The sequence below is a fragment of the Mastigoproctus giganteus genome, chromosome 1 (genome assembly GCF_048544385.1).
Source record: "Mastigoproctus giganteus isolate SK-2022 chromosome 1, ASM4854438v1, whole genome shotgun sequence".
NCBI classification, from domain to species: Eukaryota; Metazoa; Arthropoda; class Arachnida; order Uropygi; family Thelyphonidae; genus Mastigoproctus; species Mastigoproctus giganteus.
Window position 1 is genome coordinate 49247599 of NC_143575.1, and position 576716 is coordinate 49824314.

At 37.7% G+C, this 576716-nt stretch overlaps 2 protein-coding genes and 1 pseudogene across 3 annotated transcripts; all 3 read left to right on the forward strand.

Annotated features, from left to right (window-relative positions):
- The first annotated feature begins 23608 nt into the window (after positions 1-23608).
- Positions 23609-23696, forward strand: LOC150090779 (U6 spliceosomal RNA; annotated as a pseudogene).
- Positions 23697-83426: 59730 nt separating this feature from the next.
- Positions 83427-322168, forward strand: LOC150090780 (putative polypeptide N-acetylgalactosaminyltransferase 10). Of its 2 annotated transcripts, XM_090372664.1 has the most exons (12): positions 83427-83699; positions 151496-151779; positions 225917-225928; positions 266967-267175; positions 272536-272702; positions 282891-283079; positions 296085-296262; positions 299662-299890; positions 302960-303181; positions 314358-314468; positions 317130-317273; positions 320964-322168. In XM_090372664.1, the coding sequence occupies exons 2-12, from the start codon at positions 151597-151599 to the stop codon at positions 321114-321116; spliced, it is 1797 nt and encodes a 598-aa protein (XP_090228790.1). In that variant the 5' UTR covers positions 83427-83699; positions 151496-151596; the 3' UTR covers positions 321117-322168. The 2 variants fall into 2 exon arrangements, with proteins under 2 accessions (XP_090228790.1, XP_090228779.1); XM_090372653.1 differs by lacking the exon at positions 225917-225928 and having other exon boundaries at positions 83428-83699; positions 266958-267175; positions 320964-322167.
- A 137549-nt stretch (positions 322169-459717) lies between these two features.
- On the forward strand, positions 459718-460392 carry LOC150090781 (uncharacterized). The gene has a single exon (XM_090372040.1). It carries the CDS (start codon positions 459718-459720, stop codon positions 460390-460392), a length of 675 nt encoding a protein of 224 aa, XP_090228166.1.
- The last annotated feature ends 116324 nt before the right edge of the window (positions 460393-576716 follow it).

Below are 576716 nucleotides of genomic sequence, written 5' to 3' on the forward strand. Positions count from 1 at the left end.
TCATTTTAGCAATGATATAGAGCTGCTGGAGCAAGTACAGAGTAGGGTACTGAGATTGGTGAGGAGAACAAAGGGGTATTCTTACCAAGAAGGATTCCGGTCTACAAATTGCAGCATGTAGAGACTAGGCACCTGTGAGGTGTCTGATTGGGGTGTTTAAGGCTTTGAATGGATTGAGCGAGCTCAATGCTGATGGAATTCTTTCGCTTGCTTAGACTAGACACATAACGTGGCAAAAATTGAAAAGGACGGTTGCAGAATATATGTGCAGAAATTTGCCTTTAGCCAGCGGGTGGTTGATTGCTGGATGGAACAAACTTCCATCTGTCGTTGTGGAAGTTGATAGCTTAAATAAACTCAAAAGAAGAACTGGAAAAACTTTTAGAGCGAATGGATGGGTGAAATGGGAAGATTTTTTGAAGTGAAGCTTCTTTAGGCGCGCTCCAAGCAGTTTTCAGATGGGAGTAACTTGCGTTCGTGGATTGACAAAAAAAACGCAACGAAAATGCGCCCGTTGCCATAAGTAAACGCATTACAGGCACTCACAACAGTCAATTTTCGTATTAGGATAAATGCCCCAGTTCTCGCGCGATCACCGAAATTAAGCGGTCGTTGGGCCCGATTAGTAATTGGGAGGGTGACCACCTGGGAATGTCCGGTGCTATTCACTTGTTGCCTTCTTTTCTTTTCTTTACCTGTGGAAAATATTCTTCCGATTATCACGTATCGTTTAATTTTGTTAATTAGTAAAGTGTAAATCTGTGCTTTATATATCTTTTTACTTTTATAGCCTGTGGATAATATTCCTCCTATTTTCGCTTATTAGAATTGCCGTTAATAAAATTAAAATTCAATTCGTAAACGTGATCACAATGACCGGCCCCAACTACTACATATCGTACAATGAACGGTATTTTTTTTGTTATGGAGTGATTTTCGTAAAGCGATTTTTTTGTACAGTGAACCAATCGTAAAGCAGGGATCCACTATAGTGAGCGTTTTAAGTGTAAAGTGCACGTACGCGTGCAATTCGTCCGTGGATTGACAAAAATCGCCAAGAAAATGCGACACGAAATGTTCATCTTCCCCCCCCCCCACCATTTCACCACTCCGTACCGGGCTCAAGCGAGACCGAGCATGACCCAATCAGTACCCCCTACCGATTGCGTCATGCTATTTCTTTCGTCATTCTCCACCGTACTTAATAAAAAAATTCGAAGGAAAAGAACTTATCATTCAACATGCCGAAAACTGAGAGTGAGCGTTGTAAGGCGTATAGCACGTATATGTGCAATGCGACCACCGAAACCAGCTACATTCAGTACAAAGGGGGATTTAAGCTATTTCAACAGCGGAAGAAATTACGGTGTGCGATGGAGTTGAACAAAGAAGCCAGAGAAGGGTCCATCCACATCTTCAGAGCCTTACATCTCTCCAGAAATGTTTGAAGTGAATTTAGAAGGAGTCATGGAAGTCGATACTGCAAATGAAAACTATCAAGAGTCTTCGAAGCCCAGTCGTAAACGAAAAGCGAAGAAGCCAAAACCGACTACCAAAACATTCAACACGTAGCGGGTGTAATATACAGCCGGAGCAGCAACAGGGTTTTAAGAAACACAGTTGCATCTCCACGCACAGTTTAAGCGTACATTCCTGGATAGTGATTTCAATTCAACCTGTTCCATGTGTGATCTGCTTTGGTTCAAGAACGATGTGAAGAATGTAGTAGTTCAAGATCACACTCTTCTTCAAACAGCATTTCCAAATGAGAATGCAAGTCAAATGTCGGCCTGTAACAGCTGTCGTAGCTCTGTCAAGAACAAGAACAAAGTGATTCCGGCTCTATCCAAGTCAAATGGTTTTAAATATCATCCGATGCCACAGCACTTGCCGAAACTAGATTTGGAAACGGAACGTCTTATATCTCCTAGGCTCCCATTCATGCAGATTCCTCGTCGTCGGCATTCATACTGTCAGTACGGGATCTTCGGTCAAGTGACAAATGTTCGCCTAAAGAAGTTTCACTTAACTGCCGCTATGAGTGCTCGGCGCAATTTTTTTTTTTTTTTTTTTTTTGTTTTGATGGGCGGATGCTATATAAGCTTTCTTTCTTGCATCATATGCCTCTACTAATGCTAAATGTTCTGAAAAACTCGGAATACCCTGGAAAAAACTTAAATCCCTTCGCTTCATATCGGCTACGGCCTCCCATCATTGAGTGTATCAAATACACTGAAATGGATTTTAATTTAAAAATTCCTCACAGGAAATTTCAATAAAAGAATAAAGAGGAGAGTTATCTTCAAAGAAGTTCCTAAATAATTATTTTTGTAAACTTAATAATTAGAACATCTTGAGCTAAAGTTCTTCACACTATACACCAGCGTGTCACAAACTTTTTTTAGTCACGCAACACTTTTCATCTCACAACGTGCGATTCACGGAACACTTACGAAACAAGTTTAGAGAGAGTCAAAGAACTGTTTGTGATATTTTATTACACACGACGCACTACGCACCAGGAGCATCTTTATTTCCAACGCATGTAAAGCGCCGACCGGGCTAGCCGGGTGGGTAAAGCGCCTGCCTAGCAACCCAAAGGTCGCGGGTTCGAATCCCGCCTCGGGCTTGGATCAAAGTACTGCAAAAAACCTTGGGAGGTGCACTATGGCCACAGAAGCCGATGCGCCAATAACTACCAAACAAAAAAAAAAAAAAAAAAAAAACATGTAAAGCCGAAATTCAAATAACTGTCGTCGTACTTTCGTTTTGGTCTCTTATTATTTGGTTCCTGTTTTTTTTCACTTCGGATTGTCGGGGAACAAAAGGCTGCGATTGTTCATCCTCACTTTGAAGTGTGACAATATTGTGTTCGTTGTCATCGACCACAGTTTCAATACTAGAAGTACTTGCTTTTCGTTTTAAAAATCCTTTTTTCAACCACAAATCCACGGTCACATATTTTAATAATAATATTTCGAAATATTATTATTAAAGTTATGATATCGGTTAACTTCCCCACTTATCTTTCAACCTGTGTACTAAAGGCTAAATTGCAGACGAATGGCATATTAGACCACTACACTGCTACTTTTTCGTAGATGTCATTACGTCAAAAATCTTAATAACCTCCCAAAAAAAGTAATGTTAAAAATTATAATGATACAAAAGTGGTGTAGGCTACAAATATGCAAAGTTTACTTATTTTATTATTTTTTATTACGATTTTTCACGGAACACTTGTTCACATCTCACGGAACAGTTTGAGAAAAGCTGCAATATGCTTGTATTGTACTCGTAAAGTCTTGTTCAACTGAATGTCTTGCAGCATTTAACAGAAGACTTATTTAAGAGAAAAAAAAAAAAAAAAAAAAACTAATCGTAATTTGTTATGCATAAGCTGTTCAGAAAATTTTAAATATTGTTTTGTTGTAACAATAATAATTATAAAAAGATGCTTTCGTAAATGACTTACACTAACTTCCCTGGGGTGAGAAAGAAATAGTATTTGGTCTTTGGGAGTTGTTTTGTTTGTCAGTTTTTAGCGTTGCCACTATACAAATGTGTATACACCAGCCAGCCAACCCCAGCGACATGCGTCTTCATAGAAAAAGAAGAACGAGAAAAAGAAGATTAGACTTTTTCCTATGCTAAAGTCAAAATAATTTTAATGTACTATATTTGCAAGTTTATTAGATTTTGCTGGCGCCGGCATCTTTTTTTTTTTTTTTTTCTTTTTTCCCCTCTCATCTTCTCTTTCTGCATTTAAGTGTGATTAGGCCTGTTTTACTGACGTCAAAGTCACATCAAGAAAACCCGAAAATCCCATTAAACAGCCTTTTTTATTGTTAATATAGTTTCTATTTTTAATTGTATATATTATCTTCACTTCTATTCTTAATTAGATATAAAACAGCTTGCATATAAGAAACAAATTTAAACAATTTAAAATCAATTTTCAATGTTAAAAAAAAAAAAAAAAAAAACGCGTTCTTACATTTGTTTTAAGTGTTTCATATCATTGGTTAATGTGTTTCCATTCATATACGTTGATGGCTACTGAAGAATTGAGTTCTGAGATACTTTTTTTGTAGTTTCGAGGAGCAGATAAGGAAAAAAAAAAAAAAAAATGTTTGGAGGAGTGGAGTATCTGATATTTTCCATTCCTACAAATGAAAATGTTTAGAAGTTGTCTGTAGCGCGATCTGATGATGAAAATGCAGCCAACCTTGACACTACGTTCTTCGGAGGATGCGAAAGAAAATTACGTGAAAAGAAAATTAGTGACAAAAGTCAACAGCAGGAGAAATGTTTTGCTGCGAACGACTTATACCCTGAGGGCACCATAGTATTAGGAACACAATGTCTCTCACTTTATGAAGATGTGCTTTGATTGCGAAACTCTCCAACCAGAATGGAATAAATGCAGCAGCAATTCGGGATTACAGGCACTGCAAGCACGGGCAAAAAGGTCCAGTGACACTAAGCGGTATCAGAAAAATGACTACACGATTTCTGAGGAAAGAGGAAGTCAGGAGTGAAGCCAGGAAGAGATTACAAACGCCTCAAACCAGGGGTGGCTTGAGGATAATTTTACTGCAATAATCCGTGGACAGTGGTGGACCAGTATCGGCACTAGAAGTCAGAACCAGTGCATGTGGGATAGTAACACGTCTGGATATCCCGAATATGAAATTTTGGAGAAGGGGTTGATATTATAGAAGGTATCGCGTAAAGTTTTACAATTCTACCCAAACAAACTCCACCGCAAGCAATAATTACAAGCGGGTGATGCTTAAACTCGATTGACATTTGCTCGCGATATCTTTACACGAATGGAGGGAGACGCCCGGTGGCCATGGAACACCCTTTGGAAAGACGAAGTCCATTTCCACTTGAATAGGACAGCGAATATCCCAAACTGCAGGACTGAGGTTACGGAGCCATCCCGTGCAATACAGAAAATCCCCTTACATGCATCTAAGGTCACTGTAAAGTGTAGTTTCACGGCTACACTTTACTAGACCTATAACGTCTTAAGTTACCGCCCAACGGTAATGAGACGTGTTAGCGACGGTTGTCATTCCACAACTGCAACAGCACGGATGCCGAAAAATAAGATTTTATGCAAGACGGAGCACCTCCACATATCATAAATCTCTACAAGAACTGATGCGGCAGCATTTTACCCCTGAAAGAAATCAGCTGATCACTTCCCACAGTGGCCGCTTCGATCTCCTTGAGACTTTTGGCTCTGTGGCTACCTGAAAGTCAATATAAATAAAATAAATAAATTTTCTGTTTTACTCCGGCACGACAACCAAGTCAGTAGAGTTTACAATAAATCGTTAATACAAATATTTATAGTATTTAGTAGTCACGGGCTTGAACCCCGGTCCACTCAAGGAACACGTGCTATGCACTCTCGATCCTGATCACTGGGCTAGGTCATCGTAGCAACGTTCCTGATCTAACACCCCTAAAGGATAGCATCATACAGCATGTGAGAAACATTACCCTCAATACGAGTGTTACATTCTGCAGTTGACCATACCCTTACTCAGTTTGAGATTATGGTAGACCACAACGGTGACCATATCGAGTTGGTTGTTAGTTTTTAGGAGCATCTCAGACCATACTGCTTCATTGTGTGCTATGTCTGTAGAAGTGTCCACGGGCCGAAAAGCCTTGAATAACTCACAGGGGAAACTAATTCCCCTGCCTGATATCAGCTAACTACAACCCATCTGAAGGAATTTATGAAGATTGAAGAGATCGTCAGAAACTCTTCCAGTCATCGACGGGAGGAATTGGTTGTTGGTTTTCAGGAGCATTTCGGACCATACTGCTCCATTGCGTGTTACGTCTGTAGAAGTGTGTTCATTAGCAGAAAAAAAACCTCGAATAACTCACAAGGAAACCTAATTCCCTCGGCTAATTACGCCCAGATTGAAGAGACCTTTAGAAATTCCTCCAGTCATAAAAGAGAGTCAGAATTCTCCAAACGAGTAATAAGTGGCGAAACAATTGTTCTATCACGGGGGACTAAATATCGAGTTATGACTGATGAACACTATTTCTACTCAGAACAGGAAATACCCTTTCATTCAGAGCTGGATTTGAGGATAACGAAGCCAAATTAGCCAAATTAGACATCTGTCTGTGACCCACAATGACTTTCAAGAAACTATTGACGTCTCAAGAGGCATCCCACAAGGAAGTGTACTGTCAGCTATACTGTTTGCAGCAGTTTTGGAGCCTTTCCTTGCTCAGAATCCGAACTTTGTTTCCTATGCCGACGATCTGAAGGTTCTACGTGAGCTCAGATCATAATCATCAGATTCATGATATCAACCAGCAAGCTTCTAGGCAGATATTGAGCTTGGAAAGTTATCTTGCCACAATAGGGCTGCATCTGAGCCCTTCCAAATCAGCACAACTGACAATAACCAAGAAGAGAGCCAAAAATGATATCCAAATCTTTGTGAGTGGGGAACCGGTGCAAAAGGTGACCTCTCATACTGATCTTGGCCTCACCTGGGACGTTGGGCTCACATTTCAGCCTCACTTTGCCAGGATGAGGCAGAAGACGTACGCTGCTCTTTGGGCAGTGCGTCAAGAGCTCGTTGGTGTGCATCAGCCAGCGCTGCTTGTTCGGCACATCCTGAGGTGTATTATGCCGATTCCTCTCTATGCTTCAGAAATTTTCTCATCTGCCCCTGCCTCATACCTTCAGAAGTATCTCAGTTTAGAGTACTGGTTGCTTAGATGGATGAACAGGGTGGTAGGCCATCCCCTAACTATCTCCAGATCTATCCTACAAGCAAATCTGGGCACCACTCCCTGGAGACATATCATCATGACAAAAAATGTTCTCACGCTTGCACGGCTTATAACGATGCGAATTGATGCTCCATCAGTATCCGCATTAATCTCTGGCCCGAGGAGGGCAAGAGGGAAGCACCCCGACTCCTGTCTCCCTCTACGTCTTACTCTGTCAAACATTGATTCCCTGAGGAACATGTTTCCAGCCAATTGTCTTCGGATCTTCAATAAATTTAGGATCCACCCTGATAGGTTCTGTGAAGACAAGCCCTACAGGAAGGAAATCCTCAAGAACTGTTACCAGATTATGAACTTATAATACTCCCCTTCTCCTGGACAGACTTTTTTTTAATTTTTTTTTTATTTTTTTTTAACTTGCCTATTTGTATATGGCAAAGACTTTCTGTTTTCATGTAATCATGTATATTACTGTATATTTTGTACATTATTGTTTATTTAACCCTGTAAAAGTCTCGGGTCGAGCACGAATGTACCCTTGTTTATTGTACATTGTGTTCCTCGCACCTTAGTCTGTATTCACACCCTTCTGGCACAGAGCCGTCCCGGGGTGACCCAAGGTTTCTTGGGAAATAAACTGATTTTAATAATTAATAATAATAATAATAATAATATGGGCTTAGGGCCTTCGCTATCCGAATATGTGCTATTATGTAATTTATGAGGGTAGGGTAATCTCCGTTTCCTTTTGTGATAAGGATGTATAATTACATTTTTTCGAGCCAGCACACATGCTTTGGCTTAAGGAATCATGTCTAAATCCGGCTCCGCTAAGGTCGTGCTAATGCGCTTGTCAAGAGTCATACAGTGGTGTGCAAAACTTAAGAAACAACACTATTTCTAAAGGTTACTACCACAAAATCTTTACTTAAGGATGAGAGTAGATTCAGTCACAGCAGCGATTCTGGACGTCAGGTAATCTGGCGAGAGGTTGGCACACGGTATCACCCAGAAAACATCACTGCAAAGGATCGATATGCCAATCGAGGTGTTCTCTCTGGGGAGGCGTTATCTTGGATGGACGTACACAACTCCAGGTAATGGAAGGCGGTACTGTAACCGGTGCACGCTACTGTACTGACGTAATCCTTCCCCATGTGCGTCTGTTCTGAGGTGCATTGGCCCCGAATTCGTGTTTATGGATGATAACGCCACACCCCATCGCACTGCAGCTGTTGATATGCTTTTTGAAAGTGAGGACATTGTTTGTATGGATTGGCCTGCCCATTATACCGATCTAAATCCCATCGAACACATCTGGGTCGCTCTGGGGAGACGACTAGCGGCACGTCCACACCTACCAGAAAATGTTCACCAGCTGAAGATGGTGCTGACAGAGGAATGGACGATGTTAGCGGCAACATTTATAAGAACTTATTAACAACATTGTTCTAAGTATGGACATTTTTTAATCAAGCTAAACCAAATGGCCACCTGAGCCGTAGCTCATCTGCCACTTACAATCATAACTGTTTTATTTGTTAATAACCTTGGTCAATCAATCTTTAACAAAACAACAAACAATTACAAAAGTCTAACTTGACTAATGACATAACAAAAGACAGCACAACCTTTAGCCTCGCGGTGGAGTCGGCATCTCCGCCCCCACCACGAGGAGGTAGGTTGCCCTATCTAGTGAAACATAGTCTGATACCTGTCAGACTAAATAATAATAAAAATTGATCTTTCAAAAATTCATAATAACAAAATTGATCATACAATACTCACACCGGTCCAGTCCCTGCGAACCCCAACACTGACGTTACTGTGACCGACGGCCCCCAGTCACCACCGGGAGAAGTCTTCCTACAATTACTAAAAAAGGGGGTACCTCCACATGATACCAACTAATCTTGTTCAGTTCTTCTCTTTAAAGTATCAACCGCCTTTAAATATTCTGGACAAGTTCGATCATTAGCACCATGTGCAGAAGGCACCTTCCTCCTCCAGCAATTTACACATGTTGGAGCATCCGCTCTTTGTGTACATGACTTAAAAGTATGACCACTCGCGGCACAGTGACTGCAGAACTCGCCCGATCACAGTACCGGGCCACATGGCCATACGCCATACATTTATAACATTGCGTCGGTGTCCACAACTCCCGAACACGGTGTGAGTTCCAATTCAAAAACACTCTTGAATATTTTAAAAGGTATCTCCTTACACGTGGGGAAACCTCCACCACTACATTGGACCCTGAAGAGTTCCTTGCCTTATTCTTTGCGAGTATTTTTATCTCGGAAAGAATTTGGTCTTTATTGACGAATCCGTCAACCAAATTCCTTTCCCACAATTCATTTTTTTGGGACTCTCGATCTACATCAACATCAAAAATTACTAATCTTGGCAACCGACGAAGGTGCCTTTCAACCTCCATCCCAAGCTTTTGTACCATACACTCTTCAATTTTCTTAACATCGACTTCAGAAGCAGTTTCGATCATTACCCTTTTATTTCTTATAGGTCGAACCGATACTATCTTGACGTCAATTAAGACAGGAGGAACTCGTCCCATCAACTCACTCTTAACTTGGTCACTAGTACTATATTTGTCCGCCTTTGCCTTCACTATAATAATTTTATTCTTGGACTTTACCTCACTGGAACTGACAGCCTCTGCATATGATCTTTAAACAGCCACTTCTTTTTCTTTCTGTTCCATCAAAGTGCTCAACTTAGTCTCAAGGAGCACATTTCGAACAGCCAAAGACTGCACCAACTCAGCCATCTTGTCCCAGTATCCCATTACGATATCCAGATCGTGTACACTTGGCTTTTTTAAAGCCGATACAAAAAACCTTAATTTACTTCTATAAAAATCCAAATTCTCCAAGGTGGTAGGTTCTAACATACACCGTGCATATTCCGAGGACTTCTCCTGAGAATCTAAAAGGTGTCTTCTCTCTTGAACTCTTCCCATCTGGAATTCTTTTCTTTACAGGTGGTCTACTCGAGACCTTTCCTGTGACTTCTTCAACTGAAGACTCCGAGTTCTACTCCGAAGATTCTTCTGATTCTTCCACTGGAGGGACCGGAATCTTTTTCCTAGTTCTTGGCATTATGCTCTACAACTTTCTTGACCACTCACAAAATTTTGATTACACGAAATTACAAAAAGAACCAGTCCTAAACAAGCTCTATCTGCCAGCTGAGGGAACAATCACCTCAGCTGCCCAGCCCAGACCACTAAGAGGAAGAGCCTCTTCAAACAATTTGTTGTTCAGGGATCCAAACAAACAGCCGCACTATCACAAGACCAAACAAGTCGCAATGATAAAGTTTTGACCAACTAATCAACAAATCATTTGGCACCTGGGCCTCTAAGTATGGACAGGCGATGCAAAGCCTGCATCGACAAAAAAAAAAAAGAAAACCGGTTCGGGGTTTTTTTTTTTTTTTTTTTTTTTTTTTTTTTAGGAGCATTAGCAACTAAGGCCATATTGCTCCGGGGATATGCGGTGGTCGTTCCCTGACCTTTCCGCATCCTCCGTATTTGGTGGTCACGGGCTCGAACCCCGGTGTAATCAAGAAGCGTGTGCTACGCACTGTTGCTCCTGCCCACCGGGCTACGGTGGCGCCCGACATTACGGGTGGCCATATCTCCTACTGAGGACCACCTCTTCCCTTTGTTCCATCTTTGGCAGTGAATGATCTGTATCATGTTAGCCAGTGCTATGTTGCCATTTTTGAATAAAGTCCGTCCGTACCGTTTTGTTTCCTTCATTTCTGTACCTTTGATATGTTTTTCCCATATCCAGGCCAGTCATATGAGAAGCTACAGGTGAAAACCTGACTGGTCCTTAAATTTTGCACACCAGTGTATTATCACATCGGTGCTAACAGCATGTTCTTCATTTTCAGTACGCACAGCCACACACATTTATGGAACAGCATATCGTTTGCTGAAAAACCTTTTCCCTTGACAATGATTTCTGCGACTAATTTTGTTTATGTAATTCTCTCCAGCATCCACAGAAGAAAATACCTTCCTGATTTGGTTGTACATCCTCTATTAGATCTGGCAAGAAATATCTCTAAATAGGGATTAGTACATTGGTTATGATGCTGAATTTTTATGAGGTTACTCGAATTTTATATATTTATTAAACACCAAACAAAATATGACTTGCAGAAATTTGTAATATGTTAAAAAATAAATAAAATAAAAAACCGTTAAAAATATTTAAAATGAAAACTATAAAAATCCATTTTGAATAATTAATACCATATTAATAATGTCTGATTTGAATATTAAACATTTATATAAAACGGCTAATAAATGACATGAAACTTTCTATGCAGCATTGTGGAAAGTTCAGTGTTCATGGCAGTACAGTGCTGCCATCTGTCGTACACTATATAACTTTCGTTACTAATCATAATCACTGCGTTGATAATTTAATGGCAAAATTCCGGTGGTAGCACCGCTATATAATAGCGGTGCTACCACCGGAATTTTTAGTTATGGGGAATTAAATTCCTGTGAAATAGAAGAAGAAACAGCTTATAGAAATTATAACACAGTTAACGGTTTTCAAGATACAGGACGAGTCATTACTTTTCTTTACTTATATAAACTCTAAAAGGAAGGGGATGAATCTGTTTGGTGCACTTGATATCGGTGGTTCGACTGTTGATGATCCTGCTCAGATAGCAAACAAACTGAATGAGTATTTTGCATCTACATTCACACGTGAGGAATTATTACAATTTGAAAATGGAAGAAGGTTATCAAATTGTAGCAGTGTGCTTAATGATTTTGTAATAACTGAGAGCAAAGTGGAGGAGAAATTGTTGAAGTTAAACACAAGAAAGGCACCTGGGGTGGATGGGATCTATCCAGTTATTTTAAAGGAGGCGGCAATGCAACTAAGCAAACCCTTAGCCATAATTATGAGAGCATCCTTGGACTCAGGGGAGGTTCCCACGGACTGGAGATGTGCAAATGTGTCCCCAATTCACAAAGGTGGATTGAAGGGTGACACGAGTAATTACAGACCAGTTAGTTTACTTCTGTTCCGGGTAAAATAATGGAGTCGCTGGTTAAAGATGCATTGCAGGATCATCTAGACAAGACTGCAGCAATAATTCAAACACAGCATGGGTTTGTTAAGGAAAAGTCTTGTCTGACAAATTTGATTGGTTATTATGATGTGGTCACAAAGGAACTAGATGCAAAAAATAATTTTGATATCATATACTTGGATTTCAGGAAAGCTTTTGACACTGTTGCGCATGGAAGACTACTGTACAAATTGGAGCAGAATGGTATTAAGGGTAAGTTGCTACAATGGATAAAAGGATGGTTAAGCGGGAGAAGACAGAGGGTGGTAATCAATGGGTGCTGCTCTTCGTGGACTAATGTTATTAGTGGAGTCCCACAGGGTTCGGTGTTAGGTCCACTGTTGTTTTGTGTATTTATCAATGATATTGATGAAGGTATATCAGGCTTAATGTCGAAGTTTGCAGATGACACAAAGGTTGGCAGGGTTGTTAATGACAGTAATGGCAGTGTGCTACTGCAACAGGATCTAGATAATTTGGGCAGATGGGCTAAGAAGTGGCAACTGAAGTTTAACCTTGACAAATGCAAAGTACTGCATATGGGTAGAAGTAACCCCAGAGAAACGTACCAACTGTGTGGTACTACACTTAAGGTGGTAGAAAATGAAAAAGACCTGGGAGTAATTGTGCAGTCAGATATGAAGTTTTCTGAGCAGTGCAGACAGGCTGCTAGGGCGGGTCATGGGGTTTTGTCAATGATATATAGGAATTTTGCTAGCAGGGAAAAGGAGGTGATTGTCCCTCTGTATAAGGCAATGGTCAGGCCACGCCTTGAGTACTGCGTATAGGTCTGGAGGCCTCATTTTAGGAAGGATGTAGATTTGCTTGAGCGTGTACAGAGAAGAGCAACACGATTGGTGAGTTGAATGAAGGGATTCTCTTACCAAGAGAGGCTTAAGTTCTGCAAATTGCAGTGGCTGGAGACTAGGCACCTGCGCGGTGATCTGATTGAGGTATATAAGGCCTTGAATGGGTTGAGCACGCTGAATTCTGATGGGATCCTTCCACTTGTTCAGATTACCAACCTACAGGGACATAAGTTCAAATTAAGAAAGGACAGATGTAGAATAGATGTGCGGAAATTTGCCTTTAGCCAGCGGGTAGTTAATTGCTGGAACAAACTTCCATCTGTCGTTGTGGAAGTTGATAGGTTAAATAAATTTAAGGAGGAACTGGACAGGCATTTGGAGGGAATGGTGTGATTTTTTTTTTTTTTTTTTTTTTGGCTGATGCTGCATAAGCTCCTACACTTGCTTTCTTGCATCATGTGCCACTACTACTACAACACTTATTTTAATATTTTAACAGAAAAAAAAAAAAGCTGGTTTACAAACAATATAAGATCATAATTGTAATTGAAGAAATATTTTTCAAATTGGTATCCTTCTGTCCGCATCCATTACAAAAGCATTCTTTTATTTACATGCACTTAAAAATTTGAGTCAAAGTCTAAGTCGGGCTTGACGTTACGAATTTTTTTCCTCAATTTCACAACCTGCACAGTATGTTACCTTTTGAAAGTAAAGCGGATGGGAGCGAAATACATTAACATTTATGAATTTAGTTTACGTCCTATGGATATACAATAAAATATATCTTTGTTAAAAAAAAAAAAAAAATTATACTACAATATTTTCTTTATTTTCTTGTGAATCGAGCATCTGGGAAGACACGAACTTTGGGAGACCATTAGAATAAATTCTAGAGACGAAAAATAAATGATAAATTTCAGTCCTTTTTTACGCTAAAAAAAAAAAAAAAAAAAAAAATCGTATTTTTTAATTTAGGTAGAAAATTCAAATGACATTCTCCAAAGATTATTTTAAGGAATTATCCATCGTTATTCTGAAAGGTTACGAAAGAAACGTAGGAAATCAAAATCTAATACGAAAATTATTAATCTTACAGATAAAAAGTAATTGTGAATATTTTTCTACAAGTCGTAAATTTTTGATTACGTTCGCACCTAACCACATACAATTGATGCAAAAGAAATATTCATGTTTATTAAAAATGCTAGGAGACTTTTAAATTCTGATTAAGTACAACAGTACTTGTATACTCAATAATTTCTAATTTAGTTGCACAATAGTACCTAAACGACAAATTTCCTTTAATTAACAATAGACACAAGGACAGAGGAAGAAAAGAAATTCTTGTATAGTGGCGACATCTCCCGGTCTGAATCAGAGCTAAGAGGTCATTAGACTACATATTGCTGGGTTTCAGAACTAAATCTCTCTGTACTATACACGAAGAATGCATAAAACAATTTTTTATTTTTCAATTATAAATTTATGTATGTACGTATGTTAATGGCCCTACAGATCAAGTCTGCGCAAAACAAATCTCTAAATGGGTCACTTCTGAAAATTGGTCCTCTTCCCAAGGAGGACCGTATGAGGAACATAAAAATCGTTATATTTGTATCTATAATAACAGAAAAGTTTACTTAAGACAAAGCTTTTTTTGTGTGTGTGAGAGTGTCTACTTCATAAATAACCAAATTTTACAGTTTTCGTCCTAGTCAGTGTCGTAACTAGAAAAAGTGGGCAAACAAAGTTTAGTGCGGGCCTCCTGAAAATATGTTTTGGCAAAAATAAAAAAAATTCTTAAAAATTGCCCTGGAAGTAGCAGCTATGCTAATACCATTTCAGCTCTAGTCACTACACTTTCGCTTGTGCTGTGCAGCTAGCTAACAATAACATGCTTCGCGGGGAAAAAGTGATTGTTCGTAGACATAGTAAATTTTATCATAAAAACTAATATTTTTACTCAAATTTTTTTTTTTTTTTTTTTTTTTCTGTTTCGGGCATTTCCCTTTCGGTCGTGGGCTCAATGCCCAAATTGGCTGCATTGGCATAGTTACGCCATGGTACTAGTGGCTGTCTGAACCTCTGTCAATGCACTTCGATACGGATCTTTGGTTAATTTCATTTTGGTAAAAATAAATAAATAAATAAATAAATAAATAAATAAATAATAAAAGTTATCGAAAAGAACTGGCTATTTCTGCATCAAAATTTAGCAACTTTGAATAGTTTGATATTTCAAGGTATTCAATGTAACCACTATACTTTTTGGTGCCAGAGTTGCAAATACTTTTGCATATACACTATACTTTTTGGTGCCAGAGTCTGATGTTGCATAAGAATTTTTATTCCTTAAAAAAATAAAAAAAAAAAAAAAAAAAAAAACTGTATGAACATGATATTTTGCACAACTTCCATCACTAAAACACGAAATAGACCTCTTCTTTAAAAAAAGATTTAAGTTTTTATTAGTAACAGTGAATTATATCGTGATGTAATTCACTGTTATAGATAAAATGAATATTAATCTATCAACTTAGGATGAATTACTAAGGTTGTTTAATTAAAACACTTTCAAAACCAAACAAGGCAATTGCCTAGGTTCCGTAAAATCATGGGATCCCCAGTCCCCTCGAATCATAAAATAAAATTTATTTACAATTCAAAAAACAAAAATTCTACCATAGTACCCTCTGCCACTACGAGAACCTTAAAATTATGGATAAGGACACGCCAACTACAGCCGAACAAAAGGCCTTCCGGAAACTTTCAGAGTTACCTTCGTGTTCATTTCGCACAATTTTGCTTTAGCCATCAGTGAGTCCACTGGAGTGTAGATAAGTGCACGAATCGAGTTTTTGCTACCAGCGGCGTTATCGGACTTTAGCCCAGGGGTCCCAACTTTTCCTACCAGCGCCGCCAAACGTATACATGACAATCGCACGCGACCCCATATATTTGCCTTTGAATGCGCCATTGGCGCCATGACTTCACAAAAAGGCACCAAAACTAATCCATTTATCATTATTATTCCAAAAACATGCTTGCATGTATACCAATGCTAGAAGTATAGTAAATAAATTTGATGAATTTTAAGTTTGGGTCAAGATATCAAAGGCGGATATTGTTGGGATAGCAGAGACGTGGTGTCACACAGATATAAGGAATTCTGAACTGGAATTTGGGGAGTACAATGTGTACAGAAAGGATAGAAAGGGAGGTGTCATGCTGTTAATTAAGAAAAACATAAAATCAAAAGAAGTGCATCCAGCTGATACAGATGAACAGTGCACTATTGAGTCAGTTTGGTGTGACATAAGCATTGAGAGATCAAAATTGAGAATAGGAGTGTGCTATAGGCCTAATGACTCGAATGAGTACAATGAACAATTGTACAGAGAAATAAAGTGGGCTAGTAAATCGGAATGTCTTATAATGGGGGATTTTAACTTCCCAGATATTGACTGGAACTTGTGGGTTGGTCATTCACACACTAGTAAGACTTTTGTGGATTTATTGGATGATTGTTTTCTACATCAGCATGCTCGGGAGGCAAATAGAGGGAGTAATACCCTTGATCTGGTTATCAGCAGTGATCATTCGTGTATTAAGAATTTGCAGATAAAGGAACCACTAGGTGGCAGTGATCACATTGTACTGATGTGGGATTTACTTAAAGATTTAATTACCATCAGGGGTAAAGGAAAGGGTTTTTGCTTCCGTAAATGTGAGTACAGTGGTCTCCGACAGTTTTTAAATTCTGTACAGTGGGATCAACTGACGATGTTACCAACAGTAAATTCTAAGTGGGAAGCATTCAAGGAATTAATCGTGGAAGCTACTAAAAGTTTCATACCTATTAAGAAATATTGTTCAAGGTTTAGGCCTAAATGGTTGTCAAATGAAGTAATGAGACTCGTAACAGAGAAGAAAAATGCATGGGATGCATATAAATTATCAAGCGACTCAGAAGCCTATGGCAGATATAGGCTAGTCTGTAATCAGGTCACAAAGGAGGTTAGGCAGGCGAAGGCAGGTTACGAGAAATCCTTGGCAAAAGATGTAAAGAAAAACAGCAAGGATTTCTTTACTTATATAAACTCTAAAAGGAAGGGGATGAATCTGTTTGGTCCACTTGATATCGATGGTTCCACTGTTGATGATCCTGCTCAGATAGCAAACAAACTGAATGAATATTTTGCATCTACATTCACACATGAGCAATTATTAAGGTTTGAAAATGGCAGAAGGTTATCAAATTGTAGCAAGATACTTAATGATTTTGTAATAACTGAGAGCAAAGTGGAGGAGAAATTGTTGAAGTTAAACATAAGAAAAGCACCTGGGGTGGATGGAATCTATCCAGTTATATTAAAGGAGGCGGCAAAGCAACTAAGCAAACCCTTAGCCATAATTATGAGAGCATCCTTGGACTCAGGGGAGGTTCCCACGGACTGGAGATGTGCAAATGTATCCCCAATTCACAAAGGAGAATCGAAGGGTCACACGAGTAATTGCAGACCAGTTAGTTTAACTTCTGTTCCGGGTAAAATAATGGAGTCACTGATGAAAGATGCATTGCAGGATCATCTAGACAAGACTGCAGCAATAATTCAGACACAGCATGGGTTTGTTAAGGGAAAGTCTTGTCTTACAAATTTGATAGGATATTATGATGTGGTTACAAAGGAACTGGATGCAAAAAATAATTTTGATGTCATATATTTGGATTCCAGGAAAGCTTTTGACACTGTTGCGCATGGAAGACTATTGTACAAATTGGAGCAGAATGGTATTAAGGGTAAGTTGCTACAATGGATAAAAGGATGGTTAAGTGGGAGAAGAGAGGGTGGTAATCAATGGGTGCTGCTCTTCGTGGACTAATATTATTAGTGGAGTCCCACAGGGTTCGGTGTTAGGTCCACTGTTGTTTTGTATATTTATCAATGATATTGATGAAGGTATATCAGGCTTAATGTCGAAGTTTGCAGATGATACAAAGGTTGGCAGGGTTGTTAATGACAGTAATGGCAGCGTGCTACTGCAACAGGATCTAGATAATTTGAGCAGATGGGTTAAGAAGTGGCAACTGAAGTTTAACCTTGACAAATTCAAAGTACTGCATATGGGTAGAAGTAACCCCAGAGAAACGTACCAACTGTGTGGTACTACACTTAAGGTGGTAGAAAATGAAAAAGACCTGGGAGTAATTGTGCAGTCAGATATGAAGTTTGCTAGTGTAAATTTTATGCGTTTTTTTAAAATTAATTTATATATTTTTGCAAGTTGTATTTATTTATTTTATGAAAGATGTAAGATACTCAGGTGAGAGTTGTTAGGCGGATTTGAACTTATGTTCTGAGTGCCGCCTTTATTTTTAATAATAAAAAAAAATAATAATAGATGTTTCCATGACTTCGTCTCGCCATAATGGCAACCGGTTATGTCAGCGATTCCTAAGTCATGCAAATTTAAGTTAATCGAGCTATGATAAGTTCGGTGCAAACCACTTATTTAGATTGTATCAATACTGCATGTTTTATAATTGTTGGTTTAGGGATTTATTAGGCGCATCGGCAACTATGGCCATAGCGCGCCACATGTTTTATAATCCAGCAAAATGTTTTTGAGTAATCCGTCCTTTTATCATACCCAGCGCTCTTTGTCCATATCTGTCCTTTATCCAGCGCTCTTGCCAATCATTTATCAGAGCGTCCTAGATTATTTCCTTTTCTCTCCAAGTATCCCAAGATGTCTAATGGCAATCAAAATCATTTCGATTTTTTTTTTTTTCCCGGATAACAAAACTGTATATAACAGGCCTTAATAGCTGATTGTATGTTCTCATCTTTTACAAATTAGAAATTTAAGTGATGACGACAATTAATACCATTACATGTGCATATAACTACACTAAAATCTCGCCCTGATGAATCTCGTTTTATCGTGAATGTCAATATGTTCCACAAATAGTTTGGTGGTCCGGACAAATTAAAAAGGAGCTTCATGTGGAATTTCGTTAGTTCGTAATCTTTGATCTACCAAATGATAATAATAAGTATATAAAATCATTTCTTTTTTTATGAAAACCCCCAAACACGAGAGGTATTAGAACCTATGGTACTTAATACCGTGCATGGATTGGAGGTTGAGAAGACAAAAGATGTTTGTTGACATTGGACTTGAACTTCTGTAGACTGCAATTTTCAGGCAATACGTATGAAGGAAAGTTGTTCCAGAAAACGTCAGTTGAATGAATAAATGGATGTTGGCTGGTGGCTGCACGTGTTCGGACTGTTTTGAAAAAGAGCGCGGGAATTACAGAAGAACAGTGCCCGTCGAAGTAACATAACCTCTATGAGATTGTCTATTTCAATAGCTCGTGAATAGAATTTAATATTCGGCATTTACTTCATACTTTTTTTTTTTTTTTTTGAGGCTGATGCAGAAAATCTGCTTCCATGCATCATTTGGACCAAGTAATACCAAGATTTTTGGAGTAATGTGGTACTACATGACTGGGTGGTTAAAAAGTGGCCTGCCACATGCTTGTGTTACTTAGGGTCATCGCGTACACAAAGTAGATCCTTTTATCCGTGCTGAACTACCAAATCCAAAAATTCTGTTCAAAAGAGTCAAAATGCAGATGGTATTTGCGACCTGTGGAAGTACATCCAAACAACCAAAGCATAAAAAACGTTCCTGCTAACTGGTCTGAAAGAGACAGAGTTAAAAACGGATACCCACTGTCACTTGGAAAAACTAGAAGATGGAACTGCCACGGCGAGGGTCAGAATGCTTGGAAGTTCTAAAGATTATGTTTATACTCCGTCGTACAGTACAAAGAGAATTTAAAATTCGACGTAAATTTTCGGAAGGATAAGCTATGTCAATGATCATCGACATAGCTTATTGTCCCATATACACTGCTCTTCACTAAAACGAATTACCTATATTAGCGGGACGGACATGGCCGCTTTAAAATGCCATATGTTATTTAAATAAAATACCGCACTTAAATGATCAGCTTTCTAAAACAGTCGGCGCAATAATATTGGAATCCAGTTAGGTTGATTTAATGGTAGATTTATGCATGATATACACATTTTAGCAAGAAAAAGTACTGTGTTTTGCTGAAAGACAGAGAGAAGTGCCTTTGGCACGATCAGAGAGGTCACCTAAACCTATCTGAATATAAGCAGGGACGAATTATGGGAAGCCAGGTGGCCAATATGACAAAATTTCTACTCATGTGAAAAATATGCTGTAATAGGGAGGTGATGGCAAAAGTGGTTACAGGAAAGTATCGAGGCATGCTTATTTTTTTTTTTATTTTTTTTAGGAGCATTAGCAACTAAGGCCATATTGCTCCGGGATATGCGGTGGTCATTTCCTGACCTTTCCGCATCTTCCGTATTTGGTGGTGACGGGCTCGAACCCCGGTCTAATCAAGAAGCGTGTGGTATGCACTGCTGCTCCTTCCCACCTGGCTACGGAGGCGCCCATCGAGGCATGCAGTAACCTACCTGCAGAGCTACGAAGTAAAATGCAGCTTTCTTGACTAAAGTCTTAGGGGCAACCCTTACAGCCTAAAGCCAACAAGAAACAATGTGACCGCCAAAGCCGAGAAGTTTGGGGACATCACCACAAAAAAAAAAAAAAGTTTAATTTTTGTAAATTTAAGTAAAGCTTTGCTTACGATTTACATGGTTCGTAACGAAGCCTATTGCAGGATTGATACATGTCAATCTGGCCAGATGAACATACTGTAATGATATGATTTTGGCAAAGTGGGCCGCATATCTAATTTAGATCCTTTGATACCTGTTGGTGCTTTGTACATGTCCTAGAGATTAGGAAAGTTGAAGTTATGTACAGATTTTTACCACTAGTTTTTTCCCCCTCAGGTTGGGCTGCCTGGGGAAACTTTTTTTTGTCCATCGGTATACTGCACTCTCTCCGATGGACGGGTCACCCAGTGTGTGAATGCACTAGATCAGGAGTGGCCAACTTAATTTGTGATGCGATCTACTTTTTTCCTTCAAAATGTGCCGTGATCTACCATCTCAAAAATTTAATTGCACAAATCGAGGGATGATTGTATATTTAAAATTCGTCGTGATCGACCGAAATTAAATCCGCGATCGACTCGTTGGCCAACCCTGCACTAGATAGTAGAACCAGGCCCAGCTCCAGGAATCGACTGACCAGGTAGCTCTTCATCCCTTGCGGCGGATTGGCCTGAAACATCACAACACTTACACTGAACATACACAAAAATTAACACATTCAGGTCTGTAGACGGTTGTACTGTTTCTCATCGCAGAATACCTTAAGGTGGTGAGGGGCTTATGTCTAGGGGCCACCCAAAATAACATATTTATTATTTTATACATAGCACCATCGTTTGGAAGCTCGTGTTACTAGTCGTTTCGTGGGACACGAGCAGATTTACACTGACAAATTTTAGGTGGAATTTCACAGTGAAAAACGGGTATTGTAAGTCTTTGAAGAACGGTCCGAAGCCAGCCATTATAAGTAAACGGCACAAATTACCATCCACAGCATTTGCTTGAAACACAATAATGGGCAACTTTAAAGATCCAAGTATCTAGAAGCCCTCTTTCCCCAAACATACTTATCAAACCTCGTACCAAGCAGTGAAAATCTTTAGAAGAAAGAATGACTGGGGAAGAGGTTATGTTGAGAAACAGTATCATAATCACTTGAAAAGCAATAGCAAAATAAGTTATTTTTATTATTAATTCACACATACAGGATGATGTATGTGTGAATTCATTTTATGTTTTCATTTTAAATTTTTGTTTTATTCTCGTGTAGGTCTATAAGTTAAATCAAATTAAAAGCTCTGAACCCAATGTTTTTGATTTTTATATTGCAGTATCGTTAGCTAATAACTATAAAGAAATAAGAAGCAATTTGCTGATAGGCGGTGTCGAACCAGAATATTCTAAGAAACTAAAATCAATTGAAAAGACAACGCAAACTGATATGATAGATAAACCATCCCCGCAATCATCCACTTCGTCCTCTCAGTACTAATTTACACGAGAGTGAGAGAAACGGTAAAAAAAAAAAAAAAAAAAAAAAAAAAACTTGGAGTAGACGAACTCCAAATTTCAGATTTTTAGCCTGAAATAATTTTAAAGCAATAAGACTGCATGATGCGTGGCTTTAGCATCATATATTTAGAGGAAAAAGTATCGAGCTATGACAGCTACATAACATTATAGTATAGGTCAAGGCAGAAGCTAAGGTTTAAAAAGTAACAGTCAACAAAATAGGTTTGCTACGAACGCAATCTCATGATATAGAGGCCCCTTCACTATGAATTGCACTGAACTGAAGATTTTGCCTTAAATAGATATTTGATTTTGAAATGTATATAACACCAGCAACTCACACGTATGCGAGTGTATGTTTATATTAATAAAATTACTGCTGAAACATACGTCATCTCCTTGATGACACGATCAGACTTTCTGTACATCCGAGGCGATAACAAATTACTGAATTAATAAAAAAAAAAAAAAAAAAAACATAAATACATATATATATATTCTGAGCAAATTAGATATACTCGATTGAAACCTTAGAAGCGACAGAAACACTCAATCTCCCAAAATTACTAGAAAGGAAAAGTATCTTACCGTGTTTAGCCTAATAATGAAGAAATTTCTGGACGACTAATTCCCTGCCCTCAACAAATGTAGAACACACTTGAAAATTTTCTGAATCTTGTAAGAAGGAAGCTTTTTAAATAATCCAAACAGCTTCTGTTTGACCCTGAACAATATAGACAACTCAGGAGACCACCAAGGTTTCGAGAACGAAGTTAATATGCATACTTAACATATTCTACTACCTGCAATAATCTAACCATGGGGATAGCCAATCAGCTGCTTTAGAAATCGGAAGGTTATCGAGATAATTCCAAAGATATGTATCAAGAAAAGGAACAGCTTAATTCCGATTACAATATTTAGAAAAAAAAATTCTATTGATAAGAACACGTTCTTTTTTCTATAAAACTCGGAACAATTAGAATACTTTCACGGGCAATATAAGATAAAAGGCAAATGATCAGAATGAAAACTAAATTCCGTAATATGCAGATTCGAAATGCAGCAGTTGGAGAATATTTGGTAGATGGGGAGGGTAAGTCAACCAGACTAAGGTAAATAATTCTTTTTTTCTCACGCTCAAACAACAAGATGCTGTTCAAATTAAAATCCCAACAATAATAATTTCATGAGATTTATTACTAATATACACAAGCGAGTCTCAGAAAACTCTTAATTCTAAATATTGTGGATATTTCTCATCGCTGGTTCGTCGTGTTTTCACCACACACTGCCTACTTATCTAACGGCGGTAGCTGCAGACCTGTCCCTTTATACACAAGCTGAGATTAATAGAGTTTTTTCTCATTTGATGTCTATCAGAGATTGCTTTTGTATAATATCTATTCTTTTAATCCAAAATTAAAACCATGGTCAGGGCAATGGCATGCACTTCTCCATTGGAGCAGAGCTTTTATTCAAAAATTGGAGCAGAGCTTTATTCAAAGTGAGTAGTGCAATACCAGGGGAACTCGTGGTGAAGGGGGGGGTTCCGCAATATGAGAATGAGTTTTTGTAGCTAAACTAATTTGCACGTTACAAACCCGAGGCTTTTGCCCTAAATATTTATTTTGAAACTATGCCATCCAGCAACTTACATATTGTGGACATTTCTTGTCACTGCGTCGACACACTTTCACTACTGGGTGCTACTTACCTACCCCGTGGTGGAACTAGGGTTGTACTTGAGAGAAGCCGCGAGGCGGATCAAAAGTATGGGAGTAAGGAACAAAAAGAAGTGCACTTGCTTCGGCAATACATACTAAAACGATAAAACAGAGAAGATTAGTGCAAGGATAACACGCACAATCGTGAAGAATTCCACATTTTAAATAACCTGAACGTAACTTCTGCTCGCCCTAATTTCCTCTTTATTTTATTTATTATTTATAGCAAGTCATTTAAAAGCTGTGAAAATTTCGTAAATAATTTTAAGAAATCTGTAATTTTCCTCTTTAATACCCTCTAATCGTGGAATATTTAAGAAGGTAACCAATAGTGGTTAAACTAATCTAAATAAAATGAGGAGGCGGTGTGCACAATTATTATTTTGTCAAGATGAGATTAAGTCTCAATCATTATTAGGAGTCGCACATCACCAAGTCAATTTGTTACTCACTCTTGTTCCTGTGCTCACCTCTGTTTCTTTCTCTCTTCAAAGAAATTTACACAAACTTCATACAAAATTTCTTGAATTTCAAAAATTCAAGAAATTTTATTTTCGTTTGCGAATGGGTTCTATCCAGTGCGAAACTATCACTCTGACAGGTCCACCACCGCCAGGTTACCCGAGGAATCGAGGGGTAGGGGAAGGTGCTACCAGTTTGGTGGTTGTTAATAGTATTAGTATTAGTAACGGCCGTATGGTGCAAGAAAGCCTATGGCTTATGCTGCACCAGCCAAAAAAAAAAAAAAAAAATCCGAACAAAACAATGATAAAAACAAAAATTAAATAAATAAATAAAAATAATAAAATGAAATTAAAAATTAAATAAAAAGGAAATTAATCCTATCATCCTATGCGCTTCCCTTACCCGAAAGTACTATCCAGATGACCTTTGAATTTCCCCAAACTGTCGGCCTCTACCACCCATGAAGGCAACTTATTCCAGTAATTTATAACTCGCTGGCTAAAATAAAACTTCCTGCAGTCCAATCTAAACATTTCCCCGCGTAACTTGAATTTATGTCCCCTAGTTCTAGCATCATTTATAATCTTGAAAATTTCGTCCTCATTCATTTTACTGATGCCTCTCAGAGCCTTAAACACCTCAATCAAATCTCCTCTAAGGTGTCTAGTTTCCAAACTCTGCAACCCACATATTCGAAGTCTTTCTTCATAAGGACGCCCTTTTGCCGATCTCACCAGGCGAGTTACCCTTCTTTGCACCCTTTCAAGAAGCTCGATATCTTTCTTTAGGTGCGGTCTCCATACTTGAACACAGTATTCCAAGTGTGGTCTAACATAGGCCTTATATAATGGGATTATCACGTCCCTATCTCTACTTGCAAAAGTTCGATAGATCATCGATAGGACACCATGGGCCTTCCTTGCAACCTGTTTACAATGCTCAGAGAATTTCATGTCTGACCGTATCGTAACATCCAAGTCCCTTTCCTCCAGTACTGGGTTTAGTTGAACTCCACCAAGTGAATAAGTTATTTTGGGATTACTGTTTCCCAGGTGTAATACCTTACACTTTGTTGGATTAAAGCACAGCTGCCATTTTTCTGACCATTCTTGAAGTCTATCTAGGTCTCTCTGAAGAAGCTCAGCTTGACAGTGATCATTAACTACTCTACCAATTTTAACATCATCTGCAAATTTAGACATCACGCCCTCTATCCCTTCATCAATGTCGTTTATGAAAATTAAAAACAACAGTGGTCCTAATACTGATCCTTGGGGAACCCCACTTCTTACATCAACCCAATCTGAGGAATAGCCATTTATTACAACCCTCTGCCTCCTGCCCTGAAGCCATCCTTCTATCCATCTAAGGATTTTCCCAGTGATTCCAACCTGTTCCAGCTTATAAAGCAACCGCTCATGTGGGACTGAGTCAAAAGCTTTGCTGAAATCTAAATAAACAATGTCGAAATTATTCCCTAAATCCAGCTCGTGAGTGACCCTTTCGAAATAGCGAACCAGATTTGTTAAACATGATTTTCCCTTTACAAAACCATGCTGAGTATCCTTGAGAATTTCAATTCGATCCAAATGATCCTGAATTCCACCCTTGATTAATGCCTCCATGATTTTCCCTACTACTGAAGTCAGACTGACAGGTCGATAATTTCCCACTTCACTTTTAGAGCCACCCTTATGTATGGGAGATACATTTGCACTTTTCCAATCCAAGGGAATCTCCCCAGAGTCTAGTGATGCTCGCATAACCAGCCTCAGTGGTTCCATGCACTCGCTTGCCGCCTCTCTCAAGATTATAGGGTATATTCCATCAACTCCAGGAGCCTTACTAGTCTGTAGGCTTGAAAGTTTTTTCATTAAATAATCTTGCGAAATTTCAATATCATTAATTACATATTTTTTAACTTCGCTCCCACAATTTCCCATTGCCACAAAAGGCTTTTCATTTGTAAATATCGATGCAAAATAACTGTTGAGTTCATCTGCAACGGCAGCTGGTGTATTTATTACTATCCCCTTTCCCTTACGTAAAGGTCCGATCTGGTTTGTCCTGCTCTTCTTGGTATTTATATATGTGAAGAATTCTTTATCCCCCCTCTTTGCTCTGTTTGCTAGTGATTTCTCATAAACTGCCTTTGCCTGTCGAACCTTTTCTGTGGCTCTATTACACATCACCTTGTAGTTGTTATAGGCTTCAGTACTTTTTATTGCTCTGTAACGTTTCCATGCCACCTTTTTCTGCTCAAGTAATGTGGCAACTTCACTATTCATCCAACTTGGAACCCTTCTCGTGGAGTATTTTTTTAATGGTATATACGCATTCAAGGCATCTGTGATTAATGTTTTAAAAGCGTACCACAGTTCAATTGTATTCATTCTCTGCGCGATATCTACCCAGTTAATAGAGGCCATGTAGTACCTTAAGGCATCGTAATTTCCTTTTCTGAAATTAAAACCCATTCCTTTGCCTTTTACTTCTGCTACCTCTCTCGTCATCATCCACCGTAGAACTCCGTGATCACTTCCTGCTACTGGTTCCTCTACTGTCAGCCCTGTTATGTCATCTGATTCATGTGTGATGATGAGGTCTAGGATATTCTTTTCTCTAGTACTTTCCCTGACATGTTGATACAAATAACAGTCATCTAGTTGATTTAAAAATTTTGTTCCCCATGTCGAGTTTCCTTCCCATTTACTCCAAACAATTAGAGGCAAATTGAAATCACCCATAATAAGGCATTGACGCTTACTTGCCCATTCCATTTGCATGTAGAGGCTTTTGTCATAGTCTTCACAATCACCTGGTCTGTAGATTACGCCTACTCGCATTGTACCTTTGTTTCCAACTATCTCACACCATACAGACTCTATACTAGCATGTGAAATGTCTGAATCTGGGAAAGCTATCGTCGCACTCAGGCTGCTTCTGATAAGAAGCATTACCCCACCACCCCTTCTATCTACTCTATCCTTCCTAAATACATTAAAGATCGCATGAGGGATGTGCCGTAATCTGGCGCGGTGGGGAGTGGGAGAATTTGTAGTAATACCTCTGAAACTTGTTTCAAAACCTGTTCGTTAAGTCGATTGCTCTGAATGCATTTTTCCATTAAAAAAATGTTATAAATAATGAATAGTTCTACAGAGTAGCGCGCAAAAACCTATTTGATCAATAATGTATCTAAAATCAGGGCCGATTTGAGGGGTGTCGAGACCTGGGCTGAACACAATTTTGGCGTCGATGCTCGAATATATGTAAATTGTTATGTTTTGCTCCCCCAACCTCTACTCAGATGGGATCGGTATATGTCCTAAACTTACTAATGAACTGCCGCACAGTACAGTGGTGCCTCGATTTACGAGGTTTCACACTAAGGAGATCCTCTACATGAGACTTAAAGAGATTTTTTAACAAGGCTGCCAAATGACAAAACGGTTAAACGAGGATTATTGCGCAAGTGCCAAGTCTTCAGTTCAATTTGTCTACAACGCGGCATATTTTTCAGATATGATTTGCGGATTCTCTTAAACTTTTTTAATATTTTCAATATACTTATAGTATTTTTGTAAATATGCAACCTGTAAAGAAAAGTTACCAGTACAGTGATAAAAGAAAGTTAAAGACGTCCAGAAAAGCGTTAAATTTAAAAAGTAAATTAAAAGTTATTCAAGTGAAAACAGCTGATATCGCTAAACATTTAGGTTTTTGCGTGGACCACAGTTCATACTGTTATTAAACAGAGAAAAAAAATAAAAGAGTTGGCCAAAGTTAGTTCTGGAGAAACCAAAATTATTCATAAACATGTTGATATTGTAAATAAAATGGAGTCAGAATTATCTTCGCCTATTCGAAGAAAGCAACACGAAGAAGGCTATTTAAGTCGAGAGTTAATCAGTGAGAAAGCCAGAGCCATTTTCTAGACTTAAAGAGCAGAACCAAAGATTAATGTGGAGTTTAATGTTAGCAGAGGTAGGTTTCACAGATATAAAAGTATGACAGGTGTTAAACTACAGATAAATCACTGTGAAGCTTTTTCGGCTGATAAACAGAAAGTGATGAGTTTGTGGCAGGTTTTGGTGATTTGATGGAGGAAAACATGTCTCATCTCACCAGGTATTTAACTTTGATGAAACTGGATTGTTTTCCAAAAAAAAAAAAAAAATGCCTAAAAGAAATGCCTTTCATACATGGAAGATGAGAAAAAATTACCACGCTATAAAGTCTTAAAAGATACAGATTTACTTTGATGCTTTGGTTCAAATGCTTCTGGAGATTTTAAAATGAAATCGCTTTTAGTTTATCATTCGGAAAACCTAAGGGCATTAAACAACTTCAATAAGGCACATCGCCCTGTAACTTATTAAGAGCAGTCGAAATGCATGGGTCGCCAGTTATATTTTTGATGACTGGTTTAAAAATTATTTTACACCAGCTGGGGAAAGATATCTTAGGAGCAAAAACTTCGCACAAAAAGCCATCTTAGTTCTGGACAATTCTCCTGCTCATGGAGAACATCTTCTCACTCTGCCTGGTTTGACCTAAGCAACGAAACAGGCCCCTTGGGTAGTGCAGTAGTTGCGATCTCTGTTCATCCATGCCGTGTGGAAAATCCTTGGCCCTAATCCCGATCCAAGGATTTTTAAAACGAAAATATTTTTCTGGGCTTTAATCACACTGTCGTCGAGTTGGTCAGTCTCTGGCGAGCGAATAACTGTCTGTTATCCAGTAAACTTCGGTTTTTCATACAAAGGGATTAAGTCATAGAAATACATGCAATTTACGCAAACAATACACTGACGCTTCTTAGTCTTGGCAGGCTAGAAGCAAAAAAAAAAAAAAAAAAAAAAAGAAAAGAAAACCTAACTAAACAAAAGCAGTGAAACAGTCACATTTTACGAGCTGTTTAATTCAATAAAATTTAAATCTATGGCTGATGTCAAAAAATAGAAACCTAACTGTGCATTTCCTTTATATGAACTGAAGTACGCCTCTTAGCTGAGAAAGTGGGATTTTCCAGTGAAAACATCCCCAAACAAAATTTGATTAGTCTGCCCAATATACACTCTGTGACACTGAAATTGTAGCACTCTGAAGAACAGGAATACAGAGAGGATACTTAGAGTAATGATAGCCAAGGAGTAAGGAATACATGATAAAAGTTACAGACGCTAATGTGCAAACACATTTATTGACACAAAATTATTCTTACAATAGACAGATCAATATGATGTAAATCCACCACAGTTGCGGATACGTTGAGCTATGCGTCTCGGCATTGAGTCGTACAGGTGTGGAATATCCTCCAATAGTATTTCCCAGCAAGCCTCTTGAACCTGGTCCTGCAAAACATCCATGGTCTGTGTTGACTGCGGTAGCTTGGTAGATGGTGTCTCATCCCATTTTCATACATCAAAGGGGATTAAGATCATAGAAATACATGCAATTTACGTGCAATACACGAGCTTAATGGGGGGGGGGAACCCAGAGACTAAGCTGACCAAGACAGTACGCCCGCACCACAAAGACACCCAGAGGAAACTCCTGCGGTATGCGATTTGGAATGACTGAGGTGTAAAATGATAGTAATAAATTCATCAAAAAAAATCTGTGAGAGGCGTTGCTTCTCGTGTCAAACTGACAGCAAACTGACGGAAGAATTATTTCATTCTTGAAACGTGCAATTCAAGGATGGAATTGTGATGAATGGGACAGAAAGTACAGGTGTAGATTAGTGGATGATTGTGTTAATAGTGACAAATGATGCAAAAGAAAACAAACTTATATAGTAATAATAATAGACTACTATACTGGTGTGCAAAATTTAAGGACCAGTCAGGTTTTTCACCTGTAGCTTCTCATAGGAGTGGCCTGGATATGGAAAAAGCATACCAAAGGAACTCGTGAGGTACAGAAAAGATGAAAAACAACACCGACACAACAACGGAAACAAAACGGTACAGAGGGAATTTATTCAGAAATGGCAACATAGCAATGGCTGCCATGATACAGATGCATCACTGCCAAAGATGGAACAAAGTGAAGAGGTGGCCCTCAGTAGGAGATATGGCCACTCCTAATATCGATGCCAGGCTTTGCATCGCCTGTCCATACTTAGAACAATGTTGTTGATAGGTTCTTGCGGTAACATAGTCCATTCCTTTGTCAGCGCCATCTTCAACTGTTAAACATTTTCTGGTAGGTGTGGGCGTGCCGCTAGGCGTCTCCCCAGAGCGTACCATATGTGTTCGATAGGATTTAGATCGAGAGAACGGGCAGGCCAATCCATACGAACAATGTCCTCACTTTCCCAAAGCATATCAACAGCTGCAGTGCTATGGGGTGTGGCGTTATCATCTATAAACACGAACTCGGGGCCAATGGCACCTCGGAACAGACGCACACTGGGAAGGATTACCTCAGTACAGTAGCATGCACCGGTTACAGTACCGCCTTCCATTATCTGGAGTTGTGTACGTCCATCCAATTGATCCCTTTCAGTGAATCGATATGATCGATTCACTGAAAGAACATATTGATCCCTTTCAATGATGTTTGCGGGGTGATACCGTGTGCCAACCTCTCGCCAGATTAGCTGACGTCTAGAATCGCTGCTGAGACTGAATCTACTCTCATCAGTAAAGAGTACCTTAAGTAAAGATTTTGTAGTTGTAACCTTTAGAAATAGTGTTGGTCCTTAAGTTTTGCACACCAGTGTATTACTATCACTATCAGCCTACTAAAAAAAAAAAAAAATCACTTCCCACATCATCTGTCGTTCCCTTCCAATAATTTGTCTAGCTCTTTTTTGAACTTATTCAAAGTATTCATTTCCACAAAACAGATGGAAGGCTGTTCCAACAATCAACCACCCGCTAGCTAAAAGCAAACTTCTGCACATTTATCCTGCAAACATCCAAAATTTAAGTCTATGCTCCTCATGTGAGTTGTCTAAGTAAAAGAAAGGATGCCATCGGCACTGAGCTTACTCAATCCACTCAAAGCTTTAACACCTTAATCAGATCTCCTCGCAGATGCCTAGTCCCCATACGCTTCAATTAGCATAACTGAAGCCTTTCCTGGTAAGAGCAACTCTTTTGTTCCACTCACTAATCTCGTTGCTCTTCTCTGCACCAAGAAATCCACATCTTTCCTAAAATAAGGCCTCCAGACCTGTATACGGTATTCAATATGCGGCCTGACCATTGTTTTGTACAACCGGATAATTACCTCCTTATCTCTGCTAACAAAGTTATTGTACATCATTTGACAAAACCACATGAGCTGTCCTGCCTGGCAGCCTGTCTGCACTGCACAGTTACCACAAAGTATTTTCCATTTTCCACTACCCTGGGTGCTGTACCACACATCTGGTGCATTAATCTGGAATTACTGCTATATGCAGTACCTTACATTTGTCAATGTTAAACTTCAAGTGCCATTTCTCGCCCATGTGCCTAATTTTCTAGATCTTGTATCATCTGCAAACTTAGATATTAAGCCTGATATGCTTTCATCAAAAGCGTTAATAAATATTGTAAATATTGAGGGAGCACAGCACTGAATAGTGGAGGACTACACTAATAACATTTAGTTTAAGAAGAGCAGTGTCCAGTGACCCGAGGTTATCACTGGACACTGCTCTTCTTAAACTAAATGTTATTAGTGTAGTCCTCCACTATTCAGTGCTGTGCTCCCTCAATATTTACAATATTTATTAACGCTTTTAATAAATTATTTTATGTGGTACAGTATCAAAAGCTTTTCTGAAATCCAAATATATGATGTCAAAATTATTTCTTGCAGCCAGTTACTTTTTTACTGCATCATAATATCCATATAGATTGGTCAGACAAGATCGCCCCTTAACAAATCCATGCTTTGGTAAGGGTTAAGTGCAGCCATTATCAATCCACTGCAGGATGGAAGCCTCTTCAACAATTCATGCTGAGGGAAATGGACCATAATCTGCCAGGCTCGTCCAGTGCGGGTTGGCAGATCGACCGTATTCAGCAGTCAGGGGCTTGAACCCCGGTCTATTCAAAGAGCGTGTGCTACGCACTCGCGCTCTGACCACTCGGCTACGGATGCTATGACTACATTATAACTGGATTCCTCTCCAGATGGTCTTAGCACTGCTTCTTTAACCAGTAACTCCATTATTTTTCTTGGAACAGGAACAGAAATGAAGCTAACAGGTCTGTTGTTGTTGCAGGAGCATCGGCGACTAAGGCCACCATATTACTCCGTCTGTAAATTGCGTGTGTTCTGAGGTCGATATTCTGTTTGCTGAAAAATCCGAGTTTCCAAGAGAAAAAAAAAAAAAAAAAAACATTCTACCCTCCGCCTAAGACCGATAACTCAGCCACGTTGTGAAAAATCCATAAAAACTCCTCGCATTATCAACGGGATTCGAACTGCTGGTCTCTTCCACCGGTATGGGGAAGACTGGGATTCTACCAACTGTGCTACCCACGAGAGCCTAGCAGGTCTGCAATTACTCACTTGACCCTTCGATCCCTCCCCCAGGGAGATAGCCCTGGATCCAAGAATGCTCTCATAATTATGGCCAAAGGCCTGCTTACCTCTTTTGTTGCTTTTTTAAAATATTTTTTAATATATATTTTTTTGTATGGATCTCGTCCGCTCTAGGTACACTGTTGGGCGTGTTAGCATATACGCGAAAAACGATAATAAACGATTAGCATATATGCAAGGACAGATAATATTATCTGTCCGTCCGTCGTTCAGTCTGAATCTATCTGTACGTCCGTATGTAATAACTCGATTCCTAAAGGATGGATTTTTATAGATTTTTTTTTTTTTTTCTGTTTAGCTCTTTTAGAGAGACTTGTTGAGCCATGCCAAATTTCATTGAAATCGGACCAATAGAAATGTGGCAATTAGCTTTTTTTTTTATTTTTTTGTCCGTCCATCCGCATATAATTACTCAACTCTCAGTGGATTCATTTTCATGAAATTTATATTTGGTTCTTTTAGAAGAATTTGCCGAGCTTTCTCCAATTTCATTTAAATCGGACCAATAAAAATCTGGCAGTTATTATTTTATTTTTTCATTGGATATTATATTCGGTGCTGTGCGCTGATTGAAGGAATAGAATGGCCAATATGGCGGATGAACATAAATGAAATATTCTGGAGTTCATACATACAAGAGATCATCAGATCTCATTCCAATTGAGAACTGAGAAATGAGTAGAACGAGCTCTTCGAAGTCGAAATTCGCAACCATCCATTCCTAACAACTGTGGGATACAATTGAGTCAACAAAGACCAGAGTCCTGTGTGACTAGATCCAACATCGGATCTATCCATTGGATTTATCCAACATCATAGATCCAGCATTGGATCTCTGATGAATCCAAGCCGTTTTGAGAGACCTACTTTGTTGTAGGTCTCATGGAACTGCGGCAACTTTATTAGATACACCCAATAAAGTTGCCATACAATGTACAGGTTTCTAGATTGCGTTCTCCTTGTAACATTAATAACACATTTAAAACAAACGTAAAGATATGGAACTGCGATAATGGCGACAATGGGGGGCAGGGGACATTAAGCAATTTGAAACATTTCTCCTGTGCTCAGGATCTTTGCCATTGATAAATAATATGTGATATCTCATTCCATTAAATAATATGTGAAATCTCATTCCATTAAATTATATTTTACATCCCAATAAATTTCATTTCTGTCATCAAGATTTCATCTATTAATTATCTATTACTATTATTGTTTATTTTTAATTTATTATTATTATTGTTTATTTTTCATTTATTATTATTTATTAATATTATTCATTATTATTTATGCTAATAATTTCATCTATTAAACATTTTAACTTATTCAAAGAAATATAATTTTATTAGTAGTACTTATTTAAATTTCTCTTGCAGCTGAAATTTTTCTGGAGTTAATATTACCGATAATCACTGAAATTTTTATATCATTTATACAGACATTTCTCCTTAATGGTGACATTGATTTTATTTAACAATAGATGGCACCACTTGCATCCTGTTTATTTTAAAACACAGCGTGGCATTTTCAATGACGTTTAAATAATGATCAGAAAGCTTTAGACTCTCGACCCATAATAATTTTTAACTACTTATATCCCCTAACCCTGAGCTTCTTAATACTGAGAGGTGCGAAGCATCTTTGCTATCATTTCACTAGTGGGAAACCAGACACTTCCCTCTAGGCACAGCAGATCTTAAGTGCCTGTTGGAGATGCACGCCACTTTATATATTATGGAGTTCGGCTTCGCGAAATTTGACTCGCAAATTGATGCTGACTACAACATCACCATAAATTTTATGGCTACTTCACGCATTTAGATATCTTTCTTCAGACACGTATTTTCTTCCAAAACTCCAACAGATTAAGCATTCCTTTATGTATTTTCTCAAGTTCAGTTATCTCTTCTTGGAGGTCAATTATCTTTATTCTCCTTCTCGTGGGTAAATAAACAATGCCAGTGACTTATTAAGCTCGAAATCATTGTAGAATCTCTCTCTCTCTCTCTCTCTCTCTCTCTCTCTCTCTCTCTCTCTCTCTCTCTCTCTCTCTCTCTCTATTAGTACAAAGCACAAACCTCCCACTCTTCGAAAATTAAAATAAAAATTTCTAATAATGTAAATTGAACGTGGCTGGCGCAACCAACTAATGATGTAACAAAATTAAACAGTATTATACTATGTATATCAGCTGCTGCAAATTGAAAACAAATAATGCCAAAGAGGTGCTAAGTATAACCAGTATACAAATAAATAAATAAATAAATAAAATTAACTAATCAAAAATAAAATAAAAATATTAAAGTTGAGAGCAGGAGCCTGCACTTATTCAAAGAAACATAGCGGCACTGAATCCTGCAATGTTATGGCACAACTGCCGCCTGAAGTGATGCAAGAAATTCTCCAGCACGACTCTACTGAGAGAATACAGACAGCTACTAAGAAAGAAATATAACACGGAAGAAAGTTTAGGGGGAACCACAATGATCACTTCATCAAGGAGCCACCAACCACTGTGAAAATTCCAAGACACTTGCAACTGTTATTTTCAGTTAAATCTGCAAAACGGTTATGGACATCACGATGAAGACAGGTTCAACGGAAAACGCATCTTAAATATGGTTAATTCGATAACCAGAAAACAACACAAACTGAAAAAAAAAAAAAAAAAAAAAATCTACTAAAAAGATTAAAAAGCAAGATGAAATTAAAATAGCAAATTAGTTATTGTTGGACCTCCACGGCTTAGAGGGGAACAGGTATTCTGTGTGTTATCAGACACTCAGTCTAAAACACTGATGGATCCAATATCTTTCTATTACAGAAGATTTAGAAGAAGTCCGGTTGGCCTGCCTCCCTAAAATCCACTCATGCACACCTTCTCGATGGTAAGCCCTGTTACATCACTTAGGTGGCAACGAATGTGTAAAGTGGTTCTCTTCAAGACGCCTAGTCAGTGTCGTGCTGTCATATGCTGGAGGGTTTCGTCTTAAACACCAAACCCTCCAGCATATGACAGCACGACGAAACAAATGGCCTTCAGTCCCCAGCGGCTTTCACTCCCCCCTCTTACGGCAGCGAGAGGATCAGAGTGGAAGCAGAGGGTGCTAAGAATCTCTGGATACGACCAGGCTGCCATACATGGAAACTGAACTTGGCCTGTTACAACGTAAGATCGCTCATCGGTGAAGACAGGATATTAGAGTTGGAAAAGGAATTAGAAAATGTGAATTGGGATATCATCGGTTTGGCTGAAACAAGAAGAAGAAATTAATCACTTATAACTTTATCAAGTGGAAATCTGCTGTACACCAATGGAAACAGTAAAAGGAGCGAAGGTGGAGTTGGCCTTCTGATCCATAAAGATATAAAAAACAACATTTTGGAATTCAAAAGTATATCACCAAGGGTGTCAAGACTAATAATCAAGATTTCTAAGAGGTACAAGCTAAAGGTTATAATGATTTATGCACCAACATCGAGCCGTGATGATGAAGAGGTTAAAGAAATGTACACCGAAATTGAGAGTCTTCTAGATGAGCAGAAAACCCACTACACTATTATTATGGGGGACTTCAATGCTAAGGTTGGAAAGAGACAAAACAGCGCAGAAAGGGGAACTATAGGAAATTTTGGAATTGGTGAAAGAAATGAAAGAGGTGAAAGTCTTGTGGAATTTGCAGAATCTCAAGGATTGTCAGTAATGAACACTTTTTTCAAGAAAGAATGAACAGAAAGTAGACATGGAAGAGACCAAATGGATTAACAACTAATCAAATCAACTTCATCCTCACTAACAGAAGATATATCGTGAATGATGTTACCGTCCTGCATAAGGTAAATTTTGGAAGTGATCACAGAATGGTAAGATGCACACTTGATATAGATGTAGGAAAGGAAAGGAAAAACTGACTCGAGTAAATAATACGGTCTTTGAGATAACAGAAGAGGAGAAAGATCAGTATGTACTGGAACTTAAAAACAAGTTTGAGCTTCTGCAGACTGCTGAGGACCAAGATATCGACGAGGAATATTACAACTTTTTGAAAGTGATAAAGCCCAAGAAACCTATAGGGAAAAAAGATATCCAAAGAAGAAAAAATTAGTCAAGAAACACTTGTAATGATAAACTGAATGCGACAAATGAAGAGCAAGATAAACACTGACAAGGAGAAAATCGAGTATACTGAGTTATGCAAAGCCATTAAAAAAGAGGCTCAGAAAGGACATAAGAAGATTTAACACAAGAAAAGTAGAACAAGCATTAAGGGAAAACAAAGGACTTAAATCAGCAGCCATGAGCAGTAATACAGAAAGACAAATGATACTGAAACTGAAGACTAGCGATGGTGTACTTATAAATAGCAGAGAAGGCATAATTCAAATAGCAAAAGACCATTATAGAGAATTATACAAGAAGCGAGGGAATAATGCCAGCAGTAGGGAAGATGGATCGCAAATTAGCAACACATACGACATACCCGATATTCTTCCCGATGAGGTAGACCAGGCGTTGAAGAAAATGAAGGATCATCAACCGGAGGAAGATGAAGTTACTGTAGAGTTGTTAAAATTGGGAGGAAGAGACATAACACAAAGCATTAACATAAAGCATTAGAAAAGGTGTGACACCTAAGCAGTGGAATAATGCAATCATAGTTTTGCTGCATAAGAAAGGAGATAAATCAGAATTTGGAAATTATAGACCAATTAGCTTGTTATCCCACATTTACAAGTTGTCCACAAGGGTCATTACTAACAGATTAGAAAGAATACTTGATGAGAATCAACCGAAAGAGCAAGCTGGCTTTAGGACAGGATTCTCAACTATGGATCACCTTCAGGTAATATCACAGCTAATGGAGAAAGCAAATGAATATAAAACACCATTATGCCTGGCATTTGTGGGTTATGAAAAGGCATTTGACTCCATACAGCATAAGGCAATGTTTCGGGCACTGCAAAGACAAGGCATAGATACCCCATATATTATGATTTTGAAGAAAATATATGAGAACGCTACCTCCTTTATTAGACTAGACAAAGACAGTAGTAAATTTAAAATCGAGAAAGGAGTTCAACAAGGAGACACAATATCTCCGAAGCTGTTTACTGCTGCCCTTGAGGAAGCTCTCGGAAGATTAGACTGGTTGCAGAAAGGAGTCAATGTGAATGGAGAGTACCTAAACCATTTACGATTTACAGATGACATTGTGGTCATAAGCCACGATCCCAAAGAATTACAGGAAAATCTTAATCAGTTATGCACAGTTAATAAGGATTTTGGACTAACGATGAATATGGCTAAAACAAAAGTAATGATGAACAAGTATGCCACAGAAAGGGACATAATGATTGAATGAGCAGTAATTGAAAAGGTGGAATCATATACTTATCTCGGACAAGTCATTGGCTGTGATAATGATAAATGGCTGGAAATCAAGAGAAGAATAAATTTTGGATGGATAGCAATCAAGAAATATAGTCACATACTGAGGAGCAATATCCCAATTTGTCTGAAACGTAAAATAATGAATCAATGTGTACTCTCCACCATGACTTATGGAAGTGAAACTTGGGCACTCACCAAAAGAATGGAAGAGAAGCTGAGAACTACACAGCGAAGAATGGAACGAATTATATTGGAAATCAGACTGTTAGATAAGAAGAGAAACACAATGATTAGGCAGCAAACTGAAATAAAGGACATTCTTATCAAAACTAAAGAACTAAAAATATCTTGGGCAGGACACATAGCTCGAAGACATGATGACAGATGGACAAATAACAGAATGGTACCCAAGAGGAACTAGAAGAAAACCTGGAAGAGAACGGCGGAGATGAATAGAAGAAATTCATGAGATTGTGGGTAGTAAATGGATGGCCATTGAACAAAACAGAAGGAGCTGGAAAGTTGCTAGAGAGGCCTTCATCCTGCAGTGGATTGAAAATGGCTGATGATGATGATGATGATGGTCCTCCACGTGCAGCCAAAACAGCTCGTACCCGGCAAGGCATGGACGCTACAAAATTTCTAAATGTGACTTGTGGTATCTGATACCAACACGTAACCAGCAGATCGTTTAACTCCTACTTCTACTTTTTCTAAAGTAATGGAGAAATCAACTAACCGCTAACTCTTAAACTACCTAGAAACCTTCCGTCTGATCAACGATCGCCAGTATGGATTCCGTCAGTGTCGATCCATTGGTGATATTTTGGCTTATGTTACCATTTATGGACAAATTCAATTGAAAAGTTCGGTGAAACACAAGCTGTTGCTGTTCACATCTCAACGGCCTTCGATCGTGTTTGACATAAAGATCTTCTAAACAAGCTTCCATGTTATGGTTTGCCAACTGTTTTTTTGTAATTGGTTATCCAGTTTTCTAATGGCTGTCTGTCCTCTAACTTTTCCACTATGCTGGTGTTCCCCAAGATTCAGTTCTTTCTCCCACTCTTTTCCTCTTCTATATTAATGACCTTCTTCCATTGAACGGAAATCCTATCCATAGTTTTGTTGACGATAGCACATTGAATTTCACCTTCCAGTTTGAGAAACCTTGCTCTGCTGAAACAGCCCCAACTTCTCGAATATCCTACCATTTCCTTAAATGCTGATCTCCAGGAAATTTTCTCCAAAGGGGCAAAGATAACCTAATTTCAATCCTTCTAAAACTCCTGTCTTATATCTCGCAAAAAAGGATTCTTCTGCTCCTATGTTTATCTTCGATGACGCTCCAATTTGAAGGCAAGATCTTGGGGATTACCCTGACTTCTAATCCCTCCACATAAAGCACTTTACAAATATTGCTTCCTCTGCATCTAAACAACTTGTTTTTCTCTTTTTCTATTGGCGTTACTTTTCTTCCAAACTGTTGGTGACGCTGTAGAAATCGCAAATCCGGCCTACCACGGAATATTGTACCTACATCTGAGGCGGTGCCCCCAAAACCTTTCTCAGTCTTCTAGATTCCATTCAAAAGAAGACAGTTAAGTTAATTAATGTCTCATCTCTAACAAAAAAAAAAAAAAACCAACCAAATTATAATATTAGGGTTACCCGTAAATGATTACATTTACCCACATACTTATTGTGTCTAAAACCGGTAAACTTAGCCACGGAGTGAAAAAATTCCATTAAAATTCCTGGCCTCATCTACAGGATTCGAACGCGGGACTTTTTCACCTGGTGTGGGGAGGATGGTGACGATACCACTGTGCTACCGCGCAACAGTCTCATCTCTAACAGAGTCTCTCCACTCTCTATCTCATAGATCTTTCTATAGATACTTCCAAGGGCACTGTTCTTATGAATTGGCTTCTATAATTTCCGCTCTCTCTCTCTCTCTCTCTCTCTCTCTCTCTTTCAAAGCAATCCGAACACGTCCCGGAACCAGACAACATCCTTTTACTGTCCAAGTTCAAACTCACAAAATCAACTTTTCTTCTTTCTCATTTATTCATTCAATTTCCGTTTTCTGGAACAACCTTCCTTCTTATGTATTTCCTGAAAATTACAATCAACAAAAGTTCAAGTCTAATGTCAACAAGTATCTTCTTTCAACTTTTCAACCTTCAACCCATGCACAGTACTAATACTATAGGTTCTAAAAAAAAGTACCTGTACATAACAATGGTCCTTGAGAATCAAAAAAAATTTAGTATGGAAAACATATTTATTTAACATGATATACTATAAGATAGCAAACTAATTATAAGGAATTGTGGCAGATGTGGTTTCTTCGCGAACCACCGGTTGGGAACCGCTGATCTAATAGAAGCAAAATATTGAAAGGAACGTCGTTGTCTTTACAATATTTTTCCACCTCGGGAATGAAGCAGCACTTAAACCAATCCTCAAAGAGAGCTATTGTTATCCATGCTCTCTGGTTTGATCGGAAATGCACCGGTAGGGTGGCTTTATTGATGGCCTTAAATGCACGAGGATTTCCAGAATGGTACACAAGCAATGGTATTAATCTGTAATCTCCCGCTGCACTAGCCCCTAGCAAGAGCGTGGCCCTGTCTTTTGACACCTTGAAACCTGGCATTGTATTTTCTTCTTTGGCAATATATGTTCGATACAGCATTTTTTTCCAATACAGAGCAGTCTCGTCAACGTTAAAAATTTGCTGCGTTGAATAGCCGCCTTCATCAATAATTTTTTCCGACACATCACAAAATTTCTCTGCTGCTGCAGAATCGGCACTGGCAACTTCACCGCATACTTTAATGTTGTGGAAACCAGCGCGATGCTTGAACCTATTAAACCACCCGTTGCTTTCCACGAACTTGGTATGGGGTTCGCCGTACTTACCCTTAATATCTTTATAAATACTTGTTACTTTTGCTTAGGGGCACTCATTAGACCAGTGGTGTCCAACCTACGGCCTGCGGGCCGGATCAGGCCCACGAATAATTTTTATAAGACCCGCGCGAAAAGTGAACTAAAACAGCATCGATCGCCACTGCGTGTACAGGCATGCAAGCGTCCTGCTCGACTGTATCGAACATGTACATGTGATTCAGTGCAATCATACGTACGCTAAATACAGTTATGTATTTTGATATAGCTTGTTCATTGCACTGAATTAGTTATTAATTTGTATTGAATTTAAAATCATTTTTAAAATGTTCCAAAAGGGGGAAATCGATTTGGAGTGTAGTGTTTTTGATCCAAGGTAGACTGAAAACTATTTCTTCATTGATTACCACGAAAAAGCAGTGTGTTTGGTGTGTCAGGAGACTGGGTGAGTTTTTAAAGAATATAATTTAAAATGACACTGATTCCAATCATAAATCTTATGATCAACATAAAGGAGTGCTGCGAAAAGAAAAGTGTTTAAAGTTACAAAACGAATTAAGAAAACAACAAAACATACTGAAAACGTATCAGTCAAGAAATTTATCTGCTATTTACCAGTTATCAAGTTGCACATTTGATCGCTTTTGAAAGTAAACCATTCAGTGATGGTGAATTTGTTAAGCGTTATTTGTTAAAAGTTGTGGAAAAATTCGTCCGGAGAAACGAACAATGATACAAGACATTAGTTTGTCTCGACAAACAATTATGCGAAGAGTAGAAGATATTGGAAAGAATTTGTTCGAACAACTTTTGGAAAACATAAAAAACAAATGAAATATTTTAGTGTGGCACTGGATGACAATACTAATGTAAATGACACAGCCCAGCTCCTCATCTTCATACGTGGAATTTATGATAATTTTGTACCAGTTGAAGATTTAGCTGATCTACAGAGTATGCGCGGAACAACTACAGGTGAAAATCTTTTTTGAAAATTTTTGCCAATCTATCGAAAAGTTAGGATTAAATATTAAAAACCTGGTAGGAGTCACAACTGGCGGTGCAAAAAATATGATTGGTAAAAACGTTGGGCTTATGGGTAGAATAACCAAGAAAATGATAGATATCGGAGCTGAAACTCTGATTGGAATTCACTGCATTGTGCATCAAGAAGCTCTTTATTGGAAAGTATTGGATCTCCAACACGTTACGAAAGTGGTTATATCAACTGTAAATTGAAACAATATCACGTGGCCTTAATGTGGCTGTTGAAACATCAACGAATGTTTCAACACAGAAAAAGGGAAAGCAATAAAACAACTATCAAATATGGAGTGGCTATTTGATCTTGCAATTCATACATACACATCTAGTTATTTAAATGTTGTTAATTTAAAACTACAAGGCAAAGGAAAATTGGTGATTTGTTTGGTGACATCAAATCATTTCAGAATAAGTTGTTATTATTTAAATCCCAGTTGAGCAAGACAATTTATTTCATATTGAATGCTGTACTGAGCTAAAGGAGAAACACATTTCCAAAGAATCGTTGCCTTTCGTTATTACAATTACTTTTTGACAAGTTTGAAAGTCGATTTTCTGATATAAAATCCCATGAAAAAAACATAAAGCTTTTGTTTGAGAACCCATTTACTTATATGGCTGAAAACTACAATCACAGATTGCAACTTGAAATTATTGATCTTTAAGTCAAAATATGATTCAAAAATAAACTGCAAAAATAAACTGCAAAAATAAACTATTTGAATTCTACAAGGGTTTCCCATCTGAATATTTTCTGCTAATAAAAGAAAATGCTACGAAAATGGCTACTTTGTTCAGATCAACGTATATTTGCAAGCAGATTTTTTTTTCACTCGTAAAATCAAATAAATATTTAAAAAGAAACAGAGTAACAGATGTGCATTTTTTTTAATGAAAACCCCAAACACGAGAGGTATTAGAACCTGTAGCACCGTGCTTGGGTTGGAGGTTGAGAAGACGAAAGAAGACATTTGTTGACATCAGACTTGAACTTCTGTAGACTGTAATTTTCAGGAAATACGTATGAAGGAAGGTTGTTCCAGAAAACGGCAGTTGAATGAATAAACGAGGAAGATGAAAAGTTGGTTCTGAGAGTTTGAAGTTGGACAGTAAATGGATATTGGCTGGTGGTGGCACGTGTTCAGACTGTTTTGAAAAAGAGAGCGGGAATTATAAAAGCCAATTCAGAAGAACAGTGCCCATGGAAGTACCTGTAGAAGAGGCATGCAGCAGAAACAGTAGGTCTATGAGACAGCGAGTGGAGAGACTCTGTTAAAGATGAGTCATTAATTAACCTAACTGCCCTCTTCTAAACGGAAGCTAGAAGCCTGACAGGTTTTGGGGGGGCACCGTCCCAGATGTGGGAACAATATTCCATGGTAGGGCGGATTTGCGATTTGTACAGAGTGAACAGCTGTTTGGAAGAAAGGTAACGCCGGAAGAGAAAGAAAGAGAAAACCAAGTTGTTTAGATTCAGAGGAAGCAATATTTGTAATGTGCTTGTGCCAAGAGGGATTAGAAGTCAAGGTAATCCCCAAAAGAAATATATCATCTTGCCTAGAAATCGGAGTGTCACCAAAGATAAGCATAGGAGCAGAAGAATCCTTTTTTTGTGAGATATAAGACAGGACTGAGTTTTAGAAGGATTGAAATCAACTAAGTTGTCTTTGCCCCACTGGAGAATTACCTGGAGATCGACATTTAAGGAATTGATTTGCGGATATTCGAGAAGTTGAAGCTGATTGAGCAGGGCAAGGTTTCTCAAACTGGAAAGTGGAATGCAATGTGCTATCATCAGCAAAATTATGCATAGGATATCCGATCAATGAAAGAAGGTCATTAATATACAAGAGGGGAAGACTGAACCTTGGGGGACACCAGCATTAATAGCGAAGTTAGAAGACAGAGAACCATCTACCATCAACCTCCGTGAGCAGTCAGAGAGAAAACTGGATAACCAATTACAAAGAACAGTTGGCAAACCATAAGATGGAAGCTTGTTTAGAAGGTCTTTATGCCAAACACGATCGTAAACCTTCGAGATTTTAAGAGAAACTGCTTGGGTTTCACCGAACTTTTCAACTGAATATGTCCACAAATTGGTAACATAGGCCAGAATATCGCCTATGGATCGACACTGACGGAATCCATACTGGCGATCGTTGATCAGACGGAAGGTTTCTAGATAGTTTAAGAATTACCGGTTAAGTGATTTTTCCATTACTTTAGAAATAGCAGAAGTAATTGGATGGGTTGTTGTTGTTATTTGGTTTTAGGAGCATTAGCAACTAAGGCCATATTGCTCCGGGGATATGCGGTGGTCATTCCCTGACCTTTCCGCATCCTCTGTATTTGGTGGTCACAGAATTGGATGGGAGGGATTTGTCACCCTTTTTTTATGAACTGGCTGGATATGAGCAAATTTCCAAGCAGAAGGAAAACACCTTTGGAATAAGAAAGTGAATAAGGTGGCATAGCACAGGAATAAGTTCAGGAGCACAGGTTTTGAGAACAAGTGGAGAAATACCATCAGGATCTGGGGCTCCATCGAGAAATACCATCAGACATAATCTTCATTATGTATTGAGATTGGCGTCACAAATTTGCAACCAAATTTTGAACAATTATTTAAAAATATCCAGCCTCAATCATCTCATGAAATGTTACGTTTTATCCAGTAAATGTTATTGTGTATTGTACTTAATAAAATTTTCGAATATTTCAATTTTAGGTTTATAATTATATTTATTTATTCGCCTTAATATTGAAAAGCAGTGATCCTTTTCAGGTTGTAAATTTTCTAAAATGAGAATTTAAATGAGCAAAAGTAAAGTATTTTTTTTAAAAATAAAAGTGAAGTATTTCAAACAGAAACAAAAGTAAAGTATTTAAAAAAAAAAAAAGTAAGAAAATCATATTTTCATAATTTTAATAAAATCTAAAAAATAAATCACTGACATAGAATTGTTGCACATAAAAGTGCTGGGAATTTGCATTTTTTTATATATAGCTTGAAAAGTAAAAACGGTAATATGAAAATAGAAACTTCCATTTACGAGTAACAAGAAATAGAAAATATGACACAATTTTTTTCTTGAATCACTCTGTGCGGCCCGCGAAACAAATCTAACTTTGAATACGGCACCCGTACGGAAAAAGGTTGGACACCACTGCATTGGACTCAGGAGCACTCGCTTCTGAATCTGATTTTCCATCCATATTATTAACAGCTGTTCCATCTTCGCTATAGCACTTGAACGCTGTTTTGTGATCACTGTTGATCTTAAGTGCGTTGATCCTTTGACATGTTCTTTTATACGCGCACTGTCGTTTAAAATAGTATTCACTGTTGAAGCAGCGAGACCTAATTCCCTTGCAATAGATGACAAACTTTGTCCTGTTTCGTACTTCTTTATCATTTTCATCTTCATTTCTAAATCAATTTTGTTTCGTTTCGTGGCACTACCACCACTTGCACTTTTCGTTGGTCGCTTTCCCTTCGTCATTGTAGTAAATTGGAATGAAGAGAAGTTTCTGAAAATTTGTTTTTTATATGATTGAAGATTTCAGTGAAGGGGAACACATTTCACCATAATACCGTAACGTAAAAACCCACAGAATTCCAGTTATCGGTATTATCGCAAATGCAATGAGATCGAGTTTACTACCCGTTTATAATTAGATGTACTAACAGAAAAGCCCAATAAAAGGGAAAGTGCATATTGTTTTTTGGTCATGACATCCAAAAACGTCCTTTAGAAAAATATCACAAAGGCGTTCAAAACTGATTCTTATAACGGGAACATATGATAACGATGAAAGTGTAGTGCGATTTACATTATAAATACGACTTTTTAGAAAGACAAATAGCTTAGCAATACAGCGAAATTTTAAATTTCCAAGACTTGGAACAAATTAAAAAAAAATGTGTTACTGGGTTCAGATTACGATATTTCCACGCTTTTTTAAGTTTGCACAGGCCGGCAAAAACTTACGTCACATCGAATTTCCGTAAGTCGACTAATACGTAAGTCGGGGAGTTCCTGTATATGATAGCATCTCTTCCCTGAATTTGGTTAAAATCGGTGAGTGATTCATTGACCTCCACTGCCATGGATTTGAAACATATGTCATAAAAACAGATAATCGCAGACCACTGCTCAACGTCGAACAGTTGTTTCCAACCAGGAAGGGAAGTCGCTAATGCAGTTTCTTCAGTAAACCATTGTTCATTTAGTTTATATAACGCTAGTTAGGTTCGGTCCCAGAATTCGGTGCGAGAATTAATGTTTGGGAAAAAAGACAGCAAGGAAGTGTTCTCCTTGCCTGTACTTGGAACGCCCCGCCTTTGTTGGGATATGGACCCTTTTTAGTTTGGGACCCGTGTGCATTGCTCCTGCTGCATTCTCCTTCTCTCAAGGACCAACAATCACACTGGCTATAAAAATATAATAAATTTCCATAGTCTAAGAATTTACGTAATGTCCTTCTAAATATTTAACCTGTTGATATATTATTTGAATTCTGTTTGTTGTCTCTTGTAAATAAATATTACGGTAATTTCTTTTAGCTATATAAACCAATAAATAGACTATGCGGTTCAGACCACGGTACATATCAAAAGGTTGTTAACAGTGGATCGGATTTCTAAGATTATAATTCGGCATAAATTGCGTAACATTTAAATTGCGACATCACCGTTGTACAAGAGCTACCACTTCTATACAGCTGCGTAAGGCTTGGCAGATCGGCAGCTTAAATCCTTAGCCCGGTGAGGGTTGATGTCAGGAAGGGCATCCGGTCGTAAAAACTATGCCAAAACAAAAGGTGATTGATGGAAAGTAGATGTGTCAGGGCTACCGAACAAAGGACGGGTCCGGTTAAAGAAGTTAGTTCAGCTAGAGATGGAGTTGAAAAGTGCCGACCCCATATGAACGTGGGAAGAAGGCGAGGATAAAGAAGAAGAAGAAGTGTGTGACTCTTTTGTTAATTTTTTTTGGCAGGTGTGTAATTCAATTAATTTTGTGTAGCCTGTGAAATTAACACAGATTTACAGGAAAAAGAAAAAAAGAAGAGCGTTTTCTCTATTCTTAGACTCTTTCCTACCAAAGTGTTATACAGGAAAGAAACGTGTTTTTAATCTCGGTAAGGCAGCGATAATGCTGAGTGGACTATAATACCATCAGTATTTTAATAACCAACTAACAAACACCATCTCATATAGCGCTGCATATAATAATTGAGACGGGGCACTGCATATAGCCAAAAATGCAATTAAGTGGCGTTGTCTTTAAACCTTCTTGGAGTAAGAGAACCTCAAACTTCTGGAATCGTTAATCGCTTTTTAATGATTCTCCTTCTAGAAGGTTTCTCTTAACGACGTAGTCACGAAAGTTTTTATTGTGATAATTCCTATTCACAGCATCTTTCGCCTGTCGTGTTGCTAAACTGTTATAGATATTTTTCTGCACAGAATCATCAAGGAAGAGTTTATAGTTTACTAGCGTTGTCCTCCAGAAACTTAAAAAAATTTTGTATTCGCCTTTCCTTGGCGTTGATGTGATGGCGGAGCTATCATCAGAAAATAATTACCGTAATGTCCCAACATTCATAAATAATAACTTGAAAGAACTTTTAAAATGGTTAATGACCGCTGATAAGGGTCTGGTACGATGTACTTTATTAAATGCGACGCATCAGTCACTTTTAAATTTCATTTTTTTCCCACTTTCTCATCTGACTCGCTTCTATTTAAAGATAAATGCAAAGATAAATGTATTTTATAACTTTCTCCAGGGTGTTTGTAAAATCGGGGGTAAAGACCAAGAAATTAATTCTTTTAGAAAGGGTTATTTCAATGGGGGCTTGGGGTTAATGTGGCCGTTACCGTTAGCAGAGGTGAGAGAAAAACAAATTTTGTGGTATGAGCTAAAAAAAAATAGCGTCGTGGAAGTAAACTTTAATCACAGATTGGAATGTCTTTAAAAATATTGATGAAATGATCTGGTAGCCAAGCGTGTATACCACAGCTTTGATTTGGCCTGCATCCACTGCGTTCTTTGCTTTTGACTTCAGAGACTCGTCTAAACCAGTGTTTTTAAAGCTTTCTTATCCTCACGGGGCTTGATGATCTGCGCCCTTATGCTCCCCTTTCTCCCAACACCAGCATCATAATTTGATTTTGGACAATCATCGCAACCCACAGTTTGAGAACACTTATTAAAACAGTAATTTTAACAATGCTGCTTTGGCAGTTTTTTTTTTTTTTTTTTGTTTAATGTGACAGAGTTTATTTGCACTCCAAAGGTGAACTAAAAAGAATCGATTTCAAAGTATTTTTCATGATCTCCCGGATTACATTCACTATGTTTTTTTTTTTTTTTTTTCAATCTAAAAGTTTGACCATTGAGTATATCGACATTAAGATTTTTACAGCATAGATTGGTCGATCTTTGCGCATCATCACACTGGATCGTATGTACACTGAAAGGACAGAATTAATGGGATGCCTGGTTCCTCGGAAACGCGACGCTGTCACCCCTCTCGCTAGTAGACGAACCCACCGCTTTGCAGGTATATAGGTACACTGCATCACTGCACTCACGTAGACGGTAATTTCATGTCAGTATGGATAAGCGTCGTGAGTTAACCGACTTTGAAATAGGGATAACGATGGGAGCCCGACGCATGGGTCGCTCTATCGCGGAGGTGGCACAGAAATTGCATTGTCCCCGTGCGACAGTATCAAGAGTGTATCGAGAAACGCCATTTCCGGAATAACATCCCATCGTGGACAGTGCTGTGGGCGGAGAAAGGTGGTGGATAAACGTGGCCGTCGACGTCTGTCTCACATTGTTTCAACCAACCGAAGAGCGATAGTGGCACAAATCACCGCCGATTTCAACAAGGGAGGTGCCAAAAACGTCTCCACCAAGATCATCAGGCGATCATTAGCCGCAATTGATTATGGGAGCTGCCAACCTACTAGAGTCAGAAGGAACTGTTCAGGCAGATGGACGGTCGGTAATGGTCTGGGGCGTGTTCAACTGGCACACGTTGGGACCCCTCTCGTACGTCTAGACGCATCTCTGAGCACCCACAGCACAATGGACTCTTCCAGCAAGACAATGCGTCTCCCCACAGAGCCGTGGTAACTAGAATGTGGTTGGAATCGCATTCTTCGGATTTGACCACCATGGAATGGTCTTTCCGTTCGCCGGATATGAACCCTGTGGAGGATCTTTGGGATGTTGTGGAAAGGTCCGTTCGAGCTTGGGATTCTTCACCCAGGAATGCGGCGGAATTATGGAAAGCGGTGCAGCAAGCATGGATGGAAATACCCGTGGAACGCTTTCGTGAACTAATGGACTCAGTGCCTCGCCGTGTGACTGCCCTTATCCGGGCGAAATGTGGGTCTACCCGTTACTAGGTAGGTATCCCAGATTTCTGTCCACTTAGTGCATATAGCGTACTCGTGAATATAAAACTGCAGATCCATTTCAGTCACCGTATGGGATAGTCTACGAAACCAACGGGTATTAATAAGGTTATAATACCAAGGATTAAAACCAAGTAAGCATTTTGTAATTACGAAATCTGTTATAAAATAATCTGGCAGATCGCAGTAAATACTTTTTCAGAGCACTAGTGACGGGCACAATCGAAATAAGCAGTTATGGGCAATCAAGATAATCGACTATAACATTTTCATAATCGATTATGTGCAAATTAGATAGCGATAAATATTATAACGTAATTTGCATATAATCGATTATATCAATAATCGGGATATTTAGTTTTCAGTCATGTCGATTTCGTAATCAACTAATTTTCATATACTGTAATCGATTATGACAATACCATAATCGATTATTTTGTGAATCGCATATTTCATAATCGATTACATTTCGATTATTGAAACAGTCGATTATTGACCATTCGATTATGAAAATCATTCCATTATGCACATCGCTACTTAGCAGTTGATTAAACCAATGTGAGCCTACACATAATGAAAATTTTCAGCACCTTTGTGAAAGCAGATTGGGACAATATCTGTCCTAATTATGGCGCAATATGGCCTAAGTTGCGCCTAAAACTCTGCAACAACAAAAACAAAGGTTCTGATTAGTACCAGTTTTCGCATCAGACTTAAGTCAACTGTAACAGAGAATACAAGCGTTCAAATCGGAACAACGTGGCATGTTCAGATTTTTTTGGTGGTCGAAGGAGACTAACTCACTGATATCTACCTTTGTACAAAGCATATTAATGGAGCCACTGCCTCGGGAAAACAGCTGCATACAGCCTGCACGTTTTCGCAGACCAAGTAACATCTCAATCGATATTAGCAGAATGACAATCGATATTAGAAGAATGACGAATATTTTCTGAACCGTATTGCTGAGGATTAGACACCATCCTATGAAGCATGAGCATGTGATAGAGCGTCCCCATCTTAACCTCCGTGACAACTTAGTGGTTCGTCATTTGTTACTCGTTTGGAGAGGTCTGGATTCGAATTCCTTCCGAGCCTAGTGTAATTTTTAAAGGGTTGGTCGATTATTAATAGCAGTAGTGGTATTAGCAGAGGCATGTGATGCAAGAAAGAAAGCGTATGAGGTTATGTAGCATCAGTCCAAAAAAAAAAAAAAAAAAAAACAATTTCACGCATCCATTCCCTCTAAAAGTTTGTCCAGTTCCTCCTTGAATTAATTTAAGCTATCAACTTCCACAACAGCAGATGGAAGTTTGTTCCAGCAATCAATTGCCTACTGTTTAAAGGCGAATTTCCGCACATCTATACAACTGTCTTTCGCCAATTTGAATTTATGCCCCCTCAGGTTCGTAATCTGAGCAATCGGAAGAATCCCATCAGAATTGAGCCCCCTCAACCTGTTCAATGCCTTATACACCTCAGTCAGATCACCTCGCAGGTGCCCAGTCTCCAGATGCTGCAATTTGCAGAACTTAAGGGCGCCTCCGTAGCCAGGTGGGCAGGAGCAGCAGTGCATAGCACACGCTTCTTGTTCGAGTCCGTGACCACCAAATACGGAGGATGCGGAAAGGTCAGTGAATGACCATCGCATAAACCCGGAGCAATATGGCCTTAGTTGCTAATGCTCCTAAAAACCAAAAAACAAACAAACAAACAACAAGCAGAACTTAAGCCTTTCCTGGTGAGAGAACTCCTTCGTTCGCATCACCAATCTTGTTGCACTGCATATAGTACTCGCTCAAGCAACTCTAATCCTTCCTAAAATGAGACTTCCAGACCTGTACGCAGTACTCAAGGCTTGGCCTGACCTCCTTATCCCTGCTCGCAAAATTATTGACAAGACCACATGACCTACTCTGGCAGCCTGTCTGCAATGTTCAGAAAACTTCATATCTGACTGCACAATTACTCCCAGGTCTTTTTAATTTTCTACCACCCTAAGTGTAGTACCACACAACTTATTATTATTGCTCTTATATTATTTCTCCCTGATTGGGGGTTCCAACTCGTGACGGGTATTGCTACCAGGTACACAGGGTTGTTGTTGTTATGTCTAGTGCTACTGTTGTCGAGGAACTCTGACTATCCTACAGGTGTTCAGGATTGCGACTTTCTGGAGATCCTTGTAGGTGTACGCTGTGAGACCTACTAGACTTGCTGCTAGGCTGTTATGTAAGGTCTTTGGCACCATACCTGTGGTTGACACGATGATCGGGATCGTCGTTATTTATGGCATATGCCACATCTCTTTGATCTCCTGTATTAGGTTCGTTAGGTTCGTGTACTTCCTGATTTTTTCCCCATGGGTTTTCTACAGGTTACCAGTGTTGGGTACCGCTATGTCAATCAGATAGGTAGCCTTTTCCTTCTTTTCCACAAGAGTTATGTCCGGTCTGTTGTGCGGGATTGTCCTATCCATTATTATGACGCGGTTCCAGTATAGATTGTGGGTTGGGGTCTCTATAACTGCTTGGGGTTCGTAGTTGTAGTACGGTACACTTTCTTCGACCAACTGGTATTTGCTTGCTAGCTTCTGATGTATTATCTTGGCTACCTGGTCGTGTCTATGACTGTAATCAGTCTGGGTGATCACCGTGCATCCCGCAGTGATGTGTTGGATCGTTTCTGAGGCCAGGAGGCATCGTCGACATGTGTCATCGAACACTCCGGGCTCCTTGGCAATGTATTTTATGTAGTTCCTGGTGTTGATTACCTGGTCTTGGATGGCGAGCATGCATCCTTCAGTCTCGGGGAAGAGTGTCCCGCTCGTGAGCCATGCATTGGAAGCAATTTTATCTATGTAATCTTGATGGATGGAGATCATTGTAGTGTCTGCCCATCTTTCTAGCTTCGTTTGTACCTCCTGGTTGGGGGGACTCCTCGCTTAGGTTCAGTGAGGTATACCGTTGTCTATCTTCCTTATGGCCTGTTGGAGTGCTGCTGTATGTTTCTGGAAGTAATCCTTCAGGTTAACTATCGCTGTCTTCTGTTGCTCAATGAGGTCTATCAGGCCCCTTCTTCCTTCTTCCTGGGAAGTTGTCAGTCTCTCCACGGCAGATTTCGGATGGTGTTAGCGGCTCTTGGTCATCATTGTCCTTGTCTTTCTCATGATATCCTCCAGCTCGGTGTTAGTCCAATCTATGACCCCGAAGGAGTATGTTAGTTCCCTCCGTTCAGCTTTGCTTTCAACAGACTTCTGAGTCTCTGATGGTATTTTTCGGTCAGGCAGGCCTTAATTTCATTGTGCTGTAACTGCTGAGCCTGTATCATCCCCAAGTATTTGTAGGCCTCTCCCTCTGCCATGGCTTCGATCTCTTTACCAGTCTGCAGCTGGTAGTTTCGGTTGACTAATTTTCCCTGACGTAATCCGTGGGTCTTGCATTTGTCTAGACCAAATTCCATCCTAATATCATTGCTGAATTCTTCGGTAATCTGGAGTAGTTGCTGAAGGTGCTTCTCGGTTCCCGCGTAGAGCTTGATGTCATCCATGTACATCAGGTGGGTGAGGGTGTACAGGTTCTTCCTTCCTTCTTTGAGGTTATATCCGTACTTGATACTGTTGAGCATGATAGACAGTGGGTTATGTGCTAGACAGAACCACAATAGGCTCAGGTTATCTCCCTGAAAGATTACTCTCCTGATGGGGACTAGACTGGTTGTGATGTTTTCGACCTTAATGGTGGTACTCCATTTCGCCATCGTTTCTCCTAGGAAGTTTGTCACTATCGGATTCACTTTATAGATGTTCAGCGCCTCTATTAGCCAGCTATGAGGCAGGGAGTCGAAGGCCTTGCGGTAATCGATATAGGCTGTGTACATGTTGCGGCGCTTCTTGTAGGCTTGCTCCATAACCGCGGCATCTATGGTTAATTGCTCCTTGCATCCTTTGCTCAGCCGCTTGCATACTTACTGCTGTGCGGCCATTATGTTCTGGCTCTCCAAGTGGTCTGATATCTTCCTGGTTATACAGCTGGTTAGGATCTTGTACATTGTTGGGAGGCAAGTGATTTGCCTAAATTTCGGTGGGTTTCTTGTATCTTCGTCTTTAGGCTTCAGATATGTGATTCCTTGAGTGAGAAACTTCGGGATTGTCTCTGGGTGCCTTATCATTCGGGTGAACTGCCCTCCAAGGTGCTTGTGTGTGCAAGTGAGCTTCTTGTACCAGTAGTTGTGGAGGTTATCTATTCCTTATTATTATTATTATTATTATTATTATTATTATTATTATTATTAGCCATATGGTGCAAGGAAGCCTGAGGCTTATGCTGCACCAGCCAAAAAAAAAAATTTCGAGTTACCCTGAGAGAGAGAGAGAGAGAGAGAGAGAGAGAGAGAGAGAGAGAGAGAGAGAGAGAGAGAGAGATAATCAGAAGTAGAAAGGAATCACCAAGAAAGAGAAGAATGATGATATCCAGCTCAGTACCTAGCGCCTCCGTAGCCAGGTGGGAAGGAGCAGCAGTGCGTAGCACACGCTTCTTGATTAGACTGGGGTTCGAGCTCGTCACCACTAAATACGGATGATACGGAAAGGTCAGGGAATGACCACCGCATATTCTCGGCGCAATATGGCCTTAGTTGTTAATGCTCCTAAAAACTAAATAACAAACAACAACAAGCTCAGTACCCTAGGTTTGCCATGCACATACTCACCAGATGTGAGCCCCTGGGGTACGTTTCTCTGGGGTTACTTCTACCCATATGCAATACTTTGTATTTGTCAATGTTAAACTTCAATTGCCACTTCTCAGCCCACATGCCAAACTTTTCTAGATCCTGTTGCAGTAGCACACTGCCAACCTTTTTTATCATCTGAAAACTTCGACATTAAGCCTGATATACCTTTATAAATATCATTGTAAATATACAAAATAACAGTGGGCCCAACAGCGAACCCTGGGGGACTCCACTAATAACATTAGTACACGAAGAGCAGCGTCCATTGATTACCACTCTCTGTCTTCTCCCACTCAACCACCCTTTTATCCATTGTAGCAACTTGCCCTTAATACCATACTGCTCAAATTTTTACAGTATATGATACCAAAATTATTTTTTGCCTCCAGTTCCTTTGTAACCACATCATAGCGTCCAATCAAATTTATCAGCCAAGACTTTCCCTTAACAAGCCAATGCTGTGTCTCAATTATTACTGCAGTCTTGTCTAGATGATCCTACAATTCTTCTTTAACCAGTGACTCCATTATTTTACCAGAAATAGAAGTTAAAAAACTAACAAATCTGTAATTACTCGTGTAATTAGGCTGTAATCAGCCGATCTCAGGCAGAAGAAGTAGGGGATTCCCGTGAGTTTTTCAGGTTTTGGAACCCACATTACAGGCAAATCGACCCGTGAACACATACATAATACCTACAGACATACGAAAAAAAAAAAAAAAAATACAGAGAATAGTATATTACCCAGTCTAATATAATAAAAGTAGTCATCATGCCAACACCCCCACCCCTCCTTTCACCACCACGTAAATCCTGGGTCAGTGCCAACTGCAAGCAAAACGATGCTGACGCTTTCTTTGCCCGTAACGGACCGTCTATTGATCGAGTTTCTTTAATGCAATGCAACAACCAATGCTCAACGATATTGCAACATAATGGTATGTTGATAATGGCATATATTCTGTTTATACTCCGGCACAACAACCAAGTCAGTGGAGTTTACAATAAATCGTCAATACAAATATTTATCGTATTTAGTAGTCACGGGCTTGAACGCGTTCAAGCCCGTGACTACTAAATAAAACCGGGGTTCTCCGGTCCACTCAAGGAACGCGTGCTATGCACTCTCGCTCCTGACCACTGGGCTACGTCAGGCCTAATTCAAGTCATTCTGGAGTTTTAAGCAAGGTTTCGTGTCCGTGTCAGTATCACCTTCACGCAATAATATCTCTGCACTGGGAGGGAGATATAGTGGTCAGGCGCGCGGGTGGATAAGTACACGTGCCTTGGGTGACCGGGGTTCAAACCCGTGACTGCTGAATACGGTGCTGTTTCTTGTATTCTGTGTATCTTGTAAACTCCTCTGACCGTTTGGTCGTCCCGGAGTATAAACAGAAAATTTATTTTTATTATTATGTATTCACTATGTAGGCGATTCCCGGTAGCTCCCCACAAGCAGCCGATGTCATATATGTTGTAGCATCTCTGCATGACCAAATTCTTCTTGGAAATTCGCTTACTAGCTCCCATCCCATGCCACATGGAGGCGGGCCGCGCTCTATTCGCTGAAGTTCTGTATTGGGCTGTCGTCCGAGACCTTAGTGTTCCACAAGCTAGTACTTTAAAAAAAAAAATCTCCGCTCAGGAAACTTTAAATCAGCATCGAATGAGCGACACTGGAACAACCTCCTTGTAGAAAACTACAAGGAGGAAGTTTAATCCATTGGCGAAACATTACGCTGCTAAGTCCGCCACCGGAACGAAGAGTCAAGGGAAGGAAGGTGACGTCATGATTTAGTATTGTTGTTAAACAACATAATTTGTAGTTACCTCTTAAAGAGGCAGAGAAAGGAGAACGGTTCCACTTCGATGACAATAAGCAAGTAGTTTATTTTTCAGAATAAGCTATCACCGTTATTGTGTGTGACTCCATTGAAACATGTCTTGATGGATATGGAGAATTCATTTCGGCCAATACGCATCCCGTGTACATTTTTGGCTTTATCCACTTTTCATTTGAACAAACTTTGGCATCTTCTTTGTCTGCCACGCGTAATCTTATCATCAGGTATTCTTTAAATGTACCAGTTCACTGGGAAGGCACACGAATACCCATCATTAATAATTATAAATGGAGAGTTTCATATTATTGAGATATCAAGGAAAAATTCCTACTTCCATTTTGTCTCTAATGTAATAATAATGTCAGCAATAATGTTCACCAATGGGGAACAATTAAAAACTATATGCAACATTATATTGTTAGTATGCCAATAATAACGTAATAAATATTCTTATTTATGCTGTTGTAGTGGTCTAGGAATTAAACCGAAGGATGGAAAAATAACTTGCAAAAAGCTGAACTAAATTTCCCAGAATGCGCATTTTAGACTGCTTTCAATGCGTCTGTCTATGTACTAAGTAAGAAAGAAAGTGCTATTTCAGTTCATTAAAAACAGATTTGAATTTAGAATTGAGTTTTGGGATTTCATCTGATGGATAGGTCATTTTTCAATATTAGCAAGAAATTAAGCATATGCGTGTATTATTCGATACGGCCCCAATCGAGTATAACGAAATATATATTTTTAAAAGGAAATATCTCCCATAAGTCGAAGGATTCAGTCCATGTTTTAAGCGATTCAGTTTTAGGGTAATAGATTTCCTTATTCTCGATTAGGACTGTATCAGATAATATGCTACCACCAAAATTTATTTTGAACGGCATTTCGCTTGTAAATCAGCATTTCAAATCAGAATTTCGCTTGTAAATGCCCCCTACCCTAAATGAAAACATATTTTGGTAACCTGATCTTGGAATCTGAATTGAAAACATTAATTTCGCTGCACGCTTACGCCATATCAAAGAAAAATATAAATTTCCTTTTCAAATAATTTATAAATTTAAAAAATTTTAAAAATATTTATTTTATTTTAAATAGAAAATAATAATAAGAAAACAGTAATTATCATTAGTAGTAGTATTTTTAAATCTAAATTATAAATAATAACGAGTAAATTATAAATATGTATAACTCATAATTTTCATATAAATAATTTTTGAATATATTTACTGCATGATATAAATTAAAGTGCTCAATCTCATAACTGTAGGGGGAATATATTCCCCAAAAGCCGATTTTAACGTGTGAAAAACGCTTCGACGAAATTTCACAATTATACATATTGCTAATGTTCATAGTTTTACACCACTTTTAGAAAATCCAAATCTGAGGTACAAACTGTCAAGAAAAAAGAAAAGGAAACGATTGATGAAGGTACAAGTACCATCACTCCTATTACTATCCATGCTGCCACCTCTGTGTCTTCTACTCATATTACTGGACGTCCTTCGGTGGACGAAACAGCGCAAGATGTTGTGGAAGAGCTTAAAAGGGAACCAGTCAAAGGGAATCTTGAATGTATGGTGAGCTAACATTTGTAATAATGAGCATAATCCAGCCCTTGAATCCATGAAACTTTTCTTTATTTCGAAATGAGGTGTTTTTTTTGTTTTTTTTTAATGCGAAAACATCTTTGGAGGCATCTACAAATTTTTTTCGGACTGAAGTAAAACCGATTGGTAACGAAAATGCGAGACGAAAAGACGCAAATGACGTCACTTCCTAGATGACGCTAACTCAGTTACAAACGTTGATTCAATAGAGTAAGTAGCGGGAGGGAGCATAAAACGTTACACCGTTCATAATTTCAGTTCTAGCTGTTCGATTTTAAAAATTTCAATGGTTTTGATTTTCATCAAAGATGTTTTCACATAAAAAAAAAAAAAGTCTTTTGTGTGTACAGGGTACACACGAAGTTTTTTTTTTTCTTCTTCTTTTTATCTTCCTTCCAGGAGGCAGAAGAAATTATAGGCAATAGAACATACCCAGAAATCTTGTCTGGACTGGATGCTTTTACCTGGAATGTCTCCAATATTAAGATCTCGGAAGTATTAGGAAGGGGAGGTCATGGATTGGTGTACCGCATTATCCACAAACAGAATAGAACAGAAGCTGCTTTGAAAGCACTAGACAAAAGTCAATTACGCACCTTTGACGTAAGTAATCGGTTTAAGCTTTTGTTCTCTATAAAAATTAGCGAAGATCTACAGTAATTAAATATACCTAAATAATTTTATGCAAACAACTGACCTTTACCGTAATGCTTCAAAAAGTGATTACTCCTGTTACAAAAGAATATAATGCACAATTGTATAGGCGCTGTACAAATTAAATTCCCCTTTTTTACCTTTCATTTTCCCATTTATGTGCAAAAATTTAAAGAAAGGCAACTTTAGTATTTGACAAAATGTTATGTCATACCGAATGTCTTATTTGCAGATACAGCAGTAAATATTTAAATTATTTTACATTGTTTATCAAATTAACAAAATTTCCTTACAACTGTTATCTTATTTTACGTTTACAACCAGTTATGAATATCCTACACTTGATAAAGTCATATACTTTTCCTCTCTAAAGAGTGCTGTTGGAGTTTATTTATTTATTTACTAATATGGAAATTCATTAATAATAGAAAATAAAACACAGTCCAAATCATTTACAGTGGCTACTCATATTTTTTATAGAAAATTGCAGATATTCAAAATGAAGAGATCATTTGGAGGCTCGTTGGCTGCCATTTTTACATCGTTAACCTGCTTGCCACCTTTGAAACAACTCACTAGTAAGTTTAGGAATCATTACTCTACGTAAACACTCAATAAAAGAATCTGTATTATAAAAGATGGGTAAATATATATATAATATATATATGCAGACAAAATGTTGTCGAAACAGTTAAGAAAAGAACTCACCTTATAAAATTATGAATTTTATATCTCAGAATTATCAAAACTTAAACCCAGATTATTATTTATTACAAATAAAAATGTTTTCTGTTTAACTAATACGTTGGTTTAAAAGAATTTGACTTAGGTACTTACATCTGCTTAAAACTGTTACGATAACTAAGTTACATTCCACAAATAGTTCATATTCACCATAACTTTACAAGACACTTCGTCTGCTACTGTTTATGAAGAGAAATTTCTGCGCTTTCGGACACCAACTGTAGAGGCGCTGACTAATAGAACGAAATCAATTAGAAAATACATTTTAATAAATTAAAATTTCTGTGGCGTTTTCTGCAATAATCCTTTATGGATTATTAACGAACTTTTTTGTTATTAGTAAAGCTTCAAATAATTATTAAGCGTTAGAATATTAATAACCCTTATAAAGTTATTTTTCCATTTTATAAAGTTTTTCTTTTATATATAATTTAGGTATTTCATCCCACAAAGGCTGTTAATGTTCGTGTGACAGATTTAACACTACTGTACCAGTTGGTGGGATTAGTGATGTTTCGTTTTATTTTTTAGCTTCTGTTTTGTTGCTCGGCTCGCTACTCATGGCACATTGCACGATTTCATAATAGACAAAGGTGGTAGCCTTCACGAAAATATTGCTCAGGGATTTGCTGCCCAGATAGCTTCGAGTATCCATTATCTGCACACTAAAGGTAAATAACGTAATATTTATTATCTGAGTAATATTTTTAGTTTCATAAGCATATTGAGTTGGGCATTTGATTTTAGGTATGACAAAATTAAGATTACTTCTAGAATATGTTGATACATTAGGTACATTGCATAAAGGCTAACAATCAAGGCGCGCCAAGGGATGTCCAAACCACTACTTTGAAGTCATGTATTTAAAAAAAAAGGTGAACAGTATACACATTACACACCTGGAAATTTGGGATACTTCTTTTGTACCATATTTAGTCTAACAATACTGCGTTACTGCTTTAAAATCGCGAAATCTATGAAAAAGTAAATAGAAAACTGCTTTATTTAGCGCTAGAGATAATCTTCAGTTCACTGTCCTTATCTCTGACTTCAAAAATGAGTCATAAAATAACTCTTAAATCAGTGGTGTAGCGAGAAGCGCATGGGTTAATTTTAGCTCCCCTTTCCTTATTTCCCAGTAGAAAATTCATACTAAAAACTGTCCTCGTGGGTAACTCAGTTGGTAGGATCGCCATCCTCCCCACACCGGTGGAAAAGATTTGTGTTTGAGTACCGTCAACGGCGGGAGGGATTTTTATGGGCCTTTTTCACAATGTAACTGAATTAGTCGGTCTCAGGCGAGGGGAGCATGGTTTTTTCCTCCCGGAAACTCGGGTTTTTCATCCAGCAAACAGAAAACCGGGCGCAGGGCACACGCAATTTACAGATAGTATATACGAGCAATATGGCCAGATTTAACATAGCATCTACAAACGACTGACAAGTGACGGACCCACTATAGTGCTAAGGAAGACTTTAATTTTCGTATAAAGTTGAGCATTTTTAAGACGGCCAAACTCACTGAAGATTAGCTATAAAATTAGAATTAATATGGCTACTTCCATGACAGAATAGTAGTTTTGTCATTGGTTCACTAGTGTGAACAGAAGTCCTTTTCCGTTGGAGATCCAGTTAGCCAATCTCAGAAGGAGGGAGTACAGTTTTCCCCAGTGTTATCCCAGTGTTTTCGTCCTGCGCAGCATGTAAATCAAAACGTGAACACATTTGTACAGACATAATGCAAAAACAGTGAAATGTGGTTTAAGTCTCTATGCACCTAAAACTCATGAACAACAACAGCTTTATTATCAGATTCCGTATTATATTCAAAAATATCTATATGTAACCAAATAATTCATTTGTTCATCCATGGAAATCTGAAGTCATGACATTTGCAATTATTGTTTTCTTTGCGACACCTGCAACTCGTCAGTCTCTTTATGTTTAGGGGAAACTTTATACGAACCACAAAATATTGACATTTCTACTTCCCTGCATTACATTAGAACAGTATTCCAGAAAATAAATATTTAATAGATGAAAAAATAATGCATATTCTTTTTAGTAATTTAGATGTTGTTAGAATTCGTATGTTATAAAGACTTTATAACTTTGTTTTGCAGTAGGGATTGTCCATCGAGACATCAGCACTCTGAACATTCTCCTTGATGGATTGGGAGGCCGAGCGTTATTGTCGGACTTTGGGAGCGCCAGGGTATGTGACTCAGTAAATTTATCATATTTTAACGTAGGAATTTACACAGGCATAAATGTTCTGGTATGATTAATTGTACACTGTCCAGACAAAATGTTATGACCACCTACCGAATATTGGGTATGTTCTCATCTTTCTTGAAGTACTACCACCACACGGCGAGTCATGGATTCTATAAGGCCTGTGAAAGTTGTAGAAGGTGTGATGTAACATGTTTAACATGTTTCCAGGATTGCGTTCCGTAGTTCTGGACAGTTCATGGTAGATTGCGCTGGTAGGCCAGTGGTATCGTCACCATCCTCACCACACCGGGTATAAAAGGCCCGGGTTCGAATCCCGTCAATGACACTAGGAACTTTAATGCACTTTTTTCACTCCGTGGCTGAGTAAGTCGGTCTCACGCGTAGATAGAAAGGTTATTCGCCCAGAAACTGGGGTTTCTTGGGGGAAAACTCCATCCACCCTTGGGACTTGGAGTACCTTAACTACAGCACTAAAAAAACTATTATATTAGGGTCACCTGGAAAATTAATTACTTTCAGTTACCCATGTGTATTGTGTCTGTAAATTGCGTGTTTTCTCTGGCCGATTTGCCTGTTTTGCTGGACGGAAAACCTTGCTATCTAGGCCTGAGACCAATTCAGCCACGGATTAAAAAGTCCATAAAAGTTCCTCGCGTCATCAACGGGATTCGAACTGTGGCCTTTTCAACCGACGTGGAAAGGACGGTGGCCATACCACTGTGTTACACGTACAGACTCAACTACAGCACTCCACGAACAGACCATAGGATTCGCAGTTTCCGTAATATTTCAACAGGTAACCAACAATCACCTGTTTTCGGAATTCCTTGCCCATGTCTATCTAGTACTTCGTATGCACCACATGACATGAACCTACAATATCACATTTACCCTTTCTCACTGGGGCATGTATGCTACCAGGCGGAGAGGAGTTACGGCCGTTTGCTAAATTGTGGGGTGGTTATAATGTTTTGATTGGGCAGTATACATCTCCTGTGTAATTTACGTACACTGAATTAGAAATAAAATGCATTTTTATCCATCACATATAGTTTTTTTTAGTTTTTTTTAAGTTCTTCAATAAAATACTCAAACTACTCTAGATATGTTAGAATGCACAGTGCAGGGTCGGTTAGTTTTTAAGTCGGCAGCTGACCTATAAGAAACGCTTTCTCTGTGTCGTTTCAGTTGTACAGAACAATTCAAGTAAAACTGCCCTCGTGGGTAGCACAGTTGTTAGGATCGCCGTCCTTCCCACACCGGGTGGAAAAGGCATGAGTTCGAGTTCCGTCGGTGACAGGAGGAATTTTTACGGGCTTTTTCACAACGTGGCTGAGTTAGCGGTCTCAGGCAAGGATAGCATGGTTTTTTCTCCCGGAAATTCCGAAAACAGAAAACCGACCATAGAACACACGCATCTTACAGACAATGTACACAGAGTAATACCCTACTACAACAATAACCAAGTAAAATTTGGTTGTTGTTGTAGCAGGTTGCTCTATATACTTTTACGTTTGTAAGTTTATTAGTGCAATTTGATAATGTACGAAATAAGAGGTTGCGAAAATAAAGCTGACAAGATATTGCTACACAACGTTATCGTGTGAGCACAGTTTTAAATGGTTCAATGACACGAAAAAAAAAAAAAAAAACAATTCAGTTGCTTCTCATTCTGGAGGAGCCCACAAGCTGATAAATTCAGTAGTTGTGTTTTCAGACACCATGCACTTCCGAATAAGGAAACGAAACGAAATTTCCTGTAGACGGATATTCAAATAATATCCTCGTTTACCTATTGTTATTTTAACTGGCTAAGTTCCTTCTTGGGTTTCCTTATCTTCTTGTTTTGTTCTGGCTGTTCTTGATAACAATGCTTTCCGTCGGTTTGTCTGAAAGTATGCCAATGAAGATTTTTCTTATTTTATGGATTCGGTTGTTATAGCCGTAGACGCTAAAAACATAAAGACAATTTTATTACTTGTCTTATTACTCATACAAAGATTTGATTCTGTGTAAGTCCTAAAAAGGTTTTAAAAAATCATATGCAATTTAATTAACATCACATTTGATAGAGACAACGCGTAAACGTGTCATTTGGAAAGCGAATACGAGAACAGTCTAGTCCAAAAAAAAATTAGATGTTTGATAAATATGAACCACAGCAAAGGAGGACCAAAATGCATAAAGAGGGAAAAAAATTCGGAAGTTTAAACTCGGAAGGAAGCAAGTTCATTTAAATATGAGTAGAAGACGTTTGGTCCCCGTTTCCACACTTCGAAGCTGTTGTGAGCATTGCATGGAATTCAGAGAAGGGTATAAGTGACCATTTATAGCTCCAGAATTTAGGGGCCCAGAAATAATAGATTTAACATAGAAACCAGAAATATCGCCAGTTGTTAAGTAATTTGATAAGAAGGTTTTAGTTTGCTTATTACAAACTATGGCTTGTTCACACAATATAATTCGTTTGATAACATTTCACGTGGTTCAATTGCATGGAATTTTAAAAATCTACAAACATGGCAGTTTTAATGCAAATTTATAAAGTTTAGTTGAAATCTAAAAGATATCAGTTTAAAGTATATATGACGTATATTGTGGTGAGGGTAAGAACCCTAAAGTTCTCCAGTAAGTTTAAATTGAATTCTGGTTTCAATGTCCATTATAAATTTTAGAGAACCCAACTTTTTAATAGCCTGGATGTGAAAAATGGTGTACTGTGAAATAAAATTAACTGCAGTTACTGAAAAAGTAGCCTAATATGTGCATATATTAATTGCCAATTTTTAAAAAGAAATTGGAAAATAAAATAATGGAATGAAAAACTTCGGTAATTTGGACTAAAATTTTTCGCGCATTCATTATCAACTAAAGAGAAAGCGAAGATCGAATGTGTTTAAAAAAATACACTAAACGCTGCAAACTCCATCACTGTACAATCGGGAATTCTTTAAAATCCAGCTCATTTTACAATCCGGAAATATTAAGAAAGCAATCTGGCACAAGTTTCAAAGATTACATTTGTCTTCAAGAATCCATGCAAAAAAAAATTGCGATTTTTTTTCTTCATAAGATGCTTGAAGGACTATCTCGTCCTTTAATCTATTTCTGCAGAGGTAATGCAGTAATCTTAATTCTCACAGCAGAACAAACTTGTCTTTGCAATGAATTTCCCTGCATTTCCATTGCACTACCTTCAAACACATAGCCGCTGTATAAGGTTAACTGGCCCCCGTGGGTAGCACAGTTGGTAGAATTGGCGTCATCCCCTTCACAGGGTGCAAACAACCTGAGTTCTAGTCTCAGAAATTTTTATGGGCCTTGTTAACAACGTAGCTGAGTTAGTCGGTCTCAGGCGAGGGTAGCATGGCTTTTTCTCCCGGAAATTTGGGTTTTTCGTCCAGCAAACAGTAAGAGTAAGTAGACCTCAGAACACACGCAACTTACAGAGCAATATGACCTTAGCCACTGATGCTCCTAAAACCTTACCACACCAACATAAGGTTAATTGACCATTTGTTTTAAAAAATGAGACTGCTATGGCAGCCTGTTACAGGACTAACCTTATCAGATAGCAGGCGGTATCTGGTTGCAACAAGCAGACAAACAATTGTAAAGGAGTTATTCGATATGTGTTGCCATACGGTAACTCACTTCGAATAACTGCACGTGTTTCTGCATGGTGTTGAATAAAGTTTATATTCATGTATCATCATAATATTTTCTGATAAGCAAGGATCCTACTTCCGGATACGTAATGGGTCCTACTACTTCCGGATAATTAAGGAAATATTTAACTATTTTTAAAAACAGTAAGTTTATTATAAAAAAGTAACTGCATGTAATCTATTTATAGCAATTAGACTACTGCAGAGGACCTGTTGGAGCTCTTCATTTCATGGCGCCGGAGGTGCTGAATGGTAATCCTTATGGTAAGTATTTCATAGTACAGATTTTTTAACATATATCTATTCCTGATATGGATTATTGAATTAAAAATATAATAAAAAAAGTAATGGTTGATTATTCCTATATAGATTGTGTTGCAAAGTACATTTAAAAATTCCAGAAATTATATCGTAATAAATTTCCTGAAGATGGAAGAGTGCAAAGTGTCACGCTATGTTCGATATTCTTATCCGGAAGTAGTATGCAAGTTCTAATATGTTTAAAGTTAACGATTGTTTGGCTGCTAGTACAAGTGTCCAAGGTGACGCGACATATTGGTGAAATATGGGTGACTGAGCAGCGTACCAAGTTAAATTTTGTATGTTATCTAAAAACGTCTCCACCTGAAACGTTTGCATCATTACAGCAAGTGTATTGTGAGAATTCTGTGTACAGCAAAGTATGTATACAGAAATGTACAAAGTAGTCTCCCTTCTACTTGTTGAAGTCGAAGGGAGACTACTTTGATGCAAACTTTGAGAAATGATAGACGTCAGAGTATGGAGAAAATAGCTAATTAGAATTTCAGTGGAAATTTCTATACTATCTTGAATAATACCATCTTGCTCATCAGTTCTCTTGTTCAGTGAGACTTTTTCTGAATATAAAATAATTATGGAATTATCGTTTCAAAGATGGTGACGAAGTGCAAGCTACTGCGGCGAAAGAGCTCAAAATGGAGATCCAACATGGCTGCCTATATTATTTACAACAAACGGCAATACATTTTTGTTGGAAATAGCTAATAAAAATGTATTGCTGTTTAAAGAAACACATATTCCCTCATTTTCTTTAAAAAAAATTTTTTTCCGGAAATTTTTTGAATTAACAAAATATGCTCCATAATTCTCTATCCAGATTTTGAACGAATCGTTTTCTTTGTGAGAGTAAAGATTGATACAAATTACCTACACAGTTATGTAGGTCATTTTTTTTCAGTGATGAGCTGCTAAAATCTTAATAATCGGTTCCCTATAAAAAGTTCTGGTTTAAGGGATAAAATTGTATCCCTTAAACCAGAAGAAAAAGTTTTGAAAGTAAAAATTTAGGTTTTTAATTTCAAATTAATTTTTAAAAATTAATTTATAATTAAGACGCATCAAGCAGGGTTGGCAAGCTTAGTTGATTTTCATTTCTTCTAGAAGAGAATAAATGGAATAAAGGCCTTCCGTCTTTTGTCCATGCCTTGGCACAGCTCTGGTACCAGGTTCAAAAGAATAAATCTTATCTATCGTTAATTGGCCGGGTTTTTAATCTGAGCTGAGATAGAAAAAAAAAAAAAAAAAAAAGGTTGAAAAGCTGGCGATGTTACGTATAACCCTATTTTGCACAATCATAAAGGAATTGTTTGATTGTTTTAGCGATTTATTTTGCATTTTTTAAAAAGTTTAAAAGTTTTAATTTTGGTTCCTATTGTATTCTTCTCTGGTCCTGTGAAAGTTGTGTTGGAGATCACATTTTTGGCAATAAATGAAACTGGACGCTTTGAAGTAGAATATTTTATAGAGTACTGTACTGTAATGCCTTCATACTTATTGTGTGGATAACAATTATTGTGTGTAACCTGTGAATGACAATCATTTGGATGTTTTCTTTATTGAAATTCGTAAACTATTATAGTTAAGAAGTCAGACTGGTGGTCATTTGGCATGGTGGTTTATGAAATGCTAGTGGGGGAAACTCCTTTGGAGAGACATCAGAAAATAAGTGGAAATTCCATAGAATCACTGAAGAAAATGGAACTGGCTAAAGGTAAGTTATATTGCATTGTTTTTAAAAAGTATAGCAAGAGAAAACACTTTTGTCTGTCACAGAGGACTATTTTAGGTCAGTTGTAGAGCGAAATTCGTATATATTTTGGGTGAATCTAAAACAGAAAACCAATGGCGCTGGAGGGCATTTTTCACTCCTCATATGCACTTCGCTAGAGGGAGTCAAACAGGCCAGTTCCATTTCCCCCAAGGAAAATAAGCGAAGCCATGCTCTGTTTTGTTGGCGAAGATTTTTTTTTTCTTTCTGGTTTTGATTGTTTTTTGGGTGTGTGCTTGACTACATGCGTTTGTTTTGTTGTGTGTGTGTATGTGCGTGCGTGCTTGTGTGTGTGTGTGTGTGTGTGAAACCATAATCCGTACAATGAGGGACATTTCATTATTTCTGGTATAGTGGTATATTCAGAATGGCATCAATACCCTCACAGTTCATGTTGAAGAGTTTTATTAACCTAGGAGCTCTTACTTTATTATTAGTCTATTTTCTTCTTAAATATTATTATAGCTTTTAAAAATTGAAACTCAAGCTCTATTTAAAATTTTAAATTATCGCATTATATTCACGGTTTAACCGTTCCCCATAGCATTAAAAATTTCTGGTAATGCCTATGCTAAAGACAGAGGCGTTATTTTCTTGTGCATCTAGAAAATAAGAGCTCATGCAGATTTAAGAATTGTGATGAAGTATAGATATAATTCCTCCGTTGAATGAACTCTAAAGGTGTAAATTATGAAAAAAAAGTTTTTAAGAATATAAAAATACTTTATAGAAGACAGTTTGGGGCCTTGGAAGAGGAACTTAAATTTTTGAGTTGAACTTGTGTTTCTGATAGTTATTTTGAACAACCTATATGAAAATTCAACTGAACAGGAGTTTTTTTTAATTTCATATTTTGTGATTTAATTGGGTGTGGTAATGATCAAATTCTTCATGGTCGTTTAGCCAGAATCATAGTCTGACAGCGCTTTCAGTTCCTGTTGAAGTTTGTTGATTATATCTGTGTAACGCATGCAGTCGAAAACAAACTTTTTCTTATCGAAAATGTAATTCATTGTGACGAATGATACTAATAAAAGTATTTACTACTTATATGTGTGAAAGGCTAGATAAATCCGTACGTAAAACTAATCGCGATAGATGAAAGTCTAGCTAATAAAATTATATGAAAACTATCTAAAATTACTACAGCTCCTCTAACCACAATTCCATATATCTCTTCCATTTTTTCCCCCTTTTCTGGGTATGAAGCTGACCAATAGTAGACCCTTAACTTAGAATAGTTTACAGATGTGTATATGTAGTTTGCCACGTATATGATTTATATGGGTTTTTATTTCATACGGTAATCCGAGACTCATCTACGTATTGCATTTTATTATATTTACCTTTGAAACTTGTGATCAATCGCACCTGGCGTACTTACACATCAGATGCGATTGCCTGCTAAAACAGCATAGCTTATGGACATTAATGTTTGTAGTACGAGAGCTGATAAGGGGGTTTTGGGAACTTTGAAATGTGATCTAGTTCCTTCTGTCGTTGTTTACAAGTACTGTACTGAATGTGCATGGAAATATTTGATTATTTTATTACAGTCACTTTGTATTTTTCGGACTGTTGACAAATACCACATAAAATGGGCAATATTCCAAGGTAAGTTGTTGTTGCAAATCTTGAGACTCGTGATGGAACTGCACGAACAAAAAGTTTAGTGCAATCTTACATAAGTGGAATTAAACGTTTCGGAAGGCGTTGTGCTCTTCTTCATCAATTGGACCTGTTACGTTATTTACAGAAAGTAAAAATAAATATCCACTAGTAAGAGATAAAACATAAACTGCTTACATTTATGGCTGTACCAAGAGCGAAGGCCAACTCTTCCTTTAATCCCAAGCAGAGCCAGTCATTCTAACCTGAAATCGCATGGGTGTCTCCGATTTCAAAGGAGCTCTTGAACAGTCTCAATGCTGCTGCTTGCTAAAGCTCGGAAAGCTATAGCATTTTGTGCAGTAAGACGGAACGCTAAATATTTATCACCTGAAAGGAACTGTCTCGCCAGAGTGGGTATTTTAATTGCAAGGGTTGCAAAACTATTTTTGAAAAAAGGAAGTAAATAACTGTTTCTAAAATATACAAAGTGCCTTATAAGTTTAATATAAAAATATATCAAAGAATAAATTACATGCGTAGTAATTCTTTATTAGGGCCATTTAAATTATAAAGCGTTAATTAATTTTAAAAGTTTATATTTGGTGAGACAGAGTGTAGAGTGTGTTTAGCGTCAAACGATACCAGGAATTCCGAACACTGTCAATGCCAGAGGTTTAAAGGTATGTAATCTTCAGTTCCATTGTTCCTCTGGTCATTTAGTCGCTGGGGACCCTAATGGAACCCAACGTAGACAATGGAACTGATGATTTTCCAAGTGCTTCTTCTAGTTTCGAATATACAGAATTCAGAAAGAAACGGAAACTGTGATGCAAATTAACCCCAGGGGGGTTCACATCTGGTGAGTATGGACTTGGTATCCCTTCTACTTCTGACTCTCTCTCTCTCAGGGTAATTCAATTTTTTTTTTTTTTTTCTGGCTGGTGCAGCATAAGCCTCAGGCTTCCTTGCACCATATGGATAATAATAATAATAATAATAATCATTTTAATACTTGTCAGAGATGTGCAGAATTTATTTCTGAATATCTCAAGACGAGAGAGAAAGACCAGTTTTTTTTTTTTTTTTCTGAATATGCTAGCATTTGTCTACAACAGCGTCATTAAGTACATGTTATTATTATTTTTATTATATTTATTTATTATTATATTTGTTATTATTAATAATAATATCATTATATTTATTATTGTTTAATTATTATTATATAGTATATTTATTATTTATATTTTTATTTAGAATGAGTTTATTTTGTAATTTCTTCTACGAAAAATTATTTATTACGAAAATATAAATATCAAATATATTGTTAAAATTATTCATTCTATAGTGATTACAAACTGTTTTATTTTTATTTATTTATTTTTCAATGCTGTCATGATATTTCAAACAGCAGTAAAGTTGAGAATAATTATAGATATTGGCAGTGCATCTGTTTTCCTTTTGTTGCATGCAATATTATTATTATTATTATTATTATTATTATTATTATTATTATTATTATTATTATTAATTTATTATTATTATTATTATTCAAAGAATGCCTTTTATCAATTTCATCATTCAGTTAAATTATTTTATAAATTTTGAAAATTTATAATTTATAATTAAAAATTTGCAGGATCCATTGATTATTTTTTTTTTTAACAAATTCGCAATTTTATCTTTTTCAGTGGCACGAAAAATACATATTGCATACCCTACATCGCTCTCCTTGGCAGCCAACAATTTTATTCACAGCTTGCTGAAAAAGGTAAATTTATCAATCGCCCTTATTTAGAATGGTGTTGTTCTCCTAGAATGGTGTTGTTTTTCCAACTTCTACATTAAAAAAAATATAATAATAATAAAATAAATAAATGAATTTTCTGCTTATACTCCGGTCGGTCACAATTTATTTTATTTGTGTGGTTAGAGGGGTTTACACAAGAACATTATATTTAGTTATCACGCGGGCTTGGACCATACAACTTTAACTCTACAACTCAAGCGCGTATACTGCTGTACTGCCACCCTGACCACTCGACTACATTAAATACAAGAAGGTACGCTTTTGAGACTCTGGGCAGGCCAATGAAGTTATTACATGCCCATATCTTTTCGACCAGGTGTGGGGAGGACAGTGCTAACACCAATTGTGCTACCCAGGATAACTAGACTAATTACAATGGGCTGTGCACCAACAAGTAGACATTTTGTATTGCTTGCTGTGATGTTTTTGTGCGTTTCAGCCCTTCTTTAAAATTCGATGCTATGCAGCTCCATACCTATCGTCGCTGTACTATATCAGTTCATGTGGGTTCTTTGAACTCTTGGTTGACGGTATTCCACTAGGACTGGCTGGATCTACATTTCACTCTTCTGAGCTTCCTCCGATCTATTTCCGTCAATTTTTCCCGTCTACTGGACTGTACTAGCACCACAACGCTTCATTTTGGTGATTACATCAATCATGGTTGATACAGGATTTTCAATTTCGCCGTAATGGCACGAAAAGATTGATTGTTAATATGGCATCCTATGATGAGTTCATGTTGAAAGTTGTTAATCTTAAAACTTCGATCTATCTAATGTATTTCTTTGATTTAGTTCTTCTAGCGTGAGAACAAATGCCTTTGACTCATGAACGGCGGTTAAGGTTAATTTTTCCAGAATCTCAGGGGTATCCGGATATTTAGGCAATATAGTATATATATGTGTATCTCTAGCTACAAAACGTGGGAGACTTTAAACTGCTAAAACATTCAAATGAAATTTATTATTATATTTCATTTAAGTAGCTACATTAGCGCATTATAATTATGCCTCTTTAAAATACATATGGCTGTTTTCTTTGTTTCTAGGATATTGGACTGAGAGCCAACTATGATATGATAATGACCCATCCATTTTTTGATGGCATACTCTGGGACGATGTGGTAAGCAATTATAAGGGATTTATTTCCATGAATCACTTTTCCTTGAATGTAATTGATTGATATACTACGGTATTTCACTTTAGATATTGTGATTTATTTCAAGGACTTTGTGTGTTGTTGTTGCAGGGTTTTAGGAGCATCAGCGATTAAGGCCATATTGCTCCGTGTATACCGTTTGTAAATTTCTTGAGTTCTATGGTCGATTTTCTGTTTGTTGGACGAAAAACCCAAATTTCTGGGAGAAAAAAACCATGCTACAACACGCCTGAGACCAACTAACTCGGCCATGTTGTGCGGCTGAGTTAGTCGGAAAAAGGCCCATAAAAATTCCTCCCACCATCGACTGGACTCGAACTAAGGTCTTTTCCCCCTGGTATGGGGAGGACGGCGTTCTACCAACTGTGCTACCCACGAGGGCATTTCAAGGACTTCCTCATATTTGTTCATATCCTAGCCGTTCCATTAGCACTTATTTTTCGTAAGATCAAGATAGTGCCCATCTACATTAGAGGTGACTTCAAAAGCAAGGTTCATGGGAAAACGTTGTTATAAAATTCAAACAAAAATAGAAAATTATTCGATAAATGACGTACGTGAAGATGGCTGGGCAATTTTTGACGACTTAGAAAGCAATTAAAAAAGTTGGTCACTGAGCTCGAGTCTGTTTGCTGAAACTAGTGCTTGTTTTAAGTATCGCTAATGTGGTGCTACCTGTTGAATGGAAATTGAACAAATAGAATGGGTATAGGATATAGGATAATTTTTAGGGGATATGCTTTCATCTCAAAAAAAAATCCACAGTTGTGGTTATAGTTATTATTTATATAACTTGGGCTTATTCACGATCTTTCTATATCCAACTATGAGTTGTATGTTTATTGAATGACAGTTTTTTTTTTTTTTTGACTCTCTATTTAATATTTATAAATTGTTTTTGCGTTTCTTAAAATAAAATAGTGGTTTTTATGCTTAGCACGATCAGTTAAAAATATCAAAGAGAGCAATTCTTTTAAAGATTCATTCTTTAATTTTTAATGAAGGGTAAAAAAAGGGAAATGTTTGGATATGCAAATTAAGGTATGTGAGGCATCAAAAAAATTAGAAGCATGTTTACGAAACACCATCATACAGCTATGATAACAAACAGACATATTCGGAACGTTTTAGATGAGAACTGTTTACTTCCCTTACATTTTTCCTCACAGTGATAATTACTTCTGTCCTAAATAAAGAAAGCAAAGGCTCTGTTTTAAATTCCAAATTGTCTTACGTTGCACTGTATTTGGAAGGCAGGAAAGGTGGAAGGATTCTTTTTCACACCACTGCCAAGCTAGTTGGTCTCGAGCGAGATTGCCGGTTTTTCTTTTTTCTCTCAGACCTTGTGGTTTTTCCTCAAGCATAACAGGCAATGCAAAGTGATAAAATAATAGTGTTTTATAAACACATATTCTCTATGATTTTTAACTGTCTTTGCGTAAATTCAAAATAACTGAACCTAATCTAATATTGCAGTTGAACACCAAACTCGAACATTTTACAGAACACTCATTGGAAGTGGAAAACGTTGACACTAAAGATATTAAGAGTAGGAGATCTGAGGACTTAATAAGTGCAGGGCAATGTTGGCAAAAAGTAGCGAGTTAGTATTGAATTTGAAAGTGCCTGCAATTTTTTTGACATCATATACTTCATACGATAGGAGGGAACTATATGTTGAGAGCTTTGTCAATCAATTCGCCATTGGAAAGAACGTGCAAGGCTCATGAGGTAGAATTTTTCTCAGCGTGGTCTGTGCTTGTTAACAGGAGACACTGTTTTTATATGGATAGGATACAGTTGAATAGAAGCGGTTCAAGAATATTTACTGATGCTATCGAGGCAGTTGATAGGTGGGTCGAGAAATTGCTAGTTTGGGGGAATACAAAGACTAATAGTTTAACTAGAACCGTAGGCAGAGGTGAAAGTGGTTCTTGCAGCAGCCAGGAAAGCAAGGTGTTGGGGTTATTAGGCCCTGCTGTGGATCACCATGAAACAAATGAATACATAAGGGTGACTACAGAGATCTCAGACAGTTTCTAAATTGTGTGCATCGGGATCAACTGATGATGTTACCAACAACAAATTCTAAATGGGAAGTATTTAGGGAAGTAATCAGAGAAGCTACTAGGCTTTTCATATCAACAAAGAAATACTGTTCAAGGCTTAAAATGGATATCAGATGAACTCTTGAGGCACGTGGCAGAGAAGAAAAGTGCGTGGAGGCATATAAATTATCAGGTGATACAAAAGCCTATGGTAAATATAAAGGTCTGCAATCAAGTCAAGAAGGAGTTTAGACGAGCTAAGGCAGATTATGAGAAGCCTCTGGCAAAAAATGCAAAGAAAAACAGCAACGACTGCTATGTTTCTAGTCGATGTCTATGACTTAACTGTTGATGATCTTGCTCATGTTGCGGAAAAATCGAATAGGTCTTTTGCATCTACATTGAGACATGAGTAATTCTTCAGGAAAGGGATGCCAGAAGTTCATCAAGCTCTAACGAGGAGCTAAATGACTTTGTGATAACTGAAAGGAAAATGGAGGAGAAATTGTTGAGGATGGACATAAACATGGCACCTGGGGCAGATGGAACCTACCAACGATATTAAGGGAGGCAGCAAATGAGCTAAGCCATAATTTTGAGAGCATCCTTGGATTCATAGAAGGTCCCTATTGACTTGAGATGTGGGAATATATCCCCAGTGCATAATGAGGGATCAAAAGGCAAAATGAATAATTATAGATCTGTTAGCTTAACGTCCGTTCCAGTGAAAATAATAAATCACTGGTTAAAGAAGTAATGCAGGATCATTTGGACAGGCATGCAATTATACTCAATTACAGCACAGATTTGTCAATGGGCGGTCTTATCTAACTAATTTGATAGATTACTGTGATGCAGTGACCAAGGAACTGGAGACAAAAAAAATTTTTACATCATATATTTAGATTTCAGAAACGCTTTTGATACTGTTGCACATAAAAGACTGCTGCGCAAACTGGAGCAATGTGGCATTAAGGTAAAGTTACTACTATGAATAAAGGGATGGTTAAGTGGAAGAAGAGAGAGAGTGGTTATCAATTGGCACTGCTCTTCGTAGACTAATGTTATTAGTGGTGTTCCCCAGGGTTCAGTGCTAGGTCCATTGTTGTTTTCAATATTTATCAATAATGATGAAGGAATATCTGGCTTAAAGTCTAAGTTTGCAGATGATATGGAGGTTGGCACGATCGTTAACGACAGTCTTCAGGGTGAGCTACTGCAACAAGATCTAGGAAAATTGGGTTGATGAGCTGAGAAATGGCAGTTGCAGTTTAACAACGACAAAAATTCAAATTATTATATTAGGGCCACCTGTAATCGCTTACATATACCCTTATATATGTATTATGACTGCAAATTGCGTGTGTTCACTGGTCGATTTGCCTGTTTGCTGGACGAAAAAAACCCCAGTTTTTGGGGGGAAACTTGCTATCTACGCCTAAGACCGACTAACTCAACCACGGAGTGAAAAAAGCCCACTAAAATTCCTCTCGTCATCGACGGGATTCGAACTCGGGCCCTTGCCACCCGGTATGGGGAAGACGGTGACGATAGCACTGTGCTACCGCGCAGGTTTAACAATGACAACTGCAAAATACTGCATATAAGAAGCAGTAACTCTAGAGTAACTTAGCAACTGTGTAGTCCCCCATGGGTAGGATCGCCGTCCTACCCACACCGGGTAAAAAAGACCTGAGTTCGAATCCCTTAGAATTTTTCCCAGCGTGGTAGAGTTAATCGGGCTCAGGCGAGGGTAACATGGTTTTACCTCTCGGAAACTCGAATCTTTCGTCCAGCAAACAGAAAATCGACCTCAGAGCACACGAAATTTATATACAATATACACGGAGCAATATGGCCTTAGCCTCTGATGCTCCTAAAACCCTACTACATTAACAATAACAATGATCAACTGTGTGGTGCTACACTAGTGGAGGATGAAAAAGACTTGGAGGTAATTGTGTAGTTAGACATGAAATTCTCTGAGCAGTGCAGGCAGGCAGGCTGCCAGGAGAGCTCATGGGGTTTTGTCAATGAAATACAGGAATTTTTTTGACAGATCCCTTTGTATAAGGCAATGGACAGACCACACCTTGAGTACTATATACAGGTCTGGAGGCCTCACTTTAAGAAGGATGTAGATTGCTGGAACGGGTGCAGAGAAAGGTAACCAGATTGGTGAAGGGAACAAAATGGTCCTCTTACATAGAAAGGCTTCAGGTTCTGCAAATTGCAGCATCTCGAGATGAGGCACCTGCAGGGAGATCTGATTGTGGTGTTTAAAGCCTTGAATGGATTGAGTAAGCTGAATGTTTCTGGCACTACACACATGAGTGAGGCATAAATTCAAGTCGAGGAAGGATAGTTGCCGGATAGATGTTTGCCTTCAGCCAACGAGTGGTTGATTGCGGAAACAGGCTTCTTTCTGTTGTTGTGGTAGTGGGTAGTTTGTATAAATTTAAGGGAGAACTAGACAAATTATTGGAGGGTAATTGGCAAATGTCAAATCTCTATTTCATGATCAGACCATAGTCATGAATTGATTCGGTCCCATTTATTGTTTGATTTTGTTTCTACATCGACACATTCTTCTGCGAGTCTCCAGAGTCTCCTACAAACTGATTTCCATGAAGCTTTTCGCTTTGGGCCTTAATTTTATTATTATTAGTCAAGTCTTTCTGGTAATCAATTCCAAATTTTGCTGCTCTCTGCCAATGAATTATGAACTGAGTTTCCCTGCTGCCTGATATCCTTTCTGGTGTTACCCACTGGTAACTGGCACTGAATTTAAAACGAAAACTTAAAATTTCAGATAATTTAAAGTTTCATGGATTTCATGGAGAGTCCTTGCCTTAACTAAAGGTCAAGACACGGACAAAAATGCCACTGTTACGTTGAATGCAAAGGAGAAGAATTTTTCCAGTGTAAGTATCAGTAATGGAAAATGAGTAATGTTTTTACATACTTTTAATAATTTATTTCAAATTTATCAATATATAGGTTTTTACGGTCGTTATATACAGGTTAAAATGACATAATACGAAAAAGTCTTCGCATAACATTAAACGTTTGTTTAGTGTGCTAATTTAGAGAACTTGTTAACTTTACAGTATTTAATTTCTCGAAAATTAGCAAATTTCGAGATTTTCTTGTATAGATTTTCTTGTAACACTTTCCATCTGTCGGGTACCATGGGAGGTATTTACTGCTATCTACTAGGAGTACTAGTTAAACGTAAGTCGTAAGATATAAAATGCTTGCACACTCATTGACTGATAAATGGAACAGAAAGCAAAAAGAGTGGGACACCCAAAATGAATTGTTGGAAACTTCGTGGGCCAATGGAAAACAAAAGTAATGCGACTCTTCAGTGCATATCGATAGTTGAAATGGATGCAGAAGGAAATTGCAAAGGCGTTCTCAGTGAGCTGATTTGAGAAACATTTGACAGAACTGGGATGGGTCGAATGAGTTACGATGGCGCAAATCTGCTCATAAGCCGAAGCTGTCAGCAGTGTACGTCGCTGCATATCCAGATGCAGGGAATGGAAGCATTGGACAATACAGCAGTGGCAGAACGTGATGTAGAGTGATGATCATGCTCTACACTCCAGTCATCGGATGGAGGTACCTGGGTACAGCATGTCCAAAGAACAGTTTCGTGCAGATTGTATTGCACTAACCATGAAATTCGGTGGTGTGATTGTATGAAACTGTTTTACGTGATTCAGTCTTTTGCCGCTGGTTGTCGTAGATGAAATCATGAATGTAGCTATTTAATGTTTCTGTTTTCGTAGAAATTCTTTGGAGAAGATAGCCATAATATGGCTTTTCTCCAACAGTCCGTGTTACAAAGCACAGTCGCTACAGAGTGGTGCGAAGAGCATAATGTGGTGAACCTGCTATTTCTATCCTAACAGCCCAGATCCAAAAGAAAACATCTTTGGAACGTTCCAGGACAACAATTTAGAGCCAGAACAAGAAGTCCTATTTCGGTCAGGGCAAGTATTTGAGCCTTCAAAAAGGAGTGGATTAAAGATTCCATTCCCTACACCACTAATAATTTGTAGAAAATGTACCCTACAGAGTGTAACTGATACCATTAAGGTTCAAGAAGTTCAGGTCGATATTAACTGTTTTTTACAGAGAGATTTTTTCGTTTTTTTTATTTAGCATGCCAAGACATGATGAAGGATAATGCAATTCATCTGCTTTCTCATTTTTTTTTGATAAATTTATAAAAAAAATTGATAATGCACTACAATGTACTTGAGAAATGCGAGTAGTTGGATTAAATTTATTTAATTTTTCATAGGAGAAAGGAAAAACAAGAGTTGAATTTCTTTGAAGTGATCTATTAAGAAAATCATGCCTGGGATCATGTACAGCATTCACAGTGTACTCTATTGTCTCTTAACATGTTCACAATGCTACATGGTGTTTTTAGTTCCGGTTGAATCTTCAATGGAAAACATCACACCATTCCAGCTTTATTAATGTTAAAAAAGAATAAAAACGTAATCTTATGGTTATCTTCTCATTTTCGTAATGTGTATGTTTTTTATTAATAAAAATTTCTGTTACTGCACCAGATAGAAAAGGTTCAAATCCCTCAATGATAAAAGGAAGTTTAATGGGCTTTTATCCAACGTGGCTGAGTTAGTATCAGGTGAGGATCACATGATGTTTTGTTTTCAGGAAACTCAGGTTATTCGTCAAAACACAACAAACCGATTGAAGGATACACACAGTTTACAGAAACTACACACTGATGCCTCATGGCTTTAGTTGCTCCCACATCGAGTAGAAAAGGTTCAAAATCCCCAATGATACAAGGAAGTTTTATGGGTTGCTTTTTGCAATGTGGCTCAATTGGTCTCAGGTGAGGATCGCATGATGTTTTTTTTTTTTTTTTTTCAGGAAACTGAGGTTGTTCTTCCAGAAAACAGCAAACCGAATGAAGAATACACACAATTTACAGAAACTATGCACTGACGTCCCATGGCTTTAATTGCTCTGGCACTTAAGGGATTTCTTGTCGGGTACTCATAGAACTAATCCAACGCTGCAGGGCTACAGCCCTGCAACAGAGAGCACTGTTTTATTGAAAGAAGATACAATGTTCCATGTAACAATCTTCATTCAGAGGGCTCATGTCGTTGAACCTATTTCCCCATCCAAATATAATCTTTTAAGCATTCTTCCACTGGCATGCAAGCCTCCTTCATACAGTGGGGTTTGAAAGCCACATATTGATTACGTTATACAGACGCACCTCTCCGTGTGCATCGTGCAGTTGGAAACGTGATTTATTGGTATAAACGTTTCCAGTCTTGCTCTATTCAATGGTTCTGCTTCTGTGCCCAGTGTAAGCACTATTTCTGTGATGGGATATCAGCAAGAGTAGTCGACTAGGTCTTCGGGTGCAACAACTGAACTGTCCTAGTGTCTCATGCATGGTCCACAACGCGCTTGTGTTGTATTGTATTGTGATGGGTTGATCTTGTGCGGTACGTCTATTCCACCTGAACAGCACGTTGGACGCTCCTTTAATCTCTTTGATCAACAACACATGGCTAACCTCTATGGGACCTCCAGCTGGTAGTTGTTCAGGTTTGCTCTACTTAGTGGTGTCCCAAGAAATTTTGTTAGGGGGTATTCGTATCTTCCCAAAATAAACATACCACACACATATACACTGTGCTGCCACTTTATTAGGTACACCTATCTAGTAGTTTGTTGAGCCTCCTTTAGCCTTCAAAACAGCCTGAATTCGTCTAAGCATAGATTGAACAAGATGCTGAAACGTTGTGCAGGAATGGAGTACCATGCAGACATGAGTGTGTCACGCAGTTCTTTGAGATTCGACGGTGTAGGCCTGCAATGAAGAGCCCTTTCCAGCTCATCCCAAAGATGTTCATTAATATCCGTGGACTGAGCGGGCCACTGCAGCAAAGAAAAGTCATTGTCATGTTCCTGGAACCATTCCATAGTGATTCGGGCTTTGTGCACCAGCGCATTATCCTGCTGGAAGTAACCATCTGACTGAGGATAAACTGTCAACATGAACGGATGCACTTGGTCAGCAACGATGTTTAGGTACGACGTGGCATTCAGACATGAATCTATGGGTATCAATGGACCCAAAGTGTGCCAAGAAAACATTTCCCACACCATAACACTGCCCACAACACCTTGCACAGTAGCCGTCAGACATGACGGGTCAATGGATTCATGTTGTTTTCGCCAAATTCTGAGCCTTCCATCAAAATGATGCACCAGGAACTTCGACTCGTCAGACCAAGCAACTGTTTTCCAATCCTCGATAGTCTATTGCTGGTGTTGCTGTGCCCACAGGAGGCGTGCTCTCTTGTTCTTCATTGATAACAAAGGTATGCGATATGGCCGTTGTCTGTTGTTGCCCATTCGCGACAAAGTGCGACTAGTGGTCCGTTGCGATATTTTGTTCTGCGCACCCAGGTTGTATTCTGACGTGATGTCCGACATTGTAGCCCGTCTGTTTGCTTGAACAATTCTAGCCATCCTCCTCTGACCTCTCTCATCAACAAGTGATTTTCTTCCACAGGTGTGCCGTTGAGAGGATGTTTTCTGTTCGTTGCATCATTCTCGATACACTCTTGAAACTGTGGTGCGTGAAAAGTTCAGGAGAACTGCCGTTTCAGAGATGCTTTGTCCAGCACGTCTTGCGCCTGCTACCATGCCACGTTCGAAGTCCGTTAGATTACTCCTTTTCCCCATTCTTGCTACGATTTTTACGCTTAACTGATACTATAAAGGTTGTTCTGCTGCATTTATATCCACAACTGTTGTCATGTGGCTTGCAATGTTGTGGGACATACTGTTTGTGTGCACAGCAGGGGTGTACCTAATAAAGTGGCAGCACAGTGTGTATATATATATATGTGCTCATTGGTCACTGAATTATGACCACTCCAGGCATAATGGACTATACTGCATATCTCGTAGAATAAAAAGCCAAAAAGCTTCGCACGCTAGAGAAATCGTAATTTTCATCTGATCATGCATGTCAAAGTGATTAAGTAACAGTTATGGGACGTTAGTAAAGATATCAAGGAGTGTCAAAAGGGCACTGCAAGAGCTCGTGCATCAGGTGCTTCCATAGCGAACACGGCACTTCATGTCGGTTGCTTACGGACATTGCGGTTAAGTGTACAAAGAATGGTGTCGAACAGGTCAAACCACCTCCCGCCGACAGAACTGGAAAGGATTACACACGGTGGATATTCTTGGTGAATGAAGGGTGCAGTATCTTGTGTGGACTTAACTACAGGCCACTATGCGACAGTTGACACCGCAATACAATATGAGGTTGCAAGAATAGTGTCCTAAATGAAGATGTACCTCACACTCATACGTATAGGGTTCTAAGTTAGACGACCTAAGAGACACCCTGTCCTCTGAGCTTATCATTGTCGACAGCGAATGCTGTGGTGTCAACAACACGCTGGTTGTTGACACCAGCGTTCTGGAGACCGGAAACGAGTGTGCTGGTCAGATGAGTCCAAATACGTGGTGTAATACGCCAAAGGGCGCCTTCATGTGTGTGGCGCAAGCGACACGAGTCCATGTTGCCCACTGTCAAGGCTGTCGTTGCTTAAGGCACATTATAGCCTTAGTTGCTAATGCGCCAATAAAACCCAAGAACCAACCATCGTTGATTAATATGGGACATGTTTTGCTGGCAAGAACTTTGACTCCTGGTGCGTATGGACCAACGTTTCACAGGTGAGGTCCTCGAGCAGCTCTTAGGACACCATGTGCACCCTGCCCGCACTGTGCACGAGTATTTCGAGTAACACATTGAAGATATCACCATCTTGATTGGCCTCCAAATTCGCCTTAGCTCAGTCCAGTTGAACACCTGTGCGATGTTTTGGAAAGGGAAGTGAGGCGTAAGGACACGCAACCGTCACCTATTCCGACACTCTGGAATAGGATCTGCAGGCATGGCTGCAGATCCATACGGGTGTCTTCAGGCATGTAGTGGAGTCTAGCGGCTGTTATCCGTGCGAATGGTGGCCCAACACGGTATTAGGTAAAACCATTTAAAAACTATTTATTAGAGTCACCCATAATGCTAATTCAACTACCCGTGTGTATTAGGTCTGTAAATTGCGTGTATTCTCTGGTCGATTTGCCTGTTTTGCTGGATGAAAAACTCCGGGTTCTGGGGGAAAAACCTTATTAACTACTCCTGAGACCGACTAACTCAGCCACGGAGTGAAAAAAGCCCATAAAAGTTTCTCGCGTCATCGACGGGATTCGAACCCGGGCCTTTTCCACCCGCTAATGGTATTAAGTAAGTGGTAATTATTCAGTCATCAGTGAGTGTATGTACATGTTGAAGGTCTGTTTAAAATTTCATGTTCTCAATTTTTATTTAGTTCCGCACTATACCACTAAAAGAACAACTTAGATCGAATGTATATGATAAAAAAAAAACATCAGTCCCATCAATAAGCAGCAATAATGAAACCTCGTGCGATAAAGCAATCAATGCTTGAATAATTTTCACTTTATCAGTTTTCTTGGAAAAGTTTTCGCGCATAGAACGGTGGTTAAAATCGCTGTTTATCTATACCTTCTGTCTCTTTCTGTATGGGCAAGAGGGAGTTCCATCAGGGGCCCCACGACCAAGTAGTACTGATGGCGCAGTTGTGGTGGCGCTTTATCCCGAACATTATGTATGTATACAAATCCTCTACCATATGGAAAATTCTGGGTTTGAATCTTGTTAAGCCGGAAAGAATTTTTATCGGCTCTTTTCTCACCGTGGCACAGTTATCCGATCTGTTACCACGGTTGTAGCTAAATACAAATTTCAGTGGAGGCTTGCCGGACTTTGATGGAGACTTTTAATTAGAACAAAGTTTAACTCTAGCCATTCCGGTTAACCGAAATGGCTAGAGTTAGAAGAATAACGATTAAGAAGAAATATGAACAGTCCATTATAAACTAAATAATAAGCGACGACGTTTATGGTGCAAAGGCAAATGATGCGTGCCTTGTTCACAAGTGTACGTCTCTGCAGTCCAGGCGATAACGGGGCCATTTTCCCCTTCAACGTATTTTGACTATGGACTTAGGGACAGCACAAAGTTTTCTCGGGAAGGATACGCCTACCCGGACTACGGCCCTGCTTCTAGTGTGGTTTGCCTTTCATCACCTCTGGCGATATGATGAATGAGAATATAAGGTTTTTCATCCGGCTAAAATAGGTAAACCATCATGTAATAGACGTAAAGTGACACCTCAATCTTTATTTAGCATTAGCAAAAAAAAAAGTAACAACATAATTAAATATTAATTTTAAATGGTGGTAACATCACATTAATAGTAATAATTATTTATTCTTAGTTATACTGTGTTAACTATAATAATAAGCATAATAAACTAGGCTAGTTATTTCTTGTTAAGAAGCGTAATAATAAATCAGTTGATTAATTATTTATGGAAATGTTATTATCCCCCTCCCCAAGGGTAAATCCCAAATTATGGAATGCAATTTTATTACTTTTTAATCCCCTTCCCCCTTTCCCAACACTTCATAACAATAACCTTTATGCTCTCCCTATTATTAGGTAAAGAAATACTACAATTCAACTATCAATTTATTTATTTATTTTTAATGAAAAACCTGCGAAATATTCGTGGGGGTACTCCGTTTTCCCTAATACATCATATTATTTTTACCTGACCACGACCCTCGTGACGTAATTCGATAGCCTTTTCTGTTTTTCCAAAATTTTAGCAAAATATCTTAGTTGCACATTTGTTCAATAGATGGCAGAGTACTCAACGTAGCCGAAATAACAATAAGTAAACGTCAACTGTGTGGTATTTTGATGTGGTGGCACTAAAGCACCCGGCAGATGTGAACTCATTCACACTACAAGCAGGCAGGTAACGGTGGGTGGTATCGCGGTGATGGTTGTTGCGTGGTCTTTGGTGTCTTTGGATGATCCGTGTCGTGCTTATTAAAGTTTGAAGGAGTCAAGGGATGCGAACTAGTTGCTAGTAAAGTTAAAGTACCACGTGGTTACTAAGCTTATGTCGTGTATATATATCTATGTATATGGAACTGATATTCTTGTTCCTCTAGGTAAGTGGTGTACATTCAGAATTAAGTTTTTGCTTTTTTCCCCTTCTAATCGCTTTGGTTAAAAGAAGCTTTACGTTAAATCTTCACAAAGTGAATATATGTCTAATTGTTCGCATAAATATGTTACAGAAATCAATGAATTGCGAATGTAGCTAAAATATGTGATGATGGTAATGAAAACTTGAAGTTAAAATGTTTTAAAGTAACTTAGAAATGAAGTAATTAATCTCTCAGAATTTTACTGTTTCCTCGTTTACGAAATTTTTATCTCTGTAGTTAGCCTCAGGCGCTTACCAGTAAATACACTGCAAATTGTGATAACCTTGACATATCCCCACATATACTTCCCGGTGGAGAAATCAGACAAGTACATAACGATTTCTCTTTCTTTTGTCGTAATTCTGGTCTTCGAATAGAATAAATAATATCTTTTGAATTAACTTGTTGGGTTTGTTTATCTGGCAAAGGTTTAAATAAACTTAATTTTGCTGAATTTTATTAATTGCCGCTTCGTGTAACACTGATAAAATTAGTATTTTTTGAAGTAGTACAATTTGCAGCACAATGCTTTTATGATGATGACGACTTCCATTTAGAAAACGAAGTAAAATTCCGTTTCTTTATCCTATAATGCTGTTGGGCTTGTAATAGTCATTGTGACTACTACAAGTGTGGAAACTGGAAAGGGACATAACCTGTTGTAGAACACACTTCATAAGATGTAACATCGATCAGCCCTTTAGTGAATGTAGAATATCCGAATATCACATGGCAATTTAAATCAGATAATTCACAACGCAGATAAATTATTGCATCTGCCATTTGTGCATCAGGTAAATGGGCAAGAGAAAGAATATACCGTAAGCAACGAAAGGGCTATAAATACTAAAGACAACCCCTGTTGGTTTCACTCCGTTTTATTTATTTGTTTTTTGTTAGTTTGTTTGTATTAAATGCACGTCCAAGAGTGAAGGGAGATGACAGAACAAATTTTATTGATTTTTCTCAAGTGCAAAGTTTGAATATTGTAATAGAATATAACACCTCACCAGTATGAACAAAGTTTATTTTTATTCAACAATAAAGTAGAGATAATTCAGCTGTTACTTAAAATTACCCGCTAAACAAATGAAATATGGATAACAGTGGCAATAGATTACACCATATATATAAAATTTGTTTGTAATTAGATAGACGGCTGGTCAGATTTTGTTGATCCTTTTGAAAATGAACTGAGAATCACATGTAATTTTTAACGTCTGCATTGAAATATAACCCCACACCATTTATTATTCAACAACAAGGATATTTTTCCCTCATCTGAATACTTTGTTTTTTGTTGGAGCTTGAAATTTGTGAATGGGTTAAAAATATTGAAACAAAATTAAAAATATAAAACACTGTATTAAACCTCTGATGGTTATTCCATTTCGAAATAACTCCCATCTAATTCAGTATACTTGTTCCATTCCTCCACATATTTTATAAATACTTCAGAGAAGCCATTCTTTGAGAGAGAATGTAAGGTACCCCAAGTGATGTGTTTTAGCTCAGTGTGTGATGGAAAGTGGTGACCTTTTAAGTTCACTCTTGAGCTTAGGAAATAGGAAAAAAGTCACAAGGGAAAAGATCTGACATGTTTAGGGAGTGGAGAACTATTTTGATGTCATAACTCATGCAGAATTTCCTCAACAAGTAAAGTTGTGTTGCGCACTCTTGTGATGCAATAGCCACTTACTATCCAGTTACTTTAAAATCAAGTTTTTTTTTTTTTTTTCTGGTCCACTTTCTAATTCAGTTTCATTAGGAGATCACCATAATATTTTTCAGACACAGTATAGTACTTTTTTTACAGTATGAGTAAATAATGTCTTTCATATTGAACAAGGTGAAGATCATATTCTTGCTAATAGATTTAATGGATGTTCCTTTTTTGGAGGTGGAGATATGCGATTCTGCCACTGCAAACTGTTGTTGTTTTGATTCAGCTAGGAGCAGTGGAACCAGGCACCTCACCAGTGATTATTCTTCTTAAAAATTCATTTTTCTGGTGTAAGTTTTTTGGAGGTGAACATAGATATCAACTGTAACCTGCCCTTTGTTCAGACATTAAGGGGTTGAGGGACCCAATGTGAACAAACATGTATCATTACTAAATGTTCTTACAAAATTCATTTTGTGCACCCATCATTAATACTCAAGGCCTCTGCAAGTTTTCTGACTGTAATTTATCTGTCTTCAAGGATGACAGCAGATGCTGTATCAATAATCCCATTGGTTATTGGATGCTTATGAGATAGTGTCCTTAGACAGTGTTTTGTTCTGTGCTGGATCTTCTATTTTGAACCATTTATGCCATCTAAATACAGTGGATCTGGATGCAGCAGTCTCCCCATAGGTTTTTAGCTAAAATTTTTAATGTTTCAGTTGGCATTGTTGTTTTGTTCAACAGGCCACAGAATTGCACTGTTATTTTCCTTCTGGATATGTTATCCTCGTTCGAGTTTGAGGTTGATTTTTAAAAATGATTGCATTCTTGAAGAGATGCAAGTCTGCATCTCTAAATAGTTTGAGATGAATATCTGATAAGTTTAAATGTATAGTTTTCATTAATAATCATTCTACATTTTGTGTAATGAAATTAGTGTCAACTTTTTTTTATTTAAATAGTATATACTACCAATAAAGACCAGTGATCTGAGGTTCAGATGTAATTTGAAATTTTGGGTGTGTTGTGAGACAAAATGTAAGGCATAAAAGCAGTCTTCCTTTTTTCATAGAAGATTCAGCAGCAGAAAATGGATGAATAGCTAACCTGATGCTGTGTGTGCCCATCCTACTTCTAAAAAAAATAAGAAGGTATTAATCATGCTGGGCAGTTTTCTGATAAATGATTGACATCACTTGCAAGCGCATTCCTCTCCACTCAAATTTTATTTTCATCACTGGGGAAAAGTTTTTTTTTTCTTTTGTGCTTATCTGGAATCTAGATTATAAGGTATAAGGTATGTTAGTGTCTAACGGCTCCTGGGATTTCTCCCATCTCCGCAGGTGTACATTGTATCGGGGCCAGAGATTTGAAGTGTGTGGGGGTCATGTGCTGTGTATTGTGTTGTGCCCTTTGTTCCTCCGGTCTATTAGCCGCCGAGCCCCTAGTGGGACCCGACGTTACCACACCATGCCACGGGGAGGCTGACCGGGTGTACCACTGTAGCTAGAGTACTCTGGCGGGTCCTGCCACCTACTTTCCTGGGATTTCAGTGGCTAGGACCAGATTTAAGAATGAGATGATCGCTGATAACTTGTTCTAGGGCCAAATAGGTCGGGCAGTAATTTTGATGTTTTTAGATTTAGACCTGTGGGGGCATGAGTGTGTGTGTATATAAAAATATATATACACACACACCCACACACAAATATATATATAAACTAAAAAAAAAAAAAAAAAACGTTGTGCAAGAGAAAAGTAAGGGAGGAAGGCAAAAAGACTGGAGGGTAGGAAACAGAAGAAAGGGGCCAATAGAGAAGATGGCCCCTGATGACAGTGTGGCATGCCCAACGCCTCACCAGAGAGAAGAGTGGGGTGGCGGGTGGACGAAAACCACCTCCCCACAAAAAAAAAATAAATAAAAATAAAAAATAATAATAATAAATAAAAAAAAAAAAAAAAATCATTCTGTAAGAGAAAAATAGGGGGGGGGGGAAGTAAAGAACGGATGGCAGGAAACAGAAGAAAGCCGGAAAAAAAAAAAAAAAAAAAAAATGAGAGTGAGATATACCCCGCAAGTTCAGGGTAGGTACAGCTAGCACGGCCAGTCAGTTGCAGCCGACAACTTGCTGGAAATCCAGCAGTGTGAGTGCTGCTATGGTGGATGGGTCATGTTCAGTAAGGTCTAGTTCAGGTGCCGTCATTGGGACTCCATTTGGTGAGTCTTTGTCGCATCCAGACTGAAGGCTGGTCCAGTAGTCCATCAGAACGAACAGTGGGGGAATCTAGATTAGTAGAAAGAAACTGATAATCATTATTTCTAATGTAGATATATATTTTCAAATATATCTAATTTTAGAATCAGTATATCATTTGCTGCTGTAATAATTATGGTAATTAATTGCTTAAAGTTTGGCTACTGGGATAATTGCTATTTATTAGCTTAATAGAAGTTGAAATGTTCTTTCAATATTGTTGTATTCTTGCACTGCATTAATAATTGCCTGCCACAATGGTTAAAGCAGAGAGTTAGGTATAGGTAAGTTCAAAGCAGAATTGGATAGTCACTTGGGTAGACTGTAAATTTTTTTTTTTTTTTTTTTCATTTATTCAGTAAAGCAGGGGGAATGATGAATAATCACCCCCCCCCTTTTTTTTTTGGAATATGCAGAAAAAGTGTTCCTTGCATCATTTAGCCTTATAATACCAATACTACTAATAATAATCCAGTGTGTGTGTGTTTTTACATTTGCAGTAAAAATGCATTCTTTGTACATAGTATAAGATATGGCATACATTTTAGACTTCAAGTTTTCTTTTTACAAGGCATGTTATCTGGGCCACATCAAAACTTTTAAGTGCTTGGGTGAAAACCAGAAAATTTTGCCTTTTTTAACTGCATAAAAAGGTCCCACTCATTTTGTAGCCTCTGGATGCAATTACTTTCCAGATTCCATCATAACATGGCCACAGGTGTCATTGTATCATTCACTTTCCAAGATTAAGGCATATATTATACAATATGCACTCCAATAGTGAAATTAGTATGCTGATAGTTAATGTAATATGCAGAATCATAAATGGTACTGAATAGAGATACAATTTTTATACCATGAAAACACTGTCATATAGGAAAAATATTGCAATTTTTTCCATTCAAATTAATAAAAAATTGTAATGTGCCACCTTTTTACAATTTTTTTTCTTAACTTCATAAAGTTACTTAATGACAAATTAAACAAATTGAAAATTTACATTTTGCTAGTAAAACGTTAAGTTGTAATCAGAAATTGTTATTAGTAATGGTAAATGAAGCATGAAAGCATGTTATACAGCATCATCAGAAAAAAAATCTTCCCATTTCACCTATCCATCCTCCAATAGTTTTAGTTCTTCCTTGAATTTATTCAAGCTGTCCACTTCCACAACAACAGATGGGAGAAGACTTTAGTCAGCCACCCACTGACTAAAGGCAAACTTCTGCATATTCACGTTCTTCTGTGACCATCATTCCTCAGTTTGAGCAAGAGGAAGAATCCCATCAGCATTGAACTTTCTCAATCCATTCAAAGCTTTTAAGTTAGATCACCTTGCAAGTGCCTTGACTCCAGGTGCTGCAATTTACAGAACTGAAGACTTTCTTGGTAAAAATATCCCTTTGTTCTCCTCATCAATCTTGTTGCCTTTCTCTATACCTGTTCAGGCAGCTCTACGTTCTTCCTAAAATGAGGCCTCCAGACCTACCTGTATACAGTACTCAAGATGTGGCATGACCATTGCCCTATACAATGAGATAATCACCTCCATCTTCCTGCTACCAAAATTCCTGTATATCATTGACAAAACCCCATGAGCTGTTCCTGACAGCCTGTCAGATATGTTCATATCTGAATGCATAATTACCTGCAGGTTTTTCATTTTCCACTACCTTGTGTTCTAGTACCACACAGTTGGTAATTACTCTTGGGTTACCTATATGCAGTGCTTTAGCATTGGGTTACCTATATGCAGTGCTTTAGCATTGGGTTACCCATATGCAGTGCTTTAGCATTTTTCAATGTTAAACTTTAATTGCCATTCTTCAGCCCATCTGCCTAGTTTCTGTTGCAGAAGCATACTTCAACAATATCATTAATAAATACAAAAAAAAAAAAAAATGGTCCCAGCATCTCACACACACACACACACACACACACACACACACACACACACACACACACACACACACACACACACACACACACAAGGAGCAGATTTGCCGCAGAGAACAGGTTCATGAAATGAATGAAGCAAAAAAAATTGTTCAGTCAGTATTAATTTTTATTACAGTAGACTGTCGAAATAACAGCACCACAAATAATGGAACATTCGAGCTAACGGCACATTGAGATTGGATGTTACATACGATGCAGATGTCTTGCAGTGCCAAAAAAAGAAAATGGCAAGTCATGCGATTACTGTATCTGTTCACGTTCACCATTTTGAAAGTGAATTCTGCACTGATATCATGGATTATACTGCTGTTTTACATTTATTTTAAATTAAAAACCTTCACTATAGCTCCTAAAGTTAATAAACCTTATACAGAGAAGAAAAGAACAACAACATTAAAGCTTAGTGACAAGCTTGATATAATCCAAACTATTACATTAGGGTCACTTGGAAAGTTAATTCATATACCTTTTGTGTATTGTGTCTGTAAATTTCGTGTGTTCTCTGGTCAATTTGCCTGTTTTTCTGGATGAAAAACCCCAGTTTCTTGGGGGGATGGAAACCTTGCTATCTACGCCTGAGACTGACTAACTCAGCCACAGTGAAAAAAAGCCCATAAAAGTTCCCTGCATCATCGATGGGATTTGAACCCATGCCCTTTCCACCTGGTATGGGGAGGATGGTGACAATACCCACTGTGTGCTACCACACAGATTAAACTTGATATAACAGAGCGTAAACAGGAGTATATTAATGGCAAAATATAACATTGGATTGTCAAAATTTTTATGCTTTCATGTGCAGTTAATAAAATTGCATTCTTAATCTATTTCTTATTTATCCTCATTATTTCTACATTAAATATATTAAAAATAAAAAACCTAGATAATGGAACAATTGAAGTAATGGCACCTTGAATTCCTGAAGGTGCCATTATTCTGAAAGTCTTCTGTATTTATTTTTATCATATATATTTTAAAAATATTATTTATTCTGAAAATTGTAGCATCTAGAGACTAGACACCTGTGGTGTGATCTGATTGAGGTGTTTAAGGTTTGATTGGATTAAGTAAAGCTGAATGTGAATGTCATTATTCTGCTTGCTGAGACTGCACACCATTAGGGGACATAAACTTAAGTTGAAGGATAGATGTGAGGAAGTTTGCCTTCAATCAACACGTATTTGATTGTTGGAATAGACTCCATCTGTTGTTGTGGAAATTTTGAATAAGTTCAAGGAAGAACTAGGCAAATTCTTGGTGGGTATGGATGGATGAAGTGTGTATTTTTTTTTTTTTTTTTTTTTTTTGCTGATGCTATAAAAGCTTGCTTTCTTGCATCATTTGCCATTTACTACTGCTATTACTATTTCAACAGTGAAAGGTTTCTGGCTGGTTAATTGACTGAGTGACTGCTGTAACCATTTTGATTTGAATTAGAGGAATTATTGTATATTCCAGTGCATAAAAGTCAACTTCTAATTTTTTTTTGTCTTAAATTCTTTCTTGATCATATAATTTGATCCCTTTCTTATCTTTTAAGCTAACCTCTCTTTTGCATCTCATATAGTGGTGTATTTGAGTAAAATCTGCATTAAGTACTACTGTCTAGTAAACTTTCAAGATTGCTTTTTTTTTTTTCTTCAAGAACTCAAATTAAAACCAAAAACATATCCCCTGATGAAATTCTATTAACTGTTTTCATCTGATAAAGAAGATAAACAAATATTTGGGTTTTGAAAGGTGAGCAACAATGTAACCTTTGGTGAAGGTCACACACACTGAGTATAAAATCCTAAACTTGAATTAAAAGGCTTTTGCACCATATTAGAAAGACATGAATTAATACCAATAGATTTACAATATAAGTTGACCTTAAAAATTTTAGTGCTTCAAAGGTTGACTTGGTTTTTGTTTTTTTTTGGTTTTTAGGAGCATTAGCAACTAAGGCCATATTGCTCCAGGATATGCGGTGGTCATTCCCTGACCTTTCCGTATTTGATGGTGATGGGCTCGAACCTCGGTCTAATCAAGGAGCATGTGATACGCACTACTGCTCCTTCCCACCTGGCTACGGAGGCGCCCAAGGTTGACTTATACAAAAAAATGTACATCAGAAACTGAATGTCTATATGATTGCGAATGGAAATAATTGGGATGATTGGTGTTAATTGTTTAATATAGACAATTTATTGTCTATATTCATCCCAGATGTAGGAACAGTATTCGGTGATAAGACATATTTGAACAAAATTTAGAATTTATTTTGAAGAAAAAATTCTAAAGAGTGAAATAAAAAAAAAACTGAGTTTTCAGTTATTTAGGGAAGTATATATTGGTTTTGTGCCCAGAAAGGGATCTTTAGTATTAGTAATGGCCACATGGTGCAAGGAAGCCTATAGCTTAATGCTGCACCAGCCAAAAAAATAATAATAAATAAATGATCAAATAAATAAATCTAGAGATCATGTTATTTTTACTTGAGCATTTAAATGGTTATTAGACCCAGTTAATGCTTTCTGCTAAATTCTTAAAAAAACATTTTAATAAACTAGTGAAGGGTGTATTTTTCTGGCTTCGGTATAGAGTTATCTTCACTATATTGAGAATCCACAAATTTATTTATTATTTGTGTTCTAGGAGAGCTATTTGTGCTGCAAAGTACTATCATCTAAATCAGATGTACAAGGTATGGCATGGATGCTGGCCATAGGCCCTGTCAAGGTTTTACTTGACCTGCAAAATAATTTTGAAAAATCATTGCTCCTGAAATTAGACATCCTAGAGGCAAAATATGGAACTAAAGCTTCAAGGCTGTTTGAATAAGCATGCGCCCAATGTTTTGATATACAAGAGACAGCTGCAAGCTGTCTCTTATATATCAAAGATTAGAGATTTACTTCTAGAAGTTTAGATGGTGGTAGTTTATTTTTTTTTATTGATCTTTTTAATTAAATTTAAAAATATACATTTCTTATTAATGTTAAATGCTTCAGTTTAGTTAGTTTTTTTTTTTTTTTTTTTAAGGAAAACATTATGGGTTTTCATTATCTCTTACTGAGCAAAAGAAACATTTAAACCAACCATCCCTTACTTGGCCTGCAGAATCTCAGTAAATTTCCAATGCAGCCCATCATCATAAAAAAAAAAAAAGGAAAACAAAAGGAAAGGGTTATTCGAAAGAACAAACCATCATGCTACTCCAGCAATAAAAAATAAAAAGCAATTGCACATAAAAAATTTGTAAATATTCTGTTTACACTCGGGGACAACCACATGGTCAAAGGAGTTCACAAGATAGAGAGAGAGAATACAAAAAACAGCACCATATTTAGTAGTCATGGGCTTAAACTGCGGTCACTCAAGGTGCACATATTTATGTTCCCTCGCACATGACACTCTGCTACGGTGGCCTATAGTAGTTAGCTCTATAGCTCTCCTAGTAAACTTCCATGAGATGAAGTTTACTAGGAGGGCCTTTGTGCGTACTTGATCAAACCCTTTCAAATATTAAGAACTGTTAATTTCTCCGAATTTTTTTCATGGTAAATGCATTTGTTCCAGTATGAGCAACATAAACAAGAAGATTCCTTATGAATTTAGGGAAACAATTCTTATAGTAATCTTATTAATCTCTATCCCTCGTTGCTTCCCTAAATGTAACACAACTACTATTCATCTTTTGTTGATGAATTGGCAACTGGTCCTTTATTTGTTATCATTTACATAATTTATCTCTCTTCCTTCCCTGAAATTGCTTACACTGTATCTGTTAGTCCCCTCCACTTGTTTCTCTTTATGCTTTGCTCCTATCAGTTATGCACCTTTCATCTAGAAATGGCACATTCTGAAACACATTTTTCAGAAAATACACTACTAGTGTAATTGACCGAATTATTTACAGTATTGTAGATGTAAAGGTGAAGCTGGGCCGGTGGGATGGGTAGAGGGATGCCAGTTGATGGATAGGAATGTCTGTAAATGTCAAGCAATTATAGAAAATACAGATGCCATTGCTCCTGTGATATTTTTTAAAAGGAAAAAAAAATTACTGCATAGTCACTTAGAGAAAGTTGCTGGGGAAAGGGTACATGGGAGATATGATCCCAATTCAAAACACAGTAAAAATAACACAAAAAAAAGTAAAAAAAGTAGACTCTATCAGATGTATGGTTACGTGCAAAGTTTTAAGGTAGTTTAGGGGCTGGTTATTAATGATTTTCTTTATTTTATAAAGGGTTATAGAAACAAATAATTACAATACAATGACTGATTTGTAAAGAAAATACAGTAAATGAATCTGGTAGAAGGAGATAAAGAGATTTTGAGTCAAAAGAGATCAAAAATAGTTAGCATCCCATGTCAGTAGACATTCTTTTCAGTCACACTCCTTTTAGCTACTTTTTTTTTTTTTTTTTTTACTTTAGTGACTTTGTTGTTGAAGTAAAAAACTTCATCCAGTGCATCATCCAATGGAAACAAAAGCTGCAAGTCCAAAGAAACAGGACCGGGCTGTATAGTGAATGGGGCAAAACTTAGTCCAACACAGTTTTGCAGTTACTTCTTTGTTTGCAAATTGGCATGCAGGCTTGCTTTGTCATGTAGGAGGATTTGTTCCTTGTCTTTTCTGGTGGGACTTGCTGTAAATAGCTCATGGGTTTATTCAATGTAATGTGTGCTTCACAGTATGTGGTTTGTCCATATTGCCCATCGGAATTATATTTTTCATGTCAAAAGACAGTATCATCATTTGGTTTCTAGCTAAAATTGGTATTTCCATGTTTTCATTGTCTAAGGCTTTTCCCATGTGACTCATGTCATGCCAGAAGTTTGGAAGTAATTTTTTCTATCTGTGAGGTTTGTGGTGTAGCAATAGTTATCGTGAAATACCTGTTGCTAAAGCAGTAAATACACCTATGAATAATTGAGATGGTTAATTATTGGATTCATATCTCTTTCACTAATCCCAAGCTATAGTTAAAAACCCCTGAATGTTAGTATTAATATTAATGGTGGAAAATGATGCACGAAAGCAAGTTTATACAGCATCAGCAGCAAAAAAAAAAAAAAAAAAAAAAAAAAGCCACCACTTCCCATATAACCTGTCTATCCCTTCAAAAAGTGTCTAGCTCTTCCTTGAATTTATTCAAACTACCCACCTATACAACACTAGATGGCAGTTTGTTGCAACTATCAACAACCTCCTGGCTGAAGGCAAATTTCCACATATCTACCCTGCAACCATCCTTTGAGCAAGAGGAATTCTTCCTCTTGCTCAGACTACACATATGACAGGGCATAAATTCAAACTGAGAAAATTTGAATTTATGCCCTGTCATATGTGTAGTCTGAGCAAGAGGAAGAATTCCATCAGCATTGAACTTACTCAATTCATTCACATCCTTAAACACCTCAATTAGATCTCCTGGAAGGTGCCTAGTCTCCAGGTACTGCAGTTTTCAGGAACTAAAGCCTCTCCTGGTAAAACTACCTTTTGTTTCCCTCACTACTTTCGTTGCTCTTCTCTGCACCCATTCCAACGTATGTGTCTTTCCTAAAACGAGGTCTCCAGACCTGTATGCAAGTACTCAAGATGTGGCCAGACCATTGCCTTATGCAGTGTAATAATTACCTCCTTATACCAGTTGGCACACTATGATCTCCGTTGTCAATGTGCCAGTAAACAACAAAACAACCAACCAACCATCCTTATACCAGCTGGCAAAATTCCTGTATATCATTAACAAAACCCATGAGCTGTCTTGGTGGCCTGCCTGCACTGCTCAGCACTTCATATATAACTGCACAATTACTCACCCCCCCCCCAGATCTTTTTCATTCTCACTTTCTCGAGTGTGTTACCACACAGTATGTTAATCTGGGATTACTGCTACCCATATGAAGTACCTTGCATTTTTCGATATTAAACTTCAATTGCCACTTCTCAGTCCATCTACATAATTTGTCTAGATCTGGTTTCAGTAGTGTACAGATGTTAAGTGTGATATGCCCTTATCAATATCATTAATAAATGTAGAAAACAACAATGGGCCTAGCACTGAACCCTGGGGGTCTCCACTAATAATTTTAGTCCAAGAAGAGTAGTGCCCATTGATAATCTCTCACTCAATAGAATTCAGTGGAAAATTTTGAAACTCAAGCAGTTGCTCTTGACATTCCAAAAGCTTTTGATCATGTTTGGCATAAAGGTATTTTAAATAAGCTTCCATCTTTTGGTTTGCCAACTGTTTTTTGTATTTGGGTATCCAGTTTTATTTCTGACTGCTCAGTGTGGGTGATGGTAGATGGCTCTCTGTCTTCTAACTTCTCCACTAATGCAGGAGTTCCTCAAGGTTCAAGTTCTTTCTCCCACTCTTTTCATCTTACATATTAATGACCTTCTACTGACAGGAACTCCTATCCATAGTTTTGCTGATGACAGTATGTTGCATTCCACCAGGTGCAGATGACAATCACGGCAAAAGATAAACCAATATGCTATTAGGTAAGTGGTCATAATGTTTTGGCTCATGAGTGTGTGCATCCCATGCATTTTTCTTCTCTGCCACAAGTCTTATCAGTTTATTTCACATTTGTTTAGGTCTAAGCCTTGAACAATATCTTTTAGTTGGTATAAAAAGCCTTGTAGCATTCTCCAATTGCATCCTTGAATGCTTCCTATTTAGTAGCCATTGGTTGGCCCCTTGCATAGAATTTAAAAACTGACTGCTTGTAGTTACCTTTATGAAAGCAGCCACTCCTTTTGCTCTTGATACTAGTTACATCTTTAAGTAACTCCCACATCAATACACTGATCACTGTCACCTAGTGTGGATCTTCATATTTTTAATCCATGAAGAGTCACTTCTGATAATCAGATCAAGAGTACTGTATTGCTTTCTTTTGTTGACTTTCTAACATGCTAGTGTAGAAAACAGTCATCCAATAAATCTACAAAATCTTGCTGTGTGAGTGACTAACCCAAAAGGTTCAGTCATATTTGAAAGTTGAATTCTCCTATTATAAAAAAAAATCTGATTTACTGGCCCACCTCTGTATGTCTGCATAGTTGCTCATTACGAATCATTAGGCCTATAACACGCATTTTTGTTTTTGCAGTGTTTGTCACACCAAACTGATTTAACATTACACTGGTCAGCCATGTCCAGTGGATGCACTGCCTTTTGATTTTGTGCTTCTTAACTAAGCATAACCCCCTCCTCCTCATGTCTGTCCCTTTTTACACATTGTACTCCCCATATTCAAATTCTGAATTCACTTATAACCGAGTGACATCACGTCTCTGATAACTCTACAATGTCTGCATTTGATGACTTAATCAGTACTCATATTAAGCAAATTTATTTACTGCATTCCAAACATTAATGTACATGCAAGTATACATGCAGCTGCTTTTTACTCTTAGTAAACATAACACAGCTTGTATGTATGCTTATTCCATGAGGGGGGCCCCCCATCAGGTCTTGAAATCCTCAACACCTTGCTTCCAGGCTGCCGCATGTTCCGATAGAAGCAATGCAAGAATTGCCCTCACCTCTGCCCGTGGTTACCACTAATCTGTTAGTCTGTATCCTCCCAGTTAGCAATTTTTCCACCCCACTGAACACTGCTTCAATAGCACAGCAAATATTTTTGCACCCCTCCGATCCATCCATGTAGAAATAGTGTCTCCTATTAATGAGCACAGACCATGCTGGGAAAAATTGTACCCCATGAGCCTTGCACACTCTCTCTAGGGCCAAATTGATTGACAAAGCTCTCATCTTGTATTCCCTCCTGTTGTTTCTAGGTAGAATTGTGGACACTCAATTTCAGTCCTAAATTGCAACTTTTTCTTAACATTGCTGTGTACTTGTTAATTAAGTCCTCAGATCTCCTACTCTTAATATCATTAGTATCAGTGGGTACAGTAATATCACCTTTTGTGCCATTTAAAGAGATGGTCTGCTCTACATCAACTTTAGCCCCTTGCAGACATACCCTGGTCCTTTTTACACAATGGTTCCCATATCCCTGACAATCGATTTGCCAAATATACAGTAGAACTTTGATTGTCCATCACCCTATTTATCACCAGTCTGTTAACTGTCACTTAACCCTACTATGCTGTAATGCATTGTGATATTGGTGCCATGTGTCACAGTCTTTGTTTATAACTCACTGTATATGGTTGTACTTTAACCTCTTGTTTCATATTTTAATAATTTTTATTCAGTAAACCCATTGAAATGACAGAGAAATGTAAGCGAGTAGTGTTAAGATTATCACAAAAATTGAAATAATCAATTGTCTGAGGAAAGGTGAAAGTGCTACAAGTATAGCATCGGTTTATGGAGTAGGAAGAACAGTAAATGATATAAAGCGTGATGCAGACAAAATTGAAAACCAGATGTTGAAAATGGAAACCACTGATGGCAAGTGTAAAGTGTGTTTAGGGTCTAATGGCGCCAGAGGTTCCCCCCATCTCTGCATGGTATACATTGTCATGTGTTACAGTACGCTGTAAAGGCCAGAGATTTAAAAGTGTATGGATATTGTTGGGTGTAGTGTCGTGTCATGTACCGTTGTTCATCTGCCCATTTAGCTGCTGGATCTCTGCTGAGGTCCAACGTTGCCCACACTAAGCAACGTGGTGGCAGACCATGTAAACTCATATTTTTAAAGAAGGTTGTAAGTCCTGCCATCTAATTTCCTGAAATTTCAGTGGCTATGACCTAAAAAAAAAGAGGGGGGAGTTCTAAGGCTAAGATAATTTTGTAGAATTAAGAATTTTGGGTGTAGGGCTAAGATAATTTTGACATGGGTTGAATGCTAGTTGGGAAGCTAGAGAGGGAAGGAAGACTGAAGGCTGGGGGGGGAGTAAGAGACAGAAGTATAGGGTCGATAGAGTAGATGACCCCAAAATCAGTGAGGCAGACCCATGCCCCACCAGAAGGAAAGAGGGGGTGGCAAGGGGGTGTGGATAAGGGAATCATCACCTCCCCCTGCCAGGGGAGAAACAGGGCTGAGCATGGGTTCAGGATCGCCACATGGCACTGGCAGCAATGCTGTGTGAAGGCATAGTTGGTAGAGTTCAGTCCGAGAAGGTCAAATCCAAGTAGTGTCAATCCTGGGACAGACAGGTCCCGTCCAGGTAGTGGAGTCATTTCAATGGTGAGTAAACTTGGTGGGAGGCGAAGCCAGAGTGGCAGTTGTGGTAGATGGAGGTGATGTTGAGGCTGCATTATAAAAGCATGATTATTGTGCAGATTGGAAGTCTTCACAGGGATTTCAGTACGCTGAAGCGAGTAGTGGTCCTTACACATGGCTAGTTACGCTGTATCATTATCTGGTTGAGTCTGATTCTGAGGTTGTGGCAGGGTTTTCTGCCTTGTGAAGATTCCCTGGGCAAAGTTAGAGAAGGCTGTATAGGTGTGGTGGTCTTCCAGGAGATGTTGCTCCTGGTCTTCTGGGATGAAATGGATTTGTGTGATGAGAGATCTAAGGCCATCATATAGTAGGCAGTCATGCATCAAGTGGTCCCAGGTCTTCTTGGGCACCACAGGTGCAAAGGGAGCTGTTGGAGAGTCCAAGAAGGTTCAGTTTGCTGCGAAAGGGACCATGCGCTGTTAGGAGGTACGTGGTTAGAAGGCCTGGGGAGAACCAGGATGGTGATTTAGGATATACTTTGCATATGTCTGGTACAAATTTGCAGGTGATGGCTCCTTTGGTGGATTCAGACCACCTAGCTTGCCAGGTCTGTTGTAAGTAGGTTAGCAGTGGGGTTTTTTTTTTCCAGAATAGGTGTTAGCAGGGTCTGTGGTAAAATCAATGAAGGTGGTAGGCTTTTCTCTGCTGAGCTGATACAGCATCCCCACAAGGTCCAGGGGCAGTACACTGGCGAGGACCTGTAGAGCATGCATGCTGGAGGTGCAGCATGCTCTTGTTATTGTAAGGAGAATTGGCTGCTGAATGATGTTCAGTTTTTTTTTTTTTTTTTTTTGTCCTACCACGGTGGCAGCTTTGGTGAACCATATGCCAGAAGTGTAGGTGATGGCCAGTATCATTAGGGCTTTATAGAACTATGCTAGCCTGCACTTTTTGAGCCCCCAATCTCGGCAGATCACCTTGGCAACCAGTGGAATGTAGTTTCTTATTTTCTTCTGTAGGTAGTTAAGGTGTGGGAGAAATGTTAGTTAGCTGTCGATGATAATGCCAAGGAGTTCAGCTGGGTAACAAGCTTGATGGTTGTGCCATGTATCTTGATCTGAGGCGGCCTCAGCGGATCTAGACAGCCCTTCAGGAGAATAGATGTAATAACTGAGAGCAAAGTGGAAGAGAAACTGTTGAAGTTAAACGTAAGAAAAGCACCTGGGGTGGATGGGATCTATCCAGTTATGTTAAAGGAGGCGGCAAAGCAACTAAGCAAACCCTTAGCCATAATTATGAGAGCATCCTTGGACTCAGGGGAGGTTCCCACAGACTGGAGATGTGCAAATGTATCCCCAATTCACAAAGGGGGATCGAAGGGTGACACGAGTAATTACAGACCAGTTAGTTTAACTTCTGTTCCGGGTAAAATAATGGAGTCGCTGGTTAAAGATGCATTGCAGGATCATCTAGACAAGACTGCAGCAATTTTGTTAAGGGAAAGTCTTGTCTGACAAATTTGATAGGATATTATGATGTGGTTACAAAGGAACTGGATGCAAAAAATAATTTTGATATCATATATTTGGATTTCAGGAAAGCTTTTGATACTGTTGCGCATGGAAGACTATTGTACAAATTGGAGCAGAATGGTATTAAGGGTAAGTTGCTACAATGGATAAAAGGATGGTTAAGTGCGAGAAGACAGAGGGTGGTAATCAATGGGTGCTGCTCTTCTTGGACTAATGTTATTAGTGGAGTCCCACAGGGTTTGGTGTTGGGTCCACTGTTGTTTTGTATATTTATCAATGATATTGATGAAGGTATATCAGGCTTAGTGTCGAAGTTTGCAGATGATACAAAGGTTGGCAGGGTTGTTAATGACAGTAATGGCAGTGTGCTACTGCAACAGGATTTAGATAATTTGGGCAGATGGGCTAAGAAGTGGCAACTGAAGTTTAACCTCGACAAATGCAAAGTACTGCATATGGGTAGAAGTAACCCTAGAGAAACATACCAACTGTGTGGTACTACACTTAAGGTGGTAGAAAATGAAAAAGACCTGGGAGTAATTGTGCAGGCAGATATGAAGTTTTCTGAGCAATGCAGACATGCTGCCAGGGCAGATCATGGGGTTTTGTCAATGATATATAGGAATTTTGCTAGCAGGGAAAAGGAGGTGATTATTCCTCTGTATAAGGCAATGGTCAGGCCACGCCTTGAGTACTGCGTACAGGTCTGGAGGCCTCATTTTAGGAAGGATGTAGATTTACTTGAGCATGTACAGAGAAGAGCAACATGATTGGTGAGGGGAATGAAGGGATCCTCTTACCAAGAGAGGCTTAAGTTCTGCAAATTGCAGTGGCTGGAGACTAGGCACCTGTGCGGTGATCTGGTTGAGGTGTATAAGTCCTTGAATGGGTTGAATATGCTGAATTCTGATGGGATCTTTCCACTTGTTCAACTTACGAACCTAAGGGGGCATAAATTCAAATTAAGAAAAGACATGTAGAATAGATGTGCGGAAAGTTGCCTTTAGCCAGCTGGTGGTTAATTGCTGGAACAAACTTCCATCTGTCGTTGTGGAAGTTGATAGGTTGAATAAATTTAAGGAGGAACTGGACAGGCATTTGGAGGGAATGGTGTAATTTTTTTTTTTTTGGCTGATGCTGCATAAGCTCATACATTTGCTTTCTTGCATCACATGCCACTACTACTACTAGATTTGGTTTTTGTAGATGAGATGCTCAGTTGTTTGGGTTTTTCCAGACCCAGTCTTGCAGAGTAGTAAGAGCTCTGTTGGCAAATACTTCAAGTTGAGCCCTGGAGTCCCCTGCCAGGATCAGGGAGAGATCATCAGCGTATGCAAAGGTCTGGACATTGCCTAAGTCAGTATTAAGAAGCTCGTCAAGTACAGGGTTTCAGAAAAAGGGGGCTCAGGACAGAGCCCTGAGGGCAACCTCTGTGGACACGACATTCCACACTGGAGAAGCGTGCTTGAACCACAATGCTCCTGTCACTGAGATAGCTGGCAATGCAGTTGTAGAGGTTTCCTGGGAGTTCAGTGTGTCTCAGCCATCTGAGACACACTGAACTCCCAGTGTGTCAGTGTGTCTCAGCCGTCTGAGAACGCTTGGCCATCATAAATGTGTCGAATGCCCCCTGGCAGAGTTGATCGAGATGAGATGACTAGGAGGTACTTCAGGGTGTAGTTGTCGGCAGCATTGGTAATGGTCTCAGCACGTTGACCGTAGACTTGCCTGGCCTGACTGACGGTAATGTTAAAAGTCGTAAAACAATGAAGCTTGCTAAAAATGAACAATTGAATACTGCAATGTTTCGAAGGTTTGTTCAAAAACATGGCCAAGGAATTCCATTGTCGGGACCTATAATAATCAAAAAAGCCACTGAAATCAATAAAAAAAAAAAATAAAAAAAACTAGGCAGAGATCCTTCATTCAAGGCAAGCATCGGATTGTTGGATAAATTTAAGTTCCGCCATAGTATTCTACAGTTGTTGATCCAGGGTAAGAAGCTAAGTGCAGATAGCACAGTAGTTCCTGTTAATCATGAAAAACTGCAGAAGGAAATAGATGATCGAAGTTTGGTTAAAGACCAAATGTACAACTGCAATTGAGACTGGCCTTAATTGGAAGGCACTACCTCACAAGACATTGGCCTCAATGACTGAACATATGGCACTGGGATATAAGATGCAAAAAGATCACATCATTATAATGGTATGTGCTGATGCCAGCAGTAGTCATAAATTGCCTTTGGTTGTTATAGGAAAACCAAAAAAGCCTAGATCATTTAAACATATTAATTTAAATGCTTTGCCAGTTAAATATTTCTCACAAAACAATGTGTGGATGAGCCAAGATATATTTCATGATTGGTTTCATAAAATATTTGTACCATGTGTAAGATCACATTTGACATCAAAAGGTTTACCACAATATGCAATGCTACTGATGGACAGTGTGCCTACTCATCCCATACATGTATGTGATTTTAAAAAGCAGTGATGGCAAGATACTTGCCACTTTCTGCCAGCAAACATGACATCTCTCATTCAACCGATGGATCAAGGCGTGATTGAGAGTATGAAACGTTGTTATCATAAAATGTTCATTCAAAATCTTCTTTTGGCAGAAAATAAATTAGATGTGATAGTTCTGGAAAAGCTACACTATAAAAGATGCAATTTTCAATGTTGCTGATGCCTGGAATGATGTTCCAGTTCAAACAATACAAAGAAGCTGGTGTAAGTTGTGGCCAGAAATATATTCAAGCGATACAGAAACCGCTCCAAAAGAAACTGAAATTTTGCAGTTATGTTCAAGTGTTCCTGGTTTTAAAAATATTTTGATGGAGGAAGTAAATGATTGGCTGGATATGGACAAAATGGATATCGGATGCAAAATTTTAGACGACAATGAAATTGTGCAGAGTGATGACAATTTCAGATGATTCTGAAACTGAAGAAGAAAAGGCTGATGCTGGTGGAGCAACAAACATAATTATCCACTGTGAAGTTGAAACTATGTTGTCAAAGTGCATTAAGTGGTTCACGGTATAACAAGAAGTAGATGCTACGTAAGTGTTACTTTTATTATTATTATTAGCCATATGGTGTAAGGAAGCCTTTAGCTTTTGCTGCACCAGCCAAAAAAAAAAAAAAAAAAAAAAATTCTGAGAGAGAGAGAGAGAGAGAGAGAGAGAGAGAGAGAGAGAGAGAGAGAGAGAACAAACAAGAGTAAGAAGTAGAAGGGAATCACCAAGGAAAGAGAAGAATGATGATATCCAGTTCAGGACCCTAGGTGTGCCAAGCCCATACTCATCAGACGTTGAGCCCCTGGGGTTTTGCGTAAAATTCATAACACTGCCTCCCAAAAGGCTCGAGGGGGTAATGAAACAAAAGAAATTGACTGATTTTTTTTAGAAAAGAAATTTAATTATGTAATATTATTTTCTTTTAAATTTCTTTAATGACACTAGAACAATGTTGTATGTAGGTAATATTGTTTTCTTCTAAATTTTTTTATGCCATTACTAGACCAATGTAAGTTAAAAAATAACTATGTGTGTAGATATCTGCACTATGATTTTTTGATGACCCAGTAAAAAAAAAATGATTAAATTTCATTAGGTTATGTATTGTGTAATAAAATAAACAAGTTAGATGATACAGCCTATTGTATGTGTAATGTTTTAAATGTACACATTTTATTATCAGTCTATTCTATTATCCATCATGGGTCCTGTACCCTGACACACAATCGGCATTCTACTGTAGCTATTTTCTGTGGGATGATGAACTCTGCTGGAAATGTTGTGTTGTCTGAGGCGGGAAGGCGCCTCCGTAGCCAGGTGGGAAGGAGCAGCAGTGCGTAGCACACGCTTCTTGATTAGACCGGGGTTGGAGCCCGTCACCACCAAATATGGAGGATGCGGAAAGGTCAGGGAATGACCACTGCATATCCCGGAGCAATATGGCCTTAGTTGCTAATGCTCCTAAATAACAAACAACAACAACATCTGATGCTGGGAGATGGACTCAAGCATTGGGGTGGATGGCTTGGTGGCACTTTACTGTAGGTTCTAATATCTGTCATGTTTAAGGTCACCATCATATAATGAGATTATTCCTTAATTAATGAGACCATGGTTGAGAGTTTGAGCTGATATGATTGCTCCTTATCTCATATGGTGTATCAACATAATTGAAATTAGTTATTTTTCATACAGATGGATAACTGTCATGGATTTTGCACACAAAAACAAAGAGAATGAGAATTAATGTAAGGAATTGTCAGCTCGTGTCACAGATGATTCCTGTGTGGTTACTTGTATTATGGTTGCATTGTGTCCCACGAAAATCTAGATATGTGCACTGTTTTTATATAACTAATTTCAACAGTTTCATTGAAATAGCCACTCACATTTGTAACATTAATCACTTTGAGTAATTCAGAGGATTATAGAAGAGAAACAATGAAGAGGACATGGCACTGTAATCTTGAGATGGCAGGAGACTAAGCAAGAGATTATAGATGAGGAACCATGGGTTATAGGTTAGCAACCATAGATATAATAATGATTGTACAATATTATGAAAATATGTATACAGATAGTATACAAATTACATTAGCATATTACACAAAATGTATGAGTAGCTGAATAAAGTAACAAATTACCAGTTTGATTTATTGTTATTCTTTATTGAATGAATTTACCTGAAAGTGGAAATGTATCGTAGTGGTGTAGATAAGTGATTATAACTCTGGCTTCCTTTTCACTGAAGTTTTGAAACTTGAGAAAAGTCAAAAGAAGATTCTCTAGTATTGATGGCATTAAAGAGAAAACAATGGTTGTTCTGAAGAGTGTTTCAACAGTTTCACAATGAGACTGTTTTGAAGGAGATAAAATTCATTGACATATATCAATAAAGGTCTGTTTATTTTACAGTGTAGTCATTACTTTATGGTCACATCTTATAGCACATTTGCGTAACTAGTGAGTAACTATTTCTGCCGTCTCACTACGTGGAAAATATCTAGGTTAAATTACTTTCACCATCTGACAGTTTCAGTATTCTGAATGAAACCTTGGATATTATAAAAGACTGAGAGACAAATTGTCCATATAGGTAACGCTATTCCTCTCTCTTCATTCAGGATTTCCTTTCTGGATTTAATAAAGTTAGAAGCTAGTTTCCTATAATTTACCTTTTGAAGATAAATTATCAGCAGTTACAGTGCCTCATTACAAACAGTTACTATCAGCACTTTCAGCAGATTTTTATGGTAGAATTTTTGAAGAAAACATCCTCCAAAGGATTAGATGAAACAGAAATTCTGTTAGGAATTTGTTAGCATGCAGGATCCTTAATATTGCAATTCTTTAGCACCACATCCAGCATTCTTTATCTCTTAAACTAATTCCACTTGGCCATTAAGTTCGAAATGGAAAGAGAAATTTATTAACCCCCCACCCCATCCACTCTGTCAATTGCAAGCAAACCTCAATTCAAAGTTTTCTTGTTGTCACAGGGCCACATCATCTACGGCCTGGTCCAATGATAATAGAAAGAACTTTAATTTATAGATGTAGTCTTCCATTGATAAAGTAATCATCAGTCCACATATTTAGGATTTTTTTAAATTTGTGATGAGTGTAAGAACTCTGAGATCAATAGATGAATCTCTCATTTACCATCAGTTTGCCATACTGCCTGGTTAGAAAAGTAATAGACAAAAGCCATAAACTGGTACAATCTTGATCATCAAAAGCAGGAAGAAATTACTTCATTCACAATACTCTTATAGGCTTGTTTCTTGAGAAGCTGACTTGCATCGACAGAAAAACATCTGAACAGAGGCTGATTGGGTACCAGAAAATTTTTTGCTGCCCAAGTAGTAAGACCTATTAAATATATAATTGCACAAATTTTAAACTTTGTATCATACATTATTCTTAAATTTATAAAAAAATTACCCAAAAAGATAAATTTATCTTTGCTCTTTTTGGTGATTTTTGCCACACTGACTGTTTTGATCATAATGCACTGTTTTGCAGGCTGATTTGAATTTTGTGTGTTGGGGGGGGGACCAAAAGCTGTGTTGCTATCTTTTAAAAAGAATCACAATTGCTCTTTTGAATTACTGCTAAGTTAAATTGCATATGTTATACATATAATATACAGGGTGGTCCATAAGTATGGAAACATACATTGACTGCAAATAATAATACTGTTTTAAATATATTTGCAATATAAAAAAAGTTTTCAACATTGGTCTTCACAAAATTGTCTTTTGGGCACAGAGCAACACAGCAAAGTGTGATTCCTTAGAAATGTTCTCAAATTCTCTAGCTTTTGACTTCTGAAGCTCCAGCAGAGATCTGTGCTTAATACTTTATTCTTTAAGAAGTCCACAAAAAAAGTAATCGGATAGTGTTAAATCCACAGGACAGAATGTGGCCATTCACTGGAACTTTCCATCGATCTAGCAACCTGAGAACTTTGTCTTAAACATAAGAATTTGCAGACAATTTCTCTTTTGTCTTGTGAACTGGTGCTCCATCCTGCATAAAAATGATTTTGGCTGCATTAAAGGAATGATTTTTGTCTTTTAACAGTTTCTGGAATGGTTTTATCCTGTCATGGTTTCCTCAGAGAAAAGAAGTCCGAGAACACCCCCTGGCTAAATTCTGGCTCAGACTATAAAGCCATAAGCATTTAAATCCTTGTTAAAGAATAAGTGTGGGTTGTTAAGAGAATAATAAGCAGTTATGGCAGTTAACAGTTCCATTTAGTTTGAATGTAGCTTCATTGGTTACAAAACATTGTCAATGATATCTGGGTTAGTAACACTCATGGTCAAAACTGTTTGGCAAATTCCAATCTGCTGTCTGGGTCATCCTTATTCAAATTTTGTAGCAATGTGGGATGATAAACCTTGTATTTAAGTTCCTTTTTGATTCTGTTTAAGCTTGTTTTAATTCAAACTTTGTTTTCTTTGTAATTTTTATCATACTTCTTTTGATACCCAGTCTTCCTAGTTCCAGCTTAGCAGATGTCTTTGAGACATAAGGTCTACCACATTTTGGTAGATTGTGCACTGTTCCCACTTCATAAAACTTCTTCCCAAGTTGCTTTATGGTATTTATTAGCATTGTTAATGCCCACATGGTGCAAGGAAGCCTATTGCTTATGCTGCACCAGCCAAAAAAATAATAAAATAAAATAATAAGAATAAAAACAAAATAATAAGAAGAAAATTTTAAAAATAATAATAAAAATTAATAAGAGAAAAGGAAATGGAAAACCAATGCATTTCCTTTTTCCCTTAGATATCCAGCTGACCTTTGAATTTCCCCAGACTGTCAGCCTCTACCACCCATCCTAAGTTACTTATTCCAGTAATTTATAACTTGCTGGCTAAAATAAAACTTCCTGCAATCCAGTCTAAACAACTCCCCCTGTAACTTGAAATTATGGCCCCTAGTTCTAGAATCATTAATAACCGTGAAAATTTTGTCCTTATTCATTTTGCTTATGCCTCTCATAGCCGTCTCAAGTCTCCTCTAAGGTACCTAGTTTCCAAGCTCTGCAACCCACATATTCGAAGTCTTTCCTCATATGGACACTCTTTTGCCGAACTCACCAGACGAGTTACCCGTCTTTGGACCCTTTCAAGAAGAACAATGTCTTTCTTCAGGTGTGATCTCCATACTTGAACACAGTATTCCAAGTGTGGTCTAACAATAGCCTTATATAATGGGATTATGATGTCCTCTACTAGCGATTATTCGATAAATCATCGATAGGACACCATGGGCCCTCCTTGCAACCAGTCTACAATGCTCGGAGAACTTCACATCTGACCGTATCGTAATACCCAAGTCCCTTTCCTCCACTACTGGCTTTAGTTCAACTCTACCAAGTGTATAAGTTATTTTGGGGTTACTGTTCCCCAGGTGCAATACCTTACACTTTGCTGGATTAAAGCATAGCTGCCATTTTTTCTGACCATCTCTGAAGTCTATCTAGGTCATTCTGAATAAAAGCTCTGCTTGGCGGCAATCATTAACTATTCTACCAATCTTTTCATCATCTGCAAATTTAGACATCACGCCTTCATAGATGTCATTTATGAAAATCAAAAACAACAATGGTCCTAATACTGATGGTGCCTTCATAGCCAGGCGGGCAGGAGCAGCAGTGCATAAACATGCTTCTTGATTAGACCGGGGTTCGAGCCCATGACCACCAAATACGGAGGATGCGGAAAGGTCAGGGTATGCCCACCGCATATCCCCGGAGAATTATGGCCTTAGTTGCTAATGCTCCTAATAACAAACAATAACAAAAAATCCTAATACTGATCCTTGGGAACCCCACTTCTTACATCAATCCAATCTGAGGAATAACCATTTATCACAACCCTCTGCCTCTTGCCCTGAAGCCACCCTGCTTTCCATCAAAGGAATCTAATTTGTGGTTATGTCCAAAAAAAACTTCTTGACCTGGCTGAAACTTCTTCAGCATTTTCATAATTTACATGTCACTTTACACTTTCAGTTCTTTCCTTCATGTAAGGCTCATAAGTACATTTACTGTGCCATTGTTCAAATTATTATGAAACTATAAAAAAAGACATTATAAACTATTTTTCAAATAGCTTATACATATTTACATCAGTAGTTATTCAAAATAGTTGCCTTACTTATGATCCATTCTGTACCTTATTTCAATTTATTTCAACCTATTTTCTATTTATTTCAATTCCTACTATTAGTTCACACTCTCCCTATATATATTTATATATCTTGTTCAAAATTTCAATCGTTAATAAAATACTTTTTATTCATCCACTCAAGTTCAAATAAATTTTTTTAAACTTGTAGTGGATGACACTTGATGTTAATACAATTTTTTCAAATATTAATTCATTAATTAAATTTAATTAATTAATTTTAGTTTTATATGGGAGGAAAAAAATTTCTCTTATATAAGATATTTAGCAGGATATAAATTTAGGAATAAAATTGAAATCAACAGGCAGTAGCTCAATCGGTAAAATGCAAGGATTTCAGTATTTTTCACGTGAAGGTGAAGAATGCAAGTTCAATTCTTGAGAAAATCAATAATTTTTTGATAAATTTTTGTTATTCATCCACTCAAGTTCAAATACATTTTTTTTAAACTTGTAGTGGGACACTTGATGTTAATACAGTTTTTTTTTTCAAATATTAATTCATTAATTAAATTTAATTAATTAATTTTAGTTTTATATGGGAGAAAAAAATTTCTCTTATATAAGATATTTAGCAGGATATAAATTTAGGAATAAATACCGTCAGTGGCGAAGCATGTAGATCGCTGGAAAAAAATTTCTTTTTTTTCATTCTGGGTTGTAGTCTGAGTCAAGGAGGGAACAAAATGGAAAATGAAACATGTGAATAAAAATAATAGTCCAACACCATATATAGAAAGGAAAATGGAAAATTGCAAGGAAATTCGCTTTCTATTTTGCTACTTAATATTGTGATTCTGTCATATGTATATACATATTTATATTAATTGTAATTATTTAATAAAAAGTAACTAAAATAAAATTTTTGTTGACCTAAGTAGGAATTGACTTAATTTTTTTTTTTTTTTTTATATTACTTGTTTTTGTTTAAAAATTGCATTTTTGTATTTTCCAACTATTATAGAATGCAATCCTTTCCCCCTCCTTTAATTAATTCAATACTTAAAAGTAATTTAAGTATTACCTTTCATGAGGGTTTACTGATTTCTTTAAGAAAAGTTGAGGACTCATTAAAATCTTTCCCAGTTAACCTTGTAACTATCACTCGCTCACTGAATTTGGATACATAGACAACTCATGAAGACCATTCTGTACCACTGAACATCAGCAATGTTAGTAGTCTCATCCATAGCATTTCCTTTGTATGGAACATGATGATATTGGAGATTCATATTGTCTGTTCCCGGTCAGAATCGGAGACCATGAGAAAGACATCAACCTTGGAAAAGTGAAAAGAACTTAGCTGGAATTGCATTTTTTGGAAAGCAATCATCCTGATTCAGGATAGTATCTCAGTCCTTGCCAAGGGACACACACATAGCCATACCTGCCAGCTCTTCAGATTGAATTGGATGTTTTCTGATATTCACATGTTTTACTATTTTCCAATAAGTTAGTTTTTTTTTTTTTGGATTTTATTCAAGTTTGTGTTGTTTTTCATGAGGCGGTGGTGGTGGGGAGCCTGCATAGAATCTTGCACGGCACTCACCTGCCAGTCACTTCTCCCACCCTTGTCATTCACAACAACTGGAAAGACTCAAATAGACAAAGTTTTTGTTAGTTCTGCAGTTTTAAGCCAACCCAGGGCACTAGGAAATTTTTTTTTTTTTTTTTTCAGTTACCATAAAGCTCTCTATTTGAGATACTACACTAATGACCATTCGTGACTACAGACCCTTCAACCTGAGTGCCCGGCAATCAGTAGTTGACCGATTTATTTTATCTTATTCTTCTTTCTCTTCACATCTCTCTCTTTTACCTATAGGCATTTCCCCCCTGAAATGCTGTTGCCATTTCACCTTATAGCCATGTTCTTATATTACCCAAATTAATGTTTGCCACTGTTGTGGAAGAAGCCATCAGCAGCACAATGGTCATAATCACCAATCTTTCATGCCAACTGGTAAAGGACTGGGTTTAAATCCTGTAAAAGAAGTGAAGAATTTTAATGGGTGTTTTGTTTTTTTCTCACAGTGTGGCTACATTAGTTGATCTTGAGTTGAGGGTTTTATTTCATGGAAACTGATTTTTCAGCCAGCAGGGAAATTAACCAAAGGATGCATGCAATTACAGATAGTATACTGATGCTTTATAATCTTAGGTGCTTTGGTGCTTAATATCCATCACACCACTGTTATGCAACACATTTTGACATTCTTTGACCCCCATCTAAATAATAAAAACATCATCCTTTAATAGCAGCACAACTTTAAATAGCACTTCTTATGTCTGAATTTTTAAGCCGGAATCATCAAAAAATAAAAAAATAGCATTGAATAGGACTTGCTGCTTTGTGGGCTGTAGAACTGGGGGATAGGAAACAACATTAATATTTACCATAGTCTAATTTTTCATTAGAAGGATGGGCAGTGGCATTGACTAACAATAAAAATGCATATTTAATTTTTCCATTTGAATAATTTTACTTCATTTAAAAATTATTGTAAAAGCATTTTAAAGAAGCCCAGAATTGTATCCTTAAACTCTTGTTTAGGAAAAGTCTCTATTTCAGAAATAAATAAAAAGATAAATACAGGGTTTCTCAAAAATATTGGTACAAACGTTTAGGGGAGGTAGGTAACATCTAAGGGAATGTGAATCGCATAGGAACCCATAACTGGAAACGTCACCGTAAGTCGGTAGACAGCGCGGTGGTCGCTGCATGAAAAGCATGCATTGATATACGAACTGTGAGCTGGCAGACATGCACCTAGTGTATGGATTATCAGAGGGCAATGGACGAGCCGCTCAACGAATTTATGGAGAACGCTTCCCATACAAACATGTACCGGACCACCATTTGTTTGCGTGTGTGCATCAAAATTTGTGCGATTATGGGTCGTTTAGCGGTAACAGGAGTAGTGCGGGCAGATGCCCATGTTCAATGCAAACTCCCGCCATGGAAGAAAGTGTGTTGAATGCCGTCCAGAATAATCCTACTACCAGCACACATGCCGTTGCCTCTGCCTTAGGAGTGTCTCGTTGCAGTGTACAGCATGTCTGCACTACAATTTCTTACACCCCTTTCATCTCCAAAGAGTTCAGTTACTGCTCCCCCAAGATCATCCTGCACGTGTGGCTTTTGCACAGTGGTTTCTCCAAGAAAGTGTTCAAGACTTGAATTTTCCAGCCTATGTTTTGTTCACGGATGAGGCTTATTTCACTCGAATAAATTATTCGAATTTTATTGTTATTCGAATAAAATCAGCACAATGCTCATGTGTGGGCTCACGACAACCCACACAGTGTGTGCCCCCATGCGGCACAACATCGCTTCACAATAAATATGTGGGCAGGTGTGGTCAGTGACTGCTTAGTCGACCCATACCTGTTACCATCCTGCATGAACTCCGCTAAACATCGGATCTTTCTTGAACAAGTTCTACCAGGGTTACTTGACAATGTTCCAGCAAATGTGAGACGCAACATGACTGGGTACCTGCCCATTATGGAAGGTGTGTTCGTGACCATTTTTTTTTTTTATGAAACCCCCAAGCACGAAAGGCATCAAAACCTATAGTACTTAGTACTGTGCATGGGTTGAAGGAGAAGTATGGGGGGAGGGGGATGCTGGAAACTTTGCTCTAAAGACTAAACATGGGTTTCACCACTTCAAGCCTCCAATAAGCAAAGTGGTGGTATTTCACCAGTTGATGAAAGTCATCTACCACCTTATAAGTTGAACAGGCGTTTTGGGTATTGTGGATTGGCCACGTGCCTGGCCCCCATGCTCACCTGATTTATCGAGCCTTGATTTCTTTCTGTGGGGGGGGGGGGGGGCCTCATCTATCGTGTATGAATCGCCTGTGGAGATGGAAATGGATTTTGTGGTGAGACTCGTCTGTGCTGCTGCTACTGTCAAAGAAACTCCAGGTGTGTTCGACCGTGTCTGCCAATCCATGCTGCGTCGGTATTTCACGCATGCATCGCGTCTCATGGTGGAACCTTCGAGCATCTGTTGCAACATCATGAAATGCATCCATCTTGTACTCCATTGTTAATATTATGTCAAATAAATGTTTGCCACTAATTACTGTCTTGTGTCATTTCTGCTTCTTGTGCCTCTGCTACTACTTTCCCGTGACGTTTCCGGTTATGCGATTCACATTCCTTTAGTTGTTACCTACCTCCCCTAAACGTTTGTATCAATATTTTTGAGACGCCCTGTATATATAAATAGTTAGTTAATATATATAAATATAATATTGGTGTAAACACACCACAGACAACTCTTAAACAAGAAACTACATTAGTAGTGTGAAGGGCATTCATTATCTGTATTTGATATTGTGCTCTTCCTTCACAACAACAAGTTGCCATGTACTGCACTACCTTGAATAAGTAACTCTTCACTAAAAGAGAAAACTATTGTTAATTCTCAGTGGGCACCACCGATTTAAGGCTTGTTGGCCTTTCATCGTTGGATGAGCAGGTACCCTGGTATTGGAGACATGACAATCCAGTTGTGAAGATAATCCCACAATAGAGACAACTGGATTGTCATGTCTGCAATACCAGGGTACCTGCCCACCCACCGATGAAAGGCCAACAAGCCTTGAAACTGTCACCAGGGGAGCCTGATATTCACGGACTTTCCGAGAATTGGTAACAACAGTCTTCTCTACTGGGGAAGCGTTGTCTATTTGAGTTTTTGAGTGGTGTGAGTTGGAGTTACTGTCCCTTTCATTCTTCTACACAGTTTCTTTTCTTCCACTCCTGCTATAACTTTCCCTCTACTTTTTGCTTTTCTAAGTCTAATAAGGACAAGTGGATAGTAGAGTTATTATCCCACACATATACAAACAAGCCTTGAAATGGTGCAGTCTGGGTGGTGATGCCTACTGAGAATAAGTAACAATAGTCTTCTCTTTTAGTGAAGTGTTACTTATTCGAGGTAGTGCAATACATGGCAACTCATTGTGAAGGAAGAGCACAATATGAGATAATGATAAAATGATGCACTTCACACTACTAGCGTAATTTTTTGTTTAAGAGTTGTCTATGGTGTATTTACACCAATATTATATAGATTATTATGCTCTTAAAGATATGATGCCTTGTTGCATTTAATTTTTACTTATATATATAGGACAGCCCAATGAAGTTTTACTCTTATGTAATTGAACAAAGAATAGGAAAAAATGATGAATAAAGCAAAGAACTTCAAAATAATTTATTGCAGGTGTTTTTTGAACTTTAGTGACACTCTCCAGCTTAATTTTCTTCAAATCTACAACAATAACATTTTATACTATAAATTCTTTCAATTTTTAATTGTTTATAGGAAATTTCAAAAATTAATTGCAGGCCCCTTGGATTATCTTTACATATCCCAGGGGATCTGTGAACTGCAGTTTGAGAAATTCTAGTTTATTGAATTTCATGATAACATTCGTTAATTTGGAAGAAAGGTTTGGGAATTCCATATAGACAGCTCTGATACACAGTAATATAGCCTTCTGATCAAATGCCAAATCTCTATTAAAATCCAGTTTCTAAAAGTTGGAAGGTATGCATGGCTATATTTAAAAAAAAAAAAAAAAACCTCCACCTCCTTTCACCCATGCCCGATCCCTTTCTGATTCATTCACTTCCCTAGTTCTGTCTTCCTTGGTCATTTTACATTCCTGGTGCTTTCTTATTTATTTTTTCTGCTGATTTACTTACAGAAAAATCAGCAACAATACTGATATTATTATTATTACTGTCCTCTGTAAAACACTATTTTTAAAAAAAGAGCACAGAGTTTCCCTAGATTAATGTAGACAGTTCTAAAAAATAGTAGAAATGTGGTTTAATGTTAACCTTTAATTGTGCTGGTGGGGATCTATCAGACTTTTTGATTTTTTGCTTGTAGGTATATCTTCCTTAGTACTGAAGCTTGGGCTGTCAGTGTGCTTTGCTGTTTCTAAGTAAAGGGTCTATTACATCCCATCAACATTTACATATTTAGTTTTTTTTTTTTTTTTTTTTTAAGCAAAAGTACTTTTGTATTTTTCAATAAATATTATTTGAAAAATAAAATAAGTTTTTTATCATATGGAAGTGGGCAGAGAAAGATGCTAACAGTGCAGCAGATGATTCTTCCCAGTCCAACTATGAAGACAGCCTTGAAAGTGATTTGCAAGATACATGGAAACTGTATTTCACTCAAGATAACTTGCACAATTTTTTGTGGGCATTGCAAGTAAAACTGAATGCAGTTTTAGTTTACTGTACTTCTCAGGAGTCATGGAACCAAGTAAGGAAGATATAACTGATCTGTTTGCATTGGATGGCACAGGAACAGATTTTTTTTCATGCTACTAAGTGTGTTATGAGATTTTTGGTCATTCTTTTGAGTCTCAGGGCTGATGATTGCGCTTCTACTAGAATTTTGTACTTTGGGATTTTTTCCAAATCATGCAGCAAGTCAAGCACTCATTGCAGTGGGTAGTTGGTTCAATTGTATTGTTCATGGTGTTTCCTTTTTAATTTTTTGAAAGATTATTTACATCATTCCAAACTTTGCAAATGGTCATACCTTTGTTGTGATCACCAAATAAAATTCATGAAGTTTTCAAACATTTTTCTGATGTTAACTTTGCACTTCTGTAGTTTTATTAGAATATCATAAAATATGTTCCTAGTAAATGAAACTTAGCATAATATATGTATATTACAGTATTCCTATCTCATTCCTTGTAAATGTTTACGAAATAAAATTGTGTGCTTTTTAGATAGTTTACTACCTGGGGTCTGATATAACCAAACAGCATGAGAGTACTTTTTTTTAAATACCAGCACAAATAATGGATAAATAATAGAATTACTTTTGGGGTAAGTGGTGGCTGCCAGAATTATTGTATTCCTTATTTACCAGCTGATATTGAGGTTTTACAGGCTCTCTTTGCCTAGAAATATAGTTTACTTCCAGTTAATATTTTATTTTTGCACTGTCTTAATGTTATCTTTCTGCTTTGCTATTCCAATAGGTCACTTCTTGAGTAAGTTCATTTTGAATAGGCTTCTCAGGGTTGGTTGGGTTATCTGTTCCGTTCCATAATAACACTTAAATCATATTATTGTGATTTAAGTATCCAAACAATGAGGGTGGAGCTTTTTTGCTAATGCCTGTTAGAGATTTAATGTCATGAGTCATCCTGATAGACCGGTTTTCTGCATTGTGTCAGTTTTGTGGATGAATAAATTAGTGCTGTAACTATTGGGGTTAAATCTCTGTGATTGTTGTTAAAGCCTTGTTTCTTACACAGTCTCTTATTATTGTTTTGGCTTTACAGAGAATATATTTTCATTGTTTGAATTGGTGAACTAATGAGCACTTCAACCTGCATGGGGTGTATTCTACCTTTTAATTTCTTAAAGAATTACAGATTATTTTCATAGTTGAAAAAAAGAAACCCTAAAGAAAACCTTGAAAAAAGTAACCCTATTCTCCCCCTTTCTGACATAATCTTGAACCCACCCACACAATTAAAAGATGCTTACAAAGATTAGTCGCCAAACAGATGTCTAATCCTACAACATAGTAAAAAAGGCCTACGTGCTCTGGATTCATTACGAAAAATTTTATTTTGTTTCTCAGAGCAAAACTGGAGTTACAATTAATAAGCTTATTAATTGTATCTCCAGTTTTGCTCTGAGAAACAAAATAAAATTTTTCGTAATCCTACAACATTAAATCCCTATTCTCTATCTCTGAATATCCTCACCCTCAAGTACAAACTATAATTGGCCCAAGGGAAACCTTAACTTGAGTTTTGATTCAAAAATTCTCAGTCTGAGAGTAAGTAGAACATATAATTTTAAACCACTGTCTTGGTATATGAGGCTGATGGTGTATTATAAGGACAGTATTACAGGAATTTAAATATCCATGGCTATCTATTTACTTAAGTTTAATTTTATTTAATTTCATTAAATTAATCTTAACTGATTTAAAAAATTATTAAAACTACCAAAATTAATCTTCACCAGATGTACTAATAGCTACTGAGAATAATCTGTAACTCTTTAATAAATTAAGGGCAGATTACACTCCATGCAAATTTAAGTGCTCGTTATTTCACCAATTTCCATTTCTTGATATATCTATGCACCATGCTGCTAAAAGAATATTTATGATTGTTTGAATTGATGTTTTGATGTTAATTCCTAGAGTTGCTGCTGCTTGGTTAGTATCAGAATATATTTAGATTAATGAATTGCTAGCATTGTCTTTTGATAATTTCCTTTTTAGAACGTAATAAAGTCCTCATTTATAACAAAAAGCAATTAACTGGTTGCTGCTATGTTATTTATTAAGTTTTTCTACTCGGATAAATTATTACTATTTAATCTGAGGTTCACTTCCTGTTCTTGCAGTTTTTATCATTTTTGTTTTGTTTATGTGGGACAGTGGGTTCAAAATGTGACCTAGTCTTTAACAACAATAGTTGATTGGTTAACAAAACTGCATATGTTTTATCACAATTATAATTGGATGCCATAGCAACCCATGGTAGTCAAAATAAGATAATGTGCATGTTTTTGGTAAGGTGGAACAACACGATATTATTAAGTTTCTCTCAAAAGAAAGTATGAAAGGACCTGAAGTTTTAGAAGCTTCAAGCACAGTATGAGGAATGTTGCCTGTCATAGTCTGAACAATGCATTAATTATATTGATGTTATCCAATAACATGCAATATAATTAATGAATAAGGTTGGATTAATCTTGGAAGCTACCAGACTTTACATACCAACTAAGAAATATTGTTCAAAGTTCAGACCTAAATGGATGTCAGATGAACTAATGAGACATCTGGCAGAGAAGAAAAATGCATGGTATACATACAAATTAATGGGTGACATGTCTATGATAGATATAAGTTGGTCTGTAACCAAGTCACAAAAGAGATTAGGCAGATTATGAGAAATCCTTGGCAAAAGATGCAAAGAAAAACAGAAAAGAATTCTTTATCTATTTAAACTCAAGAAGGAAAGGGATGAATCAGATTGGTCCACTGGATATTGATGGTTCAACAGTTGAGGATCCTGCTCAGGTGGCTAACAAACTAAACGAGTATTTTGCACTACATTCACATGTGAGGAGTTATTCAGGAAGGGGAATGTCGTAGATGAAGTAAACACTGGCAGTGAGCTAGATGATTTTGTAATAACTGAGAGGAAAGTGGAGGAGAAATTGTTGAGGATAAACATAAAAAAGGCACCCGGGGTGGATGGGATCTATCCAGTTATATTAAAGGAGGCAGCAGAGCAAGTAAGCAAACCCCCAGCCATAATTATGAGAGCTTCTTTGGACTCGGGGGAGGTACCCATAGACTGGAAATGTGCAAATGTAACCCCAATTCACAAAGGAGGATCAAAGGCTGACACAAGTAATTATAGACCTGTTAGTTTAACTTCTGTTCCAGGAAAATTAATGGAGGCACTAGTTAAAGAAGCACTGCAGGATCATCTCGACAAGAATTCAGTTATAGCTCAGATACAGCATGGTTTTGTTAAGGGAAGATCTTGCCTGACCAATTTGATTGGATACTATGATGTTGTCACAAAAGAATTGGATGCAGGGAATAACTTTGATATTATATATTTGGATCTTAGAAAGGCTTTTGATACTGTTGCACATGGAAGACTGCTGCACAAATTGGAGCAGTGTGGCATTGGAGGCAAATTGCTGCTATGGGTAAAGGGATGGTTGAGTGCAGAAGACAGTGTGGTAATCAGTGGACACTGCTCAATGTGGACTAATGTTATTAGTGGAGTTCCTCAGGGTTCAGTGTTGGATCCATTGTTTTCTGTATTTATAAATGATATTGATGATGGTATATCAAGCTTAATGTCCAAGTTTTCAGACAATACAAAGGTTGGCAGGGTCGTTAAGGACACTACTGAATGCAACAGGATCTGGAAAGTTTGAGAGGTGGCAAATGAAGTTTAACATTGACAAATGTAAAGTACTACATATGGGAAATAGTAACCCCAGAGCAACGTATCAACTCTGCGGTACTACCAGGTAGTACCGCAGAGTTGATACGTTGATACGACAGTGGTAGAGAATGAAAAGGACCTGGGAGTAACTGTGCAGGCAGATATGAAGTTCTCTGAGCAATGCAGATGAGCTGCAAGAGTAGCTCGTGGTGTCTTATCAATGATATACAGGAATTTTTCTAGCAGGGATAGGGAGGTGATTATTCCCTTGTATAAGGCAATGGTCAGGCCACACCTTGAGTACTGTATACAGGTCTGGAGGCCTCATTTCAAGAAGGATGTACAGCTGCTGGAAAGAGTACAGAAAGGGGCAACAAGATTAGTGAATGGAACAAAGGGTTCCTCTTACGAAGAAAGGCTTAAATTTTGCAAATTACAGTCTGGAGACTAGGCACCGGCGGGGTGATCTGATAGAGGTGTATAAGGCTTTGAATGGTTTGAGCATGCTCAATGCCGATGGGATTCTTCCTCTTGCTCAGAATAATCACCTGAGGGGGCATAAATTCAAATTGAGGAAAGATAGATGTGCGGAAATTTGCCTTTAGCCAGCGGGTAGTTGGTTGGTGGAACAGACTTCCATCACTTGTTGTTGAAGTTGATAGCCTAAACAAATTTAAGGCTCAGGCTCAGCTGGACAGGTATTTGAATAAACGGAGGGGTGAAATGGGAGTGGTGGTTTTTTTTTTTTTTTTTTTTTTGGCTGATGCTGCATAAGCTTGCTTTCTTGCATCGTATGCTAAAGGTAAGAGAGTATCTCTCTTCTGCACTCCTGATTTTGAAGTGAGATTTTTCTTTTGCTGTTCTGTGTAGAAAATTTTGTGTAGAAACTTTGTATTTTCATGATGAGCTTGTTTTCTGTATTTCTTGTTTCTGTGATTTGAAAAGTGATATGAAATGTTCCTACAAGTGAGTCATGCTATGTGTTATTGAGGCACAATGTAGAGTGTAAATTTGGAAGACTGCTACTTTCTGGAATTCATCATCCCATCAGTGAAGTTTTGAGAGGAGGAAGCATCATGGTTTTGGAATGCTTTTCATGGTGATAACTATCAGCTATAAAGTATGAGTCATTGTATTGATGTGAACCTTCACTGCCACCTTGCACTGACATGTTGGATGAATCTGTTATTCTGTAGAAGTGGATCACATGCATATATAAAATTTGCATGATAATTCTCTAAACCTCACCACCCTGCCTTTTTTTTTTTATGTTGACATACATGTTACAATTTGGACTTTTATTTGTTGACATACCCTTCTCAAAGGATATTGCATTCCCCCCCCAGCAAACATTTTGTCCTCTAAATACATTTTTTGGATCATACCTGTTTATAATCTGGACAATGGCTGATGAATTAATCCACTACACTTGATGCAAATAAATTTACCATATTAAAATTTAGATTAACTTTTTAACAAAGCTGATTTTGTATGCTGCATACCTCCTAAAGGACCTCTCATATCCCCAGGGATATGCAAACTACCATTCAAATACCACTGCTCTAAGTCACAATTGCAAGGCTTGTAAGCAGTTCTTTTTAAGGAGGTCAACATTGCAAAATTGGCCCAGCAGCAAACAGCTTTTGTGTGAATCCTGTGAAACCATCTATAGGATGGCTGTATTTTAAACTTTGGGTACAGCATCAGCTAACGCAGAAAAACTAATTTGAATTTTCAAAGAAATCGAAAAATATCAGTGGTGTTCCTTAAGTATGATAAAAGTCCCCAGTTTGCATCATTAATTAATTTATTTATTTATTTATTTTTATTGGAGAACTGTAAAAAAAAATTCTTTAAAACTGTTTTGGAATGAAATTTTAGGCGTAGTGAATAGAGTTAATTTTCTATGGAGTTGTCACTTGATAAGTGAGGACTTAAAAAAAGTTTTTTGTTTTTTTTATATTATTTTTTTTTATAACAAATTATTACTGAAGATAATTTTTGATATTATTATCCAGTAATAAAGTTTCTTGTTTTCAATTATTTTTTGTTGTTTATTCCCAAAATCTTAGTAGTGAATTCTGTATATCAGTGTGACTGCTGCAACTTTCAAAACACACCTGGTCAGGGGTTAAGAGCATAGTGTGTGGAAATAATTCTGATAAATGACTTATCATTACTGTATTCTGTTCATCCATTGTCTGGGTAGTGTATTTTTGTTTTTAAGATGAGTACTAAGGAACCTATAGGGACAGTCATGTTTAATTAGTACATCCTTCTTTTGTTAGAAATATGTCTAGCTGATAGCCTTGGTGTATTGATTAACTTCTTTCCAGCAGATAATCCTTGAAACTAATCAATAATGATTGTAACTGACTTATGTAGCCAGGTGGACCCTTCCTGAGGATATAAAACTCATATGTACATTGTGTCACTTTCATGAAATACTTTTTTCTTTTTTTTTTTTTTTTATGAAAACTCCAAACACAAAAGATATTAGAACCTATAGTATTTAGCACCATGCATGGGTTAAAGGAGGCAAAGACAGAAGATACTTGTTGACATTAGACATGAATTTCGGCAATTTTCAGGAAAAGCATGTGAAGGAGGGTTTTTCGAGAAAATGGAAGTCAAAGAGATAAATGAGGAAGAAGAAAAGTTGGTTCTGCGAGTTTGAAGTTGGAAGTAAATGGATCTGCTGACTGCAACACATGTTTAGACTTCTTTGAAAGGGACATGGGGAATTATAGATGCCAATTCAGAAGAACAGTGCCCACAGAAGTATCTATAGAAAAGACATGCAGCAAAAACAGAACATCTATGAGACAAGAGGTAGAGAGACTTTGTAAGAGATGGGTCATTAATTAACTTGACTGTCCTCCTTTGAATGGAGTCGAGAAGCCTGAAAGAAGTTTTGGGACACCACCTCATATATGGGAACAATATTCCTTGATAGGGTGTATTTTAGATTTGTACAAAGTGAGCAGCTGCTTTAAAGAAGAGTAATGGTGAGAGAAAAAGAACTCCATATTTTAGATGGAGAGGAAGTAATATTTGTAATGTGGTTATGCCAAAAGAGATTAGAAGTCAGATAACCCCTAATAGAGATATGTGATCTTATCTAGAAATCTGAGTGCCCTCAAAGATAAGTATAGGAGCAGTAGACTTCTTTTGTGAGATGTAAAACAGGACTGAGTGAAATTAACTAAGTTATCTTTTCCCCATTAGAGAATGACCTTGAAATCAGCATTTAAGGATATATCTCTGCTGTCTTGATATAATGCTTGTGCAATGAGTGTTTTTATTCCAGAGTTGCCTCTTTTGTAAGAGAATACTCTGGAATAGTCTTAAGATGGAAATCTCACAAGCATGGCAGAGACTTAACTTCTAATTGACTAGAAAAATTATAATTAAAATTTTGTATGCAAAATTTACTAGGTAAGCATCTCATGAGATAGACTGTTCATTTTTATGAACATTAGTATTTCCAGTAGTGCTAGGGCGAAAGTGCACTGACAAAGGTGAGAAACAATTTGTCCCAATTGTGACTTCCATTACCACATATACAAGTGTTTCTAAAGGACATCAACAAAATTATAGTGAAAAAAAAATTTGTACAAACATGTGTCCAATTCTGAACAATTGTAAATTATAAAAATGGCTAAGATGTTTCGAATGGTAAAAAATATGTACATTGCTTTACATTTCAAGTGTTTTATATTTTTTTTCTTAATTTCTTGTAGTCACTTTTATTTAATTTATTTTATGTAGTCTAAATTGATGTGTTTTGGAATTTTTTGCTGAAAATCATTTGGTTATAACCAGAGAGAATGTCATTATTAACTGACAATAAATAAATAATCTTCAGATAGATATAAAATTTTGTAAGATTTCTGTTTGTCTGATTTTAATGAAATTTGATTGTTGCCAAATCTCTCTGAACGAGGCAAATATAAAATTTTGTAAAAATCTATTCATTGGGAGCAGTGTTATGTGGACAGACATGTAGAAGCTAGTAGGCAAGCCCTTATTAGTTTTGGCAGGTGAAGCCTAAAATAGTTGCACATAGAACAAGCAAAGATTTTTGAAATGCATTAGAGTATTTCATTGTGAATTCAGTTGGAACATAGACACACTTACCTTTCTTTGTGGTGACTTATGGCTGCAATCTGTTGGGATGATTAAGTGTAGTTATCTCTTGGTGCCATTCTGACACTAACAGATAATTGAAGTACTGGTGCTGAAAACAGCATTGCTTTTGGCACCAGTACTACCAGAAGTCTCTGGCCACTTTCTCAGGAGCAAGTGGTTATATTGGGAAGTGTTACCAAAAATTTGTCATTTGTTTGGAGAGGTCTGAGTTCAAATTATGATGGACTGGAGGACTTCAAAGGCTTTGTCATCTCTGGCATTGACAGTGAGGCTGTAGTCAGCCTATCTCAGATTAAAGGAGTAGGGGTTTCTCTACAAGTTATTCCACGTTTTTTAGTGTGCTTGTCGTGTAGATTGACCCTAGAGCGCTTACATTTGTAAGCATAATACACAAGACTACAAGAACTGGTGCACTATGACAAACGTAGAATTGCTAAAAAATCCCCAAAGACCAATAGCCTGCTAATATTTAAAAATCTTTGTTTTAGGATGTATGTTTCAGAATTTTTAGTACATTGTGAAAATTTTACTCTTTATATCTTAAAAGACAATGGCCAAAGCCAAATTTACCAAGGTTCAGTTCCTCCTGGGCTCCAAGATTAGAGGGAATCCTGGACCATTGCAATTACAACTGTTCCAAATCTCTCCAGCCTTGTTTTTTAGGGCCTCTAAGCATATGTGTGCTAGCGCCCCAGCTACCTAAATCCAGCATTTACAGTGGCCATTACTTTTCCTGCCAAAGAAGTTGCATGGGAAGTTTGGGTGAAGCCACTTAAAGAATTGTCATTTGGTTTTTGGCTCAATGTGGTGTATCCATGTTTCATTGCCTGATGATAGTCTGCAAATGGAAGGCTTTCCCCATTGGCAGCTCTGAAACAATTTCCTTTCTCTGAAGTCTGTGTGCTAGTATCAGTTGTCATGGGACAAATCACGAACACACCTTTCAATAATCTGGGACTCTAGGTGGTCAGTTATTGTATTCACACTTCCATCACAAATTCTGAGCTGTCATCCACAAATTGCATGATACTGCCAAGATAGGATGACCATAGTTTAGTTGATTATGGAATTTGGGTTTTTCCCTTGTACTGATTCACTCACATGCTTGAACAATCATCTAACTGCAATTCTGTTAACAGTATCATTGATATAGACTTTTTTTTTTTTTTTTTTTTGGACTTTTGTGAATATTCCCCATCGTTTCCTTCTATGCTTTTAAAACCTACCAGTTTTATTCGCAAGCCCTTGTGGATAACACATTGCCCTTCTACACCATGTGGAAAATATTCCTAGAAGGGAGGGAAGGATTGCTTTTACAGGCTTATTTTAGTAGCCAGTTTAGATAATCTTAAGTGAGGGGAATTTTTTTTTCTCCCCCTTCTCACCCAGAAAGTCTTGCCTTCTCTTCCCAGATATCTGAAAGTAGTCGGCAGTTCCTGGATTTTTTTATTTTTCTCTTAAGGGAGGGTTAAAATAGTGTTCTGAGAATCATTTAAGCTTTAGTCATTTAGTAATAAAAAAAAATGCACATTTTGTTCAGATAGGGGTGCTAGCCCCCCTACTTGGGACCACTCCTGCCTATAAGCATGTGCATGGTACAATAATGAGATGATTTGAGTGGTACACATCATGAGTTTGGGCCATGGTGTAGTTGCATTAAGTACACCATAGGATGATATTTCTATGCTCCACAAAATAGCAAAACTGACCAGTTTAGACTCAATACACAAATGCCTTGGTGGTTGTCTTGGCAGAAAACCAATTTTTTTTTTTTTTTTTTTTTACTATGGACATCTCTATTGATACCATTTTTCAAAACGGACAACTCTAGTGCCAAACAATCTGAATTTTCAGCAATTCTATAAGGTGAGCATTAAACAAGTTTTTTTATCTTTTTAAAAAATTATAGAGTGAAACTTTTTCATCCAAACTCACCAAAGGGGTAACTGTAAAACATCGAACATGGGTAGAGAGGATGGATTTTTTTCTTAACATTACCCTTTCCCGCCGAATTAATTCATCGAATTCAGCAAGGACAGAAAAATGTCCTTTCTATGTAATGATCTCTTATGATACTTCAGTCGTGAAGTCATTTTTCATCACTAAACATTGCCTGTGTGTGTATGTCAGATTCCTCTTTTCATTATATGCGAAAGCATAATGGTATATTAAACCATTAATCAGACGTTATTTCAGGAAATTCACAGGCTACTAAGTTAAATAATTACGATTTCCCCGTAGAGCTGATTGCCAGTCATACCGAAGGTCACATTACTTTTTAATACGAAATTTCGACGAGTTCAATTTGACACGGACTAAGCTGTGATTGCCGCTGTATTCGAATTGTCAAATTGTAACACGCTCTATTTTTTTACAACTAAGTTTATCGATCTAATAAATAATTTACGCGTACTTTTGTTTTTATTGGAAGGGGGGATATGCATTCTTCTGCCTTCCCGATAGAATTCAGGTCTCGGGGTTGCTGATTTCGGAAATGGGACTGTACAAATTACAATGGACAAATAAATGTGCAGCTGTGTCGTGGGTGGTGACAGATAATATGATATACAGTAAAACTTCTGTATTTAGGAGTGCTAGGGGAAGTAGAAGTTCGATTTAGTGAAAAGTCAGTTATAGAATATAATTTCCTAAGTATTTTGAAGTCGTAGTTGATAAAAATCAAGAGCAAAGTTATTTACAATCCAGCAAATATTAATTGAGATAGTATTAGGACGAAAATATAAATAAAACCTTATGCGAAAATGCTTATATTAAAAACAAATTTGAATGCAAAAACTTTTTTCAAATACAGTAGAGCACAAATAATAAGATTTTTAAACAGCCAAACTTTAATGTGTTAAGCGTTAATAACTATAAGCTTAATCAGATGTAGATGGTCCTGGAAATCGGTTTTTTTTTTTTTTTAAGAAATCAGAAATTCTCCCTGGTGAATGCCCTATTCTCTTTCGATTTTCGTTCATTTTTCTTAGTGCGTAAAAAATGTTTCTGATTCATCGTCACAATTAGCAAATTCAAGAGTATCGTGGTTGCTTCTACCTTCGTATAATCTTTTTTTATTCCTTACTTCACTTTCTCCTTTATTTGGATCCCCTCTTACCTCTTTTAGTACTCTGGCTATTTCATCTTCCATCACCACACAATATCTGGCCCCATCTTCATTTTTAGTCGGATTCTTACCTCCCCTAAGTTAATATCCTATTAGCTACCGCTCTGCAACACATTTTGAGACTTCATCTTTGATTCCAACTTAATAAGAACGTAATATAGTCGTTATTTGATAGCCTTTTCCGTGCACTTGGTATTGTACTCTACTATACTTAATTCCAGCGCAAATCTTTAGGTTTAATTATGAGGTAGTGCCGTTAGATACAGGGGTAATCCCCTTGAATTGGAAAAGTGCCAGTGTATCGTCAATACACAAGATGGGGTTAGGGGGAAATAAGGATCAGACAAGTAATTATATACTGATTATTTTAACTCCAATGGCACGAAAGGTCACAGAGTCTGTGATGCATTTGCAAGATCATCCCGAGAAGCATAATTTTCTAATTAGATCACAATACGGATTTTCAAAGGGAAAATCTTGTTTGACCAGACTGAAAATGTAAGAAACGTTGATATTATGTACTGTACTTCGATTTTAGCAAAGCATTTTATAGTGCTCGCTTTAAATGGGAGCTTGCAATACAAGATGGGGTCGCGGAGAAGATTCAGAGGTGGATTGAGGGATGGCTGAAGTATACGAGGCAGAGGGTTGTTACAACCAGGTTATCTCAATGTTCGGTGCTAGGGCTACTCTTGTGTCTGATGTTGAATGATATAGACGAGAGTAAAAGGTAGATTTACTCTACCTTTTACTCTCGTTTTAGGCGCATCAACAACGTAGGTCATATGCGTCGTATATAATATGTATGTAAATTGCATGTTTTCTGTGGTCGGTTTACTGTATGAAAATCACTGGTTTCTTAGTTGCTGATGCGCATTTAAAACCCAATAACATCTGTGGGAAGGATGATCAACCATAAGCTTCGAAAATAGAGATATTTGAAATTTATTACGAATTGTCTCAAGCGGTTGGTGAAAATTGAAATTGGGAACTAGTTTGTTTGAGGATGAAGTATTACGAAAGCCTTTAGGCAAAGAAAAGGAATAAACTTGTGATTTCTTGAGGTTTGAATGGGGGTAGAAGGAAACGAGATGGGCTTCTGACGTGGGTTCCTGGAGAGCTTTTGTTTCAGGGAAAAGGTGTAAAGTAATGTACTTGCGTACGTTGCCTAATATATTTTATTGTTCCAGTTATCCTAGTCTGTTTTTCTAATATTGTGCGTGTGTGTGCGTAGGCCTGACGTAGCCCAGTGGTCAGGAGCGAGAGTGCATAGCACGCGTTCCTTGAGTGGACCGGGGTTCAAGCCCGTGACTACTAAATACGATAAATATTTGTATTGACGATTTATTGTAAACTCTACTGACTTGGTTGTCGTGCCGGAGTATAAACAGGATTTATTTTTATTGTGTGTGTGTGTGTTCGTGATATTGTGAAATCTGTACGATGCAAACGCTGCTGGTAGAAAGAAATATATTTCACGAGCTCATAAATTTCTTTTTGAAATTGTCTGTGTAATGCAAAGGCATGACCAGTGGGTGGAGGAAATCAATTCCTCCATGTAGTTTCCTGACTTGTTTGGAAAATTCATGACTCCGAACCTTGTCAGGTTTAGATTCCTTAAAGGCCTGTGTAGTTGAGTTAAGTAGTCTCTGGTGGAGGGAGTAGAGTATTTTGGCCTGCGCAGTTAAAACCGTGAACGACTTGTAAAATCATAATGCACTTCAACCCGTGTGAATTGGAATGACATATGAATTGGTGTACTTTGGCTTTGGTAGTCGATAATCAAATATTCTCCAAAAAATAGGGATTGGAATCAGCTAGAAAATTCGATCTTCATTGAAAGCTTACCCCAAAGTGGATTTGAAACGTACTAGATAATTAAATTATTATAGGATACGTTTGTAAATAATTTGTACCATTTAATGTATATTTGCAACCACTAAATTGGCAATTTTGTTTAGACTATAAAATATTTAAGGCCAAAGGCCTCATGCTTCGAGGTAGAATGACTAACATTTAAATAAGTTAGTACAAAAGCATCATTTTAACATGCACACCATCAGGCATCTCTCATATTGTGAAGTTATACTTCATAACTGGGTTGTCACTATTGCAACACCAGGGCACCTGCCCACCCACCGAGGAGAAGCCAACAAGCTTTGAAACGGCGCCGTCTGGGTGGTGGTATCCGCTGAGAAAAAGTAACAGTAGTCTTCTCCACTGGTGAACTGTTACTTATTCGAGGTAGTACAATACCATGGCAACTCGTTGTGAAGGTATTCACAATATGAGATATAATAACAACGATGCCAATTTAACTAATTAATTTAACTACTTTGGTAGATGGCTATGATAAAATGATGCTTTTGCACTAACCTATATGTTAGTCAATTTTGTTTGGTTATTAGTTTTAGCTACGAGACGGCAAAAATAAAGATTATATTGAGATAATAATAATAGTAAATTCTAGAGTACATGTTGAAAACTGCTGAAGGTATCACCTTAATTCCGCCCATTGTTATTCTAGAGTACATGTTGAAAACTGCTGAAGGTATCACCTTAATTCCGCCCATTGTTTCTCAATACTGTACCCTTAAATTTCGATTACCTTTTAATAAAATGAGTTTGGCAAGTTTTCAAGTCATTTCCATCCAAGGGCAACACCTTTGTTCTTGTCAAGGATAGCAGGTAGCGGTTATCAAATCATTCAGGTGCATGTGAGTACATAAAGTTGTCCGTCTGTATGCTCTTTAAATCCTGAAAGCTGTATGTTGGGGATAAGATATCATTGCTAATATGGGGGTACCTTGCTATATGGCGAAACTTGTTTTATGAAGGATAATGTACTGCATCGAATGACAGATTGCCATTTAAGAAAATGAGATACACGAGCTTTGCAAAAGAACAGAAAAATAAGTGAAAATACGAATTATTTTGCATTTCCAAAAATTTTGGAAATTCAAAATTTTCCAAAATTGCAGCTAGATTGACTGTGGTCGAGGGGTGATGTACGCGGGGCTGGCACGTTGCGATATCAATTTTGTATGCTGTCACAAAAAAATGCACGGCTCATCATTAATTGCTGCGCTGGTATATTATTGGCTACAGCAAAGGAGTTACAGTGAAGCTTTCGTGATTGAGTTAGTCGTTCTCAGAAGATGGTTGCATAATTTTTTTTTTTTTTTTTTTTTTTTTTTTTTGGTTCTCTTCCGGAAACTTATTTTTTATCCAGCAAACCAAGTAGCTGACTAGCTTAATTCTGAGCTATAGTAAGTCGGTCTTTGGCAGAAGTTTAGGTGATCTACGGGATTTATTTCAGTTTTTTCATTCTTAAAACTTATAAACCTGCGGTGAACATATTATTTTCAAATATTATTATTATTAGCTATATTGTTCAAGGAAGCCTGAGGCTTATGCTGCAGCAGCCAAAAAAAAAAAAAAAAAAAAAATTCCATGTTACCTTGAGAGAGAGAGAGAGAGAGAGAGAGAGAGAGAGAGAGAAGCTGCAAACAGAAAGGGACGCTATTTTCCGTTTAAATGTTTAGATAATTATTCCTAGAAAAATGAAAAAGAAATATTTATAAAAGAAAAAGTATGGTTTATTATATCATAAAATTAATAACATTAAGATGTTTAAAGAATAATCGAATTGCAATGAAATACTAAAGGTTTTACTCAAATTATATTAGCATTAGTAGAGGCGCATGTTGCAAGAGAGCAAGCTTATAAGCATCAGTCAAAAAAAAAAAAAAGAAGAAAAAACCTTCCCATTTCACTAATCCATTCATTCCGAATGTTTGTCTAGTTCTGCCTTGAATTTATTTAAGCTATCAACTTCAACAACAAAAGATGGAAGTTTGTTCCAGCAATCAACTACCCGCTGGCTAAAGGCAAACTTCCGCACATCTATTCTACAACTGTCTTTCCTCAGTTTGAATCTATGCCCCCTCAGGTTTGTAATCTGAACAAAAGGAAGAATCCCATCAGCATTGAGCCTGCTCAGTCCATTCAAGGCCTTATATACCTCGGTCAGCTCGCCTCGCAGATGCTTAATCTCCAGAAGCTGCAATTTGCAGAGCCTTTCTTCATAAGAGCACCCCTTTATTCATCAGTAATGAGTACAGAGAAGGACAAGACTTCACCAGTCTTGTTGCCCTTCTCTGTACTCATTCTAGCAATTCCTCATCCTAAAATGAGGCTTCCAGACCTGGATGCAGTACTCAAGGTGTGGCCTGACCATTGCCTTATACAAGGGGATAATCATCTCCTTATCCCTGCTCGCAAAATTATTGACAAGACCCCCATGACTCTGGCAGCCTGTCTACACTGATCAGAAAACTTCATATCTGACTGCACAATTACCGCAGGTCTCTTTCATTCTCCACTACCCTGAGTGTAACACCACATAGTTGATACATTTCTCTACGGTTACTGCTACTAATATGCAGTACTTTGCATTTGTCAATGTTAAACTTCAGTTGCCACCTCTCAGCTCATCGACCCAACTTTTCTAGATCCTGTTGCAACAGCATACTGTCATTACTGTTATTAACAACCCTGCCAGTGTTTGTTTCATTTGCAAATTTTGACATTAAGCTTGATATACCTTCATCAATATCATTGATAAAGCTACAAAACAACAATGGGCACAACACCGAACCCCGAGGGACACCACTAATAACATTAGTCCACGTAGAGCAGTACCAGTTGATTACTACTCTGTCTTCTCCCACTCAACCATCCTTTTATCCATTGTAGCAACTTCCCTTAATGCCATACTGCTCCAGTTTGTACAGTAGTCTTCCAAGTGCAACAGTATCAAAAGCTTTCCTGAAATCCAAGTATATGATATCAAAATTATTTTTTGCCCCCTGTTCCTTTGTGACCACATCATAGTATCCAATCAAATTGGTCAGACAAGACTTCCCCTTGAGAAACCCATGCTGTGTCTAAATTATTACTGCTGTTTTGTCTAGATGATCCTACAATGCTTCTTTAACCAGTGACTCTATTGTTTTCCCTGAAACAGAAGTCAAACTGACAGGTCTGTAATTACTCGTGTCACCCTTTGATCCCCCTTTGTCAATTGGAGATACATTTGCATATCTAGTCCGTGGGGATTTCCCCTGAGTCCAAGGATGCCCTCATAGTTATGGCTAAGTGTTTGCTTACTTCCTTTGCCACCTCCTTTAATATAACTGGATAGATCCCAGGTGCCTTTCTTATGTTTAACTTCAACAATTTCTCCTCCACTTTGCTCTCGGTTATTACAAAATCATTTAACTCCCTGTTAGAGTTTGATAAACATCTGGCCCTCTCCTCTTTGAATATTGTATTGAATAAGTTTTTTGTTTTGTAAATTTGCATTTAAATTTTTTTTCTTTCTGCTGTAATCAATCAAATTATCTTCAAAAAATATTTTCACGTTAAATTTATGCTAAATATATATGATATAATGAAATTGATGGTGTTTACGTACAGTTTCGTTCTTTTGGTCACTGAACATTTATTTCTGAAAAAATATTTTTTTCAACATTTCCGTTTTGTGCTAGGATAGCAAACAAAAAGCCAGATAATTTTTCAGTTTCCGAGGTCTGCTCTTCAAGTATAGATTTCGATGAAAACATTGACCGTAATAAGATCTCATAAGCTAGTCATTAGTTCTTTCTTTCAAATCTTAATCAATTTGAAACTCTATATCAATATTTTTACACGTTTGGTACTTCCTCCCAAACTGGTGTATTTTTTAGAAGCATCCATTCCAATAAATTTGAATTTATTGAGAAGGCTGAGCTCATTTTTCTAAACATCCACACATCGTTTTATACATATGAAATATATCCTATTTAAATCATATCAGTTTCTTAGTCCTGATTCAGTTAAAAAGTTGCAATCGTTTTAGATAAATTTTTCTTCATTGCAGTAATTTCAGCATTTCGATCGTCTGAAGGTAGCTCATGACGTATGATTAAATTTTCAAAACATTCAATTTTTAGTAATTCCATTTAGAATATGCCAGGCACGCTGTGTTTGGAAGCACGCGAATGCCTTTCATTAAATCGTATTTGGTAAGATATAATATCGGTGTAGATACACCATAGTTAAATCATAAAATGAAACTACGTATGTAGTGTAAACGCATCGTTTTAATTATATCTCATATTGTGGCTACCTTCACAACGAGATACCAGGCATTGCATTACTTCGAATAAGTAACGCTTCTCTAGTAGAGAAGACTACTGTTTCTTATTCTTAGTGGGCAACACCCGGACGGCACCGATTCAAAGCTTGGTCTTTCATCGTTGGGTGGGCAGGTACCCCAGGTAATGCAAACATGCCATCACAGTTGCAAAGTTAATTCCACAATATGAGAGATGCTAAATGGTGAACAGAATGATACTGTGTGGATGGTGGTGCCCACTGAGAATAAGTAACAGTAGTCTTTTGTACTAGAGAAGCGTTATTTATTGGAATTAGTGCAATGCCTGGTATCTCGTTGTGAGGGTAGTCACAATATGAGATATAATTAAAACTATGCCTTTATACTTAATACGTAATGTAATTGTATGGGTGTATTTACACCGATATTATGTAGTTAATTTAAAACCATATGGAATTATGCCTTGTGCATTTCGTCTTTAAATACAGTATTTGGTAGGATCAGTTTGAAAATTTTGGAAAACCGGTAAATTTATGCATCTTCCCTTGGACCTCGTGGGTAGTACATTTGGTAGAATCGCCGTCCTCCCGCACACCGGGTGGAAAAGCCCGAGTCCTGTCGATGACGTGAGGAATTTTTATGGGCCTTTTTCGCAATGTGGCTGAGTTAGTCGGTTTCGGGCGAGGTAGCGTGGCTTTTCCTCCAGCAAACAGAAAATCGACCACAGAATACAGACAATATATAGGGAGCAACGTGGCTTTTGGTCAGCCTGGTGTAATCTAATTTTTCTTCACTTCTTCTAGTAGTGAATTGCAGTCATTTAACTGTTTTATATCCATCGTTTAACATAAGGGCCTGCCATGCATAATGGCATTCTTATGGAAAGGACAGTTTTTATAATTTTGTGGTAGAGAAGTAGTGCTTAAAATTCGGAAGCCACAGATAAAATTAAATTCTGTTTAAGAATCTTCAAAGTTCATACGAGTTTTAATTGCTTATCGTTTTTGTAGCGTCATTATTCGTCAGCTACGGCAGAGTCGATGAAACATTTTGAGGATGTTGAGCGGATCTGTGAGGCTGATTTGGAATTAAGATCCCACTTTGATAACATCGATTCTGTTTTTCCAAATGTTTCGTTTCTCATCAGTTGTAGACGCAATGGAAATGAAGAGTTTTATTTATGTTATTTTACAGGGTAAATCGTAATTATCGGTGATGTTTCGAACCTGGCACAAGAAGAACATGCTCCAACTTTTCCTCCGACACAGAAAAAATTCGTTTTTTAATCGCTTTCTTCAGCACAAGAATGGTTAATAGATTGGTCTTTGAGAACTCCAGAGATAAAAAAAAAAAAAATCACATGGGTTTAAATCAGGTGATATTGATTTAAACTTTGCCCTTTGCCATACACCTCAGGTTAGCGGTTAGAAACCACTGTGTTGTCAGGAATTTCATTTACAAACTCTTCACGTCGGCTGGAGAGTATTCAGTGTTACCAACCAAATTCTAAACCTTTCTCTACAGAGTAATGATAGTACAAAAATTTTGAAGCTTGCGATACTGCAGCAGAAAAGAAATAGTATGAATTCAAATTCACCCTGTATATTAATAAAGCAAATGGGTTGGTAGTAACTTCTGAAAGTTTGGAAGATCAGGTGAATGTGAGATGCCCGGGAAGTATTATGGGTTTTCAAGAAATACTTGTTACAAGATTTAGTCTGGTAGGCAGCTTTTTTGGACTTCACTAATTTTGCACTTATTGCGTTTTCCACAAAATATTGAAGTATATACAGGATGGTTTAAAACAAAAAAAAAAAAAAAAAAAAAAAACGCTCATAATAAATGTACTTAATATACTTTCAATTAACTCTTAATTTTTTTGACGACCTTGTAGTTTAACACTAATTAACAATTTCTGACATGTGCTGCAGTGTGTAAAAAAGGCTCATACCTGTTGCAAACCGAGCAACACCCTTTTAGAAATACAGTACAGCAATGCTTTTGTTATTATGAGTGAAAGGGTGCGACTCTTTAATTTTCGACATAGTTTAATGGGGAGCAGAAATTGTGTGATGGGGTGAGGTGATGTTACTTAAATGCATTGATAGTTCCTCAGTGACGATTCGTTTGCCATGGCATTTAAAATATCCCGTGAAATGGTAAACAGTTTTCAACATTTTTAGTTTTGGAAGATCGATACAGAAGCTATAATGCCGATGTTATGAATACAAAAATTTAAGACAATTCTTAAGTGTTTTTTGCGAAAATCGATCATCATGTCACAGACAATAGATACTCTTAGTGGTCAGCTTGCAACTCGATGATCGAGCAGAAAATTTCATGTGTTAATGGATGGCAGGCATCGCTGCAAAAACTCGCTATACATTTGCACGAGTCTTACGAAGGAACCTAGCACAACCTCGAATCGGAAATGTGTATCGGTTTTACGTGATCTGAATGATGAACGCGAGTTGGGTATTTTGATCCTCAGGAGTATCAAACAGCTTGGTAATTCCCAACCACCATAATTACTAAAGTTGAAACATCATAACCTCTATAGCCGATTTTGATGCTGTAAACCAGCGGTTCTCAAACTTTCATCTGTGGGCCAATATCGATGAAAAAAAACAAAAAAAAAAAAAACAATGATAGATATTGTAATTAGGCCGTATATCGAGTTAATGCTGTGATATCACTACCATCCTCGCGTGAAAGAATAGTTGGAAAGAGTAGGGCTTGCAGGTACATCTTAAATTTAAATAAATAAAATTTCTGTTTATACTCCGCGACGACTGCACGGTCAGAGGAGTTTACAAGATATAGAGAATACAATAAACGGTACCGTATTTAGCAATCACGGGCTTGAACCCTAGTCACTTGTTTTGGCGACTCTGATACTGCGAAAATCCCAACTATCAAGTTGGGATTTTCGCAGTATCTACAGGTCAACTAATTACTTTCTGCGAACCAATCCCCACCTATATGCCCAGTTTCCTCCGTTTTTCTCCATATTTGGAATCGGTAAGCAAAAATTTTACCACCAAATTCGGTTAACAGGAAGTATTTGTGGAAGTCCTGCGCATTTGTATTAAACGGTTTCCACTGAAGTACACAAGTCTTATGACTATAAAATTTGAACAAAGATTTCCTTCACATTTCTACATATCATAAAAATGGCCGCGGGCCGCACTTTGTAAATCCCTGCTGTAAACTGACTACAAAATAATTTAAAATTCTGACCTCTAAGTACTAGAGGTCATAACTGTATGCTAAAGGTGTTTAGCATTGTTAGAATAACGTATTAGTTTCATCCTCAAGTATAACTCGAGCTAATGCAACTGTATGGTTCGCACAACTTTAAAAACAGTTTGTATAATTTTCAAGCAGCAGGATCTAGAAAATGCTATCATTCTCTTGGGGGGAACACACAACGGGGGGACTAATTTTTCGGTATAATAATTACCCAGATACTTACCTTACTCCGAAACACATGCTTTCCATGTGGAATAGCTAAAGATGATCATAGGACTGCCGGAAATTGTATTGATTGCATGAAAACAAGGGCTTAGAAATCGCAAAAAAAAAAAAAAAAAACAGAAGAACAAACAAACCTTTTCAGTATAGTTCTTTGTATTACTATTATTTTGAAGAGGTCAGTGAACTGTATATCTTCCCATCCAAGTAGTAGGAAATGGTGCTGACCATTAATACTATTAAACAGAAGCTTGCTTTATTGCTGCTGGTTTGTAGTCCTCTTGCAGATGGAGAACTGGCACTTTCATTCTTCCTAAATTGTTTGTAGGTCTGGATAACCGTTTGTCACTTTTCCAAATAAAAGCACTGATAAAAGCGATGTCTAATTTTACAGCCATGTTACTTCCATTCAGCAATAGTAACACAGAATTAATGGCTTCTATCCCACAAGTGTGGCTGTCTTCTCAGAGATCACGTTTCTACTTTATAGATCAGGCTATCTGCCTTTTGGTAATGGACAAATACCTGACTTGTAAATAATTGAGTGAGTTTCTTTTAAACCATTATCTGTATGGCGTCTAGACGTATCCGTGGGCAAACTTAAGTAGTGACATGAAAAGTTGAAATACTCCTCGATCTTGGTAAAATGCACTTTCTGCTGCTGCTTCTGCTTTTATTAAACATTTACTACTAGAATATCTTGTTGTCACGTGAATGCAGTGGCTGTTCGTCTGCACTCTTCAAGCAGCAGACTTGTTTTTAATATATATTCAAGTATTCCACGTGCACATCTTCGGTTGGTGTGAGTGAAACTGACAGTTATCACTGCTGCGTTTTGAAATATGCATCTGAAAATATGTTTAAGCTATTTGCAGACGATAAAAATATAAAATCAAAATGGAAGTTTATTATCACTTTGTTTTTGGTTTTGTAGCACTGGATAAATTGTTTGCTTTAAACATGGAGTACATTAGTAGTAACTCCATCACATTTACGTGGTGTGGCAGTCTGGTTATTAAAGTTTAACCCTTTCTGATGACGTGGAAAATATCTTATTTTCAATGCTAGCAAATACCGGTTATGTTCTAGTATTAACCCTTTACAGAATATTTTCGAACTTTACTTGGAATAGTATAGGCAGACTCCAGCCACTTAAAATATTCCATCATCTTTCATTACTGTAATAGAAGCACAAACAAAAGTTGAATTATCAGTTTGGCCGATTACGTTAGTGAATAACAGAGGGCACATCGCGTTCATTCTGAACTCCGCAAGGCATTATCACATCCAAGAAATATTAAGCAATATATCTTCACAGTAGTTGGGAAGATGTTCTCCTCGGGTTCCATAATTGATGCTAGCTGTATAATAAACTGCTTGCTATTATCAGTAATGGAACTACACCCTTGTTGGAGTTTTCTTTTTCTGTGGATTCCCGAAACTACCATCCAGTACCTGTCACGAAGGATGAATGTTGGGCTACCTATTAATATATCAAGTGTGGTAAAGTTGCACTTATCATTAAGTACTGTTTCTGAACCTCTGGTTGCTGCGCTTTTGGAACCATTAATATTCCCCCCCCCCAACACCAACACCTTAAATTATATATATTTAAGAAGTTCAAATTCTTGATCTAATTTTTGCAAGTGACCATTATGACAGTATTAGTTTCACATACGTAGATGACGAGCACAGTTATAAGTTACATTGATTTAATACTGATTATATTATCGATTACTCCACGGTTGGATTTACATGAAAACGATTAATAAAGCTAACATTTTATGACTAACTGTAGGTTTTCAAGTTGACAGGTAAAGTGTGCTGTGTCTTTGTATTCTTTATAAGGAAATTTTGATAATTTTCCAATCTATAAAAGGATATTATTTATTATTATATAATTGGGAAAGGACGTCACTTGGTTTCTATCCATAAGGTAAAATTTCTATTATATTTACTAATAGAAATATAAAAAATTATACCACGTTAAAATTCTTAAATAGATTATATGAAACTCATATAATACAAGCTCAATACTACGCCAATTTGTTAGTAGGTGTTGTTTCAGAGCATTTATGGTCTGAAGATGGGGTTCGGCAAGAATCCTGAAACGTTATCTAGTATGTTGATAATCGTTAATATACGGAATTTATGGGCTAGTGCCATTGCGGTGGCACTAGATATATTACATTGCGGATGTAGTGTGTGTGTGTATATATATATATATATATATATATATATATATATTAGTTAATGGGGAAGATTATCGTAAAAGACATACCTAGATAAATCTATGGAGAACGCATAGATGAAGTATGTTACATATACACAAAGGATAATATACAAAATCTTATCGCTGTATACCCACAATTTGGGTGATTTCCTCCGGGGTCAACTACCCAAATTGAAAGAAAAAACAACGGAAAGGAAGGGGTCTGTTTCTGTAATGATCAATATGCACTATAGCAAAATCAATTTTGAGGTTATATAACAAATAATAATATTTGGGATTATATAAAATATTATAGAAATTTCAGATTTATGTAATGCATAGTACACATTGATCATCGTTGATCCGACAGAGAACGAAGGATATAAAGTTAAAAACTAAAGCACGAATAAAGTATATGGTAAAAGCAGACTTACCATGTCCAAGCAAAAGAACCACGTGTGGACCTTACTGTAGCCATAAAAGTAATTGTTTATTGTTGTTTGGTTTTTAGGAGCATTAGCAACTAAGGCCATATTACTCCGGGGATATTCGGTGGTCAGTCCCTGACCTTTCTGCATCCTCCGTATTTTGTGGTCACGGGCTCGAACCCCGGTCTAATCAAGAAGCGTGTGTTACGCACTGCTGCTCCTGGCTACGGAGGCTCCCAAAAAAGTAATGGAATTATGTATAATGTGTGGCCCATAGTATAAATGGCTAATGAAGTAGGAATGACAGTACTTGAACTCCACTAAGGCGAAGATATAGTGGTATGTTTAGAATTTTTTTTTTTTTTTTTTTCCTCCCTACATTATGGGCTAGTTATTTCTCCGAAATTGCCCTAACAATTTCGGAGAAATAAGAGTGAAGAGTATAGGATAACTGAAAGTCTGATGCAAGATATAATAAGTTAATGCTCGGATAAGGATCGGAAGCCCGTTCCTATAGTAGAACCCTGAGCTGAATTTGCAAGTAATTATGCGTGAAGTGGGGTGATATACCGGTATATGTACACTGATGTTCAAAGAAAGTGCATCACCGCTTAAAATTGTAATTGTCGTCCGAATAACGTAAGTATCTGGCAATATATCTTACAGGTTGCATCAGATAAGATTGACACGCGTAGGTGATGACGTAATATTGCATCAGCTGTTACTTTCTGCTTTATAACCACGCTCTGCAAGAGTTGCGGTCATTCCTTGCTTGTGTCAGGATGGCGAGTTACGTGCAGTTGACGCCACAAAGAAAGAGTGCTATTGTTGCTTTACGTGAGAAAGGATGTTCTTTCCATCATATTGCTTATAGAGTGTCTTGTAATCAGTCGACAGTGAGTAGATTTCTTTCCAAACTCAAGAATACTGGTTCTGCTGATAGGAAAAAAAAGGAACCGGACGCAAACGAGTCTCTACTCCAAAACAGAACCGCATTTTGAAGCGCTTATGCCTTAAAAACCGTATAGCTTCTTCGTCTGAGCTGAAAAGAGAATGAGAAGAATATCCAGGAGTGGTAAAATGGCCTTGTAGCCCGTCTTCCTAAGAAGAAGCCTCTCCTCACACAAAAAATGAAAAACGCCCGATTAATTTGGTGTAAGGAGCATGTCAAATGGACCCCCGAGCAGTGGAAGTAATTTTCTCTGATTAGAAGAAATTTAACCTGCATGGCTCTGATGGGAGACAAACGATTCGCCGTAGACGTGGTGAAGAATACCATCCGGACTGTATGCTGTCTACAGTGAAATTCCCTACCAGCCAAATGATATGGGGGTGCATTTCGTATCGCCGAGTAGGTCACCTGCAGCTTATAAAAGGTTCCGTAAATGTCAGTGGATACCTAGCTATGTTGGAAGGCAAATTGCTGCCAACCATTAGAGACCATTTCAACCTGCCAAGTAACTGCGTCTTTCAGGACGACTCTGCTCCTTGTCATCGGGTGAAAAAGTGTAAGTAGGCACTTCTGTAGTTACTTTAGCTTCATTTCTGCATTAGAGGTTCGACATTAATGTGTTTACATTTGTTACAGCTGAAAAAATGGATGTTTGGAAGAACGCTCCTAGCTGGCCAGAAAACGGCCCGGACCTGAATCTTATAGAAAACTGTTGGCATCGTGTTGAATCTGCAGCTGCCAGAAAGAAACCAAAGACCCTTCGTGAACTTCAGGAAGCCATAATTCGTGTTTGGAAGCACGAACTATCAGTTGATTATCTTCAGAAATTGACCATGTCAGTGCCTCGATGGTGTGCCTCTGTCATCAGGGCCAGAGGCGGTTCAACTAAATATTAGTTTGCAACTGGTGAACTTTTCATTTTGTTTTCCATTAATAATAAACTGAAGCAAATTGAGGGCTTCTGATAACATATCAGCCATAATTGTCGTGTTTACCAAAACTGTTGTATAAAGGTTGCAAATGCTCATTTTGGAATATTTTGAGAGCACCTGCCAAATATTACTTAACTTTGCCTTAACTATTGATAAATATATTTTGTTTATATTTCTGTTTTGTGATGTTAGTCATTAATGTAACATATCTTCACGAAAAAGCGTTAAAAATGTGAAATTTCTAGGTGATGCAGCAATAATAATAATAAATTGAACATATAATAATAAAAAAAAATATATATATATCTCAAGGTGGGATAGAATGCAGAGCAATGTGGAATACTAAAGAATAAATAAAAATAAAAAAAAGGTTGAGAAATACACTAAGTTGCTAGCCGGTGGGTACAAGTTTTTCCAAAGAGATGCATTTAATTTCATTGTAGTCAGCCTTTACACACTGGGAATTCAGAAAATATCTCTAAATCTGTACATGCCAATATCATTCTATCCCAATGCCTCGGGATTGCTTCCACATTGAACATTAAAAGTTCAATCTGTATAACTAACATCACAAGCTTTGTATAATAATTTCCCCATCCCATATCTAAAATATTACTTCAGAAGATCCATAAATATTTTAAATTTCAAAAAACTTCTACCAGAACCTATTTCTCTGATTTAGTAATTGTAAACTAAAATAACTGGTTTTAGATTCAGAACCGGACTTAGAGCTATGCGTATAGTATACACTATGCTTTCTTGGTGCATTACGGTCTGAAAAACTTGTAGCTACGGGCTAGCAACCTATAGTGTATTACTTAGGGAATAAACACATATATGTTGTCCTTAACTTTCGTTGGGAGGGCATAGTAAATAGTGTTAAAAGATCGGTGTTTTCCCCCAATTCCGCTTCGTCACTTTTTGAAGTTGTACAAACACTGTAAAGTCTAGGTGGTTTATGTGGTGTAGTGTCGGATTTTGTCGTTCATCTGGCCATTTAGCTGAGGATACCAGTGGAAAACCATCGACCCGTAGTTTCCTTCCTGGGCGCGGGGAGCCCGGCCAGGAAGAAGGAACTCAAGCTCTGGCGAGCCGAACCCTGGCGTCGCCTGAGCTAACCAGGGATGGGGAAAAATTGATGAGAAAAGGAGCGTTGGGGGTGGTAGTTCACGTTTGGAGGATTGGCAAAGAGTAAGAAGGTGAAAAACATTTTCACCGGAAACTTGAAGGTCGGGGACAGAGGGATACCCCTGCAGAGGCAATCCACACTTCACATGGGAAAGTGTTAAGAGCAGCGAAAAGTATTTAGGGTGGTAGCACCCACCATGCGAAGGATAAGGTAAGGAGGTGGATAATACGGGTCGGGCTCCAGACCACGCTCAAATAACTTATCACGGAGGGGGACCCATGCCCTGTTAGCAGATAAGAAGTTGTCATAGAAGACCTAACCATGAAATAACTCCAGGGGTTGTTGAATTCCACTTGCGTGATATTTTCTTGTTACTTGCCTAAAGTCACTCTCGTCTCATCTGTTTTTTGCCAGACACCAGTAAGTTCCTTCCAAATCCTTTTCTTCTCACGTTTAAAGTCATTGGCTGGGTCAGTTGTAATTCCAAGCAATATCTTAGACTGCCTTTTTTTCAGTTAATATGTCAAACCCTGGAAAGCAATGTATAAATCTACAGGCCAAATATTTGGAGTGCGTTGTTTGAAACTGTCCTGGGAACATTACTGATTGTCAGAACGGGTCTTTTTTGTGGAGATAATTTTCTGTTTCACTTTTACTTTGATAGTTTTTGGTACCAAACGCTTGCTGCATATGATATAATAGGTAAGAATATGTTTTTGTAGTAAAGGGACAATGTTTTCTTTGATAATCCTCGGTCTTTTTTTTGGAGATACTAATGACAGAAGCTGTGAAATTAGGGATTTTGTCCCTCAGTTTTATCACACGAGGCAAAAAACTGAGTTTATCATCTAAGGTGATACCTAAGTCTTCAATTTGGGATACATAGGGGATTTGAGCATTATTTAGTCGGATTTTGGAAGGTCTGTTATAGTTCAAGTGGTTCTTGAAAGTCATGAAAGTGGTTTTACTGGGGGATATTCTCAATTTGTTAACTGTAGCCCATGCCATCGAATCATCCAAGACAGGCTGTGTTTTTTTCTTCAGTTATTCTCCTTGAGCATCCATCCATCAAGAACGATCACCAAGTCGTCGACATAAGCTATCTTGTTGATACCATCGTGTACAATTGTTAACCCTTGATCTAGTATAGCGTTCCAGAAGAGGGGCCCCAACACAGACTCTTGGGGAAATCCTCTGGAAACCCGAGTCTGCTACGTAAATGTTTAGCCATAACCTTGATATATCTGTCACTAAAGTACGATCGCAAGACATTATAGATGTATGTATCGCAGTGTGCGGATCTCAAGGACCTGAGGGCGTTTTCCCACCATATAAAGTGTCAAAGGCGTCCACAAACACAAGTAGTACGTATTTAGCAACTGAGTTGGAGACATGGTTGTTCAGAAGATTTATAGCGTCTTCAGTCGACCGCCTTTTCTTTAAGCCATATTGTGCATAATTGATTTTCTTCTAACATATTCCGGAGGCTAACATTCGCTCAAACAACTTCCCAAATTGCGATTTTTACGTCATTGTTAAATTATATCGGTTTATAATTGAAAAAAAAAAAAAAAAAAACTTTAAACGAATAGAAAAGCGTTGTTCATCTCTCTCTCTCTCTCTCTCTCTCTCTCTCTCTCTCAGGTTGTGGTAACTAAAAACAGCAAGTTCATTTGCTTTTAGTCAGAGTATGAATATAAACAAAAAGTACCTGTATATATTAAGTAATCTTATATTCATTCAAAATGCATCAGCCATAAGAATCTCATGCAAAATTAAACACGCACAAGTCTGTGCTTACAACGTGTTTCATTTTACGCTTATATGGAATTTCAAGTACTATGTGTAACGTTACCTTAAATAACAAGTGCCTTATCAGTCTATCTTTTCTTCTTTGGTTTTTAGAAGTAAAACTTAAAGTTCCATTTGACCATCGAAGCGTAAAATTACCGTAAGATGGAAATAAACTTGATATTCATGAGTTGGAGTCTTCTGCATATTTAATTTCAACATTTCAGTGACAACGAAAGCAAAATTTTTCTAGAATAAATTATTATTCTTGTTTAGTACGTATATTACGATGGACTGACCTCATGGAAGCTGTTCCTTCAACTTCCTGCCTGCCCTGAACTTTTTTTACAGTGCTACACGTATCTAAATAGGCGACTGGTATATCTAGGTTACACGAGCTGGTTTAAAAGTATGGTACATTGTTTCGTAAGAAGATGGTTATTTAGTAGAACTCCTCCGAAACTGCATAAAACGATTTGACACACTATAGAAGAGCTACGTGTGACATTTAGATATTATGCGGAAGCAATGTCGACTTCTCTTACTCGCAGTGCACTGATCTTTATAATCTAATTTAATGTATAAAAGCTCTAATGGAACCCCTTCAAGTTTCCATTAGCTAAATTGATGCAAAAATTCGAATAAATTTTTCAGAAGCCCCTTCTTACCAGTATTGAGAAGTTATCACTGCATTAGGATGAGATGCTTATACATGTTATGAGAAAATAGAACACAATTACCGAACTTTTATTTCAGATTATTTTGTGAAAGGAAAAACACATGAAAGAGTGAATTCTAAATAAAGATAAGTAATTTGTATTTTTAAGTGCTCGCGTATGTGTTTATCCTTTGGCCCTCAAATGAGGTAAAAAAAAAAAAAAAAAGTAAGTAAAACAAACAAAAGGCATAAATATTCTGACATCATTAAAATATCATCATCAAAGGTAATTTAATTTTGGCACATCTGTGAAGGCAGAGTTAGTAGGCAAAACTTAGTAATCCCTGAAATACTGAGATAAATTCTCAGGATGCCACGTCATTTCCACGTTTTTCAGGCAATAGAGTTTCATTTTTCTGTATGTGCAAAATACAGAATTATAGCTAACAGCTATAATTTTGTATAGCTGTTATGTTATAGCCAAAATGCTGACGCATTTTGTCTATGGCGTAAGAATAGCATAAGCGTAAATATTTATATATGAATTCATTATAAAGGCTCAGAGCATCAGGTTAGTTGCAACTATTCCACTTTACCATTACAATAAATATTAAGTTGTCAATGTTATGTAATCGGGGTCTTCACTGTTGGATGGCCAATCACGTTTTCAAAAACAAGGAAGGCCCTGTTGTTGAGATTTTGTTCCTTACAAGACATCTTCACGAAGAAGGGAAGTGAAAGTTTTTTTTTTTTTTTTTCCCCCCAGATTTTAAATTAAAAATAAACGACGTAAATCGGAGACTATATATAATACTTTAGCGACCTGAATTACCGTGCTATATGTACTTTTATCTACGTTCCAACTTACGGTTTTAAAGTAAAGTTAAAATTTCACATCTTAAAATTGTTTGTAAGTTGATGATAGCATAATTAAATATAGGGTTTACAAAAAGGAGAGAAAACTGAATCCTTTTGACGTTGGTGGTAAAAAAGTTGGTAAAACTGAGTTCTGTAAAACAGATCAAGCCGACTCTTAGAACCCAGTTTACAAATCCTGTATAAAATTTAAAAGAAAATTGCGTATTCTAGCTGAAGCATGAAATAGTGTTTCTGCATTGATGCTAAACAAAATTACTTATATCTGTTTAATTTTCGAAATGAAAATAATTTTTAGTAACAATTTGTTACTACATTTCGCATTCTGTTACTGCGAATCTATTTCGCAGTAACAGAATTCGCAATAACAGAATACATTTCGAAGTAACAGAATTATTTAATAATTCTGTTACTGCGAAATGTAGTACAGGATGTTGCTGTTCTTATATTTGAGAAAATTAAATTTGAGTATTCTATATCTTCTGATCTGTTTTATTGTGCAGAAAAACCCCGTAATGCGTCTGCCCCTGCTCTTTACAAAAATTACAGTTTTTTTAAAATTATTGCCTTTCCGAAAAAATCGTATTCACACATATATAACTCTGCGTTTAAGGAAATGTTTTAAGATTTCTTCAAAGTAGAAGGCGAAAAAAACAGTAAACTGACCTTTAAGTGATGATCATTCTGTACCTTCGCGTTTGACCACAAATCATATTTTTGAACCTCCTCGTAGCTTAATGATACTTAAGACAAATGCTCTGTTGAATTGAGATCCATAACTATCCAAGCCTGGGAAATAGGGAAAGGATGCAGTTTTATTCATCAAATCACTCGTGTGTATGAGCTCGATATTCACTCCCGAATATCATCGAATCCTGGTGTCCTCTCCATCTCAACAAAACGTGACATTCCATAATTTCTCGCTGATCATGGGTCAATGGCTTCATTTTGTTTTCTTTGTATGTTTTACCTACCATCTACAGGAAGAAGTGGAAGTCATCAAATAAGAATTTTCTTTTCTAGTATCCAGTTCTGGTTGTCTTTGTTTCACTGTATCCATTTCTTTCTATTGGGTAGTGGACGATGGAGTATTCTTGCTACTATAGCCTACTCTGTACAGACTATCTCAGTAAAACCACAGTTGTACGATATAATGCAATCCCATTTGTTGTTAATTCACGCTGACTGCTCGCTAGTGGCAGGCTCAGTTTCTTTGCTGGATGTTCCTAATAAATTGTCCACGGAGTGTATGCTTTTTAGAGAGCATGTCTAGCACATTTAGTTTGCTCCCAATATGTAGCCATGCGTACTGTATAGAGTTATTATTCATGTCACATTGCAAATTTGCTTCACAAAAGCAGATATTTTGAAATAATACAGACATTTGGAATATCCTGTTTCGAAAGAATACCTGCACTTCATTTGCACTGAATTAAAGGTACATCTCATTTTGAAACAAGTTCAGTTTCGCATTTTCCAAAGCAAAAATCAAAGTAATTTAAGATGTCATTTACATTATTCGGTCACAAAATACGTCACTTCTATCCATTTCCAACAGGCTCTTGAAAAGAGTACTTTCTGTGCATGTAACGTCAGTAGGTTGAGATGGTGCATATATCTGCGTTTAACACTGAATCCTTTGTTGTTTTTTTTAGTGGTCCCTGCTCGCTCCCTCACAAATTGCATTTGCCCTCTATGAAACGTCTGTGCATAGTGGATATCAATTCTGATTGCCATTTGACTTCCAGGGAAGTTTACAATTCCCCCCCCTCTCTCTCTCTCTCTCTCTCTCTCTCTCTCTCTCAACTGTTAAACAGGACCCTTGCAACCGAGTAAGTTATCCTCCTCTCTAAATTGGACAGTACAACTACGAAAAGTTTGACGTCTTCATCCAACAAGAAGGAATTCTATTCGTCAGTAGATTTGTGTTCGTCTGACGGCTGTCAATTGCCAGCTCTCAGGGAAGTTCTGAGGATCAGCCATTGCTGCCTTCTAGAAATAATTGGTTTGTGCATCCATCCAAAAAAGTACCACTATTTCAGGCTAAGACCAACAAGTTAAAAAAAAAAAAATATAGTAAACAAACAAATAAATAAAACAGGAAAATACCGTTGAAAGATAATTCTTCCTCTAACAACATTTACAATTTCGCAGTCTTCGGAACTTTAATAAGACCTAGAATATTTTTGAAAACATTCTGCTGCAACAATCAACACTTGCTATGGACCACTATAGGTGATGCCAGTATGAATAAAAGAAAAGGAGGCTGACAAGTTAGGTCGTATGTAATTTTTGAAGTAAATTTAAATTGTACATTATTAATATCGATGCTAGAGTACTTTAAAATAAAAGTACTGTATGTAGAAAATGTACAATCTCAGATTATATTACCTGTTTTCTATACATTATCAAAACATATGTTGCTATTCGAATTGATGTGACACAGCCAGGACCAGGTTGTTATGACTAAAAGCACCTGTCTCGGGTGCAAGGCATGAATGGGCACAAGAGTTGAGGAATTTAATGATATACTTAGCTTTAATGATAGATACAAAATACCTTACCATGGCTCTGTGACATGATATCACAAAACAATACAAAATGTCTGTAAATAATAAGTTGAACTCCTCTGACTGTTACACCCAGGCTATCCCAGAGCATAGACAGAATTTTTATTTTATTTAAAAGCTTGATTAAAAATTTAAAGCGTTTTAAATTCATTTAAACCTGATTTTGATTTAATCAATTCATTTAAAATTAATGAAATAAAGCAATGTTACACAATGTGCACACAAGCTAATTATCTTTCATTACTTAATGTGGTGTGAATGTCCGCGAGGCGTATCATTTCCATAGTTTTTTTAGATTTACATAAAATAAAAAGTAAATGCATTTTAGGACCGGTATGCGACTTCCCCTAGTTATTTGTAGCTTTCTTTTCAAAGAGAAAAAGTATTTCTTGTGTCGACAACTATATACAAGACATTGCAAGCAATATCTTGTAATCTCCTTTCTGCGAAGTGTTTAATAATATTAGAGGTGTTTAATATTTTTCGTTATTAGAAGAGATGGACATTTAATAAATACAATTAAAAGCCTATGCTTTTAATTGTATTTATTATTATTATTTCTTTACGAGAGACGTTTTGAAAATTTCATAGCTTGAGTACGAAGAGTTTATTTGAGGAGTCTGGTAACTGTCTTACTTTTCACGTTTCAATATTAGTTCCCTTTGGAGTAAATACACTTTCGCCGCCCATGCTGCAATTCGTTGATTCCGGCCGCGAAGAAATTTTTTCTCTCGGGCCTCTAGGAATGCATTAACGCCACTGTCGGTGAGAAAATGGATGCCAGCCAGGTTTTATTTTTTTTTTGCTTTCAAATTAGCATTGCAGCCATAGTAATGACAGACTTGTTAGCAGGCGCGTTGTCTTGGTGGAGCAAGACTTTTGTTTTCTTAGGAGTTTGTTTTCGTTTTCACGTAACTGCCTCGCAAAGTATGCGTAATATGCCCCTGTGACTGCATGACCTTTCTGAAAGTAATCCACTAGCAACACTCCATCAGCATCCCAAAAAACCGATGCCATCACCTTGGCAGCAAAAGAAATCTACTTGGCTTTCTTTACAGGGAAAAAGAGTTGTTTGAACTGCCACCTTGTCTTTGGCTGAAAGTGATGGACCCACGTCTCATCCATGGTCACACACCTTGCAAGGAAATTTGCTGGATCTGTTTGAAAACGATGCACATGTTCACTTGACAGGGCTAGCCAGGTGGGTAAAGTGCCTGTCTGGCAACCCAAAGGTCGCGGGTTCGAATCTCGCCTCGGGCTTGGATCAGAATAAAAAATGCAAAAACTTTGGGAGGTGCATTATGGCCAGAGAAGTCGATGCGACAACAACAACAAAAAAAAAAAAAAACAACATTGTTCACTTGACAACTCTTGTGGGTTATTGTTCTGCCGTCAACAACTTTAGGATCCATCGTGCTGACACCTTTTTCATAGCGAGAATCGCTGTTGTTATGCGGCACACACGTTGAAACGAGATGCCCAACACGCTGGCAATGTACCGAACTGTCACTTGCCAATCACTCATCACCAGATCATGCACACTGTCTGCAACTTCTAGAGTGGTGGACGTTGCAGGTCTTCCACAGAATGGATCACTTTCCAGGGTCTCCCTTATTTAAATTCTGCTGCCCACTTCTTAACCGTGGGAAGGGGTGTCCTTCCCCAGTGTTGTAACCATATCCTCATGAATTGCCTATGTTTTAGTCCCTTTTTTCCCCAAATATTGGATGACTGCACGGTGACTGGTTTTTAATTGCCATCACCTGTAATTAAAAAAGAAGACTTTGTTAAAACTGCATGAAACTTGGTGGGTTACCGTTTGAAGTGTTATTTCATTAAGTACAGACTTTTTTAACACTGTACCACTATCCTTGCATTCTTAGGCCACGAACTTTTGAAACCCCCTTTTTATTTGTTAATTAAACAAAAAATAATCCAACATGGAGCTTGTGTTTTATTGGTTTATTTTGTAAATTATTTTATTTAGCTAAATATAAATAACAAGTACCTTGTGTTCTTTTTGTGTCTACGTTTCCATACGTTTATGGTCAGTTCAATGCTAACAGCCCGTATCCATTCAGTAGGTCTGAAAACGGGTTTCAGCAAAACCTCGAAAAGTAGGAAACCTGTATTAATGTAGTAACACTTCAATAGATATCTTAAAACAAATACTCACTTGGTGTAAGTCTCATTTTCTTTTAACTTTAATAGTTTTTATTATGCTGTCAGAATTATTTCCAAGGGCAAATGAATCAATAAGAAACTCTCTTTAGTGTTGCATCCTCTCCTCCAGCTTACCCCATAGAAAATTATATCATAGGCCAAAGGACAATTTTTAGATAATCTAGTCGATCGTTCAATCAAACAAGTGTGATTCTATATAAGATTAAGATTCTATTTGTTAGAGATAACAATCCTTTTAAAAATACAACTGCTAAAGTTAATGATGTTTGCGAGTTCATCTGCCATCACATTATTTTGGAAATTTTCTAATTGTTTTGGGATAATACACATTTTTAACTTTTCATTCTTTCTGTTATAACTGAATGTCCTTGTTCTGCTGTTATGGTCACAGAAGAAGATACCATTTTTAAAAATAATGAAATTATCTTTAAAATATCGAAGTTCATACGAAAGTTATTAGTATTTCCAAATAGACTGATTATTCATACGTATCTATAATGGGTGATTAATATGAGATTGTGATGCAAGTCAGAACTGTACGCCGACCGGGCTAGACGGGTGGGTAAGGTGCCTGCCTGGCAACCCAAAAGGTCGCGGGTTCGAATCCCGCCTTGGGCTTGGATCAAAGTACTACAAAAAACCTTGTGAGGTGCATTATGGCCACAGAAGCCGATGCGCCAACAACTACCAAAAAAAAAACAGGACTGTACAGTATGGATATAGATGGAAACTTGAACAGAATTCTATTTTCAGTACTACATTTAAAAAGCTCGTAAATCATTGGTTCCATAACTTGCATTTCACACAGTGCCAAAAATACAAATGGAAAACCAAACTTTCCTTGCAGTTGCGCCAAAAGTATCATTTAAGTTCAGCTGATGGTATTCGTAGTTGAAGCATCACTTGAAACCCGGCCCGTGTTCGTTGTTTGCTGACTGCGTTCCTTTTAGTATTGACCAGTACTTTGCGATAAAGTCAATCGTAAGTTTCTTCTTAGACCTGTTAAGAACAGTAAATCGTCGATTATCCGAAGAGGATTACTTAGTTTGCCTTGTTAGCACGCTTAGTAATTATCTTTTAGCTTTCACATCTTACTTGTATCCCTCTTTTCCAGTTCATTTCCCAGCATGACCTTTTTTTATCTGTTAAAGACCTTAAGAATCTTATCAGATCCAGCCAGAAGTTTGGAAATGTATATTTGTGATAGTATTTTTTCACTGACTTGTAACATGCACATGTTTTTGTTGAGTATATACTCGTAGTATAATTCAAAGACTTGACTTCTTTTTTTTTTTTTTTTTTTTCCTTTCGTTATTTGTTAATTTTGGATTTTTGATGAGCAAAGGTAATCCTTTCATTTCCGAAATCGATATCATCGGTTCGAGAATATGAGAACTATCGTAGTAATGGAAAAGTAATGAATTTTAGTATCTCGCTATACATTTAGGCAACAGGATATAATTAGAGGCCCCACTTTTTTTTTATGGTCACTTTTGGCATAAAGTTTATCTGTCGTTTATTGACTGGGTGTGTTTTCAATAAAACAGCCTCCATATGCATTCATTTACTCTTATCTGTCAAGGTACCGAACTTTCTTAACTTTCAGTATCCCGAGCAGTAAGTGGCATGTTGCTAGGTTAACAGCACACCAAGCCAGTGAACGAACGATGTCTTTTATATTTAGACTGGATTACTGTGGCCGCTAACTTCATTAAGATATCTGTTTTAGCCATAAAATATCTTACAAAAATATTTTATATAGAGATATATATTAATATGTAATTAACCTGTTAATATTATTTAATGGTTTCTGAATTTTATTTTTCAGGGAGGAACTTTTCCCAGTAAGGACTGGAAATCGTATCCACAACCCTTATGCTTCCTTCTCCTTAACTTGTCTTCGTCGCACCATCCTGTCGAACATCTAAAATGATTCGTCGGAACAGTAGACGGATGTTGAAGTTCATTCTGACGGTCGGAATCGTGATGGTGTGTGGTACGGTGGTTGTAAAGATCGTCTTTACACCGCATATTCTGCAGGACCCGGATGTTGAACTGCCAGACAGTGCTGGAATGATGCCACAAGCGCCTGAAGCCTTACGAAAGGCAAAAGTAAGTTAATCTGTGATTTAGTTAAATCATTCCATAAACGGGTGCTTTAAATTTTATTAATTTGAATAATTTTATTGCGTCAAACAGCAAAGTTAGTTGGCTGGGGTTCAAAAAGATGTTTTTGTTTAGCCAAGTAGGGTGAAATATTTTTAATACTTATCGAAAAAGAATGTATTATTTTGAGCATATTACTTCTACTGCAGACAGAAAATCCAGCATAATGTTGGTTCTACTGAGAGTAGAAGTTTGTTCTATTTCCGTAATATACACGGGTGTTCAAAGAAAGTGCATCACCTAGGAATTTCACATTTCCAACCCTTTTCCGCGATGGTATGTTACATTAATGACTAGCAACACAAATAGAAATATAAACAAAATATATTTATTAATACATGTAGTTAAGGCAAAGTTAAGTAATATTTGACAGGTGCTCTCAAAATATTCCAAAATGAGCATTTGCAACCTTTATACAACAGTTTTGGTAAACACGACAGTTATGGCTGAAATGTTATCAGAAGCCCTCAGTTTCCTTCAGTTTATCATTTTAAATGGAAAACAAAATGAAAAGTTCACTAGGTGCAAACTAATATTTAGTTGAACCGCCTCTGGCCCTGATGACAGCAGCACACCGTCGAGGCATTGACAAGATCAATTTCTGAAGATAATCAACTGATAGTTCGTGATTCCAAACACGAATTATGGCTTCCTGAAGTTCACGAAGGGTCTTTGGTTTCTTTCCGGCAACTGCAGATTCCACACGATCCCAACAGTTTGCTATAAGATTCAGGTCCGGGCTGTTTCCTGGCCAGTTAAGAGTTGTAATCGACCGTTCTTCCAACCATCCATTTTTTTCAGCTGTAACAAATGTAAACACATTACTGTCGAACCTCTAATGCAGAAATGAATCTAAAGTAACTACAGAAGTGCCTACTTACACTTTTCGCTCGATGACAAGGAGCAGAGTCGTCCAGAAAGATGCAGTTACTTGGCAGGTTGAAATGGTCTCTAATGGTTGGCAGCAATTTGCCTTCCAATATAGCCAGGTATCCATTGGCATTTACAGATCCTTTTATAAACTGCAGGTGACCTATTCTGCGATACGAAATGCACTCCCCATATCATTTGGCTGATAGGGAATTTCACTGTAGACACCATACAGTCTGGATGGTATTCTTCTCCACTGAAAAAATAACTGACTTCCACTGCTCGGGGGTCCATTTCACGTGCTGCGGGTGTGAAAAAAAAAAAAAGCACATGTAGATGATAACAACAGAACTCACTACTCCTAGCACCAAATACTAACACTTTTTCAGGGTCTCGATACAGAGTTTCTGTACGATCACAGAGGACAAGGTGGAGATGGGCGTCTGCCTGGGAGGCACTCCGATACCGGAACACACACACGCGCGCGCATATACACCCTTAGGATGGATATATCGTGAATGTATATAAATTAATTGTATAAATTAATTGTAAATTAATTTATCTTGGAATTGTACATAAACTTTGTGTGTAAATAAATAAATAAATGAATGAATGATTGAAAATTTGACATGCTCCTTAGACCAAATTAATCCGGCCTTTTTCTTATTTTGTGTGAGGAGGGGCTTCTTCTTAAGACCACGGGCTACAAGTCCATTTTTGAAGAGGCGTCTTCTGACTGTTGCTGCACCTGCTACCACTCCTGTATGTTCTTCCCATTCTCTTTTCAGCTCCGACGAAGAAGCTTTACGTTTTTTTAAGGCATAAGCGCGTCAAAACGCGATTCTGTTTTGGTGTAGAGACTCGTTTGCATCTAGTTCCTTTTTTCCTACCAGCAGAATCAGTATTCTTGGGTTTGGAAAGAAATTTACTCACTTTCGACTGATTACAAGACACACTATAAGCAATATGACGGGAAGAATATCCTTCCTCACGTAAAGCAAAATAGCACCCTTTCTTCGTGGCGTCAACTGCACGTAACTCGCCATCCTGACAGTCAAGGAATGACTATAACTGTTGCAGAGCGTGCTTATATAGCTGAAAGTAACAGCTGATGCAATATTACGTTACCACCTATGCATGTCAATCTTATTTGATGCAATCTGTAAGAAATATTGCCATATACTTACATGATGCCGTGAAGGGTACTGTAGAGTCGTGGCACCTGCGTGTACCGGTGAACCTTACAGTAAAGATCTTGTTTATTTATTCGGACGACAATTACTTTCTTTGAACACCAGTGTATGAAATGTTTCCAGTGGAATGCAATGGATGCAGAGTATCCCAGCCCACTAAATTATAGCATAGTTATAAAAAAAAAAAAAAAAAAAATGGTGGGAAGAAGCGAAAACTGTCCATGCACTCTATCTCCAAGATAACGCATCCTGTACGTTAGTCGATGGAACATAAAGTTTTTTTTTTTTTTCTCGCGAATAAATTCAAGACTGATCTGTTTCGGCACACAACCTTAAAGCCACTGAAAAGATCAGACCAAAACTGAAACAATCGATACTCTACTTTCGACTAGCTAATGATTCTATAAAAGTTTGGGGTGGATGGTACTTTCTCCTGTAGAATCTTGCCACTAGCACGAGTTCTTTTGTCGATTTTGAGGTTTTAGAGAAATTCGTAACGTAAAGGGCTGCGTGTAAAGTGAAGGCAACTGAGGCAATCGTCTGGAACTTCTAATTTGCTTATATTCGACTGGTCGTTATAATAAATCGCACCTTACGCTTGGGTACCGTAATCACAGATCAACTAAGTTTTGCTAATAATTGATAACGACGGATATGAGTAGAAGTAAACGTACCAACTGTGTTGTGCTGCACTTAGGGTGGTAGAAAATAAAAAATACCTGGCAGTAATTGTGGAGTCACATATGTAGTTTTCTGTCAATGACATACGGGTATTTATTGTCGATGATATACGGGAATTTTGCTAGTAGGTTAAAGGAGGTGATTATCCCTTTGTATAAGGTGATTATCCCTTTGTCTGGCCACGCCTTGAGTACTGCGTACAGGTCTGGAGGCCTCATTTTAGGAAGGATGTAAAGTTGCTTGAGCGAGTACAGAGAAGGGCAGCAAGATTGGTGAGGGTAACGAAGGTTGTGCTCCCCGCTTGTTGCCCTTATCTGTGAGGTAACCTGATTGAGGTGTTCAAGGCCTTGAATGGGTTGTCAGGCTTAATTCTGATGGGACTCTTCCTCTTGCTCAGATTACAAACCTGCTGGAGCGAAAAAATCAAATTGAGGAAAGACAGTTGTAGAATAGATGTGCGGAAATTTGCCTTTAGCCAGCTGGTAGTTTATTACTGGAACAAACTTCTATCTGTTTGTTATTATTTGTTATTTGGTTTTTTTTAGGAGCATTAGCAGCTAAGGCCATATTGCTCCGGGAAATGCGGTGGTCATTCCTTGACCTTTCCGCATCCTCCGTATTTGGTGGTGACGGGCTCGAACCCCGGTCTAATCAAGAAGCGTGTGCTACGCACTGCTGCTCCTTCCCACCTGGCTACGGAGGCGCAAACTTCTATCTGTCGTGAAAGTTGATAGCTTAAATGAATTCAAGGAGGAACTGAACCAACTTTTAGAAGGAATGGATGTGCGAAATGGCTTTTTTGTTTTTGGCCGATGCTTCATCAGCGTGCTTTCTTGCATCACATGCCTCTACTACTACTCTGCACGGTGCTTTACATATAATTGTTTTCACATTTAGATTAATATTCAGTTTTATTTTATACTTAACAAATAAAGCTGTAGGTTATCGGGCCTTTAAATATTAATAAATTTATTGTCAGTACTGCAATCAAAGTTAAATTTACGTTACACCTATATTTAACAAATTAATTATACACCTATTTCTATAGTACCTTACCTTGATCATAGAGATCGTTTAAGCACTGACGTCATACTGCGTCCCTGTTTCGGTTGGTAGCTGTATGATGATGGTATGAAGCTAAATTGCAGCGTCTGCTGTTACAACCACTCCTGAGAAAAATTTTCCAGAACTGTGCTATTTTTTCAGATAGGTATCGTTAGTGAAATTATATATAATTTAATACTTTAACTTAATCTCTTTGATTAGATAAGCATCGTTTACTTATTGATTAATAAAAATTGTGCAGTGAGCTAATAAAAATGCTACATTTACGCTGTTCAGATCATCACGTGATTAAGTGTTGACATGTCACACGAAGATTTACTTAATCTGCCGATTAAGTGAAATCTTAATCGCTTTAAAGGAACTTTAGCGACTGTAAAACAAACTGGGCTCATCGGCCTATACAGGCCGATGAGCCCAGTTTGTTTTACAGTCGCTGTCGTCTTGCAAGGATTGGCGTGATTTTTGGCAAAGGTATGGTAAGATGGACTCTTACGAACTCTCAACTATTGTCAGCATTGTTTCATAGAAAGAATCTTACCGTCTGAAGAAACGTGATGAAAATATAATAGTCCAATCGAACACATCCGGATTTCTTGAGGATAGCTCAAAGGTTAAAGTTGACCCGTAGAGCATTTCGTAATTAGTTTTCTTTTTATTCAACATCGACACAGCATACTTTATCCTTTTTTGATTGATCAGGATAAAAATAAATATATAAAAATCGGACGCCTGTTAGTTCGTGAATACTGTTTATCGTATGGAGCTTTGTTCGCATGCAAGATTGGGTGTAAGTTGGCGATTGGCTCGGCAATTTAACCTTACTTTTCCATTTATGTTGCTTCAGTATTCTGATAATACTCAATATATGATTTATAATTAATTTAACACATAGATAAATGTTAATCACAAATTAATTAGCGGATCGGCAGCTTTGGGAAATTGGAATTATGAATTTAATACTGATGTGCAAAGTAATTTGCAGTGCAGTTCCTCATCACAAATTATATAGTATTTTCGCATCCTGCTTCTTGAATTTTGTTATCAGTTGACCTTATCAGCATTACTTTTATCTCACCTTTTAGAATTAGTGAGATATTTCTTTTTCCCCCCAACTACAGTTAACATTTTTGCTCTGGGTTAAATTTATTGTCATCTAGTGACAAAAGATCATACTTTGTTTCTTGGATGGTTGATATATTCGTACTGTCTTCTAATTCCTTTATTTGTCTAACTTAGCTTGAACGCGAACATCCTTCTGTAGATTTTTACCGAGATAGCTAATGCTTTGAATGTTTTCGTCCAACCTATGGAAGAATGCTAGCTACTGTGCTGACTGACACATTGACAAGCATTATCAGTACAGACGTATTAGCTTTTCTTTTTAGATTTACTCTTGCCGTCTTATCAGTAGAAGCATAAGGTTTTTTCCTTTTGGTGATTTGACTATTTCACTGTCAGTATCCCAGATCTTTTTCGATTATCTTAATGTTGTACTTACGAGGGCTGTTTAAGAAAGACTTTTTTTTTTTTTTTTTCCCTCTTGGTATTTTCTGATAATGCTTTTAGTCAGAGTCGGGATGAGCTATTTCGGCGCCCGAGGCAGTTACTTGAAAGTGCACTCCTTTCCTTCCCAACTATTTCGTCTATAACAGGTCTGAAGTTCTTAAAAAGTTCATGAACGGGACATTGAGTTTAGAGGAAAGTACTTAATTTTTTTTTTTTTATTATTAAAAGGATTCTCCTTTTCGAACAGCTCATACTTTTATTCTGCTTTCCCCGGTGTGGGAGTCTTAAAAATTTGTTAATGAATGATTTTGCCCTGTCTCTTCTTTAGGTGTATACCAAGGGTGAGCTCCAAAAAATTAATGTTCTGATGAATCCTTGTTGGAAACTTATTACTCATTCTTTAATATAATGATTTTTTACCATTCATGATCTGTAGTTCTTTCTGCTATTTAGTATTATTAGTAGTATTATAATGCTAAATGATCCTAGGAAGCGAAGTTTCTACGTCTTCCAAAAAAAAAAAAAAAAAATCACTCATGCTTTTTCCCCATTGTCAAAAAGTGATTATGCAATTCCGCTTTGAACTTTACCAAACACTCCTTGTCTACCTTGAAAGATAATTTATTCCAGTGATTTACAACACCCTTCTTGAAGGTAAACTTCGTGAGATCCAACTCTTTCTTATTCCCTAAGATTTTATATTTGTGACCCCTCGTTTTTCCGGCTAGTGAGAATATACTTCTCTCTCATTTTACTGATCTTTCAGAGCCTTATACATATCAGTTAGGCTTCCCCTTTCCCTCAGGATATCTGGTATCTAAGTTTTGCAGTCCCTGCCTTCTAAATCATTCTTCATATGGACATCGAACTTTCACGTAAATCCTCTCTGGAAGCTCTATCTTTTTTGCAGGTGTGGCCACCAGGATTAAATACAGTATTTCAAATGCGGTCTCACTTCAAGGTCCCGTTTATCATAGACACTGTACCATGCGCCTTCCCAGTCGCCTGTTTACACTGCATGATAAATTTTATATCTGTTTATATCATAATCTCTAAGTCGTTTTCTTCCTGAATTATCTTTTAACTCCCCCCACTAGTTTCTGTTTATGCTCCAGGATTGCTATACAGGGTTTGAGAAAATACAAGAACATTGCCGTATTTTGCAGTTGACAATTCTGTCTATCATCATAAGAAGAACGGTCAAGGCTCGATAAATCGTTCTAAGGCGACAAATATGAAATTTCATTAAAAACATTAAAGTCCGCACTTAATAACTGGACTGAGAGTCCAGTTATTATGTGCGGACGGACAAAGAAATAATTGCCAGATTTCTGTTCGTCTGATTTAATGAAATTTGGGATTACTTGACATGTTTTTTTAAAAGAACGAAATATAAAATTTCATGAAAATCCAACCATTAGAAGTCGAGTTATTACACGTGGACGGACAGGATGAAGACAAGACAATAGGCGCATTACGTATGTATGCTAACGCGCTAAAAGGAAAAGATATACTAATTACTGGATTTTAATTGGTAGGAGTTTTGATGAAATTTGAGTTGGATTGACAAATTTTTAGAAGAAGAGCCAAACGTAAAATTTCATGAAAATCTATCCACTATAAATCATGTTATTACATGCGGATCGACAGACATGAAGACAATTTGCTCCTTATTCATATACGCTGACGTGCCTGAGAAGGCATTTTGGTAATGCCTTATATTGATCCGGGTTCGAATCCCACCTCGGGCTTGGATCACAGTAAAATACAAAAACTTTGGGAGGTGCATTATCCCCATAGAAGCCGATGCGCCAACAACTAACAAAAAAAATATATATTGATCCGAATATTTAAGTTTCGAGAACATCCAGTGAAAAGTGGTATGAGGTAAGATCAGGGGATCACAGCTGATATTTTTCCCCATCCTCTTGAATTACTTCAAAAAGTTTGTGGGAAGCTTATTTCATGATAATAAAGCAACTTGTCCGGCTGAAGACTGAATATTTAGTTGTGTTCTTTTGTATATGGGGCGCATTATAGCCTTAGTTGCTAATGCGCCGTTAAAACCCAACCAACCATCTTGTATATGCGTTAAGTCAATGGAACTGTAATAGTAGTGGCATGTGATGCAAGAAAGCAAGTGTATGAGCTTATGCAGCATCAGCCAAAAAAAATCACACCATTCCTCCAAATGCCTGTCCAGTTCCTCCTTAAATTTATTCAACCTATCAACTTCCACAACGACAGATGGAAGTTTGTTCCAGCAAGAGTGCATAGCACGCGTTCCTTGAGTGGACCGGGGTTCAAGCCCGTGACTACTAAATACGATAAATATTTGTATTGGCGATTTATTGTAAACTCTACTGACTTGGTTGTCGTGCCGGAGTATAAACAGAAAAACAAACCACCCGCTGGCTAAAGGCAAATTTCCGCACATCTATTCTACATCTGTCTTTTCTTAATTTGAATTTATGCCCCCTTAGGTTTGTAATCTGAACAAGTGAAAGGATCCCATCAGAATTCAGCGTGTTCAACCCATTCAAGGCCTTATTGATCTCAATCAGATCACCGTGCAGGTGCCTAGTCTCCAGCCACTGCAATTTGCAGAACTTAAGCCTCTCTTGGTAAGAGGATCCCTTCATTACCTTCACCAATCTTGTTGCCCTTCTCTGTACACGCTCAAGCAAATCTACATCCTTCCTAAAATGAGGCCTCCAGACCTGTATGCAGTATTCAAGGCGTGGCCTGACCATTGCCTTATACAGAGGGATAATCACCTCCTTTTCCCTGCTAGCAAAATTCCTATATATCATTGACAAAACCCCATGACCTGCCCTGGCAGCCTGTCTGCATTGCTCCGAAAACTTCATATCTGACTGCACGATTACTCCCAGGTCGTTTTCATTTTCTACCACCTTAAGTGTAGTACCACACAGTTGGTACGTTTCTCTGGGGTTATTTCTACCCATATGCAGTACTTTGCATTTGTCGAGGTTAAACTTCAGTTGCCACTTCTTAGCCCATCTGCCCAAATTATCTAGATCCTATTGCAGTAGCACACTGCCATTACTGTCATTAACAACCCTGCCAACCTTTGTATCATATGCAAACTTCGACATTAAGCCTGATATACCTTCATCAATATCATTGATAAATATACAAAACAACAGTGAACCCAACACCGAACCCTGTGGGACTCCACTAATAACATTAGTCCACGAAGAGCAGCACCCATTGATTACCACCCTCTGTCTTCTCCCACTTAACCATCCTTTTATCCATTGTAGCAACTTACCCTTAATACCATTCTGCTCCAATTTGTACAATAGTCTTCCATGCGCAACAGTATCAAAAGCTTTCCTGAAATCCAAATATATGATATCAAAATTATTTTTTGCATCCAGTTCCTTTGTAACCACATCATAATATCCTATCAAATTTGTCAGACAAGACTTTCCCTTAACAAACCCATGCTGTATCAAACCTAAGTGTGTACTAGCCACGCTTCAGATTAAAACGCCATTTTGAAAACAAAAAAAAAAAAAAAAAAAATATTGAAATAGAATTTTACATTAAGAGAAGAAACCAGGGATGAGTCTTTCGAAATTCAGGAAGAGGTTTCGTGTTGTCTGCATGGAACATCGTATACTTAATTTATGAGAAAGGATCCGTTTAAAGTATTTTGATTAGTTTGTTTGCTTACATTCCATAAAAATGCTCAAACGTGTAGTGTAATTGAAATCCGGCAGCAGGGATTGTGATATATAGGTATGCTAGAGTTTCACGTAGGTGAAGGATACATTCACATGACAAACGTGCTACTTCCGTCAAGTGCAGAGTGTTGTTACTTACCGTATACGCACCAGTCTGATCAAAGTTGCAAGTTCATGTTGGTCCGAATTCTAAATCAGTCCGAACTGAACGAAAGATAAGCTTTTGAATTACGAATAATAATGGTCATACATAACAATAATAGATAATGAAATAATAAATAAATTAAAAAAATGATAATATAGTAAAGCTCGCTATCAGACTAAGGGGTGTAGTTCGAATTACAGAATATCATAGATATGTTTAAATATTTTCAAGTTCAGTAGAAACAAGCAGATTTATTCACAATCCATCAACTGACTGGGACGCAAACACGACGGAAAGAAAAAAAAATATGAATATATTTCTATTTAAAGCGAAAAGCGTTCGAATCAAATAAAGCAGAAACAGTGTGATTTTTAAACGGTAAAGATTGTGTTAAACGTTAATAACTATAAATTTAATCAGACGTAGACTGTCTTTCTTCAATCGTGTTGTCTCTGAAGAAATCGGAATTATTCTGACTAAAGGTTCCGTTGCACTGCTGCTTCTTGATGTCATTTTTCCTATCGTGTAAAAACATTTTTCTAATTATTCATCAGAATTAGTAAATTTACTAAGGTTATCAAGGCAGTTTCTGCGTTAGTATAATTTAAAATTTTCTTACCTTATTTTTATTCGCTTACTACTTCACCCATGCGTCCCCCCCCCTGAAATACTGTAATTTTATCATACGCTTCTAGACACGTTCTTTCATCAACCAAATCAATATCCTTTTTGTCCGTTGTGCCACACTTTTTGACACTCAAATTAGACACTCAAGAAGTGGCCACTCTTTATTAGGTACACCTGTCCTTTTTGTGAACTGGGGTGCTCCATACGAAGGAATGTTGCGTGCGTGCAATTTAGTGTGAGAATGAGGAAGGCTGAAGACTTAAGTGGCTTTGAACGAAGCATGATAGTCGGACCAAACACGTTGTCTCGGGCACTGGAACTTGCTGCGGTTTTCAGGTACGACTTGACTTGTGTCTCGGGTGTGTCGAGATTGGTACAATAACGGATTAACATCACAGCTTGTCGATGCGAGGCCAACGGAGGCTGACAAAACTTGTGCAGGGTAACATAAAGGCTACAGTTAGTCAAATAACAGCCGAGTATAACAGTATTAACAAAAGATGCATTTCTTTTAAAAGCGCACAGCTCGTCGTACCTTGGATGGCAGCCGACAGAACGAGATGGGTTTTCCTCCTGTCAGTAAAAAGCAAGAAGGTACATAAGCAGTGGATTCTTGGGTCCACTAATTACAGTGGGCTTAGGAACATCAACACTAGTGTTGGGGAAAACGTTGTCCGGTGGGCGATGAATCCCGGTTCTTGCTGCATTACACTTGGAATAGGAGGACCTAGAATATAGCGAAAACACCAAGAGTCCATGGACTCATCCTGCCAGGTGTCAGTAATGCAAGCTGGAGTTAGCGGTGTAATGGTGTGGGAAGTGTTTTCGCGGTACACATGGCGCCACTTGTTACTAGTGGGGCAACCTTGGATATCACAAGTTATCTGGAAATTGATTCCATTAGGCGCATCCCATTATGGCTGCAGTGTATCCATTGTGAATGAATTCTTCCAATAGGTTAATGCCCTGCGTCATAAGGCCAGAATAATACAGAACTTGTTCCGAAACATGAGAGTGAATTCAGCCTACTGTCTTGGCTTTCCCAGTAACCAAATCTCAATCCAATTAAGCATCTGTAGGACGAGACGGTACGAGTCCCGTAGAGAAAATAACCTCAACCATCTAGTTTGAAACGACTGTGAGAGGCAGATGATCAACGGGGACCCAGTATCGGCACAGTTTTGACATCTCATTGAGTCCATGCCACGACGAATCCAGGCTGTTCTGGAGACTAAAGAGAAATCTACTCGCTTATTAGGTAGGTGTGACTGCTCTTTGTATATACTGAGTCCATAAATAAAGTGCTTTGAATTTACTCAGCATTATAGGCCGCCGTAGCCGAGTGGTCAAACGCGCGGGTGCATAAGTACACTTGCCTTGAGTGACCGGGGTTCAAGCCCGTGACTGCTGAATACCTGAATACAGTGCTGTTTCTTGTATTCTGTCTATCTTGTGAACTCCTGACCGTTTGGTCGTCCCGGAGTATAAACAGAAAATTTATTTATTTTATTACAGACCGCAATTTAGGAAACTAGACAAGTCTGTATGTGTGGATTTACAAGTTTTTTGTCAATAAAATTATCGAGGAAGCTCAACGAAAATTCTTCCGGATGGAGGAATAAAATTTCGCTTGAAATTCTTAGCGATTTGTCTCAACAAGCTCGTGCCATTGATTTCAGCACTTTAGTAAAACGAAACTTCAGAGGGTATTATTTTTGAGCCGTCGTCCATTCTTCAGGTAATGGTATAAAGTGTTCAGTAACGTACTTTCGTCAGCTGTGTGGGTATTAATAATTATTTGAGACACCACCTGAAGCAGAAATAATTTATCTAACATGATAAAGGTATGTATAATAAATAAAAAAAGATGAATCCATGTCGTTTCAATTTTCAGTGTCTGAGGTACCAGACATAGGTACCTCCATGATTTGTTTGGATTGCTTTGCTATGCAGCATTACATTCTGATAATTCTATCTTTTGAAATTGGTATTTAAACTGTTTATCCTAAATTGATTGGCTGGCAGACATGCCTTTTGAGAGAGAGAGAATTACAGCAACAGTGGAGAAATGTTGGAATGAGAGGAAAAGACTAATGGATTCAATTTTAAGATAAATTGTCTCTTCCTCCAGAATAGTACTCACTTTATCAAGCAAAAGTATTTTCTGACTAGCAGTTTATCGTACCAATAAGTGGATACGCAAACCAATGGTAATGGTGAATTATTTCATTATACAGAAACACGCAATAAAAGCATTCCAAAGGCGTATTTAATATAAAATGCCAATTGAAAATATAAACGGTCCACATAGAGAATGGGTAATACTAATAATAAAAAAAAAGTAATTTTTAGTGTGTTGTTACTATAGAAATTGGTTACTTCTGGAAGCAAGATTTTCATCTGAAACTTGTTAAACGTGACATCCCGACATGCGCAGTAGATTCTTTATGACAATTGCAATCAAATATATGCATTGCATAACTTGGAATTTTTATTTTAAACGTTACGCTGATTTGAATTTTCCCCGCATCTTAACGCGGAAGGTTGGTTTTTGTAGTAGTAGTAGTGGCATGTGATGCAAGAAAGCAAGTGTATAAGCTTATGCAGCATCAGCCAAAAAAAAAAAAAAAAAAAATCACACCATTCCCTCCAAATGCCTGTCCAGTTCCTCCTTAAATTTATTTAACCTGTCAACTTCCACAACGATAGATGGAAGTTTGTTCCAGCAATTAACCACCCGCTGGCTAAAGGCAAATTTCCGCACATCTATTCTACATCTGTCTTTTCTTAATTTGAATTTATGCCCCCTTAGGTTCGTAATCTGAACAAGTGGAAGGATCCCATCAGAATTCAGCGTGCTCAACCCATTCAAGGCCTTATACACCTCAATCAGATCAACGCGCAGGTGCTTAGTCTCCAGCCACTGCAATTTGCAGAACTTAAGCCTCTCTTGGTAAGAGGATCCCGTCATCCCCCTCACCAATCTTGTTGCCCTTCTCTGTATACGCTCAAGTAAATCTACATCCTTCCTAAAATGGGGCCTCCAGACCTGTACGCATTACTCAAGGCGTGGCCTGACCATTGCCTTATACAGAGGGACAATCATCTCCTTCTCCCTGCTAGCAAAATTCCTATATATCATTGACAAAACCCCATGACTGGCCCTGGCAGCCTGTCTACATTGCTCAGAAAACTTTATATCTGACTGCACAATTACTCCCAGGTCGTTTTCATTTTCTACCACCTTAAGTGTAGTACCACACAGTTGGTACGTTCCTTCGGGTTACTTCTACCCATATGCAGTACTTTGCATTTGTCAAGGTTAAACTTCAGTTGCCACTTCTTAGCCCATCTGCCCAAATTATCTAGATCCTGTTGCAGTAGCACACTGTCATTAACAACCCTGCCAACCCTTGTATCATCTGCGAACTTCGACATTAAGCCTGATATACCTTCATCAATATCATTGATAAATATACAAAACAACAGTGGACCCAACACCGAACCCTGTGGGACTCCACTAATAACATTAGTCCACGAAGAGCAGCACCCATTAATTACCACCCTCTGTCTTCTCCCACTTAATCATCGTTTTATCCATTGTAGAAACTTGCCCTTAATACCATCCTGCTCCAATTTGTACAATAGTCTTCCATGCGCAACAGTGTCAAAAGCTTTCCTGAAATCCAAATATATGATATCAAAATTGTTTTTTGCATCCAGTTCCTTTGTAACCACATCATAATATCCTATCAAATTTGTCAGAGAAGACTTTCCCTTAACAAACCCATGCTGTGTCTGAATTATTGCTGCAGGTTGTGTACAAGTTACACCGTATTAAACGAATATTTGTTAATCCACCGATATCTGAACGTTGATAATAAATCGAAAATCTCAATTAAAGATCGTATAAAAATTTTTCCTCTGAAGAGGGCTTCTGTAGGCCGAACTAATAACTTTGTATGCAAATTGCACTGAAATATAGCAGTGGCATGTTTCCAAGAGTTTTAAAAGAGAATAAAGTTGCCACCGAGTTCATGAAAGCAATTCTGGGAAACAAAATGTAAAACTTGTTCAAAGCCATCCTAGGTTCATGTCATGGCTCTGTGACCGATATATTGCTGTCATAGAGTGCTGTATTGCAGATCAGCTTGGACTGTAACTGCCCTTAGTCTATAAATGGGTTCAAGAAACCGGTCTTTATTCAAGGCAACTTTCGGTTTGCAACTTTAACTCCAGATCTGACGAAGATAGATCCTTTCCTCTACCTTTAGAATTAGCTGATATCAGAACGCCCCCTCACTTAAGATTCAGTCCTCAAACAGTTCCTTGACAGACTTTTCATCCGAACAAAAGAAGTTACTTAGAAGCCAAGCATTAAGGAAGAGGAGAAATATAATGAACACCTTCGTGTCACAGTCATCTGGGTAAGAACCTGGAACTTGTTTTTTGCCCTAATTTGGATTTAATTTCTGTGTATTTGAACGAATCGATCATCAAATCGATCCTATTTTGTCAAAATTAGCTTTAGCCTAAACATGATAAAAGAAAATAATAATACAGTATACATCTAGTGACAAATTGTAATGACTATAAATGGAGCTTTCAGGTAAACGGACCCTTTCTTCAGCATTATAACGTATACAGATTCTAACAGAATATGAACGTTAGAGATAAATTTAACAGATAAAAGAGTTGTGCGTGCTCTGGTGCGTACATGGCCGCGGATTGAGCATTTATATACTAGATTGTCGTTCATTGTTGGTGCACGGACGTGTGTGGGTTTGCTGCCAGCGTTTGTCGAGCTTCAAGACAGTTGATTCCAAGATAGTGTAGTCTCGTGCCCTTGCAGCGATTCAAGATTCTTGAATTGCATGATATGTTTGACGATTCTAGCCAAAGGCGGGATTGGTCGATCACTTCGTAATCACGTTTAGGGTTAAGGTCATGGTGGATCGTGACACCTGTATATCATGACAAGACACCATGCTCTTGCAGACCGTCGTCACGGCTCAGAAAACTTCATTTTTTTTTTTTTTTTTTTTTGTCTTGGCATGAAATTTTTGCAGCCGGATGCTCTTCCTGACCCCAACCCTCACCCTTTATCCGGGCTGGGGATATGCACTGGTCATTCCCTGACCTTTCGCATCCTCCGTATTTGGTGGTCACGGGCTCGAACCCCGGTCTAATCAAGAAGCCGTGTGCTACGCACTACTGCTCCTGCCCACCTGGCTACGGAGGCGCCCTCAGAAAACTTCATATCTGACTACACAATTACCCCCAGGTCCTTCTCATTCTCTACTACCCTGAGTGTAGTACCACACAGTTGATACTTACTCTGGAGTTACTGCTACCCATATGCAGTACTTTACATTTGTCAATGTTAAACTTCAGTTGCCACCTCTCAGCCCATTTGCTCAACTTTTCTAGATCCTGTTGCAGTAGCGTACTGTCATTAGTGTCAGTACGCTGCTGCAACAGGATATAATGTCTCAGGCGTAGATAGCAAGGTTTTTACCCCCAGAAACTGGGGTTTTTTTCGTCCAGCAAATTGACCAGTGAACACACGCAGTTTGACACAAATACTCACCACCAAATACGGAGGATGCGGAAAGGTCAGGGAATGACCACCGCATATCTCGGAGCAATATGGCCTTAGTTGCTAATGCTTCTAAAAACAATTAACAAATTAATTAACAGACAAATACGGGTAGATGTATTAAATTATTGGTGACCCTAATATAATAATAATAATACCCCCATGGAACCACTAAACCTATATTCTCTGAAATCCTATAATAGTTGTGAATTTTTATTATAATATTTCCAGTACTACTTTTTTATAAGCCATATTGCGTAATAATAAAAATTATTATTAAATACCTATACATAACAATTCTCTTTGAGAATTAAAAAAAACTTTTTTTTTTCTTTTCTTTTTTTTTGGTAGTTGTTGGCGCATCGGCTTCTGTGGCCATAATGCACCTCCCAAGGTTTTTGCAGTACTTTGATCCAAGCCCGAGGCGGGATTCGAACCCGCGACCTTTGGGTTGCTAGGCAGGTACTTTACCCACCCGGCTAGCCCGGTCGGCTAAAAAAAAAAAAAAAAAAACTAGTATGGAAATCATTTATTTAACATGACATACTGTAAGATAGTAAACTAATTATAAAGAATTGTGGGAGATGTCGTTTCTTTGAAATCTAAGCAAACGCCATTACAGAATTTTTAGTGCGAACCACCGGTTGGGAACCGCTGATCTAAGAGATAGCTGCAGTGATACGTTCTCGCAACTCATGCAAAGTAACAGGGGGGGGGGGGCACAAACCCACTTAGATAAAAATCTGAAGGAGTGAGGTCCGGTGATATCGGTGGCCGATGAAGTAAAGGTTTGTCATCATTGAAAGCACGGCGAATCCAGGGACGGGGATAATTGTCATTCAGAAACTTTTGCATGTCCCTATGGAATTGTGGCGGAGCTCCATCCAGCTGAAAAATGTAGTTGTTTCCGTCTTGTGTCAGTTGTGGCCGCAACCACTCGATCATCATGTAAAGGTAGGAAATACCATTCACAGTGTCTTCGGCGAAAAAAAGAAAGACCCATAAATCTTTTTCATGGAAACGTTTTCTGCGAAAACGTTTACTTTTGGACTTGTCCGTTCATGTTCCATAGTTTCATGTGATAAGGTATTAGAGGACAAAATTCAACCTATCTTAGATGATTTGGTGGTATGGGCTGAAATCAACAAGCTCAAGATATCTCAGAGTAAAACAAATTTCATGACATTTAGAAACCACTTTAATTATGTAAGACCACCAAGAATTCAACTGAATGGTTCACAGATACCTTATGTTCCTCAAAACAAATACGTATCTCGGCATAATCCTCGATGATAAATTAACCTTTCTCCCTCATGTCACCAAACTGAAGGAAAAAATTAGAAAATTTACTGTTTCGGTCATAAGAATCTCCAAAAGAGACTGGGTCTTGAATAAAAAGACCATGAAACTATATTATAAAGCAATATTTCTGCCTATAGTTTCGTACGCAGCAGGTATTTGGTACCAGAACATTGTTAAGGTGAAAATCAAAAATAAGCTACTATCAATTCAAAAAACAGTTCTTCTGGCACTAAATAATGTCCCTCGTACAGTATCAAACAATGCCCTCCAAATCCTTGGAGGAGAACTGTCTTTAGATTTATTTATCTTATACCGTGGCATGATTTATAAACATAAGAAAGGACTGCAGGTATCTATTATGGGAATTACAACAGACCCAGTTAGTAACTTGAAGACAGAACGGAAAAGATTATGGAGTGAAGTGGTTAGTATTTGGCAAAGTAGATGGAATGAGTCTGTGCATGGTGAAGTCACAAAGAAGTATATTGAAAATGTTGTTTGCTTCTACTCAACCTGCTGTTTCATGGTTTGCACCAAGCATGTTTACGACCTATTTATTAACAGGCCATGGATCTTTGAGGGCCAAACTTTTCGACAGAGGTTTGGAGCCGGATCCTTTTTGCACCTGTGGTCAAATGGAGGACTGGATCCATGTTTTACTATTTTGTCCGCAATATACAGACCATCGAGTATTACTACTTAATCAGGTTCCAGGTCTAGCTGAGGACAATGTAAAAATACTAGTTAAGAACAAAACAAACTTTGAGACTTTCCAGACCTTTGCAGTATCGGTCTTTAAGAAACGACTTGAACTAAGAACTAAAATCGAATAGAAATCTGACAGCTGAGAAGTTAATATACTGTATATGTTTGTATCCCATTAAATATAAATAGAATGACATGTAAGATATGTAAATTTAATTGTATTGCTAGGATTTGGAGTTAAAATTCTAGTATCTTGTACAAATGTAAATATTTACTTCGCTAAGTTTATTGGAGTTTTTCAAATTGGATTATTGTATCTGCTGAGACTTGGATATTTTTCCACTTTTTTTTTTTTTTTTTTTTTTTGCTGGTTTCTAGGTTTGGGCAACCTGCGGACGGGATTGCTGGCACCCACCGGTATTGCACCATCTCCGGTGGGTGCGGGATTTGTGCACAAGGCACTAAAGGTGATAGTAGACCCAGATTCGGCTGCTTGTGCCTGGGGGCGGGCAGCGGCTGCCTAGGTGTTGGCTGCTCCCTGGTGGCGAGGTGGACTGACACAAGCGACATGCCATACACCAATACATAAAGCTTTGCAGAGTTTCTGCACCAACACAGACGTGCAAGGTGGAGATGGGCTTAGGCCTAACAGTTTCGTGTGGACGTTGGGCCCAACGGCTAAAAGGTCAGATGAACAACAGTACACAACACTACATATATATATTACCCACACACTTTTAAATCTCTGGCCTCAACAGTGTTCTGTTTCACACGACAATGAAAGCAATGCGGAGATGGGGGAAATCCCTGCTGCCGTCTGACAACTAACATACTTTACACTTTCATGTGGATTCTCACTCCCCCAGATACGAACGTTGTGTCGATTCACTTTACGACTGAGATGGAACGTGGCTTCATCGGTAAATACTAACCTGTCCGTGAAATTTTCAACAGTATCACACAGTTCTTGGATGTTAAAACAAAATTCATGCCTAGAAACTTTGTCATGTGGTTTTAGGGCTTGTAACAAATTAATTTTGTGAGGACGCCTTCTGAGATTACGCCAAACACTTTTCCGTGGAATACCAAGCTTTCTACCGGCCTTGTTAGTCGATTTGCGAGGACCCCTGAGATACCCCTGCCGCACATGTTCTATAGTCGCGTCATCTGTGCTGGGACGATCTGAGCTTTGCAAATTTATCCTTTGTCTTTGCAGATTTATCCACGCTCTACGAACTGCCTGTACCACTTAATGATGAAGACTCGAGTTGGTAGATTTCTGTGAAATTTAGCTCGGAATGAAGGCAGAGGGTTGTGATTAATGGATATTTTTCAGATTGGTGTAATGTTAGAAGTCAGGTCACACAAGGCTTGGTGCTTGGACCACTGTAGTTTCATTATTTTCATAAATGATATTGACGGAGGGATAGAAGGCATGATGTAAAAATTTGCAGACGTCCTAAAGATTGGTAGAGTCGTTAATGATAAGTCCCATGCAGCGCTTCTTTAGGATGACTTGAATAGACTTCAGAGATGGTCAGAGAAGTAGAAGCTATGTTTTAATGCAGCTAAATGCAAGGGAAAATAGCAACCACAAAATAAATTATACACTTCGTCAGGTTGAATTAAAAACAGTGGAGGAAGAAAGGCATTTGGGAGTTACGATACGGGCAGATATGAAGTTTTCTGAAGAGTGTAAACAGGCGACCACTACAGCCCATGGTGTGCTATCAATGATTTGGCGAACATTATCTTGTAGAGATTTGGAGGTCATAATCCCCCTGCATAAGGCAGTTGTAAGACCACATTTGGAATACTGTGTTCAGGTATGGAGACTTCATCTGCAAAAAGACATTGAGCTTATTGAAAGGGTCCAAAGAGGAGCAACTGGAACGGTGAGATCGGCAGAAGGACGACCGTATGAGAAAAGACTCCGATTATGTAGGCTACAGAGCTTGGAAGCCAGGCACCTCAGAGGTGGTCTGTTTGAGGTTTATTACTGAACAGTTACCTATATGACAAGCGAGGCAAAAGTCTGTGGCTTCCTTGCAACAATATGGCAAATACTATTACTACTATTACTGGGGCGCTCCATACGAAGGGATGCCGTGCGTGCAATTTAGTGTGAGAATGGGCAAGGTCGAAGATTTAAGCGGCTTTTGAACGTAGCATGGTAGTCGGGCCGGACACGCTGATATAATTGTCTCGGGCACTGCAACTCTGCTGCGGTTTTCAGGTACGACTGTGTCTCGGGTGTATCGAGATTGGTACAATAACGAATTAACATCACAGCTTGTTGATGCGAGAGGCCAACGGAGGCTGACGAAACTTGCGCAGGGTAACAAAAAGGCTACAGTTAGTCAAATAACAGTCCAGTATAACAATGTTAACGAAAGATGCATTTCTTTTCTTTTAAAAGTGCACAGCTCGTCGTACCTATATGACAAGTGGAGCAAAAAGGCGTGCGGGTGTATAAGTATACGTGCCTTGAGTGACCGGGGTTCAAGCCCGTGATTACTGAATACGGTGCTGTTTCTTATAATCTGTCTATCTTGTGAACTCCTCTGACCGTTTGGTCGTCCCGGAGTATAAACAGAAAATTTATTTAAAAGTCTGTAGCTTCCTTGCAACGATATGGCGAATACTATTACTATCCGCAAGAGCATCCATTTGGTGGTGTGCTCGTAAACGTTTCTCTGTGCGACCTGGTTATAGCCTGCCGTTAAATGTGGGACAGTGAGCCGTCCCTTTTCTGGACAGCACATCCAAACGCCGTTCACTTCGATTGTCAACCTGTGGTGATCTCGCCGTCAGATGGTTATCCATCACCCTTCGAAAAAATTCCCGCCACAGGTTCACTACAACAGCTCACGAGCTTTTGACAATACCAGCGGTTGCTGAGATGCTGTGCCCGCCTTCCTATCGCTGAAAGCCATTCTTCGTTTAACTCCACTAGATCCTTCTCTTTCTCCATTGCATGGGCTTTGTAATTTGTAAATTTAGAAGCAGTGGCGTCACTCCTAGGTCCTGTGCAATGCGCCTACTCGTCGAGATAGGGGTTGTCAATGTTTTGTTTTGTCTAATGAGTGTATTATGTCTTTGTAGTTGTTAAGTTAGAGCGGGGATAAACATATATACAAGAACAATTTTAAATAGACTGTATTAAAACGGAAAAAAGAAAAAGCACAACTCCATGCTAGTGCGATTTTCAAAGTAAATAAGTCGTATTTTGCTATTTCATTTTAAAATAAAATGTTAAAATATTTAAAGATTGATTCGTGATACCAGTCATGAATTATGTGCGTCCTCTTTTCTAATAGTCGATATTCATCTGTAACGTTGCTTCTCTCATGGTATTTTTATGAAGCCAGGGAAACACCGCAATCCGTATTTCAGTGCTTGTGTTCGATAGCATATTTGAAAGAAAAAGAGAATAAACGTAAATCTTTATCACATTTCTTTCCGCTGCTGTGGCAGTTTTTCAAACCGAAGAAGCTACTTAATATGCCTTCCTTTTTTTTTTTTTTTTTTTATCGTCTCTGGCGATCGTCGTTAGCTTCCTCGCATTCCTTTGAAAGATGGGTTTGAGAAAGATGTCTTGCACACTGAGTTAACAGTGCGGCTTAAAACTTACATTTGGGGATAGTCGGAGAAATATCCGCCTATTGATGTTATTGCCTCAAACCGGAATATTTATGCGAGTTGAAAAATGAGAAGCCGATAGATGGGGTTGCTGTTTGCACAAGGGATTATCTTAAGAGCTTTTCTTTTATTTATATGTTTTGCGCTTGGGAAGGGTAGGAGATAGGAATTAGTAACAGACGAAACAAGTGGAATAATTAAAACTCTTCCTCGTACATTTCACAAATATACGAGTATGTGATCTCAGTTCTCATCTCAGTGGTGTCCATTTCCGCTTACAGTCTGCCAAACACCATGTACTTTTTCTGGCAGAATCCAAGTTATCGATTGATTCAACCACTGCTCATCTTAGTTGTCTGAATTATTCGCTGTATGATTCCTTTCGTTTCAAGAGTGGTACTTGTGAATATGATATTCCTTGTCAGAGACTTAGTAATTTGCAATCCCTCTTTTCGATCTTCTCTAGCTTGAAATCTCTACCACATTCTGACAAATTCATCTGCTGCCTCTGTTGTTCTCCCAACTTCACTAATCACTTGGAACACTTTCACTTCCTCCGGTCCAACTTTCCTATCAGTGAGGTAATTTTCCTTGGTGACTTTAATGTTCAGAACTCCAGCCGGCTTCCGTTTTGTAGTCCACGGACCTACCTGGTCGAGATGCTGAGGTCTTTGCAATTACTAATGACCTCGCACAGATTGTTCATTTACCTACCAGAAAACCAGACAATCCTAACCCCACAGCCAACGCTCTTGATATTTTTCTCACAAACAACCCTCCCTTCTAACTATACGGTCGAGGTAAGTGGTCCTCTAGATACCCCAGATCACAACATGGTGATGGTTTCTTCTCCAGTGGAGTCTCTTTCTCGACCTCTTGTTATTTGGCATTACAAGAATGCAAAATGAAATGATCTGCGAGACTTCTTTTCTTTGGTCACGTTACTGTTTCAACTCTTCTGATGTCAACGTTTGCTCAGATCGTGTCAGTGAAACTATTCTTGTAGGGATGAAATCCTTTATTTCGCACGCCGCCTTAAAATCTCGTCGTTTATCTAAACCAGGTCTGGCCAACCCGCGGGCTGCATGCGGCCCGCCAGATTTTTATACTAATGACTACATCAGTGGGAAATCATTCACTAGCTGCACTAGCACGATAAATAATGAACTATAACACTAGAATAGCTGTACTTCCCAGAATCCCCACCATTCCTTTCCTTCTTCGAAACGGAAATTCTGCAGATGGAAGTAATTGATTTACAATACAACAATGAATTAAAATACATTTACGCCACGACATCAAAATCAACTTTTACAACACGTATGTGACAGCGGAATAGTATTCCAAATTAAGATTTTTTGCACAAAAAATTGTGAGAATCTTCGGATCCACATACGTTTTATGTAACTTTCTTTTCGAAAATGAAATTTATTAAAAATAAATCTAACTTCAATAACAATTGAAAATCTGCAAAATCAATTAGGATGTGCAACTACCAATATTGAAGTAGATTTAAAAACATGATTGATCGAAAAGAAAAGCAAATATCTCATTGATGTTTCTCAACCTTTTTTTAATTATCGCCCCCTAAAGGGAGTTTTTAGACTTTTTTTCTCCTAATAGCCCCCATGAAATTTTAAACAAGAAAATACTTTATACTTACTTTTTTTATTCAATGGGATTCCCGAGCCTGATGCTTCTTAGCTAGAAGTTCAATGTTCGGTATGATGTTAGTAAGTTTAATTCTAATGTCTCCTCTTGAACACATATCAGTTCTGTTTCTTTCCTTTGTTAATATTTTTTTTACTGAACTAAAACCACTTTCAACCATATAAGACACTGGAAAAAAAAGTAGTTTGGCCATTTCAGACCACATTGTTGGATAAAGAAGTTTAGTTGTTTTTGATCCATACAACTCAGCCATTCCACCGTTTCGAATTTATACTTATATTCTTCGTTACATTTTAATTCAATGAGTTCTTGAATTCCTTTACTAGCAGACCCAGCATCGCATCTAATTGGATCTAACATCCATGGCTTCACTTCAAAAGAAAATAAATCTGAAAATCTATTTTTCATTTCACCTTTAAAAGAACGCAAATAATCTGAATAATTCTTAAGATCATTCATTGATTTTAGCTAACTCTTGCATATCGTGAAATTGTTTGCTCATTAAATTGCTTTAAAATTTTCCAGTTTTTCAGTGAAGGCTTTTAATTAGCATTTGCAGTCTGTCACCGTAATTATTTTCCCTTGAAGTTGAAGTAATACATCATTTAGTTTTTAAAAAATCCAAGCCATATAGTATATGTTGTTTTTGTGTTTGCTGATCTCCTTTGCTAAATCTGTGTCTCGTTCGCTTTCTGAAAAGCTAATTATCGTATCAAAAAGGTTTAAAAATCTTGTTAGACAGTTTCCTTTAGAAAGCCATCTGACTTCTGTATGTAAAAGAATCCTCACATACTGTTCTTCATTATCAACACAAAATTTTCTGAAAAGGCGATCATATTTGCTGTGACTTTATTTTATTGGTTGTTTTATTAACTGTACTGAGTGATTGATAAAGAACTGGACTAATATTTTTTGCAATCAGATGATGTCTGTGCACAGTGCAGTGTATTGCGAGAACTTCGGGACATACTTCCTTTAGGTGGGCTATAAAACCTTTGGCTTCCAACCATGGAGGTAGCACCATCAGTGGCACAGGATACCAAAGTTTCCAATGGTACTTGTTTTTCATTAAACCATGTTTTTATAGTAGCAAAAATGGATGTTCCGGTACAGTCAGTTTCTATAGATTTTACAAACGTCTCTTCTTGCAATTTGCAATCATCCTCGAAATAACGAACGTATTCCATTAGAAGGGCCCTGTTGTCAGTAACTGTGTATTCATCAATCTGAATAGAAAGGGCCGTTTTTATTTGGCCAATTAGCTGCTCTTCAATGTTAACTGACATCTTATCGATTTGTCTTCGAATTGAATCGTTGCTCAATGACAATGCTTTTAAAATACTGGAAGAGATTTTGATGCATCACTGTTGAAATTACACTCTCTAATGCTCCTCGTATAACATTCTCAACAACTGTATGAGCACTACTAGGTTTTTGCAATGATTTCTGCAATTTTATAAGACGCAATCATTCTACCATATGTTTCTGTGTTCTTCTTAAATAAGGAAGTAACAGTTGCTCAAAATTCTGTTTTAAATTTTTAAAATATTCGATGTTTACCAACTTTATCATGATGTTTCCTTTTTAAATGATCTAAAAGTCTTGATGGTTTCATAGCCTCATTTGAAAAAAAAAAAAAAAAAAAAAAACCTATTACACATAAGACACATGGGCTGCCTTGAGTCGAAAGGGCTTTCAATAAAACCATAAGCTAGAGATTCATTCAGATACTGTCGACACTTTTTCTTTTCACCTATTAATCATCAAATCATTAATGATTGATGGGTTAAATAACTACAAAGAATTAAATAATAAAATATAAACTATTTTTATTTAACTCTCACAGGTTATACGATTTAATAGAAGCGTGATTAAGGTGAGGCAGGTTGGGAACATGCCCTGGGCGCCAAATTGGGGGGGATGCCTTTTTTATGGTTAAAAAATGCAAAAATTCCAAAAGAACAGCTTACAAGGAGCCCCAATTTTTTATTTGCCCTGGGCTCCATCAACCCTAGTTACGCCGCTATGAGTCATAGCTCATGCATGTCACTCACAACAGCACTGTGGATCAAAAATAAACAACTTCCACAAGGAAATCAATAATTATCTATTAGAAAGTGCAAAATGTGTTAAGTGTCTAACGGCACCAGGGGTTTCCCCCATCTCCGCGTTGCTTTCATTGTGAGTGTACCAGTTCACTGGGAAGGCCAGAGATTTAAAAGTGTGTGGATCATGTGAGTGCGTTATGTTATGTACCGTTGTTCTTCTGGCCATTTAGCCGCTGGAACCCAGCTGAGGCCCACCGTTGCCCGCACTTCGCCCCGTGGAGGCAGACCAGGTAACCACTAGTTTAAATTTGCACTCTGGCAGGTCCTGCCACCTAGTTTCCTGAGATTTCAGTGACTAGGACCTTAAAAAAAAAAATTGTATGGAGATATTGCGCTAGAATTGGAAGGGCCAAAATAGTGGGCGAACAGCGTAATTTAAATACGATTATTTTTGTCGTGTGGGGCATTCGCTTGCATACAGATAGAGTTGGGTAGGGAGAATGAAGATTGGGGGGATAAAGACAGAATGGGGTCAATAGGGAAGACGACCCCAGGTAGAATCAGTGGAGCATCCCATGCCCCACCAGAGGGAAGAGTGGGGTCGGCGAGGAGGGGAGGAGACACAAAAGCCGTCACCTTCCCCTCGCCGGGGTGAGGGAGAAGAAAGGGCCGAACAAGGGAGCCGGCTCAGATCGCCAACATGGCGTGTATGCAGCAAAGCTGTGGCTTCGTCAGGTCCGCGACAGTGTCCCGTCCAATAGTTGGTCAGTGTTAGGATAGGATCCCGTCCACTGCTGGTCCAATAATCAGGATTTCAGTGTGGGATGGTGTCACTAATGGGACCTAGATCTCATCCAGTAAAGTCCTAGTCACTGTTGTCCGTTTCGGTTGTCAGAGTTCCAGTGTCGAGTCTAGGGAAGTTGTGGTAGTGCTCGTAGTCTGCTGAACAGTTCGTGCGCAAATTGCGAGAGTGCTCTGTAGTACTCCTCCCCCCACAGTAAAAGGTGTTCCCGATCCTTCGGGTTGAAACATATTTTTGTTATAAAATGACATCTTATATCCTCAAAGAGGGCACATTCATGCATCAGATGTGTCCATGTCTGATTTTCACCGCAGTGGCATAGTGGTGATTCTTTTATTCCGAAGGTCGAAAGTTTGACATTAAAGGAACCGTGCCCCGTTAGAAGGAAGGTGGTGTAGAGCCCCGGTGAGAACCAGGCCGGCTGGTGGGGGTAGACTTGGGTAACGTCTGGGATAAATTTCCGGGTTATGGCGCTTTTAGTTGATTCTGCCCATCGGGACTGCCAGGTTTTCCGGAGATAGTTGATAAGACGTTTTTTCTCTGTGTTGCTGTTGTTGGCTGGATCGGTAGTGAAGCCTATGCGGGATACACTTTTACCTCTGGACAGTTGAAAGAGCATGCCGCAGCGGACAATTTCCAGGTCCAGGGGGAGTGATCCTGCCAGGGCCTGCAGCGCATGAGAGCTGACAGTGCAGCACGCTCTTGTGATGGTGAGCAAGATGCTATGCTGTATTGATTCTAATTTCCTTTTGTTGACAGCCGTGGTTGCTTTGTTGTACCAAATCCCTGCAGCGTGTGAAACGGCAGGGATGAAAAAAAGCCTTGTAAAAGAGACACAGGGTCCTTTTCCTTAGTCCCCAATCTTTTCGTGTGACTCTTGCTATGAGGGCTGAGTAGTTCCTGATCTTTCTCTGGAGATAGACGAGGTGTGGGGTAAAGGATAAGTTTTTATCCAATACGATTCCGAGGTACAGTATTTTAGTTATGTAGTTAGTTTAATCGTGGTTCCTTCTATTTTGATTTGTGGGGTGGCCTTCTTGTGTCGAGAGAACCCTTGAGGAGTATTGAGGATGTCTTGGTTGGTGATATCGTTAGGTGGTTCTGTTTCGTCCACGTTTGCAGGGAGTCAATTGCCCGGTTTGCAGTGGCTTCCAGTTGTGCCCGGCTGTCCGCCTCCAGCATCAGGACGAGGTCATCTGCAAAAGCTTGTGCATCTGCCTCATTGAGATTCTGATTGAGGAAGCCATCCATCACCAGATTCCAAAGGAGTGGCCCCAGGATTGAACCTTGTGGGCACCCCCGGAAGATAGGCCGAGTAAGTTGACAGTAGGGAGCAAATACTGAGATCCTTCTATCAGATATGTAGGTTTGATACAGTGGTACGGGTATTTGGGGTTATTTGCCTCCCGGAGTCTGCCTCGGCCACCAGAGTGAGTCAAATGTCCCTGCAAAATCGACAGAGATCATCAGGAAGTATTTGCGGTTACAGTTGGTAGCTGCGGTTATTATACGTATAAACAATAGACTGAAACATTTCCTCATCCCATCCACGCCTCATATATTGACTAATGAAACAAAAGAATAAATAAATAAACCACTCCGTCGCCAAAGTCGCAAATGCCAAGGATTGCGGAGACAAATCCTCTGAAAACACTTAGCACTAAGGTCTTTAATGCCTGGGAAAAGCAAAGGTGGTTGAATTAAATCACGCTCACTATCTTCCTTTTATCAAAATTTCTCACTCGCTCCTAATGTAATATACTGTACCTATATGTTAAAAATCAGTTGTCTCGGGGGAAAAGAAAATCTAATGAGATATATTAAGGAATAAGATGTCAATAACATTAAATATTAATAAAATTAAATAAGATTAAATATTAACGAATGAGATGTCGGGTAGGGTTGAACTTTGGAGGGCCACAAACCATTGTAGTACTCATGATTTTTTCGCCGCAGTTGAGAACCCCTGATGTAGATATACAATAAAAATGAATGAACGAATTAAATAAATTTTTATGGCATTTGATTTTTTATTTTATGTGTGGCCCGCAGAACGATTTGCGTAGGCCAGGCCTGATCTAAACCTTGGTTTTCAAATAAATGTGCTAAGGCTATTCAAGATAAGAATTCTGTATATCTATATCGCAATTGACTTGATCCAAATCTCCAGCTTTATTTTCTGCCTACACCAAAGCTTGCAACAATTGTAAAGCAGTTATTAATCTGTCCAAACTAGATTTCGAACAGGCTAAGAGTAGAAACTTGCTTCCTGTCCAAATGGTAATCGAGCATTCTGGTCTCTTGCCAAAGGTATTGGCCGCAACTTTTGCCCATCTCTTTTCCCACCTCTGTCAAAACCAGATGGTTCTATTGCCACCTCATCTGTAGATAAAATTGACCTGCTAGCATCCTATTTTTCTTCCGACTCGTGTTTTGATGATCTTAGTAAATCACCTCCCACCATTCCCAGTACACTCCATTCAGTGCCTCCTGTGAGCTTCCATCAAAAGAATGTCAAAAGGATTTTGAACAACCATGATGCTAAGAAAGCTCCAGTTCCTTGTGGCATTTCTCCAGTTCTTAAAATCTGTGGGTCTGTTTTCACTTTCTTATTCCAAAGGTGTTGTCCAAGCCCTTCTGCTTGGAAAATTTCTCATATCCAACCAGTTCCTCAAAAGGATGACAAATCCCTCCCGTCCAATTTTCGTCCCATTGTGCTTACTTCTACTCTTTCTAAATTAATGAAGAAATAAATTAACCAAGTCTTAAACTATCTACAAACCTGCCAGCTGATCAATGATCGCCAATATGGATCCCGTTAGTGTCGATCCACTGGTGATATTCTGGCTTATGTTACCCATCTATTGACAAATTCAATGGAAAAGTTTGGCGATACCCAAGCAGTTGGCTCTTGACCCTTCAAGGGCTTTTGATCATGGTTGGCATAACGGTTTTCTAAATAAGCTTCCATCTTATGGTTTGCCAACAGTTGGCAAGTATCCAGTTTTTTCTCTGACTGCTCACGATGGGTAATGGTAGATAGTTCTGTTTTCTACCTTCACAAATGCTGGTGTTCCACAAGGTTCAGTTCTTTCTCCCACTCTTTTCCTCTTATATATTAATGACCTTCTTCGATTGACCGGAAATCCTATCCATAGTTTTGCTATTGACAGCACATTGCATTCCACTTTCCAGTATGAGAAACCCTGCCCCGCACAAACAGCTTCAACTTCTCGAATATCCATTACTAATTCCTTAAATGCTGATCTCCAGGTAATTCTCCAGTGGGACAAAGACAACTTAGTTGATTTCAATCCTGCTAAAACTCGGTCCTGTCTTGTCCTGTCGGTTATGTCTTGCAAAAAAATTCTTCTGCCCCTATGCTTATCTTCGATGACACTGTGATTTCTAAGCGAGATCATATATTTCTATTGGGGATTACCCTGACTTCTAATCTTTCTTGGCATAAGCACGTTACAATACAAATATTGCTTCCATTGCATCTAAAAAACTAGGTTTTCTCTTTCGCTCTCGGCGTTACTTTTCTTCCAAACAGCTGTTCACTCTGTACAAATCGCAAATCCGCCCTGCCATGGAATATTGATCCCACAACTGGGGCTGTGCCCCCAAAGCCTCTCTGACTTCTAGATTCCATTTAAAAAGAGAACAGTTAAGTTTATTAATGACTCATCTGTAACAGAGTCTCTCCACTCTCTCTCAGTTGTTCTTCTGAATTGGCTTCTATAATTCCCGCTGTCTGTTTCAAAGAAGTCTGAACACGTACCGCAACCGGTCAACATCCTTTTACTGTCCAACTTCAAACTCACAGAACCAACTTTTCTTCTTCTGCATTTATTCATTCAACTTCCGTTTTGTGGACCAACCTTCCTTCATATGTATTTCCTGAAAATTACAATCCGCAAAAGTTCGAGTCTAATGTCAACAAGTATCTTCTTTCATCTTCTTAACCCTCAACCCATGCACGGTACTAAGTACTACAGGTCCTAATACCTGGCTTGTTTGGGGTTTTCATATATATAAAAAAAAAATAAATAAATAAACACAGAAAAATTACAGCCGTTTCGTATTTATACGAGGTTTTTTAGATGTTCTTATTAATTCTAACAGAACACCTGTTGTGTGTTGACCGTAAAAGTACAAGGTTTGATCAAAAAGTTGGAACTTTTAGCGGTAGCCAGTCTACTGGAAAGCTACTTTGAACAAATTGCAGACAAAATTTTGTGGTCAACTTGAAAAGTAGTTACGGTAACGAATGAGATGCTCGTTATAGTTCAGATGATGTCGTGACGGAAAAAAACAGTTCAAGAAAAATTCGGTTGCCGTCGACATCTGGAAATCATCAAAATGTTAGTGAAATCTGCACCATCATTTTATTGACATTTTGATTGACTGCCCATTCGAGAAATTGCTAAGATGTCTCTCTCATCTGGTTTAGTGCAGGCCATCATTTTCTGAGGATTTGGATGAATGCCAAGTTTGTGGCACGCATTTTCGTTTCATCTGAGCTTTTGATGCAAGCTGGATCGGATCCTCCTGGATTTTTAACAAAAAATTATAACAAAGACCAAAGCGGCTTTCCATTAGACTAGTGCGTAGGCGCCTCCGTAGCCAGGTGGGAAGGAGCAGCAGTGCGTAGCACACGCTTCTTGATTAGACCGAGGTTCGAGCCCGTCACCACCAAATACGGAGGATGCGGAAAGGTCAAGGAATGACCACCGCATATCATGGAGCAATATGGCCTTAGTTGCTAATGCTCCTAAAAACCAAATAACAACAATAACAACTAGTGCGTAATAAGTCGAAACTTGATATGCGCGCACTCAGAGGGGATGTAGTTGTAAACCTGCTCACATCTTTTAGGATTATTTTCTGAACTATTTGATCAAACCTACATCAGCACTACGTAATCCTGGTTTTTAGTATTAAGAGGCAAATCCATATTTGAGACTAGTTACCACAAAAGACGCCTCTCTACTGATCAGGATTATATCAAAATTAATGATGGCTTCATATTACTGGGATTATTTCTCCATCACTTCTGTGAGGCTGCTTAGATGTGTACATTTCCCATTGTTGTTATTTCTTAAAATCCTCTTATATGCCCTCGTGAGATTTTTCAAACAAATCACTGCTTACTACCAATTTTCTGGAGTTGTTAGTTTGTGTCTTTTTGCTGATTAGGCATTTCTTATTCCTTTATTCTTTCCAAATTGTCAGCCTTGTTCCGAAGCTCCGCTTACTGAGGCTTTATGCTTGTTTTTTGTTTATATCTCTATGGTATTACGTAGGAACTGTTACTTAAATTTAACTTTAAAGGCTAAAGTTCGATATTGTAGCGTTGACCTAACGTGTGTGTGTCGTATTAAATTAGTTTTAATACTTTCTCATTATTCCAGGTCACTTACTCTACGTTCTGTAAAGATTATTAAGTGATATCAGCAAATAAGCTTCTCTTCTCTGTGAAGTTTTTATTTAATTTAATTTAATTTTTTTTGATTAATCATCCTTTTTCCTTGTGTTGTTAATTAAGTAAGCACAATATCAACGTTTATTTTATGGTTGTTGCCAGTCTATCGAACAGCACTTTAATTCGTTCTTTCCTCGTTTGTAATCCTATTCCAATTTTATTACATTCTTACTTCATTGTAAGCTTTATCAGTAGTGTAATATTGCAAGAGGAACACGTGAATCGACTTGTACGTGATATGAAAAATAACGATGTTGCTATTAAGAGAACATATAGCAGACCTGTATTTCTCTACTTTTTTTTTTTTTTACAAAATACTTTTTCTTGTAAAAAAAAAAATAATAAAATAACTTGATCGAAACTGATTGGTTGGAAAAAAATTGCCTGGTGCAGAACTTATGTTTGTGCAATTAGGATGAATGAAAAAAAAAAAAAAAAAGTGAAAATAAAATAAGTCCATTTTTAGACGCGTAAGCATACTGTATATGCATAAAGGGCACATTGTCTTAACCATGCCCGTCTGTCTGTCCGCATGTAACAACTCGATCAATAGAAATCCGGCAATTATTATTTTTGTCCGTCAATCAGCTTGCAATAACTCGACTCCCAGTGATTGTATTTTCATAAAATATTCTATTTTGCTCTTTCAGAAGGATTTGTAATCTTCCCAAATTTCATTAAAATGGAAGGAACAGAAATTCGGCATTTATTATTTATTTTTTCATACGTATCACATAGGCTATCCATATCGATGTAATAGTTTGACCTGACGTAGCCGAGTGGTTAGGAGCGAGAGTGCTTAGCACGCGTTCCTTCAGTGGACCGCGGGGTTCAAACCCGTGACTACTAAATACTATAAATATTTGTATTGACGGTTTATTGTAAACTCTACTGACTTGGTTGTCGTGCCGGAGTATAAACAGAAAATTTAATTTTTAGTTTGCTTATGTCCCTCTGTCCGGAATGCTCTTTGAATTTGAATAACTCAAATACTAAAACTTTTGACCTGATGCCTGTTGCAATAGGTTTTATTTAGCAGTAAAATTGAGCGAGAAAAAAAAAATAAATCAGTAAAATTTTCCCACTGATTTTCAAAATTTCTGTTATTTTTGTTAACAGTTCCGTAACGGAACTGTTGAGCAAATATTTTTGCTCAACAGTTTGGCGAAATATTCACCATAGGTATTCTAGTACTGTATTGTAGCTACAATAGTAAAGCAATGGATATTATGTTTGCTGCCATGCGCTGGTTGAAGGAATGAAGGAGCAATGTGGCTGATGATTAGAAACGTGATTTTCTCGGTTCACGTATAAAAGGCTTTGCTTTTCGCACCTATTTTGTTATAAATCATGCATTATTACTATTTGCTAAGGAAAACTGCAATTTTAGGTAGTAGCACATTAACTAGCTTGTTTATTCGTACACAGGTAGACCTATCGAAAAGTAGAGATACCTTCGCCGAGGTCTCTCTCTCCTTTTAAGTGATGAAATTTTCATAACCCACTCGTAGAAGCTCTCCCGGAAGCTACTTCTTGATAATTCCTTAAGAATGGTCGCCGTAGCCAAAGATTCCCTACCTTCTTTAATGTACCTACGTCACTTGAAAATTAGTCTTCTTCAAGCATCTTTGCAGGAAGATTGGCTCAATCTTCCTGCAAAGATGCAGGAAGATTGAATTTTCAGCACTCGTGACTTGTTTTTATTTAAACGCTTCGCATAAAGTCTAACAGGTTATCCAGGAGAATTCTTGGCCCCATTGTTCAGAACACCCAGCTGCTGTAGTGTTACAGGTTCGGGTCTTTTAATTCCATGAAAATTAATCTTTCTCCGGTTACTGTGGTACATGCTAAGACTGCCGGTGTCGGGATCTCGCCCTAACGTTTCTGATCTCGCAGTGATCCATTTCTGGCGAAATATTACCTAAGATACTGACGCATCGTAAAATTAACAACAACAGATCTATTCCTGAATGCACCCCAGACCGTCAACCTAACGTCCACCAAATTGACGCAGTTTTTTGTACAAGGGAAGGATTGTTGCGGTTTCGTGTTTGCGCCAGGAAAAACTCCCCAAGATTCAGGTTGCACGTTTACCTAAACTTGTCCATGAAGAGAGTTTAGTCCTGCAGGTATTACGATGAAGCGCTTTTAATGGAACACTGACCATTGGTTCACAGGCATTAAAACCTTCCCTATCATAGACAATTTCGTATAGCCTCAGTTGAAACCCAATGTTGGGTTTCAATGAGTTTCATGGGTTTCATAAACTATTACCAGTGGTCTTTCTATGTTTAACTGGCCTCGACTCTGTTAAATAGCATTACATCTTCCTCCAAGTTATAGATTTGGTTAAATCTAGTTGAAGGACACATTCAGCAATAAACTTTATGGCTTGACCATTTCCTGGCTTTTATTATAGTATGTAATGTTTTTAGAGACTTTATAATTGTATATTTTGTAGCTAGCTTAGTTTAATATTTCTTAACCGTTGAGAGTTATATAACGAAACGACAGTCTAAATGTCTTTTCATTGTATAACTCTTAATGGTGAAGAAATGACTGCGAATTATTGTGTATGATTGATATTGAGTTATCCTGGCACCTGCCGTGTCACGATTTGCCATGTTAATTTTAAGCTATGGCCACATTCCTTGTGTTGAGATTATATTTGGTTGTCTTCTCGGTTGTCCTATGACTCTAGAAAATATTCCTCTAGTCAAAAGTGGGGAATAAAGTCTAAAAATACAGTAAGCATCCTTCTCCACTTTTTTCAACTGTGACGTTTGTTAGATTATTCCATTGAACTAATACGAATTTGCATTTTCAAACAGAGTACAGTTGATCTGACATTAGCTGTACAATTCCTACGGTGTTTGGTATTTTTATTTTTGCTGATTTATTCCCAGAATTTTTTACCCCTCAGCAGTTCATAGAACTTGATGCTTTTCTCCTCTGCATGGCAACAGAGGGTACCATGATAATATTAACGCAATTGAAAAAATGAATATGCTACAAATTAATGTAAAAAAGCAAGCATTGATTTTTCCTTTGTATTTTGCATATTATAAATAAAACAAAAGAAATGGCATGAACGAGATTTATTTTTCAACGGACTTACTGGTTACAACAAAGCGAGACCCAAAAGTTTGATGCCTTTTACCAGCAAGAGATTCTAATAGACAGACATGTAGAACAGTGACTTGTAGTACAATTGTATTCAAAGAATAACGGAAAGTTTATAAATGTATAAACTGTTGCGTCAGTGTGCATCTGTGCATGCAGACACGTTGTACTTTGATATGTCACTGGAGAACTCGCACTGTGGGTATATGTGTGCTCGAGTTCTCCTGTGTCTTCTGCACTTCGGAAGCACGCCTACAGAGTTGAATTTCTTGGAAAAGTCCAACTTGTATAAATGCCTTGTCTCTCGATCTTTATTACTGCTTTCGCAGAGAGTGTGAAGCTCCAAAACAGCAGTTTTCACAAAATGTTAACTTGTATGTTCTCTATATTTTGAACTTATCTTACCTTATGCGCTGACGTCCTGGAGTAAAAAGAAAATAATAGTAAAAAAAAAAGAACACTCATTTATCGTAGGCACTCAGCTGATGCAACTACAAGAAAAATTGTCACGTAACATTGTTGATATAGATTGTTGCCAGAAGATAGCATTAACCCGAGGACGGATACAATAGACCCGAAATGTAGCCTCAAACTTCCTGTAAATAAATAGATTTGCGTTTATACTGTATGCGACCGAGAGTAGAAGAGTTTGTGAACATACCAAATTAATTATTAAGAGCATCCAAGTTTTCGTTGTCACAATTCATACTGGTCCCGTACATTTTTCGTGGCAGCATACGAGTTCGAACCCACAAGTCCTCACTTGTTTGCGCACGCCAACGACAGTCGGCCCTTTATTAAACTATATTGTGAAAACTTATTTTTCAATGTTCCTTGAGAACAGCTAACAAAATTTCAAGGACTATGTCTCAGGAGTAAATGGGAACAGCTAACAAAATTTCAAAGACTATCTCAGGAGTAAAGGTTTTTGGACCCGTGTTTTATGAAAACTTTTGTTTATTTTGTGCCATAGAATACCGCGCTCTCCAAGTTTGTCGGCAGGATTACGAAACACCGGTGTGTACATACGTGATCTCCTATATTTCACTGTCAAATATCCGGTTTTATGTAATATCCGATTCGGACTTCCGTAATATCTGTAAATATTTAAATACTGTATTATTATTTTATGCAATGAGTATCACATTAATTTTGCTGTTGTTGTTGTTGTAAGAGTGGCCCCAGCCTCTATGCTGTTTCACTTGTCGTTCCGATCGGTAATCCCTATTATTTTTTTTACGGGTCAGTTATTTGTTTATTCGTTATAATGTCTATCACGTACAATCTTCCTTTTCACATGAAGCTGTGCAGTATAATATATTGGCAAATAATTTCAGCGAGAAAAAAAAAAAAAGAAATACGCACACAATCTGATATATACAGGATTGTTAAAATTAAAGTATCCTTATGTAGAGGGCTCTGGAGAAATTTGGACAACAGATACAATAAAGAATGTGCTCGCCATTTTTGGGGGAAAAAAATTGTTACAAAGTTTGTCACTATATGGCGCCTTGGCAATACAAATCACTTGATCAGCGCTACAATCGTTCAATGTATCCTCCATTTTGGTCAACAACAGTTTCCATTCGAAGAACAGCATTTTCTAGAGCAGAACGTAATATATCAACTAGAATAGCCAGCACGTGACGTCTAATGCTGTCCTTCAGATCTAGCAGAGTTTGATATCCTTCCCGATACACCTGGTTCTTCAAAAAACCCCACAACTAGAAGTCGCGTGGGGTCCGGTGATCGGGGTTGCCAAGATGTCTGGAAACAACGGCTGATGACCCATTCGTCTGTAAAGTGCTGCCTTAGCAATCTTTGGACACAACGGTGGATGTGGGGTGGCGCACCATCTTGCATGAATATGGTATCCTGAAGTCGCCCACGTTGTTGCAGCTCTGGTATTGCGAAATTTGCCAACATTTCATAATATCGCTGTCCAGAGACAGAACAGGTGCGGGGTCCAATCGGTGTTACCTCTTCAAAAAAAAATATGGCCCATTCGTGAATGTGGCCGTAAATCCACACCACACTGTCACTTTTGGAGAATGCAACGGGACCTCTTGGATAACTCGAGGGTTTTCTGTTGCCCAATGCGACAGTTGTGTGTATTCGCTTGTCCATTTAAGCAGAAGTGGACTTCATCACTCCAAAGGATGTTCCATGGCCAAGTGATATCCACATTCATTCGCCGCCAGAAACTGAAGTGCGGATGTGAAACGGATATCTGCATCACCATGCTTTAGCTGCTGTAGCATGCGCATCTTGTAAAGATAGTACCGCGACACCTGACGCATTGCTAGCCTTACAGTGGAATACGGCATGTCCACTTCACGAGAAACAGCTGGCACACTTGCGCTACCACATGGAGATTGACTTTATAAATCCACGACAGCCATAGCCACATCTTCAACACGAGAGGAGTCCACTCGTTTTCGACCTCTACCTGGTTGAACACCAAGATGTCCTGTCGCTTCAAATTTTGCAATCATTTTGCGGACAGTACAAACAGTCATAGGTCCACCTGTGCCTTATGCGCTTCTGACGCCGGAATTCTCTGATAGCCGCATGTTGCTGTTCTGATATAAAATATTTTGGGACGAGACTACGTGTACAGTATATGTAACCAATTGCACGTAGTATCTCGTACTCTGATATGTACTTAGCACCCTCCTGGCACTTTGCCGTCCCGGGGTGGTTCCTTATGGAAATAAACAGATGATAATAATAATAATAATATACAGCTTCACTAATAGCGCCTTTTCTTGCAACGTTGTTGGCATTGCTGCTGTAGTGTATGGACATATCTACTGTATGATTTTGAAGAGACTGCTCTGCTTTTATACAGTACAGTAGAGCTGAGTAGTGGCGCTGTGGCAATAACTTACGATTATGCAAATAACGTAAGTTATTTACATAATCGTAACTAAGATAGTTACGCGCCATACAGTGACAAATTTTGTAACTTTTTTTTTTTTTTTTTTTTTTTTCGCCAATAAATGGCGAGTGCATTCTTTATTGTACCTGTTATCCAAATTTCTCTTCAGTACGAGCCTTAGAACTCGCTTCAGAGCCCTCTACATAGGATACTTTAGTTTTAACATGTGTGTGTGTGTAATTCTTATAATGTAAGTTATTCGTTTAATGTTCAGTTTAAACTTTAAATTTAAGCTCTTTAACTTTCAGTCACTGAAGAAGTGGTACAAGAAGTACCACACCACGGAACGTTTGAGAATTATCTTTAATTCCTTTAGAAATTGAAGACGGATTTTGCAGATTGAAGTGTTTGAGTACTGTAATTACCTGAAATATTGTATTATACAGTACTTCAGCAAAACTGGATGTAATAATTTAAAGTACATATACAATAGTCATTATTAGGTGAGATGGAATATATGCATAACGAGCCTTTTGTCTTTGCCATGTCCGCATGTAACAATCCGACTCCCAGTGCACGGATTGTCATGAAATTTTATATTTTGTCATTTCAAAAAGATTTGTGGAAGCTTCCGAAAGTTCATTAAAATCTAACTAATAGAAATCCGGCTATTATTATTTATTATATGACATAGGTTATCCATATATCGTAGCTGAAGCACTGGTTATTATCTTTATTGCCATGCGCTGGTTGGAGGAATGAATGGACAATGCGAGGGGTGTGTAGAAACGAAAATTTCTCTTTTCGTGTGTAAAATTCGTTGCATTTGTTCGTCTTACGTGCGTTAGCATATATGTATAAGCGCCTATTGTCTTCACCATGTCCGTCCGCATGTAACAGCTCGACTCCTAGTGTACGGATTTTTGTGAAAATTTATATTCGGTTCATATAGAAAGGTTTGTCGAGCCATGAAATTTCATTAAAATCCGTCTATTAATATTTCTTTTTTCCATACAAATTATATGGAAAAAATAAAATTCACAGATTAAATGTAATTTTAATGTATTGTTAGGTTTATACAGCCCGTGCATGCTTCGCGTCTATTATTATTATGGAAGACTCGTGAACGTGAAGAGTTACTTAAAAAGAAAAAAAAAAAAAAAAAAAAAGGCGTATAATGGGATAAGAAAAAAAATATTATACACTTGTAATTAAACTGAACGAACGGCCTAGAGAACTTAAAACTATAGAGTTTATTAAGTGTTTCTGTAAAGAAGATAACTATATTTACTCTTCACTTCAGTTCATCACGAAGGGAAAAAAATTCAATTAATATTTAAGGAAAAAAATTAGAATGCGCTTGAAATGTAATGCGCTGCTTACTTTACCCAATTTGTAATCGAAATATGTTATCGGATGTTAAGATATTGCTTAATAACAAAAAAGCTCAATCGATACCACAATTTCAGCGTTCTTCGTAGATCCCTAGAAAGCTTTTAAGATCAGCCATAACCCCCTCCCTCTCTTCAACGACGAAATCTATCCAGGTAAATGAAAGTCAAGCGGTAAAATTCATATACGGTGGTGAAGACCACAAAGAATCCCGCATCGACTATCTCCAGTGTTCTTCACCACCGTACGTGAATATAGGAGACTGCTGCACCCATATAAATGGCTCTTGTTTATGGGTGCTGGTAATATACATTTAGTATAGTACATGTATAGTTGTGGCCCTCGTAGCGTGGTCGTGTACTGGGAAGCAGGTTGCCCGAAACAACAAAACACACTACACAGACATAGCACTGCCCTCATTTCTGGCTATTGTGCGGAGTTTTGTGTATTGTTGCACGGAGCTATGACGGAGGTCGCCTTGCGTAAGCCACATATAAATGAAAGTATATTTTGAGTATGACTCTAAAATGAAAAATCGAATCGAGGCCAGGTATTCAACCTATGTTCCGTTGCTCCTGAGGAAAATTTCGGGTTCACTTAAGATCTGACTGCCCCCCCCCCCCCTACGATAATCGGCATAAATGAAGGTATGTTTTCGTATTAATCGACAAGAAAAATGTGGATTGCTACCAAATTTTCAACATATATTCTGTTGGCCCTTGGATGGTTCCAAGTTGAATTTCGATTTCATAGCATTCTCCTCCTAGTTTCCTCTACAGAAATATTATAAATTTGGAGCAGAGGCTCTAATCCAGTTCACTGGTTACTTTAAATATTTTGGGAATCTTTGTAGCAAATTTTCATTTCTGTGGGTTTATTTATTATATTTTTATAAATCACGAATTGTTACTATTTGCTAATTCTTACTCCGTACCAGAGTGGTCAGGAGTGGGAGTGCAGTAGCTCACACTCTTTGAGTAGACCAGGGTTCAAGCCCCTGACCTCTAAATACGGTTGATCTGCCAGCCCGCACTGGACCAATGTGGCAGATTAAGGTCCATTTTCCTCAACATGAATTGTTGAGAAGGCTTCTATTCTGCAGTGGATTGATAATTGCTGCTGCTTACTCTTTTTTACTCAAGGTAACGCGCTGCGAGCGTTAACTAACTTGTGTTATAATAATGCACTGTTTATACGATTTTTTTTATTGTTTAACGACTCCATAATTAATTTTGGTTGATTGTGACCTCGGTAAATTCTTAAGTACAGTATCAAAGAAAGAATTATAGGCACACCCAGGGGCCCCTTATGATTTCTTTCTTTGATTCTTTCCTTCTTTCCAAAACAGTGTTCAGACTGTTTTGTTTGTTCTATATTATATAATTGCATTGTCACGTGCTGACGCTTGTAAAAGCTACCGATGTGGAACGTGCGAACCCCCTCCCCCATGGCAATGAGAACACGAATGAAAATCTTACTACGTGGAATTTTAGACCGCATAAAACCACTTTTTTCAAAATTTTCATTATTCAACTTCCATTATATTTAACCCACTGTGAAAATTAGCAACTTTTCTAATGGGGCTGTGGTTTAACGCATGCATTTTGACATCTATTGAAGCCACATTTGTTTTAAATAAACTAAGATACAATTGAAAAAATATGAACAGAACCCTGACCTAATTAATTGAAGGCTTTTATATAGTCTAATATTTGTGGAAAAGACTGAAGGAAACAGCTGTTTCTCATCAAATTACTGTTTCTCTCAAAGAAAAAAAAATCCTAATGTCAGTGTTACCCGCTGCAGATAGATAGGAGAAGCTCCTAGCTGCAGATATGTCTTTAAAATGTTTTCGATGTGAATTGATTTGATAAGCGATTCAACTTCGTTGTCGACATTTCCAATAATTTTAACGTAATTCATGACTTTTGTAGCACAGTGTATATTAAAAGTACTAAAAAAAAACCAAACAAACCAGTACTCAAATCAGATTTCGTTCCCATAGAAGCAGACATTTATATTACAGAGTTCATCTTGTTTTATTCCATATTGACTTTGATTTAACGATCGATTCAACATCCATTATGCAGTGACTTTTTTATATTTTGGATGAACTGTACAACGGTAAATATTGCTCACGTGATGAGAGGAAAACAAACAAAAAATAGTTTCGAAGCGTAACCAACAAAGATACCATAACTGAAGCACCTAGTTGAACTCCAGGACATAAATTATAATCAACGAATATTCAACGTGCTGGAGGTAAGTGCATGGTCTGAATAAAGCTAATGGTGATGTAGCATTTGGTTAGGACATATTTCCAGGATCATGTATTATCGATTTTCAATGAATTCTCATTTCTTTTAAAACTTTTGACGTACTTATAAAGTGGGCTGAATTATTGCCCATAATAATGGGCAATAATTGAAGTGCAGTTCTGAAGTAAATAATGACTATGAACAGCACCCCTTCGTCATCAGCCTTTCTCTGTCCGATGTAGGACCATCAGCATCCTGTATAGGAAATATTGATCATTAAGTTCCCGTGCTGAACATACTGGTTAAAAACTGCACGAGTTCTGTTCGAGATGGGTGGCTTAATCCCCTTCGAAATAGTGTCCCTCTGAGGCGACGCTGAACGATTTTCCCATTCTTGGAAGCAATTCTGGAAAGCTGATTTTGAAATTACCGTAAACTGAGGCGGTGTATCATCCTTTTATTGTTTGTGTTTAAATCCAGAAACAACAAAACACACTACACAGACATAGCACTGCCCTCATTTCTGGCTATTGTGCAGAGTTTTGTGTATTGTCGCACGGAGCTATGACGGAGGCCGCCTTGCGTAAGCCACAACACATGTCTACATATAAATGAAAGTATATTTTGAGTATAACTCTAAAATGAAAAATCGAATCGAGGCCAGATATTCAACCTATGTTCCGTTGCTCCTGAGGAAAATTTCGGGTTCACTTAAGTATGACTCCATGTCTTTTCACCGTTTTTTTTTTTTTTTTTTGTTTCTGGTCTAGGAAACAAGAAGTCACACAGAATCATATCTAGCAAATACGACAGTTTCTGGCAAGAGCGGATTAAGGTCGGTTGAGGCCCCGGGCGCAGAAAAAAATATTGGGTCCCTTAAAAAAAAAAAAAAAAGAGAGAGAGAGAGAAAATAAAAATACATGTTAACCATTTTTTTAAATAAATAAAAAAATATGTACTATTAATGTTTTATTTCCAATAAAATTTGAATATGATATATGTATAATATAATTAATAATAGCATAATAATAATCACAAAGTTTTGAACTAATATGTTCAACTAACAACAGGGCTGACAGTAGAGGAACCAGTAGCAGGAAGTGATCACGGAGTTCTACGGTGGATGATGACGAGAGAGGTAGCAGAAGTAAAAGGCAAAGGAATGGGTTTTAATTTCAGAAAAGAAAATTACGATGCCTTAAGGTACTACATGGCCTCTATTAAATGGGTAGATATCGCGCAGAGAATGAATACAATTGAACTGTGGTACGCTTTTAAAACATTAATCACAGATGCCTTGAATGCGTATATACCATTAAAAAAAATACTCCACGAGAAGGGTTCCAAGTTGGATGAATAGTTAAGTTGCCGCATTACTTGAGCAGAAAAAGGTGGCATGGAAAGGTTACAGAGCAATAAAAAGTACTGAAGCTTATAACAGCTACAAGGTAATGTGTAATAGAGCCACAGAAAGGTTCGACAGGCAAAGGCAGTTTATGAGAAATCACTAGCAAACAGAGCAAAGAGGGGGGGATAAAGAATTCTTCACATATATAAATGCCAAGAAGAGCAGGACAAACCAGATCGGACCTTTACGTAAGGGAAAGGGGATAGTAATAAATACACCAGCTGCCGTTGCAGATGAACTCAACAGTTATTTTGCATCGATATTTACAAATGAAAAACGTTTTGTGGCAATGGGAAATTGTGGGAGCGAAGTTAAAAAATATGTAATTAATGATATTGAAATTTCGCAAGATTATTTAATGAAAAAACTTTCGAGCCTACAGACCAGTAAGGCTTCTGGAGTTGATGGAATATACCCTATAATCTTAAGAGAGGCGGCAAGCGAGTGCATTGAACCATTGAGGCTAATTATGCGAGCAACACTAGACTCTGGGGAGATTCCCTTGGATTGGAAAAGTGCAAATGTATCTCCCATACACAAGGGTGGCTCTAAAAGTGAAGTTGGAAATTATCGACCTGTCAGTCTGACTTCAGGAGTAGGGAAAATCATGGAGGCAATGATCAAAGGTGGAATTCAGGATCATTTGGATCGAATTGAAATTCTCAAGGATACTCAGCATGGTTTTGTAAAGGGAAAATCATGTTTAACAAATCTGGTTCGCTATTTCGAAAGGGTCACTCACGAGCTGGATTTAGGGAATAATTTCGACATTGTTTATTTAGATTTCAGCAAAGCTTTTGACTCAGTCCCACATGAGCGGTTGCTTTATAAGCTGGAACAGGTTGGAATCACTGAGAAAATCCTTAGATGGATAGAAGGATGGCTTCAGGGCTGGTAAGTGACCACTCATTTATGAGTGGTCACTTACCAGCCTCGTAAGTGACCTTTCGTGGCTTTGATATTGCAAAGAACAGTTGTTATTGAAGAAGTGGTAAGAAAATACCACGAAACGTTTCACTCCATTATGTACATACTGTATTTCCACATCGGAAATAAACCAACGTAGGTTTGAGTGCTTATCTTCAAATAACTTCGTGAGGTCCTTCTAATATAGGGGGATTAAACGAAGAAGAATCGATTGTTGGTTATTAAAATTTAAATCTGCTGTCCATTTTTCTTTCTTTAGTCCGGTTTTTTATGAATTTTTATTTATTTTTTATAAGAAAAGATTGCGAAGAAAATTGTTCTAGCAAAACTTCTAGCTAGACAAATAATAACCTATTACAACATTTATGTTATTTATTTATTTTTATTTTTTATTTTTTTTTTCCTGTTCGTTTTCGCTCGTTTTAACTTTTCACAAGTTCCCAGATGAGCGGGGTTCTGGTTATTTTATATTCTTCAAACGTCACGGTACTTGCGCCAAGCAAAGCAAGCGTAACAGCCTTAACAGTGTAAGGGCGAACGCTGATTATTTTGTACTACAAGACAAATGGGTAACATTATAATCCGAAGTTTTATGAAGCGAGTTAAGGTCTTTTTCAAAGGTCAGGCGTAGTCAGCGGAACAGTCCGAAAATCGTGACAAAAGATAATTTGGCGTAGGCGACGTGTCGAATTTCGCCTCTTTCTTTTTCTTTCCCTCCCAAGAATTTCATTTAACAACGAAATGCTTTTCAACTTTTTATTCCGCAAAATAAATGGATTGTTAAGAAAAAAGACAAATTTTAAAACTGGCACGTTACAAGTTAGAATAACCTATTGCAGATAAAATGACTACAAATAACATAACGGTTTCCGTTTTAAATGTAATTTGTGAAAATCCATATAACACAATTTACACAACTTTGTGTTTTTATAAATTAGTGTTAATTTTAGTATTGCATCATTGCCATACTAAACTGAATACTAAATTCTAATCTAAAAGGTAAAATCTTAATCTAATTACTACACCTTAACAACAGTTGTTGTTAATAGTAGTAGTATGTATTACTAGAACCGAATTATGGGGCGACGTTTCGCATTTCACGTAGAATCCCATCATCAGTCTTGAAAATGTATGAAATGCAGCCTAAAAAACAATTAAATATGTAAATTTGTCTCACTGGATGACTTCCGTAATTCGAAACTGAAACTATACTGCTTATTAATAATTTTCTATTCTTCCATTTAGTGAGATGTACAGGGGGTGGACAAATTAATGCAAACACTTAATATAAAAGTAGTAGTTTTTGTAATGGCTATATGACGTCGAATCATAATTCTCACTTTTTCCAATATGAGGGTAAGTTTGCGTTCGGCGAATGCCGAAAGGAAGCGCATTATCCTGACTGTCTTGTGCCAACATATGGAGCAGAATAAACTGTTAGGCAGCAATATCTTGTTATTCTTCGGGTCCTATCATCACCCTGAACGGGCCAATTACTGCCAATGATTACCTTGATACTCTGAGTGACCAGATCATTCCATGGTGTAAAAACATTGTTTCACACAAACGATGCCATGTTTCAAGGTAATAATGCTCCGATACGCACAGCCAGGTGTGGCTAGTCTTGGTTTGAGGAGCACAAAACTGAGGCTAAGCATTTCCTATGGCCTGCATGAATTATGGATCCACTGTGTTCAAATTTGGAGAGGAGAGTGTGAAGCGCATTTTCTTCACCTTCATCACTCAAGAAGCTTGAACTGTTTCTCCATGAAGAATGCTCCAGTATTCCTCTTAAGGCAGTTCAGCATTTATTTGAAGATAAATCTTGACATCCTTTGCGACGTCATCAATGTTGCGCATCACGTCTGATTTAAAATAAACTCTAGTTGATCTCACACGAAAGAAACCTTCTTGATTTGTCCTTTTTTTTTCCCTACTCAACCGCTCTTTCGTTTTTTTTTTTTTTTTTTTTTTCCCTTTACAGTTAAACTCTGAGGCTGGAAAAGAGTTCTGCACATTTATGAAAACATTCTTTATCTTGGACATCAGATCTTTCGATAAATACTACACGTAATGGAACAACTATAGATGGTGTATTTATTTGTGAACTCTCTAATATAAAAATTATATATCCTACTTTAGTCATCACAGACCAGTACTTTCAGTAACCGATGCGTAATTATTATTGATAAAATAAAAACATCGTTATATTATTATCCATGAATTTTATTAATATCTGAAAATTAAAACGTTTTTAACGCCTGCCGATGGCTCAAATGTAAAACACGTTAAATATGCTAGCGGCAGGACACATTGTGTACCTGTTACAGATTTTTTTTTTTTTTTTTTTTAGTAGTTCAAAGGCTAACATATGATTTTTCTCGGTTTTTTCAAAGAAGTAACCAGGAACCAAGCAGACAATAGGAAGATTAAAAAGAAAGAAAAGAGAACGCAGTGACTTTGTCAATGGAAGAAAGAAAGGCAAGGCAGGAATTGTGGTAGACTTAGTGATAATATGGCTTCAGTTGTGTGCTTTCAGTGGTGTAGCAGTGCGAAGAATTTATGCGGCGGTGCACGTAATTGAAGATAACTCTTGCGGAATTGATCCTTGGAAGATCGGATCTATCGTCAGTGCTGAAACGTATCCTGCAATCGCTAGAAGATCCACAATAAGTACAAAATAAAAGTTCGCATGCCAATGTAAACGTCAGTTTTGTGCAATTGAAGCAAAGGTAGGCTGAGAAAGTTCATAACGTTATTCGCAAATGGAATTCAGACATGTGAAAAGGAATTATTCAGTCTAGAAATTTTTGAAGACTCGTTCAAGTTGGGAAACTTTAGCTCTGCCAGCTCTTACAGCTTATATCTAGAATATGAAAATTAATGTAACTGGAATAATCGGTTATGCCGTGCTTTAAATTTGGAACTTTTAACTATTGATGCGTTTAGCCAATTGTTTATATCTGACTTTAAAGAGCCATAGTTATTATGCTTTGCTTGTGTCCTAAACTGGAACCTTGTGACTTTTAGATGATTCATTACGGTTTAATTAGCTTGAAATGTTTATATAAATTATGTATATTTATTTATCTTTGCAATTTCAAGTGCTTCAATATATTTTAAAGTGAGAACAATCAATATATTAATCGTTATTTGCATATATGAGTGTTACAACACTCATATATGCGTAGGATTTTAGGAGCGTCAGCGACTAAGGTCATATTGCTCCGTGTATATTGTCTATAAATTGCGTGTATTCTGAGGTTGATTTTCTGATTTGCTGGACAAAATCCCCGAGTTTCCGGGAGAAAAACCTTGCTATTTCGCGTCTGGCTGACTAACTCAGCCACGTTGTGAAAAAGGCCCATAAGTTCCTTCCATCATCGGCGGGATTCGAACTTAAGCCTCTTCCACCCGGTGTGGGAAGGACGGCGATTCCATCAACTGTGTTACCCACGAGGACTATATGCGATGGTAGTAAGGTTGCGCAAGCACGGGTAGAGTATAGTGTTCTTGATTTGTGCTCCTCTAAGAAAGTTCTCTAAAGTATGGATTACTAAAAGTTTCCCCATAGTGTCATATACTGATAGATAGCTAAGAGGATGCCTGAATATATGAGCGACTTTAAACAAGCAAGCAGTGAACAGGTAATTTTTATTTGTATGTTTTAGGTTTACTACCACATGCAGTAGTTATCCAGTTACTTGTAAGACTAAAAATCATAAGAATGGTCTGATGTATACTGGCCAATAGCAAACACTAAACTAGTAAGTACTCATGGCACTGAGTAGGGTTAATACCCGAGGGAGATAACCCTCCTGAAGCAAGTATCTAAGAACAAAGACAAGAGGATTAAGAGCAGACCCCGAGTAGTATCTGTGTAAATTTCAGAAACAGCGAAATTCTACTTTAAGTGAAATTTAACCGTAACATAGAGGCAGGTGCAGAAGCGAGTTAAAATTAAAGTATGCAATCTGAAAGGGATATCAGCTCTAAAATGACACAGGAATGCGTTATCTGTCACCAGAACCCTGAGGCCATCTTTAAATGCTGTACATGTAGCCGTAATTTTTGCACAGCCTGCCTAGGTCCATCATTTAAAAAGTTAAAGAAAGAAAGGCGACTAAAATGGTCTTGTGATTTTTGTCGTGGCAGCGCGAGAACTAACACAAAACCAGATCTGACAACTAAAGAATTGACATCTGGAGATGTCAATTCTTTAGTTGTCAGCTGGCCTCGGGGTCGGAAGTTAAAGAAGTAATAGCCAAATCTCTGCGTTCTGAACATAAAAATTTAAAACGTCAGAATTGTAAGAAATAATGGAGTGTTAGTTGAAACATCTAACAAGGAGGATTTAGAGCTGCTTAGACAATCATCCACATTTAAAGATGTTGGACTACAGTCGGACAAACCAAAAATGACATTTCCTACACTATTAGTTTATGACGTTTCAAGAGATTTGACCAAGGAAGAAATAGTAGAGGACATCTTTATGAAAAATCTTAAAGATTATGGCTTTACATTCGAAGAGATTCAGGAAGAGGTGATGTTACGTTTTAGCTCCGGCACAAAGACAAAAGTGATAAATTGGGTGATAGGTTTCTCACCGAGAGTATTTAGACATATTTCCGAAAACAATAGAATTTTCTTGGGATTCTCAGCCCATAAATACAGGAAATTTACAATAGTGACAAAATGCTTCCGTTGCTTGGGATTTGGCCACCTCACGCAGTTTTGCACCCACAAGACTGTATCCTGCGGTCATTGTGCGGCTGGGGGACATATATATACACAGATTGCCCCAATAAAGAACAACCCCCGAGATGTATAAACTGTAAGAGGAGGAACAGGGACAATGCACCTTCTGTAAGGGATCCACTCTGTCCAGAATATCAGAAGGCAGCTGAACTTGCAAGACTGAAAATTGCTAATGAATAATACACAAATAAACCATCTAAATTACAATAGATCTACCAATAAATACTTCCTAAAAATAATGCAATTGAACGCGCAACGTTCGCGTTGCGTTGCAGATGAACTAAGAGCTTCATGTTTGCAGGATAAAGTAGACATTTTGGCTATTTAGGAGCCCTACTCGATGTATAGACAAACGGATAAGTTATATCACGTTGTTGGATATCCGGTATTAGCTAGAGTCGTCGCATGTGAATCCAAGCAGCCAAAAACTGCCATTGTTGTATTTAATGGAGCTCCAACTGTAACAGTCATATCTCGTTTTTGTACATTCTTTTCTACCTGCATCCATATTTCTACCCAATTCTTAGACTTCTACATGGTTTCTTTATATTGCGCTCCAAATGATAATATTGAGGTAACAATGCATCTTTTGGAAGAAATTATAAGCACTTTTCCTAGGGCAAATATATTGGTTTCAACTGACTCCAGTGCAAAATCTCAACTTTGGTTTAGCGAACGCAACGACGCTAGTGGTTCTGTGTTTGAAGAATTTATATTGACTAACCATTGGAATGTGCATAATCTTCCCAACATGCCAACAACCTTTTGGAACGTTCACGGACGGTCTAACATAGACCTTACCCTTTCCTCTCCATGCTTGTCGGAGCATGTAAAAAAATGGATGGTCTGCCCGGATGTATGCAATAGCGATCACCGTGCTATCACTTTTGATTTAGTATTAAATGTTAGGGATGGAGGTTCTTCAGGTCACCTTCAAGATTTAAACCGCTTCTCTATGAGAACCATGAACTGGACCAAATTTAAGCAAGTCTTGCAACAAGAATTTTCAGATGATAAAATTGCACAATTGAACAGTTTTTAACTGCAGTAGAATATGCTTACTTTGTGCAAAACACTCTTTACAGAGCATTGACTGAATCCACTAAAAGGAAAGTTAGGAGACCTGGCTCCACCCCATGGTGGAATCCCCAGTTATCTGTTTTGAGAAGACGGGTTATAGATGCAAGGAAGAATTTCCAGAGGCACAGATACTTAACAGAAACAGACGTTAGGCGACTAAAAGAAGTCTATTGTCAATTACGTAAGGAATATTCCGAAGCTATTGCGGAAGCCAAAAGATCCTCATGGCAGAAACTAGTGTCCCATACAGGTAATTCTGATCCATGGGGATTAATATACAAAATTTGCCGTGACAAACTTGTAACTCCTGAGATATATAGTTCTGTTAACTGTAACGGAAGTCTGACTACTGGTTGGCTGTCCACCGTTGAAGCTATTATAGAGAGACTTTTCCCTGATGATCACCCAGCGCAAGACACAGCCGAACAAACTCAGATAAGGTTCGTTTCGTTAACGGATCTTACAAGGGATCAAATGACACGGAACTATTTAGTCTAGATGAACTTACACTTGCAATTTCTAAAATCAATCTGTCAAAATATCCTGGAATGGACTTAGTTGAAAATGTAGCAATCAAAAGATTTCACAACATATTCCACATATATTGTTGAATGTATTCAACAAATGTCTATTAGAGGGGACTTTTCCAAATTTTTGAAAGATTGCGTTAGTAAAGATGCTCAGAAAGCCTGGAAAATTGGCAACGGATCCCAAGGCATATCGCCCAATATCCCTTGTAGGAAATCTTGGAAAGCTTTATGAGAGATTATTAGCGCCTAGGATGCAGAAGGTTTTGGCTAAAAGTAATATGATTTCTAATTCACAATTCGGCTTTAAGAAAGGCATCCTCCACTGAAGATACCATCAGAAAATTGGTGAATCTATGTAAAACTACAGACAAAAAATACATGATGGTTGTTTTTATCGACTTTGAGGGCGCTTTCGATACACTCTGGTGGGAGAGCGCCCTCAGGTCACTTCGAGAGGCAGAATGTGATGATTTACTTTATCAGGTTATTAGATCTTATTTTTCAAATAGGCAGATAAAAGTCATCTCGCAACACTTGGTATTTTCAAAATTCATTTCCAGAGGATGCCCACAAGGCTCGGTCCTTGGGCCTCTCCTCTGGAATTCTGTTTTAGGCCAATGGTTACTAAAAGAAAGTCAAATTTGTAATAAAATAGCATATGCCGACGATTTAGCGCTGTGCATACCACGCAGGTCAAGACTTTTGCTAGAAACACACGGGAAAGAAATCCTGGATGATTTGCTGGAATGGTCTAGAATAAACAAATTAAAAATTTCTGAGACGAAAACAAAAATGATGATCTTCAACAACAAACTGGATTATAACAGACCTCCTAAACTCCATATCAACAATGTCCAAATTCCTTATGTTTCTCAAAACAAATATCTTGGTCTCTTAATTGATGATAAATTTTCTTTTATCCCCCACGTAAAGAATTTAGCTGAAAAGATTAACAAGTTTACTGCCAATGTGATTAGGCTCTCAAGAGCTGAATGGGGTATAAAGCACAAAACTTTGGCATTATATTATAAGGCTATATTTTTGCCAATTGTAGTATATGCGGCAGCCATATGGTTTCCTAGGGTTACTCACGTCACAATGAAGGCCAAACTCTTGTCATTGCAGAGAAAGATGATATTGGCAACACACAGATGCTGCAGAACAACATCAACCAATGCTTTACAAGTGATCTCAGGTTGTATCCCGATTGACCTTTATGTGGCATACCGAGGTATGATTTCTAACTTAAAGAAAGGTTTGGCAACTCAAATCCTCGACATTGCAAGTAATCCGGCCACGGATATTCGGAAGGAAAAAATTAATCTTTGGACAAAATTCACTGAGAAGTGGAAATACAGATGGCAATCCAGTGAAACAGGACTCACTACCAGGGAGTTCATTGAAGACGCAACGTTTGCTGTAAATAAGAAAGTTATGGGATGGTTTTATCCTTCAATGACAACGTCATATTTAATAACTGGACATGGTTCACTGCGGGATAAATTGTGTAAATTTGGACTTGAACCTGACCCGTTGTGTTTTTGTGGGGCAGTAGAAGACTGGAGGCATGTTCTGCTTCATTGCCCGGCTTATGACGACTTCAGACAATTTTTTTTTTTTTTTTTTTTTTTTTGGTAGTTGTTGGCGCATCAGCTTCCGTGGCCATAGTGCACCTCCCAAGGTTTTTGCAGTACTTTGATCCAAGCCCGAGGCGGGATTCGAACCCGCGACCTTTGGGTTGCCAGGCAGGCACCTTACCCACCTGGCTAGCCCGGTCGGCCTTCAGACAAGAATTATTCAACAGCACTCAACCTATTAGGACTGATAACCTCGATATTTTGATTCAAAATGCCAAGAACTTTGCAGCATTCCAATCCTTTTCTGACAAGGTGTTTAAAAGAAGACGCATCTTGCTTACTTATTCTAGAAGTGGACAGTAGACTGATGTATTCACGAAATTATATTTATACCTTACAACTGTTAACTTAGAAACTAAATGTTGTGTTCTTAAATTAGTAATAATATAGTATGTATGAAATGGTATTAACTGTACATTTTTTTTTTTTTTTTAAATATATATTTTTTTTCATTTATTTTTCCCCCCCTCGGGTTGGGCAGCCTGAGGGCTCCTGTTCTTTGGTATTGCACTCCTTCCACTGGACGACAAATTGGTGCAGCAGCACTAGATAATAGAACCAGGCACAACTACTCGTGCTTAGAAATGGGCAGTGATTGATAGGGTGTTGATCGCTGTAGAATGTAGATATCAGAGTTTCTCTCTCTCTCAACACAGATTTTCCAAGGTGGAGTTCGACTAAACGTCTAGGTGCCACCCAAAACAAGTACATCCGCATACATACATACATACATAGTATATCTTTTATTGTGATTTATTGCTTGCCAGTGAAGCTGTATAATTAAAATTTTCTTACGCAGAATGCGATGATTGTAAATGGAAAGTGTTTGTATCTATGTATATATGTAATAAAAATGAAAAATGGTAGTAAGGTTCTAATTTTAATTATATCAAGTTAGTTTAATTTCAGTATGGATTACACAATAATCGCGAGTATAACGTGTAAAATGTTAAAAATAAACAGTCAGATAAGAAATGGGTATTGGCAAGATGCCTGAAACGTCATCTTACTGTATAGTGGTTTAGGTGATTGCTAAATAAACTATATTTTAATTTCACGGGGTATATTGAGTGGTATTAAATATAGTAATAATCTTAAGTGATAGTCAAGATTTTTTATATCTTGATTTTAAGCATAATTTGTTTGAAAAAAGAAAAAAAACTTTAGGAAGGAAAAAATTAATCTTTGGACAAAATTCACTGAGAAGTGGAAATACAGATGGCAATCCAGTGAAACAGGACTCACTACTTTGGGGGGGGGGGGTCTTTCACTTGCTAGAAATTTGTAAATTCTTGATATATCAAACCCCTAAACACCAAATGTATTAGAACCTATAGTACTAATTACCATACATGGATTGAAGGGGAGACAAGAGAAGATACGTGTCGACATTAGACTACAGCCGACCGGGCTAGCCGGGTGGGTAAGGTGCGACCCTTGGGTTGCCTGCCTGGCAACCCAAAAGTCGCGGGTTCGAATCCCGCCCCGGGCTTGGATCAGAGTAGTGCAAAAACCTTGGGAGGTGCATTATGTCCACAGAAGCCGATGCGCCAACAACTAACAAAGAAAAAAAAGAAAGAAATGGGCTACAATTTCTGTATTGTAATTTTCTGAAAATACGTGTAATGGAAGGGTATTGCAGTGAACAGAAGTAGAAGGGATAGATGAAGAAGAGGAAAGTTTTCTGTGAGTTTGGAGTTGAACAGTAAATGGACGCTGACTGGTTGCGGCACGTTTTGAAGAGAGTGGGTGAATTGCAGATGCTACTTCAGAAGAATACTGTCCATGAAAGTATTTATAGAAAAGACAAGAAGCTGAACGTCTATGAGACTGTAACAAATTGTAAAAGGTCTGTATGTGTGTGTTAAGCGACAAAGCTATAAGGTGTCAGTATATTATGTCTGTAAATTGCGTATATTCTGTGGTCGATTTGCCTATTCACTGGACGAAAAAGCCGAGCTCTCGAGATATAAAGCCATGCAACCTTCGCCTAAGACCGACTAACTCAACTATGTTTTGAAAAAAAAAAAAAAAAAAAAAAAGCCGATAAAAATTTATGGGATTCTAACCTAGGTTTTCTCACCTGATGTGAGCAGGACTATGATTATATCCACTGTGCTAACTGCGAGGGCTTCGTAAGAGATGAGTCAATAATTAATTTGACTACCCTATTTTGAATGGAATCAAGAAGCTTAAGAGGTTTTTAGGCATCACCCCAGATTTGGATAAAGTAATCTGGGATAGGGCGGATTTGTACAGAGTTAATAGCTTTTTTTTTTTTTTTTTTGATGCAGAGGAAACAGTATTTGTGATGTGCTTATGCCAAGAGAAGTTAGAATTTAGGGTAATCCCTAATAGAGATATTGTCTGGAAATCTCAGTGCCATCAGATGAGCACAGGAGCAGTAGACTCTTTGTTGTGAGATAAGACAGAACTGAGTTTTAGAAGGATTGAAGTTTAACGAAGTTTTCTTCACCTCATTGGAGAAATACCAGAAGATCGAATTTAAGGAATCAGTAGTAGATCTTTAAGAAATTGAAACTTTCAGTGCATGGCATGGTTTCTCAACACGAAAGAAGGAATGTAGTGTTCTACCATCAGCAGAACTATGGTTAGAATTTCCAGTCATTGGAGCGGGTACTGGTACCACGTGCATGGGGTAGTCATTAATATACAAGCGGAGAGGATTGGGGGAGAAAAAAAAAAAAACTGAACGTTGGGGAACACCAGCATTAGTGGAGAAGTCAGAAGACCGCTTCTACTACACCCTAAGTGAGCAGTCAGAGAGAAAACTGGATATCCAATTACAGAAACTATCGGCAGTCTGTAAGATGGGCGGGTGTTTATTACTCATCTTTTCCATCGAATTTCTCCAAAGACGAGTAACATAATCAAAATGTCACCGGTGGATAGACACTGAAGAAACCCATATTGGACCCATATTGGCGATCATTAATCAGATGGAAGGTTTCGAGATAGGTTCAAGAGTTAGCAGTTGATGAGTTTCTGCATTACTGGGCGAAGTTTAGAGGGGATGCAATGGGATGATAATTGGAGGGGTGGGATTTGTCATCCATTTTTTGAACTGGCTGGATATGAGCAAATTTCGAAGATGGAGGACTTCCAGAAGGAAACACACCAAGTGCAATAAGAACGTATACGAGGGCGACATATAAAAGGAGTAAGCCGAGGAGCATAGATTTTGATAACAAAGGGGGAAATGCTTCAAGTTCTATTGGCATGAAAATTGTTTAATTCTTCTAAACTTGCTTCTATCGGAGTGGGGGGGGGGGAAGTACAAATTCTTATATCTCGCAAAAAGAATTCCGCTGTTATACTTATCTTTGGTGACACTCCGATTTCTAGGCAAGATGATATCTCTTTTGGGAATTAACCTATCTTCTAATCTCTATTGGCACAAGCACATTACAAATATTGCTTGCTCTGAATCTAAAAAAACTTGGTTTTTCTCTTTCGCTCTTGGCGTTACTTTTCTTCCATACAGCTGTTCGCCCTAGCATGGAATATTGTTCCCACATTTGGGGCGATGCCCCTTAAACTTCTCTCAGGCTTCTAAATTCCATGCAGAAGAGGGCAGTTAGGTTAATTAAGGACTCATCTCTAACAGAATCTCTATGAGATAGATGTACTGTTTCTGCTGCATGCCTCTTCTATACATACTTCCATGGGCACTGTTCTTCTGAATTGGCTTTTATAATTCCCGCTCTCTTTCAAAACAGTCTGAACACGTGCCGCCACCAGCCAATATCCATTTACTGTCCAACTTCAAACTCACAGAACCAACTTTTCATCTTCCTCGTGTATTCATTCAACTGCCGTTTTCTGGAACAATCTTCCTTCGTACATATTTCCTGAAAATTGCAGTCTACAGAAGTTCAAGTCCAATGTCAACAAATATCATCTTTCGTCTTCTCAACCTCCAACCCATACACGGTACTCAGTACTATAGGTTCTAATACCTCTCGTGTTTAGGGGTTTTCATTAAAAAAAAAAAAAAAAAAACCCTACAGCGTGTTTCATTATTGTTTTTATAACTTTTGTGGGATTTTTTTCCACTCCGTGACGGGTACTAGTACCAAGTGCATGAGTACTTGGTTGTGTCTGGTTACTATTATTATTATTACTGTGGTCGAGGAACTCTCTGACAAGTGTTCAGGATCGTGTCTTCCTGGAGTTCTATGCAAGTATTCTTCTGGGAGGCCAATTGCTGCTAAGTTCTTATGGAGGCTCTTTAGTACCATACCAGAAGTTGACACTGATTGAGAGGGACATTGCTTGTTCCATATGCTACATTTCTTTGAGTTGCTGTCTTAGGTCTGTATACTTCCTGATCTTTTGTTCATAGGTTTTCTGGAGGTTGCTGGTGGTGAATACCGCTATGTGGATCATGTAGGTAGCCATTTTCTTGTTGTCCGTGAGATTGTCTGGTCTGTTGTGCGGATCGCCTTCTTCCCCCTTATTATCTCGCGGTCCCAGTGTAGATTGTGAACAAGGGTTTCTGGTAAGGCCTAGGATTCGTACTTGTAATACGGAACACTTTCTTTGATTAACTGGTATTTTTGCGCTAGCTTCTGATGTATTATCCTGGCGACCTGGTCGCGTCTATGAATGTACTCCGTCTGGGTGATCGCCCTGAATCCGCGGTGATGTGCTGGATTGTTTCTAGGGCCAGGTGACATCGTCGATATGTGTCATCTGCCACTTCTGGGTCATTGGCGATGTGTTTCCTGTAGTTCCCGGTGTTGATTACCTGGTCATTGGATGGCGAGAATGAATCTTTCGGTGTTGGGGAAGAGCTTCCGCTCTTGAGCCATGAGCTAGAAACCATCTTATCTGTGTAGTCTTGATGAATAGGGTCTTGATCAACATAGCGGTACCCAACATTAGCAATTCATTGTACTGCTTACCATGAAGTGCCTTCTTCGCCCATCTTTTTGTCTTTATTTCTTCTTTCTGTGTGAGTGTGGTCTCCTAGTCGAAGTTGAGTGGTGTGTGCCATTTGTCTATCTTGCTTATGGCTTGGTAGAGTAGCTGTGTTTTTTCCTGGAAATACTGGGACTACGTAGGTGTTTATGGCTCTGACAATGTCTCATTCAGCCATCTCGCCATTCAGCTTTGTTTTAGCAAGCTCCTACAGCGTGTTTCTTTATCGTTTTTTTTTTTTTTTTTTTGCCGCCGCCTCATGGGATTTTTTCCGCTCTGTTGCGGATACTGGTATCAAGTGTGTGGAGGCGGGTTGATTGTGACCTGTTACTATTATTATTATTATTATTATTATTATAGTAGGGAGAGAAATGCTATTAGTATTAGAACTATTATTGTTATGCAATAATAGTTTTAATACTTTGATGCTTTCTTGGCATCAAAATTGTTCAGTTTCTTCTAAAGATGCTAATGCTTCTATCGGAGGGGGGGGGGGAAAGCCCAGTTAAAAAAGAAATTACTTCTGGAGATACCTCCGGCGTGTTTATTATTATTATTCTATTGATCTACATGCATCCAACAATATTTGATAAAAATAATAGTTATATACACAAGAAATTAAATTATCTTTCGTGCTATCTTTTCTAACATTTTCTAAGTGCGTTAAAAAGATTTATATAATCTACATTGTTTATAGGAACGTAGATTCTTTTATTATTCTTTTTTTTTCTTTCTGTATCTTTAATATATTCGAAGTTTTTTTTTTTTTTTTTTATGTGAACCCCAAACACGAGAGGTATTAGAACCTATAGTACTTAGTACCGTGCTTGGGTTGGAGGTTGAGAAGACGAAAAGAGATATTTGTTGACATTGGACTTGAACTTCTGTAGATTGTAATTTTCAGGAATTACGTATGAAGGAAGGTTGTTCCAGAAAACAGCAGTTGAATGAATAAATGAGGAAGATGAAAACTTGGTTCTGTGGGTTTGAAGTTGGACAGTAAATGGATGTTGGCTGGTGGCGGCACGTGTTCGGACTGTGTTGAAAGAGAAAGCAGGAATTATAGAAGCCAATTGAGAAGAACAGTGGCCATGGAAGTATCTGTAGAAGAGGCATGCAGCAGAAAAGTACCTCTATGAGACAGCGAGTGGAGAGACTCAGAGCTGAATCATTAATTAACCCAACTGTCCTCGTCTGAATGGAATCAAGAAGCCTGAGAGAAGTTTTGGAGGCACCGCTCCAGATGTGGGAACAATATTCAATGGCAGGGCGGATTTGCGATTTATACAGAGTGAGCAGCTGTTTGGAATAAAAATAACGCCGAGAGTAAAAGAGAAAAACCATGTTTATCAGATGCAGAGGAAGCAATATTTGTAATGTGTTTGTGTCAAGAGAGATTAGAAGTCAGGATAATCCCCAAAAGAGATATATCAACTTGCCTAGAAATCGGAGTGTCACTAAAGATAATCATAGGAGCAGAAGAATCCTTTTTGCGAGATATAAGACAGGACTGAGTTTTAGAAGGATTGAAATCAACTAAGTTTTCTTTGCCCCACTGGAGAATTACTTGGAGATCGGCATTTAAGGAATCGGTAGCGGATATTCAAGAAGTTGAAGCTGATTGAGAAGGGCAAGGTTTCTCAAAATGGAAAGTGCAGTGCAATGTTCTATCATGGGCAAAAACTTTGGATAGGATTTCCAGTCAATGGAAGAAAGTCATTAATATACAAGAGGAAAAGAGTGGGGGAAAGAAATGAACCTTCGAGACACCAGCATTAGTGGAGAAGACAGAAGACAGAGAACCATCTACCATCACCCTCAGTGAGCGATCAGAGAGAAAACTGGATAACCAATTACTAAAAACAGTTGGCAAACCATAAGACGAAAGCTTGTTTAGAAGACCTTTATGCCAAACACGATCAAAAGCCTTTGAGATGTCAAGAGCAAATACTTATGTTTCACCGAACCTTTCCATTGAATTAGTCCATAAATGGGTGACATAAGCCAGAATATCACCAGTGGATCGACACTGACGGAATCCATACTGGCGATCGTTGATCAGACGGAAGGTTTCTAGGTAGTTTAAGAGTTGGCGGTTAATTGATTTCTCCCTTACTTTAGAAAGAGTAGAAGTAATTGCAATGGGACGATAATTGGATGGGAGGGATTTGTCACTCTTTTTAGGAACTGGCTGGATATGAGCAAATTTCCAAGCAGAAGGAAAAACACCTTTGGAATAAGAAAGTGAAAAAAGGCGGCAAAGAATAGGAGTAAGTTCAGGAGCACAGGTTTTGAGAACAAGTGGAGAAATACCATCAGGACCTGGAGCTTTCTTACATCAAGATTGATCAAAATCCTTCTGACATCCTTTTGACGGAAGACCACACGAGGCATTGAATGGAGTGTGTTGGGAATGGTGGGAGGTGTTTTACCAAGATCATTAATACATGAGCTGGAAGAAAAATGGGATGCTAGCAGGTCAGCTTTATCCTTGGCTGAAGTGACAACAGAACCATCTGGTGTGGACAAAGGTGGGAGCAGAGATGGGCAGAAGTTGCGGCCAATAGCTTTGGCAAGAGACCAGAATGCTCGGCTACCATTAGGGAAAGAAGCAAGTTTTCTACTCTTAGCCTGCTCAAACTCTAGTTTGGACTGATTAATAGCTGCTTTACAATTGTTGCGAGCTTTGGTGTAGGCAGAAAATGAAACTGAAGAATTAGAAACAAGCCAATTATGATATGCAATATTCTTCTCTTGAACAGCCTTAGCACATTTATTGAAAAACCAAGGTTTAGTAGAAAAAGGACGAGATTTTAAAGTGGAGTGTGGGATAAAGGATTCCATTCCTGCAAGAATAATTTCACTGACACGATCTGAGCAAACGTTGACATCAGAAGTTTTGAAACAGTAATCCGACCAAGGAAAAGAAGAAAAGAAGTCTCGCAGGTCATCCCATTTTGCATTCTTGTAATGCCAAACAACACAAGGTTGGGAATAGCCATGAGATAAAGGTTCCATTGGAGAAGAGACAATCACCAAATTGTGATCTGAAGTGCCTGAAGGAGCTCTCACTTCGACCATGTACTTAGAAGGGTTGTTTGTGAGAAAAAGATCAAGCGTATTGGCTGTATGATTAGGATTGTCCGGTATTCTTGTAAGTAAATGAACAATCTGTGCTAGGTCGTTAGTAATTGCAAAAGCCTCAGCATCTCGACCTGCTGGGTCGGTGTGACTAGAAAAACGGAAGCCAGCTGGAGTTGTGAACATTAAAATCACCAAGGAAAATTACCTCACTGTTGGGAAAGTTGGACTGGAGAAAGTCAAGTTGCAAAGAGAGGAAATCAAAGAGCTCCAAGTGATTAGTGGAGTTGGGAGAACGGTAGAGACAACAGATGAATTTGACACAATGAGGTAGAGATTTTAAGCCGGAGAAGATTAAAGAGAGGAGATTCCAAATTGCCAAGTCTCGGACAGGGAATATCAGAACGGATATGCACAAGTATCACCTTTGAGGCGAAAGGAATCATACAGCGAATAATTTGGGCATCTGAGATGAACAGTAGTTGAATCAACCGATAACTGAGATTCTGTCAGAAAAAGTACATGGGGTTTGGCAGACTGCAAGTGGAAATGGACATCGTTGAGATTAGAACTGAGACCACGTATATTTGTGAAATGAACTAGGAAGTGCTTGGGAGGTTTAGATCTTTTCGCAGATAAGCTTGCTCTATTAGTTTGACAATTCATGGTGTATTCAATAGTAAGAAAAAGTGGGTGGGACATGCTGTATGAAGTAATGAAATTTTTGGATATGGCGTACACGTGGTAAGAATATACCCAGATCCTTGACATAACGTGGCCTCGACAATGCTCCCTGCATACACACTACTCGGACTCCCTCCAGTCACTATCTGGCAGAGTAGAGGTAACAAGATTATACACTAGCTGTTCCTAAAACCTCCTAGAGAGTTACCAATTGGTTCGGTCCGGTGTACTAACTAGCGGCCGGCCTGTGAACACCGTTTTAGAGCTGTACCCTCGAAATGTAAGGAATATTGGATCTCGCCACGACGTTCATCATAACCTCAAAAGTCATCAATCATACTGCATGATGGAAGGGTTGACCGGAACTTAGCTCTAGAGACTAAACATGGGTTCCACCACTTCAAGCCTCCAGTAAGCAAAGTGGTGGTATTTTACCGGTTGATGAGAGTCATCTACCACCTAGTACTGCCTGGTAACAGAGGGGCGGCGTTCCTCCATCTGGTGTGGGCGCCACACCTCGACCCCTGCTTACGTTGGTTCACACCTGGGTGGTCACCCACCATGTACTTGTGCATGGAGGTTATATCCAGGATTACTAACAGTCCCACCATCGTGCGTGAAGGTGCAAGCAGAGGATTTGGCTGTCACAGACCGTCCGGACTTCGCCGAAATTGGGTCCACTTGACTTGTGTGTCACCCGAATATCAGTTCCATCCGCGTTTTAACTCCCAGGTAGCAAGTACAGCTTGTCTGGCATATCTGAGAGAATGTCTATGACAACCTCAAGGACCGACCTCGGTGTCTTTAATGGTCCTCTACAACGGACACAAGAGGCAAATTGATTGAAGAATTTCTGAATAATAGTGATCATAAAAGAGTTAGCAAAAGTTTTCCTCTAGTGTGTAAAGCTTTCCCCTAGTTAGCAAAAGTTTTCCTCTAGTGTGTAAAGCTTTACCCTAGTTAGCAAAAGTTTTCCCCTAGTGTGTAAAGCTTTCCCCTAGTTAGCAAAAGTTTTCCCCTAGTGTGTAAAGCTTTCCCCTAGTTAGCAAAAGCAACTCATAGTGTGTATGGACCAGTGTTTTACTGGCAAGGTCTACCGGTAGCTCTTATGAAACCATGTCATCTGGACAGCGCTCTGCACAAGTGGTTCGAGGAACACAGTGAAGACATCACCCATCTGGATTGGCCTGCAAATTCGCCCGACTTCAGTGTAATTGAACATATGAGGGATGTTTTGTAACGGGAAATGAAGCATATGGACTCTCCTCACTTTCCGTTCCAAAGTGACGTTTCTGACACTTTCCACAGTGTTAAACCGTCATCTGTTCCGACAGTGTGGAAAGCCTTGCAGGCAGCATGGCTGCAGATCCCTACGAATGTCTTCAGACATTCGTAGTAATGTCTGAAGACGTGTCTCAGTGTAATCATGTAATCAGTGTCTAAAGCGAATATCAACTGTTATCCGCATGAACGGTGGCCCAGCACGATATTAGTTGTGGTCAGGCTAATGTCTGCGCTGGTTGAAGAATGGGATTTGCTACCACGGAATCTTATAGACACCCTTATATCGAGATTGATTTACCCTGTGAGACCTGTTTAGTTGTTGAAGGGGAACATACGCCGTACTGATGTCATGTGACCATATTTTCGAGCGTCTTGTATCGAATTCTTATACAACCCCTATAAATGTTCTTTATACCTATCCGAAGTTTCCCACTGTCTCCTCATTTCATCGTTATTCTGTGGTACACAACCATACCAAAGTTTTTCCGTTTATTAAGCTGCACGAGTTACACCACGTTTTATACGTGTTCTGTTAATTTTTTCGAGCTGTGTATGTAATGAAAAAAAAGAATAATAATTGCTAGATTTTAATTTGTCCGATTTTAATAAGATTTGGGATGGCTGACAAATCTTTCTAAAAGATATAAATATAAAAATTCATGGAAGTCGGGTTTTTACATGTAGACGGACGAAGGACATGGTAGGAACGATAGGAGCTTAGCATATAATATATATTCGAATTCGCCTAAACGGAGTAATTATAAAATTTAGAAATGCCATTGTTATATTGTGCGTACATAATAGAATTTATGCATCGATTTTTTTTAAAGGAAAATTCTCAATGATTTTATCCAGTAGCGTATTTTGGTGCTTTTTCCCCCCTTCTTTTGTTTCTAATTGTACTATTCTTTCATCCTCTTATCTCAAAATCTGTGGAGTTTCATTTAATATCTTTCCGCTCCTACTTGCAGACTACCTCTTTTTTTTTTTTTTTTTTTAAAGCTCTTCTCCTGTGCCACTCTAAGTAAAATTAATAACGTTAATTTCTTTTGTGTCAGTTTCATTTGTAAACCTTTTTTCCCCTCTAACACGAATATTGACTGTTTGGCAGTTGCTATCTTCCAGATTAGCTAGGTTACCTGGGAGCTCTTGGGAATACAGCACTCATAAATCATTGCAGTGCCATATCAGCCTGCTGATCGCAGATCAGATGGTAGTTAGAGACCATTTAGTGGATTTCATTATTTCAAAATCCTTTATTGATTATCTGTGCCTTACCCTGCGCCTTACGGCCTTGTAATGAGCTTTTGTCGTTCCTGCCCTTCTGATATGAATTAGTTTCTTACCGTGTAATATCTGTCATTTAGTAGCTGGGGAAGAATAATTTATGTCAAAATGTGCTGTAATTTTGCTGTTCTGAACTAGGAAGGGATTAACTGAGATTTTAGTTTACGTCGTTCCATTGGCAATTACTTTTTTTCTTAGTGTTGGAGCGAGTCGAGATTAATATATTTGTGAGCGGTGAATAGTAGTGACAGACAGATTGTTGTGGATGTAGAGGGAGCTTAACGATGGTTTTTAAAACTCTGAGGGAATCAGTTGCAGTGTAGCTGTTCTAGAAGTGATTACAAGAAATAAAATTTATGTGCTAGAGAAACGTTGAGGTGATGCGAATAGGAAATTTTCTTATTTTTCGGTTTGCACCAACACAACGATCAACTCAGTTGTTAATAATTTTTATTAGTTTTTAAAATCATATTTGACTATCAAAATTCAAGGTTAGACAATTTATTCCTCTGTCAATATTTTGGAAGAGTGCCTAGAAACCGTATTTTCACGTAAGGGATAATGTTCCCGTAACCTAACGTGATTGGTCGATAGCTTATCAGTCTCACTGTATGATTTTCTTCTCTCATTGGTTTCTGCTCATCTTGACTGGCACTGTTGTCAGTACTGACAGTTAGTCAGACTTTACCTGACAAACTTTAAAGTTTTTTTCTTTAATACACTTTAGGTAACCTAACCTTAATAACATCAGATTTCTTAAATACTTAGGTCACAACTAACCACTAATTATTATAGTAACATAACCATATATTTTTTAATAAGGTTAGGTATTTTGTTATTATTATTATTATTCAGTTGATTAAGTTTGATTTCACCCCCTGTTTTCTTTTTTAGCTGGCGCAGCATAAGCCTCAGGCTTCCTTGCACCATATGGCTAATAATAATACGTGTAATAAAAACATACAATACACAGGATGATTGACAGTGTTTGACAATGAACTTGACTGTAGTTGGTGCAGTTTAAGTGTGTATATATATATATATATATATATATTAACATGAGGGAGATGACTTAGGTTTTAACGTCTACACACAGGAAAATTAAGTTTGCAATATGAATTCAGTTACACTCTATTAAAAAGACAGCCAAAGTCTTCAAGTACAGGAACCACTCAAATGTATGCGTCCATAGATGGCATGAGATGGAGTGACATGATCATGTCATTATACCGCCGTAGCCTAGTGGTCAGTCGCGCGGGTGCCTAAGTACACGTGCCTTGAGTAACCGGGGTTCAAACCCGTGACTGCTGAATACGGTGCTGTTCCTTGTATTCTGTCTATCTTGTGAACTCCTCTGACCGGTTGGTCGTCCCGGAGTATAAACAAAATTTATTTATTTATTCACTGTAGGCAATGGCTTCGATGCAAGTCTTCCACGATATTCTTCCTGTATTTATTGTCGTCCAATAGTTTGTTGGGGTCAATTTGCAGCTGGTTGAAATGTTCAATATTTGCTGTGAACATGTCTGTAAGGCAGACGAGGTCGATTAGAGTCTATCTGTAACGTCGATTATGTCGCTCTCTAGGATAGATACTTGATGCTGAGATAATTTCTTGCACGTTGGGGGAATCTATCCTATTAGTCAGTAGTTTGGCAAGAGTGATGAAGTTCTTTTCCAGAATTTTGATTTTCCATGGTGTCATTTTCATGTTTGCATGTAGTAGAGATGGTGAATGTGTTACCACGGATCCTGTTCAACCACTTCAGAACCCAGTATACAATTGCCAGGAATTTCTCTGCAATACTTGATGGGACTGAGGACAGTAGCTCAGATGCGTGTAAAGCGATGGGCGTGAGGCACCTTTCAATGTATTTTCAAATGAGGGATATATTCTGACAACCAACAAGCTCCTGGAAGATCGCCCAGAAGGCGGCATATGTTTTTTTTTTTTTTTTCTTTGTATATATGAAATGGTCCTGGAAAGTAAAGTTTTCGTCCCAGGTGAGACCAAGATCCGTGTGCTTCTTCATGACATGCATTCTAACGTTCTTGCAGCTATTTTATGTGTTACAGTTAGTTGATCGTAGCAGACCATAGCAACCTATTTAATAGGTTATAACTTCCATATGATATTCAGTTTATATCTAGCGTTGTGCACGTGACGTTAATATCATTGACAGTGAGCTGTTAGTCATTTATTGTCGTTGTAGTAAGGTTTTAGGAGCATCTGCGACTGAGGCCATATTGCTCCGTGTATGCTGTCTGTAAATTTGCGTGCGTTCTGTGGTCGATTTTCTGTTTGCTGGACGAAAAACCCGAGTTTCCGAGAGGAAAAAAAACCATGCTACCCTCTCGTGAGACCAACTAACTCAGCCACGTTGTGAAAAAGGCCCATAAAAATTCTTCCCGTCATTGACGGGACTCGAACTCAGGTCTTTAGCATCAGTTGTGAAGAGGACGGCGATCCTACCAACTGTGTACTCACGAGGGCAAGTCATTAGTAAGAACCAGTGACAGTAGAATCAGTCCATGAACTCATCCTGCCAATTGTCAACAGTACAGGCTGCCGGCGGTGGTATAATGGTGTAGGGAGTGTTTTTTGGTGCATGTTGTGGACCCTTCATCAGTAGAGCAACATTTGGATGGCATAGGTTATCTGGAAATTGTTTCTGAGAAAGCGTATCCCTTAATGGCTGCAGTGTGCCCATCTGTAAATGGATTCTTCAAACAGTATAATGTGCCGTGCCACAAGTCTAGAATTATACAGAACTGCGTACGTTAAACTTGCTTGTATTTTTCGTTGGACTGCCATGAGCTGTACTTTTTTTTTATCTTCTCCAGATTTCTGTTCTCCATGTCGATTTCCTTCATCAAATAGGCACACAAAATCTCTATCCACCAAACGTAGTTATTTGATTATCATCATGCTTTTTTCACTCTATTCTTATAAAGAATCGGGGAACAATGACTGCGCCATTGAAGCTATATAGGAAATACTGTAGTCAATTAATAAATCGTGGACGTAACTGTTTATGAATCCAGAGATATCCGGGAATTACATCGGCTCCTCCTCCGAGTTCCGCGTATAACCATGTCAGTGTTGCCCTTTTATAAAAAGGTTCTTTAAGCATAGACATTGAGGTTGTCGTTAATCGCTTGTTCTCACGCACTGCGAACTCGTGTCAGCCTGCACCACTCCTAGTTGTGTTATTATCGCACGTGTGCGCTAATCGGGGGAGAGGTACTTCCAGTTACTTGGTTGATGTATTGAACTGTCTGTCCTGGTAATCACATGCTCCGTGCATCAAGATGGCTACTACAGCTGCATTTCGAAGGACTTGGTATTGCGAATATTGATGGCATCATTTGTTATACACTAAAAGCTGTATTATCCGGCATCCATCCACGTGGAATAAGTGATGCTGGTTATTTGAGAACTATTGTTCGCCAAGCACACCAGTGGTAAAACTACTATAATTAGTAGCTCTCGTGGGTATCACAGTTGATGTAATCACCGTCCTCCCCACACCGGGTGGAAAAGACACGAGTTTGATTTTCCATCAGAGATTCGAAGAATTTTTATGGGCCTTTTTCACAACCTGGCTGACTTAGTCGATCTCGGGTGATAGTAGCGTGGTTTTTCCTCCCGGAAACTCGGGTTTTAAATGCAGCAAACAACAAATCGATCACAAAACACACTACATATTACATACTGTTTTAAATCAAGAATGACTTTATTTCGAATTCCGTTAGTGTCGTTTGCTACTGTTCATGAACCTTACTCGAACTGAGAAAAAAGTGGACATGAAAGATGCATATTAAGTACAGGGTTGTTAAAATTAAAGTATCCGTATATAGAGGGCTCTGGAGCGAGTTCTAAGGCTCGTACTGAAGAGAAATTTGGACAAGTGCAATAAAGAATTCGCTCACCATTTATTGGGAAAAAAAAATTAGTTACAAAATTTGTCATTATATGGCGCTGTGGCAATACAAATCACTTGAACAGCGTTACAATTGTTTAATGTGTAATCCATTTTGGTCAACAACAGTTTCCATTCGAAGAACAGCATTTTCAACAGCAGAACGTAACGTGTTAACTGAAATAGCCAGCACATGACGTCTAGTGCTGTCCTTCAGATCTGTCTGAGTTTGACATCCTTCCCGACACACCTGGTTCTCAAAAAACCCCACAACCAGAAGTCGCATGGTGTGAGGTTCGGTAATCGGGGTGCCAGGTGCATGGAAACAACGACTGATGACCCGTTCATCTGTAAAGTGTTGCCTTAGCAATCTTTGGACACAATGGTGGATGTGGGGTGGCACACCATCTTGCATGAATATGGTATCCTGAAGGCACCCACATTGTTGTAACTCTGGCATTGTGAAATTTGCCAACATTTCATAATATCGCTGTCCAGTAACGGAACAGGTGCGGGGTCCAGTCGGTGTTACCTCTTCAAAAAAAATATCGCCCAATCATGAACGTGGCCGTAAATCCACACCACACTGTCACTTTTGGAGAATGCAACGGGACCTCCTGGATAACTCGAGGGTTTTCTGTTGCCCAATGTGACAGTTGTGCGTTCAAGGTGTCGACAGAACATCTTGAACACCAAGATGTCCTGTCGCTTCAAATTTCGCAATAATTTTGCGGACATTACAAACAGTCATTGTTCCACGCCTTATGCGCTTCTGATGCCGGAATTCTCTGATTACCGCAGCTGGACTGTTGCTGTTCTGATAGTACAGCTTCACTAATAGCGCCTTTTCCTGCAACATCATTGGCATTGCTGCTGTAATGCAGGCAAACATCTACTGTATGATTTTGAAGAGGCTGCTTTGCTTTTATACAGTACAGTAGAGCTGAGTAGTGGCGTTGTGGCAATAACTTACGATTATGCAAATAACTTATGTTATTTGCATAATCATAATTAAGATAGTTACGCGCCATACAGTGACATATTTTGTAACTAATTTTTTTTTACAATAAATGGTGAGCGCATTCTTTATTGTACCTGTTTTCCAAATTTCTCTTTAGTACGAGCCTTAGAATTCGCTCCAGAGCCCCCTACATTGGGATACTTTAATTTTAACAACCTTGTACATTAAATATGTACAAGGATAGACTAAAAAGTAATGAATTTTTTAGTTCATACCGTCATCGGTAGGTGGCGCAGTAAGTCCAAACTAGGTTTTCCATGTATCTATTTGTTTCTAGTTGGTAAGTATGCGGAATCGTTTCTGTGCGAGCTTTCGTTTACAAGTTAAGGCTGTTTTAAATGAAAGCATTTTTGAACACGTGAAACAAACAGCATGCCTTTATTGAGTCGACTATTTTTGGGACTTTGTGCTATCATCACGGGACCACAGTCAATTCATTTCAGTGCTTTAAGAAATTGGACATGCTCAGAAAAAGATTCAACGAGTAAGGCACGAAAATAATGCAATGTTGCTTCAACACGACAGCGCGTAATCTCACTGCAGCCGTTCATCATTTACAAGAATTTTATTGCTGGGATTTGAAGTTGTTCTGCGTCCTCTCTACAGCTAGGATTTTTCCATAAGCCACTTTTTTTTCCCTTTTTCTGTTTTTTATTCCCAAAGCTTAAGGAACATCTCCGAGCCAACAGATATCACTCTGAAGAAGTTTAAGCAGCCGTGTAGAGATGGTTGGTTTCTCAGCTGAAAGGATTTTACTTGAATGGCATACAAAAACGTGTTAAGCGCTGGACGAAATGCATTGAGTTAGGTATCGTACGTAAAAAAATAATACATCAAATTAAAGAAAACTTTTTTTTCTATGTTAAAAGCATGTTTTTTGATTTGTTTTTGATTTCTGTTTCTTCGAAAGTTGTGCAGTAAAAGGCGTTACTTCTCAGTCCATCCTCGTGTTTGATGTTTACGCGGCAAGAATAATACGGATGAGATGGTTTACATTGGACGTATTTTTCAAAACCTGATTGATTTTGCTGTAATGCCTCATTTATTTATGTAATGAGATGCTGAGCTGCATCCCAGTATTGATTGTCTGTAGCAAATTAAGTAGGAGAATGGCTTGACGTAGATGAGATTTAGAAGATGGAAGGTTAGTTTGTGGAAAATCGACCGACATATACAAATGATTATCGTCAAATATATTGCATACAAAGCAGTGTTATCGATTTAAGTCGCATTCATATGAATGAACAGAAATTTGTGATCATCGCCGGACCTCATTTTGGTAGCATGGAATATTTTTAGATCGATAGTCGCGTGAACTTTGCATCTGTGGTCATATGTCATGAAGAAACATGCGTTTCTTCATGAAATGTATTCTAACGTTCTTGCAGTTATTTTATCTGTTACTGTTAGTTGATCATAGCAAATAATCCCCCAATCTCTCCCGTAAAACCCATATGATTAGAGAAGCAAGTATGGGGAGGCTTTAGTCTATAATTCTCATAGGGATCAGCGCTGTGGGCTTCTCCTTTTTCTAATATTCGTTAATGACATCAGTAAAGGGAGTACAGGTGGACTGCCAGAGAGTTTGCTTATTATTTTGAAAAGGTGGTTAACGACCAAAAGTAAGCTGCGTTGCTTCAAAATGACTTGGCTCAGTTGCAGATATGGTGTGGTAAATAGTAACTAAAGCTTTTAATGCTTCTAAAGTTTTTCGCTAGGGAATGAGGAGTTCTGCCTCCTACTCCATTTAACTCCTCATCCTCTAGTGTGTTGGTTCTCAAACTGGATGGCAATTTTTTTCCCCCCCACAGGCATGAATTTTTTATTTATTTATTTTTGTTCCATTATTGTTTCATTCGATATATAGACTGCAATTTAATTAACATTGAGTGGTATATTTTCAAATACTGCGACCCACTAAAATGATCACACAAATCATTTTAGAGAGTCGCATTTGATAATCCCCTGCCCTTAATTCCTCATCACCTACTGCAAAATTGTTTGCTTAAGAGACGCGGAGAAATTTAGGGTGAAAAAAGATTTTGGACTTAAGCAATCAGGTATGAAATTTACCATACAGTGTAAATACGCGGCTGGGTATATTGACGAGATTGCATTTGGAATATTGTATTCAATTTTGGAGGTCGTATCTACAGAAAGACTTCTGGGGGGGGGGGTTCAAAGAATGGTGATCAAATTGGTAAGGGGCTCTACTTTTTTGTCCATGTGAAGAGCGGCTTAGAGTGTGAAAACTGAAAAAGTATGGTTAGTAGACATCGTAGGTTGGGGGGAGCCCAAGTGAGTTTTACCTGATCCTGAAGGGAATCAGTAAAGTGTACGTAGGAATTATATTCTGACTTCGAGAGACGTGAACCAGAAAAGGGATACAAAATATTGGTTAGGACTTAACAAAAGGCTGAATCTCGTGAAGGTTACTTTCGAACAGTGAAGGTAACCTTTAAATGATTAACTTTTAAATGATTAAGGTGGCCCAAACTGAAAGTTTGGCCAAGTTCAAAGCAGAATTGGATGGTCACCATTTTGGAAATGGAAACGTATGAGTGATTTTTTTTTTGGCATATGCAGAAAAAGTCCGTTTCCTTGCATTAACCATTGCAATACTAAATAGCTGAAGACCGCAATACATGTTCGTTTTGCTTTCTGATGAGATAATGAAGGCACGTATGGGTGGCTAATGACCAGAAGGAGGCCATGTTGCTTCAGAATGACTGGGAACTGTTGCAGATATGCTCTAAAAATGGAAAATGAAGCTTGTAGATATGGGTTGCAGACAGTGGGAGGAAGGTTGTTATTCTGTTTATTCTGTAGTAGAAACCTCAGTTTTCTGTTCTAAGGGATGAAAATTCTCCACGGGTTAATTACCCCAGCCGTTATGTTTTCTGTATACTATAGGCGTTCAGCTTTGTGCATGACTTTGTAAACAAGCGCAATGAAGTTTACATAAGATTGACGTTAACTCAAAACGTAATATTTGAAAGTTAATGCACTAGAATGTCTGTTCGATGCTCGTATGAAAGCAGAATATCCTGCTGTTTCGTCGGCACTAACGCATTTATCAAGTGCGTTTAGTTCTCACAGCTGTCAAATGCAAAGTACGTCTGGCCTCGGTTGTAATTTATTAGAATTTTAAAATTATATTGGTAGTCCGAACAGCATTCAAACATTCACAGATGTTACACCATTGGATTCTCAATGCATAACAAATTTTGAAACGCATTCACCCACTCTTTGCACATTCAGATATTCACCATGGTGGCGAATCATAAGTTATTAGACGATGGTAAGAATTCAAAAGTTACATACAAAGAAGAATCGATTATGTACATCACATTGTGAACGTTCTGTAATGAATAAACAATAACCGTATTGTTTCCCTTAATATATAAGGACGTCAACATTCTGCTCTTAATGCGTGCCACTTTCCATCCCAAAATCGATGCTGATGTTTACTGGGAAATGCTTTTCTAATTTTGTGTTTAGGGAATCTAGGTTGGGAAAGATATGTACATTAACCGGCTTGCCACACTTGGGCATAACAGTCATTTGTTTATGTTTAGTGAACAGTCGGAGTAGATGCCATGATTGCCATCGATACACCTCGCATTTCAAAGATAAAAATTTAGGCTCCATATATCTGGACTTTGGAAATGGTTAAAGATAGTTCTGCCGTTGGGGTAGAAGAGAGATGTATTCTTCTTCGAATACTTTCACTTAAAAGTATACAGTAAGAGGACAGAAATATAGAACAATTTTACACTGAATCAAAAATTTCGTTGAATTATAGTTTCTTTTGCTGATAAATGTGATTTAGACACCCAGTTATGCACATAAGAAAGATATTGTGCAGTACGGAATGCTTTTTTGTCGTCTAATTAACATTATGTTAGTAAAGCTATACAATACGGATGTTGGCTAAATGTGAGGCTCTCAAACTTTGTGATACCATGACCCCCCCCCTCCCCAAAGTGAAACACTGAATCAGTGTGACCCCATGAATAAAACTAATGATTTAATTTGGGCAGGAAATAAATATTTCCTTTTATTAAGTTTTAATCTCTGTGTCAAATAAAACTGATAGAATATTACAGTTTCATTGAAAATAAACAAAACTAATTTAAAATCTGACGCAAAATTTAAAAAAAAAAAAAAGAAGCAAATAAATAAAAATGCGACCTCTCCTCGCAAGTTGCTCGCGTTCGCCAATAGGTCGCGACTTACAGTTTGAGAATTCTGCTCTAAGTGAATCATCAGCTATAATAATTATGGAACAAATACTTCGAATGAAGAAAACTCTGTAGTTGCTTCTTAAATTAGGAAGTTTTTTTTTTTTTTTAGTTAAATCGTAAACGATTTCCTTAATTCGATATCTGAATATATATATAATTGCTCATTTTCTTCCATTGATATGTCTAGTTGGTCAGTAAGGGCATTTAGTTGGACAACTAGAAGAACATCTTAGTACCATTCTTGAAGCTGAATTTATAATATCATCTTAACGTGAATTTTTCTAGAAGAGCAATTTTGCAATTGGACCTCAATTGCTTCTTGCGACAATAGATGGTGGTGATCTGTCTTCCAGTTTCTTAATCTTGATGCGTTACAACCATTGCTATGAAATTAGCGATTGTCGGTGCTTTAGGGATATCTTATCTGAGATTTTAAGTGCAAAGACAATAAAACTGCCTACAAGGAAGGACCACTTCACTCTGATGCTTGATATTAACTTTTCAAAGAGGCAGGTAGTTAGGGTTATCAGATTATTTGAAAGACAGTTAGCTGATACAACCAAAAGTTTTATTTCAATATCAATATATTAGTTTTATTTTATTTCAGTATCATGCATAGTGTACATGTATGCATATACACTATTTCTGCTTAATCATTTTTTTTTTTTTTTTTTTTTATTAATCAACTGCTCTGACAAGTGATAACTAACCCTTTCCCCAAGTTCAGGAACGAAAAAATTATCAAAAAGAAAGAAACAAACTTCCATCCCTTAAAGAAATTACTTCAATAGTTCATAGCACAGCATTTATAAAAAAAAAAAAACGCTGTTTGTAATTGAAAAATGAGGAAATTATGTGACTTTGCTTCGCCTGTCTTATTTTTACGTGTTTGTGTGTGACACTGGGACAGTGGTCTCTAGGCTTTCTTCTATGCCGAAAGCCGGGACATCTAGCAGGTAGTGTCCTTGAAAAAAAGTTAAGGGCCCGCATACGTCTTCAAACTTTAGTGTGATGCTCCTAATTGCGGGAAATAGACATTGAGTTCTTAGGCTTCAAGTTTTGGATATACGAACGCTCTGGCATTGCCATGTAATTGTTGGGATTTATAGCTCGCTCATCAAAGATATGCGGGCCAATAACGAGGTCATGTGTTCCCTTAGAGTGCGGAGATTCCTAATTTCCAAATCTTCGCTTTCTTGTTCGCTTTTCCGAGACAAATAAAAGGTATTTTAGAGTGAGTAAATCTTTATCATTTTTGATCAACCATACTTGGGGCAAAACTTGTCTGCTTGTCTCCCGTCTTGACAGCATGCATTTTAACTTTAGAATTTGGATACCTTTCACTGTGCTGTTTGAATGCCTGTATTCCTATGGCATCGGCATCTATGTCCCATCCAGAAACTCTGCGCATTAAAATCTGAACGCTACCACAGAAAAATGCGCAGTTCATCGTAACTGAGTGGATTTCATTGCATCAAAACGGCTGATAGCGCCCTTGTTGTACGACTCGCTCGGACTGTAAAGAAATCCTAACTGATGGATATTTTCCGTACATACTCGACGTTTTTCTGAAACGCATGTCCAACCGTATCCTTTGTTATGAAGAATACTGTCTCTCAAAACACCTTATACCAAGCCTGGATTGATGTAGATTCTTTTTACTAGTTTATTTGAATAAACTATCCGGGCGCCTCCGTAACCAGGTGGGCAGGTGCAGCAGTGCGTAGCACACGCTTCCTGATTAGACCGGAGTTCGAGCCCGTGACCACCAAATACGGAGGATGCGGAAGGTCAGGGAATGACTACCGCATGTCCCCAGCCCGGATAAAGGGTGAGGGTTGGCGTCAGGAAGGCCATCCGGCCGTAAAAATTTCATGCCAAAACAGTAAAAACGCTGACCTCATATATATAAGGTATGTTCGTGTCAGGCGGCACCTGGGATTTCTCCCATCTCCGCCTCATATATGTAATGGGAAAAGGGCGAGGACAAAAAAAAAAAGAAAAATTTGAATAAACTATCCAAGTGATCTGAATAAACCGCTGCACTGTGCCATCTCTTACGGCGAAACCATTTTCGTTTTTAATTATGTCATTCTCAAGTGTATTCTGTTGACTTAGTTTGGAATGTCAATAAAGCTTTTTGAGTTCCTCAAAGATCGGGACCCACTGTTTTCTTTTTCCTCTTATTTCTTTTTTTTTTTTTTTTTTTTTCAAGTTTAGTAATGAAGTTCACTTTCCTGTTCGACAAACATTGCACTGCCCCAAATAATCATCGCCACGTCAGCTACTTGAATATTACTACCAATTCCTTGATCTCCAAGTATGTCTGTAATTGATAGAAATTAAGAAAATTTGGTTAATTTTTTAAGGGTTAAAAATAACCAAATTCCCTAATTTCCGTCAAACTTTTCCTTCAAAAGTAATCTGGAATTCTTCATATAAGAATCTTTCTCGATTTTATTTTTGCACAAGTTCGATGGAGCACTTTCAACATTTTGAATAATTGAACCTATTTAAATCTTTATTTCTAGGTAGAAGTTCGAAACAAAAACATCCCATCAGGATATCCAAGGAGTACTTCCGAGTACTGAGTAAACCTAGATACAGTGTATTGTATATTGAAATCAGTCGAATACCAGCAGAAAGATTACTTATGCTAGGAGCTTTATAATACTTATTTATATCTCATACTTATTTATATTTATCTCAGAGTTGATAAAAGAATCACTTTTTGAAAGTATGGCACATCAATAAATGGAGATGGCACAGTATTAATATACTTATCATCACATTGAAGAAAGAGTTCCAAATCCCAACAAAGGACGCTCTTAAAATTGAGCAAGGAAAACTTCGTTTTTCTTTTCTCCAACGTTGATTCTCGCACCCGGGCCTTTGAACTCTTAACTGGCTCTTTCATCAAGTGAAAAATTGCATCTCAATTTACTTTTGGCGAGTTAATGTAAGTCCCCACTAATGTTGTCTGTAAAATTGCCGTATATTCTTATCCTAGACGCCAGTCAAAAGGCAACTGCTTGGTACTTTTAGCGAACTGCCGTTATTTTTCAATTGAATGTGGTTAGCAGTTTATGCAAATAAGCATAAACTGCTAAGGTGGAAGTGCTCGTCGTCGGCGAATCATATGTGGTGAATAACTTGCATTGTTTTCCAAATATTGACGGAAGTGAATTGCAAAAGGCATATCGTCTTTATTTGTGAACGTCGATCGGGGGTTTTTGCATCTGTATTTTGTAAGAGAATCGTTTTGTCTTGTTGAACAATGTTTAAAGTGGACGTTTGTTGTTTTAAACCTAGCTGTTGGAACAGTCATTTCACAGATTTCTTGGACTTCGAATAATGGCTTCTTGAACACGTTAATTTTTTTTTTTTTTTTTATATTTCCGCACTTTGTATTGTCTAACATAGAGCCGCACTTTGTATTGTCTAACATAGAGCAAGACTTCAAATTTCCTTACTAACCTCGAATTTGTCTGTTTCTGTACTTTTCCTTCGTACAAATATAACTTTAAACTCCAGCCCTAACAAAACTACCAGTTCGATAAAAACCTTTTCAAAAAACACGCTACTCAGTAACTAACCAGTAAAAAAAAAAAAAAAAACACCTAAAATGTCTCTACGTGCTTAATGACAAACACACAAAGGCCAATGCCAGTCCAGTACATCGAAACATCTTTCTTGATTAGAATGATTATTATTACAGTAGTACACAATACATTATACATTTCAAAGGAAACGACGGAATAGAAAATTACAAAACGGGGGCTGCGTTACCCGAATTTCTTCTACCTTATTTTTCATCATATCTCCTTCGAAGTATTTTCTCCTCCCGTCGAATATAATATACTCATTCCCCTTCTCCATCCTAGAAATTCTGCCACTGTTGGAAGCATGTATTATGTTTTTTTTTTTTTTTTTTACTTTACTTTTCTTTTTTTGCCTTTTTTTCTTAATTACTTGCGAAGCAGTGTTGTAGTGGTAAAATTAGCAGAAGCTATACTCTGTGAATGTTACTTATGCAGAGAGTATACTGTGCTTATTAATAGAATTCCAGAGGCTATATGGCATATACCTGTGGGTGTGTGTGTGTACACACACGGCATATTTACTTACAGTATATAAACGCCACACTCTTATATATTATAAAACTATAAGTATCGCCTAAGAATCAAATTCTAATAAACTTTTTAATTTTCTTGCTTAATATTATTAAATATTTTTAATGATATTTGTTTTTTCAAGTCTTCCAAAAACTAGAAGGTATACGCTGTTCACCTAAAAAAAAAAAAAAAAAAATCCAGACTATACCCGCGTGTACCCTCACTACAGCCCTGGGTATATCAGGCTTAATGTCCAAGTTTGCAGACGATAAGAAGGTTGGTAGGGTTGTTAATGAGAGTATGCTACACTATGCAAACCCGAGTTCCCAGAAGAAAAAACCACGCTACCTCGCCTGAGACCAACTACTCAGCCACGTTGTGAAAAAGGCCCATAAAAATTCCTGACTTCATCAATGGGGCTCGAACTGAAATCTTTTCCACCCGGTGTGGGGAGGACGGCGATCCTACCAGCTGTGCGCTCCACGAGGGCAATCAATCACCTGTGTGATTCTTCTATTAATAATAACCTTTCCTTTAGCAGGAATCACTTCCGGAATTCTGGTTGTTAGGGATTCAGCTAACTCCCTTAAATAATTTATATCAGTTTTAGGTCATTTTGAAAATAGAGCCCATGATCCATTCAGGTTTCTTGGATGCTGTTGTTGCGTTTTCACTTTCCGTTCAAGACTGTCTCATTCGTTTACTACAGGATTTAAACCAATTGACTTGGCTGGCTAATCTAAATGAACTCGCGTTCCTCTTGCCAGTTTAAAACAGCAGAGGCCTTATGAGAACCGGTCAGTTGTCGTTCTAGAATACAGGAGTATCGAAATCATGAGGGTCCCTCAAATGTTCAGCAAAAAGCACAATCTAATCATTCAGAATATTTGTGTAACCAGCTTGATTCATCTTAGTTGGTATTTCAACTAGGAGATCCACTTCATAATAATTAAAACATCACTGGCCCACCACCATCTTGTATGACACCTTGCACACAGTTTGGATGAAATGCCTCATTGCTTCTCCTGTGAACTCCTTGCCTGACAAACTTTCGCTGGGGTTTTTTATGCGTAGTTGTTAACATCAGTCTTTTTCAAGGCACCTTACCCCAGATATCCATGTTATACTATTCCCTCGCAATGTTTTCTCAGAAATTAAATGACTTTGTCCTTAGTTAACTCTTTACAGCAGTTCTTGTCTTATTTGAAATCATTTTCATTTACTAGACTCTATATTCGTCACCGATTGCAAACATTTAGAACAGACCTTGAACCTCAGTTATGCTGCTGATTTCTGTACGATTTTGACTCGCACCATTCCTTAAAAACTTATTACTGTTCTTTCTGAAACTCCTCCAAACTCATCTACTTCTTTAGCAGCAAGTCCTTTTGACCTGCCAAATGTTATCACTCCTTTTGGTGACACTCATTAACATCTTGTATGATGGAAACCCTTGGTTCTTCGGTCAGCCGGTATACCTGTAAATAGAGAAAAGCGGGTTTACCATTATATTCCAATTTCATTGCTACACAAACACGCGTAGAAGATACACATGTTCAATCTAATAACGGTCTTTAAAGTAGTTTTTCAGATTCGTCATATGCATACAGTTGGATGATACGTAGGTTTAAATAAAAATTCTGATATTAAAATGGTACCAAATACGAGAAATTCTTTTATATAAAATTCTGAAGAGGATGTGAGGTACACGAAGAGGGCGCGTTTAGCAAAACATTATGGTATGTACGGTTAAAAGAAAAATTATCATTTGAAGAAATTTTATATGCGTTTATTTAAAAGTAAAGAACATTTTTCTAGTTTGTCTGAAAATAGATTCTTAATCTTCTTCTCCGGCCCCATTATTCTGTTCAAAGCGAGTTTGTAACTGAAGCGGATTTGGAGATAACTGAATCCCAATTATTGTAAATTTTCAGATAGAGCAGTCTGAACGCTGCTTCTTTTTTTTTTTTTTTTTTTGCAGATATATTGTATACAGAATCTATCATTTTCGAATCAAAGTTTTTTGATTGATGCACTTAGCCATTCTCCATCTCCTAAATGGATGGCGGAAGGTAAATTGCAATTTCTTGCAGAACTGGATGTATGCGAGCTCAAAAAAACTTTAGAAATAAGTTTATCAGGAGGACTCTGGTCTCGTAAGCCCACTGCATAAATTAAAGAGATAGCGAATTGAGTTAGATTGATTTAGTTTGCAATTTGGATAGGTACCAGAGTATTTGTAATTAAATAGGAAAGTTGTAATTAAATAGGAGCTGCTTCGTTTCGAATAAGTGTATTAAATATTTAATGAACAATGCTTATTTATGATATGGAAAAGTTTCATCAAACTTTTAATTATTTAAGTTCTAAGTTATATAAATGATAACAAAGGTTTAGAATATTGGAATGAAGAGACAGATGGTTTGGAGTTGTGTTAAATATTTTAAATCGCTTGTCAATTTAATGAGAATCAAACTTCACTCTTTGTACTTTTAAGTAATTTTAAGAAGTTAGCGTACCTTCGAATTTCATGTGATGATGCTGTTACAAGTGAATACAGATGTGACTACAATGTTTACAGATGTTATTTTAAAACGGTATTAGAGAATTGTTAGTAAACATCACTGGCCCGTCGTTTTGCTATGACTTTGGCAGTAAAATTATTTTTATGATACAGGGTGAGCCGAAATTTAGGGTACACATTTAAAAAAAAAAAAAAAAAGTCTTGAAAAATATACAGTATTTAGAAAATATGTTCCTGAAAAAAAGACCACGGTTGGCAAGAGTAAGGTCCCATTCAAAATAGAGAGTTAGGGGGAAAACAATAAATATTTCGATAAAATCTATGAGAAAAAAAATAAATACACTTGATTTTCCATTTGTACAGCATAAAAATGATTAGGCTGAAAATACAATAAAAACAACTTAACAAATGTTCGCAGTGCGTTACATTTCAGGTTCGCTAGCAAAAAGTAATAATTCATGATTTATAACAAAAAGTAAAAAGCAACCGTTTTTATGCTCGAACCGAGAAGAGTTCTTTTCTATGCATCCACAAATTGCTTCTTCATTCCTCTAAACCAGCGTATTGCAGCAAACGTGATACATACGGAGGATGTGGAAAGGTCAGGGCAATGACCACCGCATATCCCTGAGCAATATGGCCTTAGTTGCTAATGCTCCTAAAAAAAAACCAAAACCAAACCAAACGTGATACAGTATCCAGTGCTTCAGCTGCCATATAGGGTATGTGGAACAGCTTAGGTGATATGTATGTAAAAAAATAAAAAAATAAAAAAAAATAATAATAATAATAATTGCCAAATTTCTATTGATTTGATTTAAGAAAGCCGACAAAATTTTCTAAAAGAGCCAAATATAAAATTTTAGGAAAATCCATCAATTAAGAGTTGTTATTACATGTGGACGGACGAACGGGCATATGTGCTAATGCGCCTAAAATGATGATAAGGTTGCCAATATAATAATACTTTAAAAAAAAAAAAAAAATATATATATATATATAAGATGTAAACAAGCTGATGGACCTTGATATACACGCACACAGTCTACTATCCTTTTGGGTAGTCGACATCTTGTTCCATCAACTCTATTTGATATGGCGAAACAAGGTAATCTACAAAGTGTCGGGAAAATAAGCCCAAAGTACATCGGGGATTAAAACTGCAATGTGTTAGGGAACACCTAGACGGAGCACTGTATGCGAATATGGTATTGATTAGTGGGTCATTGAGAGCGTAGGCAGTACTGGTTCCCAGTTTGTGTGTGGGTGTCTTGGTGTGACGCAAGATTAGGAAAACTTCGACTTTCTTCCACGTATTCACTTTTTAGGCGCCCCGCGAATATAGCATCTTTCACTCTAAATATGACTCGAGTGACAAAAGTTTAAGGACAAATTAGAAAACGTTAAAATCTCCTCCCTCTGTATTACCCATTAGACCCGTTTCTAAGATCATACAGGAGGTAGAAGAATAATTTGTGTGTTCTTTTGTTTAAGAAGACTGGATTTAGCTGCGTATACATTAACAACAAACAAACACGCGGTATGTAAAATTTTGGTATACAAATATAAAACGATGTTACAGTAGAACCCGGATAAGAAATTCCCGCATAAGAAGTTTTCCCCTGTACTAGGTTTTGTTTCTTAAGTCCCAATTTCATCTCTACAGTATATGTTGTAATGTATTATTTTCCCTGGTAAAATGTTTTCCCGCATAAAAAGTTCTTGATTTATAACAAAAAGTAAAAAGCAACCGCTTTTATGCTCGAATCGAGAAGATTTCATTATAATAATATGCTGTGTATATTATTATAATGTTATTATAATGTTTTCCTACTTAATACGTTTTTTTTTTTAAATAGAAATTATTTATTTTTAAAATTAAAAACTATTAAACGATATAAACATTTGGTAATCGAACAAGTTGCCAAGTGCCAAGCATCATTTTAGTTCATAGTAAACCACCGAAGTAGGTGAAATGGCATCGTTTCTGTTACATCTCATATTGTGAATGACTTCACAACGAGCTGCCCTGATGCTCCGAGCTGCGCTACCTCCAGTAAGCAACGCTTCGCCAATAGAGAAGGCTAACGTTACTTATTCTCGGCGGATACCACCATCCAGGGGTGGTAGTATCTGTCGAGAATCCATTGTCGAAGCGTTGCTTATTCGAGGTAGTTCAATATCAGGGCAACTCGTTGCGAAGGCATTCACAATATGAGATATAACAGAAAAGATGCCATTTCATCTACTTCGATGGTTTACTACAAACTAAAATGATGCTAAGCACTGACTTGTTCGTTTAGTGAATTTTCCGTAGTCTGAGGCTTTCAGCGCTAAAACCTGTTAGTATAAACATTTTGATATAATGGAAGTGAAATATTGCAATTGTTTTCATCGATATCCATAACGTAAAGCTTAACGTAGACCGCGTTAAGTTCTGATGGTTGTGAAGAGTTCTGAATTACTTAGTGGATTGTTGCTCTGTCTTACTGTAATTATGACCTTTTAAGGCATGCTGCAACTCGAAAGGAGCTCATTCTTCCAACTTGGTAATGAGTTTACCAATAGCAGAATGTTAAGCAATTATAAATCTTCAGTTTAAAAATGTTTCCCATAGGCAGAGTAAAATATTTATAAATTTTAAAATAGTACTTAAAAATTATCTTTAACTTATGTATGTGTATCTTTTCGTTTTTATTTGGTAAGTGAATACCAAATAATAGAAGTGCAAGTGATACCCTTAGATCACTTGCCCTTCTAAGAAGTTTTCCCGCGTAAGAAGTTCTAAACCTCCAGTCCCTTGAAAAACTTCTTATCCGGATTTCAAATTCACCATTGGCAGACTTCCGATAAGAAAAGGATTACTGTAATGTTTTATGCGCTGAAATAACAACCCAAAATAGAATTCTTGTAGTAAAATTTTATCATCACAAGTAATGTGACAGTCATCCTAAGCATATTGGCTCTCCATCACTCTTAAAGCATATTATAAATCAAATAATTAAGAGCTTTCAGGAGACAAGAACTGTCGAGAATCTCTCTAGAAGCGAAAGCCGCCTTCAGCTTGATGTTTGATTTAAGATGACATTGATGGAAAATCTCATAGAACCATTTGCTCATGTCATTTGATGTTGCTGGACGCGGACGTTGTTTTCTGTGAACTGAAAGAGTTTGGTAGGGCTATAGCCTCAACCTACTTAAAGATTTCACTTAACGAAAAGGTTAGTGCAATTGCATCATGTTTTTTCGTAAGTGAGCTACCAAATTGATAAAATGGCATCGTTTTTATCATATCTCATATTGTGGAGTTATACTTCATATCTAGGTTGTCACTATTGCAACATCAGGATACATACCACCCTCCGATGATAGGCCAAATAGTCTTGAAACGGCCGTCTGGATGGTGGTATCCACCGAAAATAAGTAACAATTGTCTTCTCTATTGGTGAAGCATTACTTATTCGAGGTAGTGCAATATCAGCTAACTCGTTGTGAAGGTATTCACAATATGAGATATGATAAAAACGATGCCATTTTACCAATTTGGTAATTCACTTATCAAAAAAAAAAAAAAATTATATAATTGCACTAACCTCTGCGTTAAGTTTTCTGTGAATTAGTTTATCCCGTACTTCAATTGAGTCCAAATGAGTTCAACTTCGGCCGAAATATATTAAAGTTGGAGAAAATTTGTGCGTTTGAAATCACTGTTTTCTTGTATGCAATCCTTCCACTTAACCGAACTGTTTATAGGTAGTGGCAGTAGTGGCATGTGATGCAAGAAGGCATGTGTATGAGCTTATGCAGCATCGGCCAAAAAAAAAAAAAAAAAATCACACCATTCCCTCCAAATGCTTGTCCATTTCCTCCTTAAGTTTATTCAACCTATCAACTTCCACAACGACAGATGGAAGTTTGTTCCAGCAATTAACCACCCGCTGGCTAAAGTCAAATTTCCGCACATCTATTCTACATCTGTCTTTTCTTAATTTGAATTTATGCCCCCTTAGGTTCGTAATCTGAACAAGTGGAAGGATCCCATCAGAATTCAGCGTGCTCAACCCATTCAAGGCCTTATACACCTCAATCAGATCACCGCGCAGGTGCCTAGTCTCCAGCCACTGCAATTTGCAGACCTTAAGCCTCTCTTGGTAAGAGGATCCCTTCATTTCCCTCACCAATCTTGTTGCCCTTCTCTGTACACGCTCAAGTAAATCTACATCCTTCCTAAAATGAGGCCTCCAGACCTGTACGCAGTACTCAAGGCGTGGCTGACCATTGCCTTGTACCGAGGGATAATCACCTCCTTTTCCCTGCTAGCAAAATTCCTATATATCATTGACAAAACCCCATGACCTGCCCTGGCAGCCTGTCTGCATTGCTCAGAAAACTTCATATCTGCCTGCACAATTACTCCCAGGTCTTTTTCATTTTTTACCACCTTAAGTGTAGTACCACACAATTTATACGGTTCTCTGGGGTTACTTCTACCCATATGCAATACTTTGCATTTGTCAAGGTTAAACTTCAGTTGCCACTTCTTAGCCCATCTGCTCAAATTATCTAGATCCTATTGCAGTAGCACACTGCCATTACTGTCATTAACAACCCTGCCAACCTTTGTATCATCTACAAACTTCGACATTAAGCCTGATATACCTTCATCAATATCATTGATAAATATACAAAATAACACCGAACCCTATGGGACTCCACTAATAACATTAGTCCACGAAGAGCAGCACCCATTGATTACCACCCTCTGTCTTCTCCCACTTAACCATCCTTGTATCCATTGTAGCAACTTACCCTTAATACCATTCTGCTCCAATTTGTACAATAGTCTTTCATGCGCAACAGTGTCAAAAGCTTTCCTGAAATCCAAATAGCATTAGCATTAGAAGAGGCATATGATGCAAGAAAGCAAGCTTATGCAGCATCAGCCAAAAAAAAAAAAAAAAAATCCCTTCCACTTCAACCCTCCGTTCGTTCGAAATACCTGTCCAGCTGAGCCTTATATGATAATATAAGGAAATATATGATATCAAAATTATTTTTTGCATCCAGTTCCTTTGTAACCACATTATAATATCCTATTAAATTTGTCAGACAAGACTTTCCCTTAACAAACCCATGCTGTGTCTGAATTATTGCTGCAGTCTTGTCTAGATGATCCTGCAATGCATCTTTAACCAGTCACTCCATTATTTTACCCGGAATAGAAGTTAAACTGACTGGTCTGTAATTACTCGTGTTACCCTTCGATCCCCCTTTGTGAATTGGGGATACATTTGCACATCTCCAGTCCGTGGGAACCTCCCCTGAGTCCATGGATGCTCTCATAATTATGGCTAAGGGTTTGCTTAGTTGCTTTGCCGCCTCCTTTAATATAACTGGATAGATCCCATCCACCCCAGCTGCTTTTCTTATGTTTAACTTCAACAATTCCTCCTCCACTCTGCTCTCAGTTATTACAAAATCATTAAGTATCCTGCTACAATTTGATAACCTTCTGCCATTTTCAAACCTTCCTTAATAATTCCTCATGTGTGAATGCAGATGCAAAATACTCATTCAGTTTGTTTGCTATCTGAGCAGGATCATCAACAGTCGAACCATCGATGTGAAGTGGACCAATCAGATTCGTCCCCTTCCTTTTAGAGTTTATATAAGTAAAGAAATCCTTGCTGTTTTTCTTAGCATCCTTTGCCAAGGATTTCTCGTAATCTGCCTTCGCCTGCCCAACCTCCTTTGTGACCTGATTACAGACTAGCTTATATCTGCCATAGGCTTCTGAGTCGCTTGATAATTTATATGCATCCCATGCATTTTTCTTCCCTGTTACGAGTCTCATTAGTTCATTAGATAACCATTTAGGCCTAAACCTTGAACAATATTTCTTAATAGGTATGAAACTTTTAGTAGCATCCACGATTAATTCCTTGAATGCTTCCCACTTAGAATTTACTGTTAGTAACATCGTCAGTTTATCCCACTGTACATAATTTAAAAACTTTCTAAGACCACTCAGAAAGTTTTTGCATATACTGTACAAAAAAGTAAAGTAGACTTAATATAGATTGCCAAGAAAATCACAGTGGTTTTCGACATCTATTTGAAGAGTATTGAACAGTGAATTATGCCATTCAGTCCACACATTTTTACAGGCGATTACGAATGTTCTCCACAGTATTAAAACCTTATCTCAAATACACCACACACTGGGCGAACAATAGCAGTTCAAAGAGCAATTCTCAAAGTTTTTGTTACAATTGACAGATGCTTAATATGAAACTCCACGGGTGACCTTATCAACGTTCCCTATATGCTCTCCCTTCTGCCACACTTCGTCCAATGTCTGCATCGGTGAATGCGATTGTTAGTCATCAGTATTTGCTAGCAAAGGTGGGACGTAAACTCGATCTTTGCCGCAGCCCCAACAAGCAAGTATCCTTAAAAGTAAAGTGAGAAGAGTACTTATTCAGTTTATTCCGCCGTGCTCTGAACTGCAGAGTACAGACATTGTACAACGGTATCAGACTCGGATAACTCGCGTAATGTGACACGCGTGGCGCCTTATTAAACATCGATGTGTGGAAGGTATGATGCTCCCTTTTATAACCTTAAACAAAGATTACTTACGCTAGGTTCCTAAACTACCAGACCTCCTTCAGCACGAGACAGATTCGCTAGCTCCCACCTCGGCAGCAAATTAAGGTCACCATTAGCTCCGAACCACTGCTTCTTCACTGTAACATATCCAGTACTTGAATTTCCTGTAAACATAATGATTCGCAAACAAAGTGTAGAGTTACTAATAATCACTATAGCAACGTATGGAGTACAAGGACAATAATGTGGTGTTTTCCTATTTTTATTGACACAAGCTGTAGAATTGTTAGTGACTCTTTGTTGTTTATAATGTGGTGGGGTAACCTGCATAAGTGGCGCCAGATCTTCGAAAGATCCAATATATATTTCGGTTTGTATTTCATTCAAGGACCTCGTTATGGCATTGTAATAGTGCAGTAAGCTCTGCCGTTTTAAGAAATGTTGGAAGTCTTCTGGCTGGCTCATCAACCAGTTTTCCAATATGTCATTATTTCTGCGTAAAAACGGAGTATAATCTGAGAAGTACAAACTCTAGCGTCTCCGAGCCATAGTACCATTGACCTTACATTATTGACTCCTGCAATATCAAGTATTACCTGTTCCCTAAACACGTAATCTATTTGGATTTGCTTTCTTCTAATAACGTGATTGCCGTTGCACAATGAGCTGGAAAAATCCGGTGGTATCATGTTTTCCCAGATTATCATTCAGAATTTCTCAAAATACGAGTATCATTCATACTTCATCTAGTATATTAAGAAAGCTATTACTATTTCCGAACCTGCGCAAAAGACATCAGCTTTTGTCCTGTAATACAGGAGAACTGACTGACGGACCAGTCGTGTGAAAAGTTGAATTTAATATTTCATGTGGAAAGCTAAGGCACAGTTGTTAAAGTGACGTGTCTTTACTTTTACTCTCAGAGATATTTGGACATAAATAATGACAGTAAGTTTTAAGAACAAAACACATATTTTGGCTTTGAAATAAACAGCTTATTCAGATTGGTCATTCCGAGAACAAAATATGGCTGCCTAAAGTGCTTTTATGCATAACCAGGACTCGCTGAGAATGCAAAAAAAAGTGAGAAGAAAATCACGCGTGCGTGCGCGCACGCACACACACAACAGATTCATAACAGAAACATTTAATTGCCTCAAATAAGAATACATGGGGTCTCAATTAATCTAAAGCGTTATCAACAGTATGAACGATATATAGCTGGGTGAAAAATCAATTCTACATAGATTACTGTCGCTGTTTAACTTAGTGGAGGCTAAGAACCCAATGGTGCGTACTCTCTCTTTGTATGGATGGAGGGGGGGGGATTTGAAGGATTTGGATAATTATAAATTTTAAAATTCTTGTTAATGAACTTCGAAATTTATTAGATAAGAGGGCTGTTAGAGTTCGAAAATTATTAAAGATGGTCTCTGTTCTCTTCATGATATTTCCCCTTGCTCAGTATTGGCCATATCAGATAATAGTCGGTTCTAATTAATTAATAATTCATGATATCATCAACACCCTCAGAAATGGTGTTGACAACATCATGTACCTCCGTCCAGAATATGCTGATGGCTCTGCTATATTAAGAATAGTATAGCCATAGATATGTCGCCCACATTCCCATATTAAACGTTTGGATCTTATGAGTGGTTTGAGAATGTGGTGAATAGACAACGCTAATGCAATTTTTTATGAAGGATTTTTATGACGACTGAAAAAATCCAATTAATATATTTAATGACACCACTGGTAGCAGCTAGATGGTTTGCAGACTGTTTATTGATATTTATGACCACTACCGTCTATTATACAAAATGGTTTGTCAGATGCCATATTAGGCATCTGTTGTATACAACTGCAACTTGTTTGAATTTTCCAGTCATCTGCATTCAACATTATTGAAGAGCGAAGAAGCGACTTGATGGAAGAAGGAAGGCGACATAACTATCAAGATGTGTTGTGGAGGGCGAGTAGCAGGAATTTTGTCGCCTAAACTGGACTGCAAATTGGTGTGGAGGGTAAAAAAAAAAAAAAAAAAATCCTTTTATTCTGCGCAGAAGTATGTCAAAGAATTGTTATTGTAGAGGGCTTTATATGTATCAGTGACTTTGACTAGATTGCGTTACGTTTGTAAAGTTTGCGTGTTTTGTGGTCTGTTTGCTTGATTTCCGGATGAATAACCAGAGTTTCCTGGAGAAAAAGTGTGCTGCCCGTGTAGGATTTTAGGACAATCAGCGACTAAAGCCACATTGCTCCGTGTAAATTGTGTGTTCTGAGGTCGAGTTTCCGGGAGAAAAAACCGTCTAACTCAGCCACGTTGTGAAAATGGCCCATGAAATTTTTCACGTCATCGACGGGACTCGAACTCAGCTCTTTTCCACTCGGTGTTGGGACGACGGCGATTCTAAAAACTGTGCTACCCACGAAGGCTCCTGTGGTTTGGACTAAAGCCGTTGATTAGAACTTTCATAACCATGTCGAAGTTAGCATTTTGGATACTTGGCAAAGACACATTATTGCTATGGAAATGGATATTCATGCACTAGCCTGATAACACTGCAACACAATAACTTGGCGCCTGGTTTAAAGAGAATGACATTGCAAAATTGGCCTATCCTGTACAGATCCTCCCCTTTGGCTGATTATTTAGAAAGTAGAAATAACTTGCTGCTTCCAATCGAAGAGTAACGGGAATTGAAGCATGTTTCAGAATATTTATTGCTGTTGTGTATGCTGAGTGAAACAAGGACTCGCGTGGAGTAGGAATCTTAAAAATTACAGCTTCTAGTCCGGTTAAAATTAATGCCAAAATTCTATCCTGTCATAGCAGACAGGTGTGTCCACCTAAAGATAAAAACCAAGTGATTAATCTATCAGAGCACATCCATTCAAAACGAAGTCGTTTCATGTTTAGTGAACATTATCTTCATATTAATACTAAACTAAAGCCAACTGTGCAAACAATTTTCGTGTTTGCATAATGTTTATTTTCGTTTCTTTTCTCTTTCTCTGCGCAGACATAAAAAATGGACACAGTATTACAAACTGATGCCTGCGTCAAGTCAAACAGCTTGTGTTGCCATTTTGTGCACCCAGTCTCATCTGTATTCTAAGTATTGTGTGATTATTTATGTGGATACCTGCAGCGATTATGTAATACATTCATGCCAGGTGCTGTTGACATCTATTCGAACTTGCTAGCACAGTGCATTAGAGGTATTGCACATACGTTATATGGAACGAGATAAACTGAGGTAATAAGCTGTTTCAGTCAGAAAACAAATTGAAGTAGCTGTTCTGAATAGCTTTTCATCATTTTTAATAGGTAACGGAACATGCAAAAACAAAACAAAAGAAATTGGTCATTGAGTAATGGGAAGAATAAGGCAAAAGACTGTTTGATTCTGAATCTTCTGATAGTAAAAGCCGAATCGAAAGATCGATTTAGGATCCATTTTTTAATTGATTGTTGGATCTGACATAGACTGCTCCAACGTTATGGAGATGTATTTAGCATTTTTAATTAATTTATTTATTTTAAAAATGTTATGGGTTAGTCTGCATTTAACGTGTCTTTCAGTGAGACCTTAAAAAAGTCCGATCATTGAAAACATTTTCTAGCATTCCGCGCTTTAATATTTACAATAAAAAGCACATAAATTGCATAGTTATTATTATTTTTTTTTTTTTTTAAGAAGCATTCGATTCGACCTGGAAAAGTTAGGAATCACTACAATCACACGAACATCTTTTTTATCGTGACCAATGTTCCAAGTTAACATTAAATTTAAAAACAAAAAAATATATCAATAAACGTAAGATTGTAACATGATCTTGTGCCCTCTCTGGTCGCACATGGTTATAATAATCGTCTTCCCACACTGGTTGGGTCTGAGTTCGAATCCCGTCAGTGATGCCAGGCACTTTTAAAGGCTTTTGTTTACAACTGGCTGAGCTGGTCAGTTTCAGGCGAGAGTTGCATGATTCCACCCTCCCAGAAACTCGAATTTTTCGTCCAACAAAACAGCATACCGACCGAATAATATTGACAGTTGCAGACACAATATACTGACACGGTTGTTGTTGGGTATTAAGCACATCAGCGCCTTACACCATATTGCATCATTGCGTATTATGTCTGTAGAAGTATGTGTTCACAGGCCTATTTGCATGTTGTGCGGATGGGAAAATCAGAATAACTCACAGGGATAAACCCCTGCTCCTTTTACCTGAGATTGGCTAACTACAGCCTCGATTGAAGAGGACTTTAGGAATTATCCTAGTCGTTTACGGAAATCGAACCGAGACCGCTCCAAATGAATGGCCTTCGTGGGTAGCACGGTTGGTGTAATCACCATCCTTCCCACACCGGGTGGAAAAGATCAAAGATCGAATCCCGTCAATGACGCAAGGAATTTTTATAGGTCTTTTTTACAGCGTGGCTACGTTAGTCGGTTTCAGAAAAATTTGGGAGAATTTGTTTAAGAATGTAATATTAGAAGATAATGCAAGCAAATTTATATACGAATTACATTCTTATAAAATTTCTCCCAAATTTTTCTAAATCGCGCTATATACTAATTCTCACTTATAGCCACCTATTGTTGCATCTAAGTTACACTGTAAGTACTTATTTTAATTTTATTACTATTTTACAACTAACACTGCATTGGAACTACCTTGTCCATATTTTTGTGAAAGTTTTGCTGCTTTACCCTCCTGTTTACTCTCACTTATTTTTAAATTTCCTTTTCTTCCACAAATGTGGATAAGTATAGAAACATGTGTTTGATACATGATCAGGTGTAGTCTCCTGATGAAATACCCGATTATGTATCAATATTTATTTTTAGATTGCATCAGATTTTAAATTTTGTAATTTCTCCCCTCTCCCCTTTTTTTAAGGACTTTAACCAAATTATCCCACCCTTATCTGATGCTTGCTATTACTTCATATATTAAACTACTCATTTTTGCTTCACAGTTCCTTTCTCTCTAATTGGCTATCCGATTCAGCCTATAATTTTATTTAATTTATTATACCATATAGGATATTCATATTCTTTCTCTCACCTTCAATATTTCAATTTCTGCTACCCTTCTCCTATTAGTTTTGGCATTTTGTGTAATTTTATGCCTCCATCTTTTCGCTTTTCAATAGATTTATTACTTCTACCTCATATATATATATATATATATATATATATATATATATATATATATATACTGACGTTCAAAGAAAGTGCATCACCCCGTAAAATTGTAATTGTCGTCCGAATAACGTAAGTATATGCAATATTTCTTACAGATTGCATCAGATGAGATTGACACGCACAGGTGATGACGTAATATTGCATCAGCTGTTTCAACTATATAAGCACGCTCTGCGTGAGTTGCAGTCATTCCTTGCTTGTGTCAGGATGGCAAGTTACGTACAGTTGACGCCACGAAGAAAGAGTGCTATGGTTGCTTTACGTGAGGAAGGGTGTTCTTCCTGTCATATTGCTTATAGAGTGTCCTGTAATCAGTCGACAGCGAGTAATTTCTTTCCAAACCCAAGAATACTGGTTCTGATGATATGAAAAAAGGGATCGGACGCAAACGAGTCTCTACGCCAAAACAGGACCGCGTTTTGAAGCGCTTATGCCTTTAAAACCATAAAGCTTCTTCGTCTGAGCTGAAAAGAGAATGGGAAGAACATACAGGAGTGGTAGCAAGTATAGTAACAGTCAGAAGGGGCCTCTTCAAAAATGGATTTGTAGCCCGTCGTCCTAAGAAGAAGCCCCTCCTCACACAAAAAATGAAAAGGGTCCGATTCATTTGGGGTAAAGAGCATGTAAAATGAACCCCCGAGCAGTGGAAGTCAGTTATTTTCTCGGATGAGAAGAAATTCAACCTGCTTGGCTCTGATGAGAGACAAACGATTTGCCGAGCTATCAACTAATAGTTCGTAACCACGAACTATTAGTTTATTATCTTCAGAAATTGATCTTGTCAATGCCTCTACGGTGTGCTGCTGTCAGCACAGCCAGAGGCAGTTCAACTAAACATTACTGTAAATAGCTTTGTTTCTACTTGAAAAGTAAAAACAAACAAAAAGACTGTACTGTAGCATTATAAGCAAAATGAATGTTATTGCACATAAAAATTTATTCAGCCTTGCCTTAAAATTCTTGTAGAATTTTTCTCTTACAATTCTTCAAGAATTGCACGATAAAAATTTTCACATTCAAATGACGATGTTTAAAAATGTATAGAATTCTGATGTGATAATTATTCTTCGTAGAAGTGGGATTTGAATAATCTTTCATCCACAATTTTCTCAGTTAATAGTGAAAATTACCTGTAGTAAACGATTTTTCTGTATTGTTAAGGAAGGCAGTTGAAGAATGGACTCTCTCAAAAAAATTAATATGGCATGCATTCTATGTGAAAGCATAATTCTTTATTTAATAAAACGGGACTTTTGGAAAACAAAATCTTCCATTCCAAACGAAAGCGATATTCTCTCTTGATTCGTATCGTGTTCGAAAAAAATATATATTTTTTTTGATCTAGTGGGGAAGTCCTTTCCAGCGATGCAGTTTTGTTGCACGATTCCCATTACCGGTGTAATAAGTTTGGTTTCAATAGGAAATTGGAAAAGAACTAAGCTTTCGTCGAGCACGATGGTCCATTGACTGTTTTGAATCGTTTATCTGGAAGCTACTTTCATTTTCGAACAATATTTTGCTTTGTTTATGGACTGCACAGCCCGATCACCGCTATTATTCCTGACTGCGTTTTCGGTTGCATGTCAGTAATTTCTGATTTATTTACAATACAAAGCATCCATGAAATGACACCACTCTGTTACAAGATGCTAGATATCCCTCAAGTTATCAAAATAAACTCTTATTAGCTCTTTGAACTCGGCTTTGAGGATAAAAATATGAATACCGCGAAAGCTAATTAGCTGCATAAAAGGAAATGAAGGACTAGAAATCTCTAGTATTTGCCGCAAAAATGGAATTGAGAGTTTGCTCGTTGTCTGAATTCAAGCATGGAACGTTCGATGGCATCAGCGACAAAACTAAAATGAATCGATATAGTGATTGCGTAGTCAGTCTTGGAACTGCGGAAATAATCTAAACAGAAAGTGACGTGTCATAATCGCATCTGTGACACTCGTTAAGCTTTTTAAAACAAAGGTAATGAATTAGTCCGATCAGAATAAGTTAATTAGGCTAAAATGCAAGGAAGTTTTTTTTTTTTTTTTTCCTGCCTCAGTCAAAAATAAATAATAATCCCATTCCCACAAGATAATCATCTAATTCTGCTTTAATATTAGTTATATTCATTGTCCCCCCACCTTTTTAGGAGGCAGTTTATACCAACGTTCGATAACCTGCCTGTAAGTGAACTTCATGAGACCCGGTCTTTTGCCATTCTCTAGGATTTTATACTTGTTCCCTGATTCGTGCTTCACCTACCAGGGAGAATAGACCTTCCTCATTCTTATAAGAACACCTGTATTGCCTTTATAGATGTTCTTGTTGACTGGAGAACCATATTATTCGAGTGGTTAGGATTAAAGTACATAGTTTTCCACGCCGCCTGTTCGAATACCCGAGATACTAGAAAATACGATAAATATTCTTGTAGTATTTACATGGCCGTTCCTTAGTATAGTAGACTTTTAGAATAACTGCACCTTCGGGGATTAAAGGTGCTGTTATTTGGATTTTTCCGTTATGTAGAAAGTTTTATTTTTAATATATTTAATACAGATATAATGAGGCTAAATGAGAAATAGAGATTAAGAATGCAATTTTATTAACTGCACATAAAAAAATAAACGTTTGACGATCTAATGTTATATTCTCCCATTAATACAATCCTGCTTACGCCCCGTTCTATTTTCTTTGTTATATCAAGTTTACACTGTGCGGGTAACACAGTGGTATCATCACCGTCCCCCACACCGGGTAGAAAAGGCCCGGGTTCGAATCCCATAGATGACGCGAGGAACTTTTATGGGCTTTTTTTTTTTCTCACTCCTTGGCTGAGTTAGTCGATCTCAGGCGTAGACAGCAAGGTTCCACCCCCCCCCCCCCCAGAAACTGGGGGTTTTCTGTGGTCGATTTGCCGAAAACAGGCAAATCGACCAGAGAACACTCGCAATTTAGAAACAATACACATGGGTATATGAATTAACTTTTCCAGGTGTAATAGTTTTGATTATATCAAGCTTGTCACTAAGGTTTAATGTTCTAGTTTTCTCTGTATGAGATTTATTAACCTTAGGAGCCATAGTGAGGGATTTTTAATTTAAAATAATTATAAAACTGCGATATAATCCGTGATATCAGCACAGAATTCACTTTCAAAATGGCGCACATACACAAACACAGTAATCACGTGACTTTTTTTTTTTTTTTCGGCCGAAATACATCTGCGCTGTATGTAAACATCCGATCTCAATGTTCCGTTATTTGGGGTGCCGTTGTTTCGACAGCCTACTGTATAAACAAAAAATTTATTTTTATTTATAGTGTGTGGCAATACAAACCAAACTATTTGTACAGGGTAATCACTCCGACACCTTTCTCGACTGCCGAAGTGGCTACGACTGCTATTTTACAACATTATGTGGAAAAGGTCTAGTTTTACACTGGTCTGGACTTCTTTGGGAGGAATATTTGCTGCTTTTTTTTATTATTATTTATTATTTATTTTTTTCTTCCTCACTTTGGCTGGTTTCTATGCGCGTATTGCAAGATTTTTCCTTAACCTGAAACATTTCCGTTTCAGGGTTAAGGTGAAGACGTTTCCATCCCTGGAACATGGAACCAGGCTACGGATCTACCATGTAGCGCGAGTATTTTCGTATAGGAGTTTATAGAAGTATGAAAGCATAAGAACGACAAAGAAATACTGGAAAAGCAAGGACAAGAAAGAAAATATTGGGAAGAAGTGAAAGACCGAAATTGAATAAACTACAGTATATCCTAGATCGACTAGTCATTCATCTGGTCTGCAGCCTTAAAACACTCAACTATACAATTAACACTACGCTTCCAAGAGTAAATATTAAAGTCAAGTAGTCATTAGGATGGTCATTATTTCCGCTAGAAGAACTGGCATCAAAGTTACAGTCCTACATTTCACAGGCGCTTGTTAAAATAATTAGTATCTAACTAAGTAGTTGAAGCAAGCACAAACATGTCAATCCTCAGACAACCACGAACTATCGCAGATCTAGGACGCAATCATAGCGATATCACACAACACATATCATGCATTTTTCAGAGGCAGTATAGAGTCCATGCCTCGCCATGTGGCCGGCGGAAGTGGCGGAAAGAGAGAGGATTGTTTAATAGGCGGTCATGATGTTGTTTGGCAGACAGTATATTAATTAACTAGTAAAAATTAAATTATTTTATTTTATTTATTTATTAAATTTCTAGATTATATCTAAGTAAACAATCTTTTCAATCTATCATTTGAACTTCTGGTCTTTTGGACTTTCAATTATGGCCTTATTGAAATCATAGGATACCTACCTAGTAACGAGTAAGCCCACCTTTCGCGCGGATAAGGTCAGTCACACGGCGAGGCATTGAGTCCAATAGTTCACATTCCACAGGTATTTCCATCCATGCTTGCTGCATTGCTGTCCATAATTCCGTCGCATTCCTGGCTGGAGAATCCAAAGCTCGAACGAACTTCTCCACATGGTCCAGTGAACGGGGAAGCCATTCCGTGGTGGTAAAATCTGCGGAATGCTCTTCGAAACATGTTCTCGTCACCATGGCTCTGTGGGGAGGCGCATTGTCTTGCTGGAAGAGTCCATTGCCCTGTGGGTTAACGATGACATGACCATGAAGGAATGCAGATGGTCTACAAGGATAGACACGTAACCTGAACCGTTCAGAGATGCGTCTAGACGTACTAGAGGTCCCAACGTGTGCCAGTTGAACATGCCCCAGACCATTACCGACCGTCCACCTGCCTGAACAGTTCCTTGTAGACATGACGGGTGCATAGCTTCGTGCTGTTTCCGCCAGAAACGCACCCTCCCGTCCGCTCAAAATAACTGGAAACGGGACTCATCGGCCCAGGAGACCCGTCTCCATTCATCCAAGGTCCAGTGCTGATGTCTTTCGCCCATTTGAGATGTAGAGTCGTGGTGTTAGCAATGGGACTCAGGTGGATTGGTGGCTCCCATAACCTATGGCAGCTAATGATTCCTGATGGTCTTGGTGGAGACGTTTCTGGCACCTTCCCCTCGTTGAAGTCGACAGTGATTTGTGCCACTGTCTATCTCCGGTTGGCTGAAACAATGCGAGACAGACGTCGAAGGCCACGTTCATCCACCATCTTTCTCCGCCCACAGCGTTGTCCACGATGAGATGTTATTCCGGAAATGGCGTATTCCCGATATACACTTGATACTGTCGAACGGGGATAGTTCAATTTCTGTACCACCTAATATGACCCATGCGTTGGGCATCCACTATCATCCCTCTTTAAAAGTCAGTTAACTCACAACGTTTTTCCATACTAACATCGAATTACTGTCTACGTGAATGCAGTGTACCTATATACCAGCCAAGCGGCGAGTTTGTCCACTAGCGAGAAGGATGACAGCGTCGCGTTGTCCAGGAACCAGGTATCCCATGAATTCTGTCCTCTCAGTGTATGGTCGAAATAATGATTCTCTCTCCCTTCCCTTTAGTTATAACTGGTATCATTTATCTGCAGTTTGGTGTGAACGAAACTTATCAGTCACATAACTTTCTTTACGTACTCGTCCTAACAGAATCACATGATTAACAAAAGTTTTATGCCCACTAATGGCCAGTAAATGATATCCGTTATCTTACCTGTAACCTTAACGGTCGGTAAAAGTTTTATGTATGCGGCGCTTAATATTTTGACACTGCATTGTGTAAGTTGTCTAGGCACCTAATCTAAAACAGCAAGTACCGATTTTAATGAAATTTGGAATGGTTCTATAAATATTTCTAAAAGAGTTAAATTTAAATACCTGCCGTACGAAGCGTGGCAGTAAAGTTCTTGGACTAGTGCAATAAAAAGAACACAGAGAAGGAGCTCAAAAATGGTTTTATTTTTATTCAAAGTGTTTACCAACTGATTGAATGCACTTATTACACCGTTCTAAGGGTTTCTGAAAAGAGTCGGCGAAAGCGTCTAAAGAGGTGATGTTCTGTTTAGCGGTTATGCTTTTCTTTTCCCTCAACATCCTGAAATCTCTTTCCTTTGAGGGCAGTTTTCACCTTGACAAAGAAAGTCCGCTTGTGCTACATCGGAAGAGTAGGGCGGATGGTTGATGTGTGTGCAGCGTCATGTTTCGTTAGAAATGTCTTCACAAATACGGAATGGACTAGAGCATTATAGTGCAACAAGAAGCTGCCTTTCTCTCGAAATTGATGCCTCACCCGGGAAATACGCTTCAGTAGTCTTTGATGAACCTGCACGCCGAACACAGCATTAATTTTTTCCCCTTCACGTAAAAATTCCTTGCGAATCGCATGCTGTTTGTTCAAAAACATGATCAGCTTGGAATTCTGTAAACGAAACGTTTTGGGCCTTGTTGATTATTTTGAAGTCCACTGCATGCTCTGATGTTTCGTCTCTGCGCTGTACTGAAATACACGACACTCATCTCCAGTGACAATACCGTTTGAGGAAATTAGGGGATTGCCTTGACAAGTCTGGATGAAGTCTTCGTATGGTGGCACTCTTCGTTGCTTCTGCTCATTCGTACGGTTGTGCGGCACAAATTTTGCGTAGACCTTCCTTTTCCATAAATCTTCACGCAGGATTTGGCTAATCTTCTCCTTATTCATATCAAACTCATCAGCCATCATTCTGAGGGGCAAACGACAATCTCTTGCCACAATATACGAACTTTTGCAACTCTGTACTCATTTCAAGAAGTTTACGGATGCCACTGCTTAGTTCATCGCGTCCGTCTTTGAAATTCGTATATCATTCAAACACACTAGTAACATGTAGTAGTAATGGCAAATGATACAAGAAACAAGCTTATATAGCATTAGCCAAAAAATTAAAAAAAAAAAAAAAAAAAACTACATACGTCACCCAAACCCTCCAAGAATTTATCTAGTTCTTATTCAAACCATCCACTTACTGAACAACAGACGGAAGCCTGTTGTTATGGAAGTGGATGGTTTGAATAATCAACTATCCGCTGGCTGAAGACAAACTTCCGTACATCTGTCTTGCAACCGTCCTTCCTGAATTTGAATTTATGTCCCCCTCATATGTGTGTAGCCTCAGAAAGAGGAAAAATGCCAACATTCAGCTTATTTAATACATTCAAGGCTTCAAACACCTCAATCAGATCTCCCCGCTTTCCTGAAATCCAAGTATATGATATCAAAACTATTTTTTTGCAACCAGTTCCTTTGGGACCACATTGTAACATCCAATAAAATTAGTCAAACAAGATTTCCCCTTAACAAATCCATGCTGTCTGAAGTAATTGCGGCCTTGTCTAGATGACCCTGCATTACTTCTTTTACTAGGGACTCCATTATTTTCCCTGGAACAGAAGTTAAACTAACAGGTCTGTAATTACTCGTGTCACCCTTTGATTCCCTTTGTGAATCGGGGATACATTCGCAGTCTCCAGTCCGCGGGCGGGGACTTCCCGTGAATCCAAGGATGCTCTCATAATTATGGCTAAGAGTTTGCTTATTTCCTTCGCTGCCTCCCTTAATATAATTGGATAGATCCCATCCACCCCAGTTGCCTTTCTTATGTTTAACTTCAGCAATTTCTCTTCCACTTTCCTCTCAGTTAGTACAAAGTCATTTAGCTCCCTGTTAGTTTGATAAACTTCCAGCATCCCCTTCCCTAAAGAATTCCTCATGTGTGAATGTGGATGCAAAATAACCATTCAATTTGTCAGTAACCTGAGCAGGATCATCAACAGTCAAACCATCGATATTCAGTGTACCAATTTGATTCCTCCCGTTCCTTCTAGTGTTTACCTAAATAAAGAAGTCTTTGCTATTTTTCTTTGTATCCTTCGCCACGAATTTCTCGTAATCTGCCTTTGCTTGACTGACCTCCTTTGTGACTTGATCAGGGCCGTTCAAAGGTATTTTGGAGACTCGGATGCAAAGGGGGTTAAGGGACCTCGTTTGTTTATGTTGAGACTTTGATGGCTCCGTTTATTGGGATCCCCCTAGATCCTGGGCCCTGGTGCGGCGCATCCAATGAACCACCCCCTCCTCCATTTGCACGGCCATGGACTTGATTACAGAATAGTTTGTATCTCCCATAGGCTTCTGTGTCGTTCGATAATCTATATGCATCCCATTCATTTTTCTTCTCTGCCGCGAGTTTCATCAGTTCATCTGACATTCATTTAGGCCTATACCTTAGAGTATTTCTTAGTTGGTAAAAAAAAGTCTAGTAGCTTCTATGATTAATTCCTAGAATACATCTCATTTAGAATTTGCTGATGGTAACATCATCAGTTGTTGCCGCCATATATAATTTAAAAACTGTTTGAGATCACTGTAGTCACCTTTACGAAAACAAGTACTCCTCCCTTTACCCTTGAGGGTTGTTACATCTTTAAATAAATTCTAAATCAACACACTGTGATCACTGCCACTGTGGTTCTTTTATCTGCAGATTTTTAATGCATGGATAATCATTGCTGATAATCGGATCGAGAGTATTACTCCCTCTTGTTGCCTCTCTAACATGCTGCTGTAGAAATTTTTTTATTGTAAAAAATAAATTTGCTAGGACATAAATTTATATTGACTTAACTAAATCAGGCAAGTAATTAATGAGATTTCCGGCATCGGTGTTCTCCACAAACTTTTATGTTCCTATTTTTATGTACTACAAGCGACTAAAATGTGCTTTGTGATCGGTAAGTCAATCGCGATGGACCATTTCAGTCAAATGCTTTTAATATCCGTGTCTCAACCTGTGGGTAGCGAAATTTTTGTAGAAGTTAAAAGAGTAACTTTAATAATATAATTTCGTAGCATCCACTAGTCTTAACCAGTGGACTTTGGATTTTTTTTCTTCTTTTTTTAAATCTTAATTATTCATTTATTGTTATTTTTTATTTATTTATTTATTATTATTTTATTTTATTTTATTTTATTTTTTTGCTGCACCCATTGCCTATGGGTGCGGGATTTCTTTTTTCCTGACATCTTGCCCTTCTTTCGAGGCGGGATTTTGCTGGTGCCTGGGTTCGGGCTCCCTAGGTACGGAATCGTAGCATCCACTATCGAGTGTATTACTCCCTCTTTGATTACAGCATTATTCCCTTGTACTTGTGTGGCGAAACGCATATATTCTTATCAAGGGATTCGCATAAATTCCGTAATTCTTGTTCTAGTTTTTGAAAATTCTACTGCAAAAAATAAATATTAGTTATTAATATCGTATTGTATCGGGTGATTTTAACCTGCTGTACTAGTCTTGCACTTAACCAGTGGACTTTGGATGGTTTTTTTTTTTTTTTTTGTAATCTTAATTATTTATTTATTTTTTGTTATTTTTATTTATTTATTTTTATTTTTTGCTGGCACCCAAGGACTTTCATTACTGCCTGTGGGTGCGGGACTTCTTTTTCCTGACCTCTTGCCCTTCTCTCGAGGTGAGAATTTGCTGGTGCCTGGGTTTTGGCTCCCTAGGTACGTGATCGTAGCATCTAGTCTTGCACTTAACCAGTGGACTTTGGATGTCTTTTTTTTATTATTATTTATTTTATTACATTTCTTTTTTCTCTTGATCCCAAACTCGTTTTGGGCATTCAGTACGAGCTACTCGAGGTCCGCCACATTACATGCGTAGTTGTGACCCACCTCCCCGTGGTGTAAACGGACATTGGGCAGGCTTTCCAGGTGATCGCCTGCCGAAACAACTAAACAACACACACACACTGCACAAACATAACATTACACACATTTCTGGCCTGTTACAGTGATCTGTAACCATCACAGTGTACAAAGGCGGAGTTGAACTCACGTTCAGGTGCCGTCCCACATAAGATACTATACATGTCTACATTAATAATATAACGACTTCTTTAACGAGTGACTCCGTTATTTTCCCCGGAACAGACGTTAAGTTAACAGGTGTCTGTAATTACTCATGTCATCTTTTGATCCCCATTTATGAATTGGGGACACATTCATACATCTGCAGTCCATAGGGACCTCCCCTGAATCCACGGATGCTCTCATAATTATGGCTAAGGGTTTGCTTATCTCCTTTGCTGTTCCCCTTAATGTAATTGAATAGATTCCATCTACCCCAGGTGCTTTTATGTTCAGCTTCAACGATTTTTCTTCCATTTTTCATCATGAACAGCTTTTATTATTTTATTTGCGAAAAACTGAAACACATGAAATGTGTTTCAGTTTTTCACAGTTTAAAGAAAATTTGATGTTCGTTCTATTGCAAAATTGTGACACGGAGCGTTAACGCTACTAATGAAACTGGTTATTTGCAACGTCAGTTTACTGGACAAATGTTGAAAGAAATTTGAACTACAACATACCACCTCAGTCTGTTTTCAAGCTCATCGAATATGACTGCAATAGCGTCTGGGAACTTTATTGCTCCCCCTCACATTAACTTAGCATGGACAACATTCTAAGCTAATAGTCGCTTATGCGTTTGCAAACTGCTTAAAAATATCAGATAATTAATAGGAACAAGGGAACATTGGATTACATTTTGTGTAAATACATGTAATTTAAAAAAAAAAAAAATTATATTGTGTTAGCAGTGGACGTAACCCAAAAACGGGAATATAGCTGATCTTGGATCAATATTTGCTTATTTAACTCTGGGAAATAAGCAAATATTGACCGAGTAAGACGTCACCTAATCTTATTAAACAAATATCTAAATGCATTATTCCCTGTACTTGTGTGGCGAAGCGCATATATTCTTATCAAGGGATTCGCATAAATTCCGCAATTCTTGTTATAGTTTTTGAAAATTCTACTGCATAAAATAAATATTAGTTGTTAATATCGGGTGATTTTAACCTGCTGTACCTAACAAGGTAGTTTCTGCTTCCATGAATTTCGGACCAGGAACAAATACAACGAAGAAAAGTTTGTTCTAAAACAGTTAAGAAGTTCTCTTCGAAGCAGAAGCAAAGACCTTTGACAAACAGTGAATTTGCAGTGTACCAGTTCACAACTCGCTTTTCGATAAGACCACTGTGGGCAAACAAAAGCGGATCGTGCAATATAATCATCTGTCGTATTCACTAGATTTGTTTCTCCAAGGGACATTTTCTTTTCCAAACTACTCAGTAGAAGTAGAGATTTTCAACATTGATGAATTAAAGAGAATGTGATGGGTGTTTTGAAAGCTGTTTCCGGAATGATTTTAACAGTGGTAAGTGGAGCTTGATTTCTTTTAAAGTAGTCCCTTATGAAGGGAATACTAAATCTTACATGCTCTGTGTTGTATAAGAAATAAATGCGAAACATTACGAAAATGATTTCGGTCTATGTGCAAACCTTTGATTGCAAATCAAAGGTTTGCGCATAGACCGAAACACATTTTTTCAATCTACTTTTCGAGAATCATCTCTGTAATTTCCCAAGTGAAATGCATAACCCTTTCAGTAAAATTTTTGATTAACTGATGGGATTTTGTTCAAAAATGATAGCACTCTAAGGACAAAGTATTCAACTAATTCTGCCGTTACTTCACACTTGAAAGCATCAAACATCGGTTATGTTTAGGATTTGCTGCACCTCAGTTCTTTTTGTAAGATTCTTTATCACTTCGATGAATAACAAACATTTTCTCTTCACGATTGAAATTTGAAGTTGCTGTTATCTCTTTTCGCATGAATGCAGTTAAAATTGGCGGCGCGAATCTCTGAGTATCTTCCGTTTTCATGATGATCTCAACAAACAGTGAGACTGTCGAAAACGTTAATTTTTTCATAAAAATATTGAAGAAAAGCGTGTAGACTAATGGTAGCTTTTTGTTTGGACGAAATTCGAAAATAATTGCTATTTGCTGAACAACATCGTACATGGGATTCTCTATAAATACAGTGTTACTATTATGCATTACTTAAGTTGAACAGTAAGAGAAGTAATGTTGAACAGTAATGTTGTTTACAGATCTAGCTTGCTTTATTATTTAAAAATGTGACATATGCAAATAACAATTGCTCTGGGGATAGTAGAAGTGATCTTTTTTCGACATCGGAGGTTCATCAAATCCGATGTCTTGTGTTATTAACTCGTACAGCTTGACATTTTCGAAATCCTACCTTTCTACAGAAAGCTATCGATTGATTTCACGAGCAGCACAGAACAAGTCTTTTGAAGATGCTGTATAGCCTCACACATTAAAGATATGAAGAGGAAGGGAACCGTCTTCCTGCCAGTAATGTTTGTTATCCGTGTTGTTTTTCATATCACAGTTTCTCTCTAAAATCAGGGAGTTGTGGACGTTATCGATCAGAGAGAGTAAAAAATTGGTTTATTGTTTAATCAGCTACGATAGTCGGTTCCTGCTGTTTCTCGTAAATAAAATGTAGTCTGTCAAGTAATTTGAAAGGTGATGGCATAATTTCAGAAACATTTGTAGAAAATACTGTATTAACAAAACTGATTTCATTTATCAGTAAAAATATTATTTGAATTCTCTAGAATTCAATGTTGGATATTTACAGCATGTTCCAAAACCATTACAACATTAATGTATTAGGTTATGGAGGCAAAGAAAAAAAGTCTTCAGATCCCTCGGTTTTATACGTACTCAGCGAACTATTCTGTATGGTAGATGCCGGTGAACAGCTTGGAAGCGATTATGATTATGTGACTCAATGCTTATCAGATATTCGTATTTATACGGTGGTTGTTAATTAAGTTCATCCCTTTGGAAGATGACTTAGAGGACACGCACCAGGGTTGAAATTGTTTATCAACCTGAGTGCTCAGTTGTAATACCAAGCTTGGGCTCATGAATTTCGAATAGAATGCGACTGCAGTTCATTATTCTCCACGCCCCTTTATAATGAATAGTTTCCCCTTCTGCTACTCACAGATGTTAAATATATGATGATTTGTTCCTCGGAGTATTACGGCTGTATGATTATATGCACAGTGAATCATTCATTGTGTAAAAGAAAGTCATTCTGGGTACATGTGCGACAGTCATTCTGTCGCACATGCCTTCGCATACACCGGAACTTTTTCCCACCCTCTATTTTAGTTGTAAAATCACGGGGAAGAAAATTTAATTTTTAAACTGTAAACATCTTAAAATTTATTTGGTATTGTAGGCAAATCTGGAGCTTATCCGTTCCTGGATTTGCTCCATTAGCAAAGATCCAGATTTGTTTAGAGTTATTAACACTGGTGAAAGGTACAATAAATTGATATAAAATTATTAAAAATTTATTATCAGAACAATCATAGGGGAAGCCGGGGGCCATTCCCCCTGAAATCTTGAAGGGGGCCCTCGTAGCCTCACGTGTCAAACATTTTTGTCAAATCATTAAAAAAAAAAAACATTGAATTTAAAACTAACGAATTAAAATAAATAAATATTTAAATAATAAAATATTTTTTATTTTATTCATGTTTTTTGCGTAAAACATATTCGGATATTTGAATTTCCGCGCTCATTTCATTTGAGACAGCCGTCCGCTATGCTGCGCGACGGTAGCCTCCAGAACCTATTTATTTTTTAAATAAATAAATGTTTTATTTTTATGGGGGCCCAAAATGTGGTTGCCCCTTCTTGTTTTAGACTGCGCATACCTATGAGAACCATCCTTGAATATTTGTTTCGAGTATTGTCTCTAGAAGACATACATAACATTCGAAAGGTCTTGACGAGGAATGAGGTTTTGAATTGATTTTTAATTACATAATTCAGTAATAATTTGTTCCCAGATTGCTCAGTTTTGCGGCTTTGCTAGAGCTTTTGATTGCATAAACCACTATAAACCATAAAGATTCCTGAAAGAATCATTACTAGGACTGATACTATGTAAAGGAATGCGGCTATTGTTAGGAAGTTCATATTCATACACTTATATTCGATCCATTCTGTTCGAAATAGGCTACAGGAATTATGCGCCCAAGGGCCCAGCTGCTGAAGAAATGCGAAGATGAGTGGAATTCAGTCGCCGGAACTTTTGTCCGTTTTCGAACTCGAAAAGGATGTATTCTTAAACGTTATTGTGACTGGAAAATAAATTATGGATTCACAGCTATGATTCAAAAATAAGAGACAAGCCAAGCAATTTCATTTCCATTATATATATATATATATCAAAGCCGAAGCATCTACTGGAAAAGTGAAATTGGTTGTCGGTGTTATCCACGCTGAATTTTTGGAAAAGGGACCACAGTCAATTCATTCCGGTACATTTAAGACAGTGAAAAAGCTATTAAAAAAAAAAAAAAAAAAAGAGGAAAACCTGGTAGTAACAGGTAACTTGATTGCAGCCTTTCACTGGAATTTGAAGTTATTCCAGATTTTCCTTATAGTTCAGATTTGGCCCTAGGCGACTTTTCTTTTCTTTTCTTTTTTTCTTTCTTTTTTCTCTCTCTCTCTCTCAAAGCTTAAAAAATATCTCCGAGGCAGTAGATTACTCTGGAGTTAAAAGCAGCTGTGAAGAGATTAGTGGCCCTCAATCAAAAGAATTTTACTTGAACGTCTTTACAAACACTTTTTAAGCGCTGGGAAAAGTATTAAGTTAGGTAGGGCATGCGTAGAAAAATATTACATCAAAGGAATTTCTATCTACAAGTAAGTTTATTCCTTTTTGATTTATCTCTATTCTTTCAAACGTTATGCAATAAAAAACATTACTTTTTAGCGACCTTCGTTTTAAGATCTCATGTGGAAGTCTGGCTCTTTCCGTAAATCTCCACTTCCATTACTGTTTAAAGAACGAAACGGATGATGTTTTAATTTATTGACAAGTAAAAAAAAATTTATCCATTGAAAATATGCCCTCTAATATAAAATGAATACGTACTTTTGTATAAAAGTATGATTATAGTTGTTCGTGTGTTTGTATGCATATTTATTTTAGGAAGTGGCAGTCAGCAAAGTACTTTAAAAAGTACGTAATAGATGGTGACGAATATGATCGCGTTTTTTTTTTTTTTTTGGGTTAAGTCATAAAACGGTAAAAATGCATTGCAGGTTTTTCAGATAGCAAAAGTTCTGTCGATAACACGCGCTGTAGGCTATCCACCCTTCAGGAGAAACCTGGTACGTAGAGCACATTCAAGGACTTCAAGAGCGAATTTCACACGTCCACTGTGCAAGATACGTGTCAGGTTTGTGATGCTGTGTGTGCCAGAGAGAGCGAGCGCGTAAGTCTGTTCTGCTAGTGTATACTTTGGGAATAGTTAAACTCGAGCCATTCGGTCAAGTTGGAATACGAAACAGCAAACCGAAGCATTCTTTGCGTTCACTCGGAGAACTTTTCCAGTTTATGAGACCAGTGTCTGCGGATTGTTGTCATCTTAAAAGTTTGTTTTCGTATATAAAACCACTGCGAAAAAAATGATACTATTGACGGCGGACCCGGATATATATATATTAGAATGAGGATTGAAAAAATAATAATAAATAATGGCGGCAAGACAGAAGAGCGAAAATAGTCCAAATTAAATATAACCAACAGGGAGGGAAGAGAAGGGTAACAAGAGTAAAAATATTGCAGCAGAAACTCCAAGATAATTTAGAAAATCTAAATGCAAAGATTATAAAATAATAATCAATTAAATAGAAATTTAACGGCGCCCCCTCTGACGGGAACCAAGTCCAAATTTATGTGAAATATCACCAACAGAGATGTAAACCAACTACAATAAAATAAATGAAAAATAGACTGACCATTACACCCCATCTCAACAGAGGACCACAAGACCAAGTCTATTTTTCGTTTATTTTTGTTTTATTTTATTTTAGTTGGTTTACATCTCTGTTGGTGATATTTCACATAAATTTGGACTTGGTGCCCGGCAGAGCGCCGTTAAATTTCTATTTAATTGGCATTCAAAATTTAATTGGTTATTATTTTATTATCTTTGCATTTAGATTTTCCAAATTATCTTGGAGAGTTTCTGTTGCAATATTTTTACTCTTGTTACCCTTTTCTTCCTTTAAAATTTAAACAATTTTGACTATTTTTGCTGTTCTGTCTTGCCATGCTGCTGGAATTATTTTTATTATTTTTTTAATCCTCATTCTAATTTATTTTTATATTTCAAGCCTCATGTAGAGGAATATGCTTTTTGCTGCCTCTGACGTTTGCTTTACCGTTTTTATTATGAAAGATTCAGTTTTGAATTTCAAACATTTGAACTATTTCAAATATATATATATATATATATCCATTATTTTAAATTAAATAAAACATAAGCCAGCAGTATGGCAAAAACTGTAGAGCGAAAATTAACATAAAAATAACCCAAATAAACAATCGAACGAAAAGAAAGAATAGATATAAATAGTAGCCCAGAAACCCTAATATAATTTCGATCTTTAAATCCAATTAACAAAAACTATACAAATTTTAGGATAATGCCAATTAGTTATTAATTTAGCGGTACCCCCCCCCCCCCCCCCCCCCCGAGAGGTACCAGTTCCGAAAGACGTGAAATATCGCCCAAAGAGGGTTAAAGGAACTACCAAACGATAACAAAATCAAAATAAACTAAAATAAAATAGAATAGACTGACCATCATGCCCCATATCGACAGAGGACCACGAGGCCAATAATGGTCATGGAATCGCTGCATTTCAATCGTCATACAAAACATCGCAAAGGCGGAAATATCGAAGAACCAAACCACCCTTCCATTCTCCGATAGATCAACCAATGCAGAGGATTTGCATGGCGGTGGTCCTTATGCAGCGAAAATAAACTATAGAACAGACAGCACTCTAAAGCAGAGCCACACTACTGACATACTGTAAGCTGAATCAGCTTATATTGAAGAAAAAAAGAAAATAGATGGCGGCACAGGCGTTGCTAAATTAGCATATCGACCCATTACTATTGAATTATATTAAATGTTGACGAAAATTAAATTATAATAAAAAATTAAAATAATTAAGATAATTAAGCATAATTTATTTTCGCATAAGCAAAATTAAAATAATTAAGATAATTTATTTTCGCTGCATAAGGACCACCGCCATGCAAATCCTCTGCATTGGTTGATCTATCGGAGAATGGAAGGGTGGTTTGGTTCTTCGATATTTCCGCCTTTGCGATGTTTTGTATGACGATTGAAATGCAGCGATTCCATGACCATTATTGGCCTCGTGGTCCTCTGTCGATATGGGGCATGATGGTCAGTCTATTCTATTTTATTTTATTTTATTTTGATTTTGTTATCGTTTGGTAGTTCCTTTAACCCTCTTTGGGTGATATTTCACGTCTTTCGGAACTGGTACCTCTGGGGGGGGGGGTACCGCTAAATTAATAACTAATTGGCATTATCCTAAAATTTGTATAGTTTTTGTTAATTGGATTTAAAGATCGAAATTATATTAGGGTTTCTGGGCTACTATTTATATCTATTCTTTCTTTTCGTTCGATTGTTTATTTGGGTTATTTCTATGTTAATTTTCGCTCTACAGTTTTTGCCATACTGCTGGCTTATGTTTTATTTAATTTAAAATAATGGATGTATTTCAGCTTCATATGGAGGAATTGCATGTCGCTGCCTCTAATGAATGCTTAATTATTTATTCATTTTATTATAATTTAACTTTATTTAATATAATTCAATGATAATATATATATATATATTGTTGACTATTAATAAATAGTAATATAAATTATGGGGACATTATTTTGATTCAGCTCTCATGAATTTTAAACAAGGGAATATGTGGGATATTATGCATTCCCCTAACTCCATGACTTCAACCCATTAACATTATATTGATAGAAAAATTTATAGATAGAAAAAAACATAAATAGAAAATTTAATGATATAAGTAGTGCTGATGAAAATAAATTAAAAAATTCACTGCAGAGCCTTTATTTAAAAACTTTAAAAAGACAGTACATTTATCCATTGATATGAGACTCAGAAGTTGTACTTGTTTTTTGAATGTAATAATGCAGGTTTGAAGATACTGCAAAGTTTTGTCTTGATTGTATTATTATTTCATTTAATTTTTTTCTAAATGGCTCAACACCTTCAACATCACCACTTAGGGCTTCACCACAAATTTTTCTATTAGTGATATTGTGCCTTTGTCTAAATCACCATAGCCATCCTGAACTGCAAGTAAAATTGTGTAACTTAAAATGCTTTGCAAACTTTTCTGCTACTGCCTTTAGCTCAACACTACACATGCCAATGCCACTTGATCGTTGCTGTGAATACCACTAAAAAGGTTTTAGTGCTAAAAGCCTCAGACTTAGGAAAACTCACAAATCGAACAAGTTAGTGCTTAGCATCACATTAGTTCATAGTAAATCACTGAAGTGAGTGAAATGGCATCATTTTTGTTATATCTCATATTGCAAATGCCTTCACAACAAGTTGCCCTGATATTGCACTACCATGGTGGATACCACCAATATCTCATATTGTGAATGCCTTCACAACGAGTTGCCCTGATATTGTAATCGGCGGATACCACCCTCGGGTGGTTGGTATCTGCTGAGAATAAGTAACATTAGTCTTCTCCAATGGGGAAGTGTTGCTTAATCGAGGTAGTGCAATATCAGGGCAACTCATTGTGAAGGCATTCACAATATGAGATATAACAAAAACAATGCAATTTTTCTCACCCACTTAAGTGATTTACTGCGAACTAATATGATGCTATGCACTAACTTGTTTGATTTGTGAATACTACTTAAATACAGCTTCTTCCAGCAACAGTTCTTGGCTTTTTTAATGTCTATCTATTTGATACACTGCTTTTATCACTCCCCAGCCTCGCACATTGTCTTTATAGATCCTTTTTATTTTATAACACGTTGACTGCCAAGGCTTATTTAGGTAAACGGATCGCCATCACCAATTTGAGTTAGGCATGTTAAATTATTCAAAACCCAAATTATAATATATATTCATCACCAGAACTCGTAAAGAAAGCTTATTATTGTAAAAAAAATCTTTGAATTATCTCACAGTTTGCATATGTAATAGAAAATTCTTCGCAGCAGCCAAGAATCAATTAACTCTTAGTTAACTAAGAGTAACTCGATTAACTCAGATGTGTTGTAACTTGTAAAATTCGTTGTATATTAGTCAGCGCTGTGCGTAAATCCACAGCAGTGACACAGACTTTGTCATGTACATTATATTTAGTACTTTGTGTTGTTACTTTTTTTTTTTTTGTAAAAAAAAAAAAAAAAAAAATAAAATAAATAAATAAGAACATAAAACATGGATAAGAAGAGACCACTGACCGAAGAAGAGCTAGAGCTCTATGCTAATATGAGTAACTTGGAATTTGAAGAACTTTTCACGAGTCGTATGGTTCTGGTTCATAGATCAATTGAATCAAATGCTCTCGTATTATTCAGCACTAAGAAAAACCATCAGATGGCCGAAAAAAATTGCATTGCATATTATAGAAATAAAAAAAAAAACTGCAGCCCTTATCAACCCACTGCAGGATGGAAGCCTCCTCAACAATTCATGCTGAGAGAAATGGACCATAATCTGCCACGCTGATCCAGTGCGGGTTGGCAGATTGACGGTATTTAGCAGTCAGGGGCTTGAACCCCGGTCTACTCAAAGAGCGTGTGCTACTGCACTCCCGCTCATGACCACTCTGCTATGGAGGCCGATTATTAATATATATTCATAATGCATACAACCTTTTCTATCAAGTTACTGGTTCCATCATAAAATGTCTAAAATTCAGAGAAACATTCATTGAATCTTTGATTGGAGAAAAAATTCTAAACATTCCAAAGGTGATTAGGTTTGAACGTGAAATTCATTATTTAGAGGCTGTACCACCAACTGAAAAAAAACCACACCTGACTAAACTGTGTCGAGTACGTACAAGAAATAAAAAAAATGCTATGAAACACACTATTATTGTCCAGTGTGCCAAGAGAAGCCAGCTCTTTGTGTACAAGAATGTTTCAAGAAATATCACAAATAAACTATTATATTCGTGAGTTTTAGTAATACACTATTCTTTATGTAATTTTGAATAAAATACATACAAGTGTGTGTGTGTGTGTGTGTGTGTGTTTTTGTGAATAAATTATCTGTTTTTTGATGCCGTGGTTGATTTTTCATTCTTATCCCAGAAGCCCACTATCCATCAGTTGCACGTATTTCCTACCAATATACTCGTAGCTTCACCTGAAAGGCAAGTTAACTTGTATTTGGCAGTCAACGTGTTAATATCTGACACAGTCTGTTGACTAATGCCAAATTCTTCAGCAATTTTTTTTCCAGGAACACCATTTTCAAGTTGTTATACCGCTTTGAGCTTGTTAATGATAGTTAAAGTAATGTGCTTTCTTTTTATTCCACTTTTCAATTCTTTAGAACCCATAATATATAAAATATGTGAACTTATGTACATTTATACACATAAAGAAGTACACACATGAAGCGATATATGCAATAGCATCCATCCGACTCAGTCAACAATGATACTGAACAACACACAAGGACAATGTAATGTACGTTCCGGCTCTCTCTCTCTCTCTCTCTCTCTCTCTCTCTGTGCAGTCAGAGTGACTCATCTGCCTTCCTAAATCCCATGTGTCTTTCTAAGTACTCAACTGTGAACAGAATTTTTCCTATTTCAATCTGAATTATCTGACATACGGATTAAATGTAACTGGATTAGCGAGGGTTTACTGTAACTAGAAATATTCTTATTTTTAAAATATGTACGAGAGATATTGCCAGTTTTCCCTCAGAAACTTGTGATCTTTGATCTAGTAGAATAAATTAAGTCAGTGGATTGTTAACATCAGTGACAAACTCCTCTGCTCATAATTTCTAAAATCAACAAGAAAAACTCCCCTTGGGTGCATAATTAATATTTATTGCTAGTTGGTAACTTTTTTTTTTTTTTTTTTTTTTTTTAATCCTCAATTGGAGTCACTACTAGTGTTGTCATCATACTACCATTGCTAGCCCTATGTTATCTAAGTAAACTACAAATGACATTTGCATTTTTGACTTGCAAATTGCCTACAGGGTGTCATTAATTTTATAGGATATTTATTCCCTGTGCAAAATACGTACTGTTTGCTCTTCAATTTTCTTCTTTATATCATATTGCTGTGCCAAAAACATGGCATTATTTTTAATTTCAGATTATATATATGTATTAAAAACTCAGCTAATTGTTTATAACTGTTTGCTTAAGTGTAACTAAAGTAAACAGTTATAATAAAGTTCTAGAAAGACCATACGTTACAAGAACTAAAGCATTCTTACCAACATTGAGAAACCTATTTAGCTGGGGGACTCCAATTATGTCCTTCAGGGAGACTCTTGGACTGCGTGTGTGTGTACACACACACACACACACACACACACACACACACACACACACACACACACACACTGTTACCTCTATGTGTAGGCTTCATGCCAACTTCATCCTTTTAAGAATGAAGTGGTATACTGTGATTAAATTTAATATGGTAGAAATACAGACTGTTGCTAAATTATTCGATACTGTAGACCTTTTTATGTTTAACTTTTAATGATGCTTTAAAGGACGCCTAGTAAGAAAATTAAATAAAAAGAAGCAAAACAAAACAGTTGAATGGTTACTCATCACCATCTGTGTGCCTGTGTTGTTTATTGCTGATCTCTGACAGGATTTGAATCCAAACTAGTGACAAGTGATGAATCCACTATAAATAGTGTCATGGTATATGTTGTGTGTATTTGCTCGGGTGTTCCACAGGGTGGGCCACGAATCTGATACATGTCCTGTCAATGTTGCAGTACTCCAATCCAATCCCTGATGTATAGAGTTCTTTGGGAGGAGGCAGCCACTAAAAGAAGTCAATTTCCTTAAGTGGCTGTCTGCTCTCAAACCTTATGACCTGTTTGGATCACTCTGGTTTCGTGGTGAACTTGTGTAGTCAAAATAGATTGCTACCACGATTAGATAAATCTGATGAGTAGGTAGAGGGATGGTTCAAGACCATCTTGCAAATATAAATTCAAATATTATATTTGCATTATATATTTCCTCATTAACCTATGAAGAAAAGATCAGGAAGTATACAGACCTAAGACAGCAACTCAAAGAAATGTGGCATATGGAACAAGCAGTGTCCCTCTCAATCAGTGTCAACTTCCGGGATGGTACCAAAGAGCCTCCATAAGAACTTAGCAGCAATTGGCCTCCCAGAAGAATACTTGCATAGAACTCCAGGAAGACATGATCCTGAACACTTGTCAGAGAGTTCCTCGACCACAGTAATAATAATAGTAACCAGACACAACCAACTACCCATGCACTTGGTACCAGTACCTGTCATGGAGTGGGAAAAAAATCCCACAAAAGTCGTAAAAACAATAATGAAACACGCTGTGGGTTTTTTTTTTTTTTTTTAAATGAAAACCCCAAACACAAGAGGTATTAGAACCTATAGTACTGAGTACCGTGCATGGGTTGGAGGTTGAGAAGATGAAAGAAGATATTTGGTGATGTTAGACTTGAACTTCTGTAGGCTGCAATTTTCAGGAAATGCGTACGAAAGAAGGTTGTTTCAGAAAACTGCAGTTGAATGAATAAACGAGGAAGATAAAAAGTTGGTTCTGTGAGTTTGAAGTTGGACAGTAAATGGATGTTGGCTGGTGGCGGCACGTGTTCAGACCATTTTGAAAGAGAGAGTGGGAATTATAAAAGCCAATTCAGAAGAACAGTGCCCATGGAAGTATGTAAAGAAGAGGTATGCAGCAGAAACAGTACATCTATGAGATAGAGAGTTGAGAGATTCTGTTAGAGAGGAGTCATTAATTAACCTAATGCCCTCTTCTGAATGGAATCTAGAAGCCTGAGAGAAGTTTAAGGGGCATCACCCCAGATGTGGAAACAATATTCCATGCTAGGGTGGATTTTTGCAATTTCTACAGAGTGAACAGCTGTTTGGAAGAAAAGTAACACCAAGAGCGAAAGAGAAAACCAAGTTTTTTTAGATGCAGAGGAAGCAATATTTGTAATGTCTTTGTGCCAAGAGAGATTAGAAGTCAGAGTAATCTCCAAAAGAGATATATCAGAAAACAGGCTTTGTGCGTCGGGTTGCATTATATCATCAAAGTTTCTTGTGACGACAGACTTCGAAGTCGGTCATCACAAGAGATATATCATTTTACCTAGAAATTGGAGTGTCACCAAAGATAAGCATAGGAGCAGAAGAATCCTTTTTGTGAGATGTAAGACAAAACTGAGTTTTAGAAGGATTGAAATCAACTAAGTTGTATTTGCCCACTGGAGAATTACCTGGAGAACGGCATTTAAGGAATTGGTAGCTGATATTCAAGAAGTTGAAGCTGATTGAGCAGGGCAAGGTTTTTCAAAATTGAAAGTGGAATGCAATGTTCTATCATCGGCAAAACTATGGATAGGATTTCCAATCAATGGAAGAAGGTCATTAATAGACAAGAGGAAAAGATTGGGGGGAAAGAACTGAACCTTTGGGGACACTAGCATTTGGGGAGAAGTTAGAAGAAAGAGAGCCATCTACCATAACCCTAGGTGAGTGATCAGAGAGAAAACTGGATAACCAATTACAAAAAACAGTTGGCAAACCATAAGATGGAAGCTTGTTCAGACGGAAAGCGTTTGAGATGTCAAGAGCAACTGCTTGTGGTTCACCAAACTTTTCCATTGTATTTGTCCATAAATGGGTAACATAGCCAGAATATCACCAGTGGATCGACACTGACGGAATCCATTCTGGCGATCATTGATGAGACGGAAGGTTTCTAGGTAGTTTAAGAGTTGGCGGTTAATTGATTTCTCCATTACTTTAGAAAGAGCAGAAGTAATTGCAATGGTACAATAATTGAATGGGGAGGGACTTATCAACCTTTTTAGAAACTGGCTGGATATGAGCAAATTTCCAAGCAGAAGGAAAAACACCTTTGGAATAAGAAAGTGAAAAAAAGGCGGCAAGGAACAGGAGTAAGTTCAGGAGCACAGATTTTGAGAACAAATGGAGAAATACCATCAGGACCTGGAGCTTTCTTAGCATCAAGATTCGTCAAAATCCTTTTGACAGAAGACCACAGGAAGCATTGAATGGAGCGGGTTGGGAATGGTGGGAGGTGTTTTACCAAGATCATTAATACATGAGTTGGAAGAAAAATGGGATGCTAGCAGGCCAGCTTTATCCTTGGCTGAAGTGACAACAGAACCATCTGGTTTTGACAGAGGTGGGAGCAGAGATGGGCAAAAGTTGCGGCCAATAGCTTTGGCAAGACACCAGAATGCTCAGCTACCATTAGGGCAAGAAGCAAGTTTTCTACTCTTAGCCTGTTCAAAATCTAGTTTGGACTGATTAATGACTGCTTTACAATTGTTGCAAGTTTTGGTGTAGGCAGAAAATGAAACTGGAAATTGGAAACAAGCCAATTACGATATGCAGCATTCTTCTCTTGAACAGCCTTAGCATATATATTGGAAAACCAAGGTTTAGATAAAGAACGAGATTTTAATGTGGAATGTGGAATAAAGGATTCCATTCCTACAAAAATAATTTCACTGACACGATCAGAGCAAATGTTGACATCAGAAGTTTTGAAACAGTAGTCCGACCAAGGAAAAGAAGAAAAGAAATCTCGCAGGTCATCCCATTTTTTCATTCTTGTAATGCCAAACAATAAGAGGTTGAGAATAGCCATGAGATAAAGGCTCCATTGTAGACTCACTGTGCAGTACTACCCTAAGTGTAGTACTGCACAGTTGGTACGAGACTAGGTATCTGTGAGTGATCTGATTGAGGTGTATAAAGCCTTGAATGTTTTTAACAAAGTAGAGAATGAAATAGACCTGGGTGTAATTGTGCAGTCAGATATGAAGTTTTTCTGATAAGTGCTGCCAGAGCATGGAGCCTTGTCAATGTTATACAGGAAAACTTTTTTTTTTCTCTTCTTTTCCTTTTATCCTTGCTGTATTAACTCTGATTTTATTTATATTTTTCAGAACTATTTTTAATTAATAAATCGGTGATTTAACCAGTAGTTATAATTCAAAAGCATTAATTTACAAAATAACAAACATATGTATGTATAAAGTTTGAACATCCTATATTTTATGGTATAGTCAGCATCTTTGATTGTAGATACACGAGGATTACCTAACAAAGAAGGATTGGCATAATTATAGTGAAATTTCTGAAGATGGCAAAAGACAGGGACCTGGAGAAAGAGGCATTGCATTTTACCTGCCTGCTGGAACAGAAAAGAAAAAAGATGAACTCTATAAAGTAAATGGTTTTAATGCACTAGTTAGTGACTACATATCACTAAACCGTTCCTTGCCTGATATCCGGCATCCTGGGTTAGTATATATATCTTATTGTATTTAATCTTGCATTTTGTAATGTGCTTGTAAGCCATAATATGTAATTCCCCAAAAGTCATGAACTATAGGTGAAATGTGATAACTTGATAAATAATTTTTGTTTTGGTTCAGTTTATGTTCATATGCTAAAGTACAACCAGTTTTCAAATATTCCATCATTTACTTTTAAACACTTCCTGATTCTAAGAATACATGGTGCTTGAGCTCTCAATAACATGTCTTCACTGATTTTTTTTTTGCACATTCATATTTTCTGCTATAGTTCTCCAATAGTTTAGACAAACTTGATACACAAATTTAAAATTCCTCCTGATTCCTCTGATGCTACTCAATTTCTGTCTTAAAGACAGAAATTGAGTAGCATCAGATCTGGCAATTGAAGCAGTCACTTAATTGCTCCTCCACTTCCAATCCATTTATTAGATAACTATCACGGGGCTATCTGAAGGCAAGTGCAAAGTTTTGCAACTCAGTCTTATTAGAAGAATGTAGCATGTGTTTTGATAAATGGTAACACAAAGAAAAAGCGTGCAGCGTTTTACTTTAAGTTTTACTTTTTATGGCAGTGTCAAAAGTAGGCTTTCACTTATAGCCTGTCATATATTCGTATCCATATAGTTACTTCTGGATCATGTTGAATATGCATTGCTTCAGTCCACATTGCTTGTTAACTGGCCCAGTATCTCAGGTTGCCCATTGACATTATTATTAGCCATATGGTGCAAGGAAGCATGGGGCTTATGCTGCACCAGCCAAAAAAAAAAAATTCTGAGAAAGAGAGAGAAAAAGAATCAAAAGTAGAAGGAAATCACCAAGAAAGAGAAGAATGGAATGATGATATCCAGCTCAGGACCCTGGGTGGGTGTGCCAAGCCCATACGCACCAGATGTGAGCACCTGACATGGCAATTAAGTTAAAACAAGGCCTCATAGCTTTACAAGATGTACTTTGCTCAATATTGTAGAAACCACTCACAGACTTGTGTGATATGGCCCATTGTGTCATATAATGAGGTTCTTGTACAATGTGAATCTTATATAGATGGAATTTGTTATTTGCTAGAATGGGATGAATGCTTGTTGTCCCATTCATGTTGTGACAGCTTCTTTAAGATTTTCTTTCAACTCCTTGCAATTTGGCGCCTCTGTAGCCAGGTGGGAAGGAGCAGCAGTGCATAGCATACGCTTCTTGATTAGACCGGGGTTCGAGCCCTTCACCACCAAATACGGAGGACGCGGAAAGGTCAGGAAATGACCACCGCATATTCCCCAAGCAATATGGCCTTAGTTGCTAATGCTCCTAAAAACCAAATAACAACAACAACCTTGCAATTTGTACAAGCGCACCACTGCATTTTCTTCATCAGCAGCACTTTTTGGTCCCCCCCCACTGTGGTGGCAGTCAAATGCTTTCAGTTCTTTTGAAACTATGCCTTTATTTTATGTTATTTTACTTTAAATTATGGCAACTCTTTCCTCCACTTACGTTCTTTCTCTCCTGCTGAAATTAAATCCAAAATAAGAAAACATTAGTTTGAAACACTTTATTTTACACTTTGGTGTCAGACTTTTGGGGCACTCTGTAGAGTGTCTTGTAACATGTGGGCTGTAACTTTCAGGATTGATTCAGGACTTAATGAAAAAACTTCTTATAAGCAAGTGTCCAATTTTGAACAGTGATAGAGTTTTGGCAGTTTGAATTTTAAAATGTGGGCAAAGTTTAATGGTAAAAAAATAATATAAATAATAAAAAAAAAATTGAATAAGAATAAACAAACATTTATAGAAATAAACATATTACAAGGTGTGTGTGTGTGTGTGTGTGTCTGTCTGCTTATTCTTATTCATTATTTTTTAAAAACTCCATAGCCATTCTTTAAAATTCCAACGACCATAGCTCTGTAACCATTCAGAATTGGAAATGTTTATATAAACTCTTTTTTGTTGTCTTCAGGTCCTGAATAAATCCTGATAGTACTGCTCACATGTTGTGAAATACCCTATATAATGTTAAAAATCATCCTATATGTATACATGGTGTTTTATAACAATTTAATGAGAAGTAAATTACCAGAAAGAGTTTGAACAATTCATTTAATGTCATAAATAGCATTGTATAGATATAATATTAATAAAATAATATTGACATGGAATTTATGTTGTACAAGTTATTTCTCAGTAAATTGGCATATTAGTATTGGATATTAATATACTGACATATGGCCCATCCAAATATAAATATAAGAATGAATAATAATAAATCTTCTGCAGTCCAAAGTGAAGGACATCCACTTTGGACTCCAGAAGATCTGTTCAGTCAGGGACTTCAGGATGCAGCATGGCTCAGAGGCAAACAACCTCCATGGGCCAACCTGTGGGAAGCCTGGAATTGGAATCTGAGCCATTTTAAAAATCTATGGGTCCAGAGCAGCAGATCTGCTCTCATCTCGATGCTCCTGTGTTCATTTTGCTTATTGGTATAACATTAATTGCTCTTGCTCTTTAATGTCCTGTTTAATATATTTAATTTTGCGACTTTGAGAGTTGTTGCTCTATTAAATCTTATCCTAAATTAGTTATTAAAGTTTTTTTTATTATTATTATTACTTAAAATAATTTTGCTACTTTACTTTGCTATATTGTTTGTTTGTGGTAATCTTCTTGCTTCTTTCTTATTATATGCAATTTTGTTTATTTTATTATTTTGCATTCTAAGATCACTTTTCTTTCTTTAAATTTTTCTTTGGCTGTCTATTATATGTGAACATTTTTCACCCCATTCTATTGCTAACATTTTGTAGACTTTGGTGTAACTTCTGATCACAAACGAAAACCAATTTCATTTCGAAAATCATGCTCATGAAATATTTTCTGTGAGATTAACTCTTAACCCCCCTGTGTATAGTTTAATTGGGTTAAGGGTTCATCTTACATGCAGTATTTTATGAGCATAACTGTTGAAATGAAACTAGCATCAGTTTGATACAAAATCTTATAAGATCATTTAAGAAATCTTTATACATGTTAGTTAGCATTCTATTGGCTTTTATATAATAACCTAACCTGATGCATCTGATATAAATATTTGTATCCAGGATAAATAAAACTACTTCAGCCAAGTTTAAAAGTCAATCACAGGATCAAAATATTTTTACATCTGTTTAAATTATATTGGGAAACAATTAAAAAATGAAATTTCTGTATTAAAATTGAAAATAATAACTATACTGATTAAATGGAAAGAAAGAGAACCTGGCTTTGGTAGCCTCATTGTTGTAAAATCCAAGCACACAGTTAACTCTAAAGATCAACCAAAATATAAAAATGAACAATAGTCGTTGCATTATTTTAATCTGCCCCTTTGCCATGTTAATTGAATGTGGAGATTAACTTTATGTTGCTACTGCAAATTTCCTACATGTAGTCATTTTAAATGAGAAAGTTCATTCTGTGTTTCTCATTATTCATAATCCAATTAAATGGCGATAGTAATTTCTGTAAAAGGTAGTGTTCCTTCTTACCTATAAAAAAAGCTTCTCTAAATTATTAGAGACAATACATTTCTTAAAAATAATAGTTCAATTTCTAGACTTTTAAATGAATAACATAATGTCATTTGATTTATAACCCTATGATTCCTTTATATAGTTAGCATATTCTCCTTATTACTTTTACTATTGTGTCTTTTATATAATTTTTTTCTATAAAGGAATATTTTTGCTAATTATAAACAGCTCGAATAATGAATATTGTAAATATTTATAATATAGTACAATCCATAAGGGATTAAAAGTTCTTGCTTTATCTTTTACCACAAATAAATCCCTTTTCTGTGTGCTGTCTGTAACTTGACATTTTATTTGTTATTTTGAAAATTTGGTTATATTTTCAAAAATTTCTATAAGAAGTTTGCATCATTTGCATTTTTACTCTACTGCGTTCACAGTTAATAATTCCATGAATTAATAGCTTAAATTTATCCTGTTAATGCATATATTGTTATATAGTTTTAAAAATAATTTAACATGGTACTCACGCGTGCACGTTATCAAATGTACTGAAACACCAGAGAATAATCGTTTGACATGAAAAATATTGACAACGTATAAAGCATTATGGTAGTGCAGTGATATAAATTTAACTGAGAATTGTAGAATAACGCTTGTTCACTTTCAAGAAAAGTATCATATGGAGTGAAGTTCATAGTTTAAATGTGGACAAGTAGTTGGGCACCACATTGTAGAACCTAGATTTTGGAGGCTCTTAAATTCCCATGAATTACTGTATGGAAATGAAAGATGAATGGAGATATGAAAGTTGACTTTGCAGTGTTCAGATGCATACTTTGACAGAAATAGATCTCAAAATGGTCAACCATTGTCCACCAAAATTGCCACTACAGCAGAATCACTCAGAAGATTGATCAACATGTTTACCACATTCATGTCATTTCGGCAGAATAGTTTTGGATGACTGCATCAAACAAACCCATGACCAGAAAAGTCAGTATTCAACAATAGCTCAGTGGTGCTTTGTTTGCAGAAAATGAACAGGAAGAGCTAAAATGTGTTCTCTGTAATTTTGAATCACCATATGTACAATTTCAGTCTGAATGAAGAATCTGAGTCTGGCAGCAGACTGAAGAGCAAGTGCTCTCCTGGCAATTTGTTGCCAAATAATGCAGTTTGTACAGAAGTCAAAATGCACTGCATCAATTAAATGTGTGAAAGACAGTGGTGGAAGTGTAATATTATAGCAAAATTTTTTTATAGTATGGCATTTGATCACTGATTTTTTATAGAGATACAATGAATGGATTGCCTTGCTGTGGTATTCTAAACAATCTGCATACTTCCTGTGATTATGGAATTTTACAGATAAGGTCCATATGTATTTCAGCAGGACAATGCTCCCTGCCATCACAATGTGTGATGTCTTGTTTGAAGAGAGTAATGGCTACCACTGAATGTCTGTGGAATGAGTTTATGAGGTATGGTCAAAATAGACCATAGAGGCCAACTTTACAGGCTATATTAAATATTTCCTGCATGTGGAATGGTGAAATTTTCCATTAAAACTTGTCAAAATTTGGTGAAATGTTTGCAATATTAGCAGTCTGTGTTGTGAAAGCCAGAAGTGAACCTACACCGTATTAAATTATTTTTAGTCACTTATATAAATCTCTCTCTCTCTCTCTCTCTCTCTCTCTCTCTCTCTCTCTCTCTCTCTCTCTCTCTCGATGTCCCCAGTACTTTTGATAACATAATACACAGACACATTATGATTTCATTGCACAGATCTTTGAAATTAGCTGTAAAATTCTTTATATTTCATTAGTTGCAAAGGGAAAAAACACCTGTCAAAATTGCCTGTTGCTAGTGTAGTTGTACCATTTCATAATGAACACTGGACAACTTTGCTCAGGACAGCAACAAGTGTGTTGAAGAGGGCACCGCCTGAATTGATTAAGGAAGTAATTCTTGTGGATGATTTCAGCACTAAAGGTATCACTCTTGTAATTTTTAGTACTCTTTTCTTTATTATTAGTCTGTATTTAATAAAATAAAAAACTATTACTCTTTTTTTTTTTTTTTATTTACCTTCATAATTTTTAAGTGATTTGATCTGCTAAAAATCTAGAAACTTCCCCAACAGTGTAATTTAAAAAAATCATCAATGCACTCTGACAGAAATGCTCAAATCATAAATGTTAATAACGTATGTGCCAATTTCATCAGTAATAAAATTCATGCATTAAGAATCTGCAGATAAAAAAAAAAAAAAAAACACCGCTAGGTGGCATGATCACAGTATATTGATGTGGGATTTACTTAAAGATGTAACTACCATCAAGGGTAAAGGAAAGGGCTTTTGGTTTCATAAAGATGACTACAGTGGTCTCAGACAGCTTAAATTCTATACAGTGGAACCAACTGATAATGTTAGCAACAGAAAATTCTAAATGGGAAGCATTCAGGGAAATAATCGTAGAAGCTACTAGGCTTTTCATGCTAACTAAGAAATACAGTTCAACACTTAGACCTAAATGGATGCCAGATGAACACTTGAGGTCCGTTGTAGAGAAGAAAGATTGCATATAAATTATCAGGTCATACAGAAGCCTATTGTAGATGTAATCCAGTGTACAATTAAGTCACAAAGGAGGTTAGGCAAGCTAAGGCAGATTATGAAAAGTCTTTGGCAAAGGATGCAAAGGAAAAAAAAAACAGCAAAGACTTCCTTACTTATGTAAACAGTAGAAGGAAGGGGATGAATCACATTTGGTCCTCTTGATACCAATTGTTTTAACTGTCAATGATCCTGCTCAGGTTCATCGACAGTTAAAAGGCTGAAAAACTAAATGGGCGGCCCCGAGTGCCAAGCGATATTAGTGACCACAGCACCTTTCCAGAGTGATTATCTAGTACGATTAACTGTAAATACGTTTCTCCTGAGTTTCGAAAGTCCGATAACTCCTGAATATTATAATTAAATAGATATATTCAAATACTATAACCTAGAAAGGAAAGCCACCTTTCTTTAATCCCTCTTTTAGTTTTAGTTAATACTAACCCTTTTCTTCGCTTGGGTCACTAGGTGGCACCGCTCTTGCCTCCACGTGGCGGGGGCTGGTAACCTGGGAGAAAAAGACAATCTCCCGGGGCCAAAAAGAGCATATCATGAGTAAATCAAACTCAGACTTATCTGGGCTGCCAGACGCAACTCAGATATCAAAAAACAAAGACAGTTCCACAGCAGGAACTGCAAAGCGCCAAAAAACTGAGCCAGAGAGCTATCCAATTCCAACCTATCTGATCATCCATTCAACTGGTGAGAATGCAGTTGGCAAACTTTCTCCATTTAGAGTCCAAAAGGAATTGGAAAGTAGAGCAGGATCTCCGAAATCCGTAAAAAGACTCAGATCAGGAGATATTCTCATTGAGACATCTAATGCCAAACATTCTGAATGACTTTTGAAAACTAATTTCTTTGCAGGCCTCCCAGTAACTGTAATGCCTCATAGATCACTAAACACCTCTAAAGGAGTGATCTCAGACTGGGACCTACTAGATGTATCCGAAGAAGAAATGCTAGAAGAACTGAAAGAACAAGGAGTTATTCATGTCAAGAGAATCTCCACCAGAAAAGATGGCAATCTGATCCCTACCCGCAACCTGATCTTGACCTTTAATACACCGAATCATCCATCATCTATTAAGGCCGGATATCTGGTATGTAAGGTCAGACCATATGTCCCAAACCCACTATGGTGTTTCCGATGCCAGAAGTATGGACATTCCCAAACAGCTTGCCGGGGAACCCCTACTTGCGCAAAGTGTGGTTCAATCGAACATGATTGCGAAAACTGTAATGCTCCTCAATCAGTATGTCCAAAATGCAAAAAAAGACCATCCCCCCCCTATGCTAGAATATGTGAGCACTGGAGAAGTGAGAAGCTTATCCAGAAATATAAAACTGAGCATAATGTTTCTTACCAAGAAGCAAAAAGAATCATCTCACCACCAACTCATGCAAACAGACCTACGTATGCCCAAGCCACCAAAAAATTCCAATCAACCGGATCGCAAACTGAATTAACAGTACCCCCAAAAGAGTCCTTCTCGAATTACGTAAAATCTTTGTACAGTGCAACTCAAACCCAAGCAGTCAATACACCAATTACCATACCACAAGAAAATGTCCAGACTCCGGATCAAGGACTCAAAGAAAAACATATCCTAACTTCTAGTCATCAACAACAAATGGACACTAAAGAAAAATCAGCAGATGACCCTGTTCTTCAAATTTTTGTTGAAGAAGACATGCACACCGAAAGGCCTTCCTTCCCAAAAAAAGATAAAAACAAAAGTGAAAAACAGAAAACCTCAGCAACCTGAAAACGCTCAGAAAGTCTAAAAAGAGATAAATAATGAACAAAATAATACAGTGGAATTGTCGTGGATTCCGTGCCAATATCGATGACCTATATGATCTTTCCTGTAAATACTCACCAATATGTCTCTGTCTTCAAGAAACTTATTTAAAACCCCAAAATACACCAAAACTGTCTCGTTATAACATTATTAGAAAAGACAGAACCAATCAGAATATTGTACATGGTGGTGTAGCTATTTTAACAAACCCACATATTCCTACCAAACAGGTCTCACTGAACTCTCCCCTCGAGGCAATAGCAGTCCGTGTAGCTGCTGACATCCGTATGACAATCTGCTCCTTATACATCCCACCAAGCTATACCTTCCAACAAAATGATCTCAACAATCTTATAGCTCAACTCCCAACACCTTTCCTCATTCTGGGAGACTTAAATGGTCATCACACTCTTTTTGTTTTTTCGATGTTTTTGTTACCCTCGACCAAAGAGGAAAACTAATTGAACAGTGTCTAGACAATAATAACCTCCTTCTAAATGATGGTTCACCTTCATATGTTCACCTTCCTTCAGGAACAAGCACTGCAATAGATTTGTCTATCTGTTCAGCAACCTTATATCCTATTCTAAAGTGGACGATAAACAACGATCCGCTACATAGCGATCATTTCCCCATAATAATTGAATTACTTAATAAGCCCTCTCATCATCCTACCAAAATTCCACATTGGCTCACTGATAAAGCAGATTGACAGTCCTATAAAAAATTAACTAAGCTTGATCCTGAAATAATCCAAAATTCCACAACTGATGAAGCAGTTGACTGTCACCAAAACGATATTACATGCAGCAGAACAAACCGTACCGAAATCCTCATCAAAATTACCAATTCATCCAAAAACCTGGTGGAGTGATGAATGCCTTGTGGCTAAAAAAGAGCAAAGCAAAGCTTGGAATTCTTTTCGCCGGAGTCCAACTACAACCAATCTCATTCAATATAAGCTCGCTAGAGCAAGAGCGAGATATGTTAGACGCTGCAATAAAAAGGCTGCTTGGATCCGGTTTACTTCGACTATTAATCAAGCAACGCCTACGCATAAAATTTGGAAAGCAATCAGAAAAATTAGTGGCAGATATAAAACGATACCTCTACCCATCATGGAATGGAGAGGGCAGAATGTAAATGATCCTGCTGGAATTGCCAATATACTAGGTGAAACCTTTGCAAAAACATCAGCAATAGAAAGTTATACACAGACTTTCAGAAGATTAAAAACAAGTTTAGAGAAACAAAAGTTAAACTTCTCTTCAAAAGGAGATGAACAATACAACTTACCTTTTACCATTCACGAATTACATAGAGCTTTGTCAACATCTAGACGCAGTGCTGTAGGACCAGATAATATTCACTATTCCATGATTCAGAAACTAAGTACTGAATCATTACAGTTACTTCTTCATCTATTGAATAGACTCTTCCTGGAAGATAAATTCCCTAATCAATGGCATCATGCTACGGTCCTTGCCTTCCCTAAACCAGGTAAAGACTCTACAAATCCCACTCATTATAGACCAATCGCCTTGACTAGTTGCATTTGCAAAATTCTTGAAAAGATGGTGAACTGCTGACTGATCTGGTACCTTAAATCTCAACCTGCTACATTCTGCACAATACAGTGTCCGACAGAACAGATCTACACTAGATATACTAGTCAGACTAGAGAATTCCATTCAGAATGCATTCCTCAGATCGGAACACCATGTGTTAGTCTGCTTTGATATCAGTAAGGCCTATGATTCCACGTGGAAGTATGGAATACTCCGTGAATTACATCGCCATGGACTTCGGGGTCACCTCCCGATTTTCATACAGAATTACCTATGCAAGCGTACATTCCAGGTTCGATTCAAAACCTCACTGTCCCAAGTATTTTCCCAAGAAGAAGGAGTTCCTCAAGGCTCTGTACTCAGTGCTTCACTTTTTATAATTGCAATAAACACCATTGCTGGACAAATTCCTAACACTATTGATAAAGCACTGTTTGTAGACGACCTGAGTATTTGGTGTCATGCAAAAAATATGAATACTATTGAGAGACAGTTACAAGGGGCAATAAATAAGATCTGTTCATGGGCTCAGACTAATGGATTTCAACTTTGTCCAGAAAAAACATTCTGCATCCATTTTTGCCGCCAACGGAAACTCCATCCCAGTCCGGAGCTACAACTGAATCGCCAGCCAATAGCAGTTCATCCCAGCATACGGTTCTTAGGAATCACTTTAGACCATAAACTCACTTTCGTTGAGCATATCAAAAGACTAAGAACATCATGTCAACAAAAACTAAATATCATCCGGGTTCTCTCCGCAACTAATTGGGGAGCTGATCGCCTTACTTTATTACGGTTATATAGAGCATTAATAAGATCGAAACTTGACTACGGAGCACCAGTCTATAGTTCAGCAAGACCTAGTGCCCTTCGCTGGCTTGACCCTATCCATCATAGTGGAATACGTGTTGCTTTAGGGGCATATCGCACGTCTCCAACACATAGCTTATATGCTGAAGCACACGAACCTCCTCTCTCGATCAGGCGACAACAACTGATACTACGTTATGCCTGTAAAATTAGATCTATGCCAGAACACCCAAACTGGCCCATACTTTTCACATCGCAGCACACAGGTTATACCAAAACCGTCCTAATTCTAACCGTCCTTTGGGTATGAGAATAAAACACCTCTTAGAAGAACTAAATTTAACCTTAGACAATGTGGAACATAGCTTCCCATCCTCTATTGCTCCTTGAAATATCATTCCACCGTCATGTGACTTACATCTGCATGAATGGAATAAATCTACATTGCATAGAGAAAATTTCTTGCAACTATACCATGCAGTAGTGGACCAGTTTCCCAGCTTTTCCATAGTACATACTGATGGATCAAAGAATGATGTGCACGTTGGAATCGCTGCAGTTTTTCCAAACATCACATTAGCCTATCAGTTATCACGTGAGTTCAGTATATTTTCTGCCGAACTAATAGCAATTCAGGTTGCACTGAATCATATTGAGTATTCTGATATTAACAACTGCATAATTTTCACTCACTCTTTAAGTGCCCTTCAAGCACTAAAGAACATAATGAACATCACCCACCCAGTCTTGAAAAGAATAGTCAACTCTCTACATACCTTATCAGAACTTGGGAAAAACATACACTTCTGCTGGGTCCCAGGACATATGGCAATTCCTGGAAATGAACCAGTGGACAATGCTGCGAAATTAGCCCACCTACCACCGGAGAACAAGTGGAAAGTGCCTCATCAGGACTATCGATCAATAATCCAGAAAAAATGCATGTGCCAATAACAGTTATCATGGGAAAATCAACCAAATAATAAACTTCGAAGTATCAAGCCAAACATTGAGCAATGGCCTTCCAGCTTGAATTCAGTCCGACATCAGGAGGTAATATTGGCTCGTCTGCGAATAGGACACACAAATATTACTCATAGTTATCTTTTAAGAGGAGAGACTCCCCCTCAATGTCATCACTGTAATACAATGCCCTCAGTGAAACACATTCTGGTTGAATGCACAAAATATACAAGAGAACGCCAGAATCTTTGCAATTCAACCACAACAAAAGATCCTACACTTGCCTCACTTTTAAACAATGAAACAAATGTCTCAAACATTTATAACTTTCTCAAGATGATTAAAGTATATCACCTCCTTTAGTTAGAAAAAAAAAAAAAAATTTACTTTCGGTTCCTTTTTTCCATCTCTATTTTGAGAAGAAATGGCATGCATAGTTACCATACGTATGGCGCACTATGGTCTCAGTAGCCGATGCGCCCAATAAATCCCGAAACAAACAAACAAACAAACTAAATGGGCATTTTGCATTCAGGCTGAACAACTGAATGGGTATTTTTCATCTACATCCACACATGTAGAATTCATTTGGGAAGAGGTGGATGGGATCTATCCAGTTATATTAAGGGAGGCAGCAAATGAGGTGAGCAAACCCTTAGCCATAATTATGAGAGCATCTCTGGATTTAGGAGAGGTCCGGGTGGGCTGGACATCAACTTAAGTGTTTACAGTCTTGTTAGCCTAACTTCTGTACCAGCAAAAATAATGGAATCGCTGGTTAAAGAAGTATTGTAGGACATTTCTAGACAGGAGTGCAATTATACTGAAGACACAGCATGGATTTCTTAAGGGGCGATCTTGTCTGACCAATTTGATTGGATACTGTGATGCATTAACAAAGTAACTGGATGCAAAAAATAATTTTTACATCATATACTTGGATTTCAGGAAAGCTTTTGATACTGTTGCACATAAGACTGCTGTACAAATGGGAGCAGTGTGGCATTAAGAGAAAGTTACTGTTATGAAAAATGGAATGGGTGAGTACAAGGAGACAGAATGGTTATCAGTGGACACCGCTCTTCATGGACGTTATTAGTGTAGTCCCCCCCCCAGAGTTCAATGCTAGGCCCATTGTTTTTCTATATTTCTTAATGACATTGAAGGTATATCAAGCTTAATGTCTAAGTTTGCAGGATGCTGTAATAACATACCCTGATTGCTGTAATCAGGGTATGTTACTGCAACATATCTAAAAAATTAGGTAGGTGGCCTAAGAAATGGCAATTGAAGTTTAGCATTGAGAAATGCATGGTATTTCATATGGGTAGTAGTAATCTCATATGGACATGCCAATAGTGTGGTACTACACCGAGTTTAGTGAAAATAAAAAAGACCTAGGGATATTTGTAGATCATTACCCCATCATATAAGGCATATTAGGCTGCATCTTGAGTACTCCATACAGGTCTGGAGGCCTTGTTTTAAGAAGTATGTAATTTTGCTGGATGGTATGCAGAGAGTGGCAACCAGCTTGATGAGGGGAACAAAAGGTTGCTCTTACCAAGAAAGGCTTCAGTTCTTAAAATTGCTGTGTCTGGAGACTAGGCACTTGCAAGTTGATCTGATTGAGTTGTTTAAGAATTTGAATGGATTGAGCGAGCTCAATCCTGATAGCATTCTTTCTCTTGCTCAGACTACATATGAGGGGCACATAAATTCAAATTGAGGAAGGATGGTTTCAGGATAGAGCAGAAGTTTGCCTTCAGCTATTGTGTAGTTAATTGTTGGAACAAACTTCCATCTGTTGTTGTGGAAGTGGTAGTTTGAATAAATTCAAGGAAGAACTGGACAAACTACTGATTGGGATGGACAGGTGATGTGGGGATTTTTTTTTTTTTTTGGCTGATGCTGTTTAAGCTTGCTTTCTTGCATCATTTGCCATTATTAATACTAATACTAATTTGAAGCACATGTTAAAAGAACTTATCTCATTGAGATCATCTAATCCTATATGCAGTTGGTACTTTTGAAGTTTTTGAAAATATAATAAGATGCGATAAAGAGATTGCAAAAATTTCTTATTCTACTTTATTATTGTATTTTACTTTACAAAGTTGAAAATGCATGCAACTGCACAGGAAATATCTTTGATGAAAAAACTATATATATATATATATATATATATATATATATATATATTAAATGTTAAAGTGGTTGAAAAAAGGTTTTCACTTGATGAGAGTTCAGTTAATGAAAGGTTTGCACCTAAAAGTGCAAAGCAGCATTAAAAGATGTAAGAATATATATGTTTGTATTAATATATTGAATAAAGTATGCATAAATGGATGTGAAAATTACAGAGTGCCAGAAACTAGATGGGTAAGGATAGTAGAAAAGGAAGTGTATTAGATAGGTAAAAGAATGTTAATATCCTAAAAGTTGATGAATTAAGAAAATTATGGGCTGAATTACATAGCCAATAGAGGGTAGGTGAACTGTAAAGTAAAATTAGTATAGTAAAATACAAATAAAATAAAAATAAAAAGCGGTTCAGATGGGGGGGGGGAATATTTGGGTAATGGTTGAATATAGGTAAGGCAATTGTGCAGAATCCGATGTCAGGTTATCTGATCATGTATCAGTATTTGCTTCAGCTGACATCAGATTCTGCCTTACTTATCACAATTGCCTTACCTATATTCAACCATTATCCAAATATTCCCCATCTGATGACAGCTGAACTGCTTTTTATTATTTTATTTGTATTTTACTTTACAGTTCACCCGCCCTCTGTTGGCTATGTAATTCAGTCAATAATTTTCTTAATTCATCATAACTTATTTCATCATTAGCATTCTTTCACATATCTACTACACTTCCTTTTCTACTATCCTCACCCTTCTAGTTTCCGGCACTCTGTGTAATTTTCACATCCATTTATGCATTACTTTATCAATATATTAATACAAACTTATAATATACAGTATATATATATATATATATATATATACACAAAGGGTACTAGGAAAGTTTTGCAATACAGCTTTGTTTATTTAATTTTTTCAAAGTAATTTCCTCTACATTCAATACACCTCTCCATCCTCCGAAACCAATCTTTAAACCAGTTCTGCCAAGTTTCACTAGGGAGTAAAGCACACTCGTTGTCCCAAGCCCGTAGAAGGTCCTCATCACTGGAAAACCGCCTCCCTTTTAGCTTCATTTTCATATGCGGGAACAGTGCAAAGTCGCAGGGAGCAAGGTCTGGACTGTAGGGAGGGTGCTCGAGAAGTTTCAGTCCTGTCGTGGTCAAATATTCGGTGCAGGCTTTGGCGCGGTGAGCTGGAGCATTTTCGTGATGGAGGTACCAGGTGTCCATTCTTGACTTTGGCCGCAGGTTCTTCATAGATCCAATGACTTTAGGCAGGCATTGTTCAGTATACCACTTAGCTGTGACTGTCTTCTGCGTGTCCAAAACGACACGTTCCACAATTCCACTCGATTTGAAAAATACAGCTATCATTTTCTTCTTTACAGATCGGGATTTTCTGACAATTACGGGTGTGTCGTCATCATCAAAGACCCAAACTTTGTTTTGAGCCTTGGTCGGCAGATCGTAATAGTACAGCCAAGTCTCGTCACCTGGCACGATGTTGTTCACATACCGAGATTGTCCCTTATCAAACTTTTTTAACATCTCCCGGCACCAAGTCACACGTCGTGTCATCTGCTCTTCAGTCAGTTGATGCGGCACCCAGAGAGAACAAAGTTTTTTCACGTGCAAATGATCTTGCAGAATCGAACGATTTGCTGGTGCATTTAGGCCCAAAGTATCCTCTATCTGTTGGTAGGTCACTCGCCTGTTTTCGTCAAGCATTTTCCTCACAGCAGTAATGTTTTCCTCCGTAACTGACGTTCGTGGCCTTCCCGGCCTCTCAGAATCCTCCAGAGTGAAATTTCCCCTTTGGAATTCTCTATACCACCTGAATATCGTTGTACGATGTGGACAATCATCATCTAGTGCAAAAGTCATTTCTTCTAAGCACTGGTCTATGGTTAAACCACGCACGAAATTATACCGCAAAACTGTCCTTATCTCATTTCGTGACCACGATGCCATCGCAAGCACTTTACACTCTCACTACTAATGAATAACTGAGCCCATCGACTTGGCGCAGCGGCTACTATGCACGTATGAACATGTCTCAACATGCAGCAACAAGCAGCTTCCTGTGATTCATTGTTGCGTCATATTGCAAAACTTTCCTAGTACCCTTTGTATATATATGTATGTATATGTATATATATATATATATATATATATATATATATATATATATATAACAATTTTGAATATACTCATACATACTTTGTATAATTTATGAATATATTTTTATTTATTATTTTTTTTAAGAACAATTAAAGAAACCCTTGGAGGAATACGTGAAACTGCATTTAAAAAAGGTCCATATATTAAGAGCTACCAAAAGGGAAGGCTTGATCCGTGCTCGTTTATTGGGTGCTAAAGCAGCCACTGGTGATGTACTGATTTTCTTGGATTCCCACACTGAAGCCAGTGTAAACTGGTTACCCCCACTTTTAGGTAAAAGAATATTGTAACATGACATTTATGTAGTTCAAATCCAGAAAATAATTTTATAAGAAAAAACATTTTTCTTATGAAATTATCATGGTTGGTTGGTATTTACTGTCAATTGTAGTTTTTGCACATTATATAGTGAAATCCCATTACAGTTATAGTGAAATGTTAATGAAAATTTCATTGTAACAAAATATTTCTAGGTCTTGGATGGCTTTCCTTTATTATTAGTGCTTTTGGTAGAAAAATTCAGTACAATGAATTATTTTCAAAGTTGACCTGTGCCTATTTATACTGGTTTTACAATGAAAGAAAATTTGTGAATATTATGAATATATAGTAAAATGGCTATAATTTGCCTGGGGGGGGGGAAAAGCTTGAAAAGTACAGCAAAGGAATTCATTGTCACGTCCTCTCTATATTTTACACTATTTTGAATGATTATTCAGTAAGTGTTACAATTCATTGGCCATTACAGTGGTAGGTGTAATGCAGTTTCTGTCAGAAAACAAATTTGTGTATCAGACAAAAAAATAAAAATAAAAAAAAATGCTTACAATGCAGAACACATATGAAAAGCATATATTGGACCACATAGTGAAAGAGGCCTTGTATTTTCATGACTTCATAAAAAATGTTTTCATAAGCAGTTAACTCATTCAGCAAAAAAAACAACAATCTAATTTATAGGTGGTAGACGATTTTCATCAACCGGTGAAATACCACCACTTTGCTTATTGGAGGCTTGAAGTGGTGAAACCCATGTTTAGTCTCTAGAGCAAAGTTTCCAGCATCCCCCTCCCCCCATACTTCTCCTTCAACCCATGCATGATACTAGGTACTATAAGTTTTGATATCTTTCATGTTTGGGGTTTTCATTAAAAAAAAAAAAAAACTTATTGCATTCTAAACCCATGCATTTTTAATTACAGTAAAGCTTAATTTTTGTATTGATATGTAATAAAAAGTATTTGGAAAATTAAATGCACTAGGCATAATCCTTATGGGTTTTGATAATTAACTATATAATATCGGTGTAAATACACCATAGTTAACCCATAGATTAATTATCAATGTTACCCATAGTTAATTATCAAAACCCATAAGGATTATGCCTAGTGCATTTAATTTTCCAAATACATTACCACCACACCCTTCTGGCATCTCTCATAATGTGGATATAACTTCGCAACTGAGATGGCTTATTGTATATTACCTACCCGCCCACTGATGACAAAGCCAAAAAGCTTCGAAACGATCGTCTGGGTGGTGGTACGCTGAAAATAAATAACAGTAGTCTTCTCTACTAGAGAAGCGTTATTTATTTGAACTAATTCAATAGTAGCTATCTTGTGAAGGCAACCACATTATGAGATACAATTAAAACGATGCCTTCTATGCTACAATCGTAGCTCAAATCTATGGGTTAACTATGGTGTATTTACACCGATATTATATAGTAATAAAAAGTAAAACATTAAAATTTTATATATTAATATGTGAAAAGTAACAATAAGTTATATGTATATACTGTACTATATTTCTGAATGTGTGAAGTCAGTACTTAAAAATATAGCAGAAATTGCTAATTCTGCATATTAGAAATAATTATCAGTGATATCCCTTAGAACAAAATTTTGATATAGCAAAATGATTTATGCACCCGTGAAAATTTAATTGTAATGGGATTTTACTGTACCATGTTTTGATACTAATTTGTTTATGACATGCATTTAAAGTTAGCATCTGTGGAGGAAATTTAATTGTGAAAGAACAACTAGTGGTTTTGAACTCGCTTGTTATAAAAAAATTATCCAAAAATTCGATAAATGTGAAATTAGGTTTCCAATGTATATATCAGCCAGAAGTTCCCAAAAATGTGTAGTTTTTAAAAGTATTTATTTTATTTAAATTAGCTGGTTATGCACCGTTACAAGTATCGGTACACTAGCAAATAAGCACATTTTATTCAATTTTGGTTAAGCAATTATTATACAGGGCATTGTAGTAGCAGAGTGGTTGTAAATGATTCTGTTGCAGAAGATAGAAGTGCAGTTGTTGTCTTATAGAAATATGTGAATTTGAAGGTGGACAAGTAGTGGCTGTAGGACTCCATAATCTTTACATAAAAAATTTAATGTATTTAAAAATTTAATTTAATTTTAAAAAAATAATCTTTACGTAAAAAAGTTTTTGGAGTTTCTTGCTAAAAGCCTTTGTCTGGAACATTGTGCTAGTGAAAGGTGCATCCCTTCCACCTGACCAGGGAGACTATGTATTTTGACAGTAAGAGGTCTCTGAACATTTTTTAGTTGAATTGTTTGGAAAAATTGTTCCCAAAGTTGCCAGTGAATGATGATGTGGAAACGTACAAAAACATTTGTTGATGCCCGCTCACAATCATGAGCTCTCAAGGTAGCTTGAAATAAATCTTTGCACAATGTAGAACATATAGGTCTTGTAATATAATCATAGGTCTAACATATTTTTAGATGCATTATTATTGTAATAAAAAGGTTTTGTAAAGTAATTTAATTCAAAAATTTATTTTTTTAAAGCCTAAAACTTTTTTTGTGGCCCTGGTTGCTATGTCCATTGTACCCAATGGATAATGCAATCCCTGAGTTGTGTGGTGTATTTTGGAAGGGTAGATCATTATATTTTTATTGTACTATATTTTACTGTATTGTATCATTAATTCTATGATACAATCACCCAAAATCCAGAAAATTCCAACATTCCACAACGGTCGTATTCCAAGGCTGCCAGATTTGGGAGGTTCAGCTTTATCTGAAAAAGAATTCCAGAAAATTAGAAATTGCAATTTTGTGGGTAATGGTTGCATACCAAGTCAGGGAGAAAATTGCCAACTGGATCTAAAGCTGCCCTTACATGCAAACCTAAATTAATCTAAATAGATCTGCAAATTAGCTAATGAACACATACTTGTATAGATATAACCTACAATGGTGCAATGTAGCCCGAGTTTCTGATGTGCTTGCTTAGAAACCAACAGCCTAACATAAACTGCTTGAAAAACATGTTTCCAAGAAACACATTGGATTTGTACATGGGATAGACCCATGTAATGTTGGGAAACTAAATGTGATAATGAAACATTGGAAAGCACATACAATATTATTTACTTTTAGCTCAAAAGATATAGCTGTTTTAAACTTGCTTGGAAACCTACCACAAACCAATCCCAATGGGTAGAAACCCAGGTGAGGAATAACAAGCCTGCACCAGTGTGAGCTAGTTATTCCAAAAAAGATGTGATAGCCATCTTTTGCTATTAGTAGAATAGTCTCATCTGACCATGCAAAATGGCTGAACATATGACTGAGAACAGTGATTGAGTAGCTACTGTTAGTTATCTATGCAGACACAAGTTAATCATGTTCCATGACTGTAAAGCAACCTCCTAATTGGGCAAAGACAGTGTCATGGCATCAATTCAAACTCTACCTTAAACAAACTTCTTTTATTCTGTGATGAACTTTACTTTTTTGGATAAAAATTTTGCATAAACTCTACTTTAATTATTGAAACAATTTATGAAAGCGACCCTTTGATTTTTAATGAATGATCTGTTTCATTAGACTTATATAATTAACCATATTTAATTATATAAACCAAGTTATTTTCAGGTATCTTTGTAAGCCTTCCTCATCAGATGGCAGTTTCAGGGGCTAAACCTGAGGGTTGATAAATGGATTTAATAATTATTTACATCAATAGTTGTTGCAGATAGTTGATTGGTTGGTTGTGGGATTTTTAGGTGCATTAGTGACTTAAACCGTATTGCACTGTGTATGTTTTCTGTAAATTGCAGGTGTTCTGTGGTCAATTTTCCATTTTCTGAACAAAAAATCTGAGTTTCTGGGAGGAAAATATCATGCTACCCTCACCTGAGACCGACTGATTCAGTCACATTGTGCAAAAGGCTCACAGAAATTCCTTGTATCATTGACAGGATTCACTCTCTGTCTTTTCCACCCAGAGTGGAGTGGATGGTGGTCATATCAACTGTGCTACCTATGAAGAAGATGGGAACTTATGTATATTACGCTTTAATTAAATGCCTAAATAGTTAGTTAAAATATTGACTGTCATATCAGTCTTGTAAGCAAAAAGACTCCATACTTCAGATGGAAAATGTAACTAATTGAATGCAGCAAAAAAACAACGTTAAAACAAGTTTTGTTAACTTGTTTTCAATATCAAAAGGTCTCTGCCAGGTTCATTTTAGTATAAAAATGTGTGTAGTTCTCCTTAAATTAGGTCGAGGATTATTTCTTGTTTGGGGGTGAACAGGTATTTAACTTATCTGTTTAGTGTATAAAACATTGCAGAAACAATCAGTTTGTATGTGTGTGTGTGTATATATATATATATATAACAAGCAGTTTTATATGTATATAAACAACTTGTCTTATTAGAACTGTTAAAGTTTTCCTGTAAGTTACCTTGCATTTCTCATTTTAATGTATTAGGAACAGTTTTTCTTAATAAATGAAATTATCCTTCTGATGTTGTTTTATGTGATGGAAGTTGACCCAAAACTATTTAGATGGATAATTTGTTGTTACTGTGTAGAAATATATATTTTTTGCTATATTAAAAAAAAAAAAAAAAAAAATCAGATGCAGAGCCTGGTGAGGTATTTTTGCACCTGATACATCTATTCAGAAGTGCACCCCTCTTTCCCAACTGTCATTTGAATTTAGACCATTAAATTCCATAATGCATTCACTCCATTCCAGCCTTGCACCCAAGTCATTTGGTTGTAATGACACTGGTAAGATTAGATGTAACTAATGTTAGAACTTCGGAATCTGCAAGAGGAATAAGAATTGGCTGAGATTCGTAGTGACCAGTTGCTGGAAATTCACTTTAATAATACTAATATTAGCAAATTTTGAATCAAAATTCAAAATAAATATCCACAAATTTCCAAAAAAGGCAATTAGAATTTTATTGCTATTTTCCACTTCCTGCTTGTGCAAAACAGGGTTTTCTGCTTTAAACAAGATTAAACAGAAAGGAAAAAAAAAAAAAAAAGAGAGAGAGACTAAAAGTTGGTAGAAGATGAGCTGAGAGTAAGCCCATTCAAAATAAGTCCTCGTATTAAAAAACTATGCTTCCCATCAAACCCAACCATTTCACTGATTAAAATGTTATAATTGTATATTTGTTTGTTTTTATATAATTATGTTAATTTTTTACATATTTTCTTTTAAATTTCATGCAATTCATGTATATTCAAAAAAGAACATTTAAAGCATTTAAAACAAATAATAAATGTATTATTAAATATACCCAGCAGAAATAACTTCCAGTTTGTGAATACATACATATATATATATTAGAATTATAAGTTTTTTGTTTCTTTTTATTTATAAATTTTATTATACTGCACCAGTCAAAAAAATAATAATAATAATAAGAAGAAAATTTTAACAAAATAAATAATTAATAAGAGAAAAGGAAATAGACAACCTATGTATTTCCCACCTCCCATAGGTAATTATCCAGCTGACCTTTGAATTTCCCCAAACTGTCAGCCTCTACCACCCATGTAGGTAACTTATTCCAGTAATTTATAACTCGCTTGTTAAAATAAAACTTTCTGCAAGCCAATTCCTCGTAATTTGAAATTATGGCCCCTAGTTCTAGAGTCATTTATAACTGTGAAAATTGTCCTCATTCATTTTACTTATGTCTCTCAGAGCCTTAAGCACACCAATGAAGTCTCCTCTAAGGTGCCTGGTTTCCATGCTCTGCAACCCACATATTTGAAGTCTTTCCTTATATGGACACCCTTTTGCCAATCTCACCAGGCAATTTACCTGTCTTTGGACCCTTTCAAGACGCACAATGTCTTTCTTTAAGTGTGGTCTGATAATAGTCTTATATAATGAAATTATGACATCCTTATCTCTACTAGCAATTGTTCGATAAATCATCAATAGGACACCATGGTCCTTCCTTGCAACCTACCTACAGTGCTTGGGGAACTTCATGTCTGACTGTATCGTAACACCCAAGTCCCTTTCCTCCACTACTGGCTTTAGTTCAACTCCAAGTGTATAAGTTATTTTGGGGTTACTGTTCTCCAGGTGTAATACCTTATACTTTGCTGGATTAAAGCATGGCTGCCATTTTTCTGACCATCCCTGAAGTCTATTTAGGTCACTCTGAAGAAGTTCTGTTTGGCGTTGATCATTAACTACTCCACCAATCTTTACATCACCTGCAAATTTAGACATCACGCCCTCTATCGATGTCATTTATGAAAATCAAAAACAGCGGTGGTCCTAATAGTGATCCTTGAGAAACTCCACTTCTTACATCAACCCAATCTGAAGAATAACCATTTATCGCAACCCACTGCATCCTGCTCTGAAGCCATCAAACTATCCATCTAAGGATTTTCCTTGTGATTCTAACCTGTTCCAGCTTATAAAGTAACCACTCATTGACCGAGTCAAATGCTTTGCTGAAATCCAAATAAACAATGTTGAAATTATTCCCTAAATCCAGCTCTTGAGTGACCCTGTCAAAATAATAACCAGATTAGTTAAACATGATTTTTCAAAGCAAAAATCATGTTTAATATCCTTCAGATTTCTATCTAAATGATCCTGAATTCCACCCTTGATCATTGTATACATGATTTTCCCTACTACTGAAGTTAGACTGACTGGCCAGTAATTTCCCACTTCACTCTTAGACCCGCTCTTATGTATTTGAGATACATTGGCACTTTTTCAATTCAACAGAATCACTCCTGAGTCCAATGTTGCTCTCATAATTGGCCTCAATGGTTCAATGCACCCACTTGCCGCCTCCCTTAAGATTATAGGGTATATGCCATCAACCTCAGGAGTCTTACTGGCCTGTAGGCTGAAAAGTTTTTTTTTTTCAGTAAATAAACATGCAAAATTTCAGCATCATTAATTACATTTTTTTTAAACTTCACTCCCATAATTTCTCATTGATACGAAGGGTTTTTCTTCTGTAAATATCAATGCAAAATAACTGTTGTTCATCTGCAGCTTCAGCTGGGGTATCTAATACTATCCCACAATCCCATTAAATAAGGGTCCAATCTAGTTTGTCCTTCTCTTCTTGCATTTATATATGTGAAGAATTCCTTATCCCTTTGCTCTCTATGCTAGTGATTTCTCATAATCTGCCTTTCCCAGCTTAACCTTTTCTCTGGCACTGTTACAGATCAGTTTGTAGCTGTTATAGACTTCAGTACTTTTTATTGCTCTGTAACTTTTCCATGCTGTCTTTTTCTGCTCAAGTAACCTGGCAACTTCCTTATTCATCCAACTTGGAATCTTCCTTGTGGAGTATTTTTTTAATGGTATATAAGCATTCAAGGCTTCTGTGATTAATGTTTTAAGGTATACCATAATTCAATTGTATTTGCTGTCTGTGAGATTTTTCCTTTCCTGAAATTATAACCCATTTCTTTGCCTTTAACTACTGCTACCTATCTTCATCGTCCACCATAGAACTCCGTGATCACTTCCTGCTACTGGTTCCTGTACTGTCAGACCTATTATGTCATCTGGTTCATGGGTAATGATGAGGTCTAGAATATTTTTTTTCCCTACTACTTTCCCTGACATGTTGATACAAATAACAATCATTTAGTTGATTTAAAAATTTTGTACCCCATGTAGAGTTTCCTTCCCATTTGCTCCAATAAATTATAGGCAAATTAAAATCACCCATAATAAGACTTACTTGCCCATTCCATTTGCATGTAGAGGGTGTCTTCATAATCACCTGGCTTGTAGATTACTCCCACTCTCATTGTACCTTTTCTTCCAACTATCTCACACCATACAGATTCTCTACTATACTAGCATGCGAAATGTCTGAATCCGGGGAAGCTTTCATTGTGCTCAGGCTGCTTTTGATAAGAAGCATGGCCCACCATCCCTTCTATCTGCCTTATCCTTCCTAAATACATTATACACACCATACTGAAACTCATCATCCCCTATCTCCGAGTGGCACCACATTTCTGTAAGCCCAATTATGTTAGCATTACTTGTCCTAACCAGTAGATGGAATGCACTCATTTTACTGATGACACTTCTGACATTACTGTATAAACAATTAAGACTTAGTGTTCTTGTATACTTAACTACCCTGACACACCCCTTAAAGTTATTTAAGCTCACTTCCCTGGCATTAGCTACCTGCTCATTTGAAATGTTTCTGTCCTCAAAACATCTTGCTAATATGTTCTGTTGCAATAACAAACAAGAACCCTTGAGATATGTGCAACCGTTACTTTGAACAGTATTATCAGATAAACGCATATCTATATTACCCTTGTCCCCCTAAACTAGCAGTTTCCCTGAACCTCAATAATACTGGCAAAAACTCTTGCACCACCTTTGTTTAAATGTATCCAGTCTCTACAAAACAGATTCCTTCTACCTACAAGTGTGGGCCAAGCTGATAGAAATCCCCTCCCCCCCCCCCGGAAAATATTGCAGAGTCCTTCAAGTCTTGAGTTAATCCACATGGCTTTCAGCATATAATCCCTCCTATCATGCCTCGGCGGAATTGCAGACACATAGACATTGTGACTCGCGACATTTCTTCAGCATGGTCCTATATTTGTCTAACAAATTGTCAGATTGTGTATGCTTAATATCATTAGTCCCCACATGAATAATAATATTCTCTTTACCCCTCTTAAAATCTGACAGTCTGTTGGTGACATCATTAATAGTTACTCCCAGTAGACAGACCCTGGTTCTAGTCCACCTATCTTTATTACAAAAAATATTTCATGTTTCCCTGACAATGGAGTCTCCTAATAGAAACTAAGTCCCTTTGAACCAGAGTAGTTTGCACTTGGTTATTCTGTTCTGTGGCCCGAATCGGGAGTGCAACACTTGGTAGGCTACTAGTCTTGAGTCTCTGACGAGCTCTCAGTTACATTATTCTTGAGGGCAAGCACCCATTTTTTTCTTGAACCCAAATTGTTCTGGCAGTACACCAAATTTTAACTTAAGATCAGTACACTTCTTACAATGGTGACAAAGAAAAGAATCACCAGGTGAGCTATGATTATCCACTAGGTCAACCTTGGAATACCTGCCACAAGTTCTTCAAAGGATAAAATCATGACTCATTAACCGTAAATTGCCATCAGCTATTTCTCGATGAGTCGTGGTGCCCTCTGATGAAGTGTTCAAGGCGGATCTTGTAACAACCATTGTAAAATTTACTAATAGAAGACTAAAAACGTAATTGACTGTACTTCTCCAAGTACAGTCAATTCTCCATTCAGCCAGATGACTTTTGCATCAGCAACAATCAAAATCAACCCCCCTCCAACAACTCCATTTTTGTGTGGGTGAGAGATACGCCCAATCAGGAAAAGTTGCCTGGCATATATATATATATATATATATATATATATATATTTTTTTTTTTTTTTTTTTTACTACAGTTCAGTTTCAGTCCCACTGAGAAAATACTAGAAGAAAGAATAGTCTGGAGCAGTTTAATGTAAATTTAATGCATAAGTATATAAATATTGCTCATCTTGAATTTCTTCCTACAAATTGGAGCTAGTTCCAAAATGCAATGAAGTGTTTTTTGTTGATATAACTTTGTCCTGTTATTAAATCAGTGAAATTGTATGATCCAGGTTTCCCACTAGAGGAGAGTCACGGTAATCCCTGTCAGGTTTAACATCTTCTGAAGAGAAATATGTGGGGATCTTTATTATTCCAGTGTACACAATTATGACAATTTTCAGACCATATTTTGTTTAACACATTCCCACTGGGGCATTCATTTAACATTAAGCATAAGAGACAGATAGACTCAAAACTTTATTTCCCAAATGATGACTGTTTTTTTCATAATTCGGTTCATTTAAGTGACAAATAACACAGTATGTGCAAGAAAAATGGGTTGTCATTTGTTTTTCATGAAAATTTGGTAGCGATCCACCGGTGGTTTGCCACACCCTGTGGCGCTAAGTATTGTCAATGAACGGGGATAAGCGCCAGTGAGTCTCCAATGTGCATGCTCAAATTACTTCCTGGTACCACCTGGTCACTCTGTGAGATTGGCAATAGTTATTGCTTCCATATTGACTTCATTTCAGATATGTGCATGTATGGAGAACATTTCGTTTATCATATTTATAGATACCTAATTCTAAAAAACGAGAGGTGCCTCCGTAGCCAGGTGGGAAGGAGCAGCAGTGCTTAGCACACGCTTCTTGATTAGACCGGGGTTCAAGCCCGTCACCACCAAATACGGAGGATGCGGAAAGGTCAGGAATGACCACCGCATATTCACGGAGCAATATCGCCTTAGTTGCTAATGCTCCTAAAAACCAAATAACAACAACATGGAAAACGAGCTAAAGACAAATGTTTGATGAATAGAAGTGATAGTGATGATTTAATCGCTCTTGAGAATAACAAAGGAGTGAAAATCATGAAATGGATTGATAAAAGACCATAATGATGCTAACAACGTGCAAAACTCATCAGTGTAAAATTATTGAGACAGGAAAGAACAGTAGAAAGGGAGAGACAAAAATCAAGAAACCCGATGTTATTATGAGCTACAATCAAGTAAAGAAGGGAGTGGATATATCTGACCAAATGGTGTCATATTATAGTAGCCTGTGTAAAACTGTAAAATGGTATAAAAAAGCTGCAGTGGAGATCACCTCCATTGCAGCTTTGGTACCATGCTAGTCAATGCATGGGTGGTACAGAGTAAATTTGGGACTAATAATTGTGTATCCATCTTTCAATTCCAAGAAAGTATAATATACAGTTTATTGAATAGTGAGACTATTACAAAAGTAACAAAGGCACTTGGCAGAATTCATCCTTTTTGTAAAATGTAAGGTCAAGCAAGGAAACTTAGGAAATGTTGCAGGGAGTGTTACAAGAAAATTTCTGAAAAAGAAGGAAAGAAAGAAGCAGACCGGAAGGCAAAAAAAGTTAAAACATTTTGTGAAGATTGTGAATCGACCCACTTTGTGTCTAGCATGCTTCAACATAATTCACTGTAAACAAAAATAATTATATTTTAAATAAAAACTGTCAACTGTTGGTTCCTTTTTCTAATTCAACTATTATGATTTTATATACCCCACAAAAACCTCAATAAATAAAAAAAATATTGATCCTAGACTGACACTTAGTAGATAAATATATATGAAGGACTGGTGAATGCGATAAAATGCTTAAACACTGGGCCCTTAATGCCAGAACTGAATACAAGAATCGCAGCACAACAAGACAGCCGTGAGTTGCAATATCTAATGATAATTAGCTGCAGCGATCCACCGGTGGGTCGCCCCAGCATTAAATATGGCTTTGCTTTTTTTTTTTTTCAGTCTGTACAGTCACATTCTTAGAACCCCTGCCTCTGCCTTTATAAGACTTCTTAATTCTTTGTCATTTGATTACCGGTGTACTTTAAATGCATAAGAATATTAAGTACATGACTTAGCTATAAAATGAAAACCTTTTAATGCAAATTAATTTATTTGCTTTGATTATTTATTAAAATAATTTAATTAAATTAATTCGAAGCAAATAAATAAACATTTATATAGCAAATACAATATCTAAAGCCCTCTTATTCTGAGTGTTATATCAGTATAAGTGTATGTTGACATTAGTGATGGGCATGATAAAATGATTAGTAATTGAGAGATTTCAATAATCAAAATAATGAAATGAAATATTGAGTGACATAATTCAAACGATATAATTTGATTACATCATTTGATTGGCAAAATTAAACCATTTGGCATAATCAATTATGAACTCTCTCCATTATGCCTATCACTAGTTCACATGTTGATTTGTGTGTTGTGTGGGCTGAAATATCTGGAATATCTCACAGGGAAAAACTTACTCCATCTGTCCCAGATCAGCTAACTCAGTCCTGATTTGAAGAACTTTGGAGAATTTCTCCAGTTTCCAACTGGGTTCAAACTGAGACCTCTCCAAATGAGTGACGTGGCAAAATCACTATAATATCATGGAGACCAGAAAGGAGGACCATATTTTACTGAAAATTGAATAGCAAAGCATTAGACTAAGATAAACCATTTAAAGAGGATGAAATTGAACAAGTGTAGTGTAGTGTAGTGTAGTGTTTGCACATTACAAAATGTTTATAGTGTACATTTTTTGATCTAAAAATATTCATTCTATAGTAATGTCACTGCTTATGTATGAACTTTGTTTATAAACATTATGTGCGTATGGACATTTGGTTAACATTCTTTCCAAAATGTGAATTTTGGATAGGAGAGGATTTTGGACCATTCTGCTGTTGTGAAATTTCTCTTATAATATATGTACACTCCTCTGATTTTGTTAAGAGTATTGAGGTGAATGTTATACATTTATTTGAGGATTAAATTTCTTACTCATTCCTTTGTGAAAAATCAAAGTTGAGTACTAAGTATGAGTTATTTGTCAGTGAATTGGCTAGTAATGAAAACATACAAATGGACTATACTATTTGTGAATTCTACACTTTCTATATTTGCCACACTTTACAGCTTTAGTCTATGGAATTACCAGAATATATACAAAAAACTAAGTTTTTTTTTTTTTTTTTTTTTTAATTATCTCATTGAATTGTATTTAATTTTGAGTCTGTAAAATGTGAAAAAAAAATAATAATAAACCATTAAGATTACTAAATAATTAGGAAATCTGTAAAGAGAGGTGTCCTCCCTTCAATTTTCAAGCTGATGATTTTTTATTGTAATTTATATACTTTAGCCAAACCAGTGCTTCATTACAATGTAATGGATTTATTTTACATATTCTTAGGGATGTTTATTTGGGATGCTGATGAGTCACATATAGTTTCTTTGAGGAATATAATTACCAGTAAAGTTTAACTAATTATAGTAAAAATATATAACTTGGAGTATGTTGGCTTAATTTTGGGTTTCTTTTCTTGCAGAACCAATTGCACAAGATTATCGCACAGTGGTATGCCCATTTATTGATGTGATTGATTTTGAAACATTTGCTTATAGAGCCCAAGATGAAGGTGCAAGAGGATCTTTTGATTGGGAGCTATATTATAAGAGACTGCCTCTTTTGCCAGAAGATTTGCAACATCCAACTGAGCCATTCCAGTAAGTTGTCTTTCTCATATTATATTCATCAGATGTTATTAAGAAAGCTGGAATTATAAAAGTAAATTAACTTGGCTAATTATTATTCAAAAATAATTTTAACTGTAGTTCGCAAAGTTTTTCATATCTATATTTTATGTTGATACAGGTAGTTCCCGGGTTTTTTTTTTTTTTTGAGTTTTTTTTTTTTCCAAGTATCAACAAAATTGAAAATATGAACATTAATTGCAAAAAAAAAAAAAAAAAAGAAATGAATGTTAAATATTCATAAATATTTAACCACGCATTTCAAACACGCTCGTAGCTGTACAATACAGTGTACCCCACTTTATGATATTAATCCATTCCAGAGACACCATCATATCGTGAAAATATTGCAATGTGAACTCAATTAACACATTGTTTTTTTGGTAATTCGTTCCACAACCTTGGAAGTTGAAATTTTCGCTATATGATTCTCTAAAAGGTCGTTTTTATAGTATAGAATTGTATTAGTTACCAATTCAAATCATTAAACTTGCTACACTTTCATCGTTATCGTATGTTCTGTTATAAGAACCAATTTTGAACAGCTTTGTGATATTTTTCTAAAGCACATTTCTGGAGATCACGACAGAAAACAATTTGCACTTTCTGGTTTATTGGGCTTTTCTGTTAGTGCAGCTAATTATAAATGAGTAGTAAGCTCGATGTTATTGCATTTGCAAAAATACCGATAGCTGGAGTTGTGTGGTTTTTTTCATTTCACCACATCATTGTGGTGAAATGTGTTTCCCCTTTACTGAAATCATCAATCATATAAAAAACAAAATTTCAGACTCTACTCTTCTTTCCTTTTTTTTTTTAAAGCTTCGTAAACTTGTTACTCCGTGCAAATCGTGTTAGTCGCAATTTGTGCGTTCCATTAAACAATGCTTATGCATGCTATTGAAATTTATAAAGAAAAGAGAAGATTATCTTGGAAATAAACGCTCTTGATGCATTTCTGAAGACAACGACTCCTTGTGGAACAAACCAACAAGTGCCGAGCCAATAATGAGTGATCGAGTGTGCATTTAGTCGATGATGATGATATGACTTACATGATATGATATGATGATGATGATAAGAATTCAAACATTCTTTAACGTTTGTAAGTCATAAATAATTTCTTTTTTATTATTATTTACTTGATTTTACAGGCTACATTTTCATTTCTTTGCATAAATCAATCATTGTTTAAACATAAACTAATTAGCTAACTAATTTCATTGTTGAGAACGTAACCCCTGTTTTTAACATTGTCTATGGTAAATAAATTCCCGCTTTACAAGTTTTCGCTTTATGAGTGCATGCTAGGAACGAATTTACTCAAAGTCAAGAAGTACCTGTATTTAATATAATCAGTGAAAGATTATTATGCATTATAAATCAAATATTTTATGTACAGTAAACCCCCGCTATTCGCAGTATCTGTATTCGTGGTCGCTGATTTAATATAAAATGAAACCTAAAAAAATGTGAATTTTAAAACGCCGTGAACATTTTCTGCCATAAAAAAACATGGCGTGGCTAAAATTATCTTTCCCGGTCAAAACAGCACTCAGTGGGTGGGGGGAGAGGGGTGACAAAATCGCGAGCGTGGATGTTTCTTGCTAATCCTTGTTCAGTATGTGTTATGCGCTTGTCATGGAAGGTTTCGTCGTTTGCTTTTAATTTATATGCTTATAAATTGATATGCTTACAAAAGTGATAAATCTACTGTTTTGCAGTGTAAAACAGACATTTTTTTCGAGTGTGTTAATGGAAGAAAGTGACTTTATTGTGGACAAGTTATTTCTAACCCGTACAAAAATATGGCTACGAATAACAAGGGAAATGTGAAAAGATCAAAGAAGGTGATGACATTAGCGAATAAAATTGAGTTATTTGATAAAATTTCTAATGGTGAAAGTGTCTCCTCAGTGGCAAAACATAAAATCAATGAGTCAACGGTACGATCAAACAAGAAATAGGAAGAAAAAATCCGTTGTAGTGTCCGTGAAAATGCGCTAATTGCTTCAAAAATTTGCTCTGTAACTCGTGATGTTAAATTAGAAAAAATGGAAAAGGCTTTAAATCTGTGGATAGAAGACCGAACTCAAAATAAAATTCCATAAAGTTCACTCATAATTCATGAAAAGGCAAAATTCCTTTATCAACACTTTAGCGAAACTGGTGATAGCACTGGCAGGATAAGTTTTTTAGCTAGCAAAGGCTCTGGTTTGAAAGATTTGTTTGAAATTTCTAATAAATATTACATTTAATATTGTTTGTTGTTTGTTATTTGGTTTTTAGGAGCATTAGCAACTATGGCCATATTGCTCCAGGATATGCGGTGGTCATTCCCTGACCTTTCCGCATCCTCCGTATTTGATGGTGACAGGACATTTAATATTAAATTGTTTCTTATTTTCATTTCGATCATATGCTTGCATTTCACTATGTACTGTCTATGTACATAGTCATATTATGAAGGTACATATAATACATACATAGATAAAATTTTAGACTAGTTTTTCTTATATATTTCCTACTTTGGAACGGAACCCCTTTATTACTATGGGAGCCATAACTCAGTATTTGCGTTTTCGGTATTCATGGCATTTCTCAGGAACGTAACCCCCGCGAATAGTGGGGGTTTACTGTATTTCAGTTAAAAAATTTATTTTTTTTATAAAGGAGTGAGAGTTTAATTTTTAATAAATTTACTTATTTTAAATGAAACTATAAATAACTTACTTAAACATAAGTAAGCTGGAAACTATTTTCATTAGAAAAAAGTTAAAACTTTTGATTTTAATTCCACAAGTAGAGTGAGAGAAAAAAAAAAGGCAATGATTTTTCAAGTTACAATAATTGGTGGGTGCTAGTTACATATTTAAGTTATTAATTACTAACATGAATAAGTTATTAACATGCATTGTCAGGATTTGCCACCCATGGGCAAATTTCAAAACTACTTCTCTTAAAAATAAAAAGGGGAAAAATATCATACAGAAATAGTTTTTATTTGTTATAAACAACAGATAATATCTGTGTTATAATAAACAGATCACTGCACCCATTTCTAGAACGACTCCAGTGTTAGCCATGTGTCTTCTCTGATAATATTCTTATTTATTGCCATCTGACTTAATTCAAGTTTTTATAAAACTGGTGAAATTTAATTTTTGTTTCTTTACTGTACACTTTATGCTGCAACATTTATTGTATACTTTACTGCAATGATTTTTGTAAGTTGTACATCATATTTAAACCAAAAATTAACTAAGTTGCTCTTTGACAAATCTTAACATTTCAGCACTTAGAAAATGGAAATATTACTACTAATACACATGCAATTTTTTTAATCTTAATTTTTTTTTTTGATAATTTCAGGAGTCCTGTTATGGCTGGAGGACTTTTTGCAATTAATCGCAAGTTCTTTTGGGAGTTAGGAGGCTATGATGAAGGTTTAGATGTATGGGGAGGAGAACAATATGAACTGTCATTTAAAATTTGGCAATGTGGTGGTCAGATGGTAGATGCTCCTTGCTCCAGAATAGGGCATATATATCGCAAATTTGCACCTTTCCCAAATCCTGGAATTGGAGACTTTGTTGGCAGAGTAATGATCCTATTTTTATTTTCCATACCAGCATAATACATACATTTTGTTATTAATATAATATAAAGGAACAATTTAATGAATATATTTCAGAAATTAAGACATAGTTAGAGTGAAGGTTTATTTCAAAAAATTTGGCAGTTTTATATAAAAAATTTCAAATAAGCTTATTTGCACTGTATTTGAGTGGAAGGAATAATTCAATGATGTATTTTTTGAGTTATTTCTTTCATGCGCAATCTAGTCATTATGGCTGAAAAATGATGAAAAATATTTCCAGCTTTATTTCTCCAATTTTGGCATCACAGTATATAACTTTCCCCTGGGCTCACAAAGTTTGCAACTCTTCTGCTCTTTCATGTAGGAAAACTAGTGCCACATGCTGAGATCTATTGCATTTTAAAATTCAATGAGGCTACTTTCATGAGTAACAACTGGCTCATGTACGCATGTTGGCACAGAAAATCTGGCTTTTAAGTAGCACAGACAATTACTAATGTAATTTGGAAATTCAATAATACAATTGAAATGCAATGTACTTTAAAGTATGAGATTGGACTGTATCCATCCTCTCTCCTTACAATGAGACAAAAGCCAAATTTCTCTTTATCTGGTATGACCACATAGGTGAGAGATGTTTTACTAGTTATTTGGCAAGAATATTACCGTTAACCATATTTAGCAGTAATATGGGCTCAAACCATGACCAACAGAAATGTGTTTATTACTGCACTCCCATGTTGACCACCCTGATATTATTTTTGCTTCAAAAAGTGTGGTACAAAAGGTACACAAAAGTAATGATGGAAAATAATGTATATACTGAGTGAACAGTTATAGTCATTTTGGCATGGTTTGAACAGTACCAAAGAAGTCTATACAACAGTATTCTACAAGTAGATCAGTAAATTGAGTATTAAAATAAAGCTGACTTAAGGCCAAATGATTGCAAATAGACAGTGAATATAGCTGTATTACATAAGAAGCATGTGAATCTGCTTAATGTCATAGCATGTGCTGACATCAATTCCTGTCATCTTCTCAGGCCTTTGTTCTTTGATTGTGTAGTAGCAGGTGACAGTTATCTAAACCTCTTAAATATCCTTTCGGTACTTGCTCTTAAAGAAAATGTGCAACAGTGTAGACACTTCTTTTTTTTTTTTCAATTATGCTGTAACAATAAGTCCTTTTCAAGAACTTGTCGAAGTGTGTTATACATTTTTCTTGGACACCCAAATCTCAGATGATAGCATCAGTACTGATGATGTTATATCAAGTTGTCCTTTTCTCAGTGCACATGATAATGTTAATAACCAGTATATATACTAGAAAAATATTAAATTTCATTTTTAAAAATTTTTATTTTTTAATTAAAAAGTGTACTTGCAAGTGACTAATGACTGCAAGTTTTACTGAAAGTATCAAGTACCACCACCAGCATCTTAATATTTAAAGACATTTATTCACATGTTTCTACAAGACTCTCATTAAATTCTTATGTTGAAGTTTTTTTAATATTTTTATACATAATGCTGTATATCAACATTGAAATACATTTTTTCATATATTAAAGTACTACTTGTATGGTTTTTGTATTTTTCTCCCAAATTTATAATGATAATATAGGTTATTTGTTTTGTAATGAATTACATATGTATCAGAAAAAATAGGAGATTAATCAGCAGGCTGCAACCGTGAATTTTCAAAAGCTAATCTTTGGGCCCTTAAGTACATAGAAGTTGGTTAATCCTGGTCTAAAATGCCCAGGTTGAGCCAGTGACAAATTACAGTAAAGCATTGCTTAACCTGTCATAACATTTAGTTACTAACTATTCAACAGACTAGATATTAGCACTTGTCCAAATTAACACTTAGGAGGAATCAAACATCGCATCAGTGATGTTTGTTTGTTTTGTATACACCGAATCTTTGTCAGTTAACTCTTATTATCTAAAGAATGAATCATAGTAACATAGTTGGTCTGTAAACCGATTGATGGATCAGTACTTGCTAACTTGTGTCAACCAAATTGAACATTTAAGGTTACTATCACCCTGCAGTTTTCTAACATGTCCTTACTGCCTTCTTATAATTATACACATCTTGGTTTCCTTCAGTCAGATTACTTAACTAAGAGGATTGGAAAGATTGTAAGTAGCAGATGGAGAGAAAAGAGAAATGTAAAATGGTAGTGAGATCTTGAAGTGGGCCCAGTGTTGACTGTCACCTTTTGTAACAGCCAACTATTTTTCACATTTTTCTGCTGCCTTGCAATGTCTCTTTCCTAATAGTGCTGCTAATCTTCACTGTATCAATACCTTGAAGACCAAATAAAATTTTCTGCAGTTTCTTCTCATTAGCTTTGTTCTTCAATGTTTATTGTTGGATGTTACTTGGTACTATCTGACAGTACCATTTGATGTTTACCTATTGATATTTACATATTAATGGTGAATTTCAATAAAATTTTAAACTCTCAACCAAAGGCACCACTTCGATATTTGGATCTCTTTTTCCCTGTTCATTTTGAGCAATAGCGTCTTCACTTTTTACAGCAAGATTGCAGGACAGTAAAATTTTTGGGGAGGATAGTTACACCACTGCTGTCAACTATGTACACTCATCTAATTTTTGTTTAGGTTACTGCATTTTTGCCACTTCAGTAACTAAATATCTGGGCCATTTCATTCCTTTTATGTGCTTACCTTGTATATGCTGCATGTTCTCATTGCTTATTGTAATGTTATCTATACTGTGAGGGCTGCTATTTATCCTATTGATATGCTATTCTAAATAGTAATCCAACATATTAGAGTTGATTTGTTAAGTTAGTAAAAGTGCCTAAACCAATTTAAGCAGGCTTAAATTAGCTGGTTACATTGGTTTGAGTACTTTCATTAACTATATTGCCAGATGGTTGGTTTACTGATACACTTCTACCAGTGAACAAATCTTGACTTCTGTACATACCAGATGTCTTCTTAGATGACAGAATATTCATTTAGAAATTGCTAATTAAATTTTCCAAAGAAATTTTTGAAAAAATTTACATTTTTGTTTCTATTTCAGAATTATAAAAGAGTAGCCGAGGTGTGGATGGATGAATATAAAGAATACTTATATATGAGAAGGCCTCATTATCGTAATTTAGATCCAGGTGATATAACTCAACAAAAGGCCTTGAGACAAAAATTAAAATGCAAACCATTTAAGTGGTTTATGGAGGCTGTGGCTTTTGATCAGCCCAAAAAATATCCACCCATTGAACCACCTGACTATGCCAAAGGAGAGGTAATTTGAACCTTTCTTCTACAGTATTTGTATTTTGATGAAATTTTAATGATTCTATTGGTCTTTATAGCATTATAATTAAATGAATATTTTAAATGTAAGTATTGGTGAAGAGTGCCTCCATAGCCGAGTGATGAGGAGCGGGAGTGCAGTAGCACACGCTCTTTGAGTAGACTGGGGTTCAAGCCCCTGACTGCTGAATACGGTCGATCTGCCAACCCGCACTGGACCAGCATTATGGTCCAGGCAGATTATGGTCCATTTCCCTCAGCATGAATTGTTGAGGAGGCTTCCCTCCTGCAGTGGGTTGATAACGGCTGCACTTTACCCTTTTTTTTTTATTGGTGAAGAAGGATATAAAGGCATACCTTATTATAGTGTCTTAAACAAATATGTGTGCTCTGCTTTTAATCAATATGTACAAACCAATCCTTGGGTGAACAGATTTATTTATTATTTTTTTTATCTGATTTCTGAAATCATCAGAACATCATCTTCCAGGGTCATAACTATATCTGAATATTTTTTTTTCTGATTTTTATCTTCTCTGAACACTATATCACTGTGTTATACTGTGTGAATTTAGTTCACTATTAAGTAAATAATTTTGTTTAGAAATAATTCAGAACCAAAAAAGTCTTAAGTTTTATCAAAGATTACTGTATGGATAATACTGAATATAAACTTAAAAAAGATTTGTTCATAATTCAATTTACAAAATGGATAATAATTTGCTTTTCAGTTGGTAACTTGAAATTGCTTACAAGAAAAGTTTCTTTATAAACATGTTGTATTCAATAGCTTTCTTCCTTTTTTAATTAAACATTCCTCTTACATCATCATCACAGCATAATAATGACTTCACAGAATATTCACCTCTTCCAAGAACAAGCCCGATTTCATTTCATTTTCCAGTGAGGTGATATTGCAGAATTTGCATGGGAATCAAGCAACTTGTTTTCCCATTCCATCTATGTATTCTCCTGATATAAGAGATAAGAATTATGATCTGCTATTCTTATCTCATTTCTATTATCATAATTTTGAATCTTGTTCAGTTTTGCCTGTTACACCTGTTTTGTTCAGTTCTGTATATTTAGTCAGTCAAGAATATTCCATGTGCATTTTGAATGATAATACTTCCTATTCCTAGAATTGAGAATTACATTATCAAAAAGCTAAATTTATAGGTATTTATATTTATTTATAGCAAATACATAACAGATAAATTCATCTGTAATGCTAGTTGAGAACATCTGAAAAAATGCTAATTATGGCAGATTACAGTTACAGCCAAATTATTGGTTTAAAAAAAATTACGTAAATGTTAAAACACAGGTAATTAAGAAAACCTTTTGTATATTCACTGTATTACTGTTTGCCATTGTACTTGCAATTCCTTGATGCATTAGCTATATGGGGAATGGCATGCTAGTTTGTATGGTCTTTTATATTTACTTCTTTTCTACATCCATCATATTACTCTTCCATACACATTAATTGTAATGTTCAATTTTGAATCTTGAATATGAATGTTGTACAACTAATAGTTGCACCATCTAATCATTAACACAATTTGAACTTTTATCACTGTTGAATTAAAGTGGAAAAGGTTGGACTAAAAATAATAAACAGCAATGGAGAGGCTTGTTCTACTGGCAAAGAAATGGAAAAAGTAGTAGTTAGCATTTCACCCTGTGCAGAATTAAAGCAAGCTCGATAAAATTAAATAGTGCTGCAAGTGCATCAATTTAGGATAGGGCAATACATTTGTATTGCCCTATCCTAAATTGATGCACTTGCAGCACTATTCAGATATGCCCAAAATGTATTGCTCAGCAGTGTGTGCTGAGCAATACATTTTGGATTGTTGGATTTGTTTAGCAATACTTTTTAAGAGGAAACAGATGCATGAGGAAAATGGGTTCAACCTATCAACATGAACCCTAAAACAAAGGACCAGGGGCTGAATGAACATATATTGAATATTTTGTGTCAAATAGTTTCCTTCTTAAATAATGAGAGAGAGAGAGAGAGAGAGAGAGAGAGAGAGAGAGAGAGACAGACTCAAAACATATACAGGCATACCTCGAATAACGAATAGGATGCGTTCCACGAAATTACTTCGTTAAGCGAAACTTCGTTTTCAGAGGTAAAAATACTATGGCCAGAATAGGGATACGTTCCTACGTAAAGAAAATGAAAAGCTTTTTTTTCGAACAAAGAAAAGTTTTATTAAATAAACAGTCAACTTACATACAAAGTGAAATCACATTTTAAAATTGATTGCTTATGCTTTTTTTCTCTTTCATTTAACAATTGCCTATACGGAGTTATTGCATTTAACACTGATCGTAACAATAACACTTCTTCCTAAATCAGGATCATTTTCACTAAAAAAATTTAAAACGTTTTCAAGATCATTTAAGCACCTTTTTAAATCTTTGGTTGTTAACACTTTTTCGGCAGGAACTTTAACTTCGTCTTCATTATCTTTGTCTTCGTTGCTAACAAGGTTTTCTAAATCTTCCACTGAAAAACCATCATCTTCTGCATTCAATAAATTTCTAACATCCTCTTCATCGACATTTTCGAAACCTATTGATTGAGCCATCTGGATAACTTCATTTCTAATTTCTTGGATGTTATTTTCTTCTTCTAGTACAACTTCTGGCCATATTTTGCGCCAAACTCCATTTAAGCATTTCTTAGTGACTTCTTTCCAAGAACTATCAATGCTTTCAATTGCGTTTTTAATGGTTTAGTTTTTCCAAAAGGTTTTAACTGTCATTTCCTCTTTATCGTCTAGTTCAGTTAAACTGCTTAATGTTCGACGCAGATTATAAGCTTTAAATGATGCTATTACTCCCTGATCCAATGGTTGAATCAGGGAAGTTGTGTTTGCTGGAAGAAACACAACTTTGACAGGAATGCATGTGTCCAACGTGTTATGATCAGTAGGATGTCCCGGAGCATTGTCTAACAACAAAAGAGCTTTTTCTTCAAAGTTGTTTTTTTTTTGACAATACCGTTTTACTTCAGGACAAAAGTGGTTAACAAACCAATCAGTAAATAACTCCTTGGTAACCCACGCTTTTCTGTTTGCTTTCCATATTACAGGTAAATTCATTTTTATGTTACCTTTTAACGCCCTCGGATTTTCTGAATGGTAAACTAATAACAATTTTAATTTATAATCGCCAGAGGCATTTGATCCAAAGAGTAACGTTAAACGGTCTTTGGCTGCTTTGAACCCGGCAGCTGATTTTTCTTCAATAGAAATGAAGCTTTTTGTTGGTAGCCGTTTCCAGAACAAACCGCTTTCGTCAACATTGAACACCAAATTTGGAAAATTTTCACGTTCAATTATTTCCTTTAGTTTTTCTGGAAACTTATTTGCAGCTTCTCCTGTTAATTTTACACTATGAATCCTGGCCCGTTTTTTTAAATTTCTCGAACCAACCACGAGAAGCCCCAAAGGTTTCTGTAATTTCTTCAGTTTGTTTAGATTTCAGGTGATTACACTGGAATATTTTTTTTTATGTTAAATGGGGCTTGAAATTGCAGACTTCGTTATATCGAAGCTTCGTTATCAGAGGTAACGTTAACCGAGGTATGCCTGTATATATATATATTAAAAAAAGTTGGATTTCTCTTTGGCTGATTTTAATTAAATTTTACTAACTAAATTAATTAAATTCTACTAACAGATTAGAAAGAACAAGCAGCTTTAGGACAGGATTCTCAACTATGGATCACCTTCAAGTAATATCACATGAGAAAGCAAATGAATATAAAACACCATTATGTCTGTGCATTTATGGATTATGAAAAGCCATTTGACTCCATACAGCATAAGGCAATGTTTCAGACACTGGAAAGACAAGGCATAAATACCCCATATATTATGATTTTGAAGAAAATATATGAGAACGCTACATCCTTAATTAGACTAGACAAAGACAGTAGCAAATTTAAAATTGAGAAAGGAGTTCGACAAGGAGACACTATCTCTAAAGTTGTTTACTGCTGCCCTTGAAGAAGCTTTCAGAAGATTGGACTGGTCGCAGAAAGGAGTCAATGTGAATGGAGAGTACCTAAACCATTTACGATTTGCAGATGACATTGTGATCATAAGCCATGGGCCCAAAGAATAAGAGGAAAATCTTAATCAGTTATGCACAGTTAGTAAGGATTTCAGACTAAAGATGAATATTGCTAAAACAAAAGTAATGATGAACAAGTATGCCACAGAAAGGGATATAATCATTGAAGGAGCAGTAATTGAAAAGGTGGATTCGTGTACTTAGCTGGGACAAGTCATTAGCTGTAATAATGATAAATGGCTGGAAGTCAAGAGAAGAATAAATTTTGGATGAATAGCATTCAGGAAATAATGTCACATACTAAGGAGCAATATCCCAATTTGTCTGAAAATAATGAACCTAAAATAATGAACCAATGTATACTCCCCACCATGATTTAGAGAAGTGAAACTTGGGTACTCACCAAAAGAATGAAAGAGAAGTTGAAACTACACAGTGAAAAATGGAATGAATTATATTGGGAATCAGACTGTTAGATAAGAAGAGAAACACATGGATTAGGCAGCAAACTCAAGTAAAGGACATTCTTATCAAAACTAAAGAACTAAAATGGTCTTGGGCAGGACACATAGCTTGAAGACATGATGACAGATGGACTAAGAAAATAACAGAAAGGTACCCAAGAAGAGCTAGAAGAAAACCTGGAAGACAACAACGGAGATAGATAGACGAAATTAATGAGTTTATTGTGTTTTTTATTATTGTCTTTATTATTATCATTATTATTGGGTCTTTTTCATCATTTTGTATATATGTTTTATGTTAATGTGCATGCTGATGACTGAGAATACAGAGCATAAAATGTTAACATTGTTGTTATTTTCTGGAATTACATATATGTGTAAAGTACAGTTATAGTTGAGACACCCTGAGTCCTTTTTTTTTTTTTAACGGAAACCTCAAACATTGAAAGGTATCAGAACCTATAGTACTTAGTACCATACATGGGTTGAATGCTGAGAAGACAGAAGATACTTGTTGACATTAGTCTTGAATTTCTGTAGATAGTAATTTTCAGAAAAACTATGTGAAGGAAGGTTGTTACAGAGAACAGAAGGAGAAGGGATAAATGAGAAAATTTGATTCTGAAAGTTTAGAGTTGGAGAGGGAATAAGGAGAGTGGCTGTAACACGTGTTCAGACAGGTTTGAAACAGCTGGAGAATTACAGATGTCAGTTTCTGTTGCAGAAACTGAAGGTCTATGAAACAGAATGGAGAAACTTTGTAAAAAAAACTGGTAATTAATTTACTTGACTGCCCTCTTTTGAATGGAGTCTAGAAGTTTGAGCAAGGTTTTGGAGTCCTATCCCAGAAGTGTAAACAATATCTCATGATTGGCCACGTTGCATAGCTGATGATAGCTCTTGTTGGCATTCACTAATCACAATTGACAGCTGGGTGCATGTTCAAAGAGAACAGAAAATCAGTGCTCTTGCCCGTGAATTTGGTTGCCTGAATTTGGGCGTCACCAAATGGCATTTTAGAACATTTAAAAATACTTACTAAAATAACTATAATTTTAATATATTAGTTAAAAGAATTATGAAATAAGTCCAACTCATATGAAAATGAAGGTCTGAAATTCCACATTTACTGCTAGCAATAAAATTAGTGATCTGACTATTGCTCCTGTTCAAGGATTGGGTTAGAAAGAGTAATAGCAATATGGCACATTTTTCCAAGAATTGTTAGTTTTGCTGATACACTTTAAATATCAAACAAAAATAACAAAAGCCAAACCCTATATCAAAGAAGAATGGGGTCTAAAGTTTACCAAATGAGCATGCTACTGGTGGTGTACTGCCACCACCATTGTTGTCAGTGAGCTGCCTATTTTCCTTTGTTTCTTACTTTCCCTTATATAGCTTATCTTAAAGAAACCGTCGGTTAAGTTAGGAAAATGGATATCAGTTAATAAAATTTTTAATTATAATTTTCAGTTAAAAGAAGACTTTGTGATTGCTTACAATATTTCACAAAATGAATAAATGCTGTTGATCACAGTTTGCTGTGTCTGTGTCATGTTATTGGTGGAACTGACTAGGTGAAAATGCTGGTTAGCAATGTACTACTGTTAAGAGTACAGTCCATAAAACACTTCTCTATGGTATAAAAATTCAATGTAAAATCATGTCATTCAAATTTGAGAATTTCTACATTTGCTTTTGCAAATGTGTGATTCTGACATAGTTTGTCTTCAAAATCATCAGGCAGTCATGCAATTGAAGTGCATCATATGAATAAGTTATGCCCCTTTTTCACATGAGCAACTTTCAAACAGATTTTTGCAGTCTGATTGCACAACTGCTCTTTCAGTTTGCAAGTATTGTGGCGTTCTTCTACTCATGCAACCAAAATCTTAAATTGTCTTTCATTATTAACTTCATTTTTCTAGTTAACTTCAAATTTCAGTGTGCTTGTTCTTTTATTGTAGTTTTCTGAAACTCTGGTATCCTAAGTTTTAACAGTGCTTTGCATCATTCTTGTTTTGATCCATTATAGTGACTATAAAATTTTTCACTTAAAACACTTATCTTACAACTGTGTGAAGAAGCCTAAGCTGCAAACTAAATATTGCAACACAGTTTGTGCTATCATATTTGGTTATGAATAGAAAATAGTCATGTGTTGAAAATGGTGGATCAGTTCTAGAGGATCAACAAAAATGGCTATTAGTCTTGAGACTGGCCACTGCTATGAGTGTATGCAGTAGCGCTGCAACCCTATGCACTGCCAGTAGACAAAATAAAATTTGTCGCCCTAAATGTTGAATACTAATAAACAATAACCAATCAGAAATAATGTCAAAAATATTTTTGGCACCCTCCTGAACTGCTGCCCGTAAGCAATGCCTACCTTGCCTACCCACTTGTGGCAGCCCTGAGTGTATGTGGGATTCTACTACATGTCTTGAGTATTTTATAATATATACTAGAACCTTATAAATTTGGTGACTTAGTCTTAGCCCTTGGTGGATTTTTGAAACCTACTGCTGTGTGGAACTGCTTGTAATAAAGTGCATAGATAGTCAGCAGCTGTAAAAAGATTATAGACAGCATACTAATGGTGCAGTAAAGCAAGGTTGCCACTTTGGCAGCTGTAGCATATCTCTCACTTTGGGAGAGGTTTTTTAGCCTAAAAAAAAAAAAGAAAAACAAATTTTTTTCATGGCCATAAATAATATTACAATATGCTAATATAGTAGTACTTGAACTTGTGGAGGGAGTTCATTTGTAGATTATTAGGTAATTTTTAGAAAGTGTCAAATTTTTGATTGCACAATTTGAGGTTTTGCTGTACTTCACTAAAATCCGGGCAAGTAAAATGATGAGACTATAGGACTTCGTATCCTGTCCTCAGAAATTATGAATATAACCTAAGATGTATTTATGATCTTGTTTTATTTCTCTGATTATATCCTTGCAAAAGTTTTACGCCTCTACTAAATTTAATTATAGATAGGAAAAAAAATAATAAATTAGACACACCTGATTTTATCAAGACTGTTGTATGTTTTTTGAGAAAGGTTAAAAGTATTTATAGCCATCATTGCAAATATAGGAAGTGTTTAAACAGACTACATATTAGGGATTTTATAGACACTAACATGTTATTATCAGCATTTCTTTAGCCATTACTTTTTACTGCAAAAGTCTATATTCATATTGCACATTGTGCTAATGCATTTTGAATCTTGTTAAGAATGGGTGCTCGTTTTAATCAGAAGCTTACAGGAATTGTTTGCATATAGAATACTTGCACACATTTAATTATTATTTTTTTATTATTAAGAAAGCTATCAAGGATAGCTACTTGCACTTAAGTATTTTGAATAATGTGGCAGTTACTACTGATCTTATCAGTATAAGGATCTTATCTATAAAGTTCAACCCTTCAACAGATCTTTATCATATATTGAATGTTGATAACTATATTGAATCAGTATAGTATGACATAAGCAGTGGGAAAAACAAAGATAGAGTAGAAGTTTGTTGTCGACCAGAAGATTTTGATGAGCATATTGAACATGTTCGTATTCAAATATAATGAACAAGCAAATCAGAATGTCTTGATTTGGAAGACTTTAATTATCCAGAAATTGACTGGAACCTGTAGATTGGTCACTCACCCTAGTAGTCAGGCATTTCTGGAATTGCTGGATGACTGCTTCTTACATCAGCATGTTAGAGATGCCACAAGGGAACGAAATATTCTTGACCTGGTTATCATTAAGGCTAAATCAGATGTTAAGAATTTTTAAATAAAGGAACTGCTGGTAAGTAATGATCACAGTGTATTGAAGTGGGATCTATTGGAAGAAATAACTGCTGTCAAGGGGAAGGATTTTTGTTTTCACAAGGGGATTACGATGGGCTTATACATCATATCAGTTCTTTTTAGCAGGACCAATTGGTAACTTTAACAAATACAAATGCTAAATGGAAAATCTTTAAGGAATTATTCTGGAAGCTACTAAGCTTTTTATACCAATAAAAAGGTATTGTTCAAAGTATTGACCAAAGTGGATCGCAAAACAAACTATGACCTTAATGTTTGAGAAGAAAGATGCATGGGACAATTGCAAATTATCAGCAGACTCAGAAACCTATAGTCAAAACCGTACAGTCCTCAGCTAAGAGTTCAAAGATTTCTTTACTTATGTTAGTAGTAAAAGGAAAGAAATGAACCATATTGGTCCACTTCATATCTGTGGTAACTGTGTTAATGATCCTGAACTGGTTGCTGACAAGCTGAAGAAGTATTTCACATTCACATGTCAGTAAGTTTTTGAAGTAGTTAGGATACCAGTTGTTCAGCTAATACTAATTGGAAATTGAATGATTTTATGATAACTGAGAAGGGACTAAAAGTGAAGGTATTAAAATTAAAAGTGAACAAAGCACCAGAAACTGATGGAATCTATTCAGTTTTAATGAAAGAAACAGCAAAAGATGCAAGCAGACCTTTAACATTTATAACAGCTGCCATAACAAAACTGTTGTAATGAGAGCATTGGATTCGGACAGTTTTCCTATAGTTTGATGATGGGCAAACATCTCTCCTATTCAAAGGGTGAAATGAGCAATACAGCCTTCTCAGTTTAACTTCTGTGCTAGGGAAATTTGTGGCATCCTTAGTTCAGGATGCAGTTTATGATCATCTGGATAGGTGTGGAGTTAAGGGAATCACAGTATGGCTTTGTTAAGTGTAGATCATGTTGTCAGTAAATAATTGATTAGTAGTAGTAGTAGTGGCATGTGATGCAAGAAAGCAAATGTATGAGCTTATGCAGCATCAGCCAAAAAAAAAAAAAAAAAAATCACACCATTCCCTCCAAATACCTGTCCAGTTCCTCCGTTCCTCCTTAAATTTATTCAACCTATCAACTTCCACAACGACAGATGGAAGTTTGTTCCAGCAATTAACCACCCGCTGGCTAAAGGCAAATTTCCGCACATCTAATCTACATCTGTCTTTTCTTAATTTGAATTTATGCCCCCTTAGGTTCGTAATCTGAACAAGTGGAAGGATCCCATCATTTTTGCTACAGTCCCACATAAATTTCATAAATTGGAATAATATAGCATTAAGAGCAAGTTTCTACTATGAATAAAGGGATATTTAAGTGATACGAAACAGTGAATAATTATAAATGGCCACTTCTCTTTGTGGACTAATGGTATGGATGAGATACAGCAGGATTTGGTTCTTGGCCCCTTACTGTTTCTAATATTCATTAATGATATTGATGTAGGTATTTCAAGTCAAATATCTAAGTTTGCCAGCAATACAAAGGTAAGCAGGGTAGTTAATGACAGTAATCAGGATGTGTTACTTCATCAAGACAGATTATTTGGATGGGCTGAGAAATGGCAGCTTAGGTTTAATAGTGAAAATGAGGCCTTGCATCTGGGTAGCATTAATCCTAGAGTAATATACCACTTGGGTACCACTAAACGCAAGATTGTAGGTAATGAAAAGGACTTTGGAGTAATACAATCTGATATGAAGTTTTTGTTGTAGACTGGTTGCTAGAATAGCTCATGAGGGTTTTTTCAGTAATATATATATATATATATATATATATATATATATCTAAATGTACATTTAGTTATATATAAATAAATAAAAATTATATATTTATGTAAATACAACTGATATATAAAGAAGCATCTCTTTATCTCTACTTTGCCAGTAGTGATAAAGAGGTGATTATTCCATTCTATAAAGCAGCAGGCAGGCCACATCTTGGATATTGCATATAGGTTTGGTGATCCAATTTTAGGAAAGATGTGGACCTGTTTTAAAGGATGTAAAAGAAGAGTGATGAGATTGTTAAGGATTGAAAGGGATATTCTTAGAGAGAGAGAAAGAGACTTTGATTTTGTAAGCTACAGTGTTTGGAAACTTAGTATCTGCAGGATGACCTGATTGAGTTGTTGTCCTTAAAAGGTTTAAATAAACTAAATACCAAGAGAATTTTTACACTTACTTAGTCATGTGATGCATATAAATTTAAATTGAGAGGGAATTGTAGACTACACTACTACTTAGTCAACAACAGCCAGTCACTCTTTAGTCAGAGTGATTGACTGTTGGAATGAACTCCCATGTACATTTGTAGAGGTTGGAAGCTTAACTAAATTTATGGAGGGATGGATAACTACTTGAAAGAAAATAGGTGAAGGAAGGAAGACAATATTGGTTATTTTATTTTATTTTTGGCTGGCATTACATAAGCTTGCTTCCTTGCATCATTTTGCTGATATATATAATAATAAATTATGTTTTGGTAATTCAATGTTTTTAACCTGAATATAAGCATTTCTAAGATGTTCCATAGATTCTTGTGAGACTAACTAAAGACCCTGTTGACATTTATAAGTATTCCAAAGGATGGGTCATCCTATAATGAACAATATGATATATATAATTCTCTTGCTCTATTTCTCTCTAACCTCCTCCCCCAAATATTTTCAGTGCATGTTTATGGTGTTTGTACACATAATTGACAAAATATAATTTAAATTGAACAGTTGAAAAATTGTTTCACAAATTTGATTATTTAGGTTCGCAATGTAGGTAGCAATCTGTGTATTGATACCAGATTCCGTGGGCAGAATGAAAGATTTGGATTAGAAAAATGCATAAAGGATTCTCCAACTCAAGGAGGAGAGCAGGTAATTATGCAAATTATTTCTCTCTCTCTCTCTCTCTCTCTCTCTCTCTCTCTCTCTCTCTCTCTCTCTCTCTCTTTCTCTCTCTCTCTCTCTCTCTGTGGAAATAGAATCTTGAAGACATTTCCATTCTCATATTACATTTATAGGGTATTATTTATATTTGAATGAATTACTCAAGCTGTTTTCAGTAATTTTCTTTTTTGGCAAATTACATTGCTTCTTTATAAACTGACATTTTACCCACCCTGTCAGTATATCACTATTTGGTGTGTTACTTTGGCAATATGTTAATAAAGCTATCATACCCAGACAAACCAATTCAGTTCAGGACATGGAGCATAAGGAGCTTTATCTTTGTTAATCTCTCTCTCTCTCTCTGTATACAACTTCGAACATACAAAAATGGAATGACTTGATAACAGAGGAGGATCATTGATTAAATTAATTACTCTTTAGGACTGATTAGATTCGGGGGGGGGGGGGGGGGGGGGGGGGCAGTTATTCAGAAGATGAAAGAAAGTTGAGTTTTGTGAATCCTGAGCTATTCACAGTGTGTTAAAGGGCATCTCACTTTATGGTAATGTCACCATGGATGGCTACATGATTGAAGTAAATACATGGTTGAAGGGAATCTCTTTCTAATAAGAAATCAGTGGAAGGCAGTTACTAAGATTTTTTTAGTATGGTAGGCGAACATCTGGTCATTGCAGGTAGGAGTTCATAAAATTACTTATTTTCTGATCTTGTTTGGATAGCATTATAAGGACATGAGATAGAAGCAAGCATAAAAAGAAACTTTCAGCAGTGGACCAGGAAGTGTCAGGTTTTCTTTTACTTTTTTTGTAACTGTTACAAACTTCAGTGTGGATTTTGACATAGTAACCTAGAGATTACCAAATATAAATATACGGAATTTATATTTATATTAGCCAGGTAATATATTTGTATATTTAATATATTTGTTCATATATTTGTTGTTAAGGCGCCTCCGTAGCCAGGTGGGAAGGAGCAGCAGTGCGTAGCACACGCTTCTTGATTAGACCGGGGTTCGAGCCCGTCACCACCAAATACGGAACATGCGGAAAGGTCAGGGAATGACCACCGCACCGGAGCAATATGGCCTTAGTTGCTAATGCTCCTAAAAACCAAATAACAACATTTGTTGTTAAAACACAGATTTATATAGAGAACAAGAGTTTAAATTGGAATGAAAAATAAAGGATTTGAGGAAGGTAAAAAAAAAGAGTGCATTAAACTATTAAGGTTAATTATGAAGGCACTGTTGGACTTGGGAGCGATTTCTGTAGATTGAGGAAGTGCCAGTGTATTACCAATACATAAAAGCAGTTCTAAGAGAAAAGTAGTTAACTATTGACCAGATAGACTGATTGCAGTGGTAGTGAAAATCATGGATAAAGAGTGCAATATAGGAACGTGTAGATAGAAATAGAGATATGAAGGATACTTGACACTTTTGCTAAGGGAAAATCATGTTTGGCTAACCTGATTGGCTATTTTGGCATAATTACTTATGAGCTTGGATGTAGGAAATAATTTTCAACATTATTTTTTTTGGATTTTAAAGCTAAAATGAGAGATTACTTTATAAGCTGGAATGTGTTGGGATATCATGGGAAAGATTCTAAGATGAAATGAAGGATGGCTGCAGGGCAGGAAGCAGAGGGTTGTGATTGATGGTTACTCTTTTAGAATGGTCTAATGTTGAAGTGGGACTCTCCCAAGGATCAGTTTTGGGGCTGTTATTGTTTCTGATTTTCATAAATGACATTGATAGGGTGTAATGTAAAAATTTGAAGATTGGGGGAGTGGTTAATAATCAACACCCAGCATTGCTTTTCAGGGCAACTTGGTTAGACTTAAGGATGTTTTGAAACGTGGCATCTGTTTTAATGAAGCAAAACTCAAGTCCTTACATGGGAACAGTAATCCCAAAATAACTTTTACACTTGGTAATGATGGATTAAAAACAGTAGAGAAAGAAAGATGGGAGCTACAATACAGGTGGACATGAAGTTCTCAGAGTAGTGTAGATGGTGACAAGGAAGGTCTGTGGTGTCCTATTGATGATTTATCACAATTTGCTTGTAGACATAAGAGGTCATAATCCCACTGTATAATGCAGTTGTCATGCTTGATCATGCCTTGGAATACTGTGTCCAAGTATAGAGACCACCCTTAGTCCTTGAAATGAAAGAAATTTTGTATTTCACAGTGGTACCTATCTTATGCTCAAAATACGTTGTTCATAGTAAAGGGATAAGGAAAAAAAAAAAAAAAAAAAAAATTATATATATATATATATATATATATATATATATATATATATATATATATATATATATATATACACGAAATACATTGTTCATGCTAAAGAGATAAGGAAAACAAGTTCTGGAGGCTAAATATGGTTTTGTCATTTTCAATGCTCAGTAAGAAAGGTAATGGACAATGAAAATCATATATCACCTCTGTTTCACCCTAAGTTGGCACCCAAAGAAAAGCCCAACTCTAACCAGTTTACAGCTGTTTTATGTAATGCTCTGACCTACAAAAAATTTTAATGTATTTTTAAGATGACTTTATAAAGTCTTTTCAAATTATGTTACTTGCTGATCGCATACTTTTTATTTCTGCATCTAGCAATTTGTGTTAACTTGGCACAAGGACGTCCGTCCAATGAAGCGTAATGTTTGCTTTGATGTATCTAGTTCTGAAAATCATGCTCCCGTTGTCTTGTGGAATTGTCATGGCATGCAAGGAAACCAGTTATGGAAATATGAAATAGTAAGAGCTATTGTTCATATTTAGTATTGTATTAGGATAATTTTATATATTTAGACGTTTGAAACATTATATTGAAAAGATGTCACAAAGAGTTTTCACTTTATGAATTTTGAACTGCCACTTGAGTATCTGTTTATGGTTATTGATTAATATAAGTAGCAAATATTTATTTCCTATTTGCTGTTTACATAAAAACAAAAAAAAAAAAAAAAAAAAAATTACTGTTAGTATCCTTCTTTGATTAGCAAGGTTAGTATCCTAATCATTCTTTGAACTATACATTTTCTTTACTGAATCAGACATTCAATAAAGAAAACATATTGCAACTGCTTTGTTATTTTAATTTTAAAAGTATGGCTTTTGAGTCTTAGTTAGCATTACAGCTAATTCCATACACAAATTCTAGTTAATGTTTGCAATGATCAAAAAAGGCTACTGTGTGACTTGACTGACAATTGGGAACTTATCCTTTTAAGTTGCTTATACTTTTGCTTCTTAACCTTTTTTTTTTTTTTTTTTTTTTTTGTATAATAGCATACAGCCAATATCTTAGTCTCATGTAACATTCCATTCCCAATGCTGATATAAAGGCTTTTTGATTTTTTTAAAGCATCACTCATGGCTTGCAGTTAGTTCTCAATGAGAGGTTATATATATATATATTTTTTTTTTTTTTTTTTTGTTTGTTTGTTTGTTTGTTTGTTATGAAATTCTGGTTTTTCATGGCTTGCTGATGCCCTGCGGTCTTAAACTCAGTATCAGAGTCCACCCATGTATTCATGCAAACAGTGTTTTGGCTAGGGTCTTTAATTAGTAGGAACTGTGGAAATCAGCAAGAAAAAGGGCCATTAAAAAGATGCTTGTCAATCTGACAAACATGTAACTATCTCTTTATCTTCTTGGGTCCAACAGGACCCAAGAAGATAAAGAGATAGAGAAAATAAAAAAGATATGAAATTTTTGGCAAATAAAACTAATAAATCATTATTCAAATATAAAAAGTAAGAAGTGCAAGGTGGCTAAAATATAAGTGGAAGAGGCTAAACAAAAATCATGGGTACATTTTGGAAAAGGTATAGAAAATAAATATTCAAAAGTGACAAGATGCTTAGGCATTTTGTCAAAAAATACCCAAATAAGGAGAAAACCGCAAGAAAGGGTAATCAAAAACAATATGGGAAAAGTTAAAACAGTAGAGAAGTATATTTTAGAAGTATGGGAAGTTTTAGCAGATTTCTTCTGAAATCTGCTAAACAAAGAAGCTGAAGAAGTCTTTAAAAAAGAGGAAAAGATTGAAATGGAGAACTGTCTCTATTATTAAGGTAGAAAAAGTAATGGAAAATATCATGTATGAAGAGGCAGGAGGTATAAATAAAATTAGACCTGAAATGCTGAAAACTAGAGTAGGAACCTAGGGAACAGTGGTTGCTTTACATTATCTAGAGGATTTTTTTTGAAGGACTAGTTCCAAAAGATTGGAACACAACATTAGTTTCACAAATGTATTAAAGGAGATATTAAAGCTGAATGTGGAAATTGAAGAGGAATTTTACTCCTTAGTGGGCCAGGTAAAATCCATACCAAGTACCTTAAAGAAGAGAGTTAGTGGTATTGTTGAATGTAATCTTGTGGAAGAATAGTCAAAGGATGCCAGGATTAAACAATCTTTCTATGACAAAAATTTCAGAAATTATAGAAAAATTATAATTTAAGTGTAAAAATTTAATATTTTTCTTGTAATTTAATAAAAGAATGTTACCGACAAAGTTTAGTGTGGAATAAAAATTTGGATCATTGAAATATGTGGATGATAATATGCTGTTAAACAGTAGCTTGAAAGACCTTTGAAAATCTCTGATATAAATTAGATGATGGTTATAGAGAATTTGACATGAAAATGAGTTACACTTTTTTGTAGCTATAACTTTATAACAAAAGTTATAAAGCTACAAATGTAGACTGAATAACTAAAAATTGGAATTAGTAATTTAGTCTATCTGAGAACAGTCTTTAATGAACATGGAAGATTAGACATGAAAATAAACAGCAGAATAATTAAAACAGGAAGCTAGTTAAAGAAATTAATCTGTAGGCATGTGATAATAACAAATATACAGTCAAAAGGTAAAAAGAAACTTAAGATATTTGAAGCAAAAATGGATGTTAATAGCATTTTAAAAAAAAAAAAAGAGGACTTATTCTGGCTAGGGCTGAAGATCCAACAGGAAATGGAATAGCATGGAGGAAATAACGAATGAAAGTTTTATAATCCAAGCACTTATTGTGTTATTATAGCAGCCTGAACTCATTTATAACAGGTTTGGTTGTTTGTAATGAGCTTGTAGAAAAAAAGAGCAATCAAGCCAACCCATCCTTCTTATTAACAGAATGACAGGTACCAGTATCCATGTGTATACATGTTACTTATGTATTTATTTTTATTAATTAGCACCTCCGTAGCCAGATGGGAAGGAGCAGCAGTGCGTAGCACACGCTTCTTGATTAGACCAGGGTTCGAGCCCGTCACCACCAAATATGGAGGATGCGGAAAGGTCAGGGAATGACCACCGCATATTCCCTGAGCAATATGGCCTTAGCTGCTAATGCTCCTATAAACCAAATAACAAACAAACATATATTAATAAAGTAATGAGAAAATATCCTTGTTTTAATCACATAGTGAACCACTTCTCACTCCTTGCATTTTTGCAATTAAGGTATTTCCATTCACATCACTCCAGTTACACTTGCTAACAAGATAAGTTACACTTGCCACTTCCTGTAGCAACAGGGTCTGTTTATTTAGGGGGAGAAAAATTATCCTTTTGATTTTGTTAGAAAAGATTGTATTTGATTCTCATTTATGTTTTAAAAAATGATTAAAAGAAAGGGAAAAAATTATTTGAGATTTTTTCCAAAATCTTAACTGCTATGATTGTGAACATAATTTATTTTTAAAGTAGTCATAATAGTAATGACCAGAAAAAAAAATTTCACTGAAAATATTCAAATACGGCAATGTTATGAACTTCTGTTGATTGGTGATATATGAAAATCAGCACTTAAGTAACATAAGAAAAAGAATGGGAATTGAATAAGGTTTTCTGTTGAGGCAAAAATTTTTCTTAAAATCTAAATAAATGCATCTAAGTCAGTCACTGGTTGGCTAAATGTAATTATACACATATTAATTATCATTGCATTTGCATAAATCACTTTTGTTTTCTTTAAAAATATCATTTGCCTTCATATTGACAACTGAAACAAACAATAGTTCCCTACTTTCAGGTAGCATTTCATTTTCCTACTTTGTAAGATGAGTTGCATTAATTTGCAATAACAGGTCTGTGATGCACTTGAAGTTCTTCAACTGACTTTGGGAAACCAAAGTGTTTGGATCCTGGAGAAATTATGGTTGCAAAGATGAAACTTAATTTACTTTAATGTAATCTGTTATGCACTTGACTGTTGTTTGAGTTAAAAATATGCTGTTATTATTATTATTCATAGTGAATGCAGTATTAAATATGATCAAAAGCTTGCTTTTAGGCTCTATTAAACTACTCTATAGAGAAACTGATAATATAATACTTTATTATTATTCATTTATAGGTAAATATTTTTTGTTTTGTTTGTTTTATTATAGGACTTTTTTTATTCTTGGCTCTTAATAGTATTTTTTAATTTTAGGCAAAACAACAGCTTCTTCATCCTATTACTGGAAACTGTCTTGATTGTGACGAGGAAAGGAGAGAACTATTTATGAGTCCCTGTGATCCTAAAAGACTAAGTCAAAGATGGAAATTTGAACATATTAATTCTAGTGCCATTGCAAACTGGTGAAACTAAATGTGAATGATAAGCAGACAATTTGATGTACTTTCTGTACTCAAGGCAGTTCCTAAGTTGAGAGTGACTATGCAGTTGCAGTTTGTCCTCAGCTGTGAAAGAGCTTTCCTTGTTCTTTGAGAATAAAAGTTACTATCAGAATAAGGATGTGCATGGAGATACAAAATGTGTTTGGCAGTGTTACGGCCAAACATCAGCATGTGAACTTGAAATAATGAGTGTAGCAGTACAGCACTTTACTTGCAAGAAAGGGGAAAAAGCATTGTAAAAAATCATTGATAAATACAGTACATACAGAGTGCCTGAATACTAATGTAAAGCTGAAGATTGATGTGTTTTATCTTTGTTTATTATTTATTCAGTTTATAAAACTTATCACTGTGCCATGAAATGCATTTCTCCCTTATAAGTTTGAACTTTTATCAATAATGAAATGCCTTTATGGTAAATGACTGTACAAAAAAAACTGAACTGTGTGTTGTGTGTATATATGTACATGTGTATGCGTATATCAGTACATATATTATATATATACATGCATCTATTTGCACTTGGCACAGCAATCAGATTATTCCATATTAAGATTTTTGATACAGCTCTTTCAAGCATTTTGTATTTTATTATGCAGATTGTGAATTGAAAGTAGGAAATGCTAGCTATTTGAAATGATGAAATAGATTGTAAATGATTAAATGTTGTACATTAATGATGGCTGGTAATTCTGGCATTTCTGAAACTGTGATTAATTTGCTTAAAATATCTCTAGATTCAAGTCAGAATGACATATTTTGCTGTAAATTTATTATATTTTTATTTTGTAGTCCACATGATGATTCCTGTATAATTTTAATAATGTGAGGGAGCTTTAGGAGTGCACTAATGAGGTTTAAGACTAGTTATATTTTTCTTCAAGAGGTGAAAAACAAAACATTGGCATGAACTATGATGCTTCAAGGTACTTTGGTCAATAACTTGTTCAGGGTTTGTGATAAATATATAACTAATTTTCTCACAATGACATAATTTTTAATGGTGCTTTGGTGTCCGAGATATTTACTAGATTATTTTCTGTGTGAATCATGTGGCAACTCAGGAAATCTGCTCTGTAAAATATTGATTTATGGGGATGTTTTACAAAATAAAGCAGAGGTTTGGTTAATTTTGTATTGATTAATTTTTTGTTTGATTTCATACAAATGAAATTTGCAATATCTCTAATTTGTTGGAATTTCATCAGAGACCAGTGATGCACTCACTTAATTTCTCTTTAAACATGAAGGAGAAAAAATTTGTGATCAGGTCTTTGATGATATTAAAGTTAGGGGGTCTTTTTTTGGCACAAAAAACATTTCAATATATACAGTAAAGATTGTGCTGCTTAAATTTCTTTAAAAAAATACTGCTTATGATGATGGCACTTTACTTTTAAAAAAAAGTAAAGGATTTTTTTTCTTCATATCCGGTATAATTTTGAATGGAAAGCATATGGCTTCCATCCTATTCCTTAGTCCTGTATTTCTCTACCTATGGTTTGGAAACCGAACTTTAGTCATCAACTTGTAATGGGTCATGTGAAATTCTATACGAAGCTCAACGAATAAAAATAACAACGGCAAACTAAATTGAAACATTATATGAAAAATTAAATCATGATGTGAGTTGCAAAAGTCATAAACAGTATTTTTTGGTAAATATTTTAGGATGTCGTTATTTCTGGAATGTTACAGGATATACTTGTATTAAGTCACGAATATAAATAAGTTATGTCCTAAAAAGATTGAGAATTGCTGCCTTAGTAACTAATGGTAAATTAAATTTTTAGCACATAATTATGGCCATTTGAAATACAAATAATAATTACTGTGTAGGTGGGTGCTGAATGAATATAATCATTGCTAAATACCCCTTTATTGGCTAGTGTTAAGTAAAAGTTTCAAGGAGAAAGTTTATCAAAATCTAATTCATGGCAGGTTTGGCTACAAAACAACTCAAGCACAGTATGTAGCAAAGAAGTCCAAATGTAGTTAGTGTAAAAAGGAGGCTTGCCCCGATACAGTATCTAATATATTTAGTATAGATAATAAAGTTCCTTATTTTCCAGGAGATATGATGCATCAGACCATAACACACCCATGTTTTAGAAGGAAAATTTTGGGAAAAAATGTTCTTTTGCATATATTTTAAGCACAAATTCTTATGTATGTACAAGTTAGTGCAATAGCATCATTTCTGTACGTGACCAACTACTTAAGTAGTTATGAGTTGGCCTCATTTAAGTATATCTCATATTGTGAATACCTTCAAAATGAGTTATTATGATATTGCACTACCTCAAATAAGTAACTACCTCAAATGGTGAACATAGGAGAAGACTATTGTTACTTATTCTCGGCAGATACCACCACCCATACGGCACCATTGGTGGGTGGGCAGGTACCCTGGTGTTGCAATGATAACCCAGTTGCAAAGTATAACTGGCGCCTCCGTAGCCAGGTGGGAAGGAGCAGCAGTGCGCTGCACATGCTTCTTGATTAGACTGGGGTTCGAGCCCGTCACCACCAAATACGGAGGATGCGGAAAGGTCAGGGAATGACCATCACATATCCCCGGAGCAATATGGCCTTAGTTGCTAATGCTCCTAAAAACCAAATAACAAACAACAAATTAGTAACAAAGTATAACTCCACAATATGAGAGATGCTTGATGGTGTAAGGTAATTTAGATTACAATGTAATTTAGGGCTAGAGCCTCGCATTACAGTAGAACTTAACTTATGTACAAGTTAGTGCAATAGCATCATTCTGTACATAGCCGACTACTTAAGTAGTTATGTTGTAACACAAATTCTTACTAAACAAAATATCAGCATAAAACAAAACTTTTACTTTTCATATAATGTCAATAATGCATTGTTGGCATTGTCACACTTGTCAGGACATTAAGGATATTTGATTGATGCTTCCATATATTTGGTCCACATCATGTGCATGAATACTTTAAAGGGCTTGTTAATTCAGATGTTATTAGATGGCTACAGTTGGCTAAGGCATCCTGGAATTACAGCTACATAATTTCAGGAGGCAATGGTCTCTTTTTTTTTTTTGCTGCTTTTGTTATGTGTAATTTGAAATGGTCACACAATAAAAGAGCTAGTTTTTTAAGAAGGCTACCTAGGCATTTTAACCACATGACAACATTTCTAAATGACTAAAGATATTGCTGCATACACCTAGTATACCTTCAGATCATAAGGTCCAGGTGAATTTTTGGTGGCATTTTTCATAAAATTTCCAAAGAGTTCATTTTATAGTCATCCAGCAAATTTAGTACATAATATACATGAACAGGAGCAGCAACAAAATGCTCGTGTACTGCCATATTATTTTAAAAATGTAATATATAGTGTATAAAATCAGCAGACTTTCTCAACGTAATTAGTATAAACTGTGAAATGTTTAAAAGACTTGGCAGTGGAAAGAAGGAATATAATTAGGTTCTAGGTCTGAAAGCACAAAACTAAAGAGGTGTTTACTGGTTTATATAACTGTCTAGTTAGTGTGCAACAACAACAGTATGAACAGGGAATGGTTGAAAATATAAAACTTAAATTTTATTCTTAATTCCAACTTTGATATTATTATGCAGTACAATGTAAAGTTTTTATTTTATTAATATTTTTGCTAACAGTAAATGATTCTCTCTCTCAAAACATCATATGAAGTAACAGTTTTGGTCCTTGAGGTTGTCACAGACATTCTCTCAGATATGCCAGACAAGCTTGCTACCTGGTAGTCTAAAACGCTGATAGAACTGATATTTGGGTGACACTCAAGTCAAGTGGACCCAATTTCGGCGAAGTCCGGACGGTCTGTGACAGCCAAATCCTCTGCTTCCACCTTCACGATAGTGGGACTGTTAGTAATCCTGGGAATAACCTCCATGCACAAGTACATGGTGGGTGACCACCCAGGTGTGAACCAACGTGAGCAGGGGTCGAGGTGTGGCGCCCACACCACATGGAGGAACGCCGACCCTCTGTTACCAGGAAGTACTAGGTGGTAGATGACTCTCATCAACCAGTGAAATACCACCACTCTGCTTATTGGAAGTTTGAAGTGGTGGAACCCATGTTTAGTCTCTAGAGCTAAGTTCCAGTCAACCCTTCCCTATCTCTTCCATCCTGCAGTATGATTGATGACTTTTGAGGTTATGATGAACGTCGTGGCGAGATCCAATATTCCTTACATGTCGAGGGTACAGCTCGAAAACGGTGTTCGCAGGCTGGCTGCTAGTTAGTACACCGGACCGAACCTATTGGTAACTCTCTAGGAGGCTTCTGGATCAGCTAGTGTATAATCTTGCTACCTCTACTCTGCCAGATAGTGACTGGAGGGAGTCCGAATAGTGTGTATGCGGGGAGCATTGTCGAGGCCACGTTATGTCAAGGATCTGGGTATATTCTTACCACGTGTACGCCATATCCAAAAATTTCATTACTTCATACAGCATGTCCCACTCACTTTTTCTTACCATTGAATACACCATGAATTGTCAAACTAATAGAGCAAGCTTATCTGCAAAAAGATCTAAACCTCCCAAGCACTTCCTAATTCATTTCACAAATATACATGGTCTCAGTTCTAATCTCAACGATGTCCATTTCCACTTGCAGTCTGCCAAACCCCATGTACTTTTTCTGACAGAATCTCAGTTATCGGTTGATTCAACTACTGCTCATCTCAGATGCCCAAATTATTTGCTGTATGATTCCTTTCGCCTCAAAGGTGGTACTTGTGCATATGTCCGTTCTAATATTCTCTGTCAGAGACTTGGCAATTTGGAATCTCCTCTCTTTGATCTTCTCTGGCTTAAAATCTCTCTACATCATTGTGTCAAATTCATCTGTTGTCTCTACTGTTCTCCCAACTCCACTAATCACTTGGAGCTCTTTGACTTCCTCTCTTTGCAACTTGACTTTCTCCAGGTCAACTTTCCTAACAGTGAGGTAATTTTCCTTGGTGATTTTAATGTTCACAACTCCAGCTGGCTTCCATTTTCTAGTCACACAGAGCCAGCAGGTCGAGATGCTGAGGCTTTTGCAATTATTAATGACCTAGCACAGATTTTTCATTTACCTACAAGAATACTGGACAATCCTAATCATACAGCCAATACGCTTGATCTTTTTCTCACAAACAAACCTAAGTACAAGGTCGAAGGGAGAGCTCCTTTAGGCACTTCAGATCACAACTTGGTGATTGTCTCTTCTCCAATGGAACCTTTATCTCATGGCTATTCCCAACCTCGTGTTGTTTGGCATTACAAGAATGTAAAATGGGATAACCTGCAAGACTTCTTTTCCTTGGTCGGATTACTATTTCAAAACGTCTGATGTCAATGTTTGCTCAGATCGTGTCAGTGAAATTATTCTTGCAGGAATGGAATCCTTTATCCCACACTCCACTTTAAAATCTCGTCCTTTATCTAAACCTTGGTTTTCCAATAAATATGCTAAGGTTGTTCAACAGAAGAATGTTGCATATCGTAATTGGCTTGTTTCTAATTCTTCAGTGTTATTTTCTGCCTACACCAAAGCTCGCAACAATTGTAAAGCAGTTATTAATCAGTCCAAACTAGAGTTTGAACAGACTAAGAGTAGAAAACTTGCTTCTTTCCCTAATGGTAGCCGAGCATTCTGGTCTCTTGCCAAAGCTATTGGCCGCAACTTTTGCCCATCTCTGCTCCCACCTCTATCAAAACCAGATGGTTCTGTTGTGACTTCAGCCAAGGATAAAGCTGACCTGCTAGCATCCCATTTTTCTTCCAGCTCATGTATTAATGATCTTGATAAAACACCTCCCACCATTCCCAACACACTCCATTCAATTCGCCGACCGGGCTAGCCGAGTGGGTAAAGTACCTGCCCGGCAACCCAAAGGTCGCGGGTTCGATTCCCGCCTCGGGCTTGGATCAAAGTACTGCAAAAACCTTGGGAGGTGCAATATGGCCACAGAAGCCGATGCGCCAACAACTACCAAATCAAAAAAAAAAAAAAAAAAAAAAATCCTGATGGTATTTCTCCACTTGTTCTCAAAACCTGTGCTCCTGAACTTACTCCTATTCTTTGCCGCCTTTTTTCACTTTCTTATTCCAGAGGTGTTTTTCCTTCTGCTTGGAAATTTTCTCATATCCAGCCAGTTCCTGAAAAGGGTGACAAATCCCTCCCATCCAATTATCATCCCATTGCAATTACTTCTACTCTTTCTAAAGTAATGGAGAAATCAATTAACCGCCAACTCTTAAACTACCTAGAAACCTTCCGTCTGATCAACGATCGCCAGTATGGATTCCGTCAGTGTCGATCCACTGGTGATATTCTGGCTTACGTTACCCATCTATGGACTAATTCAATGGAATGGTTCGGTGAAACACAAGTAGTTGCTCTTGATATCTCAAAGGCTTTTGATCGTGTTTGGCATAAAGGTCTTCTAAACAAGCTTCCATCTTATGGTTTGCCAACTGTTTTTAGTAATTGGTTATCCAGTTTTCTCTCTGATCGTTCACTGAGGGTGATGGTTTTTCTGTTTATACTCCGGGACGACCAAACGGTCAGAGGAGTTTACAAGATACACAGAATACAAGAAACAGCACTGTATTCAGCAGTCACGGGCTTGAACCCCGGTCACTCAAGGCACGTGTACTTATGCACCCGCACGCCTGACCACTAGGCTACGGCGGCCTCCAGGGTGATGGTAGATGGCTCTCAGTTCTAACTTCTCCACTAATGCCAGTGTCCCCCAAGGTTCTTTCCCCCACTCTTTTCCTCTTGTATATTAATGACCTTCCATTGACTGGAAATCCTATCCATAGTTTTGCCGATGATAGCACATTGCATTCCACTTTCCAATTTGAGAAACCTTGCCCTGCTCAATCAGCTTCAACTTCTCGAAAATCTGCTACCAGTTCCTTAAATGCCGAGCTTCAGGTAATTCTCCAGTGGGGCAAAGACAACTTAGTTGATTTCAACCCTTCTAAAACTCAGTCTTGTCTTATATCTCGCAAAAAGGATTCTTCTGCTCCTATGCTTCTCTTTAATGACACTCCGATTTCCAGGCAAAATGATATATATCTTTTGGGGATTACCCTGACTTCTAATCTCTCTTGGCACAAGCACATTACAAATATTGCTTCCTCTGCATCTAAAAAAGTTGGTTTTCTCTTTTGCTCTCGGCATTAGTTTTCTTCCAAACAGCTGCTCACGCTGTATAAATCGCAAATCCACCCTGCCATGGAATATTGTTCCCACATCTGAGGTGGTGCCCCCAAAACCTCTCTCAGGCTTCTTGATTCCATTCAGAAGAGAGAGGGCAGTTAGGTTAATTAATGACTCATCTCTAACAGAGTCTCTCCACTCTGTGTCTCATCGATGCACTGTTTCTGCTGCAAGCCTTTTCTATACATACTTCCATGGGCACTATTCTTCTGAATTGGCTTCTATAATTCCCTCTCTCTCTTTCAAAACAGTCTGAACACGTGCCGCCAACATCCATTTACTGTCCAACTTCATATCCACAGAACCAACTTTTCATCTTCCTTATTTATTCATTCAACTGCCATTTTCTGGAACAACCTTCCTTCATATGTATTTCCTGAAAATTACAATCTACAGAAGTTCAAGTCCAATGTCAACAAATATCTTCTTTCATCTTCTCAACCTCCAACCCAAGCATGGTACTAAGTACTATAGGTTCTAATACCTCGTGTTTGGTGTTCACATAAAAAAAAAAAAAAAAAAAAAAACTCCATCTACTATACAACTAGATCTTGGGGTAGTAAGGTATATGCAAAAAAAAAGAAACCCAAATCATGTGGAAATTTACCATAGTAGTGGGTATTTTTTGACTAGCATGGTCCCACAAAAATATTTTTATGCCTAAACTTTTCCAATTAAAATGAATTAATGATGAAGATCAAAAGGGAATACAACACCTCCTGGAGGAATACTGAAATTCACACTGATGTAATTCTAATAGATATTTATGTTTTAAGTGTATAAAATACACCAAGCAGCTAATCACAGATTCTGTTGCTTGATCAAGTCCTGCCAACATTTTCTGCCTTTAAGAGACTGACTTTAAGAGAGAACAACAGTTATTTTTGTCTGTTTTATTCAGTTACTGCTGGCAGCAATAGGTTCTAGGTAGTTTCCTCTACAGCAGTAAAGGCAGTTTCTGTAAACTTTAGATCAGGAAATTGACAGTCTACAATCAAGTTGTTTTATTTTCAAAAGGAGCTGCTTCACCATTTTGAAGTAATGCTGATTAAGGATTTAATTATAGCAATATTGCCTATTTCCATTCTCTTCTCTTTTTTTTTTTTTTTTGTTATTTTTCTTTAAATTATACCAAAATAATTTTGGGGACCCCTTCCGTAACACCACTTATATTCCTTAGCTATGACCTCTTTAAAAACAAGGTAACATTGAAAATATATATCTGAAATGTCTGTCAGCCCTTAAATGATGGGCTCTTCCATGTCAGCACCCAATACATAGATATTCCATCCTGCCACCTGCTTGTTAAAGATCTGCAGTTTTCTTCCTATAGAAGCTGGAGGAATTCTCTACAAACAAGTTTCCTGCTGTAGCTCTAGTTAGCCCAAACTAAAAAAAAAAAAAAAAAAAGTAATAAACCTTGTCTCCCAGTGGAGATTTTGGTGACGATTACACTTGATAATTGTGCTGTAGACCAGGGGTCGGCAACCTTTTTTGAGTGAAGAATCATTTTTTATCTAATTAAAAAAAAAAAAAAAAAAAGATATTCCAAAGAACCTCAGCTCGAGCTGGGAGGGGTGGGGGAGTTTTTTAAGAAATGGAATAGTGGGAAGGTGTTTTATTAAAAAAATATATTTTTTGAAATATTATTTATTAATACTGAAAAACTGTAACAAACATCCAGTTAGGTACAAATTAATGTGACTTTTGCTACTAACTTCTTGAGCGAATCTCTCAACATCAGGCGAGTATTTATGCCGTAATTTTCATCTGTAAACTTGCTGAGAGACTCTCATTGTCCAGACAGTTTCTTGATTTATTTTTAATATAATTCATGTTCAAAAATATTTGCCCACAGAAGTTCATCAAACCAAAAACTGAGATAAGTCCAAACACAAATACTGTCAAATTTATATACATGTCCAGTAAGCTACTCCACGCATTGTACATAATTTGGTCTTGCTTTTTCAACCCATCTGTTGCCGTCCATTTTGTTGCTTCTCTTCTTTCCTTTCTGCTGCAGTAGGTACTACAGCAGAAAGGAGAAAAGCTTTTGTAGCACCTTTCAAATGTGCACTGATAATCAGCTCTGGAAGTCTGTGGGATCCTGTCAATTTTCTAAAGCAGGTGAACTCATTTGGTCACTAGTTGGGTCACATAGCTTACTTTGACCAACTTGAACAGCTTGTCTAATTTGAATATCTTACTGGCATGTACAAAAGTTGTTTTTAAATAAATTTACCACTGAGTGAATTGTATAAATGTAATTTTTTAACCTCCCATTATTATTTGAGAAGTACTTTGTCACATTTTTTTGTGAAGGGTTCAGAGATTTTGCCAGTGCAACTCAGACCTTGAGGTATCAGTGTAAAATTGTGTATCCTGTGGAATGGTGATTTCTACCTGGTGGAATGATTCTTCAGCACAGTGCACAAGGCACCTCCGTAGCCAGGTGGAAAGGAGCAGCAGTGCATAGCACACGCTTTTTGATTAGACCGGGATTCAAACCCGTCACCACCAAATATGGAGGATGCAGAAAGGTCAAGGAATGACCACAGCATATTCCCAGAGCAATATGGCCTTAGTTGCTAATGCTCCTAAAAACCAAATAAAAACATAACAGTGCACATCAAAATTGTAACTTGTAGTTGTTTCAGGAAGTGTTCTTATCCATTTCCATAAAATTCAGATCTGTTTCCTCTAACTATTACGTCAAACCACTGAAGAAACATACAGGAGATGAAAGATTTTGATCAAATGCTGAGGTGAAAAATGCGATTTGTTTATGGATTGATTAACCAAAATCCGATTTTCACAGAAACAATATAAAATTGTTTCTGTGGGATAAGTTGTTTAATATAAAATTGTTTCTGTTGGGATAAGTGCTTCAACATGTATAGTTATATAGAAAAATGGTACCAATAGAAAAAATAGTCAAAATGAACAAACCATATACACTATATGATCAAAAGTATTCTGATATACAGATTGCAAAAAGGAAATTTAATTGGTAAACCTAATATGTAGCAGGGCAATCTTTGGCTTGTAGATGTTTGGCCAGAATTTTCTTTTATTATTCCTGAAAAGTGACTTCCAAATTTTGTTTGGAAGAAATCAGCTATGGTCCTGTATAATCTGGCTGAACAATTTGTTAAATATTAAGCGAGTTGAATTCCAGACTTTGAACCAGCCGGCCAAATTTTTGGTGTCATCCACAAACCAGTCCTGTATATGACCTTTGCTGTATATGTTGTTATATGAATACTAACATAACAGTATCAGTGCATACACAGGACCCATCTTTATAGTAGTAGCATGTAACTGTTCAAAATGTCCCACTAGGTCATTGATATCATAGTTACATGCACAACTGCCAATGGACCAAGCCTGAACAACCTGACAGTCTTGTGCATTCAGATCATTGCCACTAAATTTCATGGTTGAGAGAAAGTGCTCTCTGGGAAATCTCCACACTCAAACATTTCCATCAGAATGAAACACTATGTAGGGAGATTTGTCACTCCATAGCATCTACCACTATTCTAGAGTTGTACATTAGTTGCATTGCCACTGAACCAAAGATTATGCCCCTTGCTACAGATGGCTGATGTACTGACGAATATTGCTGTGGCCTCTTGGACCTGCTCCATGATGTTTTCCCAAGACATGCATTTTGTGTGACTTGATTTGTCCCATGCCTTTTTATTTTTCACTGAGATATCGCAGAGTCTCATCTTTGAAGAAGAACATCTACCAAGGTGGGTTTTGGAAAGTTCAGACAAGTCGCAGTTGCACACACAGAAAGCTTGCTGATGTAGCATCCAGCCACAGTTGAAAGTCTAAGTTCTGATCCACAACCTACACTGGCTTCTAAAATAATACTGCTCACAGGTAGACAGACCCATGGGGTTTATATTGGTATGTCTCCACCAAAGGACAAGTATTAATACTTGTAGTCCTTTGGTTATTACAGTTTCAAAATGCAACTGTGCTTGTGGAGCCCTCATGGGTAGTTCAGTATAATCACTGGCCGCTCCATGAGGGGTACAAAAGACCCGAGTTCGAATGTCATTAATGATTCAAAGATTTTTAGGGGTCTTTTTCACAACATAGCTGAGTTAGTCGGTCTCAAGTGAGGTAGCATTGTTTTTTCTCCTGAAAACTTGAGTTTTTCGTCCAGCAAATCGACTACAGAACACATGCAATTTACAGACATATATAGTGCAATATAGCCTAAGTTGCACATATGCCTAAAATCCTACATCATCATGTTTATGGAAAATTGTATGATTTAAGGAAACTTACTCTGATCATCCCTCATTTAATAAAGTCACAGAATACTGTGCTCATTTGCTGAATTTATATTTAAAGACTAAATGCACAAGGCATAATTCCATATAGATTTAAATTAACTGTATAATATTGGTGTATATGCACCATATACACCAATCCATAAAATTAAACTATGTACGTAGTGTAAAGGCATTGTTTTAATTATATCTTTTATTGCAGCTACCTTCACAACACGATACCAGATATTGCACTACTTTGAATAAGTAACACTTCTCTAGTAGAGAAGTCTACTGAGAGAAGATAATGTGAGATATAATTAAAACGATGCTTTTACACGATGAACAATTGTACAGAGAAATAGTGGGCTAGTAAATCAGAATGTCTTATAATGGGGGATTTTAACTTCCCAGATACTGACTGGAACTTGTGGGTTGGTCACTCACATGCTAGTAAGACTTTTGTGGATTTATTGAATGATTCTTTTCTGCAGCAACATGTTCGAGAGGCAACCAGAGAGGGTAATACTCTTGATCTCGTTATCAGCAGTGATCATTCGTGTATTAAGAATTTGCAGATAAAGGAACCACTAGGTGGCAGTGATCAGTGTACTGATGTGGCATTTACTTAAAGATATAATTACCATCAGGGGTAAAGGAAAGGGTTTTTGCTTCTGTAAAGGTGAGTACAGTGGTCTCACAGTTTTTAAATTCTGTACAGTGGGATCAACTGACAATGTTACCAATAGTAAATTCTATTGGTAACATTGGAGGCATTCAAGGAATTAATCGTGAAAGCTACTAAAAGTTTCATACCTATTAAGAAATATTGTTCAAGGTTTAGGCCTATATGGTTATCAGACGAACTAATGAGACTCGTGAGAGAGAGAAGAAAAATGCATGGGATGCATATAAATTATCAAGCGACTCAGAAGCCTATGGCAGATATAAGCTGGTCTGTAATCAGGTCACAAAGGAGGTTAGGCAAGTGAAGGCAGATTACGAGAAATCTTTGGCAAAGGATGCTAAGAAAAACAGCAAGGATTTCTTTACTTATATAAACTCTAAAAGGAAGGGGATGAATCTGATTGGTCCACTTGATATTGATGGTTCGACTGTTGATGATCCTGCTCAGATAGCAAACAAACTGAATGAGTATTTTGCATCGACATTCACACGTGAAGAGTTATTAAGGTTTGAAAATGGCAGAAGGTTATCAAATTGTAGCAGGGTACTTAATGATTTTGTAATAACTGAGAGAAAAGTGGAGGAGAAATTGTTGAAGTTAAACATAAGAAAGGCACCTGGGGTGGATGGGATCTATCCAGTTATATTAAAGGAGGTGGCAAAGCAACTAAGCAAACCCTTAGCCATAATTATGAGAGCATCCTTGGACTCGGGGGAGGTCCCCACGGACTGGAGATGTGCAAATGTATCCCCAATTCACAAAGGGGGATCGAAGGGTGACACGAGTAATTACAGACCAGTTTAACTTCTGTTCCGGGTAAAATAATGGAGTCACTGGTTAAAGAGGCATTGCAGAATCATCTAGACAAGACTGCAGCAATAATTCAGACACAGCATGGGTTTGTTAAGGGAAAGTCTTGTTTGACAAATTTGAGAAGACATTATGATGTGGTTACAAAGGAACTGGATGCAAAAAATAATTTTGATATCATATATTTGGATTTCAAGAAAGGTTTTGACACTGTTGTGTATGGAAGACTATTGTACAAATTGGAGCAGAATGGTATTAAGGGTAAGTTGCTACAATGTATAAAAAGATGGTTGAGTGGGAGAAGACAGGGTGGTAATCAATGGGTGCTGCTTTTCGTGGACTAATGTTATCAGTGGAGTCCCACAGGGTTCGGTGTTGGGTCCACTGTTGTTTTGTATATTTATCAATGATATTGATGAAGGTATATCAGGCTTAGTGTCGAAGTTTGCAGATGATACAAAGGTTGGCAGGATTGTTAATGGCAGTGTGCTACTGCAACAGGATCTAGAAAATTTAGGCGATGGGCTAACTGAAGTTTAACCTTGACAAATGCAAAGTACTGCATATAAGTAGAAGTAACCCCAGAGAAACGTACAAACTGTGTGGTACTACACTAAAGGTGGTAGAAAATGAAAAAGACCTGGGAGTAATTGTGCAGTCAGATATAAAGTTTTCTGAGCAATGCAGACAGGCTGTCAGGACAGGTCATGGGGTTTTGTCAAATGATATATAGGAATTTTGCTAGCAGGGAAAAGGAGGTGATTGTCCCTCTGTATAAGGCAATGGTCGGGCCACACCTTGAGTACTGCGTACAGGTCTGGAGGCCTCATTTTAGGAAGGATGTAGATTTGCTTGAGCATGTACAGAGAAGAGCAACATGATTGGTGAGGGGAATGAAGGGATCCTCTTACCAAGAGAGGCTTAAGTTCTGCAAATTGCAGTGGCTGGAGACTAGGCACCTGTGCGGTGATCTGGTTGAGGTGTATAAGTCCTTGAATGGGTTGAACATGCTGAATTCTGATGGGATCTTTCCACTTGTTCAACTTACGAACCTAAGGGAGCATAAATTCAAATTAAGAAAAGACATGTAGAATAGGTGTGCTGAAATTTGCCTTTAACCAGTGAGTGGTTAATTGCTGGAACAAACTTCCAGCTGTCGTTGTGGAAGTTGATAGGTTAAATAAATTTAAGGAGGAACTGGATAGGCATTTGGAGGGAATATTGTGGGTTTTTTTTTTTTTTTTTTTTGCTTTCTTGCATCACGTGCCACTACTACAACAACACTATATACATAACAAATAGATATTTATTTAAAGTATACCCAGTATAAAATAAAATAAAATAAAATATATACTATATTATATAGTTAATTTAAACCCATATGGAATTATGCCCTGTGTATTTAGTCTTTAAATACAGTATCATTCTGCTCACCATTTGGCATCTCTCCTATTGTGGAATTAACTTCACAACTGTGATAACATGTTTGCATTACCAGGGTACCAGTTCACCTCACCGATGATAGGCCAGCAAGCCTTGAAACGGTGCCGTCTGTGGGGAATATTGACGGGGATCTTACGCGTTGCCTATTCGGGGGATTCGTGAGTGTTTAGGTCAGTGAGTGAGTGAAAGGAGTAACTGCCCTTTCCTCTTTTGATGGCATTTCTTCCTCTCCTACTATCACTTTCCTACACCTGTTTGCTTTCCTAACTCTAATAGAGACAGTATAAATTACATTACTCAAAAATTGCATATTGCAATTTTTGAGTAATGTAATTTAGAATTCTAATGTAGGGGAATATTGACGGGGATCTTACGCGTTGCCTATTCGGGGGATTCGTGAGTGTTTAGGTCAGTGAGTGAGTGAAAGGAGTAACTGCCCTTTCCTCTTTTGATGGCATTTCTTCCTCTCCTACTATCACTTTCCTACACCTGTTTGCTTTCCTAACTCTAATAGAGACAGTATAAATTACATTACTCAAAAATTGCATATTGCAATTTTTGAGTAATGTAATTTAGAATTCTAATGTACAATGTGCCGCTGGTTATGCACACCTCAAAGGACGACAATATTGCTTGTATTAAAGAAAAAAAAAGCGCCAAGTTTACTGTTGTCTATCTATTTTGTTATAGCCATCATGTTGTTGTTTTTCTCTGTTATCTCGATTTCATCCTGATTACTACCATCTTTCCTTTTGGGGATTTGCAGGTTGAACGATAAAAGTAAATGCGTCACAAGTCCAACTCGAAAGGAAGTACTGATGTCCAGATATGAGAATGGCTGCTATTAATCCCGTCTAACCACGTAGATAACGCTAAAGAGCAATTGCACTGAAAGTGCACAAAACATTTTCGGCCGTTCGCTCAATACATCAGTGTTAGCAACAACGGAAACATTAATGGTTTTATCTTGAAGGATAAGAGCTAAATAACCTGTTTTACTGAAGATTTTTGATAATAACAAGGAAACTTTCGTGATAACGTATCCAAAACAATGGATTGAAAAATACATTTTTCTTTTTTAGTAAATTTAGTCATGCAGCTTACTAAACTGTTATTTAGAGGATAATGTCATCAGATAAGATTTTGAATTGCTTCACTTTCGGAAATAATTTCATCAGAAACTTGAGTCTGTGGGAAAATAAAAACTAAGCTTCTAAAAAAATTATATTAAGGGTTCACGTTTCATTTATGCTTAACCACAGCTAAGGGATTTATGACAGTTCATCACTACCACAGCCAGTGTCAGAGGCTCTGGGCCTGGCTGTGGCGGTGATAAGCCATTTCATGGCCTCCCGCTTAAGTTATGCTTTAAATTTTAGTTTATTTCTCTGATTTGGCCTTAGAGAATGTATTTTATCCCTGGCATCGGAAAAGTTCATGCAAACTTGACCATAGCACTAATGAGACAAAAAAAGGGATGCGCTGTATACATGTTTCTTATAATGATTGTGTAGCTGTGATCATTTAAATATGTTTAAATGATCGCCTTTTCATATTTAAATAATTAAAAGAGCCTTCTAAATATATAAAATTTCTCTATTTAAAATACATAGAAATAGAACTCAGGGATGCTTCCAGACGTTGCACATAGAAGCAGCTTCTCGATAGAATTTTAGGCAGATAAAATTATAGGCTTGGGTTATTTAGAGTTATCACAGAGGTAACCAATATCACGAGGTGTCTGTATATCATGTATATGGCCCTCGCGGTAGAACAGTTGGTAGATCGCCATCCTCGCCACACCCGGGTGGGAAAAGACCTGCGTTCCCGTCGATGACGTGAGGAATTTTTTATTATTATTATTATTAGCCATATGGTTCAAGGAAGCCTGAAGCTTATGCTGAACCAGCAAAAAAAAAAAAAATTCCCCGAGTTACCCTGAGAGAGAGAGAGAGAGAGAGAGAGAGAGAGAGAGTAAAAAGGAATCATCAAGAAAAAGAAGAATGATGATATCCAGCTCAGGACCCTGGGTGCGCCAAGCCCATACTCACCAGACGTGAGCCCCCGGTTTTATAGGCCTTTTTCACAAAATGGCTGAGTTAATCAGTCTCAGGCGAAGGCAGTATGGTTTTTTTTCTCCTAGAAACTCGGGTTTTTCGTCCAGTAAACAGAAAATCGACCACAGAACACTGACACACTATACAAGGAGAAATGTGGCCTTAATCGCTAATGCTCCTGAAACCCTCTAATAAAAGAAAGAAATAATATCATGTATATGCAGAACCAAATTTAAACTTGTTGTAGCCCTAAGCTATAACATGTAGTAAGCCCTGCCCCCTCCACCAAATAAATTTGAATTGAAAATAAATTAAATGGGCTGTACAATTAAATAGCCTTCGATAGGCATACAATGTGTATTATGAAAAAGTAAGTTACATTTGTGCATATTCTTTATTAACTAATGTTAAATAAATAATATAATTTAAAATTATAATATATAAATTATATGTATGTATATCAAAAATATTGTTCCTTGCACATTTTCTTTGGTTTTTGTGGAAAGAAAAATAGATAACGGATAAAAATCAGTAAATGGTAGGACGTTCTCGTTCTACCATTTACTGTTGTTGGTGTCGGCAAGCGAGCCACTTGAAGTAATACTTGATTAGCGATTAAGGGAGAGAGGCCCTTTGTAATTTGAGGCCATAAGCTGCAACTTGTTTAGCTTATGTGTGAATCCGATCCTATACAATATATCGGTATAAATCGTATGTTTTCAATGGTTGGTTTAACTTATTTCGTGGGGAAAAGCCCGGGTTGCTGGGACAAATTGAAAGCAGTCTTCTCTACCGACGAAATTGTCCAAGGTGTGAATAAACCTTAGCCGGCGATGGGAATCGAATCTGGGTTTCACCACATAGTGTGAGAACACAACAACGCCACTTACTGCTCTATCCCAGAGGATATCATAACACTATTTTATTAAAAATATTTTGACATCATCATCATGTTTTGAAAATCGCAATTTTTAATGAACAAATTAATAAGTTGAAAATCCACCCTTGGCTCTAATGACGGCATCGATTCATTGTGGACTTTCAACCAGTTTCTTGTAGCAGGCAGCAAGAATTTGTATTCATCCCTATAGTACAGCTATAGAAGAGTGGGTGTGTTGGCTGCACTCTAATCTGGTTTTCCAGTTCATTTTAAAAGTACTGTATTTGATTGGATTTAGCTCTGATCTCTTCCGGAATATTTCAATTCAGAAACAAGAACGGCATCTTTCTGGTGATTTCGATTATTAAGCGTTGTTAATTTTAGTACTTTTGTAAAAGACAATTAGTGTAATGTGATGTATGAAAGCCACCGGTACTCGCTTCAAAACTGAGAAGTTTTATTATCTATAAATCTTGCCAGGTACATGTAGCACTACACCAGTATTTTTTTTTTTTTCCCAGCATGGATTTAATGCGTATTAGTAAACAGATAATTTTACTGAGATATGGTAATTATTATGCATATTTTAAATTTGTACTTTATTTTTATGGTAACTATTATTCATTAATTTTGTCCTATTTTAATTTTTTTCCCCTTAGTTTTGGATAGTAATATGCTTACTACCCATAATGCTTATCTTATGGTAAAATAAGTGATTTGTAGCAGGTGCCCCCACGCGAATGTTATTGTATTCAGATGTGGAATTTAGAAGAAAATTTAAGTATTAATGTGTTTTTTTGAACCAGTTACGAAGACTTTCCACTGAAATATGTAGAGGTAGGTAGCCTGACAGTGCTAGCAAAGTATAATTTACATCTTATTGTCTGTACTAAAGGAAAAAGTTTATTTTTACAGTGCATTTCTTATATTTACCTAAATTGTCTGTAAGCCTAATGACTTCTGGTGTATAACAACCAGTCCGACCAATTACGAAGTGCCTGTAATGGGAACACAAAAATTATTAATTAATTTATTATTATTATTTATCCATTTGCTGTAGACTAAATTTTAACTTTGATTTCTTTTTAGATTATAACTCTTTTCGTCATTCTTTTCTGTATTAAAAATATAAATTCCTTACGATTAATTAACAAATGATATTTTTTTTTTTTTTTTTTTTGAAGATAGCTTGCTAATGATTGTTCTGAATGCGTGAAGAATTTTATGGTTAGTTTTGGATTTTGATTCCTTCTTCTCTGTATGTTTTTTTTCACTCACGCTAATGGGTGAGCATATCGAGTCCTCTTCTTTTCAGTAGAGAGATAGTACTGTATTACCAGCCAGCAGGTGCATTACTGATCGATATAGAAGTACACTCTTGAGCCTGCCGACTTGCTCAGTAATGAAGAGAATGATTGTGTTCACTGTCAACAGGGAGAAAATGAAGCTTTAAGTGAGCAAATGCTATTATTTTAGGTATGCAGTTTACGAGAGAAGTAAATCTTGTTATATATTAGTCTGAATCTACAGTTGTTACCGAAAAGAGATATGTAGCAATTTTGCATTACAAGCAAACAATTTTCACGTTATTTTCTGTACTAAAATTTTTGTTTTGCTTCGCAGCTTTTATGTTTTGCGCAATGCTTCTGACTGCTAATGCGTTTTGTAGGACAGCTAAAATAAAATAGAAAAAAAAAAAAAAAAAAGAAAAAAAAAACGCAATAAATAATTATATTTTCAAACAGTATCAAAATGAGCTTGTAGTTTTTCGTTACAGTTAAAAAATATTCCCCAAGATTCTTTTTCTCCCCCTTGCAAATTAATAATGAACCGCAAAATAATTTGTGTGAACGATTTTCAGAACACTTTTTTTCTTTCTGTCTGGTTTACTAGGAACTATGGCTGAATTCGGACCTGGCTCACAAGGTTTCTTGTTGGTGGGGGGGGGGGATTTGTAAGTTCCACTTACATTTTTAGCTTAGTTCATTTATTTAGGAAATGGGGAGGGAGAAATAAATGTTGATTTAGTAGGATGCGGTTTTAGTTATTAATTGGTTTTTGACTGCAGTTTCTCCTATAATCTAAAATTATTAGTCTGCTAAATTTAGTAATCTGTTTGTGCAATTCATAATAAGCCTTTTATTTTGCTTTCTCTGGCACATAAATATCAATTAGTGAGATGTCGTCGAATTTTGAATATTGGTACAAGTCTTCACTTCGTACAATTTTGTATTACAAGTCATTTCTCGCACATTACAGAAATCCCTTTAGAGGTTCTCTGCTCTTTTTAATACGACTTAATTCCATATCGTTTATATATTTTTATTTATTTTTTTTTTTGTCTGAACGATTTCCATTATTTACGTCATCTTGTTTTCTTTGACACATTTCAATAACTGAATTTTTTATATTAAGGGATCTCCTCTCTCTGCCTTGGGAGATCTGCCAGTAGTTATAAACTACTACGGACAAAGTCGTGGCAACCGCAACCTTCCTCATCACGCTAAAGTAGAGATCCACGAGGAAGTTATCTGTCTATATATTTGGATATATATATATATATATATATATATATAATACACACACACACAGGGCGACTCAAAAATGTTGGTTGGTTGTTGGGTTTTATTGGCGCATTAGCAACTAAGGCTATAATGCGCCAAAACCAGGTGATATATAAAAATTTTAATTTCACTGACCTAATTACTTAGATCACCATGTCAAGATATAAAATAACAACGGTATAAAATGTAAAAAAAAATAAATAAATAAAGAAATAACAATAACATGTAAATTTTAAATACAAGTAAAACCCTTTATTGATTTAAAATAGCTAAAAACAGCAACAAAAATGTTGGTACAAACGTTTAGGGGAGGTAGATAACATCTAAAGGAATGTGAATTGAATAGAAACCCATAACCGGAAACTTCACCGTAAGTCGGTACCCGGCGCTGTTCATCAGTTCGCGAGAGGGAAATTTTCTGGTTTACTTATTCAAGCAGTCGTCGCCGCACGAAAAGCATGCATCGATATATGAACTGTGAGCTGGAAGACATGCACCTAGTGTATGGATTAGCAGAGGGCCCACACGGTGTGCGCCCCCATGAGGCACAACATCGCTTCGCAATAAATGTGGGGGGCAGGTATGGTCGGTGACTGCGTAGTCGGCCCATACCATCCCGCATTCACAGACAAATGTGAATTCCAAGTAGACATTTTTTTCGAGAGCTATGCGTTGTTATCAACAGTTTATAACTTACATTGAGTCCTTAGTACTTTGGCTCCCACCAGCCAGCCCCGTACTCGACCAAATGCAGCTAGAGTTTCAACATAAGAAAACATATTCTTTGTATGAACTTGTATGAATTCAGAGTTTATTAAAGAAATTTTACATCAGCAGTATGTAATCAAAATATTTCAGAACTACATGTTTTATGTAGAATTGCGCGCTTAAACTATATTCATTCCACCCCTCACCAACTTCATGATAGGATGCTACCAAAAAGGTAATTAGAAACAATTATCCACTGATAAAGCTTAGAGCCTCTATCCAGTTCCATAATTAACCGGCCGCCGCTAAGCCTTCGATTGGAACTATCCAGAGGTCTGCTTGTCGTGAAGGCCCAAGGATAGAATCGCAATGATGGTAAAGTCATGCCCAGAAATTTAGGCAACGTTTATTATGTTAGAATGGAAAAGTTTAAAACTGCTTACGTGCAATGAATGATGACAAAAATACGGAGTATTAAATTAAAAACATGGAATATTTGATGACTGTTAAGTAAATAAGTAGTTTGATTTATAATTCTTCCTCTCCTTAATCCATTTATCCATCTTTTTATCGGTCTTCGTGTGGTATTAAGTAGGAATGGCAGTTCTTGAGATCTCAATAGTACCACAGACACACGAAAATAATGCAACTTTAACAAATAAATCAAAGCCCTTTCCACGTGAACTGCTAAAAACCAATCTTGTTGGTAAACTGTCTCCTTAAGGAAACCTGAATGCTAGAAAATAACTCACACTGGGCATGCTTTTATTTACCCTTGGATAGTTCATAGTAATCTACACAGTAAGTGGCTAACCTTGCAGTAGAGCTCGTGCAGATGAGAAATTTTTACCCGGTCCGTACAATGAATAATTATAGCTTCCTGCAAATGGACAATGAAATGCATCTTCTATGATGCAGCATACATCAAACCGAACTTTCAGATCTCATACTGCTTACAGGTATCTAAATCGATAGAGTCCAATATAACTCCAAAGGCAATATAAATATTTCCATCCACAAATGTGTTGCATTTTTAAGGAACTGAGCATTATTTAAGAATCAAACTTTTTGATGTTCCATGATTGATTTGTTCTACAAGCAAAGCAATTGGAATTTGATATGTTTAGCTACTGCGTATAAAACATTTCATTCCTAGACCATCCTGTAGTCTTTCGGTGGTAATTGGAAACCCGTTTTAACAAAAGGACACACCTCTACTCCACACCTTGGGAATAGGATCAAGTGACCCTATTCCCAAGTTTTGGCTCTGGTGAGCCACCACAGCGTTGCACATCATGATAAAGTTGGAACTAGAAGTAGAAAGATAAGCTGGGTTTCGTGGCAGATGGAGAGGTGATCGCTCTTGCCCCCTCAGACCTTGTAATACTGCGTATTTTTTTGTTGTTTTATGATTAAGTTCTGTGGTAATTATTTGTTGTGTATATGCAGTATTATATAAAAGCTGGGTTATTCAATAGAAGTTTAGAACACTGGCCGCAATTCCATGCATCTGTGACTAGAAGTGTGCGTGCGTGTGTTATGGGGTTTTAACGGCGCATAAGCTGCTCTGGCTATAATGTGCCTATTCACAGGAAAATGCTAAAAACAAAATTTAGGCTTAACCACTTGATTTTGTTTACAGAGTTATTTCGAAACTAGAAGTGATTAGTACTGCCAATGATTGCTGTCATAGACTGCTAATCACTGCGGTTTGATTTTTTGTTTTAGAGTAAATGCCATCTTTCTAACAACTACAGCCAGCAGAAATACGATGTACATGCCAGTGAAGCGTTGTTTTTTTTAGACTAATACTCGGCTAGTGAAAAAAAAAAAAAAAAAAAGGTTATGTTAGTTACGCCACTAATTCGGGACAGATTCAGGCGAAAAACTGTGGCTCTATACGATACTGTGAACACTTGTTTTTCGCTTGAATCCGTCCCGAATTAGTTAACTTAACCTAGTTATCCTTTTTTTCGCTCACCCGATATATATTGGTCTATTAAAAACCACACTTCACCATCTTGTACATTGTATTTCTGCATGCTGCAGTCGTTAGAAAAACGGTGCTGTTTAAAAATTCAAGATAAATTATAGCATATTGTTATATCGCCCACTCATAGAAATACAGTGTGGATCTGTCTTGTCCTCAGGTAGGAGATCACAGGCCCGAGGCAATTGGAATCATCAACCCTCTGTTTTTTTAGCAATATAATTTACTAATTTTTTTTTCAGTACAATATAATTTTAAAATATTTAGTTAAAAGTATCGGTATAAATTGTAGTAATATTAATAACAGATGAAATATCGTTACTGTAATCGCACAAAGAAGAAAACGTTTGTTTTTTATGTTTACATGAACTTAACTAAGAATGCCAAACTTTTTCAGTAATAATCAGTCTTAGTTAAATATAATGAAACAATGATAACGTATGCACTGAGTTTTATTATTTTTATTATCAGTTTATTATTCTATTTATGAGTTAATTAATTGTTCTATTGATAACTCATGAATAGAACGATTAACAACTCACTGGCAAAAAATAAAATAAAAAAATAAATAACTTTCTGAAATTCAGTTTAAACCCCTTCTCTCTTAATTTCAATTTATGGTCCCAAGTTCTGGGATCATTTATAACGGTAGAAATTCCACCCTCATTTATTTTACTTTCACCTCTGGAAGACTTAGCACCTCAAACAAGTCCCCTCTAAGGTGTCTAGTTTCCAAGTTCTGAAGCCCACATTTCCTCACGTAGAATCCTTTTGCCGATCTTTCTTACCTTGCCCACCTTAGGACTCTTAAACAACTCGATTTTTTTTAAGATACGCCCATACTTGAACACAGTATCCCAACTGTGGTCTTACAATTGCCTTATACAATTTTTGAAGACCATTTTTGTCTATCATAAGCCTTAATTGTCTCTTTTAAATACTGACTTAATTCCATATAGTTAATCTTTCTCTCTCTCTCTCTTCCTACCCAATTTTTATTTTCATCCTGCTGGTTTCCGTTCACGCGTCGTGACTGTATATTGTTTTTTTTTTTTTTTTTTTTTTTTACACGAGGGAAGTTTGTCTTCCCGAACAACTCCCCAAACTGGAAGATCAAGGATCTTCCTTAGTCTAGTTCCTACCCGATCGCCTCTGTTCGATGTGGGAGATCGGCCCATAGCTGAGCTACCACTGCAAAGACCTCTGGATCATGGGAACTAGCAGGCTACCTCAACAAGACAAGATGTGGATTCATGAGGTATCTATTCCCTGGCTAGATATTCCAAGTGTCAGTTAAACGATAGGTGCAGAGTTTCCCGCGAAAATGTATACATATCACAACTTTAAGAAAATGAAGTTGCAATAGAAGATATTTATTGGGCCTTTACCTCCATAAATAATAAATTATTTATATTCTTAAATAAAAATAATAATAAAATAATTTTATTTTATTTTGTGGCCAGTGCAGCCAGTATTAGCCATATGGGCTTCCGTGCCCATATGGCTAATACTGACTTTATCGAAGCCTTTGATCCCTGATCTACTAAAAGTGGATCACGATGCTCCCGTTTCGCATCCCCAGTTTCAAATCTGTCATCACTGGAGCCCTGTTGAATTATTGCTAAGCTGTATTTTTTTATCCTTTTTTTTTAATCTCTACGCTGTGTTTGTGTCCTGGTTTTGTATTTAAGATGCTGTATTTTGTATCATGTCGACTGGGCTAGCCGGGTGGGTAAAGTGCCTGCCTGGTAACCCAAAGTACGCGGGTTCGAATCCTGCCTCGGGCTTGGATCAGAGTAAAATGCAAAAACTTTGGGAGGTACATTATGGCCACAGAAGCCAATGCGCCAACAGGGGATATTCATGTGGTGTTGTGGCGGACCCCAGGACTTCCCCCCCATTAGCCGCTATTGTACTCCTTGTGTTGACGCTCATGCCAGAACCGGCCATTTGTATGTAGTGTGTTGGGTGTGTAAATGTTATGATGTGTTCTGTTGTTATGTAGTCGGCTGGTACCTGGCTCTTAGCAGGTGGGAAGCAGCAACACTTGGTCACAGCGTCCCCCCCCCCCATTCCCGCCACTTGGAGGCGGCCAGGATCTACTACCTTCATGCTAGTCTATACCGGAACAAAGTTCCAGGATAGACAAAGTTATGAGAAAAGTAAAATGGGAATAGCTGGAAAAGTTAAGGGTGGTGGGGAAGGAAAGAAGTGCAGCGGGGGGGTCAGAGAAGGGACCCGCCATAATAAAAGGAAGTTAAAAGAAATTGATAAAAGAGAATAGAAAAAAGAAGAAGAGGTGGAGGCAATTTTCAGCCTTTGTAGAAGCCACATGTCGTGGTGCAATCCTATCCTAATTTAGGATTAGCAATTCCTATCCTGTGAGCAGGATTAGGAGATGTCGAGGCGCATCCTCAATAGATCCTTCAGCTTGAAGAGTAGCTCTTCCGACGTTGAAGATTTCTTTGGCACTCCCATCGTTTGATAGGTGATCTTCTTGGAGCAAAGGTATATCAGAACTCTACAACGGACCAGGAGAAGGTTCGGTAGTTGCAGCAATCCTTAATTTCATTGTTAGATAGGTATCCAATGGCATGGCACAGCTGAAGCACTAGAGTAAAATTACGTACTATATACACTATTTATGATTTCTAACACATTAGGTTCGTCACTCCAATCATTAAGGATTTAATTTCCATAACGGCCTCCGTAGCCGAGTGGGCAGGAGCGGGAGTGCAGTAGCACACGCTCTTTGAGTAGACCGGGGTTCAAGCCCCTGACTGCTGAATACGGTCGATCTGCCAACCCGCACTGGACCAGCGTGGCAGATTATGGTCCCTTTCCCTCAGCATGAATTGTTGAGGAGGCTTCCATCCTGCAGTGGGTTGATAATGGCTGCACTTTACTTTATTTTACTTCCATCATGAAGTATCACCTCAAGTTCGTGAGACAAAATGCAGGAAGTAGCAGTTGAAGCTTTTATGAAATATTCAAATACAATATATTAATCAATTATTTCTAGATAGCAGTTCCTGTGAAAGTCTGCAAAGAGAATGTCAGCCAACAACTAACAAAAAAAAAAAAAAAAAAAAAAAAATTTGTATCACTTTTATATATTTGTGCTGTATTTTATTGATTTTCTCAAGCTTGTGAACCCCCTGGCGCTCGCCGTCGTGATTGGATATTGTGTTGTAATTCTGTACTTCGCAATAAAGATTTATTTATTTACTAATACTAAAAATTTATACAAAAATTGATAAAAGCTTATTACGCAGGAAAAGATTATTAAATTTAACAAATTGATATTTTTCGATTATGACAGGTCAGAATGCAACAGTATTGCAATGAGCAAAAGCTTAGAACCTGAAAAGCGCGACATTTTTGTGTTTGCGATTATGCTTATTTTAATCACCGAAATAGTTCAGTGTGTTTCCACTTAATAAATGAATACACTACCTTGTATTAATAAATATTAGTACAAATTTGTGAAATATTATTATTACTAAAACTGTATTAAATAATCATGCCAATGTTTACATGATTATTAAATGTACTGTACTTAATATTTTATTACACATTCGAATAGTTCAACAATTTCTCTAGCTCAGATCAGTTATTTAAAAAGTAGCTCTCCAGTTGAATGCAAATCATTTGCGATTATTCTGTGCTTTTGTGGACATTTAACGCGATATAAAAGGAACGTTAAATAGATATTTTAGTAAAAGTTCCAATTTAGTTACTCTTACGTGTTCTCTTAAAAACAAAAAAAAAAAAAAACAGTACCCTATATCATTTGTCTTTTACTTTAATTATACGAAGTTGGGATATTCGTGAAAACGAAAATTATCAATGAAAGATTAATAGCTTTTTTTTAGCTACGATAATCTCCCAGAAATGTTTTTTTCTTATTTAATCTTCTATCCCCAACGTGATAAAGGAAACTGTTTGTAATTTTTTTTTTTTTTCACTTTTTACCTTTCTAGCAAAGTTCATTAATTTTTTTAAGCTGAAAATTAACTTTATAAATATTCGTACAAATCAAGTATCGAATTTTTAATTATGCAGTCCGTTATTTTCTCATTAATCCATTTTCGTTTGTACTTACCCCACCCACCAAAGAATTGTTTTAAAAAACACACACGCATATGAAACCAAATCTCCAAAACAGTAAGAGCTCTTATCAAGGTAGTTTGGTTTTTTGAGATTAAAATGGTATGAGCAAGGGAAGAGCAAGTTATTTAATATTGACGTAGCCTCTGCAAACGACTCAACTGTATGTGGTTTATTAGTAAATAGTTAATTGGTATTCTAGGGGAAGTTTAAATTGTTTCCTGCAGGTTGTATAAATCCCTCAAATGGTAGAATTTTGGGCATACCCAACTTATCAACCCCAAGTTTTCGCTTCGCGATGCTGCGATTATGTCAATCGAAATTATACTGTGATGTTATTTGGGTGATAATCAAACTCATGATACATGGTTCTCATTGGTTGCCCATAATCAAAACCGTCAGTCAGACTGCACCTTATATGACATTAAAACCAACACATCACATGATTCTATTTTTTAAAAACCAGCGCTCTTTCAAATTTTAGGTAACCTAACCTTTTACAAACAAGTACAGTACTATTAAATACTTATAAATAGCTATTTGTTTGTGAAAGGTTAGGTTACCTGAAATTTGAAAGGCTATTGATACTGAAGTTATACGCTGATTTTTAAGTATAATAAAGTTTTGTATATTTCTTTAATACTGCCTTTTTTATTGATTATAAATAAAAGAAGCTAATTTCATAGTGTTTGGTTTCTTTGTAGTTGACATTACATAACTGATTTCTATTCAGTCATGTGGAACAGTTTCATTACATTACGCTAGGTCAGAGAAATTTTGCTGAGTGTCTGATATGGCGTGCGGTTGTCAGAAGCTGCCAGTCATGGTTAGTGGCAGTGTATCTGAAACATGTCTCTCGATTAGTTATCAACGAAACGTCCAATAATGCATAGCGTGATCCTGATTGATTAATTTCGAAGATGTGCTGCTTTAGGGAACGAAAAGGGTCGATAACTTGCATTCGCTGAGGTTTTTTTTTTTTTTTTTTTCCCTTTATTGTGCTATGCCTGGAAAAAGACTTATTTTTAGGTTTGAGGTCTTTCTTAAGTAGCCAGCTTTCAATTATCGAGTTAGCATTTATTGATATACACTGGTGTGCCTTACCAGATGTATTCGGACACCGGTCCCAGCGTAGCGAATGGTAGAGTCGAGATGCATGCAAAGCACGAAGTTTTAAGGCAGCTACATACTTCTACCTCGCAGTCAACTGTAGCCGAAGATATGGAAGGGCGTTGTACGTGTGTGTGGACGATCAGGTAGGCCCAAAAGAGTGACGGACAGCAATCAACGCTCTCTGAATAAAGTAGTGAAACTGAGCAGTCCGTTGATACCTGCACGGCATGTATTTTCATGGCAAACTGCTGCTCACAAGTCTCACACAACTACCGAATACAGTTACTCCTTTGACGTGAAGTATTTCTAGCTCATCATTCTTTGACACAGAAGAGTAAAAGCAAGTTCTGTGAAGTTATGCGTCGCTCTGTAGGAGCTGTCTTTCACTGTTCCATGGTCGCGAAGGATGGTTTAGGCAACACACACACACACACACACACACTTCATAACATGACGATGAAGTTTGATTGTAGAGAATGTTTCAGGAATGCGCCTGCCGCAATGATTGTGTCGGCAATGAAGGAGGCGGAGTTAGAATGTGGCTGTTAATCGTGATTGGTCTGGGGCCATTGATTGTACTACGAAAAACCATAAATGCTGAAAGTCGTACACTAATACCGTGCACAATTCCTTAGTACATGGTATGGTGTGAAAATGGGCATGTTCCAGAACGGTAATGCTTTATCCATACAACGAGCAAAGTGAAATCTGATCGGAAGTAAACGAAGTCGGGCAGCGAAACGGAAACCAGACTGAATCCATCTGATCCAACACTTTGGGATGACCTGCAACACCATGCACAGAGACAACGTCCACATCGTATCGTATGTGAACTTGTCTTCAGTGGCACCCAAGTTAATGCCCATCTCCACCTTGTACCCTGTGTAAGAAGGGACAACGATGTATCGAGCCAAATAAGTTTCCACGCAGTACCCCCACACACACATGAGCGTGTGAGTTTTTGAGATAAAACAGTGTTTCATTTGATTGAATGTGCTTATTGGTATCAATAAGGCCTGTGTTGTGACCAGATTGGGAATAAACTTCATTGAGTGAATTATAATTAGTTTTTAGGTGCGTTCGTCTCATATATGCGCCTATTGTCGTCACCATGTCCTTCCGTCTGTCTGTCCGCCCGCATGTTAACAGAGGGACTTCTAGTGGACGGACTGTCATGAAATTTTATATTTAAAAATTATTATTTTTAAATTGCTTTTAAAAAATATATTTCGAGCGATTTTAAATTTCATTAAAATTGGTCAAATAAAAATTCGGCAATTATTTCTTTTTTTCATACAAGTTACTGTATGGAAAAGGAAATTTAAAGATTAAATGTGGTTTTAGTGTGGTATTTTGGCTTTAGCCAATCTTGCACGCTTTACATTTATGGTTAAGACTCGTGAACGTGGTATCGCATGTGAAGATATATATATTGAGATTTTCTTAATCTATTTGTTAAAATGAATCTTTATTGTATGGAAGGATAAATGAACAACTCTTTATTTTTATTTATTTTCTTGCATTCGTGTGTGTGTGTGTGAGTGAGGTATTTTTGAAGGATTATAGACCTCCCCCTACTACTATGTATAGTAGAAAGAACCCAACGATCATAAATAAATGTAGATGTGTAGGTAATGAATGTGGCTAGTGGAGATTAGGTGGTCTAATAAAACCAGAAGTCGAAATCAAGTAATAAAACAATTGTTTTATTACTTGATTTTATTATTGTTTTATTACTGGCTTTCATACACGCTCATATTATGACTTGGTTTCTTTATACCTACCACGTGCTACGTATATTTCATGTTAAACAGAGGCCTTACTTATTGCTGAATTTCCCTTGGTTTTGACGGCTGACCCTTGAAAAAGACGTCGAAATCATCGAATTTGCCGCATGAAGTATTTTTAATAATATATTTCTTTTACTTTCATTTTACAGGTACAATTGTTTTCTTACTTGATTTCGACTTCCATTTTATTCCATGATTTCAACTTTCGGTTTTATTATACCATCTAACTTCCACGAGAGAGAGAGTATGAAAACTAACTAAAAAGGGAAAGAAAATTGTTATAAAAGAAATTTAAAAAGAACGGAAAAAAGGAAAATTTAGTATATACTAATTTTTTTTCCTTTTTTCTGCTCTTTTTAATTTCTTTTTATGACATTTTTCTTTCCCCTTTTAATTAGTTTTCATACTATTATTCAACCGGCCTCCGTAGCCGAGTGGGCGGGAGTGCAGTAGCACACGCTCTTTGAGTAGACCGGGGTTCAAGCCCCTGACTGCCGAATACGGTCGATCTGCCAACCCGCACTGGACCAGCGTGGCAGATTATGGTCCATTTCCCTCAGCATGAATTGTTGAGGAGGCTTCCATCCTGCAGTGGGTTGATAATGGCTGCACTTGACTTTTTACTATTATTCATGGCAGTAGTGAGTGATATTCTAACGCAGCGCTCGTGCCGCCCTCTATAATTTAATTTTACTTATACTGTACTGTATTCTGGTATCACAGTGACTCCGTCAGTTGTATGGTGTTGCTGATTGAGTGCTAGTTTCTGTTCTATTATTTCTCACTGCATAAGGGCCACCATTATTCAAATCTACTGCATACGCGGATCAATCAGAGTATTGGTTCGTGTATGCGTTGATTTATCTAATGTTCGAAATGCAGTGATTCTGAGACCATTATTGGCCTTTTGGTCCTCTGTCGAGATGGGGTGTAATGGTCAGTCTATTTCTTTATTTTTAATTATAATTTTGTTGGTCATGTATTGTAGTTAGTTTACGCTTTCCGATCTTAGTGATATTTCACGTAATTCGGACCAGGTGCTACTCAGAGGCGCCGCTAAATTTCATTTAATTGGCTTTTCATAAATTACTTTAGGAAATTTTTTTTTTTGTTTTGTTTTGTTTTTTTTTTTCTTTGCAATACCCACATCTTAATCTTTCTCCCCCTTGATTTGTTTTATAATGTTTGATTTATTTTTGCATTATTGGTTTGTGTTCCGAAGTCTTTTCTGTAATAATGTAGGGCGCCTGCTGGGCAGCGTTTAATACGGATATCAAGACTCCCAGGCAGGTTTCCAGCACTAAAATGAGAAACCAGAAAGACTAGGATTTTATATGAGCGTCTAGCGTTAAATTAGGACAAGATTCTGTGCTCTAAAACTCACCCAGATGGACGTTGGGCAAGAATGCAGCAACGAGAATTGCGTTGTGATGATTAACTCTAAGGCCCTTTGTGTATTGGCCTTTGAGCCCGCTTTTAATGATAGTCTATTTAAATATATATATATGCTATCAAAAGTGTGTATTTCGGAATAGTCCTGAAGAAAGATAGATCAACAAACAAGGTATAGTTTATTATACATACATGGACTTGTGTATTTATTTACAGTAAAAGAATTAATGAGTAAGATAGGAAATTAAGATTATGTTATGTTGTAAGTGTTAGCTTTACTCAGGATAGTTTTACTTTTACTAGTTAATGGATAGTAGTAACATGGCACCTTTCTGCCATTCTGTCTACATTCTTCATGTAGTTTCGGTAAACAATCGTTGTTAATATACAATAAGTAGAAGAGCACCCAGCTATTCGAATTTATAGGCGAATGTGTAAGATTGACATATAGTTATGTTTACCGTTACTGGAAACGCAGTATCCAGTAGTTGGTACAATAGATGACACATTCTGGCCTTAATATAGAAAATACATCTGTGAATTTAGCTGGGAGGAGAGAGGCTAGTATGTGATATTAGGCGGAGAATAGAATAGTAGCGGTGGTCGTTCAGTAATTCCAGATACCCGGTCGCTAAACTAAAAGACGAACTTACCCAAAAACTTTCCTCGCGACTTGCCAGGTACGACTTCTTCTTCGCTATATCTCATCATGGACGTTTTTAACTCTGTTTCCATCTTCATCCCACCAAAAGACCCTCGGTTTTCCCATAGTCCCAATATATACATCCCTTTCCCCTTTGGATGGCCCCTTTCTTGATTGGTTAGGAGCTTATTCCTGTGGGGAAAAGCAAATCTAGGATCACCTGTCCTAGTAATTAGACACGTTTAATTTGAGAAATCTACCGTGAGAAAGGAGTAAATTATTAATTGATATACTATGATACTTCCGGGTTATACCAAGGTATTCTCTTCATACAAAGTCTATTTACCTCTGTCCATTTTCCGACAAGAGTCAATTCGCAGTAATCAGTTCGAATTTCTTTCAGGAATACCTTCCTGACTCCGATTTACTCACTAGCCCCCACAGATTTTGCCACTGTATACCTGAGTTATACTAACGTGGCACTACTTAGCTGATCCTATCGAATGTCGGCTTCACGCAGTGGATCGACTGAAACTATGTGAATGAGATGGAAATTCGATTACTGCTTACTAAGAATAGAATCGTACAAAACAACTTTTAACACGGCCTTATTACTCCACACATATAGTGACTGGCAAAAGTAATGTATGGCTATTTATGAGAATATGATGTAAAAATGTTCACATTATTACATTTGCCATGCATTTCTATATATATATATATATATATAGAAATGGAGAGAGAGAGAGAGAGAGAGAGAGAGAGAGAGAGAGATAAATAAATAAAAGTATACGTGAGGAGAGTAATAAATGTTATGCAGTTGCAATTAAACTGAACGGTTAAGTGCAGCATAGAATGTAAAAGTGTAGTTTTATTAAGCCTTCTCTAAATGCATACCAGTTAGTGCAAATGCATCAGATCTGCTCGCAGCTAACTACTAAATATCTAGTTATAAGATTGGCATCATTATGTATATCTCATATCGTGAATACCTTCACAACTAGTTGCCATGATATTGCACTACCTCGAATAACTAACTCCGTAATATTTTCCTATTATATTTCCTAATGATATTGCACTACCTCGAATAAGTATACTTCGCAACTGCCTTGCCATCATTGCAACACCAGGGTGCCTGCCCACCCACCGAAGAGGAGCCAATCAACTCCAAAACGGTGCCGTTTGGGTGGTGGCATCCGCTGAGAATAAGTAACAAGTCTTCTCCCGTGGTGAAGAGTTCTTATTTGAGGTAGTGCAATATCATGGCAACTCGTTGTGAAGGTATTCACAATATGAGATATACATAAGATGCCAATCTTATAATTATCTAGTGATTATTTTAGTGATCTGCGAGCAGATCTGATGCATTTGCACTAACTTGTAAGCATGTTAACTCACTACGCAACTTGAGGTTTTTGCCCTGAAATGCGACGCCTTCTCTAAAGTTATAATCTTAGTAGTTAACTAATAAGGAGATAACTATATTTATTTTTTACTTCAATTAACCGCAAAAGTAATTTAGTTAAGAAACAAAAAACCAACGCGCTTGAAATGTAACGCATTGCGTACATTAACTAATTTAGGATTATTTTTATTTTTTGGCTTTTCTGTGCTTTAAAATATGACATTAAGATGTTCTTAATCTATTTGTTAAAATGAATCTTTATTGTACAGAAGGATAAATACAACGACCCTTCACAACGAGACGCTGTTTTATATATATATATATATCTGTATTGCACAAAACATTTCTTAGTCTCAAGTGTAGGGCGGGATTTTTGGGATTCATGTAATGGTTACTAGAGTATCATAGAGGTACGACAGATGTAACCGATATACTGTAGGTTGTAACAATTTAAAAGTGATTGTACGATCCCCTAAACAGCTGTCTTGTAGAAGATGTATTATTTTCCGGGAGTCCGATGATGGTGACTATATATCTCGGCGCCGTCTATATGACATCTCATTAAAGCAGTGACTTCGTTTCCGTGGCAACCAGGGACAATCTGCAAGCTTCATATTTGAAGGCATATAACGTGCTTTGTTGGCTGGTGCAAAGGATTGCTGTTTAAAGAAGCAGGGATGATGGGATGTTAGAAGACGCGGAGCTTATATCCAGAAAACTCAGATCGCAAAGCCCCCGTAAAATCCATCTTTTCACCACGGAAGAAGATTAAAACTAGAAATTACTTTTCCGCAGCGAGATGGATACGCATAGGCCTTAAATGAAAATCGTACTGTGGAGAAAATTCTCTTTTTGGGAGGAGAGGAAAAATGATTTGATCCTCTATTTAGTCCCTCCTCCCTTCACTACTGGCTGACGATTGGGATTGTTACTGTGAGCTGTGTCCATGATTATGGAAGCAAATGTAAATATTTTGATGATAAACACTTATATAAATCTGCAAATCCAAAGACGTCTTGATCACACGATTCTTAAAGAAATTTGATGATGTATATTTTAAATTCTGCACTGGCAGAGTGCTTGCTTGTGGTGTTGACATTATCACCCAATAACAAAACTCTATACATGTACTGCGTTTCCATTGGTCATTTTTATCAGAATCATTTTGTTCACAAACGTTACTTGAAATAAGACCGTCCATCCTTCGGATCTTTCTCCTCCCCTTTTCCGAACCCTGAATAAATTTGCGTTATGCAAATTTAAATTACAAATTTTAATTTAATTTGTAATTATATTTACATAGTGCAATTGCGCTGTTTTTTATTGTTACATTTGAAAATAGTCGTTTGCCATTCATAAACTGCTGTACCAAAATTCAGACGCTCATAAAAAACACCCAGTGATCCGAGAGACGCTACATATTTCATTCTGTTGACGTCAATTAAACAGTATTAAAGAACGGCTCTAATTGAAAATTGTGGGAACAAGTCTGACTTTTTCTCCTCCTTTTCTTATAACCCTTCTGACCTCTACGAACAACCTTTGCTAGAAGTTGTTATTGGTACGTCAAAAGCTGGCACAGCGTTGCCGCTATTCGATCGTTTGTCAAAAATTCTCGATGTTCGCTATATTTCAGTGCACCGTGCATATGACATCTCATTAAAACAACACCCTGCTGCCATAGCAACAAGTGGAAAGCGCAAGACGGGTTAAGCGGAAATGAAATCGTGTGACAGCTTCTTGTAACTCGTACATATAGTTAAAGATGCTCTTCCTTCTCCATCCTCTGTTCTTGATGCCTAAGACTACGTGGAAAAGTTGCAGATGTTCGTATATTTCCACTGTCTACGATGTTTCCTTCTTGATGCTATTCTTGAGGATGATGACCTCTATTTGAGAATTCTGGTCAAGAAATAAATAGGAATAATCATGAACGTTGTTTCCTAAAAGTAGGCATATTTTTTTATCCTGGACCTTGATCTTTCCAGTAGTTAAGATGTGGGGGTTATTTTCAACAGTGGGAGAGGGTCCATCGTCCACGCTTAGAAATGAACAGTGGATCTTAAATCAGTAAATACAGCGAGAACCTGATGGTTTGTGCTGTTTTTATTTTAGTATCTAAGTTGTACGGTCGGACATGCTTTCAGCATATCCTGCAGTCCATTTTATGAACTCTACTCCTAATGAATGGATTTTCATGAAATTTGAGATTTGACTCTTTACAGATTTGTAGAGCCGCTGTAAATTTTATTAAACTTGGACAGATGGACCCCGGATTTTTTATACATATATATTTCGAGTTATCTATGAGGGTGAGTGAGATTAAAAACGATTGACGATTGTCCAAATTTAAATTATTCGCCGCCATGTGTGTAAATGCTTCTACTAAATAATAATTGTATCTGTGCACGCAATCTTCTCAGAAAACTTCAGATTATGAAGTTGGCTACGCTTAAAAAAAACCAGTAAAATTCATCCTTTACTAAGATATTCTTATTTGTCTTGAAATTTGGTCTCATCCATTATTATATGCATGCCGTAAAGAAACATTTCTGAGTTTTGTCATCATTCAAGGCGTTAAGCAGCTTTCTCAACTTAGCACAAACATCTATTTATCCTTTTTCTGAAACGTCGTGTGCATTGGAAGAATTTACAGTACAGCAACGATTTCTTATACGTGATTTAACAGTCTTACCACGTTGGATTTTGTTTCCAATGTAATGGCACTTTGCAGTGAGCACGCCGCACCCGGTCTCTCGTTCTGATTTAACATAATGTGTTGTTTAATCTTATACTTCTAATTATTCATGTTAATAAATAAATAGCCAAGCTGCTGGCTTCATTCACACATGCTGACATGTTTAGCATTTGTGGACAATAATTGTTATCAGCCACTTCAAGTTGCATGTTTGAAAAGGTATATGTCTTTAAATAATTCATGTATACTGAGTTCAAGGATGACATTCGTTTTTCTTCCATCACGTACAAATTTATCTCCAAAAGGTCATGTCTTTTCTGCGGTCAAGCTCTTTTCTGTGTTTTGAAATAAGTAAAAATATTACGTTTTTAATGCATGGTTGGGGACCACCGATTGTTCGGTAATCGCGAACACAGAACTTAGTACGGTGATGATCTTGTATTCTCTCTAGCTTGTGAAATCCTGACTTTATGTGGTTGGAGTATAAACAGAAAATTTGCTTTACTTTTACCAGGAGGTATATGTTGGCGTTAGTATATACCAGTATAGGTTTTTTTTTTCTGAATTTGTTACTCGGCTAGAGAATTTTGAGTTCGAGTTCAGTCATAGTCTGGAAACACTTCTAAAGAATTCTTCAATCATGGGTTGTAATTAGCCGATCTCAGGCAGAGGATGTAAGGTTTTCCAGCCTACACAACGTACAGATCGGCCAAAAAGCACACACACAATTTTACAGATATAATATACAATGACGAAATATGGCTCGAGCCTATGCTGCGCTGAAAATCAACAGCCAGTGGCATATTGGAAAAAATAAAAATATATACAGGAGGTGGACAAAATAATGGAAACATCTGTGATAGTTACAGCTATGTACTAATAGGGTGTTGGGCCACCCTTTGCTTTTAAAACAGCTTGTATTCTACGTGGAATACATTGGAATAAATCTTGAACTGTCTCAAGAGGAATACTGGACCAGTCTTCATGGAGGAACGTTTCAAGCTCCTTAAATGATGAAAGTGGAGGAAATCTGATTCTCACTCTCATGTAAAAATATTCGCATAGCGGCTCAATAAAGTTTAAGTCTGATGATTGTGCAGGCCATGGGAGATGCTTTGCCTCAGTTTCATGCTTCTCAAACCAAGATTGGACACATTTGGTTATGTATATATATTGAAGCATTATCATCTTGAAACATGGCATCGTTTGTGAGAAACTGCACCATGAGATGAACCTGATCGTTCAGAGTATCAAGGTAAACAGTGGCAGCAATTCGCTCGTTCAGAATGATGATAGGACCCGAATAGTACTAAGGTATTGTGCCCAAACCATTGTTGAATCCTTCTCCAATAAATTTGACTGTTGGCACAAGACAGTCAGGATGATGCGCTTTCTTGATGTTGAAAAAAGTCTGAATCATAATTCGTCTGTCCTGGTTCGATTAGTCCCGTTTCCTGTTATTTCGAGCGGTCGGGAGGGTGTATTTATCTTGCGAAACCGCTCGAAGCTATGTACCCGTCATGTCAACAAGGAACTGTTTAGGCAGTTGGACGGTTGGTAATGGTCTAGGGCGTGTTCAACTGGCATAATGTTGGGATCCCTGAACGGTCCAGGTTATGTGTCCATCCGAGCAGACCACTGCATCCCTTCATGGTCATCATCACCCACAGGGAAATTGACTCTTTTAGCAGGAAAATTCGCCTCCCCACAGAGCTGTGGTGACTAGAACATAGTTCGAAGAGCATTCCTCAAATTTTACCACCATGGAATGGCCTCCCTGTTCACCCGACATGAACCCTGTGGAACACCTTTGGGATGCTGTGTAAAGGTCCGTTCGAGCTTTGGATCCTCCACCCAGGAATGCCACGGAATTATGGACAGCGGTGCAGCAAAGCATGGATGGAAATATCTGTGGAGCGCTTTCATGAATAGTGGACTCGATTCTTCGCCGTTTGACTGCCCTTATCCGGGTGAAAGGTGAGCCTACCCATTACTAGGTAGGTATCCCATGATTTCTGTCCACTTAGTGTACTACTTTCATATAAGCTCTTTCCATTTTGTCCACCCCTAAGTCGACCGGCAGATCGCTAAAAATCGTCAATCTTTGTTTACAGTATATTTCTCGTTTGTAAGTTTTGCTGTGCACTATGGCAACAAGAGACTGTGAATAAACCCAACAGATTTTTCAACATTTCTGGTAGCTTGTAAAAAAAAAAACAAAAAACAAAAAAAAAAAAAAAAAAACACGAATGAAAACATTACAGAATTTCTTAAAAAGGCACGTTATGCATATTTCATGATGAAACATGCCTACCAAAATAAACCACGGACTTCTTACACTTGTATCGAATGGTTGAGGAAACTGAGTCAAAGAAAGTCTGCCGTTGATATTACCATGATTTTTCGTGAACTGAGAAGCCAAAAAAATGTTGCTATGTTTGCTATCTATTTTATCCAATATTCTTCACTAAGAAACTGAATACAATTCAATTAAAAAAACTTCTTATTTCGATTTTACTGCTATCTCTCCTGCCACATCGAATTATCTCACACCACCAAACTTCTAGGTTTAGGCTTTTCTTTCTCTGCTTTCAAGAGTGACGAAGTTAAAATCCTGTTATAATATCTGGGCCTAGAACTATAATGGCAGTACCGTGAGTCTCAAACAAGGGTTGCATTTTTTTTTATTTTTAGCACGCCTCATTTTTATTGGCTTTGGCACCTCACACCCATACACATTTACAATTTGTACAATTCTGTCCTTGTGACATTTCGCATTATCGTTTTGGAAGAACCTATTCGTAGATGGATACACTGCAACTAACTGTTGCAATGTATCCATCAAACTACCTCAGATTTCTTAACGAAATTAGATATGCAGAACTTAATTAACTACTTTGAAGGTACTTAATTTATTATGTCTACAATCGTGTTACATTAAAATTCCGTTTTTATATTCCGTTTTTCATAGCACAAAGTTAACATCAAGCAAAGAAGCTTTTGCTTTGCAATCAATTTCTGAATGGTTAGAATTAACTCATAAGTTTGTATAATTCAAAGACTTTTTCGTTGGGTTACAGATAAGAAAGTTAACTTCAGACGAGTAATTTGAAGGGACAGTGGAAGCAGCAAAATTTGACTTCAAAATATATTCACACCTTATGGAATAATAAAGATGATTTCATCGACTGTTTTATCAGATTATGAACGTATGGTTGAAAAATATGCTCGGTAAATTACAAAATTAGGATGTAAAGACGAGATTACGAATCTTGATTTCGCCAGCGGGGAACAGATTGAACGATTCCACCAAGCTATAAAGAAGATGGAAGAAAGATAGGGAAGGTGGTAACGTAAACATGATGGCATATTACTTTTGGCCATAGAAAAGAGATGTCTGGAATAATCACAAAAGAAAAGTGCAAAACATGATTTGAGACCGAAAGATCCAGAATTTTTAATATAGACAAAACATTACAACTACGTGTATATCTGTAAATGGCTCCTAGAATGGCAGTTTAACTCCGCAACGTATTTCAAAACAGAACCACTACAAAAGGGCGAGATATGTGATTAGTGTAGGTTTGTGTGTATTACGTTCTGTGTACTAGTCCACACCACGGGAAAGTGGGCCAGGTCCAGTAGCTCTGTTTCATATCAGACTCTTCAGTTACAAGGAAGCGAACTTATTCTACATCAGCCAAAAAAAAAAAAAAAAAATTCAATCGATCCTAATTTGTCCATCGCTAAAGAGTAACTATCCAATCCTGCCTTGAACCCTGCCAGACTCTATCTACCTTAATCCAAATACTTGCACCTTCACGATGGTGGGACTGTTAGTAATCCTGGGTATAACCCCTATGCGCAAGCACACTTTGGGTGACCACCCAGGTGTAAACCAACGTAGGCAGCCGTCGACGTGTGGCGTCCACACCACATGGAGGAATGCCGCCCCTCTGCGTTATCAGGCAATACTAGGTGGTAGAACACTATCAACTTGTGCAATACCACCACTCTGCTTATTGGAAGCTTGAAGTGGTAGAACCCATGTTTAGTCTCCAGAGCTAAGTTCCGGTCAACCCTTCCCCATCTCTTCCATCATGCACTATGACTGATGGCTTTTGAGGTTATGATGAACATTATGGCAAGATCCAAACTTCCTTACATTTCGAGCATACACCTCTAAAACTGTGTTCGCAGGCCGACCGCTAATTAGTATAATCTTGCTACCTCTACCCTGCCAGACAGTGACCGCAGAGAGTCCGAGTAGTGTGTATGCGGGTGGCATTGTCGAGGCCACGTTATATCAAGGATCTGGGTATATTCTTTCCATCTGTACGCCATATCCAAAAATTTCATTACTTCATACAGCATGTTTCCCCCCGATCACACTTTTTCTTACTATCGAATACACCATGAATTGTCAAACAAATAGAGCAAGCTTATCTGCTAAAAGATCTAAACCTCACAAACACTTCCTTGTTCATTTAACAAATATACGTGGTCTCAGTTCTAATCTCAACGATGTCCATTTCCACTTGCAGTCTGCCAAACTGCATGTACTTTTTCTGACAGAATCTAAGTTATCAGTTGATTCAACCACTGCTCATCTCAGTTACCCAAATTATTCGCTGTGGGATTCCTTTCGCCTCAAAGGTGGTACTTGTGCATATGTCCGATATTCCCTGTCAGAGACTTGGTAATTTGGAATCTCCACTTTTCAGTCTTCTCTGGCTTAAAATCTCCCTATCTCATTCTATCACATTCATCTGTTGCCTCTATCGTTCTCCCAATTTCACTAATCACTTGGAACTCTTTCATTTCCTGGCTTTAAAATTTGACTTCCTCCGGTCCAACTTTCTTATCAGTGAGCTAATTTTTCTTGGTGATTTTAATGCTCAGATCCAGCCATCTTCTGTTTTCTAGTTCACGGATCCAGCTGGTCGAGATGCTGAGGCTTTTACAATTACTAATAACCTCGCGCAGATTGTTCATTTACCTACCAGAATACCGAACAATCCTAACAATACAGCCAACACTCTGGATCTTTTTCTCAAAAACAACCCTTCTAAGTACACTGTCGAAGTGGGTGGTCCTTTAGGCACCTCAGATCACAACTTGGTGATTGTCTCTTCTCCAGTAGAGCCTTTATCTCATGGCTATTCCCAACCTCTGTTGTTTGGCATTACAAGATTGCAAAATGGGATGATCTGCGAGATTTCCTTTCTTTTCCTTGGTCGGATTACTGTTTCAAAACTTCTGATGTAAGCGTTTGCTCAGACCACGTCAGTGAAATTATTCTTGTAGGAATGGAATCCTTTATTCCACACTCCACTTTAAAATCTCGTCCTTTATCTCAACCTTGGTTTTCCAATAAATGTGCTAAGGCTGTTCAAGAGAAGAATGTTGCATATCGTAATTGGCTGGTTTCCAATTATTCAATTTCATTTTCTGCCTACACCAAAGCTCGCAACAATTGTAAAGCAGTTATTAATCAGTCCAAACTATATTTTGAACAGGCTAAGAGTACAAAACTTGCTTCTTGCCCTAATGGTAGCAGAGCATTCTGGTCTCTTACCAAAGCTATTGGCCGCAACTTTTGCCCATCTCTGTTCCTACCTCTCTCAAAACCAGATGGTTCTATTGTCATTTCAGCCAAGGATAAAGCTGACCTGCTAGCATCCCATTTTTATTTCAACTCCTATATTAATGATCTTTGTAAAACACTCCCACCATTCCCAACACGCTCCATTCAATGCCTCCTAGGGTCTTCCGTCAAAAGGATGTCAGAAGGATTTTGACGAATCTTGTTGCTAAGAAAGCTCTAGATCCGGATGGTATTTCTCCACTTGTTCTCAAAACCTGTGCTCCTGAACTTACTCCAGTTCTTTGCCGCCTTTTTTTACTTTCTTATTCCAATGCTGTGTTTCCTTCTGCTTGAAAATTTTCTCATATCCAGCCAGTTCCTAAAAAAGGGTGACAAATCCCTCCCATCCGATTATCATCTCATTGCAATTACTTCTACTCTTTCTAAAGTAATGGACAAATCAATTAACCGCCAACTCTTAAACTACCTATAAACCTTCCGTCTGATCAACGATCCCCAGTATGGATTCCGTTAGTGCAGATCCACTGGTGATATTCTGCCTTATGTTACCCATTTATGGACTAATTCATTGGAAAAGTTGGTTAAACACAAGCAGTTGCTTTAGACGTCTCAAAGGCTTTCGATCGTGTTTAGCATAAAGGTCTTCTAAACAAGCTTCCATCTTATGGTTTGCCAACTGTTTTTAGTAATTGGTTATCCAGTTTTCTCTCTGATCGCTCACTGAGGGTGATGGTAGATGGTTCTCTGTCTTCTACCTTCTCCACTAATGCTGGTGTCCCCCAAGGTTCAGTTCTTTCCCCCACTATTTTCCTCTTGTATATTAATGACTTTCTTCCATTGACTGGAAATCCTATCCAAAGTTTTTGCCGATGATAGAACATTGCATTGCACTTTCCATTTTGAAAAACCTTGCCCTTCTCAATCAGCTTCAACTTCTTGAATGTCCGCTACCGATTTCTTAAATGCCGATCTCCAAATAATTCTCCAGTTGGGCAAAGAAAACTTAGTTGATTTCAATCCTTCTAAAACTCAGTCCTGTCTTATATCTCGCAAAAAGGATTCTTCTGCTCCTATGATTATCTTTAGTGACACTCCGATTTCTAGGCAAGATGATATCTCTTTTGGGGATTACCCTGACTTCTAATCTCTCTTGACACCAACACATTACAAATATTGCTTCCTCTGCATCTGATAAACATGGTTTTTCTCTTTTGCTCTCGGCGTTACTTTTCTTCCAAACAGCTTTTCGCTCTGTAGAAATCACAAATCCGCCCTACCATGGAATATTGTTCCCACATGTGGGACGGTACAACCAAAACCTCTCTCAGGCATCTAGATTCCATTCAGAAGAGGGCAGTTAGGTTAATTAATGACTCATCTCTAACAGTCTCTCCACTCTGTGTCTCGTAGACGTACTGTTTCTGCTGCAAGCCTTTTCTATACATACTTCTATGAGCACTGTTCTTCTGAATTGGCTTCTATAATTCCCGCCCTCTCTTTCAAAACAGTCCGAACACGTGCCGCCACCCGCCAACATCCATTTACTGTCCAACTTCAAACTCACAGAACCAACTTTTCATCTTCCTCGTGTATTCATTTATCTGCCGTTTTCTGGAACAACCTTCATACGATTTCCTGAAAATTACAGTCTACAGAATTTCAAGTCTAATGTTAACAAATATCTTCTTTCGTCTTCTCAACCTCTGTCCCAAGCAAGGTACTAAGTACTATAGGTTCCAGTACTTCTCATGTTTGGGGTTTTCATTGGAAAAAAAAACCTTATTCCAATGAACAGCAACAATTCTTATTGGAATAAGAATTGTTGCTGTTTCCAAGAAGTAAACTTATTAGGAACTTATTTACTTATTAGGATAAATTTATTACTTTAGATATTGATAGGCTTGAGAATTTTGGTGTATTTTGTAGCACATTAAAAAAGTATATTATAAAATCAATGGTTTAAATACTGTATTGGGTAATGCGGTTATTTATTTATTTGTTGTGTTATGGGATGAAAATCAAAATATCAGCGATCTGTACGAAAAGTCCTAAGCATTATTGCGGTCTGAAATGAGTATTTGGAAATCTTACGAGCTGTGAATTATGTTAAAATTCATTGTTTGGTGGAACTTAGTTTAGAGTATAGAAATTAAGAGTTTCTTAAAAATTTTGTGATTTGATTTATAGTGACTGTAATACTTGATAAATTAATCTGATTTACTGATTATTTTCTGCTTAGTGTCTTGGTGAAACAATGTTAATATGAAGGGCTAGCATTCTATCTCTGGGAGAAAAAGCTGACTTGAAATAACTCATTCATCAATAGTACAAAGTTTGGAAAAGCAGGAGTTCGAATATTTTCCTGCCTTCAGGAATGATCCGTGTAGTTGACTTCGGTCATCTGAAAACAGCAAAATAAATATCGAGAATTTTTCTTTTCGCTGTTTGTTTTTCTGTCCTGTATAACTTCGTTGCAAAAATCTTTTTCCCAGCAGACAGAATTTCACACACGTCTGGCTACGTGTGAGAGAGATTCGGTGAAAATAATGCAGGTGCACCTAAGGACTAGTTGCATTTTGAGAGGAATAAATATGAAACAAAAAACTATAATTTTCTCGCTTTAGCTCACCAAAATGGCTTTCTCTCATCTTTCTAAGACTCGGGCCAACTCTTCGAGTATGTGCTCATTACAAAGGCGAGATCCTTTAGACAGCTATCGCAAATGCTAATTTCCGTTCTTACAGCCATCTAGAGACTTCATTTCATATCCGAAGCTGCCAGACCGTACGATAGAGCTACCCTTGTCGTTGATTAAGCTATTTAGAGCTCGTGTGATGATGACGCCTGTTCTCATAACGCCTGGACGTTCGCAAAAATATGATTTGAGTGTAAATAATTAAACTGTGCCGTAGTTCACTTTAACGACTTCTACGTTGAGGAGAAACAATCGCTAATGTCATTTTGTTCCTTCCCTCTGGGACTATTAAAGAAAGAATTGCTCCTTGGAGAACGTCTGGAAGAAGTTATAAAAGGTGGACGACTAAAAATTCATAAGGTGCTGTGGGCGGTACTCGACCATCTGTAGCATAATTTCTGCTATGAGTAGAGAGCATGTTTTTATGTTGTTAACGTTGATATTTCTTATTTTTTGTTGCCAAAAATCAGGAACGAGGTCTTGAGTATGTTTTCTAAATTTTTTTGTGATGTTCGAACAGTTCTTGATAGAATTTATTCTGAAATTATTTAATAAACGACGTGCATAACAGGCCCAGAGCTCGTGATAAACATACTACAATGATTACAGAAAGCTGGCATAATTATTTGTCGCCCTCCTATTTTTAAATGAATTGTAGTCACCGACTTCTATAACGAAGATTAGTTTGTTTGTAGGGTCTTAGGCGCATCGGCGACTTGGACTATATGTATATTTTTTTGGACTATATGCTATATATATAGCGATAAGCCAAAACATTATGACTAGCGAGTCGTTATGCAAATCGAAGCAACTGCAGGTGAACTACGGCGCGTGCGCGGGTCGGGACACTATGATTAACACCTGATACTGAGCTCCGTTAATCAGTATTACTCTTGTTCTTCAGATGGGAAAGGCAGCGGACTTAAACGAGTTTGACAAAGGCCAAATTGTAATGGCCAGACGACTGGGTCAGAACATATCCGAAACGGCACGGCTGGTGGGGTGCTCGCGGTCAGCCGTCGTTAGTACCTACCAAAAGTTGTCCCGAGGAGGGGGAAAGCCCACAAACCGCCGCGAGGTGTTGGACGACCACGGCTCATCGATGCTCGAGGTGCGTGAAGGCTCTCCCGGATGGTACGTGGCAACAGAAGGGCGACTGTGGCCCAACTCGCCGGTATGTGTCACAACACACAGTACATCGAACCCTGCTGAAAATGGGGCTGCATAGCCGCAGGTCGCTCCGAGTGCCCATGCTAACCACGGTTCACCGTCGACAGTGCCTACAATGGGCACGCGAGCATTGAAACTGGACCTTGAGTGATTGGAAGTAGGTCGTACGGTCCGATGAATCACGTTTCCTGTTGCACCATGTGGACGGCCGGGTACGTGTGCGTCGTTTACCTGGGGAAATGATGGCACCTGGATGCATCGTGAGACGAAAACAAGCCGGTGGTAGCGGTGTCATGCTTTGGGCGATGTTCTGTGGGATACCCTGGGTCCAGTCATCCATGTTCCGGGCACTCTGAAGTGTACCACCTACCTAAACATCGTTGCTGACCAGGTACACCCTTTCATGGCAACCGTCTTCCCCTCTGGCGGTGCCGTCTTTCAGCAGGATAAAGCGCCATGCCGGATTGTTCGCGACTGGTTCGCAGAACATGATGAAGACTTCCAGGTATTGCCCTGGCCTCCAAATTCCTAATACGTCAATCCCATAGAGCATCTGTGGTTTGTGTTGGAACAGCAACTCCGATCTGCGGCGTTTCAACCACGGACTTTACAGGAGTTAAAGGATCTGCTGGTTACGTGTTGGTACCAGATACCACAAGACACATTTAGAAATCTTGTAGCGTCCATGGCTCGCCAGGTACGAGCTGTTGTGGCTGCACATGGAGGACCAACATCATATTAGTAGGTGGTCATAATGTTTTGGCTCATCGTTGTATATACAATTGCTTGTGTTTTGTGTTCGATTTATCTCTTTGCGGGACGAAAAACTGAGTTCCCGATAGAAAAAGCAACGTACCCTCGCCTGAAACCGACTGACTCATCCACGTTGTGGAAAAGGCCCATAAAAATTCATCGCGTCTTTTCCACTCCGTGGGGTCAGGAAGATGGTGGTTATACCAACTGTGCTGCCCGTGACGACCCTAAGGGAAGAGTAACCGCCTTTCCTTGAATGCGAAGGTACGGTAAATCAATTATACTGCTTGGTAACTTACAAAGTACCCAAGTCTCTTGCCTCATTTACACCGTTCAGTTCTTTCTTTAGTTGTTTAAGTTATTCTAGGGATGTTGTTTCCGAAATGAGGAACGTAACATTTGACAGTATTAAAATGTTTCTTTTATAGGAAGTAGTTTAAATCACTGTTCATCAAATAGTAATTCTTTGGCGATGTGTATATCTCTTCTTTTAATTACTCATTAATAGATACGATGAGGAATGCAACGATTTCTGTAGATTCCCCCTCCCCCCAGCTGCGGCACTCACTAAACGTACCTTACACCAAAGTTTCTCGCGATTAGCACAAATACAATTTGTTTTTGCACACATTGTAGAAAACCCGTGATAATTCTCCTTTCGGATGGAAGAAAATGTTTTGGCCATTTTCGTAACTTGACGAAGGGTCGAGTGTTTATTTATTTGATTTCCCAAAACTCGTGTTTTTCATCCAACAAAACAGAGAAACCGACCACAGAATAGGTGTTGAATCCAAGAAATGCAGCAGTGTCATAGAAAAATACTAGCAATGTAATAAACCAGCAAAAATATTTTGATTAAGATTTCTTATTCCTTGATAGTTCTTCAGCTGTTATACAGGACTTTATATTGTTTTCCTTCTACGGGTGATTATTATTCTATAAACACATTGCATTACTTCACGTGTTTTACACATCTGTCTGCTTTTCAGCATGTGCGAGACGAAAGTTTAGGAAGCATAACAACAACAAAAAAAAAAAAAAAGCAAGCTGCGCGAAGGCAAACTCTTATACTTCACGCATGAGAAGATTTCATTGACTAGTATAGACTTGGTTAGTCATCTCTCCGCTTGATTGAACACCAAGCCAGAAATTCCATTTCGCATCGTGATGAAAGCTACTTCTCTCTCTTTGGCTTTCGATTATAGAACTGTCACGTGAAAGGTTTGGATGGCTCACAAGGAAAGAAAACTCGGAAAAGTTTTCTGGAACGAGAGGGGAGAGAAAAAGTTGATCTTAATCATCAATCATAGAAAAGGAGAAACAGATTAAACGCAATTTAGATCAGGAGAAAAATTAGTTTTACAAAGATGGTCACAAACTTTATCGCATATCAGGTGCAAATTCTGCTTTTAGAAAATGATTTATAAATTCCGTTCATTTTCTTAAAGGTAGTATAATATTGTAGATGGTGAGATGATTGTGTCCTCTGTAGATACTTTAATTGCTCACTTTATTTGTATACAGAAGGGCTTGATGCTTCATGGCAAACATTGTCGATGAAGCTAGCTGTCTGTTATGATTCCTTTGTACGTTGTACTGGAAACATTTTGCTAAACTACAGTTTCCAAAGTAAACAGATTTTGGAATTATCTTTCACAGAATTTAAGTTTGTATATGTTTCAAACTTCGAATTGACTTAAGCACTCTTGTGTTCGCTTTGAACGACATATTGGAACAGAATAAACAACGGGTCACTGCTGTGTAAATAGCCCGTATATTCTATCAGCATCTGGGATACAAAGACACTGTGAATGGACTAATCCTCTTACTGCTAGTGAACTATATTTGTGTACCATAAACTCGACGAATTTCTAGAATTTCACTTTAATCCTGTCTGCATCGTTAGATCAATTAGTTTCTGTAATGGGGAACGTCCGTGGTCTTTGTGATTAAATCCTGAGTGACAACTTAGAATTCGTTTATCTAACTGAAAGTGGTAAATGCATAAAACTACACTGCCATTTTTGTTCAAATCGTCAGGTTGTGATATTTGTCCTGTTGAATCGTACTTAGCATTGAGTTTCATGCCTGACTCAGGAAAAAGTTGGTGAAAAAAAAATCTTTTTCTAGATTCTCTCCCACTGTATGCTGTATTGTATTCTGTGCAGTAACTGGAGCTGGCTGATGCTATACAAGCTTGCTTCCTTGTATCAATTTGCCAATAAAAGGTTTTTAGACGCGTGCGCGTATGTGTAAAACGCCTGTGTTCGTCCACATGTAACAACTGACTTTTACAGACAGATTTGGATGAAATTTTATATATGATTTGAGTCCTTTAGAAATATTTGTTGATCCATCCCAAATTCCATTAAAGTTGGACTAATAGAAATTTGACGATATTGTTTTTTAATAAAATTTTTAGCTATCTTTTACATATACACTAAATCTAAATATTTCTGATGTTTCGACACTGCTCTGTAAGGAAAAGTCAGATTGACACCAAATTTTCATCATTATAATCTGCTAGTCTCTGGGAATATTTTAGGAACAATTCCAATTCAAAAGGCGCTCCCCTCCAAAGAAACATTACCGATAGTGTCAGATGTTTGGCATCACGCGATAATGAAAAGTCAGATCCACACCAGATTTTCAGCATATGTTTTTGTGATACCTGGAGAGGGTATTGGTCCAATTCCAGTTTTACAGTCCCAAAGTTTCCTTTCCCCCGCGAAAACACTGTGATAAATTTGGAACAGTATTTCCTATTCTTTCAAAATTTCAGGATGTTTTAGTATATTCTTTAGGGACCTTTCTAATTTTATTTTCACAGGTTAAGCCGTATCCTTTGTGTGGCCGTTATCCGTTTTCTCCCTAAAAGAACTGCTGTACATGTCTCTGCTGTTATGTTTTGGTAAACCCTTCTGCAGTGCAGTGCAGTTTATCATAAGGGGCCAGAGTAGTACTTGACAAACGACTGCATATTTTTTTATTGATATTATTTAATATACCAATTATAGATATTCAGTATTTTATATATAAAATTTCTCATTTTTTTTAAATCACAGCTTACTGGTAAATTATAACTAAATAATCTTTATTGTATAGGTAGCGTGTGTGCAATAGTGCCCATCATATCACGGCAAGGGGTTGAAGGTCCTTAGATAAGAAAGTATTAAGAATACAAGTAATTAGACGAATGTTGTCAACTACGGCCATTAAACAGAAAACTATGAATGTTTTGATACAGAACTTGTCGATGTCCTTAAGCTTCATACTTTAAGGTTGCATCAGTGTAGTACTGCGCCTAATCGATCCACTTTCAGATGGCATCCAGTATTCTTTAGGTATTCTCGCAGGGGAAGGGTTGAGCAGTTTACTTCTGTACCTCTTGGGGGTGGAAAATTTCTGGAGGTACCATCAGTGTCCTGTAGTCTGGTTAGCATTTGGTTAGACAGGAATCGGTTCAATAACACAAGCCTACTGCATTTAGCGATCAGCGCATTCGTGGCTCGTAGCTAGGTTTGGGCTGCACTAAAAATAAGACCACTGCCATCGCTGGTCGAAGAAAAAGATATGTTTACTGCAAAAATCATGACCGAATTTTCTAGCCTAACCGCTGGAAAAGTTGCGATTGGCGGATTCATATCTTTTTCTTCGACCAGCGATGGCAGTGGTCTTATTTTTAGTGCATTTTCCATCTCGGTAACCAATATTCCGCTGTATAGATTCGTTTTGCTTTGGTTTGGGCAGCAGATACTCAGATTTCAACACCATAAAAGATTATTGAATATATACAAGACGACATACGATGTGACCAGCTCAGGATGATGTATTGTACATAACAGTACATTGTATTGTTTTAATGAACTTTTGCTTCTGAATTGCTCTTCCAGCATTTAAAAAAAAACAGTAAAATAAAATATTTTAATAGTGCGTAAATTTTTATATGCTATATTATCTGTGGAACTAATCTGTAATGTGGAGTTTGAAAATTTCTGTAAATGTTGAGGGAACCAGAAAAGGTTGAGCAGCGCCACTGTTCTATATGCTGCGATTTATTTCTAAATCAGTTTCTCAGTAATATTCATAGCATACTTTATTTCTGTTCATTCTCGTGAGGCATAATTAATTCTCGAAACGATCAACACTTAATATGGAATTGATTGCGAGAGGACAGTTCACAGGTTTCCTGTTAATTTCCATACGATGTCGTGTTGACATCGACCAGGTCCTTGACTTCATCAATCACCGCTACACGTTATTGAAAGTTTAGCGTTCCTGGAAAGAGCTATTCTGTTCGTGCTAGCTGTTCTCAGCTTTTCTCTGTAGTTGGGAATTCCGTGTGGCCATTGCCAAGTTGAGAACGTTCCATAGCAGCATAATAGAACATAATACAGGTGGGAATGAATCCATTATGTTCCTTTTTCGACAGAGTATGTAGTATTTACGTGTTCACTATGTATATAAAGTGCTTAGCATCATAATACACAGCCATTTCTGAATAAACAGAAAATTTTTAAGGTGGCATCGTTTTAGGTTATATCTCATATTGTGAATACCTTCACAACGAGTTGCCATGATATTGCACTACTTCGAATAAGTAACGCTTCACCTAAGGAGAAGACTAATGTTACTTATTCTCAGATAGGTACCACCACCGAGACAGCACTGTTTCAGGACTATTTGGTCCTTCTTCAGTGAGTGGGTAGGTACCCAAGTGATGCAATGATGATGCTAAGCACTTTATATACATAGTCTAAATTTGTTCGCAGCTTGAGGCTCTAGCCCTAAATGCGCCTTAGTCTAAATACATCATACACCATCAGGCATCTCTCATATTGTGGAGTTATACTTCATAACTGTTTTTGCCATCATTGCATCACTTGGGTACCTACCCACTCACTGAAGAAGGACCAAATAGTCCTGAAACAGTGCTGTCTGGGTGGTGGTACCTATCTGAGAATAAGTAACATTAGTCTTCTCCTTAGGTGAAGCGTTACTTATTCGAAGTAGTGCAGTATCATGGCAACTCGTTGTGAAGGTATTCACAATATGAGATATAACCTAAAACGATGCCACCTTAAAAATTTTCTGTTTATTCAGAAATGGCTGTGTATTATGATGCTAAGCACTTTATATACATAGTCTAAATTTGTTCGCAGCTTGAGGCTCTAGCCCTAAATGCGCCTTAGTCTTACGTGTTCACCTAACTAAAAGTTATGGATTATATCACCTATTAATGGTTACTGAAAGAGGATTATTAAGGACATCGAGGAGCCTTTCTGACTCCTCCATGTTTTTAATGAACTTCGCGGGGAACTGTTACAGTTATAAGAAAACTTTGTACATCATTTCTTTAACTTTTGTTAAGGTAGTATACATTTAATTTTTCTTTGCCGCTGTGTTAAGCTGCTGCCTCTTCTGAAATGTCCATGAAGAAAGGCTCCGTTCTGTGTAAATAAGTAGGAGGTCAGTTGTTTGCGCGATGGTGCCAGCAGCAGTGACGAATTCCACTCTTGTATTGGCCACAGCAAGCGACACATGAAGATAATCTTTCAGTTCGTTTCATCCCTTCTTTGTTCTTGTTTACTTTCCTCTTTTGTAACTTCATATCGGTGTAAACAAGAATTAAAAAAAAAAAAAAAAGTTTCGTGGGCTTCACCGGAGCATGATGTATTTTTGCTATTTCATCTTGTTACCTCTGCAGTTTTTTTTTTTTTTTTTTTCATTCTTCAGGTACAAACAGAAACTTGAACAAAGTTTCTCTGTTTGGAATGGCTGCTGGGTTTATAAACTTGTCTTAAAAATAAATTCTCTATTTCTCTTTCGTACTGTTTTAAGTTGCTACTCCAAAAAAGTAAAAGTAGATAGGAGAGCTTGAAATGTTTTTCACTGTTGCTATAGCAATAGTTAATTGTATTTGCATGTATGAGTAGGTTAGTGATGTGACTGTTGGATAGGCGGAGGTTAGAACATTGGGGAAACTTCACGAATTGTTCTTTTAGCTCCGAGTTTCCCAAGGTATCTGAGGTTCAAAAGAAATTTTTAGAAGTGTTCTAAGGATGCATTGTCCCTGGTCGTTAATTATATGTAATTCATGATAATTGCATGCTATGGGGTCATTATAAAAGTTACATTTTTTTAATATAATATATTTTCAATATCTAGTTTAAAAATTATTGAAACCATAATTAAGAAAATATTAGTTACATAGTATAATTTTCATTCCAGAAAATAAATTAATTTGAAAATTAATTTTCACAGACTTAAATGGCCAATCAGAGGTTTGCTTATTATACAGTAATAAAGCTGAAAATTTTCACTGTGCAGAAATAATAAAAATGAACAGCCAATTTAATGCACTCTGGATTGACAGTTCAAATTAGGCATTTCTGAAATCAGAAACAGAATGGTTTTGTTTTGTTTATGAGTGCTGTACATTTTTTCACCTCTTGAATGCAATGAAACTTTTAAGAGGCGATAAAACAGCATTTCTTTAAGTCACGCAACTTTTAAAATATCCATCTTGTAAGCTTTCACCTAAAACGTTTTTTTTTTTCCTCAAAGGGCAAAAGAGCTTAAAAAAACTTTATTCCGCTCATAATTCCATGTTCGTAGCATTTTTCAAACGTGGGATTATTGTTTTTGTCAACCTTTCTCTTGTCTCTTCTTGAATGACTTTCAAGTCTTCTGTTTTTTCTTTTTTTTTTTTTTTTTTTTGTTCGCGACAACTTCCTTATCTCTTTTAAGTATAAAAAAAACTTTTAAAAGAATTTCTCAAACTTCACAAGATTTTTTTTTTTTGACTGGCTGCCGTGGGAAAAGAAGAATCAGGATTCAGCAGAGAGCGAGAGAGCGCTCATGAATTCTTAAACAGTGGCACTTTGATGTCCCAGGACCATAAAAACAAAAAAAAAATTTTCGTAACTTTTATGCATTACTGGGTTGCTATATTGTTAAAATAATTCGGAGTTCATTTATATATATATATATATATATATATATAAAGCCAAAAATCTAGTAAATCCTGGGATTTACGAATATTCGCTTTGGTAAAAGTTCGAAACTTTTCCATTGTTTGACTAAGTACTGTACTAGGGACGTTTGAAATGTTCGTGACCTGAGTATGAAAGGATAGTGGTACAGTGTTAATTTTCTGTACTGTACTTAATGTAACACTTCAAATAGTAACCCCCAAGTTTCAATAATGTCTTTTTTAATTACAAGTCCTGAAGTAAACAGTTGTGTGATTGAGTAAAGAGGGACAAATCAGTCACTGTGCAGTCATCCAGTATTTGGGAAAAAAGGACTAACGTTAAAGGCAATTCATGAGGATATGGTTACGACGGTGGGGGAGGATGCCCCTTCCTATTCTGTAGTTAACTAGTGGGCACCATAATTTAAACGAGGGAGGAAAGAGCCTGGAAGATGATTCACGCTGTGTTAGACCTGCAACTCCCATCAGTCCAGAAAGTTGTACACAGTATGCGTGATCTGGTGATGATTGATCTGTGAGTGCTCTTACAAATATATGAAAATATTTATTTTATCTGAAATAAATTCATGAAGCACTCTTACAAATAAAATAAAAATAAAATTATTTGAAATAAATTAGCGAAAGGCAGAGAAATTTTTGCGAATTATTATTAAGGTTTGAAAATACTAGATTAGAAATAGGGAGGTTATAAATGTGGTGAAATAAATAACAGTTAAATTTGGAAGAGAAATAACAAGTAGTACAAAGAAGATGTACTAAGAGAAAACAAAACTGTGGCCTACACTAGGGAAGGAGTGGTAATTTGCTAACGAGCGGGAAACAATAGGACCATGAAATAGAGCTACGCAGAACGTTTTGAAGTAAGATGCGCAGCTGGACGAAAAAACAGGAGGGTGGACAGTCTGACGTTCGTGTCGGAAAACCACGCCAGAGGTGTTGAGATTTGTAAGGGGCGACATTGTAGCAATAGAGTGAAAACACGAAAGTAGCTACTTTTGGAGGCACTTTGCATACATGAAAGGGTTGTATTGCTGGAGTGCGAAGTAAACAAGAAAATTACAAGAGAAGGAGACGGTTGTACTTAATTTTTAGCAAATAGGAAGGAGTGGGGATTAAGTGTAGTAGTCGGATTGATTGCGAGTCCTGTGGGAGGAATTCCAAACTTCTGAGAAAAAAGAGGGTTCTGATGAGAGTTCCAGTGAGAGAGTTGGAGTTCGGAGATAGAAGTGTGTGAGAGAAAGAAAGAGGACTGGCGGACTGAAGTTTTTTTTTTTTTTTTTTTTTTGTTGTTGTTGGGAAGTGGGGAAACAGGTGTTCTAAAGTAAAAGTGGAGTTGGCCATCAGTTGGTTGATCCTCATGTCTAGTAATATAATCGCATGCTATATTTCTGAAGATTAATTCGTGTAGGAGGCTGCACATGTGTCTAGATCCGGTCCCACCTAGAATGAGTCAGATACGCAGGTGTATGAATCAAGAAATCTACGTGGAAAGAGCGCCAGAAGAAGAGGTAGTCCGTCAGGGGAAAGAAATGGATATGGGAAGCATTGTTCGCACGGAGTAAGAGCCAGAGCTGATATACAAGCCCAACAGAAAGAGTGAAAAGGATTTGGAAGTAGCTGTCCGGTTCGGAACGAAAGTGGGTCCAATTTATTGAACCCCGAACTTACAGACGTATAAGCTGAATTCTGTGAGATATTGGTTGATAGTTTCTTTCAAAGTAAATTTTGTAGTAATGTATCGTTAAAAGTTAAGTTGAGCGTATAGATTAAGTTAAGGACCATGAAATGATTTAGAGGTACTTAAAGGGGTAGAGGAGAAGAAAAAAAGTAAGGGAATTAATAATAACATTAATCATAGGCGTAGTAGAAACTACGCCTATGATTATCTGTTAATACATTATCTAGAAATAATATTTCTAGATAATGTATTAACAGATAATATTATAATAGATAAAATTCTAGGTGATGTGTTAAGGTATGAAAAAAAAATATTTTATTGAGAAACCTTGAGAGAAAAGGGGAACCGTGCCCTGTATTATAAAAGGAAAGTAACAAATATGCTTGAGTAAGTTTATAGTAAGATCTTACTGACGTAAGGTGATATGTGTGAAAAATGTAAGGGAGGAGAAGAACCACTACTTAAGTAATAGTTGGAAATTGTTGATTAGTGTGAGAGATTGCCAATGCAAAAAAGGGATGTTAACCACTTTAAATTATATACGTATATATACTAGGTGGTTATAAAATAAGTTTCCCTATTCAGGAGACACTAGTGTCAAAACGGTTAGAGTTTGCTCTGTGAAAATCGGTGGGTATGTTATTTAGGGTATGGGGAAGCAATTTGTAGAAGAAAAAAAAAAAAAAAAAGTTCAAATTTCCGCCACCAGGGGATATACAGCGCTGCACATATGTAAAAGTTGTCATTTACTTCAAGACACGCTGCTTACGCAAGCGACATCCTGTTAGATAAAAGCAGAAAGGCCAACGCCACCGTCAATAACTATTATGGCTCTTACAAAAAAGGAACATGCTCTTTTAGTAAAACTGTTCTACCAGAATAATAGTAACGCTAATGCAGCACTACATGAATATTGGAAACTTAAAAGGTTTGCGTAAAGGACCTTTTGACGTCAGTGGGGCTTCGAAAACTAATAAAGAAATTTGAAGCGATCGATCGAGGAGTTGGTGTAATTCCAGACAGGTGACCCACGACCATGAATCGGAACAGAGGTAGTAGATGAAGTGGCGGTTGCAATGATAAAATGCGAAACACTACCAGTCAGTAGTGCCAGAGGTGTGTCAAGATACTTGAACCTTCCTTGGTCTACTGTACCTAAAGTGCTTCGAATAATTTTACGCCGGTTCCTGTACAAGAACTAAAGTTTTGCGATCAGCAACAACGAATAGACTTTGCTGTATGATTTCTGTTTCGTATGGAACTCGACGATACATGGGCTCGAATGATCTTGTGGTCTTATGAGGCACATTTAGAATAGAATAGAATCTTACTTTTCATGGGGCTCTAAATGCACAAAACTGCCGAATATGGGGAACTTCTTGTCCATCTGCCGTGCATGAAAGGCCACTACAATGTCCATACGGTGTGAATTCACAGCAGAGTTTATAATCGGACCATTTTTCTTTTAAGAATCTACACCTCATTGCCTCATAAGGTGCACGGTACTGCGCTCTTCTAAGAGATCACATTATTCCCGCTCTGAAAAAAAGGCAATGCTTGGAAACCGTAGTGTTCATGCAAGATGGTTCCTCTCCCCACGTCCGTCGAAAAGTGAAGGAACTACTCCGTTCAACATTCGGAAATGATTACATCATTTCTAGAGGACTTTCTGCAGTTCTGGCCAGCCCGATCAGGAGATCTCAATCCCTCTGATTTCTGGCTATGGGGATATCTGAAAGACAGAGTTTACTGTGGCAGCATACAGACGCTTGTCGATTTGAAAGCAAACATTAAACAGCTGTTTGTTATTTGGTTTTTAGGAGCATTAGCAACTAAGGCCATATTGCTCCGGGGATATGCGGTGATCATTCTCTGACCTTTCCGCATCCTCCGTATGTGGCGGGCACGGGCTCGAACCCCGGTCTAATCAAGAAGCGTGTGCTACGCACTGCTGCTCCTGCCTACCTGGCTACGGAGGCGCCCACATTAAACATCATGTAGCCAACATTCTCAACGAGATACTACGCGAAACTGTGTCGCACGCAGTCCTCCGATTTCAGAATGTCATCTCAAGTGAAGGAAGGCACATAGAACAATATCTATAGATTTCTAAGTTCTGATATTAAAATAGTTAAGTATTCCATCTCATGCTGACAGTGCCAATTTCTCCCCTGGTGGCGGAAATGTGAACTTTTTTTTTTTTTTTTTTTTTTTCTTCTACAAATTGCTTTCCCATACCCTAAATGACATACCGATTTTTACAGAGCTATCTTTAACCGTTTTGACACTAGGGTGTTCTGAATAGGGAAACTTATTTTATAACCACTCGGCCCGGTGGTTATAAAATAATCAAGTGCAAATACAAAAATCATAGCTTTTCAAGGAAGGGAACCCGTCGAAAGCAAACGTGGTATTGGTTATACACATTTTGAACAAATAAATTGCTCTAAATATCTTGGTTACAGCGTGACTTACGAAAAAGAAAACGATATTAGTAACAAATATCAACACTGTAACAAAAGCACTTAGAATAATCAATCAAATTTTTAATCCATCTAAAGTGCCAGAGACGTACCAGAATAAAAGTATACATTAAAACAACAAGATGAATGCCGAATCATTTCAGATGAAATGAAATTTATGAGGAAAAACTGCAGGATTTACGCTGTTAGACCACATTAAAAACAAGGACATACTAGACAGACCAGAATTACACCTATATCATGTGAAAAGAAGGATAAAACCAGAATACTCGACAGACTCTCCGATACATCCCTAGAGGAAGAAGAATAATGCTAAGAAGGCTAACCAAGAGATTGCTGGAAACCGTAACAAGCCACTAGGTATACTACTTGATAGGATAATGATCATATTGAAGAGTTAAATTTCAAGGAACACTTCCTAAAGGCAAAGAAGACATATGCTGCTTTCTAGTTATCCGCCAGGAGCTCGCAGGCTGTCACAACACCAAACTGATCGGACAATACATTAATAGATGTCCCACACCTATACCACTATATGCCTCAGAAATCTGGTCCTCTGCATCTACCTCTCGATGTAACAAATTTCTCTCAATGGAATATTGGATTCTGCTGTGGCTGAACCGTCTGGGAGGGAACCCGTTCACCATCTGGAAATCCATTCTCCTAGTCAACTTAGGCATGACCTCCTGGAAGCTCATTGTCCTCAGAAAAAATCTGTCAACACTCACCAAGCTGCTGACTCGCCAGATTGATGTCCCATCAATGTAGAGAATGAAAGGGACCTGGGGGTGGTTGTGCAGGCAGATATGAAGTTCTCTGAGCAGTGCAGACGGGCTGCAAGAGTAGCTCATGGTGTATTGTCAATGATATATAGGAATTTTTCTAGCAGGGATAAGGAGGTGATTATTCCCTTGTATAAGGCAATGGTCAGGCCACACCTAGAGTACTGTATACAGGTCTGGAGGCCTCATTTCAAGAAGGATGTAGAGCTGCTGGAACGAGTACAGAGAAGGGCAACAAGATTAGTGAATGGAACAAAGGGGTGCTCTTACGAAGAAAGGCTTAAGTTTTGCAAATTACAGTGTCTGGAGACTAGGCACCAGCGAGGTGTTCTGATAGAGGTGTATAAAGCATTGAATGGTTTGAGCATGCTCAGTGCTGATGGGATTCTTCCTCTCGCTCAGAATAATCACCTGAGAGGGCATAAATTCAAATTGAGGAAAGACAGATGTAGGATAGACGTGCGGAAATTTGCCTTTAGCCAGCGAGTGGTTGGTTGGTGGAACAGACTTCCATCCCTTGTCGTGGAAGTTGATAGCCTAAATACGTTTAAGGCTCAGCTGGACAGGTATTTTGAACGAACAGAGGGGGGGGGGGGGGGGGTGAAGTGGAAGTGGTTTTTTTTTTTTTTGGCTGATGCTGCATAAGCTTGCTTTCTTGCATCAAATGCCTCTGCTAATGCTAAAACCTACAGAAGCCAAATTATAGACCAAATCTGGACTAAATTACCAGGATTGCTGTGAAAATTGAGCAGTTTTTATCAGAAATTTATAAGATATGAACAATTAAATTCAAAAATAATATGAAAATAAATAAATCTGTTATGTTGGTTGCTGATAAAGAAGTCAACCTGTGTATTTAACTCTTCAATTATTAAGATCTATGTTATTTCAAAGTGAATACAATTAAGTAAATGTATATATCTATTTTATAATCATTACTATACAATAATTATATTGTAAAAATCTGAAAATTTGTATAAAAGTATAATGTATATTTCAAAATTTCTGTACAGCCTTCTAGCCCACTAGCTTGTACAGGGGGTGAACCTTGTGTTAATAAACTGATAATAATAATAATAAGTAATAGAAGTAAAACAATATATAGTATTTGCCTAATATTCCAGCTACAGCCTTGGAAGTAAATAGTTCGATACCGTATTAATATTTAAATTGAAACTAAGCATTAATTAACAGCATGAAATTCTTCAAAATTAAAGATTTAAGTTGATTACTAATTTCGTTACCCGAGAGCGAAAAAAGAAGTCCTCACAAGTTGTTTTCCGTTGTATGTTACTTTAGTGCCAAAAATAAATATAAAAGGATGTAAATAATAAAACCAAAATTATTAATCTTTGAGAAAATTGGCTTGCTGCGTTTAATTTGGGTTAACTCAACATTTTTTTTGAAGAAAAGTTACCTTCTTTTAATAACATAGGTGGTGATCATTCACCCCTCCCCGTAGTCTCTGTTGGCCTATACTTCATCAATCTAAAGCATATGAAATAAATTTGGACAGATTATTTATTTTTCTTTTTGTTACCGAATCAAATTTATTTAAAAAATCTCAGGTTTGTAATAATCGTGAAACTTATCTTGTTTTTTTTTTTTTTTTTTTTTTTGAGATTTCCAATCTTTCTGTTTGATCAAGTAAACATGCACGTGCGACTTATACCACTTATTTTACAGAAGTTAGTTGGAATCTTTTTTTGTGCAAGAAAAATTAGTTTCCCTAAAGAACATTCTACTGTTTTTTCCTCCACTCTAGCCTAAGGCAACAGATGGCGTGCTAATGCTAACAGCAGACTGCTTTGTGTTTTGTTTTTTTTTATCAGTATTTCGAAAGACTTAAAACATTGATTTTTAATCTTTTCCTAAACGTTTAAGAAAATGAGACTGCCTCCTATGAACGTGTGGCTTCATTATACTATGCCGCACTCCATTAGCCAGTTCAAAATGACTGTGTGCGCCGAACACAGAGTTGAGGTAGGTAATTAACTGTTTTTCCACATGTCCTAGGAGATGTTGCGAAGAATTGGCCAGGGAAAAAATAAAGTACTGAAGATTAAATCCGTTTCGAGTTGCAGATATGAAGTGATATGTCGATACCGATTGCTTCCTAGAGTTTAGCTGTTATGTCTAATCCTACCCACCTTTCGAAGACGATAGTCGAGTGGTAAGTTACACGTGGATTAAGTAGGGGGTTCAATCCCGCTACTGATAAATGCGGTTCTGTTTCTCGTATTCTCTGTATCTTTTGAACTCCTCTGACTGCGTGGTCGTCCCGGAGTACAAACAGAATATTTCTTTATTTAGTTAATGTATACAGTGCTTTACATTTCAGGCGCTTTAGGAAATAAGTGCAAAGTGTATTGATGTCTGGCGGCACCAGGGGTTTCCCCCCATCTCCGCGTTACTTACATTCTGGGTGTGCCAGTTCACTGGGAATGCCAGAGATTTAGAAGTGTGTAGATATTATATAAGTGTTGTGTCGTGTACCGTTGTTCATCTGGTCATTTAGCTACTGAAGCCCAACGTTGCCCCACTTTCGCCCCGTGAAGTGTAAGTGCCTACTTACACTTTTCGCCCGATGACAAGGAGCAGAGTCGTCCTGAAAGATGCAGTTACTTGGCAGTTTGAAATTGTCTCTAATGGTTGGCAGCAGTTTGCCTTCCAATATAGCCATGTATCCATTGGCATTTACGGAAACTTTTATGAACTGCAGGTGACCTACTCCGCGATACGAAATGCACCCCCGTATCATTTGGCTGTTAGGGAATTTCACTGTAGACACCATACAGTCTGGATGGTATTCTTCACCACTTCTACGGCGAATCGTTTGTCTCCCATCAGAGCCATGCAGGTTGAATTTATTCTCATCCAAGAAAATAACTGACTTCCACTGCCCGAGGGTCCATTTGACATGTTCCTTACACCAAATGAATTGGGCCTTTTTCATTTTTTGTTTGAGGAGGGGCTTCTTCTTAGGACGACGGGCTACAAGTCCATTTTTGAAGAGACTTCTGATTGTTACTCCACTTGCTACCACTCCTGTATGTTCTTCCCGTTCTCTTTTCATCTCAGACGAAGAAGCTTTACGGTTTTTAAGGCATAAGCGCTTCAAAACGCGGTCCTGTTTTGGCGTAGTAACTCGTTTGCGTCCGGTTCCTTTTTTCCTATCAGCAGAACCAGTATTCTTGAGTTTGGAAAGAAATCTACTCATTGTCTACTGATTACAAGACACACTATAAGCAATATGACTGGAAAAATATGCTTCCTCACGCTAAGCAACAATAGCACTCTTTCTTCGTGGCGTCAACTGCACGTAACTGCCATCCTGACACAAGCAATAAATGACTGCAACTCTTGCAGAGCGTGCTTATATAGCTGAAAGTAACAGCTGATGCAATATTACGTCACCTACGCGTGTCAATATAATCTGATGCAATCTGTGAGATATATTGCCTTATACTTACGTTAATCGGACGACGATTACAATTTTAAGGGGCGACACTTTCTTTGAACACTAGTGTGTGTGTGTGTGTGTGTGTGTGTTGGGGCCGGAAGGCGGATCTATCATCCTTTGGTACACAGCGAGTGAACACATCAGGAGGGAGGTATAGCCTATTTGCCCAATTTTAAGCCGTTTAACCCAAGCTGAGATATTATGTTCTTCAATAAACATTCTCCTAATAGATTCAGGAAGTGTTCAGGGTCCAAAACTGGAAGCGAAAATCTTTGCTCTGATGGAAACTACAGAGATGTTATATTTCTCGGCCAGTGTCAGACGAGGTTTGAAGGCAGTTGCTTGCCAAGGTTTGGAGGTCTGGTTAGTAATAAGAGTGATGGGGAAGAAAATCAATGTTGGTAGCTCGATGGCATCCTGAGGTATTGCAGGCGGTGCTGGCCAGTGCCTTTTGGGTAGCACAGTTGGTAGAAACGCCATCGTCCCCATACCGGGTAGAAAAGACCTGAGTTGGAGTCCCGTCGATGACGCAAGGAATTTTTATGGGACTTTTTCACAAAGATAGTCGGTCTCAGGCGAGAGTAGCATGGTTGTTTCTCCCGGAAAATTGGGGTTTTTTGTAAACAGAAAATAGACCTCAGAACACGAAATTTACAGACCGTATACACTGAGCAATATGTCCTTAGTCGCCGATGCTCCTAAAATCCTACTACAATAACAACAGCAGTGCTGGCCGTGGTAATGAGGGTATTTTGTATATCTTTAGAAGGGACGTCAATATCACTAGAAGAGCTGTTGGTAAGCATAAATAAAATATGAGGTGGGCGGAGCATGATGGGCATTAATTGAATTACTTGTGGGGAGCCTTTGTTATTTCCCGGCGAGTTCTCTTGTTGGAACATTCAGGAGAGTATATCCGTGGTTGGTAACCAGCTTCTGAAGGCCTGAGGATGTCTTTCTACTGAGTACATGACTGGGCCCTGCTAAAGTGATCAATCAGAGTGTAGGTGGACCTCTCTACTAGTTGATTTTAAGTGTGGGAACCAGGCTTTATAAGGTTAAGAGGTTTGACAGGATAAGTATACTGGGTATAACCTCCATGCACAAGTACATGGTGGGTGACCACCCAGGTGTGAACTAACGTAAGCAGGGGTCGAGGTGTGGCGCCCACACCACATGGAGGAATGCCGCCCTTCTATGTTACCAGGCAGTACTAGGTGGTAGATGACTCTCATCAACCGGCGCAATACCACCAATTTGCTTATTTTAGAGTTGAAGTGGTGGAACCCATGTTTAGTCTCTAGAGTTAAGTTCCGGTCAACCCTTCCCTATCTCTTCCATCATGCAGTATAATTGATGACTTTTGAGGTTATGATGAACATCGTGGCGAGATCCAGTATTCCTTACATTTCGAGGGTACAGCTCTAAAACGGTGTTCGCAGGCCGGCCGCTAGTTAGTACACCGAACCGAACATATTGTTAACTCTCTAGGAGGCTTCCGGATCAGCTAGTGTATAATCTTGCTACCTCTACTCTGCCAGATAGTGACTGGAGGGAGTTCGAGTAGTGTGTATGCGGGGAGCATTGTCGAGGCCACGTTATGTCAAGGATCTGGGCATATTCTTACCATGCGTACGCCATATCGAAAAATTTCATTACTTCATAAAGCATGTCCCATCCACTTTTTCTTACTATTGAATACACCATGAATTGTCAAACTAATAGAGCAAGCTTATCTGCGAAAAGATCTAAACCTTCCAAACACTTCCTAATTCATTTCACAAATATACTTGGTCTCAATTCTAATCTCAACGATGTCCATTTCCACTTGCATTCTGCCAAACCCCATGTACTTTTTCTGACAGAATCTCAGTTATCGGTTGATTCAACTACTGCTCATCTCAGATGCCCAAATTATTCGCTCTATGATTCCTTTCGCCTCAAAGGTGGTACTTGTTCATATGTCTGTTCTGATATTCCCTGTCAGAGACTTGGCAATTTGGAATCTCCTCTCTTTGATCTTCTCTTGCTTAAAATCTCTCTACCTCATTGTGTCAAATTCATCTGTTGTCTCTACCGTTCTCCCAGCTCCACTAATCACTTGGAGCTCTTTGACTTCCTCTCTTTGCAACTTGACTTTCTCCAGTTCAACTTTCCTAACAGTGAGGTAATTTTCCTTGGTGATTTTAACGTTCACAGCTCCAGCTGGCTTCTGTTTTCTAGTCACACCGACCCAGCTGGCCGAGATGCTGAGCTTTTGCAATTACTAATGACCTTGCACAGATTGTTCATTTACCTACAAAAATACCGGACAATCCTGATCATACAGCCAACACGCTTGATCTTTTTCTCACAAACAACCCTTCTAAGTACACGGTCGAAGTGAGAAGTCCTTTAGGCACTTCAGATCACAACTTGGTGATTGTCTCTTCTCTAATGGAGCCTTTATCTCATGGCTATTCCCAACCTCGTGTTGTTTGTCATTACAGGAATGAAAGATGGGATGACCTGCGTGATTTCTTTTCCTTGGTCGGATTACTGTTTCAAAACTTCTGATGTCAACGTTTGCTCAGATCGTGTCAGTGAAATTATTCTTGCAGGAATGTAATCCTTTATCCCACACTTCAATTTAAAATCTCGTCCTTTATCTAAACCTTGGTTTTCCAATAAATGTGCTAAGGCTGTTCAAGAGAAGAACATTGCATATCGTAATTGGCTTGTTTCCAATTCTTCAGTTTCATTTTCTGCCTACACCAAAGCTCGCAACAATTGTAAAGCAGTTATTAATCAGTCCAAACTATATTTTGAACAGGCTAAGAGTAGAAAACTTGCTTCTTGCCCTAATAGTAGCTGAGCATTCTGGTCTCTTGTCAAAGCTATTGGCCGCAACTTTTGCCCATCTCTGCTCCCACCTCTATCAAAACCAGATGGTTCTGTTGTCACTTCAGCCAAGGATAAATCTGGCCTGCTAGCATTCCATTTTACTTCCAACTCATGTATTAATGATCTTAGTAAAACACCTCCCACCATTCCCAAAACGCTCCATTCAGTGCCTCCTGGAGTCTTCTGTCAAAAGTATGTCGGAAGGATTTTCACGAATCTTGATGCTAAGAAAGCTGCAGGTCCTGACGGTATTTCTCCATTTGTTCTCAAAATCTGTGCTTCTGAACTTACTCCTGTTCTTTGCCGCCTTTTTTTTTCACTTTCTTATTCCAAAGGTATTTTTCCTTCTGCTTGGAAATTTGCTCATATCCAGCCAGTTCCTAAAAAGGGTGACAAATCCCTTCCATCCAATTATCGTCCCATTGCAATTACTTCAACTCTTTCTAAAGTAATGGACAAATCAATTAACCGCCAACTCTTAAGCTACCTAGAAACCTTCTGTCTGATCAACGATCGCCAGTATGGATTCCGTCAGTGTCGATCCACTGATGATATTCTTGTTTATGTTACCCATTTATGGACTAATTCAATGGAAAGGTTCGGTGAAACACAAGTAGTTGCTCTTGACATCTGAAAAGCTTTCGATCGTGTTTGGCATAAAGGTCTTCTAAACAAGCTTCCATCTTATGGTTTGCCAACTGTGTTTTGTAATTGGTTATCCAGTTTTCTCTCTGATCGCTCATAGAGAGTGATGGTAGATGGCTCTCTTTCTTCTAACTTCTCCACAAATGCTAGTGTCCCCCAAGGTTCAGTTCTTTTCCTCTTGTATATTAATGACCTTCTTCCATTGACTGGAAATCCTATCCATAGTTTTGCCGATGATAGCACATTGCATTCCACTTTCCATTTTGAGAAACCTTGCTCTGCTCAATCAGCTTGAACTTTTCGAAAATCTGCCACCATTTCCTTAAATGCCGATCTTCAGGTAATTCTCCAGTGGGGCAAAGACAACCTTGATTTCAAACCTTCTAAAACTCAGTCTTGTCTTATATCTCTCAAAAAGGATTCTTCTGCTCCTATGATTATCTTTAGGACATTCCGATTTCTAGGCAAAATGATATATCTCTTTTGGGATTACCCTGACTTCTAATCTCTCTTGGCACAAGCACATTAGAAATAATGCTTCCTCTGCATCTAAAAAACTTGGTTTTCTCTTTCGCTCTCGGCGTTATTTTTATTCCAAACAGCTGCTCACTCTGTATAAATCGCAAATCCGCCCTGCCATTGAATATTGTTCCTACATCTGGAGCGGTGCCTCCAAAACTTCTCTCAGGCTTCTTGATTCCATTCAGACGAGGGCAGTTGGGTTAATTAATGATTCAGCTCTAACAGAGTCTCTCCACTCGCTGTCTCATAGAGGTACTTTTTCTGCTGCATGCCTCTTCTACAGATACTTTCATGGGCACTGTTCTTCTGAATTGGCTTCTATAATTGGCACTCTCTCTTTCAAAACAGTCCGAACATGTGCCGCCACCAGCCAACATCCATTTGCTGTCCAACTTCAAACTCAACTTTTCATCTTCTTCGTTTATTCATTCAACTGCCGTTTTCTGGAACAACCTTCTTTCATACGTATTTCCTGAAAATTACAGTCTGCAGAAGTTCACGTCCAATGTCAACAAATATCTTCTTTCGTCTTCTCAACCTCCAACCCAAGCACGGTACTAAGTACTATAGGGCCTAATACCTCTCGTGTTTGGGGTTTACATTAAAAAAAAAGTGGTTTTTGTCCGTTTAGGTATTATTGATTGCTGAGTTGTCTGTGCTTGTGATTTTAGCTGACCGAAGAACAGGGGTCGGAGAGCATATGGGTAATATGCTTATTTTGGTTCCTCAGTGAGTAGCCAACCTGATCCTTGATTCTCAGTTTACGGCCCCAACTAGTAAATTAGGAGGGCAAGAAGTCTACACCTTTTGGCTGTGGAGAAAAAGGGTCAACACTAGCTTCAACATTAATTCTTGGAGAATTACCCTCCTCTTGCAAAGTACCTGTTGTGACCAGTGATAGATTTGGGAGGTTGGAGAATACATTAATATTAATGTTCGAGGCACAAATTTTAATATTAATTTCCGATGGAAAATTTGTTTGATTATTCTGGGAATTCGAGTTATTACATGCAGACGGACAGACCAACATGAAAACAATAGGCTTATTATGCATATATGCTAACGGGCCCAAAAATGTACATTTCGCTCTTTCACCTTGTTTATTAAGTAGGAGGACGTTACTTCATAATCTTGCTTGTTTTACTCCAATAAGAGGCCAAATACGAATTGGCCTCTAATTATATTTTAAATACCTTTTTTTTTTTTTTTTTTTTTTTTTTGTGATCTCTCTGTGAAACGCAGCGGCATTGACTTTGTGGGATTATGTGCATGTCTCCACAGACTCGGTCACCGTGGCGACTAAGAAATCCAATCTGGCGACTAGTATTTTACAGATCAGTGTAGCAGCTTTGTTCTTTGTTTTATGATCTTGCCATGACTTTAACAATAGTCTGTCATAGTGAGTATGACAGAGTCATAGTGAGTATGACAGACTCACTACGTGCAGCAAACTATCAACAACATTCCATTACGGAACTAATTTTATTGGTTGAAGAATAATTGCCCAGATAATATCTGGCTTTAGTTAGGATGACACGAAAACTAATATTGACCCCGAGACCATTTCGTAATTAGTTTTGTTATTTAACATTAATACGGCAAACGTTATAATTCTTTAATTGATCAGAAAAACTGTTCATTCGTAGAAACATTATGCTGTTTATCTTATGAACGCTGTTCGCGTGTGCGATGGTCATAAGTTGAGTGTTTGTAACTTAGGGAGTGGCTTGATAACTTGCATCTCCTGTGTTTTTCCGCTTTGAGTTGTTTCTGTATAATAATTATTTATTTATCATTTATAATTCATTCAACATATATAAAATTTAACCAAGTAAAGAAATTTAAAAGCTTTTTAGGGTTTAATTATCAGCGATCCATTCAATATCATAGTGTGAATTTAACTGATATTGGCTGCTTTGGGAAGCCGGCATAATATTAATTTCACATCTAACAACAAGGCAAGCATAGTTTCGTGTCATCACTTTTTTTTTTTTTTTTTTTGATTTGGTAGTTGTTGGCGCATCGGCTTCTGTGGCCATATTGCACCTCCCAAGGTTTTTTTTTTTTTTTTTTTTGCAGTACTTTGATCCAAGCCCGAGGCGGGAATCGAACCCGCGACCTTTGGGTTGCCGGGCAGGTACTTTACCCACTCGGCTAGCCCGGTCGGCGTGTCATCACTTGACTGAGTTTATTGCGTACTGGATATCATAGGGTTTTTTTTTTTTTTTTTTAAGTACTCCGTTTCCTCCTCATCTGGCTACTAACTTCCACAGGTGTGCCTGGATGCTGAACAAGTTTTTCGAGGCCTGGTTTTGTGTATGCGTGTAACTATTATTCGATACTATTTTGCCATTTCTGTAACAGAGTGTATCTTTGGAATCCGTCACAGAACTAATGAGAATTATATAAATTAATTCAGTTTTCTCCATTTTAAATGAACATTTGCTGATGAAATTAATTGCCGACAGATGTTAATAAATAAATGTCTAATGTCTGGGTTATTTTTTTAAGTACTTTAAGGCAACAATTGTGCTAGGTGTGGGAATGACAGAATTCAATAAGGAATTCAAAATTCATAATAGTTCTGTAACTCTTCCATCCACATACATAATTAGCAATTAGTGACACACTCCTCAGTATACTGCAGATGGTAAGGCAAGTATTGATTTGGTGGTGAAATGACAAAAAGTTAGTTTAAGCTGAATTGCTATGATTGCCAGAATTATCAGTACCGAATGAAAACTGAGATGAATATATGGCAAATAATATTTTTTCCTTCACTTTCCTCATAAGAATATTTACGAAAAAAAAAAAATATCAATTTTTGTGGTCTCCGCTTTTGAAACCGGGAAAAAAAAAAAAAAAAATACAGTATATATATATATATATCCGCTTCCGGAACACTCCACTGGCGGTAGCAACTGGAATTTAGGTTATCAATCGTAAGAAAAAAAAATTCCTTTGTAGAGTTTATGATAAATTTCGAATGAGAGAATACAAATGCTTTTGAATAAAATTGTTGGAAGATACTAACCATCATTCATCACCCCAGCTCTGCGTTGTTTGTATTCATATTTTCGCCGAAGGAATTTTTTTTCCCTTAGTTGTCTATTAAATTATCGGAAGAAAAAGTTGGGATGAACATAGCACGGTTATGTTTTTATTTGATCAAGAAATCCGGTTTACTCTTATTACACGTTGTGGAAATTAAAAGCATTTCTACCAAGTAGATACCTACAGACAGTATCGGTCGCTATGGATACCACTGTTGCCCATTCACTTAAATGATTTGTATTTCTATAAGTTTTTTTTATCTGCATGTTGGCCCAATACACAGACATTCGTTGGTGGATAATGAAGCGATGCTTCTAAAGATTTTTATATAATTATATCCGAACTTCGTTCGATATTTTTTTTCGCAAAAAAAGAGATAACGCTTAACTTTGAAAAGAATAATTCAGCACAAAGAGAGCGAACGGTACACAAATGAGACGGTTCTTGTTAGTGTTAATTTTCTCGAACTATTTTTTCTAAAGGCCAATGAACAAAGAAGAAAGAAGATTAATCTGCTGTATTGCTATTCATGTATATAATGTGTACACTGCTCAGATCAGTTGTAGCATCTGCTTTTCTACAATGGTTCTCAAATTGTGAAGCACGCCTCCCGTGGGAGGCACAGAAAAGTTAATTTCATACAAAAATTAATAAATTATTTTTTTTTAAATTACTCAGTGAAAAAGAAAAAAATTAAAATTGTAAAATACTTAAATCTTAATCTACACATTAGATAGCAAAATGTGAAATATCTCAAATATTTATTTCTTCCAGTAGCATTGATCTGATTTCAGCTCATTGGTCAATCTAGTTCGAAACACCTTTTGAATGGTCCTCTGTAAAATGATACATGTTATGGCAATTATTTATGAGTATTTCAATCTAAAGTTGACTAAAAACTTGAAATAAGTCTGTGCTCAGATGATAAAATCGCAAATAATTCTAAAGGACGGACATTTAATAAGTGATATATGGTTCGTGGATGGGAATGAAACACCTCTACCTCTTTTGCAACAAAATTTTAGCGAAGTAAAGAGATAACTGAGAAGTAAAGATCGTTTCATGTTTATTATTATGGTATTTAATATAATCTCAAATGGCCAAAATATACGGATGGTCATATGCACTTAAGCAGCAAAGACCTGTATGCTTATATAAACCACAGAAGGAAAGGATTGAATCCCATTAGTCCACTTGCTGTTAAAGGATTCACTGTTGATGATCCAGCTCAGGTTGCTGAAAAATTGAATTTTGCATCTACATTCACATATGAAGAAATCTTGAGGGTAGGGGATGGATGATAGAAGTTTACCAAACTCCAATGGGAAGTTAAATGAATTTGTGAAAACTGAAAGCAAAGTGGAACAAAAACTGTTGAAGCTAAACACAAAAAAGAAACTTGAAGTGGAAGAAATCTATCCAGTTATATTATGGCAGGCAGCAAAGGAAGTAAGGAAGGAAGGAAACCCTTAGCCATCATTATGGGAGCATCTTTGGATTCGTGGGAGTTCCCTATGGACTGGAGATTTGCAAACGTATCTGCATTCACAAAGGGTGACTCATGTCACCTTTTGTGAATTGTAGATCATCCTTTGTGACATGAGACAGAAACGTCTGATGTTAAAAAAAAGTCTGTTTCCTGGGAAAATAATGGAGTTACTGGTTAAAGTAGGAATGTAGGACCATCTAGATAGGAATGCAATTATACTGCAGTCACACATGCATTTGTTAAGGGGAGACTTGAGAGTGCGTTCAAGTCCTTCCAGCTTTGATTCGAAGTAAATTTCTCGAAGCGAATGTTTTAATTACCTAAAAGTTAAATGAAATCTCTGAAACGAAGGTTCTTGCAAGAATAAAAAAATAAATACAGATCCCTTCGTTCGGATTTTTTTTTTTTGTAAATTAGAAATGTTTCGTCACTTATTTAAAATGATGTTTGAAATTAATCAGTAAATTCTGATAATTCGTAAAATTTAAACATTTGCACGTAAATGCTTTTATTTTCAGTTGTTCTTTGACTTGGTTTCCAATATTATTTTTATTATTATTCATTATGTATGTACTTGTCTAAGGTGGCACCCAGACTAACGTCCATCTCCACCGGTATATTCAAGTAGAACCTCTACAAATGGGCCTGCAGTGTAAAGAGTGTGTGTGTGTGTGTGTGTGTGTGTGTGTGTGTGTGTGTGTGTGTGTGTGTGTAATACACACACACACACACAGGGTGATTCACTACCAGTGCGACAACGCTTCTTGATTAGACCGGGGTTCGAGCCCGTCACCACCAAATATGGAGGATGCGGAAAGGTCAGGGAATGACCACCGCATATTCCGGAGCAATATGGCCTTAGTTGCTAATGCTCCTAAAAACCAAACAACAAACAACCAGTGCGACAAACTTGCAGGAGGTATAGGGGGCACAAAGACGAATCGGAATCACATAGCATTGCAGGGTCCGAAATGCCTTTATCATGCGGTAGAGGACGTTGAACGGGAGGTCGCGTGAACAGCGATCCCGCTGGAAGTCAGCATTTGCGAACCGGTTCCCGAGGCAGTAGGATGGACGAGTATTCAAACGTTGAACTGGCCGACATGCACCTCCCGTATGGAGCTGCGGACTGTAACGGGCGCGCCGCTCTGCGCTTGTACCAGGAACGTTCCCGCACAGGCGTGCTTCTCATCATACGATTTTCGCACGTGTGCACAGAAGGTTACGTGAGACTGCTTGTTTCACGAGAGGTACCATGAATCGAGAGCGAACGATGAGGATGCCAGACAATGAAGAGAATGTCCTACGTCTTGCAGAAGGCAGTACGAGTACTCGAACGATAGGCCAACGATTGGGTATTTCCCAATCCACTCTATGGAGGATACTGTCAACAAACCAAATGAGTTCATACCATCTGCAACGCGTCCAATCATTGGAGCCTGCGGATTATCCACTCCAGAGGACTTTTGCTACTTGGTTTCTTCAACAGAAACAGTTCGCAAATGCTGAATTCAGCGGGATCGCTGTTCACGTGACCTCCCGTTCAACGTCCACTACCGCATGACGAAGGCATTTCGGACCCTGCAATGCTATGTGATTCCGGTTCGTCTTTGTGCCCCCTACACCTCCTGCAAGTTTGTCGCACTGGTAGTGAATCACCCTGTACATAAAAGCCTCTCTGCCTCCAGGGAGTAGGCACCACCTGAGTATCTGCTACCTGGTGCCTATCAGGGTCTACTTCGCTGTCTGTGCTGTTTGCACTAACACCCCGTACCCACCGGAGGTAGTGCAATACCGGTGGGTGCCAACAACCCCGCTCCCAGGCTGCCCATACTTACTTGGAAGCCTACAAAATAAAAAATAAAACACCCCACCCCACCCCACCCCAAACCCGTAAGGTAAATCCTGCATCAGTTTTCTTTCTGATGCGTGCAAACTAGAAAAAAAACAAAAAAAAAAAAACAATTTGAAGGAGTTTGGATGGACAAAATAATAATAAAATAAGTAAATTAATTAATTAAAAAATAAAAAAACCGAGAAAAAGAAAATAAAAATAACTAAAATAAAAAAAAAAAACACATCCTGCAAGATTTTAATCTCGTATCAGTTTTCTTTCTGATGCCTGCAAAAGCAATTGAAAAAAAAAAAATCCTCAAGCAAAGTTCGGTTTTCCAATATTAGAAAAAAATTATTAAAAAGATCAAATCATAATTTTTTAAAAATGGGAAAAAAATCGAAAAATTATTGTAAATATTCGAAAACACTCGCCATTACTTAATTTTATTATTATTTTTTTTATTATTGCGTAACCTTTTACTTATTTATGCTAATATTTTATATGGGTCTGGCTGAAAACCCCGACAGCATCTACTATATTGTAAAAATGTGAATATAATTCCGATGTACTTAGTTTTGTAGTAAGTAAAAATTTATCTTATTAGTTAATTTTGTATAGAAAGAATATAAAAAAATAACAAATTTTAACGACAAAAACCTCTTTCAATTTGAAGATCATATTTTCTGTTACAAAAACAGTTTTAAAATACGATCAGCAAATAAAAACTATATAATTTTACTTTATTATATTGCATTTAATTGGTAATTTTTCGAATCGAATTTTGGTATTTGTATAAGGCGTTCGAGCAATAATTATTGGTATAGCATTGAAATGCTAAAGATAAAAAAAACTTGAAATAAGAATATCCTTATTTCAAGTATTCAGAATATGAAAATTTAGAGAATATGAACATTTGTCATAAATATCATTAACAAAACTGTAATTATACAGGTATGTTTATTTATTTGTTATTAGCTGTGCTTTCACGAATTTCTTTGACAAGTACATTAGGCGTGATCATGGGCGCTAGCAGGATATTTTGAAAGGGGAAAAACAGGAAAAAAATCCCATTTTCTTCTTATTATTATAATACTTAAGATTATTTAAGTATTATTATTAAGATTATTGAAATATACATGTTAAGATTATTATAATACTTAAACGTTTTATTATAAATGTATGAATTTTTGCAAATTTTAATCTGTGATTTTGATATCATTAAACTCTGATTATTGTCAGTAATGTGGTTGATTTTTGTGAACTGGTTGTACAATATATTGTTAGTATATATACAGGGTGTCCCAAAAAATGTATACACACTTTGGTTGTTTATAACTGCAATGTTTATTTTCTTAAATTTAATTTTATAATTAAGAGTACATGTTACAATAAAGATTAGATATAAAAGCCATACATGTTTTCTATTTAAATGATGCATTATCTGAAGTGTTCAAAATGTCTTTCATTCATTCAATTCTTTTCTCTTTGAAGTGAAAATTGGCCTTAGACGTAACACAATTTGATTATTACTTATGGGGATACCTCAAAGACAAAGTTTATACCACGAAACTCACAACACGTATACAGTTACTGAAAAAAATCAAAGAATTACAAGAGATACATTAATTAATGTTTGGAGATCAGTTCCTCACCGATGTCAACAATACCTTGATGAGAGCGAAGAACATTTTGATTACTTGAGATAATGCATCATTTAAACATAAAACATGTATGATTTTTATATGTAATCTTTATTATAACATTTACTCTTAATTGCAAATTATTAAATTAAATTTAAGAAAATAAGCAAAGCAGTTTTTAACAACCAAAGTGTGTATACATTTCATTTAATAACATTGGTGTGTGTGTGTGTGTGTATATATATATATCTATATATACACACACACACACACACACATATACCGATGAGCCAAAACATTATGACCACCTCCCTAATATGATGTTCCTTCACGTGCAGCCAAAACAGCTCGTATCCGGCTTTGCCGGATACGAGCTGTTTTGGCTGCATGTATGCCATGTCCCGACCCTCGCATTCCTATTAACTGTGTGCTCTATTTATTTGCCACCTGGGACTCACATCTCCCAGGAAGACCTTGATGAGCTTGTAACGCAGATGCCTCCCCCTTTCTTACTTCTCGGGGATTTCAATGGACATAATACTCTGTGGGGTAGTGCCAGCATTAACGGAAGGGGACGAGTCATAGAGCGTATGCTAAATGACAATGACCTCTCCCTTCTAAATATTGGAACAAACACATTCTTCCACATGCCTACCCGTTTTCTGCCATTGATCTCTATGTGCTCCCCTTCTCTACTCCCTTCGCTCACTTGGGAAGTGGAAGAGAACCCATATGGAAGTGATCACTTCCCTGTGATAACCTCGTTACACAGGGAGACCGTGTCTTCCTTTTAGGTTACCACGGTGGAAGTTTGATCAGGCTGACTGGAGTGCCTTTCAACGCCTGGCAAATTTTGACATCTCTGTAGTCAGTCAGGAGCCTATCAATGATGCAGTCACGTACATAACAGAACATATTGTCCATGCAGCTGCAACTACAATTCCAAAAACGTCCACCCGGTTTCCTTCGTTTCCAAAACCATGGTGGAATTCACAATGCACAGCAGCAAAAAAGGCTCAAAATAAAACGTGGGGGATATTTCGCCGATATCCTACCACGACCCACCTTATAGCCTTTAAACGAGCGCGAGCCAAAGCACGCTACATCCGCCGTCAGAGTCAAAAGGAATCGTGGATCCGCTTTACTTCATCAATTACTCAGTCTACTAGTACAAAGTTGGTCTGGGATAAAATTCGGAAAATGAAGGGGAAATATACAGCACACCCCACACCCCCTCATCGGTCCTGGAATATAATGGATGTACTATTGCAGAATCTACTGCAATAGCCAATGCTCTTGGGGAAACTTTTTCTAACATCTCTGCAACATCATCTTACTCCCCAGATTTTCTGTTCTTAAAGCATAACAGTGAAAAACAGACCCTTAAGTTCACATCAAAGGGTTCCCACGCGTATAATGGGCCATTTACTAACCACGAGCTGAAAGCAGCACTTACCTGTACAAAGGCTACCGCTGTTGGACCAGACAACATCCATTATGAAATGATAAAACATCTTTCACCAAATTCATGGACCGTCTGCTCTTCCTGTACAACAGAATCTTTCTTGAAGAGCATTTTCCGGATACCTGGCGCAAATCAACTATACTTGCTTTTCCTAAGCCAGGAAAGGATCCTAAATGTCCAAAAAACTATCGTCCTATTGCTCTGACCAGCTGTCTGTGCAAAATATTGAAGAGAATGGTCAATGCTAGTCTCTTATGGTATTTAGGATCGAATAACCTTCTCTACCGCTTTCAGTGCTGCTTCCGAAGAAACAGGTCCACATTGGACCACTTAATTAGACTGGAAACATCTATCCGAGATGCTTTCCTATAAAGAGAACATTTGGTGTCCATCTTCTTTGACATGGAAAAAGCGTACGACACAACTTGGAGATTTGGTATTTTAAAAGCCTTTACAATCTCGGTCGCAGAGGTTACCTTCCCATTTTTATTAAAAAATTTTTATCCTGCCGTTGTTTCCAAGTTCGTGTAGGATCCTCCCTTTCGCGGCCCTTTTGCCAAGAGGAGGGAGTACCACAAGGATCTGTCTTAAGTGTCACGCTTTTTGCCATTAAAATAAATTCTATTTCTGAACAACTTCCTCCAACTATAAACAGTGCACTCTACGTCGATGACTTCAGCATATTCTCTCAATCATGCAATATGAGGGTTATTGAGAGACAACTGCAACAAGCTATTGACCGTCTTAACTCCTGGGCCACGGCCAATGGTTTTAGGTTCTCACCGGAGAAGACCGTTTGCGTACATTTTTGTCGCAAACGTAACCTCCACCCTGAGCCTGAATTACGACTTGGACAAAGCACCATTCCAGTTGTATCAGAGGCGAAATTCCTGGGACTCATTTTTGACAAAAAGCTGACATTTGTCCAACACATTCGTCAGCTACGCACAAAGTGCACGAGAGGGCTTAATATTCTCCGCTCCCTCTCTTCTACCTCTTGGGGTGCAGACCGATGCACTCCACTACGTCTATACCGTTCACCACTTGTACGCTCAAAATTAGATTATGGGTCTCAGGTATATGCATCTGCCAGAAAAAAACGCTGTTCGTTGGCTTGACCCCATCCATCATCAAGCCATTCGTATGGCTACTGGTGCATTCAGAACATCACCTGTCCAAAGTCTGTATGTCGAAGCAAATGAACCATCCTTGTCGCTTCGACGAATGCAGTTGTCTCTACAATATGCTTCCAAGCTGAAGTCCCTGCCAGACCATCCCACGTGGACATCTGTTTTCGAGCCACGATGGGAAAATCTTTAACACACGACGGACCGCCAATCGCCCATTCGGCATTCTTGTTCAAGAGCTACTCAATGAACATCTCGGTAGATAAGGTTGCTCGATTACCAAAGGAGCCCCTTCCACCCTGGCATGCACAAACACCAGCATGTGACTTCTTGCTCAAGATTGCGATGAAGTCTAATACTCCGTCTTCCGTCATCTCTACTCACAACACCGTACAGAACATTTTGACTTCTTGCCAGTTTACACAGACGGCTCGAAGTCAGAACCGCATGTGGGATCTGCTGCTGTTTTTCCAGGTAATACCATTATCAGAGCAGATATCCCTTGACTGCAGCATTTACACTGCAGAGCTGCATGCTATAGAGTTAGCTCTAGATCACATAAGAAAACACCGCTACCAACGGTGTATTATATATGCCGATTCAGTGAGTGCACTACAGGCTTTATCAGCGGTGTCACGCACTAATCATCCGACCTTGTCCCGAATTCAGCAGATAATATACATCCTCTATGTAAGTGGATTCGATATCCGCTTTTGCTGGATCCCCAGTCACATCGGGATTAGAGGAAATGATTTGGCTGACATTGTAGCCAAATCGGCACCCCTGACGGATAATCTTGACCTGTTAGTCCCCTATACAGACTACAGGCAAGTGATTCGTAGTAACCTACAATCTCATTGGCAAGATTCGTGACATCGCCTGATTATTACAAACAAACTATGTCGGATTAAGCCTGTGATCCATCCTTGGCGGTCCAGCTTATGCAGGGATCGCAAAGAGGAAGTTGTTCTTGCTCGGCTCCGCATAGGACACTCATGTGACACACTCCTTTTTGCTGAGGGCTGACGGACCCTCCTATGTGCGAGCAATGCGACACCATTTTATCTGTTCAACATTTTTATGTGACTGTACCAGTTTTAGAAATGCTCGTTTTACCGCTTTTAACTATCTGACTGAGCCGTATACTGACTGAGTCAGATTTTATCCGACAATGACCATGTGTCTGCTATTTTTAGCTTTATAAAATCAGTAAACCTTTTTACTCACATTTAAAAAATCTACCTTATTATTGTTACTTGTTTACTGATATTTGTCTTTTACAGTTTATACTTGTTTTTATACCCTGACTTAGTGACCTAATTCATTAGGTCACTGAAAGTTTTACTTTTTTTATGACAAGGTTTTGGCGTATTATAGCCTCAGTTGCTAATGCGCCAATAAAACACAACCAACCATCCGGCCTATATTGATATTCCTTATTATAGTTTATCCGGTTTTTCAATTCTTTTCACTTGCTTCTGTAAGGTCGTCTATGATCTGTATGCACTACGTATTATAACCTCTTTTATTGGCACATCCTTTATAAACTTATTAATGCAAAATTCATATCTAAATTTACCTTCGCAGCACGTGGCAACTACACGTGCACAATAGCATACAGATCATGTCGGAAACAGAAGCAAGAACATTGCCGTCTTTTTCATAATTTCAGTAGATGACCTCTGATGATGATGACACTGAAATTGTGAGAGACACCGCAATGTTATTCCATTTTAGTCGCTTTTTCACTTATTTTAATCTCCAGTGCATTTCTTCCTTTTTTTCATTCCATATATCGCTCCCAGTGTATACTGTGTTTTCATTAGACTTAAACCAATTAAATCTAATCTACGCGTTCTACTTACAATATTATATATATATATATATATATATATATATATATATAAAGTTCCACAACCTGGTTGAATTTGACTATAGTCCTCTATGCCAGTTACGCTAATCACAGCGTAACTTGGCACTCAACAAATTCAAAATAACTTAAAGCTTCATTCATAAAACGAAATATACCGACATATTTAAAGTTATTGTAGTAGGGTTTAGGAGCATCAGCAAATAAGACCATATTGCTCCGTGTATATTGTATGTAAATTGCCTGTGTTATGAGGTTCATTTTCTGGTTGCTGAACGAAAAGCCCGAGTTTCCGGGAAAAAAACCATGCTATCCTCGCTTGAGAGTGACTAACTCAGCCACATAGAAATTATGTGGCTGAGTTAATATAAAAATTCCTCACGTCGCTGACGAGACTCAAATTTGGTCTTTTTCACCTGGTGTGGAGAGGACGGCAGTTCTACCAACTGCGCTACCCACGAGGGCCATATTTAAAGTACCTTAATTTTAAATACAACAAAAATGAACACTGCTGAAGAAACTCCTCGTTAGCTAGGCTAGTGACGACGATGGTGCGCCAAACTCCACCTGGATTGTTAATGGTATTTACAACAAAAAAAAAAGCACTGGAATTAAGATGTTAAAAGTCAAATATAAAAATATGTGAACGTGCCTGTCATAATTGTAATGTAAAATGTCCAGAAAACAAAATAATACAATTTGTTTTTGTTTTCTTCTTGACATCACGAGTGTTGTGTTTTACGCATTTAACATCGTGAATATATGTATTTAAATTCTTGAAAATGACTTGTTTTTCTACCTGACTTTGTTGGAGTAGTTGTAACCATTTTTTCACATTAAATCTTGATGGTTATAAACTAGACCTATAATTCATTCTTATACCACCACGCAGAGTACCGATAATGAGCACTAAAGACAATGAACGAATAGTATGGCATTACTTAACGAAAAATGACTTAAAAAAAAAAAAAAAAGACAAATAGCACTTTCTCCACATATTAATATAAAGAATTTTTAATTTCCGCGTCAGATATTGTTTAATTTCCGTTTCGTCAGTCACGAAACGAAAGTAAACACGTACTGCACGGAATCCTTACGTTTAGACTAAACACCAGCGAATCAAAACCTGTTAATTTTCCCCTAATAGTTTGCTAGCTTGCATTTATTTCCCTCGGGGTTTGCGTTCCACTGAAATGTGATAATTCCACTTCCGTTCATCTCCACCACAGTATTTTATATATCTCAATCAGATATTCCTATTCCTCTGAGATGCCTAGTTTCGAACTTCGTAGTTACTCCTAATATCGATGCTCCTTTGCTATTCTCATCAAACAAGTCTCCCATCTTTGGATCTTTTCAAGAATCTAACTGCCTCTCTTTAATGCGAGCCTTCAGACACTGCGGTCACATCATTAACTGGAATAAGCGAATTAAAATCCCCTATTTCCCAGATACAAAGGTACGATAACTCTTGATAAAACGCTCTATGCCTTCCTGACCACTTTCTTACTACACACAATCGGATGTCTGATTTTACCATAACACCTAAGTCTCACTCATATACACATCTTCAGCAGCCCCATCCCCTATCCTAGTGTATAAGCTATTCTCGAATGGCTGTATTTAGCAGCATTAAAATGTAATTAGCAGTAGTGCGGTGGTAATGATCGCTGCCTTCCCTCATGGAATGGGCCTGGATTGGAATGACAGGACAGTGGCTCTTGGAATGAAGAATTTCTATGGACTTTTTTTTTAATACCACAGCGGAGTTAGTCGGTCTCAACCAAGAAAAAAATTAAATAAAATGTATTTGTGTCTAGTGGCAACAGAGGTTCCCACCATCTCCGCGTTGCTTTCATTGTGGGTGTAACAGTTCACTGCAAAAGCCAAAGAATTAAAAGTGTATGGATTTTGTAAGTGTAGTGTTGTGTATCGTTGTTCTGGCCATTTAGCCACTAGATCCCTGCTGGCGCCTAACCTTGCCTCGTGGAGGCAGACCAAGGTACCCAGTAGTTTGAATTTTTACTCTGACAGGCCTTGCCACCTAGTTTCCTGAGATTTCAGTGGCTGGGGCAGTGGTTTTCCATCGAGGTTCCGCAACAACATTCCAGGGGTGCCACGTAATTTGGGTTTAAGTTACTTAAACTTATTTATTTTTATATTTATTTCATTATAAAAAGGTGTACGGTATTTATTTAATTTTGTGGTGATTTATAATTGTTTATTTAGTACCTCTATATATATAGACTATGATTATTATATAAGTATATATAATTTGCATTATGAATTGTAATTTTGTTTATACGTAGTTATATTATTGTAATAACTATCACATAACATATTATTAGATTGAGTAGGCGTGCCACAATATAAAATAAATTACTTGGGGGGGTGCCGTTATTAAAAAAAGGTCGAAAACCACTGGGCTAGGACCTATAAAAAATATATTGTTGGGGAGTAATCGCTGAAAGGGTTTTGCGTGCGCGGTTTCATTTTGGACATGTTTTAATTTTTGATATTGTGTGGGACGTGCGCTGGTGTATAGACAGAGTGGGGAGGGAGACTGAAGAGTAGGGAAAAGTCAGAAGTATGGGAACAATAGAGTAGGTGTCCCCAAAGGCAGTGGGGAAGGCCCATGCCTCACCAGGAGTAGAGAAGCGGGGAGCGGCAGGGGATGGAGGAAACAGGAACACTATCTCCTTGCTCATTTTGATTTCTTCCTGCTCTTTTCAGTCTTGTGGGGTGGTCGATTTTCCTCGAGTTTGTAATTTCTTGTTATTCATTGTGAATTGAAATTTGTGTTCTTCGTGTGATGAAAACTTCTCGTGCAAACCGGCTGAAAGCTGCGTAGTAGTCTTCTGTGTCCAGGAGATAGTATTCTTGGTTTTTTGGTGTGTACTGTATTTTAGTTATTAGCACGCATCTGTGTTCCTCATAGCACTCACAGGCGTGCATAATATTTCAGGCTCGCCACAGGTGCAAGTAAGCTCCTCCGTTATACCCTGGCGCACTATGGCCATAGTTGCCGATGCGCCTAAGAAATCTCTAAATCAACCGACCACCCAACTGTTATACCCAGCGTGTTCAATTTTGCCTTGAATGGGCCATGGCCCATTAGTAAGTAGGTTGCGTTTAGCCCCGGAGTAAACACGGGGAGGGGAGGCTTTTGGATAAGTTTTGGCAATCAGTGGTGTGAATGTCTTCGTCACTTTGCCTTTGTTAGACGCTGTCCATCTGTCCTGCTATAGCTGTAGCAGGTGAGCCACGATTCTATCCTTTCAAAACGGTTTGAGTTAGCGCTGTGAAAATCGGTGAGTATGTCATTTAGGGTATGGGGAAGCGATTTGTAGAAAAAAATATTCCACCACCAGGGGAAAAACGGCGCTGCACATATGTAAAATATGTAATTTATTTCAACGCATGCTGCTTACGCAAATGACATCCTGTTAGATAAAAGCAGTAAAGCCAACGCCACTGTCAATAACCATTATGGCTCTTACAAAAAAGGAACGTAAAACTGTTCTACCAGAATAATAGTAACGCTAATGCAGCACTACGTGAATATCAGAAACTTAAAGGTTTGCGTAAAGGACCTTTGACGTCAATGGGGCTTCGAAAACTAATAAAGAAATTTGAAGCGGCCGATCGGGGAGTTAGGTGACCCACGACCACGAATCGGAACGGAGGTAGTAGATGAAGTAGCGGTACAATGGTCAGAATGCAAAACTTACCAGTCAGTAGTGCCAGAGGTGCCAAGAGTTCCCGTACAAGATTCACGTAGTGCAAGTCTTGTGATGAGCAACAAAGAATTTTTGGGGAACTTTTCATCCATCTGCTGTGCATGAGAGATCACCACAAAGTCCATACGTTACAGCAGTGGTTTTCAACCGGGGTTCCGCGGCACACTAGGTTGCCGCAACAACATTCTTTGGGGTGCCGTGTAATTCGGGTTTAAGTTACTTAAAGTTATTATTGTTACTTAAAGTTACTTAAAGTTGTTACTTAAAGTTACTTAAAGTTATTATTACGTTTGTTAACCCCTGGCATGGTGCCGTGAAGGGTATTGTATAGTCGTGGTACCTGCGTGTACCGGTGAACTGTACAATAAAGATCTTATTTATTATTATTTTTTTTATTTGTATATTTATTTCATTATAAAAAGGTGTACGGTATCCATTGTACTGTATCTTTTTAATTTTGTGGTGATCTATAATTGATCTTTATTTAGTACCTCTATATAAAGAATAAAATTATTATATAGGTATATATTAAAAGGTCGCAAACCACTGTGTTAGGTATTTCTTTTGGCCTAGGGGTGTCGTGAAAAAATTACTGGGACACTAAGGGCGCCGTGAACCGAGAAAGTTTGGGAACCTCTGCGTTACAGTATGGTGTGGATTCACAGCAGAGTTTATAATCGGACCATTTTTCTTTGAAGAATCTACACCTCATGGCACCGTAAAAGGCACAGTAACGAGTGCACGGTACTGCGCTCTTTTAAGAGATCACATTATTCCCACTCTGCAAGAAAGGCAGTGCTTGGAGACCGTAGTGTTCATGCAAGATGGTGCCCCTCCCCACGTTGGTCTACAAGTGAAGGAACTTCGCCGTTCAACATTCGGAAATGATCGCATCAAATCTAGAGACTTTTCGCAGTTCTGGCCAGCCCGATCAGCAGATCTCAATCCCTTGATTTCTGGCTATGGGGATACCTGAAAAACAGTTTACCGTGGCGGCATACAGGCGCTTGTCGATTTGAAAGCAAGCATTAAATAGCATGTAGCCAACATCCACACTGAGATGCTATGCGAAATGTGTCGCACACAGTCCTCCGTTTTCAGAATGTCATCTCAAGTGAAAGAAAGCACATATAACAATATCTGTAGATTTCTAAATTCTGATATTAAAATCTAATCCTAAGTTAAGTATTCCATCTCATGTTTACAGTGCCAATTTCTCCCCTGGTGACGGAAATTTGAACAAATTTTTTTCTTCTTCAAATCGTTTTCCCATATTCACCGATTTTCACAGCGCTATCTCTGACCGTTTTGATACTAGGATCTCCTGAATAGGGAAACTTACTTTATAACCTTCCGGAATATACGTCCACTTATAAATGGATGTATGTGTATCCAGTTATCTACGTTTATACATCTTACAGTGACTGTAAAATGTATAACTGGGACCTCGTATTTGGGATAAATGTAGCATAATTATTAATATATTCGTTCGGAGAATGAAGTTCAGTGTAACCCTAACTTATAAATTTGATGTTTTTGGTGTCTCATTTTTTTTTAATATTACACGTTTTACTAAACTAATAAATTTAATTTTATGATATTGTCATATGTAAGAAAATTTAAGTGCAAAAGTTTTCCTCTATGCGTGTTTAGCAGTGTGCAACCTCAAAGCTAAGCGAATGTTACTAAATTCCCTTTCTGCACATGCGCAGTGATGCAGCCACGCCTAATGCTTGTGGCTGCATTGTATCGATAAAAGACTGAAACTGAAGCAATGCGTAGTCTGCCCCAGAGGCGACATTAATCTGACGATTTGAAATGGGAGCAGTAAACAATGGGAGAAGATGGCGTGCGATAGGCTTTTCCGCATGACAGCCCACGGTTTATATTCTCCCTCCCTTCCTTGCACAAAAGAGTGTTTACTTTTGGAGGATAGTGTTTCCTGGACTCGCCATGACTAATCCATTTTTTGTCTTCACTAAGAACTTAAGCATGTTCTTATCTGAAGAGAACGAGCAACGCAGAACCGTCTCTAAAACAATGTTTACGAGAACGTTTTCGGAACCAAATCTGATGGAAAGTAAGAATGCCACTGTTTGCATTGATCTCTACTTGTTCGAATGACAAACTATTTAATGCTGTGGTTGGAAGTACAAGGACGAGATCCTTTTACCTTTATTGACTCTAAATTCAGCATGCAACGCATTGTAGACATTTAAGTATTACTCTTTAGAGATATACCTTGAACACCATGCTATGCTTTAATTAAATTTGTGGTATGTTTTGTGATAGGCATGTTTCGGTAAGAAAGGAAAATTTTCAATCTGGCTGATATTCGGGCTTTTTCTGTTAAATTTCTTGACCAGGAATTCCATATATATCTATAAAAGTAGGATACAAGTTATATAGGGTATTATGTATGTTTTGGCGTGCGCTGAGCAGCAGGCCCAAATCCAATGAGTGTTCCATTCCGAAAGACTGAAAAGGAACTACTTATAACCAATTTCAGTTATCACTATTCGTGTTAATGTGAAAAATTCCCAAAAGATGCTAAGTTTCCAGATATGGAGAATTTACAAAGCACTCTTAACACAACTGTGAGCTTAGTCTTTGTTTCCATGGCAACCAGAAGATGCTGGTAGTAGTGGGGTAAGTGCCTTTAATACGGTGGGCCTGCGATCGACCGATACACATAGAAACGTGTCGACATGAGTAGAAACAGACGCAAGTGTCTTTCACTTCAATATAAGGGTCTTCATCGTGAATATATATTTAAAGAATCTGGCAATAATTAATCTCTAATACTTGTGTAAATTGTGGTTAACTTCAAACCTTAATATTCTTATTTCAATAATATTATAAACTGATCCAGTTACTATTGACTAAGTACTTCACGATCTTCATAGTGTTTGCTGATTCTCAATTCAACATGTAACGCAATTGGTTGACATCTTACGTATTAAACTTTAGAGGTATACAGTATCTTGAGCACCATACTGTACTTTACTTTTCCTTGCCTCATTAAATATCACTTCTCTCAGCGCTGAGGTAAGGCTTGTTAAAAGGAAGGCAGATTCATAAATTCACATTGTAGAAAACAATGAAAATATACTTAAAAATAAAGTGGACTACCACCAGCATTTCAACAAGGTTTTTTACTTTGAAGTTTTCAGAAAAGTTGGGAGAAAGATAAATGTTGGGTGACGCATCAGTAGAAGGCAAACAGTGACACCTAGTGCCTCCTACTATTCAGCAGCTACAGCTTTCCAAAGAAATTCCAAAAGATTATTCACTGGGTATCTTCTGAACCATTCAGTTTAATGTGAGGAGATACAAAATGGTGTCATATGCCCGCTTTCTGTTACAAATACTTTAAAGAAGAAACTAACGTGCAATGTCTGCCAACCGTCAACTTGACCTGTTAGGTCACAAGCATTTTATCATTACGGCCAACATGTAACTGTCTTGAGGCTGGCGTTAGCGTGGTTGCCATGGGAACTGATAGATAGAGAGTGGATTACGGTGTAAGAAGAAGGCGTTTGCCTGTAGAAATGTTGCTTTGCTTGGGCATAGTGACGCACATTACTTTGACTTCGCAGAGAATCTCCGCCCTAGAAAGTTTAGCCTGAGGAAAACTGTTACTTAAGTTTTTGTTCGTTTTATCTCTCTCTCTCTCTCTCTCTCTCTCTCTCTCTCTCTCTCTCTCTCTCATATCTACTTTATTCGCATTTTGTTTACGTGTCTGATTTGGGCAATGATAATAACATGATATGTTACACGCAAACTTATTTTGAACGGGAACATTAATAATTTGTAATTCAAAGACTTCATAATGAAGTATTCTGTTAACGGCTTAAATGAATTGATTCGTGAGAATTGTGCAGTTCTTTTTCGAAAGATGACCACATATGTTCTTAATATTCATTACCTTTAGTCGTGGCTAATAAGAAAACCGCTTCATTTCTTTTTAATAGACTATTCCCCTCCCCCGCGACATTCAGCTGCTTGTTCCGGATTGTCATTAATAACATGGAATCTTTTGTTTTCCTGACTTTAACGATCCCAGTAGTAGAAAAAGAAATTTTTCCTATATTTGAAGAAAATAATGATTCTGTAGGATTGCAGGGGTATTTCAGTACAGTAGTTCAATCAAACCGCCCTCGTGGGTAGCACAGTTGGTAGAATCGCGGTCCTCCTACACACGGGCTGGAAAAGACCCGAGTTTGAGTCCCGTCGATGACATGAGAAATTTTTATGGGCCTTTTCACAACGTGGCTGAGTTAGTCAGTCTCAAGCGAGGGTAGCATTGTTTGTTTTTTCTCCTGGAAACTGGGGTTTTTCGTCCAGCAAACAGAAGGTCGACTACAGAATATACGCAATTTACAATCTACAGAACATACGCAATGTACAACTATTACAACTCAGTCAAATCAAAATTCTTATGCTTTACCTGCTTTTGATTTCGATCATGGAGAGACTTTCTGCTCTCACTAAAGACCACGATCGAGTATTCGATTTATAGTTTTGCTTGTGTTCAACTTTGAGGCAAATACCGTTGTTCACAGTTCTGCCTAAGTTGCTAATATTAAAATCTTTATCTAATAAAAAGCCAATATTTCTTAAAATCTTTTTTAAAAGATATTAGAAAACTGAGAATTGTTTTTATTTCTCAGTATTATGTGACATCAAAATAAGTCTATCCACTTTTCTCATCCAAATAATTTTTAATTAAACGTTTCTTCGATAAAACCCGAGTCCCGCATTGATATGTCAACTATTAACCCAAGTAGAACACCTCAAATAAAAATCTCAAAACACAGTGGATTCCATGTTTTATGTAGCGCGGCACCCTATCCAAGCATATTTTATGTAGGTGGCCACCTGCTATCCAAGCATATGTGCCAGATTCAACAATAAATATGGTCGTAGGCTTCGAGGAGATAAAAGTATGATTGTTCAGTGCAGGATGCCGCAATAGACGGAGTTAACAGACAACCAGCGCTGAACGATAATAGGGTGCCACATAAGCAGTCGGTCTATACGTGACATTTCAGCGGCACCGAAGATCCCTAGGTCGACGATTGTTGATGTGATCTGCAAACGGCAGCTGACTGATGCTGAAACCGTCTCGAAACGATCCGGAAAAGGTCCAAAGCTGACGGACTGTGACCGAAGAGCCCTCTAAAGAATCTTCTGCTCGGAACGCAGTCCGACATTGTCGCAGTACACACAGACCTCCCTCAATGAGACGATATGGACATACATCAGCACCAGTACAGTGCTCAGGACACTGCATTATATGAATTACCAGTCATGCATCCGTCCCCAAGCCATTAATCACCTCGACTAAGGTCAGACATCACCTGACTTGCTGTAAGGCCCGGCTTTCTTGGGCTGTAAACCAATGGAAAGCTGTGCTTTGGGAGTGACGAATCTATGGTACATGGTCTACCAGTCTGATGGTAGTGCCTTGGTGTGGCAGATATCCGGAGAAAGCTACCTGCCGGACTGTGTCATCCCAAAAATTAAGTTTAGCGGAGGCATCCGGATGGTCTGGGCTGTTTTTCCGTGGTCTGTTGGTTGTTTTGGGCAGGCAAAACAATGAATGCTGAGGCCTACTAGATGTCCTGGACGAAAATGCTATATCTGTATTGTGACAGCACGTTGGATATGGCGCATACTGTATCAGCAGCTATGGCCTTCGCTCCATGTCATACTGTTCACTTTGTGATTGATTGGTGTGCGACATGAGCGTCGAAAAGTTGAAATCGCCAGCCCAAAGCTATTATCTCAATCCTATAGAGAATCTTTGGGAAGAATTGGATCGTTGAGTGTGTGGGAGACTGCCAAAAAAAAAAAGAGTCGAACTGGTCGCCGATTTCAAGGCCAAATGGCGGAAAATATCGGAGGACATTTTAACAAACTGGTGGAGGGTGTTCCACAAAGACTAAACACTGTCACATAGACTAAAGATTTCAGCACATGTTATATTAGCTTTCCTTTAAATAAAGCTTATTTGTACATATGCCACTGTCCGGATATTAATGGTAAGGGAGTGTATTCCCCCCCCCCCTGCACATCGCCAAAGTTCAAATATTCGTCCTCACCACCATTTTCATAAACCCACATTTGGTAGTTTTACTGAGGTTGTATTTGATATGTAATGAAAATTTATATTAATTCAGAATGCAAGTCTTCATATCCGTAATGTGGTCGGTTCGTTCTGTTAGTAGTCCGTGGAATAATAAAAACATGTATTTAAAATTATTGAAATAAAGGAAACAGAATTAGAACTTTGTATTTATGCGAAACTTGTTTTGAAGTCAATGGAAAAACATACTGATTTGAATTCATTTGTAGAAGAGTATGAGCAACTGTGAAAATCTTTATCTGCTGCATATATTCAAGCATTTAATCTTGTAAGATTCCAAATGAAATCTAAATGAGTTTTTCAAAATTTTTAAAGTTTGTTTATCTTTTACACTTGATTTAACTGCAAATTTCCTTAATTTCCAAAGAAAATCCAAGCATTTTAATTCTAAACAAAGTTCAGACACGAACTAGTAATTTTTTCCTTGTCCTTTGAAGCTTTGATCCTTGACAAAGACTAATCTACACCTCAAAAGATCAAGATAAAAATCACTATGTAGTTTAAATAACTTCTGAAATTCTTGTTTCTCTGGTGTGATTCATAGATGTACAGAGAAGCAACATTTCAAGGGGTGGTGGTATATTTAACCTCGTTTTAGGATAGATTTTGAAAATTAATTTAATTGATAGCAGGTTTACATTCACCTAATTCATAGAAGAGTCTTTGAGTGGTGAGGGTCTAGGGAAAGCGATCACGTACGCTACGTTATGAAGAACAGATGGCACGTTTGAAGAAAATAGTGCGGAACAGCACACATGAAAACTGCTCGGAGGACTGGGATACTCTACCGTTGAAATAGAACTGCATCAGAGGTTAAGGGAAAAACGAGTGGCGTTTTCACAGCTGAATGGAGAGAAACGGGTGAACCGTAACGATCCCCTTTGGCATTGTTTTCTTCTGCCGTCTTTCGGGTTCACTTGTTTAATGGTCCGCTTTCAGAAAACGTCCGCTTGCGACTTCCTTTGTGTGCTGTCTGAAATGATTTCTTTCCGAATGAAAGTTTCGGGCAACAATAACTGGGATTCTGTCTGCAAAATCTCTAGGATATTGTGGAGATTAACTTAGAATCTTCCGTGAGGAACATTTAACCGACTTCATATTTTCTTTGTTTCCATTTTGGTCCCAATCGGTGATTTTCCACCTGGTCACGCGCATCTTAGGAACTTTTTACTCAGCATCTGTGGAGACTAGTAGATATCTCTATGGGGAAGATCTAAAATTAACTATCGGACTGGAAAGATGAATCAAGATAAAAATGAAATGTAAAATGATTGGTTAGAATATTTCTTAGATCAGGTTTTTTTTTTTTTTTTTTTTTTGCTTCATTGGTAGAAGGCACGTAATTCGCCTTTTCAGTGAAATTTCTCTGCCAGACAATAGACAATGCTGCATTTTCATTTCTATACCAATAGAATTAGTGATTAGAATCTGTCTTTGGATTCATTACATGATGTAAATGAGCGTTAAAAAACAAACAATAAGCCTGACCTAGGACACGCCTGTCATTCACACAATATTGTTACATCATCATTATCACCGATAGCATTAATCAAGGTGTCATCATACTCTTGATTTATTATGTACACCCCTCCCGGACGTTATTCTAATATAAAAATGGTGTGTACTTCAGTGATTAGTTTACACGCTGATTAGAAGACGTGCAGTACCGTTTCAGATATAAATATTCATAATAAAACTGTTAAGCCCTCGTCATTCTGAATATATGCTCTTCTACGTGAGCAGCCGTACACGGCGAGGGGAGGATCTTCTGGTGATGCTGCTTTGCTTCCAGATTAGTTTTACTGGAGCTCATCGCCCCAAGCTTAGATTCCAAGCTGCCAGTACAGGAATACAGCGTGTGTGCCTTGCGTTGTGACCTGTAGAAATTCGAAAAATGGATCTTAATGCTTGAAGGATCCCAGCTTCAACACACCAATTTGGCCCTTTGCTTCGACAAGGCGGGAGGTTTTGGATTGCTCGCCCAGAATCAGTCGGCCAGTGGGTTCGCCTGCAAGGGTCAGCCATGCCGATACCATGCCTCATCCTCATGGTCCGCGAGACAGGATTCACGCTAATAGAGATGCGGGTATGGTACTTGGATAGCCCTGGCGTAACATCCCTAAGTGAATTTATTGGTTGCTGGGTAATGGGCTTCCGTTTGGGCTCCTTGATGGAGAGCCCGGAAACTGAATCAGTATCGAGCTTGATATACGTAGACCGCCACAAATAAAGGTGGTACCTACCACAATAAAACTAGTGACCCAGTTAAAATATTTAGGGGTTATACTGGATGGTAATCTTTCCTTTAAACACCATCTAACTTATATCAGAGCCAAAATTAAAAGATACTCTGGATCGCTAGAGTATCTTTTAGGCTAGGATCGCCAGGCGGGACTGGGGGTTAAACCAACGCACCCTGTCATTGTTTTATAAAACAAACTTTCTACCGATCATCACATACGCCTCAACAATATGGTTTCCCAAAACAGCAAGTGTAACAAACCGACGCATCCTTGAACGCAAAGAACCATCCTACTGACAGTTACACGTGCTTGTAGAACAACCAGTGCCCAGCACTGCAGGTCTTGGCCGGGGCTCTCCCCCTTGACTTAGAGATCACGCCCAGGGGAATGAACTACCACATAGAGAAAGGAATACCTTGTACATACCATGGCTATACTGTGGACGTTAATGCACCACGAAAAAATGAAAAGACAAGACTGCAAAAACATCTGATGCAAGTTTGGAGGAGCGCTGGACCAACTCAAATAAGGGAAATATCACCAGGAAATTCATTCCGAATATCGACAGGATGTACCCTAGTCCCCCAACTTGGTTTCAACCTGGCTTATACACCACCTATTTACTGACTGGTCACGGGGCCTTTAAAGCCAAACTGACAGCGTTGGGAATTGAGGAGGATCCGAGCTACGCCTGTGGGGAGCTTGAGTGCTGGGAGCACATTATGTACGATTGCACCCATTATGAGGACCTGAGGTGCAGACTGATCACCGCAATACACTACCTCCCCAAGAATCTGGAATCACATCTATTGGACTCACTAGAGGAATATAAGGAGCTAAAGGAATATGCCCAAAAACTATTTGCTAGGCATAAAACACTGATAGCCATCTACAGAAGAAACAGATAAAAAAAAATAATAATAAGACACAGAACACGCGTGGAGAGGACTCAAGGAGAACCTCCCTCAGGAATCTGCTCACTACTAATCATCTAAAACCAGTGAACGCAAGAATAACCCCATGGAGATGCGGATCTTCCCATGATGAAGAGAACCACAGCCATTGATAACAGACTAACAACGGACCTGACCAGTGTTCATAGCTGAGGAGGACAAATGTGGATACTAAAGGCTACCGTTGACAGAAGACCGACGAAGATATAGAAACTCCAAGTTGCTGCTTTGACGGAGCCATATTGGCTCAAGGCTCTGCACTCTCTTGTGCAGTGCAATTCTTTTACTCCCACACCCGGCAGGGGGGGGGTGACGGCTTGCTGTGTTTGTTGTTGTTTGTTATTTGGTTTTTAGGAGCATTAGCAACTAAGGCCATATTGCTCCGGGATATGCGGTGGTCATTCCCTGACCTTTCCGCATCCTCCGTATTTGGTGGTGACGGGCTCGAACCCCGGTCTAATCAAGAAGCGTGTGCTACGCACTGCTGCTCCTTCCCACCTGGCTACGGAGGCGCCTGACGGCTTGCTGTCTCCTCTCTTCCCTGCCACGCCATTCCTTCCCTCTGGTGGGGCATGGGCATGCCTCACTGAATAATTGGGGGTCACCTACCCTATCGACCCTCTTCTTCCTATTTCGCCCCCCCAGCCTTCACTCTCCCCTCCCATCACTTTCTCTTGCACAGTGTATAGCCCTACACGTCCAAATTTAAAATACACCAAAAAAAAAAAAATTCGCCCAACCTTTTAGGCACTTCAGAAACAGGCCTTCAGCGTCGAACCCCATATTAGCGCTTTAATGTAAGTGAACTAAAATGAACCGCGGTCGTTCTAATCTTATTTTAGGTCCTAGCCACTAAAATCCCAGGAAAGTAAGTGGCAGGACTTGCCAGAGTACAATTGACTCACTGGTAACACCCGGCTAGCCTCCACGTGGCGAGGTATGGGCAACGTCGGGTCCCATTAGGGGCCTGGCGGCCAATAAGCCGGATAAACAATGGGCACAACATATAACACTACTCATAACCCACACACTTCTAAATCTCTTGCTTTAACAGGGAACTGTCACCGATACATAGAACATTCGCGGAGATGGGAGAAATCCCAGGAGCCGCTAGACCCTCAATATACCTCATATCGATAAAAACATTTTTATTAATTTTGATTATCTAATTCTTTCTTCTGGATACCCCAACACCGTTGGTCCTTTCAAAAATGACTATCACCGTAGGAAAGGCTTAGAACTAAAGATATATCAGGTCTATCACCTCGATTAGAAATGATACATACTTCGTTCAGAACTAGTCAGACACATGATCTGTTATGTATTCTTTTATTGCTTGCACACTTACTGCTATACGTGCCGCCACTAAACCATATATTACATTTGGATTGCATGCTTGAACTATTTCGAACGAATGAATGTAACAGCATAAAATAAGTCACCTATGCTACACTTCCTGCTCAGTTTTTAGATATCAAAATTGAGGAAGGGAGAAGTATGCTTTTTGAGACACCAACAATTTGTGCTTTTTTAGCTAATCGGGAATAAACATACGGAACTCCAAGTACGAGTATTTGCAACTATAGTTTTCCAGAACGAGGCGGCCTCTTTGACATTACCAAGACCTAATTGTTATGTACAACAAATGAATATATTAATTTAACTGTTTAATTTATGTCAAAAATATAGTATTTAATCTAAAATCTCTTCACTGAATTGTAATATTTTGAATTTATGCAAAAGAAATTCAAGTCATAATTCGTTTTGTGTTTGTAAATTTGGCATGAACAAACGGCCTGTGCGGTTTATACCTCTCAGGCCGAGATCATCAACCTTCTCATATGCCCCTACAAATACTCTAACTTTTCGTTGTCGTCCACAGAAAACAGGCAAAGACGGAATAATATCGATGTCCATCAGCGATCCTTAATTTTTTTTTTTTTCGATTGAATGCGCTTACCAATGCCTTATTACTAAATACAAAATAGCGGAGAAGTAACTAGTGGAAACCTTCCATGTTGTCATCTAACAAGAAACCTCGATTTGAGAGGCACTGTCGAACAGACCGTCGAGCTTTCAAATGAAACATCAGAAAGTGCCTCTTCTCTATATCTGAATTTATATTAGGCATAGACGGAACTTGACATTCCTGTGTCTGCCTACTCCGACGAATTTTCTATCTACTGCCTGTCGACACAAATTGAATTCGCCCCTTCACTGTCAGCAATTGCGACAAATGCATGTAATGGCGGTGACGTGAGAGGTAATAAAGGGAAGTAAAACTTCATCATGACTTCCGTTTCGCCTTCCTTGTCGCTCATAAAGACTGAAAGAGTTTTGTTCTGCGAGGTAAAGCCTCGGTAAACTGAAATAGTAGTCGTTTCTTGAAGGCAAAAGCATCGAGGTTCAAACGAGTAGATGAAAAATAAGTAACAATAAATAGAGCATAAACTCTTAAAAGGACAACATCTCCCTCCATTCACCCACTTTCGGGAATTGAACAAAGAACATGTGGATGAAACATTCAGTTTTATGTACAGAAAGCATCGGAGTATTCTCAAATGTCCACTTTCGCAATATGTACAGCTTGAAACTAGACGCTGATTTCTGCACGGTTTACCCAAATATTAGAACGTGCGTTTAATTGCGAGTTCTCCCTCCTTTAGCAAAGATGACAGTAACAGTCCCCCTCTGGCTGTTTTAAAATTTGTGCACTAGTGATGTTATTCCATTCCTGTAAGAGTATGCACTTCAGGTTTCCCATATTCGTTAGCAGTCATTGTTCCTCCCTGATGCATTTTCCAAGTGATCTGTGTTTTCTCTAGTACTCAAATCCAACACGCGGAAGAAGCATCATACGAGTACTCATACATGTCGACTGTTACCTTGTGCACAATGGCATTGTATTCTTGTTCTGTTTCCGTCTTAGTACAATGCCAACCGTCCAACAAGAACCGAGTCATCAGCAATACATAGGTATTGTAAGAAGTTTGCAGAACTACCTTTACCTTTCATGTATTTTTGCGGCCACCAGGATTTAAACTTCTTAGACAATGTAATGGTCTCAATGCTCAAAGCAAAACACTGTCTTTGCAACGAGTTTCTCTAAAAAAGTAGTACATGTAATTGTACTACTTTTTAAAGGCACAGTATGGCCTTAGCAGCACTTGCGCCATTAAACAACATACCAACAACTACTTTTAAACAGATGGTCTCCTCAAAAGGTTAATTGTAACCTTTATAACTATGTTATAGCTCTAAATTAATATACTGTACTACATGGCAGCTTACATAGGTCAACTTCTCTACAACTGTTTTGTCTGAGTATTTTCACTAGAGACCCACCGGCTGTCTGAATGGGGGAAACATTTAGTCCTGAAACAGTATGTCATAGCAGTCTAATCTTTCAAAGAAATTACCAATTAATTTATACGACGCGACCATCTATTTGAAAGTAGCGCAATATCAGGGCAGCTTGTGCAAAGTCAAAGTTTGTTCTGCTGTGAACATTAAGATAAACTTATTTTCTAAGCAGTTTAAATCCTGCTGGCCACAGAAACATGAAAGGACAGTAGTCCTGCAAACTTCTTATAATTTCTTTGAGGCCATACAGCATTAGCGGGTATCATGGTTAGTATAATCACCAACCTCACCACACTGAGTGAAAAAGACCTGAGTTCGAATTCCGTCAATGACGGGAGGAATTTTTATGGACTTTTTTATGGAATTTATGCTACCCTCTGTTGAGACTGACTAACTCAGCCACGGTTAGTCGTGGCTGAGTTAGTTGGTCTCAAGGGAGGGTAGCATGGTTTGTTCTCCCAGCAAACTGAAAATCGACCACAGAACACACTAAATTTATAGACAATATATACGGAGCAATATGACCTTAGTTGCTGATGCTCTTAAAACCCTATTACAGCCAACCAACCATCCTACTTTTGAGACATCCGAGAACCGACAGAGTTCTCGGGTGTACTTAAGAATTTTAGCTAATGCCTTTGTTGCTATATAGGACTTTTTAGGTGCATCAGTGACTTTGACCATATTGCCCCGTATACATCGTGTCTGTAAAATGTGTGTTTTTTGGGCAATTTGCCTGTTTGCTGGTCGAAAAACCCAAGTTTCCGGGAAAAAAACCATTCTGCCCTCACCTGAGATTGACTAAAAAACACATTTTATAGACATGATGTATACGGCGCAGTATGGTCAAAGTTACTGATGCACCTAAAAAGTCCTATATAGCAACAACGGCATTAGCTAAAATTCTTAAGTACACCCGAGAACTCTGTCGGTTCTAGGGTGTCTCAAAAGTAGGATGGTTGGTTGGCTGTAATAGGGTTTTAAGAGCATCAGCAAATAAGGTCATATCGCTCCGTATATATTGTCTATATATTTCGTGTTCTGTGGTCGATTTTCTGTTTGCTGGGAGAAAAAAACCGGAGTTTCCGGGAGAACAAACCATTCTACCCTCCCTTGAGACCGACTAACTCAGCCACATAAAAATTCCTCACGTCATCGATGTGACTTGAACTTAGATCTTTTCCACCCGGTGTGTGGAGGACGGCGATTCTACCAACTGTGCTACCCGAGGGCTGTCTCAATAATAGTGAAATAACCAGCCAAGCAGTATCTGGCCACTCTCCATTGGGAGTGGTGTCCAGATACTACATGGTGAAAATGATAGGTCCAGGTAGGAAGCCAAATGATTAATGCTACTTATAAAAAAATAAGCCTTAAAATTGTAAAAGATATTAAATAAATCCAAGAACATTTTTGACAGGTACGTTATATGTAAAATATCTGTCAAAACATGTACAAAATACGAGATGTGTTTCTTCACCTACTTGTCCTCTGTAGTAGCACTAGGCATCTTTCCTCTTGGTATTTGCACTTTTCCGTATTTCCAAGACAAGTAGGTTCCTAATCTAGATTTCTATAATGACCACTCTGAGGATGGTTTCCTGCAAGGTTCCAAAATGTTAACTATGTATACATTAAACGAAATGTATAATGATTTAGTTTAAATGAACTATTTTAATATTCACATGGTATACGAGTGGTCATTATAGAAATATAGATTGCATGGAAAAACACCACGTAACATCCTTCTCCAAATATATTAAATAGGATCCCAATGTTTTTATATGACGTGATTGCTCTAATTTCATTTAAGTTTCACTCTAGTTAAAAGATACTTCTTATTTTGTTACCTAACATTATTGTTTGCATTTGAAGTAATGCACCGATAACCACAAAAACAAAACTGTTTGCCGACCGGGCTAGCCGAGTGGGTAAAGTACCTGCCCGGCAACCCAAAGGTCGCGGGTTCGATTCCCGCCTCGGGCTTGGATCAAAGTACTGCAAAAACCTTGGGAGGTGCAATATGGCCACAGAAGCCGATGCGCCAACAACTACCAAAAAAAAAAAAAAAAAAAAAAAACAAAACTGTTAATGAACAATTTATTGGTCATTACTTGCCGAAGAATACTCTGAATAAAAGAATTTTTTTTTCTCGTGATGTGGATGGATTTTTTATTCCGTCGTAAGTAACTGATAAGTGATATGATACATTTTGGAGAAGGCATTACTTCCCGAAAATAACTCAGCCCCTCAGGTTCTTATTAAAGAGCAAATAATCATAAAAATTAACTTAAGCCATTTTAGAAAAACTAGTTCTCTAGTGTTTCTAAAACTCTTTGTAGGACAAAAATAGGAAAAAAGGGAAACTAAAACCAATAGTATCAGTCGCTTTTCATATTTAGATGAAAACAGCGTATATTGAGCACTGGATGTACTAAGATCGCATGCTCAGTTTATGTTTCTGAAATACATGCAGAGCTACAGTAACTGGAAGGTGGCTTTTAGCCTCTGAATTATGTCGATGAATTCGACAGGCCTGTATTTGACAACCACAACGAACTTGGATTTAAGTAAATCCAGAAATAACGGTCCTTGGTGACAATAGAGCTTTTGCCGCTTGTCGATTTGGAGAGCATGGGTTCGAATCTGCGACTGAAGGAAATCTTAAAGGCCTCGGGGCTGTAGTTAGCCGATATTAGGCAGAGGAAGGGTTTTCTCTAGGGTTTTCCTTCCCTGGGTTATTTCCCATTTTTCAGAGCTCAGAACACATGGGCTACTCTGTACATACACTATATAAAATACGGAAGCGTTTTCTAATATAGTATTGAGTGCGACGTCAATGCTGTTCAGCCCTATTTATTGGCGAGCTCATTGTGAACCTTATTTAACGATAGATATTTCGTTTAGAATCGTCAGGGCACCCTTGCATATTGAGATATCTAACTCTCCGATATTTTTAGGACAGTGTATTTAAAGAGGTATGGTCAGGCTAAATCTAGTTGAACTGTGGAAAGAAGCCTTAAGTTCATGTGTTCTCCTTCTTTGTCAAAAGTTGACTCATCACAAGCTTTTTTTGAAAGAATTGTTTTTTCATTCTCTGCCATTTTCTCTGTTCACCCCCCCCCCTTTTTTTAATTTCTTGAGCGAACGTGCTGCAGTGGCTTCTTTTTAAGTAAAGAAAATAATCAATAAAGAAGTCATAAAACTTCCACCCAGGCATTGAAATGTCTCTAGATTAAAAATCATTTTATTCTATAAAGATAAAATGCGCTCGCATTTTCCTAATATCCTGTCTGTTGTTTATCTTGATAACTAAATTTTTTTTATCAATTGAAGCCCGTCCGTTGGGTTAAACTGCTACATTTTTCTTGTCCGGCGTCATCTCTAGACATCATGGTGATTCAGACAGTTTATTCCTTTCTCTGGTGCTCACAGACCAACCTAGTAGATTGTTACATATTTCCTTGGTAAAGAAATAAAGAATTTATTGCTAGTGGAGTTGCCATCAATCTTGCACCAAATACAAGGGTGAAACGGGCCACAGACAGGTGATGACTACCAGCCAAGGCGGTTATTCGTCCTACTGTAGAGACAGCTGTGGTTTTTGAACATACCAACAACCTGTCTGTTCTTATTTGTTTTCTTGCGGTCGCAGTACTCCAACGTTAGCATCATAAATACTGTAAGAGGATGTGAGACAGAAATAGCGGTCTAAATGCACCTCAGAGACTGCAGACATTCGCCCCACTTAAGCTTGGATATTGTAATCCGCAGTTGCATCAATCATCCTGACAGAAAGATTTTCGATGCGAGGTTATTCTCAAAGTCAAAAGGCGAGACAGATACACGAATAAAACTATACAACAAAAATATCGAAGGTGATAGAAAAAAAATGCACCGGAAACAGGAATGACGTTTTTCGTGGAACGAACTGAAGGACGTCTTCTTGCCATTCTTTTTTGATGTAACTTCCTTAGTTTTCCGAACACCAATAAACCAGCAGAAAAAGTTGCTGTATAAGCTGGAACACGTTGAAATAGCAGGGAAAATCCTTAGAGGAACTGCAGGATGGCTGCAATGAAGAGGCAGAGAATTGTGATTAATGGTTACCCTTCAGGTTGGGATGACGCAATATATGGCGCCCCCAAAGGATCGGTACTTGGACCACTGTTGTTTTTGATTTTTAAGAAAATCAGAAACAACAGCAAAAGCCTAGGGCAAGGAAGCCCCAGGCTTTTGCTGCACTAGCAAAAAAAAAAAAAAAAAAATTAATTAATAAAAAATAAAATAAAACTACCTATTTAACTCTCTCACTTAGTGTCTATTCGGCTGACCTTTGAATCTACTGAAGCTGTCATCTTCGTCCACACATGGAGGTAACTTATTCCAGTGATTAATAACTTGCTGGCTAAAAGAAAACTTCCTGCAATTCAGTCTGAACCTTTTCTCCATAATTTTAATTTATGACCCCTATGCTGGAATCACTTATAACAGTAAAATTTTCCATTCCATACACCACTCAAGGTTTTAATAAGGGGCCTACTTTTCAAGTTCTGTAACCCATATATTTGAAGTTTTCCATGGATGCCCTTTTGCTGATCTCGCCAATTATGTTGCCCATCTTTGGACCCTTTGAAGAAGCTTTTTTTTTTTTTTTAAGATGCAGTCTCCATACTTGAACATGGTATTCCAAATGTAGTCTTATTCCCTTATCTTTACAAGCAAACGTTTGAAAAATCATTGATAGGACTCCATGGGGTTTCCCTGCTGCCTATCTACATTGCTTCCAGAACTCCTTATCAGACCCTATTGTAACTCTCAAATCCCTTTCTTTGTTTTTAATTAAAATTTGCCAAGTGTGTAAGTTATTTTGGGGTTGCTGTTCCCCAAGTGTAACAATCTGCATTTTTGCTGCATTAAAATATAGCTTCCACTTTCCTGACCATCCCTAAAATCTAAGTCATTCTGAAGAAGCTGCGTTTGGCACTGATCATAACTGATCCAAACTAACAGTTTCATAATAAATAGCTTTGGATTGACTGTCCCATTCACACTAAAAGTAACAATACTTTGTATACTGTTAGTTAATGATCGGCGCTAAACAGCGCTTCAGGATGACTTCGGCGCCTCCGTAGCCAGGTGGGTAGGAGCAGCAGTGCGTAGCACATGCTTCTTGATTAGACCGGGGTTCGAGCCCGTCACCACCAAATACAGAGGATGCGGAAAGGTTACGGAATGACCACCGCATATCTCCGGAGCAATATGGCCTTAGTTGCTAATGCTCCTAAAAACCAAAAAACAACAACAGGATGACTTCGGGGATAGTCAAGGAAGTGGCATTTGTTTAATACAGCAGAATTTAAGGTCTTGCACATGGGGAACAGCAACCTCAAAAAAACTGATACACTTGGTGGCAATTGTAAGACCGCACCTAAGAAATAATCGACCTTGGAAGAGTCTGCAGGCCAACCTACCTAGTGAGGTCAAAAAAAAGAGCGCTCGTATGAGGAAAAACTTCGAATATGTGAAACTCTAGAGCGTGGTAAGTAGGCACTTTAGTGGGTACCTTAGTCTTGTTAAGTAGGCACCTTAGTGGGTGCCTACTTAACAAGACTAATTGAGTTCTGCAAGGCCTTGAGAGGAGAAAGTAAAATGGATGAGGGCGAAATTTTCACTGTTATAGTGATTCCAGAACTAGAGGCCATAAATTCAAATTTGGGGGGGAAAAAGTTTAGACTGGATTGGGATCACAGAAAGTTTTCTCCACAGGTGGTTGAGGCCGACAGCTTGGGAAATTCAAAGGTCCGCTGGATAGATAGGTACCTGAATGAAGAGAGAATCACATAGGTATTTTATTTATTTTTTAATTTTTTGGCTGGTGCAACAAAAGCCCGAGTATTCCTTGCACCATGGGGTTAATACTATTAGATTACTGGTTGTTTAATCTAAACGAACCGCTTGCGTTGGTTCGTTTGGATTTACGCGAACGCAGCTTAGGTATCTGGGTAATGATGCTGTAAATTTCACTTGCTCCAAAGATCAATTTGTCTGTGTTTTGCTATACAAAAATCTTAATTTTCCTGTGAGGAATACCGCAACTTCTGCCTTGAACCAGCTGACTCTTGATTTAGATGTTTCTCCAATCATCAGAATCCATCATTTTGAAACCGCCCTGTGCATAATACAAATCCCCACCTTATTTTTAAACATTGATATCAGTATTAGAAATTGATGATATTTCCACCCAGTGCTGCTGTGGAAGACTTTGCAATCCATACTCTCTTCGTTTGTCTAACAATTGTTTTCCCCACTAGTTTTATATTCCAGCGATATACAAGCTTTGTGAATCTGTCGACTGAAAAATAGTTGTTAAAAAGTGTAACGAGTTATCCATCGCATGCATCTCTAAAGGGTCAAAAAAATGTGAAAATAAAATCAGAAGGAGCAAGGTTAGGACTGTATTGGTGGGGGCTTGAAAGTTCATCTTCTGGATGCATTCTACTATTAGTTTGGGAACGCATGGAAGGGGGAAGCAGCACCCACCTATGGAATGAGTACTATTATAGAACCATGTCTTTTCGACCCCATTGCTAGTTGACTATCCAATTTATCGCTGATCAACTCCAAATCAGTGCATCAAGGTTTCAATAAATTCATCAACACATTGAACTGCATCGTTGCTCCAACCGGCCTACCAGTTTGATGATGATCCGCTAAACAACTAAAACTTGTTATCGCAGAAACCTCATATAGATGCTAATTTGGTATGTGGTAAATTTTCACTTTGACTTTATCTATAGGATTATTTCTTTCATTGTGTTTGCTTGATTGTACTAATTCAACAATAATTCTTGACTCCTCCTTCCTTAACTCACTTTGTTGCTGGTGTTCGGTATTCATGTTGGCTGTAATGGCAAGGGCTCGACAAACACTCTCTTTGGCGGCTAAGAAATCCACTGCGGTGACTAATATTTTACAGATCAGTTTAGCGGCTCAGGTTTAATTTTCAGTTCATTATTTCATGATCGATGTGGTCTGCACCTTGCAAGGATTGGCCCGACTCTAGACATAAGTCGGTATGATTGACTCAGTATGGACACCAAACTATCCACAACATTATTTTACGGAACCAACCTTATTGGTTAAAGGAATAGCAAGCCACATCAGTCATGTCAGACTTTCGTTAAGATAGTGCGAAAATTAGTTACTTGGAGAGTATTTCGTAGTTATTTTCTTATTCAGCAACAGTATACAACAAACTTGATCATTTTGACGTTAAAAACGTTTTTACTGGTGTTATTCCAAAAATTTTGTAACGAAAAACCGTTATGCGAAAAGCGTTACGAAAATTTATTCCAGTTTAATTTATCTTCTACTGTAACAAATTTAATGAAATTTTTGCACGGAGTTTCAACTTAGCTCTATACTAGAGGAAAAACTTTCAAACCTCTGAAAATTGCAGTAGTTTTTCCAGGATAGCGGAAAATATGAACATGTGATCAAGGAAATTTTCTCACAAATAAACGGGATAATGTGGACGTATAGCATATCGTTGGAAAGCTAAGGAATTTAGAAACAGAAATATTAAAGTTTTAAGATACAAAAACTTTTGGAAACGGGGAAATGTGTTAATTCGAAAACGCATCTGGTTTCAAGTCACGTGGTGTTTTCAGATTGAATGTAATTTTTTTCTTTACAAAACTCTGAGGCTGGAAAAGAATTCTGCACATTTACGAAAACATTCTTCAACTTGGACATGTCGTCATCAGATCTTTCGATAAATACTACACTTAATGGAACAACTATAGATCGTGTATTTAGTCGAACTAAAGTCTCTTCAATGTAAAAATTATATATCCTACTTTAGTCACCAATACTTTCAGTAACCGATATGTAATTATTATTAATAAAATAAAAACATCGTTATATTATTATCCATGAATTTTATTAATATCTGAAAATTAAAACGTTTTTAACGCCTGCCGATGACTCTTAAATGTAAAACACGTTAAATATGCTAGCGGCAGGACACATTGTGTACCTGCTACAGAATTTTTTTTTTAATTGATCAAGGAAAAATTTTGTAAATATTCGAGGATTGTTCGTTTGTGAAAACAATATACTGTTTGTACTATGGAACCTTGTTCCTATGCACGATGTCTTATGTCGGGAAACGATTCTGTAATTTATCATTTCTTGTGCCTTTTCGATTTGTCTTGTTTCGGAGCACTGGTAATGTTAAGATGTCATTTATTATTAATTAATAAAAGTTAATCGCTTAAGTAAACTTAAATGCTTTTAATTTTCAAAGTTTAATTATAAATGGACATTAATATCAGTTAGAGTCGACTTCTTTCGGGGAAATTGGCATTATATCAATTTAATGCTAAGCAAGGAAAAACGAGTATTCTCCCATCATGTGACCCGAGTTTATTGCATAATGTTGTTAAAAAAAACAATTTTTTAATACCTCCTAGCCTGCTATTGTCTGTCATTAGATATGATGCTGGTAGCGATTTAATACGTGTGTGTAGTATAAACAGCCTATGATATTAACCATTTCTTGTTGAAATATTCACCATTCTATTACTTCCATCTGTCCTTCCCATTCGCCACACCAGTGTTACATTTACTCTCTACAAAAGTAAAGTGAAATAAAAGTGATTGTTTACCTATGCTGATGGAACTTTACGACCTAATATGTCCAGACAAAGAAAGCATGCCATTAAAATAGGTGCTTAACGCAGTAAGTCGTTCGATTTACAAAACATCCCTATTTACTCTTTCCTAAGTGCAATGTCTGATGCTATTGTGTGAAGCCATAATCATTATGAACAATGAGGTTGCGTAGATTGTTCACTTGGTGAATTTAGCCCTCCATCTGGGTGTGTAAGCATCTGTCATAATGACGTATCGCATTTTCTGTCACACGGATGTGTGTACGGACGACAAGATAAATGATCGCTACACTTGTAAGGTGGTGACAGTTCCAGCCTCTTTGTCAAATATAATTTACTTTCCCCGATTGCCAACATTATCAAGGAACTACTGTAAGCAAACATGAAGTGCTTTGGCAAATTGCGCTTCATACAGCTTGGCTGATTATCATACCAGGTGGTGTCCGCGTGTGCCAGAGCATTTTGATAGTAAATTTACTTTAGAGAAATGATGGAAAATACGTTCAGCGTATTGTTATTGCAAGAGCCTTTTTTATTTAAACTGGATATACAGTATAAGAATTTAAAGTTTATAATTACATTATTAGCAATTTTGTAATAATTTATTAGTAAATTTAGGTAGATTTTAATTAGCCAGTTCTTATTTATTTAGATAAATCATTTCTCTAAAGCATCCTTTTAAATAAACATTCACTTTCTCATTTGTTAGGGGCGTTAACATGTATGCAATAATGCGCTTATTGTCTTCACTATGTCTGTTCGTCTGTTTGCCCGTCCGCATGTAACAGCTCAACTCGCAGCAGACGGATTTTCATGAAATTTTATATTTGGGCCTTCTTAAAAGAATCGTATATACCACTCCAAATTTAATTAAAATCGGATAAATCCGATTTTAATTTTATTGAAATAGAAATTTAAGAAACAATTTTTTTTCCCCGTAGATATCAGGTAAACTATCTATATACCATATATTGTAGCTGAAACACTGGATATTGTTTGTGGCTGATGCACAGAAATGAAATTTTCTCAGTTTGCACAGAAGTCTTTGCTCTTTTTTTTTTTTTTTTGTTATAACTTGTTAATTGTTATATTCGAATTCTTTAAGTCATGGAAACACTGTTTATTCATTAAAATGGCAGTCCTTTGGATAAAACTTCTTAAGCTATTCTTTGAAAAGGCATAGGTTCTTATCTCTTTTTCACTTTTCACACGGTTTCCGTATTATTCGGTCTCTTGAGGGCTGCATTTTTTTTTTTTTTCTTTTTGTTAAACCTGGACGTTTCATTCCACAAAATAAATAAGAAACCATAGAATGCACGAAAATTTGCAGACACGATATATATAGACCCCTCATGGCTCTTTTTGCTAACTCTAAAACAACTTACCTGTGGAATATGTAAAACTGTACAGTTGAATGTACTCTCCATGTGATTCAAGTAGTGTCCTAGATGGTGAATGCATAAATAAAAGAGTAAAAATAAAATTTAATAATATTATGATTGTATGGTATTCTAATATCTCTCTGCACATTAAAAAAGTTTTCCTCATACTGATTCGAGCCAATGGTGAGAAGGCGAGGCAATTACGTCACCACAAATGCAATTAATTATTGACAACTGCCTCCATAACGTTCACCAATCTCGTGCACGTGCTTCACTGTCTAACATTTTATGTCCCATTGTAACGTTTTTTGTATATTAATGAATATTGTATACAGTACTTGTAAATAGTTTAGTATTTTGTAAATATTTCAGTTAATATTTCAGTTAAATATTTTAGTCCTGCTCTTTCGGATGCAACAGTATTTCTCATGCATTATGGAACCCAAAGCAAAAGGCCTTTGGCTAAAATATATTATTTGGATACCACTCGTCTCCGTGCAGTGGGTGTGGTTGTAGAACAGAGTGATTGGGCGATCGAGTTCTGTGATTGGGTGATTATTGTGAATGCGTTTTGTGTCGTCGAGGGGGGCTTATGTAGGGTGTCCACTCATCTCGCTGTTTTAAAATCGGAAAACGAGTTCCCGATTTTAAAACAGTGGCAAGTGTGGGGATAAACGCCCTAGGCATGTCAGCTTAAGAGGAAAGGTGGCGGGAGCTAAACAGTGAGTGACATGTGCCATTCACCGCTTTCTTCCTAACTTTTAGTCGAAGTATAGAGTGGTACCTAAGATCTGAATTTTTACCAGACCTTTTCCTGGGTGACCTATTTAAACGCAAGTAATAATTACTTAGTGATATTTATTTATTCGACCTTGAGAATGTCGCGTACTACAAATGCACAGGTAAATAATGACATAGGTCATTTCCTGATTAGATATCGATCAGTGCGTTTCGACAGGTGTCTTTTACGTAGAAAAGATTTGACTTACTCCATCATACCTCTACATATTACGTAGAAACGCGTGTGCAGGGGTTGGCAAGCAAAGCGAGCAGATGGCGGATCCCCCTAGTAATCATTTTTATAAATTTTGTATACCATTTACTTGCCACCTTAAATTTATTTTGTTGTCGAGCACGTATTTTTAGCATTGAATACCCATTAAAATTTATTAGTAAAGAGCAATGGAAAAATATATTAATTTGAAATTGTATTACCTTGAAGTTTTGCATGCGTGTCAAGAGAACTCTAGGAGTGTGCACCTGGGTTTTTTATTTCAAAATACATAATTATGTATTTGTAACGTATGTCATACCTACTTATGCGTACATATTTCCTCGACTGTATGCATTGTTATAAAACAATGGCATGTAGGTTAGGAAATATGTAAACTAGAAAGAAATTGGTTTAAAAAAATTTTTAAAAATTATAGTATTAATGGAACATAATCTTTGGGACTTCAGACACAAATAGTGAGCAGTAAAGTTATTTACGATTTTATTTATAATACCGTCAACAGGTGCAAGTTTTTTGAATAAAATTGAGTGGAGGGTGTAAACAAATTTCACAGTGTCAAAAACATTCAGTTTAAATTTGTTTTGTAAGAAATTCTCAAACTCTTTCTCAGTCATCCACTCATCAAGGAGAAGCGTCACTTCAGAATTGTCTAACTTAAAACATGCTTGCTAAGAAAAGTTGGTGTACTGTAATGGGAGGCGCTCCACCTCTTCCTTCCCATCTTGTCTTTTCTGCCAGATCATCGAACTCTTTCCTAATCTGTCGCAGTTTTCTTTTTTATTTTCCCCTTCTCTTAGAACGTGCCATTATCCAACCATGTGTAAAGGATCGTCGATAGCAGTGGCGCAGGTCTTGTTTCTGCATATTTAATCCAGTTATGGCAGCAGAATGGGTGGTGACGGCTACTTACACACGACGCGCCGAGGTTCGAATATGTTGGACGCATACTTCATAAGACGACATTGTGTTTATCCAACCACAAACTCTTTTCCTTAATGTTCCAGCCAGCTCGGGTCTACAAAATCCCCTGTGGAGATTTTACGCCTTCATCATCTAGGTTTCTACGTAATTAAGCAGGTGATATTTCCCGGTAGCCAGTTTGCACGTGCAAGCTACATTAGTCCCGTGAATGAGAGGAAAGAATAAGCCCGTGTTACTTCACGCGCGCGCACACACACCATGGAAACAGCGTCTCTGCATCTTCAGTATCCAGACAGTCTGCTGGCGCTTGTTTATCTTTCACTTTATTGCTACTCCAGAACTGAAGGACATACGAAGACCGCAGTGACATCATCCTAAAGTTTCCTGGAAGAAGTTGGAGGATGTAACATCTTATGACCCGACGTGACAGACATACACACACAGACGCCTCGTCAGCGAATTACACAGTGGAGTTTGGTATCCATAGTAACCATAAAAGTTATAACTTCAAATATGTTGAAAACTGATTAAAGTCTTGTCCTGAAAGATGGGCTGAAGTCCTTTTTGTGAGATAAAACGAATTTTGCCAGCACTTATGGGGTTTTCTGGTAGCATTAATGGTCTCCAGCTAATAACTTTCTTCGATGGCCAATGCTGGACTCGGTACACAGGCAACGAATGAACTTTTTCTGATCCCATAATGAATGTATTCTTATCTGGAGAGCGCCTTTATGGTGCTGCCTTTGATTATATAAAATTTAATTAATATTCACGATCGATAGTCATTACTGGGACTAAAAGTCGCCTGCAGACAGCCTAGTTCTCCAAATTTACTTAAAAGACACCGGAAAGAAACACACACACCAACTATAATTTGATTACAGTGACGGATGATACTGGTATCTGAGAGATTAGCTCTCACCTAATTAATAAGTTAGTGTCCAGGAGAAGCAAGTATGATGTTATCTAAGCAACCGCCAGCTTTCCAACATATAAATAAACCGTCCGTTTACACAAGAACTTCACTCGATACACCTGACAAGGAGGCATTCTCTGTGCTTTATGCCCTTTTTTCCTCCCAATTCAGTTTACTGTTAAGCGTATTAGTGTCTTTTGCTGCTTATCGGCTGGAACGCAGAATGTCTGATGTTATCACCACTCAGCTTATGACCTGGCATTGGATTATAAATTAAGATAAAGTAGACGCGTGTCTTTTAGATAAATGAATTTCGGTTTATAAATGGATACTGTTTTAGCGGATCATAATATTAAATGTGGGCATAACTTTTAGCTGTCTGGACTTTAAGCTGAATTATAGGTGTACTGCATAAACATGAGTGATAATTTTACTGTAAAATGTATTACTAGGGTTGTTCAAAAAGTAGTTTAACACTGGCATAGGCTACGTATGAAACCAGATAGGATGGCTGTAATTAAGAGTTTCTGTCATCTTTACACGTTAGTAGTGCAGGTCCGGTCAACGTTTCCTCATTTTCAAAGGGAAAGTTGTTCTCTGGATGGAGAGATGTAAGTGCGTGCAGCAAGTGCTGTGAGCTGTGTTTACGAAGCCAGATCAGTGCTTTTGTATAAATATTGGGGTTTCACGGAGTTGAAATGCAAATGAATGTTTTCGTGTACTGTCCCCTCATTTGTGGAAAAGCATTTGCGTCCAACAGGACATGCTTACACAAGATGAAGCCACTCAGAGATCAACGCTTTCGAGTAACACAAGAGAGTGAGAGTAGTAGATCGCTCCTTCGTAACTCTTCAACAGGCTTTTCATGGTATCATTTATCTCCTGCACGTTTTGGATCGAATTGTACAAGACGCCAGAGATTACCTTGAGAGAATGCAACCTTCAACTACTCATAATTAATTACTTATTTATAAAACCTTGCTGCCACTACTTTTTGAACATCCTTTGTAAGTAAGGCATGAAAGTTGTCGACTGCTCATGACCTCATTTTAGATACTATTTTGAAAGGTACTGTTTTTTGTGTTGAAAATTTTCAACTCAATAACTTATTAAAATTTCATATACAAACTGATAGATAATAAAATTTCAACATCTAGCACTTTTTAGATGGGATAAAAAAAATAATAATAATAAAAAAGATTCTTTCATGGTATTGTTCATAACTTCCCGAGTGGTAAAATAAAAAGTAGTTCCTTCACGTTTGACAATGATGTAACCAAGCTAATTCTGTAAAACTTTATTATTAATGTCATAACTGACCTTTAGTAAATAAATAAATAAATGATCTTTATTACAGTAATAGTATTCGCCGTAAAGTGTATTCGTGTCTGACGGCACTAGGGGTTTCCCCCATCTCCGCGTTGCTTTCAATGTGAGTGTAACAGTTCATTGCAAAGACCAGAGATTTAAAAGTGTATGGATTTTGTAAGCGTAGTGTTATGTATCGTTGTTCTTCTGGTCATTTAGCAGCTAGACACCTGCTGGGGCCCAACGTTACCCACACCTGGCCCCGTGGCAGCAGACCAGGTACCCAGTAGCTCTATATTTAACTCTGGCAGGACCTGCCACCTAATTTTCTGAGTTTCAGTTAAAAAAAAAAAAAAAAAAAAAAAGGCACCGTAGGGGTAGACACTAGATTTTGTAAGGCCTAAAAGTTTGCGTACGTAGTTTAATTTAGACATTGTTTTTACAGTGTGGGATGTGCGCTGGCGTATAGATAGTGTGGGGGGCTGGGGGCTGAAAGGCAGAAGTATGGGGACGATAGAGAAGGCTTCCCCAGATTATCAGTGAGGGGACCATGCCTCACCAGACGGTGGGGAAGGGAGGACACTGCTGAAACTGTCTCCTCACGCCCGCCTCTAAATTACTTGTATGTAATCAGTCAAACCAAATTGTGACATTCTGCTGGATTTCGGGTAATTCTGGGATAGCAGGAAATGAAAAAGCAGATCTTGCCGTCAAACAACCAGATACTTCTATTGTAAAGACTTCAAGTTCCATATATCCATTTCAAACCAGTCATTCGTAAATCATGTTACAATAGTTGGTCAATAATCTGGAGAAGTTATCCAGGAAACAAACTTTACCAAATAAAACCAGATCCAAAGCCGTGGCTCTCCAGCTTTCGGAAAAGCAGACGAGAAGAAGTAATTCTAGGAAGGCTAAGAATTGGGCATACTCGCCTCATACACCTCTATGTATTATTGAATGACAGCGCTCCTCTATGCACCTCATGTCATGTGCAACTGACTATTCGTCATTTATTAGTGGACTGTTCTCATCTTCTCAATTTCCGCTCAAGCAGCTTTAAATCATGTGCTAATGCAGTCTTCACTAACGTTAATTGATGCAGATTCTTGGAGATGATCCTAATAAAACAGAACTGTTTGCCTTCCTAAATAACATAGGAATATACTATAAAATATAATGAGTATTACAATAAACTTAGTATTTCCTATTAACCATTAGAAAGACACAATATGGCCCTACCAGGGGGAGAGGAAAGATAGGACCACGCAAGGGAGCTCGGTCAGGAAAGCCAATTTGGCCATACAGCAACGTTGCTTCTCTCTTTTGCCGTCATGTGTTATTCCTCTCTGGGTCACCAGAATTTGGGAGTCACTCATGAGACCAGATTCCCATCCGGTGTGGTCAGGACCGTATAGGCTTTGGTTGCATTTGAGGTGCGGTCTCATCCATTTCCCATTTGTAGGTGGAGTCATCTTCATCTGTGTGGACATATTGTGGTAGGTGAGACCTGGGAGGTTCTTTGTCCTCGTGCTGGTGCCCCCCCCCCATCCGATTGTCACTTGGGGGTGGGTGGAGGTAAGAGCTCTGATATAGCTCGGTGAAAGACAAAGTTCAGTGAGGGTCAGACTTGCGGTCGCTCGTGGGACCTTTATCCTTTCAGTTTGTTGGTGTATTGTCAGCGAGGTAGGTGCCCTTTAATCCTTAGTCCTTGGGTTTGTAGTTCTGCTTTGTGGTTCCCTGCGTCATCAGGTAGTAGCTTCTGTCAGCTCCATGGTTCTGTCTTCTGTGTCCGTCTGTGTGCTGGTAGCGCGTTCGGCGTGTTGTTTTACGGGGCCGCTCGCTGTCTTCTTTCAAATACATGTAGTTTTTGTGCATATTTGCTGACGGCTTTATATTCATCCTCGGATTCAAAGAGTTGGTGTTCCCTGGTTTTAAGCAAGCACATGATTTGTGCAATGAGTATACAAATTGTTATACAATTTGTACGTACTTAGGTCTTAGTATAGTGTGCATTCGTACATAAAGTGTTTCCATGATTCTTCGCCGCAGGTGCATGCTCCATGTTCAATAATCCCAATCGCTGTAAGTTTGGCCTTTATCGGTCCGTGCCCTGTCAGCAAGAAGGTTGCATTTAGCCCTGGGGAAAACCAGGGGGAGAGAATTGGGATACAGTCTGTCTACGTGCGGTTTGAATTTTTTCGTAACTTCATTCTTTGTGGATGCGGACCAACGGTTCTGCCACACGTGCTGTAAATGCGTCAGCAGTCGCTTCTTTTCTGTATTGCGGGCATTTTCCGGGGCTGTGGTATATCCAATCAGATTTGTTGTTTTCCCTTTAGAAAGATGGTATAACATACCGCAGCGCACGACCTTCAGGTCCAGCGGAAGGGCCCCAGCCAGGACCTGCAAGGAGTGCATGCTCACTGTCCTGCAGGCTCTTGTTATAGTAAGGAGTATGGTTAGATATATAGTGACGAGAAGTTGTCTGTTAACCACGGTGATCACTTTCTTGTACCAGATGGATGCTCCATAAGTGATCACCGGTAAAATCGCATTGTAGTACAGAGACAGGGTGCATATATTTAGCCCCCAGTCTCGCCTTCACACCCTGGCAATCATGGCCGCGTATTTCTTTATTTTTTGTTTTAAGTATAGGAGGTGCGGTTTAAAGGAGAAGTTGATAAGTCCGAGATATTTCACGTGCTTCATCAGCTTTATCGTGTTCCCTTGAAGCTTAATTTGGGGTGGTCTTCCGATATCAAGCGTGCCCTTCAGTAGGATTGAGCAAGTCTTCGTCGATGATATCTTTAGGAAGTGAGTCGCCATGTAGTGCAAGGAAGCCGCAGGCTTTTGCTGTACTGGCAAAAAAAATCCACCAAGTAGATAAGAAAATACAAATTATATGCTTCCCTCTTCACACAAGTATTATTTTAACACAAGTTGATATTCTAAGGTCAGCTGTCAGCCTCAACTACCTGCGAGGGCAACTTTTTTCAAGAAACAAACGATTCGCTGGCTGAAAGATAACTTTCTGCAATCTAATCTAAACCTCCACTCCTGTAAATGGAATTTATGAGCCCCTAGTCATTCTTTATAACAGTGAGAATTCCACCTTCATTCATTTTACTAATCCCTTTCAGAGCCTTATAAACCTCATTCAGGTCACCTCTGAGGTGCTGGTTTCCAAGCTCTCATACGGTCGTCCTGCCGATCTCGCCATTCGAATTTCCCGTCTTTGGACCCTTTCAAGAAGCTCAATGTCTTTTTTTTCAGATGAGGTCTCCATACTTGAACACAATATTCCAAATGTGGTCTTACAATTCCCTTGTACGGCAGGATTATGAGCTCCCTATCTCTACAGGATAACCTTTGATAAATCATCGATAGGACAACATGGGCTTTCCTGACTGCCTGTTTACACTGTTCAGAAAACTTCATATCTGCCCGTATTGTAACTCTCAGATCCCTTTCCTCCTCCACTGTTTTTAATTCAACACCACCAAGTGTATAATTTATTTGGGGGTTGCTATTCCCCAAGTGTAAGACCTTCATTTAGCAGCATTAAAACATAGCTGACATTTCTCCGACCGTCTTTGAAGTCTGTTCAAGTAAAACTGAAGGAGCGCGCTGCTTGGCACTGATCATTGACGACTCTGCCAGTCTTTACATCATGTGCAAATTTTGGCATCACGCCTTCTGTCTTTTGTCGATGTCATTTATGAAAATGAGAAACAACAGCGTTCCAAGAACCGATCCTTGAGGAACCCCACTCCTGACGTTACACAAATCAGAAGAATATCAGTTAATCACAACCCTCTGCCTTCTGTCCTGGAGCCACCCAGAAATTCATCTTAGAACCTTACCAGTAATCCCAGCCTATTCAAGCTTATACAGTAAACTCTCATGAGGGACTAAGTCAAAATGCTTTGCTAAAATCGAAATAATGTCGAAATTGTTCCTTAAATCCAGCTCATGAGTGACTTTGTCAAAATAGTTAATTTGTTAGTTAAAATATTATATACTAAAGGGGGAGTACATAATTTGAATAAGTACATAATACTCGTCACGACGATGTGCCAGGGTCTTAAAGGGGGATACATATGAAAGAGAGAACATGAGTATCTTAAATACAATGAAACAAGAACTGATACGGTATAATGAACTGATAACTTGTAATACATCTATACCGCTGCACAATGTTCTCGAAAAGGAATTGTTCCTTGTGGTCATCTTCAAGTTACTCTCTTTTTCACTTTATGTACACATATCAAGTTATTTACGATTTTAATGTATAAATTTTATACTCGGGGTCGACCATTGGAAAATTTATTTATTATATGCCTCCGTAGCCGAGTAACCGTAGTTCAGGGCATCAAATGCAGACTTGGTCGGAATATCGGAGACATGGTGTCACTCAAATATAAGGGATGTAAAATTTGAATATGGGGAGTACAATGTGCACAGGAAGGAGAAAAAGGACAGCGGAGGGGTTGTGCTCTTAGTTAAAAAGCACATGAAATCTCAGGCTGTGCATCCAGTTGACATGGGTGGCCAGCACAATATTGAGTCAGGTTGGTGGGACATAAGCACTAGGAAAACAAAAATGTGATCACTATTATGAGCAGCTGTACTGGTTCGGTAAATCAGAATGTCTTATAATGGGGGATTTACCGAACCAGTACAGCTGCTCGTTATAGTGATCACAATCATTTCAAATATGTTTCCAGCATATTTGGGAGGCAACGAAAGAAAGCAGTACTCTTGATCCGATTTTAAAAAAAGACCTACTAGGAGACAATAATCATAGTATATTTATGTGGGATTTACTTAAAGATGTAACTACTGGCAAAGGGAAGGCCTTTTGCTTTCGTAAAGATGACTGCAATTGTTTCAGACAGTTTCTAAATTCTCTACAATGGGACTAACTGATGAAGTTATCAATATCAGTTTCTAAATGGAAAGCATTCAAGTATGGGCGCAGTATGACCTGAGTAGCTCTTGCTCCAGAAATGCCAATTCAGGTATGTAATTGTAGAAGCTATTAGGTTTTTCATAACAACCGAGAAATACTGTTTAAGGCCTAAATGGATGTCCGATGTACTGATGAAACTTGCGGCAGAGAAGAAAAATGCGTGGAATGCATATAAATTATCAGGTGATACAGAAGCCTACAGTAGATATAAACTAGTCTGCAATCAAGTGAAAAAGAAGGTTATTTCTCGTAATTTTCCGTAGAAAATTACGAGAAATCTCTAGCAAACACAGTAAAAACTTCTTTACTTATGTAATTAGAAGGAAGGAAAAGAATCACATTGGTCAACTAGATATGAATGGTTTAACTGTTGATGAACCGGCTCAGACTGCTGACAAACTGAATAGACATTTTTACATCTACATTCACACATTAGAAATTTTTTAGGGAACGGGAATGCCAGAAATATATCAAATCTGACAAGTATTTGAATGGTTTTGTTGATAACTGAGAAAAAAGAAGAGAAATTGTTGAAGCTAAATGTAAAAAAGAAACCTGGGGTGGATGGGATGTATCCAATTGTATTAAGGGAGGCAGCAAAAGAGATCAGAAAACCTTTAGCCATAATTATGAGGGCATCGTTGGATTCATGGGAGCTCTCTATGAACTAGAGATATGCGGATGTATCCCGAATTCACAAAGGGGGTCGAAGGGTGATATGAATAATTACAGACCTGTTAGCTTGACTTCTGTTCCAAGGAAAATAACGGAATCGCTGGTTAAATAATTAATGCAGGACCATCTAGACAGAATGTAGTTATTTTGCAGTCGCAGCTTGAATTTGTTAAGGGGCAATCTTCTCCGACCAATATGATTGGATACTAGGAAACAGTGACAAAAGAACTCGATACAAAAAATAATTATGACATCATATATTTAGATTTCGAAAAAGATTTTTATACCGTTGATACTTAAAAGATTGCTGTGCAGATTAGAGTAGTGTGACATTAAGAGCAAATTACTAATATAGTTGAGTGGGAGAAGACGGGGAGTTGTTATCGATGAGTACTGCTATTCTGGGATAAATATTATTAGTAGAGTCCCCCAGGGTTCGGTGCTGGGCCCATTGTTTTCAGTGTTTTTTAATAGTATTGATGAAGCACATCAGGCCTGATTTCTAAGTTTGCCGATGATACTACGGTTGGCAGGGTAGTTAATGACAGTAATTAGGGTGTACTACTGCATCAAGATCTAGATAAATTAGACAGATCATCTGAGAAGTGGCAGTTCAAGTTAACATTAACAAATGCAAGGTACTTCATATGGATAGGGGGAATCCCAGATTAACGTACCAGCTGTGTGGTATCACAGTCAGGGTAGTGAAGAATGAAAGAGATCTAGGAGTAATGTGCAGTCAGATATGAAGTTCTCTGAGCAGTGCAAACAAGTTTACAAAACCCCGTGGGTCATTTACAAGACCCATAAAGTTTTGTCAAGGGTATACAGGAATTTTGTTAGCAGGGATAAGGAGGTGATTATCCCATTGTACAAGGTACTAGTTAGGCCTTATCTTGATACTGCATACAGGTCCGGAGGCATCATTTTAGGAAGGATATGGAACTACTGGAGTGGGTGCAGAGAAGATTTGCTCTTATTGCTCTTAGCTGGAAAGGCTTCAGTTCTGTAAGTTGCAGCGTCTGTAGACTAGACACTTGCGAAGAGATTTGATTAAGGATGCTTAAGACTCTGAGTGGATTGACTAAGCTGAGTGCAGATGGAATCCTTTCTCTTATTCAGACTATGCACATGAGGGGGCATAAATTCCAATTTTGGAAGGATAGTTGCAGACTAGATGTGCAGAAGTTTGACTTCTGTCAGCGATTAGTTGATTGTTGGATTTTTTTTTTTTTTTTTTTTTTTGGCTGGTGCTGTACAATCTTGCTTCCTTGCATCATTTGCCCCTACTAATACTAACACAAACATACTCACACCTTATAGCCTTAGTTGCTTTATGGTTTAACACACCTCTTACCTAAGATACATGAATGTAATAGTTGACAACCGTGCTTAATTAGTTTATCCAGGAAACAAAAAACAGCAGTATAAATGGTTTTCAATATGCAGTTCTTTCCTGATTCATTTATTTCCAGTGAAAAAAATTAAAAGATGATTTTTTTTTTCTCCTGACATAAAATCCGTCATTTAGTTTCCTATTTGATTAGTTTGAGATGTACATTTTATTAATTATAAAATGAAACTAACCTGAAAAAAAACCTTGAGATTTATTTATGAGGAAAATATTGAAACTTTTGTCGTCAACCAAAGGTTTTCTGTAGCTTTTGTGGATTTCAGTTATTCTGTTTATGGTCTCAACAACGTCATGGATAAAGGTTCTTGGAACTATACGAAAAAGAGAGATGTCCCTAGTTTCATAAGTCAGTCTCTTGGGGCTAAGAATATGTGCTTTGTAAGCGCTCCTAGAGAGAGAGAGAGAGAGATCAGAAGAATTAAATTCTAATTTCCGCCATTCTATACTCCTTCCTTGAATTAAATAATAGCCTTTACACTTGTGACCTTTGCAGCTTCCTCACTGACATACTGTCGTGGTCCATAGTGGACTATAATGTGTATGTCGTGAAATAATTGATTGTGTTAGCCTCGAAGGCTGGCAGTGCTGTCTACAAAGTACGAGGTAATATCCGGAAGATTCTGATAACAGGTGCGATGCTATTAATGTCAAGGATGTCGTTAAAAGAGATATCGATGAAGGATTATGCACTTTACAGTGAATTATTGGAAGACAAGATGGAGCCTGTAATTCATCAACTCTACACCTAGATTTGGGGGAACTGGGATTAAAAGAGAAATAGTGGGGTGATACACGTACAGGCGTTCACAATAAATATGGGACTCCCTAAAGTACAATAAAAATATTGGAAATTTCTGTTCTCTGTAATGAAAAATATTACTAGTGAATTAGAACCTTCACACTCTGAACTGTTATGCCTTGAAAAATCTAAATTCAGGTTGTGGCAGTATAGCACTTCTGTTAAAGGGCGCAAACAGTAAAATAAAATCACTTGTACATAGTTGTGCTGATAGTGTTGATGGCTCTTAGCTCAAGCCAGTCGTTTCGATTTTATCAGCTGACAAGTGGATGTGTAAAATTGGTAAACAAGTTGATCCTATTTTAATAAAAACTTCGCAAATTAAGAAAAATGAAACGTGATTTTCGGCGTAGAGTATCCAGAAGATAACAGCAGTAGGTAACATTTTCCAGAAAAGATTTAAAAGAGGAACATTTCATAACATGCGAGAACTGCAGAGAATACACTGTTTAATGAAGAAACAGTGTATTCTCTATTGGAGAAACAGTCTCCCAGTTGACTGGGGAATTATCTTTTCATTGACTTCACAATTCGCAGTTTATTCTTCACGTGTAACTTCATTAATTGTCGGTCTATAGTCAATATTAATCTGCGAGAACATTTCAGAATCTCTTGTTCAGCACTGTAATGAAGTCATGCAAATTTAAACAAACTTCAATTTTCAGGAGTTAAATTTTGTAATTCCCAATTTGAAAGCATTTTAGTGTCGTAGCTGATGAGTGATGTTTCTATTTCTAAGAGAAAAATCATAATTATTCCATTAATTCCGCAGACACACTACGTAAATGATTCATAATCTGTGAAAATCCTAAATCTGTGAAATTTATTTATGATCTTGCAAATGCAAGATCATAAATAAATTTCTAAATGTGGATGATTCATTCTTCTTTTAACGCTCTAGCACTTTGTGGGAGAAAAAAATATTGTAAACACGAATATGGGAAAAATTCCCATTTTTCAACCGTGTCGCCTGGTTTTTCCCACACGGAAACTGATTTTTGTCCAGCAAATAGCAAACTGACCGATAAACACACACAATACGGACACCTCAGAGCCTTAGTTGATTTGCTGCTTAACACACACCTAACCTAACTGTAAATAATTCTGAGTAAATAATATGAAGGTCTTTGAAATAACAGAAGAGGCGAAAAAGCAGTATGTACTAGAACTTAAGAACAAGTTTGAGCTTCTGCGGACCTTTCAGGACCTATCGACGACGAATACAACTTTCTGAAAGTGATAAAACCTGAGAAACCTAGAGGTAAAAAGAAATACAAAGAAGAAAAAATTAGTCAAGAAATACTTATCATGATGAACCGAAGACGACAAATGAAGAGCAAGATAAATACTGACAAGGACAAAATTGAGTATACTGAGTTATGCAAAGCCATTAGAAAGAGTCTCAGAGAGGACATAAGAAGATTTAACACAAGAAAAGTAGAACAAGCATTAACGGAAAACAAAGACTTAAATCAGCATCCATGAGCAGTAATAGAGAAAGACAAATGATACTGAAACTGAAGAATAGATATGGTGTACTCGTAAATCGCAGAGAAGGCATAATTAAAATAGCAGAAGACTAATATAAAGAAGTATATAAGGAGCGCGGGAATGATGCCAGCAGTGGGGAAGATGGATCACAAATTATCACACATACGAAGACATACCCGATATCCTTCCGGATGAGGTAGAACACGCATTGAAGAAAATGAAGAATCAGAAAACCCCATGTGAAGATGAAGTTACTGTAGAGTTGTTAAAACTGGGAGGAAGAGACATGACGCAGAAACTGGCAAGACTCTTCACAAAATACACTGGGAAAGGCGTGATGCCTAAGGAGTGGAATAATGCAATCATAATTTTGCTGCATAAGAAAGGAGATAAATCAGAAATTGGAATTTATTTACCAATTAGCTTGTTGTCCCACATCTACAAGTTGTTCATAAGGATCATTACTAACAGATTAGAAAGAATACTTGGTGAGAATCAACCTAAAGAGCAAGCTGGCTTTAGGACAGGATTCTCAACTATGGATCACCTTCACGTAATATCACAGCTAATGGAGAAAATAAATGAATATAAAACACCATTATGCCTACCATTTGTGGATTATGAAAAGGCATTTGACTCCATACGGCATAAGGCAATGTTTCGGGCATTGGAAAGACAAGGCATAGATACTCTATACATTATGATTTTGAAGAAAGTATATAAGAACTCTTAGACTAGACAAAGACAGTAGCAAATTTAAAATTGAGAAAAGAGTTCAACAAGGAGACACTATCTCCGAACTTGTTTACTGCTGCCCTTGAGGAAGCTTCCAGAAGATTAAACTGGTTGCAGAAAGGTGTCAGTGTGAATGGAGAGTATCTAAACCATTTACAATTTGGAGGTGACATTGTGATCATAAGCCATCATCCCAAAAAATTAGAGGAAAATCTTAATCAGTTATGCAGAGTTAGTAAGGATTTCGGACTAAAGATGAATATGGCTAAAACAAAAGTAATTATGAACAAGTATGCCATAGAAAGGGATATAATCATTGAAGGAGCAGTAATTGAAAAGTTGGATTCATATGCTTATCTGGGACGAGTCATTAGCTGTCAAGAGAAGAATAAATTTCGGATGGATAGCATTCAGGGAGCAATATCCCACTTTGTCTAAAACGAAAAATAATAAAGTATACTCCCTACTATGACTTATGGAAGTGAAATTTGGGCACTCACCAAAAGAATGGAAGAGAAGCTGAAAACTACGCAGCGAAGAATAGAACGAATCATATTAGGAATAAGACTGTTAGATAAGAAGAGAAACACGTGGATTAGGCAGCAAACACAAATAAAGGACATTCTTATCAAAGCTAAAGAACTGAAATGGACTTGGGCAGACACATAACTCGAAGACATTCTGACAGATGGACTAAGAAAATAACAGAATTGGTACCTAAGAGAAGCTAAAAGAAAACCCGTGGAAGACAACAACGGAAATGGACAGATGAAATTCGCTAGTGCGTGGGTAGTAAATGAATGGCCTTTGCACAAAACAGAAGAAACTGGAAAGTTGCTTGAGAAGCCTTCATCCTGCAGTTGATTGAAAACAGATGATGATGAACCGAACTGTAGGTTCAGAGTTCAGTTTATTGACTGGAAATCTTAAGCGTTTTTGCACTAATCTTTTGAGTTCTTGGCCTAACTTTGTGCAACTGATCGAATAACTGTATCAAATAAAGATAAAAAAAGAAACTGCTAAAAGTAACACGCTTTATTTTGAATGATTAAAGTTCTAAATGAAAATAAATAGTGTAATTTTAAGTGCGCTTTCAGTTAAATCAATTAATTTTGTGATTAGTAATTCCAAACAAAATAATTGTATACAAAAAATTTGTACTAATATAAAAATTTTAGTTTACAAGTCATATAATACTAAGGGGCGGGGCTCGCCGTAATTCGAATACGTCTCTGCTCTGCCTGTATTATGCCCTGTAAAAGCTTTGTGCTACATAATCGAATAGTTGTTTTTTTTTTTTTTTTTTTTTAAGTTTGAGATGATTAGCACTTGGCGGCGCCTCAAACATTGTTTACTTTAGATAGGAGAACATTGATATGTGAGCGAGCAGCAAGGTTTTCGATTAGCACGGGAAAAATGTCAGTGGTGCAAGAAGGATGTATGAAAAGTAAATACCCAGGGAGGAGTAATTCACATTAGGGTACTTTACAGAGGATTACTCTATGTACGCTTGAGCACTTTCTTTCATCAGTCTTTCCAGGAAAACACAAAGTAAATATATAAAGAAAAAATAAGTTGTTAACGAGATCTGTGGAGATTTTCATATTCCCTGTTTGCTGTTTATCGTGATGCAAGGTAGAGCTAATGATCCATGCATAGGAGACTCGCGGTGATATCCATTTTTCCTGCTGCCTTTTGTAGTCCTTCATCTTGGCTAAAAGTATACAGAAGAAAGTCATCATCGCCTTTCGTGAAGCAAGCAAACATTTCCCAAGATCTCATTACTGGATCCTATATGGCTATGGAGAATATTAACATCGGCAAGTCTATCTGCTCTATCACCCCCTGGTGGGGCCTTCAGCGAACGCATTTGTTATCAGTGTCATTTGTCTCAACCCAGAAATGACCAGTGTGACAGGCTGTCTTATTACTTCGGCGAGAGTGACTCCTTTTGGTTTACCGAGTCTTGCGCTGATCTAAGTAGGATAAACACCCTTCTTTTAGGACGCGGCGTGTGATGAACACGGAACATATTGATGTATTAAGAGACGGCAGCAATGGAAGAGAGGTTATAGAGGTTTCCTAGGCATGGGAAAGTAATGAAGTGTTCATAGCAGTAGAAAGTCTGATTACTGGGCATGCGCATATTGAATACTAGGGATGATATATGTTACAGTAGTACCTTCTACAGCAGTGGCTCTCAAAGTTTTTCTACTTATTCTTGTTCTGTATGAATTAGTTCATACATTTGCAGTTTGAGACCTAAATGAGTTAAAAAAAATTCTTATGCCTCTCCGCATGGGCAACCGCCTCACAGGTTGAGCGCCACTATTTTATAGTGATTATCCAACTTATTTATGTTCCATAGATGCAAAGCCATGAAAAGTTCTGAGTTAAAGATGATTGGGACGGAATTCGAAATAAACTTTGAATTTTCTAGTGTGTGTAACAATCTCTAGTTCGACCTGCTGAAGCATGTATTAAGGAAGAGAAGAAACTGAGCACTTAAAAGTTTCGAATTTCTGCCTAATAAAGTTTTTACTGCTTACTTGAAAATCACCTCATATAACATTTTTTCATTGGCTCTAACTCAGACAGGAAGCGTGTATCGGCCGATGTTTATATAAACTTTTTGTTTTGGTTTTGCACGGAGAATCTATCTTGAAATTCATGGAAGATCTTTACCGTTGAGTTAATTCCAGTAGGCTGTATAGCTGTGACGTTATTTTTCTCATTGTTTATATACACTATTCTTTAAAAATATTCGAACACCCTTTCCAATGTAGCGAACGGTGCAAACGAGATATATGCAAAACAGGAATAATTTTAAAAGTGTGCACAGCAGTAGCAGAGAAACCAACTTTCAGTATGAGTCGCGGTACTGACTTACGGAGTTACAAATAGGCTTCATGTTCAGATGCGAAATCAGCAGGTTGCCATTGTGAGAGACAGCCACACATTTAAACTCTTTTCAAAGTCAGCCGAAGCTGCTGTTGTGAAAAGATGGAAGAATAAAAGCAATGTACACAATGTGTAAATACGCATGGATATGCAAGCCACAAAAAAAAAAAGTGTGTACCGAGCACGCATAGCGGAAGTTAAGTGAAACTTCTTTAGGCGAACATTTATCAATTGACCAAGGATCCTGTATTGACTGCATGAATGGGAGCCTCGGAGATATGAGACGTTCGTTACCAAATGTAGTTTCAGCAAGTGCTGTGGCATCGGATGATATTTAAAACCATTTGACTTCGATAGAGCCGAAATCACTTTGTTCTTGAGAGAGCCACGACAGCTGTTACAGACTGACATTTGACTTACATCCTCATTTTGAAATGCTGTTTGAAGAAGAGTGTGATCTCGAGCTGCTACAATCTTCACGTTCTTGAACCAAAGCCGATCACACACGGAACAGACTGAACAGAAATCATTATCTAGGAACGTACGTTAAAACTGTGCGTGGATGCTTCGGTGTTTCTTAAAATCTTGTTGCTTACGCCCACTATGTGTTGAACGATTTGATGGAGTACTTCTGGCAGTCGGTTTGACTTCTTCACTTTTCATTTACGACTGGACTTCGAAAGACTCTTCATCGTTTCCATTTGCAGTATCAACTTCCATGACTCCTTCTTCCAAATTCGCTTCTAACATTTCTGGGGAGATGTAAGCCTCTGAAGATGTGGATGGACTTTCTCCGGCTTCTTTGTTCAACTCCATCGCACGCTGTAATTTCTTCCGCCGTCGAAATAGCTTAATCTCTCCTTTGTACTCAATGGAGGTGGTTTCGGCGGTCGCATTTACGATTGGTTCAATGTACGATCAAATAACTTTACGATGGACACTCCATAACAAAATGCCGTTCACTATACGATATGTAGTAAGCGCGGGTCATTGTGATCGCGTTTACGAATTGAATTTTAATTCTATTAAGCGAAAATAGGAGGAGTATTATCCACAGACTATTATTACCTTACCAATTAACAAAATTACATGATACGTGAAAATCGGAAGAATATTTTCCACAGGTTAGCAAAAGGAAAAAAGAAGAAGAAAGGAAGGCAAAAAGTCTCGTGCAGTCACCCAAGTGATCGCACGACAACCGAAACATTTACTTAGTACGGTAGTTGGCTGTTAGAACCCCTGTAATGTGTTTACTTGTGGCTACTGTCGCATTTTCGTTGTGTTTTTTGTTAGTCCACGAACGCAAGTTACTCCCATCTGAAAACTGCCTGGGCGCGCCTAAAGAAGTTTCACTAAAAAAAAATCCCGACGGATAGGAATCGCCAATCCCTGAACCAATGAAAGAACCGATCCTAACGTCTTTTGCCTAAGGGTTTCACAGTATCCATGGCAGAGCTACTGCTTACAGTACCCCACATAACATCAGTGAACCAATTAACACAGATATCGTTTCCAGTGCTGCCTAGCCAATTGTTATTGGACCATGAATCACAATAGAAACGGGTCCAATGGATCGACGAGTCGCGTGACACTGTTCTCCAGCAGAATGTCTGGAGAACATTGTCTGCCCCAATGTATCGTGGAAGCAGTGAGATCACGATGAGGGGCAGCTTCTCGTGGTTCGAACTCGAATAGTTGTAATTTCAAAAATTATCATGTTGAGTCGTATACACTGTTACCCTGGACAATTTCCATGGTCCCAGCAGTCTGGAAGTTTTATAAAAATTAGTCTTCCATATTCCAACCCGATAATGGTCCATCCCATACAGCGAGAATTGAGCACTGTAAAAACTTTGAGGTAAACGAACTCCGACAACTTTCCTGGCTGACCCACACAGTCCACTGGAATGCTGGATCATAATGCAGCCTCTTCTACATTTTAACTGTCAACTGAAGGAGTGAAGAACACAGATTTATGCCGCCTATTACAAGGAAATGGAATGGTCGATGCATTCCATTTCTTTATAATAGGCAGCAGAAAGTGTTTCACGACTGATTAGTTGCTGTCATTGGGGCCAAAAGTATTAATTTGTTCATCAAAAGGTGTTTTTCCGAACATTGTGGTGTTCTATACTTTGGTAGGATAGTGTATAAGTAATATCTTATGGTTACATAACTTAAGCATAGTCCATTAGCAATTTTTAAAAATACCCATTGTATTTTCTAATGCGAGTAAAATGCACGAGAGAAGCGATCTCACAATGAACATTTTGACTTTGACGTGCAGTCGATTAGTTCCCCTAGAAATTCAATCGCTGCGTCATTCCTAAATTTGTTCCAAAACAATCGCATTATTTGCGAGCGGTAACAAGTTCACCTTCTGTGTTTGCGAACAAGATTTGGGCGTCGCAAATTTAACCATTAAGAAACCATCTACATGCAAACATCAGGAAACTCGTTACATTCTGACTGATGACTTGTTACAAACACGAAGTCTGGACTCGGCGCGGTCATGAATGTATTATTCAACTTGCTTAGCATACTAATGAATCTGCAGATTGCAATTTGAGTAAAGAGAGTTTTCTGCATTTGACAAACGGAAGATGTATCACCGTTTCTCAGTTGAGCTGTTCATAAAAGTAGCAGTTTTACCTATTGCGCAGCGCCACTTATGGTAAACACAAATTGCTTTTTGATCATCAAAAGTAATATTTTAGGTTACATAGTACAACTATAATGGGATATAATTATCCCATTTATTTAATTGAGCGGCGTAAAATGTTGAAAGGGCATGTAGAGGGAAGAAAACGCATGGGGCGGGGTGGGGGGATTAAGTTAGATGAACAGAAGTGAAAATTAGTTCATAGTAATTAAAATGAGAGGGGGTTTTGAATAATGATTAATTAGATTTATAAAAATTACGCGAACACTTGCTTATTAACAAATAAACAGCTGCAACGTCAGATGTATAGAAAATAATTATAAAGATAAATAGCTATTTTCTAAGGATAGTAATATTTTAAATAATGCTAACATTGGCCTTCCTTCATAAAGAAGTGCTTATTTAACAGAACCCGCTTACTAAACCATTAAATGTATGAAATATATTTCATATAGTAATACACTCTGCTGTTAAAATAAGCTGAAAAGCTTCTCTTATTAATACTATTCTGTGTATTTACTTTGGGCCAGTTTGTATATAGTAGTATAGTTTTTGTGTTCAGAGGCTGATTTGCTTTTTGTGTGAGTTAAAAAAATTCGGAACAGGTAATGGGAGTGAAAACCTTATGTATTTGGGTTGAGATCGCTTAGCTTCTGCTTCTGCTTCGATTGAAGAGAGCTTTAAGAATTCCTCCAGTCTCCAATAGGATTAGGACCCCTATTGAAATGAACACAAGAGTGTTTTTAATTATAATTTTATATATTTATAATAAAATTATATATATGTTTTATAAATATATATTCAGATGTCACGGAAAAATAGTAAATATTGTTAAGGGCAATGAGAAATTAAATATTTGAAAATTTCAAATAAAGTTACAAGTCCGGGGCTCAGACTTGTGGCCCTTAACCCTTCGACGATTATTTTCAAAGAAACATAAGTTCAGAAACATAATTATAATCCTGGATGTATTACTGCACATGGAGAGTACATAGAAAGGATTAAAGTTCCTGTGAAGTTTCACCTTTCTAGGGCTATTATTTCTAGGTAAGGGTATGAACTTTTGATACCCCCTCGTACACGTGACAAGTTACGTTTTCAATCTGAAATTTCTTCCGATCCACCGTATCGACAGAAGGTCGCTAATACAGGCTACCTGCTGTCTGACGATGGAACCAAATAATTCCCAAACTGGTCACAGCAGTGTCTAGAGTTTTTAATGAATAACGGATTCGCCTATTGGGTAGTCATCCGATTATAAGCGCTATTAGTTACTTTGGGTTGACTACACGAACAGATGTAGTCGTTTCTAAAGAGCCTAAGCCCAAGTGCTGCCACCGTTACTGGAGGGACAACAGCGTCCCCAGACGGTTGACAATGAAATCTAACGGAGAGCAGCTTTATTTTATAGAATTGTTTCTGTTTATTAGTAACCTGCGTTGAAATTGTTTTCCGCTGTTGTGCATCCACTGTTTGTTTTTAATCCGTAGTGCAGTATATCCTATATAAATATTGTAAATATATGCAATTGAAATATGTGCACATACTCAGTCTCTTAAAATGTAAAACTGGAATTATGTACCTTGAAAGGTATTTGTTCTACTATATTGTAACATTTCTGGTAAAGACAAATAGAGATCTAATTATTATTATTTGTTCTCTTTTGAAGATTCGCTTAAACTTGCAAGCAGGTGATTTGGTAAGCAATAAAATTTTTATATATTATTATCTTACAATTATTTCAATACTCCGACACGGTATTTATGGCAAGTTTGGGTAATATACTGTAATTTCATAAACATAACCAATCAAAAATAGAACGTTCTTTTCTGAACACCTTGCATATATCCATTCATTTCGTGTGTTCGTGTCTGTTTTATTGCTTTTTAAGTGCGCTCTCTTTTCTTCCATTACCCAGAATAATTTGTTCTACTACCTTTCGAATTTTTAGTTTTACAATACAAAAAAAAATATATAACCCTCTTCAGATATATCGAATTAAACAGAAACAGTGTAAAAGGAGGCAGAATTTCCTCGGACTAATGATAAAAAAATATGGCCGGAAGGTATATTTTCTTTCGATTTTTTTTAACTCTACCAAAATGTCTCTGTATGTATGCTATAGCCAAAGCTACAAAAGAAACCTCTCTGAGTAGTGCTCAAATCGAACATATGCCCAAGAGCTTTTTCAGAAAACTCCTGAATGTATCCATCCATGAGTAAATTTCCTATTTGTTAGAAATTCCGGCAAAAATATTTGCGAGCAAAAACTTGTCTGCTTGAGACTAAAAATCTTAAGTAAACAACGATCTCGTGTAGAGTTTCAACCGCTCCATTAGCCAGTTGATTAAACACTTTTTTTTTTCTCTTTGTTTCTTCCAGTTTTCGAAAAGTGTGCTTAAAAAAATAAGAGCTTTAAGATCAACGCGAATGCTTGTTCTGCGGAGAGCTTTAAAAAAAAAGAATTAAAAAACTGAATAGATCAAGGGACTTACGTGGATAAGAGATAAGTAAAGATAAGGCCGACGTCTTAATTGTTGGAGCGTGAAGCTGCATACTTTTCTCTAATTTATGTAAACACAAACGTGTTTCTACGCCCCCCTTTTTTTCTTATATTCTCGGGATCGTGTGAATCAGGTAATGAAGGTTTACACAGGTGCTTCGGCATTTAACATACGATCATGTGATTAAAAAAAATTGCGGGACCAAAATTTAATTACTGTTTGGATATTTTTCAGCAGTTGCTTTATGGGAAGGGTGTAGATGAACGTTGTCGTGAAGAAGTATGCCAGTTTCCTCTTCTCTGTTCTATTATGGCTCCTCTTAAATTTTGAGAACCGTATCATAAACATCTACAGTGATTATGTTCTTATGTGATGTATGGGCTATTAAAAATATAGTGCCCATAATCTTCCCGGCAGGAGGGTTGAGTCCTGAACTTTTGGGCGGTGATGACCCATGCTGTTTCCATTGCAAGGACTCCTATTGATGAATTCACGTTTTATCATCAGTTACAATATTTAAAAGAAACCCTTGTGGATCTGCATCATTCATGTTTAAGTATTCCTCGCAGATTTTGAACCTGCACTGTTTTTGAAGAGGTGCGACAATTCTTGACACCCAACAAGAACTGACCTTTGACGCTTCATGAAGATGGTCAGTACCCCTCAGAAAAATTAAATTTTTGTCACTAATGCACTTTAATACGTCTATTGTACAGAACCAGGTCTTCAATTTTTTGGCGCATTTCTGGAGTTATTTCCGTTGGATTCTGGATTCTATTTAAATAAATTGCTTAGCCCAAACTTTAATATGGTATTCAGAAGAGACAGCATCCCCCATATGCAGCTTTTATTATTTCGTGAATAACTTTCTATCTATTCCCTTCTTTTGACAAATATTTTGTTGGTCCAATCTTCCAGTTTATTGACATCCATGTTTCCTTTGGGTTGTTTACTCTAAATCTCTTTCATTCTTCCGTACTTCACTATATTGAGATGTACCTGCGCAAATAAGGTATAGACATCTACGAGAGTAGATAAGACTAAGTTTATGTGTGTAACGCCAAAGCATCTAAGGCTGCGTGGCGTCAGAATTTTGTGCGTGTAATCACGTATCTTCTCCCGTCAGTTTGATGGATGAAAAACCTCGATTTCTGGAAGAAAAAAACATGCAATCCTCTCCTGAGACCCACTAACTCAACCACGTAGTGAAAAAATCTATAAAATTTCTCCGCGTCATTGACCTGATTCGCTTCCCTAAATTATTCATATTCTAAAGAATGTTTTGAGTGGACCCTGGGTTCAAGCCTACGTGACTGCTAAATAAGATGTTTTTGTATTATCTTGTAAACTCCGCTGGCCCTATGTAGCCGTCCCGGAGCGTAAACATAGAATTTATTTACTGGTAGCGGTGATCTGATTTGAAGTGATGCAGATCCCTTACTTGAGACTATTTTCCCAGTCTACAGCCAATAAACAAAACTTTGTGTTACAGAATGCATCACCTATAGGCTTCTGTGATACTGCTTTTAGCACAGCATATACAGAACTTTACTGATATCTACATTTAGATATGTTTTAACGGTGCCTGTATTAATATTTGCATATACTGAAATTTACCCTGTCAGAAAAATTGGTCACCCCTAAAAGCACAGGTTGATTTGCTTGAGTTGTGCTACACAGATAGGTAAGGTAAGAAATTATAAAAACATAGGAACGAAAGATCTTTATTCAGTGTTTAAACCAACGCATATCAGTACGAAGTATAATTCCCCTCTCCTTTGGTAGCAATGTATTTCCTTAAAACTACCATGGTGTAGAGTACGGGTGCGTAACCCGGGGATCCTGGATAAAGTTCGAGGGATCGCGATGGAGGTTCGCCAATTAAGCAACATTTGAAAAAGAAATGCCCAAACATAATACTTTTATCTTATCGTGTGACATTGTAGGAACTACAGTGTCACTTTAAATGATAAAAGTATTATGTTTTGGTCTTATTTCGTTCCAGAATACTTTAACTGGTAACACTCCCTCGCGATCACATTGCAATTCCTACAATGCCATGGGATATGATACAATAAATAAAATGTAGTTGAACAATCGGGGTAAGCCTTTTGATTTTATCCTCCGCCTACGATGGCTGTTATTGTACTTGTTACTGAAACTTGTTAGTTTGTTTCATGGACGTTGATATTCTTGATATTTAACCACAGTGAAGTGTGAGAGAGAGAGAGAGAGAGTTTTTCTGTTTTTATATTCTTTGTACTGTATTATCTTCATCGTATAAATATCATATATACTATTCAAAACCTATAAATGACGTATTTTTCATATTGTTCCCTAGGCAAATAGACGAGGGTCGCGAGTAGGAAAAAGTTGCGCATCCCCGGTGTAGAGTTTGGTCTAGTTGCGGTATGGCTAAGTTGCCTTAACATCATGCCCCGGACATTCTCAATAGGAGACAAATAAAGAGAGGGACCAATAACGTCGGAGAACTTTGTTGATATTGCATAAAAATTGTCCGATAACATTAGCGGGATAGGGTTGCGCATTGTCCTGTTGGAATGAAGGATTATGTAATTAGGGAAATGGAAAAAGGACAGGTCTAAATACACCTTTTCAACGTAACTTCTACCTCTAAGATTTCTTTGACGAAAGTAAAACCTTATCGTGTAAAATGCCATTTGATATCATGTGGTCTGGTATTCGATTTATGGTATATGCATTTGTTGGGTACCTTTTTAAACATGAAGGGATAACTCTTTCGCCAGGAATTCGCCACACATGGATACCTCTTTCATCGCCCCCTACAAACAGATACTTGGCTCACAATAAATACAATTCGTTGTCATTCTTTGTTTTAGCTGCTCTCTCTCTCTCTCTCTCTCTCTCTCTCTCTCTCTCTCTCTCTCTCTCTCTCTCTGCGCCACTAAAGTTGCTGAAAATATGTCGAGGGTAGGGGAGAAGTCGGTGCAATGCACATAGCTGCCAGTCATCCGCTAATAAATAAAAATATATAAATTATTTTAACAGCACCAAAGCGGATGGATGCTTATATTTGTGTGTATTATATAGTGTACACAACATAAAAATAGATCCGCGTGTTTTCGCGGACCTATTTTTATGTTGTGCGGGCAAAAAAATCCAGAATAGCTCTTGGGGTTTGAGATCGGCATATTACGGCAAATTAAAGAGGACTTTAGAAATTCCTCCAGTCAGCGACGAGAATCGAACCCAGATCTTTCTAAACGAGTGGCATTATGTTTATATGATGAGTTAACATCATATCTGATTCTTCTCAGAAAAATGCAGATCTGCTTGCCGCTTCCTGCCGGGTTCTTCTGAATTTGGACTTTGACTGTGGATGTATTCTGCTGTTTACTGGTACCAACATTGACCCGTAATCTCCTCCAACATGAACAACACTTTCCCCGGCGAACTATCCTCCTTCATGAAGACCCGCCATGCTACTCTGTACACATTCATTCAGTTTGGTACATGTTTCTCATACTCATTGTCAGGGAATCTCAGCTGAAGTCTTTTCCGGCAAATATACTCACTAATATTTGATCTTATTTTGGAAATAATGATAATACGTGCGACACTGATCATTGCAATGGCTCTGTACTCTTATTTTCGCATTTAGTTTGTAGCCCGTTTGAATTTGCATCACAATGTAGTGACATTCAGATTTTCAGGTAGTTCCACGAATTCTTTTTAAGATGTGACAATTTTTCTGACACTGTGCTCCACTTGTACTGTTGTAATTGTAGGTTAGTTCTAAGCGAATTTGTTAAAATAAATACTAAAAGAGACGGCCAGTAATAAGGCCGGTAAGAAAGATTCCAAACATAACATTTTTCGACCAAAACGCTCCTAATAAGATCTCAAGAGTAAAAAGAATAATTATTATACATAAGAAACTTCTGTTTCCAAATAGGTGTGACAAATAAACGAATTAGCGCACACAACTAATTTGTTTCTTAACATCGTTATTAACATTACATACACACAGTTGCTGTGTGTTATTAACGATGTTGTGCAGAGTGAAATAAAAATTCGAAACATGTCGAGAAAATGAGCAACAGATTTACGGCTAATTAGAATCGTAGTAAGAAAAGCCAGTGAAGCTGCAGCCTTGGTTTGTATTTAATACGCCCTCCTGCAGCTGAACGAGAACACTTAAAAGCAGTGATTTTGAAGTAATTTCTTCTTTCTTAATTACTTCTTCGTAGCCAGTTGTGTGGGGTAGACTACAGTTAATTTTGAGTCGGAATTCTTGCCAGTTACCTAATCTTTTAACGACATTAGACGGGCGCCTTTCTTGGCATCTGTTCTCTCAATTTGCGAATGAAACAGTTTTAAAAAGATTGTAAACTTCCACCGAATGACCGAAACAGTGAAGCCCATAAATTTTCTTATCGTGAAGGAAAATAAAGCAATAAAAAGCCTTGTTCATAATCTTAGCTGATGACCTTAGTTCTAGCCACATTCCATCAACTCCGCTGCGCGACCTTTGAGGGTGACTCGCAGTCATCGCGTTTCGAAGAAGCAGAGATAAAACTTCGATTCTTGCTTTCTGTACATCAGCGCATTAAGAGAAAAGCCGAAGAAATGTCGTGTCCAAGCAGAGGGTTACAGCTAGCGAGATCCCAGATACATTAAGGGTGTCTTGTACTCCTCATGGTATTAAGTGATAATGATTGTGCAATACGTTAAAGCTAAAGGGGAGTAAACCTTCCAGAAATGTATCCTCACACTGAATCTTCGAATAAATCTTGAAGTGACAGTTCTTTTCTTGTCTATACCAAGTTAATGTTCACTCGTTGATTAGAACTAATTATGTCTGTCTTGTTCATAACAACAAAAAATACATTCAAATAAAGCTTCAGAAAATCTCTGTTGTGGCTTGCGTTGCATTTAATTACGAATACAGTAAAATTCCATTGCAACTACCACCGTTTTTATCGAAAAATTCCCTATAACGAAAATATTTCTAGGTTCTGGCCGGCCTCCCGTAATATTGCTTTTCAAGTTTAAACAAAATAGTTTTGAGGAAATTTCAGTACATGGAATGTTTTCAAAATCTATCAGTGCCTAAAATGTACTGGTTTACAACGAAAGAAAAACTTAATTGGAACATTTATGAAATCTCAAACTATGAGCAAATTATGAGCTCAAACAGTGATGATGAAAATGTTGGCTATAGTGGCTATGAACTGTTACTTCAAGAACGTGAGGCAGAATTAGTGAGTGATATTTTACCAGTTGAGATGGGTTTAATATAGGGGAGTAGTAATACAGACCAGTTTTAATCGAGATAGCGGGTGTGCAACCGGGTAGAGTGTCCGGATCCACCCTGAGCGATTGCCAAAAAATTTTCAAAATGTTGTTCACGACTTAAAATTCATTTTGACGCTCGATTCTCATTTCACCAAATGCAAAGAAAATGGCTCCAAATCGGCAATAGACACTTCATCATCGAATGCTTCTCGTGGTAGGTCCTCATACATGGTGCCCACAACATGTATGGCTATGAAAGAATTAACTTGAAGCAAAAAACTGAAGCTGTAAAAGTTTTAAAAATTGAAGTTTTTACTGTGTTTTCCACTGAGTTGATTTGTTAGGTCAACAAGTTTGTTTTTTTTATCGAAAATAAAATGTGGAGTAGATAGATCTTTCGATGCTGATTACAAATCTATTTTCGGTTTTCCTCTGTCACTTCTAGTGTTTGTGAGGAGACTGATTATACCACTCACTTACCTATTCAGCCAACCTACATGAATATTATTATTATTTATTTATTATTGCTGTTTATAACTTCATATTTAATTGCTTGAATATATCTTTATTATTTCAAAATTTAATTCTTTGATTATAAATTGTTTCCGGTAATATCTGGTGACTTACTGAAACATTCATCATTATGCTTCGAAAGTGTAAAAATCATCCCCACATATTCTGCTATGCACTTTGGAAAGTTTGGCTTTGGCTGTCCTCTAGGTGACTAGAATAAGGTGTGGGCGCTACATGTTATTTGTACCGCCGTTCGAACGGATTACGTGACCGGTTGAGCGAAAAGAAAAAGTGGATGCCGTTTCTTAAACCCCACGATATGGAGTAAGTCAAAAGACCAGGATGCAGATATTACTCTTGTAATACAAAGGGATTCTGAGCGAAGGATAAGCACAAGATTGTTTATCCGAACATGAATAAACAATGTTGTGAAAAATAAAATAAACAAAATGAGAGTACTAATTCCTGGTCCTCCACAGCATGGACCAGATTGTTTTGGAATGCGATTTGCAGAGACCTGAGAACTTCAACCGATTCTTCACCCGACATCGGAACTGCAGCTGTTTACCCAAGATGATTTGAATGACCTTATTAGAGATCTAACTCTCTCTCCAAAAATAAAGTCCGACTTTTCGCCTAGAGTCTAAAGCAGAAACACTTGGTTAAAAAGCACATCTAAGTGTCTCACTATCGGAGAAATAAACTAAGTTTTGGCGACATTCTTTTCAGTGAACAGTGTAAGATTATTACTATATTAGACCATGTTAGCAGCATTGTCTGATGATAGGTATCGGTAAGATACCTGAAACATCACCTTAATGTATAGTAGTTTAGGCGAATAGCTTAATAAACTATATTATTAATTTCACATGGTATGAGTGGTATTAAATACATGTATAGTAATAATCTTAATGGAAAACAACCAGATAACGTCCTTCCCTAATTATAGTAAACTGTGTACTCGGTTACTGCCACGATATCAATGGAGTTTTTATGAAAATATCACAAGTACTCGTAACATCTGAATGTTACCTCTTCATCGACTCCCCAGCGAAGTTTGAAAGCTATTCTTTTACATAACTGAACTTAAAGCCATCCGTCCCAGTTCTCCACTCTGTTCATCAAAAGCAGACATCTCTTAACATGACGGCACCACTCGAAGCAATTGAATACAGCACTCATCAATGGAATATCTGCGGTGACTTAAGTCATTGTTGTGTTAATGGGCATGCAAGAGGGTTCACAAAATATTGCTTCCTATGCCTGTGGGACAGCTGTTCTACTGCAGACCATAGAGGTAAAAGCATAGCAGGCTTTCAATTGGCTTTGTGGAAACGTTTTTGGGAAACCACAGGTCTCCCGCATACAAAGATGGAGTTCAGACTGTTCGATGCATATAATGTAATGTGAGGCAGTGTAATGACATGTTTCATTTTTAATTTTACAATGTGCATTATCCATCATATATCCTGATGTGAGCATTATTTATTATCCATGTGCATTATCTATTCTGATGTGAGCCGTTGGCCGTGACGGGACAATTGCAACTTCACTTAAATCTATATACGTACATTGTATTCATTTAGTTGCAATAAAGATTTTCTCTTTTCTCTCTATAAAGAAATGGGATGACGTATGTTCCAGAAACTTCATTTCTTACGTTGGCATTTAAACTTGTTTTCCGAAAACCTCGGCACATTGAGTGACGGAGGGGGAGGGGTAACGATGAATTTCCGTCAGGGCGTCAAGTCAATGGAAAATTGCTACCAAAGTTCCTAGAACAAACGTATGTGTATATTGGTAGACTGCTGCTGTCTGTTGTACCGCAACATTCCAAACAAAGTGTATCCGCACAACACTTTTAAATTGTAACAATATTTTTTAAATAGTAAAACACACTAGTTAAAACCACGGTACAGAGTTTCTCAACAGGACAAAAAAGTCGAAGTTTTAAAATTGACGTATTAATATGTGAAAAGCAGCAGTATGGTGTATGTACGGAACAAAAATATATATATATATATATCCGATAATTCAAAATAAAACAAAATAAAAACATAAGCCAGTAGTATGGCAAAAAATGTAGAGAAAAAATGACCGTAAAATAAAATAAAGGAAACAGGAAAGGGAAAGTAAAGGCAATAAGACATAAACAGTAGCCGATTGTCCCCTATATAATTTAGCACTTTAAATCCAATTAATAAAACCAATGTCAAATTTAAAATAATGCCAATTATAATATGATTTAGCGGTACCCCCCCTCGAAGGTACCAGTTCCGAAAAAAGTGAGATATCACCAAAAAAGGGGTTAAAAGAACTACTAAAAGCAAAACAAAATATCAAAATAATAGACTGACCATTATGCCCCATATCGACAGGGGACCACGAGGCCAATAATGGTCATGGAATCGCTGCATTTCAATCGCCATACAAATCGTCGCAAAGGCGAAGAGATTGAAGAACCCAACCACCCATTCCTCCTCCGATCAATCCACCAATGCAGAGGATTTACATGCACAGCGAGAAATAATTTATAGAACAGACAGCACTCTAGATCAGAGCCACACCACTGACATAATGTAAGCTTAACCAGTTTATATAAAGGAAAGAAAGGAATAGATGGCGGCACAGGCGCTGCTTATTTAGCATATCAACCCACTACTACCACTGATTTATATTTAAATAATGGCTTAAAGTTTAACATAAAATAAAAAAAAAAAATTTGAAAAAAGATTTTGAATTATCGGATATATCTGGGCTTCATGTGGAGGAAGTGCATTTTGCTGCCTCTAATGACAGCTTAATATTTATTTTTTTATTTTATGCTAAACTTTAAGCCATTATATATATATATATATATATATATATATATATATTAGAAAAGCACAGTAGAATTTATTTATTAAAATAATTATTCTTTTGAAATAATTTTCAGCTATATTCTAATGAATATCGCTGAAAATTATTGAAATTATTAGAAATTGATGCTTCCAAGGAGTTCGGATTTTAATCCGATTAACCGGATTTTATTATATATCCAATAAGAAAATACCCGTTTAATAGTAATTTCTTTTCCATGGTAGCAAAAAAAAAAAAAATAATAATAAATAAATAATTCACGTTAAATCGTTCATGTTTTGTAACTTTTGTTACAGTGATTAGTCGAGTTTAGAGGCCTTCATGTATTTTTTTTTAATCTAGAGAAATGCAACGGCATCTTGGACTCAACTGGTGAATAATATCTTCGTGATGAAATCAGGATGATGGTTAAGTTTTATTCACTTTTGTTTTATAAAATAATTGATATTAATTTACATTTATATTTCCTTAAAAAGCAGGATATAATCATAAGCCTTGAAGTTTCTAATTCCATAAGCAAATATGAGGTATCATATCGTTGTGTAATATCTTCTTCTCTGTGTGCCAACGGAGGTCGGCGACCACAACGGCAAATGTCTCTCCGTCTCTGGTAGCTCTGATCAGCTGCTTGGTGTTCAGTCCTGTCCAATTACATTGTATTAATGTTATCAAGCCACGACGTACGTCTTCACCCAGGCTTTCTTATTCCTTCCATTCTCCCCTCAGTAATTAGCCGTGGAATTGCGTATTTGTTGTTCGTCATCAGGTGTCCAAGATAAGCAGTTTTTCTTTTCGTTATGCCCTCCAGCAATTCCCGGCTTTTTCCAATTCTCTGCAGGACACTCTCATTGGGCACTCTTGCTGTCCATGGTATCTTTGGCATTCTTCTGTATGTCCACATTTCAAATGCTTCTAGTTTTTTCGAAGTGTTAGTTTTCAATGTCCATGTCTCGGAACCATACAACAAAACTGACCAAAAGTAACATCTCCTCATCTGGATCTCCTCATCAGGTGAAGATCCAGGTTTCCATTGACAATGCAGGTCTCATTTTAAGAAAATACTGCCTTGCCATTTCGACCTTACTTTTATTTCCATATCCGGTTCGTTTTTGTCATTGAGCCAACAGCCTAGATATTTGATTTGGTCAACTCTCTCTATGAGCCTCCCGTTTAACATGAGGGGAGGTGTTGGCATTGCCCCATTAAGGACCATGAGCTTAGTCTTGTTGATATTAATCCCGAGGCCTATTCTTTCACTTTCTTCACTGACACAATTGAGGAGTATCTGTAAGTCCTGCATATTAGTTGTACAAAGTACAGTGTCATATGCATAGCGATGGTTGTTAATGACTCTACCATTCACAGATATTTCCTCCATCTAATGCTCTCTTGAATATGATGTCTGAGTAAATGTTAAACAGGAGGGGCGGGAGTACACATCCTCGCCTCACTCCACGTTCAGTGTTAATGTTTTCTGTCTTTCTGACATCAACTACAACAGATGCTGTTTGGTTCCTGTAGAGGTGTTTGATTATTCGGATGTCCTTTTCATCAAGGCTCAACTCCTCAAGGATGTTGATGAGTTTGACGTGTTGGAATCGATCAAAGGCCTTCTCTCAAAGTCAATAAAACAAAGAAACAAAGATGGGCATCAGTCTATTGTTCTCTGCACCCTTGCATCATGACTTGGGCACAAAATTGTGCTTCTCTTGTACCCAGTACTTCCCTAAATTCAAACTTGCATCGTCCATCGACTCCTCACAATTCCTGAAAATCCGATTTTAAATGATTTTTTAGAAACATTTTTGAGGACTTGGCTCATCAAGCTGATTAGTCTGAAGTCTCCACAAGTCCTGGTGTCAGTGGCAGATTTCCGCACAGGCGCGCTCCTGGGGCCTCTTAAATCGAGGAGGCCTCAAATCTCAGGTCTCAAAAAAAATAATAAAATTGTTTAATTTTAAATTTTTACACTCATCTTTATTACTGTTACTGAATAAAACTATAATTTAATGAGAAGTTATTAAACTCTTATGCGAATATCCATGCATATTATTTGAAATATCTATGCGAACTAAGTGAATCTGAAGTAGAATACATATTATCATTAATGCTTAAATTAAACACTTTCAGTTTTTTTCCTAGTGGAGGTAATTCCACGAGTGAAGAACCCTGTGACGATATTGCTCAAGAAACGATATTAGATTTGCTCGCGGAGGCAGTTCAAAACTATTCACAACTAATTGGGAACCAATAAGCAAGTGCAGTAGTCTTTTAAAGCCTCTGAAATCACTACTGCGCTGGCTCACATGAAACGGAGCATCTTCTTTTTTAATAGCTTTCGGAACTAACATATCACTGACGAATCTGTTACAAATTACTAGAGTTTGGTGTGGTTGGTGTTTTAGTGTAGGAGTATTTGTTATCAAGTAAGTATCTATAATATCTTGTGTATTGTTTATGTATTTATCAAAACTGAATTGTTTGACGAGGCGTAACATTTATAGCAAGTGATAATTGGGAATTAAATTTTTTCTCGCGTTATTTGAAAACCATTTTATCAGCCGCGTTTCAAAAATGAGTCAGATTTCCACTAGATCCTGTTCTTTGTTTAGAGATTGCTTGATAGTTTTGTTTTTAATAATGTTTTTACTGTTGTCTACGACAGTGGTTCCCAAACTGGTGGCCGTCAGCCTTGTTGACGGCCACCTAATATATTTATATCTATAACGAATAGAAATTTGATAATGTGCCATGCCAAATATAATGTGTATGTAGAATGCTAACAATGGACTGGGAAATTTAAGGAAATTAATTTGTGTGGGTACACCAGATGACTACATTTATGTAGTCGATCTGCCAGTTCCCCAGTAGTAATAATTATAAAATCAATAAATTTCTTTTAATTATGCACATGAACATTGTTAGGAATTGTCGCTGATAAATTATTGTTTATTTATTATTAATGTATTTATTTAATTTATTTAGCCATGAAAAGAAGATTTTATCACCTAACGAATAAATAGTACTAGCAAATCATTACAAGACATGCAGTACAATTTATTGTTAGGAGCAAATCTTCTGAAATCACTTTCCGATTTTATCATGAATGTCAGGAACAAGTTTGATGATATTGAGAACGATGCCAATTTACTAACGGAAAACCGAAACTACAAGGAGACCATAATTAAAAGAAGAAACTTGCAGTTTGAAGAAACAACTCTAAATGAAACATATTTTACTGCAAAACAAAATTTTGTGATAAACGTACATAACGTTATTTGTGATGTACTTATATCTGACACATCTCGAAGAAGCGCCATTTACGGTGATGTACTAAAGGAGTTTGAATTATTTTTCAATTTTAAAATGCCTGACGTCCAATTTAATGAATGTGTGGAAAGCATATCTACAAAATATCAAAATTATATTGACATAAGGAATTTTAAAGATGAAATTGTTCATTCTATTGCATTCATAAAAGGAGAAAAGGTCGCCAATCCTGTTGACATGTGCAAATTATTAATTGGGGGTTTGCAATCTATATTTCCGAATGTAGAAACAATTCTAAAAATATTTTTGAAAATTCCTATTTGCAACGCGAGTGGTGAACGTTCATTTTCAGTTCTTAAAAGAGTTAAAAATTACTTACGAAATTCCTTGTCTCAGTTGCATTTAAGTCAGTTGTCAATGATGTTTATAGAAAACGATGTTGTTCGGTTATTAGATTACGAATCTCTAATTGATAAATTTGCTAAAGCGAGAAAAGTTCCTATTTAGTTTAATTTTTATATTTATTTAAGTGCATAACAATCGGGACGTTTTCAGTATAGCCAGTGCTACATTTGTGTCAATGACAAAAACATAAATCGAAAAATTTAACTTATCATTGGCTATGCTGAAAAAATCCCCATTTTTATACACCCATTGACATTGGTACACCTACCATCTAATTAATACGATAACAAACGTGATATTTTATATTCGAATATTTTTAATTTTTAATAAACAGACTGATAACGATGTTGTTTCAATGTATTTTTTTATTAATAAATCAATGTATGCACTTTTATAAAAAAAATCCACCTCGACCAGTAATGATGAATGAAAGAGAGTAAATATAGAGACAAATTTCAGTTATATAATCTAAAATTTTTGCTACCTCTTAAAAGTTGCAACTTGCAAGATAGGTAGGGAAGGGCACAAATAAAATATGGTGCTACTATAGCCTGCATTCTACGCGTGATACCGTGCAATTTACACACAGGGACTACTATGCAAGCTCATGCTACGTACCTTCTGTTCTGCACCCCTGCCTGTAGGTTGCAGTGGGACCATGAATTCATATCATATCGGCGCGGTGTACGATTTAACTAATTTTATCGCTTTGGTTTGTTGTTTTCGTGTATTAATGTTAGATTTGGGAGGGATGGCAGTTGTCATTTTTTCATTTAAACATTAGTTAAATATGTATGAAAGAATTGCGCAACCAAAATGATTAAAACCGCAACACCAAATCTAGAGCGCGTGCTATAGTAAAAACGTGAGCGTAGAATGCACACCGAATGGTACCGAAAATATTTAGAGGGGGCCCTCAAAATTCAATTGCGCCTGGGGCCTCTCAAGTGCTAAATCCGCCACTGCCTGGTGTTTACTTTTTTTGGGAAGAGTGATGAACGTTGATGTTGCCTGTGTCGTAAATTCTGTTAAATAATTCAACAAAAATGTCGGTATTTTTGTAGTCGAGCAATTTGACAATTTCCGCTGTGATTTCATCAGGTCCTTTGGCCTTTCCCTTCTTAATTGATTTAATCACCCTCTCCACCTCGGATCTTAGGATGGATGGCCCTACTACTGCATCGTTGTCATCTAGCTCACATTCACTGTCGGCGAAGAGGTCTCTTGTGTATTTAGTCCACATGTCCAGTTTCCTCTGATTCTTCCATGATAATCTCACATTTCTCATTTCGGATTGAAGTTAGTTGTTTCCTTCTGTTAATTCCTGAAATCTCCTTAATCTTTTTATGAAGATTGAAATCATCATGTTTTTCTTGCAGAGCCCCTATTTTTCTGTGATCCAGCTCTCTTTAGCTCCTTTAATTTTGTTCTTAATTAGTCTATTCACCTCCTTGTACATTAGTACATTGCAGTTCTTAAATGCTCTGCGCTTCTCCAAAAGTGTAAAAATTTCATCTGTCATCCAGTCCTTCTTCATACATTTTCCATAACCTAAAACTTCTCAGCTTGTTTCAGTCAGAACAGATTTAAAACTCTTCCAAAGATCTTCCACTCCCCTATCCTCCTGCCTATGGATGTGTTGCGTTCTTTCGTTAAGGAATGTCTTCGTTAACTGATTTGTTTCTGGATTTTTTAACCTCTCTAAGTCAACTTTCTTCATCTGTTGCTTTATCCTAGTAGCCTTCAATCTCAGTTTGAATTCCGTTAAGACTGGATTGTGGTCTGAATCAATATCTGCACTGGGGTTGTGTAATATAAAGTTTGAAATATTTGAAGTACCATGTGTTTATTCTTGATTAGGTAGAAATAACGTAGGCCATGTATGAATCCTATTACTGCGCTTATGTTAAATAATAGTTAATAATGATATAAATTTTGTTATGGTTTAAACACTGTTCTTATTTTGTGAGATTTTCCAGTTGCCGGTGAGTAATGATGGAAAGCAAACAATACACGATACATTTCGTTTACTATTTTGGAGTAAACGAAACTATTTGTCAGCAAGTGATTGCAATACAATTCAATTTTATTGGGAAAAAAAAAAAAAAAAAAGTTTCCCTACATTATTATAGTAGGCAGTCTTCAAAATTGAAACTCCATATTCTGCTGAGCTTTAAACTTCACTTCTTGGTAGAAACGATTCATTTTGATTTGCTGTTGCCTGTGTGAAAATATTTGCATATTTATTTTTGTCATGATTTCAGTTACATTTTGCACGTTTTCTTCATCGTGCAAGCTATGCTTAACGAAAGATTTTGTTATCTTGTTTGCTCAGCCAGCGACTACCCTGTGCCTTGATGTGATCATGAGACTCAAAGCAGTTCCCCCCCTCTAGAGAATCCTTGAGAGGTTTGAATAAATAAAAATCACATGAAGCAAGGTCCAGGCTATATACAGGATTTAGAAGAATTGTCCATCTAATCTTCGCTAGTGGATTTCCGATGTATGATGAGTGGCCCGATATTTACGAACGTTGGCTTCTTTAAAGTGTTCTTATATGGTTGAACTAGCTGTACCCATTGCGAAAATTTCGCAATTGGTAGCAGAGTTTTTCTTTAGCTGTCCTAAAGAAATGTAAAATGTAGTCCGTGTTTGATCGTGAGCAGGTAAGCCAGTACGTGTCGAATCCTTTCTTATTTCTGTAAAATAAAACTGTTCTTTCTTTTAAGGTAGGCAGCGCTAGTAGAGAAAATTGACCCATTCTGTAAAATAAAACTATTCGGATCTTTTACTGTTCAGAATATTTATATTTTCCCATGTTTCTGCACACCTAGGAAGAAATAACTTCGATTTAAGACCAAATCGATTAGGCCTATCGCACGCAATGGTAGCTAGCTATACCCGTTGCGAAAATTTCGCGATTGGCAGCAGAGTTTTTCTCTAGCTGTCCTAAAGAAATGTAGTACCAATATATACGTGTAAATGTATTCAGGATCGTTCTGAAAGACCGATCCTGAATATATTTGCAGAAACACGAAAACGCGTGTTTCTTCTTTGCGGCAAGGTACATTCAACACGACCAGTCAGAGTAGCGTGGCGGCAGAGACGTCTTCTGCGTTCTGACTGTGACATACTTCTAAATCCTTAAATTACTTACCTTAAATAACCTCAAAACAAAAAAACAAACTTGAAGTTGATAACGATAAAATGATGAGTTCTGAACGCATTAAACGTAACGAATGGCAATCGGTGTATGAGCTCGCGTGCGTAACGTGGGGACATATAGTGAGCAATGCAATGGAATCCTAACGATTAGTTATTTCTTTTAAGGTAGGCAATTTCGAAATTGGTAGTACAGTTTTATAATAATAATTATTATTATTTTTTTTTTTCGGAACAAAGGACACGATTGTGCGAACGTGCAAATTGTTAATCAGAAAAAATGCCTCATCAACTTAGACAACTGTTTGTTTAACAGTGAACATCTTCCTGTGGCTCCATCGATGAAATGAATGTTGAAATATTCTCGTTTGTACTACAAAACTGGCCCGTTGTTTAATAGAGAAAATTGGCCCGTTCTGTAAAATAAACTATTCGGATTTTTTACTCTTCGGAATTTTTATATTTTCTTATGTTTCTGCACACCTAGGAAGAAATATCTTCAATTTAAGACCAAATCGGTTAGGCCTATCTGCAAGGTGCTGCAAGATGGTTAAGTGTATATGTGTTAAACGCCAAAATAACTAAGGTTATAAGACGTCAGGCCCCGAGTGCCAAGCGAGTGACTATAGCGATTTCTAAGTGATATTAAAGCGATTTTCTCAAAGAGCGGCTGATAATTATAGTAGTATCCTTCGTTTCTCACAGTTATTTAATTTTGCTGTTCTAAAGTAAAGAATTTAGCGTACCTAACAGAAAGGAAAGACACCTTTCTTCTTGTACATAGGATTACTTATTAACGCACTAACTACTAACCTTCCTTTATCGCTTGGTCACTGGTGGCACCGCTCCTGCCTCCACGTGGCGGGGCTGGAAATCTGGGAGAAGAAAGCCACCCTCCCAGGGCAAAAAGGAGCAAACATGGACAAAATTAAACAGTCCACTTATGGATCTTTTGATCCAGACCTAGATAGACATGATCGAGATCATGATGACACAACATCCCATGCTAAACGACAAAAAAAAGAAGGAACGGATAATACCGTACCTCTCTTTTTAATTCTACACTCCTCCACAGACCAACCATTGAGTAAGCTTTCCCCATTTTTGATACAAAAATGTCTTGAAAATGTGGCTGGCCCTCCAAAAATGGTTAGGCGACTGAGATCCGGAGACTTATTAATTGAAATGACCGAACGTAGACACGCTGAGAGACTGTTAAAAGTATCTACCTTTGGTGGAATTCCCACGAAGGTTACCCCACATGCCACCTTAAACTCCTCTAAAGGGGTAATATCAGAGTGGGATCTTTTAAACGTATCGGAGGATGAACTTGTCCAGGAACTACAAGATCAAAATGTGACACACGCAAAAAGAATCGTCATCAGAAAAGATGGAGAGGCTGTCCCTACTCGGACAGTGATACTCACATTTAAAACACCGAACCTGCCTACCACTATAAAAGCTGGTTACCTTAGGTGTCAGGTAAGACCTTACATCCCGAACCCAGTCCGGTGCTTTAAGTGCCAAAAATTTGGCCATTCGCAAACTGTATGCAGGGGAGTTTCTGTCTGCCCAAATTGCGGGTCCTTAGATCACAACCAGAGTGAGTGTTCTGCTGCAAAAATGACGTGCGCGAACTGCAAAGGTGACCACCCGGCATATTCCAAAATTTGTGAAAAATGGAAAACTGAAAAAAAAAAAATAGTACGATACAAGATCGAAAACAAAGTCAGCTACCAAGAAGCAAGAAAACTAGTTTCACCTATTATAAACAAAAATAGTACCTATGCTAATGTAGTAAAAAAATTCCAAACAGTCTCCACTCAAACAGATGTCACAGTTCCCATTACCAAGTCAATTTCTGATTGGGCTAGAACTGTCCTCTCTGAGCAACAACCAAGTGTGCATAAACAACAACCCAAACTCTCAGACCAGGCAAATAACACTCCACTGACAATACCAGCTGCATCTCCTCCTCAGATATGTGCTAATACATCCGATATTACAAACCCAAAATCAAAGAAAAATACCCAGGACATAATCATGGATACAGATGGGACAACTATACATGAAGAACCAATTTTAGAAATCTACGCTGAAGAAGAAATGGATACTGGTCGACCAGTTTTCAAAAAAGACAAATCAAAATTGGAACGAAATAAGCCAGTCACCTCCAAAAAGCAGTCAGATACAGCTCCATCAACTAAACATAAATAATGGCCTGTGTTTTACAATGGAACTGCAGAGGCTTTCGTTGCAACACAGATGACATCCATGCTTTAATTAACCGGTATTCTCCAATTGCTCTTTGTCTTCAGGAAACTTACCTAACCTTACAAATTTCTCCTTCGATAAAGAATTATTGCCTTTATCGAAGAGATCGTAATAGAACAAATGCTGCCCATGGTGGTGTAGCAATCCTAATAAATTCAAATATCCCAACTAAACATATTCCACTTCAAACTGAAATAGAAGCTGTCGCTGTTCATATAACTCACTGTATTTCAATGACAATTGTCTCAATTTACCTACCACCAAACCATACTTACTCCTTAAAAGACCTTGAAGATCTCTTCATACAGATACCTCCACCCCTCTGTATATTAGGAGATTTTAACGGGCACCACCCCTTATGGGGCGATCCTAAACTAGATAGACAGGGTCGACTAATTGAAAGCTTTCTAGAGTCACAAAATCTTACCATACTCAATACTGGTGCACACACTCACATACAACTCCCAACTGGACACACCTCAGCAATAGATCTCTCAATTTGTTCTCCAGTCCTGGTCCCAAGCATAGAGTGGCATGTTTCAAATGATCCTATGGGCAGTGATCACTTTCCAATCATATGCAATTTTTTAATATCAAAGACTCCTTCAAACAAACCCCGCAGGAAATGGAAATTTGTTCGGGCAGACTGGGCAAAATTTCGGATATCAATCTCTCTTGATGAGGAAAAAATCCAGCTCCAGAATATTGATAATGTGACAGACTACATCACGTCACATATTCTTAAAGTGGCCAAGGAGACAATACCATTATCAAATCCCCCTGGTCGCAAGCATTACAATTACTGGTGGAATGAGGAATGTACAAAAGCAAAGAAAGCAAAAATTAAAGCCTGGAATTTATTTCGGCGATGTCCAACCACAACCAATCTCATTAACTATAAGAAACTAAGAGCAAAAGCACGATTTGTACAAAGGCAAGCCAAGAAAGAATCCTGGACCCGTTTTGCATCGACCTTTAACAGAAACACTGATCAGAAAACTATATGGAAAAAAATTAGACAGTTATCTGGTAAGTTTCCTACTATACCTTCTCCAATTCTCTCCTGGAAAGGACAAGATCTATCCAGTCCCTTAGATATTGCCAATGCTTTGGGCAGTACGTTTGCTGAAATCTCAGCAGCATCAGCCTTTTCTACATCATTCAAACGAATTAAAAACACCAAAGAAAAGCATTCTATAAACTTTCACACTGCCCGCCTTCTTTCATATAACAAACCTCTGCAATACTCTGAACTTTTGTATGCTATTAGAACAGCTCACAATGGTGCTGCAGGGCCAGATGGGATTTATTATGTGATGCTACAACATCTTGATGACAAAGCTTTGCGCTTGCTGCTGGTTTTTTACAATCGTATATTTTCAGAAAATGTTTTTCCAGCTTCCTGGCATCACTCTACTGTTTTGGCACTTCTAAAGCCTGGGAAAGATCCAACCAACCCCCATAGCTATAGACCGATATCTCTCTCAAGCTGCCTCAGCAAAATCCTAGAAAAGATTGTCCACAGAAGACTCGTCTGGATCATTGAGTCAGAACATCTAATGAGCCATAGTCAATATGGCTTTCGTAAAAATAGGTCGTGCTTAGATCTTATGGTCAAGGCTGAATTCGCCATTCGAAATGCCTTCGTTAAACGTGAACATCTGGTAATGGTTTCAATAGACATAGAGAAGGCTTTTGACACCACCTGGCGGCATGGCATACTTGGTGATCTATACGCCCTTGGTCTGAGGGGCAACCTTCCTATATTTATTCAAAACTTCCTATGTACTAGATCGTTTCAAGTTCAGTACCAACATGCTCTCTACAACGTTCATGCAGGAAGAAGGTGTTCCACAAGGATCAGTACTGAGTGCCACTCTGTTTGCTCTTAGAATAGATTCTATTACAAGACAGCTTCCAAATTCAATCGAGACTTACCTTTATGCAGATGACCTCTCCATCTCCTGCCATTCCCAAAATATGAGGTCTATTGAACGGCAGCTTCAGATATCACTAAATAAAATACAACAGTGGGCTAGCATCAATGGCTATCGGCTCTCGCAGCAGAAAACAGTTGCAATTCATTTTTGTAGGCAGCGCAAACTTCATCCAGATCCCGAACTTCAAATTTCTAATGTCTCCATCCCGGTCACTAATAATATCAGATTTCTAGGATTAATCCTTGACAACAAGTTAAATTTTATAGACCATATTAAAAACGTACGTACTTCCTGTCTAAAAAAGTTAAACATTCTCAAAGCTTTATCCGCCCAAACATGGGGTGCAGATCGTACTTCTCTGCTTCGGCTATACAGGTCATTAATCAGATCCCGCCTTGATTATGGAGCTCCCATCTATGATTCTGCCAGAATGAGCGCATTACGCTGGCTTGATCCCATTCAACACAGTGCTTTGAGGATTGCACTTGGTGCTTTTAGAACGTCGCCCAAACATAGCCTCTATATTGATGCTCATGAGCCCCCATTATCGTTACGTAGAAAAACACTGTTACTAAAGTATGCCGTTAAGATACAAAGCTGTGCCTCGCATCCGATTCAGTCATACTTGTTCAATCCACCACTAGAAAACCTCTTCAGAAATAAACCTAGCATAGTAAAGCCAGCTGGTCCTCGTCTCCTTGAACTGATGGAAATTTGGAATCTTTCCGTTCATTCTGTACAACAGGTAGCAACCTGCTGCCAACCACCATGGGCTTCTCTTCCTCTGGTGACTTGTGACACTTATCTCTGCCAATGGGGAAAAGACATTTTACAAGCATCTAATATCATACAACTTCATGCAGTTCACACTCAAAGATATAGTGATTTTTCCCCAATTTATACAGATGGCTCTAAATCAAATTCAAACGTTGGAGCAGCTGCAGTGTTCCCGAATACAGTTATTTCAGTATCCCTTCCATCTGAATTCAGTATCTTTTCAGCTGAAATATATGCAATTAAACTGGCCTTACAAAATCTCTGTGCTGATCGATCTTTAAAATCAGTTATTTACACCGATTCGCTTAGTTCAATCATGGCTTTATGTAATTTCTCAGATAAAGTTCACCCTGTTATAGAAGAAATACGAAACATATTACTAAAAATTGAAGAACGCCATCAACAGGTCATCTTCTGTTGGATTCCAGCACATTCTGGTATTTTGGGCAATGAACTGGCTGACAAAGCCGCAAAAAATCCAACTAGCTTTGACTTAACTAATATCCCTGTTCCGCCATCAGACTTTGCAGTAGCTATTCAAGCTGCATGCTTGTCAGAATGGACAACAATCTGGCACTCTCAAACAAATAATAAATTCTTTCAATTTAAACACGATCCAAAAAATTGGTGCTCCAGTATCCGTACATCAAGACGAGAAGAAGTAGTCCTATCAAGGGCAAGAATAGGTCATACCTATCTAACCCATCTTTATTTACTTAGAGGAGACGATCCACCACAGTGTCCACATTGCTATATAAATCTGACTGTTAAACACATACTCATTGACTGCCCCTACTATAGACAAGACAGAGCATCAACCCTGCTATCACTGGTAAATCTTAATAAACCAATAACTTTAGAGAATCTCATTGGTGACAAGGCAAATATTTTCGAATTTTTCAACTTTCTGAAGCAGATTGGACTTTTTAATCTTTTCTGATTTTATAAAAAAATTTTTTTGATTTCCCTATATAAAAATTGAATAGGCGCATTATAGCCATAGTAGCTTATGCGCCATTAAACGCCCATAACAACAACAACAACAACAATAAGACGTCAGTATATTGTATTTATATTTGCGTATTCTTCGGTCGGTTTTCTGGACGAAAAACCCGAGTTTCCGGCAATAAAATTATGCAATCCTCGCCTGCGACCGATAACTCAGCCACATTATGTGGAAGAATGTCTATAAATAGATAGAAGAATGTGCATAAATATTCCTCGCGTCATTAATAGAATTCGAACTCAGGCTTTTTCCACGTGGTGTGGTGGAAGGATAGTGATTATAGCTACTGTACTATCTGCGAGGACATTCCACAAGGATTACCCCATGTCCTCCGTGTCGTTAGTCGGCAGTTGCCATTCTACATCGCCGTTTGCCACTCTTTTGAAAAGATTTTGATTCGATTGCCATCGACTACTGGAGGAATTTCTGAAGTGCCTCTTTAGTCCAGATCGTAGTTCGTCAATCTGTGGAGGAAGGAGTGGGGTTTCTCCGCGTGAGTTTTTCGGATTTTTCTTCCCTCAAAATGTGCAAAGCGTTCTGTGAACACACTTCCACAGACAAAATACATACATATGGATATGGTCAAAAGGGGCCAGTACCATTAAAATAACAATTTGAATTGCGCTAATAACCTAGTTAGTATTAGCGATAACCTTTCCTGTCGATTTGTTTTGAACTTTTCTGACTTCAAGAATAACCATATCTCTATTTCCGAGATTTCTGTGTAGTATTAGATCCATAATGAAGAATCCGGGAACCGTCAGCAGCTGTTGTCGGTGTAAGGCATCTGTCTCCCGGCTGTTTTTTCACCGCTGAAAAGTTACGATCAGGTTTCTCTTTGGTATATGGGTTCAAGGGCCAGTGTGCATTTTGTGCGGGCTTAAAAATCCGAAAGAACTAATTTTAAAAAATTTATTCCCTCCGCCTGGGATTGGCCAACTACAGCCTCGATTGAAGAGGAATTTAGAAATTCATCGATGACTGGATGAATTTATAAAATCCTCTTCATTTGAGATTGTAGTTAGTTGATGTCAAACGGGTTGAGTAGGGCTCCCTCATGAGTGATGCGGGTTTTCAGCTCTCACAACATTTCCACAGACAACTGCAACAGATATAAACCAAGCTGTGTTTCCGTTAAAAAATTAATAAATTGAATACCCGTTGAACCTACCTACCAGAGACGTTGATGTAGTGAAGTTCATTGATGACTTTATATCATTGATTGCTTGCTGCACAGAGGATTGATAAACGGGTATGGAATGATATGAGATCCGTTTTAATATTTAAAGTCGCCCCTTGAATGTGAACGTATGAAGAAATTAAAAATATTAGTATGCGACCATAACATCGAAATAGCCAGTTTTAATTCGTACTTTGCAGCCTCGAATGTTATATTATTCTGAAGTAGACTTTCTAGACTATTTACGCGCTGTTATTTCTGCCATTAAATAGATATCTGCACGATAATGAAACGGACCGAGGTCGTTCTTATCTTCTCGAAGCTGATAAGACAATTAAAAAAAGAACATGAATGCGCTTAAAGAGAACCCGACAATGTTTGAACTTTTGCTAATGCAGTATCAGTTCTCTCCATTAGGTTTCTCGCTTATTCTTTAGGAGATGGTAAATTTGATTTCGTGTGCGAAATGTCCCCTAATTAACTTGCACATCTCGTTAGAAAAGTAATAAACAAAGCTGTTATCGTATTTCGTCATTCTTAGCCCCTTAATCTTTCTTATTATAACAAACTTGCGAAACTATCCGCTGATTGCAAGCCTCAGACATCAGCCCAGTTGGTGTGCGCGCGTGTTGATATAACCTAGTCCATCAACCATCATTTTCGCAGATTGTAATCTCATTATGGAGTCCTTTAGAGCGTTCCGCTCTGTTTATACGTAAATGTTCCCTCTAGAGAATGAGTAAGGTACCTTAATAAGTATTAATGAAAATTTACGCTCCTAGGTTCAGATTTTAATATTTTACAGCCTTTTATCTGCTAAAGAAGAACAGTTATCGCATGTTTAATTAAAATATCTACATTAGAAAGAATCGGAACATTTCCTCTGTCTAATTTTAAATATGAACCATTTGTTTCCGAAAGTGTAAAATGACAAGCAAAAATTCCTCAGATTTTACACTTTCTAAATTTCTGTATATGATGTGTGGATCTGCATTTCCTAACAAAACGACACTTTCAGTCAAACGTCTGGTCTCTAATTTTTGATGACACATTACAGATAATCTTGAAAGATGTTTGAATGTCACACCGGCGCGACCGTGACACCTGAAGTGGCAATCAGTGGGCTTTGCCAATTGAACAGCATGCGCATCGTTTTCTGCAATTTTTATCAATCTCGGTGATGGTGTATGCTTCCAGTGCATAATGTGCCGCTTGGTCCTCCAGATCAGCGTCCACCGAATCTCAGAGAAAGTACTTTGATGTTGGCGTTACTCTACTTTTGTTTTGTACAATTATACACCGATGAGCCAAAACATTATGACCAACGAGTGGTTATGAATCGATGCAACTGCAGGTGAACTACGGCGCGTGCGCGGGTCGGGACAAGATATAAAAAACACCTGATACTGAGCTCCGTTAATCAGTGTTACTCTTGTTCTTCAGATGGGAAAGGCAGCGGACTTAAGCGAGTTTGACAAAGGCCAAATTGTAATGGCCAAACGACTGGGTCAGAGCATATCCGAAACCGCACGGCTGGTGGGATGCCCACGGTAAGCCGTGGTTAGTACCTACCAAAAGTGGTCCGAGGAGGAGAAACCCATGAACCGCTGGCGAGGTGTTGCTCGATGTGAGCGAAGGCCCCCCCCCCCAGATGGTACGTGGCAACAGAAGGGCGACTGTGGCGCAACTCGCCTGTAATTGAAATGCTGGTGACGGGAGTAATGTGTCACAACACACAGTACATCGAACCCTGTTGGAAATGGGGTGCGTAGCCGCAGGCCGCTCGGAGTGCCCATGCTAACCACGGTTCACTGGTGATGGCGCCTACAATGGGCATTTTTTTTTCATTCATTTATTAATTACACACAATATACAGTCTCTAGCTTATGTACATCAAAGTATATACATGATTTATATACAATATATATTTACATATAATTAGATGCTCTGTACATATCATTAAACGTGTGTGTATATGTTCCTTAATCAGGGTAGCTCCCAGGCATAAGCCCAACTTTACCTTGAGAACTTGTGAATATGTAGTCTTTACAAAGCAGGCCTAGAAAAGTATGTTGAATTATCTGGGTCTGATTTTACTGTAGCGCAATTCGCGCATGAAATCCTGCATCCGCTGGAGGTAGTGCAATACCAGTGAGTTGCTGCAATCCTGCTCCCCGGGTTGCCCATACCAGGGAGCCAGCAGGAAAAAAAAAAATAATAAATAAAATAAAACAACGCTAATAATCAATAGTTTGGATGGCACAACTATAAACTTCAGAAATCACATTTCGACTGAATATTTCCTCATCTGCTGTTCCACATGCACCGGAACCTTCAAACCCAATAAAGGTACAGCAAATGTCCAACTATACGCCATGGATAATAGAACCATTAGGGCACCTGACCCGACGCATTGAATCAGGTCCAGCACCCCAGAATCCTGAAAGAAGTATTCATTATCACTGCACAAAAGACAACTGACCAGAGCCCCAGACCCAACATGATGAATCAGGTCCAGCACTCCAGCTGCTAGCCAGAGGTAGAAACCAATAGTTGAATCCAACGTTCTCCATAATCACAGAACCGACACAAGGAATCGGGTCCAACAAGGAACTCCATGAAGACAATCCAGTCACCAGGTTTGCCTTTCGAAGAAAGGCTTTAAGAACAGTTCTTTTTGCAAAAACAGCAGCTGAAAACTCCTGAAATGAATTAAAAGAGTCACGATTTGCAATAAGTAAATGTACTGTGTCAAACGATAAGCCAGGAATGTGCCATCAAAGTCTGCCTTTGGTCTTCATACCCCTGACATAAAAAAAATTACATGCATCCAAGTCTCCTGTTCGCCACATGTACAGAAAGGATCTATCTCCAATTCTCTCTCATATAATTTGGCCCTAAGTGAGCCATGTCCTGTTAACAAAAAAGAAGTATACATAGAAGGCACAAACCAAGGTACAAAGGTTTTTGACAATGCATAGTTCACCTGGGGAATATATTTCCTCGTCACAGCTCCAACATCACCACTTTCCCATCTGGTCTGCCATAATCCATTAATTTATTCCATATTCGTTGTTTTTCTTCTTTAATATTATTCTCCGATTCGATTGTGATATCCAAAAAAGTTAACAACATGCCCTTTTGTCAATTTGTACAAAAAAACTCTGTAGACAGTAAATAAATCCAATGGCATGGTACCGGCAATTACCTTTAGGGCGTTTGTAGATGCTGTTCTAGGTACTTTTAGTAAAGTTAATAACATAGAGCGCTGAAGCGATAAAATATCGCGTGCCTACAGTGGGCACGCGAGCTTCGAAACTGGACCTTGAGTGATTGGAAGAAGGTCGTCTGGTCCGATGAATCACATTTCCTGTTGCACCATGTGGACCGCCGTGTACGTGTGCGTCGTTTACCTGGGGAAGTGATGGCTCCTGGATGCACCGTGGGATGAAAACAAGCCGGTGGCGGCGATGGATATCCTGGGTCCAGTCATCCATGTGCCGGGCACTCTGACGTCTACCACCTACCTAAACATCATGCAGGCACTATGAAACTGCGAACCTTGGTATGCCCGCACAATATAGGTTCAAACCCCAGTCATCAACCACTGACACTCTCAGAAACCTCATGCACGCTGTGACCACTTGTCAGAGGAAGTATTTTTTGGTCATTTCTATTGATTTTGCCAGGGCGTTCGACACCATGTGGTGGTCGAGCGTCCTGGCAAGACTCAGGAGTTCCTCTGTTCCGGCGAACCTCTTCAAAACAATAATATCACACCTGTCACAAAGGAAGATCAGTGTTGTTGCTCCCTATGGAAGATTGACCAGGCCTATCTGCAGTGGCTGCCCTCAGGGCTCAGTTCTTGGGCCATTTCTGTGGAATATGGTCCTTGACGAATTCCTTGCCCTTGATCTTGGGGTTGTCTGCTCCCAGGCCTTTACAAACACCTTATTTTGACAGTTGCCGCGGACAGCAGAGCCCAGTTGGTAGGTCAGGCAAACCAGGCCCTGACGATGCTAAAAACTTGGGCCGAAACCCATCATCTGAAAATATCATCGGAAAAAACCTCCTCAATCCTGCTTAGGGGATCCCTGGACCTCAGGCGACCCCCACAAATAAAAATAGAAAACAGAACTGTCAGGTTGAGGAACCAACTGAAATACCTGGAAGTTATTCTGGATTCAAACCTTTCCATCAAACACCACTTGAACTATATTAGAACCAAGATCAGGAAGTACACAGCACTGGTGTCTAGAATAACGAGACGGGGTTGGGGGCTTAGCAAGCGCACCCTGTCTCTATACTACAAAACGACATTCCTACCAGCAATAGCCTATGCCTCTCCGATTTGGTTTCGTAAAACTACAATGGCTGTCAACCGGCGAATCCTGGACGCCATCCAAAGGACAATACTACTCACCATCACTTGTGCCTGCCATACCACCAGTACAAACGCTCTCCAGATTCTAGCAGTACCCCCCCCCCCCTGGATCTAGAAATCGCCTGCTGTGGCATTTCCTACCACATTGCCAAAGGATTACCTTGCACCTTCATAAACTGTACAGTGGACTTAACAGCTAACTCCAAAGCGGAAAAAAACAGACTCCAAAGACATCTGCAGCCGGCATGGCAAGACCGTTGGTCGACAACTAAGGGAAAAATCGCAAAAAAGTTCCTACCCAACATTAACAGGGTGTACCCTGAGTCCCCAATCTGGTTCAAACCTGGCCTCTACACGATCTACCTGCTAACGGGTCACGGGGCAGTCAGTGCGAAACTTAACTCCTTTAGGATCCTGGACGACCCACACTACATTTGTGGCGAGGCTGAAACATGGATTCACATCATGCATGACTGTACACACTACGAAGACCTCCGTTGCAGGCTAATAACGGAAATCACTTGCCTCCCGAGGAACCAAGAGATGTAACTACTGGACTCGCTGGAGGGATATAAGGCTCTGACCAAATATGCGCAAGAACTGTTCACCAGATGCAGAACCCTAAACGCAATCCATAGGGAACACTAACTAGATCCTTCTAAGCCACATCCAGGCTTTTTTACAGTGACAAAACTAAACAACAAAGCCACACTGAGCACATACCACCTACCTTCACCTGAAAGAACAAACCTGGACGGGTCGACAACCCGTGCTTGAATAAATCCCTGAAGAGACAGACTCAACCTTGCACTTTGGACGGTCTTGTACCCAAGAGTTGCATTGGATAGAGTCCTACCTGGATTGGACATTTCTTTGATCATAACTGCAGCACTGCTGCCACATTGCCGGCTGGCGATCTGGACTGGGCACCTTGCCTGGCCCACTTTCTTTCCCTATCCTGGCACGGGGAAGGGAGGAGACGGCCTCCCCGCTGCCCCCCTATTTTCCTTCTGGTGGGACATGGGAATGCCCCACTGACATACCTTGGGTCTTCTCTATTAATCCTATATTTCTGTCTTTTCCCCCCAGCCTTCAGTCTCTTTCCCCACTACTAAACACCACAGCGTATGCCCCACACAACCAAAATTTGAATTCAAAATTAAATTGCTTAGCCATGCATCACTCTTTTGGACTCCTAATTTCATTAACGTCTTACCTAAACATCTTTCACAGCGTTTTCGCCCTACGCGTCCAAATTTAACTACATCAAAATTTCTTGCCCGACCCATTTAGACATATAAAAAATAGAAAGCTTCTAAATTATTCTAACAAACGCTAATGAGAAACCGCGAACACTTTTTTTTTCTTTTTTAATTGTTCCTAGCCACTGAAATCCCAGGAAAGTAAGTGACAGGACCCCCCCCCCTTTTTTTTTGGCTCTTCTTTCTTTATCTCCTCCCTCTGGAATGGGTTCCCCATAGGAATCTGTCCCACCTTCTGGCAACACTAGGTGGGTCAGAGTCTCTCTTGAAACAGTACGTGATCTGGGACTGGCCCACTTTCCCGTGGTGTGGACGAGTACCCAGAATCATCTGTTCAGGTGACTGATGCTTCTGGGTAGCCAAGCGGCCAGAACATAACAACATAACACACACAGAATACACACAAACCTACGTCACACACATATCTAGCCCATTTGTAGTGATACTGTTCTTCACAGAGACACGAGGCAGAGTTGAACAAACGTTCTAGGTGCCGCCCTTACCTATACACATGTCCACAGGTAACACCCGGCCGGCCTCCCCGTAGCACGGTATGGTAACGTCGGGTCCTGTTAGGAACCCGGCGGCTAACAGGCCGGATGAACAAGGGCACAACATGCTACATACCATATGACCCATATACAAATTTGTACTTCTAAATCCCTGGCTTGTCCGATTCAGTACATACGTGGAGATGGGAGAAACCTCAGGAGCCGTTAGACCCAAATATACCTAAAGCTTTACCTAAACATCACCAGACTTGACATCCACCTGTACCTAACACTAATAGGTGCTCAAGATCCCGAACGATTTGATATCAACCACTGGAGCATGATGGACGGCAAATAGACAGCACAGTTGGACCTGACACTGATGGACTCGAATCAACGTGACATTGACCTCATCACAGACCTGGACATCTACCAGGACCAGAGGTTAACCAACTGACGATGACATGAGGTGGTTTGTCCCTGGCACGCCACATAGGCGATCTGCTCCGCGTTACCTTGCGTGGTGCCTTTACTCCTGTTCCCTGGCGGGAGGGAGGGAGAATAAGGTGCTCTTTCACCCCCTGCCTCCCACTCTTTCCTCCTGGTGGAGCCTGGGCCAGCCTCACTGATCTTATTGAGGTCGCCTTCTCTATCGTCCCCATATTTCTACCTCTCATCCCCCAGTCTTCAGTCTCCCTCCTCTACTGTATCTATACACTAGCGTACGTCCCACACAAGTTCCCAAGTTTAATCACGTCCAAATTACATCCTTTATAATCCATTTGGCTTTTCCAATCCTAGCACTCACCCTACTTTTTTTTTTTTTTTTACGGAAGCCCTATCCACTGAAATCTCAGGAAACTAGGTGGCAGGGCCTGCCAAAGTAAAATATAGAGCTACTGGGTACCTGGTCTGCCTCCACGAGGCCAGGTGTGGGCAACGGTGTGTCCCAGTACCGGCCCAACGTCTCAATGGCCAGAAGAACAACGGTACATAACACTACACAAATACCTAGCCCACACACTTTTAAATCTCTGGCCTTAACAGTGAACTGTGACATCCACAATGAAAGCTATGCGGAGATGGGGGAAACCCCTGGTGCCGTCATAGCAACGGTCTTCCCCTGTGGCGGTGCCGTCTTTCAGCAGGATAATACGCCATGCCACACCGCATGGATTGTTCGAGACTGGTTCGCGGAACATGGGGAAGACTTCCAGGTATTGCCCTAGCTTCTACCTCTCATCCTCAAATTCCGCAGACATCAATCCCATCAAGCATCTGTGGTTCTCCTTCCTTCCTAAAGTCTTTGTAAAATCTAAGAATCTTTCCTGGCTTCAACCTGGACTTTTTTCCTCTTTTCTTCTTACGGGTCACGGCCTTAGCTCCCGCCTTTTTAGGTTTGGACTGGTCCCCTCTCCTCTTTGTCATTGTGGAGCTGAGGAGACGGTGGAACATTTAGTCCTAAATTGCAGCATATATTTAGATTTACGTTACCAGCTCATGTTAGACACTAATGTTTACACCCTAGATGATTTCCCAAAATTTTTGGAAACATCAGAATCCTTCTCAGCTTTTTGTAACTATGCTAACTCCGTGTTTAGAAGACGAAAGATGCTAAACACAGCTCATCCTGTTTAACTCAAAATTTTGGATTAAAAAAAAAAAAAAAAAATTATTGTTTATAATTACAACTTCCTCTTTTTATGTAATTGTGATCTTAATTTTATTATGACTCTCGGAGTTAATAGCCTTGTTAAATCTCAAGTTTTCCTCATTGTGTGTTAAGATACTAGAATTGCAGTTCTAACAAAATCACTGAAGTTTATTAGATTGCTTGTTATTTAGTGTAACTGTTTAAAACTCTTACCAACTATTGTTCAGACAAGTTCTTCTGGGCTTCTCAGAAGTCTCGTCTTCTCACTGTAAATTTTTGGAAAATTTTGTAATTAGATGCTAAGTTAAGTTAAGTTATTTTCTTGGTGTCTCAGACACAATTAAATTTGTTTCTTGAGTTTTCCTTTCTCTGGCTGGCTGAGGTTGGGCTCCTCTTCCAGTCGGAGAAAACCTAACTTTCCTCTCTGTTCTTAGTTGTTAATTCATCCTACCGTTTTCTGCTCCTTTCTTAAGAGAATATCTCTCTTCTTTCTTTGTCCTACTTTTCCTTCCCATAACTTTCACGGGTTTACCACTGGTTGGAAACCCTCTTTGCGGTTACTAACCCCTGGAGCGCCTCCTCGTGGCAAGGTACGGGAGTCTGGACGCAGGTGGCTTCCCCCCCTGCCTCCAGACTGCAAAGTCTCCAGGGCCGGCAAACAACACCCATCAGAACCTACACTAAAACATACACACATACATTTACACACACTTGCCGGCTATAAATAAACTACAGAAGATACAGCGGTATATAGGGGAAACCCTGGAGGCCGCAATCATTACACGAATACCTTGTACCTTGTGGTTTGTGTTGGAACAGCAACTCCGATCTGCGGCGTCTCAGCCACGGACTTTACAGGAGTTGAAGGATCTGATGGTTACGTGTTGGTACCAGATACCACAAGACACATTTAGAAATGTTGTAGCGTCCATGCCTCCCCCGGGTACGAGCTGTTTTGGCTGCACATGGAGGACCAACATATATTAGGTGAGTGGTCATAATGTTTTGGCTCATCGGCGTAAGTTTTAAGAGGTTATAAAATTATGCACAAACGTATTTAATGTTTGAAGTAGTTGTATCCAAAGAGGAGTCATAATTTAACACGAATTTTTATCAGCGATATCATAAAAGTTGCACATTTATTAGAGTACGTTGCCATTGCGATGGCAACATATGTCATACGCTGTATGACAAGTACAGCGGAATGGAAGGAAATTTTTGTTATCTGTCAAATTATGTGTGTGTGTGATACATATTTTTCATGACGTGAAATGTGAATATTTTCACTAGTTTAATTGTTAATATACACAGTAATAATGGTTAGATTATACCCATTTTGTACTCTAAAAGTTGCACTGCCTTCACAAAACGAATCCCGGAAAAAAAAAAACTTTTATAAATAATATTGAATTTGAAAGGCTAATTTGAACTCTTGTACATTTGTAATATAAATTGCAGAGGCACTCAATTAAATAAAGTAATTGATTGCCTCTTCATTTTCATTCTGGAGAATTATTCCTGAACGTTTTTTCCCCGGGAGTATTTTTCCGCACACCATGTCCGCCATATCTCATTCGTGAGGTCGAAGACTACCCATTTGTTAGTTTCGTAACGCATTAAGGGCTGCAAACTCAGCCCGTTTCAATTTTTTTCTGGCTATTGTCAAAACGATGGGATATCCACTGCAACATCTCATCGATGAAGTTTTGTAGGTGAGAACCATAGCTAATTCTTAGCTGTAAAAAAGTGATTAAGAAACTGCCCTCAGATATATTAGACGCACCTTTCACCGTGAAAGCCATCATGTCCTCATTGCTTATGAGCGCTGTTCTTTTTTCACCTTCTAGAAAAGGCCTGTGTCCTAATTCCTTTAAAGGAAGAATTTTTATAGGCTTTATCTCCGAAAATTCTGGTTTTTCATCCAATAGAACAGGCAAACCGACTTTCGTGATATACATGCAATTAATAGACACAATACACTGATGCCTCTTAGCAGCTAAACCCGGGAGGTTAAAAAAATAATAATAAATCACCTTGCTTCATTGTAATTGTGAGCGATTACGTCATTTACATTTTGAGTCCCGCTCGAATTTATTAGCTTGTGAGTTGGTTCACGTTTCGGACGAGACTGTATGGAGTGTCTTACTTTATTTGTAGCCGCCCTAACTTTATTCCAAAAGGACTCAATTTGTCTTCGGTAGTGTTCTCTGGTGTTTATTGCCATTAAAATATCAAATAAAATGTATTTATATGATGGAATGTCAAAGACTTTGCAATAAGTTATTGCAGAGACAGACGAAAGCGAAAGATATTTTCCTTCTTAGTACCTGTGAGGTTTCTCTCAGTTAAAGAATTCCAAACGATGAGAAGAGCATGTTACGGTACCTACCTTCATGCAGGCCCTCAAGGGAAACTGTGGATGTTAAATAGGCAATGACGAGATTAACCGTGGTCACAACAGTGAGAGGTAATTAGCAAAGAAGAGATTAGCAGCCTACTAAGTTGATTAGGTGTGTCTTAATGGAGTTACATCCTTCTCCCGGTTTCACGAGTAGATAAGCAACACTTGCAGGCAAGGATGCGTTACATGTTTTAAGGTAAGGAGAATTCGTTCGTCTCGAATAAAAGTAATTATGTGTGTTACTGCTCGTCCTGGTAATGGTTAAATTTTTTTGTTGGGTTAATTACTTTTAAGTGACTTACGGAAACGTTGCTGAAGTGTTATAATAAATGTTGCATAAATTGCATTTGTTAAATTTTAATGTTGCTGATGAAAGATAACGGATTTAAGTCTGAACGTTTGAAAAAAGTTCATCAGACTGCTGCTTAAATAAATATTGATCTGCGATCTGCGTGCTGCGCTACACGTTTTCTGCACATGCAATAAAAATACGAATGCAATTTGTTGTGCTATTCCAAACGCAGTGTATGTTGGGTTCCAAATTACCCTTGGATAACTTTTTCTTACATCCCCAGAGCCCGCAGTGCGGAGAAGGGCAGTCTCCGGGTGTGACGAAGCTCGACACGTGTCGCCAGAAACAATTCAAGCGGGCCTTGGAATTGTGTTTTATGTGGCATAGTTTTCTGGATCTCCGTGCCTTTGATCCCCCAAGGATAAGCAGATGCTAGTAAGGCTTTTTTCCCTCTTGTCAGAAACTTTATCACATCAGCAAAGTGAGTCTAGTGTCACGCACACATAAAGCATCGGTTGTAGGCCTCTTTCTTACTTTGCGATCCTAGTGTACACACTGGATTGCAAAAATTTGCGGACACCTTATTCTTTTAAAGAAAGGAATTAATTTCATTCTTTCCTCGCCTACCTTCCATCTGTTGTGAATTCTTTTAACAGTATACTGACTAATACCTAACAGTTTTAAAAGTCCTTTATTTCTGCTTTTAATATTAATGAAACCTCTAGGGAAATTGTTCGTTTAAATAAGTTGGTGTTAAGCGGTGGTTGTATTATCGAGGTACCTGTTTATTGTACGCCAGTAACTGATGTAACGCAGAGCCCAAATTCTTTCGCGTAAAAAGCATCTAATCAAATTAAAAGTGAATTCTGCTTTGAGAAGGAAAGCAGTCCCAATATGGGGAAGTAACAAAAGCTAGCTCGCAATTTGCTGTAAAGCGAAATTTTACGAGAGACGTCTTCTCTGTTATGAGATGCAGCTGTGTTTGTGATGAGGTTAATTTTCCTAGCTCGAGCAGGTTACCTCTTCCTCCCTCCCTAACTATCCCTGTATCACTGAGAGGGCTGTTAGTAAGTAGGTTTGTGCCATATAATTAAATCATACGTTACGCGAGTGCCAGCTACTGACACAGCCCTGCAGAACGTCTAATTAGATGCGGGATTTTTAGTTGATCCCCCTCTCTGGAAAACCCCAAAATTACAAAAGAATAATTGCTGTTGTCTAACATCAGGTCCTTTCTCCATATCGCGTTCTAATTAAAAACAAAGATGGGATGAACGCGATGTTCTGGCCAAACTGCCTTTTTTGTGACGATTTCATTAAAATCTTAATAACCTCATCTGTTCCTTGGCTAATAACCCACCTGTATTCATTCCACTTCTCATAGTTGATGGAAGTTGTTGCATAAAAAAATTAACCAAACATAAATCACACTGCCGAACTAAAAACCTCTTAATCTCTTCAAAATCAAAATCGTTCGCTACAATTTTCAGGAAGGCGAGTTTTCCCATAAGTCCACGGTTCTTTCATAGTTGAATCTTTGCAATGGTATGTCGGCTCGCTTCTGCAGGTACCTGTAACTGCTTATTCATTTATTACTTGAATTTATGTTCTGTGGGCTCTCTGGTCCCTTGAGAGAGAGGAGACATAACTCAGTTTATGTGTATCAATAATAAATTCCAATATTCTATAAAAGTTTGATGAGCATCTTTTGGAAGTGTTTAGAATTCATGACTTGAGGCATCCACCTATACAACATGCTATCTTTGGCATCGGTTCATAACATTTCGAAATAAAATAAATGTTTTCCATTTCTTTTTATGTGTATTCTGAGTCAACGTTGTTGGCAATGGAATTCACTTAGAAATTGCGCGAATCCCATCTCATATTTATATGTATTGTAAATTATAATTGGATTTCTTAAACTTCTCTTTGGAATTCAGGATTATTGAAAAAAATAAAAAATATTTCGTGGGAATGCATCAGATGATCAGAGTTTAAACAATTTTTGGCCGTGCCACATAAAATCACCCTCGCTGTGTTCTTATACTTTTCAAGTCGCAAACATTCTTTCATCTGGACTGCGTGCAACGAATCCATTGATACTATACAATAAAAAAAATGGCAAATATTGGATATACAGTAATTCAAAAGAGATTTGAAAATGCAAAGTAATATATTTAAATCACCTATGTTGTCACGAGAAAGTAGTTTATAGTAGTTTTCCACATCCATCACTATTCAAATGTTTTTTGTTTTCAATTCGTATGGATCACCAGGTGTCAGTCTGAACTTAAAGTACTGCATCCGTTAGCAAGTTTTATTCTTTAAAACAAATACGTTTACTATAGTGTCACAAAACAAAATCTATATCATTGTCTTGATCTTCTTGAGTTAAAACTGCGTCTCTTCCCAATTTGACCACCAGCGTTTGTTCATTGCACCCATTTTTGTAGTTTCGGTAAGTCACTCCACTGACCTTCAACGAAGTGGGGAGGGGGAACACAAAGATCGTGCATCAGAAAAGCACACTTTATCTTTTCGCCTTTAACAAGCTCCATTAGGGTTTTTACTGCTCGGTGACTTTTGGTGATAGAGTGGAAGATCACTCCGAGCCGCCGCCATAACAAAGTTACGGGGATCATTACCTGAAAACTTCCGTTGGTGTAGAGTACGCACTTAAGAAGATAATTCCCTCTCAAGACGATATCTTACCAGTTCATCTGCTGACGTGATAATCGGCAATAGAAGAGTGAAAACAAAGCGGAAGCTTAAACACCTTCCTGGATAATATTCTGTTCTTCAGTTGTCTGCTGTACTCAGTTTACGTTGCTATAGTTTGTTTCCGGGATGGCATCCCAGCAAGCCTCTTTCAGTTAATACACTTCCCTGCCAAAATATCGGCGCCTCCGTAGCCAGGTGGGAAGGAGCAGCAGCAGCAGCAGTGCGTAGCACACGCTTCTTGATTAGACCGGGGTTCGAGCCCGTCACCACCAAATACGGAGGATGCGGAAAGGTCAGGGAATGACCACCGCATATCCCCGGAGTAATATGGCCTTAGTTGCTAATGCTCCTAAAAACCAAATAACAACAACATAACAGCCAAAATATTAGAGATGCCATTTAATAAGAGTGGCGAAACAATAAATTCTGGTACCTCCACCAGATTTCCAGACGGCCCCCACACGATCTTTAACAACCATACCCAATCAGCCGTCGGGCCACTCGATACCTACGGCGCCCCGCGATGGCGGACCTGGCTGTGTTGGTAGCTTCGCCATCTGTATAATAATTTGCTTATGTGCCTCTGTCCGGAACGCTTTTTGAACTTGAATAACTCAAAGACTATACAATATTTTGACCTGATTCCTTTTGCAGTAGTTTTTATTTAGCAGTAAAATTAAGGGGGGGGGAGAGAAATCCGACCGACTTTCAAATCCCGAGAATTGATTCAGCTCCCAGCGAGACTAACGTGAAGAGAAGACAATTTTTTTAGATTTTGTCATTACAATCAACGAATCTCAGGACTTTCAACAAAGTTTGCGTTTTTGCTCATGACAACTTTACGTAGCATTTTCCAGGTCCAGATAATTTTTGTGGGATGATTTTAATTTTTTTAAAGGACGATATAATCATACATAAAAAAAGGGGGAAAAAAATCAAACTGCATTTTCACCCCAGTCCGTCCCACTAACACCTTAGCTAGCAGCGAAGGGAGCCGGGGGAAAAGATTTTGTTAATAACTTCAATATTAATCTTTACTTCTCTGAAATGCTTTATTCGCCACGGGTATTCTAGTTTAATAAAATGAATTGACTTTCCATTATGGCCGATGACGGAATTAGTAGAAATCTTCCTTAGCAGTTATCCTAACAGCTGTACACGCAACTGTCTGTGGTGATGGTCTATCCTTGTAAGAACGTGCTCTTTATATTTGCAATATTTGTTAGTAGCTTTTATTCCGTTTTTGATTCTTTCTTTCTCTTTTTTTTTTTTCTGATGCGCCTTTTCAAGTGAGAGCTCTAGAAACTAGTCCAATATAATCTTTTCTTCGCGCAGAAAATCTCTCTCTCTCTCTCCCTCCCTCCCTGGAATATTGCACTGCCGTCGCGGTGCCACGCGGTTAGCACAGTGACTATGACTACTGTTCTTTCTTATCATGTGGAAAAGGTTTGGATTCTAATTCCATCTTGACGCAAGGAATTTACGTGAGCTATTTTTTTCTTCCAGCAACTTTGGTTTCTCAAGGTCCTGGTTGCCTTTTGGCTTATTTCCTCCTCCTGCCTACTTTGTACTCTCGCTATTGTTTTAATAGACTGCAACTGATTATAGACCCTTCACAGTCTGCACCGATACTTCCATTGCTGCTTTGGGGACGCCATTACAACACCGACGCCGACAATCCCTTGCGAGCTCTGTCCTTGATAATGGAATACCACTTGAATTCAGGGGCTGACTTTGGCCTAGGGCCCGTAAAACGGTTTTATTATACATTTTTATAGTATAAATTTTTATAGGCAGAGGTCTCTTTTTAGATTTCAACATAATACAAGACCTGTATTTTTATATTTAGTAATAGAAGACCTTTTTTAACTCATTTAACCTTGTCCTTCATTACAATTTCTGAAAGGTGACAACCCGAAATGAGAATCTTGCCTAGGGCCCGATTTTTCCTTAGTCGCTGCTTGAATTCAACAAGAGACATTCGCTTATTGGGACTTCAGTTGTCTAATATTTTTAATAGGACAGCGTATAAGAAAATAGCACCTAAATAGATGCAGATCTTTCGCTTAGAAATGCAATGAGGATGTTTTTTTGGTTTACTCTATGCATTCCTTAAAATAAGCAATAGTAAATGTCCATCAGTAATTACTGTGGCTCAGACCCATATTTTTACATTTTTCATCCTAAATTTACTCCATAAATTAAAATCTTAAGATCCGTTATTCGTCACATGATCTGACAATCGTTTCCGAACACAGGGAAGAGTATGACTAAATACGTACTCAGGAACGCATTCATTTTCGCAGTATACCGAACCAAGAAATAAATAAGTTACATGACAGTTTCTGTGTTGTTGATGCTGATATGCAGACATCCTGGAAATGGGAAAATAAGACTGCACATTCATAATGCAGCGCATTAATCTTAGCTTCATCTGCTCGTACAAGTAAAGCTGCATAGTAACTACATTATGTTGATTCGAAGGCATTTCTTTTTTTCTCTTTGAAAACTTTGGAAATACAAGTGATAGATAGAGCTTAGTTTTAGGTAATGGAATGTACAGTTCCTTGAAACTAGAGAGAGGAAGGAAGATTAAACACGCCCTGGGCAGAATGCAATTTCTACGTAAATTCACAAGTCAGCGATTTTCAGTGGAATGATTTATTGCCAAGGCTCCGGAGTAGCTTATTTCATCATATTCTGTATTTCCTCTGCCCTTTAGTTTGCTACGTTTCATCAGGTTTTTTTTCTTGCTTTTATTGAACTGGTTTGTACACTAGCAAGAAGCATATTCCTTAAAGCTAGTCCACAGGACAGGATGTTAATGCAAACTCTGAATAAGAACAACACGAAGTAACTCGACTTCCGGAGCCGTTTGATAGTTATATTCAGTTCATTCATTCTCAGTTTTATAATTTTGTCGAATTAGCAAGCCTCCTGAAATGTGTAGAATTCCTTTCACAGCGAATAAAGCACGAAAGAATGCGGAATTTTAATGGTCTCTCACGCTTAAGCAGATATTCCCTGACTTCAATATTCGTGCGCAAATGATTCTGGGGCATTTTCTGAGATATTGAAATCCACTTCAGTAAATTGGAGTTAATGCATCTTTATTTTCACTGATATACCGACTTTAATTAGTAACTATTGTTACGGTATTTATTTATATAAGGTGAGTTTCACCAGATTATGGGATGAGTTGTAATTAGATATCACCTGAAACGTCTCTGTTGTATTTAAAAATTAACTGATATCTAAATAATTAATTCTGTCGTGCAGACTTTGCTGGCCGATTGGCTGTCTGGTTAAATAAACCTTATTTGGAAACTTCGCAATATCTAATCAAATATCATTATTTCCGATACCTGATGAGTATTGTCTTTCGTTCTTGGCGGTCACGAAATATGCAGTTTTTCCGGTAATTCTAAAAACTAAAACACTTGTTGTTGGAGTAGGGTTTTAGGAGCATCAGCTACTAAGGCCATATTGCTCCGTGTACATTTTCTATAAATTGCGTGTATTCTGAGGTCGATTTTCTGTTTGCTGGACGAAGAACCGAGTTTCCGGGAGAAAAAACCATGCTACCCACGAGAGCCGAAGAAATAGTTTGCATTATGATTGTAATGTTCGTAGCTCATGACATAACAAAAGTGCTTTCGTTATATGGTTTATTATATTAATAAACAGAGTTCATTTTCTTAAAATTAATTGTGAACACTGAAATGAAAGTTTAAAGCTAGGCTTTTGAGGATTTTGGGTATTATTAATACTGATTTATATTCTTGTGGCAATTTAGCCACCAGCAAGAACATGCAGTACGGGTTTCGGAAGAATCACTCAATCTTAGATGTGATGATCAATGCAGAAGCAAACATCCGCAATGCTTTCGTAAGGAGACAACATTGTTTGCCGATGACCTGATTATCTCTTGTCAGTCACAAACTATGAATACCATTGAAAGGCAACTTCAAATATCCATAACCAGAATAGAATCGTGGGCGCAACGGAATGGCTATTCCTCAGCAGAAAATAAATCAACAGCAATGCATTTCTGCAAAATACGCAAACTACATCCAGATCATGAAATATATTTAAAAAATAACCTGATTCCTCTTACCAATAACTTTCGTTTATTGGGTTTGTATCTAGACAAAAAACTTAATTTTTCCAATCATATAGCCTACCTTAAAACGGCCTGTCTAAAGAAATTGAACATCTTAAGAGCTGTCTCCGCTAATTCCTGGGGTGCTGATAGACACTCACTATCACATCTCTACAGAACTTTAATTCGGTCCCGCTTAGATTATGGATCACCTGTCTATGACCCCGCAAGGAACAGTTACTTGTTGCGGCTAAATACAATTCAGCATAGTGCCCTAAGGATAGCCATGGGAGCCTTCAGAACATCTCCAGTCCACAGCCTATATATTGAGGCAAACGAACTCCCATTGCACCTCAGGCGAAAAACCTTACTTTGTAATTATGCTGCAAAAATTAAAAGTATTCCATCTCACCCCAGCTGAGAATACCTGTTTGAGCATCAAAATGTAATGTTATACTGTAATAAACTTAATGAAAACCGCCCTGCGGGTCTTCGATTGCAAGAGATCATGAGCAGTTGGAATATTAACTTTCAGCATATCCTTGATGACTATGCTTCTCCTGAACTTCCCTGGATTCAATTTTCACCTCGTTGTGATACTTTCTTTCTGAGATGGGGAAAACGCTACCTGAAAAACAACAACCTACAGCAGCTACATGAAGCCCACATCTTAGAAAACTTATAAAAACTACTTATCTACGCTGATGGCTCCAAAACAAATGAAGCCGTGGGTGCTGCAGCAGTTTCTTCTACCTTCTCAATATCTTATCTCTTCCTACCGAATGCGTTATCTATACCGCAGAATCATATGCAGTAAAACTGGTCTAGATAATATAAGTAAGCAGCATTTCAAGCAAGCTTTGATATACACTGACTCCTTAAGTGCAGTCACCGCCATTCAGTCTGTTACTTCTTCCCACCATCCCATTCTGAAACAGATCCGATACAGATTATATCAGTATCAAACATCAAACCAGATGGTCACCTTCTGCTGGATCCCTGGTCACGTCGGCATCCCAGGTAATGACCGTGCGGATCATGCTGCTAAACATCCTGATAGCACATCTTCTGCCATCTGAAAGTCCCATACACTGATAATAAATCCACTATTAAAACAGCATGTGGGACTCAGTGGTTAGAACTGTGGCAAACACAAGTCAATAATAAACTATTTCAATTTAAAAAAGAACCTCAGCTGTGGACTTCTAGTTTCAGGAGAAGAAGGCGAGAAGAAGTTATTTTGGCAAGACTTCGAATCGGTCATTCTTATACAACGCATCTGTTCTTGCTTATGGGAGAGAATCCTCCTCAATGTCTCATCTGTCAGATCCAGCTAACAATTTGGTCCTTGAGGTTGTCACAGACATTCTCTCAGATATGCCAGACAAGCTGTACTTGCTACCTGGGAGTCTAAAACGCTGATGGAACTGATATTCGGGTGACACTCAAGTCAAGTGGACCCAATTTCGGCGAAGTCCGGACGGTCTGTGACAGCCAAATCCTCTGCTTGCACCTTCACGATGGTGGGACTGTTAGTAATCCTGGGTATAACCTCCATGCACAAGCACATGGTGGGTGACCACCCAGGTGTGAACCAACGTAAGCAGGGGTCGAGGTGTGGCGCCCACACCACATGGAAGAACGCGCCCCTCTATGTTACCAGGCAGTACTAGGTGGTAGATGACTCTCATCAACCGGTGAAATACCACCACTTTGCTTATTGGAGGCTTGAAGTGGTGGAACCCATGTTTAGTCTCTAGAGCTAAGTTCCGGTAAACCCTTCACTATCTCTTCCATCATGCAGTATGATTGATGACTTTTGAGGTTATGATGAACGTCGTGGCGAGATCCAATATTCCTTACATTTCGAGGGTACAGCTCTAAAACGGTTTTCGCAGGCCGGCCGCTAGTTAGTACACCGGACCGAACCTATTGGTAACTCTCTAGGAGGCTTCCGGATCAGCTAGTGTATAATCTTGCTACCTCTACTCTGCCAGATAGTGACTGGAGGGAGTCCGAGTAGTGTGTATGCGGGGAGCATTGTCGAGGCCACTTTATGTCAAGGATCTGGGTATATTCTTACCACATGTACGCCATATCCAAAAATTTCATTACTTCATACAGCATGTCCCACCCACTTTTTCTTACTATTGAATACACCATGAATTGTCAAACTAATAGAACAAGCTTATCTGCGAAAAGATCTAAACCTCCCAAGGACTTCCTAATTAATTTCACAAATATACGTGGTCTCAGTTCTAATCTCAACGATGTCCATTTCCACTTGCAGTCTGCCAAACCACATGTACTTTGTCTGACAGAATCTCAGTTATCGGTTGATTCAACTACTGCTCATCTCAGATGCCCAAATTATTCGCTGTATGATTCCTTTCGCCTCAAAGGTGGAACTTGTGCATATGTCCGTTCTGATATTCCCTGTCAGAGACTTGGCAATTTGGAATCTCCTGTCTTCGATCTTCTCTGGCTTAAAATCTCTCTACCTCATTGTGTCAAATTCATCTGTTGTCTCTACCGTTCTCCCAACTCCACTAATCACTTGGAGCTCTTCCTCTGACTTCCTCTCTTTGCAACTTGACTTTCTCCAGTCCAACTTTCCTAACAGTGAGGTAATTTTCCTTGGTGATTTTAATGTTCACAACTCCAGCTGGCTTCCGTTTTCTAGTCACACCGACCCAGCAGGTCGAGATGCTGAGGCTTTTGCAATTACTATTGACCTAGCACAGATTGTTCATTTACCTACAAGAATACCGGACAATCCGAATCATACAGCCAATACGCTTGATCTTTTTCTCACAAACAACCCTTTTAAGTACACGGTCGAAGTGAGAGGTCCTTTAGGCACTTCAGATCACAACTTGGTGATTGTCTCTTCTCCAATGGAACCTTTATCTCATGGCTATTCCCAACCTCGTGTTGTTTGGCATTACAAAAATGCAAAATGGGATGACCTGCGAGACTTCTTTTCTTCTTTTCCTTGGTCGGATTACTGTTTCAAAACTTCTGATGTCAACGTTTGCTCAGATCGTGTCAGTGAAATTATTCTTGCAGGAATGGAATCCTTTATCCCACACTCCACTTTAAAATCTCGTCCTTTATCTAAACCTTGGTTTCCGATAAATGTGCTAAGGCTGTTCAAGAGAAGAATGTTGCATATCGTAATTGGCTTGTTTCTAATTCTTCAGTTTCATTTTCTGCCTATACCAGAGCTCGCAACAATTGTAAAGCAGTTATTAATCAGTCCAAACTAGAGTTTGAACAGGCTAAGAGTAGAAAACTTGCTTCTTGCCCTAATGGTAGCCGAGCATTCTGGTCTCTTGCCAAAGCTATTGGCCGCAACTTTTGCCCATCTCTGCTTCCACCTCTGTCCAAACCAGATGGTTCTGTTGTCACTTCAGCCAAGGGTAAAGCTGACCTGCTAGCATCCCATTTTTCTTCCAGCTCATGTATTAATGAACTTGGTAAAACACCTCCCACCATTCCCAACACGGTCCATTCAATGCCTCCTGTGGTCTTCCGTCAAAAGGATATCAGAAGGGTTTTGATGAATCTTGATGCTAAGAAAGCTCCAGGTCCTGATGGTATTTCTCCACTTATTCTCAAAATCTGTGCTCCTGAACTTACTCCTATTCTTTGCCGCCTTTTTTCACTTTCTTATTCCAAAGGTGTTTTTCCTTCTGCTTGGAAATTTGCTCATATCCAGCCAGTTCCTAAAAAGGGTGACAAATCCCTCCCATCCAATTATCGCCCCATTGCAATTACTTCTACTCTTTTTAAAGTAAAGGAGAAATCAATTAACTGCCAACTCTTAAACTACCTAGAAACCTTCCGTCTGATCAACGATCACCAGTATGGATTCCGTCAGTGTCGATCCACTGGTGATATCCTGGCTTATGTTACCCATTTATGGACTACTTCAATGGAAAGGTTCGGTGAAACACAAGTAGTTTCTCTTGACATCTCAAAGGCTTTTGATCGTGTTTGGCATAAAGGTCTTCTAAACAAGCTTCCATCTTATGGTTTGCCAACTGTTTTTAGTAATTGGTTATCCAGTTTTCTCTCTGATCGCTCACTGAGGGTGATGGTAGATGGCTCTCTGTCTTCTAACTTCTCCACTAATGCCGGTGTCCCCCAAGGTTCAGTTCTTTCCCCCACCCTTTTCCTCTTGTATATCGATGACCTTCTTCCATTGACTGGAAATTCTATCCATAGTTTTCCCGATGATAGCACATTGCATTCAACTTTCCGTTTTGAGAAATCTTGTCCTGCTCAATCAGTTTCAACTTCTCGAAAATCTGCTACCAATTCCTTAAATGCCGATCTTCAGGTATTTCTCCAGTGGGGCAAAGACAACTTAGTTGATTTCAACCCTTCTAAAACTCAGTCTTGTCTTATATCTCGCAAAAAGGATTCTTCTGCTCCTATGCTTATCTTTAGTGACACTCCAATTTCTAGGCAAAAGGATATATCTCTTTTGGGGATTACCCTGACTTCTAATCTCTCTTGGCACAAGCACATTACAAATATTGCTTCCTCTGCATCTAAAAAACTTGGTTTTCTCTTTCGCTCTCGGCGTTACTTTTCTTCCAAACAGCTGCTCACTCTGTATAAATCGCAAATCCGCCCTGCCATGGAATATTGTTCCCACATTTGGGGTGGTGCCCCCAAAACCTCTCTCAGGCTTCTTGATTCCATTCAGAAGAGGGCAGTTAGGTTAATTAATGACTCATCTCTAACTGAGTCTCTCCACTCGCTTTCTCATAGACGCACTGTTTCTGCTGCATGCCTCTTTTACAGATACTTCCATGGGCACTGTTCTTCTGAATTGGCTTCTATAATTCCCGCTCTCTCTTTCAAAACAGTCCGAACACGTGCCGCCACCAGCCAACATCCATTTACTGTCCAACTTCAAACCCACAGAACCAACTTTTCATCTTCCTCATTTATTCATTCAACTGCCGCTTTCTGGAACAACCTTCCTTCACGTATTTCCTGAAAATTACAATCTACAGAAGTTCAAGTCCAATGTCAACAAATATCTTCTTTCGTCTTCTCAACCTCCAACCCAAGCACGGTACTAAGTACTATAGGTTCTAATACCTCTCGTGTTTGGGGTTCACATAAAAAAAAAAAAATTAAACATATTCTAATAGAATACCCTCAGTACGCAACTATCCGAAAATCCAGTTTCTATTCTCTGTCTAATTTGCAGGAACCTTTAACTTTATTACACATACTTGGCGAAATGCAAATTTTGAAGAACTATTTCAATACGTGAAACGCATAAAGTTATATAGCCATCTCTGAAAGACATAATATACAATTTTCGGTCATAAGGAATTCATGAACAGGCACAATGTGGCCCAGGAGGCCTTTGTACCAAAAATCCTCATTTACAACAACATCCAACAGCAAGAACATGTTATTAATGTTGAATATAAATTGAAATATCAGTTTAGAAGAGAATTGATTAAAAATCTAGGGACACTTTCTGGCGTTGACCTCTTAAAGTTTTATACATTTACAGCTCGAGTTTTCATTATTTGTTTACAAAGTGTAAATATCTTAATGGAATGTAAATATTGTTTTTATCTGTATATATTTTCATGTTTTAGATGTGTCAGAATATTTTAGTAGCGTTTGTAAATAATAGTTTTCAAATAATAAAGATTTTTAAATAAAAGTTTTCAAGAAAAAAGTCTTGCCGTGGCAGTAACCAATCCATAATGACTGATTACTAGATAGCGAATGGGGCTAAAGATTTTTTTATTAAGGAATTGTTTTTTCTCCCTGTTCTAACTTTTAGATGCGATTTTAACTTATTACGTTTGTTTGAAATCAAGGAAGGTTAACGTTACAAATGTGCAGGTTTTATTTTGGAATTTTTTATATTCTACGGTAACAGATGGAATTTAATTGAAATATTTTGTTTAATTAATTTCATTGCCAGCATTCTTTCCATTAAAATTATCACACAATTTAAATATTATGGGGGAGAAAAACCTAAGTATAAACCGGCAAAGTTGATTATCTGTCTCATTTCTTGGAGACAGCTAATCTGCGAAAAGCATAATTCCTCCATTTTAGACGAGCAGCTCTGACATTAAAGTATAAGTTTCCCATTGACAGGCGAATTCTTTGGATTGCGTACACGTAATGTCTGACATCTGCAACTGTGGATTATGATAACGTGTGTTGAGTATTAGTGTACGAATCTTCCTTAGATCCCCCCCCCCCTCAGATAACGATGACTGTGAAGGGTTCCGAGTAGATAGAGAAATAGGCGAGGGGAATCTTTTATTTATTTATTCTGTTTCGTGTAATCATCGCATTTCAACTTTGATATTTGAAGAATTTGAGAGTTGGAAACTTTTCCCGAGAGGACAGATTATTTTATTAATAGTTTGTGATGAAAAATAACTTTGCGTCTGAATGAATATAAGTTGAATGGGAAGAAATATTGTGAGATTCAGTCAGTATTTTAGTAAGGTCTGTTTAATTAATTCATTCTGTCGCTTGCGTCCCTCTTTCATTCTGGCCATCTTTAACAATTTTATTGGAAAGTTAATAATTAGTGTTCTTAATGTTTTCAAGCCGGAACAAACAATGGTACATAAACCAAAAAGTGCATATTATTATTATTATTATTATTAATAATTCAGTTCATTGCATTCATTCACCTACCATACAGCCTTCAGGCTAGAGGAGTGCAAACAGAATACTGTAGTCGCATACATTTAATAGGCTGTTTAATTGAACAGAATTAATACCTGTATATATTAATTTAATTTTATTATATGAAATTAACTTAATATATACTAGAGGGCTTTGCTCGCCAACTCCCGCGCACGCTTTTCTACATAAAATGTAGAGGTATGATGGAGTAAGTCAAATCTTTTCTACGTAAAAGACACACCGTCGAAACGCACTTATGTTCTTCCTCCCCCTTGTTATTCCTATCCTTCAGCTATCTCCCTCACTCGTGCTTTTTTTTTTCTTTTCTTCTCTTCTCCGTCAGGAAGCACAAACGACCCCTGATTGAGAGCAGCCAGAGTAATGTAGACAGCCTGGCTCACCTCCCAGTGGTGGTGGCTGGCAACGTGGAGTCCCACTAGGGGCCATGCGGCCAAGAAGCCAGCACAAACAACAGAACCTAACACTAAAATACACATGCAACACACAACACTTTTCTGTCTTTTACAGAGGTTCTGTATTCATCAGAAGAGTACTGATGGCGCAGATGTGGGAAACCACAGGTGGCGCCTTACCCAAACACTATGATCAATATCTAATCAGGAAATGACCTATGTAACTATTTACCTGTGCATTTGTAGTGACGTGATTGTCCCTCCCACTTGTACCACGGGACCTGCATCCCTCTTCTTCCATTGGCTACTTTATCCCCTACCACACAGCATTTTCGAAGTCGAATAAATATCACTATGTAATTAATTAGTTACCTGCGTTTACATAGGTCACTTAGGAAAAAGCCTTTTGCTTCGGTTCCATAATGTATGAGCAATATTGTTACATCCAAAAGAGCAGGACTAAAATATTTACTATACAAATATTTAAGATATTTACAAATATACAAACTATATCGGGTTCCTTCATCAGCTGATATTACAATGGAACATGAAATGATGCTGGGCGTGATTATGTATTGCAAAGTGGTGAAGCATGTGCACGAAGTAGGTGAACGTTATGGAGGCACTTGTCTTTCAATGGAAGACAACAATTTAATTATTTACCTGCGCATTTGTAGTGACATAATTGTCTCGGCCCTGGGTGCCAAGCGATTTCTGAGCTCTATATAGCGATCTAAAACGTTCTCCTTTAAAGGAAACGCTCTTCTGTTTTAGTTTCTCTTGAGTTCTTTCAAAAAGCACTGCAGACTTCATCTTACAAATAATAAGTTTAGTCAGGAAAGAAAAGGCAACTTTCTTTTATTTTTATTAGAGTTACTAACCCAACTAATCTAACAACCGCTTGGCCACTCGTGGCATTTCTCTTGCCTCCCCGTGGCGGGGCCGGTAACCTGAGTGGTAAAACCAACCCTCAAGGTCAAAAGGAGTATAAAATGGAAAAAGAAACCTTTCCTCCAATTGATCCATTGAGATCATCTTCGATACGGACCAATCTGATCGTGACCATTATCAAAAAAAAAAAAAAAAAAAATATCCATGTCAACAAGATCGCCCAGCCTTTCTCCTTATACATTCACTGTCAGACTATACTGTGAGCAAATTATCCCCATTTCTAATTCACAAATGCTTGGAAAATGCTGCAGGAACACCAAAGATGGTAAAACGTCTATAGTCTGGAGATCTTGCTGGTAGAAACAATAAAACAAAAATCATTCAAAAAGATTAATGAAACTGACCACCTTGGTGGTGGAATACCAGTGAAAATTATACCACATGCCACTCTGAATACCTCCAAAGGAGTTATAGCAGAGTGGAACCTCATTAACATCTCAGAGGAAGAAATTGTGCAAAAGTTGGCTGATCAAAGAGTCATACAAGCAAAGAGAATATTAATCAGGAAAGATGGGGAATTAACGCCTACATGGAACATAATACTGACTTTCAGTACCCCAAATTTACCAACAACAATTAAAGCAGGGTATCTAAATTGTAGTATACGTTCATATATACCGAATCCCATCAGGTGTTATAAGTGCCAGGAATATGGGCACTCCCAGGTAGCCTGCCGTGGCACTATGATATGCCCAAATTGTGGTTCAACAGAACACAACCAAGCTGACTGTACTGTAACCCCCTTCACCTGTCCCAATTGCAAAGGTAATCATCCGGCATATTCAAAAAATTACGAAATGTGGAAAGTGGGAAAAAAATATACAAAACAGAAAACAAAGTAACATACCAGAAAGCCAAAAAGCACATCATGCAGTTTATGCCGAAACGCACATATGCACAAGCATCTGAACAGAGTGTTTCTATTGCTACTCCGTGCTTAATGCTAAGCCGCATGCTGCCAAACAAAGTCTTCAAGAACAAGAAAGTAATATTCTAATTTCCGTTCCGCCCAATATACCTGCAACTACTAAAAAAGCAGACAAATCAGCACCAAGGGATCATATTCAGACCAAGAAACAACCCCCCCCTTACATATGGATGTTGACAACAAAATTGAAACAGGTGAAACTATATTTCATCTTCATGCAGAAGAAGAAATGGATGCAGAGCGACCGGTATTCCCAAAAAAACAGATAGACATAAAACTGAATGATACAAACAAAAACTGCTAAAAAAAAACAGATCAAAACACAACTCTAAAAACCGTGTAATGCAGCACATACTTCAATGGAATTGTAGGAGCATGCGTGCCAATACAGACGACTTATATGACGTCATTAATAGATATGATCCAATGATTGGTTTTCACGAAACCAATTTAACACCGCAAGTAACTCTCTCAGTCAAAAACTTCACAATGTATAGAAAAGACAGGAATACTGCACAATCCGCACATGGAGGAGTGGCGATCTTAGTTAACTCTAAAATTCCCTCTCGAATTATCTCTCTGCAGACCGACTTGGAAGCTGTTGCTGTGCATGTGGCTCTTGGAATAACGCGCTAACACTAGTTTCAATATACCTTCCGCCAAACAGTCCCGCCACACTAAAAGAACTAGAAGATCTTATAGTTTAAGTGAAAACACTCTTCGGTGACTTCAATGGACATCTCTCATTTTGGGGATCTTCCCGCATGGATCAAAGAGGACATCTGATTGAGACCTTACTGAACCAACAGCAGTTAACCTTATTAAATACTGGCCATCACACTTATATTCATCTTCCCACAGGATCCACCTCAGCAGTTGATCTGTCCATCTGCTCTCCCATACTGTTCCCCAGTATGGAGTGGTCAATCTTAGAAGATCCACACAACAGCGATCATCTTCCAGTTATATGCAAAATTCAAACAAAACATTCCCACTGTTCCCGACTACAGTAAAATGGAAATTCTCAAAAGCAAATTGGGCAAAATACTCAATCTGTGTGTCCTTTGATGATCAATTTATAAAAACACAATCTATAGCCAAAGTCACCGAGCACGTTACCACAAATATTCTGGCAGCTTCTGAAACAGTTCCTCACTCCTCTGCAGACCAACACAGATATGTAAAACACTGGTGGAATGAAGCTTGTAATAGTGCCAAAAGAGAGAAAAATAAAGCCTGGAATCAGTTTCGTAGGTTCCCCACAACAGCTAATCTCGCATTATATAAAAAAAAAAGAAGACAAGGGCAAGACAAATAAGAAGAAAAGCAAAAAAAAAGACTCTTGGATAAAATTTGCCATTACCATCACGAAGAACACCAGCAGTCGGATAATATGGAAAAAAAATCCAACAATTAAATAATAAATACATTCCATTTACTGCTCCAATCCTGATTAGAAATGGACGAGAACTGTCCTCCCCTAAAGAAATAGGCAATTTCCTTGGAGAAACTTTTAGTGAAATATCAGCAGCATTTACATATGACAATTCATTCCTGAAAATTGAAACCTCTTTCCTATAATCAGCCCTTCAACTTAACTGAACTCCAAGAAGCCCTAAACAGATCAGAAACGGTGCAGCAGGACCTGACGGAATCTATTACATAATGCTCAAACATCTCAATAACACATCTTTAAAATTATTACTAGTATTCAATAATCGGATTTTCCTTGAATGTGTTTATCCTTCCTCATGGCATCACGCAGTATTCTTCCTTTTCCTAAACCCTGGAAGAATCAATCAGTTCCGCAAAACTACCGACCAATTTCTCTCACCAGCTATCTCGGTAAAACACTCGAAAAAATGATACACAGCAGGATCCTTGAAAGTAAAATGCTGTTAAATTGCAACCAATACTGTTTCCGACAAAACAGATCCTGCTTGAATCTTATGATAAGAGCTGAAACAAATATTCGCAACGCTTATGTTAAAAATCCACTTCTAGTGTGGTCAGTCTAGACATCGAAAAATCTTTTGATACCACATGGAGGTATGGCATTCTTCGAGAGCTCTATTCTATGGGGTTGAGAGGACACTTACGACAAATCATTCAGAAATTTCTTAAGCATAGAACCTTTCAAGTTCGTCACCAGAATTTCTCTCACAATGTTTTATCCAGGAAGAAGGGGTGCCCCAAGGGTCCATACTTAGTGCTTACCCTCTTTGCAATTAGGCTAAAACCATGACGCAGAATATTCCCAGAACTATAGAGATATATATGTATGCTAACGATCTTGCCATATCATGCCATTCATCAAACATTAATTAATGCCATTGAGAGACAGCTACAACTTTCCATAAATAAGCTGGAAACATGGACTCAATAAAATGGTTACCGTCTATCAGAACAAAAGACGTTGCGATACATTTCTGCAAAAAATGCAAATTATATCCAGAACCTGAACTTAAATTAAGAAATCATCCGATCCCTCTCGCCAGCAGTATCCGGTTTTTAGGTTTAACACTAGATGTGAAACTAAATTTTTCCATGCATATAAATTATTTTAGAACCATCTGTTTGAAAAAAAAAATCAATAGACTTAGAACTATCTCTGCCATAGCATTGGGTGCAGATAGATACACGCTCCTGCACTTGTATCGTTTTCTCATCAGGTCGCGTCTAGACTATGGTGCAGTCGTTTATGACTCATCAAGGAAAAGTGTGCTTACAAGACTAAATATCATACAACACAGTGCTCTTCGCACTGCTCTTGGGGCCTTCCGAATTTCCCCTGTCCAAAGTCTATATAGAGGCAAACGAACCTCCACTCCACCTCAGGAGGAAAATGTTACTACTTACCTACGCAGCCAGGCCTTCCAGATCATCCCAATCAACCGCTACTTCAACCCTGGATGGATAAAATTTTATAACAATAAACCCACTGGTGTTCGACTACAAGAGTTTATTCACTGCTGGAACGTACATTTTGAAAACACGCTCAAAGAAACTAAAATACCTGATCCACCCTGGTCCACAAACCTGCCTTACTGTGACACATATTTCCAACAATAGGGGGAAAAAGTCCCTGGAAAACTGTAACATCGAACAACTGCACGAAGGGCATACTTATAGCAATGCGCAGTGCTGCATAGTATATACTGATAGCTCAAAATCAGACGGCGCTGTAGGTGCTGCAGCAGTTTTGCCCTCTTTCACAGTGTCTGTATCTTTTCCGACTGAATGCAACAGCTATACTGCAGAACTGTATGCAACCGGGTAGCTGTTGACAATAGCAATATCCATTTCAACACCAATACTTTAATATATACAGACTCCATGAGTGCGCCGCTGTCCGCAATAAGTAATAAATTCTCAACTCCACATCCCATAGTAAAAGAAGTCTGGTCTAAATCATTTACGGAATTTGAATCATACTGTAAGCTTCTGTTGGATTCCAGGTCATCGTAGGTAACGAAACAGCAGCCAAACAGTACCGCACCTCCATCTTACCGAGTATCCTATATAGATTTACTAACACATATCCGACATACCTGTAGAGACCAGCGGTTAAACATCTGGATGTCACATATAAACAATAAATTGTTTGAAATTAAACGTGAACCACAACTATGGAACTTCGGCTACTGGAGAAACAGCCATGAAGAGGTAATACTGGAAGACTACGCATAGGGCACACACACCTGACCCACTTGTTCCTGCTTATGGGCGATGACCCTCCTATATTCACGGATCGTTCATCACAACTCATAGTTCGGCATATTCTCTTAGACTGTCCAATTCATTCTCACATCAGAAATCATACTTTCCGCTCTCTGACGCAAATGCAAGAACCCTTATCATTAACCCACCTGTTGGAAAACAATGCTAATCTGGATGAGCTCTTTGCTTATCTCAAACAAACCAGACTATATGAATATTTCTAAAATCAAATAAAGCAAATTTCCAGCATCTATCCAAATACCAGAATAAGCACATTTTGGCCTAAGTTGCCCTGTGCCGATAAACATCTACACCAACCTCTTCTCCCATTGGCTCGAATAAATATCACTAGAAGGAAAAGTTATTTTTAATGTATAGAGAGATACAGATGTCTTTCAGATACTTGAATGGAGTAATCGAAAAAAAAAAAAAAAAATTCTAGAAATTATTCGGATTTTTTTAAACTTGATTTTGTTAAGTTACTCAGAGTTCATTTTACCCTCCACACAATGGCCGTCATTGCTCTTGTCGGTTGAAGATGGACTTCATAGCTGGTTTTCGTGGCCCGGTATCCTCTGAGTTTTAGATAAGAGTCAAGCAATAATCGATACACGTTCTCTTGGATTATTTCCTATCGGTTTTATTTCCTGTTAGTTTATGGGATCTGTTTCCAGCCCACTCAGATATTTTATAGCTTTTCCTAGGAACACGCCGTTGAATCATGCAAGATTCTCGAGCAGCATTCTTAAGATGAGCAGGAGATTCTGTGTGCGCCTGAGACGGGACCTAAAACCTGTGACAATGCTGTTTTTGTCCGATATATGGGTAAATTCCTGACAAAAACAGCACAATCAAATAGACCCTTGTGCATTTCTTATCGGGAAAGTCTTAGATAACCCAACTGACGTTGATGAATTAAATAGGTACTTTGTATTGGTCTTTACTGACGAAAGACCCTTCATGCTTAACAGAGGCTGTGCAAGTGAGTTTGAGGCATATCAAATTAGTGATTTCGAAATTAGTGATGCTTTCTTTGATAAAGTTTCGAGCATTAATAGAAGTAAGACTCCCGGAGTTGATGGCATATATACCCAGTAATTTCGAGGGAGACAGCCAGATAGTGTGTTGAATGAGTGCGGTTAATTGTGAGGACATCTTTGGACTCGGGAAAAATTACTTTGGATTAGAGTGCTCGCGTATCCCCAATGCATAAAGGCAGTTCTAAGAGAGAAATTGATAACTACAGACCGGTTATTCTCACTTCAGTGGTATTGAAAATATTATAGGCTATGATTATGAGTGCAATCCAGGGACATTTAGAAAGAAATGGCATTCTGAAGGACACACAACATGGTTTTCTTAAGGGAAAATTAAATTTAACTAACTTAAGTAAGCATTTTGACACAGTTGGGATTTTACAAAGCATTTGACTCAGTTCCTCATGAGAGGTTACAGTATAAAGTGGAACAAGTTGATATTACTGGTATGGACTGCGGTGTGGATGCAGGGCAGAAGATTGTGATCAATGGATATCCTTCAGGTTGCTGTACAATCTGAAGGATAACCTACACTAGGAGTTCCCTAAGGATCGGTTCTTAGACCACCGTTGTTTCTAATTTATATAAAATACATCGAAAAATGGATAAAGAGCGTGATGTCAAAAGTTTCATTTGACGTAAAGATTGGCAGAGTCGTTATTGACCAATGCCAAGCATCGCTCCTTCAGGATGACTTAAACAGGCTTCAAGAATTGTCAGAAAAGTGGCGGCTATTTTAATGCAGTAAAATTTTTCCAGGCCTTACACTTTGGAACAACAATCCCAAAATGAATTAGACACTTGGTGGTTTTTTTTCTTTCTTTTTTTTTTTTAGGAGCATTAGTAACTAAGGCCATATTGCTCCGGGATATGCGATGGTCATTCCCTGACCTTTCCGCATCCTCCGTATTTGGTGGTGACGGGCTTGAACCCCGGTCTAATTAAGTAGCGTGTGCTACGCACTGCTGCTCCTTCCCACCTGGCTACGGAGGCGCCACACTTGGTGGGGTTGAATTAAAAACTGTAGAGGAAGAGAGGGATCTGCGTGTTACGATACAGGCAGGCATTAAGTTTTCACAGGCATCCAGCAAAGCCCATGGTGTCCTATCGATTTGTCAAACATTATCCTGTAGGGATAGGGAGGTAATAATCCTACTGTATAAGGAAATTGTAAGGTCGCATTTCGAATACTGTGTACAAGTATGGAGATCTTATCTGAAAAAAGACATTGAGCTTTTTGAACGGGTCTGAAGATGGGCAGCTCGCATTATGAGATCGGAAAATGGGCGGCCGTACGAGAAAAAATTTCGATTATGTGAGCTACAGAGCTTGGCAACCGAGACCTTAGAGGAGAACCTGATTGAGATTTACAAGGCTCTGAGAGAGATTAGTAAAATGAATAAAGGGGGAATTTTCACCGTTATAAAGCATTCCACAACGAGGGGCCGTACATTAAATTTCCAGGGAAAAGAGGATTGGACTAGATTTAGCAGTTTTCTTTTAAGCAGCGAGTTGTTGACCACTGGAACAAGTTTCCTCCGCAGGTAGTTGAAGCCGACAATTTGAAGTACTTCTAAGGTCAACTGGATGAGAAAAGTGCATATATATATATTTTTTTGTCTCTTTTTTGATGGTAAATGGCTCCCCTCCTAGTCGGTTTAGCTATCTTAGGATTTAATTTGCGGTACCAAATATCTTTTTTTGAAGACATGCGGTGTTGAGGGCCAGGCCCCTGAAGCATATGGGACAGCGAGGGCGAACGTTTTCCTCCCTGTGTGCCCCAAATATGCATGAAATTTATCATGCACAGAGAACGCGGGTTCATCACGATATATTTTAATATTTAATGAAATGAATCGCACCCTGTTTTCTTTTTAATTTTGAAAATTTCTTTCTTTTTTAATTTATTTTTCACCATAATTCAAGCTGTTTTGAGCTTTTTCGTTTGCTTCTATTATTAAATAAAAACCTCATCATCAGCCATTTACAATCCACTGCAGGATGAAGGCCTCTCCAGCAACTTTCCAGTTCCTTCTGTTTTGAACACTGGCCATCCATTTACTACCCACAAACTCATGAATTTCATCTATCCATCTTCGCCTTTGTCTTCCAGGTTTTCTTCTACCTCCTATTGGGTTCCATTCTGTTATTTTCTTAGTCCATCTGTCAGAATGTCTTCGAGCTGTGTCCTGCCCAAGGCCATTTTAGTTCTTTAGTTTTGATAAGAATGTCCTTTACTTGAGTTTCCTGCCTAATACATGTGTTTCTCTTCTTATCTACAGTCTGATTCCCAATATAATTCGCTCCATTCTTCGCTGTGTAATTCTCAGCTTCTCTTCCATTCTTTTGGTGAGTGCCCAAGTTTCACTTCCATAAGTCATGGTGGGGAGTATACACTGGTTCATTATTTTTCGTTTCAGACAAATTGGGATATTCCTCCACAGTACGTGACTATATTTCCTGAATGCTATCAATCCAAAATTTATTCTTCTCTTGACTTCCAGCCATTCATCATTATTACAGCTAATAACTTGTCCCAGATAAGTATATGACTCCACCTTTTCAATTACTGCTCCTTCAATCATTATGTTCCTTTCTGTGGCATATTTGTTCATTACTTTTGTTTTAGCCATATTCATCTTTAATCCAAAATCCTTACTAACTGTGCATAACTGATTAAGATTTTCGTCTAATTCTTTGGGATCGTGGCTTATGACCACAATTTCATCTGCAAATCGTAAATGGTTTAGTTACTCTCCATTCACATTGACTCCTTTCTGCGACCAATCTAATCTTCTGAAAGTTTCCTCAAGGGCAACAGTAAACAATTTCGGAGATATTATCTCCTTGTCGAACTCCTTTCTCAATTTTAAATTTTCTACTTTCTTTGTCTAGTCTAATAAAGGGGGTAGTGTTTTCATATATTTTCTTCAAAATCATAATATATGGGGTATCTATGCCTTGTTTTTCCAGTGCCCGAAACATTGCCTTATGCAATGTTTCGGGCACTGTATGGACTCATATGCCTTTTCTGAATCTACAAATGCCAGGCATAGTGGTGTTTTATATTCATTTGCTTTCTCCATTAGCTGTGATATTACGTGAAGGTGAACCATAGTTGAGAATCCTGTCCTAAAGCCAACTTGCTCTTTCGGTTGATTCTCATCAAGTATTCTTTCTAATCTGTTAGTAATGACCCTTGTGAACAACTTGTAGTTGTGGGATAACAAGCTAATTGGTCTATAATTTCCAATTTCTGCTTTATCTTCTTTCTTATGCAACAAAACTATGAGTGTATTATTCCACTCCTTAGGCGTCACACCTTTTCTAATGCATTTTGTGAATAGTCTTGCCAGTTTTTGTGTCATGTCTCTTCCTCCCAATTTTAACAACTCTACAGTAACTTCATTTTCCCCTGGGGCTTTCCGATTCTTCATTTTCTTCAACGCATGTTCTAACTCATCAGGAAGAATATCGGGTACGTCGTATATGTTACTAATTTGCGATCCATCTTCCCCACTGCTGGCATCATTCCCTCATTCCTTGTATAATTTTCTATAGTAGTCTTCTGCTATTTGAATTATGCGATCTCTGCTATTTATAAATACACCATCGGTATTCTTCAGTTTCAGTATCATTTGTTTTTCTCTATTACTGCTCATGGTTGCTGATTTAAGTCCTTTGTTTTCCCTTAATGCTTGTTCTAACTTTATTGTGTGAAATCTTCTTATGTCCTCTTTGAGTCTCTTTCTAATGGCTTTGCATAACTCAGTACACTCAATTTTCTGCTTGTCAGTGTTTATCTTGCTCTTCATTTGTTGACTTCGATTCATCATGACAAGTGTTTCTTGACTATTTTTTTCTTCTTTAGCTTTCTTTTTACCTGTAGGTTTCTTGGGCTTTATCCCTTTCAGAAAGTTGTAATATTTCTCATCAATATCTTAGTCCTGAGCAGTCTGCAGAAGCTCAAACGTGTTCTTAAGTTCCAGTACATACTGGTTTTTCTCCTCTTCTGTTATCTCAAAGACCTTCATATTATTTACTCGAGTCAGTTTTTTCCTTTCTTTTCTTACATCTATATCAAGTGTGCATCTTACCATTCTGTGATCACGTCCAACATTTACCTTATCCAGGACAGTAAAATCATTCACAATATCTTCTGTTAGTGAGGATGAAGTCTATTTCATTAGATGTTAATCCATTTGGACTCTTCCATGTCCACTTTCTGTTCACCCTTTTCTTGAAAAAAAGTGTTCATTACTGACAATCCTCGAGATTCTGCAAATTCCACAAGTCTTTCACCTCTTTCATTTCTTTCACCAATCCCAAAATTTTCCTATAGTTCCTCTTTCTGTGCTGTTTTGTCTTTTTCCAACCTTAGCATTGAAGTCCCCCATAATGATAGTGTAGTGAGTTTTCTGCTCATCTAGAAGACTCAATTTCGGTGTACATTTCTTCAACCTCTTCATCATCATGACTCGATGTTGGTGCATAAATCATTATAACTTTTAGCTTTTACCTCTTAGAAATCCTGAGCATTAGTCTTGACACCCTCTGTGAAGTACTTTTGAATTCCAAAATGTTGTTTTTTATATCTTTATGGACCAGAAGACCAACTCCACCTTCGCTCCTTTCACTGTTTCCATTGGTGTACAACAGATTTTCACTTGATAAACTTATAAGTGATTCATTTCTTCTTGGTTCATCCAAACGGATGATATTCACATTTTCTAATTCCTTTTCCAGCTCTAATATCCTGTCTTCACCGATGAGCGATCTTACGTTGTAACAGGCCAAGTTCAGTTTCCGTGCATGGCAGCCTGGTCGTACCCAGAGATTCTTAGCAACCTCTGATTCCACTCTGATCCTCTCTCTGCCGTAAGAGGGGGAGTTAAAGCCGCTGGGGACTGAGGGCCATTTGTTTCGTCGTGCTGTCATGTGCTGGAGGGTTTGGTCTTTTCCTCTTCACGCTGACCAGGCGTTTTGAACGTTCGTTGCCAGCTAAGTGACGTAACAGGACTTACCAACGAGAAGGTGTGCATGAATGGATTTTAGGGAGGCAGGCCAACCGGACTTCTCCTAAATCTTTTGTAATAGAAAGATATTGGATCCATCAGTGTTTTAGACTGAGTGTCTGATAGCACACAGAATACCTGTTCCCCTCTAATAAAAACCTAGTGGACTCCAATAATTTGTTTTCGTAGCAAAACACTTGTTGTACGTGGTGGGCCATATGTCGGATTATTGAGAAATAACGTGAAAAATTGAAACCTTGAAGTCAAATGCATGGCTGTATTAGTTTATTAATATATTTGCGTAACATTATTTATAACATTAAAATGAATTGTTATAATTCATTTAATGTTATAAATTCATTTTATGGTGAGATATGGAAGAAACTGGTATAAACATTTTATCGGTTTCTTCCATATTTGACCTTGTTTTAATAAATGTCACAATTTTCAAGGCTGATGACAATTCATACACTGCTAATTAAGTCCCCTGTTTCTTTTATTTTGGGGATTTCTCTGTAATTTAAAGTCTTTCGCTTAGTACGTTTCATCTTCTCTTTCATTAAATTGTGGCCAAGAAAAATTATTTTTACTTAAGAAAGTGGAAAATGAATTACCAGAGGAACATCTGCATGAGACAAACAGTTTCAAGCGAAAACTTACGGCCGAAGGTGGGCGGAATATTCTTGCTTCTCCAGTAATTAATCATTAATCCCACCCGGTCGCTCTCTTTCCCATTCTCTGAGTATCCTTTACGTAATGGAATTCCGGTGTATAATTAAAGTAAACAGAAATAATGCTAGTTTGAATATCACATGAACAAGGGGATGCTTAATTCGGAGGAAATTGAATATATGAATCGAGATTCCTTCTGTGCCAACGAAACCCATTATTAATGCAACCATTGCATGCTCCCTTCATCTACAAGTGCTTTAAAAGACCGGATTTTTTAGGATAATAACTTAAAACGGTTTCTTATATAGTAAGCAGTACATGGCACACTTAATCACAAACTAGCAAAGGAGCCGGAATATTCACTTAACGTTAAATTGGTATACTAGATTTAAAATGGCATACTAGATTTAAAATTCACTATTCTTACCAAGTAAGATGCTTCATGGACAGCTTAAACTTCAACAAATGATGTTTTATTTTGTTAATAATCTGTGCTGATCGCAATTTATAATTAGCTCCTCTGCTAATTTTGAAAAATTTAGTAGAGGTTATAAATCATCAGGAAATCTCGAGAAATTAGGTGTTGATGCCACCTAATTTCCTGAGATTGCAGTGGCTAGGACCTAAAAAATAAAATGATGATTTAACGTTCGATTGCGAAGGGACAGCGCTTGAGGTATGAATGGGCGAAAATGTTTTTTGAAAAATTAAATTTTGGCATGTGGGGTATACGCTTTGTTGCAGAAAGAGAGGGGAGAGACTGAAGGCTGGGGGGAGAAAGATAGGAAGAGCTGGAGTCAATAGAGAAGGTGATCCCAGGCAGATGTCAGTGGGGCATGCCCATGCCCCACCAGAGGGAAAAGATGGGGCGGCGAGGGGGGGGGGGAAAGGAGACAGCTGAGCCCAGCAAGGGAGCCGTCTGCAGATCGCCAGTAAGGCCCAGCAGCAGTTTGCCTGCTGTTTGTCAGATCATAGGTTGTGATGTCCCGGGCAGGTTCTGACACTAAAGTTTGTCTATCCGTGCGATTGCCATTTCCAGGATGATGGCCTCCATGGTTGCCTGGTCAACTAAAGCGCCAGCGGGATCCGGTTTCCGCTGTTTATCTGGAGGGAATGTTGTCACGCACGGTTTCTGCAGGTTAGCGCCTCAGCGATTTCTACCAAGCAACACCGTTTTGAGTGAGCATCCGAGTCCATATGGAGAATGTCTCTGATTTATGGTTGATGGTTTATCCAGTCCAGGGGGATGTATCCTCGGGTGGGTTCTTCCTCAGTGTTTTGAGAAATGAGATGGGGTTTCTTCCAGGTAGTTGTACACTTCTTGCCGGACGTTCATGTAGGCAAGAGAGTTCTTTGGGCTGGTGAGTCGAGGGGGGGGGGGGGTTGCGCTGTTTGTGTTTGTGGCTCAGGGAACGTTCTCCTTCTGCAGAAGAGGAACTGCGTGTATTTAATCATCGCCTTTTAGCTGTACTCCTCCTGTAATACACGGTATTCCTGGTTTTGTAACACGTATTGTGTTTCTGTGATTACGCAGCAGCGTAGGTCAGTAGTTTTCAACCGGGGTGCCGCCGCACCCCGGTGTTACAGAGCAGTACGGGGCTGTAATTGTGACGGATCTGTTTGAGAGGTAGGTGCTGATGCACTTGTCAAGGTTGGTTGGTAGGTTAGCCTCCCGGAGTCTGCCGAGGACGCTTGGCCACCACAGGGTCTCAAACGCCCCGGCAAAATCCACTGCAATGACAAGGAAATATTTTCTATTTGTTGTTGTGGTAGCTATGACAATGTTCTCTAGGGCATCTACAGTTAAGCACCCCTTTCGGAAGCCGAACTGGTTCGGAGATTGTAGTCTAGAGTTTGTAGTGTTGCCCGATGCTATTTCACAGGTGTTCTAAGAGTTTGCTTAGCACTGTTAAGAGTGCTATGTGTCGGTAAGACCCCGGAAGATCCTGTGGCTTGGCTGGAATATTTTAGTACAAGTCGGAGCGCCGCCACCCGCCAAGCGAGGAGAAGTATCCTTCTTTTAAGCATTTATTGTATAGGCTCAGCAATTGGTCCAGGATGGTTTCAACTGTCTTTTTAATGATTTCACTAGGAGGTACGCGCCTGGGGATTTCCTGTTCCGCAATTTAGCGGCTGCGTTATCCAGTTCATTTCTTGTAAACGGTTCCTCTTCCTGTGTTGTAGTGTAGGTATAGTTTTGGTGGCAGAGCAGCAGTTGTTCTGGAGTGGATGGGTCTAGGTGTCCTGGGAAGATGGCATCCAAGGTATTATTTGTGGATTCTTGCCATGTCTTTGTATATTCTCCTTGTGGTTTTTGGAAATTTTTTCTTGGGGTGTTTGCCTCCCATCTTAGTTCTTGGAGCTCAGGGGACAGCTCCCGGAGACGGTTTTTCTTTTTGATGGCTTTATTGGCCGCTTCTGTGATTAGTTTTGTTATTTCCATTTGATATTGGTCCAAGTTTAATCTTTCTGTCTCCATCGCGAAGGCAGTCGTCCACAATGTTTCTTGGAAAAGGGGCCAGTCTGCCTTTCCAATAGCATATCTGTTCTGTGTTTTCTTGGGTATTATTGTTCTAGTTATTGTGCAATTAAGCTGGAACATGATTGTTCTGTGGTCTGAAGGTATCTAGTTTTCGGTGACAGTCCAGTTTGTAGTATGGGCTGCAACGGATCTGATGGCTAGGCTGATATCTATTGTGGCTTCCCACATTGTGCTGGAGAAGGTCGGTAGGTTGTTAGGTAGGTTTAGCATTGAACAGCAACTGTTTACGAGGAACTCTTCGAGGCGTTGTCCATTGTGTATACCACGTCGCTCTGGTGTTTCACTGTACCAAGCTAGCGAGCGGCAGTTAACATCTACACCTATGATTATTCTTGCATTTAGGAGGTCGGTGTTGTGTATGCTCTGCAGGTAGGTTATGGCTGGTTGGATGTCCTCCCCTGGCCTGCTGTAGAGTGAGATCGCGTAGAATTCCCCTAGGGCTGTGACTATGTGGACGAACACGGCCCAGGGGAGGCAGTTGTTTGTCAGCTTGGTTACGGTGTTGTTGGGGTTTCTGATTAAAATTGCTTCCCGGGGATGGGGGGGGGGTTCTCCATCTGTTTGAACAACTTTGTAGTTCAGTGGATATCCCCTGACCGCCTTACAGTGGCTATAGAGCTCCTATATGAGCAAAATATCAACATTTACCTCGTCAGCTTTCTTTGTTAGCTGTGCGGTGACTACCTTTGAACTTTCAGTTGTGCGAATTGTACCCTATTGTTGTTATATTGCTTATGGCGTACTTCCATAATCTTCTCTTAGTTGATATGTTCTCTTTGCCTTGTTGTAGACAGGGCACTTGTTATCCCTGATCGAATGGTGCGCCTGTAGTTGTTGTGACTTGCAGTTCGCACATGTCGGGGGTTCCTCTTTTTTGCGACAGTCCTTATACTCATGACCTTTTTCGGCGCATTGGCCACATGTGGGTACGGTTTGGACGCAGGTATGCGTTGTGTGTTCGAATCGGCCACATCTAAAGCATTTGGGGACAGTCACGTGCTCGTTGTAACGCTGACTGCCCATAGAGTATTGTGAATACTCTATTTTGCTGAGTTTATGGTTCTCCATGCGGCCAGAGAGAGCTCCACCACCCAGTTTGTGGCATTGCCAGATCTGGACTTCGTCTGGTACCTTGGGGTTATTAGCACCGCTGGGGTCAGTTTCTGGGTGGTCCTGTTGCAGGTTTCTTGCGTAGAGGTCTTCATATAGTGTTTCTGGTGTCAGTTCTTCATCTATGTTGTAAATAATTATGCTGGGTCATCTCTTTTTTTTGGGGGCGCAGCTTTCAGTCCAAGGGTCGGTATCTTTAGGTTCGCAGTTATCCTTTGGGCATCTTTTTAGTTAAGGTTTCTGTTATGATGCCTGTGTTTCTTATTCTCCGAACGGATTTGATTCTTGTAGTCTTGAAGTCGTCTGCCAGTTTTGATATTACTGTGTTTTTCACAGCCACGCTTGTGGCATGTTATTGTTTGGTTTTTAGGAGCATTAGCAACTAAGGCCATATTGCTCTGGGGATATGCGGTGGTCATTCCCTAAGCTTTCCGCATCCTCCGTATTTGGTGGTCACGGGCTTGAACCCCGGTCTAATCAAGAATCGTGTGCTACGCACTGCTGCTCCCGCCCACCTGGCTACGGAAGCGCCGGCGTGTTCTTCTGTAGATTATCGGAGGATGACCAAGTGTGGAGTAGGCAGGAGTGTTTTTCGTTTGATTACAGTTTGGGTTGACATCACTGGTGGTTCCTATGTGTTGGTCCTCAGCGCTTGTGCATATGTGGGGCACGCTGTGGTAATTAATTTGCCCCACACTCCATGTATGTGTGGAGATGCGTGGTAGCTTGTTCGCATTCAAGATGCGTGTCCAGGAGGATTGTTTCCATTTTATGGAAAATGGTAACGATTTGGGCTTTGAGGCAAGTTGATACCCTATTCGGGTTTTCCCTTGAATAAATTTTCAAAGGCTGTCTTGAGGTATAGGGACTTCTGGTAAACTGTATCCTCTGGCAGATTAGGGTCCAGGGGTGGGTCCTGTGGTTTGTCCTCTCCTTGTTTCTTTTGCAGGTTTGTGGTGTCCATTTGTTCTTTTGCCTCTGTCTGTGATCGCGTTTCTCGGTCCGATTTAGGAACAGTCCTTCTGATGTTCTTCTTTTTGGTCTGGAGGGGGCGCGGTCTGGTGTCCTCCAGGTCGTCTATTTGGTCAGTGATTATCTGTATGTCCTCATTATGATTGGGTTGCGAAGAGTTCTTGATTTTGTCTAGTTTCCTCTCCATGCCGGCTGCAGTTCGGATTACCGAGGCTGTTGAGATGAGCGGGGAACAGGTAGTAAAGTTATTTGGTTTAGGAAAAATGCTAGCGAATGATGCCTGCCACAAGTTCGTAGGTGAATTAGAAGGCTTCTGATGAGCCGTTGAAGTTTTGGGCTATCCCACTCTATCACTTGGGGGAGGGAGGAACAGCCAAGTAATAAATAATAAATAAATTTTCTGTTTATGCTCCGGGACGACCAAATGGTCAGAGGACTTAAGTATAGAGATGCCCCAAAAATAACGGGGTTACTTTCTTAGGGGGTTTTTGATGGCGACGAAAAACATTGGTAACATCAAAAATGCTCCTCACCATGGACAGTTTATGGTAAAAGGGTGGGGAAGTCAAATGTCATTATTTTAGTTGAAATTACACTCAGTTCAGGCCGAAGAGCACGATCACTGCCCAAAGTTATATCCACTGTAGCACCTCTCCAGTCAAGTGCTGGGTAGGAACGTGGCAACCACGTTATATCGGTCGCCGCTGTACAAATTCTCACTGTCAGCCACATGGTGACCATGCGGTCTAACAACAAAGAATACAGATGAAAACGCTTCTAATAAGCTAAATACCGAAAGAATAAGCAAGATTATCTCACCAGGCGACTCCTACCAAGTTTATCTTCGGATGGGAACACTTTTTAAGACTCACACTGAAAGAAAAACACATATTTAAATCAAATTTTTACAGAGCGTTAGCAGCACGTCTGTACTTAACGGCGGCCATATTGGCGATCTCCCTCTAATGACCGTATAGTGTCATCGCCGCTCGTTATCCATTTATCAAATGTCTTAGATTCGATTCATGTCGTGGACTTACCGGTAAGTCTCTTTTTTTTTTTTCCTCGCCTCATGCAAGGATCAGCCAGAATTTAGATGACAGAGACTATATGTCTTAGAAAATTTTACGGTCCGTTACCTTATACACACGTATTTCAATTTATCCTTTTATATTGTTGATATATATTTCCTTCTTTTATCGTAATTATCTGTTTAGAGTTACCAAATATATATTTTTATGTGTTTTCTTTATTTTGACTTGGCACATTATGACTTGACACCTTAGTTGCCAATGAGCCATTAAATTCCAAATAGCCAACCAACCAACCAACCAACCTACCTCATGCATACATACAAATAGACATTATAATATACGCAATTTATTGTAGACTGCTGCACGATTTGGATTGCTGACTATTCTTCTTTTGTGTTGTTCCATAGATTAGCGGTCTCCCCACTGTGTAGCTTACGAAGCTATTCAGAATGACTCATTTCAAGCATTTTCTTTGAGTTTAGGGACGCATTTAAAATTGGACGGATAAATGTGTTATAACTTTCAGTAAAAAGGAATGGAGGTTTAAATTCAGAAAAGTAGAATATTAGGATTCTACTATTCAGAATATTAGGCAACATTTCTGAGAGATAGAAATTAAAAATTTTTAAATGTTCAGCTATTTTTGTAACTTCCCGCTCATCTTCCTATTTTCTTTGCTCTCAAAAATATTTTAAAAAATCTCCCAAAAAAATATCTTGCAGTGATTTCCAATCCAAATATGCATATAGTCCGATTCCATGGTCGAAATTTGCAAATAAGGAAAATACCCAAGAACTCTTGTGGACAATGTCCACGGCGACGTTTAATATTTTCGAAACCCCTTTACGGGAATGTCAATGACAGTGGTTAGTGCTATTATCGCACTGCAGATGTAACCTCATTTTGTGTAACAAATGCTTTCCTGCGAGATGCTTCAGGTGAAAATACAGAAATCTGAAGTGCTTGATTAAAACTTTTTGGGTGATGCTATAATGTGATCCAACCAGTCTACTCTCATTTGCGCAGTGTGAACATGTTTTATCATATCTAAGGCGATGACGTCATAATTTGAGAAATATGGTATTGCTAAATGCTTGGAATGCGTTGAAGCATATAAACGTACTGTTAATAATGCTTCAAAATCGATCAAGAGAATTTTTGTTCCTGCTTAAAAAAATCATGTATAATACTTTTCCTGCAGACGGTATTTGCTTTCATTGTTTTTTACTGTGAAACCAGAGTCCTTCCATATCACGGATGTTTGCTTTGATTCCATAGAGAATGTGTATCCAGGTCTCATCTCCTATAACAGTTCGGTCCAGAATGGATGTTTCCTGGCACTACATTTTTTTTTTTTTTTTTTTTTTTTTTTTTTGTATATATCAGTGTGATTGGCCATTTCAAATATATATTGAAAGGAAGTTGAACATTCTATAAATGACCAAAGTTTTCTGTTACTACATCTAGATTTTAAATTAAGACATTGGAGATCTTGCTGTCTGGTTTTCTCTTTCAGAAAATGTTGTCTTCCATGAATTTCGTTTTCCAGGCTGTGAAAGAAAATATTTGACCCATTAATTCATCAAGTTAAATGAGTTAATAAAATAATTTATCAGCTAAATTAGTGATCATATTTTAAAGAAAAAAATAGTCATTAGTGCCATCTTATCAAGGATTCAAATATTTCTCAATAGAAATTGGCCCATCTTCCAAGGAATTTTGCAAAATTGCGCTATAAAAAATATCGCTTTACGTCTCGGCCTTTGCTATTTAATGAATTTTTTTTTTACCAAAAAAGTAATTTTTATTAATAAAAGATAGCTAAATATTGGTTCTTTGATGACGTTCCCGATGTTGAATATCAGCAATTTCCATTTCTGTCACGAACATCTTTAATCTGAACTTTTAAGTGCATTACGATTTTCATTTTCCACTTCATTACACAGAAGTAAATACATGAAACTTTCATTTAACGAAGCGGAAAGAGATTAAAAGGGAAATATCTGTTTCAGATAGATAATGTAGTGTAATCTTCCAGCAGAAGGGAGATCCCCATTCTCATCGTATTTAATTAATCCTCCAGTTTATCGAAAGGAATGTTAAAGAAGTATTGAAGTTCTACTTCTGATTAAAATTCTTATCGAAATAAAACTTCTGTTGCCATCTGAACTATTATTTAAATCTTTGGAGGACCGAAACTTAATTACGAAATGAGAAACGACCGCAGCGCCATACCAGATAAAATAATGAACGAAAACAAAATTATTGTTTTCGTTCTTTGCCGTAAAACTTTCAGAAAATATGCCAACATGTAAATTTAGGACTCATAAATTTATTAGAAAATTTTATTTGATGGTAATAACAGTTTATCACGTTCATTGTATAAATAAAGATGTACAGCTGTGAGAGTTAGAGGTGAAAAATGAAATAGTGGCTCTTTATACAAGGGAATGGTTAAGAAATCAAGTGAAACGAGGTTTGTGTACTATTCTTTTCCCCCATTCATTTTATTGCGTTTATATGACAGCAAAACTTATTTTTCGAAACTTACCTTGGATTAATCGAAAAATTAACTTTGCTATGAATAAGAATGTCATATATCCTCGAAACTTGAAGTCAGTGTCATGAATTTTTCGTATATAACAGTTGTATAACTTTCCAAAATTAATGACACATCATAACTTTATATAAATAAAGCGATGATGAGTTTTTATATGATTACTCAGCTCTTCCACACCAAACATTCTAATTTCTATCAGTACAGTATATCAAAATTAGTCATATATCAATTACTTATTATTTGAGAAAATTTCTTCAGTGAGTATTCGGTTCACCAATATTTAGTTAAAATGAAATGTTAACTAAACTTTAAGCATTTACTTTTTGTTATGCAAGGGCTAGTGACAGGTATGCAATAAAGTTCTTTATATAGCAATAATAGCGATTTACTTTGAATCTTTAACTTTATTTGCTTTATCTGTGCAAAACATATTTGGATTGTATGACATAACATGAGTTTCTCAATTAGAAATATAGTCTTAATACCACTGAAATATCATTTTTAAATAATCTTGATACAAAAAAGCAGAATTCTAGGGTCCTTTATTATCTGAAACGGGTAATTTCTGTTGTACATTTACATCAGCACATTGCAACTTTTCAGTTTTAATCACTCTGCTGTATGTCGTCCGTTAACGTTATCCAACAAGGCATAGTCATGATACAGAAATATGTAATGCATCTTCCCAAATCCCCTGGACGAGTAGAACATTTCGCAGCAATGGCCAGATAAATGAACAGCATTAGTGTATGAGAGTTCTTGATGCGTAAAGAAGCGACGCAGTTGCCAGTAGAAGGGCTACCGTTAAATGTAATGATATCTCTCTGGATGCGGTTCAGGTGGTAGCTATGGCATTTTATGAGGAAATTTTATCGACCTACTTCGAAGCAAATGCTCCCTTGGATACTTCACCCACCTTGTTCTCTAACGCTAGCTTTTCGTAACTAAACAAGCAATGATACCCTAGACATAAAGCAGTATCTGATACCGGATGCTCATGTTAGAGGGCTGAAAGTTGCTATTAGGAATCCCACAAACTTCTGTCGAATTACGCAAAAAATTACGTATAAGAGGAACATCTTAGTGAAAGAATAATGTCATTTATTATGGAGTTTTCAAAAAAAAGTACTTTGAGAATTTTAAAAGACGTATAATACATTTAAAGATCTGTTAAATCGCAATACTCATTTAAAAATCTTTACTGGGATGTTGAAATGCTTGGGAGAAAGCAAAACAAGTTAATAGGTTTTTTTCTTGAGCTAGCCTAGAAACAGATCCGGCATACAATTATATGTTGTAATTTAAAAATATGAAGCCAATTTCAGCTTTTTTTTTTACTTTGTTGCAGATAGTAGTCAGATTAATTCATTGTAAAAACGAGTGAACAAAACCATTTGTGAGAATTGGAAGATTGGTGTGGGTTGTTAAAATTGGTGCGAGTTGTTTAATTCTAAATTTAAAAGTGAAAAATGTTTTAATGTCGTGTCTACAGATACTTTCGATAGAGAAAAGTGAACAACAGATTCTGGGGAAAGAATACTAACAGAAGGGTACATATATTGGATGAGCTGTGAAAATAAAACCAGAACGTTACCTGTTTTGACTCTGAATGAAGTTGCCATTTTTAAATCTTGGATTATTTAATGTATGTTAATATTTGTGTTATCGTCGTGAGGCGTTCCTGTTATTTAGCACGAAATATTTCTACCATATGAAAACCTAAGGGACGAGTAATCATTTCTAATGTAATGTTTAGGCAGTTTATCAGATAATAGAGAAATTCCAGATCACATCTTATTAGCATGCTTATATTAAACATCCGTAATGAGCTAGGTATGCATTATTAATTAATTCTTCATATCTAATAAGTTATGCACTATCTACGTAACTAAATAAGGATCGAAAATGTGACTGTAAAATAATAAAATTACAACATCTTTGTAATTCATTAAACGTGAATGAGTTAACCCAGGGTTTCCTTGTATTACACGCATCATACCTTTGAAAATGCGGTTTGGCATCCATCAAAACAGATAAACTGACCAGAGAATAAATTAAATTTGCAGACACAATATATAGCCTCAGCCGCCTGAGCGCTAATTGTAAACACCCGAAAAATGCCGCCGCTTTCCTAAATAATTGCTCATGCTCCCTAGTTTTAGTTTAGGTGAAAAATCTGATAAAAAGCATCTTTTCCACTGGAGTGACGGTGAAAGCGAACTGTTAGACTGCAACAAAAGAACAAAAGAAATAAAATAAAAAAAGAAACCCTCAGTTTTATTATTTGTACTTTTTTATTAAAACATTTTAAGTAAAACAAAAATACTTACAAAATTCTAAACACAATAAACTAGTTGTTCATATTAATCAAAAATGTGTCCTTTAAAACTACACTAGTAAAACAAGAGAGTGCGTTTTATTTCATTTAGTTTTAAATAACACAATAACATGAGTAAAATGTGTGTGACAAATATTTAAAACAACAGAAAATTTAAAAAAAAAACAAAAAAAAAAAAAAACACAGTTCCTGTTTACGTATAATGTTTATAATTTGAAACAACTAATTTTATATACATACTACGAGTATATACATAGGTCCGAGCAGAGGTCTTCTGTGGATTCCAGACCCTATTTTAACTGCTTAGACAAAAATTTTATCTGATATTCCGAAAGAACAGCATCGCCATATAGAGCTTTCATATGTTCATGAATAAGTTTCGGCCCAATCCCTTCTTTTGTCAAAAATTTAATGAGGGACCTAATGCCCCAGAAAATTTCGTGATATCCACATTTCCTTTTGGGTTAGCTACTTTAAATCTCTTCTGCTCTTCTGTACTTCGCTGTATTGAGCTGGAGCTACAGAAATAAGATACAGATATTTATGAGAGTATGATTAAAGTAGTTTTTTTTTTTAATATGTCAAGCATATTTATAGTCAAATTTGGTAACGATGTTCGCGTCTCTTGCCAAACAAAGATGCTTAAATATAACTAAATTGTCTGAAGCTACGGAATTATCAAATACATCGTTATTCTTATCTTAACAAAAAATGATTAAAAGGCGATTAAATAATAATAATAATTATTATTATTATTATTAGCCATATGGTACAAGGAAGCCTGAGGCTTATGCTGCACCAGCCAAAAAAAAAAAAATTCCCCGAGTTACCCTGAGAGAGAGAGAGAGAGAGAGAGAGAGAGAGAGAGAGAGAGAGAGAGAGAGAGAGAAAGTAGAAAGGAATCACCAAGAAAGAGAAGAATGATGACATCCAGCTCAGGACCCTGGGTTTGCCAAGCCCATACTCACCAGATGTGAGCCCCAATTGACAAATACCATTATTAATAAAAGTTAAGAAATAGAAAAATATCTGACGCGAAATTTTATTGTATATTCATTGGCGCACATTAAAAGTACAATTTTTTTTTTTTTTTTTTTTTTTTTTTTTTTTTTTGTATAACTTGGTTGCCTTCGTTCCAACGTAAAGGGGAAAAAATGGACAGCCAAAACTAGAGGTGAATAACGTGGTTTATTCTTTTGTTTCCTCGCATGACGATAATTACATGAAACTTTCGAAGGGGGCTACTTAACCCCATTATTAATCCCACCTCTGTTTTGTAGTAATCCTCCTTGCCACATTCGTAGTTTCACTCATTAGTGAGGTTATCAAAGGGGATTTCAATTGTGTGCGTGTGCTCGCGCGCATTGGGATTCCTTCACTCATGAAGAAATTAATTAAACTCTTAAAATGGTTGCTATGCAACTGTTTAATGGGGTAAACCCTAATTAGCTGTGTTACTTTCCACCATTCTCTATCCCTGAGAACTAATTATCGTTGTAGTTCCAGGAGTTGATTTTTAAAGCTATACAAAAGGGCTAATAATCGCCTTGGTTCATTAGTGGTGGAAAATACGCACGTTTCAGAAATATAGGTAATTAGAAACTCCTCCCAGGTGTTTGCTGGTTGGGAAAATTTGCAGGGAATTCTCAGTTGTTTACAATAGTAGTTGCCCTTTTTGTCCTAGTCAGGAAAATTGATTTCCCAAACCATATGTGAAAAAAAAAAAGTATTCGTGTTCTTATTTTGATTAATTATAGCATTACTTACAAAATGCCCTATTATGATAACGTTGTTACACCTAGGCTTGGTTTTGCATTTCTCTTTGTATGATTCAAAGGTTGATTAAAGAAAAATATCAAATCAGTATTAAGTTGGCTATAAGTTGTCATTGACCATGAAAAACAAAATAAAAATTTCTCCTCAGTGGAATAGCCAAATCTACCTATCTGTTGATCATCTGGTTTAATAAATGTTTTCTTCTTATAATTGGATTTTAATAAAACGAACGCAGAGTGGAAAATCAAGTACGCATCACTTTATATGCAGAATTTCGGCTGAGGATCACTACGGACAGATGACCAAGTCTATCTTGCTAAGAAGAATTTAAGAAACATTGGGAATAAGACCATATCATGAATAAGTGTGTGTGTGTGTGTGTGTGTGTGTGTGTGTGTGTGTGTGTGTGTGTGTGTGTGTGTGTGTGTGTGTGTGTGTTCTTTCAATAAAGATTTTTTCAGAGCGCAGGAAGATAGCAGAATGACTGCAATGCCTTCTGCCATTACTCACTCCTTGGAGTTCTTTCATTTTTCAAGTGGTGTCAAAAGGTAGAATACTCCTGCAAGTCTCGATATACGGGACTCGTGATTGTTCTTTCTGTGAAGAACGGGCCGTACACCTTTCTTTTTGACCTGCAGCCTAAAACACATTAAATTGGGGATTGTCCTGACGTGTTCCACAAGCATGTTGAATTTTTCGCTTCCCCACACTTTCATGTTGTGTTTTCATTTTTCAACCTCTGCCATCTTAGTAAACATGTCCACATAATGCCTTTCGTCCAATCTTGTCAGCCGTAATAGCAATTATGAGCTTCAACTTTTATTCTTTTAGATACAGCCGCTTGGACAGTATTCTCCTTTACTGTTTCTTTGCAGCAGACCAAATTCGCTGCCCGCCGATACGTTGATTTTTGTGGAATATAGATGAAACTCCTCGTCACTTACGGTAGGCCTGATGATCTTACCGTGACGCAAAGAACATCCGATAGCGACAGATGTCTTATGCCAGAAGTAGACCGGATGTCTACTAAATGGAGTTTTATTGAACCTTTTACGAAATTTTCGCGTAAGTTGAGTTGTATACTTGTTTCTACCATCCAAAAAATGCATTGTGCTCTTTCCGCGCAGCACAATGCCTCCATTTCTGCTTACCCTACTTCAGTGTCACAGGTGGCTACTTCAATAATCAATAACAGATGAGCATGAAAACTGACTTCAGTTTTATTTTGACCACTGTCAGCACACGTTGACGGTAACTGAACACATGTTACACACTTTTGAAGTTGTAACATCGAAGATCGAACTTCTTGTTAATAACATTTTATTCGTTAGTTTTACAGAATTGCATGACATCGCTAATAAAAGGGTCAATGAAATCTGCCCGTATCAACATCAAAAGTGGTTACTTGTAAACAAGGCCGAAAGCTGTAATCAGAGGCATTCATCTTTCCTCATCAGTTCAGAACAATAAATAGTGTGCCACATTTCCGCTCCGTGTCTCTTCTTGTTTGTTCTGACCTATTTCGTTCAGTGAGCTGTAAAACTCCGACTGACAACAAGAAAGCGATTACTTGCATCTCTCTCTTTCTAGTTGCAATTAAGTGACAAAGAAATCTCGATCAAACAGAAACATTATTTGTCACGCCAGTCAGAAGCAATCTCTAACTGTGAAGGGTATGCTTATTTGGAAGTCCAATCTACAATACACGGAAAGGCATTTACCTCGCAGTCCACGATTTCAACTTAAAAAATCTACATTCGTTTGATTTTGGCATGGGAAATTCCCACGGTATCCATTTCATTCCTCTCCTGCACTTGAGGAGTCTTTCTTTAAGTTAGGTTCCGATTTTACGGGCAGAGGCTTTTGCTAAGGAAAAAAAAAAAAAAAACCGTTAATAAAAACCTCAGTACGTAAAGAGAACAGGAATGGCCATGGAAAGCTTCGCATCTACTACGTTGGCTCGCTTGCACGTCTTCTATTGATTACTCGGGCAGCGGGTCGTGAAATGTTTCTTATTTGTGTTCTCTCTCTTATGTTTGTTAGACAGAGTGAACGTTTTGTTCATTGGAAAAATATAAACGTGAAAAATGACGCGTAGAAAGCAAGAAAGATACATTTAAGAAGTTGTCTGAATGAATATTGTTTATCAAGATACTTGGAAGGTACTGTACCTTCCAAGTATATTGATAAACAATTACAATATATTTGTAATTGTTTATGAAGTCTGCGCTCTTCCCTTCCATTCTGCCATTATACATAAACGAATCCCTATATTCCAGTTCGTTGGTGTTGCAGAGTTTTAAGGACATCGGCAACTTTAGCCATATTGCGCCGTATATAATATGTCTGTAAATTATGTGTTCTGTGTCTATTTACTGTTTGCTGGAAGAAAAATCCGAGTTTCTGGGAGAAAAACCATGCTACCCTCGCGTGAGACAGACTACCTCAGTCACGCTGGAAAAAAGGTCCGTCAAAATTCCTAGCGGCATTGACGGGATTCGAACTCAAGTCTTTCCACTCGGTGCTATATCCCGGTGACAGATGTAGTGATTTTAAGTTATAGATTTACCGCAACACTAAAATTTTAATAAACAGCAAATTTTAATAGTAAAATACTGAAAATACTCGATTATTATTTTATATGAAATTTTTAAGAAATATAACTACATTAAAAGTATTCACTAATATTGCTCAGATTTGGTGCGAAAAAATATGAGAGTGCATGTAATGTAGCTTTAACTTTCATTCTGCAACCCATTTTTAGTTATCTTGTCAACTATTTCTTTGTAATTTTCACTATTAATGTTACCAAGGAAGTCATTCAACTACGTGGCGAAACGACTTCAAGGCATTTCGTTCAGCATCACTGCTACCGTGAAGATCCAATTCTTTAACAAATGGATCAATCCTAGTTTGACCTGGAGTGATGGAAGCAAGACTTTATTTTTTCGTAACCAAGGGATTGTTTACTATATTGTATGGGCACCTACCTGGTGCCCATCCCTAGGACATGGGCCTGGGTCTACTGTTCTGTCAGTGCAGTTTGCATTAAAAATCCCTCACCCACCAGATGTAGTGCAATACAGGTGGGTGCCAGCAATCCCGCTCCCAGGATGGCCAAACCTGGAAGCTAGCAAAAAAAAAAATAATAATAAATAAATAATAATAATAAATAAATAAATAATAAAATAATAATAAATTAAATAAAAAAAGAACAAAAATTAAATTAAAAAATAATAATACAAGAAAATACAAGAAAAAAAATAAATAATATTCCTTGGATTGAACATTTAAATATTCAAAACCTCTATCAAAATTAGAAAATTGATCTCAATATATATACCTATATTCTTCACATAGTGAGCACTCATATAGAACATGCTCCCAACTCACTACCGTTTTCTACTCACAATATGGTTGGGATTCTAAACAAAACTGATATAACTTTTGTCTCGGAGAAACATGACCAGTTAATATAAAAGAGGTCTCAATATTAGAATAAAGCCACTTAGTTAACTTGTTTTCATAATTAAAATTAACTAGTGGAATGGTAAAAGAGTCACAGCACCAGTATCACTATTATTCCATCTTTGCTGCCAAATGTCAATTAATTTCATAAGAATATTTCTTTTTTTCTTTCTTAATATCTATCATTAAATCATTGGTTATGCCCAAAAACGTAATCTGTTTACCTTTTTAAAAATATACAAAAGCTCTGATACTCTCACGATATCTAAAGGAAGTACCCCAGCTAAAACCTACAGTGCGTTAGTTGATACAGTTTTACAAGCTTTCACTATTGTCAAAAGCATGAGTCTTTGAATTGATAGTAATTTCTTCCGGAACTTAACATTAGTAATCCTATGATACCACACTGAAGCTGCACAGGCAATAGTAGGAATAAAAATTGTCCTATAATACAGACTAAGAACACGTTTTCCTAGTCCCCAGTCTGATTTAGTGATAGGAATAATAGATTCTGTAAAATTTTGAAAAGTTAAGATTTCTAGTTTCGAGGTGTGTGATAAATATCAGCCTGTCGTCCATAATTATTCCTAAATTCTTCACCTTTGATACTAAGGGTATTTGTTTATCATTTATATGTAACTTAGGGACCTACCATAATCTAACTTCCCTCTAAATATCATCATTACTGTCGTACTAGATGAAACTGTGTGTTTGTTTTTAGCCCATTTAATCAAGGAGGCGCAGCAGTGCGTAGCACACGCTTCTTGATTAGACCGGGGTTCGAGCCCGTAACCAACAAATACGGAGGATGCAGAAAGGTCAGGGAATGACCACCGCATATCCCTGGAGCAATATGGCCATGGTTACTAATGCTCCTAAAAACCAAATAACAAACAAACAAACATTTAATCAAGGTATTAACTACATTAATAATTTTTCTTTCTATTTAGATTCTAGAATTTCTTTGAACACAAATAACCAGGATTCCATTGGTTCCATTGATTAAGAACTAGGTTTCAGAATACTGGATCTAAAACTGACCCTTGTGGGCACCCTCTATCTATATCCCTTTTGTACACTAAATGTTGAGATCTAACCAAAATCCTTCTTCCACATAAATAATTTTTAACAGTGTTATTTAACAAATCAGGACAATTACTCGTCCGCAGAGATTGAAGGACGCTCTCATTCCACACTGTGTCGAAAGCGCCTTCAAAGTCCACAAACAGAGCTAACACATACTTACTAAAAGAAAGCCTACTACAAGAAGTTACCAAGCCATTTATAGCATCCTCCGCAGAACAGATTTTCTTGAAATCGTACTGGTAAGGAAAAGTTACATTAGCAGTGTTAAACAAAAACTCCAGTCTTAATAACAGTAATCTTTCAAATATCTAATTAATATGACCAGAGTGCGAAACAAGAATCGTTGGGATGTACATATTCCCATTGTGAAACAACACAGCTCTCAAACATTTACTTCAATTATAATACATTTCTATGGAAAATGAATTGGGAATTGGCAGGTCTTCATTGTGTAACGCTAGAGCAACAAAGAATGGCATATTGGAATACATTACATCTTTTCGATTCGCAGACTTTTTGAACTTTCATGTATTCATCATAGAAAGGTAGCAGTGGGCGTGATAATTTGTGGCCTCTCTCCATATTCGAGGTATAGCAAAAGACATACATTTACGGCCATCACCAAATCATCATCCCTGTAATGCCGACCTACTATCACGCTAGAAATATGGTACTCACACCTTGTCTTGATCATCCATATGTATTGCAAAACTTTGTGCCACCAAGGGTGTTATGCTTTACCTGTTTCGTAACTTATTATGTTATTATAAACAAACAGAACAAATCTGGAGATAAATGTCACTTTCGTTCGGTAACCATTGCAAACTAAGGGAAAAAATTGTTCTATGAATACTGGATGCTGTTATACACTGAATAGTCACTTTATTAGGCACACATACTCTTTTCATGAAATTGACTGCTCCTTCAGTTACAGCATCATGTGCTCGTACAATGCGATATAAAGCAAGTAGGCAGAACGGGTGCAATTCACTGTGTGAATGGGATTTAAGGGATTGATTTTGAACGTGGCACGTTATGCAGTTTCCTCACCTAGACATTCTAGTGTGAGTATCTCGAAAACTGCAACCCTGATGGGGATTTTCATTACAACCGTATCTTGAGTTTATCAGAATTGTTCCAATAACCAAATAACATTCGCAGGCGATCCTGCGATTGGAAACAACTCGTGGGTTTCAGAAAAGCTACAGTTAGTCAAATACTACAGCAGTGGTAACCAAAGAGAGGCATCTCAGGTAGGGCATTGCAGCCGACGACCTAAGTAGGTTCCACTCCTGTCAGCAAAAAACAAAAAAAAGTACTGTTAAAGTTTGCTCAGGAACACCTGCATTATACAATATAGGATTGGAGAAACATTGCCAAGTCTGACGAATTTCTTTTCCTTCTGTTTCACACTGATGGAATTACCAGAATATGGCGAAAACAATGAGTCCATGCCAGGTGTGAACAATGTAGGCTGTTGGTAGTATAATTGGGCTCATCACGAAAACATTGGTTAGTGTTTTCGTGGTGAACATTGGATTCTATAATTGGATGCTATACAGGTATCTGGATATTGTTTGTAACCAGGTGCAGCTCTTCGTGGTGGCTGCAGTGTATTCATCTGCGAATGAGTTCTTCCGACAGGATAATGCGCAATGTCACGAGGCCAGAATTATACAGAACTATATCCAGGAACATGAGAGTGGAGTCGGTATACTGCGGTGGCCTCCACAATCATCGGATCTCAATCCAGTTTGCAACAACTGTGGGAAGCACTTGGATCAATATGTACTTGCATCCCTGGAGCGTGTTTCGGACATCTTGCTGAGTGAATTCCTCGACTAATCCATGCTATTCTGAGGGCTAAAGAGCGACCTATTTGTTATTGGGTAGGTGTACTTATAAACTGGCTACTCTGCGTATATTATAGTATTGGCACGCACTTATGTAATACATAAATGTTGTGAAAACATAAGACCTTCAATTTCAGTCAATAAACTGACACTAAAATATGAAACAGTTAAGTATAAACAAACCCTTCTTGTTACATGTCATAGTATTATCTGTCTGCCTGATTGTCTCTCTTGCCCATGCAGAATGGCAGGAAAGGAATGAAGGGTTTTATATGTAACCTTTTATCTTGGTGGCTGACTTCTTTTATTCACAAAAATACTAGTAATTAATTATTTTTATTTTGTATAATTTTTAAACCATTAACGTAACCTTTGCTCGATTTTAGCGTGTTTTTTTTTTTTTTTTTTTTATATTTCCGCTAGAAGGCTGTTGCTGCCATTTTAACGTAGGTATCTGTCGCAATTGGACAGATACCTACGTTATCTGTCCAATTGCGACAGAACTGTAAGGACTCCTGATATCTACAGATATACAACGTTGAGTTGAAGCACACCACGATAGTAACCTGAAAAGTGAAGCCTCTTAGTTCATAACCTGTTCGCTAGGTGACGCAGCAAGTTCTAACTATGTTCTTCACATTGATGATAGTGTCTAGTTAGTACGTGCGCAGTAGCGTTGGTGTCCTTATTTTTTTACAAGGTTTACTGTTTTAAATGGAAGCATCTTTGAACATGCAGTTCAAACATGGCGCAGTTACCGAGTTTCTGACTGGCTAAATATTATTGTAACTGGAGATGAATCTTGGATTCGATATTGTGATCCGGAAAACAAGAAGCAGTCCAAGGAATTTTGTCCTAAAACATAAAATTCCGTCCACTCATCAGCTGGAAAAGTAATGTCGGCTATTTTTTGGGACTTTGCGTGTTATATACGCTGACTTTTTTAGAAAAAAATTCGGTGTATATAACACCTAATAAATTCAGCTCGGTCCGTTGAATTATTGAACAAGCTTAGAAAAAGAATCAAGCGAGAAAGCTTGAGAACAAAGCAACGTTTCGTCACCACGGCAGTGCATAACCTCACTACAGTCGTGTAACTTTGACAAGAATTTCGTCGCTGGGATCTAAAGTTGTGTCGCATCCTCCCTGGTGATTTTTTCCACAAAGCTTAAACAACATCTCTGAGGCAACAGATATAACTTCTCTTATGCCAGCTAGCTCTTAACACAGCTGTTAAGAGATGGCTGGCCTCCCAGCCGAGAAAAATGTTTCTTTATCGGCATACAAAAACTTATTAAGCTCTAGACGAAATTATCCAGTTAGTTGGAACGCATGTAGAAGAATGATACATCAAATTACAAGATTTTTTTTTTTATCAACAAGTATGTTTTTTTTTTTCTTTTTTATTTATCTCTGCTCCTTCAAACGTTATGCGGTAAGACATATTACTTTTCATCCAACCTCGTAATTTTATAAAGGCGGAATTAATTTCATATTGAGGAGGAATTAAAGCTTTAAAATTTGAAGTCCAGTATACGCCTCTTAAACATATTTAAAATTTCACTCTCGGTCTATGGTTTGCAGTTTTCCATTATTTCTTATGTATAATTTATGTATGCTTTATTTACTGGGTACGTTTCAGGAAAGAAGCGTTCTATTCAATACGGTATGGATTCGTGCTGTATATGGTACCCAAAAAGTTAACTGCATTTATTGTCCTTGCCGTCGTCCTTGTAACTCCAAAACTCGATATCGACCAAAGTTTGAAATTTCGAAGAACTCGCTTTGATGCGATCGAAGTAGTACTTTAATAAAATTGCCAAACTCGGCCTACATATCTGTAAAAGGTATCGTTAATAATAACACGACTGGTGTGTCTATTCAAAAACTTGGCTTTTTCTCTCTAGGCCAGAGTTCCTCGCTTCGTGGTTTCGGGACAAAAGGTTCCATAAAGAAGGAGACTGTACAAAATCTAGTTTCAAATCTCATAAATAATATTTCAGAGTTGTATTCCGCATGAATGTATCGATCATTCATTCTTTTTTATCTGCAACATTTTTCAGACGTATTTATTGTCCTGGATGTTTTCCCTTCTCATGTAGTGGATGCAAACTAGAATTTACTGTTTTGTTGATCTTCATCGACCTGCGGGTATACTTGAAAGAACTAGCATGGCGAATCCCTTCGTAGAAGGAACTGTGTAAGCGATGATGTTTTAGGTGACATTTACCTCGAATGATGAATGAGGTTATCCTTTCTGTTCCAAGTTTTCCGACTGGCCATCTTATTATTGCTGTCATCAGCATTCACTGACGTCATCGACTGCTCACGTACTCATGTCGCTCGTGAGAAAAAGGATTTCCAAAGTGCATGCTATGTTAGTATCACTATTATTTTAAAACTTGCCCCAAGGCAGGTAGACCATGAAGCATCAGTATACCATTTCTAAATTGGGTATATTCTATGTCTGTTTGCCTGTTTTATGGGATGAAAAACATCGTTTTTTCGAAAGAAGAAAAAACTGATTCTGGTCGAGTATTTGTCACAAAGATTTCGCTATCTTTATTCAAGATAGTATCAAAAGCGCCTAAATGACTTAAAACTGCTTTAGCATTTGGTAAATGTAAAAACGCACTAGCAAATCTACTGTTCATTACCTAAAACAAACTTTTGGGCACCATAAATGTAACTGAAATGTCCGCCTATTATTTTAAATCTTTAAAAATCGATTTTGCGTCATATTAATGTTTTGTTACTCTTTAGGCATATTTTTTGTACTTTGGTTACAAGATTGGTGATCAGGACAAATATTGGGCTCTACATATGTACTAGAACCAAAAATCTCAGGATGTGGCTAACTGAGAAAATTAAAAGTAAGCTTTTATTGTTCCAATGCCGTGGCGAAAATCGCCCAGCCACGTTGATGATTGCTATGTCTGCATGACAAAAATAGCAGGGATGTCCAGAAAAAGCAAACACAGTATCAAAAAGGACTTTTTCACATAAGGAAAACCTACCGATACCAGATCGCTCAAAACCATAAAATAAATGAAGCGGCAATGAATATAGCAAATATTCTTGTGTTGAAGAGGTTCCTGGACCGTTCATTTCAATAGATTTGGACCACCAACCAGAAATTAAGACGCCGCACTTAAGCACGAAGAGTTGAATGACTTAGTTCGTGATTTAAGCTATCTAAAGAACAAGCAGAACTCCTTCGTCCTGGGTTACAAGAGTGAAAGTTACTTGAAGTAGGAACTAAAATTACGGTATATAAAAAATATCACAATGTTTTCATAATATTCATTATGGAAGAAGGTACGTGTTTCTGTAAAGATGTTAGTTGTCTTCTGGACATGTTGTTGTTGGGTTTTAGGAGCATTACTAATAAGGCCATATTCCTCTGTATATATTCTATATGTAAATTGTGTGTGTTCTGTGGTCGATTTTCTGTTTGCTGGACGAAAAACCCGAGTTTCAGGAAGAAAAAACATGCTACCATCGCCTGAGACCGACTAACTCTGTCACGTTGTGAAAAAGGCCTATAAAAATTCCTCTCGTTATCGACGGAGTGGGACGCAGGTCTTTTCCACCCGGTGTCGGGAGGACGGCGATTCTACCAACTATGCCACCGCGATGGCTCTTCTGGACATGCAACACTATCCTAATGAATGGCGTATATTTATTGATACCTCGAGATTAAGTTTAAAAGCAGCTTTTCTGCACAATAGAAATGCATTCTTATCAGTTCCTCTACTTCGTGCTGTTGGCTTGAAAGAAACATAAAAGTGCCCGAGCTCCTGAGTGCAGTAAAGTGCTATGGAATGTCTGTGATGATCTTAAGATAATTGGATTACTCACTAGTCTACAGGGAGATTTCACAAAATACTGTTGTTTCTATGTTTGTGGGTGGTCGTGCAGCAGCAAGAAAAGATAGAAGAATTCTTACCAGTAAGAAGTAATATAAAATATGTTCCACTGGTTGAACAAAAAAAAAAAAAAAATTCTTCCGTATTTGCATATTAATTTTGAATTTGCTTGAATTTTTGTTAAGGCTCTGGATAAAGAAGGGAGTGGATTCTGCTACCTAAAGAAAGTATTTCCCAGTTTAATAGAATAGAATCTTTAATTGCAGTATGAGTTACATACAATTAATCCCGTCACGGGTGGTGCCAGGGATTTACAATACATATTTAAAACTGAATGAAGAAATTTTCGTTGGGCTTCAAATAAACTCCTCAAAAATGATCTATTTGAAACAAAGCTACAGGATACTGAACTAGCAGATTTGTAATCGTTTAAAAAAGTTGTGGATGGATTTCTTGGAAGAAGGAAAGACAATAATTATGAATCTCTGATGTCAACTTTACTGCAGTGTTATAAAGATATGGACTGCGAATGCTTTTGAAAATTCATTTTCTTCTTTCCCATCTCAGTTTTTTTTTTAACCCAGAATTTAGGAGATATAAGTGATGAGGAAGCATAACTTTTTATTAGGACATATCCACTATGGAAAAGCAGTACCAAGATTGCTGGGATATTGTTATGATCGGAGACTGCTAGCTTCTTAAGAGGGAAAGCAAATTGGACTACAAGAAACTTGAGTCGCAAACATTTCTAAGGAAATTGTATGTAGTATATTGTATGTTTGATTAAAATACCTTAAAATGAATGTCATTTTTAAGATAGCATATTTAGTATATTATTGTACGCTATTTGAAATTGGTCGTTTATTAATTTACTGAAATTTCAGTACATCTTTCAATGATAAGGATGTAATAGAGACATAATTTTGATATTTTTGGAATTTAAGATTACATTAATCTTAAATTCCTTTAGAATCTTCAACTCTTGATGAGGAGATACGAAACAAGAAATTATTGGCCAATGTAATTAGGGGCTATCACTTTGTTAAATTAATTTAATAAAAGATTTGACACAATCAATCATATCATAAATTATACACAGTTTTAAATTCTAACTAATAATCGGACGATTATTATTTTGAGCACGGAAAAATATTTTCTTTCAATAAAGGGAAGTTGTTTATTTCAAGCGCGGACGATTATATCCGTTATATCGTACGTATTAATGAATTAGAACTCAACCCTTTCTTTGATCTCAGCGCCTTTATATCCTCTTATACCAGCTGTTTTTAAAGTCCACAAAATTATATATATCTCCAGTTATACTTGCGGGAACAACGTATTTTAGTTTCCAGGTAGATCGGACTCTTAGCAGCACACAAGTGCGCATGCGAGGTCACTGGCACAGAAAAAAAAAAAAAAAAGAAAAAAAAAAAAAAAACAGGGTGGGGAGGAGGTAAAAGCGCATTGTAAGTGGTTCCAGCAATAGAAAATTTCTGGAACCACTTACAATTGCTGGAAGCAAGTAAAAATGTAAATGGAATTGCAGGGTATTTTTAAAGGCGTGCGAGAACAAAAGCATTCGCAGTCCATATCTTTATAACATTGCAGTAAAGTTGACATCAGAGATTCATAATTATTGTCTTTCCTTCTTCCAAGAAATCCATCCACAACTTTTTTTTAAACGATCACAACAAAAGCAGTAGTGGGAATGGGATTTTATATTGCATGCTCTTCATAAATCAAGTGTGGTTCTACCTAAATGGATATGTCAACAATGAAAACACGAGGATTTAGGGAGCAAAAAAACTCCTATACAATAAACAAGGCGTTGTTCAATTTCATGAAAGTTAGTGTATGGTTCATCGTATCGCATCGCGTTCCTGGATCATCGGCCCTTCTTTACAGAAACAGTCAACAGCCAGTGATATATGAAAAAAAATTAAGAACTTCTTAAATTTAGATGTATGTGCAGTTCACAGTCTTGTTGGAAACGCCCCACATTTACGTACGGAGAAGTGTTTTCAACAAGACGGCGAACTGCACATACATTTACGTTGGCACTGCAGCAGTGATGAAATCTGAAGATGCCTTGATCTCTAGGTGATTTTGGCTCCAAGAGTAGTCTTACTCCTGATTATTTGCTGTGGCATGTCTTGGAGAGCGGGCATTTTTTGTATTTGGTATGTTGAGGGTCTTGCGGCTCCTGGGATTTCTTCCATCTCCGCGGTGTTCTCTGTATCGAGTGACAGTACCCTGTCAAGCCAGAGATTTAAAGTGTGTGGATCGTGTATAGTGTAGTCTGTTGTGCCCATTGTTCATCTGGCTTATTGGCCATCGGACCCCTGATGGGACCCGACGTTGCCCATACCGCGCCACGTGGAGGCTAGCCAGGTGTTACCAGTAAGGAATCAGTACTCTGGCAGGTCCTGCCACCTACTTTTCTCAGATTTCAATGGCTAGGACTTATAAAAAAAAAAAAAAAAAAAACCATTGCTTTAATCGCTGTTGGTGCTTTGTTTGGTCATAGAGATTTGCCTTAAGAGCGAGAATGGATTGTACGCTGGATGAGTTTTATTTTTGGCCGAAAAGGGTCGGGCAAGCAATTTTGGTGTAGTTACAATTTTGACATGTGGGGCTGTGCGCTGTGAAGGTAGACAGATTTGGGTGGGGAGAAGGAAGGCTGGAGGGTAGAAAAAGAAGAAAGGGACCGATAGAGAAGGTGGCCCCCAAATGTTCAGTGGGCATGCCCATGCCACACCAGAGGGAAAGTGAGTTTTGCAGGGAGAGGAGGAGACAGGGGTGTTCCCCCGCCGGGAAAAGGAGATAAAGCAGGCCCGGAAAGGTGTCGGCTCTGGGTCGCCATTTGGCTAGTTGGTAGCAAGGCTGCAATCTAAGTCGTTCACTTTGACTCTCCAGGTGGTGGACTAAGTCTCGGCAGAGGCCAGGATGCGTCACCTGCACGTGACAGGCCAACTACATCTAGGTCCCAGCGTTTGGTCGCATGCAGTTAGGACTCAGTTGTCTTTCAGTTGCTGTAGGTTGTCCCCACCACTTGTGTTCAAGTGCTGTAGTCACTCAGCTGGTCGTCAATGGCCAGTTGTGTTCTTTTTGTCCATCAGTGGTCCAAAGTCTGAAGTTTGTTTCAGGGTGGTAGAAGTGCTCTTTGCCTCGCGAAGAGATTTTGAGCGAAAAGCGTGAAAGCCTTATAGTTTTCTCCTTCCTGCAGCAGGGGCCGACCGGGCTAGCCAGGTGGGTAAAGTGCCTGCCTGGCAACCCAAAGGTCGCGGGTTCGATTCCCGCCTCGGGCTTGGATCAAAGTACTGCAAAAACCTTGGGAGGTGCACTATGGCCACAGAAGCCGATGCGCCAACAACTACCAAACCAAACTTCCTGCAGCACTATGTCCTCCTGATTTCTAAGGATGGAGCGTAGTTTGGTAAACAGCAGGGCACGGAGGTCTTCATATATATTACATTCATAGAGCAGGTGCTCCCAAGTTTCTTCTTGTCCGCATCTACACTGTCCATACTTAGTTGAAGAACTAAAGGACATCATCACTGATTTAATTGCCGACATTTCCCAGAATATGCTTCATCGCCTCCCTGAAAAAATGCTTCTCAGGTTCGAACGTGTTTAGTACAGAGTGATGGCCACTTCCAGTATCTCGTATAACGCATCCTGACCTTATACAACAAGTTTGCACATCATTTTGTCGCTGTTCCCGCACGCCTTTAAAAATACCCTGCAATTCCATTTACATTTTTACTTGCTTTCGTCATTTGGTTGCCTACTTTGTGATTGTATACCTCTTTTTTTATTTCTTGCTTTGAATGTGCGAATATTCATCTTGTATTTCTGAAGTATTACTGAACGTAATTTGATTCCTTCCTTTTAGTTTATCCTTATATTTTCCTTTACAATCATGTAAGTTTTTTTTATACTGAAGAATTTTATGTGAACTCATATTTAATATTTGAGCATATTCTAAGTTTGAACCAGATATATTATTTAAAAAAAAAAATGGGTTGGGTTATAAAAGCCCTCTGGCGATGGGAATTTCCTGTGATCTGAATTGATACAGGCTTCCCGTAGGCTCAGATAACTCGTTGCAGTTTCTTCCCATTCAGCTGTCTTTTCTGACGAGCAGTTAAAACCAAATGGCGAGCGTCGTTTGCTTTTAACTGCTTTTTTCGTCCCTTGGCGAAAAAAGATCGCCAAAATCTTTTTGGTTTTTCGCCCCTTGACGAAATTTATCTTGGAGGGCCTTGAAGTTTCGTATTGTCTAGTCTTTTGGAATAGAGATGACACTTTGTGACGCTCCAAGCATTTAGAGTGTTAGTTGTCAGACTGCCCCAGGGGTTCCCCCCATCTCGCTCCAAGCATTTGTCCTCTAACCCGCAGTCTGTGATCATTCTCCAGTCTACACGAGGTTCTGATTATTCTCCAGTCTACACGAGGTTCTTCAGTTCTCAAATGATTTGGAAGTAATGAATACACCACCGCTAATGGTGGTGAGCTTTATCTCGCATCTATCGCTAGATGAACATTGGCCGCTGCGAAACTAATTTGCATGTTGCTATGCAGATTTTTTTTTTGTCAACATACTATCGATATCACTTGTATAGCTGCTGTAATTGATCACCCTTAATTGTGTCGTGAAGTGTAGAATAAGATGCTAAACAAAGTATGATAATATCTTGCATTGGCTGCACCATCACACGGTGTTAGATATCTATTCATTCGTGTCAGTTCTTATATTATAAGATATGCCGTCGAGAAAAACTAAAGTGTCACTCTAGCACAGACTTTGATGGAGTAGTCACTCAAGGAGAATATGCAGTGCAATGGAAATTACTTTACAACTTATGGCAGTGACATTTTAAAATTTTTCCGGTAACATTAATAAGGTTGAATACAAAGCGGGCCAAGTAGCTGCTTTTGTCTGTATCGATAAAGGAAAAGTCTGTCACCTACACAAAATCTTTGTCGAGCACTTTCATTAACCCAGACAGACGCGATCTGCTCGCCTTCATATAGCTTACCATGGCAATAATATATCATTAAGAACCTTCATCTTTCTTCATCATCTTGTGTCACTAAAGTAACGCGAGAACTGAAGCGATGTTTCCGCTTGACATCCCATTTTGTTCCATGCAACTCGAGGATTTGCTCTCATCCGGAAAGCAGTAGAAGGAAAATAACATCAGGTTTTCCCTGTATCTGACATGCCATTAGTGTAGCTTTAGCAATCAACAATACCTTCCACCAGGCATCGGATCACATCAGTACATCATTAAAATCTTATGAACTTTCAAAACTGTGTGCATTCATTAAAATTGCCTCCTGGACTCCATCTTATTTTGTTTAATCTTTTCTTAGTCTTATCCTAGTCGATTAATGTCCCGTTCTCAGTTAAAGTAGACTTGGCTGTGAGGCCAGTCAGTATTCAAGCATTGGAGGTTAAACATAACCATTACGCTATAAAATGGGAGGACGAGTTGATGATAAATGTGACAGCTCCAGCTGTTTGATCAGTGTTTAACTGAAGCAGGAAACGTATCACTCATGGGCAGCGGATGTCCTGAAGGATAGGGGTTGTCATTTTGAGATCATATAATAAATGGGGGGGTTTTCTTAGATTCCGTTTTTCCAACGAAAAGAACACATTCAGTTACAAAGCAGATGTAGCTGGTATTGCCAGAAGGAAATCGCATTTAAAACACAGATAGGGAGCGGGAGAGGAGGAGGTCGGAGAAAAATGCGTGTGTCACTCCGATTTAATCAGTTCTCTGTGAAAAATGATGAATTCCAAGAGGCTGAGTTAGCACTCTTTCGACACTAAGTTTTCATGATTTCTGGAAGGTATTAAACAGATTGCAAGCAAAATAAAAAGAAATAATTTCTTTCCGTGTAATTTGCTTCCATAGAAGATCTAATATAACATTTTTGACTATGAGAGGTTATTTTATTTTGAAAATAAAATAAATCTGATATGGATTTGTTTCCCTTGTAATATAGCTTTCGTTATGGTCAAATTTGCCATACGAGTATTCTCTTTTACAATAACATCTCAAAAAACGACATCTCTGATATTAAAATGTTGATAATTTCGACATTTTATGAATAATTGAAATTTTATGTCGATCATCAGAAGAGATCATTAGCAAAAAAAAAAAAAAAAAAAAAAAACCTTTAACTCCCTTCATTTGCTCGTTCCTTATAATAATCAAACTATCCTCTTTCACACCGCAAAGTTGAAGTTTTTTCCAACAGGCGTTAGTCTCTGGTTGAAAACAAAATTTCCACACATCATTTTCCACTTTGTTTATTATTAATATCAATTTATTTCCGAAGAAATGTCCTTTTACAGCTATGCAGCTAGAGGGCATGAGTTATATACAGAGAAAAAAACATAAAATACAGACATATGCATTGCATACAGAGCCAGATACAATATACGGCCTTAAACAGCCACTGGTGAAGATACAAAAACATAAAGTTATAACAAATACAAAAACATAAAGTTACAACAAGTACAAAAACATAAAGTTACAACAAATAAAAGTGCATCCGGATACATCGAAGCGTGGATATTGCGGTATCACAGAGAGTCCACCTAGAGCATGACTAAGGCATACATGTCTGCAAGAATGGAAGATCTGTAGGTTCTGTCCTTGCAAAGTTTCTCAGCGTCTATGGCTAATCTGTTAAATATTTGGAAGGAGTTGTGTGGAAACATGTTGTCCAAGGAGGACATGCTACGCAGCTTCGATCTTATTAGTAAATTAATAAGAGGGGTTTACCTCAATATAGTACGTGGAACACTTCCGTATGATACCCTCCAGAAATTAAAACGGAAAAAATCGACAACTTACCGGTACATTAAAGTAAAATATAAATAATTAAAGTAAAATATAAATAATTAAATAATCAATTTAACACAATTCAAAATCAATTCAAAACAATTAAAATTCAAATTAACGCAATTAAAAGAATCTAACGAAAATATTCAAAACGATTTTCCTTCCTGAAGCTGACAATGCTTTTCGACCGACTGTCGTGATCACAGGAATGAAAATTCTGTATGGGGAGGTGTTGGACTGGCATCTTCTCCTGTCGGACGGTCTGGCGATGATATCCCAAATATCGGGTGACCTCAGTTTTCCGGATAGAAGCTGAGAGAGGGTAAGAAGGTTCCTAGAGATGATGTGATACCTCCAAGGAAGCGTATTAAGATTGGTGACCAGAACAGATTTTGAGATTGTAGGTGTTAGCCCAGCAACCCTATTTAGCCATTTCAAGATCCAGAATTCCAGGGAGAGGAACCTGGCTTGGTATGATGAGGGTGCTGAGGACCATATAGTCGAGGCATATAATGGAATTGGGAAAATACAACGAAGAATGTATTTGATGATAAGGTCCGGGTTATGGAAGTTGGAGATCTCTTGTTTTACTGCCCATAAAGCCGAATATGTTTTCGTTCGAGTGGCATTAAAGTGAGGCAAGAAGGTGAGGTCTTTGTCCCAGATGATACCCAAATCTTTATGTTGGGTGACTTTTTTAACTGGAGAATTCGCAATAATGATGTCCACATCGTTGGTATTTTTCTTCTTGGTGATAGAGAGTTGTGCAGTTTTCTCTTTATTAATGGAGAGCCCAATCGCATGAAGGTAGTTTTCCAGTTCATGTAGCTGTCGGTTGGAGCTCACAGTAATAGACTGGAGAGACTGGGGGCATTTTGTGATGACGAAGAACTTAATATCATCTGCGTAGGTGGTAAAATTAGTACGGTTTGATAGGAAGGGTTCTAAAGATGCGGCGAAGAGGGCGGCAGAGAGAACGCCCCCTTGGGGGAGCCCTCTGGAGCAGAGAATGTGGTGATTATGGTTTTGATTTCTGATCCATAGAATCCTGGACTGAAGGAGTTTTCTAAGGAGAACTAAGATGTTGCCAGAGATTTTGAAATAGGTGCACAGTATGGTACATAATGCATGGGTGGACAGATTGTCAAAGGCCGCCTTAATGTCGAGAAACACAATATCCAGTTGCTCTTTGTTGCTTAAGGTACTTTCAATTCTGAACAGTGTGTCCAAGAGGTTGGTGATCGTGGAACGTCCAGGTAGTACACTATGGAGGTATGGAGGTTTGTGGCCGAACATGTGATGGATGAGAGCAGGAAGTATGGCTTTTTCCAAGATTTCCTGTCAGTTATCCGAGAAAAGAGTAAGGATGCGATCAGCATTTAGCTTACTCAATCCATTTAACCTTAACCTTAAAAACTTCATTTATGTCTTCTGGCCGATGCTTTGTTTCCAGAAATTAAAGTTGACATTTCTTTTGTATCCTCTGACTATCTTGTTGCTCTTTTGTGCACCCGTTCCAATAGATCCACATCCTTCCTAAAATGTAGCTTCCAAACCTGTATTTACTGCTCAATATTTAATCTAACCATTGTCTTGTACAACGGGATACTGTTTGTATTTACTGGGAAAATTTTCTATATATATTTGACAGACACCCATGAACTATCCAACGACCTGTCTCCCCTGGTCAGTTCATGGGATTCTCTCAATTTGCCAGTCTTACGACATTATTTCTTAAAATAGGACGAGAGCCCCATCGTGTTGGACATACAAGTTAGTTGTAAGTAATGTTTAAATTTAGTTTTCTCTGTTCGAGTTTAAAGCAAAGAATCTGTTCAACATGTTTTGATAACGTGTTGTTGTAAGTACGAATTCTAACTGTTGCTGCTATTTTCTCATAGACATAAGTTAATTGTTTCAAAGTTCTAATTCAATGAGATTATTGTTCAACCTTCCAAATCTGCCCAACATTACACATGGCTGTTCAAGTAACTCAAAAGACATTTTAGATTTTATTTTTTTCTGATTTTAGACTTTTTTTGGATTTATGGATTCCCTATTCGATGATCATCCACAAATGAGCTCATTACAATTTGTACAGACCCTATAAATTTATAACAGTCACTTGTCGATAGAATAGGACATGTATTAATCTTTCTCAGCAAAACCTCAGAATACCCCACAGTTTACTCTTAACCAATTCATCGTAGACTGTTTCGATTTATCTACACGGATGTTGCATTATTCTTTTATCTTTTCCTCCTCACTCAACTCTATTGATTCCACTTCTAAATATTCTTTAACATATAAAGAATTGTACTATAAGTTGGCAACTAGTGTATAAACTGTCATTAAGTGATGGAGAAAATTAATGTATAATTTTTTTAAATACATATGTTTTTTTTCGCTTCCTGCACCATTAATCATATTAATATTATAAGGCATTGTAGTAGGGAGGCCGCCACTCCGCTATGATACATGTAATGATTTATGTTCTATTAGTGCACAAAAAAAATCTCTGTAAAAGATCTTTGAAAAAAAAAAAAAAAAAAAAAAAAAACACGAGGTGAATTGCAGAATGATGTCTTGAAGAAAACATGTTGGAGAAGTGGATGTGGCAGTGTTATTCCGTTTGTATTTTTGGCTATGGAAACAGAGAAAATCGGATAATATTCCTGATATCCGATGTGCTTATTAAACCATCACTACTTGATTAATCCCTGAATGAAATCGATTTGTTTTATGTAGATTCTGGCACATATCTGGTTAAACCAAAAAAAAAAAAAAAAAAGAAAGAAAAAAAAGGGCCCTCATAGAAGTTACAGGCTGGATCCCCTTTTGGCTTGACCAGATATGCAATCGATTCCTCGTTGTAAGCAATAGTGATTTGTTCGTATCAGCAAAGACACATTTGAGAGGAATGGATTAAAAATTATTTGTTCAAATGGTCTAGATATTTTATTCGATTGCATACTTAATCTTTAATATTCATTTATTACTCCAACTGTACTTACGAAAAATTAAAATTAATATTTATGCGTGCTTCATTACCCAACGTGAATCTCATAAAGCTTAGATACTTAGGTAAAAGCATCTTTCCTAAGTAAAATGAATCACTCCTGATATCTGCATGTATTCCCAAAGCCTCTAAACCGAAGTGGAGAGGTGTAGCTCCCTCAGTTGAACTCTTTAATTAATTAGATTCTCCGCTTATATCTGTGTAAATCCTTTTCGGACTTTGACAGTTGAAAAATATCAAGTAAGCCATTTGATCTTACTGGTATTATCTTAAAGAATTTGCGCTTGGACTTGCAAATCAAGAATTTTTGCTCAAGTAGTCTCTTAAATCATATTCCAAGTTACCAAGATAAGCAAAGAACTCTATGTCAGATGGAGTTCTTTAGTTACTCTTTCGGAATTAGCAAAAGGGACCATACATTCATTTGGCCCTCGTAAGTACTGTTTCTAAGTACTTAATAATTTTGTGCGAAATTCAGTATAGAAATGTTGAATTAATGATCTCGAAAATGTTTACGTGAGAAGGAGAGAGAGGAAACGCTTTGCTAGCACCAACAACTCTTTCACAAAACAGTCAATTAGTGGCAGCAGGTCCTCAGTTTAATCTGTTCATTAACGACACCTATAGTCTCTAGAGGGCACAATTTTCTCACTTAACGGAACCAACTGTCACTTCGACTAATAGGATATAGCAGACGTGAATGCCACCGGTCGCCTTGGTTACACGAGTGTCTTGTGTAGTTAGGTGAATGTTATCGCCAATGCTGTTGCCATAATTAATGTTGCGGAAGTCCAGAAATCCAGACAAATCCTGGCTTTTGTTTACTTACAATAATCGAATATGATGCTGTAATTATAGCCTCCGTCAAGGAACAGCGACTATCGTTTACTACCTGGAAAGGTGGCAAGGGATAGTTTTTGACGGGAGAAACTTGCTGAGACCTTTTATTCATTGGGATCGAATAAGTCGATCTAAAGAGATGTTTTTGTTTGTTTGTTGTTTTTATCTCCTTAATTTTTCCTGGAATTTTTTTCTGAAAATATCCCACTACACAAGGAGTTTTTGTGGATTTTTTTTCCCGCCACACGTGGCCAAGTTCATCTCGGAAGAGGGTTGCAGAGTTTTCATCCCTAAAAGATACAAACCAGTCATAGAATACATGCAGTTTACAGAAACGGTATAGCATTACTAGAGGCATATGATGGCAGAAATCAAACTTATACAGCATCAGCCAAAAAAAAAACCCCATCCTATTTCACCCATCCATTCGCTCCAAAAATTTGTCAACTTCTTCCTTGAATTTATTTAAGCTATCAACTTCCACAACGACAGATGGAAGTTTGTTCCAGCAAACTACCCCGCTGGCTAAAGGCAAGTTTTTGCACATCTATTCGACTACTGTCTTTCCTCAGTTTCGGTTTATGTCCCTCAGGTTTGTAATCAGAGCAAGAGGAAGAATCCCATCAGCATTGAGCCTGCTTAATCCATTCAAGGCCTTATACACCTTAATCAGATCACCTCGCAGGTGTCTAGTTTCCAGACGCTGCAATTTGCAGAACTTAAGCCTTTCTTCGTAAGAGCACCCCTTTGTTCCCCTCACAAGTCTTGTTGCCCTTCTCTGTACTCGTTCTAGAAACTCTACATCCTTCCTAAAATGAGGCTTCCAGACATGTAAGGAAGGTGTGGCCTGACCATTGCCTTATGCAGGGGATAATCACCTCCTTATACCTGCTAGAAAAATTCCTGTATATCATTGACAAGACCCCATGCCGCCTGTCTGCACTGCTCAGAAAACTTCATACCTGACTGAACGATTACCCCCAGGTCTCTTTCATTCTCCACTATCCTGAGTGTAACAACACCACACGGTTGGTACATTTTTCTGGGGCTACTGCTACCCATATGCAGTACTTTGCATTTATCAATGTTGGTACAAAATCTAAAACAACCGTAAATAATCAACTGTCACGCACATTGGGCAACAAAAATAAAAAGACTAAAACACAATTAGTTTCATCATAAAAAAAAAATTATTGTACAGGAGAATACATGCCTAACGATAGGGTTAGGTTCATCTTAAACAAGTTAAGTGCATGGCGATTTTCCTTAATATACTTCCACGTTATAATAATAGGTGCATTCCCTGAAAAAAAAAATTGTGGCAAATTTTAAACATTACAATTATTAAAGCATAATAATGGTGAACGAATTAGACTTCACTGTTTTGCATTAACGGCATAATGCCATTAGTGTAACTATGTAACAGTTAATGCTCTCGTGGTAGCGCAGTGGGTGTAATCACCGTCCTCCTGCACCTGGTGGAAAAGACATAAGTTCAAATCCCGTTAGTGACGTGAAGAATTTTTGCGATTTTTTTCACACACCATGGCCGAGTTAGTTGGTCTCAGGAGTGGGTGCGATAGTGATTTTCTCCTGGAAACTGACCGAAGAATACAGCCAATTACAGACACAATATGACGCCTCACCACACACCTAACGTATAACATTTAATAATAAGAAACTGTTTAAACTTCGTGGATCGTTGATTTATTTAATGTGGAACCATTCCCTTTAGGCATATAACCATGGAAGAAAGGAAAATTATAAAATAAAAAAAAATAATTTTTATTGTTTAATCTTAATTAAACGCACACAACGAGGCTTCTTTTGTAAGCGTAGGTGTTTGAGGTCGTTTAAATTATGAGTCTATTGGTATCTGTACTCTTCTCTTTATACAGTGCCCGCTTACTGTTATTTAATGGCGTCTTCACCCTTCTCAGTAAAGATAACTGTAGCTTCTAGAGTAAAAGCTTTTGACATTGGTTATTAATTTTGGGGTTTCATTTAGTTATTTCTTGAACTTTATTTTGCATTTTTCGGTTTTCAAGTTGAAGTTCTTCACCACCTAATTCGATAAATCGACTACGCCACTCCTCAGCATTATCCAAGCCAGCCTCTTTTTTTTTTTTTTTTTTTTTTATATATATATATATATGTATATATATATATATATATATATATATATGTATATCATGTGCTCGCTCTCCCAATCCACGGTAATCATGGATACGATCACGCCTAGTTTTTTTTTTCATGCTCCCTTCACATTTGATACCTTAACTCCCTTTCACACTATTTCCTTCCATGAGGTTTTTGACTTTTGACCCATTTAAAAGGGACTATTAGAGAAATTTGTTTAATAAAAAAATAGCATTACAGTATCTTCTTCGTGCTAAATAACGCCTTGTTATATCGGTGATTACCAAAGATGTTCTTTTTTTACTCATCTTGGAGTACTGCTGTTTGGTTGCACGCTTTTTAATATTTCAAGAAATTATTTTTAAGGAAGCGTTATAACGAGGCGAGGAATGTCGCAAACAGAATATTGGTGGTAATTTATTTCCAAGTGTCGTTATAATGAAATTTCGATAAGCGAGGTACACCTGTAATTGCTTACATATCAAGTTGTTGTAGGGTTTTAGGCATATCAGCAACTAAGGCCATATTGCGCCGTTTATAATATGTCTGTAAATTGCTTGTGTTTTTTGGTGGATTTGCTGGACGAAAAATCCAACTTTTAGAGAGAAAAAAACCATGCTGAGACCGGCTAACTCAGCCACAATGTGTGCATGATGTCTTTCTTGGATTCTTTTAGAGAAAAAAAAAAGTTATCTTGTTTTAGGAAAGAAAATAGGAGTACATACGAAGCACATATATTTAAGTGATAGTTGGATAGTATGGTCTGTCGTCATAGGATGTTGAAAAATATGACCTTTTAAAAACATAAACAGTGCTGTTCTATAATTATATGGCTGTTGCCTTGCAGATAACACAGTTCGCAAGTAGCTGAACGTGCATCATGCTTTGTGGTTTTACCAAAATGTTATTCTAATTGGTTAAACAAAGGCGTTCTATTTATTGTGGTGCTCCCCAATACGAGTTTCTAACATCGCTGATGATCAACATCCAGTTTCTTCATTCATGCTAGTCGTACTCTTGGCAATGTTTCAACCGCCAGTTTAGGGGCTATGATAAAATGAGCACCCTGTAGAATACTTTGTTCTTTAAATTATCGTTTGCTTTTGAATGGGTGACTTTTAAAACGAGATAAACGATATGAAGAGAAATCTTTTGCTAAAATCATTATATACTAACATTTACGATGAAGAGTTTGTTCACCTGAGAAAAGTAACTTTTTCTAACGATCTTTTATGGAAAACTGAATAAAATTTGAGAAAATCATTTTCATTTTTCATGAATCGGATAACTTTGATCGCGCATGTTCAGTAATATAACCAGCTTTAGCATTTGTCTAGCTGTAACAGTATGTGTTTTCATGGCGCTCGTGTGATGAATAGTCCGAACACACCTCACCTACGGGATAGATGTTTCTCCCTCGCTCGTAAATCCGACCCATTACTGGAAGCATTTCGTAATTCGTTTTGCAGAGCGGTGAGCTGGTCTGGTTTTTTACGATCCCTTAGTGAGTCCGGAATGATATTGCAGTCGGTGCAGAAACTGCACAATGCTTAAAATTATATTAAACACAAGTCCCATAGTTTAGAATAATGTCGTGTTTCGAGCAAGTCAATAAATTTTCCCCGTGTTCCCTCACGTGTGAGTTTGAATGTGCGCCCAGGTCTGGAGACATGGATACAAGAAACCATAAAAGCAGATTATACTTTTTGGTGAGACAATATCAGGATATGAGTTTTACATCGATTTCCTGGAGATATTTCAGCGAGCGCCTTCTTCCTAGGTTTAGACGTTCACTTTGTTCAAAACGAAACTCCGAGAAGCAGATGGTGAATTCGCAAAGAGCTATCTGGAATGATTTAGTGGATAAAATAGTTCGGTAAATACGTAGGATTTTGATGAAGGGGACCCTCTGAAAGGATTCGGTCTGTCTGCCTGTTTTGCTATCATTTTTTTCCTTCCTGGCTAAACAGCAACCCGATTTGCTCTCTAGTCTTGAAACGGCAGAAATCCAATCGACCCAAAAAAACATCGATTTTTGTATCCTCTATATTTCCTGCGTACCTCAGTAATGAAATAAAGCTCTGAACAGTAGATAATAATATTTTAAAATTCGAATATCATTTGTTTTAGATGGCACAGTGACTTATTAGATAAACGAATAAATGTATTATTTTTCTTTTATTTTTTTGGTTAGAGTTTGCGTAATGGGTAGTGTTTGCAAGAAGTTGTAGATTCAGTCAGCATAACCTTAGACTTCCTTCCGTAGGAAAAAAACACTTCAAGGAAAACAAAATGCAGATGAAATGGCAAAAAAAATTGTGATGGTTTATCATAGGGCAAGAATCAGCTTTATCAAGAGGAGAAAATTATTATTTGATTGATGTTTAAGTTCTTTATCGATCCAGCTGACGTGATTGGTTGCCACGAGGGCAATCATATTAGAAATGGACGTTATAAGAAACGTTTGTGTGTGTGTTTATTTCATTGCTACAGTATAACCACAGCGGCAGTGGTAGAAACGTGGACAAACGTTGCGATTCAAAGCGGAGGGTCATCGGAAGCCGGCATTTTCGGGTTTTGCATCATGAACTTGCCATATATAGTGAACAGAAATGTGTGATCATGTTGCATGCAGTGGGGGGGGGAGGGAATGTGCAGCTTGGTCAACGGTGCAGTACCCACAGCGATGCAAAACCAACAGGTATGTATGTGGCAAATCGCTGCATAGTCCTCACCTTCCAATTCTGGCTGCCACCTCTTTGGGTCACTGAAACAGCGTCTGCCAGTAATGGATTGGTTGATAGATTGGTTGACCCCTAGTAAGACCAAAGAGGTGGCAGCCAGAATTGGAAGGTTTGAATTATGTAGAAAAATGATTTTATGATAACGCTTTTCTTTATGCATTCTTGTCACTCTTTTATGCTTTTGCCTTAAAAACACGTTTCGTGTATTAAGAAGTAAAAGAATTTGCACCTTCATTTTTTTTTTTTAAAAGCACCAACCTTTTCAAAAAGTATATTGTTATGTATCCAACCTGGTTGCCGTTTCGACGTTTATGCCATCGGAAGAAGGCTAGATACCAATCAGAGAAGCATTTAACAATCTAGTGACGATTTAAATTGCAAGACGAGAAGCAGATTTAAATTTTTTTTAACCTTAAAGTAGCTTAATTTTTAAAAGAATTTATTAAAGGTAACTGCTCAAAGAGTTACAAATTTTGGTATAATTGTTAAAAAGTATTACAACTTTAACAAATTATAATTTAAGGCGGTGAAACGACTGTACATTTCGGTCTAGCTGTTTGAACTTTCTTCTGTAACGAAAACTGTGGGTTGGTTTTAAATAAAGAACTTGCCTTTGTATTACAACTTACTCTAATGGATCCACGTTTGTTCGGGCTAGACTGAACGAATCAAGCAAACCGAACGGTGTGTATTCTCCAATCTATGCTATACTTACGCGTAATAATGCTTGTTAACTCAATCAATACTTGATGATTTAGTTGCTCTAGTTGTCTGAAAAGCATTGTAATGTGGTTACGGAATAATTTCAGGAATATTGTTGACCCTTTTGTTAACCCCCTTTCTCTCTTCGGGGGTACGCCTGTGCCGTCTATCCTGCTTCACTTTATGCAATCAGTTAGGACAATAAACTGAGCCCTCGGAAATCAGGGGTTTTAGGGGCCCCGGATTTCTGCAGTGGCAGATCGCGTTATGTTTTTAATGGAAAGATCGGTTAGCATCTTTCCATCCCGCAAAATCCATTTTCTTTATTTGTTTACCCTGGCGTAGTTTAAGATGTTGATAGAGAGAATACGACATGTATATAACATTTAACATTTATTATCAACAAAAAAAAAGGCCATGTATACAATCTACTTTCACACAATAATAGTACAATGAGTAAAGTGTGCATCAATTCTAAGTGCAACGATATGCTAACAACAAGACATAGTTGGAGTAAGGCTAAGGCGCTATGATGCTAAGCACTTTATATACATAGACATAGTTGGAGTTACGAAAATCAATGGTCTCGCGATTTCAGGCGATTGTACATTTCATCTTTCTAAACAAATCTTATTCCTTACTTCCAACATCCTATTAACAATATTAGAATGTAAACTATGATATATCTTATTGGAATAATTCTAATTTCCATATAAAAGAGAATAAGAAAGGAAGCATTGAGTTTAAAGTATATTTGTCTGTTTCACACAAGTTCATTTATACGTAAGGATAGTTTGCTTACCAGGTTAAGTTGGTTTGACGGTTACACTGCTTCCTTCTATAGTGGAGTGGACTGTGGTCCTCTCTGGCCATCCCAATTCTATCTTCCAGACCGGACAGTGCGGGCAGCTACTGAAGAGGCTTGAGCGAGAAGCCGATGGCGACTTCGCCAGCGATCAGCATCGATGAGCGCAGGGATTCGCTAGACGGCGGCGAACCGGCAGCGACTTATGTTGATGGTGGTGAAGATCTTCCGAGCAACATAGGAGCGATGTTGACCAGAACCAGCAGGGCCTTCGGCGGTGGCGACGGAGACACCCGTTTGGTCTCAAATGGGCCGTTTTTATATTCTGTGCTCTCCTTTGTCTTCTGGAGCAAAACTCTCTCATTGGCGACTGGAAGTTACGAATTTCCTGCCCAAGACGGTTCAGGGATGACTCATGCTTCCCAAAGGTCCCTCTGTCTCTACTTAACTTATTTGGGCTCCCTGGTGTTGGAAACGATAAATAAAAGGGACGCCCACTTACTTTCTCACGCTGGCTTCTCTTCTTGCCAACCTCCCATGACTTCTGTTCTGTTACCCCGGTGGTAAAATCTTTTGGGTATCGCAGCTGGCGAAGAGGGCTTGACCTACTGCATTCCTTTCCCTTTACACCTTAATTAATTCCTTTCTAGATCTTGTAGGAACTAGGAAGACTTTGCCTCACTCCTTATTCGGTATGGAGAGAAATTCGTATAACCTAGTTAGAGCTAGAGGTTTTCACGTTCCCTGGGACACAAACTTTGTCTAGCTACAATGGGAATATTCTCTCTATTCTTTCAAGTGGCACTAGGTACCCACAGTTACACAATTCAGGCTTGATGTTGCTCCATTACAGTATTGATAACTGAGTATTAGTATGGATAGGTTATAATTCCAGGGAAAGTAAAAACTCTCGGGCTAACAATATCAGCACAAAAAACTACTTGTTATCGCTTTGTATTTGCATTCTCTTTCCACAGTTTTTCATATTGCTTGCAAATAAAGATTCTTCTAATAATTAAAAATATAAACTTCCTGCCTGGTGACGGAATCCTATCTTTTCGTTATTTCTTGTGGCGAAAGGATGTTCGCTTAACGCTTATTCGCATTACACGGTACATTTTCAGGAAATTCATCTATCGTTTTGGCGACTTATTGTGATTGTTTCGATTTATTTATTTTTTTCTTTTAATCGGCGTGTTTATTTTATTTTATTTATTTATATATATATATATATATATATATTTTTTTTTTTTTATTTAATTTAATTTTTTTTTCTTTCAAACAGCCTCTTGCTTTGGTAAATTCTATTTCCATATGTGCTCGCAGGTTGATTACATCTGAAAAACTTTTTTTTTTTTTAATACCCATCAAATAGATAAATTGACCTTCGTGATACGCAGTTTATAAACACTGGCTTATTTTCTGTTACCACGGCAACAGAAAATAACATTAGAGTGAGAGTAGTATATACATCCAAAAAGTTTATGAACACAGGCATATTTTTCTGTTACCACGGCAGTAGTGGCGTATTTTTTAAAATTCTTATAATACATCCACATAAGAATGGTTTTAAATAATTCATTCCGAGGCATATTTTGGCTGTACATCGGACTTTCAGTGTGCACCAATTTGTATTTACTGAATGCTGTGTCACAATATTAGATTAAGTCCCACAGCGGCGACTTTCCCTATCGATCTATTTTCTCACCTTCTTAACAGTAAGCCGCGGCCCTTTTATATTCCACACGCGCAGAAAGAACTGTTCTTAGTGAGAAGAAAACTTTGCACCTGTTATATTATTGTCTTTCATCCTACTGCATCGCCCATAGAACATGGCGTGGTCTTTTCTCCATCGACGCATATTCGGTGTTTACTTGCAAAGATAATGGACTTGGTGAACACGATATAAGATTAAAGAAAAGTAACGCTTCTCTTGCAGTGAAGCCTACATTCTTTAAGATGTGCTTAAAATGCTTTATAAAGCCGGAGACACCTGCTCTTAGGCTGGCCTCAGAATTGGTGATGGTGCTTATTTTAGCACAGGGGAAAGAAAATATGAAAGTAAAATAAATATGTACTTCAGAAATACCAGTTAATTATGTCTGAGAGAAAATAGTTTGATTTTTGTTTCATTGGTTCTTATTCACTCTACAATATACAACTCTTTAAATGTTGTAACAGCTTAACTTCGGCTTGCATGACTTCGTATTCATTTATTTTGGAATGCATGACAAGATTATAACACTTATGCTGAAATAAAACACGCTATTTGTTTGGAACGCTACCAGTCTCTATGGAGGAAGATTTTTTTCTTCTTCTCTTCCATGTATTAATATTTTAAACTCACTGTCTTATGCCGGTTTATAAAGTAAAGTAAAGGCAAAGTATTTAGCTTTTCTAGTTCTGACTTTTTTTTTATGTTATTAAAAGAAATTCTTGAGAGTTTTATTTCTTGTCTTCTCGAAGTCAAGAAAGCGACCATTTTTAATTTTGGAAACAAAGTCCTGAGTACTGAAAAGGACTGAGTTCAAATTCAGTCACCACAGAAAGAATGTTTATGGGGATTTCATACCGTGGCTGAGTTAGTGAGTGAGTCTCGCGCGAACTTTTCACGTTATCCCTTCCCGGAAACTCACCGGCCTAACTGACCACAGAATGCATGAAATTTAAAGATAAGTACATATTCGCTTCACAGTCTGGACGAAAAAAAACGAACACCAACAACAGGCTACATATGTGATGCCCTCCTGCTTTTCATATAACAGGAACCCATTGCTTAAGGGGTTTCCATTATTTCGTCCCCACTTGTATATTTCATTACTTTCTATTAGAAAAACAATATAGTAATATGAAAATAAAAATGTTAAATTTAACAATATTTTTAAATTTTTCTTTAGAGATTGTTACATTAGTTGATTGCTTTTAGATTGATAAATGTACATAACTGTAATAATGAACCTATAATGTATTTTTAAGAAGTCATTGGTTTTGTTTTGTTTTTTGACGAGAACGGTTCGAATGAGACAAGTTAAATATTCTTTATTCGGGCCTTCGGTAAGGAACTTTATTATTTTTCAACACAGTTTTTTCCTGTTACCATCGCGACTATTAACTCTTGTATATCACCAGAAAAATTTCTTTGATTGATTGCTGAGTTACTCATACACTGCTTCTTGGACCTCGTCTTCGGAGTGGAAGTGCTTCTCTCCTAATGCTTCTTTCAGTGGTCCAAAAGGATGATAGCCATTTGGAGCAAATCAGATAATGAGGATGTGGTAGCACTTCAAAACACAGATCTTGAATGGTGTCAGTAGTTGCGCTGGCCCTGGACGACACACCTTGTTATGCTGTAAACAAACTCTCATTTAAGATTACTCCTCGACGTAAAATAAATAAATAAATTTTCTGTTTATACTCCGGCACGACAACCAAGTCAGTAGAGTTTACAATAAATTGTCAGTACAAATATTTATCGTATTTAGTATTCACGGGCTTGAACCCCGGTCCACTCAAGGAACGCGTGCTATGCACTCTCGCTCCTGACCACTCGGCTACGTCAGTAGCTCCGGCTGTAAATTACCAAATTTAAAATTTCAGAATGTTTATTTAACGTTTATTTTTTATTATATATTACATATTTTGCTTCATTTGCTTTTTATTTTGGCCCTATTATTATTCAAGGCGTGACATTTCGCTGCATTTCTATCAAGGAGGCAATAATTCTGTCGCTTTTTTTTTTTTTTTTTTTTATTAATTTCGATTGTGAAGTTTTTACTTGTATTGGATACTGTTTAATGTTACATAAATTTTTCTTTGCGTTTGTTTTAAAAATATTTATAAAAGTATATTAGGATGGCTATGGTTACAATTCGCATTGAACTGGAAATGATTCGCGTTTTTAGTAAGGTCAGTAGAAGCTACAACCTGTTCTTCAGGGGGTTCGCTTCCTTTTCGTCGATAAAAGTATCAGTAATTTAGTAGCAGAACTTCGTCACTTCGATATTCCGGTAATGGTGTTTTCATAATGCTGTTTTTAAATTCTCCCGGGTGTGCGCGAATGCTGGGGCAAAGAAACAGCAATACTTCTCCTGAATTGAGCTCCTTCCCCTTTTTTCTTGGATTCTGGACCCTTTTCAGTCAGTCATGGGCCCTGATCCATTGCATTTCCGTAATGTAGTGACCGTTAAAGTATCCGTGTACTATAAATAATTGGTGGGGGGGAGAGGGAATGTGCTCAGTAATGGAACGTTCCGTCCATATACAATTTCGGCTTTGCAAGGTTCATGGTTGCGTTTCATTGCTGAATACGAACTGTTTCTCTGAACCCCACAATTTTTCTTTGCAAACTTATTTAATTACGAACGACCGCGTTCAATCATAATTTGCCATATTTCTGACATCACGCTACTTGTAACTGCACTTGCCACAAGATGCGCTGTTGTTTCTTCTGTTTTAGAACAATCTACACACACTTGCCAAAAATAACGAACCTTTATTCGTTATCCAATCTAGCCGCCCTTGTTTCGAATAACAGCAAGCATGCGGCGCGGAATAAATAAATAAATTTTCTGTTTATACTCCGGGACGACCAAACGGTCAGGAGTTCATAAAATAGACAGCACCGTATTCAGTAGTCACGGGCTTGAACCCCGGTCACTCAAGGCACGTGTACTTATGCACCCGCGCGCCTGACCACTAGGCTACGGCGGCCTTAGATTCTGTAAGATGTTTTGGTGTAATTGTAACCATTGTTCCAGTAAAATATCGCGTTGCTGCGACCAAGTTGAAGAAAGAGAACTTGGTTGCTGAATGAATAGCTCTATCCAGCATATCCCACACATCCTCAATAGGACTGAGATCAGGTGAATGTGGGGGCTAGGAACGATGGTGGAAATCCGTACCGGGATAAAATTGTAACATTGTAGAGTGCAGTAGATCTGATACGGAATTCAGTTACTCCTTGAATGACATGTGATCTTCCACCGGTATTATTAACGAAACCCAATTCGTGCCAACAAAGCATTCTTCATACTATGATAGCACCTCCAGATGTTTGAATTGGCTTAACAAGGCAAGCAGGATCCATCGCTTCGTGAGGTTCTCGTTACACTCCGCCTATCATCAGTGCAAAACAAAGTGTATCATGCTTCTCCCTCTTTTATATATATATATATATATATATATATATATATGTGTCGCTTTCTAATAGGCAGGCGACTGCCAATACCTAATGTCTTCAATTCTCTGAACTTGGTACGGGTAGAAATAGGGAAGTTCTGGGCTTGGTTGATTTTTTTGTTATTTGCTGCACATTGGATGTCCTATTTTTCCCTATAGGTCTCCTTAAAATACGACAGCTTCGTTCTTGAAGTATTGTTTTTCTTCCACATTTACGCCTTTGAAATGTGGAAGAACCGCTTGCTTTTCAATCATTAAAAACCTTTGAGGTGGATGCTTTTGAGAAACCAGTTATGGCTTTCGTTTCTTGAATCGTGGCTGCTGCTAAACTTGCACCCACGATAAGACCTTTTTCAAAGTCATGTATATCGCGCGTTTTGTCCATTGTGGCTTGAGATTACCGCAGTGGAACAGCCCGTGCAGTCTTTATACTCAACGAGGCAGCAAATCATCCCCACGTCACATTTTTCTTTGCATCTATTTGCATTTTTTCTGTCTGTGACGCTTAATACAAAGTAGGCCAGTGTGTGTGTAATTACCTCGCCAAAATATTCATAAAGTCTTAACTGTTCGGGAATTTACACTATTTCAGAAGTTTACATCTGCCCGCTGACTCGTTTATTTTCAGGCTGAAGAAATTATAGTACCATAACCACCTTCTATAAGAGCCAGGAAATGCGTCCCCTTCAGCTTCGTGCCTAGCCAGCAACACAGAGCGCGCGTAAACTCACAATTGCCTCATTTAATCTGTAAGTCGACGAGGATCCCACCTTCCACACTTCATTGAATCCCAACTCATTATGAACAACTTGATGAACATATTCGGTTCTTCATTTGCGTCTTTCAGCTTAATGCATTGAGGATCGTAAAATTAGGCTAATGTGGCAACGGGTTTAATCTGGCCAGGTTTAGCAGAATTTGTCAAATCATGGACCATTTTTAAACTTTAGGGCCCTATCTCAAGTGTACAGTATATTATAATATTTAAATAATTATATTTTCGCAGTTTACTGATGGTATTACAACGGATTCTGACGACTGCAATGTTGAACGCTGTGGCGGGGTCTCTCTCTCTCTCTCTCTCTCTCTCTCTCTCTCTCTCTCTCTCTCTCTCTCTCTCTCTCAGTACGCGCGTTATCGGAGCCACTATCTCATCACTTCACTAGCAGAACAATAACAAAGGTTTCTTTGAGCTTTATTTATAATTTGATTCTTCGAAGAATGTGATATTTTTGACAATAATAATCAATTTTTGGCGATGAAAATGTGTGAGGATGATTTCATCGTAAAGAAATACAAGTACAGTAATTTAAATAACTTTGCTAAGAATACCTTATGAAGTGTATTCTACACTTTCTGGTCTCAAGAGGCTTGTCTACAGAAGGTAATATTTTTGACGCGCCGACTAAAATAAGAAACTTATTTACATTTAGATTGCTTTTTTGGAATAGACCTTGCGATTAAGATGTTAATTCCTTCTTTAAGTCAGTATAACTTTTATTCTTGCTTTCCAAAAGACCTTTAAAGGGAAATGGTATCCCGCCTATCGAGTTCTGTCCCCTCTTCTCGTTAAGAAAGGCAATTTTCATAGCATTGAAGCCGCCGTTAGCTGTTACATACACGATGGAATGACTGATGGAAACTAGGAATTCTGATCATCAAATTTAAAGTTAAAGTTTCTGTTTATTATCATCTGATAATTTGGTAGTTCCAAAACCTTTAAAAAAAATGGTAATCACGAAACCAATTTGAAAGCGCCTCCTGTCGATCTTGAGAACAACCTCTTTTTCCGTTCATAGTTTTAAGAATAAATTCTAACACTAAATGAGTAGAGTTTGAAGTTAATAGAATATCTGAGATTTATATCGTTAGATTATTCCTCAAGATAATAGAGACTATCAAAAATAAATATATGCACTTCGATTGTCTTACTGTTGCCTTGGGGTTTCTCATTTGGCAGATTGCAACCACTGAGCATACGAAAGGGTATCACTTGTGCATTGAGCGAGCCCCATATTCAACCATGTACAGGCAGACATGTTTACATAGTGCTCAGACTATGCCTTCGTTTGTTCGCAGATTAATAGCGAACTGTTTACTTTCGTTTCCTTGGGATTTCTACCTGGGTGATTAAAGTGCGCAGGAAAACAAATCGAGAAACAAAAGTGCCCATTGGGAACTAGTTTCATTGCCAGAGAAAACCTTCCATTGTAATTCACAAGAGTAAAACAAACGGATCGATGAAAATCTTTGCGTTCTTACAGGATAGCGCTGTCCTCATAAACAGAGATGAAGCCCCTCTCCTGTCCTCTATTTTTAGTTCTCACCGGCTTCTTCTTTTTTTTTTTTTTTTAACAAATGTCCTTGAAAATTAACGTCGGTAGTGCAAAGTTTGGTATTCCATGTATTGCTTTTTTAATGAGATATGTACGAAGACATTAAAAATGCATCTCGTGAATATATTAATTAGCGGACATCTGTTCCACGAAAAGAAATGTTGTCTTGTAGACACAGCGAATACATAGTCTAATTTCAGAATATAAATTGGAAATTGCTGACGCAGTTCTGTATTTATTCTCGACAGCCGGGGAGCAAGTCTTTGTACCACGACCAAGATATTCAAAATTTTTCTTCTAATTCCAAAGGCCAAACAAGTTGTTAATGTACGCGTTATCGGTTCAGGTGCATTTGATTTTTATTTCCGAAATTAATTGAATTTTTCTTCTTTTATGATTAACAGAAGTGAAAAATAACTCATTGCTTTTTACCGATTGATTGATAATTGATTAACTAATAATATATAAAACTAATTACTTAGTTCCAGTTTACTACTCATACCTCACAGCATAATAATCACTCGACGTTTATTACTTTTATATTACTTTGTAATCAGGCGTGTAATGCATCAGGTATTTCAAGCCCTGTGATTTAACAAATTGAGAAAATAATAATTACCTCAGATCGCAGGACGTTGTCAATACTTTCTTAATTATTTCTTCCTTGATTTTAATAGCAATTGAAATAAAACACGTGATTCACGTTTCGCTGTGATTCGTATAATAATAAAATAGTAATTAGTAATAATTCATATTGTATGTATATAGTAAACTGATAACAAAAAACGAGTTTCTGAAACAGCAATGAAGTTTGTACGCAAACCGAGAACATTTCCTTTTCTTGCGCACATGACAACAGACAATATCCAGTGCTATTGTGATATGTATTGTGGGGAAAGAAATTGCCTATTTTTCCGATTTTAATGAAATTTGGAATGGCTCGACAAATCTTTCCAAAAGACCTAAGTATAAAATTTCATGAAAATCTATCCACTGGAAGCCAGGTTATTACATGCAGACGGACGGATAGACGGACATGGTGACAAATATAGGCGTATTTTATGTATCATCTTTTATCTATGAAAATTTTTAAAAAATTGTAAATTCGCACTTTATCTTTCACCTACTTCGATTTTGATCTCTGTTCGCATTAGACTGTTGATTGAGAAGTTCTGGAGTCTTCTAGATCTTCGGAAGTTTCTAGGCTCTTAACCTATCACCTGCTCCCTGCACGTCAGACGGATATGTAAAGCAGCCCTCCCAGACGGGCCAATCAGTCATAAGTGTGTGAATGAACGTTGTTACTCGTTAATTTCTACGAATACAAGCATATTCAGCGAATTACCATGAGTAGTTTGTTGAATATGCTTTTAAAATATCACGTCAGTGCGTCAATTCAGACAGCTTTTGTAATAATGTGTGCAGCGATTACACAATTAAGTTTCAAAGACAGTCTATAAACCTCCATATTAAAGAAAACAAATGAACTTTATTTTGGCTGCAAGTTAGGCGATCAGGACAAGAAATAGTCGTCTCAGAAGCTGGTTAAAAAAAAAAAATTCACTCATTCGCTATTCCCATGATGTGAAATCTTTCAAGAAAGTTTTTGAATATTTTTAGGCAACGACAAGATAGACAACTATAAAATCTTGATTGAGAATTTAGTACAAGCCTACCAAAATGTCGGTTGCAACAGGTCTGTAAAATTACGCCGCCACCATTTCCATTTAGATTTTTTCCCTGATAACCTTGGATACGTTATTGATGAACACGGAACATTTTCATCAAGATATTGCTACAATGAAAAAACATTTAAGGAAAGTGGAAACCCGGTATGGTGGAAGACTATTGCTGGAAATTGATCATTACAGAATAAAAGGAAACTAAAAAAAAAAAAAAAAAAAAAAAAAAAACACCTATTTCTTTTGCCATTTATTGTAATACAGTACTTGTTAAAATTTCAGTTAAGTGTATCGTGCGTTCCTCTCTAAATCTGTGATGTACGCTCCTGAAGCGGTGGGCCTAGTGTAGCTCTGTTTTTTTCTGATGTAATTTTTCTCATATGTCTTAGTTTTGGACCCCTGCTGCACCATGAACAATATACTACTGCTCTGAAATCGTATGTATGCAGTGAAACGACCCCAGGGGCTCACATCTGGTGAGCATGGGCTTGGCACACCCAGGGTCCTGAGCTGGATATCATCATTCTTCTCTTCCTTGGTGATTCCCTTCTCTCTCTCTCTCTCTCTCTCTCTCTCTCTCTCTCTCTCTCTCTCTCTCTCTCTCTCTCTCTCTCTCTCTCTCTCTCTCTCTCACACACACACGGTAACTCAATTTTTGTTTTTTTTTTTGCTTGTGAAGCAAGTGTTAAAAATTTAACCCCGGGGGCTCACATCTGGTGAGTATGGGCTTGGCACACCCAGGGTCCTGAGCTGGATATCATCATTCTTCTTTTTCTTGGTGATTCCCTTTTGTCTCTCTCTCTCTCTCTCTCTCTCTCTCTCTCTCTCTCTCTCTCTCTCTCTCTCTCTCTCTCTCTTTTGGGGTAATTCGGTAATTTTTTTTTGGCTGGTGCTGCATAAGCCTCAGGCTTCCTTGCACCATATAGCTAATAATAATAATAATAATAATAATAATAAATTTACAGTACTAGAATTGTAAATAAGGTACTAGTTAGATAATTGCGACATAGATGGCAGCACGGTACTAATACAAAATAAATGACCAAAATAGGGATATTTCCAATGAAATAATAAATATGATATATGCTATTAATAAATTTTAATACATTACCCGTCTCCAACTCCTGTCTCCTGAAATTAGCACCGTTTATTGTTATTATTGTGAACTACGTTATAATTTGTGAATATATTTAGACTGAAATATTTCAGATATAATTCATTCTTTCGCAACATATATGAAGATTTAAACGCACGTGCCAGTCTTATTATGCATTCATTGCTTAAATAATGAGGCGCGCATTTTCATTCCTCTTTAGGGAGAAAGCGTGCGACCACATTTTGAAGCAAAGCAGACCTTTCAGTATCGAGTTAGCAGATCGTGTAAACATGTGACACTAGTGTTCTGCTTAGTAATAAACTTGACTGGTCTGCAAAGTAAGTTGTGCTTCACCACGATATCACACTCTAAACAACTTCGATGTTTTCAAGATTATATCTGATAAGGAACTTTGCGATTTCATGAAGAAGATTACGATCCCAGTAAGAACTGAACGGGACCGGAGCAATTTACATCTGTGTTAAATGCATAACAAGTATTATAATGCATTAGGAACAGTATATGATGTGCACTAATTTTAAATATTTGTGAAATTAAAATTTATTGGAATAGATTACACTTTATTTGAACAGTTTTTTTTTTTTAATAGTTAGTTCTACGTGGGACTATTCTATTCCTCCATGATAAGAAGCATTACTAGGACTGTAAAATTTATGCTATATATATATATATATATAGATATATAGATAGTTACTTTTACTATAATATAATATGTACTATATAGATGCTGAATATGTATATAAACATAACAGTATACTGCGGGCCATAAGTCCAAGATAACTTATAAAGACTATGATAGCCTGTGTAGGTCTATAATGCCATACCCTGGAAATAAACATATATATTTATATATTATTACTAATTATATGTTTATTTCCAGGGTATGGCATTGTAGACCTACACAGGCTATCATAGTCTTTATAAGTTATCTTGGCCTTATGGCCCGCAGTATACCGTTATGTTTATATACATATTCAGCATCTATATAGTCATATTATACTTTTACCGTAATAACGCGATTACAGACTGACGTAATGTTCAATCTACTGTTGATGGCATTAATCTGATCTGGCAAAAAAAACTTTTACATTTATTCCTACTTTTTATATATATATATATATATATATATATATATATATATAAATAAAATAACAGTATTATACCAAGTGGAAATTCTTAACAAATTTATTAAATTTGTTAAGAATTAAATTTGTTTTATTAAATTCATATATAATACATGATCAATACTACACTAATTTGTTAGCAGGTGACGTTTCAGGATTCTTGCCGTACCACATCTTCAGACAATAAATGCTATTGGGGTGGGGGGAGATAAGAACATCTTCACAACATAAAAATTGAAAGTAATGTTAAGTTAAGGAATGTATGCACTTGCATTAATATGAGAATACAGAAGATTTAGAACTCCATAGTCAAGTTAAACCACAAATTAAATAGAAACATGACAATTATACCTATATACACTTTGAACGAATCGGACATCTTACTTCTTGTACTGTAATACAAACAACAAAAACTTGCCTCGTGCAGAGCTATATAAAGAAAGCCATAGCTAAGAAACTTCCAATTTAATGTAGCAGCTTCGCTGCGGAACTCTGTGCCTTATCATAGCTTTAAATTTCGTGTGGTTGACAAACATACCGCTAGCTATCATATACACGGATTCAGTCGGTGCAATTCAAACTATACAGTAGAAGAAAAAGCATGACAAACCATTACTTATACATATCTGGGATAGTCTAACCAAATTAAATGGAAATAAGCAGAGCATCACCTGCTGCATCCCTGGTCATAGCAGTATCCTGGGAAACAAGCTGGCAGATTTAGCTAACAAAACTGTAAGTAACACTATTAATCTTTTATTCAATGTACCATTCTCAAATTACAAGTTTATTATTAAACAGCGATGTGGAAAAAATGGCAATAAATATGGAAAAACCAAACTAACAACAAGTTATTCCGTATAAAGAAAGATCCGAAAGCATGGAAATCCAATATCAGAAATAACACACAAGAAGTTATACTCTCTAGACTACGGATAGGATGCACCCACTTGTCTCACCTTCATTTACTTAAATCCACCGATCCTCCAGAATGTCCAAACTGTAATACTGTACATAGCTCATAGTTCAACATCTACTTATAGATTGTCCCTTACACAACAGAGACAGACAGGTTGCCTTTGGCCCGTTTTCTGTCATAAGTACGCCTCTTACATTAGCCCGACAGTTAGCAGATATACCGGTTGTACCCAGATTTTTTTACCTATCTCAAACCCATCCGATATTATAATGCACTTATATTACATAGTGTTTGGGGTGAGGCGCCACTGGTGGTTTCCCACAACTGCGCCATTTTATAATGCACTATTACACAAAAACATTTCAGCAAACTGTATGTTACGTCTCACCTGAGATTAAGTGCATTATGGCCCAGCTGCCCTTCGCCGTTAAACCCAAAGAAACGACACACAACAGAAAGCCATTTTTGAAAGTTTCTAGCCACATTGGATAGGTCATTCCATTTCAGATTCTTTCGTCATTTACCGAGATTTTTTGTGGGATGGAGGGAATAATTATATAATTTGAAACTGATAGGGTTTTTTTGTTTTCTCCTTATATTACTATTTGTTGTTCTTCACTGTTTTGAAATGTTTTATTTTCTTTGATTTGCGATTTATAATTTGTAAGGATGAGGTTAAAATGCACTCTTTAGGCTGATATGACCCACCTCAAATCGTTTATCGATAGAAATATACCCTTGGAATAAAATTACCCATATTAAGTATGTACTTTAGTCATTAAAATAAATAGATAAAAATATTTTAACCAGTTTTAAACTTTCTTGGCACCCACCTGAAATTCTTTCACGGCCCACGGTTTGAGACATAGCAAGCTAAACCCTTAACTCCATCTTAGACTGCCCTGGGAATATGAAAGGCGACTTCCCATCTATTTTGATACCATCCTCTTTTTATTTCATTTGTGTATTCCTGTTTGCTTCATTTACACCCAAACAGGGTACAGAAGGAAAATGGTTCAGAAATTAGTAAAACGATCACGTAGCTCTTGAAAGCAACAAAAATAAAAACGTTCCTGTCTCCTTATACAAACGTTTTAGTATTCCACACGTGTAGCTTGTGTTTTTTGAACGGCAGTATTCTTAAAATGATGTTTTGCCCGCTTCTTGCGTTAAGTGTAGGACTTCATTTTCTTTAATCACTTTCTGAAGTCAGTTTGGGTACCAACCCCCTCACATTTCTACAGAAAGGAAAGGGATTTGCAGAGATTAAAGATTATACAGTACAAAGCATATATCAATGACCTGTGGGCTAATGGACTGGAGTATGGTCAAGTAAAGAATGGCGCAAATGATCTTGATTTATGAAGAAAAGCTCCAGCTGCGTGTTTTCGAATACTCATAAGAGCAATCGATGAAAAACACATTATTGGAGACTTATCGAAGCAAAATACTATACATTGTGGTTCCGGTTTTTTTAGAGTATTGTTTTGGTTGAATACATTGGTACCCGATCAATAACATCGCTGTGTTTTTATTGGTTCTCTCCAGCATAAAATTTTAGATAACCGTATAGGCACATCTGAATATCCATTGATCAGGAATTAGTGATTATATTAGCAATTCACGCTGTATAAACAATCTATAACGTTAAGCAATAAAAATATGAAAATCCTTGTTTTTTTCTTTCTGCAACCACAAGTGAAATTATGTAAGTGCGCACGCCCAAAAGAAATTTCTCCTATGCGTCCGTCGATAATAGGACTTACATTTATCTCTAGACAAGATCAAAGACTCCACTTGAGATACTCTTCACCGTTAGCCATTCTCGGCATAAATATATCTCACCTTTCGTAGCATCCAAAAAAAAAAAAAAAAAAAAAAACCCTACATTTTTTTTCTCTTTCGCTTCCAGCATTGTTTTTCTTCTGAACGACTCATTCTTGTATCTTAAATCCAAATCGGGTTTATCATAAACAGAGGCCAGGTGCAGCTTTATTAACCTGTTTCAAGTTTTAGAGAAAATAAATTCATGAGGAGTATACATTTCATTGTACAACACCCGGTGTATCATCTGCACCTGTCATAGTACAGTACAGTGAAGTTGCATTTATGTGGGCAGTGTCTACCTCAAAGGCACTAGTAATTGTTTTAATGGGTGCCTAATATGGGGCGTGCCCCACTATGCCTAAAACCTTAGGCACAGTGGTGCACCGCCCATTGTGCTTAATACCTTCAGATTCGATATAGATATTAGAATGGTCTGTTGCCCAAATATGGCTGTTCGCTTCACCATTTAGCAATAAATGAATTTCATTCGTCTGAAGCTAGTTGAACAATCAATTCTCGTTCTGCTCAGTTTTCGCAGAGGCAAGTGCTTCTTGCTTGGGTAACTCATGTAGTAGCAATTGCTTCACATGCTGGATTTTATTAGGATACTGGTGTTAAACGTATTCATTAGCTCTTGAGACACTGTTATACTTGGAACGCCTGATTAACGTGAAACTGCACTAGCACTAAGGAATGCATCGTGTTTCCTCGAATCTCTCAACCAGATGGAACAATGCAGGATTAAAAGGAGAGTGCGTGGAGGAAATATGAGAAGAGTTGTTGAAATTGGAGGTAATAGATAGTGGATATAACAGAGTGGAGATAATAAATAAACCAGCAATTGCAATATACTAAAGTGGTACCTATTTAATGATGTGACTACTGGTCAAGGGAAACGGAAGGAGTTATTGTTTTCACAGTTGGGATTATAGTGGTAATAGACATCACATGAATTCTTTTTAGTGGACCCAAATGGTAACTTTAACAAATACAAATGCTAAATTGGAAATGCATAAGAAGTTATTCTGAATCTACTAAGCTTTTATACCAACAAAAAAAAAAATTTTTTTTGTTGGTATAAAAGCTTAGTACAGTAGTTGGTATAAAAGCTTAGTATATATATAAAAAGCTTAGTAGTTGGTATAAAAGCTTAGTGTGTATATATATATATATATATATTGATGTTTAATAAATATTTGAAACAAGTAATAAATGAAATGAGGGAAGGTGACATCGGTGACTGTTTCTTATTTTTTTTTAATTTCATTAAAATGTTATTTTGTTTATATTCTGGCTGGTGGTACATAACCTTGCTTCCTTGTGTCATTTTGTCGATACTGATACTAAAGGTCGTTTGTATTTAATTTAAAAAAACTTATAATTTGTACATTATTGTTGTAAAAACGTCATTCTCAAAATAATTTTCATGCGACAAGAACTCGAAGTTTTGTAACCCTGGTCCGAAAGTTCAGTGTGTTCAAAGATGTACTGTCCCAGTCATCATGTATATATCATTGCGTTGGTCGTCTGCTTACTCTCGGATCATGCGTGCCATCTTGGATTAGAAAACTTATCTGCGATGGTTGAACTGTTTGAACTGTTTGAACTGTTTTCGAACCTTATCACATTTTGGAGACATCGCATTGTTGCACGGAATATTATAACCCTTAGCTACACACACACACACACACGATGCCCGGACATTGACAAATCATTGTATGTAGCAGGAAGTGAAGAGGGGACCACCCCACAATTCCAAATTGACCGCTTACAGAAGCGTACTTCAAAACCTAACATGTCTTACACCATCAAATTCTCTAACACCCTAGATGCACTAGAAACTGACTTAGTTGCCATAGCAAAAGAACTCCACACCTTCAGTCGACAAAACTTATTCAATATGAACTGTTTTCTTCCTTGGATTTTCCTGGGCCACTGCTATAAAATTTGGAGCGGACCACAGATGGCAGGCTCTTTCGTGCTGATCGCATTGTCTCCTTTCTGTTTATTTTTACATTAGTTAACTTAATTTACTCTTGTTTTATTTTTATTTATTCCAGAAATTTTAGTATATTTATACTAAACCTGCTTTATTTTTGTTATGGATCCTTGAACTTTTTATAATCTCATAACTAACTTCATAAATGACTTTTGTAACTGATATATTCCGTGCTAGTACTTTACTCTCAAGGGTTTCGGACGATGATCCAAAATTAAATAAATAAACTACTAGATTTCGTAGTGCATCTGAGGATCTAAACAAAGAGAGAATCACTGCATTACCGTTATGTGGATATCCAGAAGTTCAACCCCAAAGAGACATGAGAGAAATGCTGACTCAACACGACAATGCACTTACTCACACTGGTCTGAAGACCAGAGAGGGAATCATGAACACTAACAGTTTTAAACAGTTGGACTTTTCTTCAACTTACTTCTTAGTGACTTGCACTGAAGTGATTCTTTTGTATTCCACAAGACTGAGCCATGACTTTTCCAGCTTAGAAAACAGCCACTTTTATGACTAATTGCCCTGTACTTTTTTGAAAAATTCTTCATAGCTCTGTAGCTAGCTACATTAATAGCAGCATTATAAAATTTTCGTTGTCTCCTTAAATACGATAATTTAGGAATCACTGAAAACAGTTTCTGTTCCCCCCTCACCGGCACAAAATTACATAATTTTGTGCAGGTATTTACATAAGTGGTTGTCCGAGTAAATAAGAAATAATGTACGAGAACGTGGAATATTTTAGTAGGTACCTGTCACTTTTGAATTACTCCATGACAGGGACAATCATATTAATGGTAGATGCGCCTTTGTAAGTCTTTTTTATTGCATCATTAATAATAAATCAGCATATTTTACACGCGTCTAATTAAAGAATTCTATCTCGCTATAATGTTGCATTTTGAAAAGAATTAACTCTTTTGTACGTTCGCTGTCATTCTAAATATTAGAAGGGGGAACTCAGTTTATGACGCTGCGCATTTTGACACTACAGAATTGGTTAATTGGTGTTATTATGCATGATGATTACTTGTAATATACACTTAGGGGCCAGTTTATTAGGTGTGCTCCACCAACATTATCCAATGAATCTACCACTTCGCCAGAGTTTAGTTAGATACCGAGGGATAGTGTATATGTCGGTAGTTCAGCTAGAGAGTGAGTTAACTGCGCGACACAGGTTGAGTATCGCGGATACGGCTGCTCTGATGAGGTATTCACACAGAACAGTGTCTAAGGTGTAGGTTCAACAACCAGAAGACATCCAGCCATTGGCAGTCCATTGCCAATGGTGGGTGTTTTCTGGTGTTGATATGAGACGCTGACATGGGAAGAATTAATCGTGCTGGCGGGCCACAGTTGGCTACATGACAGTGCAGGTACAATGGGCACATAAACATTGACACTGGACATCTCAGGTGCGGAAAACTGTCACATGGTCCGACGAATCCCGGCGCCTGTTTATTCATGGCGACAACAGGACCAGGATATGGCGATAGCGACATGAATCAATGGGTTCATCATGCCAAGCGTCAACACTACAGGTTGGTGGTAGTGGAAGAGTGATGATGTAGGGAGGAAGTGTTTTCGTAGCACACGTTAGGTTCCCTAATATCCGTGGATAATTGCGAACTGCACATCATAATTGAACATTGTTGCCGACCACGTGCATCTAGATTTTCACCTGTCTGGCGTTTGATCGATCGACGGCTTTTTAAGTCGGAAGCTCGTTGTCTATTTGACTACTGAACTAGTCCAGTAAAAGACCGTTTTATTATTATTATTATTTAAAACTACTTAGGATTTAAAGACAAATTAACATATAACTGTATATATGTGCTTTGTATCGTTTATGTTATATATTAGAAATCTTCGGTAAAAATGTACGATAATGGTTAGTGATGCATGGTAAAACGCTGTCAAACTGAACGAGAAATGTTACCGATGTTGTGGCCTTGACCTGTACGCATAAGTGCAGTTTGTGTGATAGGTAGTATCAGGTTTCGTGTCGTTGTTTCAGTGTGCAAGGTTTTTTTTTTTTTTTTTTTTTTTTAATGACTGTTAATTTTTTTTTTATTTGCACAATTAGTTCTTTTGCCAAATCTAAACATGTGTTGATAGGAATCTCTTCCTGATGATTAAGGAACTGTTTTTAGCAGTAATTGGCTGAATGATGTTAGGCTATTCTGACTGGTTGGCAATACATGGCGCTCCATATTGTGCAAGATGTAAAATCTGTATGTCTGTTTTTAATGTAAAATAATGATAGTATTAAAACCACTGCTGGAACTCATTTGGCAGAATGTGGGTACTTGCTCCAGGCTCAGTGATCTAAAATTGAATAAATAATATGAGTGTAAAAATCCATACAGAATTATAGCTAGAGAGATTCAATAATTGGGGGTGGGGGGGCGCATTTTTAATAGTTTTCTCCGGACTCAAAAAAAAAATCTAGTTCCGGTGATGATTAAAACAGTAAACTACCATGTCGGCAGCAAGGCGCACAAGCCGCTTTACAACCAAGAAATACGTCGAGTACCAAACTTTATTATTATTAAGGAGGTGCTGTTGAAATTGCAAAAACACTTTATTATGTGAAATAACACATACAGTTCGGCTGACTGTTGTAACAGTTGCATAGCAAGTTATAGTGATTCAGGAATTGGTTCAAAAGTTCAAATGGGAAGAACAGTAAATGGAAGCCATAGTTCAAAAAAGTGGAAGCCATAGTTCAAAGATGTAGTCATCCAGACTACATCGAAATTGTCCATGAAAAAAGCAGAAATAACCACATTTTACGTATCTATCGGTGCGTCAAATACAGGAAAATTGTTCTTCCTTGTTATTAAGTATTTTGATGAAAAAGACTGCCGTGATTTTTCACGGCTGATAATTGACAGAGAGGTCACAAATACCATCCTTAAAAACTTAAACTTCATTATCGTAACGTTGTTGCATACCTCACAGACAACGCGTTAGTTAATTGTGGGTTACAGTGGTCAGCCTACAAAACGTTGTTTGAAGGATAATCTACCTAATCTAGTGAAGACTAATTTCAATTGTTGCACGGGACAAAATGCAACAAAACCCGCCTTAAAACTTATGTTTCGATGCGCAGAATTTGGTTTTTAAAAAATTTCAAGTTTACGAGGAGTAAACTTGAAAGAGGAGGAGTTTTTTAAAAAAATTCTTTAAAAATTCTGTCTCTGCTCCATCCATCTGCATGTAATAACCCGACTCCCACTGGACAGAATTCGATGAAATTTTACATTTGAGTCCTTTTTGTTTTTTAGAAAGATTTTTTTGAATCATTCCAGATTTCATTAAAATCAGACCAGTAGAAATTCGGCATTTTGTTCCGTAAAATTTCGAATTATCTCTGTACATAAGGGAAGCATATTTCGGATGCTTAGGCATTACTCGATAAGGACATCAGATGGGTACCAATTTTCAGCATAAATGTATGTTATTCCGTGGATCACTTCCGATTTTTTATCATGTGTTTATTTGGTCCCTGGGAATCCTTTAAGACCAATTACAATTCTATAGTGTGTCCCGGTTCTCTACTCTTTTTTTTTTCCTTTCTTTTTTCTTTTTTGCGCCAAAGCAATTGAAGCTATGAGGCGTGAGCAAATTTTGTCTAACACTTCATAGCCGAAATTTCCAGGATTAAAAACCGTGCACCCCTCGTCTGAGACCGATTGACTCGGCCATTATGTGGAAGGAAAGCAATCATAGCCGCAGTGCCGCGAGATCTAGTCGTAATGGAAGTATAGTGGGCAATAGTATCTTAAATAATACCTTTAAATATACTTTGTTTAAAGTATATTACAGGTGAAAATTCTATGGTTATGGCGAAATTTTTGAAGTGATTGTGGTGTGTGAGGAGCACTGGGAATGGTGGGGGAAGAAAATAAGATACCATTTGATGTTTGATTAGCCAGTTTTAAGAACTGAAGAAAGAAATAGCCTTTTCTGTAGAAAGTCCCAATGTGGTCCTAAGTTAATGTAAATTTAGGTGAACTATTCTCAACTTGCGCCCAGTATACTGCGTGGACTCCTTTAAATGAAGTTGTCAGATCATTTTATGCGTAACCGAAGTTAGATTGGATGAAAAATAATAAAAGCATGGTTTAGTGGTGCTTAGGGCTACCATGTTAGAAAAAGGGTACGCATGTCTGACATTTGTAGTAATGCTGTTTGAATAATTAAATGAAATCGTCTGATGTGTTGTCATCTTGGAATAAGTGCCAATAAAGATTAATCAAGATTAATCTTTATTTCTTATCGAGGAGTACAGAAACATGGAATAAATGCTTTCCATCGAATACCCACATTCTTCCTCAGTAGTAACCTTAAAAAAAGAAATCAGTGGTGTTTAACGTTTTTCTTTTCTCTCTTTCAGTATAACCTCAATGGTGTGACGTGCAATTCAGAGAACTTCGTGATTTGTATTATACTTCATTTATGTGATATACAATAAAGTAGACTTCTGGCTTTCGCTAGGATGTTGGGCTTTGTTTGCTATTAGCGACCACTCTTTCAGCTTAAGTTCAAGCACAACAGTAGCATCACCTCCCTACCGGCAAACTGATTTATGTGAACGCGTGAGAAGACTCGCCAATCATTTCTTCCAACCAAAGATGCACTCTGACTGCGCAAGTAACTGGAATGGAGGAAGGTAAACATCGGTCGAAATCGAGTCATACATGTCTTAAGAACGTAGAAACGTGATGAAAGTGCAAAATACTCGAAACACTTGGGGGCTGTAGCTGTTATTATAGAGTGGAAAAGAAAATTAGTCGTTTGGCAATATCACACGAAGTTGCATTCTAGACATGTCTTGATGAATGCCCGCCGGTTATGTTCTCCGAGGCGTAAAAGTCAAATAGAAAAGTTGCCGGTTTCCAGCACATTGCCTGATACCACGTTAGCTGTATAAATAAAATTCCTGTCTGTTTTATAAAAAAACAGTGTCCAGAGGACAGTGCAGAAGTTCTATGAGAGAGTTTTGTGTTGTCTTAGGTTTTTTATATACAAAGGAGAATCCTTTCTTCTTTTTATTATAAGAATTTCTCAAAACTAAGCTGCGCCTTGTGGTTTTTATCGTGAGCTATCTTGGAACTCAGTATAAGTTTTAAATTTAAATGAATAATTGCAAATTTATTATTTTTGTTATACATGTAGGGAAAATATCATAGTTCAAAATGGTTGCGAAAGGATTTGATCTTTCCATTTGGGGGAGATAGCCTATTGTAAAAATTTGGAGAAATAGCAAATAAATGTATTTAATATAGAAGGTTTTATGAAAGTCCGTTGCCACAAGAAAACTTATTTGCAGTTTAATAAGTATTTATATTAAATGTTCGTGTTGTATTCCTTGTCATCTTTTAGAGGATTGCATTCTTCCAGCTAAGGTCAGAGCGCCACACTAAAACGGTTCTCGCTGATTTTTTTGTTATTCCGGTGGGGTAACAACGGATCGTTCAACTGGTTCACTCCAAGGTTTGTTTGAAAACAACGGATTCAAATTTTCCTATAGCAAAAAAGTCGAGTAGCGACAAATCGGAACTATTGAGAATCGGAAAATTCCCCTCTCCCTCCAAAAAGAAAAAAAAAATTACACGGTGATAAAGCTACGGAATTTTTATTTTATTAGGGTTGCATTTGTTTTCTGTTTTATGAAAAGTGATTGAAACATGGCTACAGTTGAGAAAAGGCGAACTGCGTCCTCTGTCTAGCTGAATTTGAAATTCTTACCTCTTGTGCAGCGGACGTTTGTAAGGCACTACAAAAATCTCTTCCATATAGCAACGCCATATTGAAACTGGTTCTGTGCATGTGATAAGCCAAGATCTGGAAGGTCACCCATAAGAACAGAGCGAATTCCGATAGTTTATGAAATGCATTGCCTAGGATAGTAGTCATGCTAAATATTTATCATTTTTAACTATAAGAGAAATAAACAATTGTCGTTTTAACTTTAAAATACTGTTTTTCAGTTGAGTTTTACTACTTGTAGATCAAAAGTTATTACTTTTTAATAGTTCACAAGAAGTCTATGGATTCCCTCTATTTAAGCATTTCAGCCATTCCGTTTGACCGATTAAAATCTGATCCTTTGACTTGTATTCGCTTTTTAGCGAGATTGTATACAAATATACAATCTCGCTAAAGGGGCTTAGAGGGGAACAGGTATTTTGTGTGTTATCAGACACTCAGTCTAAAACACTGATGGATCCAATATCTTTCTATTACAGAAGATTTAGGAGAAGTCCGGTTGGCCTGCCTCCCTAAAATCCACTCATGCACACCTTCTCGATGGTAAGTCCTGTTACGTCACTTAGGTGGCAAAACGTGTAGAATGGTTCTCTTCAAGACGCCTGGTCAGCTTGAAGAGGAAAAGACCAAATCCTCCAGCATATGAGAGCACCACGAAACATCTCTCTTCGGTGAAGACAGGATATTAGAGCTGGAAAAGGAATTAGAAAATGTGAATTGGAATATCATCGGTTTGGCTGAAACAAGAAGAAGAAATGAATCACTTATAAGTTTATCAAGTGGAAATCTGGAGTACACCAAAGGAAATAGTGAAAGGAGTGAAGGTGGAGTTGGGTTTCAAGTCCATAAAGATTTAAAAAACAACATTTTGTAATTCAAAAGTATATCACCAAAGGTGTCAAGACTAATACTCAAGATTTCTAAGAGGTACAACCTAAAGGTTATAATGATTTATGCACCAACATCGAGCCATGATGATGAAGAGGTTAAAGATATGTAAACCGAAATTGAGAGTCTTCTAGATGAGCAGAAAACCCACTACATTATTATTATGGGGGACTTCGATGCTAAGGTTGGAAAAAGACAAAACAGCGCAGAAAAGGGAACTATAGGAAATTTTGGAATTGGTAAAAGAAATGAAGAGGCGAAAGACTTTTGGAATTTGCAGAATCTCAAGGATTTTCAGTAATGAACACTTTTTTCAAGAAAAGGGTGAACAGAAAGTGGACATGGAAGAGTCCAAATGGATTAACAACTAATGAAATCGACTTCATCCTCACTAACAGAAGATATATCGTGAATGATGTTACCGTCTTGAATAAGGTAAATGTTGGAAGTGATCACAGAATCGTAACTTGTACACTTGATATAGATAAAGAAAGGAAAAAACTGACTCGAGTAAATAATACAAAGGTCTTTGAGATAACAGAAGAGGAGAAAAAACAGTATGTACTGGAACTTAAGAACAAGTTTGAGCTTCTGCAGACTGCTCAGGACCAACATATCGACGAGGAATATTACAACTTTCTGAGGCGCCTCCGTAGCCAGGTGGGAAAGAGCAGCAGTGCATAGCACACGCTTCTTGATTAGACCGGGGTTCGAGCCCGTCACCACCAAATACGGAGGATACGGAAAAGTCAGGGAATGACCACCGCATATTCGCGGAGCAATATGGCCTTAGTTGCTAATGCTCCTAAAAACCAAATAACAATAACTTTCTGAAAGTGATAAAGCCCAAGAAACCAATAGGGAAAAAGAAATCCAAAGAATAACAAATTACTCAAGAAACACTTGTTATGATGAACCGAAGGCGACAAATGAAGAGCAAGATAAACACTGACAAGGAGAAAATTGAGTATACTGAGTTATGCAAAGCCATTAGAAAGAGACTCAGAGAGGACATAAGAAGATTTAACACAAGAAAGTTAGAACAAGCATTAAGGGAAAACAAAGGACTTAAATCAGCAGCCATGAGCAGTAATACAGAAAGACAAATGATACTGAAACTGAAGAATACCGGTGATGTATTTATAAATAGCAGAGAAGGCATAATTCAAATAGCAGAAAAATACTATAGAGAATTATACAAGGAACGAGGGAATGATGCCAGCAGTGGGGAAGATGGATTGCAAATTAGCAACACATACGACATACCCGATGCATGTTCTACCTTGATGAGGTAGAACATGCATTGAAGAAAATGAAGAATCGGAAAGCCCCGGGGGAAGATGAAGTTACTGTAGAGTTGTTAAAATTGGGAGGAAGAAACATAACACAAAAACTTGCAAGGCTCTTCACAAAGTGAATTGGAAAAGGTGTGACGCCTAAGCAGTGGAATAATGCAATCATAGTTTTGCTACATAAGAAAGGAGATAAATCGGAATTGGAAATTATAGACCAATTAGCTTGTTACCCCACATCTACAAGTTGTTTACAAGGGTCATTACTAACAGATTAGAAAGAATACTTGATGAGAATCAACAACCGAAAGAGCAAGCTGGCTTTAGGACAGGATTCTCAACTATGGATCACCTTCACGTAATATCACAGCTAATGGAGGAAGTAAATGAATATAAAACACCATTATGCCTGGCATTTGTGGATTATGAAAAGGCATTTGACTCCATACAGCATAAGGCAATGTTTCGGGCACTGGAAAGACAAGGCATAGATATCCCATATATTATGATTTTGAAGAATATATATGAGAATGCTACCTCCTTTATTAGACTAGACAAAGACAGTGGGAAATTTAAAATCGAGAAGGGAGTTCGACAAGGAGACAATATCTCCAAAGCTGTTTACTGCTGCCCTTGAGGAAGTTTTCAGTAGATTGACTCCTTTCTGCGACCAGTCTAATGTGAATGGAAAGTACCTAAACCATTTACGATTTGCAGATGAAATTGTGGTCATTAGCCACGATCCCAAAGAATTAGACGAAAATCTTAATCAGTTGTGCACAGTTAGTAAGGATTTTGGACTAAAGATGAATATGGCTAAAACAAAAGTAATGATGAACAAGTATGCCACAGAAAGGGATATAATGATTGAAGGAGCAGTAATTGAAAAGGTGGAGTCATATACTTATCTTGGACAAGTCATTAGCTGTAATAATGATAAATGGCTGGAAGTCAAGAGAAGAATAAATTTTGGATGGATAACATTCAAGAAATATAGTCACATACTAAACAGCAATATCCCAGTTTGTCTGAAACGTAAAATAATGAACCAATGTATATTCCCCACCATGACTTATGGAAGTGAAACTTGGGCACTCACCAAAAAAATGGAAGAGAAGCTGAGAACTACACAGCGAAGAATGGAACGAATTATATTGGGAATCAGACTGTTAGATAAGAAGAGAAACACATGGATTAGGCAGCAAACTCAAGTAAATGACATTCTTTTCAAAACTAAAGAACTAAAATGGCCTTGGGCAGGTCACATAGCTCGAAGACAGGATGACAGATGGACTAAGAAAATAACAGAATGGTACCCAAGAGGAGCTAGAAGAAAACCTGGAAGACAACGGCGGAGATGGATAGATGAAATTTATGAGTTTGTGGGTAGTAAATGGATGGCCATTGCACAAAACAGAAGGAACTGGAAAGTTGCTGGAGAGGCCTTCATCCTGCAATGGATTTAAAATGGCTGATGATGATGTATACAAAATTTTTTACAAAATGTCTTTACAAAGATTCTAAAAATTAATGAAAATTTTAAATATAATGTATTAATTTATATAGATAATCTTGTATTTTTTTTTTTTTTTTTTTTATTAAAACGTGAACAGTAGATACATTTTCAACAACAACAACTACTGTATTTACATTCTATGTACAAAGCAAAAAGGAAAGATAAAGAAAAACTTTTTAGAAAGAAATACAAAGGTTTCAATATTTTAATTTCAGGAAATAAGAAAAAAACAGTTTCTTGGGGTTGGGTCGTTCTCCTGTTAAGTGTCACACGTTGAAGGTGATGGACTGTTCAGTGATGGTGAAGAGGTGACCGCCACTGTTCCATTCGCTGTTAAGATGATCCACAGTTTCTGGTCTTTTGCAGTGGAATTCGAGTAGGAGTCTGCTTTGCAACTTCCTCCGTAGGCTCCACTTCAGATGTTGCGCCGATGTGTCGACAGGTGGCACGTCATCACTGCTTCTTGTGTGCTTCAAGTAGAAGCTGTAAATGACGGCCTTGGCCGCAATGAATAGGAAGTTGCAGGTGGTGTGTGCTGTCTGCTCAGAGTGAAGTAGGTACCAGTAGTCCTCCGGAGTGTGGGCGTGGTTGCAGGCAAGCTTTGCTGCATCCAAAGCGTATTTGACGAGTTCCTTGTTCACAGGGCATGCCAGGTATTTGTGTTCCAGGGTACCTGGGGTGGCGCAGAAGAGGCAGTAGTTTGAGGAGCGTAACCCGAAGATTTGTAGCTTGACTGGGGTGGGAAGGATGTTGTGCCACAGTCTCCACTGGATGTCTGCGTCCGATTTGGAACATTTCGTCCTGTACGGAAGGTTCCACTGAAAGTTTGATGGTGGCTTGTGGTGAGTGGAGAGGGGTGCAGGGACAGCTTGGCAGGTGGATGACTGGAAAATCGTGGTTGCATGGCGAGACATGATTAGCTGATAGACTTTTTTGGAGGGTGCAGGAGACAGAGGTACCGTGTCTTCTGGTGATGTGATGACGAAGGTTGGTGTAAGCGAGGATCCAGTGACATTTCCAATCCCTTTAGTTGTAGTGATGTCTGGAAGAGCTTGTGTGATCGCTGATTTTAGATGTATGTGTTGCTGCTTTGCATTAATGGTTTTAATGGGCAAATCTTCTGATCCTTTCCATTCAAGGCTTGGTGTCAGGAGGTCGCCTATGGTTCTTATTCCTGCCCAGTTCCACGTAGGGAAGAAGAGAATATCATCATTTGCAGGGTCTATTATTCTTTTATTGTAGAAGAGCGGTTCTGAAAGTATTCCGGGAAGGGATGTTCTCTCAAGATTATGGTGAAGGTTTAGCTTTTTCCAGCGGTATAGTGCGTCTTTATAAAACGGCGGTAGTTTGAGTGGTACTGGTGCCATGTCCATTCTCAATATTGTTGAAAGGGATAGTCCTCTAGTGGCTGTGGCTAGTAGTTTATCCGTAGTGTTGGATTGTGCGTATTTTGTTTGCAGCGTCTTAAGAAGAAAGGTGATCCGGAATGCTGTGATTTTGTCGTCTAAAGAGACCAACCCTTGACCCCCGTGAGTAAGTGGTTGGCTAAGTTTGGAGCAGGACATCCAGTTGGTTTTGTTCCAAAGGAAGCTTCGGATAGATGCCTGGATTTGGTGGAGGAAGTCAGCAGGTGGAGTGAGAATTTTGAAGGTGTGCCAGAGAACGCTTGCCGCCATATGATTGACCACAAGCACTCTCCCTCTCAGCGAAGATGTGGCGCACACGCTTCTCCATCTTCCGAGTACTTTGTTGAAACGACTCAGCAATTCGGGCCAGTTCTTCTGGGAGAAAAGGAGGGTATTGCCGAGGTACACACCTAGGTATTTCTGTCCCTCGCTGGACCATGTGCCTTGGATGGGGGAGTCGGTTCTAGTTTTCCAGTTGCCAGCCCACAGGCCGCTGGTCTTACAGTGGTTGAGTTTTGCGCCTGATGCTTGAGCATAAAGATCATGAGCCTTTTGAATGACTTCAAATTCACTCTCGTGTCGTATTGCAATTGTGACGTCATCTGCGTATGCTGAGTAGGTTATATTTAGGTGGGGTTCTGGTAGCAGCGTTCGTCGGGATTGTATACTGGTGGCAATTTTATTAAGGAATGGTTCTATGGCAATTGCATAGAGTTGTCCAGAGAGTGGGCAGCCTTGTTTTATCCCTCTGGAATACGGAAAGTGGCAGGTGAGCTGGTTGTTGAGTTTCAGGCAGAATTTGGCTTCCTTATATAGCAGATGGATTGTTCCGATGATGTAAGATCCATATCCAAAGGCTTTCAAGGTTTGAAATAGGTAGCTGTGTTCAACGCTGTCGAATGCCTTTTCCTGGTCAAGGCTAATTAGTGCTAGGAATTCTCTTTGGCTGTTTGCAGTGGAGAGGAGGTCTCGGATCAGATGTATATTGTCGTGAATCGATCTTCCAGGTACAGAATATGTTTGTTGGTGATCGATGATATCAGGGAGAGTGGCTTTTAATCTATTGGCGATGGCTTTGGAAATGATTTTACAGTCCGTGTTCATTAAGGAAATCGGGCGCCAGTTTTGTAGATTGGCGCGATTTCCTTTCTTGGGAATCAGTCGAGCGACAGAGGTGGTGACCGAAGCTGGTAGTCCATGGAACTGAGCTTCTTCAAGCATTTCAAAGAGTAGCATTCCGAGTTGATCCCAAAACGTTTGGAAGAATTCAGAAGTCAGTCCGTCCAGACCTGGTGATTTATTTTTGGAAAGGGCTTTGCATGCTGCTGTTAGTTCTTGTAGGGTGATTTGTTTCTCCATGCTGCAATGGGCCGTATGGGAGATTTTTTTAAGTCCTGAAAGGATTTCCTCCGTTGCCTTTGTAGAGGTTTCTTGAGAACTGTAAATTTCTCTATAAAATCTTGTTACTTCAGAGAAGATTTCCTCTGGGTCTTCAGTGATGTTTCCGTTTTGCAGCTGAATGGCAGTGATGGTGGTTGATTTCTGATGTCTGCTTTCTAATGAGAAAAAGTATTTGGTCGGGGCATCAGATAGATTTATGTGGGTGTATCTTGATCGGAGCAGGGCGCCCTTTGCAGAGTGTTCTAAGTGGGTTTGTATGGCTTGTAGTGTTGACTGGTAGGTCTGACTTTCAGATGGGAGATTTTTCAGCCTTTGCTCAAGTTGATAGAGGTTATTACGCTTTTGTTGACTTTTCTGATGGCTGTAGGTTTGCGAGAATGATTTCAGTTTACTTTTAAATCTAGGCCACCATGTGTTCATGGGCTCCAATCTGTCTTTGGATTGGGCAAGGTTGGATATCAGGTCTTGCAGCTTAGAGATGTATTCCTTGTCTTGAAGAAGGCTATTGTTGAACATCCAATAAGCACCTCTACTTTTGTAGTGATTGGGTGAGAAAGAGAGCTGTAATTTGATAAAGGAGTGATCTGAGATATAAGATGGCAAATGTGTGATGCTTCTGACCAGGGGGATGGTGTGTTTTGGGATGTAGTATCTGTCCAGTCAGGCTTGGTAAGGTAGTCTTGCTGATGCTGTATTTGCTGATCTCCAGGTGTAGGACTTTTCTTCTGGGTGCTGGTGTCTAAATACGTCGACCAATTCATTGTTGTTTATCAAGGCTTGCAGGTTATTGATTAGTGTTGTGCGGTGCTCAGTGCATCGTGCTCTGTCCATTTTTGGGTCAAGAGTGCAGTTGAAGTCGCCAGCAAGAATGATATGTTCTTGATCTATGGTAGAGAGGTGGCTTTGTATGAAGTTGGTTATTTGGATAGCGAGTCTGTCCTGCTGTGGCATGTAGATGTTAAAAAGGTGCAGGGTTTCCTTCTGGGGTGTATCCAGGAGGGCGTAAATTGCGTAGCCAGCGATCTCTGCTATCACATTGAGCTTGCAGGCTGACCTTTGATGAAGGCCGATACTCACTCCTGCCCCATGATGTTGTTGTGTTGGAGAATGATGAAAAACATATGGCCAATCTGCCCATTTCAAGGATGGCCTT

Coding starts and splice junctions, on each gene's coding strand:
- LOC150090781 (XM_090372040.1), top strand. CDS start 459,718: ATGAATGTCAGGAACAAGTTTGATGATATTGAGAACGATGCCAATTTA.
- LOC150090780 (XM_090372664.1), top strand. CDS start 151,597: ATGATTCGTCGGAACAGTAGACGGATGTTGAAGTTCATTCTGACGGTC. Junction 267,176..272,535: donor CCTGATATCCGGCATCCTGG/GTTAGTATATAT, acceptor ATATTTCATTAG/TTGCAAAGGGAAAAAACACC. Junction 283,080..296,084: donor CTGGTTACCCCCACTTTTAG/GTAAAAGAATAT, acceptor CTTTTCTTGCAG/AACCAATTGCACAAGATTAT.